The sequence below is a fragment of the Falco cherrug genome, chromosome 6 (genome assembly GCF_023634085.1).
Source record: "Falco cherrug isolate bFalChe1 chromosome 6, bFalChe1.pri, whole genome shotgun sequence".
NCBI classification, from domain to species: Eukaryota; Metazoa; Chordata; class Aves; order Falconiformes; family Falconidae; genus Falco; species Falco cherrug.
In genome coordinates this window covers 46,274,942-46,781,441 of record NC_073702.1, presented here as the reverse complement: position 1 = coordinate 46,781,441, position 506,500 = coordinate 46,274,942, and the positions used below count along the sequence as shown (strand labels likewise).

At 38.5% G+C, this 506,500-nt stretch overlaps 3 protein-coding genes across 20 annotated transcripts; 1 reads left to right on the top strand and 2 right to left on the bottom strand.

The window, feature by feature from the left end:
- Positions 1-114,189: 114,189 nt before the first annotated feature.
- VIP (vasoactive intestinal peptide) lies at positions 114,190-121,590 on the bottom strand. Of its 2 annotated transcripts, XM_055714229.1 has the most exons (7): positions 121,342-121,590; positions 120,795-120,916; positions 119,025-119,165; positions 118,514-118,618; positions 116,863-116,982; positions 116,081-116,190; positions 114,190-114,478 (listed from the first exon to the last, which is right to left on the bottom strand). In XM_055714229.1, the coding sequence occupies exons 2-7, from the start codon at positions 120,905-120,907 to the stop codon at positions 114,456-114,458; spliced, it is 612 nt and encodes a 203-aa protein (XP_055570204.1). In that variant the 5' UTR covers positions 120,908-120,916; positions 121,342-121,590; the 3' UTR covers positions 114,190-114,455. The 2 variants fall into 2 exon arrangements, with proteins under 2 accessions (XP_055570204.1, XP_055570203.1); XM_055714228.1 differs by lacking the exon at positions 118,514-118,618 and having other exon boundaries at positions 121,342-121,577.
- A 13,590-nt stretch (positions 121,591-135,180) lies between these two features.
- MYCT1 (MYC target 1) lies at positions 135,181-159,013 on the bottom strand. Of its 2 annotated transcripts, none has more exons than XM_005446564.4 (2): positions 158,823-159,013; positions 135,181-138,166 (listed from the first exon to the last, which is right to left on the bottom strand). In XM_005446564.4, exons 1-2 carry the CDS (start codon positions 158,872-158,874, stop codon positions 137,634-137,636), a joined length of 585 nt encoding a protein of 194 aa, XP_005446621.2. In that variant the 5' UTR covers positions 158,875-159,013; the 3' UTR covers positions 135,181-137,633. The 2 variants fall into 2 exon arrangements, with proteins under 2 accessions (XP_005446621.2, XP_055570501.1); XM_055714526.1 differs by having other exon boundaries at positions 135,181-138,161; positions 158,823-158,879.
- A 22,645-nt stretch (positions 159,014-181,658) lies between these two features.
- SYNE1 (spectrin repeat containing nuclear envelope protein 1) lies at positions 181,659-498,554 on the top strand. 16 transcript variants are annotated; one of them, XM_055714591.1, is made up of 146 exons: positions 181,660-181,732; positions 190,587-190,839; positions 235,721-235,782; positions 245,559-245,654; positions 247,531-247,614; positions 251,366-251,458; positions 253,083-253,261; positions 255,240-255,436; positions 255,578-255,687; positions 262,400-262,447; positions 267,349-267,456; positions 268,238-268,375; positions 269,532-269,696; positions 272,787-272,899; positions 273,440-273,608; positions 276,584-276,680; positions 278,210-278,412; positions 282,158-282,322; positions 283,767-283,919; positions 284,357-284,500; positions 284,833-285,006; positions 286,683-286,841; positions 288,705-288,869; positions 289,462-289,596; positions 290,479-290,637; positions 290,882-291,090; positions 291,352-291,460; positions 292,753-292,917; positions 294,832-294,999; positions 296,540-296,716; positions 297,985-298,125; positions 299,159-299,319; positions 302,152-302,302; positions 305,620-305,847; positions 306,371-306,469; positions 308,172-308,359; positions 308,470-308,593; positions 309,425-309,591; positions 310,852-311,005; positions 311,296-311,924; positions 312,615-312,794; positions 315,093-315,243; positions 316,861-317,019; positions 317,774-317,956; positions 319,828-319,929; positions 321,678-321,881; positions 322,847-323,054; positions 323,784-323,896; positions 324,567-324,772; positions 325,840-325,995; positions 327,231-327,522; positions 328,221-328,393; positions 330,465-330,774; positions 333,078-333,242; positions 334,494-334,850; positions 338,875-339,011; positions 339,922-340,099; positions 342,136-342,318; positions 343,823-343,966; positions 344,300-344,455; positions 346,194-346,358; positions 347,508-347,680; positions 348,556-348,709; positions 348,844-348,987; positions 351,275-351,439; positions 352,295-352,612; positions 353,346-353,501; positions 354,199-354,369; positions 355,117-355,443; positions 356,760-356,912; positions 358,220-358,387; positions 359,442-359,618; positions 360,531-360,677; positions 362,863-362,988; positions 364,490-364,666; positions 366,541-366,806; positions 367,548-369,708; positions 370,108-370,445; positions 371,115-371,259; positions 372,246-372,464; positions 373,313-373,575; positions 375,183-375,348; positions 375,955-376,110; positions 376,324-376,476; positions 378,583-378,765; positions 380,247-380,384; positions 381,739-381,924; positions 384,307-384,429; positions 386,544-386,726; positions 387,935-388,078; positions 391,393-391,587; positions 392,638-392,778; positions 398,872-399,039; positions 399,890-400,051; positions 401,336-401,530; positions 404,998-405,171; positions 407,068-407,259; positions 411,119-411,253; positions 411,813-411,919; positions 413,299-413,449; positions 414,280-414,414; positions 414,581-414,736; positions 415,611-415,820; positions 417,340-417,441; positions 419,020-419,139; positions 420,978-421,178; positions 421,864-422,037; positions 422,483-422,614; positions 428,621-428,817; positions 429,783-429,915; positions 430,327-430,509; positions 431,772-431,921; positions 432,966-433,142; positions 435,595-435,750; positions 439,311-439,466; positions 440,191-440,361; positions 441,813-441,946; positions 443,290-443,494; positions 444,701-444,883; positions 445,900-446,046; positions 447,115-447,269; positions 447,631-447,778; positions 451,510-451,604; positions 452,581-452,815; positions 453,544-453,738; positions 456,845-456,970; positions 457,744-457,899; positions 459,861-460,019; positions 460,531-460,697; positions 467,692-467,854; positions 471,239-471,426; positions 473,582-473,732; positions 476,604-476,786; positions 477,181-477,318; positions 478,035-478,226; positions 479,081-479,414; positions 480,260-480,328; positions 482,322-482,464; positions 483,298-483,424; positions 484,578-484,789; positions 486,305-486,505; positions 486,853-486,981; positions 487,338-487,550; positions 488,540-488,632; positions 490,427-490,485; positions 497,442-498,554. In XM_055714591.1, exons 2-146 carry the CDS (start codon positions 190,776-190,778, stop codon positions 497,680-497,682), a joined length of 26,466 nt encoding a protein of 8,821 aa, XP_055570566.1. In that variant the 5' UTR covers positions 181,660-181,732; positions 190,587-190,775; the 3' UTR covers positions 497,683-498,554. The 16 variants fall into 16 exon arrangements, with proteins under 16 accessions (XP_055570561.1, XP_055570562.1, XP_055570566.1 ...); XM_055714582.1 differs by lacking the exon at positions 262,400-262,447 and adding an exon at positions 251,068-251,088 and having other exon boundaries at positions 398,908-399,039; XM_055714578.1 differs by lacking the exon at positions 262,400-262,447 and adding an exon at positions 251,068-251,088 and having other exon boundaries at positions 411,122-411,253.
- Positions 498,555-506,500: the final 7,946 nt, after the last annotated feature.

Sequence of the window (506,500 nt, the reverse complement as noted above, 5' to 3'; positions counted from 1 at the left end):
GGGTTGTATACCATGATGGGAAGGCAGGGAGAAAAGGCTTTCAGTCCTGAGTGATGCCAAGCAAGTGGAAATTGCCCCTTTTCTGAAATCCCTGCTGCAAGTTTCAAAGAGAAGGAGATGGCTGAGAGCTGAAAGTATGGCTCTACTTACTGGTCTCTTGCATTAGCTATGCCTGAGTATAATCTCCAATATTCAGCAACTAAAGATTTTGACTGATGATACACAGACTCTGCATGTGAAAACAGCACAAAGATTCTATATCAGCTGAAGCTTCCCAGGAGTTTACCTTTCAGGTGAAGCCTGTAATTTCTTTTTGGTGGGATCGATGTTTCAGCTGTTTTAAATGAAAACATCTGTGCAATTCACAGCATATGAGGATCCAGACCAAACCGTGTACAGATAATTTCTGTTATACGAGAAGGATTCCTGGGCCTGTTGTTCTTGTGATTTCTGCCAGCATTATTTTGGAATAACTGCAGTGAACATAAAAGTATTTCACCATTGAGTGAGAGGTGAACTAGCTCCAACAAGTGCATTGCGAAGATGTAAATGCCAGGTCATGTTGTGTTTCTTGCTATCCTTGTCAAGTTTAAAACCCAGCAGACATCTATTTAGGTCCATGATACTCATGTTAAATTGAGCCCATCATAGTGTTAAACATACAATAAATTTGTGGCTAAATCATAATAAATTATGTTGATTCTGTCTTTTTGGTGCTCTTCCAGAGAAAAAGAAAGATTGTACGATTGATGATGCTGAAATATTGAGAATATTATTGAAAGTTACAGAAAGTTTCAAGCAGAAAAGAAAAGCAAGTTAGCACATGTAGTATTCTTAAAAATATGCTGAGGTGTTATCATTTTGAATAAATCAGCAAGGAGTTGTCATCAGATCTGTGGAAGATTTTTATGAGATGGTTCCTTAATAGCAGTGTGTTATTAAGAACTGGAGTTCCCCTGCAGAGGATTTTTTGCAACTATTGTACTGCTAACAGCTAGCATTTCTGCCTTTATGAGGTGAAAAAATTTTCTAGAGCAGCACGTCCAGCTGGTGACATGTAAACCAGATTTAGACTCCAGGATACCCCTGCCTGGCTCTTCAGCCTTTTCTCAAAGGAGTGGTTATTCAAGTAATTCAGATAGTCCTAGAAGTCCACCCAACAGTGCCTCAGTGCAGCAAGACGAGAGGGCAAGCCTCTGTCACCATATCCCTGTGGGAGGACAGGCAGGGAGGGAGCAGGTGCTGAACTGCACCTCCATGTGTTCCACCATGTAGACTTGCTTCTGGAGCAAGCCAGCCCAGAGAGACATCCTCAGCTGGGATATGGCTCTAGCGCTGATGAATTTCAGGCTACTCTGAAATTTAATTCCTTTTAATGTGTGCAGCTGAGAGCCTGGGAGAAGACACTTTGTTGCTTTTCAAGATGCTTGTGAGGTGCTGGCATGAGAAATCAGACCCAATAAAAAGAAAAGGGAAAGGCTAAGATAGAAGTAACAGTCATTTATTAGCCATTCATGGAAGGTGCTGGTCCTGGTACGTGCTAAGTGGTGATAATGATGTGGTGTGATGGTGTGGTGACTCAGAGCTGACTCTTCTCAGAAGGCTGCCGCTGGCTGCTGGGCTCCCAGCCGTCCTTTTCCCCACTGCTCTGGGGAGCACAGCAGCCTGGGAAGTGGTTAATTGTCCATGCTGCCTAAAACAGAAGCCTGGAAGCTGGGGAGGAAACAAAGATGGTCAGGACTGCCTTATTTCATTCCTCTTCACCCCTCATGGCAGTAACTCCCTCCAGTGACTGGAGGAGCAAAGGCAATGGGGACGTTTCTATAGGAGGCCACCTTCGGTATCGGGATTGAGCCTGGGGCACCTATAGGAAATGGTCACCCTTCCCTTACCCATGACCTAGCAGCTGGTGGCTTGACCAAACCGCTCACCCTTCCACCACAGGCAAACCGCAGAGGTCTCAGTAGCCTCAGGGGTTCATGGCCAGCAGTAAGATCTGGTGCCCCAGGATTTTATTAGGTGCTGTCATTCACCGTAAGGTTGGGTCTAGTTTAACATGTGACAGGCAGTTCTTTCAAAACACCCGGAGGCGGAGAGGAAGGTGGGGGAGTGCAGGATTAGCTTCTTTCTTCAACAGGTAGGGAGAGGGAGTAGGGAGGTGTGTGACACTGAATCATATCCACACTTTTTTTATAGTGAAAAATAGGCTGAGGAGAGGCTCCGCTCCTGACGCAGGCCTGCCAGCAGGCACCTGCAGCTGCTCGGAGCCCGTGAAACCGCTTTACACAGCTTGCTGCTGTCAGGGCCCTCATGTGAAGCATTTCTTGCTAGGTATGTCTGTGTTATGTCTTTTTATTTGTTTATTTCAGTTTTAGAAACTGCACTTTAATAGGCCTGGGGTACATAGGGCTGCTGCGCTGCTTTGGAGCGCAGCACCTCTGAACGGCAGTGGCTCTGGAGCAGCGCTCTTCCCCACTCTTCTTCCCAAACCTTTTTGATTTGGTCACCTCTTCTATCCCTTTTTTCCTTTCTGTAGAGACGGTTATGTGTCAACTCAATGTTATGCCTAATGCTGCTGACTTGCTGTTGTAGGTACCTATCATCTTGTTTCTGCCCTTGTGCCACGCCCCTCCCCCCCCAGCCTGACCCCGAGCTTTACTGGTGTTGCTGCGGGTGCTGTACACCTCCTGTGTAGTAAATACTCAAAGGGTTTTGGGGTGCCAGGGGAAAATCATTAACATCCTCTTGTGAATTGTTTTTGATGGTGCAAGAGATGCGTTGCTGAAAGGAGTGATGGTTCAGTTTCGATCGCCCAGCCACACCTGACTGGAGACAGTATGTGTTCATACTATTTACAGCATGCTGCTAAATAGTGTTGGCCTTTGTGGGGACACAAGGTTTTCTGTTGATGGTATTTAGCACTAGGCTGACGTATTCACTGTCACTGTTTCATCTCAGGGAGATCTTTACATTTACTAATTATTTGGCATAGAAATCTTCAACAAAAAAAAAACCAAAACAAACTTTTTTGTGTATTGTCGACTAATGTAAACTCATACTGAAAAGGTCTTTCAGAGTGAAGTGCTGCAGTCACTAGTTTGCAGATGACAACTAAGCTCAAGCTACATGTGAATTTATATTGTATAAAGACAACCTGAGAAAACATCTCTCACTGTAGCCCCTGGATGCTGCCTATTAAACCTCTGTAATTGTCTGGGGAAAGCTTACAGTGCTTGATTCCTTTGCAAGACACAACAGCAAGTGACCAGAAGCCATTCTGGTGGTGCTGTGGTTGAAGTGGACATGGATAGCCTAAAAGTTGCTGCAGAATCAGGAGAAGTGGTTACATTGCTGAAATCACAACAGACATTTTTCCTCAGGAGCTCTGTACTGGAAGGAATTAAATCATTGATGCCACCTAAATCCTGCACTTCTGAGAGCTTGCCTGTGCAATTATATTTCTTGTTACATTCTTTGATGGATACATTCTGAGCTTATATTAACCTAGGAGTCTTAAAGCACTGTATAATCATACTAACTGTCACAAACTTATAATCTATTTACATTTCGCAAGTGAAGAATCAGAAGCAAGAACTTGTAACTAGCCAAATGCTCATTTCAAACTGTTTTCAGAGCCAGGGTTATGATGTAGGAATGCTTGACTCCTACCCTCATATTGGTCATTATACAGCTCCATTCCCTTTATTTTCATCTTTTCTTCCTGGAGACTAAAATACTACTTCATAAGGGCTCTGAAAATTTACAAAGCTTAAATCAAGACACAATGAACAAAGTAACTTCTGATTGTGGAAAAGAGTTCTCCATGCCCACTAACTCTAGCAAATGTTTTGGTTATTTTAATGACTTACAGGCTTAAAAATTACTCAGCCAATCTATTTTAGATTTTTAGTAAGAAAGTAGAAACTAAGACAATCTGCAAGAAATTAGATAATTTCCTACTTCGAAACCTCCTGTTTCCAAGTTGCTTTACTGACTCTGCTTCAGATTTCCTGAAGAAAGTTATATTCATTACATAAGCCAAAATTTCAGGCAGATACTTTTTTTGTTGAGGGAAATGAAGTTTAGGAAAAGCTTGTTTGTATCTGTATTGAAAGGGACCTAGAAATGCATTTGTGGATAATAAAGAATACTCATCCAAACATTTAGAATCAACAAATTTTTGTTCAAAGTAAGAAAATGTAATTTCTTTTTTTTTTCCCCAGATTAATTCTGGAATTAATCTAGTTTACAGTTAGCTAAAATCAGAAAGAACCACATGCCCCTTTCTAACTCCTGATTCTTTCTTTTCTGATACTTGATTCTCACACTATTTTTTAGTGTATATTGAGGATGAAGGAGCTCTGTTGCAGTGTTTGAAAAATTCTGTCCAACCTCTGCTGTTTGTCTGAAAGCTTGTTGAATACAGCCCTGCAATGTCAAGCATCTTTGATTTGATTTGGACCGGACCAGATGTCAACAAATTGGAATTTAATGTTGTTGAGACAGATGACAATGTAGGAAGCATAGAGTGATTCATTACAAATTAGAATTAAAGAAAACATTCAGATGCAGTTGCACAGTTTTCATTCACCACAAGTTAGATCAATTTGAAAAAAATCAGAAATTCTATTTTTCTCTTATTCCCTGTGAAGAAGTGAATGAGAATTTAGGACTTACGTTGTAAGGCACCAGTATGCTTTTCTTTTTTTTACATCAGAACCTGTATTTTTCAAATAACGAACAGTTCGTGGTATACATGGTGACATTCATCCTCTTTTTAAAATGTATACAGTATGATCTGCCTGGCAAAATATAAAGCAGAAACTTAAGAAAAGCCCAGTGTTAAGGAACAAAACCCCAACCTTTTAAAAGAGTTTTTATCTACAGTAAAAAAAGAGATTTATCTATAGTAGTATAGGTACATAAACTTGGTAAGGATCTTTGCTTTCTTCATGTTGACATCATCAAATATGCAAACAATGGCATTTTATGTACAGATCTAAAGTCAGAAATGCCCAGAAAATCAAGCTGCCTGTATGAGCATTTGTCAGACGATGATTAACTGTTGCTTAACTATCTAGCTGAAGCTACAGAGGAACAACAGAGACTCTCCCTGAGGTGGGAGAGTTTCCTCTGCAACATGACATCTGCCTCTCTGTGGGAGAAAGCATCTTTCCTCCGGGGTCTCAGAGGTGGCACGGAGGCTTCTTTCTCCAGCCTTGGCTTGTCAGTCAGCAGCACACCTTGCTGGGACTTCAGAGATACCTTTCCTCTGCCTGCCAGCTCGGCCCTCAGATTTTCTTTAGGAAAGCAAGCAGTCTGGCTTCCAGGGGAATGGTTGCAATAGTACTGACTGGTAAAGCTTGGAAAATTCAAAGGAGTCAGAGAGGGACTGGGAGAAGTTTTCCCCAGTCCTGAACAAAGTCACATCCCCTTTCTGATACAGGCAGTGTGGTAAGAATTGGCAGACCTAGATGGAAGAACAAAATAGCTCCGCAGGGCATAGGTTTCTAATTTCCCTTTAGCACTCAGGTAAGGGCTGTCTGAAAGAAATGGATCTGGTTCCACCTAGTCCCTATTCCTATTCCTATTCTGGGCAAACCTGATGCACAAGAGGATAGGGTCACTTGGGGTGTGCAAAGATCTGGGGTTTTTTTTCCTTGTTTTACACATGCAGGTGTCGCAGCCTTGTCTAAATAAAGACTGAATGAAACCTGAGTAGCAGCTGAGGGTTTAACTTGAGGCTTGCCTGAAAGGTTACCATTCTTCCAGAATAGCATTTATAATTTTTTTTTTTTTCATCATGAAGGACAAGGAATTTGTGTCTTGTGGCCATTGTATCTATAAGGACTGAAATATGGGTACCTTGGAAAGGTCCATCAATTTTTCTCTCTTGATATAGTATGTCTTTCCATGAAAAATCATGATTGTTCTTCTGAAAAATGTTATTTGAATTATATAGTGTACCTATATACAATGTGTATAAAAATATGCATTGATCTTTGCAGAATACAGACTCTATGTAGAAAATGTTTTTTAAGAGATGTTACAGTGTTAGGTTAAAAGAGTAATTGTTGAATTTTTTTTTTTTTCTGCCCTTTCCACCTTACGAAATGCACACATAATTTGTCGTTCTTGGTCCCAGTTTCATCTGCAACTGTATAAGTATTTCCAGATTTTTTTGACTTTTTTTTTTTTCCTGTAAGGCTGTACACAAATTAGATTGCATTAGCTCTGCATACTGTATTAGATGTCCAAGGTTCAATTGAGTATTTTTGCTGAATTCAGACCTGAAACTTTATAGAGTCTAACTTTAGAAAAATCAGAAATTCATAGGATTACCCACACTGTTCCCCATTGTTACTCATCAAGGCTATAGGAAATAATGTTTCTTGATTTCATAGAGGTCTCTTCCTCCTCTCTTCCAGGAAGAGATACTTCCTAGCATGTCTTCAAGAAAACTGTGTTACTGAAAAAGCACTTAACTCTTGCCCTTTTTCTTTCAAATGAATGAAAAAAGACATTGGTCAATTATACTTTTAATCTTCACTCACCCTGTAGTTTTAAATAAAGGTTGCAAAGCAGCTGACAAACTTTAACAATTTTGTCAAGAACACAAAAGTATGTCTAAGAGTGGTGTCCACAGTGTTTTTATGTGAAGTAAAGGATAAGTAAGATTAAATAGTAAGTACAAATCTCCCTTGTTTCCATAGAGTGCCCATTTATCAAGAGTGGGTTTTTCTCTACAGGCATTCTAGCTAGCTCTTCTGTTATCTAGAAATACAAATCTGGTCTGAGAACAATCTTGAAATTCAATTAGAATCATAAAAGGACCTATTAAATGTCTCTGCTTTTGTGGAATCCAGTAAAGATTGACTTAACAGACATAAGTGATAAAATCAGCATTTCTGAGATTAAACCTGTTGAAGTGCATGACTTTATTCAGTGACTGTAATCCTAAGTTTAGGAGCTGCAATACTTATGCTTGAATTTACAAGAAAACAGTTCTTTCTGATGACCCACAGCTAATTTTATTCCTTCTCATTTTTTGATATTATGATAAATATAACAGAAGTGTCTATGTTGATGTAACTATTTTTATAGACATTTTTGAAATTATTTAAAGCATATTCTGTCAGTACCAAGGTACAACAGCACTACAACTGTCCTTGTGAATTAAAATAAAGCTTGAATTTTTTTTGGACTCCCCTTTTTTCTTTACCCACCTTTTATCACACTTCCGATGTTTTACAGTCAAATAAAAGATTGTATTATTGTTATTAGCTCAAATGTCTGGAGGAACAAGCAAGGACATAAAATACCAGAAAGAAAGCACAAAGAAAGAGACAGAAAACTATGATAATGAGGCTTTTTATGTACTCCAGAATAGGGAGTAGCTAAGCAATATAATTTGAAAGGAGGAACACATGGTAGTTGAACCTATTACTACACTTTAAGGCTATTCCTTCTCATGACTGAAGCAAAGGGAAGGCTACTCTCTTTTCTGCAAGAATCTTGCAAGCCTGCTCCTCTTTATTCATCCCAGGATGATTTCGCTGTTTTGGCACCAGCAAAATGTTGTTAACTCATGTTAGCTGTGATCCTTTCTACTCTTAGGCAGTTTTTCTGGGAACATATAGAATCACAACACAAATCAGGCTGGAAGGGACATTGAGGCATGCATGTCTAGTCCAACCTCCTACTCAAGGCAGGGTCAACTGTGTGCTCAAACTAGGTTGCTCAGGCTTATCTCTGCCCATTACATCTCATCCTCCTGGAGTGCCCTGCTGTGAAGAGCCTGGCTCCATCTTATTCCTGATCTTCTCAGAGGTGCCGGGGAGCTGCTGATAGGTAGCCCAAAAGCCATCTCTGCACCAGACTGAACCAGCCCTGGTTTCTCAGTTTCTCTTCACAGGGTGAGGGCTCCTGCCCCTGCCTGTTTTGGTGGCCCTCCACTAAACTGACTCTAGTTTATTGATGCCTTTCCTGTATTGGGGAGCCCCAAATGGAACACAATACTGTAGAAGCAGTCTGAGGAGTGATGAGTAAAAGGTGATTATTACTTTGCTGATTATTACTGGCTGTTTTTCTAGTCACACAGTCCAGGATGTGGTTGGCCCTCTTTGCTGCCAGAGGACATTGCTGGCTCATACTCATTCCCTGTTTGCCAACACCCCCAGAACCTTTTCAGAAAAGCTGCTCCCTGCAGTCAAGCCCAGCCAGCACCACTGCTGGGAGCTCCTCCTTTCCAGGTGCAGGACCTTGAACTTGCCCTGTTACATCAATGGGTCTTCAGTCTGTGCTGAATTCCAGGGTGTTTATAAACTACTCCTGCACGACTCAAGAAGCACTTCCTCCAGACTACAGAGCCTTCGTAGAATTGATTTGTTCAAAGGACTTACAAACTGAGGGCCATGCTTTTTTTTTTAATTCTCTCTAAGGAGTAATAACCTATTGTGGGGTTTGGAGAAACAGAAATACAGCTTTAGGGAGCTGCACATGTATCCTTCAATTAGTAAACCAAATGTTTTTCTTTCTGTCAACTTCCTCAGAACAAAATATATGGAGCAGTCAAAATATTTGAAGCAAAAAATGTTTCACCTTTGAAATACAGTTCTCAATTGAAAGAATCTTTTCTTTCCGTGGTTGATGTAAAACCATTATTACCTTCCTGGTAACACTTCCTGGATTACTACAGACTACTAGATCAGAATATGCATACCCCAAATCTGAGCATTGCCTACAATCACTGCTAAGAAACGAGATCTAGCAAAAAAGGCCAGACAAACCCACATGAGCATCTTTCCTTCTATTGCAGAAGTCATCATTAACTCCAAAATGTAATGCAAGTCTATAACACTCTACTGATGTGTAAATTCAGTTCTCTGACTGATGCATGGCTTCTTTAACAGTACCTTGAAGTTATTCACAAACTAGCAAGTATGTTGTGATAACATGAACTTTCCTTGGAGAATTTTGTTTTGCCTCTTCATGCCTACAGTTTTGCTGAGGTTTGGAAACTGAAATTTACCAAATTGTCTAGTTTATTAATCTCTTTGTACCACGCTCATCACCATGGTTTCTGAACATTTCTCTGGTTATTAAAGCTTTATTATGTTTTACCAGTCTATGATAGGAAGAAAACAAGAGTTACTTCTTATTATCCAAGCTTTAATCTTCAAACAGAATACTAAAACAGGCAAACTGCCTATTACCTATCATCTCAAACAAGTACTATATAATGGCACTTCAGCTCTCACACCTTTATGCAGTGTAATTATAATTATATTACTGGAACCTGCACAAGTGCATTCTAACCCGCCCAAGGTAACAAAAGCTTTAATCTTCAATTATTATTTCCTGTGCTTGTTGCCTTCATGTTCCTTCTAAAGTACATTAGATCATTCCATCATGAAATTAATCTCTTGAAGAAGATAAATCACTTTTTACTTTCTGGTTGAAATATGTTCTTGCTTTGCTATTCATGAACACTTTATTTTAAAGAGGTATATTTTTGTAGAATGACTGCAAAGCTTGAACATTTTCAGATAGCTGCCCTTTATGCAGACATGTTGGATTAAACCTGCTTCCACTGGACCTGCTTTGAGTAAGAAATAGGAGTAGATGATGGCGCAGATCTCCATCAAAGGAGATTTCATTTTATTTTCAACTTCCAGATATCCAATAGATCTCTGTGATAGCAGAGGAATAATCTTGATTATGAAATCACAGGATCATCTCCTTGTTAGACTTTAAATTCCTGAAGTCTACAGCAGACTTTCAGAAAATACTGGGAAACATTTGAAAAAGGAGATTAAAAAATCAAATCTAGGAACTGCAATTTCATTTTTGACTTAGTATTTTCAAACTATCACATACGACGTAGAAGTTTTTTCTTCTGACTGATAAAAAATTGAAAATATGAATGGATACAGACCTTCATATTTGTTCTCTTATGGACAATCTAATAAATTTTTTGTTTCACTTTTTTTGTCAGCCAGGATCAGATAGTTAAGAAAAGAAAACCACTGACATAGTTTTGTTTGTCTTGTTGTTAATCAGTAGTATCATAATAACAGTTCAAAAGAAGCCAGTGAAAGCTCAGTGAGAGTTATGTCTGCTCTTATTCTGGAGGTTACAGGAATCCAAAAGCTATTATGTTGAAGCTTTTCTTGTTAATTAATAGAAATAGTTGTGGGGATTTTTTTAAAATGGTTTCTAGTCTTCATGGCTAGCTTCTGGGAACAAACAGATTTTTAAATTTTGATTTAAAATGCAAGAGAAAGATAAAACATTAATATTTAATGTTGATGGGTTAAATCTCTGGTAACCTTAGTAGGTAGTGACCTGTAAGTTCAAATGTTATTATAACAAAAAGTAAAGAAAGTTTTCATGTATTTGTCTCAAAGTATGTCCCTCCCATCTTTCCTCATCTCTCCCCTGACTAGCAGACAGAATAGGTTTCCAAATACTGATAGGTATAGCAGCTCATAAAGTATAAGGTTTCCTACAGAAATTACAGTTGAAGGTATTTTTTCTTATTTTCTTCACATTGCATGTTTGCTTTGGCATATCCCTATTAAGTTTTAATAATTTACCACTGGTTTTATAGTTTTTAAACCTGTTTTTTAACCAAGTATTTCCTAATGCTCTGCTGTGCAAACAAAAGTCTAAGAGAAAGGAAATCAAAGCCACTAAAAAGCTAATATGGTAGTGGCACAGAAGCTGGGAAAAGCATATCCAAATTGTTTTAAAACATAGCTGATCATTGTTTAAAGTGTAATTTATTGCATGGCTTCAGAGGAGGTTGCAAAAGCCTGATTTCAAAATATGTGATACGTATAGCAAGAGCTGTTAGGCAACATTTTAGCACCACCTGTGAGGCTCCAGGGTATCTCACCCAGGGCTCTGAGGAGACCCATGTCCTTCTCATGCAGTGGCTGGAGGGATGGGAGGATGTGCCAGGCAGTGCCAAATAACTGCCTCTCTGGGTGTAACTACATGGGGCTGTGCTGGCTTTCAGCTTATTCCCTGTAGGGAATTCCCTCTAAGACACTGTCAGTGTCCCAGATGTGCATGGGGCTGGCAGATCCCTGGGAGAGATGTGCTGTTCTGTAGCGGCATCTAGGCAGCAAGTAGGGTATCATGAAGTAACTGAATAGGCACTAAATTACTGTGTCTGAACACCTGGATTTCACCCCAAGTGCACATGCAGATGGATGAAACCTACTCATTAATTCAATCTGCTCTTTAATGCAGAAAAACCTGTGTAACTCACTTATTATACCTCTGTGTTAAATTAGGATTCCCATAAACTAATTTTGTTTCTGTGTATTCAGTAGTTTCTTGACAGTGGCTTTTTGCAGTATGGAATTAAAAAAATAACAGACAGATATTCACCTGGTTTATTTTCATGTTACCAAAGCAGACCCACCTGCACTTAAATTTTTCCTGATAGACGTTTGTTGTCATAATCCTTTAAATGGTGGAGATGCTGCAGTTCCCATAGACTATTTATTTTATTAGAAAGCTGAATCTCTCCCACTACAATTTAAACACATTATTTACGCTACTCAGAGCAAATAAAAAAAACCCAAACAATTTATTCCTTTCTTTTTTGAACCACTGGTCTAAATACTTGAAAATCTTTCTTCATAAAGGCATCTTCCAGATGTTTTATTCTTTTCAGCTGGTCACATCTTTCAATACAGCAAAAATATTCACTGCATAAAAGCTTTTCTCCCCCAGTCTCCTATCTCATTAAAGAAAGACCTTTATGATCGTGATGGTGAGTATTGAATCAGAGATCATTTACATGTGGTATATATGCTTGTTGTCTGCCTTTGCTTTTGAGGAATATTCACTGAGATTAATTCCTGAGCCCCCTTCAAACTTCTCATAGCAGTAATTTGTAGTGTGCTAGGCCTTGGTTGTCTGAGAGGACATCTTTTTCCTGAGGTAGCAATGGTGCAGCCAGAGTTTTCAAGTTTATGCCTTGCCTATGATTTAAGTAGGACTGGATGATATTTTGTTTGAAACCATTAGTTCTGGAGGTGCCCTAAGTGGGGGCAGTGAGGGAGCAGCAGACTGAAACACATGACCTTTGTGAATGTTAAGTAGGTCACCAACAATTTCCTAGGTTTAACCTGTCTCTATTCAACGTATATAAAAGATAAATTGACTTGCCTATACTGTTGTTGACTTGCCTATACTGCTCTTAAACAACAAATTAATTAGGAATTTAATAAAAGTACTCTTCCGACTAAATAACTACCTACCAGTGCACCATCCAGAGAAATGTGAGGCAGCAGGGGAGCTTGGAAGTCAAATACAAAAAATTTTATCAAGTCCTGCAGAAAATTCTACTTGTGCTTCCCTGGAGGTGGGAGGCACAAGACTTTTGGCATGGGTGAGTGTCAGTAAGGTGCTGTAGCTTTATCTGGACAGCAACTCAGGGTGAGCTTCCCTGACTGATGGGGACATTCGCTGATTATACCAGCCAGCTAACCGCCTGTCTCTTCGTGCCTAGAAAACCATTTCAAAGAATTCTATGCACACTTTTCACAGCTACTTTTTAAAAAAGTTTTTCAGTCATTGGAGCTTAATGCAGAGAGTAGAAGAAAACAGTGGTAGAACATGACTTCAGGCACACACAGATTGGGGGAATCTTGGCTGCAGGGATATTGTTTGTCACTACTTTTAAACCGGTCAGATTTTGTCACTACTTCTAAACAGGCCAGGTTTCAGATTATGGTGTCACTTTAATGGTTAAACAAGAGATAAATGTAGTTGGTGATTGGGTGAAGCACTGAATTAATTTGGTGAGCCTGGAATATATAAATCACAAGGAAAATAGACACTTAAAATAGTTTGTCAAATTATGGATGAACATCAGATGAAAGAAATAAAAAATAGAAACAGAACAGCCTTTGGGACGTCAGTGGGATCCATCAAAGTCTAATCATTATACAGCTCTGGCATTTTATTTCAGTGTAGGGGGTCCCCCAAGCACTTCTGGTTGGTGGCTTGCTGAGTAAATGTCAGTTTAATGCTGTTTTCCTGTTTTTGTGAAAAACTCCTGTAGGGTCTCTCATCAGCTAAGCAGTTTTATTACGTCCTCACTGCCTCTAGTCAAGCATAAATGTTACTCCTATATGCAGCTGCTTTCTTATTTGGTTTCTTTTCACTAGGTGACGTGAGGCTTTTTAGCCGTTGAAGGTCTAAAACCAGCTATTTTTGAACCATGAACTATTGGTAACTTTGATGCTTCCTGCAAATCACATCCTTGGGTGCATGTCACTGAATTTGACATGCACACGGTTATGACAGTTACTTTAAAGTTATTAGTTCCACTTTAAATGTGATCCATAGATAATGCAGCCCAGTGAGTGCACAGGAAATAGGTTCAGTTCTGCTTCTTTGTCATGAGCACCAACAAATAAAAAAGCTTGTGTCTGTTGTGTTACATATAGCGTGTGTGGGGAAGTCACTTGTCACTTTTCTGTTTGCAGGGTATATGCCTGACCACAATTGCATGCTATACTTTAAGCTTATCTCTTCATTTAAACATGCTTCACACAAAATAGGGAGGAAGTATTTTGCACGAGTATTAGTTAATTTAGGAAAATCATTATCATGTAATAATAAACTAGTCATGCAGTTTACTGCTTTTATGCAATTCTGTTCTAAACCCTGTAAGTGTCCATACAGTAATTTAAAATGTGCCATACAAAGAACATAATCCCTGCATTACCAGGACATCTGTCCAAATGCATGAGCAGGCACAGTATAGTGAACCTTCTTTGTACACATATTTCATGGATGCTTAATTACCAACATATTTATTATATTAAAAAATATAGAACAAATAATTGCATTAGAGATAAGAGAAATCAGTGGAGGGGGATGATTTACTGACCTTCTGATACAATTACTATTTAATTTGGGATCAGAATAGGAAATTTTTCATGGGGTAGAGCAGCTTTCTCTGGGATATGACCTTAAGAGTGAAAAGAGTTTGAGTAATGCTGTCAGATCTGGTTGAAGAAGTTACAGGCTAACCTTCTTCATGCTCTGGTTTTTGTGTGTGTTTGTGTTTTTTTTTTTCTTAAGGCCCTTGCTAAGGCAAGAGGCAGACATGGCCATGCTTCAACTCACCTGGCTGTTCTCTGAATATCTCCCTGTAGGGTGCTGCAAAAGTTTGAACTGTAAAGCTCTGGGTTCGTGTCCATCTCTAAGTCACAGTGGAAGCAGAAGCTCTGTGATTACACAAATACCAGATTAGAAGTTTGTTTTTTCACAGGAGATCAACTCACATGGTTCTGCTAATAGTCGACAGAAGCTAAGGAGAAGTTCCCATGAAATCTCTCCCTATGCCAAAGAGTGAATCTGTGATAAAGTGAGAGAGCAGCCATGTGTTTTAATTTGCAGTCTCATGCTCTCACCTGTAGATAACAATTTCTTAGTAGAAAAGAGTAAGATTTTTTAAAATGAGAAAGCATCATTACTTTGAATAACTTCGGTTTAGTTAAAGTCAGGTTCTTACAATTTTTTATGCTGGGATTTTTGCACATAAAATATAAATGAAAGCATCTATTAAGATTCCGCCTTTTTTCTGCATCATAATGTGCTGCTATTTTTAAATAATCACTCTTTAATGCATCACATGGTTCATTTTCATTAAATAAAGATTTTAAATGTGTAAAAGCCATATTCATTAATAGTTTTGGAAAAAAAAATCTAAGTCGATGGTTATGGCTCCCTATGAATAACTGATATTTGTTTTATCTCCTGTTTCATGTAAAGAATTAGTTAAATTAAAATGATGCTTTTTCTCATTTGTTTAATTATTCTTCCTTTTAATCTTCCATTTATGTTAAAGTAATTCAAATACACTTTGTCTCATTTGCTCTGTTCCCTCTTGACTTTAAGGCTCCAACTCCAATGAGCCAAGAAGCTGCCACCATCTACACAAATTCTGTCACAAATATACACTTGCTAAATATTCCACTTCAGCTTTGCTAAGTATGCATCCTCTGCACTTTTCTTTCTTTATGGTACAAGAATTCATCAAACCCAGGCTACTTTTCAGTTTCTGAGGTTCTCTAAAACATGTCCATCAATAGCGTGCTGCCCTTAGGTCTGAGCCAGATGCCACTGTAGTTGGTGGAAAGGCAACAGGAGTTGTACAAAACCCCTCCAAGTCAAGCTTCACACATTTGTTCTCAACTGTGTTACTTGACACCTGTTTGTCCACACTATGCACAGCTCCTTTCACTGGCTTTATGCCCATTTCTGTCCTAGGAATCCTCCCCCAAGACCTTCACCCCTTGGCATTTGTTTCTGATCTCCATGTTGCTGAAATTACAGGTAACTTTGAACTTCTCGGGTTTTTTTCTTTTTCTCAGTCAGCTTCTACTGTGTGTAACTGGTGGTTTGCAAATCACCCTGTGTCTCTCCTCAAATCCCACCTTAGCGTCCAGAAAAGAGTGCTCTTTTTTATTTGGCCCTGTGACTCCAGTCCACTCTGTAATATAAAAATGAAATCCTGCTCTCTAAATTTCACCATTTTTATACATTCAGTCATTCTGCATTAAATCAATCCATTATAATAGCATTCAGCTTTAAAATAATTTACTGTGCATTGCTTATGTTGTACATGTGTAGGCCTTAATCAGTTCTATTCTGTTGAAAAAAATCTATTCCAGACATAGAAAGACAGAATATTTTGTAAGAATACATATGACTTGTTAATCAGAACAGGTACATATTCACTGAGGAGATGCTAAAACATACTTTTTACCAAGATTAAGGTGAGTCTAGTATGGAATAGTTCTGTTACTTATACTGCTGGAGTTGTTTCATTGTATTTGTACCTCGGAACTTAAAAAAAAGTGTATTTGTGGAGACAGCAGCAGTCTGGGATGCTTAATAGCTGGATCCTTATCCCTCCCTTATCCCAGCCTTAAAGTATCCTTAAGCAAGCTGTTGTCTTTCTACATGTTTCAGTTTAGTCTCTGTAAAAGGAAATCAGTCATTTCAAATGGCTTCAGATCTTCTGGGGAAAACTGCTACATAAAAGCTAAATGCTGCTGTACCAGTCAGTCATCATCTTGGTAATGTAGTTATTCCAACCTACCACCCTCAGTAAAAGAAATCATTTTAACTGCTCTTCATACCTGTTTGTTCTTCAGAGGCAGGACACCAAAGCAAGGATGCACAAAAGTCAGCTCCAGCCTGTGTTTTGTTTGAATTCCCATGTAATTAAATGACAATTTATCAAACCGAGAAGAAAATGGGGTAAGTAACAGGTATATTTGTGATACAGCACACACAATGGAAATGCTACTCCTGGACTAGCACATGGCCAGTGGTAATGGCTATTTGAGTAACGACAGTAGGTAGGAGAGAGGAAGATGGAAGATTTCAATGTCTCAGACAAAGATTAAACTATTAAAGCAAGTACATTACTTTTCTAAAAAAAAAAATAATATTCATATGTAAAAGACCAAGCTGGCAAATATAGAATCCTATTTTTGAAATTCCTGTGTTGAGAATTATGAATAGCTGTAGCTTGTTTTTACTTTTGTCTTCCACCCACTATTAACTTCTTGGCAGGAAGAAGTTTCCTCAGCCCACACAGGCACATCAGCTACTGCCATCAGCAAGTGGTAGTTCTTCAGATAAGGAACAGGTTAGAAGATCTGGGTTTCTAAAGTGAAGAACATGGTGGGTTTGCTGACTGTGGAGCTGAGTTTCTACTGAGCCTTGATTGCTGTCAGATAATCACTGGTGTTCAATACCTCACTGTATTAGATGCCTCAAGAAAGGGTCTTTGCAGAATCACCATACATGAGGAAGGAGGGATAATGTTACCAGCTGTTGCTGCAAAGAATGTCTCTTAATGGATCTTTTTTTTGAACTCCAGGTCCCGCTGTGTGGTGGTGTTTCTTTTGCTGGAAGAAAATGCCAAAAAGTCACCGTCATATGCCAGAGGCAACCGCATGAGAGAGAGACTTAATAAGACGCATATATGAAGCAGAAGCACACTGTTTAAAACCAGATTTTAGGCACATGAGATGTCAGACATAATGGTTTATATCTTCTATAAAATAGGTTTTCAAATAATAGCTAATGAAAAAAAGCTTAGCCTTTCATATTCAGGCTGATTATATGTATAAATGGCTTCTTAAGCTACTCTGTATATGAGATCAGGTAATTCTCCTTTTTCCTTTCTCCCAGTCTCTGAACAGCCTGGTAGACTTGGATTCTGCCCTACTGAAGTGTTAAACACTGGGTATGGTTTTGCGGTTATGTGCTTCTTATATACATGTCTGAATTTGCCCTCTAGGGTATTACAGCTTGGCTGCAACCAGGGATTTTAGCTATTAATTGAGCCTTGTGTCTTCTACGTGCTAATCTCTCATCTTTCCTCTGACAATTTGATGCATATTGACAAACATTGCTTTTGTCTCATTAAAGTAAATACTTAAGTCACCAGACATCATAATTGTTTCCATAATAATTTTCTTGCTAATGGGCTAGGCTTATTAAGTGTCTTCTTTTACAAATCACAGACTGGTTGAGGTGGGAAGGGTCCTCTGGAGATTGTCCAGTCCAGCTCCCTGCTCAAGCAGGGTCACCTACTTGAGGGTTGCTCAGGGTTGTGTCCAATCAGGGTCTGAATATCTCTTAAGGACAGAGACTCTACAACCTGTCTGGGCAACCTGTACCACTGTTTGACCATCATCATGGTACAATTTTTTTTTTGTCCACACATTTATACAGAATTTCCTGTATTTCAGAGACCATTGCCTCTGGTTCTGTCACTGGGCACCGCTGGAAAGAGGCTGGCTCCATCCTCTTTAGAGCATTCCTTCAGGTATTTATGCACACTGACAAAATACCCCTTGAGCCTTCTCCAGGCCGAACAGTCCCAGCTCTCTCAGCCATTTCTCACAGGAGAGATGCTCTTGTCTCTTCATCATCTTTGTGGCCCTTCAGTGGATTCTCTCCATTATGTCTGTGCCTCCCATACTGGGAAGTCCAGCACTGAACCCAGCACTCCAAGTGTGGCTTTACCAAGGCTGCATAAAGAGGAATGATCAACTCCTTGACCTGCTGGCAAAACTTCTACTGCAGCCCAGGAGGCTGTTGACCTCCTTTGCTGCAAGGGTGCATTGCTGAGTCATGATCACCTTGTTTTTCAGCAGCACCGCTTGATTCTCTCAGTACAGCTGCTTACCATTCAGTTAGCCTCCAGCATATACTGGTTCTTAGTGTTATTCCCCTCTATGAGCAGGGCTTTGAATTTCCCCTTGTGAACTTCATGAGGTCTTGCCAGCTCATTTCTTCAGCCTGTTGAGGTCCCTCTAAACGGCAGCACAACATTCTTATGTATCTAACTATGGTGTTTTAACCTTGACTGAATGCCAGGTTCCCACCAAAGCCACTCTATCACTCCCCTCCGCAACTTGACAGGGGAGAGAAAATAGAACGAAAAACTCATGGGTCAAGATAAGGACAGGGAGATCCCTCAGCAATTGCTATCACAGGCAAAACAGTCTCGACTTGGGGAAATTAATTTATTACCATTTAAATCAGAGCAGGACAGTGAGAACTAAACCCAAAACTTAAAACCACCTTCTCTCTACCCCTCCCTTCTTCCTGGGCTCAACTTCACTCCCAATTTCTTTACCTCCTCCCCTGAGTGGCACAGGGACATAGGGAAATGGGGGTTGCCATCAATTCATCACATGCTGTCTCTGCCACTCCTTCCTCCTCCCACTTTCCCCCTGCCCTAGCGTGAGGTCTGTCCATGGGAGACAGTTCTCCCTGAACTTCTGCAATGTGAATTTTCCAAGGGCTGCAGTTCCTCATAAACTGCTCCATACTGGTCTCTTCCACAGGGTGCAGCCCTTCAGTAGCAGTTTGCTCCAGTGTGGGTCCCCCATGGGGTCACAAGTCCTGCCAGCAAACCTGCTCCAGCCTGGGCTCCTCTCTCCATGCATCCACAGGTCCTGCCAGGAGCCTGCTCCAGTGTGGGCTTGCCACAGGGTCACAGCCTCCTTCAGGCATCCACCTGCTCTGGCGTGGGGTTCTCCATGGGCCGCAGGTGGATAACTGCTCCACCATGGACCTCCATGGCCTGCAGGGGCACAGCCTGCCTCACCGTGGTCTTCACCACAGGCTGCAGGGGAAACTCTGCTCTGGCTCTTGAAGCACCTTCTCACCCTCCTTCTTCATTGACTTTGGTGTCTGCAGAGTTGTTGTTCTCACATATTCTCACTCCTTTCTTCCACCACAGTTTGTTGCACAGATTTTTTTCTCCCCCTTTCTTTAATATTTTATCCCAGAGGTGCTACCACTGTCACTGACAGGCTCGGCCTTGGCCAGTGATGGGTCTGTCTTGAAGTCATCTGGAATTGGCTCCATTAGACATAGGGGAAGCTTCTTGCAGGTTCTCACATAAGCCACCCTTGTAGCCCCCTCTGCTACCAAAATCTTGCCACACAAACCCAATACAGATGCTGCCCCTTTTTCATAACATCTGCAGACTTGCTAAAGGTGCACTCTGTCCCACCATCCAGGTCATTAATAAAGTTTTTAAACAGCATGGGTTGTAGTATAGACTACTGGAGATGCCTTCTCTCAGGATCCTGAAGTCCTCCTGTTCATGGTTGCTGCAGCTAAGGCTGCCCTGCCCTTCACATCTCTGACTTATTCTTCTTGGTCTTATGAGTAACATATCCAGCAGAGCAACTTCCCTCATCGGCTCCTCAATGACTTGGTCACCTGATCACCTCTCCAGCTGATTCATGTGATAACTATGGTTAAGTAGAAAGTGTATGAAGGGGTGAATGTTCAGTATCAGTAGATGGAAGTTCTTATCATAGGCTCACAATACATTCTTAAGCACGCTTCTTGTCTATTCTACATTTCAAGAGGTCCAGCTACACAACAGAAATTATGGACATGATTAGAGTTTATTGGAATTTTCATTCAAGATTGTTTTAATAAAAATACGTATTTCACTTTCTTAATGTTTTAGATTAACATTTCTCACTTTCGGAAACCAAAACTAATAGAAGTTCTTCCTGTTGTTTTCTCCTGTATTAATAGCAAAATAGAAGAAGAAAAAGGAGAGAGAAGAAAAGTCCCAGGAACGGTTTTCACATCAATATATTTGGCTTAATTATGTTTTTTTAGTTAAATTTCAAAGAAACATTTTTTTTCAATATTTGTCTCCTTAATTCAGTTCTGATATTTGTCTTCCTTTGTAATGTACAGATGGAAATTACCAAATCACAAGAAAGTAGGCTGTAGACTGGAGAAACAGGTAGAAATGCAATATTGTGTTTTCTCATACCCTTGCAATAAACAAGACTATTTTGAAAGGCAGAATAAACACCACTTGGATTTGAATGACTGATGATAGAAATGAATGTTGTAGAGATCAGTGACAGATAGTGTACTCTGACAGAATTCTGTGTCTAAATGTACACATCAAATGATTCCAAATTATTAGTACTACTACTATGTTGAAGTCTCATGGTTTCCGCACTAGCACTACTTTGATGGCTTCTCCATCGTCGCAGAGCAGGGTGGAAGTGGTCTCATTTTGCCTCTGGTCTTTTAAAAGTGAAGTTTATCCTTTCTGCTTTGGGAAGTGATGGGGCAGACCAGAAAAGAAGTGTTTAAATTCCAGGGAATCCTAAGAAAGCAGTGATTGTGCTGGGATGCGACTCAGCAGGGAGGGGCAGGTCTGCACCCATTGCAGTCTTCTGTTTACTCCTCCAGCACAGGATGAATAGCTCCTGGGACACATGCCAGCTCTCTAGTGATGTTGGTGTGGCTAGAGAGCAGACATTTGTAAAGGGAGAGAAAGAGAAAACCCCAGAAGCAGCCTCTTCTAAGTCTTTTCTCAAAAACATTGAATAGATGCTTTTAGTATCTTCATGGAGAAAGTTTGAAATGGTAACACTTATCTCTGGCACTAGGACAGATTTTCCTAGAAAAAATTCAATCAAATATGGGAATGTGGCTGTGGTCTATCAGAGACACAAACAAAAAATATGCTTGTATTCCATTCACTTGTTTTTCCAACTGTTGTAACTGGTCAAATGGTGAAGAAACACCACTTAAAACATAAGCAGGTTAAATACAAGTCCTCTGATGAAAAAAGGATCAGAACTTACAAATGTTTTGAATTAATTTGTTCTTGCCATAGTACCACTTTTCTTCAGGCGTTTGGGAAGCTTAGTTACTGAATAGAAAGAAATATAATGAATGTGCTTAACAGTGGATTAGATCAGAGACTGAATTTTGGCTACTTCTGAATAATTATGAGATCTGATATATATGTGTATTATCATCCACTCTTTCCTCAGTACACCTATTCAAAATACCACAATATCCCAAAATAATAAAAACATAAATCTGTGATCACACCTGCCAAATAGTTAAAATCCCAGGTGTGGCCCAGGCTTCACAGATTCCTTGCAAGAAATGTGTTAGTGTAGTAGGTAACAAAAGGAACTGGCAGTCATGGGAATTAGGGTAGGTTCAGTTCACAAGTTGTCCATTGAAGCAGTGGAGGATGCATTCTGCAGGGTTTGGGTGTAATTTGGAGTAACAAAACTTTGCTCATTAGAAGCTAAATGTGATGGCAATGTTCTCTATAGCCATAGCTACAGGAGATGTTTACATAAGCCAACAGCAACCAGAGGAAAAAACAGGAATTGAAGTAGTGGTTATAGCTTGTGTGTGAAAGAAAACAATTTTATTCACCCCCTATGTAAAAAAGACCAAATAATCACTTCCTTTTAATTCCCTTTAACTTCCCTGCATAATGTTTTCAAGGATGGCAAACATTATTGAGAGACAGATCATTACTACTGTAGTATTTTTATTTTATTTTATTTTATTTTTTGTTCTGGAGCTAACCCTAGCATTATACATTCTTCTTTTTCCTCTTCAGATTTATTACCATTGTGTATATGAAGTTCTTGAAACTATTTTTTGTAATCCTGGGGACAGACAGACACCCAGACCTCTGAAATGAGAACAGTGACTCTCAATGGAAGACTGACTGGGAATTAGCCTAGGAGATTGGAAGCCCTGGGCTCTAAGATTAAATCTTTCTAATTTCTGATTTGCTTTGAGCAACTCACTTCGCTTCTTTATATTTTAATTTGTCCATCAAGTGTATACTTAACCATTAAACTAAAGATCCTTTTTCCTATTAGGGCAGTGGTTGTAATAAATTAACTGTGACTTGTTATGCTTATTTTCCTTTGAATAATTGCAATTCTTTTTATTTGTGTGAGTGTATGTGCAGTAATAAAAAAGTCCCCTCGTATATTGTCCTATTGAACTCTGGGTAAAATAATGAATGAACAACAAACAGTTGTTTCTGATCCTAATCAATATACTTAAAGGCAGAGAATCTTTTATGAAAATGTTTCAAACTCTGAAAAAATCTTTTTCCAGTTTGTAGGAATATTTTTTAAAATTCCTTTGGTTTGATACCTCTTATATTTACATGTAATTTGGGACAATTGTGTATGGAATGCCTATGATGTAGAAAGCATTTCTGTTCTTTACAATGAATACCTTTGTGAAGACCTGTGTAGCTTTTCTGTTGTTATCCCTCTTGAGTTCTTCTTTGTGTTCTGATTACTGACCCTGATTAGCTCACTACTTCTCACACTTCTGACAAAGTCTAGTAATTTTTATTTCTAATAAAAGAAGCTAGGTGCTTCTCAGCAATGTTTCTGTGTGCCTTATTATGTTGGGAGGGTTTTTTAAGTTAATTGACTAGATTTCATGCTTGCAGCTTCTCCGTTTTGACAGATTCAGTACTAACATTGAGAGAAGATTCAGATCATGAGCCACAGAAATTCTCATGGAATTGTGTTTGGAACTGATGTGGTCCTGAACGTTCAGTGTAATTCTCTCTGGTGTAAAGTAATTGTGGTGCCCAGTTACCCTGATCTATTTCCATCTGACGTAGGGAATGCATGTTTTGGCAGTCTTTCAGGCTTTTCAGTGTTACAGAAATCAAATGTGAAGACAGACAGTAAACATGAAATATTAAAGAATTTAAGATATGTGTTCAGCACCAGGCTCTGAAATCGAGCTTTGCAGAGACAGACTAGCAGATTATTGACTATTTAAGACATTAAAATACAATTGGATTTAAAGCTTGTCAGGGGTGAAATACTAGTGCATTTGCCCTGGTCATTTTTTCACGTGGGAAAGTGTGGCAAGTTGTCTTTGTCAACTGATTCCATAGTCCCCACTTTCCAATAATGCCTATGGAGAACTTCACATTCTCAGGCATTTATTCCATATGCAGCTGTGATTAAGTCAGCATTAGTAAATAAGAGAACCTGGACATTAACACAAGATTGCAAGTAGATATGTACATATTTTCCTGTACCAAGCAGCTATAGACATTTACTAAAGACTTTGCATATATGATACTCTAGGCAAGTGTAGATCTCTTTCACTGGTGTCAAGAAAGTAGGTTAAGAATCAGAAATTGTAACAATTAGTACTTATGGGTACTCCCATATTTTATATCCAAAAACTCAGAGAAGGATTTCACAAAACATTATACCAATTATGGAGCATATCAACTTTACTGCTGACTGTTGAAATAAAAAATAAAGTCTTCATCTGATCCATCTTTCTGAATAGTGCCTCACATAGTAGTCTCCGAATAGTTCAGCTTCAGTAACCACTAGAGCCTGATTTCGTTTTGCTGACAGCTTCTACTCCATCCTGGCCATTGCTGTGCTGACACAGCATTATTTGCAGGTTCATTTTCTGCTTTCTAAAGGGAAGCTGTGGCAACAGCATTTTACATTGTTTGAAAGGACAGGTAAAGTGTATGTTGCCAACATTTGAGTTTCTGAGTCTGCTGGAAAAAAATTTCACCGACTGCACCCAATCTGCAGGCCACCAGCTGGACTACACTTTAAATTAATCAGTGGGGAATTATACATTTAAAATAGGCTATATTAACTAATTGCAAATTACAATAATATGTCTAGGGTAGTGATTGTTTGGCTCTATCATTGTAGTTCTTTCATTTTTTCCTGATTGTGACATACCACAGGAAATAAACACCTGCTTTAGTCGTTTTTTATCCTGTCGTGAAATGGGAAACAGAGACAACCCCTCAGCAGTCACTTCCAGTCTGTTTTCCGTGTCTTTTATTAGTACTACCAGGCTCTCCCATATGGATGACAGAGACATTGAGGTAGATAATATGATCTGATGAAATTCCACATGAAAAATAATCAATTGTTAATACCACATGCATGCTGCAGAAGTTAATTAGGAAGGGTGTGACACAATCAGGTAGTGTTAAATGTGATATAAGGTCCTATTTAAAACAGAACCTGGAAAAGTGCAGACTGTAAATCTACATAAAATGTCTATTGCTCTGCACCACAGGACTCTAAAATAGCTTCTTTTGCAAAGAAGAATAAAACAGAATTGTATCCTTGTGCAAATTTGTTGAATTATTCCCATGCACAGATCCCAAGCGGCCCTGTCATGAATCTGCAACATTTAATGTGAATACAGAAATCGGTCAGCTATATAATTTGTCTGTTCTGGGTCAATCTTAGAGACTAAATATTCAGCAATCAGTGATATCCAATGTCATACGATGGAAATAATATCTCTGTGTATACCCTCAGTCTATCTGAAATAACTAAATGCTAAATGCCTATTATTTTTTTACAGAACTCATTCTCTGAGCCAAATCTGCAAGTTTAATTTAGTTGTATTAATTTGATTATATTTTGAATATTTTTACTGCAAATGGATCTATATGAAAGAAAACTTAATATGCTAGTGAGTTTGATTATTGTGTTAAAACTTTCATTAATGACCAGTTTTGAAAAACGGTATTGAATTTTCAGACCAGATATTTACATTCCTTTTTTTTTAAATTTTAAAGGAATATTTACTTATTAATACACATGTTACTGATTAGAACAAAGTCATTGTAACAACTCAGTGTTTGATACTTGGTTATTTTCTTATTTTAATTTTTTTATTATTATAATTATTTGTTTAGAAAAACCATCTCACTTTATTCTCACTTTGTTTTGTTCTGTTGTTTCAGCTGTGAGTGGGCAATCATTCATCTGATTTTATCTAAAAATTACACATCTTATTTGAGCTGTTCATTTAGTTAAAGTATGCATCTAGCCACCCCCCTTGAACAAAAAAGGAAGTCTGAATGCTTTGAAAGAAAACTAATCCCATAATGGAATCAAAGTCAAGTATAATAAATATTTTCAATACACCTAAGTCTCTTCATTGGTAATAGAGGTAGCCTGAATGACTTGTCTTAGTAGTTAACTTTCATGTGGCTAAAATTAGGGGGAAGAAGCCCACTCTAAGATTCTGCCCATCATCTGGGATGTTCAGACGATATCCCTGACTATATTACAATTTAAATTCTTCCCCTTGTCTTTTGTGTTTGTTACACTTTTCCAGTTCCCTTTTTTCTAGAACCCCATCTTCTTAATCCCTCTGATATTTTTCATGTGGCTGAAAGACAAAAGTGCAGATATTTAGTATTAGCTTTTTTAAAAAAATCCAATAACTAACTCAAATAATAGTTCATTTCTCAAGATCTAAGTTTTGCTTCTTTTTGAGATGGAAAGGTCTAAAATCTTTCTCCAGAAAACATTCAGTAGCATAACCTAGCTCTCCAGAAGTTAAAGAACCAACTTTTGGACTGGTTACAGACGTCTACTATTTTATGTAAAGTTGTCTCAGAGGGTATGTTTTGCTCAGACTGAAGGTTGTGAAGTAAGTATCTGTTAATTTCTTTAATTGCTAAAAATGAACATTTAAAGAGGTAAATGAATTCTGTATATTAAAATTTATCATACATTGTATAATATGAGTAATGCTTCATTTGAAAATGACTGATTTTATTAAGCTGTGATTAATAACACTGATCTATTTTAGCTAACTATTCTCTTGACTGTATGTGGTTAAGACATGTATTTTTGTTCTGTGTTTGGGGTTTTTTTAAACTTATGGAGTTTGTTATTTTTTATGAATTTCTGTTCATAACCATGCAGAGTGTCTTTAGAGTGAGATTTGATGAAAGAAGGAATGGTGGTGAAGGTATTTTTTCCTTTCTAACTTCTACTAATGTAAAGTTATGAAAAGTTACAGAAGGAGAAAGAGGAAAATTTAAAAGCAGCAGATATTTTCCCTATTACAGAGGCCCATCTTGGTTAGAAGTGCTTTGGAAAAAGCTGGTAAAAGTGATGTAAATCTTTGCTTGCAAATGTGCATTTGGGAACGATCTCTGAAGACAGACAGATAAATTGGTACGCCCAGCTCTCTCTTTCCTTGTGTTTATTGGGCCATAACCAAGGCAACACTGGTCACACTGAAACTGGCCAGTACAATTCTGCTCATGTTTTCTTTGAAACTCCTGTGTACATGATCTTTTCACACTGCCTACAGGGACTGCTGAGCCGATGAGAGCATTTATCTTCAAGATAGGGCAGCCAACTTTCTGGTAAGTCTGTTAATAGAAGGAATTGATTTCATAGTCAGAGTTAAATGGCACCTCTCTGGCAACAGACACGTTGAGTCACATCTGCTACGCATGTACCTCGATGCTGTTTGCTTGGAAACTCTCCTGTATGGAGCCTGCCTGCCCCTCAGAGCCCAGGCAGAAAAATGGCTTTTTGGAACAGTTCATTTCAGTCAGGTTTTCCAGCTATTGAACGTCTTCAGCACCTATTCTGACACTTATTTTTTATGGCTTCCATGTACACTGCCTTCAGATTAGTATCTTTACTATATACTGTAGGTTGAGTGGGATGTAATAAACCACTATAAAGTCCGCAGTGTAAATACATTGACACAAGACAAACCCACTTACTTCGTATGAAGCTTTGTGACTCACTGCAGGTACCAACCAATTTTCCCAAACTTTTTGGAACAACTTTCTGTAATCAAGATACTGCTTGTGCAAGGTGAGGCAATAGTTGCTTTTAAAATTTGATGGGCACAGGCAGATAAAAAAGAAGGAAATTAGCCAAACAACAAGATTGAGACAGCAATTAGTTAACAAGAATCCTATGATCTGACCTGAATAGGCAAATCATCCCTCACATGTGCCTCTTACATGAAAAGTAAAAAAATCACAGAATTTTGTCATTTAACATGATTTCTCTTCTAGACAGTAGATAATTAATGATCTTTTTGCCCTTTATTAGGTAGATGGAGCTGTGACTGAAATTGCATACTCATTAAAGTAATTACATCTTGAAAAAACTCCACTTGACTTACAAATTATGTGGATCAGTACATAGCTTTACTTTTCAGATACTAAATGAAATGTAGTCTAAGAAATTGCAGAGTAATTAGCGCCTGTCTTTTCTTTCCTGCCAGTCAGTAACTCTTGTCTTTGTCTTATCTCTGTTTTCTTCATGTAATGGAGCTTCTCTGATCTTCCCAAAGAGATCTGTCAAATTGTTCCATGTTCATTTTTTGACACTAATGTCAAATTATTTTTTCAGGGAGTACAAATAGTGATACCAAGGGCGGGGGGGGGGGGGGGGGGGGGGGGGAAGAAGAAAAGAAGCAAAAGTAGCCTCTAGAATTTATAGTGACGAATAATAATAAAAAATTACTTCATTTATTATAAGGTAGATTCCAAGTGGTACATGAAATTATTTGGAGATTTAAAAGGCAGTGTAGAATTTCCTGTTATTCCTCTATCCTTTCCTCTCTTCTTCAAATGTAATATTACTTAAATAATAGCTTTTTTTTTTTTGTTATGTTCAGGAATTATGATTCAACATTTCTGCAATGTTTCTTAACAGTGGAAGTGACTGTATACTTCTAGAAATAAGAATGTTCAGTATTAATTTCTGTAAGTAACAATTCACATGGAAAAGCAAACACAAATGTAAATGGAAATACTTTCAACTCATTAGACAAAATAAGAAATCAAAAGTATAAGGCAATTCTTTCAGAATACAGTGCTATTTTTGCTTCAAAAGAAAATTGAGATGAGAAAAAAAATCTGCAGAAGAAACCAAGAGCTCATCTTGATTTTAAGCACAACACAATAATATCCCTAAATATTGTTTAGTTTTGTTTGTTGAGATCAGTCATTTGATGAAAAAATCATACCTTTGCAATCGTATTCAGACATCAAGAGATGGAAAAAAAGTCTAAGTTTGGCTAGTCAGTCTCACTGTTTGAAATATGTTCTTCATTTCTCATTTGACTTTGATTAGCACAAAGCAGGTCCAATGAAAGCAGGCTGCTCAGGGCTCTGTTCAGCTGAGTCCAGTCTGAACATCTTCAAGGACAGAGAATCCACAACCTCCCTGGGCAACCTGTTCCAGTGCTTGACCACTCCCATACCCTCATGGTATCTGATGTCGCTTGAAAACTTTCTGAAAATGTTCATCTGTTTCAGGTTACTTTAGAACTATTTATCACATACAGAATCATTGCCAACAACATCTGGTGCTATATAGAATTTTTCAGAGATCAGAGTAGAAATATTTTCATTGCACTTGTTAAGATACCACCATTCCGTGAACAATAAAGAGATAGCTGTGTTATAAATACCCTAAGTAAGAAAACTCGTTTCATTTATAAAAAGAATGGACTGAGTTAAATTTATTTTAGTTGAGAAAGTCATCATGGACCTTACTATTATTATATCTTACTACAGAGTGACTTTGGTGTGAATTTTCACTGAGTTTATGCTACCTTCCCAAGACAAATTAAAATCAATCCCATTGTCTATATTAAAATACTTCTTTAAAATGGCTAATGACCAGGACCTTACTATGTAGCATAAAATGGAAGATCTTCCTTTGCCTAACCCATATATGGTTTTGTATAGTCAAACTGAGACCTTTGTTAAAGGGCCAAAAACTCAGAGGGCAAAAGAGAACTGGGTAGAGACTACTGAATTGAATTAAACTTCTTTACATTTTCTGGAGCTAATAAAAATTGTCTTCCAATCAGTAGTGATGGCACTTCCCTAGTAATCTTTGGACAGAACTGACATTACTGTTTTTTAGTTTCACGCTGTATACCTGCACATCAGGGCAAGATCTGGAAAGAGACAAGAAGTTTCTTTTCTATTTTTCTCCTCAGTGCCTGTTTCCATAAAAGGCCTAGAAAGACCTCTCAGACAGACATTGCTGCTCAATCTAGAGCAAGCCCCTGAGGGTAAGAGGGCAAATATAAAGTTTACCTTTAAGAGGGGTAGGGGAGAGACTGTAAATTATGGACCTGTTATCTTAATTTCAGTTTCTGCAATAATAAAAATAGGAAAAAGTTATATTTTTTGAAACATGCTAAAACCAGCAAGAGGATGAGTAACAACTAATATAAATCTGTCAAGAGTATATCATATGCCCTGAATTTCCTTCTGTTTGTAAGAATTACTGAATATGCAGAATAGTGTGTCTTGTATATCTTGACCTCACTACTGTTTTTTAACTGTTTTGTGTACATTTTCCTCAACAAAATGGGGAAGTGAGGTCTTCATGAAATTACTATCAGGCAGATACACAAATCGTTAGGAAACCATGTTTAGTAGTTATTAATGGGTCTTTGTTGTCTAGCATTACGTATTGAGTAGTGTTCTGCAGAGATCAGTCTTGTGCCCGGTTCTCATCAATGTTCTCATTAGTGACTTGAATCATTGAGTAGGTAGTCAATGATTAAATAGTGTAGTGTGCTTATTAAATTTCCAATGACATCAAGCTGTGAGGGTCTGTAAACATATATGAGGACAGACTTTAAAAGATCTTGACAAATTAGGGGAATCATTTAAACAAATTGGATGCAATTCAGTAAAGAAAAATGCAGAACACTAAGCTTAAAAAGATCAAACATTTCAAGATAAGTCATAATACATGAAGCAGCAATTTTTCAGATAAGAATCTGAGGCAGAGCAAGTGGACACTTTCCTTAACATTAGATATCCAAAATGCAGACATCTGTGTCTGATATATTCATTCTAATACACCTTTATAGTCACTGGGAAGAAATAACTTTTCAGGGAATCTGACTTGTTTTAAAAACCTGCTTAAGATACCTTATATATACATACATATACATATATACATATTTTATATACTTTTATATATATATACACAATATATATGCATATGGCAAAATGTATATATTTCTCCAATGATTAACAAGGAGGCCCAGGACAAAAGCTCAGGTGTAGATGTCCATACAGTAGATAGAAAAAAATACATCAGACGTCAGAGCTGCATAGATTTCTCTTAAACCAAATAAGAATCCTCTTTAGTTTGAAATGTGTTGTCATTATAAAGGGTTCAAAGCAAGTTAAAGAATAAGTTCTAGATACAAATTTACGAGGCACAAGGAAGCAGAATCACCAGTTCCTTCCATTCAGTAGCTAGCTCCTCTTTGTCTACTCCCCACCACAGTTTGAATGCAGAATTAACAGAAGGTTCATATCCCCATAATCTTACAATCCAGGGAAAAATATTTGAACAACGGAAGTTTGAAACATTATAGGTCAATGCAACAAGTCAGATACTGCAGAACTGCTGCTATACCTCTGAAATCTGCCCCAATTTACCAAAGCATTTCAGAGGTCTCCTATCTTCAGTTTATGGTTGGCCTCCTAGAAATCACTGATTGTTCAGACCCTTAAAGTTATGCAAGTGTCATCCTGGCTACTGACTTTGACAAATTCTTTCAAAAGCCTGCCATAAGCAACAAGAGGTCAGGCTGCTTGAACATGCACAGCCCAGATTTTATTCAAAATATATTCAGTTTTGGTTCTGATCTATGGGATTATTTCAGTTGCACTCTCCTAGAACATAATGGGGCCTTCACATGCTGTGGATTGTTATGATGAACAAGAACTAGTGATAGCCACATGCTAAAGCCAGGCTTTTTGGCAGGTTCATCTGTAAATCATAAAATCATAGAACAGTTTGGGTTGGAAGGGACCTTAACAATCATCTGGTTCCATCCCCTGGCCATGGGCAGGGACACCTTCCACCAGACCAGGTTGATCAAAGCCCCATGCAACCTCACCCTGAACACTTCCAGGGATGGGTCATCCACAACTTCTCTGAGCAACCTGTTCCAGCACCTCATCACCCTCACAGTAAAGAATTTCTTCCTAATATCTTACCTTAAATCTACCCTCTTTTAGCTTAAAGCCATAAGCCCTTGTCCTACTAATAAATAAACACTAACCAGGTGTTTGACAGTGTAGTGAAAGATAAGAATGACCTTCCTAGATAGTTTTGGGATTTTGGGGTAACTTACATTGGCTTGTAGAGGACTACAGATCTGTAAACTAACAAATTCAAAAGTATAAAAGCCAGGAATAACTGATAAAGCACTGAAAGTCTTCAGCTGCACATTACATCTAACCAGGCTGATTTGGGTTGATTGAAAATGTTTCCGTCCTTTTCTGCTGAAGGGCTTTGTAGGAAGAATGTGACAGTCACTGCTGGCTCCCAACAGACAGATATTTTTTTAACGCGATGTCAAAGGAGTTTTCTGCATCTTAGAGAAGTCTTTATATAGAGCCCTAGGACTCATTGTATTGTATAGTACCCAGAAGCTCTAGTGACAGTTCGTTGCTCACAAAAATTTAAGTCTCCATTGTTATATCCAAAATAAAATTGGTAATGCGTTACAGCTACAGCTGAAATGCCCACATCTTCCATGTTTTTTTCCACAGTATCAGAGGAGCTAGACAGATAGAATCTGTCAGCAGGAGATTGCATACATTATTTAGTCCCAGCAATAAATTGTTTTTAAAAAGAAAATACAGACTTAACTGAAATTAACAGTAAAAGCAGTCAAAAGCAAAGGATTTCTTTAATCTGATAGTATTTAGCTTTTGAGGATTTGAGCTTGCACTAAGCAGTCATATGAACCAAAAGTCTGATAGCTGCTGTCACTGTCTGCGTCAATCAAGTGGCACTGTTATTTCCATCAAATTTATGAGAGTTGTGTGTCCCTGGACACTGACTCTGAGAGCTGAACCGCCAGCAGCCTAAACCAGGAGAAGTTCAGTGACATTTGGATGAGAATGATTCAGTGCCTGTTTCTTGCTGAGGAAGGGGATAACAAATAAGTTTATGCATGCAAGGAGCTCTGCACTCAAGGTCTGTAAACAGAGAGTCCTGATTTCATAAGTGTTCTGTGACACTTTTGTTATGAAGTAGAAAGCACAAGGATGCCCATAAACTGATAGACATGGATGTGGGCAAATATGCCTCCCAGAGGTGTAATGAGACCAGTAATAAGTAGAGAAGCCAGCTTCCTTGTGCCCTACCACAGCCAAAGCAGGTCTCAGCCAGCTGCCATGAGACTAGTGCCTCCCTGTTGTCCTCCCTCTGCCTCATGCCCTAACCTTCCTGGTCCCTGTCACCTGTCTGTCTTTTCCACACCCTCCAGTCACAGCTCTGGAGCCTTCTGTGCCACTCAGCCTATGTCCAAGTGCTGCTATTGCCCTTCTGCTCAGGCATGTTCTTGATGGACTTGCTTTCCTTCTGGGAGTTTTCACCTGAGAGTTCTCACTCCCTCATAGTTTGATGGAAATAGCTTTTTAAAGCTTCAGATCATGATAGAATAGTGGAAACATGGACTTTGCTGACCTTAGTAAGGAGAGCTGCCATGGTTTTGGCAAATGATCTTTGCAAAAGTTAAAAAGCTCTTTTTTAAGAAAAAACCCCAAACACCAAACTGCCAATGGAATACTTGTTGAAAGATGCCTTTCCAGATCAAAGAAAATATTTCATTTTGATAACATCAAACCGTTCTATTCTAAGATTGACTTTTTATGCACACAAGTCCAAATAAAAACCAGAATTCTTTTCCAGAAGTAAAAAGGAAAGTATTTTACATAATGTGCTCATTGCTGAAAACTGGGGATAAGCATGAATGCCTGAGCACCTACCTTAGTACTCAGATTTGAGGTCATAAAAACTAAGTAAACACATCACTAGTAAAAGAAGAGAGTGTGAAATGCTTGAACTACCTGTAGAGGTGAATAAATCTTGACTGACCCTGCCTCAAAATGGTAATTTACTGCCTAGTTAGCTGAGAAGAGCTGTATAAACCATGGAAATTATTATGCTTGTGGCAGAATCTCAGAATGGGACATGACCAAGCTCTTAATCTGCCCATGTTTTATATCCTGACATGCTAAAAGGACATAAAATCTGCACCGGTCTACTTTGCTATATATGTTCCTCTTTGGAAGTATTTGCATTTATGTGCGAAGGACAGTGACCGCAGAGCTTTTGTAGCTGTTATTTGCACTGAAAAACACATTACAAAACCTCTTGTAGATATGATTGTTATCTAATATGATCCATCCTGAGAAGTCTAACTGCCCAGTTTGTACATGCAGTTCCTGTTTTCTCATGCTTCTCCAGACTTCTTCTTCCATCTCCCTATGGAACATTATTTCATACAACTCTAGGTCTCTACATTATAGATAAAATGTCCTCTGATTCCTCAGTGAGGATCCTCTCCTGCATCACAGCCATTTATTCTAGCATAACATTCTTTACTGCTTTGCACAGATGCAGCATAAATATGCCCTCAAAAGAGAACCATTACAGCTCAGGCCCTTGATCTCAGATCCTGATTATGCAGTCCACCCTCTAATTCACTTGAGGACTTCCTTGATGTTAATTTGCACAATACTTCATTCTGTTAGCTGAATACACAGCATATCTCCTATCATTAAACAGAGACAGATACATGAAACAAGGTTTTCTGTGGAATCTTATTTAAATAAGAATATTAACTTGGGCAAAACAAGGACTAAGTTAAAATTAGGTCTGTTTTTTTTTATGAGACCAAGTATCTTGCTGATGAAGATATACAAAGGCCTCACTTTTGTTTGAATTTGGGTAAGTCATAAGGTGAGACAATTTTAATGAGTCCAACAATCTTTTATGCCGCAGACTTTAGAAGACCATCCTCAGCATCAAAACTACAGTTTGCCAGGGGTCCTAAAAAAATGCTGTTTGATAAAGGAACAGATGTTTATCCCAAAATTAGAAGCCTTAATGGATGGTGTATAAGTGATGAAGCGAAATGGCCCTGCTGCTCATATGTTGGGTGCGTTCTTCCATGACGTAGCCCATCATAAAATATGACAAAACCTCCACAGTCTCCTTCCAAAGCCAAAAGATATATATATATATAAGATATGGACTTTTTTCTTGTTAACCACCACTCAATTCAGAAATAACATATTTTTATCACCAGAACTTTCAGAATGGTCTTAAATATATAAGCCCTATTAGACTGCATGACCATACTGAATTTACAGTGTTTGTGTTGCCAGCATGGTGGTTGATAGGTTTTTGATACTGTTAGTCTGAATATGGAAACACATATTATTCTCACATGGAAAAAAGAAATACTGAGATATAAATGCATCTGTTCTAAGGGACATAACAAAAGCAAATCTTTTATTATAGCTAGCTACATCCTAATATAGTTTACTTTGTAGAAAATGCTGTATGATTCTTCCTAAAACAGGTCCCCTTCCTTGAGATTTGTGGCCTTGTGGCTCTTGAAACTGATTAACAATAACTACACACTGAGTTTACATAAAATCAGCTACCACCATAAGTGATAGTTCAACATATGAAGTGCTTCTTTGGACTTTTAGTTCTGATTTCTTTAGTGCATTACTTTTACATTACAACATATAATGTATGCTGGCATACACTGAAAAAACCTCTCCACCTTTGTGAATTGCGACTAAGGAGCTGTGACAATGGCCTATCTAATCCACTCCTTGTCCCTGGGCTACTCACTCCTTCCTGAGGTACTTTTGAAGAGGTAGATCTGTCTGCGTTCAGTTGTAATGTGGACACTAAATATAAAGATGTAGTCATTTAGATATGGGCTAGCTATTTCACTGAAAAATACAGCTTATTCACTTTGAAAAGTCACATTTCCATGTCATGCTTTCTTTGCTCACAGTGGATTACCAGCCTAAGAGGTCTGAGATCTATCAAAACTTTGTGTTGGATTAAATCTTGTTACAGGAAATAATACACTGAGTTTTCTCTCAACTTACCTTTTTTTTTTTATTTTGCCTTTGTTTAATTTTTTATCTACCTCATTCACTCAGCAAACCTTGTATACTTGTCCTTCTCTGCTATAAATTATGTAAGAAAACATGTTGGGTGCTCAAGAACACTGGACAGAGCTCTGTGAATGAACAGTGCTCCTGCCTCCAACTGAGAAAAGGAGATCTGCATTGCAACACTGCTGTACTCCAAGATAGCAATAAAACAATCTACAGTGTCTAATAGCCATGAACAGATCACATGGATGATTTTGCATCCGTCATCTTAGCCTGTGGGTTAGATGTGAAAGGTTTTTGTTTGTTTTATTCTGCACAAAACACAGTGGCTCTGTAAAGAGTAAGCATGTTCTCTGGCAGGATTTTCAACAGCGCAGCCAGAAGCTTGTCATCTATCTTTAGTACTACAATGATACGACATTAATCAATTTTTAGCAAATCTCTGTTTCATGTCTGAGCATGAAAGTTTTACTGTTCCTGGTAGCTGTTCTAATCGCCTTGCTGAATGCAGCAAATCTATAGCTCTGGGATCAGTAACACTTCAACTCTCTTTGCACAGCTTTGAATTATTCAGTGGTCGAACACAGTAAATTCAGATGGCCAGATACTGTTCTCATTTACTCATAATTTTTAGCCTGGCTTCCTAAGGAAATCAGGTTTATGTGAACATACTGTTTCAGTGACATTCAGCCCCTCTCTTTCCCTAGTAATTTTTAAATACAGTTTTAGTCATTTTCACTATACTTAGACTATGTCTAGATATCTCAAAGCCATTCAATTCCTTTGACTTTTGTGAAAGTAGATGGCTGTAACTCAACAATATCCCTTCTGTCTGACTGCCTAGCTGCAGAGAACAAGAGGATCTAAAGCCAGACAGTAACTCACCTGAGGCAACCAGTCAACCCCCACCGCAGTAAGCTTTGCCAGTGCCCTTCTGGCACACCAAATAGGGACAGAAAGCTCAGGAGGGAGTGGATGGTTCAGGAGAGCCATGGCTGAAAGGGGAAAGTCTTGAGGAGAGCTGCAGATGCAAAATATTAGGACACAGAGAAAACTGAGTATGCTTGTAAAAAGCCAAGGGTAGAGCTTGAATACATAGAGAAAATGCAAAAACACTGAAGAGATTTAAGGGTAATACCCTTACTCCAGCAGATGACATGGGACACATCAGGATATTGGAGGGGAGGAAGAAAACAAGGACTAGAGGAGCAACCTACATCCCTAGGTTAATAGCTTTACTGATCCTGCAAGTTACAAAAAAACTCCACCCATTTTTGTTTACTGCAATGTAAAACATTTGAAACAGCTCCAAGAAGGTACTTTGCAAAATTGAGTAAAAATGATTTGTATCTTCAGTTATGGAAATCCATGTCCTTTCTATTGATAAGAATGTTTCCTAAATTGGAAAATCACATATATTTTCTTTTACTCTTACATCAGCCTGGAAGTGAAAGTTGGATTGTTTTCTATCTTCTGTCAGAAAAAGTAACAAATTTAACTCCTGCAGCTATCTGAGCATATCATTCCTAAATTAATCTGTACTCATGTTGCTTTCCTCTTCTTCAGTTCTGTTGGCACATTTCCCTTTCACACTGACATTAAATCGCTTATTGAGTTCTGGCCAGGGAACACCTAATTCAAATTTATCAATTTTAAAAATTCTCTGGTCATTTGCAACCACAAGTGGCATAATAAATCAAAGTAACAAACTATTCTTTTCCTCTTACTACTTGTTATATCCCTTGTAACTTCGCTAGTTTCTGCAGCTTGCTCAGGAACAGAAGGGAGTCTTAATTTTGCATTAGTATTATAACCTCGACTGAGGACTGTGGAGAGTTAATCAGACACTCAAAAGAGCCTTCAGAGATGGCTGTATTTAATCATTGAAATGCCTTTTCTGAAATGTGCAGATAGTTACTAAATTTTGCTATTGATTTACTATTGAAACAAAAAATCAACAGCTATTACTTTGTGTTTCTCCAGCACTCTCCCCCCTCCAAATCAGCATACTGTGTTCATTCTTCCTAAAATTAAATATTACCTTTCTTTGGAGTATTTGATTCTACTTTATTTATAAACTTGTTAATCTTTGAAAAAAAATAAACTACATGAATATTTAATATATTTATTTACTGTATTTATCAGTATCTATTTATGCAAAAATGTGATATATTTTTTTCTCTAAACTCTTCCCTAATTTTAACACAGGATTTCCAAATAATTTTTGTTCTCCCAGAGGTACATCTTTTAATAGGCTACATCAAGTAAAAATACTGTAGTTTTAAACTAATTTCTATTCTTATTTTCTGACTCAGACATCATTAGCTTTAGAGGTAATGTTACTCTATCCTTTCTCTTCTTTTATAACTGGAACAATACAAACATAACAGTTTAGGATATTGTCACACATGCTACAAAGTTCATGATTTGTGAAAAGAGATAAAAACCCATAGCATTTCATATGCTTATTTTCCAAGTTGTTCTAAGTTGTCTCCTGTTCTCCTGCTTGCTACTGATAGCTGCACTTTGTGTCGTGCTGCTAAGCAGGTTACCTGTGTAAGAAAGTTGCCTGTACTATGGACAAATCATTTGAATCCAGGAGTAGGAAATACAACAGTGGGAAATCCAAAATGTACCCTGCTGCTTCTCTTCCAGGACTGTGCAAGTATCAAGGAGGAGCCATCATTCTTGCAGTTAATAAAGAAAAGAGCACATACTTTATTGTGAGGCACAAGCTAACGGAAGAGTCTTATTGCCCTTTGATTTCTTTGCTAAATGTCAGTATTTTTGTTGTCTAAGTTGATGCTGCTCTCTTCTTGAGTTTACTTTCCACTGGTTTCCTTTCTCTGTGCCAGGGCACAATGAGGGCAGGCTGTCCTCAGCTGGCAGGGGAGCCAGAAACCAGGGTGACCACAGTGCCCTCACCCACGGGCACTATCCCACAGATCCCAAACACAAGGGGAAAAGCTGAGGAACAGGGTCCTCCCACAGTCCCACATGTGCCAGGAGGTGAACCTGGGCCTGGGCCCAGACTGGGCCTCCCGCTCTGTAAATGGTGCCAGAGGAAGGGCTGGAGACGAGGCCAAAGAACGTGGCCAAAGGGTTCATCCAGGAGACCAGCAACCTGTGGCATGAGGCCAAGGCCCATCCAGGAGGCAGGGCCAGAGACAGGGCTGGAGACCTGGCAGCCCTCAGCTGGGCCAAAAACCTGACATTTGCTGAGAGTGCCATCCGTCCCATCACCTAGGTCATTAGTAAAAACACTGATGGGCATCTGCTCCCTGAGGGATGCCCTTGTTAACCAGCTTGTACTGCTGATCACTGCCCTTGAGTGCAGGCAAATTTCCACCCACTTTACTGTCCATGTCGTCACCCTGTGTCTCACTAATCTGGATACAGGAACACTGTGAGCAAGTGCCAAAGGCCTTGCTAAAGTCATGGTGAGCAACATTCGGTGCCACCTTCAGCGACTCAGTCCTCTCAGCACAGAAGGCAATCACTTCATGATAGAAACTGCCACATGCATATGAAACAGCATAATTATTTACTTAGTCCAACCAACATTTTATTGTATGTTGGATCAGGGCTTTGGCTAGACAGACATTTCTTTTGCTTTCTCAAATAAAACCTACTTTTTTCCTGTCACATATTGGTGCTTTTCCTTCCCAGCAGTCACCTCCCTTACAGACTATGGTTATATTATACATTTAATATGCTGCACAAAGAACATCAAGGTCCGCTTCCCCCATTTTTTCAGGTCATCAGTGTTCAGTAATTGTCAGTAATTTGCTGAGGTCATTATCTTGAAAATTCTTTTTCACCAACAAGTTATGACATTCACTGACTTCTCTTTGTTGTCTGAAATTCAGAAAAAACTTTTATGATCATATTTTCATACATGGTTCATGATCTCTACAAATGTTCATTTCAATTTATTTAGAATCATAGAATCATGGAATCACTTAGGTTGGAAAAGACCTTTAAGATCATGAAGTCCAACTGTTCCTTCTTCTTGCCTGGTAGATTAACCTAGGGATATGATATGATTTCTATTCACTCTTTTGATGGCTGAAAATAATATAAAGGAAAAAAAGCTGAAGAAGGAAAACTTCACCTGCACATGTTCTCACAAGAAAATTTTAGAGCACAGTCTTGTGCAGGAAACCTTCTGTGTGAGCTTCTGCACATCGAGTGATAACACCGATATTCATGATGCAGTCATGATACAAATGATGCACTCGGAGTTCTGAGTATAAACATTTTTAATTCCAGCTATCGTTAGAATATTGTAATTTTATTAACTTGGTCCAAACAATTTGACATTCTATCCTTATTCTACAAACATCAAAAATGTTAGGCTTGTGTCTCAGATGAACAATTTTCAACTGACTGATTACCTCTGCCTTCCCATCCCTTCCTTTCTCCAAATGATTGATTTTGTGTATCTGTTTGTAGCTCCTTGTGATGTAAACATAGCATACAGTTTCATGGCATGTTCTAATGTGGGCTTTAGGGGGTGGACCAACCATCTGACCAGCCATGGTAGCTAGCTACTGGAGACCCCCAAAAAGCTTGCTTTAAGTTTTGAACCAGAAAGGACCTCTTATGTTGATTATATTTTGATGTCCCTGCAGTCATATGAAATGCAGGGAATCTCAAAAGGCTCAAAACTGCAGAAAGGGAGGGAAGAAAGTAATTTTGAGAATTTAATTGCATAGATGATAATAGAAGAGTTTGCATTTTGAACAAAATAAATGCTTAGAATTTATTTATTGTGTTACTTTTTTCTTTTTTCAAAGGTTGTCAAAGGTTAACATTTTATTTAAAATAAATGGATAAACCAAAGGCAAACATGTTGACCTAAGACCACAGAGACCATCTAGTCAGATGTTTTCTTCACTCACTTCCAGTTTCAAGTATTTTGGCCTGGAGGGCCAATATGAGTCTAATTAAGAAATACTTTTATAGTTAGATTGGAAAATAAATTGTATTTATTCCCTTTGTTTATTTGTAATTTACTTCAGAAGTAGCTCAATCACTATTCTAAGGTTTTTTTCCAATCTCTTTTCAAGCACTAGGTATGCAATTAATGTTGATTTTTTTGGTGTCCAGTTTGCATTCCAAATCTGATTTTAGTAGCAACTCCATGAGGTTGAAAAATAGTTAACATGAAATAAGATAAAATTAATATTATTTGCTTTTTAATAGTAAAGTGTGAATCTGAATCCAAGATTTTTCCAGGTTTCTTTCTATAATATATATTTGTATTCATATAATAAACCTTGTTTAAATATCAGGTTCTAGCCACAGTTTTAAAGACTACTGAGCTGCAAACTTATGAGAAAGTAAATTATAACCTTAGGGAGCTGGGGATTTTGGTGCCATTTTAGCGGTCCTGAAGACTGAGAGCAGGTGGGCTGAGTATGATTCCAGCTTTCTTTGATTATGCAGGAATGATTTGCTGGTACTGCAGATACTTTTTCTTTCTCTTGAGCAGCTGTATGTTCTTTAAGCGGTTTCTAAATTCACCTCTAGCTAATGAAAATGCATTAATCACATTACATCTTATTAAAACTTACGCTGGACTCCCTGCTATATCTAGTTCTCAGAGTTATTCACAAAATAAGAGGAAATGGTTACATTTTTAGGTTAATTTTTAAATGAAAAAGCAAAACAACAACAACAAAATTACTTTAAAATGTCCAAAATAAAGCTACTTGCCCCGCCCCACCCCCCCCCCACCCACCCCCAAAGTATTTGCGTGAAACCACTGGACCTGTCACACCCTGGAAGTCTACCAGCTTAATTAGCTTCAAATCAGGACCTTTCAAGCAGATTGCATTCATTGCAAAGAACACCCTGAGACTAATTTTTTAAACCCAGCTTATGTTATTGGACTGTATAGGGTAACACATTTGCATTAAGGTATTATTTGTATCCTTATGCTGTTTTCTTGAATGTATTTTATCATGTTTCTATTGTTTTTGTATAGAATTAATATAGTTAACTAATTAGTAGTCTTTTCCAGTGTTGTGACTCATAACAATGTGAGTCAGAGCCTCTCAAGCTATTTCTATAAAGGGCAGCCACCCAGTCCCAAGGCCCACACCCACAACTGTATAAATAAGTAAATCTAGAGTTGGATTAACCTTGGACTATCTCCCACAGACTGGTGTACTCTCCTCTCCTCTTCTTGTAGCTAGGAGAAATCTATATCAAAATGTCACCTATGGAAAACTGACAGTATGAAACAATGAGCCAGTTTCCAAAGAGTTCTTACATGTGGTTATTTGACAAGTGCCATGCTTAGTAAAACTTAAGGTCCTTTTAATCTATAGTTTTTAACAAAAGGCTAGTCTAGATATTTTGGAAGAATAATCAACCCCCATACATTAAGTTTCATCACATTATTTATTAGTGAGATACTGATTTGAGCCCTGAAGCATGTTTTAATATCTCTTCCAGAATATATTTTTAGCAATAACATTTATAACTCTAGAATTTTTGCTGTCTGTGAAAATGTACAATCATTTTTACCTCTTACTATTATTTTTTTTTTCCTTCAGTGCTTCCCTTGGCAATAAGTCATTCAGTCCAATTATTAGTATCATGAAAAAGTATTGACTTTTTTTAGTTTTGAACATGATAACTCCTAATTTCATAGTGCAATTTTTTGGTTTTGTGTTACAACTCAGGATGAACAGCAATTCCCAAAAAAATTCTTTATGACATACAGCATCTTATACTCTTACACAAATATTTTAAGCTAATTAATATAGTCCTAGAGTGCTGGTTACTACATAACTTTTTTGAACCTTTTCCTCTCCTTTTTAATTTTCTAAAGTGATTTGGAGTCAAAAATTGCAAAATAACAGCCAGGTTATTCTGTACAGACATGTTGCTGCAAGAATTTCAACTGCTGAAAAGCCAGAAAAAAATCAGAAATTTTTTTAATAAAATCCCAAATCAATAGATCTCCAATCAAACACTACACTTAATCCAGACCATTATAAAAGTAAGCAAAGGATTTTTCTTTCACTGAGTTTTACAGAAACTGGAATGGGCCCCTTGTCAGTTGCCCATTCCTAGTTTGCAACACCATAACCACAGGCAACCCCTGTTAGTGATCACTTTTCCTTGATTTTATAAAGGACTCACCTGTGTTCACAACCAAAGACCTATGTGCCCTTACCAAACAGGACACTCAGAGATTAGATCATTCCATGAACTGAAGACCCTTTTGTTCACTGTTCCGGCTGACTGATGAGCTCTTTATCCCATTTTTTATGACGACATTTAAAAATACACCTGTAGTACAATCCATGTCTCTAAGGAGCATTTTAAGAAGTTTGTGGGTATAAAGTACCATATGTGCAAACCACTGCAGTGAGTTAAGATTTTTATTGAAGATTCAGTCGGGTCTTTTGAACTGAGAAAATTTTTGTGGGTTTTGTTCTGAAACTTACTAAATTGCCTTCATTATATTTCTGCAGCTAACACAGCTGTCTTTTGATATTGTGCTATTCATCTTTTATTAATTACCTACTTAGACATATGAACAGACCATTTGAAAACTGTAAGCATTAGCAAGCTGAACACTTCTGTATTGGATATACTCACAATTTTCCTCTTAACCAAAATGTCCCTCATTAAAAGAAAATATTCAGGTATTGAGACAATATCCGCTGTATTCATAAACAGCCTAGAGTTGAACTTACTTTTCTAATGGAAATCTATGTGTGTGTTGTTTGCACATATTGATGTTCCAAATCTATTCATCTTTCATGGAGAAATTAATTGACTGTTCTAAATAGCAGCAAAATTTATATTGTATACATAAAATTTTATATATATAGCAAGAGAGATCTTAACCTAATGTTTTCACCTTGGCTGGGCTCTTAGGCATTGGGTTAGATACGCTACAATAATGTCATTTCTATATCATGCAGATTTGATGTTTTTGGGGAGTACAATTTAACAGGACAAATAAACATTTGAATCCCTGATGCTTTCACTCCATTAGAAGTGCTGAAGCCAGTTAATAAAATTTCTGAAATGACCGTTTACTTACTGCAGGGAAAAAGAGGCAAAATAATCTCTTCAGCTTCAGCCCATGGAAAAGGAAATCATACTGCTGAAAACCTGTCTCTATAGAATAAAAAAGCAAAAAACCCCACCACTCCTAAGAATGACAGTGGTGTTCCCTTGTACTGGGTTTGGCCAGGTTGGAGTTAAATTTCTTCACAGCAGCTCATATGATGCTATGTTTTGGATTTGTGTTCAAAACATAGTTGATAACATAGGGATGTTTTAGCTATTGTGGAACAGTGCTTGCACAGTGCCAAGGTCCTTTCCTGTTTCTCACTCTGTCCTGTTACCAAGTGGGCTGGGGGTGCACGAGAGGTTGGGAGGGGACACAGCTGGGACAGCTGACCCCAGCTGACCAAAGGGATACCCCATACCATGTAACATTGTGCTTCATAATAGAAGCTGGGGGAAGGAGGAAAGGAAGGTGGAAGTTTGGAGTGATGGCGTTCGTCTCCCCAAGTAACCGTTATGGAGCCCTGCTTTCCTGGCAATGGCTGAGCACCTGGCTGCCAATGAGAAATGGTGTATGAATTCCTTACTTTGCTTTGTTTGCATGCACAGCTTTTGCTTTACCTATGAAACTGTCTTTATCTGAGCCCACGAGTTTCCTCGCTTTCACCCTTCCAATCCTCTCCTTCATCGCTCTGGGGCAGGGAGTGAGCAAGTGGCTGCATTGGGCTGAGCTGCCTCAAGCCACAGCACCCTTGCATTAGTACCTTGGAAAATGCTGTCAGTTATATTCCGTACAGAAAGAATTCTGACAACAATTGCTTTTTAGATTTGCATATCTGATTCTTTAACCTGTGACCTCTGCTCCCCAAAAGCCCACTACTTTGTCTGAAATCTCTTTGCCAAAGATAATCCTTAAAATCCTTAAAATCCATTTTTATAGGCAGGAACAGGTTCAAAGCTGGTGAGCTAGGTGGGACCTTTAATTCACATGAGCCTGCACTGGAAAACAAGCTGTGTATGAGAGAAAACTGGGGCTGTCTATTTATGCCCTTTACCATTATGTTTTAAAATTAAAGAGATTTAAGATAGTGTGTTGATTCATGTGTTCTTAAACATAAAAAGCTTGCTTAAGCCATTATCCTATACCAGTTATTCTCAGTACAAAACATCAATGCCATTTACGAGCTTTACCAAAAAATCAAGAGTACAAAACCCATTAAATGCAAATTTGTTCATGGCCTTTATGTTTCTGCGTCCTTTTAAAGATACTTTTTTTCAATCACCACAACTTACAGTACAAAACCCCAAACACTGAAGTTTCAAAAGTTGGGTTTCAAGGGGAAAAAAATACCAAATATTTTATATAAGCAAATAAGAATGCCCATACAGAGTTAGTCCAATACCCTTTCCCTGACACTGGCTAAGAACTTCATAAGTTATAAGAGCAGGGTAACCATACAGCCATTGTTCTCCAGACTTTCCTTCTCTCCAGTGACCTGCAGCTCAGATGATGCCTTTGCATTTCATAGTCTTGATAGGTTTTTATTCATTGAATTAGGCCAGTTGTATATGTAACCCATGTAAGACTTTGGAGTTCAAAGCATCCCACAGGAAAGAGTTTGACACCTTGCTGCACATTGTATAACAAATTCTCTCTTTCTGATTTTTTGGAATCACCGCATCCCAAGGCCGTCTTGCAAATTCATGATAATTGGCAACTGTACCAGTTGTGCAGCACCTGAGGGCAACTGCAAGAAAGACTGGTGAATAACAAGAAGTGGTGCTGTGAGGGGAAGAAAAGACAGCCCCAGTGTCACCTTGTGTGGCAGCCTCCACCAAGAGCTGAAGTTACCGATGGGAAAGGTCCTAACCTCTCAGGATGGTCAGATGAGCTAGAGGTGAGGGTGTTACAGAGGGCACAGGGTGAGAAGACTGACAAGGAGAGAGGGAGAAAGCACGCCAGATACCCATATCTCACTGAACCTATCTCAATCCAGCAAAACAGTTTGGCAACATCCAAATGTCTGTTGGTAGATTGATACTTCTTGTTAGGAAGATAACATGGGTGAATGCTACAGCTGAGGTTCTTTATCACTAGGAAACAGGCCTTCAGAAGTGAAAGACTGGAGCAATTAAACATGTTGACTAAAAGTCCAGAAGAAACAAGATAGTGGGAGCTGGACAAGGAATAAAGTTAAGGCCACTGAGCACAGATAAAAAGAAGAATTAACATAAAAGATACAACAACAAACAATGATAGAATAAAATGTATCCATTTATGATAGGATTTGAGAAATTTCTTCCCACATGTCTATTCAGAAGAGACCAGAAATCTGAGCCTCTTCTTTTCCTTTATTGAAAAAAAAACCTTTTTCAGTGTCTTTTTTTTAGCAGTCTTTGTGTATGCACTAGTAACCCATGTAACCATAGTTATGCAACACCATATAATGTAAATTTGTTATTTGATGGGCCAATAAGGATTTGGAGACACTGAGGTGTAGCTCTGATGTCTTGCACAGCTGGGTAGCATTTGATTCATTAGCCTGCTCCTTTACAACCAGATGTGTAACAAGGTGTTGGAGATGCTACTTCTTGCCTTCAAGCACTCCACTTTTCCCATCTATTGGTCCTTGATGAACTACAACTACATCCTCAATGAACTATTACATCAAACCATGTAGCTTCCTAACTTCACAGTTACAGCTTTCGTCTTGGACCTGCCCCTGTTTCAAACTAGGCAAGCAGAGAACACTCCTTATAAACAACAGTTGAAGGTAACACCCTGCCTTTCACTCAGATTCTCCTAGCTGGTGATGAGGAGGGGCACCAGGCCCTTCCTCGTGTCGTGTATTCTGCTGCCATCAAGTGGCTGTTTCTTTTCATTCACATAAAGATTTATAATAACTTGTAAGTTTTGCATCTCATGTAAATTGTAGGTACCACGCTCTGCCCTCAAATATCTATAAAACTTTGCTTTAAGAAATATACTTCTTAGTTTTTCGTATTTTTCATATTTGTTGATAAATGTGGCATCTGGCACACAAGTACATAACAAATACTTTAGAAGTTTCCTGTTGGATGGCAGAAGTTGGGCCAAAATACATGTAACTTTGCACAGTGAATAGTAACAGTGAGTGCACATATCATTTTACAATTCAGTAAGCAGCTTTGCTCACACTCTGCTTTCCAGTGAGCTGACACAAAGGGAACTGTTCATAATGTTTGCTCCATGGCTTGGCACCTTGAGTTGCCCCAGGCAAATTCTATTTTTTTCCATATACTCAGTTAGACTTTGATGTCCAACCATTGAAGAAGCCCTCTGGGGTTTTTAATTTTATTTTATTTATTCATTTTGTCCTGAATTACGTATTTGGAGTCAGGGAAGAATTATTTTTTTTTTTTCTCTGAGCCTTTTTCCTCCGGTTTTAGTCTTGAGGTTCTGACATGAAAGTGAAGAAGGTGTGCTCAAGGTAGAAAACTTCCTGGCCTGTAGGGCAGCTTGTAATAACATCAGTCTTCCTGTCTGACAAAAGTACATTCGTATTTTTTCGTTCTGTTTGGAATCCCCTTTCCTGTGAATAGCCTCCTCATCTGACGAAGCTAAACTCGAAGTATAAGAGCTTCAGCAACTGAAGTGGACAAGCACTTCAGCCGTTGATGAAGTCTGCCTGCTAACGCCCCTCAACACACACATATGCATGCACACCACAGATAGCCTTGTATTATTTAGAACACGCAGTCACCTTCTCATTGAGTCTGCTTTGTCTACAAAGCCTTTTAAACATAGTGCTCTGTGTGTGCGCGTTACTCTCTGACCGTTGCACCCTCATTAGGTCAGCCATGTAGTCTGAAAAACTGTATGGAGGATGAGTATGTGGCTGAATTCTTTAAGGATAAAGAGCTTCAGTGTATTAGTTCTGTTTAAAGGGGTCAGGGGTGTGGGAGGAATTGTCTACCCTTCTGTAGTTGTCAGATTTTTTGCTTAAGCACCAATTGCAATTTTGTATTACAAACTCTTTGTTAAATATGTTGCTTGTCTTACCTAACATGTCCATTTTAAAGAGAGAAATGATAGCGGTTTAAGCAAATACTAAGACATGTAGGGCTGTTAAGAACAATAGTCTGTGTTAACAGATTTGATAGAACTTCAAGCTTCTGCCTAGCACACTTGGGTATGCTGTAGTGCCTAAGTTTTAACTTATAAATATGCGTAAATGCTGAAAAGTTTGCTGTTCTTCTGCCTAGAAGCGTTGCTATTTTGCTGAAGTTGATGCAACCCCTACCTCATGCATAACACCATTTGGGATTTACAAAATGCCTGATGCTCCCCAAGAGCATTGAATGCAGTACAGATCTAGAGGGGGGAGGATGCTTTTAATAATATAGTAAGGAGAACTTTATAATCCTTACACATTTGCATTTCCTATATTAAGATACACTTGCCTGTTGCTTTACTCCATTTGAGATCTCTGCAGTGACAAGCATAGTGTGTATTACAGGTTAAAGTTGAAATGCCTTTTTCTGCTGTTGCAATGCAATTCTTTTCCTCCCGTCCGCTTATAACTATCAAAATTCCTTAGCAGCAAAAATTTTCCACATTTTATGTAAGTTTAGGTGGGAACTGATTTTAAAATTGTAATCTCACACACTTGCCTGTATATGTCCATGTGTATGAGCCACGTGGATGAAGAGGTTTTGTCCATTTATCACCAGTCAGAAACTGTAAATGTGAACTGAATTTTAAAAAACTAGTATCCTCATAGTGTCAGCTTGGAATCTAAATCTGAGCATGAGAGACAAAAGTTAAGCTGACAGGCTGAATATTAAAACTGTTTGTATGAATGTGCAGCAGTATTTTTCTCATAACACTTGGGAATGAAAATGCTGGTGTTCACCGACACAGGAGAATTTTAGGGGTTTTCTGCTCAATTTAAATTGACTGCAAGTATTGGCTGCTCCGGGAAACATCTTAATTTCTAAAAGTTTCAGAGCAAAGAGTAAATAAGAGCAAGAAAGGGGAATAAATATGTTCCCAAAATTTGAATTGTAGGCCTCTGAAAATCTTTGGACACCCTTAATAATACTTGTACACAGTAGAGGTTATCCCATCTTTTGAACGTCATGCTGCTGAATCCTTTCTGGCACAATGGCCCGGCTTTAACAAGAGGAGAGTGGTCCATGTGGCCACCTTAAGCTTTTAGAGTCTGCTGAAGCACTGTGTTGTGTTACCTGTGTATTTTGCTCCAGCAGAGTCAAACTCCTGCACTTTGGCCAGAACAAGTACATGCTAAACAAGCATGTTACGGCAAGCCACCAAGTCAGAGTCTTGCTATGATACTATAAAAACTGTGGACAGCATTATGAAGGAGTGGGGAATTAAGCTGTTAGTTTATCAAATATTTGTTTATGAACAGGTATCTTAAATCATTATTAATTTTCATCCTGTTTTGGTTTGTTTGCAAGTGCATAATTTGCGGTGATAAATCTCTTGATAGTTGGAATCCACCAGTCAGAGAAAATGAAATCTTAGCATCACTGCAATTTGTTTAATCTGGAAGGATGTATACCAATCATCTCGCTTGACATGGTACTTTACTGAAAAGAAAGCTAAAAAAAATGTAATTTTCAATTGTGTAAATTATTTGGCATTCTACTAGGAATCAAATTGGAGGAGGAATAAGAAGATGTGCATTTTCCAGACAGCAGCTTTTTATAATCACTGTGTCTTGATAGATCACACACAAATGCTGTAATTACCTTAGCTGTGGTATATTAATTTTCTAGAAAGATACCGACAAAGGCAACAGAGCATTATGTTCTTTTTCTGTCTTGATCATAACTCCTTGGGCATATTTCTTTTTAGGATAACTCATACAACCATACGTTTTCTCTCCCATTCTTTCTATTGATAACCAATTAGGGAAGGCTAATGTTTGTGAAGATGAAAAAGTTCTCGTTATTATGATTGCAGTTAAACAGAAAATACTTGAAAAGTATTTTAAAACAAAACTAAGAAAGAGAAGTTGAAGCATTACTGTAATTCAGTAAAAAACTATATCTAATTCCCATGACAGTAATAAAAATACTGAAAAGCTCCATAGAAAAAATTGTTGGCTAAGTTTAAAATTTTTATGTAAAGAGCTGTGTACAGCATGGGGAAGGCAGTATGCCTAATTCTCAGAAAGGAGAGTTCATCCTTTCCTAATCAACTGAGACACTAATTTGCAAGGGAGGAGATGAGAGGAGCTCCACCAATGAAGACTGTTCTCGCAGAGAGGAACATGAGTTTTACCCAAATTACTTTACCACAGAGAAAAGTTCAAATGTTAATTGAACTAGACTACAACGCTGCTTTGCACTAGTCCTTGTCCTCATTCATAGGTAAGGAAAACAGAGCAGAGAGAGCCAGGTTGCCTGACTTAGCACATTAAAAAGGGCTGGAAACCTCAGAATTAAGGCACATCAGTCAAAGTTACCACAATATGATGTCTGTATGTGCCTAAATTCCCATTATAGCCAATGCAGACCCAGTTTACAGTTGATGAAGTGTAAAGAGTGATCCAGCTGGCCACCAGCTGGCCAGTTTACTGAAAGCTGCATCTCTCCCTGTGTTCCTTTGAATTGCATGACCTGAGGCAGAATTCAGTTTCCTAAATGCTGTTTGCCATTTTATACTCTTTTGCAATGACACACATACACTTTTGACGAATGAAGAGTTGAGTCATCAGGCTACTCAGTAATTCTGTAGCCTAGTGAGTACTGAGCTTAAATTGCTGAGTCCTCAGCACAAAACTCTCCTTCCCTCCTATATTCAGTTTGGGTTTAAAGTGTTCTTTTTGCTCAAAAAATGAATTATTTTTTTTTCTTCTCTATGTGTACCAGAAAATAGGTATCATGAAAACATTATGGCCAAATATACATAGGTCTCGGAACTATAAATGTGAACTTAAAAGAGCTCCATAAGATTATTAGGCTTATTCCTGCTTGCACAGGCAAGAAGGCCAGCCTTGCATGGCTGGGGCAGCACATCGTCTCTGCAAACGCTTGTGGAACACATTCTCTGTAGAGTGCACTGGAAGCCCACAAGAAAAACCTGTCCTCATTGTACTCTTTCCAGAGTTCTCAAAGTTCACATTGCTGATGATGAGCCACCACTTATGAATTAACATATTATATAAACCGTGCTTGATTATAAGGGTATATTCCCACTCCTTAACCAGCACAATGAAAATAGAACAGGAAAAAAGGACTGCATGACTGTTTTATTTACGTAAAGAAATGTCATTAAAATTCTTTTGATTTTCCTGAAGGCAATTTTTTTACATTAGTAGGAATACAGATCTGGCCTAATTTCCTAACTGCAAATTAATGAGGATTGGAGATATTTAAATTACAGTCAGTGAAGTGAGATACTGAGAAAAGGGAATATCTTTGGTGCAAAAGATGTGTGAGGAAAAATACTGCAGTGAAAGTTGGAAAAGAACTTTTGTGTGGATCAGTTGTAGGCCAATTTTCTATATACAGTCTTAAGATATTTATTTGGATCAACAAGTTAAAAGAGGTATTGCAATACAAACATAAATGGATGTTTGTCAAAGCTAGACAGAGTTGGATTTTTCTGGAATAAGGAGCTATCTTATTTTTTTCTCCTCTTTTGCCTTTATATCTGTATGTAGTCTTCAGTCGAGGCTATGTATCCATCCTAATCTGAACTGTCAGATATTAGGTTGTATGCATTACTCTTCTGGTAGTGTACTGGACCTAATTACGGCAGAGGTGCACAGAGGGAAGTGAACAGGTGCCTGAAGGCAGTGTGCTGTTTGGAGAGGGAGGTGGTGGGCAGTCAAAGACCTATAACAGCTGTGGTGAGTTCAGCCTCACACAAACACAGGGCCCCTATCCGTTACCATCAATGTTTACAATTTGTCTGTGCTCTGTAGGGAAGCACTGCCGATAGGATGCACAAGCACATTTGTGTATGTTGTGCTGCCCTACGCTCTTTCCTTAGGACATGTTCTTGAACCTGCTGGAATCCCAGGCATTTTTTCCCATTTAAAGAATTATTCAGTTTTTTTCTCCTTCTTCTTTACTGTTTTCTTTGAAATATTTGGGGAGGCGGGTTTGTTGAAACACTGATAATTTAAAGCCTACAAATATTTGAAGGTAGAAAGCTGTGACTTTTCAAGAAAATTCCCTTTTTTCATGAGAAAAAACAGCAATTTGATAAAGAAAGCTTAAACCCTTGACCAGAAAATTGACTTCCTTGTAATATTGATTTTTATTATTGCTTTCAGCTGCTACTTCTAATTAATTTCTAAATCATATTTACTTGTGAGTATATATGTATTTTTCCTTGATATTTTTATCCTAGTGGTTCAGAGCAGTACCTTGCTGACAACCCATTTCACATAGTCCAGTGTTCTACCACTGCATCCATCTTGCAAAATAATTGCTACAGTCCTGGAAACAAACTGCAGAGAAATTGATGACTAAGTGAAACTTGACTGTGTTGGAAAGCAGTGGGGTGATGACAGAAGAAGAAAGGGTGTAAGCTATATTTGATTGTGTACAAGAAATAAACTTAACTGAATTTTTTCAAATTCTGTTAAACCTGCATTTAGCTTTGATTTCTCCACAACTTCTGTGCACAGAAGTCTCTTCATGCTCTGAAAGCTCTTGAATAGGCCTAGAGATATCTTATTTTTGATCAAAAAATAAATACCTACTCTTATGAATATCTTGTATGTCACCAGCATAAAATTCAAATATTCAGGCTGTATACAAAGATGTGGCAAAGTGGTTTCACCCTCCCTGCATTTGTGCGTCCTTTACCTGGCAGTCTGGGGAGGAGCTTTTTCTGCTCCCACTTCTAGGTGACTACGGGAAGGAACCACAGAACAAACTTGGGTACAAGAGCTGTTTACCCAGAGATATTCTCTTCAGGCTTGGGAAATCACCAAAATAAAACACCCGTTCAAGTCTGTGTAGATTATTTCCCTGAGAGCTAGGAGCCAGCCCCTTGTACGGGAGTTGCTGCCCAAGGATCTTGCAGATGGCTGACCCCATTTCCCACAGGACCCTGTGCCGACAGATGATTCCTCAAACAGCCGCTTACTGAGAACAGGGAGCATGGTGGTAAAGCTGAATTAATTCAACTGGAAACCTAAATTCCCTTAGGGCTTATATGAGGTGAATCTCTAGCAAAAGACAAAAAGTTCTCCCACACAGACTTCCAGCCCATGTCTTCTAGGTATTTAATGGAAGTCCTGCCACAGACAGCAAGGCATGTATGGATACTTAACTGGTTGCACGCTCTGAATTTGCAGCTTCTGACAAAGTTGCCAGGAAGCGGTGTGTTAGTTATAATCTCTGTGGTGGTACGATGGTGCTTCAGTGCAGGAAGCTGGAGTAGATGTTCTCCTGAGGTCTAAATTTCTCCTATTCCAATATATCGTTGTGATGTTTGCATACAGGTTTTGTCCAGCGGGCCCTTAAAAAACTGTAGTACAACGTCTCAGTATTGGCAGGTGAGAAGGCACTTTTATTGAAGACATGGAAGCAAGCTGGCAATGTTTCTCAGTCTTTAGGAGTGAACTCTCACTAATTAACTGTGGCTTTTGCTGCTAATGTCATATGGCAGAAAGATTATGTGTATGTATTAAGATTAGCAGAAAGATTGGTTGGCAAGGATTTTTTGACCAACACATGCTCAACCTGCCAATGTCAGACTACAAGCATCAAAAGAAATTGAAACCTTTACAAAAATCATCCCTTTCCAGAGTTGGTCTTTAACCCAGACTGGTTCTTATAAATCTTTCCATGTGTCAGGCTGGTGTGGCACACTTACCTGGAATCCTCTGTAACAGAATTAACTGAAAAACTACCCCAGTAATAATTCTGTGTCGTTACTGCATGCTACAAATGTTAATGTGAGAGAAAAAACAATTAAATCTATTTAAGTTGTACAATATCTTTGTCACTTTTAGCAGTGGAAACTTATTTTTTCACTAAGACTAAATGTTGTTGAGCCAGTAAGACATCAGGGAGAATGGGACAGGGTAAATTAATGCAGAAATGCTCTATTGTATTCATGAAGAATTCATCATGAAGATCCTAAATTTTCTTTAGAGCTAAGTTGAACTAGCAAGCATGCTTTTTACAGCTGAGATACATTTTTGTATCTTTCAGGAAAAATTCTTCCTTAAAACCCATAAATAATTATCAAATAAAACTGAATGCTGACAAGTTCACTAAGATTTTGGGGACAACCTGTTAATTGTCTATTTAGATAATTTCAAAACGGCAATAAAATACTAAGCACTGCTGTAGTCACAGTTCCCAGACATTGAATTAGTTATATTTGTTTATTTAATTTTAAAAATAAACTTATTCATAGACATGCTGTTTCTGATTTCCAAAAGCATTCAAAGTCATGTCTACACCCATCTTCACCTGGGGAAATTCTCTACATATATATTTGAGACCCATTGTTTCAGGAAAGCACATGCTTAGGTCCTTGAAATTATGACCTAGAGATTTTTAATAATTATTGAGAAGGCGTATAAATAAAAAATAATTATCTAAAGGGATTTACCTAAAATTGTGTAACAAATGTGAGAGCATTTTCTACAGCCAAATTACTACAGCTGGCCCAGACCAGCACAACCAAGCCCACCCTCATGTTCTACTTGTCCCTTGCCCAGGCCACATCTCTGACCACTGTCCCAGTGACTCCTCCTTCATCTTTAAAATTTTCTATTTTATCTCTTGCCTCCTTTAACAGAGAGAAGGCCTACCCTGACTGAGGAACAAGCAGAGGAAATACACCCAGGTGCCATGGTGGGTAGAATCAGTCCCACCCATAGACCCACTAAGGCTTGGGCCAGATAAGCTGATTTCTGCAGCTCTGGGATTCACAGGTCTGAGTACAGAACAGGGTGAATACCAAGGAGTCACAGCTCTGCTCTCCCCCTGGTGCATGTAGCTCCCCTGTGCTGGAGAAACTGTGATAAGGAACTATTTCAGTTTGGCTGAAAACAATCAGTACAGGAAGGAAACGAAATCGTTCACTTTTGTAGTATTTGAGATAACAACATGGATCTGGAGACTAGCAAATCTAACTCATTCTTTCATTTGCAAAGTCCTCTGTGAAACAACAGACACACACACACATCTCTATATGTATATATATAACCAGTCATGATCCCATTGGGTACATTTTGATCTGCATGCCTTTGGTCTCTCAAACTTGAGCTGAGTTCCAGATTCAAAGACAGAGCGTAAAGGCATCCAACCTATTCAGTTACAGTCTCTTACAACACACCAGTTTATTGTGGTGATAAAGCATCATTAATTGTTTGAAAAAAGCAAAAAGTGGCTTTCAGGTGTCCTGGGAAATTACAGTTATTGAACTGCAAATAGTGGTAAGTGGAGTCAATAACATGTCTAAAGGGTTCCAGAGGAATCAAGATACTGGGAAGAAAGGAAAAGCTTGGTCCTGCAAACTGCTTCACTGTGCAGCAACACTGAGCCCAGTGCAACAAAAGGTACCCCAGAGAGCTATGCAGAATAAAATCTGTGAAGAGAGCAGCTGGGAGACACATCTCCACCTGCCCTTGAGGCAGCTAAGCACAGAGCTTCAGGGGAGCTGCTGCTGTCCCCATTATCTCTAAGTGAGGCACCTGAGAAAAGCCTGTTCAGAAAGCACTGATCTAGAGATTCATGAGAAATAAAATTGCAACTTCTATGAAACTATGAATCTTGTTAGCCTTGGGCCTCAGCCTTCCAGCTTTTCTGTCTCATAACAGACCCTTTTCATCTAAGCGTAGACAATAAAAAATGGGGACAGTACCTGTTCAGTGGCTGTTACCAACAGGATGCTAACAGAGTTTCAGCATACATATTTGAAGATACTGGCCTTAATTCAAACAACTTAAAACCTCCTGTATAAAATTGGATGACTAGCAAAACATATTTTAGAAAAGCTAAGACATTGATGCTTTATTTTGAGATATAAATCCTACTGTTGTTGAAGGGATTTACTATAAGAGGTCAACTTGTACTCAGTGTTCATAGTTGTTGAGTCACTTAGTGAGGCAGAAGGTAGAGTTAGAGCTTGGGTGATCATTCTTCAGCAGCAGCTGGCCTCCCTTACCAGCTGATATTTCATATTAAAATGTAATCCTCGTGTTTCACCAAAATTAGTTGCAGTTTATAGCCTACATTTACCTCATGTTCTTTAGTCAGCTCATTGTGAAACTGCACAAAAAGAGAGTGAGGGAAGCAGCTGTGATATCTGTGCTCTTCAATACGACAACATATTTGGAAGCAATTACTTTTCAGCATCTTTTATGAGTTCATGTCCTCTATGCCCATCAGAGATGGCAAATTAATTAATATAATGAGTAGTATAACGTAGTAAGAAATGAAGTACCTTCAAATCTAGAGGTCAGTTTTGGGGATTTTCTGTTTTCCCAAAGAAAAAGAATAAAGCTTTAAAAGTTATTTATTTATTTTAAAGAAGCTCTTCCTGTATAAACTACCTTTATCTTTTTACTTGTTTTTATTTCTAAGAGATGGAGAGACCAGATGTGCACCATGGGACAGAAGATGCCACTTGCTGAACCACCAAAGCATCACAAGAGCAAGTATCTATCCAAAATTAAGTACTTCCTTTCAGAACTAGTTCTGAATTTCATAAGCTCCTACTGAAGACTTCCATGTCAGGTTTTCTCTTTCTTACTGTCTTCCTTGTCATCTTATCAGCTGGGGCTTACCAGGCTGGGAAAGAGGTGATTCGGGAAGGGAGTTTCTATGGGTACAGAGAAGTGTATGGGAAGTCATAGCTTCTCATACCATGTGGTTCACAGATTATGTCTCATCACCTAAATCTGATGGAGAAACCTATGTCAAGGCTGCCAGTTTGGAATTTGTCTGGAGAAGGGTATGATAACATTGCATGAAGCAGAAGGTTCTGAGCTATTTCATCAGGCTACATTTCTCTACGTTTTAATATAGCCAAGTTTTGAATGTCTCAATTTTGATTCCTTTATATTCACAGAGTTTGCATCTTTCTAAGCAGAGAACAAATTTTCAGCTGTGCCCCAAAATGAAGTTGTTTCCAGGAAGCTTTACTACATACAGAGCTTAATTTCACTTGTTTACTTTAATGCATCAGTAGAAGATTCAGTTTTTATCTCCCTATCTTTTTTGATAACCAAATAACTTTAAACCTCAAAACCATCTAGTTTTATAAGAAAACTTTCAGGAAACAATTTTGAAATAGGAAGTTATAAACAGTATTTGTTTTCTGTAGATAAAAACTAAGTCAGATATTCATCTGGCATAAATCTATATTCCTTCACTGACTTCACATAGACTGAATTATATTGCTGAAGGAATTTGATTAGTTCAAATCCATATTTATTCTAATAGAAATTAGAAGGCACTCCCACAAAATCTCTCAAGTGAAACCAATGTATAGCTAAGGTTATCAAAACAGGTACTTAGAGTTTTGTTTCGGTTTCTGTAGCAATTGATATCATTATTTTCTGCTAAGAGTTTAGGTATAAGAGTGTTAACCTGAAGAAAGAGCAGACTAGAGACCATCTGCCAAGGCAAAGTTGAATGCAAAATAATAGATCTGAGATCTAGGGAATAAATACAACTATGGAAATGTCCTGATCAGCACTTTCCTGGGGTAGATCTCCAGTTCATCTTTAGGTGACTGAACATCACAAGGTGCCTTGTTACTGCAGCTTAGGCAACTTCAAAAATCTTGGCTTGTGGTTGATTACATATAATCCTTACCACATCCAGGATGTATGCCTTGTTCAGCTGTCTACTTGATGATTTTTTAATTGTTATGATTTTTTACATATATTTTTATGTAATCTAATTAGAAACCCTGCAAGCCAAGAGAACACATCCTTCAATAACTTATTTCACATTCTAACGGACAAAAGCAACATGCAAATCTTTATGCATATATGTAACTTTTCTACAAGCTCTCTCAGCATCCAAGATTTTACAACTAGGACAGAAAGTCATGCCATTACTTTAAGGTTTGGTCTTTACTTTAAAGTTTGTATCATTTCATCAGGATGCCATGGTAGATAAGGCATGAGGGAAGTTGCAAATGCAGCTTATAATGAAGACACAATAAGAATTTACCAACCTTGGACTTGTTTCTGTTACAGTTAATGCCGAGGCTCTATTTGACTTGGATGCTGTTTCTTTGTTACATTGTTAGCGTATTTTCATCTGATCTTTTTGTTGGCAACTCTTATTTGTTTACCCAGAAGAATGATTGCACTAATGATCCCCTCCTTGCTAGAGAATAAAAATCACTAAACATTGTGGAGGGTTTTCTTAGTTTAGCTATTTTATTTTATTTCTTAGATGTTCCTTAGGATTGTTGAGAAAATGTGAGATTTAATCACTAAAAAAAATAACAACAAAAGTTCTAAAAAGAAAACAAGGTACACAATTCCTTGGATAATGGGTGGGCTTTTAATGAAAGATCTTCCTTCACTTATATGTAACATCAGTAGGAGAGAGCAGAGTATGTAGGTACTTTTCTCCCTAAGCTCTGCCCTCCAGGGAAGAATTTGAATTACAAAAAACTGAGGAGGTGTGATTTCATTTCCTTTTCACATCTGAAGAACAGTGTGGGGTCAAGAGCCTTTATTTTATTTGCTTAGTGAGTGATATAGAAAATGTGCTTTCTGAAGAACATGAACACTTCAGAAAAACAGATCCATACAAACTGAATGAACTCTCTTTTCAAAATGAATTTCCATTCAGTATTTTCCTCCTACTTGGATAAAAATCTGAGTAAGCCACGCCAAAGATTGGAAACTCAAGAAGCCATTAGGCATTTATTAGTTATTTGCTTTATCATATATTCTGCAGAAAGAGGAAGATATCTGCTTTATTTCCTATAAATATGCAGACTTCAGACTGTCTCACTATTATCCTACCTGAATGCACAGAACTAAATCAGAGGAAGCTGTTAATGCAAAACCGACAGGAAACAAACCGCTCGCAAACACCAGGTCCTTCAAAGAACAAAGGTGAGCTGCAATTTATCTTCAAGTGGCACTGAAGAACAGAGGGGACCAGAAGCAAAACAGCTTGCATCCAAACACGTGTGGCCTGCAGCAGCAGTATTCCTGAATTTAGGATCAAACCAAATTTTAAAACCTTACAGATGCTGAAGTAGGCAGAAGGGAGAAAGAGAAGGTTTTAAACATGCTGACAGATACTGGGAGCAGTCTGCAGCCAGATTCACAAAGTCAAAGAAGCAAGTAACTGGGCAGACACAGCTTAGAGAAACTGGCCAGGAAAGATTGGTGTGCAGACAGAGGATGAAGGCTATTTTGTTTTAATCCTTTTGCTTTATGCACTGCAGACATAAAGTGACATAACAAACAACACTTTTGCTTTACAGAAACTAGTTTTGAGACCCTGAAATCAAACTTTATTGGATTTATTTGATTTATCTGCTATTGTCACATGTTTTTGGTGCGTTATAGTGCTGGAAAGAGAGGTAGAAAGCAGAGCTGGCTGCACACAGCTCCTCTCCTGCTGTGGTTGGGCAGTGTCACCTGCAACATGGATACTGAAGTTGCACCACTGACTTCAATGCAGGATCTTGAGATAAATAAAATATGTAAAACCCAATATACTTGCAACTGTGACTCTTCCCCATAAGGTCTTTTAGAGAAAGAGTGACTAAACTCCAGTCCTGGATTTTCTCAGGTAGCCATACCCTCCTTTCAAAACAGTTATGGATGTTTAGCACTTCATCAGGTCTTTGATGAAAGAAAATGCTACAGTTCAACACCTGGAAAAGCCCAGGAGAACCTTGGCTCTTAAAGGGTGTCTTTTAATTTGCCAGTGTGTTGGTAGTAATGTGTTATTGTCATACATCTATATATTCTAGACTCAGTCCTTTCATGTCACAGGTAAAGTCTCAGTGTTCTTAATGTGGCTGTCCAAATGAATTTTGAACCCCTTGAAGTCCTTTAGTTATCAAATGCTGTTTCTGTTTACTAATTTTTCACATGCAAGCCAAAAAGCTATGCTATCTGTATCCAAAATCAGAAACACTGAGCTAGTTCACAAATTGCACTTAGTATTATAGCATCATGGTAAATATATGCTAGTCCACTTTTATCTAGGAAAATGTGCAGTAGAGCACTCCATGTGGCATTCCTTTAACTGTTTGTACACATTCTGGAGGAATTTGGTATATTTGTTTCACTTAACTCAGTCATGATTCAATTTCTTCTGTTCTGAACAGATCTATATTTTTTTCCTTTATTTCATTACTAGCTGATAATTTTATTGTATTTCATTTTGAAATTCATCTCACGAATACTGTATGTATTTTGTGTTCAGCTAGATCTTTCTTCGGTTTAGATCTTGCCTGATTCATAGTAAGCTTTAGAAAGAGTAATTCAGCCATCCATCCAGTACCTTTTGTTCTTGGAACCATTTAAAATCAATTTGTGATCCTTTCCACTCAATCTTTTTCTTAAAAACTGATAATATTTTCTGCATGAAAAGTTGCTGACTTGAGAACAATAATACACACTAAAACCATACATGCTTTTTTCTTTTTTAATTGGTTTTATTATATCTGTACATTTTCTTATCATCTTCTTTGAAGATTGGATTCTACCATGAAAAGCTCAGTACAAAAGAACAAATAAAGGGGCCACTCATTTCCTCTGTGACTGCCTGTACTGTAAAAGAGATCTCAGCTTGGGTAGTCATGTGGAAAAGCTCTCCATCTTCCCTTTCTCAGGCTAAGGTAAAAGTCTTGAATTTTGCTCTCTAAGGTTCTGGGAGGGACAGGGCCGAGAAGTGTTTTGTTCTTGTGATCTACAACCTCTCAAGGAAGCTGCTCCATCTTCCAACTCATGAAGACTTCTTGGTCATGTCTACAGCAAAACACTTTAAAAGATGGGGCTGGTGAGTGCCCTTTGGTAATTCCTAAACGGAAGCACAAACACTGAGTATTCCAGCTGTAACATGCTTATGACAGCACAGGGATATCCCGAGACCCATGTCTGCAGCAGCCAGAGCGGCCGAGTGCATGCTCCGTGACAAAATTTATATCCACAAGGACTACCTCCAGACTGCCTCTGAGCTTTGTCTCGATTTCATGCTCATTCAAATCCCCAAAGCTCAAAATCTTTTACTGTTACAACAGAGGAATGACAAGATACAAGTTTAGGAGATGCTGTGATATTTTTTGCTTTTTCTCCAATGTGTAAAGTATTAAGACAAAGTTTGGGACTGGAATAGAAAGTGAAATATAAATGGAACTACAAAGATCTCCTACATTCTCATTCTCATGCATGAAAGTCACATTGCAGATAAATGCCACACGAAAGTAATACTCATATGAAAAGTCTGAAATATCAAAACCCAAAGTACTTTAAATATAATTTTTGGTTTTTAGTCCAGCTGTTCTTTTGTAACACAACATGTCATTAGAATTTATTAATATACGGAAGTGTTCTAATATTTAATATTATTTGAATGCTTGGCAATGATAAAATTTAGGTTTGTAATCAATGCAATCACTGGGGAAAGTATACCTTGATTTTCAGGGTGCTTAACAGTAGCTAGGATTATTATTCAGAATTTATGTATTCGTTCATACTTATACTGATGTCAAGTTGATATAACAATGAAAAAGTAAATAAATATACAGAAATAAATGTTCTGAAATTCATTATCTGTACTTGTAAATTGATGTTTTATCAGTTGTTCCTAGTAATACCCAAAATGTTAACTACATTAACCACTATTTTTAAACAGCTTGCACACAGTACTGCATATAATACTATGAGGTTACATGCGCAGAGTCCAATGATGAGGTTGTAACACTCTGTTTCAACACCCCACAGAGCACACCAGTGAGTTCATGAGGTTTTTCTTGAGTATAGCATTTGAGAGGTTGCACTTGCAAATCTGCGAAGTTTAAACAAGGTTTTCAGATCAAGAGTACAGGTTTAAGAGTTTTTCCAGTCCTTCCTTACCATGCAGACAGATGAACAGTGTTTGAATACTTTGACATATAAGTATGTCCTGAAAAGAAACCTTCTGCAGGATAATTTAAGAAGTAAGCCATATAAACAATGAGAGATCTGATGCTTAAATGTTTTCTCCTGCTCTATTTTACCTAGCAATACAGACACAACCTATACCTACTGAAGCATCTCACAGGTGACCTCAAAAAATCATTGTGCTGTGGCTTAACAAACTCTTTCCTTTCAGCTCACTTGTGGCAAGAGACACTAGGTACATGCTCTAGAGTTTATGATTTATTTATTTTTTTCTCAAAAGGAAAATCTTTCATCTTTCATTTATGTAAAAGGACCAAAATAAGTATTGTTTGCAGAGTTACAGGTCAATCAACTGACGAGCATATGAATCTGGTTGTCCAAATGCTGTCAATTGATTCTTTCGTTGTAGAAAATGTAACTTCTGATGGAAAAAAGATAATGTAGTGAACTACATAATGCAAGTTGTCACTTGCTTTTCAGGCCTTTGTCTCTATCAACTGATGCCAGTGGCACTGCTCAGTAAGAATATCTGTAAACACTTGAAGATTTAAATGAGTTGTGTCCAAAAAACTAAGACTTTTTTGTCTTTCATGTGGCTACTGCTGGGGTATATATAGCTCAGGCTGTGTGTCTTGGTTAATTCTACCTAATATGCTATACCTGTTTGCCGTAAGCTTATAATCATTTTTCCCCCTCCACAGAGAAGTAGATCTTCAGGAAAATGTTTGAAAGGCAAGCTGAGCGTAACCACATTACTATATAGCACACAACCATGTAAGGTTACACATAGTTATTGATAAGCTGGAAACTAGAAGTGTAGATTGTGTTTCATACACAACATGATTTACTTGATCTGTAACAAAGCAAGCAGAAATCACATACCCTGAACTGCAACTGTGGCAATTTTAATGTTTTTATCAGATTCTTATTGCTGCAGTATCAGGGTACCTGTTTGGAGTTTCCTATCAGATGTCAAGGGAATTTTAAATGAAAAGAAAACCTTCAGTGAAAGAAAGCTCTGGGACAGGTTTGTGTTATAGGACTTTTATGCATTAGTTGTACTTTATTGAGCTTCTTAATATTAGTGGAAGACCTGAGTAGAAAAAGTTTAAAACTAAAGACCACGGTAAGGGGGAAAATATTAGTAATATATGACTAAAGATGACAACTGACAAAGAGGAAGCTCTCCTGGGGAAGGAGAGTCAGGATCTCTCAGGTCATCAGTGCAATCTCATAGTGAAGGAGCTCTTTCCAAGGCTCCTCTGGAGTCCCTGTAATAAGAAAGTACTGGGATTTGTTTCTTTACAAGCATCTTCAGTGTGCTTTGCTAGACATGCAGTGCTGGGAGAGGGACTTGTCATTTTGAGACAATATCAGCAGTGAACAGGAGGGATGGTGTGTTTTCTGAGAATAACCAAAGGAAAGTCCTGATCTAACGCAGATTGAGTAAAATGTGGTGAGCATTCAGCATTTTGGAGCAGACTTCTTACTTCATTCAGTCTTTTGTTGCATTTCTTTCACTTTAAAAAGTAAAAATGTTTACCTTTGGAGTTTTTAACTTTTTTTGGGGCAACACATAGTTATCAGTGTTTTGCGTCTGTCTCTAATCTGGAATATGCCTTCTAGGTAGTGTTAGAGCATAAATGGTAAATGCAAGTTATACAGAAATAGTATCTCCCTCAAATATTATTTAAGATATAAGAATATAATATATTCAGATGGACTAGCATATCTCTGGGGTTTTTTATTCTTTTCTGCTTGGATTGATATTTCCCATTGACACAAAAGTTACAAATTTTACATATCTGAAATGTGGCATGGACATGTGAATTCTGACCATGAACTGCCAACATTAACATTTAATAAGAATTTTAGCCTAGCTTACATTGCATCTTCAAGTACATTGTCCTAGGCCAGTAATCACAGTCTGTTATACAAGACCTATTTTATGGTACTATTTTTATATAATGTATATTTTTATCTTGACTTTGAAAGATCAAATCCTGTTTGTCATGTAAATTCTGCCTTGTGAATGCTTCAGTGACTTAAAGGAACATTGCAACTCCCAAGAAATTGAAGCAGCAGTATTTTTTTGGTGATTGCCACATATAGATAGTTTTCTTCCAAATCCCACTGACTGAAAATACATGGTGGGGGAAGGGAGAAGAACATGTCATGGCAAACTTACAATAAAGCCCATTCACACATAAAAGAACTTAAATAGATTTTGTTTGGTTCTATTTGGAGGCAAACTAAATTATGCAGAATTTTGTATTTGTGATATACAGGCCAAATGCTCAGTTCAGATGCAAAACTTAATTGAGGTCCTTCTCCCTTGTTCTGCTCAGCCTTGCACCTGGATAAACTCAAACACAGGTCGCCTGCCCGAGGGATCCTATGGTGAGTCACTGGTACAGGTCTCCCTGCCTAGGTTCCTTTTGGCTTTTAGGCACGTTGCTTCAGTCCTGCTGGGATCACCCAGGTCTGTGAGCAGAAGCTGATACAAAACAAAAGTGGTATTTAAAACAGTTACTTAAAAAATCAAGCAAACTGAACAACCCAAGCCATGTTACAAAGAAATAGTTCAAGACAGATGAATGTCATCAATTATGCCTCTTTTCATCAACTGCAAATCTAGGTGAGTGACTTTTTTATACTGGTACAAGTGCTGGGTATAATAGATCTTTTGCACATGTTCCAGTAACTTAATCTGTTTTCCTTCTATTCTGTACAGTATCTGTTTGGAATGAAAAGATGTTACAATTGTAGTAGCCCTGGTCTTCACAAGTTCAGCAGCTGTTTTGCGATGTATACACACTGTCTATTTTTAAACATGCAAAACAACTGGGAGGAGAGCAAAGGAAAATGCAAAATTCAATTGATTATCAGGATTTGTTATAAATAATATGTAAAACAATGATATGTAAATGTACCGTGGTATCACATAGCTATAATACATTTTGACAAAACCATTTTATTTAATTAAAGACCATTGAAAATGAGCCCCCAAAGCTAGGCAGAATTTTATACAAAGCTAAATAGAGTTTTAATGTTGCATACAGGAGGCAACTTCATTCTCACTGACTTCCTGTTGTGAAGGCAAACTTAAGGCTAATAAAAGACATTACAGTAACAAAACTCCTCCACTTGTGAACACAGAAATGAGTCTGGATGAAAATCACATCATTTCCTCTGCATTGCCAGGGCTTAGGACCTATCTCTCAGGTTTAAGAAGACTGCCCAGTTCCACAGCTAAACTACTACCTGTCACACCAGCCTATGGGATTGTGTATGTTTATGTTGCAGGCTGATGGTCTTTGTAACAATCATCCAGCTGGGACCCTACTGTCGAAAGGGATCTGCTACAGTGAAACAAACTTTCAAGGTATCAGCAATTGCTTTTTACGTTTAAATGATGTAGGCTAAACCACACACACATCCCAAATTTTATGGCCCAGTATCTCAGAAAAATATGCTGTATAAAAGAAGCTTTCCATGGTATCATCTATGTAAAGTAAAAAATTTTGCAAGACACTTTTAATAAGTGTGTATGAATGAAAGTACAATAGTTTTTACCTTGTCAAATGTTACTCAACAAGCATATGCTTCTTATTACATACAAGTCTGTGATTTCTCTTCCAGTTTAGGAAAAGTGATCTGAAATATGGGTGATACTGCTTGGACAGTTGGGTACATCTATCAATTCACTGTTTGAGTTACTATTTATGTTATTTTTCATTGCAAAACAGTCACAGTGGATTAGGTTTTTCAGAAGATGAAATCCATATGTTGGTAAATTAGGCTGTTACATTTTCTACCTCTTCAGAGTCAATTAGTGCTTAATTCATATAGCTGAATGAAAACTAATATTGAAGTTGACAAACTGGTTCCTCATCTACTATGAATCAGTAAATTTGAAATATAAGCTGCATTTTATATGTCTGTGTGAACAGGCATTACACCATTAACCATCTCTTTTTCTTTCCCGTTTTTTTTTTTTTGTTTTGGTTTGGTTTGGGTTTTTTGTACATTATGGTAGGACGTGAAGAAGACTCCTGAATACTGAAATGTAAAACATGCCTCCATATGAAAGAAAGGAATCCTTTCCACCAGCTGATTTAAATATGGCCTTAAACAGCAGTCAGATAACTCCTCTGCCATACTTGAACCTGGACAGAATCTGAAAGAACATTTAAGATATGCAAACATAATATTACTAGAGCTTTTCTAAAGTAGATTTTCTTGCTGTGGTCCATTTTATCTTTGCGAGTTATAGGTTATTTCAGACAGGAGCGGACTGTTCTCAGCTCCCGAGGCACACCAGCTGCCATGCTGCAGTGCAGCACTAACCTCTGCATTCTGGATGACTCCAAGAGAATTGTTCAAGTTATTTGACATTAAAATAATGTTCAGTGTCATTTTCAAGCAATTTCCTGAATAATTTCAAATCTATTAATATACAGGAAACTGCTGCTTAACAAAGGTTGGATTCAGTGAATCCAGGAGCACCAGCTAATTATTAACTTCCCTTATTATCTGAAATGAAACCTGCTACGACAGACTCATTTTCAATACCAGATAGTGAGGAAGATGGAAGCAATGCCCATAACTGACATCTTTGTCTGAAAAATTGCAGTGATCTACACTTTCCTTGAAGTCTGATAGTTTTACATGGAAAAAGAAATTTAAGCTAAATATATACTGCTACTGCACCAGAATTAGGAGACTTTGCTCTAAAAGCTCGTGGAAATATGAAGGGGAATAAAAGACAAATTTTAACCCAAGCCTGTACAAAACAGGAAAAGAAATAACTATTTGAGTTTAAATAAGAATTTCTTCTTTACATGTGCAGCTTTTTAATCGATCTTGTTGATTACTGCCACAAAAAACCCGGGTAACATTTTTTTTCTTTGGCCTGCCTCTTGATAGGAATGACAACAGAAGAGCTAACTAATCTATAATAGGCACAACCTAGATCTTGTGACTGCTTCTTTCAATGCTACTCCCATTTTTGGCTTCTTGATGTTACTTAAGGACAATATTAAACAACAAAAATAAGCCAAAATACAGCCAGATTCTTTAAGGTGCTGAGCTCCCCTTAACATTTATGCCCAATGTGTTTTGAACTTACCTGTTATGTTTTAGATAGCTAACAATTTTAGCTGTGAAGCGTATATCCGATTATTTTTTCATGGCATCTTAGACTATATGCATTAAGGATGCCTGTGCCAAGCTACTTTAAGCTTGGTGAAAAGATCATTGCTTCACTGGAATGACTGACTATATGTTGTGAGCCAGTAAAAACTGGATCATTAGAGTTTATTTTCAGCATCCAGAACAAGGAATGATGCTAGTGGATTGAAACATATGGCATATCATTTTACCTTGATGAATACTGAAGACTGTCTCTTCAAGAAAAATTGAAGACCACAGATGTTCCCATGTCAAAAAATAGATAAGCCCAAGGGGGAAAAGGAAAGGGAATCACAAGATAAAAATTGAACTGTTGAAATGTGGTGAGTGAAATGTGATGATTATTGTAGTCATTACACTCTTGTCAATTGGATTAGCAAGTAGCTCTGGAAACGGCATTGGATGAAGAAGTTATGAAAAACTTATTTTAACTGCAACTAATCAGCTTACAGCAAATTAGATGGTGAGTGACTTGAGTTTTCAACTCAATGGTGGTTTTCTCAGACTCTGAACTTCTGGATAAATACCTTACAATAATATGGATTGTTCCCTTCTTACAAGCATTATCTCTGAAAGGCAGAAAAACTCAGCTCTCATTGAATTTTCCCGAAATACTTCTGGAGAAATAGAAAATGTGTCTCTCTCTCCTTCTTTGAATTAAGCAGATTCTGAATGCTCCTTTCATAGCAATTCCCGGCACTCACAGAGGAACTCATAGAAAGGCATCAGGATTCTGGTCAGGAGATCAGATTTAGCATTTGGTGTAGGGAAAGGGAAAACAATAGAGCAGGACAAGCACCATTAGAAAGTCTGAACTGAGTCCCCAGTCCAACAAACACAAACCCGGGGCCACATAACTAGAACATTGATCATATGCAAGGACATGGAAAATATACTTTGTGGTCTTTAAAGCACAGCACATCTCCTTCTTTGCCCTCTGTGCATGCTCTGTGCGTCTTGGTTTCTAGCAGAAACTAGAAATCATGTTTGTAGTTTCCATTTGACACTGCTATACACAATCTGGCAGCTCCTCGGTACATGTAGTTAATGTTAGGTCTGCAAGAAGTGGGAAAATGTGCCAGAGACATAGAAAAGCTATTAAAACCTAATGTCAGCTCCTCATCTCTATTCAGAGTTCAGTCAATCTAAATAAAGATTTGACTTTATGCCATGACTTCAAACAAAATAGTGCTCTTAGGGATATTCTTAAACTAGTCACAGTATGACAGATACAAAAGTCCACTAGCTGGGTCCTTCATTTAAAATTAATTGCTGTAGACTAGTCTGAAATTTAAATATACGTATCCATACAGGCTTTGCATGTGCATACCTGATTTATTTTTTCAGGTAATATGTTAAACTGTTACATATTTTAATACAGGAAAACCTTACTTGTAGTTTAGAATAAGGTGTTGAATAGCAGAATTTCTGTTCTGTTTGTCTCACAAAGTAGGAAAGGAAAGCAGTAATAATAGCCATGAGTCAAACCTGTGGTAGTAGGTTTCAAATGGGAGAATCTGTATATGTTCACTAAAAATATGGTTCTAATAATTGCAAGATCATCCTGTCCAGTATTTATTACAGTGATGATGTACTGATGACACAGTACAATTTTATAAAACTCAGACTCTTTTAATTTATTTTTGTTGTCTCTTTAGATGGTGGCTATACTTCAGATGCATTGCACTGCTGACAAATGAGTGTAGAATACAGAATGACTTTCTGTTAGTAGCTCCACAGTAGTGTTTTCTCATTCTTATTGTAGCTAAGAAAACTTTGCATGAATGTGCGGCCATGCTGGAGACAGGGAACCTGAAATGCTTCCCTATAGCTTGAATAAGAATAATTCACTCAGGCAATACAGAGTTATACATTTCATTCATCTCAACTTTGAGGATTCTATATATTAATTAAAAATGTAGGTCTTAATGACATTTTACTGAAAATAAAGAAAAGTGAAAGTTTTGGTAGAATAGAAACCCATTTCAGCTGTGAATTCTCACCTTTTTTTTTCTTTTTTCTTTTTCTTTTTATCTTATTTTTAGAAACTAGAATCTGAAGCTTATTTTGAGTATATTAAATGGATTTTCCTGCAGTTCATCTCAGTTCCTGATTTCTTGTGGAAGAAATAACAAATTCTAGAAGACCTATCACTACTCAGAAAGTAGGTCACTGTAAAATAAAGATATTTGTCAGGCTTACCTTAGCAAGTAATTTGGCACTGTAGAAGCGGATCAGTCATAATTTGTGCCTACCACATGAAAAGTTTGAGAAGGGATGTTCTTTCATAGACTTGGCCACATCCCTTAGACCAAATGTTCATTGTGCACAAGATGCAAGGGCCTTTGTGTTTCCGTTAGGGATGGGGATGGAGTTGGAATAAATCTTCCCAGTGTTGTTTCTCTTTGGTGATTAGTTGGTGTGATCTCCATATGTGGATTTCAAAGAAAGGAATTTTATTTGTGTTCACCAGAGCTGGTCTTTGAACTGAACCGATGTCTATCATATCAGGATGACTGGAAGATTTGCTTTAGAATTGCACTGTTGTTCTGAAGTAAAATATTAACATAGATGCAGCTAGTGAACACTGGTCCTATGATGGAAAAAGGTAGTAGGATGAGTATTTGAGTAATGGCAGCATGTCTATTCTATTTTTAATTGACTTTTTATAATCACTTTTTCTGCATCTTATTTCCCTTTTTTTTGTTGTTGTTACCACTTCTGTTTATTTTTGTAGAAAAAAATAAGAAAATACACCTCAGAGCATATCCTATCTTGAAGTATCCCCAAATCCTCAGCAGGCAAGAATAAGGTACACTGATATCACTACCAGCCTTGCAGACTAGCTTATCAATTTATATATGTTGCCTGGGATTGAGGAGTGTTTTTTTAGTCTATGTACTTCTGAATGACAGTACACTGACTGACAGCACCTAGCGGAACAGTCCTACAAAATGTAGAAACTAATGATATGTCATTCTGTAGGGGACAGCAATGTTGTGATTATCTATAAGAAAAAGGTAGGAATTTTTATTAGATGCTATGAATAGCTACATTTATGTCTTGATTATCTGTACAAATAAAAAAGATGGTAGAAATCATGTTTGCATTGGAAAGGCTGATAAAGGACACAGTCTTGTTTTTCATCTTTGAGATCCCTGAACGTTACGGAATGAAAAACATGGAAACACTTCTGTCAAATGAAAAGGTCCTTTGTAGGACAACGGTAGCTGCTCTTCAGGAATAAGTTGACAGGAGAACATTGACCTTTATCCTACATGAAACGAGTTATATGAAAATTACTTATTATTGCTGAATTAGTAAGACTTAATACTGACCATATACATGTCTTCAAAGAATATGAACATATTAACAAGAAGGCAATAAAACATATACCCTAATATATAATCCAATCCAATCCCAACTGAAAGGATTAGAAAGACTCCCACTTACTTAAAAAAGAGTCAGTCAAGCCATTAGGGAGGCAGGCTTTTGAAGTTCAAGTGGTTTGTTATTAGAATGAATTTTTCAAACCATTCCTAAATTAAAAAAAAATATAAATAAATTAAAAAACCAGCAGTTAAGTAAACAGCAGAAAACATGCAGCAAAGACTGGTAATCTGAGTGCAGCTTTTTAATCAAATTTTACTGCAACAGATAACACAATTGATGATACACAGCTCATGGTATAATTGTCTTAAATTACTGATATGATTGTAACAGAGCAGTAGCTATATACTTCTGTTGCTTGTCTTTCCAAACATTGTTTCTAAAATACTATGCACTTCCAACATAACACAGGGCAGACTGCTTTGCTTTTGCCAGCCAGGCTGTAGGAACTCTGGAGCTGACAAAACAGAGCAGTTTACCTATCGAGCTGCTAATGATGGCATGTAATATATACCATTAGGGGAAGACAGGCTGCCTCCACTGCTTCGTGGTACTTCTGGTCTGGATTGCATGAATACTTTTCAGAGGAGGAAAAGTTCTTTTATTCTATTTCCTGAAGTCGGTCATCAGCTTAAAACAGCACTAGAAACTTGCTTGAACTGTCCAGAGCATTAATAACAGCACCTCTTCAAATATTTCTCTTAATATTACCCAATTGCAGTTATAAAAGGTTATTACCCAGGAGCTAGATCTTGAAAAATGGGTGTCTGTGGAAAAGCTCATTGCAGTCAGTGGTGAAATGTCAGATTTCTTAAATTATTAACTATAATAACAATAACAACAATAATAACAACAATAATAATGGTGTATACAATAACAAGCCAGTCCCTAAAGTGGGGTGTAAATAGAAGTGCAATCAACCATAAAAATATTGATTACACTTTTTTAGACAGTGGGAGGCTTTCAGCAACATGCAATAGTATTTGCCTGAACCTAAAAGGTTGCAATTACAGTCCCTCATTCTTCAAGGAGTGTGGGAGATGAAAACTACACAGAGAAGAAAAATTTTCAATTGCCCTGGACTTATACAGAGATAAAATTTAAGAGCACTTGGTTTGATATTTAATAATTCAGGATCCAAATCTAGTAGGCACCAATACAATGTTTCTTTGGAAGTGTTACGAATAAATCTGTATACCACCATTTGCTTAGTAATTTTGTCCTCCCTTTGCCAAATCCCATTTGTGTGCTCAGTGCTGTAAACTGATTATTCCACAAATCAAGCTAATTGACCAATTAGCTGAAAGGTAAATTAGACATTGTAAGTATTGCATAATTAGATTTACTGTCAGTTAATGAACTACTGCAGATACAGTACATCCACAAAGGAATATCAGGAAAGGGGGGAAAAAAGACCTATCTCAAAGTATAAATTATTAAACATTATTCTGCTAAAAAGGATTGTTTTCATTCCTCTTTCTTTTGATGCTATCAACATTGCTATATTGTTACCAATGCCAACTCAGTATATGAGTCAGTCAAAAAATTATTGTAATTTGTAACACACGTATAGGTCGTCTTGCTGAGCCGCAGACCTTTACTACTGATAACTTCAGGTGTAACAACTGTACTCTATAAATAGACACTATTAGATCTGTCTAGTAGTTAACAGTCATTGTAAAGGTCAAATAGGAAAATAAGGATTACCAACAGGAATTTCAAGGTACACCTAAGTAGTTTTGGATGTCTTTTTGCAAATAAACACAGAAAATCCTGAATGCTTACCCAAAGCTTACAAAAAATTTTTGAGATCATGATTCCTTCCTTTCATCTCTTCCCCTTCTCCACCCTCATTCCTCACAGCTTTTAGCAACAAATCTATCAAATCTCCTGGTTCTCTCCCCACTTCTTTTAAACATTGAATGCTTGCTAGTTCTAGATCTTGGATACCGTCTTGGGTGGGATTCAATAAACATAGGGATCTTGGCATCATTTGAGATGCTCATTTGAATTGGATTACCAGTGACATGCAGAAGCTATGCAAGACAACTCGTAGTGCCTAAAATGGCACCAAATCCTTTCTTGGGGTACTTGAATCCAAACTTCCATGTCACTTCAGCTGTCTAAGAATATGGGCTGGAATCCATTTTGAGGTTAAGATAGGACTAAAATTTGGCATCTGGAGGTAGGACTCTAGGTGAGTGCCAGATTCCCTTGCTCCCTTTCCAGTCAGCGGGCTTGGCTTAGCTGCCAAAATGCCAGCTCCTTGTACTGTGACAGGCGCTCTGAGTAAGTCCTGGCCTCCATCTGCTGATCCAACAGGAGCGTATCTCCAGTAGGTCCTGCAGCATTTATTTGGCAGTCCTGTGCAACTCTGTAGGATGCCACAGGGCATTTCGAAAGGTACTGGGTAGGTATACACATGGGCAGTTGAGCAGGGCTCCAGCTGGCCTATTGACATAGAAATGTGGTCAGATAAATTAGTTGTTTTGAACTGATTCCCACTGTCAGGGCCTGTATTAAATAACCATGTTCCTCCTAAAGTCAGCAGGGAGAACCAGGCCCTCCCAGAGAAGGGTTTGTGCTTCAGAGCATCAGAATTATTTCTCATTTTGAGGAGGACCCAGTTCTGAAGCAGCTTGCAGCTCCTGCACCGGAGCTGACAGCCCACATAGGTGTCTCATGCGGCACTAAGGTACATGGCTCTAGACCCCTTTGCATGGACAGCTGAGTTGTGGAGTAACCCACGTCTGATGATGAGCAGGCAGCAGGAGATGCACACCTAAGGAGTGGCTGAGCCTGGGAGAAGGTCCAAAGCTGATGAGGATCTGTAGGAAATGGGTTCAGGCCCCACAAATAAGGTGCTTCCCCAGCTGATAAGCTACGTCAGCCATGAATGGTAGAAAGGAAGGGTGTGATCAGGAAAAATCTTCTGATCATTTACATCCTTCTCTGTGAAGATGCCCTGAGATGTCATCTAGTCAGCAATTTTCAGCCTGTCCAGGACCTTGGAAAGAGATTTAACACATTCTAAATTTTGGACGGTTGGAGCAGTTACAGTACTACCTTGAGTTGTAACACTAAGTTATAATGCTGATTTAGCGGTCAACATCATCTATGCATTGCCATAGATATTCAGTCTTTGGCCAATTTTATAATGGCACTTAGTGGCCTAAAGACATGAGTGGATTTTGTTTAATTTTAGTCCCACAAAACCACTTTAAAATTTCACCTATATGCCATTAAAGATGAAGTCTTCAAGTCCTGCTGACTCAGTTTTTTACTGGTAAGGAGGCATAACTGTAATTTTTTCATTACAGGGTGTTGGTTTTTTTTTTTTGTGGATAGACATATTAAAGATTGTGAAGTTAGCTGTAATATACGTTTTACAATTATCATAGCTATTGACTGAATACAAATTCATTTCCTTTAAAAACTCAGATTATAGTACTCTTCCATTCTTCATATAATAAAACCAGAAAAAATAAAATAAAAAAAAAAAAGACAGGAAAGAAACCTTAGCATTCAGATATTCTGATACTATTGCACTCCAGTGAAACTGTTTCGTGCTTATTTTAGTGGCATTCACCAGTTCAAGAGTTAACATGTTTCCTGGTCATTTCAGAAATTCTTATCAACTGTCATGGTGTTATTTTAAAATATACTGTATGGTTGTATAAAGTACTATGTTTGCATTGCTGCACCTCATACTTATATTCTGTTAATGTAAAGCATTTGTATCAGATATGTTGTGGGAGACAGAAGTAAATTCTAAAAGCAATGTTATGTCAGTGTAAAGGCCCCTTTCCCCAAAGGCAAACTCCTGCCTATATTTAGTATTATCTGGAGAAATCTGCAAATGTCATATACAGACCTTCTGTTTTCACTTGACCACTCCAAGCTGCATAAAAGGTAAATATTTAGCCAAACGCTTTTCCACTTTTATGAATCCAAACCATTTCCTGCCCAAAGCCCACCTTGTTGTCTCTGCAAATATTTCTCTGTCTGGCTGTGCAAAGAGCTTTACCTGACTGCAGTTTAATAACTTTTTACTCACCTCTTTCAAAACATAAAGGTCATTAGCGTGCTCTTTCTTCTTTTCCCTCCCAAGATAAAAGTTATTCTGAGGACAAATTTGAAACCAAATGCAAAAGAACAACATGACAGGGTTCTAATATTTAGCTAAGGCTATTAAACTCTTTTTTCCCCATCTATCCCAGAATTTCAGATACAAAGTGGATTCTATCCAGGAGCTGGTAAACTCTGCCATAATTTTCTAAAACCAAGAGGAGTTTTAGGACAACAGGAAAATTCGATCTGGAAGGGATCTCAGGAGGTTTGTAGTCCAATAACCTGCTCAGAGTATGGTCAGTGGTGGGGTCAAACTATGTTGTTCAGGGCTTTACCCAGTGCGCTCTTGAAAACCTCCAAGGACAGAGTCAGCAAAACATTTTGGGCAACCTGGTCCGGTGTGGGCATTTCCTTACGGGGAAAAGGATTTTCTTCATACACAGTTTGAACCTTTCATTTCAGCTAATTGTCCATCATCTCATCCTCCCACCATGCCCTGCTTTGAAAAGCCCAGCTCCATCTTCTTGCTGACTTTCCCAGAAGTACTGGGGAGCTGCTGTTAGGTCCTCTTGAAACCATCTTTACATGAGGTTCCTCAGTTTCTTTTCATGGAGTGAGTGCTCTAAAGCCGTGACCATCTTGCTGGCCCTCCACTAAACCCACTCCAGTTTATTCATGTATTTTCTGTATTCAGGAGCCCAAAATGGTGTGTGATACTGTAGATGCAGTCTAAGGAGTGCTGAGTAAAGGGAGATGATAATTTTGTTCCACCTCCTGGCTATTCTTCTGGTCATACAGACCAGGATGCTGTTTGCCCTCTGTGCTGCCAGGGCACATTGCTGGCTTATGCTCAGCTCCCTGTCTGCCAACATCCCAGGGTCTTTTCAGCAAAGCTGCCCCTCCCAGTCAAGCACTAGCCTCCATTGTTCCAGAGGACTCTTCCTTCCTGGGTGCAGGACCTCACACTTGTCCTTGTGGAACTTCATAATGTAATTATCTGTCCATCCCTACAGCCAGTCTAGGTCCCCACAGAAGGTAGCTCTGCCCCTGAGTGCATCAACTGCTCTCCTCAGTTTAGTGTTGCCTGCAGTCTTGATAACGTGCACTCCACTGCCCCCTTCAACTCAATGATAAAGCTGTTAAACTGGACAGGTCCCGAAGTAAAACTCGGCAGTACTCCACTTGTTACTGGCTCACCAGCAGCTTCTCAGACCTATCATCCAACCAGTTTTTTTACCCATCTAATTGCCCTTTCATCCGGACTGGAATATCTTATCTTGGATAAAAGACTATCATAGGAGACAACGTCAACAGCTAAGGTCAAAATAAATTGCATTCCCTGTGTTCCCTTTGTCCACAAATCCAATGATTCTATCATGAAAGACAGTTAGATTAGTCAGGCATGATTTAGTTTTGGTAAATCCATGCTGATCATACCAAATCACTCAATTCTGTCTTGTGTACCCAGGAATGGCTTCCAACAGGACTTGTCCCGTGATCTCCCAAAACTGACCAACCTTTAGTTCCCTGGAATTTTTTTTTTTTGGCTTTTATTTTAATATGGGTGCAACATTTTCCTTCTGCCACTCATCAGGGATTCCTCTCTTCCCATTTTCTCCGTGACCTTTCAAAGATGATAGACATTGCAGAGATATTGGCCAGATCACTCGTCACCCTTGGATAAAGCCCATTTGCTCCCATGGAATTGTATGGGTCAAATTCTTGCAAGTAAAACCTGACTCAGTCCACACCCACTGCTGGTAGTTCTCCTTCACTAAGCACAGCAGCTTAGTCAGTGAAGTCTAAGGCAAAGACAACACTGAGTAGCACAGCCTCATCTGTGCCTGCTGTCACTGAATCAGCCATCCTGCAGGCCCATACGTTCCTTGTTCAGCCTTTTACCACTAACACAGTAACAGAAGTGCTTCTTTTTGCCTTTGATGTCCCCTGAGACTATGATCTTCAGTTCATCTTGGGCTTTTCTGACACTCTTTCCTACATGGGCAGCCAATGTTCCTAAATTCATCCTTCATAGCCTGTTCTGCTTTCACCTCTTTTTTTGCACTGAATTTTGTGTAGTGAGTTCCTTGCTAAGTCAAAGCAGTATCCTGGTACATCTGCTTGTCTTTCTGATGGGCAATTCCTGTGCTTGGAGAATGCTGTCCTTAAAACCTTTCAGATTTTCTGAGATCCTTTGCCTTTCAGAACTCCCTCCCATGTGCTGCCACCTACCAGTTTTCTGAATAGCTGAAATCTGCTCTCCTGAATTCCAGGGTCTATAGTCTGCTACTCTCCTTCCTCATGATATTGAACTTCACTGTTTCACAGCCCCTACAGACAGATCTTTCATAATTACCACATCTCCATTTTGTTCTTCCTTACCAATGACTAGCAGAAGCAGATATATGTCAACTGCTTGGCTTATTCAGTACCTGTATCAAGAATTTATTCCGTCACCATCTGGAAATCGTGCTGACTGCCCTCATCCTGTGATGTTTTGCTTTTAGCAATGTCAGGGAGTTCAGTTTCCCTATGAAAACCAGACTCTGTGATGCAGAGATTTTCTTGAGCTGGTTCAAAAAAGCTTTACCCTCTTACCACTTACTCCTTTTACCACTTTATCACTCTGCAGGTGGTCTGCAGCACTAGAGCAGGGTCAGTTTCCCCTAGGGTGAGGACCTTGTGCTCTGGACCATAGTGGCCCAGTTCAACAAGGGTTCAGCCCTCTGAAGTTTGAAGATCCCCAAATTCCTTTTGAAACAAATTGGTGAAGAACTTCTAGCAACCCCCACAGATTTCAATAGGGAATTAAAGGTGCTTGGTGGCTTACAGGCTCAACCCAGATAAAAGAATAAAGCATAGCATCCATAGAGGAGAAGTTTCTTACAAGGGAATCTTCCCCCCCTCCTCCCCCCCCTCCTTTTTTTTTTCTTTTTTTTTTTTTTTTTGTTTTTTTTTTTGTACACTCACCAATTAAAGAGCTCTCCCCTGGGCTACCAGGAGCACTGAAAATCTTGTCAGCCTGTGTCCTTTCAGCAAATGAAGAAATACATAGGGGGCTTGCTCCAGAAAGCCCAATCAATTTCAAAGTTAGTGACTCATGATCCTTTGTTGAATTTAGTGCAATAACAAACAGTTATTTCAAGGAAATAAACAGCGTGATTGAAAGTACAAGCTTTAAATCTTTTCCTGGAGGGGGTCTGCATACAGATAGAAAAGAAAAGAAAAGAAGAGAAAAGAAGAGAAAAGAAGAGAAAAGAAGAGAAAAGAAAAGAAAAGAAAAGAAAAGAAAAGAAAAGAAAAGAAAAGAAAAGAAAAGAAAAGAAAAGAAAAGAAAAGAAAAGAAAAGAAAAGAAAAGAAAAGAAAAGAAAAGAAAAGAAAAGAAAAGAAAAGAAAAGAAAAGAAAAGAAAAGATGTGTGCTCTCAGTATAGTTACATTTCTTTTTTGAATCTTTAAAATTATAACATAACAATTAAGAGAATGGCAGTGTCCAAGCCTGGAGTCCACTGTGTCTCCTTGAGTTGTGCAGGTTCCAAGAATCAACTCTTTTATCTAGTCCTCAGCTACAGCTATTCAACATTTTCTTTCAATTTTACTGCAACTAACACTAGCAAAAGTTAATTATACTGGCAAAGACATGACCCTTTCAGACCAGGTACCTCAGCAGTAAGGCAGCTGAACAGAATAGTCCCTGAATAGTCACATTCACTTTATAATGTAAAGAGGACCTGGTCTTGTAGCCTTTAACAAATTTTACTAGAAAATAAAGCAATTGTAATAAATGCTACTCCTAGAATAAATATAAAAAATCCCATTGAAAATTCCCTTCCTTATAATAAAAAACTCTTCCCTTATGCCTTCCAGAATTCAATAAAATATTCATTGATGTTGAAAGGATGGAAAGGAAAATGTCATCACTTTTGTTTGCTCTTTTTCCTTAACTCTTACCTCTCATACTCTTTTCTCAAAGATAAAGGTGATTTACACTGATTCTTTTATTTGATTTGAGCTTTAAAAAATTCATTTACTTGCCATTTATAAGAAATATATTACTTGAATTCCAACCGTATTCACTCTGTGGAGGACAGTTATGATGTCTTTATACCCACCGGCTGCAGATGAAAGACCCCAGGATAGCTTTGGAAAAAAGCAGTCAAGAGTAGTTGAATGGGTAACTAGGCCTATGGCTAAGCTATGACTGTGGCAAAATGCGGCCCTAGACAACCTTTTGACAATGATGCAGTAGATCTGTATGGATCCCTCCAAAAGCAAAACTAAACTGGTTTTATCCATAGTGGACTTGGAAGAAAAGATCACCTCTGCCTGAAAAGTTAGAACCCTCTCAGCTGAAGAGCAGCACAGTGGCTCTTCGTTTCTAATTTGACATCTAATGTGCTCAGTCATTCCTCATAAATTAATTTCTTGGCCTTGGATTTGTTCACATCTCCCTCGAAATACTGTGTTTGTATCTAGATTCTTTACTTTGGCTGAGGAGGCAACTACCACTAGTGCTGTAATAGTTGCATCTCGTCATGATGCCTTACAACAAAGATCTTAGTCTCACAACTGGGTCTGTGTGGGCAGATCCTTTCTATTTAGATATAGCCCAACTGGCCTAATTCATCAAACAAAGGCAGTTGTAACCAAGAACAGTATTAGTGTCTGGATCAGATTTGTGTGGGCTTTAGTGAGATAGGACACATTCTTTCTTCTGGAAAGCATTCCTGTCCCTAAATGGACTGATCTGGAATTTATGTACTTGTTTTAAAACAAAATTCTGCTTTCTTACACTGCTGCTTTAATTTTAAATCCACATTAGATTTTAACAGAACAGTACTAAAATGATAGAGGCAAACGTATGTGTCAGAAGGCTTGAATGGACTAATCTAGTGTTTTCTCATTGAAAATTATGCCCGATATAATTCCCAAGCTAAAAAAATCCTGAACTTTTACAGCTAGCCAACGTGTTTACAAAGGAAATACATTCTATTTATGCTCCTGTAGAATTCTTGCAGTTCCTCTGGTTTTACTCTCTGTCCTTCACCACACAGCCATGCAAAAATCTGTATTTACTCCCAGAAAAGCTCTTGGAGTATTCAAATTAGTTACCACAGTAAATCTATCAAACAAATTATAAGAAAATATGAAAGACAATTATCTGGTCTAGATTTCTAGAAGAAACATTTTTAGAGAGTTTTGAAAAAGCAGGACATTCTGAACCTAGTGAAGACACTCCCATGGCTGATAAGGAGGAAATCCCATAGAGTGCACTCAGTGTGCACAGGAGGTGGGAAAATAAATCGAAGCATTTCAAACTAAAAATTGGAAAGAAAGAAGTTAAATTTAGTTTAAAAACCAATAATACTGTTAAAATTTCATAGAGTTAAGTAAGTACTTTTCAAACATAGTACGCAAAGAAAATAATTGACATTTTACTGAGTTCTGTTCTGTTCTGTACACTGACAGCACAACCACACTCCTTTGTGGTGCTCTTGAATATGAATTCTGTTTTCATTTGGCTGTTAAGATTATCCAGTCTACTCTGAATAAGGTTGATTTCCTGGTTACCTGGTATATCTAAAATGTATGTTGGAAAAACATATTTCAGAAGCACTAGACTATGATAATACCTGTCTCAATATCTGATGCTTTTCCCATTTTATAGGATCTTTGTAACTTTCCAATGTTGTCTGAAGGGAAACTTACTTCTAATGTCATTTTACATTAAATAGATTAATATTAAGTACATAGTGCTACAATTTATTCTTCTAATATTAGGCATTGCAGAGGGTAAAAGTTTACATTTATCCATAGAAACAGTCAAAGACTCCAACAGAATTTAGCTTCCAGCAGCACTGGTGCAGATATAACCCAGCTATAGCCCCATGGTGTAGCCGTCTGAATTTGTATTAACTATAATTATAATTCTCTATAAATGTTCATATTGTACTGCCATTTTTTGGTGATCTCTCTTACACTTTACCTGGTGCATGCTGGTGACCTTTCCCATCATGTTAATGGAATAGCACAGTGGTCTCAAGTTTTATCTATTTAAAAATTTAACAAATTTATATCACTTGCTAGAGATATTGGGAAATATTTACAACCTTATATTAAATATAAAAAACTGTCTTAATATTCCAAGCAAAGCTTGTTTACAGCTTTTGTGTTTTTATATATCTTTACAGCTACCTCTTTTATCTATGAGCCTTCTGTGGATGTCTAGAACATTCCCATTAATGTGTCATCAGAGCATTAGTTGTATGAGAATGTATCTCTTGTGATCCACTGAAATACTTAAAGGAGTGTTGTCTTAGGCCCTAGATGGCTGGCAAGTATATCTGTTTATTAAAGGTTTAATTTATTGTATAAATAAACTGATCTTTCATATTTCTGTTCTCTAGGAAGAAATGAGATTCTTGTATTCTAACAAAGATACTTTGGTTAGGCACTTTCACAAGTCAACAGCCTATCCTTTTTCTTTGTGAATCCTTCACAGTGAATTCTACTTTCACTTCCTCAGTCTGTATAACAAGAAGTGAACACTGGGGCAATATTCCTCAAGTGCTGGTCAAAAGCAGAAATTTTACTAAACTTGGTATCTACCCTACTAAAAAGGCAGTAATAATCCTCTTAAAACAAGGACAGAAGCTACTGAATGTGTAACGTCTCTCAAATTGTTAGACATTCATTGTGTGAAATTGGCAGCTCCTAAAACTAGCCTATAACATCTCATGGTTCAAGTATACACAGCTGGATATGATGATTTGAGGGAAGTAAGTGCCATAAGAATGGAAAATGCAAGAACTGCAAAAAGCATGAATAACAAAGAGGTTTAAATTCTATCTTCCCACAAAGATACCCTTGAGGAGTAACTCTGGAGGACGCTGAGAGATGAAGAAACTTTACAAACTTCAGGTAAGTTTACACATTCAGGTAGGAACAAATTTTATTAATCTTTTATTTCCAAATGCACTCTGCATTTTGATCTGAAAATGCCATAATTAAAAAAAAAAAATTTTTGACAGGAAAGGGTCTTTCCATCTCTCCTAACATCTGGTTAGCTGCCCATGGTTTAACTTCAATTCAGTTCAGCAATTGCTGACATATGTGCAACTTTCCCTAACTTTTTGATCTAAAAATCAGTCTTGGATTGTTCTCCTCCAATTATGTTATCTCATTTACAAAAGCAGTTTAAACAAAGCTGTTTAATTTTACATTACAGAAGTGGATCTTCCTACCATTCACATGTGACATTGCCTGGATGATGAGGGGAAACAATAACCCAGGGTACCATTTCTACACATGACTGAGATCTGCCCTTTCCATTGTGGTTGCAGGAGTCTCTGAGCTGCGTAGCACAAAATTCACATATAACATGCTTTGTTCTGAAGGCAAGGGTACTCACATGGCTCAGAGGAGACTCTTCACATCAGTGTGATGTAACAACTGTTTTGGGCATTCTTAAATTAAGATATGTCCTAAACTTGTTTCTGCATCAAACTGATAGCATCCCATCAAATGCCCACAGAAGAACTCTTCCTCAGCGGTCAGTCAGGTGAGGAGTACCTTCAGTGGTATAACATTGGTATTGAAGAATGAAGAACAGTGTAACTAGATAACAAAAGAATGACTCGACAGATGAGAGTGGTTTCCAATAAATGTTGCAGCCACCTTTCACCCACTGTGCTCTTACTGACAACACCTGAAGAAATAATTGTCTACTCTTGTTCAGCTGTTGGTAATTGCAAGACGCTTGAAGACAAATCATGAACAGCTAACTAGAGAAATAAAGACTGTTTCCTCTTAAAAGGCTCTGGCTGAGAATTTATGGCATTTTCAGATCTAAATGAACACTTTTACAAATTTCTAGAGTGCTGCAGGACCGTAAGATGAACTGTAATGACTTAGTGGAAATAGAGTTAAACACAGGCACACAGGCTGAAGGCTCTCAATTAGCACAGCTGGGAACACACAGTGAAATAAAATGTAAAAGCTAGTGTTTAATAGCTATGAGAAATCCCTGTGATATAACCTAAAATGCATTAGTCTGCACATCCCAAACTGGAGTGGTTGCTGAAGAAATTCCCTCTTACTTTTACTTCATATATGCATCTGTAACACACAAATCTGTCCTTAAGCCCAAACTTTTGCTATGTATCATTACAACATTGCCTTCTCAGGTGACTTTATCACAAGTCTAATGAGCAACACAGAAGGTAAAGAAAAAGAACAAACAATTTATATATATTTTTTACATTTATAATAATAATTAGCAGTAGTAGCAGCCATTTTTAGGGTTTGAAACCTCACGTATCAAACTAGTCTTTGCTAAGGTAAGCTTTGTAAGCAATGATGACTACAACAAAAATACAGCTTCTAAGTAATCTAAAATGAAAAGTAGAAAGTGCAGTGTTAATACTTTATTAGAATTAAGCAAGCATTGTAGCAAACAGTCAAAACTACGGGAAGAACATGCTCAGCATAATTAATGGCTACATTAAGATAATGCGTACGGTGCAACTGGGATGTGTGAGAGCAGCATAAGAAGGACGTATCAGCCATTTTCAGTCTAGTAAGTAGGTGTATGAAACACAACAGTGGCATGGTACACAGACTTCAGTGGAAGCTAGCAAAAAAGTATACAGATGCACGTTCTCTGAAGCCATGCTGAAAGTGGTGCCACAATATTTGCACCACTGTTACGTAGACATACTCTTACGATAAGCCTTTTTATACATATTGTGGTCACATCTCGCAATTGCATAAGAGACACAACTTCATGCCGCCATTCAGCATGCTCAGTGAGACTGTCTTACTTGCCAAGAGGCTTTTATCTGCTGGGTAGAAACTCCTTGCCTCGAGTGTTGCACTGAACTGATCCTTCCAGGCATCCCTCTCTTTTTCTGCAGCTCTATGCAACTTACAGTTAGAAACTGCTAACATTAGGATATGATCTCTCCTTACAAGGGTAGACAGTCTCATTATTTATTTTACTTGTATCATCTGGCTTTGTAGCTTTATCTAAGGAAGGCACATACTGGCAACTTCAGAACAAGTGAAAATAAAACATTGTGCGCAACAGGCTGAGGAAAAACTCTGACGCTTCAGTCTCTTACTCGCCACATCCCTTCCACAAGTAAATGTCATTCAGGACTGTAGCTGCCAAGTCTAAAGGTGGCCCATGCAGTCCCAGGTGCCAGCGTTGAGCCTGCCAGTGGAAGGTGGGAAATGCAGTGTGCAGGTATGCTGTGCACCTGCCCCTGGGCCACTGCTAGAGCCGCTTCTCGTTCCAGAGAGGGCACTGCAAGTTGCAGGGCTGTCCCGGCTCCTGGAGAGTGGAAGGGATGGGGGAAAACCAAGCCAAGTAGCACAGCCCAGCTTCCCAACAAATTCCTCTGAACTGATACAAAAATGTTACCCAGGCTTATGCCCTGAAGCCTGTCTGTTACTGAACTCGCTATGAAAAGTAAGTTTTTTGGCAATAGGCAAATATTTGGTACAGTCCTGAGATGCTTCTGAAAATCTCTGTAGAAGATGTCGGCAGAAATGAAGGTGGAAACTCTCAGCTTTGTTCTCATCTCTTAGAAAGCTTTAAGGGTGAAAGCAGTGTCCCAAATTCACATAAATATTTTCATATATGTATACATACCCTTATTAAATTGGTATGAAGGTACAAATAATTGCAAAGATAGATGAGGAAACAAAAGTGAAAATAGAGTCCTTCTTCCTTTCTTTGGAAAAAGACTATGGCTGGCAGGATTTGAAGGCACTTTATAGACTTTCCCTTTCTAGCTAAGCTTCTGCAGAGGCTCCCCTTGGGGCAGTAGTGGTGAAGCTGGGCAGCACTGACCTCTCTTCTTCCTTTCCTGGGACTAGACAAGACAGACACTTGGAATCTCTTTGCTTTCACTTCAGGGCACCATATCTGGAATATTGTTAATTCTTTCTCTTTGTCCCAGGGACAGCAGTGATGCCTGAATTTCTTGCACTTCCTCGTGAGCCTCTGGCACTTTAACATTTATTCAGAGTTTGGTTGACTTCCGCTGCCTTTATGTATCTTTAAAGTTCATTCCAGTGCAACTGTCAATATGTCTATTTTGCAGCTTTGAAATAAGAAGCTTTAGGGTGACTAAAATGACACTTGTAACTGTTCAGTCAAGTGTGGTTGTGATTTTAAAGATCTTGCTGTTTTCGGTTGACTTTTTACTAACATTGCATCTATTTTCATCTACATCTTTGGAAAATATGTTACATTTTCTAGCAACTTCATCTTGTGATTTATGAAACAAACTATAACGTAGGAATAGAAGTAGTTTTAGGAGACAAAAATTACATCAAAAATATTTTCTGGACCAATGTTTTGTTTACCCTTCAATCATTTATAATTGTTTTTTTATAACTCAACCAACCTTTCCCAGAATGATTGAAGTGGGATCATCACAAGTAGACTTTAAGTCTACTAAGACCTTAAGTAGTGCAGAATAGCTTTAATATGATATGGAAACAGAATTAAGGACCTCAGTGCAGACTATATAAAATGCACAAGTAATTGAGTGCTGAGATTGAGGTTGAGTTCTAGGAGACCTCCCAAGGAAAAAAGTGAACACATGGGTCAGTTTAATTCTCTGCTGAAGAGAGATATGAGTGTTAGCTAATTTGTCACATTATATGTGACATTCTCACCTGAATACAGATGCAGGGGTTCTAGCACCAGCTCTGCTCCTGCTTTGGCCATTATAGTTCACTACAATAGCATAGTAAATCTAAAACAAATATGTTATGGTGTATTTTCCAGCTTAGGACCATAAAAAACACCTGTGCTGTGCTTTACCTTTATCAGTTCCATGCAACGAGTAAGCTGAGGGAGGTGCAAAGTCAGTCAGTGACCTCAGGTGGGGTGCAGTAAACTCAGCTGTTTTGGCTCAAAACAAGACCCATTCTATTCTCTAGTCCACGGCATGGGATACAGGTATGATGCACAGATAGCATGAAAAGAGATGGAAAATGGCATATTTGTTACAAAAAAATGTATATTTTATCCTCAGAAAGCCTTGTCTTTCAGAACTGTATTTTCAGTAAAGCTCCCATAATCTTCATCCCCTTGGGTATCTTTTAGACTGTCAGGGGAGGCAAAGGACCAAGTGTAGCCTAACTGGTATTCTCACAAAGATGTTTTTTGCTGGTCTGGAAATGCAGCTCAGGTGTGGACAGCTGTGCTCTGTAGCTGCAGGAGATGGCTAGGGCATATCTAATAAGAAGCTTTGCAATAATCGAACCTGGAGGTGGTGTACTCACAAGTCTCATTCCTAACTACAGAACCACAATCTTAGCTCTGAAAAGGAAGAAAACTGCAATTATTAATGACTCGTGCCAGCTGGCTGTGTGCAAGGCCTGGTGACTGAGCAGGCATCTCAGGAGGTTCACCTGACCAGCACCACACCAGCCATTTTCTCCTTTCAGCAAGGCACACTGCAGGGACTTTTACCATTGTACCAGTCTGCACAGAGCACCACTGTCTGATCTGTCTGCCAGCTGTAGAGGAATGAAGGTAGTGGGTTGATTGACATGGGTGATGTGCAGCTGTAACTCGTTCCTGCTAAGTAGTTAAATAGCACTGTGGATTGAAGGCTAGGTGGTCAGGTGGGGGAGGAGCAGTGTGTCCTGACCTCTGGAGGAAGGAACTACAGCACAGACAGTAGAATCTGACCAATAGTAAAGCCTTGTTACAGCCTGATAGTTTGTTTGTACTGCAACAATTGGTGCTCCGTGTGAGGCTGACTGAGTTGGACTCTGGCTACAACAACTGGTACCCAATGTAGCTAAGTGGGAGAACTTGCAACCTGTAACAGACACTGTGAGAGGTGAGCCATTGACAACTAATTGATAGGGTGTATTGCAATGTTTGTTGTCCCTCTTAACTCAAATTGCAACTGAAAACCACATTCCTCTTGTTTAAATCAGAGTTCCCCTACTGACATTATCATGCAAATATTTCATCAGGTATACAGCTTTTCCACCTCATATGGCTGCTCGTATTAGTGTCTTCTGCTTTTTACCAGACTCTATCCTTTTCTAGTATAGGCAACTTCCTTTGGTCTTTTCTCTTTCTTCCTGGTATTTAATCTGATTTCATTCTTCTAATTTTTTTGCTTATGCTCAAACTTTCCCCCACCCTGTTTGTGATACTTCTATTTGCTTCTTTTCCTGTATCTATGTCTGCATCCTCACAATCCTCTTTTATTCTGTCACTTTCCTGCTTCTTTTCATTTCTCCTACAAAGGAGCAAACAGATTTCATGAACCTCGGCATCTGAATCTCAGGGCCAGTTCTGTTTAATATCTTTATCAAAGCTCTGGATAAGGAGATCAAGTGCACCCTCAGTAAGTTTGCAGATAGCACCAACCTGGGCAGGATTGTTGATCTGCTGGAGGATAGGAAGGGTCTGCAGAGGGATCTGGATCAGTAGGCTGAGGCCAGCTGAATGAGGTTCAACAAGAGTAAGTACTAGGTCCTGCACCTGGGTTGCACCAACCCCACACAGCGCTACAGGCTGGGGCAGAGCGGCTGGAAAGGGCCTGGTGGGAAAGGGCCTGGGGGTGCTGGGTGACAGCCATGAGCATGAGCCAGCAGTGTGCCCAGGTGGCCAAGGGGGCCAACAGTGTCCTGGCTGGTGTCAGAAGCAGTGTGGCCAGCAGGACGAGGGCAGTGATCGCCCCCCTGTACCCGGCACCGGTGAGGCCGCACCTGGAACCCTGTGTTCAGGTGGGGGCCCCTCACTGCAAGGCAGACACTGAGGTGCTGGAGCGTGTCCAGAGATGGGCAACGGAGCTGGGGAAGGGTCTGGAGCACAAGTCTGATGGGGAGTGGCTGAGGGAATGGGGGTCGTTTAGCTTGGAGAAAAGTAGGCTCAGGGGAGACCATATCACTGTCTACAATTACCTGACAGAAAGCTGTAGTGAGGTGGGTGTCGGTCTCTTCCCCAAAGCAGCAAGTGATGGGACAAGAGGAAATGGCCTCAAGTTGTTCCAGGAGAGTTTTACACTGGATATTAGGAAAAAATCCTCAAGAGTGTTGTCAGGCATTGGAACGGGCTGCCCAGGGAAGTGGTTGATCACTGTCCTTGGAGATCTTTATGGGATGTGTAGATGTGGTGCTTAGGGACATGGTCTAGCGGTGGACTTGGCAGTGTTAGGTTTCTGTTTGGACTCAATGATATCGAAGGTATTTTCCAAGCTAAATGATTCCATGATTCTATGATTAACAATTTCTTGTGTTGTCCTTCTTGATCAGATTGATAACATTACATCACGGTGTTGGATTATTTTATTTTTCAGTGACATTTCCAGGCTGAGAATTTACATCAAACTAATCCACTATGAATATAAATTTCTGATAGGAATTCTTTTGTATGAATGTCTGACAAAAAACAATCTTCAAATCCAACTAAGCCGAACACTGAATTTACAATTAATCCCCTCCTACACATATATCCTACTTCATTAAACACCTTTCCTTTGCTTAAGGTCATCACAGTTTTGTCTTTTAACTTCACAGTGCTAAGTTTAGAATTATTGCTTTTTAATTTTTTATTTTTCTGCTTCGGAGGAGTTGTTTAGTTTGTGAGAAATATTTTTTTTTTAGGTCTAATTGAAGAAGGATATTGTCTAGCATCATATGGTAGATGCACAATCTCTCATTCAGAATCCCTGAAACAATCCAGAAATTTAAAGAGTTTATTAAGTTCACTGAAATGTTTTCCACTTCTGAAACTCCTTTACCAAAAGCAATAGTTACAATAATAACCTTTCAACGAATACATTTTCCTGTCTCTTGAAAGAAAACAAAACACTAACAACAGTCAGGTAGATGTCCAAGCTTAATGCTTGTCCTTTAGTTTTCTGATGCCAATGATTTAAAGAGGACATTGCATTTCTGTAGTTTTAGTAGGATTTCTAGAGGACTTAGCGAATAGACGGTGGTCAAAAAAGCTGCATAATACAGCCTAAGCTCATGTGAATGACAAATCTGGGTGTCTGTGTCCTTTTGGAAACCCTCAGAGTCCTCATCTGACAGGAGTGAGATTAGCTGTCACCTTTAAATCATTGAAGCCTGAGATCAAACAAGGCTCGTAATCTTAACAGTTCTTTTCCTGCATATCTTGGTGTAGTTGCCAAGGTCAGAAACTGCAGCTAGAGTGCTTGTTTCCAACAGCCGAGACAGTAGTGAAGGAAGTTGCAAACAGATGGGGAGTGCAGGGGGGACACTGGGGAGAGAAATCAGTCTTTCAGACAAGGGAACACAAATCTTGAAATATTCAGTGTACATCTTGTATGGAAACCAGAGTTTAAACATCTAAGTACTGAGTAACAACTCAGTTCAGTTTTTTTTCCTTCCGTCAACCTTTCTTAATGCTTCCTCTGCCCTGCACTCGGATATACCTACTTATGTTAGCCAAGGATTTTTTCTCATTCTCTTTTACTATAACATGTTTTATTATAGAAGATACAGCACAATAAGGGGCAGTTAAAATTATTATCTTTATTACCAATGAATGCAAAGCACCATGAATGCTGTTTTCTTATAGCACAGGTCCATACAAACCTCTTCCAGACAGTTCTACCCCTCAGCAAAGGCTGGCTGTGCCTGAGCCAGTGCCCAGGAGGTCCACAGCAGCAGAGGGAAAGAAGAGAACTCATGCTATTTGTGTCAGGCTGAAACAACTCCTCAGGACTTAATTGGTGAACAAAAATTTCCAGTTTTGAAGTCTCCCACATCGAGGGTGAAGGGCTGGACAGGGCTGAATATGTCTGAGTGGTGGGTTTGAGGTAGAATAAACATTTAAAACGTAATGGTTGGGCCAGTAAACGACTTTTCGAGCAAAACCTAACCACTCCCTTGCCTGTGATTCTCTTTTCTAATTTTTTCTGTAGAGACAAGCACTGAATTAGTAAGAAAACAAAAGCGCATTTCCTGCTGCAGGGGACAGGCCTGGTATGGATTTACTGTGACTCTTTTGTTGAATGAATTGTTCAATTAATATTCTTTACATTCCTATGGCTGGAGTTCATAACAGTCCTTTATTACAATGGTTTTCAAACTTCTTTGATTGAGGAAAAAAACTTTTGAGTATGCAATCCCAATATATCTACATTTATTTGTTTATAAATTATATTCAAGTACAACTGCACTATATTTGACAAAGTTTATAAATCATACACAAGAAAAAGAATTTTTAAAAGGATGAGATAAAGATGAAATAAACACTATTTTTAATTTTTAGAATCCTCTATCTTACTTACTAGTGGCACAGAAAATGTTTTCTTTCTGCACCCCAATGGATAGTCTTGCACACCGCCTGGGGGGTATGCACCCACACACACACTTTGAAGACCACTGTTTTAATAGGTATGTTATAGTGGACTGTGCACCTTCTCAGTAGCAGTGGTAACAGTAGCAGTAATGAAGTGTAACCAGTCCATAGACCAGACACTTGACTTTAACATCACATTCACATGATTTTTTCAATCTTTAGTCTAATTCATCTTTGTTTTGAGTCTTCTGGAATATCTGTGGCTGGTTTGCGTTAAAAACTTTGTTATTATGGTATTAGGAAGTGATGAAGACTTGAACGTAGCTGCCTTTTGAATAGAATCACAGAAATTAAATAAGATAGTGTTTGTCATTTATTTAATTGTTTGGAAATAACTGTTGATTAAAAAGTACTGGAAGAAGGCTCATGTATTTCCAGTGTTGACTTCAGTACATGAATTAACATTGTAATCTGAAAAGCTCTTGCATTTAGACCTCAATGAATGGTACATCATATATCGTTGAGCCTAGCACAGGCATTACTATTAATTCAAACCTACCTTACAAATTCTGAAAATATTTTAAAATTTCCTTCAGACTCCCACTTAAAATATTTATGTAAATCCTGTAAAGCATTATTGCTTTTATTTTTAAAGGCCAAACATTTGAACCCCAAAATTTTGCCAATAGCAGAATGCAGGAGAGCAACAACCTCCAGAACTGTTCTTCCCCAAACCAGGATCTGATGTGCAACCAGAGCACAGTGGGAAAGGGTGACCTGGGCTGGACGGAACTGCCACTATAAAGAACAGACTTCAGCCTGCTGATCTGCTGTCTCTGACACACAGGCCACTGCAGCTTAAATCTGCCACAACAACTCCAATCTTGGAACTTTGACTTTTCAGGATAAATACCTTTAACATTTATAACAAATAATTAAAATTGTAATCAAAAACATTTGGAAGTCTAGTCCTTTAGATTGATTTTTCTGTTTCCTATCCCTCAGAAAATCAAGTGTGGTGTTCAGCTGCTTTTTTTTTTTCTCTTACTGTAATAGCTGTAGCTCCATTTACATACTCCTTGCCAAGTTGTAATGGTCTGGGAAGAATCACGTGGGGAAACATGGATAGCATCAAGTTCATTGAAAATCTCTTTCCCTGTTTGAACCAAGTAACATGTAAACCATGTAAAACAACTTACATGTAACTGTCTGATTATGCCCAAATTCTGCCACCGTTGTTTTTTCCTTCTACAGTTTAAAACTATTAAAGAAATAACATACATTATCTCCACCTTGCAATAACAATACTATCCCTCATTCAAAAGCTAGAAACTATTATCTTGCCAAATTAAGGCAATCTCCTAATGATACCAATGATGGGATGGACGCTTACTCATTCCTCTCTTGATTTTTGTCAGTGAAAAGGTATTCACACTTCTCTTAAGCCACTTAGCAGCAGAAGACCTGATCTTGCTCACACTTAAGTAAAAAAGTTCCCACAGAGTTAATTGGAAATGGAGAGTAGACCATGGTCAAAAGCACTGTCATGTACAGACATCACAGCAGCACCTAGCTGCCAAGATGATTAGCAAGCACATCTGTTCTGAACCATTAAAATGATATAAAGAAATTGCCTTTAAACCACCTGCAGGACAGTAATTTCATACAATCATTACAGAGTCATTAGGAAAAGTTAATGTAGAAGGAAAACCACTGTGGGAAATGTAATCTTTTTCTGTGTTTACTGGATACTCTGAAGATATGAGCAGAGAACAGTCTGAAAACTGTTGTGTTGGATGGTTATGCCTGGTCTCCAGAACACATTGGCTCACATCTTTCTTATATCACAGGTTAAACTACTCTCAACATTTTCAAGTCATACTGAGAATTTCCCTGTTAGACATGTAAATATGGTCAAAAACACATAAAGGCCAGCAGGATTTGGGACTCCTGTTGAGAAGATGCTCTTGAATTCTGAAAATGGTGTAGGCCTCAATGTCAGGATTTGAAATCCTTTTATTCAAACTAGAAACATTAGGCTAGGTATAAGCAATATGGACATAAAAATGTACTAAAATTGAGGAGAGGACGTAATTATTCATATTGGGATCAAAGCAAGAATCGACAGAAAAAAGCAATGGAGGACAAAAGAGGAACTAAATGTTTTCGATCGAAATAAGAATTAGGCATTGCATGACATAGAGAACAGTGTTCTGATGCTAGAATATTTGCATATACTCATTTATTTTGTAGGTATCATTTATGTAAGGGAAATATGAGTAGGGATAAGAAGAAATGTTGCTTACAGATGTGTTTATCTGCTGTGAGGATTAGAAAGTTCTGGATGGCAGAGAACCTGGAAGAGGTATATGGAAAACCCTAGTAGTTGACTTTGGTAAGACTGACATCACCTCCCATGACAGTCTTGTAAGCAAACTATGGACATACAAGTCTGGACAAAAACATTGGAAGCAGGAAAGTTCCATGCACATAGGGGAAAAACATATCTGATGTAGCATTGTCAGTATGCCACTGTTAATTGGAGAGCTACACTGGGTGGGATATTTTCCTTATTGACTGAAAGGACAGAACAGAAAATCTTATTAATTACAGATAGGATTAGAGGTAAAGGGGCTGCAAGCACTTTGGAAGGAAAAGAAAAATAGAATGAAAAATGAGCTTGGCAGATTAGAGGAAAACTTTGACATTAAGAGCAAGTAATGTCAGAACAAGTACAAACACTATACATTAAATAGGAATAGTCAGCTCCAGCACCTTCACGGGGGTCAGTAGATTAAGCAGCAGTTATACAGAAAAAGCTCTGGATATTACAATGATTTCATTTAAAGAACACATGATATTAAGATGTATAAGAAGGAGTAAATTATAAGTGTAAAAATATACAACATGAAAAATGCATGAAGTAGTCTTTTAAATCTACCAAAATTCACATGGATTATTTTTGCTGTACTTCAAGAAAGATACATCAAAGTTGTAATCTCCACAAAACAAAATCCAGAGCAAAAAGAATGGCTAGACATATTGAAAATATAATTGCCACAGAAAAACAGGAAGACCTGCTATAGAGAAAACTGAAGGCTGACATACTACTTATTTATGAAATAAAATCTGTAAGATATAAATGCTGATTTTGAAAAAAGTCAAATAATACTGCAAAAATTTGTTGTCCACATCTACTGAGAAGGGTATGAGAAAGTATACTTCAATTGCAGCGAAGAATGCTTAGATTGGATATCAGGGAAACAGCCCATTAGGATAGTTCAGTGACAGCAGACACAGCCCAGGGAAGCTGTGGAATCCCCATCACTGGAACTTTTAAAGCATTGGTTAGTCAAATATCAGTCAGGGATGGTATTGATGTAATCAACTCCTCCTTCAGTCAGACCCGGTCCTAAGACAGGACCCTTCCCATACCGTCCCACTGTGTAGTTACTACCTGGGCTTTTGGAAGAAAACCAGTTGTCTGATCCATACTAACAAAGCCAAAAAAATCAAATATAAAGGAGAGAAAACTGTTGGAGCACTTTAAGAAAGAAACCCCCACATCTTTATCCCATGGGTCAATCCTCACGGACATTGTAGAAAGAACTAAACGTGTCTGCAGACCTGGCAGAGGGTGAAGGTTTTCCTGCTTTACCCTGTACCCTGCCTCAGACAGGGAAATCACAGTATTTTGTGGAAGGGCACATCATTTGCACAGTGAAAAGTTCATTAAACAAAATGTGGGTGAAAATTAAAAAAAAAAAAAAAAAAAGTGGAAGCCAGGCTTAACAGGTGAACTATGAGAATGGTTATAGAAAGAAAAATCAAAAAAGACTAAACCTGACCACAACAGAGAGTTTATAGCAATGGGTGTCAAATGGAGGCCAGTTCCCATTGCAGGGAGTCTTAGAATCATAGAAACTACCGTTGTTGTTTGCCAGCCTACGTGAAGCAGCTTGCAGGGTTCCAGTTCGACTCTGAGAGTTCATATTGCCCAAGATTTTTGCTTACATTGGCATAGAAGACATTTAGAAGACACTACAGTACTTGGGTCACACTATCTCTGGGAAACCTAGCAAAAATACTGCTGGGAAGCCCAAGGATGTAAGAGATGGTAGAATGAAATTTATTTTCTCAGAAGTGCCACATTCAGGTGAGGCACCTTCTCAGGGCCATACAAGGCACCTTCCTGGTGCCGTTAGCATCAGTATCCAAAACTCACACTAACTTCAGAGGGACACAATTTTGCCACAGCTGCTGAAGAGGAAGGAGAACTGGACTGGAAACAGAAGCGGAAGGAGGGCTGGAAATGGTCAATATTGGTCTGGAAAGCAGAGTGCCAGATAAACAAAATACCATTTAAAAATTCAGAATTTAAAAAATATGACCAAAAGGTAAAGCTACAAATGCGATACAATAATCAAAGGAAATAGATACTTCAGTAGCAAAAATCTGGTCTTATGTCATTTAAATACACAAGCGAAAAACCAATCAAGTATTCTGTGAAGCCACTGAGGGATATACAGAAAGTGGGAAGTTAGTTAATGACGTTAGTATTGCTCTGAGCCTGAATAAATTCTCTGCTTTCGTCTTCATGAAATAAGCCAAAGGTCAGATTCTGAGGATTGGGATATTTTCCCAAGTGGGAGGGAAGGGAATGGAAGCGTTGAAAGACTTTATGAGTACATCAAAGCAGAAAGGCAATTAGAGCTGATAAAAGTTCACATAGAACCAGATACGGATAAAATTGCATCCCAGTTATATATTTTTTTTTTAACCTAGCAATATGTAGAAAGATGTAGAGATTTCCAGCTCCTAAGAACTAAGAAAGCATAATATATTTAGAATTCAAGAGCACAGAGATTCAAGAACCAAATCGGGTCAGCCATGATATTAAAGCCTATTTATTTGACGATTTATTTATTTATTGTCTCAGTGGGACATAAGGGAGAGCCTCTGTTATGAGGCTCAGTGAGGTGAGTTATATGTTGATGAATGAATGAGATAACAGTAAGCATTTATTTGAAATCATCACTATGGTGTTTTCCAAAGTAATTTGCACTTGGTACAGTCTCAGATGTTTGCTACTGTTAAAGTTGGTTTGCTAGTATCTTATACTTTGATGAAATGTATCTGAGTTGTTTGTTGTAGAATTATGACAGAAGCTAATTCGCTGATATTCTGTTACACTGATTTCAAATGTAATTTGTATCTTTTTAGCTCTTTCGAATGAATGAGTTAACATTTGCTGTCTTCTTCAGCCTATTCTAGCTTTGCTCATTTGATCCATCCTATGGGGAGTATTACTTTTTTTCTAATAAATCAAACCCAGGAAGAACAGCTAAGGGGAGAAAGTTAAAAGCAGCATGTGGTTTCCCAGCTAACAGGAGTTAGTATACTGCACAATGCATTCAGCAGAGGGGACTGCACTGACTTACAGAAAGAAACTGGGGAAGCTATCGTCTACTAATCTCTTTATGTTAGCACACATAGATACTGCATTGTGCCATACTCTTTTAGTGAAGCAGGTGTGTTTTCTGAATAGCTCACAAACATGTATTCTATTTTCAACATTACTCCTAAACTTTTAGTGTTTCTGCTTCCTCATCTACGGCACCCTATAATTTGCTGGAAACAACTGTGCTGAAGAAACCTGTAAAGTGGTTTTCTTTGGTTAGTAAAAAGCCAAGGTTCATTGGGTGTTTAGAGTTCGTTTATATGTTTGACAATGAAATAACAGCACAGAAATTATCACTAAAATATTTATATTACTAACGGATCTTCTGAATACATAAAAAGAAAGATACATGGGTATTTCTGTCAACAGAAATAAAAATAACAAAACATTGTTAAACCTGGTCTGTAATGCATAACCCTTTAACTTCACTTATATTTCATAACAGACAACAAGGGGGAAAAGTCTGCACAGGAGGCCCCTTTTCCACAAAACTATTACACCAAAAAGCAGTTTCAAACAGAAATGGCAAAGGGAAAGATAAAAACCAAGGAAAACTTTAATATCTCTGTTACAAATAGCTTCAGACTTTCTTGCACTTGTAAGGATGGTTCCAGTTAGAACTGACAGAATTCAGTCTCTTTTGTGTCTTCAGAAGCAATAGTAAAAAATCCTAATTAAGAAAAAAATTGCTATTGAACCATTGCCTTTTTTGAGGAAAAAATATTAAAAGTATTTAAAATTAAAAAAGAAGTATTTTTTAAAATTATTATAAAAATACAGTCTATGTGATTATGAAAAATGTGTGTTACAAATGAGTTTTAAAAGACTGAAATGCTGTGTAGATCTTTGTGGTTTACTGGAAAACTATTTTCATTTAAAATGCAACAATTAAAAAAAAAAACAAAATAAAGATTTTATTCAGAATACTATTCTGAAATGAAATTCTGAAAAGTGAATCTGGTTTTAGTTTTTAAAAGACATATTTGGTACACTGTTAATCTCTTCTGATTGCAGGCATTTGAACCTTGTTTATCAAAAGTGTAGTTTTGAACAGAAAACAAATCAAAACTTGCTAGGTTTTTCAAGGAAATTGAAATATCCAAAACTTAGTGTTGAGGAATTTCATTTTTAATTCTGAATATCATGTACGCTTCATATTTTAATCCATTGATCTTTGATTAGATGAGTGTTCAATCTGTTCCACTCGGAGATTATCAGTGTCAGGTGTTTTCTGTAACAGTTGCAAATCATCTTTAGACACAGCAAGCAGTCCATGGTCCCTCAATGTACACATAATGTGTGAGCAGCAAGTGAACTGCCCTTACAGATTGGTTGCTAATTCAGTATTTTAATAAGTGGATGGTGCCTTGCATTTCAAGTCACGATGCAACCACTTACTCTGAGGAATCTGCACTCTGCAGCTTGTTTTTATCTTTTGTTCCAGCCAGCGGAGTGGGGCCGGGTCACAGGACGCCTCTGGTGTGTTGACACCACACACTGCTCTGCAGGACCTGTCCGCTTGTAACTCTACTTTAAGCAGTAAGGAAGGGGGCTGGGTTTTTCTGTGGACATTTTTGATCTTTTAACATGTTCTGAATGTAAAAGTCTGCTTCCTAGCAGCTACAACGATGAATTGACAACTGGGGATAATGGATTCAATTTCTGGCTTTGTGGGATGTTAGATATGTCACTTACGTACTCTACTGCTTAGTTCTTCCTCCCCTGTCAGATGATTTTAATGATTCTAGCTCTGCTTCCCAGGAGTGTTGTGGATGAGCTTTAATTAACATCTTTAAAGTGTTCCGAGCTCCTTACCTATGCACTACAATATCAATATGAAATGTGATTAGATTTGAGAAACAATGACTATCCAAAAGGTTAATAATCACAAGATTCATAGTGTATAGAATTTTCTGTCTTCTGTTAGTAGTTTACATGTCAGCTAATAGATTTTATACCCATACCTGCCCAGAGGAAGAGAGGTTTTGACTGAAGATTTTTTTTTCCCACTCTATTTTTATGTATCATGTCTAAACCAGTTCTGACAAAAAGTGGCTGCTCCTTTCAGAGATCTCAATAGTCATCAAAGATTTTCTTTTAATAAGTAACATATTATTCATCACTGAGGTGGTGACCAAAAAAAAAGTCCAACTCCCACACAGGCAAATCTTATGAGAAGTGAATTTCAAACTTCTCACAAAACCTCACGTCAGTTAAAGCCTTCTTACTACTTTTTCAGGCAAGGTTGTTCAGTACAGTTTTCACTGCTTCCAGATTTAAAATGTAGGAAATTGTGCAGTTGTGCTTGGATTTGCAGTTTGAGACTAACTCACATCCAGATTGGCCAAAAGTTATTGGCATATAATGGCCACCCAACAGAGCGCTGAAGGTGTTTTGATGGCCACAGTTTTGGCCTTCAGACTTCAGAAGAAGTACCTGTCACGCTTGTGTTAAATTCTTGCTCCTAATACTCTTTCAGAAGTGCTAGAGTTACGAGCAGACACAGAAAGAAAACTAAAGTTATTCTGCTTTCAATAAAGCCTTCTTGTGGGAGGTACGCTGCTGGATAGGTACCGAAAGACTCCTGCCTCCACTGTTGCTCTTTGGCTGAAAAAAAGAGGGCTTCCAGCACCTTTACAAGGAACTGGCCTTTCAAAAATTGCCAGTGGTGAGTGTTGGTGCTCCCTGTACACAGTAAGACTCTCAACAGAGCATCTGCAAAACCTGTGCTTGCCAACCGAAGCATTTCCTAATCTAGACCGTCCCAATTGAGGGGGTTTCTCAAGGGCTAAAACACTTTTCTGAACACTACCAGGATTTATTTTCTTTATTTTTCTTATATTCCAGAATGTAGATGCCTGTGCAATTACTTTCTTACAAAACTGAGTCTGTATTTTAATTCAAAACACATGAAATAAATATGAAGTCTTTGTAACAGTACCCAGAATCCATGTTCTTCCCATCCTCATTCATCTTTGCGGTTTCTCTGGCACCATGAAGTTTTTATTAGCCCATTTATAACAAAGCATTTTCAAAAGGAGGACTCAAGCACGTTCTTTTTCCCTGGCCATTGCCTGAACATGTACATCCCTCTGGTTACCATAATTTGATAGAAAGCTGAGCCCGAATCTGCTCTGGCAGTAGCTGAGGTCCCCTTAGTGCTCACATTCCTAGGTTGTTGGCAAAGGGGAATTCCACCACTTCTTGTGGATGTAGGAAGAAAACTGGGATGCTGATATATGGGTGAGTTCAGAGAACAGCTCCAGCTCAAGACATCCAGATGGAAAAGGCAGCAACACTGGAATCTGCTCTGTGGATATTGATGAGACATAAGCATCAAATCTGTTGCAACTCAAGGGCCTTCTGGACTCTTCCAGCAGTATAACTTAAGACAACTGAGGAAATGTAAAAATTTTAATTACGTTAGATGTCTTTAGGTGTCTTCAGGGTCAGGCAAGAGTGGAAATGGCTCTCTTTCTTTCTGTCTTTTTTTTTTAAATGACTACCATCTTACGCGTAATTTCTGGCTCCGATATCAATGAGGTTTTGGGACTTAGGCCTAAATTTAACAATTAGTGAATTAATACAGTGAGCTCAGTAATTGCCAGTCTTGTATCTATTTCATCCAGTGTTAACTGCCTTATAATTAGTCTTTTAAATACTCATATAAGATTTATGCAATATTTATTAATTTTACGTTTACTTTCTATATTGTACAAATAATTATATGTAATACATAATAATTATACACAATATATGTATATAATTATTCTTGCTTTTGACCATTTTAAACTTAAAATATTTTACACTCGCTATATCCAGTCCCTTGTTTTTCCCTGCTACGATGTAAAGTGTAAGACACTGTTTATTTTAGCTTGTTCTCAGCAAAAGCATCATCTTGCATGAAACTTTCAGTGTCTATTGATAATTTCCTTGTTTGTTTTTAATTAATATTATCAGTCATACAGCATATGACACTCAAAGTAAATGTTAAACCACTGGCAGAAAAAAATCCGATTGGCACTTATGTGCTGCAATAAAATGGCACACAATGGTTGGTGTTGTTCAGCAATAGGAGTGCTTTGCTGGGAAAATGGAGCATGATGATCAACTATCTTGACATTGCAAGTCACTTGAGAGTCATCAGGCTTATAACATTGACCTCGGAAACTTGAAAAGAAAGTACCTTCAACACACCGTGGGGACAGCATCATCATCTGTGGCTCCCTGGCTTCAGGTGAACCTCTGCATCTGTTGCCCTTCTCCATCCTCCCCAGGGAGGGACCCAGTTGCACTGCAGCTCTCTCACCACAGCTCCTTCCCTGTGATAAACCAGAGCGCAGGACTCAGGCTGTCATTGTTCGGGATCTGCAGATGACTTATGAGCTATACTTTGGCTTCTTCTGAAACAGATGTTAATCTTTTCAACAGAACTTTATTTTTATTGAGAATGTAGCAGTATTGTTATCAATCATTGTTATCAGCTAGTGTAACTAAATGTTATAAAATAAATGCAATGATTATTGTTACTGTAATGATCTGTCATTTTTTCAGATTAATGGTGAGGAGTATCTATCATGAAGGTGTATGAGAAGGACCTCTGATTTATTGTATGGCTAACCCAGACAGCCTTTGTGTCTTGATTTTGTTGCTGTATCACACTTCTCTGTTTTTCAAAAGCATATGTAAATATCTGTAGAAAATTATAAAAGTACACCCTGCCGAACACACTCACCAGGATTACAGGTTGTTGAGATACTGTACTGCTGAGGATAGGATGTCCGTAATGCTATAGACACTCAGCCCTGTCAGGATGCATTAAAGATGCCTTATCCCTGCCCCTGCCCCTGCCTTGGCGATGAGCACATCTCCTTGCAACATGTGATCAGCCGAAGAACCAGTTTATATCAGGCTCACTAGTCTTTTGTTGTAAGTGCCACCAGTCACCACAAACAATAGTGTTTGATTGAGATTTCTTCTCTTTTGAAGGAATCAAATTGCAGTTTTGTCTTTTATGAAATAAGGCTCACTAGTTTGTGATTAAGATACACTATACATAGTAATTCGTTTCCTTGTTTATGTGCCTATATATATGATGTGCTCAGCCAACATTCTGATAAACAGATTTCTTTCAAGAAAAATCTCTCATGTTTGGGTCATGTCTTCTTACATTGTTTTCTGGCAACTGGAATTAATAATACCATTGCATAAAGTCTGATAAGATTCACTTCCATGCTGTTAATGTCTAGCAGGTAACACCTGCTTAAGGGGAAATCGTATTTCCATGCAAATATTTCTCCTAGCTTTTCTGCACAAGTAGAGCTCATGACAGAGAAGATATTAGTGGATTTACAGTTACAAAATGGATGTCTAACGATGTGAAATAGGATTACAACAGACTGTTTTTGGTTTTTGTTACAACTGACCATGAGTCAGAGCAAAATATATTTGCGTATCTTACAGTTTATGTAAGATGGTATAGTAACACCTCTTCAGGATTCTGCTGTGATACAGAAGCCAAACATTCAAACCATTCTTCATTTTATAACTAAGCAAAAGTATGACCTTATGAAACCTTTTATTCTAGGAATAAATAAGCAGAAGGATTGAAGTAGATGATCTTTAAAGGTTCCTTCCAACCCAAACCATCCTATAATTCTATGATTATATGAATGGAAGGTTACTTTTATACTAAGGTAATAAACATCTTTATATTAAAACACAAAAATTCCACCCACCCAAGACATATACACAAAAATCCTATATCAAATACAAATTCCAGAAGGGATTTATACACTTAACTTTATCTCAGTTCTTATGAAACAGCAAGAGAAGAAAAATATTTAAATGTACTAAAATATATTCTTTTTTCGCAGTTGCAACTGGCACAGATTTCCCATATCAAATAAAATATCAGAGTTCAGCTACCAATAGCGCTACCTCTGTGTTTTGACTTCCTAATATACCTTTCACTTACAGTGTAAACACCAGCAGCATGCTGAATGTATGAAAGCAATTAGTAATTAATAATTTAACCATTTTTTTTACAACATTGTAAGTTTACTTATTCTAAACTATGGGACAGACGTTGGAGAGGTAGAAAGTGCCCTGGCTCCTTCCCCAGCTGACTCTGCATTAAAAAGCTTGATCCCATTATATGTCTGCAACACCATTTTATATTTGTGATACCAGAAAGATACACATGATTATCATTATTTCAAGTATATATATTAGTGTTTTGTCCTTTAAAAGTGGACAGTTTTCACTGTAATTTGCTGCCTTGCCCTGGAAAAAAACCCACAGCAAAACAGTATGAGAGTGCTAGGAAAAGGAGTTGAACTTTTCCATCAGCCCCTTGATACCTGCAATTTTTCAAGTAAGACTAATAAAAAAGTATTTCAAGCTTTATAAGAAATTGGTTAGATAAAAAGTCCTGATGCTCTGGAAGCTATGCCAAGGGTCTAATCCATTACTTCTGGTCACGAAGTGCATACAGTATAAATTCAAAATTTGGCTATGGTTTGCTTAGCTCACCAGTACACAACTGCAGTTTCACACAGGTATAATTCCCATGGAATCATTGGTGTTAAAATAGCATAAAACTGGAATACCAAAGTTTTGATTGCAGTAATATATTGGGACATATTTAAAAAAAAAAAAAAAGATGGAATGCATGCTAGAAAGTCTCCTGTGGCAAGGCAACAATTGGAAGGAAAGCTAATCAGACACAGTCGGAAACAGTTGTTTTAGACTATAAACCGTAAAAGGTATGGTTTCTAAGTCATCTCACACCTTCGTTACTAGAATTGCTTATTTAATCCCCCTCACATCAAGAAGCAAATGCAGCCTTTTTAGGCAGCTCATGCAAGCTTATTTTTTCCTCTGTATTCTTCACCAGTACTTACCAATTAACGCTGTGCATCAACAACCTGCCTTTGTAGCAGCTGCTGAGCTAAAAATGTGTTCAGACAGCAGAACAGTATTCAGAACCATCATACTCCTTCTAGGAACATGACCAAGTGAAGATACTGCTATAAAATACATTTTGAACTACAGATATATAACACCTGAAAGGGCCCAGCTTAGCAATCATTACACTCTGTATTTCATTCTGTAAGTTCCTGGTCCTACTTTGCAGAAGTTCAACTATGTAAATATCTTAGATTTGGCCCACAGGCATCTTACAAAATACTTGATTTTCAATCTTGACTTTTAATGCCACATTGGTTAATCTATCTGCAGAATCTTGGTAGCAGAGCTGTTGCAACCAAACACACTAAGCAAGTAAGAGAAGCCAGGTTTGTAATAAGAAGCAATACCTTTTAATAGATCGACTATTACATTTTTCATGAGAAAGCATTCAGACTCAAGTTTTTCTTAAAGTATGAGGCAAAAATAGCTAAGAAACTTTTGGGATCATGTAAGCACATTTTGTGAGAATACAAAATTCCTGGATTCTGGCCACAGAGATTTGCCAATTTTCAAAGACATGGTTTCCACAGAGTTTTTATAACAGCTGTAGTTGTGGCTTTATTTAGCCAAATGTCTATAATACATGTTTATTTCCTTTCCAGCACTGAGTCAGATGTCAAGTAGAAGGCTTGGAGGGATTTTTTTTTTCTGTGGTTTGATGGATCAAAACTTTTTCTCTTTCCTCTTCTAGTATGATGGTGCAGGTAAGAACATCTTTGTATTACATACAAACTAACAGTGAAATCTGTATAAATTATTATAGTTAGCATGAATGGTTGATGCATTCAATTATCAAAGGAAAATATCATTAGCGCATTTTGGTATCATCATATATTTTAAACTTTTAAACAAAGATTTTCATTGAGAATATTAGAGTTCCTTCAAATTATATGCTATATATTGTAAGAGAAAATTAATGTATCTTCTTTGCTTTGTTAATTCCCCTTCTTTCTAGGCAAAACGAAGCAAAAGTAGATCTATTCTCTATGGAACTGAAATGTGTTCCTTAATCTTCTTTGCACGCTATAAAAATCATTGACTTGTACTTTGAGACTGATGGGAAGGTCTCAGGTGGAGCTAAGGGCTTAAATACAGGCTTCAGAAAATGAAAGTCAACCTTCCACTTTTTTCTGAACACAAACTTAAATACAGAGCAGGCTGTAAAATCCAAAAGCTGAAACTACCACATGCTGCTCCTTTTTTTTTTAATTATTTTTTTTAATTATTTATTTATTTTTATGTTCCACTTTCCGGATAAACTTTAACAAAAGCCTTCTTGCATGGAAGATTTTGTAGATGAGTTTATCCAATAAATGCTGTATCTGCAAAGAATTATCAAGGAGTAGATAACGTTATATGTGCAGAGTTGTAGTAATTTCTTCCATACCTTGAAAGAGTACAACCCTTGTACTTTATGATCTCCAAGGAGGCAAGCAGCACTTGTGATCCAAGTCAATCTCCATTAAACTCTTGTAATGCATGCTAATGCAATGTTCCCAAGGGAAAGCCATGGTGATATTTATCCTCGGTCTGCCTGCTAGAAAATCCCTGCCAAGCAGGAGAGGAGGCATCTGTATGCGTGGTTGAGCGGCATTTTTGTGCTAGCAGATATTGAAGGGCTCTGAAAAGATTCAGATTCAGTAGGAATTGAATTTGAGAAAAACATCTGAGGAAAGGTCTTTGGGATTTTTGTTTTGGTTTGTTGTTTTTTTTTTTAGTTTGGGGGCTTAACTTGACATTTAAAGTAACAAAACCTTCCTTTAAAACCCTCCAATAAAACCACTTTTATTTTAACAAGTCATTATAACAAGTTGAACTCTTCCAGACTGGATGAAATAACAAGTTAATTGTGGTTTTAATAGATTTCCCAGGTGCTTGCTGCAATCAGACCTACCTTTTTAACAGTCCTCATTTCTCATTAATTACATTTCTTCTCTTAATTTCTCTATTTCTTTCCTATTCCTTGAGGAGTATGGAAACCAGTACAACTAATCACCTCTGAATTATGCATGTGAATCATCCCAGAAACATGTGTTTGGGACTTTTCTCTAGGTCAAGAGGTCGTTTTAGATACAGAATAATTTTTCATCTTGTGGTGGGGACTCATTGTGAACTTTCACTACAGCCAGAGGCTGTGTGTAACAACTAGCTCTTAGGCAGGAATTTTCATTCTAAACTAATTAACATGTCCTAAAACCTAAACTACTGTAAATGAGAAATAATTCGAGACAACTGACTCACCTGGTAATTCTTTTCTTTCATATTAAATGTATTAAAATTCTTGAAAGTTCTATCAAGTGGACTTCAATTAACCTAACACCCTGACTGCTATGATAAAATACTATTTGGATATTATTTTTCTTGTACCATGTCATATTATGACATAAGTTTCAAGTTTAAAGGTGTTAATTGGCACAATGTATTATTTATATATGATGTGATTGCAGTGGAGTTGTGGTATGTGCATGGAATGCAATTAGAAGTGGAATGTGTGGGTAAAAGTGGTTATCTGTTTTCTTTAACAACTAATTCAATACAATAGTTTAGCAAATGTTTCATGAATAGCACTCTACAGAAGACTCTCAGCATATCAAAATGGTATGTTTGGATCTTGATCCACAGTGGTTTTTGTTGTCTTGAATGGGACTCGGTTCAGTTTTTCTCCTTATGTGGGCCTTTCTTTGGCTTCTTACCATTGACTTCTTACCATTGACCCATTTCAAAGATATAGTGAACCTGAAGTCAGCAGGAAACAAAGTTTAGATTAACCATGTTTATGCTTTATGCTGCAGGGGTTTCATGTGCTTGTTATTTCCACTGGAAAGTCCAAGACCTGCCAAGAATGAGAAAACCAGCTATATACGCAAGTGTGTGTAGGAATATATGTGTGTGTTGTTATGTACATTGAGTGAGTTAATAAACACACAGAAAAGCACATTTTTCCAATGATATTACATTTATCATGCAACACTGCAAATGGGAATTTTTCTACCTAAACTTCCTTAGCTTTGAGTGATATTTTTATGTGTACAAGATTTCACTTTCTCTGGAAGTATTTTGTGACCCCAAACCCTGATATTCTTTATATTTCCACATTTCACTATAGTGTTAGAAAAGCAAAATCAATGCAGCTGCAATCTTGTCAACCATCTAAGTTTCTCTTTATGTGTAAATCTACGCAACAAAACAGCCAGAATGAAACTCAGCTAGCGATTGCCAAATAACAGACATCCATAATGAATAGCTTTACTATTTGCTGGAATGTGACTGTCTTATATGTTGAATTGGAATATAGTACGCAGATCCCATGGATGTCCTTATTACCGCAGGAAAACCCAATGAAATTACCAAATTCATGAATTACTACATTTATGAAGTACCAGCTTAAAATTCAGTTTGGAACATACTTCCAGAATTTTCAGCTCTATGGTAGCTAGAAACTTCATCTTGTTTCTCACCTAAATTTATTCTTTGCTAATTTTTACAGACTTGTCTTCCACAAGTATTATCCTTCTTGTATAAATAGCTGTCCTTCTCCTATGTGTTTACCCCTGATAGAATAAGAAGGAAAGGAAGGAAGTTATGGAAGGGAATTATATAAACTTTTAGCTGTCCTTTAATTTTTAAACTATTTAAAAGAAAAATAAATAAAAAAGAAAAATCCAATTTGCAAAGTATTTTGTTAATATATATAGATATACATTATGTACTTAATATAGGACTCTATGAATTTGTTTTGATTACATTGTACAGCTATAGGCCCAGCTGCTTTTGTCTATAGGATTACAGAAATCTTTTGAAAGTCTCCATAACTAAAAGAAATTTAACCAGGAATATGAACTGTCAGGAAATGCAGGAAATCATAATCATAATAATTATATGCACCTCCACAAAATTATTTTTGACATAAGTAATAACAGTGTCATCCATCCAAGACGTAAGTACATTGTATGACTGGAGAAGGGGTCACATTTGCTCAACATCAGAGAAGTACCACGTGCCTTTGTCAGGCTGTGAATGCAGTGTTTACTCCCGTAATCCGCAATAATTCAGAGAAGCCATAGACATGCTGGGTCCTCCACCACAGTAGAAAGATGACGGTGTATCTGGAAAATACTTCACTTGCAACACATTCTCTAAATATTTTCTAGACTGTAGATGAGCAGTTCCTTAACTAAACAAATTGTGTCCTAGCGAAATCAAGTTATTTGATACACTCTTCAAAATCCAGTCTCTTGGACTTGGCAGTCAATACCAGCAAAAGGAAAACAAGACTGAAAATATTAATTTGCCTGGGTTGCAGTGCAACCATATTTAAGAAATCTAAATAAATTTTTGTATGTGTGTTTGAATGGCTGAGCTTAACACTTTCTACCACTACCAAGTACAGACAGAGCATAAGTTCTTTTTCCGTTTACTTTTATTTGGTTTTATTTTGTTTCCTTCTGTAAAACGTTAGCAATATATTCCAGCTTAAGCTTGTATCTAAGCTGCAGAACACAAAGGAAAAATGACAACTAGACAAAATTCTTTAATCAATACATTTCTGAAAAGCTGTAATAGAAGAAACAGCTCAAAAAGCAAAAATAAAATTATGAATTATTTTTTCCTATTAGTTGTGTCATATCTGGGTAATTATTCCAAGAGGTTTGTAGTGCGTATCTAATGCATCTAAACATTAAAAACCAGAAGGCTTTTGTAATATTTGAGCTGAAAATCTCAGGAAATTAGACCTGGCCAGGCATCTGCTTCTGAAAATGGTGATGTAGAAATGGTTAAAAACATCTAAATGTTTAACAATTCTTCAATTAAGTATCACATTTAATTTAAAAATTACTAAGGACTCGGACTGCTCTTAGATTTTCAGCAGCAGATTCTGCCCCAATGAATAATACTACACAACATTGTTTCTTTCACACTGGCACTGTGATTTTATGCACATAAGTCAATGAGATGCTCCTTCAAATTCCTTTGTTTATATCCAGTAATACAAAGAAGCCTGGAATAATGGTGGTTACTTAGGGAAATCCACAGCCTAAAGAAGCCCCCAGCTAGTGCAGTGCTAGCTAAAAAGAAAGCTCTTTAAGCTGTATGTGTCATGGGCTGAATTTAGAAGACTGTAGATCCAGAGCCTGCCAGAGCTCCTCTATCGATGCACATCTCTTACAAAGTGTAATCAAATAGCCTCAATTACAGCAGCCTAAAATCTGCTTTAAATTTGACCAGAGCCAGTGTAGAAGTCCTTCAAACCACAGTCATTTCTACTGTTGTCTATTGTTGTAGCTACAGGGTAAAGCTGAGGCAGGAGAAGTTCTCCTTCATTGGTTTCTTCACTTTTTAATAAAAAATAATTTAATAATCTGTATGCATTGTAATTATGTAGCATGCTGTTTTTACACCGATGTTTATCATTCAGCAAACATAAAATTAGTACAAAACACAGTATGTCTTTGAAGCAGAATTTCTGATAGATTTCTCTCAGGAAATTGTTAAGTGGTAATGTAATTAGAAATATAAAATAAAACATCTATATAGTTTAGTCCCTATTACATAGATAGATTGTCTATTGTCCGTGCACTTATTTATTAACCAGATCCTGCATATTTATAAAGAATAGCCAAGAAAAAGTCCCATTGAAATGTCATTCTGACTTTACCAGGTGAAGTTCTGTTTGTTCCACCACCAAAAAGCAACCTAATTACCTTCTATTTGATTCCAGAACCCTTCAAAATGTTGTAAATGTGTAAAAGCTATTCAAATGGGCTAAGGCCAGGGAAATTAAATTTCAAATTAGCCATTCTTTGGGAAAATACATTTAATTGGAGCCTGAAAGTTACAGAATGTGCAATGCCCAGTTACATTTGATCTTTACAGAATCAAGCTCCTTGTCTATGAAAGTAGGGTACATTAAGCACTTGTATTCTCACCTGTACTGAACAGAGAGTGAATCATAAATCAAAGAGCGATGACCCAAGTAGTCCACTCAGCTGGATTTCTTTATTCCTGCACAGCAGTAGACTAATGATCCAGAAAGTAATCCCTGTTGTAATCCTTTAGCTATGGATAAAAGGAGACCCTCAGCCCCTCACCATCACTAGCACTACGCTTTAGCATAATATTTTAATATACATGACATCAATACACAAATGAGTGCTTGCATGGCTCTCTTCCTTTTTCCTTGTGAAGAATTAACGCTGGTGACAGGCCAGCGTGTAACCTATACCACTCACTAGTCACGGAGCAAGTCAAAGGACATATAGCTCTCTTTCTCCTGATCTCCTCAATAACCTGCTAGGGTTTTGCTGTGACCTGGCCTCCACTTCCCCTTCCTTAGGCTGGCAAAAGCCGGCAGAGGGCCAGCGGTTCTGCTGCCATCACCTGGCTGCCCAGTACCGCAGATGATGGAAGGGCAGCATGAGGAGTGCATTTGTCATCTCCCTCGAATGCAGGATTAGGGAATTTTTTTTGAAAAAATATAGGCTATAGCCATGTAAAAGAATTCATTCAGAGATCTAGATGAAACTACCTAATAACCTCTTAAAGAACCCAGTTTTCCTTTACATGCATTTTAGACTGGATTGAGTGGGTCCCCCTCCATCCACCCCAGGAAAGGTATTGTATATCAAAGGCTTGGTGATTCTGCTTCCTCAGCTTTTGGAAAACCTGAAATGTTTTGAGAAACAACAGAAAAAAGTATCCAGCCTGAAAAATCTATTCCAAGGCCCTCAAAACAGAGGCCCTCAAAATCACTAGTCACTTTTCCAAAATGGCTGCAATAATGAAAAGACATTCAGAGCCATTTAGTAATTTCAAAGGTGAAGTTGAACCCGGTAAACAGTAATTTAGGAGTGCTAAACTCACTCTGGAACATGACCCTACTGGGCATGAGCCTCCAGCACAGTCTTGGAAGTAGAGAGTCATTTACAAGATGAGACAAGACAGACTTTGTTTCTTTAGCCTAACAAAGCAAAGGTTGCGAGGGAAATGCAGTCTATAAATACATCTAGGAATACAACTCCCTGAGAACAGTAACAGCGCTCTTATAGTGACAATGTTAGGATAGTAATAGATGGTTGGTAAGGTGTTTGTTAAACTTTTACACTGCCAGTTAACAGAAGGTTCCCATTAAGTACAGCACTAGATCCAGAAGCTGCTATGCCTCAGAAGAATTAGGGCACAAACAAACCAGCGATGCTCCTGATGGAGTCTGTTAAGTTAACGAATGGACTTGCACGATATGAGGTACTCTGACAGCAAGAGATGACTCCTTCCTTCTCAAAGCAAAAGTCTTAAATATACAGGGAACAAAAAGCCATACAGAAACTAGGTTTAACACCAGGTACTTTTTTGAAGACACAATCTTCACCTGCTCTCTCCCAACATTTACCAGTTTCTTCCTTCTTGCTACACACTTCACTTCTCCAGTTTGGAGCTCTGGCACCAGCTTTGTAACACCGAGTGCAATGCACTGCTCTGGAAGGGATCACCAGATGGGACTGAAACCATCAGCACCAAATCCAGACTCCTCTTACTTTTTAACCAAGATTCAGGCTCTCTGCATAAATTATATATCCCTAGCTTTGTCATGAAGAGCTTTCCTAGAATACAGCAGTTTGCTTTCTATACTCCCTAATAAAAAGCAGATTGCTTGCTTAAAACAGTGTGCAGATGTTCTGGCTGTGATTATGGGAAGAGGGATTAGCTAAGAGACAAAGCTGAAGAGCTGTGTTGGAATAGCAACAAATGGTCATAAGGCATCTGTCAAACATACTTGTGACCCCTTTCCGTAAGAAGCAGTTCAATAGCATATAAAATAAGCAAACAACTAGGAGCCACCCAGGCTCCATATAAATGATTTCTTCCCTATCAAAAACCTGGTGTGCAAGAACTTGACACCTCCTACCATTTGACCAAGTGGCAACATTGTCAGGTAATTTTACAAGCAAAACTAAAGATCGTTCTATCTTTGTTCTACCCAGTCAGTAGCCTGGGTATTTCATACACTACTGGCAAAAAAAAAAAAAAAAATATATGCTATGTGTACATTTTCTAAGTAGAAAGGTCTTCACTGATCTATCTCATCTAGCAATAGAAGACACTGACCGTTTTTACTTTCTCTCCTGCTTTCCCCCCATGCCAAAAAGAGAATATGTGCTGGATAAGAGCAAATTCTGACTTGACAACTATTTTGTAATAGGATCAACATATTAACACGTTAAACAGTAAAATGCATTAGAAGCATTTATATCATATATTTGGAAATAACTGAGGCTCTTGGATGCTGTGCTCTCACTGAAATGTGAAACTGGGTGTCTAAATGTCTCAGGCCAGTTCCAGAAAAGATACAGAAAATGAATTTTATGCACCAACTTCATGTACATTCTTTTAAGCATATTATCTTATGCAAAACTCTAGTATTAAGTAATTTACTCAGTGGGGAAGGACAAGATCTTTATTCTCCCTTTCCTCCCTCATTATTGAAACAATCCTCATTCTTTCCAAAGAACATGCTCCACTGAAAATATTGTTCTTGCTATGAGAATGTTGATATTTAATTATCTTTTTCACTGTAGCGTTATGATTTATGTCACTTTCATCTTAATCTTTGAATAATCAGTCATATTTTTATTTACAAATGTCAATCAATTAAGTTATTGAAAATATTATCCTCACAAGTGAAAGCTGTATTTTCCCCATCTTACTAAGTGGCCTGCATGTACCTGTCTATTAAACGGAACTAAAACTTTTCTTGATTTACTTCAGAAGCAGAAGATGCATCAAATTATTCTTTGGACTTTTAAAAAGATTGATGTAAAAGACCAGTGTCTAGTTTCTTGCCTCCTAAACCAGCTTGTCAACCTGGCAAGCAACTTGTCTGTGCCTGTTCCAAAGCAGAAAGAAGAAAAGCTGAATATATTGTAGTTGCCCAAGCCAGCATGAGCCCCAGGAGGCCACATGTTCTGTTTGATATATCCAAGGAAAGGTCAGCCTTCTGCGCCAGTCACAAACCAAATGGGAAATCTCCTCTGGGAAGTCAGGGGCTGTTTGTGAGCAGGACAAGTTGCTCCTGAAAATCTGGTTGTGCTAGGTTCTCTGCAATACTCATCTCTGTAACCAAGGCTGGCAGTTAGTAGATTGCTGCACCATAAATTAAAGGTCTGATGTAACTGTTCCTCTCAAAAACATAGCTATACATCCATGCACTAGCTTTGCAAGGCAAAGGTGAGAGTATTAACAAAGAGTTAGGAAGCTTGTGGTAAGTGGAGGAGGCAGAGAGAAATAAAAGAGGTAGTGGAAAGCATAAGCAGTTTCACAAGAAGCAATGGACAGCCTTTTCCATCTACCTTTTCCTAACACCTTGCAAGCAAATACGTTGTTCCAGTATACATACATCTCTTCCCAGAAGGTCTGGCTTTGAGGAGAACTCAATATTCCTATACACGAATTTATACCTATGCTTTGGATCCAAGTTGCCCATTTTCATACTTTTAAACAGAAATTTTGGCTCAGATTTTCAGGTGGAAAAAATATTCATTGTGTCTCAAACCCATTTCAAATATCAGAGGAGCCATTAGGGTTTTACTCATTTTTAATGTGTTTTTACCAGCTGTAATTTTCAAATGTTTTGTCAACTTTTGTAGTTCTCATGGTCTTATGTGCAATCCTGATGGTTGCTCTTGAGTGAGTGATGATTGTACAGATGCACACAAGCATGCAAATCCTCTCTGTGGATTCAGGACCAAAAAATATCCCCTTCCAGTGCTTATAAAGATGAACTTAAAGATGATTCTGTCCCTTTCTTTAAGAGCTCCGTGCGGTAGGTCCAAAAAGCAAATCCCATTCAATAAAACAAAAAATAATGAGTTCTATCCTCTGCGATTGCAGGCATTCCTACCCCGTGTTAGAAGTGAAATTCTGGAGAAACATGGTGAGATGTTTCTTTAACATATACCCCAATAAGGCTTCACAGTTTTACTCCTTCCTCCTGAGTGCTTGCATTTTCTCTGACAGTGATGGTCTTCTAAATCTCCTGGGTATTTGTTTTCCTCCTAGAAATCCTCTTCACACTGTCTTTGCAGCTGCCCCTTTAATTTTCCTAATTAATGCAACACTTTGATTCCACTCATATGACACCTTGCAGATGGGTTGTAAGATCGGTGACATGTGTCAAGACCCACTGACAGACTGAAGATTTGTCTTGTTCAGTGAAACTTTGCAATTTTTCTCTTCAATTTTATCATTTAAACTTACTATAACCACTTGCCCGTGGAGTTGAGGTGAACAATGTTACATCCTCCACCATTAGCTAGTCTAAATGTATTAAGTGGGCTTTATATCTCCTATAGAATGTCAAAAGTTGCTATGACAAGTTTAAAGCCATCCTTTAACACAGATATCAAGTCAGGTTACTTGTTAATTCTGGAGATTAGTATCTCTCCTTTCAGTGCTAGGTTTTGCTAAAATGTACATAAATGTACATATGCTTTTTAGACTGCCTATTTGCTAACCCTCTGAGGAATTTATCAAAGTATAATTTTAGTTATTACAACGAAGGTATTAATTCTATATTTTATAATATATGTATGATTTCCTAATAAGCGTCCCTTTTTTTCTGTAACCCACTCCATCTCCATCATAACAGAGAAAATACATGTTCTAAGGTTCTACAGTTTTCTATGGAGAACAAAATACTGGGAGATTAAACATTAGACATGGAAGACAAGTTCTTCCATCAGATGCCTTATTGGTAAACTGGCAATAAATAAAAAAAGTCAAATTTAGAAAAAAAAGATTTCTGGAATTGTGGAGTCAAAAGTTTGATCACTCCAATTTTTGTTACTTTAAATTGAGTGAATGAGCATTATGTATAATTAAATAAAAAGTTCTGTCTGTGAGGACCATACACAGCTTTGCTTCCGGCTAATTGTTTTCACTTACTTTTTTAAAGTTTATTATCACAGAAATCCTAACAATGTTCAAATTACACTGAAGAAAATTTCCTATTAAGTACTATAGCATCAGTCTTTAGTATCCTTCAAGTATTTCCAAAACTACTTTTGCACTCATGTTTTCATAATAAGGTAAGATTTGCGAGTGGACCACCATTAGAAGCCCACTTTTCAAAAGATGACTTCAAAAGTGTTTCTAACATTTGTTAACCATTCATCGGCTTAGGCTAAAATAAATTCTGTCAAGGCTAGACAGAAATAGCAATAATAGCATCTGATCTGTGCAAACTGGTTTTCTTTTGACATGCAGTTGCCAATATTCAAAAAAAACCCTGCAAATCTGAAGGCTACATATTTATGAGAACTAGTCTCCATAAATCTCAAATTTTACCATGTTTCCAGCTTCCTTCTAAATGAGAACAGTAAACTTGTAAGTGAAACTTGTAAATCAGTTTTATCACCGTCTATGTGTGCATATGTATGATATATAATTATACTTGAAATTCCAATTTGAACTTGTAAGTAGGTCTGATAAGCTTTTCTACTTCAAATTTCATCTCTTTCTAGCAGGTGGGAGGGAAGTCATGGGAGTGTCATGAGTGGTATCATGCATGAATATGCATTTAATATGTTGTACATGCAGTACTGTATGCTTTCCTTACTACAATAGAACTATTGGCCCTTACAACAGTAAATAAGTCTTTAGAAAATGATCCAATTGGTTAAATCTACAATTTTAATAAAATACAACCAGATTCTGATTCACAGCAACAGTGAATCAGCTGCAAATTTCCAGTTCCATACTAAGCTACAGTGATATAAAGCTAAAGAAATGGGGACTGGAGGCTTATTTGCTTGTCTTTCTAATATAACATAGTGTACTTCAGTTAAAAAATAGTATCTTCCTCTAATACTATAGTAGAGACAGCACTTACTGGGACCTCTATTGTTCCAGGTACCTGTAGCACTGATTCAAACCACTAATAGTTTGCCATGATAATAAATGATTTATTGTCTGCATATCCTGTAAATTACATTCATTCTGAAAAAATAGTAAAGTGTCTTCAGATCTATTTTGTATATAAGGAATAGTTTCATTATCAAAGCTACAGACCATTAAATGTAGAATTACCGGTGACTTCTGGCATCAAACAAATCAAGGGATAGCATTCTTTGTATGCTTTGTCAGTTCCAGAGCATCCAAACTACAACTGAAAATAAAGGATACAATTCTGGTCTTCATATAATTTGTATATTGCGAAATATTAAAAATGTGAATAGGAAGGAAAGATGCTGTTAGAGGTCACATAATTTTCAATGCTTTTGCATTTTCTCTAGTTACTTGCTAAAGAGCTAGAAAATCATTCCCTTCTGCTTGGCAATAACCTTCAGAGAGATCTTTGTAACACAGTTTTACACACTTTGCACATTCTTTTCCTCATGTTTTTACATTTATGAAGCTACCTGGAAATGTATCTCTATCATGATACAGGCTTATCTGAAGTTGTAACCACACCTAAAATAAGCCAATCAACTAGTAATGATGGGCTCTTTCCAGCTGCACACTCATTTTCAAATGAATTTATTGAAGTAAAGGATTTACAGCATATGGACTCACAGACTTCTCATGAGTTAAACTGGCATCCATATGTACAGCTTTTAGTAGAGAACTCTAGAGTAATATTTACAATGTAAATATCAAGTTTTATTACATAAGAAACAAATATATCACAACTTTCACTTCACAACATATTTGTTCTGGTTTGACGACTAAAGTCATCTCTTTGAAATACTATGTAGAACTCAAAAATAGCTTGTTCTTGTCATAGACTTTACCAGGTGTCCTTCAGAGGCCCTGAAAAACAAGGGAGAATTATGTTTTAAAAATAATTTTCGTAAGCAGTTGCATCATGAGGTGTATAAAAGCAGACAGCAGACAAAAAGTAACCCTTGATATAAAACATTTACTGTACTTGGGATGACAAGCATGAGATGGAACTATTCAGATGACATCGGTGGGCATTACAGCCAGCAGACAGGGTTGTAAGATGAAGACAAAACGTTGAAGGATTAGGCAAAAATGTGACTGCACGTTGGCCTACAGCCCTGACAGATCACTTTGAAAACAACTGTAACCTTGAAGTGGATACATGAATTCAGGTTGCTCAATACACACTGTATCAGCCACTGGGGCACTGCAATAAAATAAATGACCAGTAACAGTCAATGGTGAGTAGGCGATTCACCTGGAAGGAGACCCTGATCATCAGGACAGTCCATAAAAAAAGGTAAGGACTGAAAATGTTTCCAGGAAGACACCTACAACCCGCTGCACCACTACTCTCTCTCAATCAACATCAGAAGCTCCAGCAGGTGCAAAATCCAGGAGCAGATATTTTTGCAATAATCTTGTCTAGGAAGATCATCATTTATTTCCAGAATCATCACTTACAAATCGTATTGTTCCTTGAGGCATAAGCAGTTTATGTGCTTTCTAATCTTTGGGAACTTTAGAGGAATTGCCTTGTTTGTGGAGAAGAAAAGAATGTTTCCTTTCAGTCTTGGAAGGAAATAGGAAATAACAGTTTGAGGAAATGTCTTTTTTTTTTGGTGGTTTGGGTTTGTTTGTTTGGTTTTTTTATACACACACCCCCACACACCCTCCGCTGATGTTATCTTCAAGAGTAGCCTTTTTTTTTTTTCACTTGTAGTTGAGAGACAGCTGATTGCCAAAACCCATCCTATTATCAATTCCATAATACACTTTCGAGAATACCAAGCCCAATTCAATTCTATGTTACCCTTTCAATTTTATGTCCCTTCAAGTGCTGTGATGTAGAAGGGTTTACATTTCAGTAAACCAAAGAAACATATTTGCGAATGGTTTTAGAAAAATAGTAGCAGCCACAGGGAAAACAGTAACTGCAATATTTGCATGTCAGACAGCCCCTCTGTGGCACACCTTAGGTGAGAGTCAAGTGCTTTCTTAATGTTTAGCGTTCATGTTGCTGATCCTCTTAGCTCCAGGGGCAACTCCCTTCCAGTGAAACAGATGTTAAACTAAATGTGAGGCTTTTTTTTTTTTTTTAATTAAAAAAAAAATCCTTGAGTTTTTTCTCTGAAGAAATAATAATCTTTGTAATTAAAAATGAGTCAATTCTGGGTTTATGCTGTAGTGCACACAAGTTGAAACACCCAAGTGAGCTAGGTGCATTATTAACAGTGCCATTTAATTAGGAATTTTCAATAACAGCAATCATGGGATAACTTAATTATTGTTATTAAAATTATTACTATATTCAGACACAACCCTACAGAAACATGCAGTATTTCATGGAATATGGCTCTTTCCTAGATGATTCTGCTTTTCTGATAGGCCACACTTCTTGTATAAATAATCTCATTTTATGGGTCAAGACAAGTAACAGATAACAAGAGGAAAGAAATCTGGGCATACCAGATGGGACATGGCTCAGCAGATCATCTACAGAATCATAGTTTTCTGAAAAGGAAGGTTCAAGAAGTTCTGCTTCATCTCGAAGTTTGGCGGGGTTTAGCTCTTCCTGGCTGTTGTGGATCAGAAATGAGTTTTATTGCTCTCAGAAGAAATAGCAAACAAGCAAGTAAAGCCTGCTTCTAACTAGCTATTGCACATTTTGTTAAATTTATCCCAAAGTGTTAGAAATCACATGAAATAGCATGTTTAATGCGTGAGGAGACATAATATTTAAAAGGAGTTGTCTAAATGAGTGAATAAACAAACAGAATATAAGCTCTACAAAAACATATGCTGGCACTTCTCACCTATAATGATTAGGACAAATGGTCTTTCTGGGACTTCTAAATTTTCATTTTATGTGTTTACTTACAGGCAAATTTTCAACAAATAGTGCATTTTTTCAAAAAATAAAATTGTTGTTCATGTTCCATAGCTCTGCGCATTTTTCCTTAAGAGGCTTTTAAATAAATAATTAAATAAATAAATTAAGAATCTGTCAGAAGCTTTTTAAAATTGCCAGATGCTGTCTCCTCTTTATTCTTTTATTCTAATCTGATTGTAGTGTCTGTTCCAGTCTGGAAGAAAATGTCTGTACTTGAAAACCATGTTATAAACTACATTATAAAGTCCTTAATGTTCACTGCCTTTTGGTTGTCCTCTCTGCCTACGTGGGTATAAATCTTTTCTGTCTTAATACCATACAAGTAAGGAAACTATATATATATGCTTTCTTGTAGTACCTTCTTTTTCCAGTTAAAACTGAGTTTAAGTATTTCTTCACAGCCATTTGCTTTCGAAAGCGGCTGTAGTTGTCAGTGAAGACAGCGTCAGAGTGGCGTTTGACAGGACTGTCCTGGGAGCTGGCAATACAACAATTACAAAGAAAAAATTAATAGGCTATATCTGTTTAAAAGAAGATACCATTAAATGAGTGAAGCAAACTTTACAATGTTGATTAGCTAAATAAAATCAAATTTTTATTTCAGCTTTCATTTCGTGCTATGACTTTGGATCTTTCTTCTGTTGAAAAGAAGCTGCTGCTTCTATTGCTTACTGCACATTTTAGTAACAAGGATCAAATTCTAAGGATTGGTTCAGTCTTTTTGGGCACACCTTCACTGATTTCTTTCTCCTGCTCAGCTTCGTCATGGCCCATGCAATTAGGATCCATACTCAATGATTTCTAGAGTCCCCGTCCCAGAAATCCTGCAGGATCAAATGGCTGAATGTGGATTTCATGACTCCCTCCTGTCTGTTCTCATAGCCCAGGTTACTCTTTTTGATGGACTGACTTTATTCTGATTTCTATCACTTGAGTACATATATTTTAGTACAATGCCAAGGTGCAGACTGTCTTAAGTCACAGTAAGATCTTAAAGGACCTGGTCACTGTTCATATTGAACGCAGTGAGGACAGAGCCTGCCTCTGTGAGAGTGTAGCATCACATACATAGCTACAAATGCTTGTTTTAAGGAGGTATCAGGAAATGAAACACACCTTGTGAAATCCAAACTTGGAGGCCTATTTTTCATGTCGATCCTGGGATGCCTCAGTGTATTCTGCTTTAAATGATTTATGTTAGTTTATAGCGTATGAGAAACTGGCACTTTATGTTCTGGGACAAAGCTAGCACTGACACAAATGCAGGACCTAAATTTCACTCAGATTTTGAGCATATGAAGTAGGCACTCAAAGAAACTGTCATATCAGGCCAGCCCAAAGTATTCTACTATTCCATTCCCAAGAGTGCCCAGTAGCTGCTGCTTAGGGATATAAAAACAAGGGAAGTATTCAGTGATCCTTCCCAGCATTCTACCATCATTAGTTTATGAGCGTCCTGGTCTGGAAGTTGCAGCCAGATTCCTTGGCTATGGATTTGCTTCATTCTTTTTCAAATCCTTCTGTAATACTCTCCCCAACATCTGGCAATATGTTATATGGTAGAAAAAAATCATTCCTTTTTGTTTTCACTGTAAACCAATCATTTCCTAATTTCATTGAGCATTCCCCTGTTCTTTTGTAAGTACTGAGTAATCAATCATTTTGTATTTACTTTTGCCATTTATCCAGCAAGCTGGGAAAAACACTACCAGAGAAAAAAATAGCAAATTGGAGTGATAGTCATTATAATATTACCAGTATTTATTATCAGTGCTATGTACAGTGTCTGTTGCTCTACCCCTCACAGCTGTATCAGGAATAAATAGTAACATTCATTTAGAAACAAATACTACTAAGTTGTTATATAGGATTTTCAGCTCCCCCGTCATTATATTAGCTTTGGTTTTGTTAACTCTAAATTGCAAAAATGAGAACTAAGGTATGGAAGAGTGAAAAATTGCCAATGAAGCCAGCTAGGAAAAAACTACCTAATGTAAGTGTCACCTCACCTAACTCGTTTTCTAATAAGCGAATGCAGATATCTCTTCACAGCAAGTTTAGCCAAAAGATGGCTGTAGACACTGGTGAAAATTCCATCAGCATGCCTTGCATTTCTGAAATGGACAATAAATAAACTCTACAATACAACCTGGGTTCATATAATTTTGATAACGTTCATTTTGTAAACATACTGCTTTCCTTAAGTTATGTATTATATATACTACATTAAGCTTAAAACAATGTCCATGTTTCCATAAAAACATCCAGGCTTTCACAATATACTTTTTAGCCCTTCTTGGGAAGTAAATGAATTGCATTGCTATTCTGACATGATGAATCAACATTTCTGCAGACATTCCTACTGCTACCAGTATTCAGCCAGACAACCAGTGTGGTTTGTTGTTTATTTCTGTAACTGAGTCTTCATTTCCTATTTCTCAGTTTGAAAATGTGACCAGTCTTTTGGCATAATTCGAGTAGTGCATCATCATTTGTACTTGTGATAATAAAGAAACTCACCTATCAATAATTCTGGACAGATCAAAATAGAATTTCTCATTTTCAGGTAGTGTGTTCTGCAAAATGTCTGATTCAGACTTTAATGACCCGTGGACATGGTCAGATTCACTGGCTCCATCAAATGGCATTCTGTTTCCCAATCTGTTGGAGAAGAAAACCGTGTGAAGCACACTTAGCTGAGGACATGCAACACTTCACTGCAGTGTACATTTTGGTTTGTGTTAAAATGCACGTCTACCTACTTTAATCCATAAGGCATTTTAAAGCAGTCTGGATAAAACAAAAATCACTTTCAGGTATAATCCATGCTCAGTGATAATCAACATAACGGATCCTTCTCTCTAACACATATTTTCTAGATATACGTTGTCATTGCACAGAATTTATTCCAGTGAACAGTGCGTAATGTATGGCAATTACAGTTCAAGTGACAACACAGAGCTTTTCATAACTTTATATTTTATATAAACGATGGATGGAATTACCAGCCTCCACCCACGCAAAGTGAAAACACTTCCTGTTAAGTACTTACCTTCCAATTAAGACTTAAAACGTGCTTTGAAATGCAGTATGAAACAGTTCTTAGGCCTTCTCTAAAAGAAGTAAATACACTCTCAAGAACGTCAAACTAAATGTGAAGTGCAGTCATGTATCTCTACGTGTGTTTATTCACTCACATTTAAAATAATTTGTGAGTTGCAAGTTAAAAAAGGTTCGCATTTAATCTTTTAAAATGTATCACGGTAATGCTCTGTAGAAACCAATTTACAGTTATTTCACATTTTTGTAAACTGCTGTTTCTTATGAAGTATCATATTTTACCCAGGGCCATTTGACTGCAGAGCAGTAGTTTGGCATCCGATGTTTCTTCTAGCTGCTCTTACATTCTACAGCAGACAACGGGCTCCCATCGCTATAGTAAGCCCGAGTATGGTAATGTGCAAAAAATCACACACCAAAACCAGGATAGTCTACTGTCCTTGTAATTCTACAGTGTTATAACTATTAGTACTACTTATATATCTGAGGCATGGAAGACTTCTGTCTGGTTAAAAAAGGGAAACTTGTTGTGTAAAATAAGCTGACTCAAGTCACTCCTGTTGAAAATCAGTCACTATGCTGTTTTGCTATTCTGGTTTTCATGGGTCTTTTTACACTTTGTGTCTCTTACCTAAACGTAGAATGTACCTTTCCGCCACCTGGTTTAATTTGGTTAGACAACTAATAACAACTTCAACCATCAAGGCATGCAGCTTCGAACCCACACGTCGGTCCATCCGGACCATGTCCCCTCAACTCAAGATTTAGGAATTCTTAATATGTTCGATTTTGCCTGGGTATGTCTCCGCTGTTTTGGAGGATGCGTTCAAATAGCCCAACTTCGGACACTGAGGAATTTTCCCACAAGAAAAGCCGGGGCCGTTCCAGGGGCACGCATCGTGCTCAGGAGCACTTTCGAACGCGCACCCTGCGCGCCGCGCACACGCCCGGCGCTGGCGGCCCCCGGCCCGAAGGCAGCACGGCTGGGGGCGGCCCGGGGGGCTGCGGCGGGGCGGGCACCGCCGGCGCTTGGCCGGGCACCCTCCTCCGAAGCTTCGGCGCGGAGGTGCGCGCCCGGCAGCTGCAGAGGCAGCGCCCCGACAGGGAGTGCCGCGCCGGGTGCCTGGTGGAAGGGTGGCGCTTCCCGCAGCCCCCTCGACCTCCCCGCGGAGGGCGAGCACCGGCGGGGCGCGGAACGGAGCGCAGCGCGGCGCGGAGCGCGGCCCTTACCGGGGGACGGGGGGGAAGGCGGCCCCCCGCTGGGGCAGCGCCCGCGCCCGCCAGCAGAGGGCGCTGAGGAGGGCGAGGGCGAGGAGGAGCGGGGAGGCGCCGCGGTGCTCCATGGCCGCCACCTGCGGAGGGAAGAGCGCAGCGTCACCCACCGACCCGCCGCACCGCCCGGCCCTGCACTGGGGCACCGGAGCTTCAGCCGCAACCCCCGGCCCCGGCCCCGAAAGACGCCGCCGGCAGCGGGGTCCCCGTGGCGGGCGAGCTGCCGGCGGCCAGCGAGAGCTGGCTCCCCGAAGGCGACGCCCGGCCCGGTGCGGCGGGGCAGCGGCGCCCGGGGTTCAGCGACCTTAAAAAACACACACATTCTTTAAGCGGTAAAAGGGAAGGGTCCCCCCCGACCGCCCCGGGCGGTCTGGCCCGCTGCCCGCGACCCGACGGCCGGGGCGCTTTCCCCGCAGGTCCGGGAGCGGGGAGGAGGAGGACGGGAGCGGGACACCCTCCTCATCCGCTGGGAAGTTGCCGCTGCGGCGGAGGGAAAGTTACTCACGGAGCCGCGAGTCCGTCGGTGATGCTGAGCGGGCGGGCGCGGTGCGGTGCGGAACGGCGGAGCGGAACGGCGGAGCGCTGCTGGGGGCCTGCGCCCTGCCCCGCTGCGCGGCTGCCGGGGCGGCGGCGGCTGAGGAGGAGGAGGAGGAGAGGGAAGAAGGGGAGAGCTCCGTCTCGCCGCACGCTCTGAGCTGCCCACCGCGCCGCCGCGTTTTATAGCGTTTACACGTTTCTGCTTCCGAAGAAGCAATCACGTTACTGGGGAGACGTCACCCTTCCCAAGGGGATGGCCGCTTTGCTCAGGACAGTCAGGGACTTATATTTAACTCATGAGCAGCCGCGCACTCTATCTCTTCCCAGCACAGCCCCCCCCCCATTATGTGATTTATATTAATGAGTTAGTTTTGCGGGAAGCAGGGCCCCGTCCGGCCGCGTGATGCCGCCTGGCGAAGCGGGAGAGCAGGCGGCCAGCGGAGACCGCGGCGGGCACACCGCTCCGCGCACCCCTTCCCGCACCCGCGGCGGCCGGGAGGGGAAGCGCCTGCACCCCCCGGGGCCCTTCGCTCCCGCACCGACTGCTTCCCTGCGGAGCCCCCTCCCCGGCACCGGGGTTACTACTTTCCCCAGCCTTTCGCCGGTGTGTTCATGCTGAGCCGGTCCCCCTCCGTCCCGGCACACGCCCGCCCCTGCCGGGGTCGCCCCCCCGGGGGCCGCCGCTGGCAGAAGCCGCAGCGCCCGGGCGCGCAGGGGCCGTCCTGCAGGGAGCTGGGCTGAACCCCAAAGCCTTCCCACGGGCTTTATTTAGCAGGCGGCGGGGTGTTTACCCGACTTTTGCTTTTTCGTTTCAGCTGTGCGTGTTCGTGGTAAACGGATCGGGCCCCACATCCAAGCACCCCAAGGTGCACCCAAGCACCGTGGCTGCTTGCAGCCGCCGTTCCGCTGATGCCAGCGCGGGCACGCAGGGAGCGCGGCGAGAGGGGTCAGCTCTCCCTTTTGCTGTGTCTCTAGCCCGGACCTCGGGGCTGGAGTCACTGCCTCACCAAGGGAGAATGGGATAGTTTCAAGCCTTCGATTTGCTCCTTGGAATTTCGGCTGCCGCGGGGAGATCTGCGGGCAGCGGGGAGGGAAACGCGGAGCAGGCGGGTGCGGGACCCGCCGGCGGGGCAGGGCCGCTCCTGCCCGCACGGCTCCGGTCCCGCACGGTGCCTGTCCTGTGCCTGCCCTGAAACAATCAGTGCCTGCCAAAGAATCGAGGCACGAATTTCAGCTGAAAAGGTCATCATCCTCTTTTCTTTTTTCTCCTTCCCACCCCCACCCCCCACCCCCTTGAGATTTGTGCCTCTAATCCTCCTACTCAGTAAGTAACGATTGTACCAAATCCATACAGACGATTTCGCCATTTCTTCTTACTTCTAATAAGTTTCTCTGTTTCATGTTTCACTAAAGGTTAGGCAGGCTCAATGCCGAAGATTCTGCGATGCTTAATCACATTTTCTAATTCAGTTACATAAAAATTAAGTGAATTAGATTAAAAATGCCTGGAAATTTGTTTCTCGGATGACAGCTTTGACTAAAACCAGAGTTCCTGCAGTAGTCTAATTTCAGGAAATTTTCCCCTTGTTACTACATAACTAGAGGTCGAAGAAGCAATTCTGCTCTGGAACGGCGAGATGAGCATCAATAGCACCATACCCCCCGCACCCCGCAGAAATCTCCCAGCTAGGGCGGGCAGACGCCGTGCGGGATGCACGGCTTGGGGACTTCAAGGGACGCGTTCACCCCAGTGCTGGGAAGAAGAGAGAGGAGGAGAAACCCATCCCCCGGGGGGCGTGAAGGCGCGCGGCTGGGGCGCTGCGAAGGCTGCGGATGCCCAGCCCCCGGCCTGGGGCGGCAGGGGAAGGCGGCTCCCGGGCCGGGGGGCGCGGGCAGCCCGCGGCCAGCGCCTGGCTTGGGGGGCCGCAGCGCCGCGACCCCGCTCCTCAGCGCCCGCCCGGGGCAGAGCCCGAGCGCGACCGGCAGCAGGGGCCGGGGAGCGAAGGACAAGTTCCCTCCGGCGTGCCCGGGGTGGCGCAGCCGCGGGGGGTCTCGCAGGGGTCCTGCGGGATGCCGTCCCTGGAGGGAGGAGGGGAGCCGCCGGCTGAATCTCAGGGATATGTGAAAAACAAGTCTCTTGTCAGTTGCTATGTATGTGCTGTATGGGTGGCTGCATGCTGTGAGGAAATGTATATAGGCTGCACTGCCAAAATTTTTTGAGAATCACTAGTAAATCAGTAGGTTTTTACCATACCATGCCATACCATACCATACCATACCGTACCGTACCGTACCGTACCGTGCCGTGCCGTGCCACGCCACGCCACGCCACGCCATGCCACACCACACCATATCATAGCAGGTAACTCTGGTCTACTGTAACTTTGCTCCCCTTTTCACAGGTAATATGCTAGACTGGACGAGGGAGTGACACGCTGTAGGGCTGGCTAAAATGGCCTCAGAACCTCTTCAGGGGTGGCACTATTACTGAAAAAAACTCTCTACAGTTCCTTTAGTGAGCTGAGCAATCTTCAGTGCATCTAGTCGTACAATACCATCTATTTTCCCTATTCTATAGACAAGAAACTGAGTCACAGGGAGATCAAGTGGATTCCCCTTGTTTATCCAGGAAATCTCCAGTGGAGCTTTTAATTGACCCCAGATGTCCCAAGCACTTTTCAATTGCACTAACAATTGCAGCATTTCCCTTCAACACCCCGCTACACCCACTGTCTCTGCCTCTTGAATCAGGATAAACTAAAGAAGAAATGTTACATCTCCCTTTCTCCTTAGCCCTTCCTCTAACTTCTCAAGAGGGTTTTCATTGAGGGAGGTTGTTTGGGGATGACTGAGAAGGCAATCCATATTCTATCTTTTCCAACATTTTTTCCCCCCTGAAGCTTACATAAAGTATTATTGCGACATCATTTGGAGATGTTTTGACAAGAGCAATTAATTAAAAAGAAAATAATTATAAAAAGATGGAGAAAAGCCCCTTTTCTGTAGGAGACCTAAGTGAGTCCTTTAAGATCTAGGCAGATGGGCCCTTCCTGGATGATAACTCTTGCTGTCTTCTACTGACAGAGACTCTACCTTTTCAGAAAAGTGTTACTTGGAAAAAAATAGTGCTTGGGAGCTTGAACAGGGTAATAATTAGACAGAAGAAACCCTTGGGAAGTCAAATATTTTGCAGTGGCTGTTGCAGGAATCCTGATGCATAGCAGTCCAACATTTACTGAACCTTTTATCTTTGGTTTATATGTTATCAAATATCTTTTGGTTACGCTGCAGTCTTGCTTTATTTTCTTTTATGTTCCACTTAGGAAAAAAAAAAGTTTATAATCATAAAATGGCAATATTTGGGAATGATGGAAAACCAATTAAACAAGATTGAGCAGAAGTTGGCCTGAAAGTTTATCTCGCCACTTGTATACAAACTTGTGTGATACATATAAATAAATCAAGTGCTACCTAAAATAGCTACATCATCTGGGGGAAAAAAATTTAGTTTTCAGATTTGTTAGTTAGATTTGATTACTGTGCTGAAACTAATGGACTAAAAAGCTTCTTAAAGTCGAATACTTAGATGAGAAAAATCTGCTTAGTTCCATGGAGGACCTGCTTGGCATTTACTAGATTTATGTAATTGTATTTTTTAAAGAGAAGCTACATCAGGAATAGAAATATAGTTTTATTTTTTGGGGAAAAAAAAGAAAAATAATAAGAGTTGTTTTAGGACTTGCATATTATATCAGAAAAGAAAACTTCTACTGACTTATGAGCTGTGCCTCACGAATCATTGGGTCTGCAGAATCTCCCTTGTGCATTACAGCTCATGTTCCTGTAGATGAGTTCAGAAACTCTGCCTTTGATCCCATAGCCATATCACATTGATCCATGAGTTTTTAGAGCTTATAGAGCAGATTGATGGAGCACTATCATTCAGCAGCCAACAGAACAGCTTTTACAACTTCCACAAAACAGATAACAGAAGAAATGTCAAGGAACTCTATATGAAGAGTAAAAAATACAAATAAAAAGTGATAAACTAACCTGTCCTTCTCTAATCCTTTAATGGCATGATTAGCATAATCTCCAGTTTCCGCTCTCAGCACCCTGTTGCATTGCTGGGTCCCATTCATGCATAAACATTCATATTCCTCAATATCACCTGGTTTGAAAAATTTGATGGCGTCACTTGCTGAAACTTGTTCCAGCTCTTTGCAACTCCCTCTGAATGCTTCTCAGGAGTAATGAGGAGAAAACCATCAGTTCATTCTTTTAGGTAAGTTTTATTTCAAAAGCACAGTCCCTGTTCCGTCATACCTTTAGCCTGAGTCAGTTCTGCAGACTCAGAAATGTGATGGTAAACAGAATAAACAACAGACAAATATTTTGCAGTTGAAAACACATGACTTGCCTCTTGCAGCAGAAACATCCAGCAGAAGAATGGTTGTCTCCTCAGTTCCCAGGCTGGGGGGGCAGTCACGCAGGTAGAACAGTGGAGCCCTCATTTCCTCTTTTGCCCTTCCTGAGCCCTGCTTTCAGGTCATGAGTGAGGATCCTCAGAGCAGAGCCATTAACTGGAGTAAACTCCTCCAACAAGTACATTGTATTAACAAACATGTCTACTATGTACAGCATTTGTACGTTCCACCTATTCCAGGTAGTACCTTTGCATTATGACTCTGTGTGGGTTAACAATTTTCAAAATCAGTTTTCAAAATCACTGAAACATTTGGATTATGCTCATGACTCCCAACCACTCTTCCGCCTCTTCCATTACTATGTCCTGACATGTCATTTACATAGACACACTTGATTAAAACTTCCCAGCAAATACCATGATGAGCAAAAGGTGTGCAGGAGAGCTACTGACTCCAGTGGTCTTTTCCCCTTGTCTGTGATGCCATCTAGGAAAACTATTACTTGTAGTTTAGTTCCATGTTTTCATAAAACCTGCTCCCTCACCCCAAAGAGCAATCATAGCTTCTCTCAAAGATTCCGAAACAGTTTGGGATGGACATTTTTTTCTCTAGTTGTTTATGCTGTTTGGTATGTGTTCAAACTACTGCTTCATTTCCATCTGGTTCATGGTATGCAGATATCCTAGAAGTGAGAGTCCAAATTTCTTATTCTTTAGCATGGATGGGATGCTTTTGCTGTCCCTCTCTCAATATCAGATGTGTCTTCTGCACTGATTCCTCAGGAAGATCTAAGACTATGCAAGCTTTAACAGAAGCTTTAATATTTCTGGTTTTCTTTCAAAGCAATCTCCTTTTAATGTTTCACCTAACTTGTTTAAATAATTTAACTCACCTTAGAACCCAGAAAATCACATGATAATGCAAAGCTTGTCAGGAGGTTGCATGGTTTCTGGCTGGTCATTTTGGGTATTCTTTATTTTTAACAAGCTATCTGAAATATGTCGTATTCCTATAAGCACTGCTACAATCTTCAACTTTCAGCAAAGGACCAGATGACACTTTTATCATCAGAAACGTGTTTCTCCCCCTGCAGGTGCCCAGCCCATTCCTCTTCTCTGCAAAGCCAAAATAGCCTCTGTATATGTCAAGAATGTATGTCTTTAAGATGCCACAACATTCAGACTAAACTTCCCACCCATTTTCAGCTCTTTACTTCACAGAGTTTCAAGGCTTTCTACATAATTGACTTACCTATACAAAAAAGGATTTTCTATGGTGAACCCTTGCAAAATCACTTTATTTTTCATGATATTTGGACACATGTAAGTTTCTCTAAGCTAGTATCTAATTATCTAAACGGATGTTAAGAACAATCTTTCAACCTACATTTTCTCCATGCTTTCGGGCCTGTCACCTGTACTATATGATACCTTATGGGTGTCCTTTTGCCTCTACTTGTACAAAAGGAATGCAAAATGGAAATAACCTCCAGAATCCTTTCAGACTATGTGTTAAAAGTAAAGCTCGTAGAACAGTGTCACAATGGAGCAAAAAAGTTAGAAGGAAAGCCTGAAAGCAAACATGCCTGGGGCACCTTATCTTACATGATTCACTGTTGACACTCATTTTATGGAGCCTGGCTGCGAGTTCTTGGAGGCCTGGGGATTCCAAGAAACTAATGATGCTAGTGCCCAGGAGCACATCTCCAGATGAAGCCAAGCTGTTAAAAGCCCCTTTGCCTTTTTACCTACTTCCTATACTCACTGCAATAAAACCCCATGAAGTATCAAGAACTTAGTCCATCTATACATTTGTAACTATATGATCGGAATCTTTCATAGGGTGTATACCATAATGTCTGTGCTGAAAGGACTGGAATACATCTCCAGTTTTGCATAGATGCTTTTCCCTGGGTATAGTACAAGATCCTGGTTCTCGAATTGTGGCCAAGTTCTTTTTGTGTTCTCCAGTGAACATAGATACTATTGCAGTGTCTGGAAGCTTGTGAGAGCAGACGTATCATCTCAGGATATAGAAAAACCCACGTCAGTCAGACTGCAAGGCACATCTTAAGATGCTAATTATGCCAGGATAACTTTATCCCTTGAACTGACCTAATCATCACAAGTTCTTTATTTACCAAGCTGAAAAAAGCAACCATCTAAAAGCTACGGCAGAAACAAGCTAAAAATGTTTCAGTCTCAAGTAATTACCACTATTGTCTTCATCGAAAAAGAGCTGAGAGAGGTTTTCTAAAACTGTCCATGTGTATAAAAGGGCATAGTATAACGTGCTGTCTCTTAGCACTACTCTAAGCCTAATGTACGTTACTATGACTGTGAAAATCTTTATTCAAATTTAGTTTCCATGAAGAAGCCACACAGAAGAAAGTACCAACCTGTTGGTTTACCATCCTTAATAAAATATATAATTTGGACTTAACTGTTTTCAATATTAGTTATGGAAGAATTTTTGTAGTGTTCATGGTCAAGAGACACAGTTCCAACCTAGTTTATCTTTTAGTTCAACTCCACAGGTCATCAGAACAAACAATAAACTCCTACATCTGGTTTTATTGGCTTCTTGGCCAATACATCAATGGTTCATTATCCTTTTTGCCCTATATGAAGAATTAAGAACGTTCCAATGAATGTAGCACTGTAGTCAATATATTTTTCTTCATTAAGTACACCTAAATAGATACAATATTAGTAGATTTCTAAGGTATTTGGGGAGATGAAGTTTGTCCCAAAGAAAAAAGAGATTAATAGGCACAGCAACACCTTTGATAGCCATCGTAAGTACTGTCATGATGTATGTATATAATTCTATTCTGCAATTTGTTTGCATTTTTGAATTTGACTGATGAATGAAAGTGCTTTCTGCATAAACAAGTGTAACATTCAGCACCAGTGCTAAAACAATTAACCCAGTATTTCCATTTCTATTGAATGTTAATATTAAAATTTTGCTAGCTGTTGAACCTAAGCCTCAGACCTCAGCACCTTGAAATCTGCTAAACTTTGTGCTCAAATTGTAACAAAGCATGAGTTTATAAATTATTGATCTAGATCTGAATCTTGCTCCTGGTGACTCTGTGTCAATCATGCAGTTACATCGGTAGCTGCACAGTAAAAATAACGTGTGTAACTCTGCTGCAGTATGTAACTAGAGGATTTCCTATTATTATTTCATGGTAGTAGATAATTATTTTGTACAAGGTTTAAGTACAATCCCATCTCTTCAACTCACAGATAATTTTTTGTCTTACCTAAGGAGTTTACTGGTTTTATAGAAAAATATTCCATCAATGTGAAATCACACAGTGTCACAATAGAAAATTATGTCACACAACATTGGGTGTGGAAAGGGCTGCAAAGGTCATCTGTCACAGGTATTCTTCCTTGCTTTTGTTCTGAGAGATTCTTTTTGGCTTCTTCTAGTGCTATCATCTAAGGTGCAAGAACTTCATATCCAAAGGGGAATTCTTTGTCTATCGACATTACTCAATGAATGTTGTGAATTCAAACACCGGGTTCAAAGGCATTCAGCATGAAGGCGTAACAGAACAGTTGGCTCAAGGAAGTTTACCCTTCTCTCACATCTTGGAACAAATATGTTGAATAGCATAGCTATGCTTTTTGAGATAGTGGGTAGCATAAACTGAAGCTGAATCCATAGCCCTGTCTTGGGCTTTATTCCCTTACACACAATGCTTTATCCAGAGTTTTATGTCTCAGAAAGCTCATCCTCAGCACAGAAGGTGCCTTAGGTGTCTATGCCTGAGCAAGGTCAAGGATCAGCCTCTCCCAAGGCTGCAACAAGGGCTGCATCTCCCAACTTGACTGACAACTGTACAGCTAGGAAAAACTTACTGACTGTCAGCTTGAAGCGGAAGAGCTTAGTGATGTTCAGTGTTCTCATATTTCACTCCTAGCTACGTGCTATGTACACTACCCAGTAAATAACTGTGTGTACTCATAAGGTTGCATATGATTTGGCTTGCACACAGTAAAAGACACCCAAATAAAAGTGTCCTAATAGTGAAAAGATTACAAGGTCACTCAGCAGTGTATGTCATGTATCAATTCAAGACCACAATAATAAGCCATAAGCTGGAGTCACTAACACAATTCCAGCATTCTTTCTGCCTTGTCCTCCAGACAGATCCAGTTGAAGCTGAACCCAAAGCAAGATCTCTCAGGATCTCTCAGGATATGATGCATTTTGTCAATTCCTCATGCTGTCTAAAGGCAATAGAGATTAGAGACAATCTTTTTATAACTCTGTAGGAGATTGTCCTGCTGGGGACAGTTTGTCTTCAGACAGTCTTGATTACGTATAACATCTGTGTAATGTTAGCCTCAACACCCAGGGGGGACACTGGCTATATGATGCTAGAACAGTCTTTGCTCGGCTTTGCTTTCCAAACCAGCCTCTAAAATGTCCCCCAACATGGTGTCCAGAAATGATCTTTAGCAGAGTGAGACTCTGGAAAAACTTGTCTTCAGTCTTTTTTGCTGCCATCCTATTTCATAGGCATATCATCCAGAGAGATGAGATGATGCCAAACCCACCTGCGTTGAACAGAAGTGCCAAGACTTCAACAAAGCTGTGATTCAGGAGTTCCTAACCTGTTCTTACATCAAATAGTAGAAAGGAATGGCCAAGCACTGTTTGATTCACCATGACCTCAACTGTCAGCCCCTCATGTGTCTGCATGAGGACTTAAGGATCACTCACATCCTCACAGAACATTTCAGATTCTCAAAGGGTGACTGGCCAGGTGAGATGAGCAGAGTAGTCATCTGTTTTCACAGGGAGAAAACTTTCAACAGACAGAATCACTTGGCAGATACAAATTTTGTTCTTTAATTAGGCTTAAGCTAGTTCTTAAACTAGAACAATGTGGTTTATGGAATGATTTTCTGATTCAACAGAGATATTTAATATATGAGTAATCTCATTGCAGTCAATAATAGAGCAATATAGATTAAACCGTAAGTGGTCAGCCAGAGCATTTGTAGGGTTAATGGTTAAGTGTGAACAATCTGTTTTGCTGGATGGGACTTGTGCAGCAAGGCCCTCAGTTGTGTGTTTAGCACACCCAATTTAGGAATCTACTCCTAAAGAACAGCAATATATGATATAGGATATTTCTTATTTTTAATTCACTATTCTGTTGTACAAATAAATGGTTAGCCTTGAAAGTATTTGATTACTAATGACTCAGTTTTTAAGTACAATGTCAAGCTCAACAAGATTGTCTGAAACATTCTTGGTCTGTTTTTAAATCATTGTAATGCACAGCACTGGAAGCAGCTTTTAAATCATGTAGCCATTCAGTGTCTTACAGGTGCCTTGAACGATGGAGGAACACTTACTTATACCTCTACAAACTGAGTAAATGCATTTAAATGTATGTGATGATATTGAGCCTTCAGTACCCAAAAATATCTCTGAGAAGGCATGCAGATGCATACACTTTGTTATGGGTTAGGGGTGATGGAATCAGGAGAGACCCTTTCAAGCATCTTTCAGGAACGCTATCAGGACATTAAACACAGTCACATTTCACTTACTTTGCAAAGTCATTGTAAATCTGCCATTCTCCGATTCCTTTGGAGTAGTTGAAGCCTGGCTTAACCTACACTGAGCTTTCTCAGTCCCTGTTTCTCTTCTCTAAATTTTTGGTTTTACTGGGGATATCTCTGGCCTAGAGCAGGTCCCCTGGGTTGGTGGAAGAGAAGAAAACCTGCAAATGCTCAATTTTGGTGTCTCAGAGAGAGTTCCTTTTTTTTTTTTTTTTATCTAATACATTTCAAATATGGTTACATGATATGGGAACATATTTAATGTTCAATTTCCCTTTCAGAAATGATTCAAGGCCTAGAAGCATTTAGACACTTTGAAAGATTTTATTTAGTGTATATACAAGCACCCAAACCCATGAATTTGAGTGTGCAGGGATATTTACAGATTTTATAGGGATTAATAGGCACAGCAGCACCTTTGATAGCCATCGTAAGTACTGTCATGATGTATGCATATAATTCTATTCTGCAATTTGTTTGCATTTTTGAATTTGACTGGTGAATGAAAGTGCTTTCTGCATAAACAAGTGTAACATTCAGCACCAGTGCTAAAACAACTAACCCAGTATTTCCATTTCTATTGAATGTTAATATTAAAATTTTGCTAGCTGTTGAACCTAAGCCTCAGACCTCAGCACCCTGAAATCTGCTAAACTTTGTGCTCAAATTGTAACAAAGCATGAGTTTATAAATTATTGATCTAGATCTGAATCTTGCTCCTGGTGACTCTGTGTCAATCATGCAGTAAAAATAACGTGTGTAACTCTGCTGCAGTATGTAACTAGAGGATTTCTTATTATTATTTCATGGTAGTAGATAATTATTTTGTACAAGGTTTAAGTACAATCCCATCTCTTCAACTCACAGAGTCAGTTTTATGTTACCCAAAGTGCTAAAAAAATCTGCATCATCAATTAGTGCATTGTAGAGTTATAAGAATTTTGTGAGGCAATTAAAAGTTTTACTAAGTGGTCTGTCATTTAGTACTGACAAAAAGGTGCCTGTATCTTTCCATGACATCTGCCTGAGGGATTACAGAAGAAAAAAAAAAACCAGAAAAAAAACCCAACAGTAAAAATCAGTGCTCTGATGGTGGCAAACTAGTGCTAGGGAGCTTATCACATGCAACCCAATCAATTCCTTAAAGTGATTCTCTGGATAACAAAGTCGTCTTCTCTGTTACTTGGCAGGACAGCAAAAGAATGGGATAAAGTGAAAATGTATATTTTTGTCATCATATGTATACACAGAAAGAGAGAGGTGGAACTTACTATGGGACTAAATGGAGAAGCAGTAAATGAGAAAAAAAAATCTTACAATCCCTCTAGAAAAGATTTTAAGGGAGTTCTTCCCTCCTACAAAAATAACTTTAAAAGATCACCGGGGTATACAGCACAGGAATAGATCATGGCTCTCCTCTTTGCCTCTCCAGTCTCCTTCAACTCAAGCCTTAGACTGGTCAATCTAGATGCCAAAGATTCACCCCGTTTCAGTGCACAGCTAATCATCGGCAACTTCTCCATACATGTCCAAAGAAATACAAAAATTTGTGCTCTTGTCAAGTTGGAACAAGACAGCAGCATCACCTTTCCTGTGTAGTCATCAATGCGCTGCCATAAAATAAAGTAGATCAATAGAGATGCAGGTCCACTCTGAACTAGATAGGAATAATTTTGCATTCCAGTGCCTCTCCATACTGTCCCTAGTCACAGGCACATCAGACAGTTATGTCCTAAATCAGCAAATCCAATTTCCTGCTATCTCAGTCCCATCGCTGTACATAATCCCTTTCATGATTAAGCTACTCTTGTTTAAAAGAACTCCTCGCTCTAAAATAGTGCAACTGCTTCTTCACAGCCCTAAGCACACAATTACCTGATTCTGCTGCTAAATGGATGAAAACATGCCTCTGATGCAGAATGCCACAGGCAAAGCAGACAGGAACCATGTTTATTGAAAGAGCTCCACAACCCAGCCTGCGCTGATCAGACACTGCCATGCTCATGCAGTAATGTCGTCAGAAACCTGATGGGGAGCCAAAAGCTTCCACAGAAGTTAAAAGCAGAAATGAAACACGCAACTCTCTCAAGTTGCTTCCTCAGGCTGCAAACTGCGTGAAGGCACAAGCATGGAATAACGCAGAGGCCCCAGCCGGTGCAGCACGGCCAGCAGCCCTCGCTGGAGCCACTGGTGCTGCTGCTGCAGAGTGAGGCAGAAAATGAAGCTGGAAGGGTTTCCTCTTTGCTGCCCGGAGTGCTTCAAAAAGAGCTGCGGGCAGCCGCAGTTGACCTGTTGACCGCTGCAGTGGTTTCCTCAAAACTCTCTAGCCCAACTGGATGAAAAATACTGAGTCAATTATAGTCACTGTTAATATTCCCCTGAAAAAGAGATTAGGGTCTTGCCGTCCTTTCGAGTGTTCAAAAAAGCAAAGAAATACTTCCTCACAAAGCCATACAGAAGTTCCAAACACTCAACCCCTTTGAAAACTCACATTTTTTTTAAGACACCCAAATAAAGATATAGGTATTTTACCTGAGTTTTAAAACACTTTGTAAGGCTGGATTCTAGAGTTCCGTTCTCTGCTTCGTCAGGTTTTATCAATGCTGTTTTCCTTAATCTATTCTGGACTTGGCAAAGGTAAATTTCCAATTAGTGTTTTCTTTCTTTTTTTTTTTTCAGAAGCTGCACTGCGTCATGGACATCACCTAATTTTATCAAGTGCCTATAGGTCAGGGATCTGGCATGTGTCATTTCACCTCTAAGAGGCTATTTCCAGTAAATGCATTTTTCAGTTTATGCTTCGGAATGGATGTTGAGATGACTCAAAAACTTCATGGTAAATTACAAGTGAACTTTAAAAATTTGATTTGGCAAAGATGTGGCATGTTTGGTGTGTTACAGTATGATAATTAGTAGCTGTCTGAAGAGTTGATCAGCAGTTCTTCAGTAGGGAAAGGTCAAGGAATATAGCATGAGCTACTTTTGTAAATAAGCTGGAACATTGCTGTTCTCAGGGAGCTCACAAGTTTTGTCTTCTATACGAAACCAGAACTGGAGCAATTGGTTTTGTGCACATTGACAATAATAGAATAGTGTTTCTCTTTATGAAGAGGAGTAGCTCTGCTCACTTCAGGAAAAGGTATCAGGATATCTGGAAGTTGATCAAAGCTCTGCTGTCGCTCCCTGTGTGATTCTGGGAGCACCCATTTAATCACCCCCTCTCACTGTGAAAATGTATTACGTGCAAAATTATTGTAAAGTTAAGGTATTGCTTCTGAATGCTTTGAAATCTTGAAATCTGCAGAAATATGTATTTTTTTAAATTCAGCTTTTCTTTCCAGTGTTTTGAATTGAAATAAAAGGCTAGAAAAGACCATTACAATAAGCAAGTATAATCTTTTGCATATCAAACACCTGATGATTCCTGAATCCCACAGTTTGATTTAGGAGTTGATCCTGTGTAATGTGCTTTGGTTCTAATGCAATAAAATGTGCATTTCAGCAGGAACCTTATAGTGATTGCCAATCCACTTAAAGCAAGCATTTGCTCAAAAACTTTGTGGATTGAAGTCTAAGTACTTGGAAACCAGTGGACTTAAAATCTCTGGACGCTGTTGTTCATATAATGTCTTCAGCTTTAGGGTGTCTCACCACAGAAGCAGAAGATAGACCATGTCCTCATTCAAACTTCCAACTATATCAGCTTGCACAATTAGAGAAGGACCCCTCCCTTTAAAGGTTCTTTTGTGCAATTCAACACATTTATCTTTAAGGAAAAACACGAGCTTGAGTTTATAACTTTATTTCACATTCTGAAGCTTCCAGAGTGCTTGCAAAACATTCATTTCAGACATTGTTTAAACTAGTAGTTAGGTATCTGGCAGCCATACTGGTTATGCACCAGACAATCTGTGGTTTTATCTCCTTAATTCAGGGCACATGAAAAAATGTTTTGATATCCAGTACAGATTTCCAGAGGAAAAAAATACAGTACGTTTAAGCTTCCTTTTCTACATGGTTTACTAAATATAGTGTAATACAAGTAATAATATGCTGTGGAAATTTCAACTGTAATGTAATGTGCACTTACAGTCCAGGAGTAAAAATTTACTCAGCTAAAACAATTTCACTCTCAAGGAACAAGCAGTTTTGGCCAGCGGGGTACACACCACAATGACTCAAACAGTCTGCCAAACTCAATAAGCAAAGGGAGCAGGCTTGAATTCTGCTTTTCACAAGCTCATTAGAATAGGTGGCATCAGCTATTTGAGAGCTAGGACACCGTGAACACACTTGTGCATGCAATGAAGTTCACCAGATTCAGTAAGACTAAATGAAAAAAAAATATTATTAATGACTGAAATAACAAAACTTTCTTTCTCCAGAGGACTATTTTTAAGTCCGTAGCTTCTGACCAGCCAAATGCAGTTTGGCAGTCCTATCAGCAAGTCCTCGGTATACTAGAACCCATAGTGTCTGCAGTGAAGCGCTCTGTAAACTTTGTAAATGGTTGTTCTTCTAGCAGTGATATATATCTCTCCAGAAGGAAAAAAGTTGCACACTCAAAACAAAACAATGAAAGCCAGTCAGTAATATACATGCAAAATAATTGGCCTTTACAATAAGGAATACTTGTGGTTTACAGTAAGTAATGCTTGTAAGCTCAATGTTTGTAGTAATATTTGCAAATGCGGTAGTATTAGTCTGGAAGATTGCAGTTTGGAGATCAATATCAGTGCTTCCTGATGGATGCTGAGTATGGCAAAGGGATGCATGCTGCCAGTCTCCAAAAGCCTGGAAAGTAAGATGTTAAGCATTTTGCCAGTTCTCAAAAGCCGCTGAATCTTCATCCCTCCCAGAAAGCAGATGAGGACTTTTTCTCTCTACAGAAGCACAGGACCAGTCCCCTCAATTAGGAGTCCTGCAGCGGGTAGTTGCCCAGCCCTTTTAGGAACAACAGGCTTATTTGTAAGTGAGGAGCAGGGCTGCTCCTCTGCTTGTGGAATTTCTTTACCCTTTATTTGAACATGAAATATTCAACAGGAAACTGACGTGACTTAAACCAGGCCCATTTGTCTGTGCTGTTTCCAAATCCTGGATGTCTCTCATGTCAGTGCAATTAGTCTTTACTAAGCTGGGGGTTAGCTTGACATGATACATGCATAAGAGTCAAGAATACATGTTAACCTCAACTAAATATTCCATCTTTATCTTCATATTCCAACTAATTGTACAATCCCAGTATTCAGCCATAGATGTCTAAAATCTTGCTTTAGTGGAAGACAAGATGTCAGTGAATAATTTGCCAGGAAGAATTAAATGTTGGTACAATTTGAGAAAAGCAATTTGAATAAGGAAATGAGCAATCCCATAGCAAAACAGGAAACTTAATTAAAAGTATAGTTGTCATTCATGCTGCTTATCTTTATAACCAGAACTGGAAAAATGAAACATGAGGTGTTCTGCTCCCATACAGCCTTACTGGGTATCAAAGTATGACTACCTGTTCTGCTGGTTGCAGACAGAATATTCGTTATAATTGTTACCATGCATTTAGTAAGTTGTTCAAAACTTCTCTCTGTGTATATCTTTGTGTACTTCAATATTTTCCCACACTATGTGGAATTTTATACAAACAGCCCTAACACTGAGTCTTTTAAAATCCTTCACAGTCAGCAAAACAGGATGCCTATGACCACAGCCAGGACTGTGATGTTAAATCCTCTATGAGGTCTGCATCTAAGGTTCCTCAGACAGAAGCTGTTCTGTGGTTATAGGAAGAAGGTGGGTAATGGGAGCTGTTCTCTGAAACGTTAATATCCTTGGGAAAATATGTAAAACCAAAACTTTTTTTTCTTTTTAAAGAAAACAGAATAGTGAAATTTGCGAAAATTGGTATATCAGTAATCCCTAATATGGTCTGTTCCTTCAAGAAATGATCTGGGTTTTTATGTGGCAGCATTTTCTTTCCTATGATTACAATTAAAGATACAGCACTATAAATATGCAAGCACATGTCAGAGCAGTAAATTAGAGCCAGCAGTGCAAAGACAAATGATCCCTTGGACCGTGGGACATTGCACTCCAGGAAATCGCTGCTACCTGCCTCTTGGCAATGTATGTCCCCTCCACAACGGCAGCCAGAGACTTCTCAGAGATCTTCATCAAGCACAGAACATTGTTGAGATGATTGAGGTTCCTCCTAAAATGCACATGCGTGTTTGCAGCAAGGACCTAGCTCAGGAGTCTGGGAAAGCTTTTATGATGGTTTCATAGGCGGGAGGTGGGGTTTGTGTGGAGTGGCAGATGCGGAGGCTGTTGTTAGACCAGTGGAATTCAGGTCGACTTAAGCTGTTGGTGGTGCTTCCCACAAGGGTTGTGGTGGTGTTTGTGGGAGTGAGTGTGATGAGCTGACTGTTCGTCTCCACAGGGAGGGGAGGACACTGCAGGAAAGGGTGAAAGGTGGACGCACGGAAGCTTGACTTCCTGGGGAAAGAGTTGGCTTGCTCCAAGGAGGCTTGCCGCTGGAAGGTGAGGCTGGCCAGGCTGAGGTTGCTCCGACGTTCACAGCTGCTGTTGCGGTAAAATCCAGTCCTGCCGGTAGTGTGGCCATGGGAGGAAGGTCTGGACCGACGGCTGAAGGCTGAGGAGCTCCCCTGGGAAATGTGGGCGCTAGCTCTGCGACGGGACAAGCAAGTGAACAATGCCCAGATGATGCCCCCAATCACCAGTCCAATCACCATGGACACTGTGAAGGCGATCGTTATCTGCTCTGAAATACAGCAAAAACACACGGCAAAGTTATCTCATTAACTCTGAAGGATTTTCCTGCCAGAAAATTAATTGAAGATGGCAGCCTCCTTAAAAGATGAACAAACCTTAAGGTCTTTCTAAGTAATACATGAGCTTCACAACACAAACGCAGCGGTTCAGATTGCTGTGACTATATGGTGTTTTTTTCTTTAATTTGCATAATTCAACAACATCCAGAAAGTAGCTTTCCATGCAATACCAGTTTCTGTACCAATGCAAGGGAAAAGTCTTTACTCCCTCTCTAATTCAGTCACACACCAGCCCCAAGGTGTGCTACAAAACTGCCAAGCAGTTCCTTCTGTGGATAGTATGAGGCGTGGATTTATGCAGACTTGTCGTTTTGTTTATAATATTTATGTTCTATGTGTATATGTTTGCAAGTTCACCTATTACAACAGCGATGTAGCTGCTGCCATGTCCTTAATGCAGTAAGCCTTGTATTTATTACAACATGAGAACACGTCCCAGCCTTTTACTGCTGAGTAACAGATACTTTAAATCCTTATAGTAATTAATGTAAATTACTATGCCCTGAATTATTATGGTCAGAGATAACCATTAGTAATACTAAGTCTCTTGAATATTTGCCATCACCATAACAGAAGGTAGTAACTCCAGGATTGGGATGCCAACACTGGAGCCCAAAACGGGCAGGATAAGACCAGGTTCAGAATGTTCTTGCAGGGTAACAGCTGTTAAAGAGTTTCCCCTGAATTTATGGTGCTGCACACTCATTTCCACAACCGAAAGTAATGCCATCAAGTCCGAGCTGTGGGAATTAGCCAAAGCAGGTGCTGAAGAGGCAAAAAAAGAACAAGTGGCCCGAGGGACACCTATGGAGAGCAGCCAGCACACAGTGAAGGGAGAGGTGCCAGGCATGGTCAGTGGAACCGGCTTGCACCCTAGCATGTGCCAACACACATCTTTGCTTAAGTCTGGCCTCAGAGCCTAGCAAGGCTTAAACTTAGGGCAGGTCACTGCAGGAAGGGGAAAGCAAACATTTACTTTCCTTCCAGCAGGGGAGATGTAAATGATTATTGGTATAATTGCACTTTAAGAATTAGTTATTATTACCATCCTTACCTACCTTCTTAGTTTTCTCCCTTTAGTGAGAAATTGGTAGCTATGTGATTCATACTTGCACTTGGGGAAAAATATCTCCTTGAGCACCAGAAAGTTCAGCATAAAATTTTCACAGCTTTCTGGGTGGGGACTTCAAGCAGCATTAAATTGGAACCCAGCCCTTGCTGCTGCCCCTCAAACCCTGTCAGAGGCAGTGCATTCATCCTTACATGCCTTTTGCAGGTGTGATTCTAGACAGGACCAACAGTGTCATGGATTACTGGCATCACCATTAATCTCCTACCCAAGTTTATTCACCTTATATTTTCTCAGGATAGATCTGAAGTTCCATGAGGCCCAGAAAACTTAAGCTTTGAGTAAGGCACCGATATTTTGGAAGGCTGTACAAACCTCCTGTTGCTTGCTTGTAACCTCTGCTTTCAGATAGATGTATAACCATTATCCTTTTCAAATGGGAAAAAAAAAGACAGGAGAGCATAAAGCATAGGGTATCATTGCAGAGCACTGCTCCCTCTGAGGAATTTCATTCAGAGGCTGACCAGATTTGATCCTAAAATATAATTTTTCTTTAGGCCCTCATTTTTACAACTAAGAAACTCTTGACTGAGCACTCTAAAGTCAAAGGGTGATAGTCTGGTGTCCTTTTTGCAAGAACCCACAGGCAGCATCCTGCACTGCAGCTCCTGGCTGCAGATCAGAGCTCTGTCAGCATAAGCAGCCTTCCGAGGAACTCATCGTGATTCTGCCCTTTCTAAGACATCTTCAGAGACACAGCAGGCCTTACTGTGCCCCTTTTGGTCAGGAATAGCCTATTACACTATTTTAATGGATTTAATACATTCTGTTGCTGTTAAATTGCTACTCATACTCCCAAAGGTGGGAAGGGAGAGCTAGGACTTGGTGACCTCCAGTTCAGTAAATCCCAGCGGGTGTCCTAAAGACAGCACTCCCCGAGCACTAGAGCTGCAGTGTGGGTACCCCTACTGTTGTCCCGGGATGGCTGCAGGGAAGCAGAGCAAGGACTAATAATTTCTTAGGACGGTTGCCTTTGCACCTCAGCTGGAATGCTAGTTAGGTTATCGTATTTGAGACTGCCAAGGGAACACCCAGGCACAGGGCTCTGTGCTGTCACCCCATATGTCACTCCTGCCTGGGCCCTCAGCTCCGATGGGGAGGAGGTGAAAGGGATCTCTGCGGGGCTTGGCAGCCTCACCTGTAAGCAGAAGCACAGCAAGATGCATGAATGTACCTAGCTCTGGGGTTGCCGTGCACCATGGTAGGGGTTTGTCCCTGAATCCCTCTGGCCATAATTTTCACCACCTGCACAATTAATTCACACTTCACACTGTTAAAAGCAGATGAGAGAATTGACAAAAGTATTGAGTGCAGCTCTTCGGTCCTTCCCACGTGCTGTTCCCCTGTGCTGGAGGTACAGCACAAACAATTATCCCTTTGGATAATGTCTTAATTTTCTTTAACTTCTTTGATTCTTTTATTTTTCTACCTCTACATACAAATGTAAAAATAGAGGGTCAAATTATTCCCTGGGGAAACTCAGCTGAGTTTACACTGACTATTGCAGTTGCCATATAGTACCCCAAATGCTCTCATTTCCGTTTGGACATACATTTAATCTTTTTGCTTCTTATTATGAGAATATTGTGAGACCTACTGGTTACAGACACTTTATTCTTTCCATTTCCAGTCTCTCCCTGACTTTAGTGGAAACTGTGCATCTAATAGGCTGAACTTGATTTTTGTTCACTCCCTGCAGATGATGAATTTCACTGAAATGTACTTTAGTTCTAAAATCATACGTTGAAGAATTGTAAATCTATGCCCATTGATTTCCTCTTTAGAATGTCCAGCAATCACAGCCCTGAGGTACATTGGAGAAAATACTACCAAGCAGAGAAAAAGATCAAAGGCAGAGTGGGACTTGCTGCACCTGGGATTTTGAGGGGAACAGCTGGCTTCCACAGAGTTGTTTTTTCCTTCCTTAATCTGGGCAGTGCCAGCCAGAAGAGTCACAGCAACACTGACACAGTGTCTCCCAAGGGGCCATCGTAATATCTTACGGTTTCCTGAGAGCTGTGCATGTCATTCTGTCCTCTGCTCTTAAGAAAAAAAATAAATAAATTTGAGAATAGGGTAGGAATGCTGCCAATAACCATAACAATAACTCCCCAGGTGCTGGTCCTAAAAATATGTTTTGATCTGTATGTTTCTAAGGCTACTCACACTGCCTGCTTTAACTGATTATGCCACCACGAAAAAGATCTGGTGCCCCACCTCAGGCAATTTTGTTCTCTCACCTCTAACACCAGCTGAGGTGAAGAACAAAGGGTTTTTTCAACAATGCAGGACAGACTTTGAGGTACAAAGCCAGAAATAAAAGGACAAAGAGACAAAGCAACCTAATGTCTTAGCTACATTACCTTTCTTATCTATGGTGCTTCCAATGTGTCCATGCAAAAAAGGTTGGAGAATCAAAACCGACAGTAACATGCGTGACTTCTGGATGTTACCATCAGATCTGGACACCCAAGCCAGCACATGTCTGTCAGCCCAACACCTACCCAGATCAGGCAATGCCTTCTGAAGTCTCTCTATTCCCTTTTCTCTGATTTTTGCATGTACTGTTAGGCAAATGCAGTGCTACAGGTTTGTCCAAGGGATTATTGCCTCTGCTATGCAAATGTTTTTCTTGGTTGTTGCAGCTTTCTTTAAGGCTTTCATAACTTTCCACGAACTGTATATATGAAGTATATATATCCCATCAAGCTGATAGCTTCTAACAAGTCCTTAACAGTCTATAGAATTTACACAAGAGAAATTTGGATATGTGATTAGTAAAGATGACAGACTGGCTGAAAAGGTGCTTTCCCTAGCATTTGGCCCTGAAACAAGTTCTTCCCATCCAGCTGGGGTATCAGTAGCAAGGCCAACCAAAGGGGGCTCATATCAATCTGTAAGTCTTCTGAGAAGTGGACTATGTTCTCTCCTTCCTCATCTTGGGGTATACCTCACCAAAAACTAGCAACACAGTCCCTACCTGGACTTGTCAGTCCCTGGATCAACGAAAATCTTCATAAAATAGATTTGCTTTTTGTGATGGAGGATCCTGCCTCTATCATGGAGTTTAGCAGGATCCTTGCAGACATACTCAGATCAATCTCTTAATTCTGTGAGGGTTTCATTTTCCTTTCATGTGTATGGACCACATCAGATAGCAAGACATCTCTTTGAATTCAAAACACGTTTGTATTGAGGATTAATTTTCCCAAGGATTCTCTTTCTTGCCCTCAGCTCTGGCTGCGACAAGCTGGAACAGCATTTTGCTCCATAAACTCAAAATTCTCCAAGGTGTAAAGTTAAAGTGGGCACAAGGTCTTCCCTGCCCCTTGCTCACAAATATATACATCTGTAAACTTATAAGCTGGCAAAGTATATGAAGGGATACCTTTCAAAATCATATAAGTAGCAGCTTCAATGAGACCATCTAAAAGCAAGAACCAGGGCAGGGGGGACAAAGCACTGAATGCAAAGGACAGAGAAATGGGAAAGCATCTTTTAGTCAGGCTGTGCACACATAACTTGAATTGGAACTACAACTTTGCCAATAACAGCTAATAAAGCTAATAAAAGACCAGTTAGTTTTCCAAACGTGTTCTGCTCATGCTATTACTAAGTACAAGGAGACAGAAGACACCCATAGGGCGAGATGATACCTACACATTTTATTTGATTTCTAGTGGGTGACTTCCCAATATTACAATCTTCTTTATGTTTTGGAGCTTTTTTGTTCTTGCTTTATTAAAAGAGAAATAAGTAGTTTAATCTTACAGTTACTAGAAGTGGTAAGGTAGCTTGACAGTCAAGAATGGCACTGTTCAGCATTCAAACCCAGATTGCTATGAAGATTTTTTACTCACATTATTTAGATCAAGATTCTGTTCATTTACTTCAGCAACTGACAGTAATTTTCCCATCTTTCTTTTTTTCCACCTGTCCAAAACTAGCATGAGGCTTCGCGCACCTGACATGCAAACTCTATTCCATGTGGGCTCCATCAGGCTTGTAGGCAGATTGTACAAGTTCATTGATTTCAGCTGTATTAGCAATGAGAAATGTCAGAACATACCACTATGTTTTAGAGTGGGAAAGAGCTATTTTTGTAATTTCAATACAAATTCTAGAACTCTAAATTTATTTGCACTTACATTCTTTCCTTCTCACATTTTTGTGAGCTCTCTTTACTTTATGTGATGTGATAAGCCAGTGACTCAAAACTTGTCTAAGTTTTGTAAGCATTTCAGTATCAGTATTATTAATAAGCATTCTTCCCCTTGCATGCACGCACGCTTGCGCACACACACATTGCCTTGACAGCTGATAGAGAGTTTGATCTCAGACACGTAAACATCCAGCTCAGCCTCTGTCTTAGGCTATATTTTTTCCTGAAATGAAAGCTCAGTGACAAAATCTGGTATAAAAACCATAAAAACCAGTATGCAAATTCCTACCTAAACACTGAATAGCTTAATGTAGAGCGCCAACTAGTGTATAAAGCATGAATTGCACCTTCAAATGACAAATCTAGTAACCTGACTAGTAAGAATGGTTCAGATTCTGTCTTACAGGAGTCTCAGTGTCTCAGGTTTCAAGTGAGGTTCAGATAAGTTATCAGTGGATGTTCATAACAGCCTCATTTGTGCAAAACCAGGCAGGAGCAACAGGGTCCATCAAAGTTTGAACAAACTCATAGCATCTTCCTTCACCTATAGAAAACGCCCATCCCTAAGCTGGATAGGCTGCAGATACTTCTCCTCATGCATCCCTGGCAGCACGTTTGGACAGAGGGAATATCCTGGGCTCAAAAAGCCACCACTCTTTCCCACCACAGAAGGTTTGAAGTGAACTATATGAAATCTTACGCCAGTTCTACTTATTCCAAGAAAACTTAGTTTAAAGCTGGGGCTGGTATCAGTAGCCAACTCCTGTGCTGCTGTTGTCATGCTGAGTTGAAAAAAGCAATTTCTCTGTATCGGACAAGTGTTGACATTACTATCTTCCCAACCTCTGCCACTAATCTTATTAGCAAAGCAGCCTCTCATTAATCATTTCTAGGCAGTCCATGATTCAGTTGGGTGGGCTGTGTTACAATTGCTGTGTAATATCAACCAGCTGTGATCTTAGTCATGAGAAAAGTTTAAGAAAGGTCACACATGACTCTTGCGAGATGAGTGAGAGTGACAGGCTACAGCACAAGGTAGTTCAGGTAGTTGTGACATCCAGAAAATAGACAAGGATGGTGGCAACTGGAAAACAGAATCTGTAGAAAAAAACTCTGGAAGAAAAGCAGATTGTGCAGGACATGAGAACTAATAAACAAAATAAACAGAATAGTTAGGCTCTCAGGAATGTCACTGTTCTGCATTCAGACACAGCTTGCTAGAGGGTTGTTTTATTCGGAGATTCTTTTCTGCAACAACAGAAAGTAATTCTTCCACTCCACCTAATAACTAAATAGTTGCTTTTATGTCCACTGCAAATAAAATTAAAAGTACTAGGTTTAAAACAGATCAAAGGAAATTAAAAAATGTGTTTCTATCTGTGAGGACAGGTAAGAACTAGAATAGGTGGTCCAGGTAGGTGGCTCATCTACCCCCATTAAAGATTTTAAAACCCAGTATCAGTCAAGAGTTGTTGTAATATAGTTAATCCTGTCTTGAAAGGAAGATCGGACAGATGACAGCTCAAGGTCCATACTGACAATATTTTGTGCAGTTTCTAAGACTTTCTTCAATCAGGTAAGCAAACAGGCTCCAGAAACATCTAAAAAATTAAGTAAATGACAAGGAAAAAAATCCGCAATCTGTGCCTTTGGATTAATTCTCCATTTGAAATGCAGAAGGGACAACCGTTTATTAGAGGGTTAACTTCATAAACGAGCATCCTACTTAGGAACAAGATTGCCCTCTGCTGGAAATTTATGCTGGAAATCTCTAATCAAAAATCACCTTAATTCTAACAAAATAGGGTGTCAGCAAAAGTGAAAAAGAAACATCCCAACAAAAGATTACACAGACGTTAATAGTACCTCAAAACTCGAAAAACCTCTGAATTATATTGCCATAAACTCTTAGGACTAGTGTTTTGCACAGGCTTTGAAAGGAAGATAGACTGAGGCACAGCAAAAGTGTTCAGAAGCTTAATGAAGTAAAGCTTGCACAGTTTTGTGGCTTTGCACAAATATCTGTGCGGATGGAGAAGCATGAAACTACATCTGTTCTTAAATTCATATTTCTTGCTATCCACAGTGATGTCCAGAATGATCTCCATGCACCAAAGTACACTTGCTTTGTTTACTAATACCATAATTTGTTGTGATAAAAAGCCGGAAGAGTGGAATATGCCATCTCAATAACCCACAAACCAACTCAGAGGTAATGATCTTCCCTTGATATTACTGGAAGTTCATTTTTACTGGAATGATAAATAAAGAGTAATTGTAATTATCAGAAGGAAACATCTAAGATAGAGATGTCAGCATGTTTAATTTAATGCTTTTGGCGTAACTATATAAAACAATGCAAAGACTCCTTTATGCAGACAGAGATAGAAACTTTGTTACTGTGTGGTTTCATTATGATTCCTAATGCACTACAAAGACAGTAATATAATTTTGATCTTTTCCACATGTGCAGCAAACAATCCTCTGGCCAGGCATTCTTACTGACCTTACAAAACCAGAGCATAAGCCTAAGCTGTATGGCCTCCGCGTGAACCCGAGTCAAACAGTAAATCACAATTTGCCACAGTGCAGTATGACATTACTGTTATTACTTGATTGGTAAGATTATTTTACAGAGCCTGAGGACAAAATAATTTCCTATATGAACAGAGCACAAGTGACTGGAGTGAAAACCTAAAATTAAGTAGGATTTCCTAAAATTCTAAAAATTAAGGAAGAAATATGAAAGTACATATGCTACATTTAAGAAAACAGAAGACATCCGGGTTTAGAACAAAGCACAAGATTTTCAGGTTACTGGGAAGACTGTAGGGTAAGGAATCCACTGAAATCACCTTCAGTCCCACCACAGCAATTCTGTAGTCTGTGATCTGAGAAAAGCCTGCCAGGCCCAGACACAGCTTCAAGTAGAGCTCGTCCTTACTGTGAGAACCCGCAAAAGGCCAAGAAACATTCACACTGAAACCCAAAGTTTTATCAGAATATAAGGCACAATATTTTAAAAGATAGAAAACTCAGAGTGACAAGGCACATTCTGAGTACCTTGAGACACTAGGTATACTAGAAATAAAGACCAGATCTCAGCCTGCCAGCACATCCTACAAACAGTGGCTCTCAATGCAGTGCTTTTCGGAGATGCTGCAACTTCTGCACATTTGCCTCTAGGTGCCAAGTGCTCGTTTCCACCACCAGAGAGGCAGGACCTTGTTTCTGCTCCTAGCTCTTAGCCGTGCCCTCTCTCTCCTTCTCCCCCTGCAACCTTCACAGCTGCTTCCAAGAAAGGAGCAATCTTCCCTTCCAAATTTCACACATTCTGTCCCTCTTACTCTCCATTTTAAATGTACATCATGTATTAACATAGATAAAATGAATGAAAAAGATACGTACAGCATAGTGCCTTGGCAGAAGCTGAAGGAAATCTACTGGGACCCAAACCCGCAAGGTTTCTCAGACGCAGTCTCTTCTCACTCAGAAATATACTGCCTTGGAAATACTGCCACAGAGTATTCTGCTGACAGGTCTAACTTGTGTATTGCCTGTTCAAAAATAGCCATCAGTGAAAACAGTGTTTAGTGTTTTCTTCATGGTCTCATTATTTTTTGAGATTGCTAAAACTAGGGCCTTCTTCAGGTAAAAATTAGGAAGTTGTACAAAGTGTAAGAATGAGAGGAAAAGGAGCTGTTTGTGACCTTCGCTGAATACTGATCTAAAATTTACAATAAACAAGTATTCAAGGAGCAGGAAGAGGGATCTGTGTTTAAATCAGATTTTCCTGCTCTTTTCACTGCAGTAATACCTAGGCTGCGCCCAGTAATGCAATACAGATGTTCATATGTAGCAGTACTGACTCTTCAGTTAGCTATCTCCAGTTCAGAAATTTGAGCTCTCCTTCTTCCAGTGCTTCCAGTGTGACCATTAATCCGTTTCAGAGATTTGCTTTGCACCAAATATGTCCATGGATATCTATTTCAGTGTGGGATAGGAGACCTAATTAAGTAGTATTCACAAGAATCTGTGCGACCACAAGCAGATAAATGCTGGTATTATTTCTAAGTGAGGTAATTACTGATCTAAGTATTAGTCAGCTCCTGATGACCCACGACAGATGATCCAGGCTGGAGACTCCGTGTGAGGTAGGGCATTGGTGTTTGTCCCACAGTGGTATCTGGGAGGCTGTGTTTGCACCAGACTGGTTCAGGTCCTACTTGTCTAGAGACTCCTGCGCTTCTCAGTCAACAGAACCATCCAGGGTCTCCTTCTTCATTTATGCTCTGTCTGCATAACACATGGACCTCCCTCAGCAGCCATGTGTTGGATTGGTTGGCTTGGTTGGTAATGGAAACCCTGAATAACTGAGAGATGGCATCAATAGAACATAATTTTTTAAGGCAAGGGGTTTAAAGTTAACAGATGTCAGTTAAATGGTCAAATATTCCATAAGTGTCTGTTAAGATGCTGGATTATGAATTCAAATATCTGAAAAAGGGATTTAACTTTCTTCTGCAAATAAGATGCTACAGAAGCAAGGCAGAGGCCTCTGCTGAGAAGCAGAAACTGCCCTAGCTGTTCGCTTCAGAAAGCATGTGTCAGAGTCCAAAGAAGTTTTGCATTGCATCAAACCAACTACTTTTTTCTGCCCCAAATATTTTTCTGAAAATTTCCTAGACATTATTTCATAGCAATGCTGTATATATTTGTATTGTTGATGAAGTTTTGATCGAGTTTTTTTGAGTGATAAATCTTAAGTTACTGTTGTCTCATTTTTAGTAGATGAAAATTAAACTTACTTAAGTGTTTTTCCCATCTCCTCAATTAGAAGGGGAATAAATTATGTTAGAAGAATAATCTAGGATTGCTTCGTGCTAACTTAACTACTATGCAATAGGTTTCAAAATCTGAATAAGTGCCTTTTATTAATTTTTTATTGGAAATGAACCTTCTACCTTGAAAAGCAGGAATTTGTCTGTACTAGCTGTTATTGATAGTCTTCTGAATTTGTTTCCCCCCGCCCCAGACAAAAGGGTAGGGTTGTGAAATGAAGATAATCTTGCAAATGCAGGAGGGTCAATCCTGAGTCTTGGTTTTACTTCGTGCTCTTCTTTTGTGATTGTGGACATTTCATTCCACCTTTATGCTTCAGATTAATCTTCTGTGTAAGGGACATGGCACCGTGCAAAAACACTCATTTGGTTCACAAAGATTTTTGACTCCTGCTTAAATGAATTATAATGGTGAAACTGGAATTTGTGTATAAATACAGAGCATTTTCCTTTGACAGGTTCCACAAGAACTGAGGCAGAACCATTGCATCCACAATGTGCTGAGACTAACTCATCTGAATATGAATCCTGCCAGGTTCTAGCAGTTTAGCATGCAGCTACAGGGAATTTGTCTTGGTGAGAAAGCACGGCACTAAGCTCCTTTTATTATGTGGCACATTCACATGCCAACACTTTCACTGGTGTAGTGCTTGGAAGAAGAAATATGCTGCATTTCCTAAAGATGAGATTTCTGTATTTGGTAGATAAATAAAGAATGATGCTTCTAGCAGCTCATGTGACAATGAGCAGCACCACATACTCAGTCAATACAGTAGGTGTAATTGCCAAAATGTATATGCACTGTGTGTTTGATTAATATTTAAACAATACTCTGAAGAAACTTTGCCTCTTCCTTCTACTACCTCAGATCTGTGTCCTTCCTGTTAAAGATAGTTAAGCATCTGATAAATCAATGACTGTATGGGGGGGTGGGGAAAGCAGGAAAGAAGCAGTAATTAGGATGCAACAAAACACGGCCTGAGGATGACAGACTCACTTTAAAAGAATAATTTATATACAAGGAAGAAATCGTGCTCTGAATAGACAGAGTGCTAGAAGAAGACTGGTCTCTTCATGACATATTTTTTTGCTTTCATCCAACTACTGTAATACTCTGTTCTTTGGGCTTGCCAGAATAAGGGAAAGGAAAAAAATATACGTCCCTCATTAATATCTACTTTTATCTCTCTGACAGGCCTTCACATAAGATCTTGGAATGGATTTATGTATTATCTTCCTAAATGTAAAGGCTGACTATTGATATAATCCCCTTTTGTTCAGTAATGGAAATGATGACTTTCACATGCTTGTCAAATCTTTTACTTAACTGAGAGCAAAATAAGCATAATCATATTAAATATGGAATTGTTTGATCATTCTTCCCCTTGAGAATACAGTATATGATTTATCTGATAAATTTGTATATAGGGTTTATACAAAACAATAGTAGTCTAGTAGCTGATACAAAATGGTACCTCCAAAAGCTAGCTTCAAAATAAAACACACCATGAAGTTAAGACACAGTTCTGTGTCCTGGAGAAATTAGTGTGGTCAGAGGATTAGATTTGACATATGCCCTTGACTCCTGTCCCTGATGGAGCACAGAGAAAGTGCTGGCTTCCTCCAATAACTTGGCACCAGCAGAAGCAGCCTTAGAAGGTGCAGTGCAGCATCTCCTGCCTGGCTGCTTCAGACCCTCTGTAGCAATACTGGAATACAGGGAAGCAGGCAGACACAGCTCCGGAAACCAGTACTGCCATGTGCATGAGCAAATCAGCCCTTCTCAAACACAGCCGAGGGGAAACAGAGACGTGGCATATCCTGAAGCTGAGAGGGGGAAGACGAGCAATGCCTTCCTTTTTAATTACATCGCAAGTCATAGATTTATTTCTTGTTTGGTATAAGAATATTTCTGGAGAAGTTCGGAGGCAGAGCCAGGGACTCTGAGTGCTACAGAGGAATGAGGTTCACTGCTGTCGTGTTGCCACTGAAGGGCTGCTGTTCAAACACAGTTCCCGCCATTGCTAATGCTTCACCATCACATCCTGTCTTTTATCTTCCTTCCGTTAAACCCACATCCTTGCTGCTATTTCTCTCAGTATTAGCACTATTTATATGAAAGCTGTGTCCTGTTTGAGTCACTGGCCCAGGCTGCTCTGCTGCTGCCTTGTGACATATCCCAAGTCAGCTTGCGCTGTGGTCAGGGAAGCTGGAAATGGGAAGATACTCTGGTGACCTTGACCTGGTACACAGGACAATAACCCCTTTCCTTACAGAGATCTTAACAGGTCTAAGCAGAAGAAATGTGGTATGTGTGGGTCTCCCTCACTCCAGCAGTCCTCTAGCTACCATGATCATTATAAAAATAATGTGGAATACGTAAATCAGCTTGTGACCTCTTGAGCACTTGAGACGTGATCTAGTTATGTAACAATTTCTACATCTCTATCACAGGATTTGCATGTGTGTCAGTATCTCCTCTGAAGGGGAAAAAACCAAACTGCCATTAGTCAGGGGACATCCCGATTGCTCCAGAAACCATGCAGCAGACCTTACTCTGATGCTGCTGGGCCTGGCTGGGGCGAGGGGCGTTGCACAACCCTACAGCCTCTACAAGAGGTGAAAAAAACCCTCTGTCTCAGTTCCTATAGAGATGAAGCTGAGTTCTACTGCTGTTGCCATTATTCGTTTTTGCCTGTGTAATATGTTCTCAGGGTCTGTCTGAGGCCCCAGTGCATGTCATTTGTAACAGAAAAACCAAAACTGGTCCCTGTCCTAAAAACTGCTGAGCTGTGTTGGATTTTCACAGTTCTGATTTCTGCAAATTCACCATGCAGATACATTGCAATTATTATGAAAATTAACATGAAAAAAGTTACTTATTCAAGTGAAATCTTTGGTTAAGTAATCTGGGAATATGTCTTCACTGTTAAATTTGTGGCACCATGTAATATTTTACTGAAGAGCAGGAGGGAGAATCTGTAGGTACACTAGATTTAAGACTGGTAATAAGAAGATAAACATTTCAAGGATGTAACATCACCATAAATATCTCATTGTCTTTAATAGTGTTGTTTAAATGTATTTTATATCTGTGTTGTACATCTGCTCCTCAGATAAATGTACTTGAAAAAACTCAGTGTGTTTACAGCAAGCATTTGCAAAACCAGAACCATCTTTCTGTCTCATTCTGTGTCACATTTTACCTCATAATCTTTCTCTTGACAAAATTTTTCTCTATTTTTCAAACAGGGACTTGAAATGTGGAGGAACCATCTGTCTTAGCTTCCAGAAACCCAACTGAAAACCTGCCTCCCGGTGTGCTTATTTCCACAAATGTCTTCCAGGGCATCCTGCCTGCTCTAAGTTCAAGTTGACCATAGGAAGATAAATCGATTCTAGTTTCTCAGTGAATTTGGGAAGAATCCATGTATTTTACTCCATGTCAGGATCCCTACCTCAGGAGTCTGAACACATTTTGAAGTTGATAAAAATTTTGTGCAGTGTTGGCAGGTTTTTTGTAGGAGGAGTGGGAGGAGGCTTTATGTCACTGTTGCCTTTACTCAGCACAGCTACACAGCCACTAAGCCAGCTACGCTTGCAGCTGCATTATGTGATAGAAATGGGGAAATCTGCAGCCCCAGGGACATGGTCTGTCAGATTGACGCAAAGGGGTATAAACAGACTCTGCTTCTTTCTGCCCTATACCTTAAATTATGCACTCGCACCATTCACACAACTAGACATTTCTAGTACTGGGAACATTTTGAACATATTTTAGAGGAATAATGCTCTAATTAGTCCATCTGATCAATATCTTCTGGGCTAAGAACCAAGGAAAGAGTCTCGTCTCCAAGGCTATATATTTCCACCAGTTTTCCTAGCCATTTCATGCAGTGAATTCTGAGGGTTTTTTGACTAAACTAGGAAATGCATCCCTCCTTCCTATTTTTTTTTATGTGTTAGAATACTATTATATAGGGTTGTCCAAGTTCACATGCCACCGACGTATACTAGAACCAATCAATGAGGGTATTTGGATTATATGTTTTTAAAACAAGCTTTTGTTCAACCATCAGTAGATGTACTTGGCTGTGAAAAGGCGATGAAAGACAAGCTCTTTTTGTTATTAGAGGTCTTAAGGGTATGGAAAGGTAGTTTTTGAGATGTAAAACTTCTGCTTTTTTTAAAGGCTCCAGCTTGAAAAAATAAAGGAAAAAATATTAGTCAGAAGATGGAAGGTTAGGCAAGCAATAAGGAACTAGCAGGGCTCTAGAAAATGTGTAATAACGAACCTGGAAGTATGATGCATTTGTTTGATTGGAAAATATAGGTGGAGAGCTGGAAGAAGGGTTTGTTCATGTACAGTTTGCTCTCATATTAATTCCATCATGATGGAAACAGAAGTCTGCTCAATGATTTGAGTCCTTTAATATCACACACCATGAGGTAAAGCCCTGAGCTGCAAGTCCTGAGTGATGGATCAGTACCCCTGATGAGCCAGAAGCCACTCTGAAATTCAAGTGTTAAGCAAACAAACTTGTTAAGGTAATGCATGATAAAGCACTCAGGGAAGCCTGAGCAGGAAGATTGTTGCTGTAGACTTAGTCTGTGTATGCCAGATGGGGAGATGCAGATTCAGTGTGAAGAATGCATTTTATACATATATATGGCCATCTGTGACATGGGAGAGGTATTAGTACAGGCTCCCAGCCAAAGAACTCAGATATATTCTTTCAGATACATTTGACTTCACCAAGTCAATATGGATCGTCCCTTCCTCTGACAACATTTTCTGGATCCATTCTACTTCTTCCCCTCTCACTCATCATGCATTGATGAATTTGGCTTGCTTTTAATTTTTATTTTTATTGGGTAATTTTATCTATGTTTATATACCATTTTAATTAAATGCAAAAAGGCCATGAGGTTAAAGAAATGCAAACCTGACAAAGTCAGTTATCACTGGAATACAATTTTCATGTTTGTCCCCAGTATGAATGGAGAAATGCTTGCTCAGTCATCAAAAATAGCATAATGGTTTGGATCACAGCAATACTCGTATTTGCACACTAAAAGTCTCTACCCTCATTTTCAGTCTGTTTTCTGAACAGAACAATGTGCTACTACTTTGGATAAGCATTGGAAGCAATTGTTCCCTAAAACTACATCATGAGGTTGGAAGAAAGCATTTTGCCTCTCACTCTTTTGTTCTCCCATTGGGGCCACTTCTAACAGCAGGAACCTGTGAAGTCTGAAGTTGTTGGACTCCAACGAGTGGTTTCAAAAGAAAGAAGCTCACTTGTTCACATACTGTTTGCAATCTTTTGCAGACATCAGTGATCTAACCCGAAGACTCTGCAGGAGATCATATCTCCTGTAAAGACATTTATTCCTTCTGCTATGAGCTCCTTATGGTGTGTGATATGCTGCCAAATATTGCACTTCTAAAATCACTGGCAAAACACGTGTTTCCAAAACATGAAGTAACAAAAGGGAGTCCAACTGCAAGAAAAAAATGCCAGTTGATGCAGTGTTTTCAATCACCTTACTCTATTTTGGCTGATTGTCATAAAAAAAAATACCAGGAAGAATATGCACGCTACAGTGAAATTTTGGAAAGGGAGAAAAGGGAATGGAAGAGAAGAATTCAGGAAATACATCCTTGAGGTTGATACTGCATCTGAATCCAAGGCTCGAATTTTGTCATGTTTTCCTACTACTTTGATCTGCTTCAGCTCTGAAGGTCTTTTCTACTAAGAAAAATATCTGCAGTGGTGTAAAGCATCTGTAAGCGGCTCTATGTCACACCTTCACTTCCTATCTGCTAGCAAAGCAATTGCATCTGCAACTTAATGAAGTCCTCTGCCCTATTAACAATGCCCAGTCTACCAGGATAAAGGCCCTCTGAGTACTCTGGTTTGTGCTGGTCTTTTCCAGCTATCCAACTAGGAAGAGTAGTAGCCTGGTAGAAGCTACCACTGCCACATCTGCTGTGAAGTGCTCCACAGCGGGCTTCACATTGTAGCCTTTTTGTGTCCCCATCCCCAGCAGGACAGCTGAGGCAACTCACTGAGTTTTTATTTGCTGCTGCTAAAGCTAGGCTGGAGGGCACAAAGTGTGTGAAGAGGAGCAAAGGGAATGAGGAGAGATCACCCCGTGGGTATGCTGGAAATGTGCTGACACAGTCATCAGAGTGGAAGATAACAGGCTTAACCTGGCCACCACACAGGCAGTCAAATGCTTCTTTTCTTTCTTGCAAAGGACTGGGCTGGATTTGCTGCTGTTGCTTCTACTCCACCATGGCTACCACCCATGAAGGATCCTGTAAGAGAAATCAGATCCTATGGCTGTTGAGGTCGGATTTCCCTGTGTCTGACAGCTATGTTACTGTTTGTGCCAGTGCTGCCCTTCACAAGTCTCTTAATGACACAAAGTCCTTAACCACTGTTCCGGCTACATCAGTGAAATATCACCACACAGTGTCAGATGTTAGAATATGCTCATTCCTAATGATCATCTCTTCTAGCAGAGTATATAACCTGACTTCTTACAAGCAAACAGAAATATTTTAATGAGGAGAAGAACAGTGGATTGAGGGAGAGACAAGGCAAAATTTGACATTATATTTAAAATGGTGAGTGCATTTGTAGCTTATAAAATCAGGTGGTAGCGCTCATATTAGTGTCGGGCAGTTTGCAATCTTAAAATTCTGGAAGACAACTGATGTATGGCTTTGTTTCCACTCACTGGACAAATAACACCCTGGATTACAATTCAAGAAAAGAAAAATTGTCCTTAATGTTTTTAAAGTATTAAATTGTAATATTGCATTTTAAAATAGATACTTGAGTAAAACTAGATTGAAGGATAGTTTAGGGATCTACGTTTATGTTGATTAATATCTGCTTACACTTTTTCTCTCTGCTGCTGTCATATTGATCAAATGTACTATTTAAATTAAATTTCCTGATCTGAAAGTATATTACTATCTGCACTGGAGAAATAGGATTGTTTTGAAGCCATTTATTGTATTTAATTGTGTGCAACTGAAAATGCTTTTAGGAATTACAAGAAATGCACTCCTGGTTAAAATGGAAACATCTTTGCTCCCACTGTTACCTTGCAAATCAAAATGAACTCAATAAAGGCTGTATTAAAACAGTAAAAAATGAAATTAGCAGTTGATGGATGGGGACCAAACCCTGAATTTCTCACTCAGCTATTGCCAAACCTCCTTTTGAAATTAACAATTAAAAAATAATTGAGATTCTCTGTCTGCTGTCCCATGTGATACCAACAGTGCTGAAGTTCAGCAGTGGCTGGCTTTAAGTGCTTCGCTTCCTACCTCTGCCAAAGTACCATACTATGGATTCCCACCACAAGGGAGGGTGACTGGAGGTTACACAGCTTCATAGAAGCTGGCACCTGAAAGAGATGAGCTCCTGCATCCTGGCAGTAGCTCAGGCAACTTGTCTGAAACAGGCATGTATGTCTACAAAGACTGCAACATCTGTACTAGGGAACAGCTCTAGCACGGTGAGAATTGGAATCCCAGTTTTGTGCTTGTGACACATTACATGGAGGATATTTGCTGATGGGGTCAGGAGCTCTATCATGAAACTCATGAATTTAAAAAGAGGAGGTTAACAATCCTTTTTTTGCTAATGTTTTACTCCGCTACATAATTTAGCATTTAAAAAAAACCTGCAGATTGATGATGGTGAAGAATGAATTCAAAAGAATTCCTGCAAGATCTGCAGCTAAGCATGTTACCGACTTTCCAGGCTGTCACTGACTCTGCATTGAGCTTGCAAAACAGTGTGCTAATTTAAAAAAAAATTAGATTATTTTTTAAGGTCTTTGCATGAATATAGAGAGAGGATTTAAACTACTTAGGCAATTCACACAGCATGTGTATACCTTGGTTCATCTATACAGCTTTATTCATGCACACTTCCACTAGCCTGGAGCAGTCATAGAAAGATTTATATGTGCTCACACATAAATAAGTGGAAGACAGTTTAGCTTGCTCATTATTTTAAAATTCTTAGAGTTACTTTTAAGATACTATTCTGTGAAGTTATCATTGGACAGCTTTAGAAAACAGGATGCCTGCATATTTCCAGCTGTTAGACAATAGGTGGTTTCTAAACTTGTAAGGGTTTAAATATGATTATGAATAGTTGCTTTGGCAATTTTTTCAGCATTTATTCTTTTCTCACAAAGTTGGCCCCTTTCAGCAAACCTTTGTGCACATGTTAAGTTTATGCTTTGGCCAAAACCATGGGAGCTGCTGAGAAGTCACACACGCATGGAAAAGGATCTGCATCTTGGTAATCTATTCACACTCACAATGCTATATGGTGAGTGGCTTAGAAAGACAGTGGAGCAGCCTGTAAGCCATATCCTGAAAAATCACAGTTTCAAGTACTGCTTCCTCATGTAATAAAGAATTCTATTTTATTTATATCTATTATTGGTAGTTTTATTTTTAGCTCAGGTCATGTGTCTCCGAGAATGTCAGAAAATACATTTCTATCATTTTAAGTGAAGCTTCCTCACAGTGAACTTGTGTCAGTCATCGTTTTCTGACAGACTATATAATATCCCTCCCTAGCCTACCACATATGATATACCTACCAGAAAGGAAAAGGAAATGTTATTAACTCTTCTAAAATCTATCAGAAAAATAAGAAAAACCTAAGAGTTTTCCTTCCCAGAACCTTGCAAGCTCATCACAGAAACCCAAGCTGTAAGGTTCGTCTGCTGCCAGAGCATAAGCAAACAGGAGGCCATCAGGGCTGGGTACAGTACCAGTCCCTGGCAAGTCAGGTGGGCAATGGCGGTGGAAGGTGATGCTGGCCCTTTCAGCAATAAGGCAGCTCATGTGTGTCCTGCTTTGTGCTGTCAAATGCAGCTCTTGAAACTGAAGGAGGGGGGCCTGGCACACCTGGAGCAGTACCTTAAATGGAACAACAGAGTAACAGCAGTACCAGCAGGGCCAGCCGCTGTGGAATGTAAATATTCACATCTTAGGTACGTTTTTGACTCTTCGTGAAGATGGAGAACACCTTGGACACAGTTTGAGCAGTATGGCTAACGAATCCTTAGAGTTTTGTATAACTTTCCTATTTCTTGTGTATGTTTCCATGACACTGAAGCAATAATTTACCTCAGCATAAAAGCAAATCCATAGTTACAAGGGGCAGCACCATTTACATAAAGATTATTAAAGTAAATGTTGATGGAAGTACTTTCATTTTTGTTCTGAAAGAGCCATTTTAGAATTACATGTAGTTCCATTCTACAAAAATTATATTCTTCAGAGTCCAGCAGACAACCTCCAGCAACAAGAGACTCTGAAACAGTAATAAGTATTTTTTCCTTAGTTAATCCCTAAGTATTTCTCAAAGACATCCAGTATCATTATCTTACTCTAGCTGAAGACAAAAAAATTGAGTTGCTCATGGCCTCCCAGTAGGAAAATGTATGTCATTGCAGGAAATATGTGAATGGCATCTGACATATTTCTTATGCTAAGGAAATGAATCTTCTTGTATAGTTATTTTCCACGCTTTTCCCAGGGCACTTCTATGCAATGAAAATCCTATTTTGCTAATGCATATTATTTTTTAGTTTTATATAACACACAGATTCCTGGAGGCATCATTGCTCTATAGCAATAATATAATAGACAAAACCAGATCGTATGGTTCACTGAAATGTTAAATGCTAATACCTGTTAATTTTAAACATAGCAAGTAACAGAGCTTTTTGGAGGGAAAGGTTCTCCACAGTTGCACAGAATCCTTTAGGATCAAGTCACTGGATCTAATTACCTTGAATGAATTTCAGTATATTTCCACCCCAAACTCTATATGTTTCAGTTAATGAATCATTCCCAGGTTTCAGTGAAAGAAAAGATTCTTAATGGACAATAGTCAAAATATATATTGAGGAAAAAGTAAGGAAAAACTGATCACAAGACACCACAGCAAATTACAAGTAATTTTTCATTCCGGAGGCGTAAGCCTTTATTCCAAAGTTTGCAACAGGTTTAGTTTTTGGTATCCCTTTTTCATCAGAAGAATAAACAGATCATGTCTGACATGTAGGTACATCCATTAAACACTTGAGAACGTCTACCTTATCTGAAACATACTGAAGTCAATAGACACCTTTTCAACCGACTTCAGTAATGAACTTTGTCAAACAATCAATTCTGCCCTGGCACTTCCTGCTGTCTTGATTAGTTTAAAAACATGATAAAACTTTGTCAAAGAAACATTTGGAAAACAGCCTTTTGCACTGCAAGAAATACAAAATCTATTCATTACTTTTTGCTTCCAACATGAAGCTTGAAAGTACCTCGATGTATTTTTTTAGGTAATCACCAGCAAATCTCAGCATCTACTGTAACAAGATTCTAGAACAAGAAACAAAATCCTTACCCCAAAACTTTGGTGGCCATGTGATTGGAGAGTAAGTACTGTTTCTATCCATAACATCCAAATAACAAATACAGAATAGTATATCCACAGAGGTGAAATGGGTTTCTGAATGTTTGAGATTTAGCAGTAGAAGCAATGCTTTTGTGCTGCCAGGGAACTGTGTTGTTTGCCTGAAAGGAAATAGATGTATCACGTTTCCTGCTTGTGGACTCGAATTAGTAAGTGTTCGCCTTATCTTGGAACACCACATGGTTCCCGAGATGGGGAAATAGTTTCCTCCTCGTCATTTCCTCAGCCAGAGCAAATTGACTCAGAACAATACCAAATCTCCTCCTCCTCTGAAGCTTTTTGAACCTCAAAATGTCCAGAGATAGAGATGAGAATTCCTCTTTCCTTTAATGATTTTCTATATTGAAGACCTTACCTTCCTTAAACATTCAAAAGCATTTGTATTCAGTTGGAATTTTCAGTAAGGAAGAAATATGTCAAGAGGCTTTTAATAGACACCATTTCATTAGTCTATTAATTTAGGGTATGAGGATTGTTCAGTATTTGCCATTGTTCTGCGGGTAGTTTGAGGAACTAGCCGGGCCTGACAGTGTAAATGTAGGCATGAGTGTTTTAATGAGTGTACTTCAAATTTCCTTTGCCAATTCTTTTCCTTTCCACACCCCATTCTAAAATATGAGTTCCTTGGAACACAAACAGGCTTTGAGCTAATTGTTTGGGCAGTTTTAATACAATGCAGTGTTAATTCCCTGTTGGAATTTGTAAGTCCTGCTGCTAAATATAACAGCAATAATACCCCTACAAAAGAAAATAGCTGAGATGTTTAACAACACAGACCCAGAATTCATGGAGAAAATATGGAGATCAATAAACTATATGATTTTGTATTTATGTGATAAATTCTGTGGAACCTGATTTTAATTATTTTCCTCTGAAATATATTGCAGACAATAGATGTCTATAAATGTTCTACTGTGAATGTCAAACCTCTGTCCTCTGAAGAGCTGTATGAGATTTTGCCTCACCCATTGTTAACAAAATCAGAATCAGCTACATGTATTTTTCAAAATGAATATCAGGAATCCCCCAAATTTAGGAATACTGCAATCTTAAAAATTGGATTTGGCAAAATTTATTGTTAAATTCTTTTTTTGTTTTGTTTTGTTTGGGACTTTTTTGCATGAAACAGAGTTTTAAAAATACTGAGTAAAGGTACTCTGTTGGTTAATGAAAGACAGACAGCTTTCAAAGCTGGTGCTTGCAATTACATATCCAAATACTGAGTTAAACACCTGAATGAAAAAGATCTGATTTTCAGGTGTCTGTGAACAAGGCACAACTTGAAGAAATGCTGGGGTTATTTAGTTTGGTTGGGACACAGATACTAGAACAGATGATAAAAATACACAAAGAATTCTATGACTAGGGCTAGTTTTGTGATGTAAGAGTAGATGGAAATACAACAAAACTGAATTCTTGTAAACTGTAAAATGAAGAAATTTAGTGATTTTAGTTTGCTGAATACATCTGCTGAGGTGATCATTGTAAAACAAAACTAAACACTGACCTTAATCTGGTTGAAAAGAAGCTGAGTTTAGACAAGGACACTTGTACAGATAATTAAAACTTCCATATTATCATGTGTACAAAATACAAAATCTAAATGTTTTGTGAGAAAGTCAACAGCAATGAGAAGCATGACAGTTTCTGTCTGGACAGGTTATTCCAGGATGGGAGTTCTCTGTTTTCCTCAGAAACAAACAACTGATAGGGGCAACTGTCAGCAGCAGAAGATTAAGAGATGCTGGACCACCAAAAGTGTTACCTGGGCCATACACCCATAATACTTAGCAGCAAGTTGCAGCAAATAGTTTTGAATCAATTGAGGTGATGTGGACATACAATGACTTGCTAAGCAGCAGGCTTTCTCAGATGTTTCAAACTCCCTTTCCATTGTTTAGTCTAACAAAAAAAAAAAAAAGAAAGAAAAAAAAAAGAAAGAATTGCAAGTTTTTCCAACAGAACTTATCTACAATAATTACAGTGTATCATACAGATGTACAGAGATATCTCTGTATACAGAGATAGAATCATAGAAACATAGAATGGTTTGAGTTGGAAGGGACCTTAGATATCATCTAGCTCCAATCCCCCGGCCATGGACAGAGACACCGTCCACTAGACCAGGCTGCTCAAAACCCCATCCAACTTGGCCTTGAAAACTTCCAGGGATGGGGCATTCACAGCTGCTCTGGGAAACCTGTGGAATCTTCACCAAAAAGCTAAAGCAAGTTGGTACATCATAAACCTTGTCTTAATTTATTATTTCAAATCTTAGACTATTTTTGTTTCTGTTCATTTTATTTGAGTATACAAGAATTCATTTTCTTGGTAACCCCATCAGTTCTTGTATTCTTCTCTGTTGAGAAGTATCTTTTCCTGAAAACAAAATAATCATAACATGAGATACTCTCATAGGTAAAAATACCCATCACCATCCATTATTATACTGGTAAGTACAACACACTGTCACTTCTGACCGATGGGAAACAGAGGTATGTAGAGGATGAGCTGTCAAAAACATTGGTGATGTGAGTTCAATTCCAATTAAATGAGCAGTCTTTTACTCCTTAAGAAGAGGAACTGTACTCTGTCCTTAAAGGTTTTGAATGTATTGATTAGAGGGGAGGTGCTTTGATTTTGCAACAGCACAAGGCCTAACCCTGAAGAAAGAGTAAGACTTTCAGGGGAAATAAATGTGATGGGTATTATCATGCATTAGAAAAATTGTGAGCAACCAAACTGCAGGTACACAAGGCACTGCCAGCAGGTGAAGAGCCACCTGCTTCCCTGGCCATGTGCAGCCACGGGAGGAGGACTTGGCACCATTGCCAGCCTGCTCCGGTGGTGGCACTTGCTTTTGCTTTTATGCATTATGCATTTTATGCATTTTTTCTTTCCCCATTCATATATAATGGTCCTTCTTCTTTTCTCTGCCCTCCAGTAAAGCCCTGATCGGCTAAATGTTTTCTACTTAACAAAACACTTTTTTTGTGGAGATACTGGATGTATAGAGATTAATTTAGGTGAAACCATTTTTTTCAGCTGGCCAGGGCTCATGGTGATGATGTTTGAGTATGATCAGTAAGCCCTACAACTTGAAACCAGATCTTGGCTACTGTCAATCACTGCCAGACAGAAGTGTCACCACTGTCACTAGAAGCAAAAAAGGAACTCTGTGCCAGAATTTTAAAGCAACTTGCTGAAAACTACTTTTCAGTTTTTCAGTTGCTTACTGTTATTGGCACTTCTTGAGTAAACAGGTGCATATGCTGAATTCTCCTGCATGAACCCACAAATCTTCCTATTTCAAATGTAAGCAGAGTTCGCTGAAAAAAGAAGAAAAAGAGTAGAATGAGCATCCACTGAAACTTTTTCCATCTGGAGATTATGACAGGAAAGATTATGATTTAGACTGGGATTTCCTTTGATTGTTTCATATTTCAGCAGCCTCATATTTGTCCTTGGTTAGTTTTACAGCTCTCCGGATGCATGGAGAAAAACTCAGGAATTTTTGTTCTTTGACCAGTGATGAAAAATGTTCCTGTCTCCCATCAAACTATCCATTTTAAATGCTGATCATAATGTGACAAAAGACAGAGAAACTACAGCTTGAATTTACTGCCTTTAATGACTGACTTCAATCCTCTTCAAGACCAAACAGCAGATTTCTTCAGTTTACCTGACACAGGTTACAGAGCCTACTTCCACGTGCTGCGTCTATCAAAATACACCTTCTGATATGATATGCCTGCTGTGAACGAAAAGAAATATGGCTGCAGTAACATTGTCATCTCAGAAAAGACCTTGCTTTCCAGGAGCATATTAGATGTCACTAATCTTTCTCCAGATTTTTCAGGGAAAGAGTTGTGGGTAGAAAAAGCACGAGCATTTCAGACATTCCATATTTTGGGAGGTGTGAAATCGTAAGGATATCAGATATAAAGAAGGCCCCTCATTGCTAATTATGTACCATTACATGATTGGAAAGGTAATGTCACTGTGCAGAATGTGAATACACTTTGTATTTATTGTAACATGTACAAAATTTTTAGATGCAATGTTCAACTCATAACTCTGAAACCACCTTTTTTCACTAACTTGGAAGTCTTATACAGTCTTACTGAAATGTGACTGAGAATTAAAAAGAGGCAGAGAAGAGCCCTCTCCTTCTGTCAGCCAGTCACTTTCATGTTACTGATCTTTTCCATTAGACTGCTGATACTGAAGACATTTGCGTATTTATATGTGTGTGGGAAAGCAAGGGGGAGGGTACACAGCAATATATATTTTATGTTAACACATTTCAGCACTGGTAAAACTTGTGGCCAGAGAGAAAAAAAAAAAAATTGAGCCAGGTTTATACATCTGAAATACTTAAAAGGGGGAGTGGGTCCTGCTGGAAGCAGTCGTGGTAAGTCATGTGGGCAAAAGCCAGTTTTACCATCCCTGCACCGTATTCCCTCAGCTAAGTAATAACTGGGGAGTGTGCTGCTGAGAGCGGATGTTATGGAGCTTATGTGGGTCCAGCTGCACACTGGGGTAATGTGGGTCACCCTTGGGTAAGAGGGTGGGGGCAAAGATGAGCACTTTGAGGCTAACAGAAGCTCAGGAACTTCCTCTCACTGTTTCGCATCCAACAGCTTGCATGGTTTGTTGTGGCAGCCTACTTGGAGCTAGCTGTTTGGACTCTTAACTTGAAAACCCCAGACTCAAATCTTTATTTTATCAGGAGGCTAAATTGTGAGTAAGCATTCCACAACAGAAGAAAAAAAGGTACTGCTGTCGTCTAAGATTTCTTTCCTCACAAGGAGTTGATTAGGTAAAATGGAGGCATAAACTCACCTAGCTTTAACCTTCAAGTTAAAGCCTGATAAATTACTAGAGGACTATATGACATGATTGTTCATTGGGGCAGAGAATTACTCAGGAAGCCAAAAAATCCCTCTTCGTTCTCTGTTCTGCAAATGCATCCTGTGAGCCATTCAGCAGATGAAAATGAAATCCACCAATATGTTTTCCAAAGGATGGAAAAATTTTACCCAATGGCCAAATTTGCCAGTTTTGCACAAATTTACAATCTAGGAAAGAGATTTGCCACTATTCTCTCAGAGTATAGCATTCCCTTGTCTTCAGCTATGATGCCAGAGGTAAAAGGACAGGGCAATTGATCTCAGATTTTTTCTGTCCAGTTTGGCTGCCCTGACCCTCCTGACACCTTCAGTGCTGCAGCATGACATCCAGTAGACTCACCTTAATTTGGATTACCATCCTATTCCTTCTATTGCCCATTAAGAAAGGGACCAAGTAAGGGGAGAGAAAGAAACAACACCCAAGCGCAATTCAGTATGACAACAAAATCATATTTTTACATTCTCGTAGTAACTGAACTGACAGAGCCCTACAGTTGAGCTGTAAATTTTGTATCTAGCTACCAGCATTGGATAAAAAAAAATATCTCTTGCTGTTGTATTCTGTCCTACCTGCTGTTAAAAAAATGGAATGACACAGAATCCATTTTCCCCACTCTTTAGGGTTGTCTGAACTTTTCAATTTCATTGACAAATAATGCTCACAGATATATTTGTTCACACTGAGAGATGCTTTTCTTTCACAGACATAGTTTTCTAGTAAGAGCAGCATGTGTCTTATTTACATTTACAGTGTATGAACTGTTTAGGAGCAGAACTGTATTTGTCCAGAGTTGTCACTTAGAATTTGATGGACTTGACTCATCATGCAGCATTGCCTTATAACAGGTAAAAATATTCCTAATACTCCTGCATGCTATTATTTGCATCAGTGGATCTGCGTGGATGTTCAGTACCTCTGGTGTGTTGCTGTCCCTAGGTGGGCAAAGACTGTTGTCTGTAATCCTTTTGCTGAGTCATAAACTAGGGGTTACCATTGACATGGCCTTCATTTTATCACACAGTCAGACATACCAAGAAACATAGCACACTGGATTCAAGGTATATTTCTGGGATCCATTTTTATATTCATGTTAGCAGAAACAGTTCCCTGCTGACATTTAATTATGTACGCTGGGTAAGAGCCTAATCCAAACACATTGTTGGTAATGAAAATATCCCTACACATTCTGAGATATCATAATAGGTGCAGCATGGGCAGATAAGCATTTAGAAGGTATTTGTATCTCCTGTATATCCAAGATATCTTCAAAAACTGAGCATAGAAGGATGGTAAGAACAAAACTTCTACTGTCCATAAGTTTTCAGTAAGGCTGTTTCCAAAGCTAATTCTTCTATAGATTCCAGTGTTCAAAAAATAATTCTTCAGAGCCACTTTATAACAGGATTTTTCCTAGCCTAATGTATTACACCTGGATCACTTCATTATTTTTTCCAGATCTACATCTGGTCTACCAGGCTAGTCACGAAAAAATAGTCTTTGTGGAATCACACACCACCACAGATATAATTTTTGGTTTGATTTAGTTAGGTTTACTGTGGGTATACTGCTTGATTTCCAGGACTGCATTTGTTTGATAGGTGAACAAATGGAAAATTTTTTTTTCATTTTTCTAGGCAGTTTATGACAGGAAAAAATCTGCTTTCTGAGTCATACCCTGGGTAAATGAATAATATGAAGCAAACAACAACAAATATTTGATCATTATGACCCCCTTCATCAGTTTACTAGTACCACAAAAAAAATTCTAGAAAAACAAAACCTTTTCTGAAGTTTAGAGAAAGAGGAAATCCTATGGGGAAGCTTAAGAATGAAGGCATGATGAACAATTGAAGGAAATTGCCTTTCAGTAGTCATGAACGTTTAATCCTCTCTTCCTCCTGACTGACGGGATCACATCATAGTGGCAGAGCATCTATTCCTATAAATCCAACAAGCCTGGAATGCAACTTGTGAGGAAATTAGCTGCACTTGTATTTCCCTGTTACAGTATTTTTTATTTGCCCAAGGAGAATTAAAATGTACATGAAGTCAGAACATTCTGAAGTATATAAAGCCAACATTAATCACCTGGAAGAGTACACAGAATGCCACAATACCTCATTACACTGCAATTAAAGGTTTTGAGGACCATAAAGTCCATGGACAATGCCCTCTATGCCAACTTAGTTTGCTTGGTTTTGCCATTATTTATTATGCTTATTATAGTTTCCCCAAGCCATCGCATATGGCAGTCACAACTCTGTCGTACTTAAGTACTGTACAAACGAATTACAGTGAGACTAGGCAACCAGCAGTCCTGCATTGCTGTGCAAATGATTGTTGCCTGTGCTCTGCAGGAAAACACCATTCTGAAAAGCAAAACTCCAAGCCTTCAGTCATCGATATTTTTTCTTCTGGTGATTTTCTTTGCTCTTCTGCTGAAAGCAGTGATTGAGGCTTAAAGGCATTTCACCTAATGTATGTTTGGCAGGTCTGTCATCCTTGCCTTGCATGTCAAACTCCAGATCACTGGCACAGGCCCATTACAAGATGCCAGCAGAAAGCTGTTTGTCTGTCTCACCTCAGCTTAAGCAGAGAAGTAGCCAAAAGCAAAAGCAGCTACTTGATAATTTTTTTAGTGGGAAAAAGATAAAAGTGTCTGTAGAAGAATGGCTGCAGAAGCATGGCCTTAGAATCTCTGAAGATCTGCACAGTCCAGGCCTGGTATTAGAATAGGCCTGTAATCAGAATTGTACTGAAGTTGCTGTGCTGAAGTTAACAAGAAAGGTAGCCTTGAGCTATTCTTGAATCCCGAGACCAAGTAATTATGTTGTGCCAACAGGCCGTGGCTGTAACAAGCTACAGCTGCTGGGAAAGCAGGTGCAGGGCCAAGAAAGATAGGGACCGGTATGGGAAAATAGGGAGTAACAAACTACAAGGCTGAAGCACAGCAACACAGTTAGCTACATGGACAGAATGCTTATTTTAGTCGTGATAATTAGGGGTGTGAGAACCGTGCGTGTTTAGAGACTACTAACCAATTATATTTCTGCTTTACGAATATGCATGTGTATCGGTTCTATATAAGTGGTGTTAGAAACTAATAAAGTTGAGCAAGATGCATAACTCATATTGAGCGTCTTCTTGACTCCGGTGAACCCTTCTTCCAACAATTGGCACCCGAACAACAGGAAAGCTGGTAATTGCTGGAAAAACTCTGCCTTTGCATCGCGATGGTGGGCTTTGCAAAACTGAGAGTCGCTGTGAAGAGTTCGAGCAGGAAGACATCTGTAAGGAATAAAGGCGTCTGAATCCGGCATTGACGTTGTGCGTGCACCTGCACCGGTAAGACCGTTTTTTCCTCAATGATGGAAAGAGAAGAGGCACTCACGCTATTAACTGATATTCTTGCTAAGTAAGAAGCTAGCGTGAACACTAAGAAGCTTCACAAGCTCTGTAGGTGGGCAGCTGAAAATGGACACTTAAAAGACCCGCAATTGTTGTTTAGTGTGACTGAGTGGCGAGAGGTCGGGGATTCCCTTTGCGATACGATCCTTAGTGGCAGCAAGTCGACCAAGGACTTGGGGACTGCCTGCCGGGAGGTCATAAACCATTTACAATCCCTGGTTGAGGAGAAAAGAATGGCTATGGCTGCCTCAGACCTCCTCGGTCAGGAAACCGAGTCGCAGTCTACCCGATTATTTGGTCTAGGCGCTCCGTCTGCAAAAGGCATAATTGTGCCCATTAAAAAATCTGCAACAGAGCTGTTACACCCGACACCATCTCCGGAGGGTGCCACCGCAACGGGTGCTCCGTACCACCCTGAAAGCTACCGAGAGCCGCCCCCCCGTTAGATGAGGACGAGGGTACTACGGCGGGTCCGAGTGCGCCTCTGAATGAGAACGCGGAGTCTGATAAAGAAAATGAACCCACCCCACCTGCACCTGCCCTGATCCCCCGTCCCCGAACCAAACCCCCCGACCAGACCCTAAACCACTTGCCGCAGCAATTGACTGAATGCCGTCTGCCTACTGCTGGTCGTGATGTTCAGATCCTGACCCAGGAAGGTGTTATCCTCCACCCTGCCTCTCCCCAAAGTCGTTGGTCTGGGGTTGTAAGAGACGCTATATTGGAGGGAGAGTGGGAAGCTGCTTCTGCTGTTGCTTGTCCGGTGCAGACTACTGCTTTACCTGCTGGTTCAGCAGCCGCTCTGTGGAAACCTTTTGATTGGAAATTTATGCAGCAGCTACGACAAGCCGTTACACGATATGGATTACAATCTGAACCAGTCAAACACTTGTTGACTTATTTGTTTGACTCTGAAATCATGACACCCAGTGACTGTACTTCGCTAGCCAGATTGCTTCTTACACCAGCACAGTTCCCCGCGCCCTGCCAGGGTGCCGTGCCGTGCCCCGCAGCTCCCCCCGCTCGCCCACCCACCCACCACCACGGATCCCCCCAGCTGCTGGCAAAAAGGGGAGTCCAGAGTTCAGTGTGGAGCTGCAGATCACACCCCCGCCGGTGGTAAGACCACATAGAATAGATTGCGGCAGGACTCTACGCTAAATTCCTCTCTGTGAGGGGGAGGAGGGGCACTACGGAAGGCCTTGACGAGTAAATCGCGGCAGGGCTTCTCTGCACTGATATCCTTTCTGTGAAAGGGGAGAGCTCTGAGAAGACCGCGATGGAATTAGACGTGGCTATTAAACTGTTAACTGACATCCTCCTTAAGAGAGGGGAGGGCGTTAAAGAGACAGAAGTGGAGACCTTAGTTCGCTGGGCATGAAAAAAGAGTAAGATCCCCGAGCCTGCGTTATTGTTTAGTATTGCAGAATGGAGAGAAGTGGGAAATTGCCTCTGGGGTGGCGGTCGATAGTTAACACTCTGGAAATTATGAAAGAAAAAAAAAAAAAAAAAAAAAAGTAGCGGAGGCAGCCATAGAAGCATTGGGGAGAGATGTGTAGAAAAGCCGGTGGAGCAGAAGGGTGAATCACCTAAGCCTTCTCTCTTGGTTACACTTTTCGGAGTTGGGCATACTCGTCCTATGAAGGGTATGTCCGCCCCTGCGTGTTTGACAGTGTCGGAGCTTTTAGATAAGAAAGCAGAAAAACCGAAAGTTCCTCCTTGTCCTGAAACATCATTGGATGGGTTTGAGGAAGAAGGCGGGGAGAAACCTTGTGATAACAATACAGAGAAATCCTTACAGGAGGTAATAGATAAATTAAGAAACCTGGAAAAGCGAGTTAAAATGAACCTGCCTACTACTTCAATACCTGTAATTCCTCCAGTTAGCCCAACTACCCTGCCAATGCTGAACTCGAGAAAAGATCCAATTCTACAGTGTTGGTTTGGTGTTATTCGTGATGCTGTTTTGGAGGGAGAATGGCAGGTGACCAGCTCGTTAGCTTGTCCAGTACTGATTAATAATCTTGATGCACATAATTGGGACATGATTTATGGAAGATTAATGATCAGTTTTTAGTGATTGGGGTGTTGCAACCTGCTCTTCCACTTTTTATGATGATCCCTCAGATTTGGCAAATTGTTGTGATAGACTTGAAAGACTGCTCTGTCTTTTTCACGATTACTTTACACCCTGATGACACACAAAGAGACTCACTAATGATGATTTGCTACTGTTCCGATCCTGGTTGCATGACACCGAAGCCAACAGTCCTCAAACTTGTTCACCAGAACAGCGGGCTGCCCTGAAAGTTGTGTCCCACAAGATTCAGACTGGCTGGTGTGGTCACCGAATGGCAAATCATCCTTTATCTTTCTTGGTTTTAATGTTGTCGCTCCACCTTTTGCCCTTATTTTGCAATGGCAAAAGAAAAAGGGGGAAAATATGGCGATCATTTTAGAGTGGTTGTTTTTGCCATTGCAACCCAGACATCGTATTTTAAGTCGCCCTGAAGCAGTAGCGGCCTTGGTGAGAAAAGGAAGAGACAGGATTGTTGAAATTGATGGGACTGAACCAGCAGATATCAGTATTCCAGTCTGTGGTGATGATTACGAATGGCTTCTGAGACATTCAACAGCCATACAGGAAGCCTTGATGGGTTATACAGGTGTTGTACACAACAACCAGCCAAAAGGACCTCTCTGGAAGATGTTAGAACATTATCAGTGGATTGCGAGACCGTTATGCTCAAAAAGACCAGCTAAAGGGCCAACGGTGTTTACAGATGCAGGTCAAAAGATGAAGAAGGCTGCGTATGTTTGGCAATCCGATAATCAGTGGCAGAAACACGTGATCACCGGTGAACCACGGGACAACCTTCAAACCTTAGAACTGAAAGCAGTTGTTGAAAGGGCAAACCGTACCCTGAAGGATTATCTTCAGAAACAGAAAGTATCACAGGACATAGACGTAACTAAACAGTTGACTAATGTGTTCTTACCTTAAACTATCTCTCCCTTACGGAGGATAGAGAGGGACCACCTGTTGTTATACATCACCAAACGGTGCGAGGGAACCAAACAACTACAGTTCCTGGTTTGAATGTTCTGTATAAAAATATGGCTTCAGGTGTATGGGAAGGACCTAATCCAGAGAGATTGATCGGTAGAGGCTATTTTTGTATCTCCACAGATAAAGGACCTATATGGGTCCCTAGCAAGTTTGTGCGACCTGTATGTCAAGATCAGAAGACAGAAGAGAAGACTCAGAGTGAGCAGACGGAATAAAATGTCTATGTTGTAAGGGATGTAACCCGTGGGTATTGTGCTGATGTATGCTCTGTGGGGTAAAACAGTTCTGTAAGCCAAAGCTTAAATGTAAATGGTGTAAAGAGTGTATGTGTTTGATTTGTAACCGGGCATGAAACAAGAGAAAGCATACAACTAGTGTAATACCATGCTGATTGGAGACAGTATACATCATCAGAATCTGTGAAAGCACAGATTTGTGGGGTGGAATGAAAAAAAAAAAAAAAAAAAAAAAAAAAGGTGGAAACTGTAGGACTAAACATGTTTAAGTGGTGGTCTTGGTTTACGGTCTTGATGAATTTTTTACCCATTGGCCAAGGTATTTTTTGACTTCTTGCCTAGAACAAACATATGGGTGACATGGGCAAATATCACGGGGGTAACAGACTTTTGTTTAAGTTTGCAGCAAGCAGACAACCCCTTTAGAACTTGTTTAATTGGTATTCCCCTGCAAGAGAATGAAACAAATTTTGATGGTTTTTTGAAATGTTAAAACAGTGGATCTGACTTCCAATCAGAATGGTACATGTATGAGTCCGAATGGGCAATTTGTTTGGCCTTCTATGCATAATGCAGCGTGGCAGAAAATGGTTATTGAGAATTTGAATCGACCATATCATTTGCCATTGCAGGAGTTAGACCTATTAGGTAGCATTACGCCCGTTAAATACATTAACGTGACTGCAACGGGAATGCCAGAATGCAAGGACACGGTACCAACACTTCAACCCTGAAATGGCACTGGAGTAATTTGGTTTGGTGAACCGTGGCGATTGTGGCTAGCAGGACAAGGTGAATGGGAGTTTGATACAAAGTTTCAATATTTAACGGGTTCACCTAATTGGGGTGAACTGAAAGCTGGAGGCTTACATGTAAATGTATCAGGGGGCTATCAGTTGCCACTGGGAGTCTTTTTGATATGTGGAGAAAGAGCATGGACAGGGATTCCTTTGAATCCTGTCGGTGGACCATGTTATTTAGGGCGTTTAACTTCGCTCCACATATGAAAGACTTATTGATAATGACTCCACAATTTCATAGATCATGGAGGGCACTGCGTACCTTTGATGAAACATGTAATAACTGAGTCAATCTGCAGTCTGTAACAACAAATGTCTTAGCCTCCATATTTATGCCAGGAGCAATGACTGCATTAAAAGCTAAGAATATACAAAGGTTAGCGTGTTGGGGAGAGAAGCAATTTAATCTTACATCACAGATTTTAAGTTCATTATCGCTTGACATAGATAGTGTTAGGCATGCTACATTACAAAATAGAGCTGCAGTAGATTTTTTGTTATTAGCTCATGGACACGGTTGTGAGGATTTTGAAGGGATGTGTTGTGTGAACCTTTCCGATCATTCCATATCTATCCACAAGAAGTTGTCACAACTGCAGGGAAACGAAGCATATTCTTGTTGATGATAATCCCTTTGATGAATGGTTGAGAGGATTGGGCATAACAGGTTGGTTAAAGACATTATTGATGGAAGGAATATGCTTTGTTATAATCATTATTATAATGCTTTTAGTTTTTAGCTGTGTTTTTTCTTGTTTAAAGAGAGTAGTTTTTAACATAACCAATCAGGCCTGGCTTGTGCAAAAGAAAAAGGGGGAATTGTAGAAGAATGGCTGCAGAAGCATGGCCTTAGAATCTCTGAAGATCTGCACAGTCCAGGCCTGGTATTAGAATAGGCCTGTAATCAGAATTGTACTGAAGTTGCTGTGCTGAAGTTAACAAGAAAGGTAGCCTTGAGCTATTCTTGAATCCCGAGACCAAGTAATTATGTTGTGCCAACAGGCCGTGGCTGTAACAAGCTACAGCTGCTGGGAAAGCAGGTGCAGGGCCAAGAAAGATAGGGACCGGTATGGGAAAATAGGGAGTAACAAACTACAAGGCTGAAGCACAGCAACACAGTTAGCTACATGGACAGAATGCTTATTTTAGTCGTGATAATTAGGGGTGTGAGAACCGCGCGTGTTTAGAGACTACTAACCAATTATATTTCTGCTTTACGAATATGCATGTGTATCGGTTCTATATAAGTAGTGTTAGAAACTAATAAAGCTGAGCAAGATGCATAACTCATATTGAGCGTCTTCTTGACTCCGGCGAACCCTTCTTCCAACAAGTGTCCTGGCAAGGAAGCTGTATTTCCCTCAGCACGCTTGCAAGTCCCAGAGAACTTCTTTCCCAAACTAACTACAAGAACTTTGCTCGGATGGATGACCGCAGTAGTCATTCCCCCCTTATATCCCTTCCTTCTTATTGCTGTAAATCTAGACATGTCAGCACACTTCAGAGCCACAAATGTCCGGACCTTTGCCCTCACCCATCTAGCCATCCAAGTCATCCCCATCCCAGTCCCCAACCCCTGACAATCCCTGCTACTGTCACTCTCCCAAGCACCCCCCCCACATATCTGTACCTGTAACCTCCATGCTGCTGAGCACCCCAGTCCCTCAGCAAGCTAACCAGAGAACTCCACAGAGAATGGAAATACAATTACTGACCTCTGGAAACTGGTGAATAATTAATTTACCATTTTCTATTACAGGTCATTAATTTTTACTGCTCTCAGATGCCTTGGTATTATGGAGGGTAAGCTTAATTAAACTTGAACTGTAAAGGCCAGGAGTTGTGGACCCAGACATCCAAGCACAGAGTGACTGCAGAAACTCCAGATCTAGAAAATAATTTACCAGTAAATACAACGAGTTTGATACTGGTTTCATGTACGCTTTCATACATACTTTCAGTTTTACACTGATGAAACTTTCAGTAGAATAACTCCTGATTCATTCTGGAAAAGACCCGGGGACAAGAACTTCTAAGATGTAAGACTTCTGAAGCAGGTTTTTAGCATATAGAGGTCTGCCTTAGTACATTGAACTACACTGACTTACAATGATGATCTGAACAATTAAAAAGATTGGAAATAAAATTATAAGAGATTGTAAAAATATAAAGGGAACAGACATCTTACAGAAGTGAAGCACACAGTTACAAAAGTAAAGCAGTTAACAATATGACTACTTGATATGGGCCAGTCAAACTTAAGAAAGCAAGCGTTTGGTAAGACTAAAATGTGGAATTGAAGAGCACACACCAGAAATGACTGCTGACCCTTTCCGTTAAGATCACCTGATCCTGACCAAAGAGCTCTGGACTGATTAGGAAACAGTCCTAAGGCAGAAATCAGACTGTCATGACAGGGCATGGGTTGAGATTAAAAAAACAGGCAACACTGTGGAGAATTCATTAGCTAGACAACCATCACAAAGGGTAAGGGGAAGCAGTCATAGGGCGATTAATGTCAGCAAGAATGCTTCCACTTTCCAGTTTCGAAGACAAAGATAGTCACATGTCTCTTGAAACAAGTGTGGCCAGTTCTCAGGAATATAGTATGAAAGATTCCTGTTTGGTGATGACAACCTACGTCTGATCTTCAGATAGTATCAGAGAAAATACCCTCTGACTGGCTGATTAATCACTTACTGCCACCTTCTTTCAAAGAACAGTCAATTAACTAAGCAGGCAGACTCTGCATTCCTACTCCTCAGCAACAGAAAGCAAGCTGTTTGGATTTTTCTTGGGGTGGGCTGAGCCGACTGGAGTTGGGCTGGGAATTTTGAGATGAGAGAAGAGAAGATGGATGGAAAGCATTTAATATGGTACTCATCAGAAGACAACAGAAAACAGAAAAATCCCCAGGATTCAGAGAGGATCAACGCTGGGTCCTCCCTAGTTTATTCTGAAGATTACCAGGTGGTTTACCGGTACAGCTGCAAGTTAAGGCATAGATCAGAGGACAGAAGAACCTGGTAGGCTCTGCCTTACATTCAGGACTCACAGTTCAGGTTCAGTTGGATCAGCAGTGGTATTTGTGGGACTACAGAGGGTTCAAGATAGTTGGACCACTGGACACGTTACCTGGTTTATGGTTAAAAGCGTAGCATAGTTTCAGAGCCTTGAACTTAAGCCTATGTTCTGCCAGAAATGTCAAAGCAAAAATGCTCTGGAGCTAGGCAGGGGAAGCTGCAAAACACTGTAAGGGCATAAATCACCAGTGGGCTGCCTGAGCTTGTCTTTCAGCTATCAATCTTAATTTTTGGAGGTCAGAGAGACACAGGAGAAATTTTTATCAAGAGAAGCACTATTCCAAAAGTTTGTTTGTTTGTCCCTCCAAGCACATCACTTAGCAATGATTTGCTCTAGACAGGAAAAAGATACTCACCTGAAGCAGTGAGGTAGCAAGAAAGAGTTCCACTGGGACTTCTTGTCCTAGTGGAGGAGCATATTTACTAGATAATTATTGTGATGAATTTTAACTACATTCTGTGTTGTTGCATTGTAACACCATATATTCCTGAAATAAATGTTCCAGTGCAGAAGAGCACATAGGAAGCATTATTTTTCACACTCTGTATTCTGTAATACTCCTGCTTCTTAAAACTCTTCTTTTAAACATGCATTGCTTTACAAGAGTTGTAAAGCTGTTTTAAACAACACCATCTGAAAAAGAAGTCTCTCTGTGCTTCAGCTTTTCATAAAAAACACCAAGCTTCTGATTCATTATGTGTTATTTTACAAGACATAGAGTTTCACTCTCCTGAATGAAAATTATCATGATGGGAAACAAGGATGTCTCATGTGAGAATCCTGATTCCCTACAGAAGAAATTCTGGTGCTACCTGTCAACACCAAAAGGTAGAAAATAATATCTGGTAAGAGTAATTGCACAGACATGACAGATTTCTGCTGTGAAAGTTCTTATGAATACCAAGATGATTCTCTTACCTAATGAATTTAAGATATATTCAAAATGAGGTCAGGAAAGACTTTGGATAAATTCTTTCACACACATAAGTACACATTGGCTCAGATGTGTCTTGTCATTTAAAATAGTTAACATATTTACAATATTTTTAACAGTTTTTTTGATATATTTTTGTATCAAGACCAGCACAGAAGTCAGAAAATATAGACTTGGGACTGCAAGCATAATGACAGTGACAGAGATCAGTCACTGCTGTTTGACTGTAGTATTGTACTTCAGGGAAGCAATTATTTTAATTTCTTTACATTTTAAGATAAATTATTTTTCCATTCACACCTTTAAAACTGCAAAGTAAAGAAATGCAATTATTCTGCCTGGTGTTACATCAGAAGAAGGTAATTCACCGAGTTTTTATGACTTTTCCTGTTAAGATATTTGTGCATGTTTGCTTGAGACTGGTGCCAGCTGAAATTCTGCCCTGTGCTGTTTAAAGGCACAGTTGCCAAAGACATCTTGTCTCTATTAGCATGTAAGGAAATTCAAAATACAGTTTTAGCAGCTGAGAGTTTCTTACTGTTCCTGCACCTTTTTAGCCCAGCACTGGAGAACTTTTCGATACAGTCCACAGGGTGGCACTATCCAACCACGTTGCTTTGTACTGCTGGTTCCTGTCAAGTGACTTTACCATGAAATCATACAATCACAGAATCATTCGTTTAGGTTGGAAAAGACCTCCACCATCGTTAACCATTAACCCAGAACTACCAAGATCATGCTCGACTGAATTTTTAAGCAGATTTTTTTTCCTTTTTCTAAGATAAAGCATTGTTTAAAAAAAGTTAGGTTATGTGTTTAAAGACTTCACGACACACAGGAGCCTGGAGGCACAAGAGTAGGTGAAGGAGTGTGGGGAAATATGGGGATAAGGAGATAAAAAAAAAGTATGCCCTGGCTTCTTGTTAAACTCCATTTCTAGGGGTTTTCCTGGGTGAGGGGCTCCCTATCCTGTGTGCAGAGGTGTGTACAGCAGCTGGACCATGGGGGGTGGTGGCCCATGCATCTCTGCTGCCAGCACTGGGAGTGACTGGAGGGTATGTGGCATGCATGGGCATGAATGCCAATGCCTGTGATCACTAACACACATCAAACTCCATCAGCCAGAAAGCAGGATAAGAAGCTGAAGCTAAATATTGACGTGTTTGTAATACTGGAAAGACCATGGGTCTGAGAGTTGGCTAGTGGAGGGACCAGGAGGTCCAGGCCAGCTGCTTGGGGGAATAAGATCTGGTAGGGCCATAGGTCTGGACCAGCTGCAGGAGAGATGTCTGCACTGGAGAGTTGTCTGTGTGATGGGCAAGTAGGAGGGGCAAGGAGCCCAGGGTCAGCTGCTGGAGAGACCAAACGGCTCAAGCAAGGCCATGGGGATGGTGGAGTGAGGCGGGAATGTGTGTACGTGGATGTTCCAGAGCACGGGAACAGGCTGCCCAGAGAGTCTGTGGAGTTTCCTTCTCTGGAGACATTCAAAACCCACCTGGACATGACTCTGTGCAACCTGCTGTAGGTGAACCTGCTTTAGCAGGGGGTTGGACTAGGTGATCTCCAGAGGTGCCTTCCAACCATGACCGTTCTGTGTGTGTGGGCGTGTACACGCGCATGTGTGTGTAAGCAGGTCTGTACCAGCAGGTGCAGCAGGGCTTGGTCGTCAGGAGCTGTCATGCCCAGGTGCCGGCAGCAGGGAAGACTGGGATCCAGGGGCCAGGCACTGTCTCAATTGAGTCAGCTACTGGTGGGATCCACACTTTGTGGATGTATATATTTCACATCGATTACCCGCTAACAAGCTTTCACCCTGATAAGACAGGAGGGAAACAGGATCAGGCCAGTCTTGTCATTAGTGTCTGCATGAGCACTTTATTTCTGGTCCCTGCTGAACTGTGCATGCAGCCAGATGTATATATGTGTATGTCTGTGGTGAGTATATGCACCTTTTGGGAGTACACACTTAGACTTGCAGCTGGCTGGATGTGGGCCTGTGGATCTGTGACAGTCTTGCTGCTATTCAGCTCATGGATTTGGCAGCTCCTAACAGAACGTATATGATTTTTAAATCAGTATTACTTCTGCTTGCTTATGACCTTTAAATAATAACCTTTCAGTCTTCTTTTAAATTATATCGGGGTATCCACTTTACATTCATGTTTAGGAGTTTGCAGTTTTAGAAGTGTTTTCCAATTTAGTGTAGCATATGAGGAATAAATGAGAAAAAATTGGCACAGGAATAGATTTCAAATAGATATAACGAGTTTCCTGACAATAATGAGGTGACTAAGATTAGAAAGAAATGCCATTTATTTTAGCTCGACTCTTGCCATATGCTAGACTGAGCTCATTCTGTAAATTTACAGATCTTTAAATACTAATTAGGCATCTCTAAGCTCTTAGAAGTTGGATAACTTCACTTACAAGTCCATATCGTATACCATGGTATTATATACTTGTTTTGGAGATGATTTCCCACCCACACCCCGCCCCCCCCCCCCCCCCCCCCCCGAATTCTTTTCTGCTCCCACTTCCCTTTTGTGTAATCTCATTCTGTTACTTTCATTCATTTCAGCACAATGCAAGGGAAATTAAATGGTTTGTTTCCATACTTCATGTAATTCAGTATAATTCATGTTAGAGGGGACATATTCTCTGGCTTCTAATTGTATCTTTAATTTATTGTCAAAGTTTGTTCACCCAAGTTTTGTTACATTTAAATATAAAACATAAACACATACAAATATATCTATATAAAATATGCAAAACTTTTCTGTAGAAAAATTTGTACAGTTATACAGCTTACACATTTACACTTGATTCAGTGCATGAAACGGAGATGCAGAACCGCGCCCATCACCCATGAGGTGTGTGGCAATGTTTTAAGGTTGCACGTTGGTACTGTGTGGCAGTTTAGGACAGGAAGGAAGTGGCAATTACTGCTTGCTGCAAAACCTGCAGACAAAAGGGTATGCTCTGTTGCTCAAACCAGCCTCAATGTTCATGAGTCGCAGCAAAAGGACTTGAAAGATATCAAGAGACCTAAAGAGATATCCTGTTCTGCACCCCGACAAAATCAAGAAAATAAAAATGCTTTCCAGGAAGATGCTTGTCTAGTCTGTACTTTAAAATCTCCTGATGTGAATTTCACTTCCTTCTTACAGTATGTGGTGTAAAGCTTTATTTCCTCCTAAGATTCTCATATGACAATCTCACCTGCTGCCAGGTAGGCACATTACTTCTTGTCCTATGCACTGTGGGCACTGAGAAGGGATTATTCCCTTCCACTTGTAGTGCCCCTTTATGGTTTTGAATGCTTTTATACATCCCGTCACTTTCTAGTCTCTAGATTAAACAGCTATTTCAGTCCTTCTTTTTGGACTGTGTCTTTTAGACCTTCCGCCATTCTCACAGCTGTTCTCTGGATTGTATCTACTCAGTTTAGATCTTTCTTGAAGTCTGGCGATCAGAATTGGATCAAGCACAGAGTGATTCAACAGTGAGGCAAACCAACACATTACTTTACCTCCTTTAAAGGCAGCATTTCTCTGCTGATAGAGTGCCCTGAATTCTTCAGTGCCAAAGACCTCACTCATGTCTCAGCTAAAAGCAGCAGCTCTCAGTGGTGCTGTGTTGTCCGGAGCCAGCACTGGTGATACTGGCTGTATTTCCTTGCAGTTTGTAATGGCTCACCACATTACTCAGAACATGGGGTTAAAGGAGGGACACTGCCCTTTGGTACCTGCCTGGACTTCTCTACCAGGGCACTTCATCTGGCTGCCACCTGTCCTTACCTGAGGCCTTCTTACCTGAGTGCTCTTGGAAGTGTGCTGCACACTAAGTAATACACTTTGGACACAGTAAGAGGCCTCTAATTACCTAAGTTACTAGACTTCTTTTTATTTTCTTTCTTGTCTCTACAGTGGAAGTAATTTTCTTGCTCTAATCAATGACAACATCTAGTAAAGAATCCTCAGTTAATATGACCTTTTAATGTTAAGCATGTTTAACATCATAGTGGAATCAAGTATATGCTTAGAATAAGGATGTCATTAATTTTAAATTAATCAAAATATCTGAATATGTTTCTAGCTTTTCCTTTTCCCAAATTCCCAGACATGATGACAGAGCATGCATGGGAAGTAAGGTGACCCCTTGCCAGAACTCCTTTATATTAGCAGATATAATCCCCTTTCCTTCCAGAAGGCCAATCTACAAGCAACCTAGTAGCAACAGCTTCAGTTTGTGATTTGCTAACAATTAAAAGCAAAACATGAAAAGTAATGGTGATGAACTGTAGTGCATTGTCCCTAGGATAGTGAAAACAATTTTTTTCTAACAAAAAAATCTGGATAAGTGCATGAAGCTTTCAACAGCTACGACCTTAATTTGGAATATATTTTTTATACAAGGAGGACTCCAGCTCTGCCCACAGCTGGAGTTGATTATTTGGTATAAGAACAAACAGGATGAACTGGTGTGACATTATATTCTTGTGTAATACACAGAGAGGAAGAGATTTGAATAAGCCACATCTTATTTTCTACATATTAAACTCAAAATAACTATACAGAAATCAGTAAGGTCTCTGTGGGATTCCTGCTATAACTGACAGGCAGAATATACCTCAATCATTTTAGCTGAAGATTTAAAGTGCAGCATATAGTGCTTCAGTTTAAAGAACGAAGGAGACTTACACTAGCACATACTTTGCTAATTGCTTCAAATGATAGTACTGTTATCATATGAAGTCTGAGCTTTTGTAGTGAAGACGCTCTTTCCTATGTTAATACTCTTACTCTGAACCTAGTAAGGTAAAATAAAATGCCATTTTCTAAAAGAGACAGGAAAGTAAGGAATTTATTCAGCAAAAAGATGTACGTGGAAAGGGGAAACCCAGAAGCATGTCAGCAGCCACTTCCTTTGCCATCTTTGATGCTGCAGCTGGCATGGGCTAAGACAAAGCAGCAGGACAAACGCTAGAGGTACGAAAGCATTGGATGAAAAAGGCTTCACTGTTCCCCTCCTGAGCAAAAAAACCCCAACAAACAAAACCAAAACAGAAGACAGAAAACCCTCAAGAGGAGGAAAATTTCAGGTCCAGTATGCCTGGCTGCACTCATTGTCAGGAAGAGAGAATTTTTGTGGATGGCTGGAGGTGACCTAGATACATACACCCCAGTTTCACAAGAAACCTTGCTGTAGCTCCTGGTATGTCTGCTTCTTCCACATACCTGGCTCCAAGCGTGTGATCTGTAACTGTGTATTGTGTCGGGACAGGTGCTATAAGTCTTCATATGTCAAGGGTAGCGCCCATGCTTACATGAGTAGTGCTAAAGGAAGGGATGATGCTGGGTAACCTCTGCTGCCGAACCCAGACTTCATCCCTCCACTCAGTAAATACCCTGCGCGCTAATGCTGTAGAAGCACTGCAGCACTGCCAGAAAAGATGAAAACTAAGAGGTACGTCGGCACCGTTTCTCCCAACTTCTCTCTTTCAGCTCTGGATGCGTGGTTTTCTTTCCCAATGATACAGAGCAGAGATGAGCCATCTCTCCAGCAGGAAATCCCCCCCTGCCTCCCGCACCAAGCTAGCTTTGCCCGTGACCGTAACACCGAAGGAGGGAAAAAGCATAACCAGCTCCCGGGGGTTGCGCAGTGTCATTTGAAGAGGCGGAACGGCAGGTGACACCGGTGGCACAGGCGGTCCGAGCGCAGGGGCGGCGGAGCCCCCCGCCAGCCCCCTCCCGTGCTGCCGGCCCCGCTGATGTTACGTAACCGCCGGTAGCCCGGTTTGCGCGTGCAGCTCCCCGCCCGGCGCGCGGTGATGCGCTGGAGCCTCCGCCGAAGGTAATGCCCGGCCGAACGCCGCGCAGGGCGGCGATAATCGCAGTGGTGTGTGCTGAGAGTAATCGGCAGTGACAGCTCCACACCGCCATTTCCCCAAGTCTTTTGGCTACTCGCCAGAGCGCGTTTCGGGGGGCGCCAGACTCGGCGCTGAGGCCGCTGCACCACCACCACCGCCGGTTGCCCGGTACGGCGGCCAAAGCAGCCGCCCCCGGACAAGCTGCCCCGGCCTTGCTGCAGCCGCGGCGGGGCGGGGCGGGGCGCGGCCCCCCACGGTGCGCCAGGGACAGCGGGCTCCGGGGCACGGCGGGGGGTGCCCGGCGGCGGCGGGGAGGAGGGACAGCGCGGCCGCGGCTGGGGACCGCCGCAAGGGCACGGCTCCCGCGTCCGCGCCTGGCTCGCCGCCTTCTCCCAACCCCCGCACCTGCTTCCGCGCCGCGGGCCGGCGGGCGGGGCGGGGCGGGGCGGGGCGTTGCGTTGTGCGCGGTAACCAGGGCGCCGCCGGGCGCAGCGAGGCGCGGAGCGGCGCGGTACGGCGGGCGGAGGTAGGGAGCGGCGGCGGCGGCGGCGGCGGCGCAGGGCCGGGGCGGGGGCCGGGGGCGCGGCGCGGGGCTCCCTGGGGCTGGGGGCGTTCGGCGGGGGCCACCGCCTCGGGGAGCCCAGGGTTGAGGCCGCGGGTCGCTGGACCACGGCCAGGAACGGGGACCCCCCGTGGGGCAGCATCTCCCGGGCGCCTCCTCCTCCTCCTCTTCAGCGCCAAACTAGCCTTGAGGTCAACCCCAAACTCGCCGCCGTGATCGCCGAGTTCTCCGTTTTCCCGGGTGGATTTGAGTTTTTGCCCTTTCTGAGTGCGCGGGTCGAGGATGCCGGCGGGGGCTGCGGCGCGCCACCGGGGCGCACTGTGTGCTGCAGAGTCCCTGTCCCTGTGCTCAGTCACACGCCGCAGGCCAGCAGGACCTGGTCGCCGTGGATGATGTGGCCGCTCACACGGGCTCGCCAGATGCCCGGTTTGCGGCTGGGTTGCCTGCGGTGATGGTGCAGAAAAGACAAGTGCACCGCAACAAAGATGCATGGGGCCCGTATGCTCCCGGTGTGTGTGGTAACTCCCCAGAGGTCAGACCTGCTGAAATACTCACTGCAAGGCTGTTACTAGCCTTTCAGCAACCATATTTTCAACCATGTTCGTGCGGGGGGAAAGTGCTTGTAGTGGCTATTAGTAATCTGCTGTAATAGACCAAATTTTGCAGACTGCTGAGGAATTACTTATGTAAATAATCTGCTTGATGCTGAGGGAAACTCCAGTGCTTATCACCTTGTGGGATTTTTACCTATGTAGCTTGTAGGGAAATAGTATGTGGTGTTTCTGGCTGCCTGCCAGCACTTTTCAAGTGCTGAGCCTGTTGAAAGACTCTTAGCAGGCACACGCTTTTCTGTAGTAGTAGTGGAGATGGACTGTCTGCTTTCTGTGATCTCTGATAATTATTTTAATGATTCTTGTGTGCACTTTAACACTTAAACAGATCCTAAGCTATAGATGCTGATGAGCTACGTTAAAATATTGCTACTGGACAGAGAGTATCAGGGTGCTGTGTTATTTTAACTGGTAAACAGGAGCGCTTTTTTGTTTGTTGTACTACGTTTCGTGTGCTGAATGACATGACAAAACAAGTTTGAGGTACAGTGTCAATGACTGTAGAGTTACTTTTTGCTGGTAGGAGTCCATATCCATAGGCTGTTTCACATAGTCCTTAAAGCACTGCAGTTTCCCCAGGCAAAGGGAGCTCTCCAGAATGAGCATGGTGCTGCATGTTCGAGTGGTTCAGTTCTCGTCTTTGCAAACTCTGCTAGATGTGAAAGCAGAAGTAATAGTCTCTCCACTTCCCTCCTGTTTTTTTAATTCCTGTTCATAGTGCCTGGGTTGGTTGGTTTGTTTAATATTACCTTCAGAGATTATATATGTCAATGGCAATTCTGTGTTGCTGAGTATGAAATGCCAATGGGTAAGTATGAATAACTGATGAGCCCGAATAAATTTCAGACTACTTTTTAAAAAAGTTGTTCTATTTTTAATTTAAGTAACTGTGATAAGTACCAGTAGTTATTTGGACTGCTGCATTCAATACAGACCCAAGAATGTTGTATGTCTGTGTACCTTCCTGCAGCATTACTGTCTATTAAATATGAGAATTGTCAAAGGATTTTTTTTGTACTTTGGGAACTTTGGAGCCATTTGTGAACTTCACTAGAGCCATGCTGAGTTACACAGCCTGCCAGCGAGTACACTGCTCAAAGAAACTTAACACTTTGATACTGGGTCAGGGAGAGCAGAGGCACGCAGGGAAGGAGAAGCAGCAACTCCGTTAGTATTTAAATGCATTTGGGGAGGAGGTCAGAGTGCCTGGCCCTGAGGAGGATCTTGCTGGGTGAGGCACTGAACAAGGTGTGAATTCCTGGAGAACTTCCAGGGTCAACACAGTGAGAGTGATTGCTGCAGGTCTATGGAGCTTCAGTGGATGAGTCCTGAAGAGACGTACACATACATTCACCCTTTGGACATGCATCACATTAACCAGTCTCAGTTATGCTTTGTTAAAGGAAGTCAGTTGTGACTCAGTATTTTTTTTCCTAATGTTATCTGTAGTTCCTCAGAAAGTATATACATCAAACAAAATCAAGTATTTTCATACTTCCTCGTTACCATGGCTAGTGACAAAACTTTAGAGCTCTTGTGTCTCCTTAGAGGTCACAAAAATAGCAGCAGCTATGTACCTCTGAAGCAAGTGAACTTTTGCCTTTGTTTCACTCAAAGGCACAGATTTAATGGGGAAAACAGGTGCTTCTGCTTTCCCATTCATATGGCAGCTGTGTTTGCCCCATGCTCACAAAATTACACTTCAGTTAAGCTTTCTTGCTTGGGAGCTGTGCAGAAGTACTAAAGAATTGACGCTTCCTTGCTTATCTCAAGCTCAGTTTGACCTACCCTTTCCTGAGATGTGTGTTTTTCTGCTATAGGTTATATTATGACATAGAAATCCTAGGTGCTGTACCAGTATTAAAACAGAAAAATCAGAATAGCTCTCCTACCATTAACCACCTTACACATTATATCCAGACTTCACTCTGTCCTATTTGCTTGTGTATTGTGACCTCTGATCTTAATCTTGGCCCCTTTTTGTCTGCGCAGATAGTAAGCTCTTTGAAGCAAGGATTATATCCCCTGTTTGTAGAAGGTAATGAGCTACTGATCCATCTTCTGCTATTACCAGCATCTATATAAACTATAATATATTCCTGCAGAATTTCAATAGCGGGATTACTAAACTGTAGTATACACTAAATTTAATTTTTCACATCAGAGAGTGAATGACATTTCTTTGAATATATCTAACAATGCATGCAATATGTGTTCTTCCCAATTTTTCTAAAAAATAGTTAGTCTCTGTCTTCTGTTTCCTCCTAGAACACTCTGCATTTTCTGTACCATTGGAATTACAGCTTTCAAGACAAGAACCAGAGTTTCAAACCACTGGATTTTTGCCCAGCCTCTATAAAACCTAATAGAAAGTAGAAAATAAAATGTTCATTTGCTGAAATGTAAATACATACATAGGCAGGTGCATGACTAGGTTCCTACAAATGATTTTTAAATACTAAAGTTACAGGTAAAGCATAGAAAAATTGTGTTCCATATATGCCACAGATTTAAATGTCAGATGTGCAAATTACTTGAATCTTGCAAATTATTAGGTGTGGTTGCAGACCCTCAGCCTTCTGCAAAACAAAGAACTTTTGTTCAGCCCCAAACAATGCTGAAGCATACCTAGAGGGACCAAAATACTCTGGAGCTCGAGAAGGGTTCCAGACTTCTCTCTCTTTTCCTCCCCACGCTCCCCAAGAAAACCAAATTTCAATGCCTCCAGGTAACTACTGCGCATCAGGTCACTTTGGGCTTGGATCGCCAGTGGGAACATCTTGTTTCAGTGTTCCTGTTTCAATGTGTTCCTTGTCAAAGATTGTAATCTGTCTCTTCTTCCACCTTTTTCTATTCAAAAGCAATCCACACAGTAGAGAAAGGAAGCACAGAGTGACTGTGTTGGGATTCAACTATTACAAACACCTGTCAGAGCCAAAATTGCATTTTCCATGATCTTATGTGGTGCACGACACCATGCATGACAAATGCATGACCCATTTGACTTGGGAAAGTTCCAGTATGCACTGACTTGTGCTACATCGGGATTAAGTGAACAACTACAGATTTGCAACTCAACCATCTGTAACAATTACCAAAGGGACTCTTGGCCTGATTTTGGAATCGGACTGTTGGCCTGGATTTTGGAAGACCAGTGAGGAGGTACTGCATTTTCTTTGAAGATAGCATAAGAATAATTTTGGATCACTCTACCCCACTTCTTATTCCCACCTCCTGATTTTAGTATCTTCAGTAGGCATTACCAGCAGCTTGACAGATTTATTCAAATTAGTTTACAAATGGATTCTTAATTAATCAGCTAGAAGTTTTCAGTATTCTGGGATGAACTTTATCAAGTTTTTTTCTACGTTTAACTTTGATTTTATTTCAGATGGTGCTGTTTCCTTTTCTGTTGTGCCTCAGTGGAAAAATCAGTGTAATACTGACTAAGGCAAATGAATCTCCACTTGATCTTATTTTCTGCTTTCTTTTTACTTATCTGGCTAAGAACCATTTGCTTGCTGTCTTTAATTCCTTAGTCTAACTCAGCTGGTCTTCCAGGAAATCTCTCTTTGTCCCTGTAGACCGTACACACTATGACAAAGCTCTTCTCATCCTTTTTTTGCTGCCCACTTATTCCCAGCTGATGGCTTTTCCAATTATGTCTGGAGCAGCTTTATTCTGCATAGGTGTACAGTTACTGGACCTTAAAGAAATCCCCAGCCTGCTTTACAGGGGAGAGACTGGGGTCTTCAGTCTAGTTGACTTCTGTAACTGGTTTCCCTTTTATTTTATTTTTTTTTTAAGCACTGTCTCTTTAGATGATCTCCTGACCTGCTTATGTACTTTGGGTTATTCTTCTAATAGTTTGGACTATATTAATCTCTTCCTTAGTCAGAGCTATTTTCTATGATTAGCCTCTTTTTCCCCCTCACTACTAACTAAACTCCAACTGGTTAAAATAGCTGGTTCTGTGATTATTTGATCTTTAAAAATTCCGTTATGACCTCCAGAAAATTCTAGTTTCTACCTCTCTGTGAATCATTTATTCCTGATTGACATGAGGATCACGACTGTCTCATGGAATTGCGTCCATTCCAGCAGCATCTATCACTCTGGCAGCGTTTCCAAGACCTCTTATGTTTCAGAAACAGAACCTGTGCGTCAAAGTGGACTTCTAGCACTACAGCAGTAAACCATGCTCGGAAATTCTCTCCTGGAAATGTTTTTTGATTTGATTGGTTCTGTACTGCTGTTTCTTACCGTGGAAGTCTGCCTCTTCGTTAACATAATGGCAGCCTAGCACTGGACCTTATTTCTGTTGTTCCTGACATTCTGTTCAGTTCATGTGCTATAGTTAGTTCAATTATTCCACTGTATTTCTTTCATCTGTGTAACATTTGAAAATTACTTTTAGCTGCAGGAGTTCCTTGAATTTATTACTCTGTTTTTTGTCCTCTCAACTACCTCTTTTTAATGTATCCCAGATTAGAAACAGTCCCTTTGCTGCCTGCCACCTGTCTATTTCTTGCTCATATCAGTATCTTTACTTATTTATCTGTGTTTATCTTTCATTGTCTGGAGCTTCTTTATCCATTGCTGCTATAATGGGAGATTACAGAAGTCTAAAACTCTATTTTCAGGTACAACCCTGTTTTCACAACAGTAACAGTCTTTCCCAGGCTGCTGTGTGGGGCATCAACCTGGTGTAGTGGGAATCTACAATTTGTGCCAATGTGAGGGACAGTCAGATTTTTTTACCCTTTTTTTGATCAGGTTTTTCTTCAGCCATTATTGCACATCTTATATGTTGTCTGTACCTAGCAGATGTCTCTCTTTTTCTGGAACCATGCTGCTGACAGGCCTGTCTGTTTTCCTTTAATATGTTTTTTAAACTTTAAGAACTGAAAAATAAAATACAACCTGGTCTTGCCAGTGATACTTTGGGTTTACCAATGAAAGGAAAATACATTCTTTTTTTTTTTAATTGCAGATAAATCAAAGCATTTCGGACGACAATGAAAAAATGGCAGTTACGCTAGGGGCCCAGAAGAGTTAAATCATAATAGATCTAGTGTTTTTCTTATCTCTTCCATAGAACAGACATCCTACTTTTCTGGCACTTGAATAGAGGAACAATGCAATCCAGAGAATTGTAAACTGCATATTACTATAGCAGATTACTAGGCCTAATTGTTTTTACATGAGAGAAGATCACTTTTCCTCTTTTCATCTAAAAACACAGTACAGGGATATCAATATAAGAAAATGATGTTAGTGTAACTTTATCCATTAAATTCATTGAAGTGGCAGATTAAAAAAAAAAAAATATCTAATTTCTATGCAAAAATTTCACTCATATATTCATTCCCTGTATGTTCAGACCAAAAAATTAATAATAATGAATAATCACTTGTTGAATGCTAAAGCAGGGGCTAGCTCATATAGTCCTTCAGGTTTATTTCAGGCTAAGATTTATGAGATTTAAGCCATATACCTTTTTAAAAACCTGTGCATTTTGAAAACATGTCCATCTGAAGATATATCTTTGTGTCTGGCACTGAAATGAAAAATTCATTCCGTTTATTACAAATGATTTTGTGAAACAGCTATGAGAATATTTAAGATGTTAATATTTACAAATCTAGAAAAAATACAATTGCCCAGTAGGAAAAATAAATCTTTTATGGCAGATTTAACTATATGTAACAAATCTAACTATTTCTAGAAAGCAGAAGAAATTTCCCCTCTGCATTACGTGGAATAGCTGACTGCGCATGTAGGTTTTCTTGTTCTCTGAAGCTTTAGATATTGGTAAGAAGGGTGCGTGAAGCTTCATTTCATCTATTCCGCTGATGTCTGTGCTCTGAGCTGTGGTTTTCTGCCTGTGGAGGTAACTGCACATGAGCCTTTCCTTCCCACCTGCTAACTTAGTGTCATCTTTAAATGAGTTAATTCCCACTGCTTGCAAAGGAGCTTTTGAATAAGGAGCCATATTTAGAACTGGAGATTCTTCTTATACAGCATATAATTTAACATCAGCTAGATAAATTATTAATTGCAAGTCTGCCATTTATTGCTGCACAGTGACTCAGCCTGCTGTATGAGTAGATAGAAGATATATCTTCATTACAGTTTCCCAGACACTTTTAACTTGGAGTTGGATCAGCATCTTCCACAGCTCTTCTAAATCTGTTCATGTACAGATGATTTACACCAGCTCTGTCATGGTGTGAGTGGGCTGGTATTCTGATATTACGGCTGCTGTTAGCCAAAAAGCAGTCAGACAAGGCATTTTTAATACCCCTTTTCTCTGCCCAACAATTAGTCTAGCAGCTTGCTATTGAAAGTCACTGTACCTTGCTTATGGGACTGCTCAAAATGTTAGCAGTGTTACTGCTGCAGAAACAAGGCTTCATGTAACCCACGTTGTCACAGACATTTCTGGTTTGGATGGGGCTAGACAACCTGATGTTTCACTTAAATATTGCAAAGGATGCAAAGTTCACCAAGCTGGCATACGTGGGCGTGAGCAACAGAAAACCTCCTGAGGCTCCCTGTCCATGTCAGGAGCTGTTTGGTGTCTGTGGTGGAAGAGAGCTCTGGCTGCCGATGCTCTGTGCAGCCATTCAGCAGCGCTGGGGACCATCAGGCCCAGCCAGTGTCGCAGCTGAGAAGTGTGACGGTGGCACCTTCTCATGCCTAGCTGTCGCAAGGGTGAGGCTTCCTAGCTGCCAGGGTGCCTTCCCACCTTTGGGAAGCAGTGACTGATACGCACAGTCTCTGCGCACCCCAAGAAGGGTGCGGGGCAAAGCCTGGAAGGTGGAAAGGGGGCAGGGAGGAGGCCCCTGAAGGATAGGGCAGGCATGTATGGGAAGAGAGCAGGGATATGAGTGTCTGGATGTCTTGCGCAAAAGCGTAGATGTGCAAAAGTAATCTGGCTGGCGTAGGTACCAGTCTGGCCGTGGCCATGCATGTGGGTGGGCTTCACAGGCTGTTCTGCACCTTGACCCATTGGAAAGGTGCTTCCCTCCACTCCCCTAATTTAAAGCCAGTATGAGTCAGCTGACCTGAGCAGCGCTTATGTATCCAAAATACAAAGTAAACATACAATAAAAACAGTGGTAAGAGGGAAAGCAGGTTTTTCCTTGGGTCAGGCAGGATTTGAAGGGTCAGAAAAGCAAATGCTGAAATTTCATTTCCTCTGGCAGCACTTACATGTTGACACAGCTCCTTTGGGACAGTTCAGTGTGCCTAAAGCTGTGCAGCCTGAAGGCTTGCCTACATGATGTTGGGGGACTCTAGTCTCTGACAGACCTTGGAGCCAGGCAAAGAGGGAGTGCATAGCACCAACAAACCCTCTTGTACTTCTGATATGGATCAACTGCATGTCATCTTGAATTTGGGATGCACCTAGTGTGTGTAGTATGAATCCAGTTATTCTTGGTGTCTAAATGCTCAGTTCTTTCTTAACAGGGAAATAGGTGCATACATATACAATATGTACTTGTTCCTCAGAAGATAAGATGTTATTGATAACATAATTTGAATAATCTGATTTTATTTTTTAGACCAGCTTTATAGTCACATAGATTTATTATTGTTACGCTAGTGTTAAGTTCATGTAGTAGTTCTAGTTCGCAGCTTTTGATGTTAAATGACCAAAAATACAACATCGTCATACACTAGAGAAGTGAATGCACATACAATTTTATTTAATAATTACGTATACGAATCTCAGTATTTCAGATTAGAGCACATAGTCTAGTGGAGTTGGGGATTATCCTGATCAATAAGTTACTATTATGTGTACCTTCCTAGCTTGGTGAAATAGAACAACAGTTGTACGGCTCTTGGATTTTACAAGTGGTTTAATTTTTCCTCCTTTATACCTAATATTATTTATGTTAAGAAGTATTACTTTTAATATGTATAATATTATTGTTATTTCTAAAACAACATCCACAAGCATCCTCAGGAAAGCATTGATGTCTGGTGCATTGCCAGTTGTTTTTAATGATTTGTTTTTACAGCTTCATTCCACTGATGATTGCCAAGCAAGCTTTCAGCATTAATTGTGTCTCTGGCTGGGGTGTATGCAAAACATAACAATTTTTTATGGGTTAAAATGGCTGTTAAGACTTAGAATTCTTGGTTTTGCAGAGCTGGTAGAGGTTTTGTCTAAGCCTTGGTACTTTCTTTCTCAGGTGCTGAGGTTGCTTGCCAGCACTGCTCCCCACCCCTGCAAGGGCTGGCGTTGGACTGGAGGCATCTGGCTGCCCCAGCCATGCTGAGGGTTGAATGCTGAGGAAGCCATCTGAGATCGACACCTCACTGAGGTCGACATCTTGGAGGGAGACGTCTGCCAGGGAAAGTGGACTTACTGCAAAGAGATCATGGCTTCATCCCGACTAGTGGCAAGATCTAGAGATATTGCCAATGTCATGCAGCGACTTCAAGGTAAGAGACTTGGGCTGGTGCTCTCTGCCATCCATTCATAAGTGGACATTCCTACTTTTTACTGTAGTGCACAGCCAGGGCAATAGCTCTGAAGTTTAATAACTGTTCTAAACTTATCTACTGGAAAATATTGGTAGTATATCTGAAGGGTTCTGATTATAAGAGTCATTCAGCATAGCATTAATAGTGGTGTGTAAAAGCAGCTGATATTGTAAACATGGACCCATGGGACAGGACACTGAATTGAAGATTATGAGACTTTGGTTCTGTTTCTCCTACATGATGTGATTGCGCATCAGTTTTCTCATAGAAAAGATAATAGAAATTGCATCTGTCCTTTTCTCAGCTATGATGTCTACACATAGATCTGCTCTACTGATAAACTAGTATTTATTAGGTTAGCAATAGTTGTTGTCTCCAGAGGAAATTGTACCTTGTTATATTGTTAGGCATTGAAGAATTCATAACTCAGTGGCTAATTATCAGTGCTGAAGTTGGTGACCTTTCAGATAATATATCACAGGACCTTTGCAGTATTCTATTCATTACGTTTTTAAGTTATTGAAATGAAGCATTATTAAAGTTAGTGCTTTATTTTTTTAGATGTTATACACCTAAATGCTGCAGCTAAGATTGCATTCAGAATGTATATTTTTGTTCAAATGATGATATTGACTAGAAAAAAATGTCAGTGCTGCTGTAGGTTTCACTCCTGTTAACTTTTTAAACTTGATCATAAATCACTGACCTCTTACTTTCTTTACGTATCAGCTTCCACTGACTTCAACAAAAGTTTATATGTACAGAACCCTTGCTGTGCCCTTCTGCATCTTCTAGATGTGGAAGCTTTATCTTCCCATGGCTTTTCCTTCCATTTATTGTTTTTCAGTTTGACATCTGAACTCAGCTTCCCAGCCACCAGCTACAACTAGCATGCATAATTTTCACATAGCCTCTGTAGATAAATATAAGAATAAAGTTTCAGGGTCTGTCCTAGTTAGACCTGCTACAGCACTTTCAACACTTAAAGGGGGCTTATAAGAAAGGTGGGGACAGACTTTCTAGTAAGGCCTGTAGCAATAGGACAAGGGTAATGGTTTCAAACTAAAAGAGGGTAGATTTAGATTACGTAGAAGGAAAAAAATCTTCATTATGAGGATGATGAGGCACTGGAACAGGTTGTCCAGAGAAGTTGTGGATGCCCCATCCCTGGCAGTGTCCAAGGCCAGGTTGGAGGCCTGGTCTCATGGAAGGTGTCCCTGCCCATGGCAGGGAAGATTGGACTAGATGATCTTTAAGGTTCTTTCCAACCCAAACAATTCTATGATTCTCCAATTCCAAAATGCTTCTGCCTGATGTTCTTCAGCCTTTTGTACAGTTATTATCTCTTTCCTTGCTATTTTTGTTTGTGTCTCCTAATTCTTAGGCTGCAATCTTGGACAATGGTTGCTCAAAGTGTCTACAAAAATAGAGCGAGGAAGTATTCCTTGCCTAGAGAATTTGTGGTCGGAGAAGACACCCCGGGTAGACACAAATGAGTGAGGGAAGGCAAGGGTACAGTGTGGCAGCCTTGCTCACAGAACAGGCAAGAGTCTGAGTATACTCTGTGTGTGTGTGTGTATTTATATCTATCTATCTCAGTATACTATATACTTAAAAGAATTCATGTTCTTAGTAAGGGTTCCAGATGAGAATATGATAGATGAATATGAGAATAAATGAGAGATTTGAAGCCAGAAATGAATAATTATGAAATTTTGAGACCTTCTGAGGAATATGAAGAAAGGCATATGAGGAATGTCAGAGGTGCTTGAAGGTTATGGAGGCATATTGCAAAGCAAAGGATCAGGGAGCTGAGCTATGTTCAGGGAGGATTATCTGGGCTGGTACTCTGAAGCAATGTGTAAGGAGGATGCTACAGGATGTATTTACAGAGCATGTGGACTATTAATTATCAGAAAGACATTGAGGTACTGGAGTGTGTCTAAAGAAGGGCAATGAAGCTGGTGAAGGGTCTAGAACATGAGTCTTATGAGGAGGAGCTGAGGGAACTGGTGGTGTTTAGCCTGGAGAAAAGGAGGCTCAGGGGGACAGCCACCTGTAGCGCGGTGGGTTTCGGTCTCTTCTCCCAAGTAACAAGTGTTGGGACAAGAGGAAATGGCCTCGAGTTGCACCAGGGGAGGTTTACATTGGATATTAGGAAAAATTTCTTCATCTGAAGGAGAACAGGCTGTCCAGGGAAGTGACTGAGTCACCATCCCTGGAGGTATTTGAAAGATGTGCAGATGTGGTGCTTAAGGACATGGTTTAGTGGTGGGCTTGGCAGTGCTAGGTTAATGGTTGGATTTGATGATATTAAAAGGTCTTTTCCAACCTAAACAATTCTATGATTCTTTGATTGTTATATACTAATTTTCTAAACATCTGTAAAGCTGTTGCTGACAAAACAGCTATTCTGTTTATTTACACTTTGGTGTTTTTTTACATAATAGTATTTAATTTTTATGTATTTTGACTTGTTGAAATATGATGTATAGTTCAGTCTGTTATGTTTGTGGTTTTTTTCTTTTTGGAAATTGAGCAACAATAATTGTGACCTTTTAACTGAAGACATTTCAGAAGAAATTGTAAGAACTAAATGCACATTTGGCATTAAATGTTAGTTTGAAATTATACCTGTAAAGAAGTTTCTAAAATTCTAAAAAAAATTCTAAGATTCTTTGTTTCTTAGATGAAATCAGTTCATCTTGGTATTGCTGGGATCTGAGTTTTGCTGCAGAAGCACTACTTCAATAAATCACCTGTGCCAAGACTGGAGTGCTTGGAGCCAAAATCTTTTTTTAGTCTGTAGTTCTGCATTATGGATGAGCAGGTAATCTGCATTTGGACTGCCTTAGCCCTTGTGAATTAAGGTTGCTCCACCTTTCAGAAATTAGTCATCTGAAACAGGAACAGGTATGGACATAGAAACTCAGAGGTATTTCTTGGCATGTTTGCATGGTAGCCCCGAATAGGTGCAGTTGGAGCTGGGTACATAGCTCTGCAGTTGGAGCTGAGTACATAGCTCGAGGAGAGAGTGGAGCTGGTAGTGTTCAGTGTAACATGAACAGAGATGGTTTGGGGATCCTCAGTCAGTGCCCAGCAGCAGTTGTGCTTTACCACACAGTTACCTACAACTGTGTATTATCTGTACTTTTAATGCCTGCCTTATATTAGCGCTATTCACAGAATGCTGTGGGTTAGTTTTTTCTGGATTGTCTTTCCTTTTCCTCCTTAAGTTTTGGCTCTTCTTTCCTTCCATCAACCAAACAGTAGCTTTCTTTTCTATTTAGCCAATAGGCACTTTGTTGATACGTACCTTCACTGGCGTTTTTCTTTGGTTGTTTTCTCTAAGTCAACAGTGCCAAGAGTTTAACATTAAACTAAGCTGATTTAACAGATGCCTACTACTGAAAGCTATCTTGCCTTACTGCATGCATGTACCCAACTTTCTTTCCACCAGTGACCTTCCTTCTCTTACCGTAGACCTGAACCAGCTAAAAATTGGTTTGTGGAGGTCAGGTGAGCTCCTGGCAAAAAGGCAAGTGGCAGGGTCTTCCCTTTCAGTGCCATTTGCCTTTTTATCATCTGCAAAATAAAGCTGCAAGATCACATTTGTAAATGTAAGCAAAACTGAAAAGGTGTGCTTGGTCAGGAGGGCACGCTGCACACCTTGCAGAGCTATTTACCCCCACATCACAAATACTGCCCCAGTTAAGGTTTCCTTCTGTCCAGTTTGCTGGTTCTGTGTAGTCATGCTGCTGCTTTCTCTTTGCGGTCTTTCACTCTCTGAAATGTCCCAGCTCAATTCCTGCAGCTTTCTTGAATTTGGAAGATTCTTGGGTTACAACAGGTGCCAGTGTAAATTATTAGTCTCTCAGGTGAGCAGGTCTTGTAACTAAGGCTATTCATTACTCATTGGCAGTGCATTAGGGGAAAACAGACTCTTTTGACTCTATTGACTCTGTAGACTATATGACCTGAAGGCCAAGTAAATCTAAACGATGAAGTGGGAAACTGAATAACATTACAGCCCAAGTGTTACTTAACAGGAGGAATTAAAGCAGGATTTGAATTTTCCTGCTGAAAGCAGGAGCAAATTTAAGTTAATACTATTTCAGAACAAAATATTGAAATGCAAGGTTTATCTGTGAAGGTAAAGACAGCTGGAAAAAACATCATAGCTGAAAAAAAGATCATTAAAAGGTAAAAAAAAAAAAGAGTGAAAAGAAATCAAATGTTTTCATTTATACAACAAAAACATGTGAAAGGGTTAGGCTGCAGCTGGAGGTATTCAGGTTAAACATTAGTTAACATTGGATAAGGAATGTTGCTAACGCTAGCTGTAAAATCACCATTGCTAGAAGTATTTAATTCTGGTTTATGCATATGGGAACAAGTGCTGTGAGAATCCACTTCAGGTTTCTTCTGACCCAGGTATGTGATAGTAATAATCTGATGTATGGCTGGCAAAGATAAGTTCTGAGCTACCTGTAGATATTGCAAAAACATAGGTGACAGGATACAATCAAAACATTTCACTTGTGGCACTTAAGTGTGCACTGAATTCTAGGTATCATGTTGTATTAGGATGTTTTGTCATATAGAGCAATAAGTATCTCAGTGAAAAGAATCATGTAATTTTATTTTGACTGCAGTTAGCTTTCATTTTGTGTTCTTAATGACAGCATACTCCTAGGGCAGTCTGTGCAATGCACCATTTATTTTAATGAAGCATGGTCCTGTTTTTTGAGGGGTATTTTGTTAACAAATTCTAAGTTAGTGGTTTCAAAGAAATTTAAAGTTATTTTTTTTAAAAAATTAATATTGCTATTTTATTGCTTACACTTTTCTTCTGCTTTTTCTCCCAAAATTAATCATGTAATGTAAATCAGCATATTCCTAGATACTTTTTTTTCTTGCTTGCACTTTTGGTGATCACAGCACTGTCCTCAAGGTTAGTTAAACTAACCTGTGCTCCTCTTCCCTCTTGGTTGATGGCCAACCAGAATGCGAAGCACTGAAGGTCACACAGGTGGTATAAATGACAAACATGTATTTGCATTTGAGTTGCTATTTAAGAAAAATTAACATTTTTTTCAATTTTCATCTGGGATAAAGTATATATTTAGTGCAGAAAATGGTTGACATGGTAGTGCCTCACACTGAAATTGCTTTCATTTGGTCTGGAGCAACACAGTTCAAAAAATTCTTATATGCTATTAAAACACTGAGAACCGGATTCATTACACAAAATGCAGCAGGCAAAATGGAAGAGGATCTTCCTTGGATCATTTTATAGGCAGTGGTTAAAAATGGTGCTTCTAAAATATAGTAGATATATAAAATATGTCAGGCGTCTTGTATTTTATACAAACCTGCCTTCAGCAGCTCCACTCTGCTCAGTGTAGTTTGATGAGTTCCTCATATGTAGGCATCCACACCACAGCTGTTTGATGTTGGTTGTGATAAATCCCCATCTCGGGCTCTAAAACTGTTTTAACTTAAGACTTTATCTTAAAATAACATCTGCCGTATTTGTTACTGGTGTGAAAGGGGTGATATTTCAAGAAGTCTAAATAGGAACAATTATGTGTCAGTTTTGAGGGGTTAGTGAAGATAAAGATTTTGAGGAGGAAAATATTACAGTGACGAGTATATTTGAGAGCACCTCCTCTATTCTGACAGGCAGCTAGACAGTTATTTTAGTAATAGCATTGGGTTTGGGGTATCAGGAAGCAGAGTATCTTCGAAGTATTATGATGTCAGGTTGTTCTGTGCAGATTATGACATTTGTCACTTGCCTGTTTTGTGGCATCTAATTAATTTCCTGTTTATATTAGAGTATACGGCAGGCCTGAAAAATTAAACTTTATCTTCTCACAGCTGTGCTGTAGTATCTTCCTACAATAAATCTTGTACATTTTGCTGTATTATTAAATTTGAACATAGCAAATTGTCATCATCATAGATAACCCTCCCTTCTGGAATGCCATCTCTGTTATTTCTTAACACTAGAGGAACTGAAAATTATGGGGGAACATGTCTCTTGTCCCTAGTTACTAATTTATAAGCATTAAAATACTTTTGTAGAGGAGCTGTTGCATGCTTGTATACTGATGTAGAGACTTCTGTGATGTAAAGGCAAAATATTTCAGTGAGAAATTTCTACTGTTTTACTCTAATCCTGTTTTTCCCTTTTGTGGAAATCAGAAGCTTCACCACCTTTAATTATCAGGATGATCATATACTTCAGAGAATATACATGCAGGTAGGTAAAGCACACAGATAAGTAACACCTAACAATTATTAGGAATTTATTTCACATGCTATTTCTAGAATGCAGTTTTTATTTTGCACTTTAGAGTTCATTTGCTTAAAAAATCCTAGTTTCTATCACAAAGCTGCTCCTTGTGAGTCATATCACGGAATTCTAATTTTAGACTCACAGTGAGGTTTGTTAGATGGCAGTTGTATGTATCCAAGTGAATCGTCTATTACTGTGTGCAAGAAAACAGGCTACTTGTTCTGTCTTTCATCTAAGATGAGAAGGAGCCTTATGAAGGAAGTGTCAACAACCTATTAAGAATCCAACAGTTTGTTTAAAAAAGAAAGAAAGAAAGAAAAAAAAACCAACAAAAACAACAACAACAAAAAACCAATCCAAGAAAGTAAACCCAACCCTAGCTCTTTGGAATTTATTTCTTCATAGTGAAAAAAGAGATGTTTGAAATAAGTTCCTGTAAAATTCAATATATAACTGATTACTTACTTGCAGAGTTAACGTTTATATTCAGATTCTGGTTTCTTGTTTTTTGGGGATGTATGTTTTATTTTCCTCCGTTGTTAGCAGACACTAATTTGGGGCTGGTCCACACAGAATGATCTTTTCAGAAGTGCGTGAAGGAACTAGGACTAATAGTAAAAGCTAGCCTCCATCCTGTCCAGTGAAACAAATGCAAGTTTATTTTGGATCCTCAGTGATTATTTTAGTTCAATGTCAGAACTGTTAGGGAACTAGTAGAAAAGCATCCTGGTATTTCAGGATAAGTAACCTTCAGGTAAGCATGGAAGAAGGAGTAATGCCAATTTACTACATGGTGAGGACAGTTCCTCTTAGGCGCCAGCCCAGCCCTGGCACAGCCTGCCTTTTGGCCAAGACCCCACACCTCAACTTGCTCTCCCCTCTCCAGTTTCTCTCTCTCTCATGCTTTTCCTGCTGAGGAGTCATTGTTGTTAAAGTACAGTGTTGTAAAATATTGTTTGGAGTTTTGTGGCATGGAACATAAACATTAACATATTATGAGACATAAATTGTGAAGCTTCTTTTACTGTAATTTCACTAGATTATATGTAATTACGTGTCAGTATTTGTTACATAGTCTTCATTACTTTTAAAAGCATTATACCCTCACTGATGCATCTTGGTTTAAGTGCCTATGGAGAACATATGTAATCTCTTTTATAACACTGTTAGGCTTGTAACATAAACCTGCAGACCCAATGAATCTCCAAGCTAAAGACTATTTTATTTGCCCTGATATAAGATACATCTGGAATATTTAATAACATTTTCTATCTGCATAGCTGTTGTGGCAGCTGTTGTGTTACAATGTAGTTTACTCAAATCACCAAATTTCTTTTTAGCTATGCCAATATAATTCCTAGGGAAAATTCATCATCCCCTTACAAAGATGCTGAAGGCCTATACAACTGTGATATACTGTTCCTATTTCCGCACCTTACACATACAGGCCAGCTGGAGTAGCTTGTCATAACGGCATAGGCTGTCATGCCTCCACCAGATTGCCTGGGCATCATCATTGGCGTACCTGGAGAGGTGCAGCTCCTTCACCATATAGTGCAACAACTGCATGGTGGTGTGAACTTGCTGTACATCTTTATTACTCAAGGTGCTATTGCAAGAAAGCCAGTCACTTCCAGACCTTGTGAATGCAGCAGCTGTTCTGTAAAGGCTTTATCTTAAGCTCATTAAAAAAAAGGAAAAATCTTCTTTCCATAAGGTGAAGGGAATGAACAGTAACAGCAATAGTAAGTGAAGAATATTATTGTTAGCTTTCTGGTCTTGAAGGGGAAAAAAAACCTTTACATACAAGATCCCAGTATTCAAGAAGATATGAGGCCAAAGCAAAATATTTACTTGCTTGTAGTGCCTAATAGATGAAAAAAGAAAAAAAGCTCACTTAGGAATGGAGACTGTAGTTTTCAGACTTGACTGTTGATAAGAAATCAGGGTTATTTGTGTGGTAGACTCAGTTTTTGAGTTGTGCTTTCATTCTCCCAAGGAAAATGAAAGTAAATCGTTATTGCAGTTAAGCTTGTGTAAAGGCCCATCTCTTCATTCTGTTTGTTTTGGCCAGGGTTTCTATTTTATTGTTTCATTTGCCAAGACGTCCCTGGACTTTCCCAGGTTCAAGTGGTGCAGCCATTCCCAGTACTGAGGCTTGCTCAGGATGCGGCTGCAGGTAACAGCCAAATTGTCTCTCTTACTTGACACTTGTTAATTAAAAACAACAAAACCCCTACCTGTTTAGGCCCACTGGGTAGTCCAGAAACATCACGTGGTTTTTCAGGAGAGAATTGAGAATGAGCACCACCAGTTACAACAGGTACGAGCTACTAAGCCAATCACTGTACCAGCCCAATCATTCTGCTATTAGTCAGATTGGCTACATACTTGAGTGCTGTTTTGCAGCCTGGATGCTGCTATTCCATTCAAACACAAGTGAAGCTGATATGCCTTTTTACAGCAAGAAGAATAAGAAGTATCTTCTAATGGAAGTTGCAAAGCTTGTGCTGCCATTGAAATGAGGAGGGGAATATTAGGGAATGGACCCTTCACTGGGATTTGTAGCCTAGCTGGCATTTTCCCCCCGGTGGAGTGCATTGTCACAGAAACTCGGCCCATGGGTGGCGAGGTGATGCTTAAAGAAGCCAAAAGTCAAGGTTGTGGACAGGGGAGACGAAGGTGAGACCATCCAATGGTCAATCAAGTCAGTGAAAAAGCAAATGTGATCAAGCCGCCATGTAGCAGAAGTCTTCTAGGCATAAAGCTTTGTTAGCAGATGTGAGTTGCAGTAAATAAAACATGGATAATCTTACCCTGGTTTGAGACTGATTAGACAGGACATAAGGCTAATTAACTTGGATTTCTGGCTGCTTTGCATTACTGAAGTTGTGCAATGCAGGAAGAATAGGATTTGAAATGGTATTTGGGCACCTAGAGATAGATACTGCCATAAAAAGTAATGATGTGCACTTTTTAATACCTCTTTACATGCCTTTCTTCAGCTTCAAAGACTTCAGTACTTTATAGTCTGATCCATAGATATAAAAATAAAGTGAATTAAAAATCTTCAATGGTATTAATCAGAAATTAGAAATTTATTATTTGTAAATGTATTTAGCATCCTCAACATGATTGATATTTCTAAACCTAAATACTTACCTGCAGTTGTGAGCTGAAGTCAGTGGGTTATCCTGGAGCTACTATTTTTTTTAATTTAGTGCCATGTCTGTTATATAAAAGTGAAGCCATGTGACAACCTTGTTTACATTTCTAAAATACGTATCCATCCTACCAAAAAAAAAAAGTAGCTGTAATGAAAGACTGAATTGCTGCATTTTTCATTTGAATTAAACCTTTTTTGAATACAGAGCTCTGAATCTTACTGGGAGGCTTTCTGCTTCCCAAAGAGACCTAAGTTCATTTTGGTTTTTTTGCTGGCTGGCTGACTGTCTGAGGAGCAGAAAATCTGCTGCTTCTCCATCACAATGTATCGTGGAAGGGAGAAGACTTTAGTTGCATAATCTGCTTTCTTGGTCTTGCTTTCTAGAATTGCCTTTTGTTTGGACACTGTGGTGAGTGTGTACACAGCCTCGTTGCATAATTCTTCTTTCATAATCTCAAGACTGCCTTTTCGTTTGTGTGGTTACTAAGAAAGCTGGAGGTGTGACCAGCTGCCAGAAGTGATTTGAATAAATAAAAGGAATCATGAACCGTTAATTGTTGTGTTTACATCTAGTTTCTAAGAGACTAATAGTTCACGCTTACTGTCTCTGTGTGTTTGTGCTTAAGATCCTGGGCACATTTAAATCCTGTGTTCCCTGGGGAAATGTGTGTCTGCATAAAAAATTACACTTTGTATTTATCAGTAAGAAGCCTTCAGGTTTATATAGGAAATGATATACATTTATGAATGAGAGTAGGTAATGGTATACCACTGTGATAATTCTTAAGTAGTCAGGTTTTTTTCTAGTTTTCATTTTGTTGGTTTTGTTGGATTTTGAAAGAGGTATGGAAATATGTAAGGAAGTAGCACATTTTAACCTGTGAGGGTGGTAAGGATAGTTAATACCGCTTTCCAGATGGGAACTGAAACAGAGGATGGTCTTATTCTCACCCACTACTATGAAAGTGTAGGATGCAACCTGGCCTTTACTGCAATCAGGAAGAATAAATCAGTTTTTAAAACTTTACTGAGGTGGTTAGGTATGAGCTTTTATCTACAAATCAGGTGCACATCTATCTACTGATAGAAATCAGGTGCACATGTACCTATCAGTAGCTACTCATAGCTATTTCTGTTTATTAATAGCTGGTTGTTCCTATTGAACATTGAAATACTGGGAACTGTGTCATTTGGAATAAGAAGTAGCTTGAAATTTGGCTTAAAAATTGCAACTTACACATGTTCAGCAGCATGATTGGAAAGTCACACTGTAAGTAAGTTTCAACAGCATATTTTCTTCAAGTTTTCTACATTATTATGTGTTAGTTACCAAAAATTTTGGTTTGGCTGCAGTGCTTTTTTAAAAAATACTTTATTCATAGTATAGTTAAAAGGGCAGGCCTCATCGCTGCAAATATGCAGCTATTTAAAACAACAGGCATGACAATACAATGATTGTTCTCCCACTGAAATGCAAAGTGCCAGCAGATTTGTATTTTCAATGAGACCAAATCCAGAATCTTTGCCATTTCTTTGACAGATTTCAGTGACATTGTTAGTTATGATAACATTAGTGCCAGTGGTTAAGGAGCTCAGGTTATTCTCACAGATTTGTGATGATGTTTAAAAATACAAATTATGGTAGTGTCACAGGTAATGCAAAAGAAAGATATAAACAGACTTGCATGAAAATGCGCATTGAACTTCCTTTGTAGGGAACGAAAAGATTGAAGCTGATCAGAATTGTGGATGCCTAGCTACTTCTTATTGCCAAAGAGAAAGTATAAAGCACAGAAATCAGAGCTGAGTGGAAGATGAAATGGCCTTAAAGCAAAAAAACTAATTTCACATTAAAAAAAAAAAATATCTTTAAATGCTTTCTTTGCACCTACCAGCAAAATAAACTTCTAATTAGAAGTTGGGTAAAAAGCTGTGCATACTGTTTTCAAGGAAATAGAACAAACTAACACATGGGAAAACACATAGAAGTGAAAGAAAAAGTGAAATGAAAGCAAAAGAAACCCATATAGCTGTCTGATAGATAGAAATGTTGAAAGAAAAATCAGTGTGGAAAGATTAGATACTGGGAACAGCAGTAACATGAAATACGAAAATAGAGAGAGAAGCTGCTTTCCATCTCTAAGCAAAAGAAATACCATGGCAAGAATTTAAACTGTGTTATTGGTTGTGAGCTGTCTCAGTGAACAACTAAGAGCATGTTTGCCCTAAAGTGTGGTTTTATTCTTGCAGTTTATTTTGGAGGCACTGTACAATACCTGCTAGCAAAAGTTGTATCTGCATTCCTGAGACCTACCTCAGTGAGAAATCAGATTTCCATCTAGGGTCTCATTCTGTTTCACAATCCTTGCACTCAAAAAAAAAACCAAACCAACAACAACAAAAAAAGTCTTTCATCCGAATTAATAAGTTTAGTTCTGAGTATAATCAAAATGTCTATACCATCATTACTTGCTTGTTCCCTAGCACAATTTGACCATTTGCTAATTACTGGGTGATGGGTGGATGATGGGTCCTGCTTCCCTGGTGCTGCAGAATGCTATTGCACTTGCTCTGGCAGTGAGTGCTGAATTAAACATCAAGAGCTGTTCATTAGTCTGTTATAAAGAAGTACCTCAATTTCTTCTCTCTTCCTAATAAAGGGGCCTTGTTTTCTAGGTCATTACTTCAGTTTACAAGTAATTTGAAGTCCTGAGTCCATGTAATTAGAGTAGTTTCAGACTAGTCAATTGCTATGTTCTGGTTTTCTCTGGCCTCTTTTACTAAAACCTGTTGCTTGGATTCCTTTACACTTTAAAAACTTCCAGTTTTGTTCCATCTTTTACTAATAATTGACTTTGAGAGCAAGTTATTTTAGCATTATCTATATTTCAACTTTTTTTTACCTTTTTGCTGCAGAAGCAGAAAGAATTAAAGCTTGTTAATAGCTGATATTTACATGTAATTAAGACTGTGCAGTGGTTATTGGTTTAGATTTATTTTTAGGCATTCTCATCTAGGTTTATAGGCATTGTCATCTAGATTTATATTCTGGCATAGAAACATCTAACCTGAGATGCTGAGTTCTAAAGAATACAACTCAATAGCTTGTCGCTGAAAACCATATGCTGTATTTACATGACCTCTTTCATTCTGTCTCAGACCAGCGCTACAGGATGCTGATCATCTGTTCTCCAGAAATCTCTCTTCCTCAGTGACTGGACAGAATTGGTGGCCGATTGCCAGCAATCCTGGACATAAGCTGCTTTGGCAGATTTACCCTTTTAAAGCTGTGCTTGGAGGGAAAATTGTCTCCTTTCCCCCACACCCAAAGCAAAACCAAAGAAAAATACCCCCTTCAGAATGACACTGAGATAAACCTAGTGCTAAAGAGAAAAGGTCACTATGGCAAATGAATCCCAAGCTTTTTAAGCTTGGATTAAAAAAATCCCGAGATTAAGTTCACTATGTCTCTGTAACCACAGTGCATACTGACTGCTTCACTGTTCACCAATAAAGACGAAACCAGATTAAGTTGTTGGCTAGTGATATAATGTATAATCTAATAATCTAGTTTCTCTAGTTTCCCTTTTGTTACCCATCTTAGCATAAAAATTAAGAGAATGTATACATCTAAACGTTTTTTGTGCAACAAAGACTCAAATATGGATTGAAAATATAGTCAGTACATCAGTATAAGCCTCTTTCTGCTGTATAGAAAACGTCCAGGGATTGCAGCTGATATGTTGTCCTTGAGGAAGAACCTAGACGGGTTGGTGAAGGCTGAGACAGATGTTTTGAAGAAGCTAGCACAAGATGTACCAGATAAGACTGTGACCTAAACTGAAAGAATTAGGAATTGTGAAGCCAGGAGAGTGTTCAGTCCTGGGTGCTGGTGTGTCTCTTGTGAGCACAGAAAAGTGAGAAGTGGAGTGGAAAAGGGCACAAGGAATCAGTTCTCTATTTGGCAAGTATTATCAGGTTGATTAGCTTTACATTGGAGTACACGTGTGTGTGTTCGTAGATGTGAAAGGCTGGATGCCTGTGAAGGGACAGACCTCAAACTCTCAACTGAGCAGTGCATTTCACTGTTTCTTCTTACACTTAAAGGTAGTTGCAAGTTGGGCACATGCTGCCTCAGGTCATGCGGACAAGAAGTACACAGGACTGTGCTGGGAAAATGAAAAAGGGAACACATTAGGGTATAGAAAGGAGGAAGCTGTTGGAATAAATAAGTTCCTCTTACCTCTTCTGATAAGCAGTTCACGTTTTGCAAGTCAAGATTACCCAACATAAATTTACAGAAATAGCAGAAATTGCTGTGTTCGAAGGTAGTACCTTTCACCATGGACTTAATGGAGCACAGCTATAATGAAATCATACTGGAGGGGAAAGTGAAAGTATAACTTCATGCCGTGGAGTTCAGTATCTTAGGGGCTGCATGCACTCCTGCTTGTTGGGAGGAGTCTGTATGGATGGGAATCAGGAAAAGATCTCTCTGCTTGTTTGCCATCTACTAATCAGGTTTTGGGACAGCTTGGATATTGAAGCTTGGATATGATATGCACCATGATACACTCAATTTTTGTACTGTTTTTTGTTAATATGAATACTGTTCTCCTGCACGCTTCTTTCAGGAAGTCTTGGGTTCCTGGCAGCTACTTTTAGATCTTCAGTTGGGAATTCAAATTTTAAGCAGTGAAAGGTTGGGGATTTGATCTAACAAATTCATATGTAAATCTATGTGTGTGTACATACATATACATACATAATAAAACAGACAGATGTTTCAAATCAGTTGATCAAATTATCATCTAAACTGAAAATGTTTACTACATCCCAAATATGAGTACTTAATAGAGTACATAGTTCTTTAAGTAACTGGCAGAGCCTGAACACAACAAATATAGAAGTACGGTGATATTATGTTTAAATTAACTACTAAACCCAATTGAAACTTCCTTTTATTTTTTCTTATGAAGTAGAGCTCTGCTGAGAAGAAACAGCAACATATTCATAACAAATCCATAGCACTATTGCAATTGTATGTTCTTCGCTACTGTTAAAGTTTCTCCAAGTTTTTAAGGTATTTAGGTTTACAACATCCCTGCTTGGAAGGCAAAACCACCGTTTCTTACAATGGTGGAGTAAAGATAGTAAAGACCTGCTTACAGGTATATCAAATCCAAGACATGCAGGCAGAAGCTAAATACTCGTAGCTATAGTTATCCATGCTTTTCTATCATTATTATGTAACAATTATGATTGATAAATGAAGAGGATAAACACATTTCTGTATTCATCCTGCATCTCTGTCATGTAGTAATGTGCAGTGACATTTCATTTTAAACCTTTAAACCCCCCACCAAATTACTGGGAAGTGACATCCCATAAAGAGTCTCACGGACTGTAAACACTTAACTGTGGAAGAGGCACTGACCCCTCTCTTGCTTTAACGTGAATTATAACTGAGGTAATAGCTGCCCTTTCCAGTCTGTGTGGTACTCCACCCATACGTTGTTTTCATGAAGAACTTGAAATCATGACAAAAATATCAGAAGGAAATAATGCTCATGATGAATTTATGTTTGGATTGTTTGTTTTCTTGAAAGGAGGCTCTTCCTTAGATGTTGGTTATTTTTAGTGCTTATGAAACCAAAAGGCAACGCACGCTGGACGGAGCCAGAAAAGCTGTGAGCAAATACAGTATTGGGGAAAACTGGCAGACATAGAATAACTTGCTTGCTTTTGTCCTAAGCACCAACAATTCTGGATATCGGCTTCTTTTAAAACAAAACTAACCTATTGTTGGGAGATTGGGGTGTGGATGAGTGGCCTTTCTTCAAGACATTATAAATTACCGTCTTCTGTGACCCATGGCAAATAACTGCGTCTCTCCCCGTATGCTTAAAGATACCAAATTCTTCCCTGTTGCAGAACCCTATTTTCTATATGTATTGACAAAATAAACCCTGAAGATCATTTAATAGGGCTACTGAGTTTTTACAGTATTTTTAAAATACTTTGTGGCATGCTATATATCTTTAAATTGTATTTTTTTTTAATAGTAGCCTGTTACAGTTTAGGTTTCATAGCTGCTTTAAAGTCCTCAGTATGAAGCTTCTCTTTGCAACCTGAAATGAGCAGAAAACATTATTAGAGCATTACAAAAATGCTGCTGCCTCTGATGCTAATGTTAGGTTCTTCAGATCAGTGGCCACTGGCAAAAAAGATAGAGGAGCTGGTGAGGTATCAAAAGTTGTTTTGAGGTTTGGACAAATTTCAGTATGGAGGAATTAGAGGAATTAAGTGTGTAGTGGTCACCTCCTCCAGCATCACACAGCCAGTGGGTCCAATGACTCTGGTATAATTTCTGTGGGCAGTGTTTACCTTCAAATGGTAGTCAGAGTTCGTCTTAACAAAATGGCAATGTCTGCATATACAGGCTTGTGTTTTTGTCATTTTTCACTAGAGATTATCTGGAAACATCTTCATCAAATGCTTTGTGTTATCAACTATGCAGGAAGTATAGATGAAAAAAAAAAGTTTTCACTCAAATCTAATGTGAATTTGCAAACTGTAGGTAGACACACCAGGTAACTTTGGAGATACAGGAGAAGATACTGTCTTTCAAGATTTTTATTGAACCAATGAATGGCATAGATTCTTTGTATTTGTGAGCTTTAGGGAAAGGTAATTTCATAAGGGATTTCAAAGCGGAGTCTCTCAACTGCTTGATACGGTGTGATGAGTCAGCCATTTGAGATAGGGAGAGCAGTCTGAAGGCAAAGCAAAGCAAGAGAAATAAACTAAATGAAAGATGACATTGCCATAAATGGCAGCGTAGGAACCAATGACAATTTAAAAGATTTATGGAGAGCCTTGTTTTTCTTAAAAAAAATATTATTTGAAATGGCAGAAGAAGATACCAAAGGAAGTATCAGTTAGGGAAATCACATTGTTGAGGAGGGTGCTGAAGAAACTTTAGCAGCTGCATGCCACGCCTGTTAGCACAATGGAACATAGAAACAAAGTTCAAAAAGGAACAGGGGTTTGGGGAGGTAAATACATAGAACAAGCATTGACGTACGTATTGACTATAGGAGAAGAAAGAACACCTTTGGTATTTTAAGATGGTATGAAGAAAAGTGTGATAATGCAGAACAAAATAAAAAAAATATTTCTATACTATAGCCAACTGACTGGAGTTAAATACCTTCTGAGAAGCTTAGTTGTAGCCATGAGGGACTAATATGCTGTCTTCATTCAACTGCTGTAGAACTTCCTTCAAAGAACTTTGCTTCTTCCACCTTGAAAGCTTTAGAAATGCTGAGAGTGCAGAATGTACACTTCCTCCACAATTTTGAATGAGAGTTAACTTCTTCACCTCTGTACCTGTCTTGTGCTTCAGCGTAGCTTTTTGTATATTTTTTTTTTATTGCAGTAGTTTCATTGCCATAGTACCTCAGGTTGCTTGAAGCTCATTCAGCAGTTACCTAGAAGGGAGACGGCTTGACGTGCAGGGCCTTACCGAATCAGCCTGCTATGGTGGGCTCCTGCTCTGCTCTTGAACAGAACAACTAGCTTAGTCTTCAGGTTGCTTCCATTACCTTATCTCCAGAGCACATGTCCTTATCATCCAGCTGGTGGGAAGACCCATACACATTGATTATTCAGCAAAATCCTGCATACTTTATACAGAAAAGTGATAGTATAAATATCACTGGTTTTTTCTGGTTTGTTTTGTTGTGGGTTTTTTGTTTGTTTCGTTGGTTTTTTTTGTGGTGGTGGTGCTATGTTGGTTTGTTTGTTTGAAGTAAGGTGTACATTAGTAGAAAATAATGCCTGGGATCTGACAACACTTTCACCGATACTCTTGGCCATATGTCCATGTGTTTGAATCTCCTTCTGGTAGGGGCTGCTCCCAGGGAAAACTGCTGAGACTGTACTACAAATCTTTCGCAACTACTAGTCCTGGCCCATGTGAGAATTTAGGAGCTTCTCTTTTAGGGCATCTCTGAGGTCTCTAAAAGGTTTCTGGAGGATGGGATAGGTGGGTGGTTTGGCAGCCATTGCAAAGAGCTGGAGCATCCTAAACTCAGAATCTATTAAGTCTGATCATACATAATATCCAAAGAGGTTTTATTGTAAGTAGTAACATCATAATAAAAGGTTAGACTTTTACTCTGATGAGCAGTATTCTTTACTGTGAATTTGCTACAAATGGTAGTGTTTCTGCATATTTATATTTTTAATAATTTGTAAATATCAACTAACTGTTTAAGACAAAACATCTGGAGAAGGTAATGTCAGTAATTTATGGTCCCAGATCTATACACTGCCATTTGTACAGCACTGGCCCTTTGTAACACTTTTCTAATATTCTGGTTTTTGGGACTCATTACTGAGTAGTTCATGTTTCTGCAGATTTTCTTTATAATACTGTCAACACAGTGTGTGGCATGTTCAGGGGAATTTGAAAACTGCGTTATTTCCTTTAGGAAGAAAACGTCTATTAATTAATCCAGTTCTTTAATCAAAATTATCAAATCAGATATTAATTTGTAAATTATCATTTACAAATTTTAAGTTCCTGTCAGTAGACTTTGAAGGGAAAGATTCTTTCATATAAAGCAAGTTACTTTTGCATTTTTCCTATATGCTGCTTCAGCACTGTCAGAGGCATGTTTTCCTACCTTTGCATTCAGAAACCAGTGTAAAGAAGTGTTTGTGTTAGCCAAGAAGAGGACACAAAGAATCACTTGTATCAGGAGAAACCAGGATGTTTCAGCTGAAAAACTTAAGTGCATCTATGTCTATATTGTTATAGATGAAAAATGTTTATAACATACAGGTTCAGTGACACAAGCCCCACCAAGCAAGTAATATATAAATATAACTGTGTCATAATCATAATAATAACATAATTGCAACTCGTCTCAGGGTGGCCTTCCAACAAGATTGGTGGAGAAAATGCCACTGTATGAAAACGCAGAGACAGTAAATAGATGAGAGATGCAATTACGGTGTATGCACTTGATTCCAATGTGAAGGATTCAAAATCAGGACCCCAGAGTTGTGGTCAGGAATTAAGGACATGGAGATAGTCTGCCACTGAGGAGGTGTTGGCAAATTTCTGAGATTCAGAAGCTGCACCAAGAATAAGTACGTACAACAGGGCAGGCCCTAAAGAAAATGCAGGTCAAGCTGGAGAAACTTCAGGTGGGGTAAGGCTGCAGGGACCAGGTCTGGGTTGGCAAGAGCAAGCAACAAGGAAAAGGAGTAGCATTTCAGCCAAGTGGAAAATTGAACATCTAGGAACAGCTGGTGGGATGACTCAGCTGATGTTTGGGGAAACCCTCTGTTCAGGCTCATAGCCCAGGCATTGGCTTATAAGGCTTGTCCTACCTTTCCATTCTCATTCATTGGTAGAACCTGACTGCTGAGGCAGAGCCTGACAAAGGCTGATGAAGAACCCTTATACTTTTACCTGTTTATTTATTCTTTATGCAGAAAATGAGATTTTCAAAGGGAGATTTAGGGTGGCTTCTCCCCTCCCCCAGTACTGGAATTCTGTCTATGAATTATTGTTAACATTGAAACAGCCACTGAAATAGTTAAAACTTTCCCAGATTAACATATGCATGTGCACATACCTATTTATGTTCATGTATACGTGCAGGAACATGTGCATGTGAGCTGAAGGTTATAACCCAGAAGCACTGGCAGAGACACTGTCATATTTTATCATTCTTGTCTGAAATATTATTTGCTCGGGGGGGGGATGAAGATGAACTGTAACCAACCAGTTTATTTAGTAGGGACATAGGCAACTTTGTTAAATCATATTTTTTAAATGGGGATAATTTCAAGGTTACTTAGGCTAGCTGCAATACTTCTGACTTGTAATATACCTCACTGTTTATTTTTTAAAGGCTACATTTTTAACTTGGATCCCCAGAGCTATATCCATATTTCTGTACCTAAATAACAAGTGGCCTCATTTCTCAAAATCAAGAGCACCTTCAGCCCCATTTGACTGAGATTCCTGTGCTTCTCTAATAATATAAAATAAAGGCACCTGCAAAATGTCCTATCATGCACTCCACACTAGCATTAAAATACTGAAGTTTTAATATCCTCTGCCTCTCAGGTTGTCTTCAGGCAGTATTCTATTGATTCATCAGGAACACAGACCAATTTTGACCTTGATAGGATGTGAAAGCATATCAGGACTCTGCTTGCTTTTCCACCAGAAACTACTAAACCCCACCCTTTTACATTCCCTATTTCTATGTGAAAGATTGAGTAGTTTTAATTGCCACAGCAGTTGTCTATCTATTTGTTTATTTTTCTGCTGTGTGTAAGAGCACACACCCAAAATCTGTGGATGTTGTCCAACTTGGCTGAGCCTTAGCACAAGATAATTTTTCATAATAAGTTGTTCCTCTTTCCCACTTTAGCAGTTCAGAATTATTTTTTAAACACATTTTTAAGTTATGAAGCTCTACTGTTTTACTGGCCCAGGGAGATAATGGGTATTCAAAAGTTTTGAATTAAAAAATTACATAAAACCAAGTACTATTCCCTCACCCAACTCTTTCCCACCTAGAAAAAGCTCTGACTTTTTTCAAGAGCTAGAAAGATCCCTTGTTAAAATTTGAAGGCAGTATTTGTAATGATATAGATATTGTGGGGTTTTGCAAGTACTATGTTATATATCTATTATCCAGGCTTTAGTGTTACTTAAAACATGTATTTTAAAAAAAATAAACTGTAATTTGTGCAACTCCTGGTAAGTAAACAAGTGTAACTCCATTTCTGTGTTTGCTTTATACCCTTCTTATGTTCTGCCTGTTTTTCCAATATTTGATTGCATTATATTTTACCTAATGCAAAGACTTACGTAAGGATGGCAATAACCTCAGTCAGGGTCAGTCAGCATTGCTCCATTTCACTTGAGGCATTTGGTTTGAGGCATTCCTCTGTTTTACTTTTTTTTTTTAATATGTGAACTATAACATGCTTGCACTTGCACTTAATTCTCTAGTTTTAGAAAACCTTAATCTATGGTATGTATTTTTGGTAGATGCCTCTTTTTCTGAGATGTGGGTATAGTCCTGAAATCCTGAATTTGGTTATTTCTGTATGGCTTGATTGCGTAAATTTCCTAAATCAAAGTGACATGACTTATTTAAAACCAGAATTAGATTGACGTGAAACCAGATTATGGACCTCAAACATTTCCCATTACGTGAATAATGGAACCTGTAAGGATATAGTAGGAATACAAAGACAAATGATAGCGTTCAAGAGGTGTCAGGTCTCGAAGAATATTGTCTTGTGCAGAAGGCTTATTCTTACTCTTTGGTGTACCTTATCTGGGAAGGTGTATGGGTAACAGTGAGAAAGTCTTGAGAGCAGTTGCATGAAGATTTTTTTATGAATAATTCGCTTTATGTCTTCAGAACCGCCCAAGTAGTTCAGTTATATCCAAATAACTTGAGGATAAGGGGTATAGCAGCACAACATATATTTTTATCAGTTTTGGTTAATGTAAGTACTACTTGGAGGAATCAGTGCTCTGCACTTAGCTCGTGTTACCATTTTAAAGATCTTTCATAATGTAATTTATGCACCCTAATTTGTTTGCCCATTTTCAGCTTTCAGGAGCAGGGGGAAGATGGGTACGTGAGGTGTTCAAGAATATGGTGTATATATAGGGGCACTGAGAAGCAAAACTGACTTGAGTGGACTGAGGTGTAGTCTTTGTTTTTCTCTTACAGTTTCAGATGTTTTTCACAATTTGCCTTTATTTTGTGACTGTTCAGCCTGAAATGTATGGGAAATTCTCAAAAAGATGTTGGCAGTGTGTATTTTAGGCAGAGGCAGTGAGTGCTGTAAACTTTTATATAATCAGTGAAGAATCCTGAACTGTGCAGATTTTAGAAATCACATTGAGTTCTGTGTTTTTGGTTGTGAACTATAATGGTTTTATTTCAATGTGGTTTTTTTTCCAGTTTCAAAGCACTGAAAGACAAATTATAGTGAAAGACAGAATTATAGTTGGAACAAGGACTGGACGCACTTTGGGGGATGTTCAGTTTAGGATCTTGATATTTGTGTTCTATTTTTTTGGCTCTGGAACGTCTGAAGTTCTCTACCATCAACATGTAATTCAAAGACAGTTTTTAGCCTTTGATTACAGAGTGGCCAACTCTTATAATAATTGATGCTTCTTAGATTCAGTTATTAGTAAAAAAATAAAACACTAGAGCATCTTCTGGTCTTCATGGCTGAAGAGGAAGGCTTAAAAATTTGGTGCCCTGGGTGTATGGCTCCAGAAGATAAAGATTTCAATATCGTTTATAATGAAAAATAATTAAAAATCACTTTTCTGGGGGAGTTGGTCCTTGTATCATATCTTAGTATCTCAGTGAATCCAATCCTGGGAATGTAACTGGCTCTGGTGTCGACCCTCGACCCTGAAGGGGAGAAGGGGGAATTTAGGTAACTTCTCTCATTCAGTTTGCAACTCGAATGTGAGCCTTTCTGTGGAAGCTGTCATTTGAGCTGATTCTTGGATAGAGCAGTTCCATCATGCTTTTGGCTCTGGGCTGTTGGGGGTTATATTCATCTTACCTCATGATGGGTAAGTGGGTCTGATAACCTCATCACCATGGACTTTGGGAATAAAATGTGTTTTCTGCAATGGGTCACTCTGGTGCTGCTTTTACTCAAACCTCTTGAATAATTACATTAATTATTTTTGTACTAATTGTGTTAATACTTTAATCGCAGTTACCTACAAAAGTACTGGTGCAGTGGCTTTATTTTACACTGTGAAGGTGACAGGGTTGTCCTTCATCTTCTGAGAGCCTGAAGGGCCTACTCCATTCTCTTAGTCCTCATGAAAGCGGGTCTGCAGGATATCTGCAGATGTTTGCCTTCAGAATCACCCTTCAGTGCTCTTCTCACCAGTGTAAAAAGTTTACCAGTAAGTTTGGGCTAGTCTGGAGTAGCAATGGGAAACTGAATTTTTCACAGCATTTTTCACAGCATTTCACTATTAAGTTCTCTCCAGATTAAAACACAAGCTTGTACCTGCTGATGTTAATAATGCTTCTTGGACTTGGATCAAGGACATTAAATCTTCAGTGTCTTTCAGGAAGTATAACTCCTTTGCCAAAAGAATTAGAAAATATTCTGGTATGCAGCTATCAGTTTTTGAGGCATAGATCAAGATACTAGGTTGTAGCACGTAATCATTTCCGTCTCTGATTTTTGAGTTTCCTGGTGTGAAATAGTATCAGCAGTCAAACATCTATGCCAAGGATATAAAAGCAGAGTGAGCTGAAAACACATTAAACCATTTGCTGTAATGCTGTGAACGTTACGTCCTGTTAAGCAGCCAAGTGAAGTATTTGAGCTCCTTATGCCCTGGCAGACATGTTTGGGCTTGTTTGTTGACCAGACAGTGTTTAATTATTCTCCTCTGTCACAGATAAGAAAGACTGCATTCCTAGACTAGAGGCATAATTCAAAATTGAGAGGTGCAATGTTTGAATGCAAACATTCTCATCACAAGAAAATGGTAACCAAATTGATACAGGAGGAGTTTGTGTAAACGGTGTGAAACACAGCACTGGAACTGGTAGGAAGGAATTCAGGTCTCACAGTTAGTTCGGATGCAGACCTCCCTTGAGGGAGCTGGCAGTGTCTGATCCCTCTCGGGGCCAGCTCCCACCTCGGCCCCTTGCCCAGCCCCTTTGCCCACTCTGCCACCCAGTCCAGCCACTTGCACCCCCACTGATGGTTGCTCTCCCCATTCTGTGCTCCCTGTCCCCTGCTCACAGTGCTGCTACAGATTTGTTGCTCCTAGGAGGATTTACTACAGATCAGTCAAAATTAAGTCCTTGAGCTGTGCTTTTCACCTGGAGTATGGCTTCCCTTCATGACTGAAGGGTCTGTTTCACAATCTAGAAATCACACCAGTAATTAAAAAGCAAGTAGCAAAGGGCTGGCTTCTCCCAGAAGTATAGAGGTGGGAGGAATTCACCCAGCAGTACATTTCTTTGTTAATGAGGTTTTTTGCTGGGTTATGGTTTCATGCTGGTAAGTACTACCTAGATATTATGATAATGGCTTTGTTAGTCTTGGCAAAATAATAGAAGAAAACAAACTTTTACACTGAAATTAGGAAAATTCATTTCATGAACTTCTGATAATACCGTAATATGAATTACCATAAGCAAAGATTTTATTTTCTGACATCACGTAGGTATTTAGATATTTATTAGTTCAGAATGGCCTGAGGTCTCTTGCTGCTCTCCAGTGGACATGCACAAAGCAGAATGAGCAGCTGACTTCTTAGGGCAGCACAGACCTTGCTTGAAACAAACCAATTGTTGCCTTTACCTGGCTTATCCATCGTCTCTATTACACATTCTTACCACAAACTGCAGAGGAGCTAAACAAACACCATTTTCTTTTGTTTGAATAAATGCTAACAGAGAAATACCAGGTATTTGTCCCATTCTTGTCATAAGGCGAGTAAGAGGCAAATGTTGTTCCACAAATGTGTTGCGAGGTCCTGTTTAGTGTGAGTTTCATCAGTTGCTACAGCCTGGTAGGAAATACCTGTTGGTGTTGTAAATCAGGTTCACTTGTTCTGTTCCTGAGCCAGCACCACAGTTGCATCTCAGTTATGGCATATGGCCATGCAGCTCTATTTCTAAACAGGAAACAAAATTCAGCCCTTGGTCTGTCCTTCCTGTTTGCCATTGCATCCTTCTGCACCAGCAGCCTGCCCAGCGCTTCTTTAACACCTCTTGAGAAAGCAATATATTTAACAGGAGTGTATTTGGCATACAGAAAGTAAAGGCAGCACGTTGCTGGACAGGAACAAGGTCACCACTGTGCTGCCTACTTTGCCTGTGCCAGAGCCCTGGAAGCCCAAGCTGGAGCTGCTGCTTCCCCTGTGGAGTCGGGGTAGTGGCTACTGCTGTGGGAACAGAAGGGACGTGACTTTTTGGAAGCTGCAGTTGCTGCTCTGACTTCTTACAGGGTCCATACTTCAGATGTGGGAGGCAGCTTTAACGTAATGTATCTTAACCGTTAGATCTTTGCCTAATAACCTAGATCTTCATGTGTTTTTAAAAGTTAATTTAAAACTAAAAATAAGCCTGTGTTTGGGGGTGGTAATTTTTGATGAACTGCAGTTACCGTTCACTGAATTCATCATCATGATTGTGATATTCTGATCTACAGCACAGTTCTCATGTTTTGCCTTTCAGTATTCTGTTATTTTTAGACAAAACTAACAAATTCTCTTACGAGTCCTGAAGGGCCTCAGGGATTTTGTTTACAGATTGTGAAATTCAGATACTTTTTTTTCTGTGTGGGTTCTCATGATAATTTTGGTTTGCTATTTTGGGAATACAGTAGAAGCATTCTAGGGAGTATCAAAAGCAAAAAGACTGATTAAGAAAGTTAAAGTTTAAATCTATGTGGCCTGGTTTTCTTTTCATTTAGTCTGACCTTACAATTGAATGTAGGCTCCAATCTGCATAAGCTGAGCTGACTGTGGTTTTCATTGTGGTCTGATTTACTGTTGTGCAACCTTAATGATGTCAGTGGACTGGCTCAGTGCAGGCCATGAGCTTTTAAGCTTTCTAGAATGTGGCCTCAGGTATGTCATGAAACAATGACACAGAAAATTGAGATATATGTAAATGTAATGAATAAAACAATAGTGGTACAAAACAAGCACAATATATAGGTTACAGTTACAACTTCTGTAAATTTTTTTTTTCATACTATGTTAACTAAAAACAAAAGGAAGAAACAACTTGGATGCAGTGAAAAAAAACCCAGCAAAACAAGATGCTGCTTTCTCAAGATTTGTTTTAACGTAGTTTTACTCAGGTGCTTTTACCATATGTTTCTGTAATATGTACAAATTTTAGGGAAGATATTATCCTGCTAACCATAGGCTACTATTTAATCCTCTCATTTAAAAATATATTATTAAGTGATTAAGTTTGTTATATAGTATATATAGAAATTAACATCAGTGGATTTAGCTGTATTTTTATTCTGACTTTGTTCAACATTTCTGGCTATTTCTTAGAAGGTATATACTTCTCACGAAGCATTGCATTTTTTGTGATTCAGTTACAATTTTTCATGTTGAGTGAAATGAAGTGTGATATTACACAGCAATAAAGACTTTCTGTTGACTCTACTGAGCATGAAGTAAAGCTTGTAAAGAGAAAAAGTTGGAGTCTGCAGTAATGTTTGTACACGTGTCTGAGATTCCTTGCATCTTGAACACCCAGAAAAGAAGTCAACTGGGGGTGTCCTATGTCTTCTCTGATCCTTGCCCTTTCCTAAATGAAGCCAAGCTTGGGATAGTAGGAATTTAATGCAGCCAGGTTGTCATCTCCTTATGAGTTGGGATACGTGCTTATGTCTAGTGTATTTCAGGATCACCAGGTCCACTAGTTTAGGCATATCAAATTAATTTCTCTATCACTTTTCAGGTGAAAGGGAGCAGTTTATGTAGAACTGAAAGAGTTTGAGTTTGTAATTTAGCACACTTAAAGGGCCCACAGGAAATTTGGAAGAAATTTTGCCTCTACAATGAACATTCATGCACTCTACTCTTTTTCTGGTCCTACAGATACACGGAAATCCTGCAGCATGTCAATATTCTACCTACCATAGTCTCTCAGTTCATGAGGTTACTGTCTCTGTGCTTATGGATACAAACAGCATGTTGTGCCCATTGGAACATGTATGGATGTTATTATACTGACTGCTAATGTCTTCTGAACCTGTAATTAGCTGCCTAGTCATTGCCACTGATAGCAATCAGCATATACTTGCACAGCAGGAATATTATAAAGATGTCTGAAAAAAACCCAACCCCAGAACTATGCCAGCGTTGATCTGACTTCATCTTTGGATCAGATCTTTGGTTTAAGGGAACCTAGTTCCATACTGCTCCAGGAGAATAAAATGGATGTAGAATCTGGAAGGTCTGTTAGGGGTTTTCTTTCTGTAAAGAAAGGGGCAGTAAATTCCATGCTACTTTGCTTTTTCATTCTGCAGGGTGTTGCATCATAGCTGACCAAAGGCTGGAATAAATACAACCAGAACAGTATAATGTTCAATGTAACTGTTCAACAAAATAGGAAACATTTCAATAAATTGTTATGTTTGGCATTGTAGCTTTATTGTTTGCATCACTTAGCTGCAGATAGTTCCATGGAGTGCCTTATAAAATGCACATGTGGCAGGTATCTTTCAGGTGTAAGCTCAATGCTCTAATGTTATAGCTACATCTTGGTGTGCCAAGTTCACCTTCCAGTACACTTACGTTGTTACAACTTAGCTTCAGCTGATGGGGGTATCAGTTATTAGGGTTTGTAGCTTGTGAGGATGACAGATGGTATGTACGTGCCCCGGGGCCAGCTTAAAGAGAGCACTACTGTCTGGCTATACTGCTAAATCCGCCTTCTAGGGGTGGTTCCATGCCCCCTTCCATGAATTTTCTATCTTAGAAAATGCAGGACATTTCTTCCACTCCATAGGCTATACCTTGACCTGTATTGCTAGCTGGATTGGGCTATTGCACTCACTGTTGAGCTCTCAGTGGAGTTGAGCTGACGATGGTGGTATGTAGGCCGCTTTAGCAAGAAGTGGCGGGGTGTACCGTGAACTGTCGATTACAGAGCAGGCTCATCCCGGTGGGTTTGGGGTACTGCCAGGTCCTTAGAGTTTTAAGCATTTGTGCTTCTAGTTCTCAGGCGGATGCTTTGGTGAGGTAAACATCAAGATTTAGGGCCAGACATAGTGGGGTGTCTAATCCCAGTTTGTGTCCTAGCTTTCATGGGGTTTAATTAGTTATAGGTGCTAAGATTGCCTTGAGGTTGGCTTTAGGGGCACCTTAGGCTTATGACAGTTCAACTGTGTTTTGATCTTAGTTGCTGTGATAATACTGTCCCACTTTCTATGCCACATAATGTTAGTTTAGGTTTCTTGTGTGGCTGCGGTGGCTGGTACAAGATTTACCAACCCTGAGGTATTGCCATAACTAAGTCAAGCTTGCACTTATTGCTTAATGTTAATTACTGCTGAGTACCCGTGGGGGTGTGGCTAAGCAAGGCATTTTGGACTACAGCTAAATGGGTGTGCCTGATGCCCACATATACACATACATGCATACTTAGCTTGCAGAGGTTCTCCTGAAGCTCATTATCTGGTGTAAGATGCGAATGAGCTGAAGGAAAGGGGATTTTTTTGTCCTTGAAAATGTATTCTTACTGTATTTTTCTGCTTGAGTATGAATTAGACCAAGACAAAGATTTTTTTTCTGGCAATTTGTGGCAAATCAAAATGCACGCACCTTACAGGTGCTCCCTGAGACTGATGTTTTTGTTACTTCCTTAACTACTGGCAGTGAAATGTCAAGGGTTCTGAAATGTACTTGTCAGGTTTATCTGTTCCAGGGCTGGAGGTCAAGCACTGGTGTTCCTGGTAGTGGGGAGTATTCATTAGGATTGTTTTGGAACCTTACAGTAGGTGAAAATTACATGGAACTGAGAAATTTCAAACTCAGGAGATTCAATAAAATAGCACTTTCAACAAAAACTTTCTAAATGTGTGTAGTTGTGACTACTTTTGTCTATGGGTGAGTGAACAGTCTTGTGACTGCTTTCCGTTCTGCACATGTATGCTAGTATGGGATGAACAAGCCTCCTTAAAGCAGCATGTCTACATGTGCTTTTCCAGTTACTGTGTCTGGTCTACTGAATAAACTTCACTGGTTTTTGCTCCTATTAGTTATTTGCAAAGCGTGATTTTCATTCTGTCTTTGTCAGGAGGGTATGTGCCATAGGATGATAGGAAAATTCAGACTGGAAGGAGGTCTGTGGTTCAGCTTCTGGCTTACAGGTGGGTCAGCTGTGAGCTCAAACCAGGTTGGTCAGGGCTTTATCTCCAGGCACACAGATCGCACAGCCTCTCTGGGTGATCTGAGCCACTATTTGACAGTCCTCTGAGTGAGGAAGCATTTTCTTTCTTGAAACAGCACCTCTTGTTTCAGCTTCTGCCCATTGTCTCTCATTCTCCGGCCATACTACTGGAGAACCCAGCTCCATCATCTTACTAGCCTCCCCATACATGCCAGCAGGCTGCAGCTAGGGCAGCTTTGTCTTCCTCAGGCTGAACCAGATCACATCCCTTAGCATCTCCTTACAGGGCAAATGATGCAAGACATGGATTCCATATGCGTAAGGTCCCCTATTTGGGATAAAGTATTCAGGTTGCATGTTGCTATCTCAATGTTACAACCTTAGTTTTAGAATTTTTAATAAAAGCTCCGCGTTCAGTTCTGGCACAATTACTATCATTAGCAAGACATCCTGTTGCTTCAGTGGAGTGGGGTTTTCCTTCACAGTGTTTCAGATGCCCCTGTAGGTAGTTTGCAGTTATTCACTTATGTAAAAGCTGTGATGAAACCTGGAAGAATTTTTCTGATTAAAAATATAAATAAGAACTGCTGGGCTTGACAATGAATATATTAAAAGTGAACAGTGCTTAGTCACAGAGTTGTCCCTGGGGAAATTTCAGATGTCATTGTCTTTATGCATTTTGTGAGATGTTTCTTTTTGTTATGATGGGTGCTGGGGTTTTTGTTCTGTTTTGTTCTGTTCTGCTCTGGATATGCTTATCCTATCTTCTTTTTCATACCATTTTAATGTGGTTTTGGATATCCAGTACATATGAAATGCTCTATGAAGAAATACCTTTTTTTTGCTTATTTTTATACAGAAGAATATATCTGTCAAAATGAAGGTGCAGTCAGTTTAATTGGAGTAGGGTTCCCACAGGAGAACAGAAAGAAATTTTTCCTCTGAGCAGTTGTAGACTTGATGAACCCAGTATATCTTCCAGTTTTCAGGCTTCTTGCAAAATTATTATTTCTAGGAAAAATTGATGCTCGGAGGTGGTAAGTGCAGGAGTTTAATCAGCAGGGCCCAGTAACAGAAAACTTTGCGTGATGGAAATATTATTGCTTTAACAATGCATATTCTATAAAACAATAATATAAAAGTGTACCTTTGCTTTTCATGTTAGAAATGGTTGCCAATCTGAGGTATAATCTCAATGACAAATGCTTCTTTCATTCACTGGCAAAATTCTCATTAGTTTGCACGGGGCAGGATTCGGGCATGAATGATGACTAAGATCATAGTGATGTTTAAGTAAATGATTAAGAATATAATTTATTGCTAAAAAAAAAAGGCACACAGAAGAGAGATAATAGCCTAGTAGGCCTTTTAAAAATTAATTGTCACAATGCAAAGTTACCATTTTACTTCTGTCTAAAGGGCAATCCCCACGTATCATAAACACTTGAAGTTAAGCCTTGCTTGCCCTAGGCTATTAGGGATGAGGAGGATAATTTGCTTGCAGGCCACTGCTGCCTTTTCCTTCATGGAAGCATTATCCAGAAGCCTCATGCTTTGCTGCACCAGCTCCTGCTGAACTCGAGTTCAATCTCTGCTAAGCTGGCAAGAGCAGAGGTGGGCAGGAGGCTGCTTTCCCTCTCCCAGGGCACAGGCACTACTGCTGCTGTCCTACAGTTTTGCTTCTTGTCCTTTTTAAGTGACACAGTTGCTCCAAATACTCTGTTACCTTCACGGTGGGGTCTGTGATTTGCTACTGCGGAAAGGACTGTTTAAGGCAAAATCAGTAGTAACAATACCATTTTGATCTACTTATTTATGGTGTTGTTTTACAGGAGCATGCCAAATCACCTTTAAAAACACTAATCAATGCTTAGACATGTACATTTTAATTTGAACAATATCCACTTTTATGTCAGAGTCATTCCATTCAGATCAATGCCGGTCCATTGAATAAACTGGCATAGTATATAAATAAATGAAACTTGTTAGTGAAGATACATAGTTGTTGATTATTAGCTTACATCCTAGAATTTTGGGGTGAAATGATATTCAAAGAACAGACTGATTTTGTTGTATGATCAAGTCCATCATTCCTAAGATTTCAGTTGATTAAATTGTTTTAATGAACAATATTAACCAATTATCTTTTATGTTTTTCTCTTCAAAATATTTAGGCTTTAGGGATTTTTTTGTGTTTTTTTAATGAACTTAATTACCCCCCTCCCTTCCCCCATTAGTTTTCATAGGATTTTCACATTATAGAGAAGCAAAGTTACAAAAATAGTACAAGAATTGCAAAGTCATGTGCTTAATCGTTAGGTTTGAAGGGGAGAGTGAAGTTGTAAAAAATAATAAAAAAAACCCAACAATTTATTAATGGAGCATTTTCCATTTATGCACCAAAAATTATAGGGAGCATTTGGATAAAACCTGTATGGTTGTGTAACTAAAGACTGATCTTATCACGTATGTAGAAGAGAAGAAAATAATGTTTGTACTGACACAATTACATCTGGCACGTAACTTCTGTGAGTTGTGCTGGCAATGATAATAGTATTGTATGTTCCAGGACAGATGTTCTATAGCATGAGCAGGTTCTGTCAGTTTTTCTTTTCCAGCTGCCAGAGATTTTTTCCACCTTCTGGGTACATGCTCTCTAGACAATCCATACCTTTCTTCTTTCCTCCTCAGATTCCTCCCTTGAACCCAGATTTTGTCCCTTCTGTGTCTGAAAGAGAGAGCTAAATCTAGCTGCCATCATGGGGATAGGAGGGAATGTGGGAATCAGGGTTGAGCATGCAGGAGAGTGTTTTTCTGGGATTACTTGGAGATGAAGCAATTATGGGCAGTAAAGATTGATTTTTGCCCTATATGCCCTGAGCTGAAGCATGTTCAGCCACTCTTTGTGGGAATAATATATGTGCAGTCTGCTTAGTGCTTCATCAGGGTTATGAAGATGGGTTGTCAGAGTCTAAGTGCTGAAATTCAAGGGTATTTGAGAATTTGAAAAGGCTTGTAATTTGGGCCCATTATGACAGGTTTTTGTAGGGATAGCCAGAGCTCTGCTTCTTGCCAAATGTATGACTCTGAAGTTTCTATTTATTCATTCATGCATTGAGAAAAAAAGTGAAGAAGCAGCCAGTTTAAAATTAAGACTGTATCACAAATAGCTTGTAGATGGATAGACAAAAAAACAATTTTATTTTTTTTGGCTTGTTAAATAATTGCTTGCAGTAAATTATAAGCCTGTTTGTATTTCTTCACTGTTTTTAGCTCTTTATCAGATAGTTTCTTTACTAGATCCTTTTATCTTTCCATGGTTGAGCAATTATGCAGCCTTCCAGGCCTTGATGGCCCTTAGCTACCATAGTAGAACTGTCTGTAGGAACCAAGTTTTTACTGAAACAAAACCTAATAGAATTGCAGCTTGTATTTGTAGCTCACCAGTTTGTACTGACATTTTTGCAGCCTCTTTTACCTTTGTCTGGCTGAACTGAAAACACAGACCAGGCTATGATTCATATCACTTTGAGGGCTCCTTGAATGTTTAGGCCATTAGATGTTTTCAGTGGGGTATTTAGATGTTTAACTTGAGCATGACAGTGGTTGAAGTTCAAAATGGTTGATCGTATGCAGCTTTCATGAAGAGAACTCACCAATGGTGAATGGACTTCATCAGACAAGGTATTCAAACCAGTGCATTTTTTCAAGATGTTCACATTTCATTTAACACTAAGAGCACAGAGACTGCAAGAGTGAGGATCACAAAAGTAACTATCACTGTGGTGGAATCTTAGTTTGGATTCAGGACATTGCCTAATGTGACTTGCTTGAAAATCCCTCACTTTTGGATAGTTACCACCTCACATTTCTGCCTCATGTTGCTGGGCAGCTGCCTGTCCGTCTAGGTAATGTGCTATTTTTCATCATACAACATAGCAGGATATATTTGGTACCAAAAAGTTAGTATTACTTTAACCTTATTACTGTGTCTATATTTGTTTCTTACTGAATTCAAGCTGTTCTGTTGGTTTGTTCTACTCTTTTTATTAGTATTAGGATTATTACTGATTTGTTACTATAAACAGAAATGTTTATTGCCATTATTGGTGAATGCTCTGAATGTATGAACAGCATACTAAAAATTCCATTAAAAGAAAGAAATTAATTATGAGATCATGCAGGCCATGTAGAACCCTCACAAGAAACCGATACTTAGTCCCCATTTTGTCAGGTGAATGGAAGCATCGGAATATTAAATAGCAACATGAGCCAGTAATGTACCCTTGCTGCAAAGCAAGCTGATGATACCCTGGGCTGCATTAGACAAAGTATTGCCAGCAGGTTGAGGAAGGTGATCCTTCCCCTCTACTCAGCACTGGTGAGGCCATACCTGGAGCACTGTGTCCGGTTCTCGGCTCTTCAGTACAAGAGAGATGTGGACATAATGGAGAGAGTCTGACAAAGGACCACAAGGATAAGGAATGGAGTGGAGCATCTGTCCTGTGAGGAGAGGCTGTGGGAGCTGGGACTGTTCAGCTGGAGGAGGGAAGGCCCAGGGGAATTTTACTAATGTATGTAAATACCTGAAGGGAGGGTGCAAAGAGGATGGAGCCAGGCTCTTCTCAGTGCTGCCCAGTGACACCACCAGAGGTAGTGGGCACAAACTGAAACACAGGAGGTTCCCTCTGAACATCAGGAAATGCTTTTTCACTGTGAGGGTGACTGAGCTCTGGGACAATTTTCTCAGAGAGGTTGTGGAGTCTCCATTCACAGACGCTGGCTGGATATGGTCCTGGGCAGCTGGCTGTAGCTGGCCCTACGTGAGAAAGGCAGGCAGACCAGATGACCTCCAGAGGTCCCTTTTAACCTCAACCATTCTGTGATTCTGCAAGGTTAACTGGAATCTTGCTTTTTTCTAAGATGTACTTTGTATGAAAATTGATACCCTAAGTTTCAAAAGAAAGAATACCCAGTTAGGGACTGAGCGCTTCACAGTTTTGCGTGTGGTTTAGTTGTCTTTCATTGTTTATTCGTATCAAATCCTATACGAATACATAAGATTTCACAATTTATATTCCATACTAATGTATATAAATATAATGTTTCCTTTCTGCATGAGTGCAGTAAAATTCTGCTGACAGCAGTTGATGTAGCTCCATTTAAACCAACTAAATTGTACCAATTCACATCTACAGAAGATGTCTTCAAGTACATAGGAAAAAATAATTTTATCTGTGGTATTTGATTCCCACAGATAGCCTTAAGCAGTAATTAATTTACAGTGAATATTATAAAAATCTGAAGAAGATATTAAACAGCAGTGGGCCTAGATTTTTCAGCCTTTGGTTTTCAAATACAAATTTCACCAGCAAGATCTTAATGCTTTGCATTACATTGTAATACTAATGTATTTTAGCACAGAATATTGTTTATATGCAGTAGTAACAATGTTAACTTTTTATTTCCATAATTATGCTTGCTGCTTTTTTAAATTCTGTTTTGGTTTGCTTTCCTTCTGTTTAACTGATTCTGGGGTAAACTGGAACACTGTGCGATAAAGGCCTAAAATCCTGCTTCAAAGGTTTCTCTTTTTGTTTTTTTTGTCATCAGTAAAGCATAGGTGTTCCTACCCCACATGCTACCCAGTACAGTGGGACAAGCCACACAATGAAGAGTGACATCATGTGTACTTCTCCTGTTCGTGCAATGCTACTTATACATAGATAATTCTGCCTCATTTTGAAGTTTGTATTTTTGTGGTAGGTGTACAGGACAGGTTAGAAAACAGAACTGGAAAAGTCTTCTAGGTCACCTATTACGTGCTTTTATAGGCTACCACACCAATAAAATTCTGTTGGAGTCCTGGGAGATTGCTTCCGAGAGTTGTTCTTAAGGCTGAAAAAGTTCCTTTAACTCCAGCCTAAATATAGTCATATCCCATCGCAGCCTTCTGCTCTTGGGCTTTTGCATAGTTTTTAATTTGAAGAGGTTTTTCCTTTTCTGGTGCTCATTCCTTTCTCTAATATATTTACAGAGAGCAATTATGGTCTTTCTGAGAGTAAGCAATCTACGCAGTTTTAGTTTTAGTGGCGTACACATTCCTGAGCAGAGCTACAAAAGCATGTCTTCCTCTAGTTTGGTTTATATATCGTCAGTTTCCACCTCACAGCAGAAATTCATGTTACTCCTTGAGTATGTAGCCCTGCATTTGGAGATGCTTAGTAACAGTTATCTGTTTCCAGTATTCAGTCAGCTCAATTTCTTTAATTTTTAAGATATTCCGATTCCATTGTAATGTTTTTTCCCAAATATGGATCTCTGGTCAACTTTATAAGCACTGTTGTGATTTTCCTGCCAAAATCACGGCTGAAAATATATAAAGATTTACACTTAGACTAGTCTTTGAGGAACTCCAATCTTTGTTCGTACTTACATCAGCATTCAAGGAAGCTACTTCGTGAAAGTGGTCCCGTTTTTGACTTACCTACCTGCACAGTAACTTGCTTTGTGGGACGACTCTCGATTTGGTACTGCTCAGTGTAGAAGTGGCAGAATTTGTCATGTATTACTTGTAGAGAAGTATCACATTTAAAATACCACTGGTATATTTTTTTAAAGTAGTGATTGTCTGTTTGGACAGACAGAGGCAATCAGATGAAGGTATGAAACCATTGTGAATGTGCCAAAGTACATTCAAGTCTTTTGTGAAGGCTGGCATTCAGAAACAGCAGATGGTTGTGGCTGTGAAAGGAGTAACCATGTGATCTGAGGCCACATTATATTTGTACAAGACCTCTGTTGGAAAGATGTATGCACATACAGCTTGCAGGCAGTTCTTCACTCCTAACATCTCTTCAGCACCTCCATAGACACCAACCATCATCTTGTTTCTGGAATGTTTTTAAGTAATAAGTTGTTTGAGCAGGATATGCTAGATTTATTTCTTTGTGGTTGTTTTGGGTTTTTTTTTTTTGTGTTATTCCAGGAACAGTGAAACATAGGAGTTAGCATTTGATTCAGAAATGAGTTCTTATATGTTCTCATATGTATTTTTGTTTTATTACAATTCACACTTGGAAGAGTAGTTAATATGTAAGGTCCTGATTTGAACCTGAGTTGGAAGATACTTGAGTATAATTTTATAAATAATGAGAAATTATTATGACTGTTTTAAGTAGCATAGCACATTTCCTACTAATAATACAGAACAGGTTTTCATAAAATCATAAAGCCAAAGAACAGGACAGGCTAGAAGCATCCTCGAAACACCATGTGGTCTGACCTTTTGTCTGACATCCCATCCATAGGCAACTTGAAAACCTCCAGTGATGTGGACTTAACCGTGTCCCTGAGGAAGTTGTTCCAGTGAATGATTGTTTTCACTGTAAAAAAATATTTCTTATATCAAGATGAAGCCTCCCCACTGCAACTTTTACCCGTTGCCCTGTGGCTTCTTGGGAAGACAGAGTCTCTGTCTTGTTTGTAGCCACCTTTTCAGTGCTTAACTCTGTCATTTACTGCTAATACTAAACCTATTGTGTTGAAAATAATTGAAGGGGTGAGCAAAAAATTCATAATTTAATTCTAAACGTATCTAAAATTATCATGCCTCCAGGCATTCAAAAATAGTAATTGCGTTCTTTCCCTTCGGTAGACTTTTGGAAGAGTTTCATGTCTACAATATGTGTAACTATAGTGAAAATTATCTCAACAATAAAACTGCCCAGATTTTCCACAGAGGATTCTATATTTTTGTAAGCCTTTAGTAAACAATTGTCATTTCACTGAGCTTAGGCATAAACATAACTGAGATATGATTGTAGACTCTTGTAGAGGAATGAAGGCAGTGGCTTGATTGGCATTGATAATACGCAGCTGTGCCCTTGCCTCAGAGGCAGTGGGTTGATTGACATGGATGATGTGCAGCTGTAGCTCGTTCCTGTTAAGTGGTTAAATAGCCCTGAGGATTGTGGGAGAGGGGGTTGGGTGGGGGAGGAGTAGTGTGGTCTGACCTCTGGAGGGAGATACAGCACAGACAGTAGAATCTGACCAACAGTAAAGCCTTGTTGCAGCCTGCTAGTTTGATTGTGCTGCAACAATTGGATACTAATCAACCCACTGCCTTCATTCCTCTACAGACTGTCTTTTCTGTAAGACAAGGATCATTATGTATATTTTGGTTTTCTGCAGAGTGTAAGTTACAGATGCTGCACCCCTACAACCTGGTTTAAACCCTTGGATAGCACGTGCCTAGTATGTCTCCATTTGTTTTCATTTATTTCAGTAGATTCTGAGGTCTTTCATGTCTGAGTAAAATTTTTTCTATTGCTGTGGAACGCGCTGTAGGCATAGAAAAATAGTAATCTTACCATCGGTAGTAGAAATTTGCTCTATGCAATGCATTTGGTGCAGTGGATTTAATGGCTTATTAAATAGCAACATTAAACGTTCAAGTTCAAATTTAGACATTTTTGCACAATCTCTCCAGGTTGTAGTGCTTAATGTTGTGAACAGTCCTGTTAATATCATATGATATTAGCAAATTATGGAAAATCAGTGGACGCTGTTATAGTAATTTGTCTGCCTGACATGGTTGGCTTCAGGAAAACAAAACCTTGCATTGTTTTAGGAGTTCATGTAAGTTCCATACCGTGAGTAAAAGATGGAATTAGAGCCTATGCTTTCAATTTTCAAACATATGCTACCCTCAATCTGATCACATATGTATTTTTTTTATAAAGGCATGTTAAGTACCCTTCTTGACTGTAGAATGGCTACTTAAAAGCCCTAACATAACAAAAATACTTGTAGACATACAGGTACTGATCTGAATAGATTTCAACATTTTTAAAGATTTTTTTTTTTAAATGCAAGTACTGCTTGTCTTTAAGACTTCTGTTATAAAAATTACATTTCTTTTCATTCATTCATCCTGACTTTATAAAAACCTCTAGGGGAGTGGACCAACAACACAAAACGGTTATTATAGACAAGCTTTTCATGTCAATGGAAAGAACTGCTGCAAAATGTGTAAATAGTAACATGATGCCAGGTGCAGAACTGCAGTGAACTGAAAAAACTACAAATATTTGTTTATTTTTTTTAATTATGGTCATTGCAGATGCTATTGTAGTAGATACAGTTTATAGGCGAGTGATTTTTCGTCACTGTCTTTAAATCTTGAAGTCTTTATGAAAAATTCATTCTGAAACTGGCTATTTATTAGCATGGATGGACTGAAATTTGAGTGCAATGTAGAACAGTTATTAATGAACTTCCCTGGATTTTCTAGATTTCTAGCTGATTTGTCACCATCCAAACCATCTCTTTAAGTATACAATGAAGGAAGATAAGTAATTAAAAGAACAAATGCCAAGTTGACTCTGATCATTTGTATCAGTCTGTTTTCACCTCGTTTATTGGTCCAGGAAAATATATGTTCATGTGAACACTGAGTTCATTGTCACCCATGCCAGAGTGGTGAATAAACAGGCACCTGTAGAGCAGCAAATCCTGATTCTTTTGGAAGGAACTGAGGCCATTGCACATAATTACTTCAAATGTTGAATATTTAGTTAATAGCTTCTTCAGAATACTGCTTTTAAAAATTAATCAAGTGAGCACATACTGGTTTTCTAATAGATGTTCTTTTCATTTCTGATTGTATTCAGTCAAGTGCAGATAATATGAAAGTAAGTAATACATTTACAGCCACATGGAGATTAAGACAACTGTTAGTGGAGATTATGAGAATAACAGTAGTGCAGCATCACAGGCAGAAATGCAGTAAACATAAAATGCAAATACATTCATTGATTGGTTCTGAATACATTCTGCTTCTGCATGTGGAGAAGAACAAAATGCAGCCCATCCAGGCAAAATACGGAGGAGAATAATTTAATTACAGTTCTTCTTTTTAGTCACTCAAAACACAAAACAGGAGCAAGTATGCTGCAAGGACTGGGCACAGGAAAGACGCAGAAAGTCATAAAAATGATATTTTGGGCACATCTTTCAATCCATAGCAGAAATGATGCTGTTATTGGTTTCTCCAAATGCTAAAGGAAGTCCTTCTGATCAAAGTGAAGAACAGTCACGAGCAGTACAGTTACGTCCGGGCTGTGTCCTGGCTTCTAAGGATCAAGATTATATCAGTGCACCATGCAGTGTTCCTTCCTGTGAAAACCAGAGCACAGGAAAGTGGGAAATAATGTGTGTCTGGATGGAGCAGGAACATTTGACATGTGCATATGAGAACATGGGCACAACAGGGCATGACCTTAGATTTAAGGACTGGAAGTCTCCCAGGTCCCACAATATAAACATACTCTGTGATAGTCTTAAGTGCTGCTGTGAGATGGAGCCAACAGCTGAGTGAAAGCACACACTCTCTGGAGCTGGCTAAACTTTTGGGTTTCCAGGTTTCAGAAATTTAAACCACTTGCACATTCCACAGCAAGTGCTTCCAGAGACACTGACTGGTGAATGTGCTTGTATAAGAATAAATTGACTAAGAACAAAAGAAGAGAGATTGATTTGTTTAGTTTGTATTTGTTTAACCCAAATATTTTTTAAAATGCAAGCTTCTTTGGGTGATGAATTGAATCATTCTGTGTATCTTTCTAACTAGTGGCTGGATAGACACCTCCTCTGTCTTAGAAATTAAGGGAATAAGTAAGAAACGTGTGAAATCCAAATATATGTTTTGTAAATAGATTTCAGACAGACACAGCAGAAAGTTCTCAGCAGCGTGCCAGTTGCTGTCCAGCAGCATGCTGCACAGCAGGCAGTGTTTCTGCAGCTGTGAGGCTGCTTTTCCACACTTCAGTTTCCTGTAACTATTCCACCAGTCAGCAGGGGTGTTTTCTCTACTTCCACTCTTCCGAATGACATATAACCTTTGGCCCGCAAACCACCATACTAAGGTTACTTTGAGATTGAGCAATGGTATATGCCAGTGCAGAACCCAGAGAGCCAGTCCCCATCGTTTTCCCCATCATAGGAGTCTGGCCAAGGGTGACTGGTTGCCTTCTAGCCCTGGTGCATAGATTTCCTTTCCACAGAAACTGATGGGCAGCGAACCGGTGCTCAGTGGTGGAGCAGGCTACAGCTAGTGTCTGCACCTAGATCTCAAAGCTTGGACATTTAGATAACAGATCTGTTAATGGGACTGTCTTACCATCTCTGGTAAAATACATTCAATAGAGGCATATATCCAAAGGCCACACTTTGACAAATCCTGTCTTTCTTCTCAAAATATAAAAAATGGGGAAGTCCTAAATGCATGAGGCATTTAGAATTATATTCCCATTCTTTGTATCTTTTTGTATCGGTACTGCTAAGTCTTGTTGTCAACTGCATTGCAGTGGCTGTGGAAATCAAGTTTTCCCTCTTTCTTACTTTTCTCCCATTGCCCGTTGCTCCTTCATCCTTTTTTCTTCCTAAAGCGTATAGTGTTACTGTTAAACTTAGCAGCTTACAAACAATGTATTAGCCTTAGAACTACCACCAAAGTTTTTTGTTTGTTTCTCGTTTCTTAAAAAGCAGAATAGCCCTGGGATTGTCCCATAAAAAACATTGACTGGAGACTTAAAGGACAAGAAATGAGCCTGCATTGCCTCTGTGCAGTGCTCTTAAATGGGGTAATCCATCTGTTACGGAGGTGTTGATTAAACTAGCTTAAAATACTGCTTTTTTACCTAAGTAGAGTCTCCATGTTATTACTTTGACTCTGCAAGCTTTTCTACAGCTGCTTTAAGTTAAGAATGTTCTTAATGAAGACAGAAATTGCTATATAACATATCTTATTGAAAGCTTCAGAGAATTTATGCCATACCGCTGACCAAACAAAATCTCCCGGCAGGTGTTTGTTTGTTGCTTTCTGTGCTGAATTGTGTTCTCAAGTGACATCTTGAAGCACTGCAGCCGGTTTGGCACCCTTTTCTGCACTTCCAGGTTGTTTTAGCAGTATACCTAAAGGTGTCAAAGACCTGGAAAACAAAACAAAACAAATAGCTCCTTGGTGGTTTTAGGACAGCACTACCAAAACCAAAGAGAAATAAAAAGGATGCTGAAAATGAGCATCTGAGAGCAACTTGGGTTGAATTTCACTAAAGTAAGAAACAAAACTATGTCCACAATATTAGGTTACTGAGAATTAATCAAGATGCTTTTATTAGACATGCGTGAACTTGACTTTGTTGTATCTCTCTGTCCATGAGACTCTTCCTTGTGTTACCTTGCAGCGGCACACTGTGTTTGCAGCCCTGCAGTACAGCCACCTTCCCACCACTTGATCCCCAAGCATCTGAGGCACGAGGTCCTCCAAGTGTGATCTGTTGCTGCGTACCACACACCTGTGGCACACAGAGCTCTGCAGCTGAAGAGGGGCTGCTTCCACAGCTGGCAGACAGGGACTGTGCAGCATAGGAAGCCTGTTTCTAGAAAAGCTCTGCTAGAAAGCATGCCGCTACTGTCTGTGTCTTGATGTATATATATATGATATGCATGATACTAGTCATTATAATATGTATGCGTGATGAATATTTCATCAGTGTATCCGTAACTGTCTGAAGATACATGACTGGTTTTGTTCCTCTTTCAAAATAATGTGTTCTAAATGTTTTAAAGTCAATATATACAATTACATTTGTCTTTTTTTCCTAGACAACCTAAAATGCAGTCTGTTGGTGGTGCTTTGTTAGGGAAAAGGCTTATAAAAATATGGAGATATTTACAGCCAATTAAAGGAAGATATTAGATTAAATAAAACCAAACTTTCTTGCAACATTTCTTTCAAGTGTAGAATGATCTTGTCAAAGTTATTCTGGTTTACAAAAACAGAATTTTGAATTCGACCTCTAAAATGACACTTTTACTGTAATGGCATAATAAAAGTGAGCCTTTTATTCTCGTTTACTCTGTTAGCCCCTGTGGGTGAACAAAACATGAATCTCCACACATAGTGTTTCATAACTGCCTTCATTTTACCAGAGCAAAACACAGTCTGTTCAAATTCTCTGGTGCTCTGATTTAATGAATGTACTACATATTATCAGAAATTTGGGTATGTTTCAGGGCGATCTGAGTCCCCCCCCCAAATTCTGTGCATCCTTATGTATGTTTCATCCTCGTACAACAGTTCAAATATATTATTAAAAGCAAAGGGGCCTACATGTCTGTGCAGATTCATTGCATTCACTTCACTGTTTCAGTTATAAAGCTGAAGGACATCCATGTCTAAATAGAGTATGCAGTGATGAAGTGGTTGCTTTTGAAAGCTGCTTTCCTTTAAGGTATGACAACTTGTACCTATAGCTGAAGGGTTATGCCATTCAGCCATTGTTATGCTTACTGAGCACTATCTCGTTACAAAAGCACTGGTGAGAAGACTGCATTGCTTTTTGCAGCCACACATCTTGCTGCTTTAGGATATTGGCAGTGTAATTGGGTTGTCCCAGTCCCTGGATGAATTATTCAGACTTCTGACATCAGAGGTTTCCGCTAGCGGATTGGCTGGTGCTCGGATAAAATCTTTCCACGGGAAAACAGTGGAGAAGGATGATGGTAGTGAGACCAGCAGAACTGCTGCTTCCAGTACAGCTGGATTTGCCTGGCTGTTGCATCTCTGCAAGAATTTATGAAGATGTTTTTAAGGTTTCGCTTCATGTGAATTCTCTGGTAAGATCGGGTAGAGGGATTTGTGTTAAGAGGCCTGCATTTCCATTGAAGGAAGAAAATCAGATCGTTCTTGAAAAATTACTCCTGGCTGTATTCTAAAGAAACACGGCACTACATGAGACAGGAGTAGCAGCAGCAGCAGCAACAGCAGGGCTTATGGCTCGCTACAAAGGTGCTGGTGGCAAAAACAGTACGTCGTTGAATCTGCTCCCTTGGTTCTTTCAGTACCAGCAGGGTAAGTGGTGCAAATAAGGAGCTGACAGTCCTTGCAAGTCGGGAGAGTGTAAGACATGACACATGCATCTTGTGGGTATAGATAAACAGTACCTCTGTGGAGAAATTACATCATTTCAATGAAAATAACACCTTTGCTTCCAGGGAAATTTGTAAAAAGCATATTTATAATGGAATTTGTGAGATCAGTGCACTGCTTGTGTTACGTTCAGACATAGGTTTTACAGCACTAAAATCTGTTCCTTTTAAGCCCGTAGAAAATAAGTGCTAAAAAAAAGGAAACTGTATTAGTTGCTGTTGGGCTTATAAAAAATATACGGCTCAGATAAGTTCCCTTGAAACAGATTATAGTGAAAGGCTGTTTCTGCTGTTTGTTAATGTGACTGAAACTGAGTATGTCTTCTGCTGGTAAATGTTTAGAAGCTGGGAGCTAGTTCTCTGATTTCCAGTTGTTGCCAGAAGGCTCGCTCTTAAATCACCAGGATGCACTGGAACTACAAATTAGGGAATAATTTTCACTCATTTCTTTCATTAGAAATTTGACTTCTGAAGGCCCAGTTCTTTTCTTTTGGCATGCTGTTGTCATATTGGGGTTGCTGGGAAATTTTAAGTTACAAGAGATGTAAATGAAGCCGGAGCTGGACTGATTCTGTACGCACTTGATCTCCATCCCCATATCTGCTCACACACAACTCGATTCAAGTGTGCAAGTGCTTCCATTGAAATTAATTGTGCTTCCTGTATATGTAATTGCTTGTCAGAGCACAGCTGACATTTACTGTACGTCACAAGGGAAACATCTTGTTCATGGTTAGAAACAATACCGCAAGAAGTCTGTTTTTCAGAAAGTAGAAACAATTGTTACATATAAAGTCAAGACAACCCCTGCCAAAAATAGTGTTGAATGAAGCACGATGTAGTATTTTGAGTGATATTTTTCTTAACTTGCCTGCCAGTGCAACAAGTAGATTCTGTGAATATAATGAATGTTTTGAAAATTATGTAAGAGCCTGGCCAATGAAATAAAAGGAAAGAATGCAATTTTTTTTTCTTAGGCATGAAGTGTGCTAATCTAGCAAAAGATGCTGGAAAGCATATGTATCTTTTTTCCCCTGGTATTTCTAATATGTGAGATGTCATTTATATGTAAAGAAAATATCCCCAAGTCATAATGCACAGGCACTTTTTGGAAGCTTGTATATGGTCAGGGAGCCATTGTTGTCCCACTTCAGATAACGTTTCTGCTGATGCATTTTGTGTGGCAAATTGTATCTTTATGTACCCTCGTTGCGGAGGAGCATTGCATGAGTGTAAATCAGGTATTATTATTAGTAGAGCATCAAACTTAGTATTTATCTATTCCAGAACTTGAAAGGGGATTAAAGAATATTCCCTTTTAATTTTACAGATGTGAAAGAGATCAAATCACAATTCACTTCTGTACAAGTGAAAGCAGTAACTAAAATTAGATTGCCCATCTGTAGGTTTTTGGGACATGGATGTGTTCTTATAAAAAGTAAATATTTAACAGCAATTTTATTGATTTTGATTTTCAGGAGGGAAATGAAGGCGCTCATTCAGAACTGATGATGGTAAAATCATCATTTGTTTTCAGTGAAATAGGTATTTCACTTTATATTTGAAAGAAAAATCTCAATATAAATACTTGAGAGTCCCTGTTGTGAAATTATTCCATGTGTCAAAACTGATTCCCCACAAGGAAGGGAAAGTATTTTGTGGGTTGGTGATGGTGCTGTGATCCTCTTCCCTCCGCAGCCATGACCCTGGCTGCTGAAGTTGGAGGAGCTTGTTCAGGAGCTATTTTTGTCTATGCAGCTGGCAACAGTCCCTGAGGGACTATCTGAGAATCAGAGAAATTCACTGTAAATCAGACAAGTGCTTCAAGACAGGATTAAGGGAGGTAGTAAGTAGCAGTATAGAAAGTGGCTCCTCCCTAGTAGGGTCATCCAGAGAACAAATAAGCTTGATAATGCAATTTCAAATTTTTAATTCAACATTGTAACCATTTTAAAATATACATGCTAAGAGTATTTTTTCAAAGTCCCCAGCTGAATTTCTATGTAAAAGCAACCTGACTATCAGACACATGGATTCTAGTGAAAAAGTACAGAGAAGTGCTTGCTGCTCAGACTTTGGGTAAATATAGGATGGACTTAGAAGTCAAATTTGTCTTGGCATTCAGATTTGAAATCGTGTCTTACTGGTCATTGACTCTTTAAAACTTGAATTTTTCTGTGAAACTCTTCAAATACACAAGTGTCAGAGCATTATTGTAAGAATATGAATATTTTCTATGGGTAGTTACAGGCAAAATTAACTGTCTTAAAAAAATATAGTGGCATTTCTGGCAAATGCAGACTGGTTTTGTTGTCAATAGGCAATATTACTATTCCATCATGTAAATCCAAAAGTATTCAGCAATGTCTAATCAAACTGGTTTCCTTTTTTTTTCAGATGAGCAAGAGTCAGTGCAGAAACGGACTTTCACAAAATGGATCAATACTCATCTGGCTAAGGTAATATATGGCTTTTAAATTTATGTGGTTTTAAATCGAAACTTTTTTATCTATGCCTATACAGGCCCTGGAGTATAGAATATGTTGGATTTGTTTGAGCAGAATGGCATAAACTTACAAAGGCATCCCTGGTATCTGTACACCACAGAAGATTAATCTGTTCCAGCATGTTCGCAGTCAGCTGCAGCAGTGTCCGTGGTGTGTAGACAGTCACCCAGCTCCTTTGGCCAAAACTGAAAGGTAGCACAGTAGCTGTTATTTCAGCCAGAGGAAATATTTGAAGCTCCTTTCTATGAAACAGAAATATTAGCCCGATTACATAGACTGTTTTTGAATAAAACTTGAGTCAGTTGCTGTGTAGTTAGATAGAGGCATCCTGAACTGGCTAGAAACATAAATAGTGCTTCATGAATCCAGTGCTAAATTAATGATCTGATCTATCTTGTGATTTATCATTAAACTACTTTGCTTCATCTACCAGAACCAAAACCTCCTGTTTTGGTTTTAGCAGAATAAGTACAGTGATTTACACACAATTTTAAAAGTACGAAGCTACAATTGGTACCGGTTTTATCTTACAACATAAGCAGTGAGATTTAATTTGGCTTTCCCCAGTTTTCACACAGCACAGCTCTAACCATAGTTATCAAGTAGTCCAGTAAATTAAAATATTTTAACACCAGAGGTGCTGTTTGAAAAGCGTATTTTCGAATCATGAAGATTAATGAATTTGAAAATTGAGCAACGAATAGCTGTAACAGCACTGGTTTACCTTCTCTGCAAGGAATTGGCTAATAATGCCCCCCAAAATAAACAGAGCTGAGCCAGGAAGCCCATATAATGATCTGTCATGAGACTGTCAGCATTTATTTACATTATTGAGGAATGGAACTAAGGAATTTACTGTGAACTGCACTGGCATTGTGAAATTCAACTGTAAGAACAAGGTTGTTTTCCAGACTTCTTGACAGTGGATCCTCACTGGGAAAGAGGTCTGTCCCCCCTGTTTGCTTTGAAATAATTTGGAAAAGGCCCCTGTGCAGTGCAGAACTTTAGTACTGTGTGTATGTTCCATGCACTTCAACTGACATGGAAAGACATTCAGTATTTGCTAAAGTGTTAGCAAAGTGGGCAGTGAACATGTGTCAGAGGAGACAAATAGCTCATGTTCTTCTATTTCCTAATCGTATTGTCATTAATAACTGATCAGTAATATCTAATAATAATTGACAAGTAGGTATGTGTACATATTGTTACATATACGTATGTGTGTGTGCATGTAATGATAAGTTACTGGTAGTAACTCACTAATCCTTGGGAAGAGGCAAAGTTGTGGTGGCAGCTCCGTTAAGAGATTTTGCTCTGGACTGAGCTGTGAATGCCACCCACTGTACTAGTCCTGTTGGGTCGTGAGAGCTCAGGTAAACCTTTTGCTTATGTCATCTAGGCATGTGTTTCTTTAATTGGCCTGATACTGTAAAGGCTAATCAAATGCATACAAATCCAGCAGGTAACCAGCCACAGCCCTCACTTTTAGCTACATGAGGTACCCTGTGGTAATTGTTTTGTGTTAATTCACCCTTTAACAGGTATGTTGTTTCTGTGATACTTTTATTGATGGCTGTTAGCGAGTTTGCTTTGCTGCCTACGTCAGGTATACAGATTAGCTGGTTTTGCTTCCCATTTATGCTGTTACGCAGCCACAGGAGAAGCACTGTTTATAGATTATAGAGATTAAAGTCAACAGAAGTGACCCATGCTGTTCAAGTTTTTGAGTTTTTGAAGCTTAAAGTTTTAAATCTTTGTTAGTCATGTTTTTGGAAAGTGTGGATGTACTTTTTCTGAGTTCATCACAGCTGTGCGAAATACTGGTGGGTCTGTGAAATGCACAGGACTCCCCTTGCACTCATGTTCTGAATTGTAACCCAGAAATTTGATATTTAGGTTATTTGATTCTTATAAAAGATTGTTGCAGGTTTTATTATTTCAGAAGAAACTGGAAAGCTGTAGCATCTCCATTGCCTGGAGGCCTTTGAAACATGGTAAGGAATGAGAAGAAGAAGAAGGAGACCCACTTTTAGGCAGTGTTGTCTGCACTTTCTTGTCTTTGAACCCAATAAAATGTGGAGCGCCTTCCAAAACGGTACCTAGCAAGGAACATCCATGAAGCGCTGAGCTAACACTGACAACCGAGAAACAGCAATACAGGCTTCTGCATTTGGTCCTGTGACTGTCCAAGGGAATGAAGTTACACTGGGGTTTAGTAACATGGAAGGAGATGTAGGGCCAGGCGGGGTGCAGGTGCGGAGGCACTGGCAGGGCGGGCTGCAGGGCAGCCTCTGTGAGGAGCGGCTGGGGCTGCCCCATGCCGGACGGACGCTGCTGGGTCAGGCTGGCCTTGGTGGGCCTGCTGCAGGGTGCAGCTGAGCCCCTCAGCCGAGCTGATGGTGCCTCTGGGAAAGCGTGTTTAAGAAAGAAAAAAAATGCTGCACTGGCAGTGAGAAGTGAGGGAAAAATGTGAGCAACAGCCCTGCAGACACCAAGGTGAGAGCAGGAGGGGGGAAGGAGCCCCAGGCGCCCAAGCAGAGACTCCCCTAAGAGCCCGCACTGGAGCAGGCTCCTGACAAGAACTGCAGCCTGCAGAGGGGAACCCACAGAGGAGCAGGTCTGTCTGATGGACTGTGTCCTGTGAGAGGAACCCCATGGTGGAGCAGGAGAAAAGCGTGAGGAGGAAGCATCAGGAGAGAGGAGCTGTTGCGGACTGATCCCAAGTCCCATTCCCCACCCCTGTGTGCCACTGTCACCTAGAGGAGCTGGGAGCGAAGGAGTGAAGTTGAGCCTGGGGGAAAAAGGAGTAGCTGAGGGGAAGGTGATTTGAATTATGTCCTTGTTTCTCACTATCAATCCAGAATTACTGTGCTGAATTTGACTTAGTATATACAGGCTTCAAAATTCACAGTAACTTACTTCAAATCGGCTCTCTATTTCTTGGCTCCTCTTGGAAGACTTTGGGTTTTTTCCTTTCATTTTTGGAGGAAATTTTAGTACTTGCCATTTTTACTAATCTAGTGAAATTGTTAATAGAAAAAGTAGTAGTAGGAAATAAGAAAAAAAACCTAAAAATTAAAGTATCTGTGTACCTAACACCACAGTTATCTGCAGAAACATTCAGTCATGAATGAGTTTGAAGGTTTTTGAAAAAGTACTGGTAACTGCATGAAATCTCAAAACCAGGGGAAATTACTTTTCTAAGCAAAGATTGATGGGGTTTCACTGTAGCATTTCGAAGATGGGTTTACTGATGGCAAAGGAAAGGAAACGCTGCTAAGGCAGTTTTCATCCTTATACTGTGTTGGTTGAGTAGAGCAAAGGAGGGTTAAATAAAGAGCAGTTTCTGAAATTTTGAAGGGTAGTTATTTGTAAGAAATGGAAATGTGGAACAGATGTGATTTTGATAAGTAGAACCAAGAACAACTAATAGTTTAGGAATATAAAGCAGGATGTGACAGTTTGTCAGGGTTTGCTACGAGTGAAAGATTCTTCACTGCTGATCTTTAAAATCTCAGTATACAGTTTTCTTATAAAAAGTCATGCCCTAATTGAAACAAACTAATTCAATAAATTCATCAAGTAGACTAAAAAAATAATTTTTGGTTTTCTAAATGTAAGGTTTGAGAATATGGATACAAATAAATAAGAAAGAACAAAACAGGTAAATGAAATGATAGTACCAATGAAATTTCTTCACCCAAAGGGTTGTCAATCACTGGAACAGGCTGCCCAGGGAAGTGGTTGTGTCACCATCCCTGGAGGCATTTAAAAGATGTGCAGATGTGGTGCTCAGGGACATGGTTTAGTGGTGGACTTGGCAGTGCTAGGTTAATGGCTGGGACTCCTGACCTTAAAGTTCTTTTTCAACCTAAATGCTTCTATGATTCTATTCATTGAACTTTGTGAAGGGGAGTAGGAGAGAGGTACGAAGTTCTTGTTCTCTCTTGCTCTTAGAGTATAATGCTACCTTTTTAAAATTATGTTTCCTAAATCAAAAGTATGTTCTTTCACGAGCTGAAGACAGATAGCAGACTTGGTATCACGTAATTATGGGACACCTCAAAGAAAGATTGAGATAAAACAGCCATAGCACAAGCTGTGCCCACAGCACAATGTCCCACAGGGAAGGAACACAGAGGAAAGAGCCTCAAGTATGATAACTAACAGGTAGTATAATGCAGCTTCATTTTTGTATCATCTGCTAGCAATAGGCTGCATCCATCCCTCTGCTGACTAGCTCTCTAACCCCAGCTGAATCTGTTGTGATTCTCTGGTGAAATTCAGCAACTGGAAATCATCTCTTTTCTCTGCCACCCACTTGCAGAAATTGGGTCACATTCTAGCAAATGAACAGGATCTAACTTCTGGCCATCCAGTTTAATTTTTGTGCATCTGTGCAGTTCTACTAATGATAAATGATACTATATGCATGTGTAACAGGACAAGAAGTTTTCTAATTGCATTGTATTCATATTTCTCTAAGGTATTAGAACTGGACCTCCCTCCTCTTAGTCTCAGCCTTCATAGACATAGAAATAATTTGAATATGCTTCTGAGTATCTTTTGAGGCATCTTTTCAAAGTCTTAAGTTTAAAATGCAGAATAAAGTTAGACCAGATATTTCAAAAAGAAGACATTACATCCATTCAGAACAGCGATTACTTAAATGTTTTTTATTTCATTGCCTATGCTGCTTTTTATATAGTGGGTTAGATGAGTAAGCAAGAATGAAAACATGCCTCTGTAAAACAGAGGCATATCTTCTATTGCCTTTGTCATGTTTGGTGAAAGTTTTGGGAAACAGTAGTTTCAAAGCTTTGGAACACAGACTGTAAATTGGTTTAACCCTGTCAAATAATGTCTTTGTTCTCAGGTGTAGGGATACCTTCAGTATTTGTACTCACCAAACTATTAGTGTAAACTCATTAAATAGAGTGAACAACAAATACATATTCATTTTTTTATTTCCATTAAAAGGATGCTCACATCAACAACAACAACAAAAAAAAGTAAAGAATGGATATCAAACAAAAATGAAACTAAGAATGGGTGAACATTTTTGATTATACTTACACAATGTTTTCATAATGCTGAATTAAACCTGGGCACTAAATCTTACATTAAGGCTTTTGAAATTGCAAACTGATATGTTTTATAGCAAAGAAAGGAAGAAAATGAAATGGGTATATCAAGATTTACAGCTCTCACACACAATGCTGGCAGTGATCGTAGTTTGTTCTTAGAATGTATCTTGGTCTTCATACAAGAACATATCAGTTTTCATCACTGAATTAAGTAATTCTGTGTCTTTTTGTCTTTTTCAAATGGGAAAACAGAGGCTCCCAGTATCTTAGTCACTGACCCAGAAAAAATTTAAGCTAATGTCCATCTTGACTGCATGATTTTCATGAATAAAATCTAACTGGCAGGTTTTTGCGGCAATAGTCACTTGATGTTTTTACTAGTATTGCATGTAACCTCTGAAGTTAAACAGTGAATGTGAAATTAGTTTGTGTGGCAAAATTAATCATGTAAAACTTAGGGCTGAGTCCCTCAGACTTCAGTCATGAAATAGTCATTAACAGTAGTTTATGAAAACCTATGTGCTTAAGGATTTAGAAAGTAAATTGGGGCAGAGGAGTAGGCCAGCTATTACAGAGTAACTGAAATTTCACATTCTCCTTCCTGTTTCCACATGTATTTCCCTTCAGAGACAAATTCAGTAGTTACATAGGTTTGTTCCTGTTTGTGCATGTGGGTAGGTTTTCACACACTTTTTAGCAGTTTTTAAACATTATTTGAAAACCAGTGGAGCAAAAGGTAGTTTCCAATGTTTGCATTGGCATTCATTGTAATTCAGATACCGTTGTTTGTATAGTATGATTTATTAATTGGAGAAGTTAAGTACAGGGTGTGAGGAAAAGATTCCCTTAGCAAAGATACAAATGAGAAATGAAATGCAAGAAAAAGTGTGGGAAGCTTAGCGAGTATACTTTAGTTCCATATCTGAGGTTTGGATTTTACAAAACTTATTTTACTCTGTCAGAGGAGGAATGTCTAGAGATTGCAGGCCTATTATAAATCTTTTTTTTGATGCTTGTCCATCTAATAATTTTCATATGTACCAATGTTCAATTCTTTAAAGTATCCAGAATGTTTCCTGAAGACTACAGCAAATGAGATAAGTTTGTAAGAGCAGCAAGTTTAAACAAATCATTTCCTCATCAGTTCCCATTTGTGATCTAGTCTAAAAACACTTATTTAAATAAATATTTAATATGCAAAAAATCTGGTTCATTAACCTTTAAGATTCATTCCTGATTAATTCATATTCCTCCTACAGAGCACATGAATTTACTTGTACTGAGTGTGCATCTCTCTTTATGACATGACTGTTCTTAAATGTCATTGTCACTATAAACTACTGTGATTACATATACTGCAATAAATGAGTGTTTAACAGAATACATGCGATGCAGTATGTAGCATATCATTAGTATTATTTTGATTTCTTGAAGAAGCTTATGAGAAACCAAAATGAGATACTGAGGCATGTGAAACCTTAGTGTAGAGCTGATAAGTTGTAGATTTAATGTCTGCTGGTTCATTGAAGGATATTCTGAGTTACAGCAAAGAATTTTCTTCAGGAAGTTTATAAATAACAGCTTTTATTTAGTATTATAGGATTTTGAGAGGTTACTTCATATACTTTTTAAATGTTCTTTTTTCCTGGTTTAAAAATTATTTCATTAAATTCTTTGCACAAGCTTTCCAACATTCAAAATACAGTGTATCAGGATCATTGTAGTTGATTGCATTACTAGAGATACACATTTACATGCAAAAAACCAAAACCTGGAGTACATTCAACATTTTCAAGATTACACAATTTTAAGTTAGTTTTCTTTCCCTGCTTTTATCAATTTACAGTTAGTATTTTGTCAGAGCATTAAGGCAACTAAGTGAATAGGGCTAGAATAAAAAGTATTCAATAGATTTTAACTGAATACGTTAAAAAACCACCCTTTCTCTGGAGGCTAACAAGCAAGGAGTGTATAGCTTCACTTTCTCCTTTCATTCCATTTGACATTATATATGCAGCCAAGGAGTAGGTATTTATCCATTCCAGCAGAAGATGTTGTGTTAATCACAGTAGAGGATCTGCCTGGAAAAACAGTCAAACAGTAGCTTGAGCCATCCTGTACGATGGTCCATACACAACAAATGCGTTATGAACTTCTCCGTATCAGCTAGTGTATGTGTATCTTCCTGAATTGTATCGACATGGGGGATAAGATTGTTATGTATGGAATTCTTATGTAAAAGAGGAATCTACTGTATATGCCACTAAAAATATAACACATTCCATCTTCTGAGAGAGACTGGAGCCATAATGATAGGGTAAATTCTATGCCATGTGCCGAGAGTAGTTAAAAAAAAAAAGTGATTTATGAAACTCAATGCAGGTCTTACCTCCTTGTAATGTAGGTGTTAACATCTTCAGGACAGTGAAAAACATTATATTATAAAGTGTATTGTGGAGAACATTTTTGGCAGTCTGATGTTAATTTACTTGAATGATGACTTCAGGGATACTTTCACTGCCTTACAATAGTACTATGCCTTGGTTAGGGTGCAAATCTAGTTTTTGTAACTTCTGTCAGTGAGGAGTGACCAGCAAAGGGTGGTTGAGAGCAAGAGTTTGACACGGGTGATCAGAGGTTTTATCTGTAGTGTGAAGCTATACACTGTGGAAACCAGAGGTGCTTCCCAGACTTGGTTTGCATATGAATTTCAGATAACTTGACTTCATCTTGGGGTGAGGCAAATTCTGGCCTGTACCCTGATTTGAGAGCAAAGGCTCAAGCTGAAAGGGAGCTGTGTTGTGCTCAAACAGGTCATCTGGCAGGCACCTTATGGGCACCAGGGTTATGGGGCACTGTAAATCTCACCCTTCAATCTGAATGTATCCTAAATTGCCCGCTGTAAGAACCCGTGTCTCTTCATTACTGTAGAGTGAATTTCAAGGGACGAACCTCACTACTGGGGCATTTAGATAGGTGGTGAGATCTTTTAGGCCTTCACATCCTGTTGGATTTAGGACGGCAGCTGCTATAATCCTCTTGTCTTTATTGCTGAATTGTTTTAGCATGTAATTCTTCAGTATTGTATCATGTGGTAATGATACTAAAACCAAAGCAGCTTCAAACATCAAACAGGAAATGGTAGCATAGAAGGTGAGGAAAATTAATTGTATTTATGTCAATTGCCTGTGATGGAAGACTGGGACAAATTAATCTCCAGTGACCTGTTTGCTCCACTCATTTCTGTGGTGTTATATTAAGGAAGAACATGATCTATTATCTATTGCATTGCTAGGACATAAAAAAGAACTATTATTAAATACACCCTTGTAATAAACTGAAATGCTTCTTTATGTTATATACACAATAAAATAGGCACTTATATTATTGTAGCTATTGGAGCACATCGAATCTTAGGTGAAGTTTGCTTTAGCAGACGAGTTTTTCTTCCACTTTATGCCATAATTATGTCTCACTGAAATATTTGTTCATCCGAACTGAACAGTGAAGGCAGGATGTTTTTATTTTGGAAACTAGAAACCTTTGCTTTCTTCTGGTTTGTTATAGCATTTTTACATTTTTAAGAGCAATGCTTCATTTGGTAGTTTCATCTTTTCAAATCTATGTTTCTACAGAGCAGAAATATTAGATCAAATTGTTGTACAAGAATCTTTTTTTCAGAAGCACCCTGAAAGTAAATTATTAAACCTAATGTAATTTTAAGAATTTTGTAGTGTGATTGTCATTTTAGTGAATTAGCAGGTATGAATATTAGTATTATGTTAATTAGCAGGTATGTGAATGCTGACAAGCTCATGGAAGCTAGAGGGTGTTTGTTTCATTTATTTCAATTGGACCAAGTTTAAACTTTTTGTTTCTAAGAGACATTCTGTGATCATTGAAGTACTGGCCAGATGAGTACCACAGTTCCACAAACTGAAATGTATTTAAGAAGATCAGAGTTTAATAATGTGACCTTGTTAATCAAAATTCCTAAAACATCATCTGTTTACATATTTTTTAAGTGTTTCCATTGTTGTGTTTGTGAATGTAAAGACATGTGTAAAGCAATTTGTTGTAAGTAGAGGCTGACAGTGTTAACAGCACTGGAAACCTGCAAGGCCGGAAGGAGAGGAGCAAAAATAGAGCAAGGTAGTGTAACAACTGTCAGCTGTGAGAAAGTAACAGCATAGCTCAACCAGCTACACTGCTTTAAGGATCTTCCCTTCATATATCTCCTTGTATTGCTCAGACTGAGAAAGTGAAATTTCTCTGACATACTTAACACTAGGCAAAATATGCTGATAGATTGGAATATGACTGTAACAGTACATCTGTAAGTTGTGCATATTTTATAGACTCATAGGCAGTTGTTGATGTGCTTCTTTGGTCGTTTTAGGGAGCAGGAGATTTTTGCATTTTATCATTAGTGGCAGAAAGCATCTAGTGTTACAGTCCTGTGCCAGAAATGTTAAATAGTTAAACAATATGGTGGCAAAGCAATAGTTAAATGACACATTGATATTAAACATTATAAAACATGAAGAAGTGGACCAGTCACTCTTTGTGCTTCTGTTTGAAAGGAAGTAGGATGTAATGCTGGTGAGCCTTTATAATATCTGAAGTCTTCTCCCTTTTCAGCGCAATCCTCCCATGCTGGTGAATGACCTGTTTGAAGATATCAAAGATGGGGTAATGTTAATTGCCCTTTTGGAAGTTCTTTCAGGGCAGAAACTGGTAAGAACTTCCTTCCATCTGAATATATGACAGTTGCATAACTTCTCTAGGATATAATTTTCCAATATGTTTCTATATCTAAAAACCTTACTGTACCATAGCAAAATAAGTTTATTTGTAGAGTTGTCTATCTGGTTACAAAAAAAAAGATTATTACAGACTGACATTCTTGATTTTATGCATTTTCTATTATTTTCATCTTAGTGTTTCATTAAAATTGCTTTTTTATATTAGTCTTTGCAGTTCATCTGGGTGTTGCTATGACATAAGCAATATCTAAACTGCAAGCTATTGCTACACATCTTGAAGAAATGCTGACAGTCTTTTCTGCTTAAATTTACATGTGTCTTTCTGGAAAAAAAAAAAAAAAGAAAAAAGCGAGCCCCTCAAATTTCATGGGGTCTTATATCCATTTAGCTTGACAGCTGTGCTGCTACTGTAAAGAACCTTAAATGATGCCAAATAGCTTTTTCACAGTCAGGTGGTGTGCAGAGGCTGCAGTGTGTACATGGCAAGTAGGGTGCCTCTTGGGAGCCAGGCTAGTTTTGTGCATGTGATGCAGAAGAAAAGCAAACGTGTTTTAGGCCATGGACTCTCACTTGTTCCAAATCAGCTCGCAGATCAGGTGGCAGCATCTGAAGGACCAGAGCCAAGTCTGTCATTCAGCTTACTGTAGGGTTCAGATGTTACCTGTTCCTTCACATGTAGGCAATTTGCAAGTGCCACACTTTTGCCTCTTTTTCATATTTCACCTCTGTTTTGATTGCAGGTGATACCCAAAATTAGGTAGGAATTCAGACTGCAAGAGCGATTTTACTGTAAGATGTGAAAAAAGCTGGAATTAGAAGTGTGTTTCTGCTCTGTTAAATATACCCATTTCTGTTTTGTTAGTATAGAACAGAACGTCTCCCTCTTGTGGCAAAACAGAAGTGGTAAAACAGGAAAAGAATTTTAATGATGGTTCCTGTTACAATGAAATTCACTGAATTGTATCCTGCCTATATGAATTAGTGAAAGACAAGACATATTACAGAACCAGATCAATGTCTGGTTAATTTAAAGGTTATGTATATGAGACTATGATGTTAGTAGTAACTTCAAGAGGAATTTCAGAATCTGTAGCAGGACTTTGTTAAATCCATTTGTAATTTTATGATCACAAATTTAAATTATAATAGTTGTATATTTGCATTACAATATAAGATTAAGCGGCAAATTTCATTCCACTGTAGAGTATTAGAAGCCTAGGATATGTTCTTGATTTAATTCAAAATTCCAGTCTTTTTTTAGCCTACATGTCTGAAGTTCATCAAAATTCATTGTTCAGTGAGGGTATGTCATAGTTTGGTATTTTTAATTGGCAGTAAGGTATTATAGAGTGTGGATAAAAATCCTCTATGTAAAATGTCTTCACTGTAGACTGATTTTTAAAAGCAGCAACCACCTTGACGTCTCCTGTGCAGGCAAAAGCATTTTACTGAGAGAATGTTGCCTTCTCTCAAATACACATATATATATATATATATTTGTGTGTGTGTTTGTGTATAAAAATAGTAGTAGTTTATTTTACATAAGAAAAACAGTTCTGTGATTTGATGAAGTTTATAGGCTGAAGCTGACAGCTTGCATCCTGATGTTTTTAAGATATATATGACTTCTTTATAATCAAAGAATCACATTTACATCCCCTCTATCTGTCAGCCTTCCCTGTTGGTATATGCAAAGATACGATTTGACTGTTTCAAGGAACATTTTTACAAATAAATCAGATGTATGTATGGTATGTACATAGGCATTTATAATAATCTGGAACTTCATTTTTTGCAGTGAATTGGTATAAATCCAATTGGAGTTTATGCTGTTTTTTCTCTTTAAGCCTTGTGAGCAGGGACGTCAGCTGAAGAGAATTCACTGGGTTGCCAACATTGGCACAGCTCTTAAGTTTCTAGAAGGAAGACGGGTAGGTTTGGTAGCATTTAGTCCTGTCTTTTCCTTCATTTTTTTCTTTCTTTTCTTAAATGTATGATTTATATCCACCTACCTGTTCTTATTCTCCAAAATCTGAGCTATGTATGCAGTCTTCAGTTTCTACACAGTGCCTAAAAGCTGCTGTAAAGTAAAAATTACAAGACCCAACACTAATATGTAGCAATGTATAGGGTAAAACTTGTTTTTTCTTATTTTTTTTACTTAGAATAATCTTGGATGATCTTCTTCCTTTTTTTTTTCTTCTTTTTTTTAAAAAATGTGCTCTTCAGCTCCTCATATTCCTTACTATCTTGTTGCTGTTCTCAGAAAAGAACAACGATCTTCAGTTTAGTAGAGGTATTAATTAAAAATTAAAAGAATAGATTTATGGCCTTCACTAGGTTGTACATGTAAAAATTTACTCACTGAAAGTATAGACATGAAAATTTAGAACAACGCAACTCCTTATTAGCTTGGCAGGACTTCAGGCTAATCCTGGATTGATTCTGGTAAAGTCAGTGCTGTGGCCATTTTAGAAATGAAACAAAATATTTTATAAATTTAACAAAAGTCAGAAAACCTAAAACCTCAGTGTGATCTAGGTATCAATATCAGATAGAAACAATCTACTTTTTCCTGACTTTTCTCTCTGTATTGTAATGACTTGTATCTGCTTTTTTAATTAGATTGCAGATATTTTGTTCTTCTAATTTCTGCATTTCAGTTCAATTTTTCTCAATGCAGATGTAACACATGAATTTTATGTCTCCACAGTGCAGCAGAACAGGAGTTGTTGGGGTTTTAAATTCTTTCCCTCTTTAACCTATGGCATCTTGACCTATTATGTTTCTATGATATGGGAAACAATCTTAGCAGGTGTCTGTAGAAAGAAATCTATAAGAATTTTTTTTTAAATTGAAAAATATATGATAAAATCAAAGACAAATATATTCCCAAAGCAAAATTCAGCGTTAGCGCCCAATTTCACTGGTTTATGTACTACAGTTTGTTAACACAAACCGTATTGTGTGCACCCTGAGAGTGGAGGCTTCGATACAAAGAGGGCTGCTCTCTGGTGAGACCTGTATAACCTAGGACAAGGCTGGGGTGGGGAGCAAAAACCTTCCCTAGTTTATGTGTTACAATGTGGTGGGTGACCCAAACTTTGAATCACTCACCTTAGATCCCAGAAATACTGCAGCAGTGCAGCTAGATAACTGACCCTGCTGAAGATGAAGATAGATTGCCAGAAATGGAGCGGCATGTTTTTGCTTCTGATATCTAAGCATTTTTGTCTGGACTTGTCTAGTTATTTTTCTATGTACTTTGTATCAATATGCCGGATTTTTTTCTGGAGGGAGTTGGCAATGTGTGTTGTGTCAGGTAGACTGGTGTGCATTAGCATGTGATCTCTAGTTTGAATCCAGCCTGAAGGATGCATCTATGCACTCTGCCAAAACAGCACAGAGTAACTGCTCAGAGACTAATTTTGTCTTTAAGCAGCAAAGGTATTTATTTCGTGCAACGTCGGGGAGCTAGCCGATTCGCACCGGACAAACTAGCTCCAAACTATGCAGGGAAAAGTTAGGTATTTTATACAGTTTTTGTGAGAGGTTACACAACATCTTTACATACATATTTGATTTTGACACCCAGTCATTCCATTCACAATAGGTGGGATCTAGGTGGAGTAGACCTTTCAATTTTCTTTGTTCAATGATTTCCTGACTTGATGGTCTCCTTATCTCCTTCAGGTGCCCACCTTATCTTTTCTAATTATTCAGAGTACATTCAGTGGAACCTTTTCTAATTATTCAGAGTACATTCCTTTTCTCAACACAAACAGAGCATCATCCAGAGCATTGTACCAAACTCATCCTGACTATCTTTTTTTTAAAGACCTTGTTCCCTTTCAACTCTGTCAACCTTTTCCTCCCAGAGGAGGTGCAGATGCTGTTCAGACCACAAATGGTTCTTCAGCAACTGACTGCAGTCCCTGGTCTGTACTCAAAGGTGAATGAACAGAGATGGGTGGCTGTGTACAGCTCTTTGAGGAGTGCCGACAGGATCTCCTTCCTCCATGGGCTCTCCCATAAATAAAGTTTGTTACACATTTAATCAACTTCCTATTTCACTGTCCAATCAGACTTCTGCAAATACTCCTGTTACATTGCAAAATGCAACTGGCAATGAACAGATACCATTCTGGACCAAACTGTTACTTTTTGTGGTTCTAAAAAGTCTATTTTGTTGTTTTAGATCCATTTTAATGGATTATAAACCAAAGATAACACAATAACTAGACAAGGCAGGCTATGCTTCTGTGAACACTAGCCTAATCAGAAGCTTTAGCTGAGACCCTGTAAATCTTTTGATCTGTAATATATATAAGAAAAACCTCATTTCCTAGAAAAGGAAAGCTTTTGTTGAAATTGATCCAGCTGACAGAAGAGACTCTTGGTATATTTTTCTTTAGGTAGGTAATAGGAAATTTTCCTTATTGCCTGCTAGAGGAGCAAGTAGTCCGTTTTCCCAGAGTTTTGTCAGATTTCTTGGTGGAGAGGTTTGGAAATAAAACCTGTGGGTATTTCTCCTCTGCATCTTCCCAGGCAGACTGTGGAGTTTCAATTCTGAAAAGAGCTTCACAGGTCTAAACAATTTTTTGTTTGCTCTTGCCATTATCTAGTGAGTTTCCAGCTGCTGATTTAGACAACTGCGGTCTTTTCTGTGTTTTGGGGAGACACGTGAGGTCACTTAAAGTCATTCTTCTGCTTTTCTTTAACCTCTTCTCCAAGGTTTTTCCATAAACTTTGTGCATGAACAAGCTTGCAGTGCGTGAACACTTCAGCAGCTCTTCATATTTCTATCATGATTGATGGCAGACTCTTAGTTTTGCTGAGGAAATAAGTGGTAACATATTTGCTAATTCTCCAATAGTACCTGCTTAATTCCATTTCCTTGGGCATTACCTACCTCATAATTTCCTTATACTCTTTATCTCCTCCTTTACTACCTTTTATCTTGCAATCTTATTTTAGGGTGATACTTTATTCAGACTATAGATTAGCATTTGGGAGTTGAGAGTCATGGAATCTGTTCCTGTTTCTGTTGAAAAAGTCATGTGACCTTGGACAACTAATTTTTTCCAACTCTCTTCTTATTGTAAAAGAACTATAGTCAGGTTTGTCTTGCAAGGGACCTTTTTCCTTTTCTTGTTCATTCTTAAACTCACTTTTCTCTTTCAATTCCAAATATGTTTGAACTATAGCAAGAAAGCCCTGTATAATTTAAAATTTGCTTTCCTTACGAACTGTGTTGTAAGATGTGCCAAAAAACGTGCTTTCTTTGCATTGTAAAATTAATTTAATGCATTTACCTAATAATTAATCATTTAATACTTATTTTTGTATTGTCCTTTTTTTTTTTCCTTTGCTTTTCATGCTAGTCCATATACAGAGGATCTCCGGTTTGTACAATGTTTCTATGTAATTTTTATTGTTCTTTCTACTTGAAATTAAATATTTTTTTCTACAAATAATAGCATACAACAGTCTTAAAAGTCATTCATTACCTATAGTGATACTTGTCTAAGAACTGAAATCGCACCATTCAATGATTTTTTTACTTGAGACCTTTTATTTGATTGGAAAAATGCAGTAAAAGTATAAAACCTGTTTGAAATGTGTTTTGTAATATATGTGGTTCCTTCTGTGGGATAATAACATGTTTTCTTTCCTATATAGATTAAGCTTGTCAACATAAACTCAACTGATATTGCTGATGGCAGACCCTCTATTGTCCTTGGCCTGGTGTGGACCATAATTTTGTATTTTCAGGTACTACGTTTTTTATATTTCAGTGTAGCTTGCTCAAAATGGTTCAGATCACCATTTCATATGGACTGGTGTAGTGCCAGTCTTTCACCATAGTTACTTTGTAATTAGCTGAGGATCTGGTAATGATTAAAGGAACAGTCGATGGTAGGGATGCTTCACATTGGTTTTTTTGGAATAGATTGGTCTGGGCCTAGAATGGAATTCCTTCAGCATATTATTCTGCTTTCTCTCAAGAATACAGCAGAAACAAGAATATGGATTCTTGTTACAAGTACCTTTAGCAACCTCAGTGGTGATTTTGCTGTATAATTCCAGTGCACTTGATCTCAGACAGTAATTATTTTCAGACAGTATATGTAAATATGTTGGTTTCACTGGGAGATGCAGACATTTGCAAGGAGGAGAAAAATTAGCTGTGAACGGAGTAGACTGAGAGGGTTTTGAATTTGTAGAGGAGAAATAATTTGCGTTCTGTTGAAGTTAGGTGGGAGGAAAAATTTGTTTTCTAAATCCTGTCCATATGAGTTAACAAAACGAATCACTGCCCAACAATTAAAAAAGGAACTGATTTTTTTGCTGTTCTTTATGGAATTCTTTGGCTTTGACTCTCTTGTGATGTAGCTTTAATGTCTCAGGGATGCTGTTCTTGTAAGTGCCAACCAGTGTGACATCTCAATATTTCAGATCTCCTCAGAAGAAAAGTTAGCCAGAATGATACTAACATTTTAATTTTGATTTATATTTCATTGAGATAATGAGGAAAATTATGTTTCCCAGAGTTACTGAAACTCTAGTTGTCTCCATCAGTTTTAGTTGGGTCATTTTTTGAGCTTTTCTTTAGATGTCACAGGCAGATACATCATTTTAACATGAACAAAAGAAGAAATGCATGAGAGCTGTGGTTCTCATTGTGGCAGACTCATTCGGTGATGTGACAAAACTCTGTTTTTTAAGTAAACAGTACAGAAAATCTTGCAACATCCTCTGGATATAACTTTTTCATGTTAAAAAAACCCCAGATTTAGTCAACTTATTGTTCTTAAGATAGCCAATAATTTTCATTTGATGAAAGGTATGAGATGAATAACTGTCATACACCCTTGGCAAGCACTGCTAGTGCACTTTGCCTGTAGTACGTTCCCTATTTCTTCACAAGATACCTGAAAGCAAAACTGCAACTGAATTTGTGCCAAAACAGTACAATGGTAAATAAAGAACTATCCAGATGAGATCATTGAGGTTGCTTCTATTCTTTAATAGCCTTCTCTGAAATTAGTGGATTGTTTTATAATTTGAGTTCCAGGTAAATGTAAGCCATTGTTTCCTATTTCGATAGTGATTAGTCATAATAGATAACATAGAATCATAGATGTCACACTTGCATATTGTTCTAGTTGTAGGGTGTCAAGAAAGTCAATGATTGCTAGATGTCTTGTACTTAAGACCATCATCTGGGCACATACATTAACGTTTTTGAAGCTACTTTAATGCACAGTTAAATAAAACACAGCATGTTAACCATAGATTCTGCCCAACTTTTTTTTTGTCAGCTGTATTAGGAAAGTAGTTAAGAAACAGGTGACAATCAAGATCATCTACAACCATGAACATTTTTTCCCCACAGATTGAAGAGCTTACCAGCAACCTCCCACAGCTGCAGTCGTTGTCTAGCAGTGCTTCTTCTGTGGAGAGTGTTGTCAGTTCAGAAACAGCGAGTCCCCCAAGCAAACGGAAGGTGGTAACGAAGGTCCAAGGAAGTGCAAGGAAGGCTTTGTTAAAATGGATACAGTACACAGCAGCAAAGTAAGTAACCTACAAATGAACTGAATTTGTATCTGAAGTGTAAACTTTTCCCTCAGATTCTAAACTCTGTTGGTCAGGGATTGTCCTTTTGCACCTCCCTGTTCTTTTTGACAACTGAGGCTGCTAAATGTTACCACCATACAACAAGCAAGTAATAAATAATGATTTACGTTAATTTTACAAGCAATCATATTTTATAGTTTCTGAATAATGAGTAGGATTATGTTTGACACAATGAGGAACTGAAAGGGGAATTAGATGTCTGAATGACAGTGTATTAGTCCTGCTGCCAAAACACTTGATATGACAATGCAAGTCCCACACCGACAGCATTCCTCAGTGACAGAGCTTGTAGGAGCACTAAATTCTGGCACTTGCTGTTGAAAGGCAGGCGATGAAAAATTATGGATATCCTTTGCAGTTTTGTGATAAAAGGGACATATTACTACAAAGTTTACCTTGAATTTTCATTCTTTTTAATCCAAGTTATTTTGGAGTTATTTCTTGCTATCTCCTGTTAACTTAAGAATCATCTCCTTAATTTACTATAATTATCCCATGTTTACTCTGCTTCCAAAAAAGGCATTAAAAAAGCACATGAATTAGATCAAATATCCAATAGTAGTTTGGTGGCTTCCACAATAAGAAAATAATAATCAAAGATGTAAAATAATAAAATGGATTTATTTGTTAAAATTAAGGAATCACTGCTATTTAAAGAGATCACTCATGGGTAAAGTGTGGAGGCGAAATGGCCAGTTATGGACTAGTGCCTCAAAAGAAAGAAATATAATTGTAAAGATTTACACTTTCTCCAATTCTCCAAGAAATAGGTATATTACTAGTAATTTATAGTGCAATACAGTCAAATTTGACATTTTTCCTGTTGCATTATTGTCAGTAAGAGACAGGCAACTGAAAGTGGTCAGCGGCAATTTCCAGATATGTAAACAAACAAAATAAAAAGAGGTTCATAAATGAAACTGTCAACATTTTTGGGAGGAGTAGGTGAAAGGTGTTGAAAAAAGCCTAGAGGAAAGATGGTACGCTTAGCCTGGCCCTGCTTTACATTGTAATTTGCAAGGGCTAGGTCATTAAAGTCAGTGAAACTGTTTCAATGATCACAGTGAGCTTTGAATGAAACCTTCATTCAGAGTTACTGTTGCTGTGAACCTTCCAATGACAAGGCTACCCTAACAACTAAGTATGTTGTAAAAGGAAGTTTGCATGCTCAGCTGAAGTTAAAAACTGTCTTGCAGTCTGTGGACCACCATGCCTTTCAGAATTATTTTTGAAAGAAGCAGCCAGAAGTGTCATTCATTTCTGGTTACTTTCTCATTGTATATTGCTATTTCTTGATCATTTGTGTTTATTTTTTTGTGGACAGGTAAGTGTTCTGAGTGTTTGAAATTATAGTGTCACTCATGCCTTTCGTAAGAATATAAAAATTTTTTTGCATTGTATTTTCATCTGAACAGCAGTGCTGTCACTGTTTATGCTTTCATTTTGAAAGATAGATTAATGCAGCCTTTTTTTTTTTTTTTCCTGTGATACTGATGTACCTAACTGAATTGCAGTACTTATAATGAGGGAGATATGAAGTGCTTTGTAGTGAGGAAGAGAATAGTGAATGGAGCTGTGTACATCTACAGACTGTGTGTTGTTACAAGAACCTTGAGAACCCTGGTGCATTTCATTTGTTCAAAATACCATTGGCTTACTGCTGCTAGCAAGCTCACTGGAGACAAATACAGTATGTTTATAACGAAGAACTCTTTAATCTTCATAGGTGGAAATGAATTTATGCAGTGGATGGATGGAGCTCTAGTCAACCTGATTAGCATTGCAGGAGCAACAAGTGATTTCGATTTATTGATGAGTAACCACTGGGTGGAGCATCCAGTCTCCTCCCTTATTTCATCTAGTCCTGATGCTGTTGCAAGTTACTTTTTTCTTTTTTTTCTTTGATATTATTTAGGCAAGTTGGAATTGAAATCAAAGATTTTGGACAAAGTTGGAGAAGTGGTGTTGCATTTCATTCCGTTATTCATGCTATCCGCCCAGATTTAGTAGACATGGAGAAAGTGAGGGGAAGGTCAAATAGAGAAAACCTGGAAGAAGCCTTCACACTTGCAGAAACAGAACTGGGAATTCCAAGGCTCCTTGATCCAGAAGGTACCTAATGCATAGTTGAATAAAGCTTGAACTGTCTGTGTGGGTTAAATCAGATGGGCTAATTCATAGTGTTTAGACATTTAAGCAGCACTTTGTGCTATTCAGCTATAAATTGATTTACTGTGTTCTACTCTTGTCCAGATGTGGATGTTGACAAGCCAGATGAAAAGTCTGTCATGACTTATGTAGCCCAGTTTTTGAAGTACTATCCTGATCCTCATCATACCATGACTGATGTGCAGGAGAATGATGTAAGTTTCTCTTGCATAACTGTATGAATCAGTTTATCTTGACGGGGGCTTTATGAATACATACATCACATACATGAATGCATACAATACCTACATACATTACAGCTTTCTAATAGTTTATTCTGTTTCCTTTTGATGAGTGTTCAAGTGAAAAGCAAACACAATAGCAAAACTGGGAAAGATCAGCTGAGAATAAAGGAACCAGTGTTGCAGATGTTTACTAGTAGATGGAGAAAACAGAATGATGGTCCTGCAGAGATTTTCCTATTACCGGCAGTAGGAGCCAAAAGGAACACAAAGAGTTACTGTAGAAAGTAATAAACCAATGGATCCTGAAGTTCCCTAAGAGATTTTCAAGCATAGCATCAATGAGATTGCAATGATTTGTTACCTGAAGCAATGTGTTATTTCTGTTCTATGACACTGCATTTCTGGATAAGAGCAATAGTCCAAGAGATTGCTTGGGATAGTCTTCAGGATTTTAGGCTCAGGAGGCAGTTACAGTTTTGACACAGCATTCTTTTTATTGCACAGTGTTATCTGACTATTCAAGCTAGGAAATTGTTTTCAGTCATGTTGTCTTGTTTTTTGTTTTGTGTATGCTCTAGTGCATTCACTTTGCAGTAGAATGGCTATACTCAGTGACTCCGAGTGATCATGACTCACTTCCTAATCCTGATCATTTGCTTTCTTCATGGCAAACATGGGAAACACTGCTGAGACAATCTGCTCAACCTCAGCAAGAGAGAAAGAGGACTTGTTTTTGTCTGTGTTTCTTTGCATTTCCTACAGAGCTACAGAAGAGCTTTGAAAGGAGTGAATCTCCTTCCTTACGGCTGCGTGTGGCTAAAGCAGCTGTAGCTTTGCTGTCTGATTCCATTGCCTGGAATTCTTCATTTTCCTTGTTGCAACATTGGTCTCAGGGCATACATGTGCTGATGCCACAGGATCTCACTGACAAATGGGGCTAGTGAAGCAGAGGGAGCGAGCACTGAAGCCTCATGCTGTTGCCTGTGGCAGGCTAAAGCAGTTCTGTTGTCCGCATACTGTGGCACACAATGCAGTCTCTGCTGCCAACAGCCTCAGCCAGGCCTGCTGCCTGTGCTGGGGTTGGATTTTGAGGAACAGTATCACCACCTTCTCCTGAGCTTTGTTCAGAGACAGTGTAGGAGAGTGCAGGACTGAGCCACTCCACCCTCTGCCTGCCTCTGGCTATACCCACAGAAATGATAGTGCGTGAGCTCTGAAAGGGAAACTGCTGAGTTGCCTCCAGAATTCCCAGTGAATTACTAGGAAGTGAAACAACACAAATTCATCAGTTTGACATGCTTAGCTCAAGACCAATTCCTCTTCCTAGATATTGCTAAGATATTCCAGTAGCACTCCAGGTGAATTTTTGGTAGAACTGCTGGTCCCCTGCATGTCACACTGCAGAAATCAGTAATTCCCGGACTTTGCAATGAAATAATTCAACATTCCACTAAATTTCTAATGTCATCATTCTTTGTTTCCTTGAGGAAGAACTATATTAATTCTCACACTCCTGATGGAGTGCTTGGCAGTTTGAGACAAACTCCACTTCTCCAGTGGAATCTCCAGTCAATAACAGTGATAGGCCCTTGATTTTTTTCTGACACAAATTCTTCTAATCCATCTCTGGAGAAATTCTCATCAGGCACCTATGTCCCCTCTATACCTTGCTCCCTAGTACTGTCCACCATAACTTCCAGTTCCCTCACCTCTGGTCATGGTACAAAATGGTGACCATGTGGCATGTGATGGGTTGAAGGGAAGAAGATCTGGATGGATCCAGGCCAGTAAGAAATGCACAAAAGGCCCAGGACCCCAAGTGGTCACTGTCCCTGAAACAGTTAAAATACATAGAAAAACAGCTGTCACATTAAGAAAGGGGGCTTTCTCAAACTTTATATTTGATCAGCCTGTCGGTTTCCCAGGAAAGATGAGACCCTTGTGTCTGACCAGCCTTTGTGCTACCTGTGTTATGACAGCCCACTGTATCAGAAGGTGATTCAACTAACCTATTCAGGGACCTCTGCTGACAGCATCACTGAGTCAGATCCCTTATAAAAACTACTCAAATCTCCAGAGGTTTATACAGAATTCATTTCAGCTGAAGATTTTTATTATACAAAATGCAAGTTTGTGACAGAATAAAGTTCAGAGATTGCTGGCGATAATACACTGACTGCAAAACAAGCTTAAAACAATACACTTAATAACAGCTAGCATGAGTTAGTCATAGAATAAAGTTCTTACCTAATGGGCATCCCTATAGAGGAGGAGAGGTTCAGCCCATCAACTGATCCCAGAAGTTACGATGGAGTCTTGGGTAACTTCTCCCCTTGTTTTCTTACTTTTTATACTTCATAGTACATTGCATATTCATTATCATACACAGGATTGGTTACAAGTTTCTTGCTTCTAATGCAAATCAGTAAGCATCCTCAGGTAGCACTACTGAAGTTCTTTACTAACTACCCATGCTCCTCAAGTGGGGATTTGTCCTTTTTCAGGGGAGCCATTTGAGTCAGAGGTTGCGATCTCCCACTACCACAATTATCGTCCTATTTTCAACTAATTTTCTGTTGATGTCAGTGAATTGCAACGCTTTATCAGCTTGTCTCCTGTTATAGCCAGAACTTCCTCACTTGAAGGCTTCTTTCTGTGTAACTTAGATAATGGTGTTCTTTTCACTATCTGTTCTTTGTTTCTCATCCTTCCCAAGGCTGACTCCCTTGATTAGAAGTCCCTTGATTTGTAACAATTTTAGAAAGTCAGATTGACCTAACTTTGTGGATAGTTTTGTTTTAACATATAGTTAAATACTAAATCAGTGTGGTAATTCAAGAGTTTAGACAATTCCCCCCCTTTCGACTTATTTCAGTCTAAGACCAGTCTATTTTCTTTACATTTAGGTGGAGCTTGAGTGACTCTTGTCATACATATTTTTGTTACTGATTGGTTTCATGTATCCAGTGAGGGGTGGTAGTACCTTGGAGATGGGTAGCTTTGGCATGGAGGTATGCATTAGTATTGCAATGAGATTATTTCATCTGAGGAGAGTAATTTCACCACAATGGTTGGCTCAGCAGTGGGCATCTCATATATTTTTCATTTGACAATTTCTATGCAGCTTATCAGCTGTGTGGTGCCACAAGGTTCCCGTTCCTGCAGGGAGTACAGCAGACCCTGGCCACAGTGTCTCCACACCGCTCTACCCTCTGTTACTCCCATCAGCATGTGCTGAGCTGGCAGGGTGTGTTGCTTAGGGAGCTGTGGTGATGCAGATTCTGTGCACGCCAACCGTCCTGAAAGCGATAGCTGTATTTTACCCTAAAAAGCTTTCTGTAATACTATGCTTCTGTCAGCTCCCAGTTTTCCCTAATTCCCCTCCCTCCATGCCCCCCAAGTAATTTTCCCACAATAGTACAATGCTTTCATCCATTTTGGAGTGGGTAAGTATAAACTCTCAAGTGGCTAAAGTTTTTTGCACACTTTGGTATTTTATTACTATAAACTTTTGTATTTCTGTCACATCACAGAGAGAGAAGCTTATTTTGCACTCAGCTTTTTTACTTATGAATTTTCAGTGAGATTCTGTCAACAGTTAATCAAATTTCTTGTACTTAGAACTTGCATTTTAAGATATTTGATTTGTTCTCAATAAAATCATAGTGAGAGGTTTGGCAGTCTATCATATATACATTCCAACAAGTGTTAGGATCGTAGTTTACACAGTTCTGGAGGGGAAGGGAAAGAAGACAGGAGTTAATGCAGTCGATCCTGTTGACTGCAGGATACTTAGATGAAACAAAATATCCAGATGATCTTCAGCAAAATAAAAGTGTCATTTGTACTACATGATACTTATGGGGAGACTCTAATGCTTAAAATCCAACAATGCAGTTTAAAAATACAGACACGTAATATTGCATTGCATATTTATACAGTATTTGGTGGGAAAACTGAAAAACATTTCTCAATCAAATATTTCATAATCAGATATCTTGTAGAGTTTTTTTCACTGAGTGCTTTCACATGTTTTAGCCTAAATTCTTAACTGCATATGGTTTGGTTAAAATTAGGCAAAGGATCATTTAAATCACCAGGTTAAATAAGGCTATCACAACAGCAGATCCAAATTGATAGTGTTGCCAGCAACTCAAGAGAGATTGCCAGCTGGTGAGGACACGCTTGGAGGGCTGTGTCCAACTGGGTTCCTCGATACAAGAGACATGGACATACTGGAGTGAGTCTAACGAAGGACCACAAGGATGATGAAGGGACTGGAGCATTTCTCCTATGAGGAGAGGCTGGGGGAGCTAGGGCTGTTCCGCCTGGCGAAGAAGAGGCTCAGGGGGGTCATATAAATGTGTATAAATACCTGAAGGGAGGGTGCAAAGCGGATGGAGCCAGGGTTGTCTTCATGGTGCTCAGTGATACCACCAGAGGCAATGGGCACAAACTGAAACACAGGAGGTTCCCTCTAAATATTAGCAAACGCTTTTTCAGTGTGACGGTGACCAAGTACTGGTGCAAATTGTCTCGAACGGTTTTTCCATTGTTGGAGGTATTCAAAAGCCATCTAGATATGGTCCTGGGCAACTGGCTCTAGATGTCCCTGCTTGAGCAGGGAGTTTGGACCAGATGACCTCCAGAAGTCTTTTTCAACCTGAACCATTCTGTGTTTCTGCAATTCTATGATAATATTTAATAGCTTAGTTGATATAGTTAAGGTTATTTTTAATGAAACAGCAACAGTAGAGATCTTCTTGCAGTGCTAGAAGAATGTTCTGTTCTAAATGGCAACATATAAGCATGGAGATTTAAATTCCTTTAAAAAATAAAAAAGTGGGTTTTGTTTAGGAGAGCAAGAGCTATTTTCTTTAGTGCTAAAGGAAACATTTGTGAACTTACCACTTTGCCAATTTAAGGGAAATCTTTTTTGGTAGAAGTAACTGCTTGGAATCATAGTATGGCAACTGACTTTCTTGACCACACAAGCCATTTAAGTACCTTTTCTAAAGTCCTTTCTGCACCCATGGTTATTCTGATATTGACCTTGCTAAATTAGTTGACTGGAAAAAATGTAAAGGAGAGAGTACTTCTTTTCTTAGTGCATAGAGTTGGCAGTGAATCAGATATATTTGTGTGACTATATAATCCATTTAGATTGAAAATCGATTTGTTCTTTTTCAAGAAGTGTTGTCCATAGATTCTGTTCTAGGTACACAAACATATGCAAGATCAGACCAGACATGTAAGATTGGTTCATTGTGAAATTGCCCTTTTATGTTTTCTGGAAACCATGTAAGTGAATTGAGTGCCCTTGTGATCACTACAGCTAACAGTGCAAGGCAGAACAGTATCTGTTGTCTCTTTTCTTCTACTGACCTGGAGTATCCATGTCCATCATAAAGCTTTCCTCAGGAATTTTGCATTATTTGTTTAGTTTACTTATTTTAGACAGGATTCATCCATCTTTTAAGAATCTAAAAGCTAGGTATTTACACTCCCTCTGTAATCAGTGAGAGATACATGGCATCTTTCTTAATATGATATCCTCAATAAATTGTCTTCTGGAAGTTCATGCTGCATAGTATTTCAACAGAGGTAAAACTGACTCAGATGAATCCTCCCCTTAGGTAATAATAGATAAAATGTTGGCAGTTGATTAAAAAGAAATCCAAACATGCTTTATAGTCTTGTGACCAGTATAATCCCCCGATTCTTTCTGTCTTCCCCCTGAAGTGTAGTGTAAGGAAATACTTATCACAGAATGGTAGAATCCAGGTACCTGGGAGAGAACCTTGCAAGACTCTTATCCCTTAAACTCCTGGGGTACTCTTAATTTCTTATTTTTCAAAATTAAGCACTTTTAGGGTGTATTCCATCTGACCTGTGTTAAATGCCTGCTGTAGAATGAGATGAATTGGGCAGTAGATGCAACTGTTTTTTTTCTATCTGTCAAAAAGAACTGAAAGAGTTACTATCTATTGCAGTTGCAGATCCCCACATTAGGTCAGAAAAATCCTACTTCAGAGTGCAGTGTGTCTGGGTGTTTTGCTGGGGTGTGTGTGTAGATTCCCAACCCTTTCCCCCTGCCCTCCAGCCAATTCAACTGCCACTGTGTTTCCTCAAGATGTGTTGTCCACACAAATTCCTATTCATCTTCCCTCCTGATTCAATGCTCATTTTATAAGGAATCTCCATTGGAAGAACTGGAGTAGTGCTTGAACCTTATACCTTATTTGTGGTCAGAGGAAACAGCTATTTGCTTGTGCATTTCCAGAATTAAAAGGGATCTAGTATCTCATGCATGGGCCAGCTATACACATATGTGAACTTGTGTAGTTAACACATCTCAAAGAATCAGAGTTATTCTAAGGTAAATAACTATTTTTCCAGATAAAATAAATCATGTAGTGACTAGTAATCTGGAAATCAGATCTGATACGAAAACTACTTCACTAGATATGATACAAAAACATGAACTTGATAGTATTTTAAGTACATCTTGTAGTTTTACATTTTACATTTACATTACATTTACAATACAAGTACAATCTTGTATTACACATATGGCTTTTATTGTTCTCTATGGACTTTCTGCCTGCTTTGCTTTATTCTGTTTGCTTCTTTTTTTTTTTTTCCCCTCCTTGTTATTTTCCTGTTTGTTTCATGTTGCTAGGAACTTCAAGCAATCCCAACTTTTGTCATTTCTTTTATGAAATTTAAGGTAAGGGTAATGTGCTACAGAATAATTGCTTGAACTGGACCTTTCGTGCTTCTAATCTGTTTTTATCCTGCACTTATTTGACTTTAGATTTCAGGTGTTGTTACGTACATTGATTTGCTAGCCTTATGTTAATCTTTCCAAAGAAACAAATAGATGAACATAATGAGTCTTAAGTCTACTTCCTTACATCAGCTGATCCTAAAAGCCTAATGCTTAATTGTGCCAATAATTTCACAGAAATACAGAAAAGCAAGTCATCTTTCCTATAATAAATCTCAGACTATGCTTTTGGTTTTCTTAAGTATAGATATAAACATGAAAAAATAGATTATAGATCGATGTTTCTACTCATCTAATCTCATTTTAGATGAATATTTGTGTATGTCTTTAGGTCTATAGAGTAGATATTAGATTGTATATGATTGTGTAAGTGATGTATTTGGACTGTGAATTGGAAGGAGAGCATTCACATGTAATTGTGTAATATGCACTGCTTTTTCACATAAATTATGATAGTTTAAAAAATAAACTTCTTAATCGTTTTGGACATTTAGATACTTACAATTTTCTAGTATTAACCAAGAGAAGTTCAGAAACCTAACATGGGGTATTTGAAATGAACATTCAGAGGTGAAACTGGAAGACTGCAGAAGTAAATATATTATGAAACAAAGAACAGGTATCTATAGTGTTTATAGTTCAACCTGATCCAGTTAATTACCTTGGTTCAATATTCATTTTTGTGTGTTTGTTTTGTTTTGTTTTTAATACACAAGCAGTAGGTTATTTTCAAGTGAGTATGATCAAAAGTTCATCTCTTATTATGTATATCTATGATACATTATATCTGTGCTATATGTTGAAGTGAAGATTATTACTGATAGAATTATTCCCATCTTCTCATTCCATTCACGTGGACAGCTTTAATGGGATCGTGTACATTCTTCATCTTGCATGGCCCCTGTGCATTGCTGCTTAAGCCAGTGAAGATTTGAAGTGGTAAAAGCTCTGCCAAATTCTTTATCTTGGTACAAAGTTGACTATAGAGGAAGCACACTCCCTCAAAGTATTTCTGATATAGTCTTTCTCTTCTTGTGCTCTGATGAGCAAATAATTCAGAAGATAATCCTATTACCTCCAACATCTTTATGCCAGCAAAGTCCCCCAATGTAAGAGGAATTTCCTGAGACATAGCTGCAAAAATAACTTTCTGAGGTCTTCAGGTGATCTACTGTCTAGTTTTACAGATAGGCATTAATAGCTCATCCCTGAAGATGATGCTTTGCACAGCATTCACCATGCATCTGTGATACTGTTATGAGTGAATGTGTTCCATTAGCACATATGCCTATATACTATACATCCAGTAACACATATAGAGAAGCCAGAGTTTTCAAAAAGAATAGCATAATTAATTGAATATATATATAAACATTTTTAAAGGGACTTGATTTTCTCAGCACATAGGCAGTACAATAATTCAACATCCCTGTGAAAAAGGTGGCTTAATTTTTTAGATTTAAAAATCCGTATTTGAAAACCCTATTCTACCTGTTCTTTATAACTTGAACAGTTCACCTGGTTGATAATTGCATATTAGAGAATCCCAAAAAGTACTCCTTTTCCAGTTCATAATTAAATTTCTCATGTGTATTTTTAGCTCTTCAAACACCAGAGTATTCTGTATTATGTAATTTTCAGATTAACTTTGGCATATCAGTTAATAAAATAATGTTTTGACTTTGAGTCTGGGCTGAAAACTTTCTTTGTAAATTTGAATTGTACTCCCTTATCATATTTGAACTCGTAAACACTTTTCTCTAATTACCTTCTTTGATGTTTGGCAGTTGAGTGCTCTGGTTCTATTCATCTCTGCAAATGAGTGAATATTTATAGAATTATGTCAGGATAAATTAATACTTTAAAATGGTGTTTGGAAGCAGCATGCAGAATAAGTCTTAGTGGCTTAGTTAAACTGAAATAAATGTGATCAGAGATCAGTGATCCTCATACTGGCAGAAACACAGATAGTTGTGATTATCCTGGATAACTTTTCTTTGATGGCTTATGGTCTGATCTGTATGCTACTTCAGATGTGCAGGCTTTAGAAAATAGTTTACATATCTGTAAGAATTTTTTTTTTTTTTTGTGTCTAAGAGTAAGAACCCCTAGGCACTAATGCAAGTCTTGTTTTAAGAATGCTAGCTCATTAAACCTGGGGAGTGTTGGTGACAGGTGCCTTGGTGTCTGAGAAAGTGGATCTTTTATGTCCGTTACCCAAACTGAGGCTTTAAAATACTATTGTATCAACCAAGGACTACAGAACCAAGTTTGCAGGTGACTGGAAATCTGTGGAAATGTATGAATAAATAAATGAAATGCTTATCATGCACTGTTGCACAATGTCTTTAACAGTATTCAGTTAAGCAGTTACTGAAACACATCTTCTGCAGTTAAAAAAGGTAAACAAAAAATTCTCTAACTGAATAGTAAAAAAACCCAGAAAATCACAGAAGACTCAATGCCACCTGTTAACTTTACCTTTTCACTTAATGTGAGAGAAATGGTATGTGATTTAAGAGAGATGCAGCTGTTCCTGTGTTCTTTAGCCTTGGGTGTTTGTGATCCCAGTGGTATTCTATTTCAAAAAGCTTTGGTCAGGCCCAGTTTTAGCCATTAAATTTTTAAGCTATATTAACAGGAATCTTGCAAAATTCCTATTTTTCTGACATTGCTGTATGAACAGTTATAGCCACACATGCTCTTGCAAAGACTTATCTTAATGAGGTGCTTCTCACCAATAAGGGCATGAGCCATAGAGGAATAAAAGGCAGTGTTTTACAAAACTGAATTTATAATGTGAACTAGAAGTAATATACATAACATTGTGACACATTTTTACTCTCTTCCTGACCCCAAGAATATCTTATTTAAAGTTTCAGTTAGTAGGACTGTTACAGGACTTTCAGTCCATTAAGATTCATAGTTTAGTGTTGCCTTTATGGAGCTGTCAGCTAAATACTAACAGAGATCTCAATAGTCTTGTTGAAGTTATGACTTCTGATGAATGGAGTGCATTTAATACCAGAGTTCTTTTTTGATGGCTGAACAAGTTGAGAGTTCTTTCTTCTTATATTCTTCACCTCATAGAGGAGGTCCTGGCTTTGATGTTTATCTTAAAGAGTCTTGATGTTATTTTTCCACACACAAAGCCAACTATCAGACCAGAAAAGAAGGAATTTTGTTCTCCTCTTCTATTTTTAAAAGATTTGAGAAGTTGGAAGTACTAGGAGTTTTGTCTTCTTGGGTCACAGTCAAGTAAATCCCAGTATTACAAATAGCTGGAACAAGGAAATGTCACGTGTCCTACACTGTTTCTCAGGAACCAACTTTTGGCGAGTGTCAGAAGACAGGAGGATGAGCTATAGTGAACTTTGTTCCAGGACAGCTACTCTGATACCACTTCAGCCTCGCTGCCACTACCCAGCTAAGAATTTACCTAGTGAGTTAACAGATATTTAATACCTGTGATACTTGCACAATCTGTTGTGCGGATTCTGTCCAACCAACTACTGCTGTTTTGATAGAGGATCAGTAAGAGAATTAGTAGAAGCATCTCAAAGAGTTTCTTTCCTATCCGAGGATCCTTTCCTTTCCCCAGTTGATACGAAGCAATAGCTCTAAACTTTTAAAATTATTAAGGGAAATTATATTTTACATATTTGAGGCAGCTTTCAAGGAAAGAAACCATAATTGGCTCCCTTCCCAGGTTAGAATCTTTTCTTGAATTAATGGTGCTCAGTTTCTTAAATAGAGTCAGTGGCTACTCTTTTTATCACATGGTCCAGTTTTTCTTCTCTAATGTAATGCTTGAAACTTAATCACTCATTTTGAGTGATTAACTCATATGATGTGGTATTGCTTTTGTTCCCTGTAATATTACTGTTTCTGACAAATTTTACAGTAATATGGCTTCTTTGCTTTTAAAAAGTAGCTTCTGCTTAACAGCTAGCACATAAAGTTCATTGGTTAGAAATCTGAGATGGACATTTGTATTCTGGTTGATTAGCCTGCTTACACGGAGCACAGAAGAACTTTCTGTTGCCTGCTAACCTTCTCGTATAACATGCTCACAGACCTGAGATTTCCTCTTACTATTTTTCTGTTCACTGCCAGGTCACAGAATTCTGCAGAGAACTTTGCAGCCTTGCAAAGTACCAGTGAGTGCCATGACAGACTGAAGTGTTAAAGCAAAACTGTAAAACAAATATGCTGTTCTTCAAAGCCATAAAATGGCACAGAAGGAAAAGAAAATACAATTGGGATTTCTTTCTTTCTTTTAATTTTTCTTGTTAATACGTTCTCTATCAAAATATTTTTCCAACTTCTGAACTTGGAGGTTGATGTCAAGTATTTTCTTGAAGTCACTCAAGAAATAACTTTTTTTTTTCCAGCAATAGCAGACCAGATAAAAAAATACTGGTAAAAGAAGGTAAAATCCTTTCCTGTCTCAGCTCAATTAAGTTTTACTGAAAATTGGCTCTGCAAATATGTGGAAGATCAAAATTAACTGTTGAGGTACATTTAAAGGACCTTGTGTTAATTTAATATCAGTTGAGAACTGCAAGTAGCATCTCTGACGCTCCAATGTTCCAAATTGTCATGATTTCACTATTGTAAGACTCAAGTCTAGATGCTGAGTCCTCTTATACTTAGGAAGTGCTTTTCAGTTACACTGTACAAAGGTAAGTGATGAGAGATTTGGGCCTGGATGTTGCAATGGCTTTCACTACAACTAATGACTTTGCCTTGCTAGAAAGGTGTTAATTTCTGGACTATATCTGACACCTCTACTAATAGGCTGCAACATTTTTTGTGTGTGTGGTTGTACTAAATCATAGAAGGAAGACAGACTGATGCTGAGAGACCTGAAAGTGTGGGCAGAACAATTTGAAAGAGACTTAGCCCGAGCACAGGTGGCAGAAACAAGCTTACAGGAGAAATACCAGGTAAGCAGTAGGGAAAATTGTGTATGATGACAGGTTTGTCATCAGTATGTGTAACATGTACTGCAGTATTTTATGCAATCTGCAAGTCAGTATACTGTAGTTTAAAGAAATAAGGAACCAAACTGTCTTGCTTTTTATTGGTGGAAGAATTATAATGTCAGCTCCAGCTTTGCTGCACAGAACAGTGCACAGATGGTTTGCCTAACACAGAGCTTTTTCTAGCAGTATGAAGGACTGTCCTAGTTAGAAGCGAGCATGTGTCTGTACAGTCCTTCCAGATTCTGCATGATAGAGCTCAGATAGGAGGTATGGCTGAAGGCTGGATGAGGTGACAGGTGGAGAGAACAGGGCTTAGAGCTTCATTTTTAACCCCTCTCTTAAAGGTTAATGTCTAAATCAGCAATACAATTTTTGGCCTAAATTTTCTCCTGAAACTCATCTGTTCTCTAAAAGCAGCCACTGTCTGTCCCAAGTAGCATTTAGTCCATTTGCTAGTTTATCTGATCAATTATTATTTCCTTTCATATAGGATTCAGGCATCTGATTACTGAAGGGAAATACAGAAGTCCTACCTGTATTTCTCTGGAGGATTCTACAGTCTATTAAAACCGTTAATAAAATGTAATTCAGTGTAAATATACAAGTTTACTGCTACTCCTCATTGGGAAGGATTAGGACTACTATCCCTACAAAATTGCCATAGATTGTAGTACTCCATAAATGTCGAAGAATTTAAATCTCGGACTCTGTACTACATTGATTTGATTTTCTCTTTGTGCAGTCGTTTAAGCACTTCAGAGTACAATATGAGGTAAAAAGGAAACAGATTGAACTTGTAACCCAGTCATTAAGGAAAGATGGTAAATTATCACTTGATCAAGCTATGCTGAAGCAAGCATGGGACAGAGTTTCTTCCAGGGTAAGCTGAAAATTATTATGCTGTATTATTTTTATTAAATTATGAGAATTATAAATAATTCAGACACCTGTTTGCTGCTGACCTTAGTAGGCGTTAGGAACATAAAATGAACAAAGTTTTTAGCACTGTTGAATTATTTTGTTTTCAGAACATTTACTGCACTATCATCTTTAATATTGCTCAAAAGTAGAATATGAACATTAAGAATAGGACTATACTTTGAGGCTTCCCTTTATTTGAAAGCATGCTAACAGTGCTTAATCCAGTTTAAAACATTGCTGGTAAAAAATAAAAAAGATGCATGCACAATGCTCCTTCAAAAAACAGTGTTTTAATGTAAATTGCTAGTTATCTGAGAAATTCTAATACGACATTTTTAGTGTAACTGAACAAATTTATGTGTAATACTGAATAATTCATCAATAAATGAAGCTTCAATGCTGGTTTTGACCTGGTTGCAATAATAATAAATTAATATTAGTATTTGCGATAGTAATTTTGTAATAATTGAATGAAAAATACCAAGCTAGTTATATTGTTCATCCCAGATAAGAAGTTATTAAATTGTTATTACTCAGTTTGGAGGTTTTTTTAATGTCACATATTTAACAGAATTTATGTTTTACAATATTCTGGAGTTTGGACATAATTTTCACTATTTTTTCACTCCCATAACTGAGATTGCCAAAAAGGCATAGTACTTTACTGCTATATTCTAAACTCCACAGTCCTTTGAGACTCATTTGCATTTTACACATAGAAGATGTGTTCAAAATAGAGATAAAAAGATTTTATGCAAAAGCATGAAATAAGTGAGTGGAAGAAGGTCTCACATCCCTTGCTGTGCCTATTAACTAAAGACATCCCAGATCTTTAGCTTGTCATTTGTCCCAGTTTATATGTGGTCTGTTCTGTAACTCAGTTACCTTGCTGGAAGGAAATACACAAGCCAACAAATCCTTACAGAGATTTTTTTTGCCCGTGAGAATGCTGTAATTTCAGAACTAATGTGAAGTAATATACCTAAGTTTATGTCTCAAACATACTGTTAAGTGGGGGTTTTGATCTTACAGTATAAATTCTGATTTTTCTCAAGATACTTGTTTGTATAGTTAACCAAGGAAGGAAGTCCAATCCTCTTACTTTTATTTTCTAGCTACTTGATTGGCACATACACCTTGATAAATCTCTTCCTGCACCTTTGGGTACCATAGGTGCTTGGCTCTATAGGGCAGAGGCTGCTCTAAGGGAAGAAGTAACTGTACAGCAAGCTCATGAGGAAACAGCAAATACAATACACAGGAAGCTTGAACAACATAAGGTAGATTTGCGTGCATTCATTCTGTGCATTATACTTCATTGTTTCCAAAGCTGTAAATGATTTATATCATACAAAGAAAGATTATTATTTCTAGTTTTTGTGGGTGGTGTCATCTCGATGGTAGCTAAAGCTAGGTGTCCTTTAGCGATGACATGAACTGTGGTATCTGTGTACCTTACAAGTGATATTCAAAATTGCTTTTGAATGTTCCTGCTTCTTCCATCTGAAAGATACCAGGTATTGACATTTTAATTATGGCCCTCTTCTAGAATTTCTGTTGGTAAAATTCTATAGGGAGCACATAAGTTGGGCATGCTGTTCAATCAATATGGAATTATTAGGTAAAACAGGAAAAGAGGGAGCAAACATACTAAGTGTGCTAATAGTGTAGGTGATATGCACTGGGTGAGAAATTAGAATTAAGTGAATTTTTATAGTGTTGTGATAACAGATAGCATAAGAAGTCCCTTCTACTGTGCTAAACAGGAAACTTTCCCAGATTAATTTAAATAACTTTACTATTATTCTTTGCTGAGTCTAAGTTCTCATTTAAAATCAAAACTGTGAGGTTTGTCTGTGCATTTACGTAATGTATATGAGAGAAATATAGACAGAAGTTGTGAGATGATAAACTAAACCAGTAAGTATGACAGAGAAAGGAGAAAGGTGGCGTAAAGAAGGGCTGTACTTGCAGCAGCAAGACTGTAACAGTTAATATTGCTTTTTTTCTCTGTTACGACTATTTTAAAACTTGATTGCAGGGGTTTTTTATTTTTTGTGTTTCGGATATGGGTGGAGTATTTTATTAAAAAGCAATGCCATGTAATGAAAAGCTGAAAAGTTTCATGGTCATTGGAACAGGTGTGAAAGATAATGGTGGTTTAGCTGGAAGATCAGTTGGGTCTTCTGATTACTCTTTATTACAACAGTGGCAGCGCTTCTAACTTAAGCAATGGCTAAAACAATTTAACAAAACAATATTAAAACCTATGAGAGAGATATTGTTTTCTTTCAAGGTCTGATCTCTTGTAATGCTAAATTTCATCAGCTTTCTTGTTAACATCAAATGTTTCAGGATTCATAAGATTTGACATTTGTTTAAAACAAATCAAGTCAAGCACTTTTTATTATTATGAATGCTTTAGACCTCATTTTAATAGATTCATAAGAAACACAAAAGAGTGTGTCCTAAACTGTATTTACTTTGCATCAGAAATGCTGTAGTGAGTGATTTCTATGCCAACAAATAAACTTTGATTTAGGTTAATCTGTGCCAGGGGAATTTTCCCATGGGAGTGGGATGGGGAAAGCTTCAAGAGAAGCATGTGTAATTATGTCTGTTCCTGGAGTTTGTTTTGTCGCTCAGATTTGCATTGATGAATCCTAATGTGCTATTGGATAGTACCAGACATGCATTAGTTTATTTTTTTCAGTCCTTGTTTCCTAGGAGGTTGTTGGGGTTTGTTTGTTCAGATAACTCTGCCGCTTTCTTTGTATGTTTTTGTTACTCTGTATGTTTCTCTGTATGACAATGGGTTATTTTAGTAAACTGTATAGCTTACGGCCATTTTGAAAATGTACCAGCTTATTTGGACAAACCTTCATGGAATCAGGCAAGCACTTAAGTTTATTTTATTTAATATTGTCACCAAGATCCAGAAATTACAGACAATATCTGTGCTTGTTGAGGATCATTTTGCAGAGCAGGATTTCACTTCATGAGAACACTATCAATGTTTTCACGGGCTTCCAGCTGACACATGAAACTAATGGGTTTTATTTTGGCTCACCAATACACGTTAGGAGCACCCCTTTTTGTGTGACACAGTCTCAAATACAGCTAGCTGAGATACTTGTTGCAAGTCTTTCCTTTATGTTAGTCATAGGATACCCTTACTGGAGATTTTACCATGGTAAAATCAGTGCATCACTTGCATCTGAGAAAGCCTAGTTCATTTCTTGTCACAACAAGGTGTTGACTGAAGTGGAAAACAATGAAGATACCGGTGGGTTAATGGGGATGGTGGGACCATTTGGTGAGATGAGCTACTGAATTAACCATTAAATTCTGCTGTGCAAACACTGTACATTGACTGGGGAGAAACCCTTCCTCAGCACCTAGGAATAAATAGACAACTGTGATCAGTACACAAGCCTGCATTTTGTTCCCTCAGGTGAGAATGAGGGACGTTTGTATGATTTCCTTTGCTAACAGGCTTCTGAGCACTTTGTGCCAGCAGCTGTCTGTATGCAGTAAAATCCCCGCTGTTCTGTGTCCTCTCAGCCACTGGGGACTTAACGTGTTATTGTTACCGTATCTCTTCAAAGACTACTGCCAGTCATTCATTTTAATATGTAATCTCCAGGAAGCCCTTTGAAGCGGTGTTGCTTAGTTACAGTTGGAATGTGCTCTGCTGTAAGGTTTTTGCTGGTACGGTTCTTATCACAGGAATACAGGTCAGGTACCACATTCTGCATTAATTCGTGTAATATAGAGCGAGCGATTCTGAAATCTTTTGATTCTGAGAGAGTGAAAAGTTCACTAAATATTGAATATGTACTTACATAAGGAGCTGTGGATCTTCTGCCTATATATAGTGGAGTAGATTAGTTGCTGAAAATTTGAATCTATACTTAATAAAGGTTAGTATCTGTTATGAAGATGTAAAGAGTAAATTCAGCAAGATTGTGTTGTTGTGATGTTAGAGTATTTGCAGACTGCATTTCAGGGATTATTTAATACGGTTAAGAGTTCTTGTTTTATTAAACCTTTGCAGTGTAGTCTCTGTTTTAAAATCTTCCATAATTGTTAGACACAGCTTTAGCAAAGCATCTTTTAAGGGGGGTCCCTATGTAAATGTTCAAGTTGATGTAAATGCTTTTGTGGTATGCATAGCCTTGCATGCAAATGTGAGAGCATGATCAAATAGTTAACTACATTGAGTCATCAGTGCAGGCTTAAAATTGTGCTTATTAGTTAGATAGCCTACTGTGAGCCTTCTCTGATTCTCTCCTTCTCTCTCTCTCTCTCATTCTCTCTCATTCTCCCTCTCTGCACCCCACACCCCACCCCCCGCCAAATCAAATCAGGATTTGCTGAAAAACATAGATGGTCACAAAAAGGCATTTCATGAGATCCACGGGGCCAGGTCTGTTAACGGAGTACCTGTTCCACCTGACCAGTTAGAGGATATGGCAGAGAGGTAAGGTTTTCAATCTGAAATAAAAACCCTCTGTGAATGAAATGGAACCTGTCTCCTTTTTAATTTATTCATGTAGAAATCACTGTCTAATTATGTTTCTCAGTGGCAAGCATGAAAAAATTGAAAGGAAAAACCTCCTAGAATATACTTTAAAATATACCGAAAAGCCTGATGCTTTAAAGATTGATGAGAATCAACATAAGCTGTGGGTTTGGGAAGGGGATACTTTCTTACATTGATCCTGTTATTATTTGTCCCTGGAAGAAATGTTATGTAACAACAGCTGGGATACATGTGAAAAGATAAAAGAAAAATGACTTTGCAAAACTTAGCAACAGATGTAAACTGATGATTTCTATGAATAAATAGAAATGTAATTGATTTGCTATTCAAGATCTGTCATCAGAGTGATCATCATGCATAATTAAATGTAGACTCTGAATTAGGTGAAAGATTAGAAAAATATCTGAACTGTAACTAAAGCTTTCATTCTCTCCTGCGAAAATGAATATTGCTATTACAGTGTGATTCATTTTATAGGTTTAATTTTGTTGTTTCTTCGTCTGAGCTCCATCTGTTGAAGATGGAGTTTCTGGAACTGAAGTACCGTCTACTGTCACTTTTAGTCCTTGCAGAATCAAAGTTAAAATCATGGATTATAAAATATGGAAGGCGAGAGTCGGTGGAACTACTTCTTCAAAATTATATTGTAAGTTGGGGTCGTTGTCATTTTTTTATAATTACTTTTGAAATATTCATATTTCAGATTACTAGAAAGGAATAAAAGAACAGAAACAGAAATGAGACTTGCCAGTCATCAAATTCATAACTACATCCTTATGGAGTATCTTTTCAGAGGTGAATCTGTCTTCCCCATGGAGAAACTTTAGTCAAAAGGCTAAAAATGACAGTGATTCTCTTTGCACCATCTCTTAAAAAACAGAAATAATGTCCCAGCTGTTAACTGTCCAACCATCAACTTACCAAGCATAACTGGAGGTTCCAGATCCTATATTTTTACTTACCTTACACAGCAATTTCAAAGAACTCAATTTCATTTTCTTTTACCACTGCATAGATGGCCTTTATAGTGACTATACACAGTTAAGTACAGAGAGACGTTTTTGGCATGCAGTCCCTCACAGTAGTGTTTTATTAAAGTCTTCCAAATGAAGAAAAGAAAGAAGTTATGCTGGCTCTGTGTACTTGTTCAGTACACTGTACTGGTAGGGGAGTCATTATTTTAAAGAACATTTTCTTCTCCTGCTTAACATTAGTATATTATATCCATTACTTCTGTTCTGGAAGGAGATTGCTCTAGATCTGCATCATCCATATATCATGTTAAGAAACATAGGCTATTGACTTACAAATGCTGATTGATATGTTCTCTTTTGGTCTTATGCTGCTGCTGTATATTGTTAAATCCATGCTTACAGTGCCATGGGGCTGGCGGAATTGCACCATTGCTGCACTTCTACATTAGGGTGTGAGGGTTTTTTTTCAAAACCAAGGCTGGGCTAAATACTCTTTTCCATATCCATACAGGGAAGATTGCATAGCAACATTTAGTTTGGGATGAATTCATACAGTTACAGAACTATTCAGAGCCAGGACACTGTGTAGAGAAAGTTATTGATGCCCCCACAGTCTTAAAGGTTTTATGGCTTTGGAAGAAAACTTCAATAAAATTTCTCTACAAAATGAGAACTGAAGACCTGTTCACACTTTTCCCGTGCTATGTTTAAACTTAGCAGTTAGGAACATATAAAAATTCAGGAATTAAACCTTATAGCAAACCTTATAGTCAGTGACTATATTAGTAGGAGATAAAAATGTAAGTCTGTTTGTCTGCCAAAGCAGACTGAGCAATTTCAGCATTCTAGGAACATGCATAGTTAGGATCTGCAGAGAATGTATGGCTGAAAAATATTTAGGTACTGTAGCCTAAAAATAAGTGATGGTTATTACTTTATCCCATTTTCTTTTCACCTGCCTGTCGCATCCTGGAAGTAAAGGTCAGCACAGATTGTACATAATCAGCCTGAAAAATATAGTGTACCAGTCTCTCAGCTGTAATGGAGATACTGGGTACAGATATCCATGGATATTAACCCACAGAACTGTGTTTTGGCATTGCTTTATTAGCACTTTTTTAGCACCATATGCTATATGGTTTTGGGAAAAGCTACATATTTTCATTAAGGGATCTTGTCAGATGGGAGACAATATTAATCAGAAAAATGTCTCTATTTAATTTTTCAAAATATTCCCAATTGCTCTTGAGATCAGCATTATCTAAGTCATTTGATACAGCCTTTTAATTTCTTGTATGAAGTCTTGCAGTTTTTGGCTCACAGTAGAATGTCTGTGTGTATAGGTTTGGCAAAAGTGAAAGTCTGGAGTTTGTCTCATAATTCATGGTAGAGATGTAGTTCTTTATACATGCCAGATATTATTTTGAACCATAGAGCACAGAAAAATTCTGGTTGTCCTTGACTTCTAGTTTCCTTGGTTATAAACACATTTCTAAGTTATGTACTAGACAACCGGTGATTTGACACAGCAACTGTAAAATGTTTTAAAATGGAACATTTGTACATGTATACTGTCTGGCAGACTAATTTTTAAAACCATTTTTCATGTTGTATAACGTGATTTGATGAATACACAAAGTACACTGAACTTTGACTTCACCTGAAACCTGATTTTACCAAAATCACACTAGTACACATAGATTTTTTTCTCTTCTGACAGTCCAAAGCTTGCATAGACATATGTGAAATATACTTGCTTTAATTTTGTAGATCTGTAACTGAGGAGGCATGGGAGGTAGCATAAGTTAAAAAACCATTCCAAAACTCTAGATAATTACAATAGGTAAGGCAATATAAAAGCCCTGTAAAAGAGCATTTTTTCTCCTTTTTTTTTAACAGTGGTAGCTCAAGATACAGTATGCTTGCATAATTTAGAGATATAATTATATATCACACTTAAAGGAAGTAACATTTCTGAAAGACATGTAAAAAAAAGTGTCATTTGCCATAAGGCATAAATGATAAAGAGCCATAACTTTGTGACCAAAATATTTCCAGATAAATTATTAGTCATGCTATAACACATTAAAAAATAAAGGAAACCTGATGGATAAGTCAAATGTCTTTTATCTCTTAAAAAGAAATCTGCCTTTCTGAAAGGTTTAGTCGAGGAACAGTTTTTAAATTTTAACTGTATTTGTCATCCATATAGGATCATTTTCTTTTATATTAAAATGATTCCATTTAGATTTCAGTGTAAAACAGTTTACATTAAATAACTTTGAAGTTAATTGCTCACTTTCTGCATATTCAGTGCATCATATGCCAGTGAGTTTCACCAAGTCAGCAACTAGCAGACTAACTAAGAACATACTAATCATTCCATATGCAAAGTTAATAAACTGTATTTGTAAAGGGGGACTGTGCTGTACCATTAATCTGAAAAGGTGAAATCTAGGTATTATTTTATAATAATGATGACAATGTTTATGATAATTTAAATGTTATTTTATAATGATTAAAAAAATGAATGGAAGACTAATGAAGCAGAAATTTGTCATCACAGTCCTGATGTAATTTAATGGAAACTATCCATATTCTTAATACCTATCTTTGTTTTGTGTTGTAACTTTTTCTTTCTTTTCAGTCTGTTATTGAAAATAGTAAGTTCTTTGAGCAGTATGAAGTTACTTACCAGATCTTGAAAAGAGCAGCTGAAATGTACGCCAAAGCAAATGGCTCAGGTAAAGGCGTATGTTTCTTTCGTCATGGGACACCATTTAATCTCTTTCGATATAAGTATCCTCTGAAAAGATCCAATATTTGTTTCTTCCATGCAGCAGAGCTGTAAAGCAGCTGCATTTCACCAGGGAGGCTACAGCCTCTGGTAGCAATTTCACATGTTTTCTAGCATGAAGCCATCTGGTACAGAGCTGCCTGCCCTCCTGATGTTAAAATTTCTTAATCCCAGAAGAGGGTAGTCACGTTCAGACTTCCTAATGGTCAAAGTCCGTGGTCCATGCTAACTTCCAGATTGTGTTGTTGATTTGGGCCAAAAGTGTGCCAGAGACCAAGTTAGTTAGGAGTAGGGAAGATTATCTTCTGGTGCCTGGAAAAGCTCCCTGGCTTAGCTTCATTTACTAGAAAAAGACAGAAAGTTGGTCCCATTGTTGTAGTAGCAAAAGTACCCTCTGATTTACTGAAGATTCCTCATTAACTGTGAAAACCTATAAGAGGAGCCCAAATGATAGCTGAAGTATGGACAGGCACGAGAAAACTGTGTAGCCAATTCAACAGCGGCCTTCTGTAATTCCTGAACACTGCTGAGTTCAGTGAGAATGCATGAGGGCAATATTTGACCTAGATAGTTACAGACATGAGATCACTTTAATCTCTGCCGGGGAGATAACGCAGTAATGTCTGTGGAGGATTGCTGCAGCTGCTAAAGTGGTTAGCAGGTGTGGAGAGAAAATTGATATCTTTTTTTGTTGTGAAATTTAAGTTGATGATGGTGACTCTCAAATTTTACAAAAGTAAACATTTTCTACAAGGTATTCTTAGAAAGAATGAAATTAATAATTTATTCGATGCTATTAAGAAAGTCCAGTAACAAGTTATTTTCTAAAGGGCAGCTACTCACTTCTATGAATTCAGAAACAGCAGTGCAAATTAGACACCTTATAAAAATTGGTTTTAAGTTATCTATATTCTGCATATTTTATGAAGTCTCAGGATTTCCTTGGGTCCTTTTTCTTCTCTCTGTTTTCTTCTGGTATGAGGACACGCTTGTTTCTTTATTGCCATGAGGAAAATACTAAAAAATAAATGGTAAAAATTAGCAGCAGTTTGGTTTTAAAGTCAGTGGAAGGAAGATCAGAATTCCATTCAGTACTTTTCAATGTAGATATAATATGTGTTTGTACATTATACATCTCTATTATTTTCTTCTTTTTTAGGGAAACTTCCTCTCTTGATTTCTTTTATTATAGATTGGAAATTAACACCACATTGAATATGCAGTATGACTGTTGTGATATAGCACTCATGTTTTTGTACTTTCCTTAGTCTTTAATTCACAACTTTTATTTCTTAGCTGTAATTTTGGACTAAAATTGGGCTGGGAACTGAGCATATGTATATAAAAGCTTACTAAAATAGAAGTTGCAATAAAATCTATTTCCCTGATGGATACGAATAGATAGGCATAACATAAGATTTAGCCTTACAGAAATAATAATGAACCAAAATAATCAATGTCTTTCCTGTATCTCAGTGGAAGAAGTTGAGAATGTGATGAAATTCATGAGTGAGACAACAGCACAGTGGAGGAACCTCTCTGTAGAGGTGAGAAGTGTAAGAAGCATGTTAGAAGAAGTAATTGCTAATTGGGACAGATATAGCAGCACTGTGGCAGGTCTACAAGCTTGGCTGGAAGATGCTGAAAAAATGCTGAATCAGCCTGAACATTCTAAAAAGGTATGCACTAACAGCTTATATATATGGCTATTTTGTAAATTATGAAATGTGCGATGTGTTTTTGCATTTTCTTAGGTTGTTTTACAAAATGTCATACAAAAGGGAGAGATTTTTTTCAGTTTCTGGCATACTGTCTACACCCATTATAGGTGTTTCAATGTTTGCACGTATAGCATGTACAGATATATACACACCGCGAAGGAAGGCACCGCCTATGATAACATGGTTTGAGGCATCTTTGACATGAATATAGGGCAGCAGCATTGCTCAAAGATAGGAATGGTACGTGATTCACTCAAAGGCAAATACACCTCAGCACCAAAGTGCAGCTGTGCTGCATATGACAGAAAGAAAATTATTTTTTTCACTGATTTTTCTACCATATAGATGACATATTTTAATATTAGTTGCCTTCACAAGACAACATTAATAATATGCGTTGTTATGTTTGATGGTTAAGTATTTAAAAGATTTCTAAAACACCAGGGAAATGGATTAGACAGTTCCTCTTGGGGACCTACAGTCATAAAGATAATTTTGTTGTCTTTTTTTTTTTTTCCCCTTCTCTTTTAATATTAGAGTAATGAAAGCACTAGGATTTATGTTTGTGAAACTTCAATAAAGACCCAGACTAGCTTGATTAATACTTCATTTAATAGGTGCTACATTTTCACCCAATCCCAACATAGCAACTGTCCAGCTTTTAACACCAAGGTATGGTTTTCATAGGTTGTAACATGTCAAACTGATATGACATCAGGAATGAGCATTTCATTTTATATGAAAAAACAGTGTGATTATTGGTAAAAGTTTGTTAATTTAAATTGAAGTAAAAGAATCAAATACACTTTTAAAATAAAAACAAATTGTGAAAAGGATTCAATAGTCTGGCATAATATAAATACCAACAGTTATTACTGAGCAGGAAGGATGACCTCAGCTGATGAGGTTGATCTTAGCTCCTTGTGTATGTTTTATGTAAGTAACTTGGCAGTGTTTAAAATGAAATATTCATATATCCATATATATGAATAAAACAAAAATAATTACTGCACTGATCAGTTTTATAACTTTACCTTTAAAGATTTTTAAAGCAGAAATCTAAACATATCAATACAGTATATACTTGCTTCTGAATTCTAACCTAAATCCAGCAAGTACTTACCATTCTAATATATGAAGAGTTTCAAAAAGCCTTGTGGAAAACCTTAGACATGAAAGCGTTATTCTTCCCAAATGTTAATTTCTTGTTAAAATTACATTACCTGAAAACTTAAAGATTACTGATATGTAACATAATTCACTTGTAGACTGGGATACATATTTTAAAAGTTACTTCTACTATTAATGTTGAATTTAGCACTCCACAGCAATAATGTTCACTTGGTTAAAAAGACAGTTCTGATTTATCAGTTTTATATTTGGTTATTAAACCCAAGAGCAATACTTTCATTGGTTTGTACAGTTAATATTAATGCAGCTGTCCGCACAGGCATCTGGGATACCAGGTGAAAGTTGATAACTATTGCTTGGAATATGGCATAAAACTTTTTAAAACATTTTCAAAGATTTGTTTTGTAAAACCATAAACATATCAGTAATACGATGGAAAGATTTCATTGATGCTCATTTGCAAACGTTACCTGCACTACTAAACCGCACCATACTGTATCCTAGGCAAGGACCATAGGAGCCCCTTACCATGCTGTCATGCTTTCTTCTTTCCATTATCTCTATATGATTTCAAGACTAGCAAGTACCACCGTTCTTTTTGCAAAAGGAAGTGTCTTGTTGGCTTTCTCATTGGCTTCTGTTTTCAGAAACCTTATTGTGAACCTGTAGCACAGAAGAACTTGCAAAAATGATCAGTATGCGCTTGGTTTTTTCCTACTGCAAAGTTCTAGAAATTTAACAGTAAATGTATTAATGAACAAACCACTCCTTCTACAACTCATTTATTTACTTGCAGTACCTCTTCAGCACTTGCCATCATAACCCTGTTGTAACTGCACTCTCCTACACCTTTCTCCAACAGCTGTATCCAAATGGTATCAGGACTTCCAGATCTCATGTGGGGACTTCCTTAGAAAGAGCTGCATTGTATTAATTGAGGTGTGCTTCACAGTACATTCCAAACATGTCCAAATTTTACACATGCTTTAGGTTGACTTCTGAAATGGAGACAGGGTCTGAGGATGGTAATGCTTTGTGGAAATAGGTGTGTGAGAGCAATGATGCAAATAGTTTACTCCATGTGATTTTTCCTTTTTGACCTCTAGCAAGCCTGACCATTGGAGAACTGACCAGTGACAGATTCAGTACCTTTTGATTCCTTTTGGATGTGCTCACAGAAGGTAGCCTTTGCACAAAGCATGGGTTGTGCTCCACTGCGAGTAGAAGAAGATTCAAACTGCACATACAATTTACTGAGATGATTAAGTTTATTCACTGATATATCAGTTCAGAGCACCTGTACTCTACCGATCTCAGCTTTAGGAATTTAAAACACTGTATGTTGTTCAATTCTCTTTCGAACAAATTTGAGCAGTATACATCCATTTGACTTTTTTTTTCCTTTTTTGTTGTATCAGAACTGTTTTTACATGTGGCTGAGTTCTGACAAGTATGAAGTTTGAGAACTGTAGCTCTGAAACTTGGCGTGACTGACAGTTCAGTTGAACAGGACTTTTCCACACCTGCCACTGAGCAAATGATTGCACGGGACTGTCACTGTCAGATGACCAGTCTTGGAATTATAGGGTAGATTGATAGTCATAAATAAAATGGGTCAGTGCCCCTTCCTTAGCCCTGAGGACCAAGTGGCATGGTTCAGCTTGCATCCTTGTGGCTACTCTTTCTTCCTTGAAAGAACATGGCCTTATAATGCAGTCTATGGGGAACAGTCCTTGCTATGTGCCGTCCATTGAATTGTGCATCGTTTGGAAGAAAGGTAGCAGGGACAAGCCAAAACCATGTCAGAGGATGTGGGCAATCATGGGACAGTGATTGAGTTTACTGTTTTTCTTTACTGGTATAGCTCATATAGCAGGCTCTGTGACTGGTAGTCAAAAGCCTGGAGATACCTGCCTTAGGAACAGTTGCCTGTCCTCTTGAAGAGTGAAAAGGGAGGGAGGGAGCTGGTCTTTGTCCCTTCAACCAATATATGCATGGGTACCTAGCTACAAGACGCACCGAAGCATTTGGCGCTATGGCTGAGCTAGGTTGTCTCACTGGAACAGTGGAAAAAAAATCTGTGAAAACCGTCCCTTTCGCCTCCCCACTCACCTACTCTGAGACAGGAGGAAGCAATCATAAAGAATTATTCTCAGGTCTTCTGGGATGCCAGACCTTGGAAGGCTGCATATGGTTCACAGTAAGGGAAGAGTCTCTTTACAGTGTGTAAATGGCCCAGGTTACTATCAGCCCATACTGTTGCAAGACAGAAATTAGATGATCACTAACAGTATTTTGCATTATGGAGCTTTCTCTTAAGGAGGAGTTCCATTAGTTTAACTGAAGCTACTCACTGAAGTAAAATGATCTGTAAGTAAACCAGTGGTAATTTTTAGGTTATGTTCACAGACATTAAAATTCTGTTACGGCATATCTGATATGAAGAGCTTCAGAGGATAATTGTTCAAAAAGTTTTATCAAGCCATAAACCGGTGATTAAATTTTAGTTTCATAATTAAGATAAAGACTAACTGAAAAAGTTTTGGAATGGTGTTTTCATTTTATTCTTCAGGATTTCTTCCGGCACTTACCTCATTGGATACAGCAGCACACAGCCATGAATGATGCTGGTAATTTTCTGATTGAAACATGTGATGAGACCATTTCCAGAGACCTTAAACAGCAGCTTCTGTTACTAAATGGAAGATGGAGAGAATTGTTTATGCAAGTTAAGCAGGTATGTGTTTTTGCTGTTGTTACTTTTAAATACTTCTTTATTTTTCACGTTATTTCCATGCAAGCAAGACAGATGTACCCCATTAGCAGGACTATAGGACAACTTAGTAAGGTGGCTAACTGTTTGTCATTATTTAAGTTAGAAATGAATCCCTGTCAGGAGTTTATTTTATTTGGGCTTTTCTTTTGCTTATCATTTTGGTTATACAGCTTTTTGGTTTTATTTTTGTACATTTTCAGGTAGTATAAGCTGTAGTTTTTCTTTATGGTCTCCTGTCTTGATACAGTGAATATTATTTATTCATATCTTCTACTATTCTTTGAAGAAAATTATTGGCTATTGTTATAGTAAAAGCTCTGTAAAGATAAAAAGTGAGAATGGTGAAAGTGAGTATTTTTACTGCTCTTTAATGAAAGTTGCATTCAATTATTGTACTGCAACCATAAGCAAGTACAATGCAAGCTAATTAATCAAATGTTTTCCCCAAGTCGGTCAGATATTGCTTCTATCTGGTGTACAGGGAGGCACTGATAGTAAATGAAAAACTACCCTTTATCTCACAGAAGAGATTCAACTGATTGGAAAACAATTGTTGTTGCTCTATTTGCTCTTAAAAAGCAGAGAAGATGTAAGCTAAATTACATAGAAGTATTTCACACCTCATAAACACATTAGAAAATACCTTTGCTATAGTCAATATACATCTAACGGTATTTTTCCCTTTGAGTGATTTTAAATAGCAGTTGCCTATTTGAAGATGCTGAATCTGTCTTCTTTACTGGCTTGGTTATTCCATTGCAGTGAAGGTAAACTGAAAAGCAAATAATGATTGCCCATTTTTCACTGTGACTTTTCCAAGCTGTTGGCTAGAATGTTCTCAGACTTTATTTGCTGATTATATTTAGGGTGATTCACTGTCAGTAATGCCCAGGATGTAAATGCCTTTGTAGAAGTTTTGTCTCACTGGCTTTTCACCATTTCTGTCATACAGCTTTTTCCACTTTCTAAGACCTGTGTTTCCCCTTCCTCCAGCCGGCAGTTCTTTTATTGGCATTTCCCTTATCCTTCAGCTTCTGTAGGATTCTCGTGTTCTACTCTCTTTGCTGAATTTTTAAAATTGATTCTGTAGGTAATGAGAAATGAAATGAGTTGTTGGTTCTAGGTTAGAAACAAATGAGACTGGTGATCTCCAAATGATCCCAACATTAAAAAAGGCTGACCTCTTGTATGAATGTTCCTTTTAGGATCAGCACTGTTGAAACTTAACGCAGACTATTAGTGTCTAATTTAGATTAGTTTCCATTCCGTATTTTGTTGAATACATTTTTTTTCAGCCAACAGTTGCACTGAAAGCATGCTAATTCTCTTAAGTCATTAATTAATTGCCAGATACCTCATTTGGAGTGATTACCTTTTGGTTTCTTTTTACTTTACATTTTCTTAGTATGCTCGAGCAGATGAACTGGACAAAATGAAGAAGGAATACTTGGATGGTGTTGCCCATTTAACAGCTTTTATTGATGGAAGCAATAGGAAATTTTCAGTCCCTGTAGAAGTGTCCTTCCTTGATGTCAAAATGTTTGTGCAAGATTTAGAAGTGAGTGTCTTTCTTCCATTCCTTTCTTTATCCTTCATAAGAGAGAAACTTGTAAGTATTTAATTCTGATAGCATGAAATTAATTTAATATGCATTTCCATTATTACTTTTTTTTTTACCAGTGGTGCTTTTTTGTGTAATCTCTGCTATAGCTAATATGACTAATCGTATTCTATGAGTGACACTCCTAGAACACATTTCCAAAATGCTGTCCCACTGGATATTTCTGTGTAGTTTTAAATCACATTCAGTTGAACTGACTGATACCCTTTGGCACAGTTTCTGTGCATATGAAAGATGATCCAGTATTCACTAAAATCAGGAATGAAAACAATTGATAATTGGAATAGATATCTTTTCTCTCTTGAGAAGGACGTGTATCTCTCATGAATGCATAAATGCTGTTGTTGAAATAATTTTTGAAACATTTGTTTCAGAATATTAAGCAGAAATTGCCTGCAATGGAAGCTCAGTACAAAATGGTTACAAGAACAGTGCAACTTGTTACAAAAGAAATTTCCCAAGAGGAAGCAAATGAAATGCTTGGAACTTTGACAAGGATCAAAGAGCAGCTGAGCAAGGTTGCAGAATACTTTTTCTACTACATGTGTTGTAGACTGTTGAACTCATAAATAGTAAGCTGCCCCACATAAATGCTCAGATATATGCATTTGAGCCAACATATAGTAACAATAGACTGATTCAGGGTGAAGAACATGTTATTCTTTTAGACTTTAAGACAACCATTCTTAAATTTAATATTCTTTTCTGTAGGAAGTAATACATGATAGGATTGACCTATCTTAAAAGAGGCAGGTAACAACTATGTAAACCCATGTGCAGAGGAAGTTACTATTTATTGAATTTTACAAGTTTTTTTTTAATAATTATTTTTCTTTCAAATGGCCAAAAGGTTAAAGAGTATACCTGTGCCCTGCTGTATGAAAGCCAGCATCTGCTGTCTCCACTGGAAGAACTGGAGAAACAAATCACACATTTTTATGAATCTCTTGAAAAGGTCAATGAAATAATTTCTATTGTGGATCCTGAAGAACAACCTACAACTGTTCTTAAACAAAAAGCCCAAGTAAGTTTCAAAACCAAAACCATCTTAGAAAGATCTGCTGCCTCTCTGAGTATTTACAATTAGCTTTCTAGGGATTTGGATTGCAACTTGGTAAACTGAAAAAATGTTTCTTCATATTTAGGCAGTGTAGCATATCCTGAAGACAGCTACGCATAAACATGCAAAGACTGAAACTTGTGTTCCCTCCTAGTTCCCATGGTTTCAATCCAAGAAGTAAATATAAGACTTCCCCCCCCCCCCCCCCCTTCCCCCCCAATCTAGTGGAACTTGGACTGAAATATCAGAAATACATTGATTTTTTTGTTAAGCAGATGAAATAACATGATCGGGAAATTCCTTAGATTTTCTTGGACAATTATGGAAGTTTCTTGGAAGTCCAGAAGTGGTTTCTTTGAAGTACATTGTAGTAGAACATTAACTTTCTACCTGACCAATAAGTGTTTCATTCTGGAAAAATTCAGAGCTAGTCAGGACTCACTAAAGGAGAATATGAGGATCTAACATAGGAATTGGTGTTCATCCTTGTGTGTGTGTGGTATGTAGCCTAGAAATAGTCCCTCAGAGCTGATGTACACATTTCATTAGAGTTGGATTTGTCAGGAAATATAAAGAAATGAATTTTTCATAAGAAGCTGAAGTTTTTCAAAGCCATTTAGAGTCCCTTAAAAAAAAACCAAACCCAACAAACATGGAACAAAGACATTTAATTGTGTGTGTGTGAATGTAAATTAGTTCAGGCCTATAATGCCTCTGGAGATTGGCCCAGAAATTGAACAAGAAGGGTCTTCTCATCCAGTGACTTCAAGCTTTGATTGTATTTTGATAAAAAAAAAGATCTGGTGAGCTTCAATCAAGCCAGTCCATTTATCTTACTGAGAAAATCCTCCTCTCTTTATGAACACCACCTGAGTCAAGTGTCCAACAAAAATACATGTTTCTTCCACAGTTATTTGCTAACCAAGGAGCCAAAATCTCCTCAGTTATATGGAGAGTGCTGGTTTCTGCTGATCAGAGAGTAAACAGAGATTTATGCTGATGAATACAGTGTTCCTTCAAATAACAGAACAGTTTCCTCACCATAGGTTTTTTTTAAACCTTTTTTCAGCCTGTGCAACTTCACATATCTTTTCTTTTCTTCACTGTTGTTTTGGTTTGGGTTTTTTTGTTTGGTTTTTTTTTTTTTTTTTTAAAGTATAATTCTCATTACTTAATGCAATTTGTAACAAAATCTGAATTCCAATAGCTGACATGAAAGGTTAATTTGCTGAAAGGCAAGAAAGGTTGACATCTCAGCCTGCTATTGAGAGTTGTTATTCTTATGGCTATTGTTTTCACTGCTGTCTACTTACAATTATACAACAAACAGAGACATCCCATAAAATTAAATCACAGAATAATGTATTGACCTGTATTCTCTAAAACTACCCAAAAGACTTTGGTACAAGTCTGCATCTTTTTTTTTATAGATAGCTAGAGCTCTGTTTGGGTACAAGACTCTGCATACAAGGAGAAGGTTATATGATCTGTCTTATTGTGTGTAACGTATTTTGTAGTCTGTCATATGCTTTAAATTCGTCCCTTTTGTTCTTATTATCAAAAAATATCTTCCTGTTATTTTGCCAAACTTTTTTCTCCTTTGTTCCTGGCCAGGGTGGATATAAGTTTTTTTCTTTCAGGATCTGGTAGCTTATCAAGAAAACTGCAAGAAAGATTTATCACTGATTGAGAGAAATAGTCAGAGTATCCTGCAGCGTGTGGCTTCAAGTGAAGTGTTACAGCATTTCCATCAGTCAACATTTCAGAAGAAAGTTACACAAGTTCAGATTACTTTTCAGGTAATTATGCCATACTTGGTGCCTATTTTTGAGCTACCATAGAGAGCTCACCTCTTCGCTGACAAGTTATTAATTAAGGATTTTTTTATATTAGGTAGTAAGGGGACTGATGGTCACATACCCCATGCAGTTATTCAGAGGTGAGCCTGCCTTAGAGGACCCTGGGCTTTGAGGAGAACTTTCACATATCTCAGGCTCCTTTGGAACAAGGAACCTGAAATCCACTTGCTAGGGCTGCGCTGTTAATTTCTTCTGACTTTGTTACCTTGGCTAATTTTTTGCTCCTACTATATTCCCATACGTTCCCTTTCACACAAAGCATGGAAGATGGAGGTTACTGCAAATGCTACTATTCCTGGGCTTTGTATTTCCTCAGAAAATGCAGTGGATTGTGAATCTAGAAAGTTGCAAATATGTATGTGCTTTTGTCAATATAAAGGTGTGTACTTTCAGCTATAATTCCCCTTACCTGTAGAGCTCTATGTTGTTATTAGCCATATTGATGTTTTTGGGGCTGTTCAGCCAAAGTCTAGCCACACTCTAACATGAAATTAACCATTACCTTGGAGTCGGATCTCCAGATGTGGAGGTTCTGTTAGATTTGTTTTCAAGCTATTATCATTCATTACAAAACTATCTAAAATGAATTTTAAGCCACAGTAAAGAGCTGTCTCTGACAGGTGGATTTCAAAATGTATATTGTGTTTTGTGGGTTGTATTTAAAATCAGTGGGTTTTGATTTATGAAATTTTGAGTTAAGTTTAGCTTATAGAAACAGAAGCACATAATAGTAGCTTGGTAAATCTACTATGTTAAACATCAATTCTTCTGTTTCTATAAAGACGGATGATGATTTATCTGTTTTTGTGTTAGAAGATAAACTGATGAAACATGGCATAACCATACAAAATGTGGCATACTCGGAGTTAAAATATTTATGGATCTGGAAAGTGGCTTTTTCTCATATAAAGAATACATTCCTATATGATTCTACTATTATACACAATATTTTATCAGGAAGCTTTAAAAAGGCTTAGCAAGATGCTTCAGTTGAGAACTATGGATTTAGTTAGGTCACTGGGTAAAATCGTTACAATTTCTTACAATTCCTTACACTGGGTTTGCAATCAGTGAGGATGGTAAAGTGTACGGTTAGTAAGCAGTGTTGGAATTACCTTGCTGTAGGTGAACTAGTGAACTGTTCATTTCTCCTGGTAAATTTTGTTACTTGCTTATAGAATTATAACCACTGGATAACACGGTGCAGTGGGACAGACTATAAAGCAGAATAATGAAGAGTTGTGACTAAGTTTGCAAAGCAAGAGGATTCCAGAGTAGCAACTAAACCACAAAATTTACTGTCTGTCTTTTAAGCAGCTTTCTGCCTGGTTGCTTATCTGGCCTACTAGTGTGATAATTGTACAAACCTACTCCAGGCCAGAAGACCTGTAGCATGGAACTGGTCGGATCCATAGATCAAACCACCTTCATGTAGAGTCATGTAGAAGGAGGTAGTCTGCTATTAGGAAATGGCAAGCTTTTAGCCATACCAGGTGCTTTACATTTGAGAGCAGGTTTTTGGAAAAAAGCACTAACCAAATGGCAGAGGCATTCTGAAGGTAGCAGAGACATCTATATTAGATAGCTAGCCATTATTTGAATGAAGGATGACATTAGCACAAGCCTTAGTACAAGTACTAAAAAACAGGAAAATGGGAGCATGAAATGAAGAAGCACTTGTGAATGGCATATATATGAAAGAGTAACGCCAATCAAATGCATTTTTTTGTAAGATCATGGTAAAAGAGAGCAAATACAAATCAGTGAGAAAGTGCCAGCTCATTTTCTTTGCTTATAACTCAGAATATGGTCAGGAAAGCTGGTGACTGGAGAAAAAACATAGAAGCAAATAGCCGTTTGATGAAGAAATTTGAGGAGTCTAGAGCAGAACTGGAGAAGGTAATACAGATTGCCAATTGTTGCTTAAAAGAAAAAGGAAATCCTGAAGAACTTCTCAGGAAACATAGCGTGAGTAAATTCTCTGACCTTCCTCATGGAAATCTTTGAGTGCATGACATGCAAGTGAAAACCTACTTACTTTTAAAATTGATGTGGAGTTCTTTCACATATAAAAGTTACACAGATCAGGTCAAACTGATATTAAGATTGAAAAACAGAAAGGAAAAAAGGTCAACCCTCTTACTGATGAATGTAAGCAACCAGAAGGTGAAGAGAGAAGACCCCTTAGAAATTAGGGTCAGTTTTGCCAGTGGAACCATTGGGAGTGAGGACACTCCCAGTCTCACGCATCCACTGGGGTTTTTTTTTGGTTTTTTTTTTTTTTTTTTCAGGTCAATATCTGTGTCTGTATTATAACCATCATTTATGCATGTATCTTTAAAATGTATTCTTGCTACAATACCATTTTAGTGCACTGGCTGAGAATAAACTAATTTGCTGGACTTTAAATAGCTTAGAAATAGTTCTTTCTTTAGCACAAACTTCAGTTCTTCAATGCAGCAGAAGTAACCTTGAAAGTTACAGTGTTAGGCAGCTTCCTGTTGGCAGGTTACCATATCAGTAATCTGCTTCAACTTCTCACTTTCCACCTCAACTTCAGGAATTCTTTAACCAGTTGGATCAGAGAGTCCTAAATGCTTTTCTGAAAGCGTGTGATGAGCTTACTGACATCCTCCCAGAACAAGAGCAACACAACCTGCAGGAAGCTGTGAGAAAACTCCATAGACAGTGGAAGGTTAGTGACATTGAATGATGTCTCTGTAAATTCTCTTAACTTTGGAATGTTTCTGCGTGACCTATATGTGTGAAAAAAACCTAAAATAAAATAATTTTTTAAAATGTTGTATAATTTGGCTTCCTGTAGAATTGGAAAGAAAAATTTTACATTAGATACAGTTACACCTACAAACATGTTCTTGAAAAAGCCCTGTTAAGTGGTCAAAAGTCAAGAAATGTGAGAAATTAATCATGAAACCTTAATTTCTCACCCTACTTACAGCCATACCTGTGTGAAGAACTTTTGTTGATAATAGGTGCTAGCTTTTTTTACTTTATGCTGGTGTTGGATGATTGCAGTTTCTTTCCCAGCCTTAATAAAACAAATTTGTAAGAGATCAGGCTATCATTTTAAACTGTGTCTTCTGCCAAAGACCAAAAACTGAACAAATGTTCATAAGCTATGGAATTTTTTGCCTGCTATGGTGTATTGCAGGCCAGAGTTGGAGTGATGGATGAGTGGTTTCTCACTAGCACACAAACAGGAACCTCTGGAAGCAGTTGTGAATGTAGTTTCACTATTATTGTTTGCTTTATTATTTTATACAGAAAATATTTGGTATATCTTGCCAAGAATCGAGATGTCTCTTTAATGTGCCTTATACGTACATGTTCTGGTTCAAAGAACTTACAACCTTATGGTATATCTAAGACGTATTGGTAACAGAATTGTTTTATTTACTTAAATGAATATAGAGGAACCCCCATCTGTTCATGCATGTATATGCTTTATTTTCTATATTAGCAGTTTTTAGATAATTTGTTTGTATTAACTTCACGCTGAGGTAATGGAAGTAGTGTTTTATCTCTGTGCTTGTTTCTTGCTCCTATGGGTGTGTAGGATCTTCAAACAGAAGCCCCGTATCATTTGATCCACTTGAAGATTGAAGTACAGAAAAGCAAGTTCTTGGTCACAGTAGAGGAGTGCAAAGCTGAACTAGCTCGACAGAACAAGGTGCTGTCAAGAGAAGGCAATGAAAGGATGATCGAGGAACACATGGTATGAATTATATGCTACCACATGGGCATTTACAGACATACATTTTAATGTCAGTAATAAACAGAAGGTCTGACCAACTCTTAATCCACCAAACACTGTGCACAACTAAATCAGATCAGTCCTTGAGGCCTTTAACAAAAATTTTGATTTGAGCTTACTACAGTTTGTAACAAATATATAGATATGCTCTGTGATTTCTGCGAATTTGTATTTTTATTGAATTTTCTGCTTTGTCTCCTATCAGTTGTTCTTTGGTGACAAGGGACCTTACCATCTCTGTGAGAAAAGGCTACAACGCATTGAAGAACTGTGCCAAAAACTGCCAGTTTCTGATCCAGTGAGGGCTACATTGGAAAGCAGCCAACGAATCCTGAAGGAACTCAAATCCCAGATAGCCAGCACATACGTAAAGCTAACAGAGCACTCGGACACCTGGAAGGGCTATAAGAACAGGTGTCAGCTCAATTGCTAGCTGGGTCTCTTAGAGCCCTATGTGTGGCCACTCCTCTAAATGTCGTCACAGATCAGTACCACATAAATACTGTATTTTTAGCCTCAAGTAGAAAACTGTACTTTATGTAGTAATTACACAAGTTATAGTGGGGTTTTGAGTAGATTCTGTAATTTTTGGCTTAAATTTATGAGGTCATTTGGTGGCGGCAATTTTTGTCTGACTTATTTCCTTGTTTTGCATTATGTGATGTTTTATTTCAGATTTTCTGAATTGGAAAACTGGATTTTGTCAACAGAAAGAGAGCTAAGGAAGATAAAGGAAAGTGTCAATGATACTGCCAAATACAAGCAATGTAAAGCATCTGTGGGGGTGAGCCCTTGGCGTGTATTCTAACAAAGCGGTGGTCGTTGCTACTGGGACTCTGGATAAGACTTTACTCCAAAGTAGTGCAACTGTTTTACTATAGAGGTCATGGTAGCTCTGCTGATTCCTGGTATTCTTAAAAACATTTCCTGGAGAAAGTTCCACATGCAGCAAAGTGTGGCACATGTTCCTACTTTTAACAGTTTAAAGAATGGCATTTCCATTTACTTGTGTATTCAGAACATCCAGAATATAGAAATAAACAATAAATACTTGTGCCTCATCCTGTTGCATGCACAGTTAAAAGTGCTGCGCAAAGTGCAAAATTTTTGGACTGGGTTTTTTTGAAGGATCAGGTTACTCTCTTACATTTAGGGAAATTTCTGTAATAAGAATTCTCTTCTACAATAGTATAACAGTGGTGGCAAAGATATTCTACCATTCACTTTTGCATTGGTGACTGGTAAAAGAAGTGATAGAATAGTTGTGAAGACTGAGTTGTTTGGTTAAATCAGTTTTAGGCAATAATTTATTGTGTCACTTGGGACCTAGCTTGACCCCTTTCTTTTTTTTTATTTTATTTCACATACTAGGAGCAAAAATAGGAATGTCACATACTGTAGGAGTTTGTGTGAAAGTCAAGAGTATGTTATGAGGCTAACCATGCGGAGAAACATAGTTAGGATGACCTTGATAAAGGAGATAGACCTTCAGCTTAATGGGTGCTTCTGCTCCAAAAAGTCTAATTTACTTGTGCAGTTTCACTGCTGGTAACTTCTCATCAGCACTGGCACAAAGATATAAATGAACTACTGGATGAAAAGAAGAAAAAAAGAGCTATTTAAATAGGGGGGGAAATACATAAAACCTTGTATCACATGAAATTTTATGTTTGGGAAAGTCAGCATTTAAGATTTAAATGGCAACTAAGAAATTTGGTCAATATATGGAAAATATATACACAGCATCTACCTGTCTATCTGTAGGTAAAAATGTTCATTTGTGAGGAAAAAGTACACTACTACTTATTAAAGAACATTCTAGTAAGTAGTAGTGGAGTAAAGTCTGTGGAGGAAATGAAAAATCTAGCTGTTGACTAGAACACAATCTGATAGGGTATGCAAATAAATAGAAAATTACTACCTTTCTAGTGTTTCAAGATAAGGACAAAGGTAGTATGTTTACTAATCTTTGAACTGATGCCATAAATTCAACTCTTAATATTTTTTGTTTACTTGAATGCCACTCATTAATATTTTTTGTTTATTTGAAGAAAATATGTTTTGATTATTCCATAGGAAATTAGGAAGCATATTAACAAGCAAGGAGAAAATCACAGCTGGCTGAAATCTAGACTTGCTGTTTTGACTGCAGTATGTCCTGATTTGGAGGCCAGAGAGACAGAAGATGAGCTTTGTAAACTTTCCAGTGACTTCAGGGGACTCCTAGATTTACTGGCTGAGGTACAGTATGAGGACACAAGAACTGTTCATTTACAGTGTCATGATATGACATCAATCATGGCTTCACAAGCATAAGTTCCCTGCTGTGCTTTTTTAATTAAGCTGCAAACATTCAGCATCGGAGAAGTCATTTATACTCCTAGGTAGCAAGTCCTTGAGAGTAGCAGGCAAAAAATATTGACATTATTATAATGGCTCTTTTCCCTTTGCAGGATTGGAAGGTATTATGGTAAATGTTTCTGGAATCAAAATGTCAGTACTTTTAGAGGAAAAAGATAGTTTTCTAAAATTGGCTCGTAGTGAACATTGGCAAAACTGTGATGTACATCAGCTAATGGATGTAGAATTTGACTTTAATCTTCATGTATATAACTTTAATGCTGAAATAATAAAGGAACTACTGTGAGGTAGTTTCAGATCATTAAGGATATCTGTCGTGCACTGAATTTGCAGGAAAAGGCTGCAGTTCTCTGAGGTCTGAATGATAACAAGATACTGTAACTGCTGAAATCATGGGAAGTTTCTAATTCATAAGCAAAACATCTTAGAATCCACTGAACCCTTGAGTTCTGTGGGATCTCAGGCAACTTTCTGCTTCACAGTTTTCACAGTAAAAAGACCGGGAGAATCTTAGAACATCTTACACTTAGAAGGCTGAACAAATCCATTTGAAAGAAGATTTCAGGATAGAGAAAGAGTTCAGACTTCAAATTCCATTGTTAATGTTGATTCTTGTGGAGGCCTTGTAGGTGTTACAAATGTATAAGAGTTCCATGTATTTATTGAGACTTTCATGGTGTGAAAACTGGAAAGTTGGGGCAACCAATTTTCTCATTTCCAAGAGACTGCAAAAAATGTAAGATCCTGTATTTTTTGTGTGAGGGTGTGTGTGTGTGTGGGAGGGGGTTGTGGGGGTGTGTATGTGTGTATGTTAAAGTACTTTAGCTTTTTGTTTCCTCAAAAGGTCAGAACTAAGAGGAGCACAAGTTCATGAAGGTAAAAAAAGAGCTAGAATCTAAACTTGTTTTGAATCTAAAGGCATGATCTAACTGGCACTTTATACTACAGCTAAGAGACTGCTGGTTCTTAAAAGTCTGAATACCCTTTACAGCTAAATTTACAGCTTGTTAATCAGATCAATGAGACTGTTTAGACAAGGACTGATGCTGGGTATTTCCAGAGTTCAGCAATGTTTTTTGGAGAGTAAAGATTAAACATTTATGTAAAAGGAAAGAGAATGGCTTGAATCTGAATGACCCTCCAAAGTATGGATTGGAATGAAAGAAGGGAAGGGAGGAAGAAAGGGGTTTCTTAGTTCTAGGATACTTTATGATTAAAACCTTAAAACACAGGAACTGTCTGGGAAATCAGCTGCAAGTAGTTAGCTGAATCATGCAAAGAGGGAAGAACTTTTGATATGCTGAATATATATATATTTATAAAATCCTGAAAACTTGAGACTGGATATTGCACCACATGCATATTGTGGTCCATAAACCCAGGTAACAAGGCATTTTAATATATTTGTGATTCACCAGGGCGTTATTCTGGAAGGTCCAAAATGTAGCAAGATTTTTTGTGAGGTGAGCAGCACAGGTGTTTCAGAATCTAAGTCAGCTTGCAAGGGTGAGGAAGCATGTATTTTCTAAGTGATCACCAATAAGTGGCTGTCACAGCTATTTACCATATGGCAATGTAATAGGGATTATGTCACTTGGTCTCCTTGGTCACATTTTAAGCCTACAGTCACTCTTTCAATGTAAAATTAAAGGTGTTGGGAATGCTGCAGACAAGTGTGCTTTGGATTTAGGCAATTTACTATATTTTTTGAAAAAATATTTCAAATATAAATGTGCCCTTAAAATACAGATGTGCCTTTCAACATGCAATACTTAAGGGTATCTGTAATTGTAGATTGAAAAGACTTTAGGCACTATTGGAGACTGTGTCCAGTACAAAGAAGAAGTTAAAAGTGCAATTGAAGAGTTAATCATCAGCTCTAAAGAAGCCCAAACAGAGGCTGAAAGGATCCTGGATACAGAAAGCTTATTACAAGCCCAGCAACTACTACTTCATCATCAGGTAGGGCAGTTACTCATGTCCATACCGGAATTTTTTTTTAAGGTAGAATTCATGTAATTACAAAATTTTGTTATGTCCATTAGCATAACTCTTTATATTTAAATTTGAAAGAGTTCTAAAGAAAGCATTTTCATATGGCCTAGTATTGATTTCTTATAATGAAAAAAGTACTTAGTATTTTTTAAATGTTAATCCCCATAGATGAGCTTGTTTTCCAACTTTTATTGAATAACATTTTATTTCACATGGGGTTTTGGGGCACAGAACACCTGAAAAACAAGCTTCATTTACTTGAAATTTTGGGTAAGTGTACTCTGCAAATGTGTAGTCTCTCTTTTTTACCTTTATAAAGTTTCTGTGTCAGATTTGATCATGGTAATTTGGGGTTGATCCTGCTTTTGGAAATTTCTCGACTTCAGCATCTTTGATGTGGCCCCAACTCTAAATGAGGGAAGGGAGGTGTACTTCTAGCCTCATCTCCTCCTCTAGGTAGCTACCATGGTGACAGACGGGCCTCCGTTCTGTATGCATAGAACAGGAGGCTTTTTGTGCACTGATACTAGATCAAAACATCTACAGGCTATAGTAATAATAAATCATACGGTTTGCATACAGCAAGAATCATGTTTTTTAAGGCCTAATGTGGGAAATTAACTTTGAGGCCTGCTCAAAGTTAATAAGAATAATTTACTGTCAGTGTTTGGGCATTATAGAAGTATTTTATATTAACATCTATTTCTCTAAGGTCAGACATGTCTTACTCTCTGACCAGGCACTATGTCTTACCCATGTCTTATCTAAACTCTTTTATGTTTGTATAATCTATTATATGTGTTAAGGTTTGTTTTTGTTCTTTCAATACTCCACATTCTTTATCTGTCGTAGGAGAAATAATAGGTATAGTTAATTCATAGAGTTCTCAGGCTCTTCTTTTGACGCGGAGTCTATTAAGGTAAAAACAGACTTTGACAAACACCTGAAGGTACCCAGAGTAGAATTGAGCAGGGAGCTATGAGCATGCATAGCAGGGCTGACAATGGGTCAGGCATGTCAGGAAAGGAGAAGTAGTGTAGTCTTAGGAGTTTCTGGTAGTGCTACACAGCAAAATGCATCAAGGAATGAGTTACGCAACTAGACCACCCCTCTAATGAAGGCTGGTACTTTACTTTGATCAATCTGAGGCTCCAGCCTGTGCCTCAGAGAGCACAGAGCAGACCTGGATGCTTCCAGGCAGTCAGGAGGAATGCATGCACCTGTGGCTACTCCTGCAGTTGCTCACTTGTTGCGGCTTCTCTTTCTGAAATATTGCTTTGGATAAATGGCTGTACTGTCACTCTTTTCTCTCTCATTTGTATGCCACAAAAGGTGTGTACACATATAATTGATGAGTAAATGAAACTCTCAAGCATATTTGCCACAGTCTATCCCTTTATCTGTTACTCTCATTGCATAACCCTGCAAAAGCAGAAAGTGGTTTCCTTGTACCAGTTTCCCAGAGGAGCTAAAAAGTCTAATCATTCCTGCTGGATAAATTTTTTAGCAAAGGACAAGGAGACTCCATGCAAAGAGGCAAGATGTGCAACAGCAGATTTCCCAAGCTAAACGGTTGCAGATTGAGGGTGGATTGCCCAGCTCAGTGCAAGAGGATTTACAAAACTTGGAAGGAACATTAGAAAACATGCAGCAGACTATGGAGAAACGTGAAGAGCAACTGCAGGTGGGTCCTTTGCAAGTAGAAATAAAAACCTGTACTACTGTGGGTTTTTTATTCTTAAACCTAGCAAACCCCCTATTTTTTTAATGTGAAAGTCTGAACTAACTTTCTTACCTCTGAATCTTAGTCCTCAGGGTTTTAATTATCAGTACCTCCATGAAAACTTTTTGAAGCTGCTGGATACCTCTTAATTAATAAAGAAGCAGCATTTTGTTTGAAAGTGTTTAGAAGTCCCAACTATTCAGTCATAATAAATACTTTAAATAATTTATCTGTGAATTCATGATGATACTGCCTTTTAATTAAGAGTCCTTAGGCTGGACATTTAGATTAATAGCACCTGATGTTGTACAAATATAATCCTCACAATTACTGTTTGAAATACATGCTGTCATCCTAAATTTAAAGAAGGAAGTAAAAAGTCACAGAGAAATAAAATGGATTACCCCAGGTTATGTAACTAGTCACTGACTGAACTGGGATTAGGATTTATAGCTTCTTGCACTGATATCTGAGTTGTACTTTACATTTCTCTAAGAAGAATGTTAATTCAGCTGTCCACTATTCCACAGAAATGTTAGCTCATCAGAACTATTTCACATGACAAAACACAAGATGAAAAAAAATACTTGATTAAGCTCAACTAACTTCTTAATGTAAAAACTTATTCTTGGAACCAATTTTTTTCTAAGGAATCCCATATATGGTGTCTTAATTTGGGCTTTGCTTTAATTCAGAATCAAGAAAATATTTGTTCATACTGTCATAATTCTTGTGACTGGTAATTAAATGCTGCATGTTAATCAAAATTCTACATTATCAGAAAAGAACAAATAGATTCCTCTGTATGTGTTTCCTATAAGTAGGGATTTTCTTCTAACATTTTACTGTAATTTATTTCATTAAAGAACTTGAAAATCCTTTTGGATATTGTTGACTACCTGTCACCATAAGCATAAGTATCTGCATTTATTACTTCAGACTTCTTACAGGACATTCAAATACAAGATTTAAATATTGCTGGCACCTTAGAGAACAGTGCTTTTTTACATAGCGCAGTGCAAATGAGTGAAAATTCAAGGAAAATTTTCTTTTATTGGCTTCAGAACAGCTTCATCTTCAAGTAGATGGCATTTCAGGAGGAATTGTTTAATGTCAGGTCTTTCTCTGTTTTCTTTCTTCGGTAATTTACAATGAAATTATTTTTCTCCCCTTTGATCTTTTTGTCTTTGTATTTCTGTTTTGGGTTTGTTTGTTTGTTTGTTTTATAGGTCACAATAAATAAATGGGAGCAGTTTGAAAAGGACAAAGAAACAGTAGTAAAATATCTCAAGCAAGCAAGCTCTGCACTTGAACGTATCTTAAACTTTAGCAGTTTAGAGAGCCTCTCCTCAGAACTGGGTCAGACAAAGGTATTCACTGTGTGAAATACAGGAACTGAGGTATCCTTCTGCCTTGCTTGTTAAATGGAGTGAGCGTATTGCCTTCAATCTTTGCATGGTTTCTCATTAATGCCAGTGGAAATTGCGTATACAGATTAGAAACTGCATAAACTGTTCAGAGCTAAAAAGTTACTTTATGAAAAAAATCATGAAGAATTACTCAAAATCTGCATCTGAAGCACATGTATGGAAGTTAAAATGATGTTGAGGACTTCCCATTTTATCCTATATACTAGTAAGCTAAACAGTGTCAAGCACTAGCATGTCAACATCAACAGTGTGTTCTTTGCCAAGGTTATGTGGGCTGTGCCAATTAGCAATCTTTTAGCCCTGAGGAGAAAAAGGAGAGAATCCTACAACATGGAAATAAGCCATAAAATGCCACTTGCCCTTAGTAACAGTGAATTATCCCAGCCCATTTTATTTACTAATATATATATATTTTATATATATATACACACTAATATATATTCACAAGTGATTGGATTGCTTTTCACACATTTTTTACCCTTTGATGAATCTGATACTAAATTATACATATCTTGGTTATGCTCAGCATCCATTGTTCTGGTGTGTGAGTTTAATGCTTGTGAGAGAAGGTAGTTGCTAAACAAAGTGGTATTACAAGCTGGGAAATACTGCAAAATCCTTTCTGTAAAGCATAGGATCTAAAGATTAAATAAAGATGCATATAATCTTCTACGGTTCACAGATATATTTCTTGAAGAGCTATAGAATAAATTTTGATTGGCTGAGTTAAAAACTTTCAGACATAAGAGTTTCCCTTGCTAAATTTTATTCAAGCTAGTTTGCTTAAATGAACGTTTCTTAAGTGCTACATAAAACCAACTTTCTTCAGGGATTGTTTTTATGTATTTACACATTCAAAATATACCTGTAGGACACAGATACTTTTTCCAACCACAGACATTGAAGAAAAATACTTTTTGTGTAAATATGTGAAATTGTTTATATTGAATTAATGTGGCTTGCATCCTTACAGGAACTTTCTAAACAGACTGAAGCAATGGCAGTGCAGGCTGAGAATTTGGTGAAGAATTCTTCTGAGATACAGCTTGGTTCAAAGAACAAGCAATCCCTTCAGCAGCAGGCAAAATCAATCCAAGAACAAGTCAAAAAAGTGGAAGTTTCTCTTGAAGAAGAGTATGTTCTTAACAAGTCCTAATATTTATCCTCCACTATAAGATTGTATTCAGATTTCTAGAATACCTTGTCAGCATTTTGTGTTGTCTCATCAGCTTCGTCATTTCCAGCTTGCAGTGGCATATTAACCAGGTTATAGTACCAAATATGTCAAAAAAGTGTGTGCAAATAAACAAAATCTTTTCTAATAATATTAGTTCATAAACCCACTGTTAGGTACATTTAATGTGTTTAATCCCCAGTATTGTGAAGAAACAATAATTAACTCATTCTTGACGTACTAGACTCTTTTAGAAAGAAAAATCTCAGTGCAAGTATGAGAACAGCACATTTACCATATTTGACTCCATTTTCAGTATTCAGCTTTCTCCATAGGATTGTCAAGAAGTGCCTTCATGTTAGCTGAATGCCCAGATTTTATTTCATGGGCAATATCAAAAGCTGCTTCTGCTGCTGAAAAAAAAAAAAAAAGGCATCATTTGCCAAATTTTGTTTAAAAGTTGAAAGTTCAAACTCCAAGACAATGTTGTTAAATCCTGTATATATTTGTAGCATTTTGTATTTGTAAAAATTTCATCCCTTTTCTTAAGTGAATTCAGTTATTGAACTCAAGTTGCTCAACTTCAACTGTTGCTATTCTCATTTTACCTATATACACATACATTTGTATGTGTGTATGAAATCAGTACTTTTGCATTTATTAGATCTGATACATGTCATGGATATATGTACCAATTGTATGTTGTCTTGTTGGAATTACTATGTAGTATAATTTGCTTTTTAAGTTTGAATATGAGCAAAGGGTAATGCCCACATTTTTTGGTTTGGTTTTTTTTTTTCCCCTATTGACCATTGTCATGCTAATCTGACTTTAATTTGGTGCCATTTTCTTCCTTATGTAAAAGAACAGTTGTAAACCAGAATAACTAGCCTGTGCAGCAGATGTAACTTTCTGATTATTGACAGTCTAATCGTTATACATAACAACACTTCCTCCAATATGAAGTATTAAAATGATTTGCAAAGTCTACCATATCTTACTGAATACTTTACACTTCATTATTGCCAAAATTAGAGAGAAAACTAGTGTTATTTTTCAATTTAAGAAATTCATCTTTCCTGCAATGAATATTCACTTTTTAAATAATGTATATTTCTAAATTAAAGCCATCACTGATAATCCCTTTCAATGCAGATATGAAATAGGTTTTAGATGAATGTGTGGATTATACAGAACATCTGTGGTACTGTGACAGATAATAAAAAAAATAATTTCTGCAAAACATGCAAATATACACAACTGTCTATAGTGAATCTACAGAACATATAATAAGTGTGTAAGGGTTATGATGTAACTCGCACCATCAATATAAATCTTTACTGAGTAATTTAAAGTGAAGGTATTCCAAATGCATATGGTACACACTATGCCAATGAACAGGAAAGGGAAAGAAAAGTTTGAGCAGCTTTCCATAGTTAACTACAGAGCAAACAGCCCATCTGTTTTCTGAGGAGATCATGCGTAGCTGTGCAGTGTCTTTGGGACTATATCATTTACAGTCTGCGTCTTTCTTACATCTGTAAGGAAGGCAGATACAAAGGTGAAGGATTTTCAGCTGTTGTGCCACTGATTTGGTCCTTTGATTCTGATTTCCAGCCATATTATCTTGGGCTGGACTTGAGTGAAATAGTTTTGCACTTTATTTTCCTACAAATAATGAATTTGAATTTACTCATCAGTAAATGGCTGTTGGCATTCCTATTTTTTTAAAAAAAAATGAAAATAAATAAGAAAGAATCAAAAAGGCCAATTTTTACATTTTTAGACTACATCTTTTCTTAAAGAAAAGCTTCATCTAGCTTTAATGAGGTAGAAAAAAAGAAATTAAACCAAAAACTTTTTAACATGGAATGGTTTTTAAGGCTATATTTAAAAGGAATATGTATTTTGGAATTTTGTAACATTCAAACTTTTCTGATGAAATTGTTATATATTAAGTGAAACAGAAAATGCATGTTTTGCAAGCTGTGTGTAGGGCCTATATTAGCACTGGTTTCTTCACAGTGATTTGAAAGGAACAGAAACTTGTATATTGAAAGTTAATGCTGTTAAGCCTTATAAGGGCCTTAGACTTCTTGTGATGAAAAAAAGGTGCTTTGTTTGCTATCCAAGATACAGGAAAATCAATCATATCCTGTCTCTATTTAACATTACCTATAACAGCTGTTTCAAAGAATATTAATCTATTAACTTTGAGGTAGTTGAGTTATATCTGTTGTTGATTCTTTGGCTTAATATGAAATCGTTGCCTCAGGAAACACAAACTTTCTATAAAATGGGAAGATTGCTGTTATAGAAAAACCAAGTTTAATAAAGCAGTCAAGCATTGATGACTATGTACATACACAATACACTGGTTTTAATCATTCTGTTCTAGTGACTAGATAACTAACATCTGTGCACTCAGTTATCTCAACTTTCAGATATGTGATACAATCATAATTCCATATTATTTCCTAGAAATCATGTTTATGTTACTTTTCCATTCTCTTCCTGGTAGATGAGATTCTTGATGTCTAACTGATGAATTTAGCTGTACTCTGTTTCACCTCTTGGTGTCCCCACCATGGCTAATATAACTGTTTCACTTTGGGTGCACAGTCTAAGAGAGAACAGAGTTTGAATTTAGGTGCACAACTGGGTCCTGTAAAACCGGGAGTTTTTAAAATGACCCTCCTGTAGATTACATTACGTTTTTATTCTAGCAAGAATATAGGCAGCTTCATTATATTAAACTGTTTATTCTCTCTAATTAATTTGGTTAATTTTAGTATTAAAAGCATGGAAATGGTGAGAAACAAGTGGGATCATTTTGGCAATAATTTTGAAGCTCTGTCCATCTGGATAGCTGAACAAGAGAAAGAACTGGAAATTTTGGAAACATCATCATCTCCTTTGGACATACAGATCAGCCAAATCAAGGTGATTAGTTCTTGTTATGTTTAGCATTAAAAGCCCATTTATCTGTCATTTTGCTAGAGGCCAAATTGGAGAACACACATTTTACATGTTTCAGAACTACCATGATGTAATGATGGCACAATTTGTACATGAATATACCAAGCAGTAAGGTTTAACATAAACTAAAGGAAAATTCTAACAGACTGCCTTCTCTTTTAGTGTTTAATTTAGATATATGGAGCCTCTGTGTGTATGGTTAAAAATTTTATTTAATTTATACTCATTATTTTTTGAGTAATCTAAACTGTTGTACAAAATAGCTACATAAATATAACGTGTATAAAGCTTTTTTATTTTAAAACATACATCAGCTAGTGGTTATAGAGCTTTATTTCAATCTCACAAGTTAAAGTTATAACTTGATTTATGTATCTATTATGCTGAAATAATAAAGGAACTATTGCTTTTGGTAGCTTGCAAATCTACATACCATTTATTGCTATTATAATTACACTCCCTTAAATTCTGTGTACATTCCTGTACATACATACTGTTTAGTTTCTTTATTGCTAACTTAGGTGCATATTGTGTCCAAGCATTGTATTTCAAGGGCTGACTTCATATCCTCCCACAAATGAACATGTACCTTCTCTGACATTGTATGTTTCTAAGGGGATAGAGTTTTTCAATATGCTGTACACACTGTCGTTGTCTTTATTCTGTGACCTACTTGCTCCAGAAAATGCACAGGTGTGCAGCTGCTTGCAGTCATGGACCAGTTTGACATGAAATATTTCCAAAGGATCCCATAAGACACTTGTTTCAAGTGACAGAAATAGTTTATCAGCAGATTTTCCTGTTCTTAATTTGATCACAACTTTATATACAACAAATAAATCTCTTGATCTCATCATTGAAGAATAAAGCAATACTTGAATTCTTGCTTGATCACTACAGCGATTCAGAAACAATTACCTTGTGAAATAATATATATGCACTTACTCCAAGAGCATACTTTGTTGTGTTTTCTTGCTTTTCAGTAGTTAGTGGATAGGATTCCAATGTTTAAGACAGATAGTAAGTGCATCAAGTGATATTAGTATTGCATTACTTTGTGACAGTTCTTGCTGTCTAAATGGAGCCTACTTAAGCCCCACTGGCCCATTCAGGCCAATTTCCCAGAAAGGCTGGTGTTCCTTGCTCTATATGCAGATAAGCAGTAATTTTCACACTGCCTTGCAAGTTTCTGAAAATTCCACCATAATTCTTCCTCATTTATACATCATAAAAGAAAGAAAATGGTCAGCAGGTAATGTTTATAAGTGTCTGAGTGAACAGTCATAAAGCAGAGAAAATCTTCCAGATAAGGCCTAGGGTACATCATTGTAACTCAGGTGAACAAATGAGTTTTATGAAACTGTGATACATGAAATGAGTCACCTAACCTCCAATGCACGGACACAGCTGGAAGCATTCTTCAGCAGCATTGCTTTGTGCCTCATTTTGAAGAATTTGTTATGTTTTGTTCTAAGTTTCCTGATGAGTTACTCTGTGCCACAATGCTAATCAGCATATTTAGTTCATAATTTCTAGTACAATGTATTAGTAAGAAAAAATAACATGAGGCAAATGAATTAAAAATAGTGTGTTCCCTAATACCTTTGGCTGACCAGGTAAAAAACCTGGGGTCAGCTGAATGTAATTATCATACACAGTAATGATAAAATTCTTTTGGTGACTGACTGCAAAACCCCAGTGACTTCAGCAGAGCCAGATTTTCACCTACTCATTTCTCCGAAATTCCTGGCGGAACAAAATGACAGTTATCACAAGTAGTTACCATTGGTGGCAAACTTGGTGAGAGTCTGAAGGCCTCAATTATCCACCTTCTTTTATGTAACTGGGTGGATTTAACGGAATAGCGTGGGAGTAAAAAAGCGCTGTCTCATTTGTATCAGCTGCATTGTTAGATAATTTCAGCTTCAGGGCTGCAAATCCAGTATTTTTTCTCAGCACCGTATTCTCATGCAAAAAAGATATTTCATAATCCAAATTAATTCAGAATATATTGCATAAAGGCACATTATAAATGCTTACAGCACATTTTTTTCTGTGCTGTCACACTGCTAATTCTAGACTCAATGTTGCAGTAAGCCACTCCTGAGCTTCATAATGGCTAGAAAGACACCGTATTTTTATCACAATTACAGCAGAAGATGGGCACTTTCTATGCTTTTGAAAGTGTATTTTCAGGAAGGATTTTGGTTCATTTCATATACATACATTTCTTGACATTTTTAGATCTGTGAATGCTATTGCATTTCAATTCCAACGAGTGCTCTTGGCTCTTTCAGTTCCCTCCCAATTATTGTTTTTTGCTGCTTTTCAGAATTCCATAGACATGCTGCATCAGCAGAAATTAAAATAATTCTGTTGTGAAAAAAGTCTTTTTATAAGTTCCCTGGTGCTTAATGAATAAATAGCCACTGAATGTGAAACACCAGAAGTTTCTGTCTTGGGTGTTGTAGCTTTCAGGTTTGCCTCTAATTTGCAATAAAAACAAGTGCAAAATAATATGAGACAGCTGCTGTCATGCAGCTGATGAAATACAGCAAGTGCTACTTTGTCTTTGTGCCTTTAGTAATTGACATAGAAGAGAGATGAAAAGTACTAAAGGCCTTTATCACCCTCGTTTCATGGTTTCCTGTTTATACGGTTATGTGGTTCTGTATTTAATCCTCTGCCTGAGGGCACACTCACCTACCTCATATTATAATTTAATTTATTCTCTTTTATACCATGGAATTTTAAATTAGAAAATGAAAATGATCTCTATAGGTTTCCAAATCATAGCAGGTTTTATTTTGTAAGTGCTTGAAAGCTTACTAAACATAAGTAATCAACTGTTAGGGTTCTGCTCCTTAATAGTATCTTTTTTCAGTTATACACTAATTTTTTTTTCATCTTGTATTTATTTTGAATCTTTAAGAGAATTGTGTATTAATTTGTTGTGAAGTAGGAGAGGCTAAAATACGAGCCATCTTGTCTTCTTACAAAAATACATACCTCAGCCAATTCTAATTGCTCTCCATAGACTGTTTTTAGCGCAAGCTGTTTCTTAAACATTTTCCAGTACTAATTTCAAGAAGAAAAAGGGAATTTACAGGGCATATTAAAAACTTTTGTAACTAATTATTGCAAGTGGTCAATGAACTGTCCTCTTACTTTTTAAATGAAGAATATTAGTAGCTCAGGTAAAAAAAAAAAGAGAGTAGGAAGTATTATTCTGAAAATTAAAAATATTGTGCTTCTTTATTTACTATCACTTTACATTTTAGGTTATTAACAATGAAATAGATGGTAAGATAACTGGAATCTCAAAACTAGAAGAGGAAGCAGAGTCTTTTTCCTCGTTTGTTACCTCTGGAGAATGTGCACATATTAAAGCCAAATTGACTCAGGTCAAAAGGTATTGGGAAGAGTTAAGAGATCATGCACAGAGGCTGGAAGGAACGGTCACGGGGAATGCGTCAGCACAGCAGAAATATGAAGAAAGTCTTAAACAGGTAGACAATGCAAAATCTAATGGATTGTTTGCAATTTATAGGAATACTCTGTTTTTCCAAAATTGAATATAAAAACCATATTATAATAGGATGGACTAGAATATATTAGTATATTTGTAAGGTAATTGCAAGACCTCTGTATGTAAACTTGTGCTTTGAATGACTTAAAAGGCAGGTTCATGAAGACACTAAAATATACACACTCAAAAATTTATGCTGTCTTTTAGAAAACCTAAGTGGTTCTCCTGGATATTGCACTAAGAAACCACATCCATACTTCTTATAAACATTTCAACTTTAATTTTGCATTGTTAGTAGGTCATAAGGAAGATAATCTATGTTATGATTGTCCCAGTTACAAGGAGCTGAGCACAGCATCTTTTAACTTCAAAAGGCACTCAGCAAAACAGAAGCTTAGGATATAGTACTCTCTTAGCACTAAATATTTAAAAGTTAATATTTAAAGTATCATTTATGTATTTCCTGCTGATTTTAGACTCTCTGGTTTGCCTTTTCTTCATAGGTGCTGCAGGCAGTGTCTGAATTTGAATCTAAGGTAGCTGAGCCTCTGACATCATGCTCTTCGGCAGCAGCAACGTACACAGCCCTTCAGGATTGCACGGTGAGCATGTGGCCAGCAATTCCTGCCACCGAGTCCAGGGAAATAGTACCACACTGACTTCCTCATCGAAATACCAGTAACCTCCAGACTACAGGCTGCCTGATGCCACACAGCCCAGGGTGGAGGCAGGAGGCAAAGGCTGCCTGTCGGGGTGGGCACCCCCAGGAAAGGCTTAAGCAGACTTCCTCAGCTATTTCTTCTCAACATTTCAGACAGGCTTGGAGAGTTTTTTCGCCACACTAGAAAAAGGAAAGCCTAAAACTATGAATTAATTCTTCAGGTTCTTTTTTTTTAATTTTATGCATCTAAAACATTATGAAAAACAGAAGAAACGTGTCTGTTAGACATTTTTCCTGGAAGATTTTCATGAAACTTGCATCTTGGTAGAGAAATACCACTGCTTTTTTTTTTTTTAAAAAAAAAGAAACCTTGGAAGTAGATTTTGTAGGACAGTGCAACGACTGGACAGTGTTTCAGCTGACAAACTGTTATTGGTGATGCCAGAAATCCATGTGTTTTTTGGAGATTTAGTTTGGTCCACTACAAAAGAAAAACAAATGCTGGATTGGTATTCAAACTACAAAAAAATCCCAAATCTCAGGGAATTAGATATAGCATTTTTGTCTATGTCTAGAAGTTTGTGATGCATTCTTCCCAAAGCAATAATTACTTTTCTTTCTAATAAAATATTGTAAAAACTTCCAGTCATATTGTTCTTGCAATACAATGCATATAATTTTCTAAACTTAGTGGTAACTACTTGCAAAGGCTGTATGCAAGGAAGACCTGTCCTGTCTGCTTTAAAAAAAACCTTTATACTCCTTGAGGAAAAATATTTTGCATATGGAGAATTTATTCAGACAGCACATGTAATCATTATTGTTACTGGCTTTTAAACATTATGAATATGCTGAATATGCTATTGTAAATTCTTGTCCTGCCTGTGGGATCGTGATGATTCAATGCCTTAATGTGAAATTAATTTTTATTTTTCAGTTCAAACATCGGCAGTTTGTTGCTGTATAATTCACATTTCCTCCTATATATGATTACTTTCATGACTGTAATTACAGCCATTACTACTGTTTTTATTGCACACCTGTGAGTCTGACGTTTAGTGGTCTTAAAGCTGTTTCATTTTGTGCTTTTCTAACTCATTGTACTACATTTCAATTATTTTCACATGAGCAATTTCCCTAGCTCTCTAGAAATGGCAACACTGGAAAGTCTAATCATCAGATCCCATTATCTATGAAAAAGACCTTTAGCTAATGCTGCCCGAAGTTCTGTGCTCTACCTCTCCTGTGTCATGCCATGGGCTGCAAGTCTGTCAGTCTTCACATGCTGGAGTGAGCTTTTTGTATTTACTGTGCATGTATAAATTAGAGTAACTCTTAGACAGATGGAGCTTTGTCCTACATGATCATGCTGTGTCACATGCCCATTCAGAAGATCTGACTGTTGTGATTTTTTCTTTAACACTGATCAGAGGAAAGTCTTCCCCTGCTACTAGCTGGTCAGTTGACATGCTTGGGACACATATCTAGGATAGATCTGACCAAAATACAAGCTATGGCTTCATGATCTGGTGGATGTAGCATTGCTTCAGATTTCAAGTAGAAGTACAGAATTTTCCCCATCATCATTACTGTAGCTCTGTTGTTTATGTATGTGACTTCTGTTTCTTTTACATGTTCATTAGGACCTTTGTCATACTGTGGAAAAACTGAACAACACTCTGGCCTCTGTCTCAGCCTGTGCCCGAAAGGTGGCCAACAAAGAAAAAGCTACTCAGGAGGTTACAGCATTGCAGCAGAAATATGAAAAGGTTCTAGAGAATGCTAAGGAGAAACAGACCTTATTAGAGACTCTTCTGGCTCAGTGGCAGAAGTGAGTAGACTCTCCCATCTGTTAAGATGGACACAGAGACCTTCCTGTGGTCAGTGTGTGAGACTGAGGGGGCAACTTAAGTTGCTAACTCTAAGTTGTGATTTTTTTAGGCAGGAGAAGGAGCTGTCTACCTTCTTGACCTGGTTGGAGGGGTGTGAAGCTGCAGCCAGGCCTTCAGAGCAGTACGTTTCTGCTGACAGAGTAAAACTGGAAGCTGAGCTGCAGTCACTGCAGGTATGTTTCAACGGAAAGATTGTCCCCTTACATATGTTTTTTTCCCCTGTGTCTTTTAAAGGATGGATTTGCTCAGTTGTAGTCTGAGAAGTCACTTGATTGTGGGCTTTGAAAATGTCCTAGGGAAGTGTTACATTATTGCCGGTTTTTATCATTATTTATCAAAGACAAAAATTGTCAGGAAGAACGTTATTTGCAAATGTAATATGCCAGCTCAAGAAAAGATTTTTGATTCACAATGAAAATCTGATTTCTGATTTTCATTTAAACAAAAGACTTTCATCCTATTCCGAAGTATGCCTTCCCTTGAATTTGTGCCATTTGTTTTTAGATTACTGTGAAGCAGTTGACCAAATGTAGCATCCTGTACACCCTCCATGAAGTCAATAAGTCCATAATTTCACTTTTAAATATTACTGCAGAGAAGAAAAATTATTTTGGGTTTTTTTGTTGTTGTTGTTTGGGCCAATTTGTGGCATTTCCTCATAATTCTGTTGCTGCACACAAAATATGTTGCAAAACTTAGTCTTGATTTTAGCCACTTTCATCATACAGTAGAGCTGTGTGGAAACGTTACACTTTGCCCTAAAGGAGAAAAAAAACTTTGATGGATCTTTACTGAATTATAGTTGCATATTTAGCTGTCTGAGAGGTGTTGAGTACATGCTTGTCCTAAGAGACCTCAATTCCTCCAAGGATTTGACTGTACTCAGTCACTTGTCTCAAAGTGATGTACTGGAAATCCCTAGCTGACTTTTTAATATTTTTGTTACTTTGCATAATATGATGCCATATTTAACCTAAAGGCTGTGCATGACATTGTTTTCCCAGGATTTGCAAGCAGATATTGAGTCCCATGCTTCAGTCTATGTGAGCCTATTACAGTTAAATGAGTCGCTATTCCCAACAGCTTCCAAACAGTGTGTGAAAACAGTAAAAGAAAAATTTGAAGAGCTGGATGAGAGGTGGAAAGCTTTACCACAAGCTGTTAATAAAAGGTTTGTGCTTCAGAATGTCTTTTAAATGTTAAATGGGAGTAACCAATATCCAGATGAGGAATCACAGTCTTGAAATGTAGTTTTTTACAGTATTACCATATGGAAACCAAAGGTTTAAGATTCATATTGAATCCTGTGACCCCAGGAGCGGGGCGTCAGGAATCCCACAGATTTATCATGTTGTATTTTTGGCATAATCTCCCCATATTTTTTTGATAGAAGAGTTCTGTTTTAAAGAGTATGGGGCAGGATATTAAGATAACGTTGAGATTCCTCAGTTACAATTTCCAAACTAACTTCCTAAATTACTTCCAAAATCTGTAATATTTGCTCTTCATTTTTTCAGTTACATGCTTTATCTTGTGCAAAACCACACTATTATATTTTTAAACTCACTTTGAAGTTTTCATTTGCCACAAATACTACAAATGCTCATTTGTTAGGCTGTTGGCTCATGTTAGGTTCAGGAACACTGCCTCCTTTTCTGAAACTCTGTGTTGTTATATATTTAGATTTCAACGATGAACGTACATATTTTACTATTTGTAAAGGAGCTAAAGTAATAGACTCTGGTCAATGACATCATCTTCTAGGTGCTTTATCAATATGATTGCTTTATAATGTAACGATTTTCTACATAGCATTTCATGTTGAAAATTATGTAGAGAAATTTCTAATGGAAATGGGAAGGTTAGTGACAATGCCTTTTTTAAGGACAGGGTTTAGAAGCTTAGTTCTGCTAGGTGCCAAGTACTCCTCTGGACACATTCCTCCTTTGAGTTGTGTTCCTTTAAGCAGACTTGACCCTTACTTCCTTCAGTGGAAGCTGAACATGCAGTTACTCACCCCCTACCTAAATTGATGAGACTTTCACCTTACATGCAATGTTGCAGATGCTAGGGCAAACAGAATTGGTGTGTCTGAAAACTGAAGTTTAGCTTCCATCAATATTATTCTCTTTGCTGGGACTACGTCTGTGAAGTAGAAGAACATACCTTGGTAGGTTGGGGCACTTCTAACAGTAGATATGAATAAAACAGTGGAAATAGGAAAGAGCCAAACTGGTGCTTTCAAGTGTTATGTTATTCCCCAGTTAAGAAAACAACACAGCAGTCATCACATTTGTAACACGAATTAACATTTCTTTCTTACCTTCCACCTGGCATTGATTTTAATGCTGTCCAGTCAGCTGTGGTTTTGATTATGAGAACTGATTAATTTGCATCAAGTGCTTTCATATTTACATCTGACATCCTATAGGATCAACTTCCTTCAGTCTCTTGTTGCTGAGCATGGGCAGTTCGATGAGCTCCTGCTCAGGTTTTCAGACTGGATTAAGCAGTTTCTTGCTGAACTACAAGCCACTTCAGAAATAAACACAGCTGATCAACAACTAGCTGCATCTCACAATAAGGTAAACTTTTGGATGTAAATATTAAAGACAGAGAAATTGTACAGTGCATTCAGCTAATATTAATCTAAAACTGGCGCAAGGTCATTTATTTGTTTGAAAAACAATACACTGTTACAGTTACATACAAATTTCTATTATTTGTTCAGTTTAAAGCAAAACTGTAACAGCGAACTGTTCTTACTGAAAACCCCTCAGTAGTATTTGTTTTGCTCATAACTTTAGTACTAAAATGTTTTCTGAGCTTTTGACTGGAAGAAGAAACCCAGCCCTGTTTTCTTTCTTTCCCGTAGAACCACTCAACAGAAGTTCAAAGTAAGAAACAGCAGCTGCAAAGGCTGAAGGAACATGTAGATAAATTGTGTTCTTTCAGCTGCCCAGAGGACCAACAGACATTGCAGGCAAAGGCTGAGGATTGCTTTCAGATCTTCCAGGAAGCAAGTCAAATAACTAGCCAAAGACAAGAGGCTCTCGGTCAGCTGCGAGTATTCCTGGAGCTCCATAGTGCTGCATCAGGAGTGCTCCACCAGCTGAGGCAGACAGTAGAGAAATCAGGAAATATAGATAAAGCTAAATCTGAATTACTGGCAAAGGAACTAAATGATGTTATTCAAAATCTTAACAAGCTGGAATCTGTTGCGATCAGTTTGGATGGTTCCCTTACTAAGGCCCAGTATCATCTAAAACACAGCATTTCTGGGCAGAGGACGTCCTGCAGGGCTGTGGTGGATAATCTGTGCTTGGAACTGGAGGCAGTTCAAAACCTTCTGGGAACCAAACAGAGTGAGGCAGAAGCTCTTGGAGCCTTGCGAAGATCTTTCATGGAACGCAGAGAACTGCTACTGAAGAGTATTGAAGATACTGAGGAAAAGGCTGACAAGGAGGGCCTGAAGGAGGCAACACTACAAGCCCTCCAGCAAAGGTAAAACCAGTATTAAACCTTGAGATTAGCACTTCTTTATTTGCTTGCAATCTCTACATGTTTTTATGATGCATTGGAGGCGTGTGTGAGTTTTCTGCCTGGGTACCTTATTTCTTCCCAGGCATATATGAGTTCATATATGTACTTAATAAAACTTTGTAAGAGAGCTGTTTGGATGGAGGGAGAACATAAGCAGAACACTTAGCAAGTCCCACTGATCTTTCATATTGAAAGAATAGTCAATAAAATCTTTGTCTCAGAAATTTATTTTGTCCAAATGAATCCAAGATCCAAACAGCTATTAGAAATCCTATATAACATAACTATTTCTGCTCTTACAGAACTGAAGACTGCATGTGCTGAAGGAATTGAAAACATTTACTATAATAAAGTATTAATCTAAATAATTGAGTATATTTCGAAGTCACTGTTTGAGGTGAAGGTATATGCATATCTGTATAATTGTATAGCTGTATATGTAGCAGAAAAATCACATTCTGAGGCCAGTTGTAGCAGAAAAAAATATCCAGAGAACACTGTTTTCTGAAGATATTGTAGGAAATGTTAGGAAAAGAGAACTTTATGCACAGTAACACTAACAGCAGCTGCTGTTCTTGCTTTCTCCTCTTTTCTGTTGAAAAAAAAAAAAGTGAAGAAAAGTATATTTGAAACCTGCCTTTTAACTTGCAGATTGAGGATCTTTAACCAGTTAGATGAAGAATTGCATTCTCACCAGCATGAACTCCAGTGGCTCATGGACAAAGCAAAACAAATAGCCCAAAAAGATACCACACTTGCTCCTGAGATTGACAAAGAGATAAATCGCTTGGATTCTCTGTGGGAAGATACCAAGAAAGTTATACATGAAAAGTAAGTAGATCTTAGACTTAAGGTGAGAAAGGAGGGGGTTCTTTTAGTGTGGAAAAGAGACACAGTTATTTACACTTGACATCTTGTCATATTAATCCAAATAAAAAACAGGGCTGGTATGCTAAGTACCGAGTAGAAGATAAAACACAGTATAAACCAGGATATTTGTACCAGCTGTAATTATTAATTAAGCCGCAAATCATACTATTAATAAAGCCACAGATAGGTCCTTAGGACAGTACTTAGAGCTATAGTGGGCTTTTAGTTGCATGTTATTGTTTACTCTCCTGAAAGGTAAGAAATCTCCATTGAGATTTCACTATGACTCCAACTAACACATACTGTCCTTCTAGCATTTTCCTTCTCTATTGGCTATGTGTTTCTGACAGCCCTACTTAGTGGTCCTAAATCATTCTTAGATTTAAGTCTTTCTGCCTGCCCAAGGGACCAGACTCATAGCAATCATTAGTGTATAATCAATGATACGAGTTTTGTGACCAGTTTTCTGTATCAGTGAAAGTGGATGGAGAAAGGAACTAAAGAAACTAAAGAAAATTTCAACCTACCCTTTTCTTTGTCTTAGCTGCTTAATCATCATCATTAAAGAAAACTTCTTCAAATGTTCTTTTTTAAAATTGCATGGTAATTTTAAGTGCTAGTTTCATTCAGTACTACATTGTCCTCAGTTTACATAAATTTTGTCTAAGTGCAGAAGCAAAACAGTTCTAACCCTGGCTAATATTTCAGTGGGCATATGCAATTTGGTGATCCCCATGTAATTGCTGGGTTGTATTACTGGAATGATGATTATTTTTTTTAAAAAAAAATCATTTATGCTGAAAAGTGGGGGTTTTTTTCCTTTGTTTTATATACTGTACTGTTATTCTATTTTCTTGGTTGAAACTATACAGATATTTGTAAATATGCTGCCTCTTAACCAGATTTGTGTATTATTTCCCTCTTAAAAAGACATACAGCTATATGAATTGCATTTCTGGTGTTTTTTTTCCAGATTAATTCAGTCTGGTTTTCTAGTGTATTTTTAGGAGGTGTATAAATCTCAACTAAGTGGAAGAAAATAGTAGCTTTGCTTACAAATGTTCATCACTCTCTTTTTCATCAGCAGTGCTGCTAATTTGCATTTCATGTTGTGTGTTGCTACAACCCATTTTTCTTACCTCTAGAAGTCCTTGGTAATAGTAACCCAAGTAATTTCTGCATACATGTGCCAGAAGCTAGACAGTACCAGCCTGGTAGCAAAGAAAACATAAAAGAGCTGTCTCTGCCTTATAGAGGCATTACTGAGGCTAAATGAGTTGTTCAGTTTTCACATACTGGGGTAGTTCTTCCCATCTTTATACCTAAAACTGAAAGATTCTCACGTACCTCATTATTCCTTTCTAACATAAAAATAATGTTAATTTTTGTTTAAATTGTTATTTTAATTTTAATTATTTTGAACTTTTTTCTCTGTCATATAGACACAATTTTAGACCCCTCTGAACTTGATAATTTTGAAGAGCTCTGTAGAGCATTCAGAGAAGAGCCATCTCCTAAAGCGATTACCTCTCTTTCTTGGCAATGACCTGTTTCCCAAATTCCTTTCATTGATATACACACTGTTCTGCAACTAATCATATCCAAAGTATTAGTCTTCCTTCTCCCTCTTCAGTATAAACACCAAAAAAGGATTGAATATGTTGGTTTTTCCTATTCATTGCCTGAGCAGAAATAGGCTTTTCTGAAGAGGAGGTGGAAATATATATTAGCCCTGTTCTTAGCAGCATGTTATCTGTTCTCAGTAGAATGACAGGTAAGTTGAATTTAATGCTTGAGACCCAAAAGCCTGCATCTGACAGCTAGAGGACAAGATAGACTTACCTTGCCTTGCTTTAGTCTTTACTTCTGCTCCTTTGTACAAAACAAAAGTATTTTCTGTGTTAAAGAAACAAGTTAAAAAAAAATGAGCTGAGTGCCAGAATCATTATAGTGTGTTTTCCAGTCAGTAAGATGCTAACTTAGGAAGTGAGAAGCTTGAATTCCAGTTTCTTTCTTTTGCTGAAGTCAGTTGCTTTGATATCCGATATATATGATTCAGATAGCATCTCTTCAATAAGATGCTTTGTGATGTATGGACCCACAGTGATTTGTAAAACCTAAATACTAATAATTCCTTAGCCATCCAAAAAATGTTTAGCACTGCATCTTGGTTTTCCCATGGTGAATCGCTACGTTACATTCTCTTTCCTTCAGAAACATGACAGCAAATGGTGCTAACACAGCCTTTTCACATTACAGAAAGGAACACTCCTGCGTTCTTATCGATCTAATGAAGGAATATCAGAGCTTGAAGTCAACAGTAATGAAAGTCATAGACAGTGCTGACAGTGCTTCTGTGATCAAATCCATTTGGAAGGATCACGAAGACATCAGGCGAACTTTATCAAAGGTAATTACATACAATTTCATTTGAGGGATTTAAATGATCTTTGATTGAGATGGATTTTTCTGTTTGAAAGGTGCTCTTGGGCTGTGTTTAAAGTTTCTTGAATTTACTGTCAATTCTTGTCACACTGACATTCAGGGTTTAAATTGTACTGATTCTGGTGAGGAAATAATATAGTCCTCAGAGCATCTTGGTGAGATCCATTAATGTATATTTAATTGTTGCTATTTATAATTTTAACACCTAGAAATACAAAATGTTAATATACATGGAAAGTGTAAGTTATCTGCTCTTTAGATAATGATAGTATATTCCTATCATTAGTATAAAAGGATGTTTCCAGTCAACATACTTCAATGTTTTCCCATATTGGGTAATATTTTAATAGATAAGTCAACAAAAGAAAACTAGTTGCACACATTTCTGATGTGTGCAATTCTTACATCTGTCTCTTTCCCTAAGATGACTTAATGCATGGGCTGCAATGTTGATACTGGCCTTTGAGCAGAGATAAGGAATTTGGATCCCTGCATTCCATTCATTTCACTGAATCATATTTCTAAAATTCTAAATTCTGCTATCCATTAGCCTGTCAGAAAAAAGAGTTCTGAGTTAAACTCTTTCCATTCATTCGGAGAGCAGTTTCATTTGGAAGCCTATTGAACTCTTCATTAAAAATTTGTCAGCTAGATCTATATAAACCTCATTCTAAACTGTGCATATTTATGGCCTCTTTTTTAATAGACTTTTTAGCTAGAACTAAAAAATAGAACACAGCTTACCAGTCAAACAAAGAGATGCATGTAACTTCCATATGATTTCTCTCCTTAATGTGAGCCTTGGGCTGTGGAGAATGCCCTGCTACAACAGTGACCATATCTAGGCCTAAAGGAGTTGCAGCAATAAATATTTTGCACAGCTCCTACCATAATAAAGTAGGCATGGCCACATGGCCATACTGCATCCAGATCAGTAACTTATCTCTAATGCTGATCTGTGATAATGGTTAAAGAAAAAAGGTTGAGATGCTTCCTGTGATCCTTTCTCAGTATGCTGTTACCTCTTCAGTGACAGTTTTTCAAAGATTTCCCTGTGCCTAAAATTGCAAATTTAGTAGCCCTGAAGAATTTTGTCTTATTCCTTTCTGAACACATCTGTACTTTTGTTTTCCAAAGTATCTAGGAGTGACGGGATTTACAGTTCTAAATTTTGTTTGCAGCATCCTCTGTTTACCCTGCTGTAATTCCAGAACTGATTTTAGATACTAGTTTGTCAACGATGGGTTCTTACATTCAATTTTAGGTATGTGGAATCTGAAGAATTGAAAGAATAATTAAAAAAAAAAATTGCCATAAAACCTGAAGATAGCTGGTTACCAAGTAGGGAAAATTCAGAATGTATTAATCCTACCTGTGTGCTTTATTTATAAGAACAATCATACTATTTGATTATGCTAATGAAAAAAAACCAAGTCAGTTACTCTGTATTTTGTGGCATGGTTAAATATTAGATGGTATGATAACTGAGAATTATCAGGGATGGGTGTCTGGAGAACTGGATTTTTCTTTCTTTCTTCTTTCTTCAAGGCTTTATTAAATAAGCAATTATTTATGTCCACAGCATGAAGCTGCAAAGAATGATCTGAGTGATAAACAAAAAGACCTGGATACTTTCACCAATAAAGGAAAACATTTGTTAGCAGAATTGAAAAGGGTGCATAACTGCGACTCCACTGCGGTAAAAACAGATATGAACTGTACGGTGGACAAATGGCTAGATGTAAGAATCTGGTGTTTATATGCAAATACAGTTTTTAAGTTGGCGAAGGTTACAGTATTAGTATTTCCTTAGGATCTTAGAGTGCAGTTGTTCAGTAAAGTTTTCTCTGAAGTATATCACAAAGAGTTAATCGTAGGGATTTGGCATCCACTGTACACACAAAGTTGTGAAATCCATTTGACAGATTTAAACCAATGTCTTTTAACAATGTATGAATGTTAGGAGTGTGAATTTGCTCAGTGCACACTTCCAAGTATAATCCAAGGATTGGATTCTCACCTAATATATGCCAGAATTACTTTATTAAAGTCAATTGGACTAAATAAATTAGTCAGTAAATTGTATTAAGCTACAACATAAAATATGCAAATATGTTGAGGAAGACAATATTATAGCAAAGAAACACGATATAAAAGCAAGTATTTTACATTTTCATATTTATAGAACTTTGGAAATTCCAACATTACATAAGAAAGATCAATGTAGCTAGTTTTAAATATAAGGTTTATTTGAACATAAACCTTTTTCCTAGTAAAAAAATATACACAATTTTAGAAGCAGTCACATATGTTTTTTGTTCATTTTATGATCTGGGTAACTAAATTAGAATTCAGAACTTAGACCTAACACTATGAAATTGTTCAACCTTGGCTTGCTAGCTATTTCTGATGCAGTTGTCTTACAATTGGCTGCAAAATAAAGAAATCTAAAAGTAATTTGTTAATGGTATTGGCACATTCTCCTCTCCTAAAAGGTGTCTGAAAGAATTGAAGACAACATTGACCGGCTGAATGTAAGTGTGTCTCTATGGGATGACATCCTGAGAACTGGAAATGAAATGGATGGATGGTGCAACAAGTGCATTTCTCAACTGAATGAAGGCATCAGCAACTTGAGTAACAGTCAGAGAATGCAGGTCCTCCTGAAAGACTTCCAGGTGCTTACCCATAAACCAGTGATAACAATGTCCTGGACTAAAATCTCAAGTGATATCAGGCGCATAGATAAGGCTGTGCTGTTGTGGACCACTATGTCTCCTCTTCCAGCAGTGGTACCACTAACCCAATGGCTAGTTGAGAGCATTCCAGGCCTTTTTTGAAGCTGTTTCCTTTGGACAGAAACAAGAATGGCACGTCTCTTACTAAATCTAAACTCCGTATTTTGGCTCTAGCAGTACATGACGATGTGTTCTTACAAGCACAGAAATTTAAAAAAGCATGGCATTGGACTGAACTCTGTTCCAGTAGAAACTGATGGAAATTTTAGTCAGCTTCAGCTGAAGTTAAGCAAATAATGAGTAGTTTCTAAAATCTCATCTAAGAAGGTAGGTGCTCCAGACCAAAAAAAAATATATAAATTAAAAAAAAATGCTGGACTGGAGGGCAAATTTTGTCAGGTTGTAACAATTTCAGTAAGATGTCTTTCTTTTCTGTATAGTGTTAGAGTGTTTTAAAAATCTAGCGAGTTTTCAGAATGCATTGTGCTTCTATTGGCTTGAAATATACAGCCATATGGTTGAAAGATCAACCATAGAATTAGCCATGTTCTACTTCACTTGAAATAATGAGGTCCCTAAGAAGATGCACAGTAAGCATATACAAGTAGTATGATAGAACATTAGATGGTGCTAAATCAATATCTTGCTCAGGACAAACTTCACCTAATGTCTTTCAGATCAGTATAGCAATCAGACCACCTAAGTTCATCACTATTAAAACTTGTTTGGAGTAAGAGCCACCAGTGCCCAAACCACAGGTGAACCAATTTACAGGAGGGCCAGAATAGCAGAAGATGAGCACTGTGTGTACATTTATAGTCACAGAATGCATAGTCCATAATACTGTTTTTACACTTTATTTTGCAAAGGTGAGAGGAGAGGCAGTTCACTGACAGAAGGGTCCTGCCCTTTCAGCAATCAGAAATAAGTAAGCATGGACAAAAATAATCAGTGTACTTTTTATATGGTCCATAGATAGCAGTGCTCCCTTTCTTGATCAGTCACCTAGTATTATATCCTCCCTAGCACAAAACAATCCCTGAGGATTCTTCTGGGGCCACCTGAACTTCTAACATTCAGGGCAGATGTTAAATGCAGCAATTTAATTCTGAAATTCACTGTCCAATGTTTTAATTGGAGTGATCTGTTTGAATTTTTTAGAAAAGGAAGTTTGGGTAATGGGATGCACACACAAATTACTTGCCTAAAACTTCAGAACTACAATTATACAAATTATTTTTTTCTCACTTTGCTATTATTTTTTAAATAATTAGACTATTTCTTTATAATTTGGATCCATGTGACAACAATAAATACAAGGTCCAGATATGTCAGTTCATATATCATAGCACTTTTAAATTCCCTTTTGAGGTTAAAATTTATTTCTGTGTCTAACTTTTTTTCTGAGAGCTTGCTTCCTTGTAATAAAAACTAGAAAGCACGTGTATTATATTCTGCGTGCCATTAAGTGGAACCTAACAACCACAGTAGATTTTTCCAGTTGAATAAACAATGGCATTCCCATTTTATTCAGCCAGTTTTAAGAAACTAAAGCTGTTGGTGCATTTCAAATACTAAAAATGTGTGTGGTTATTTTACTGGAGTGGAAAAAATCTCTGGACTGAGTCTAATAGAGGAATAGAGATGGGAGATTTTTCGAGAAAAAATGTAATAGAACAACAGTGTTTTGCGTCTGGTTGCTAAACTTTGTTTACATTTTCTTTCATTTTTGCAATTGATGGAGCATCATTCTGAAGGTCTAAAACCCCCTTGTAGTTTGATATGAAACTTTGACCACATCTCTTTTACAGTCTGAAGTCAAGGATAAAGAACTGAAGTTGGAGCAGCTTAGTTCCAAAATTTCAGATCTCAAAGAACTAACCCATAGTCAAGAACCTCCTGCAGATCTCCAGGTAAAATAAAGATATTGGTAATCCCAGGTTGTGCTCAAATAACTAAGAGATGACTCCTGAAATTCTCTCTCTCTTGTATTGCCTTTTTTTTTTCAAGGTGACAGATACAGTTACTATTTAGGTGTATCATAATGATTCTTTGTTCAAATTTCTTCAGTTAAATGATTTTTTCTGAAAAAAAAAGTATGCCATAAAGTAATTGAACATTACAGTTGTAACAGTATTTGTTTACTAAATCGAAATAAAGAGTTTATAAGGTAACTGATCATATATGAGACAGATGATATTATCTACACTGCATAATGTTAAGCCACATCACATATGAGCGCATACACAGTTTGCCTCTTTGAAAGGATTATAATGCAGTAAAATACATTAATTTGCTTTATCAACCCAAAAGTATTCTTCATTTGATTGGAATTAGTATCCTGAACCAGCTGTTACAAGAGAGGGTTAATATACAAACACTGAAGGTGAGCTGTTGAACTTTTATTATTGGCTAAGTCCTTATTTTTTATGTTATAGAGCAGATGCAGAACCAAATTATGACTGTTTTGGATGTTGGTTTTCAAATGGAAATTGGTATGTGAGATTATTCACTCTCAGTGTAAGAAGTTTCAAAAGATAAGCTGAACTTTTGCAATTTCCACAGGCAAGGAAATATCTCCATAGATATTTATTTCAAAATCATTTATCATATTTTAACGGAACTTAATATAACACTCAAGCCTTGTCCACATTTTATTGTGACAGTACACATAAGCCTAAATTACCAATCAGATAAGGGTCAAGGGTCCATAGTATAAAGAAATGCAAATTATGTGGAAGTGCTTATGTTCTCCTAAATTCTCTCCTTTACATGAGAGGTTCAGAAAATTCAAGTTTAAACATATGTTTCATAATAAATATCTGTCCACTTACAGAGTGAAACAGAGCAAATTATTTTCTAGAATATTACTGTTAACTAACACACACATATTTCCAACTACTAAATATGATAAATACAATGAAAAATTTAAAACATATCTACAATGAAATAATTTTAGTTGATATATAAATGCAAATTTGAAAATAAAGCCTCACAAACTAAATATAAATCCCCAAATTATTTGCCAACATTCAAATGCTAAATAATTAAGCTCTAGTATGAGCAGCTCATATCCTAAGGACATAAACAAATCCTTAATAGAATTTTCAGTAATTGCTCATTTATAAATATTACCCTATTATGACTGATTTACTTTTTATTAGTAATATGTGCACAGCTAACATCTACTTTAATTTCACATATTGCTGTCTTTCAACATGTTAATGGGCAATATTGTTATTTTTGTATTGTCTTCAATTTTAATGTGCCTTACACTGAGATACTTTAAGCCTTAGTAATCTTAAATCTCACTAGTTGATATTTCTTTTTATGTAGCTAGTTGTGATTAGGTCATGATCTGTATATACAGCAAATTAGTAAAGGAAAAATATCAACTGTTGAATTTTTCAGAGGTGGGTAATAACCTCAACAGTTTGCAGTCTGGCTTTTTATAGATTAGTATCCCTTTGGATGACCGTATATCTAAAACTTAATCCTGATTGGTTGACGTTTTTAATTTATGTAAGGATCTTTAGTTACGAATGCAAAGAGAGCAAAATGATCACTGTATGTCACTTTCCTGCCTTCCATTTTTTCAATAAACATTCACCATAATAAATGTTTTATTTAAATGCTTTAATACATAACATTTTGCTTTTAGTTTATAGAATCAGATTTGAGACAGAAGTTGGAACATGCCAAAGAAATGTCAGAGACGGCAAAAGAGATTCTGAAAGATTTCGGTACTCAGAAGATGCAGTTACAGAAGTTTATTGATCAAACAACAGACTTTTTAACAAAAGTGGAAGAGACGCTGTTAAGCTGTGCACGTAACCTGGATCCTGAAGCTCTAAATAAAGTGAAGGTCAGTGCTGAAGAAGATGAATATATTTTTTCTTATACAGTGATCTTTGGGTTTTTATCAGTTTTTGTTAAGCATTATACTTAATTTTCATTTGATAAAATGTATGTACCTCCTGCACTGCTACTAGAACATTAGCAAATAATACAGTTAGACTTTTTAAGAAGTTCCTCCAATGAATAAAAGTTCTGATTTATTAACTTTATACAAACCTTTCAGCAAATGAATAATATGGTCTTTGTTGTGACAAGAACCGCTCTTGTCACATTGAACTCTTTAGTCATTACTCCAGGATGTTTATAAGTCCCTTGACTCCCTTGCAATATGAGCTATGAACTTATAACTCATCACAGTAAAAGACCCTGAACTGAGCTCAATTTCAACACAAAGTTCTACCTCAGAAGTCCTCCTCAGTCCTCATGTATAGCAGTTGTTTGTCTCCATCCTAGAACAATCTTGATTACATACGATTATGGACATCATAACATAATAAACCACATGGAGATTGTTGCAGCTTGAGCACGTTAATGTTGATACAATAGCTAATCCAAATTTAATTTTCAGATAAATGTTGCTCTCTAGTCAAATGAAAACAGATGAAAACTCCCTTTCATTCACGAGTCCTACCAAATACAAATGTATTGCATCTCAGGTGTACCTTCAGACGTTGCTGAAAATACTAAAATTGCTATTCAACATGCCTTGAAATTTATCTTTTTTTAATAGAGTAGTAAAACATGAGAAATAGAACTTTTCACATTTTTGTGTTGGCTTTTTAGTTTCAAGGATTCATCTTGCTTGGAAAATTCAGGAAATGTGATCCAGTAATTCTTCCCTTCATTGTGTCTAGGACTTGCAATAGACCATAGGAGGAAAGAGCATATGGGAGGAGCAGGAATGCTTGAGGAAAAGAGAGGCTCTTTCGGTTCTTTGTAAATGCCATATTTGTGTTGCAACTTCATTTTCAGGAAATACAAAAAGACCTTCAGCTTCAGCAGAGCAGCATTGAGTCTACCCGTGAGAACCTCAACAGCCTCTGTCGCAAATACCACTCGGTAGAACTGGAAAATCTTGGTGGCACTGTCACTTCATTAATAAATAAGTATGAAGCTGTGAATCTGCTCTGTTCCAGAACACAGGCCAGCATGCAAGAGTCCTTGGAAAAACATTTTCTCTGTGAGTCTTCAGGCTTGTTAATATGAGCTGTTAGTCCGCAGCCATGAATCATTCTGGAGTCTGCTGGAGTTTGCAGTGATGTCACTCACTTAGTATTACAACTTTATTTTTGTATGGAGCATTTCAAAAAGTCCTGTTACCAAATGTTCATTTGATAACTGCAACAAGACAAAGCATTTTACAAAAACAGAATTCAGCTTTAACCACGTAATATACGTGATAGACAAGCTCAACTCCATCTCTCTTCACTCTTAGTATACATCTCCATTGCATACAGACTTGGTGTATTTGCCATAAAGAGATGTATATAATCAAATGGAGATGTTTATAAAGTAAAAGTCTCAATCTGAAGTATTTCCTGTGCTCCCTGGGTAGTCAGTGGAGAGAAGTAAGGAATTTTTAATCTTAAATATTAAGATACTAATTTAGACATTATCTAATAATAATTTGGGACATATCATAGGCTGAAAATGCCTGTCTTTTCCCAGTGCTTATAAAGGGGAGCTTAGTGCAACTGTTCAAATTTGGATGTTTACAGTGGAAACATCTAACTTCTGGGGAAATCAATCTCAGTCCCCAAGGTCACTGAAGGCAATGAGACTTACCCTGTTAGCTTTTACACTCTGTTTCTGAGGGATAAAAAAAATGTGGAGGACAGCTGTATAGTACTGTGGATAATGCTTCTTCTTAAAAACATATTTTTTTCTCTATACTTTTTTATCAAATAAGATTCTATGCAAGAATTCCAGGAATGGTTTTCTGGTGTGAAGGCTGCAGTAAAAGAATCATCTGACAGGTCTGGAGACACCAAAGCCATAGAGGCAAAGCTACATGACTTGCAGGTATAGTGAACAAATTAAAAATTAAATAGTAATTAGCAATTTAGCTATATGTAACCAATTATATCTCTAAAATAATTTGTAGATGCTTTCTTATTTACTGGTTTTGTTTCCAAAAAGTAATGTAAGAATGGTTTAAGACAGCAATATGTCCTGTACAGGAAGTACAGTGGAAACTGTTCACTGTTCTGAGAGATCAGAATTTAATTTCTGAAAGGTTCATGTGTTCTTGTTTCTGTTTTTTAATCTTTTTTTCCTTTACCCCCTTCTTTCTTTTTCTATTCCTATTTTTTCTTATAATATTGCTTATTCAGTTTTTCAGGTTAACACTGATATGTCAAATCTTAACTGTGTAGACTTTTGATGGGACAGAACACAAATACCAGACACCTACTGCAAACAGCCCTAATTCCTGAAATGTGTGACAGCTTCAGGACATAACTAAACTATCCAGAGAAAGACAGGACTGCCTTGGGACCAAATGGGAAAACTGAGCTCTGTGAATTTTAGCACCACTTAATAAAATTTTATTTGAACTGTTTTCTAAGAATTTTTTCCATAGCCAGACATGGCTGTCATCTTGTTGGGGAAATCTGACCACTTCTAATAGAAATATTGCTTATCTTTAGTTATTAAATCTTGCATGTTCAAACTGTATTCTTTCGTTACACAGAGTGTGCTGGATTCTGTTAGTGAGGGACAGAACATGTTAGATGCTGCCTGCAAGGAAGGAGAAGGTTTGTATGCTTGCTTACCCAAACCATCTGTGAGCCATATTCAGGAGCAAATAGCGAAATCTAAGCAGAACTTGCAGGAATTCCTCAACCAGTGTCTGAATGATAAGAAGGCCCTGGAAGCTTGTGCCTCACACCTGGGGAGGTGAGTAACACCAGTAGTCAAAAGCTATTGACTGCATGAAATTGTCCAGCTGCAGAAATACAGGGCACAATCTGAAATGATTTCCAGTTACTCTAGTCCTGTTTTCTTATTTCTTTGCAAATATTAAAGAGAAAATGAAGTTCTTTGCTGAAAACAAAGCAACAGGTCTTGCTCCAAGGGTATTGATTTGGTTAAACAATGGAAGATCAGGGTCTTATATGCGGAAGATCTGTGTAGCTCATGCAATCCCAAATCAGCAGTTGGGACCTCAGTAATTTAAATGCAGTTTCCTGAAAGGAAAATGTGTGATGAATTTCCAAGTTCTGCCCTGGGCTTTGAAGATAGTACACTTTTTACACAGCATGCATCTGTCCTGTCCCATTCCAGATGGATGTATTTCTGAAGGAGTTCATAAGAAAACACCCTTAAATTATTACTTGGGGCTGGAATTTGGGGAGTTCCAAATATTTTTAGGTATAACTAGATTCAAAACTGTGGCTAGTTAAAAGCAAAGTTAGTGTAGCATTAATGGGTAAAACAGCAAGATGAGATGTGTGCCTTCATGTAAGGAAAAAGTCTTCACACTTAGGGCCAGAACTTGTTTTGCTGGATTCTGAGTGCTCAGGATTCCAATTACATTCTGTTGGAGAGATTGAAAGCACAATGCTTCAGGTATTGTAAGTGTCAATACTGAGTAAAAGCCCATTTGAAACCATCTTTTAGTCTTACACTAAATTATAAGAATTTAGAAAAAACTTTATTTTAGTTTGACTTTATTGAATCTAGTAATAAATAAAAGCACTGTCACTTTAAATTTTGGAGACGTCTTTTCTCACTATTCATGTTCCCATGATTTTGCTGAACATTTTTAGAGAGCTGCTGAATATTTTTAGATTAGTAGTCACCGTGGAGTTATGTTTTGTGTACAGCTCTTATTCTTGAAGCATGAAATTGATACCTACCTTTATTTTCCTGGTCTTGTGGATATTGAAAGAACCAACTTAACTTCTTACTAACTTGACTCCACCTGAGAAGTATTTTTAAGGGAGTATTTATCTGTTCTGTAGCTTTGAAGATCAGCACAAAAAACTTGGCCTGTGGCTACATGACATGGAAGAAAGAATAAGCACAGAAGCACTCGGAGAGAGCAAACAGCTTGTTCCTGAGAAGAAAAAGGAGGTGCAGAAAGTGGAAAATTTCCTGGAAGAGTTACTGAATTCAAGGTAGTATGAAATGCATTTCCTAAAATACTCTCACTTTTTTCTCTGCTAAAGCAACAGTGAAACTAAAGTGTTGGGGTAAAGTGTGTTTGTGAAAGATAGAAAAAGGTATTGTAATATATTTTGTGAAAAGAGGCTGAATCCAGATACTTCCAGTTTTGAGGGAACTGGAATTTGAAGCCAGGTCCAAAATTTGATGTTGATACATTTCTTATTAGGAAAAGTTTATCTTGCTTCATTAATAAATGGAAACTGAAAAATAATAATCATCATTTAAAAATATTAAAAATATTGCATGTAAAAGTAAATCTTAAAAATATTGCTTGTAAAAGCAATAGTAAAAATGAAACTTATCATTATATGCATTTTAAAATTTTCATACTTTCTGTCCTGCAACACTCAGAGCCAACCAGGTTGGAGAAAACCCCTTTCTCATATAGCTGGTGTTATAAAAGAGCTCAAATACCATCCACATTGCCTGTGGAATCTTTTCTAGAATTCAGACTTAGCCAATTGATGATGGACTAATTGCTTTTTTTAGTACACAGTGGTTTTCCACGTTCTTTTTTTATTGTTAGGTTGGTGAAGATGAAACAGAAATAGTAATCAGTTTTTCATGCCTCACAGCATGCTAAGGGAACACCTAGTCACTGCCCAACCCCTTGGGACTGATGCAAGACATTTTGGTTTGGTGTAAATTCCCTGTATTCACAGGGTATCGGGAAGGGTGATCCAGTAGAGATTTACTGAGTCTGCATAAACCCAGAGTTTTAATCCCTTTTACTGACCCTTGTACTGAACCCAGAGTCAGTGTCTAATCCTGGAGAAATGGCCTGACCTTTCCATCATGCCTTCCTACCTGTGTCAAAGACTATGAACTTCTCTGAAGCTTTGGGAGGTACAAAAAGGTAGCAGTTCACATAGAACTGGAAAGTCTGACAGTGAAAAAGAAAATTAAGTTAGCTTTTAATTTAAATATGCAACACAAAGGTTTTGGTGTGATCATTTTGAATACCAAAATCTGCAAGAAATGGCTCTGTACACAAGTAAAGATATTAATCAATACGCACTGCTTGTATTTCCTCTCAGTCTCTCCCAGATCATTTTTCTGTTAACTATGAACTCTATCACTGGTGGAGCAGGTGGTTATGTCAGCAGCCTTCATAACTTCTGATAGTTGCTATAACAATATCATATGCTTTCTGAAACTGCTTTTCAGTCTCATTATTTTCTTTCAGGGAATCTTTTGATAAGCTGTCTGAAATGGCACAGACTTTAAATGAAGAAGGCCATGGTGCAGGGAGGGAAGTGCGCCTGGCTTCTCAACATTTCACCAACTATCAAAACATGGTCAAAACTGTCAAGGAGAAGCTGCGAACATGTCAGCTTGCACTCCAAGAACATCTGACTTTGGAGGAGGCATTGCAGAGTATGTGGTCATGGGTGAAAGAGGTTCAAGATAAACTGGCATCATCAGAGAGCACTGTTGGTAGCAAAGACACACTAGAGAGGCGACTGACACAAATTCAGGTAAAAAAGGATACAGCTAGAGGTTTTGTGTCAAGGTTAATACTGGGTGTGGGCCACATCTGTAGAAAATGAATATTTTCATATTTTATTCTTTCTATCATTATGGAGGAGAGGATTAGAATTGAAGGTGATCTTGACAAATTGGGAGGTGTGCTATGAAAAACAGGATGAAGTTTAATGGAGCCAGGAGCCAGGTATTACATTTAATAGGGAATAACAAACTATGAATATGTGTGTTCAGGTCCAAAAAAGCTTTCTAATGGAGCCTTGGGATAATTGACACAGAGAGGCTGTGATATATCTGTCACAGGATGTCTTCAGGAACAGGTTGGATTAAACATCTACTGGGAAGGTCATCAGTGCAGGAGATCCCACCACGGGCTTTCCTGAGATTTTTTTGTAGCTATGCAGTGCTGTCTTTCTATGCAGTGCTTGACCTGCTTGTTATCTACTGCAATGTGAGCAATGTTTTAGGATCACCAATGCAGTGAAAAACCTTTATGGCTGTGAGAAAAACTGCTGGATCACTTGCACATAGCAAGGGGCAGGCACTTACAAGAAAATGTGCCTAGGAATTCATACTGGGCATGGCTGTCAAGAATAAATGAGCTCAGAGAAGATGGTGTCCGCTATTGAAAGAATAACAGCTTTCACCTCAGCAGGTTACATTTGGTATTTTGCCTTATTTTGCCTCACAGGAGATCCTGTTACTTAAAGGTGATGGTGAAGTTAAGCTGAACATGGCCATTGGCAAGGGAGAACAAGCACTTAGAAGCAGCAATGAGGAAGGACAAAAGGTGATACAGGCTGAGCTACAGACGTTGAAGGATGTATGGAATGACATCATCAGCACCTCGGTGAACTGGCAAAGGTAAAACTCCCTGGAAAAACACAAGTCAGACCTTCCATCTTTGCTTACAAAGAGTGGTACCTTACAGGACATAGGGGTCCATTCATTCATTACTGGTATGTAAGGGAAAAGTTGCATCATCAGAGACAATCAAAATTACCTGAAAGAGCTACATCCTTCTGTAAAAAAGATTAGCTGACCCCATCAGATTAATTTTCATATGAGATAGTACTTGACAGTAATTTAAAAATAAATAGAAATCACACAAATTCATACAGAGAAAAAGCTAGAAAGAGCTTCCTGAGTTATTGAACCTGTACTTGGGCAGGACCAAGAACATGTGACAGATACTTATCTACCTTCACTATACAAAACTCTAGGAAGGTTTCTCAGTTCTGTCTTTCATTATGTTTTTTTTTAATTAAAAAAAAAAACAACCAAGAAAATATCCTAATATCCACTCCAAATAATCTTTCTTGCATATTATATTGATTTCTTCTTGTCTTAACCTCAGTAGAAATGGAAAGGTTTTCTTATTGCCTGTGTGAGAGCATTTTACGAATTTGAAGGCTTCCATCATCTGCGTTTGAGAGAGACATTTTTTTGGTTTCTCAGTACTAATACTTTCTGGACCTCTTTTATCCTTGTTTCTTTTCAATAGATTGCAGACTGTCAATAGTTTGTCTACATTTTTCTTAACAAGATAATAACTGAAACTGGACTGATCTTTTACTATATTTGAGACCATATTAATTCTGAATAGTGTATCAGCACTTTCTGTTTGCTTCATATAACACCCTTCTTAATCCACTCCAGAATAAGATTTTCCTTTCTTTCCAATAGTATCATATTGCTGAATTTTGTTTAAATTTAAAAAACTTCCTTATCCTCTGCTCTCTCCAAATCCTTTTCAACATTACTAAGCATAGGCAGTTATCTCTAATTTTATATTTGTATATCGACCTGATTTCTCCTTCCTAGGTAAAGCATTATTTTCATCATCAAATTCCATCTTTTTAAAATTTATTTTGAAGAACATCCGATATACATTTAAATCCTGTCATCCAAACTAGCTGCAGCCACTTCTTGGTTGTTTTCATTTGTGGGTTTTACAAGACCCCTCTGTTCCATCATCCCAGTCATTACTGGACAGAAATGGGCCCTTGGCAGACTTCTGCATGATCCTTCTTCCTTAGTTCTCTAATAAAAGCTAATTTCCCCTGCATCAGAAAACTCATAGGTCTGCATCAGAAAAGTCACAGATCTGTAATTTAGATAATCTGAGTACTAGGACATCGGGGTCCTAAATGTCAGCTGTCAATGGTGGGAGCCATGCTGTGAGTAAATTGGAGTTTTTCAATTGAAAGTGGTGCCACTTTCTTACTTCAAAATTGTAATACAATTGTATGTAGAAAATTATAATGAACTGCCTTTAAGTCTGCATTCTTATTTTCACCCAATTTTTGTCATAAAATATTATTTAGGTCAGGTTAGACCATTACATTTTGAATTAAATCCATACCACACTTATGTCTATCATAAAGTTCAGTGGAATGAGAATTACATTCCTCAACATAAATCCCAGAAAAATATGGTGGTCTGCTAGGAGGAGCAATATATAACAGAAGAGAATATTTCTTATAAATTGTAAATGGACTATTTATAATTGATTTGTTCTTCCAAAATTCACCAGAATATCTCTTAATTGTCAATAATTTCATAGACTGCTGTACATTTTATTGCTCCGATCATAAAGAACTCCAGTAACGCTCTATATTTTACTTTGCTGGACAGACATTGAAATGTGCTTTTCATTATTCTGAGATAGACAGATAGCTCATGTAACCTGTTACAGGGAAGCAGTTGTATCAGGTTATTACATGTAGTATCCCAAAACCACACAAGAATTATTCTAGAACAACTTGGATGTAAATTGCATAGAAAACTAAAGCAAGACTGAGGAAAAAGCACATTCTAAACATGCTATATATGGCTACATATAATGTAAAAATTAAGGTATAAGCAGGCTCCTTTTTTTTTCAAACTATTCAAAAGTTCTCATCTGTACTGTGTATGTTTCTTTTAATGTAAGCTGCCTAGATTCTGTCATTAGCCAGTGGAATGAGTACCTGGAAAAGAAAAACCAGCTGGAGCAGTGGTTAGAGAAACTGGATCAGAGAGTGGAACAGCCTTTAGAACCACAGATTGGTCTGAAGGAGAAGTTTGCTCAGCTGGACCACTTCCAGGCTATTGTTTCTGAAATCGAGGATCACTCTAGTGATTTACAGCAACTCATTGAAAAGGCTGTGGAACTGTATGAGAAAACGGAGGATAATTCTTTTGGAGAAACAGCTCAAGAACAACTAAAAATGCAGTTTAATGACATCACAACTGTAGCCAAGGTAAGATAAAGGAAAGATCTCCATTTTAAGTAAATGAAATGTTTGATGTCTGTATATATAGCTACAGTTTTGATTTTTGTAATTTTTTAGTAACTAAAGGATTGACTGTATTTGAATAATCTTGCCTTTTGTTATGGTTGGGTGTAATAAAAAAGTTGGATATAGTTTATTAAAATTCACTGGAATGCAAAAAAAGGTCTTGGGAATTGAAACTGGTATGGTTATGAGTTTTTAAAACTGAAGGACATATATTTTATTCCTAATATCATATATACAATGGTATTTCTGCCATTCTTCCAGGTTTATTTTCATCTAATTCTTTTTCATTCATTCCTAGCACTTCTTTTTTACCTAGAAAAGGAAGAATGAAATGTCTGCCTGAGCAGAAAACATTATCAGAAAGAGAATCCTATTTTCAGAAAGATACATGCCCGTATTTTGTGTTGTTTCAAGCCACCAAGCACTGCACATGCCATATGAGTTTTCTGTTTGGTTTCTAGGGAAACATACAGGAGCTCACTGAGCCTTTCTGCCAACCAGATCATGAGAGTGACACTAGCTCTGTGTTACAATCTTCTCAGCTAATGGGAAGGTTTGCATCAAGAAAAGGCCCCATAATTAGAGCTAATGCAAGACTGAAGTAAACACTGTATATAAATTCAGTAATCTGATAGAAATGTGATTCAGGTTTTGAAGTGTTGGGAATAGTGCTGATTGCCTGTAGGTAGTTCATCTGTAGTCTGTAATAAAAAAAAAAAAAAAAAAAAAGTAGGAAAGTAAAGGATTAGTGGAAGATCTAACAAATTATATGTTGAGAAAAATGTTAAACCTAGGGCATATGAATTCTGTAATTATCATCTATTCAAACACTTTTTTCTTTTTGTGATGAACTTTTGCTCTCTCTGGTTTTTTTTTACTGGAAATAATGTGAATCTGGTTTCTAGAGATTCAGCACTGTTTCATCCTTGTGTAACTCTGCTCCCTTCAGTGGAGCTAAACCTGGAGCAATACAAAGATTACTGACTCACTCAGTACAATGCTTTTAAACTTGCGTGAAAAGAATGTAAGTCAGCATGGCAGTGTTCTCCTAAAATCAGCATGCATCGATAAATGTAATTTCTTAAGCAAGACAGCTTTGCAGTCATTCCCTGGGGAGAGAACAACAGTGACTGCCACTGACAGAAGCCATTGCCACCAGAAGAGACCAACTGAAGTTGCACTTTGCCTATATTCTCTCTCTCTGCTGGTGCTATATTTTGGTGTAAGCAACGTGAAACTGAGGTGCTAGTGGTCTAGTTGGTCTGACACATTCTGAGAAATTATGATGATCATTTTCAGAGAGAACAGTAGGGCTTATTAATCTAACTTAATTTTTAAAACCATTAGTTGAATGTGGAGTTATATAAGTTAAAAATAGCTGGAGTTTGATTTATAAGTGGATAAGTTTGAAACTGGTTTAAAGACATTTAGGACTAGATTAGAGTACCTACACAGGAGTAAAAAGCTGTTTGATTAGCTGAGTTCACTTTTGGTTAGTTTTGATAAACATTTATGAGTGTTAGCTCACAAGAATGTAATAATAAATCTATTTGGTCAGATCAAAGGCAAATCTAGATCAATACATTGTTTCACCTTTTCATAGCAAGGTAAACTGGCCCCACTTTAAGCTTACGTTAAAAATCTAAGATGGAGCCAGGAAGCTGTTACATGTCTGTGTCAGGGAAAGCATCCTCCAGGGCTGCAAGGCGGGTAGCTGGGGGCAATGACCACTTCTGATCTGATGATTAAAATGGGACTCAGCACCATAAGAACATTCTGCACTTTAGAACAGCAGAAGTGCTCCTTTGTGGTTTTCATACAGGACATCTCTGTGACTCTGCTTAGCATTTACAGAGACTTGGTGCTTCTAACTTTCTGACAGCATGCTGCTCCCTGGGAGGACTCATGGGTTATCTGCAAGACCCTCTCCAGAGTGTATCAGGAAAAGCATGCCAGAGTTGCATAGCTGCAGCTTTGATACCTATTAAAGGATACATTTTATGTTAAAGGATGTGTTAAAAGTATATTTTTGCATACTCTTTCAGAAGGCTTCTTCATTTTCTGCTCCAGCAGAATATGCCTGTCCAGACCAACCTGAACCAAATCTTGTGCAGTGTAGCACTGTGTTCTGCTGCTATAAGCTGTGCTCTGTTCTGACTGTGGAGTCAGACCAGCACTCTGTACCTGCATGCTTACAGCCAGGACAGTATTTAAGCACTTTAATGGTCGGGTTTTGTTTTTTTTTTTCCCCATCTGAATGATAGGAGAAAATGAGGAAAGTGGAAGATATTGTGAAGGATCATTTGCTGTACCTTGATGCTGTGCATGAATTCACAGACTGGCTCCATTATGCCAAGGAAGAGCTGCACCGCTGGTCAGATGCATCTGGAGATACACCAACCATACAGAAAAAGCTGGCCAAACTCAATGTAAGATAACTTAACTTTCATGATTTCATCTGCAATTCAGACCCTGTCCTCTAACATAGGCCAGAGCCAAAAAGCTGTGGGATCTTGTTCTTTGTGTATTTGAAATGGTGATTCAGTGAGCTGAAAGCAAGCTTTCTAAGCTGTTTTGTTTTCGCCTCCCTTCCCATACTAAACTCATGGAGTAAAAGCACAGTCAGACCTGAGTTAGCCACAGCACACACGGAAACAATTTGCAAGAGCGGAAGCCCAGTGGCATCACAGAAGGATGTGGCTTAGCTGATTAATGAATACTGCTCTGTCCTCATCCCCGAATATGCTTTCTCCATTTGTCTGAGTCAAAGTCAGAAATAGCCCTTCCTGATTTGCATGAAATGGAGATGCATAAAGAAGTGCAAAGATTGTTCTCCCCAAACTCGGTGGAATGTATGGGCTGCCTCCCTGTGTATACTCTCCCTACCCTGGCATCCGTTCCTGGCATGTGGGTGTCCAAGCAAGTTACGTATTCCTGAGTGCAACATTAAAGCAGACTGCGTATTTTTTTGCTGGTGCCAGATGTTTACATTCAGATACCCACGCTAGCAGCATTTTACTCTGCTTCTAAACATGAGTGTGGGACAGTGAACAGCCTACTAGATGAAGGTTCAGGATACTTGAGATCAAAGTACAGATTTGTTGGATAGTTTTTCAGTCTCCTTTGTGCTCAGCCTCCCCGTGTATAAAATGGGAAAGGGAGGAGATAGTTTCTAGCATGTAAGACTAACGAGGATAACTAACATTACTCTGGCATGCAGTGTTTTTTGGGTGATACTTAAATTCTCCTGCTTCTGAAGCTGAAAACTCCCAAAGTTCCCCTGCAGCATGTGAGACTAAAATAGGGCACTATAGAAAGAATTCGCTTATGAAAAAAAAAAAAAAAAAGAAAAAGAGAAAGACATGTGCAACCAATTACGGCCCATCACAGATCACGGGTAGGCTGTAAAACGCTTTTCCCGAGCGGCACAGTTGGGTTTTAAGAACTGCTGTGAGCAGCTCCGTCCCAGCGTTATGTCAAAGCAGAGTTACGGTTTCCGCCTCTTAACCTAAACAGTATTTTCGGCGTCCAGAAGCTGTCGCGCCCTTGGGCCCGGGCGACCGGCCGGGCGCCGTTCGGTCCGCGCGGGGATTCGCGTCCCCCCGTCCCGCCCGTGGGCGCTGCCGGCGCGGAGGCTGCGCGCTGCCCGCCCGCGTCACCCCGGCCATGTCGCCTTGCAGGAGCTGCTGGAGTCCCGCCAGAGCGGCGCGGGCCGCCTGGGCCGAGTGGAGTCGCTGGCTGCCGCCGCCCGGCGCGGCACGACGGCCGGCGGGTGCCAGCTGCTGGCGGCCGAGATGCAGGCGCTGCGGTCGGACTGGGAGCAGTGGGAGGAGAGCGCCGTGCGGAGCCAGCGCAGCCTGCGGGACGTGCTGAGCCGGATGGCCCTGTCGGAGCAGGAGTTCGCGGCGCAGGTCGCGCAGCTGGAGGCGGCGGCGCAGCGGTTCGGCGCGCTGCTGGCCGCCTGGGCGCAGAGCCTGGCCCCCCCCGACGGCCGGCACACCGACGCCGAGGTGGCGGAAAGCTGGCGCAAGGAGAAAGTAAGGCCACTTCTCTTTTCCTAGCAGCTTTTCGGTTGGAAAGGCACGGTTCCTGTGGGCAGACAGCTTCTGCCAAGCGAGACTATCGAGTAGAAAATAATAAAACGTAGCTGTGAAAAATACCAAGTCCCAACTTTCCAAATTTGTTTTGTAACCGTAATCCTGGCGAGCAGCGTTTACACAAGACGTTGCTCTCCTTGGCCTCAGCTGTACAGGGCTTAGCAGATGCTGCCCAGATCTTAGCTTGCCTCTGGGGAGGTGGGGGAGCTAGAACTCCAGCTCGGAACTGCTCCTCCAAGTTGCTTAGTGTTTCGAGGCAGAGTAGTGCTTAATCAGGGAAATGTGAAACATGTCCTAAAAGCCGAGTAGCAGCTGGAGCCATTTCTTGTAACTTGACAGGACCATTGTGAGCTTCTGCTTTCCATTGCTTGAAATATCGTTCACATTATGGACATTGAGGTCTTGAGATCTTGTCCAATATTTAAGGAAGCTATACTAGAAACCAGTATACTTACTAATGGCTCTGCTATGGAGTGCAGTGGAATTTGGAGAAGTAGGTTGTTTCTGTTCCTGATGATCTTCAGCAAAAAAATTCCACATGTACATATGACACATTATGTATAAATATATATATCACAGCAATTGAGATAGATATCTGTATGTTCCTCAACGTGAATCACAGATGTTGAGAAAAGATACCAAGTATTCGCTTTCCAGGGTTGTGTTGCAATAAAGCAGCTTCAGTAAAGGAAGAGAGGGGGGTGTGATGCCTGCTTTCTGGCCGCTTGCCTGAAGAAATATACGAAATACCCCAGAACACCTTCTCTTTGAACTGAGGTAGTGAATCTCCTTCTCCAGTGTCTGTGCCAAGTTATTTCTGTGGCTTCCCTTTTCACAGAATTTCCTGATACGGATTTATGAAGCCTGCTTGCTTCAGTGCCAGTATGTGTCTGTAGGAGTAACAAAGCTGACGTTACGCTGGAGCAAATAATGGCACAAATATGCAAAGGCTTCCATGTTTGTAAGTTTTTTAAAAAGGAAAGGAACAGACTTGTCACCAGCATGTAGCAACCAGATGTGTTTTATTCTATAAATGGAGAAGTACTAAATTCAAGGATATTGTTTTTATTAGTAGCATATATACTGTGTATTTACTGTAGCTCAATGTAACAACACTTTATTTAGATTAGACAATTGTAAACTTTGGCTAATGAGGAGAATAGAGAGGAATCTCAAGACTTACTATGCACAGCCCTACTATGTAATTTTATTTATAGTAGAGGAAATGTGACAGTAATCCTTCCATTTCTGGACCCCAGGGATAGATCCTATTGTGAATGTAAAATGGCACTGCAGCTTTCCATTTCCATTGTCTCACAGTGATTCTGTTGCCATGTAAGCCAAGGCCACGAACTAAAAATGCATTTCCTGATTCTCAGAATTAGTAAGCTCATTCTGTTACTGTGTTATACTCAAGCTCTGTTCCTTTAGGTATGTGCAGCAGATTTCACACTTGGAATTCAACAAGTTCTTCTGGTTATTTTGGTAATTGTCAGATTCAAAATGAAGTCCAAGTGTCTGCAGCAGTGCTATCAGTGTTTCTGTATGGAAAATTGCCATAGTTAGATGCACCCTGTACTGCAGGTTGGTGTGCCTGTTTGTTAATAGGTTTATGACTAAAGCCATATGTCATCAGAATGATCTTATTATTAGTTATTAGTAGTTATTGAAAGGGAAAGATTTCATTGAAAACGGGCAATTGTAACTATGTGCTACTTTTAGGACTTTTTTAAAAAAAGGCTGTTATTATTTCATTATGTTGATTCTTGCCCCACACAATTTGTGACATCCTGTGTTTAAGTAACAGCCAGTGTTGTTCTAGTGCTTTAAAAAAATATAATCCTGTGTGTAGTTTAACATAAAGTAAGATAAACAAAAAGTAGTTAACATTTTTTTCTAAACATCATTGTGATTACATAATTACTTAATTCAAACACTACTTTATATGGCATTGAAACAAACTGCAGAGTGACTGTTTAGAGTATCACAGAATCACAGCATGGTCAGGGTTGGAAGGGGTCTCTGGAGATCATGTAGGCCAACCCCCTGCTAAAGCAAGTTCTCCTACAGCAAGTTGCACAGGATTGCATCCAGGTGGGTTTTAAATGTCTCCAGAGAAGGAGACTCCACAGCATCCTCTGTTACCCTCAGAGTATCTTTTAATTATGGTTGAACAGATTTCTGATGTATGAGTGACTCAAAGCAGATAAAATCCGTAACATGACCATGAATAATGTAAATCAGAGGAGTCCTGAAAATCTGCCATAGTAAAATATATTTCCATACTCACAAGAACACGTGAAATTTTATACACATAATACATCTGTAATATCTCTAGATTTAATTTTGCAGGGCTTCCCTGTGATCGATAAATGCAAACAGATTTCGGTAATGCTAATATAATCAAGCTGTGATTATAGTCTAAACCACTGTTATTCACAGCCAATACATGCTTGTAATTTTATTTTTCCCAGAATGGATTGTTGTGGGTTTTTTCCTGGCAGTTCAGATACTACCAAGAAGCAATCTCTCTCTCCCCGCCCCTCCCCGTCCCACCCCCCCAGCTCAAAAGTGCATGACATAGATCTTAAAAAATTAATTTTATGGTTCTGCAGACTTTTTCAGGAAAAAGGATATGAAGCAAGTGCAAAGTTGCTTGTGAGCAGCAGATACGTGAGCTGAATCGCTGGCATCTGTCCCTTTGCTGTCCTTACCAAGGCTGTTGATCAACTTGCTAGACCCTTGCTAGTATTTATTTTTACTTTTATTTACACAAAGAGATATCTGTTTATTTCAGAGTTAATTAATACTTTATAGTGAAAAATCTCCTCAGTGGGCATCTTTATCTCTGTAGATTGTGATATTTTGAAAACCTTCTGCATATATTTTTGTGTGCATCATTTTTATCTTTCCTGAATGTTCAATTTTGTTATTGCAAACTAATTACTATGTATGTTTTCAGTCATCCTTTTTTTATATATTCAGAAACATGATGTGGAGACCCCCTTGCCCACTTCTATGTCCTTGTTCAAATCTATCGTCACTTTCATATGATCTCTCTCTTAAGTTTATATTGTAAATTTCTTCCCAGCTGGCACTTAGATTTAGCCAGACTAATCTATACCTGCCAAAGACTCTGGCTCGCCTGTGTTGTAGAACCTCTGCTGTGGTGAGTGTAATGAGCTAGAAGATTCTTTTCTCCCTGGTACTTTAAGGGAATGTCTGAAGAATTTATTTTCTAGTCAATGCCAGGTCTACACTGCTCCTTATGCTGGAGTAGCTGGTGGGGTTCTGCAGTGGAGATGCTGTGGACATCAGCAAGGCCTGTTTTTGTTGGAGTGGTTATCACACCTTTCCCAGTGACATAAGCTAGGCCAACAAAAGCTTTTTTTTTTTTTTTCTTTTTTGGCTTATCTGTCTCCAAAGCAAGAGTCTTTCCAGTGCAGCAGTGACAGGCAGTAACCCCTTTACCCTCACAGGATTGTGAGCAGCTCTACTTTTAGGTTATGAAGCCCTCTGTGAAAGAGCTGAAGCTGTTAAAAGATTTGTGCGTAAATTGTTTTTTTGGATACAGCTCAAAACAGTTTTTATTGAAACTAAATGCTCAATTTAAGCCAACAGACTAATTATATTTATATAAACATATATTATTTGCTATTCCCTAATGTACTTTTATATGTATACAGCTAACTGACAATCCTGTTGCTTGTTTATTAAAATGAAATTTATATAATAAGATGTTCTTTGAGAACATTTTGACTTAAAGTTGAGGCTTCCAGAAATACAGTCTCTAGAAGCTCAGAATTTCAAAATCAGCTGCTGTAGGCTTGACTGCTAACACTCTTGAAAGTGAATGTGCACAGATCATAAATGAGGTTGAATTTAAGTTCTGATAATTTTTTATTCAGAAGATGATTATCTTTTTTTAATTTACTCACCAATATTATTTGTTTTGTTTTAACAGGAAACATTGGATGCTTTGGTAAAGTCTGAACATTTGACAGATGAGATCAAAACTCAGTTAAATGATCTTTGTAGATTTTCCAGAGATTTGAGTACTCATTCTTCAAAAGTTTCAGGGTTGATTAAGGAGTACAACAGGTACACATTCATCTTGTTTATAGTTAATCCATTCGGGGGGTGTGTGTGGGCATGAGCTGTCTTCTAGGGAACCATTAATTATAATTTTAGAATTAGAAACAGAGGGTATGCAACGATTAGAACTGTTATTTTGATTGTGGTGTCAACAGAGGTTGTAAAAAGTTGCAGTTTGGGCTTTTTTCTACGCCACTAAACTCAGCTGAAACTAATGTGTATCCACACCTAACCTATTACAAGTGGAAGCCTTGTAAGAAACTGATGTAACAGCTGTGGCTTTTTGTTTGATGGAGGAACAAGCTATACCAGCTATTTAAGATCTTTTTCTTCATTTTGCCATTCAGTTTACTCTGACTAGCTGGTTCCCTGAAACAGGGGAGCTAGTCATTTGCTTGCTTTCTTGCTTTGTCTTAGGTCACTGTAGGTGATAGGAGTGTGACACCTGCATTTCAGACACAAGAGCGTTGTTTCTTGCAGGGGTTTATAGCTTTTGGCTTTTGTAGGTGGAGAAGAAGGGTGTGACCATTCAGATTGATCCCTTCTAACTTTATAAATTTAACTGAGCCACAGGAGTTAGCACTGTAATTGCTGTTGTTCTGCATCCTGTCCCTAGAAAGGGGCTTGCAGAAACGGTTCATGCTTAGGTGCACTGACTCACGCTCTGGAAACACTTAGACCTGTCATATCCGTGACAGTTACATCCCAATTTACATGCTTCACTTTTAAGGAACTGAAAGCTTCTAATGGATTTCCTGGTGCCTCGGTAAAGTGCTTAAATTTGGTGGGAGGAATTCAGGTTAATCTAACCTTACCACTGCAATTTGAGAGAGCTAAGTAATAGCACTGTCACCTAACCAAGAGTCCTGCCTTCCCTCCCTCGCTCTCTTCTGCTTCCCCGATGTGACAAACCCAGCCTCTGCCTGCAAGCTTCAAAAGGATGTCAGAGCAAAGAGCAGATCTTGCAGCAAAGATTTCGGACAGCTTTCAGGGACTTCCAGCAGTGGCTGGTCAATGCAAAAGTCACCACAGCCAAATGCTTTGATGTGCCTCAAAGTATCAGTGAAGCTTCAGCAAGTCTGCAGAAAATACAGGTAACTATTGCAGTAAAATATTACACTGAGAGAGATCCAGTCGCTTTCATATAAAGCTCAGATTGAAATGTTTGGTTAATTACTATTTGTTGTTAATGTTGTTATTGTCGACACTAAAGGTGACTAACTGCAAGAAAATAAAATCTTATTCTTTTTCTTTTTTAATCCAGTTTGTTTAGTTTAATTGGTTTGTATGTAGTCATTGCCTCTCGTAAGGTGCCTCTGTTTGTTTCTTTTTTAGAATAGGAAAAAAATGTATTTAAAGTAAAATCAAGATGATATCAGAACTGGGATATAGTACCTGGAATTATTTCAAACATATAAATATCTTTCCTCATTATGAAAGTAGAGCCCTTACAGTGCAAGAACACAGTTAAAATTATGCAGTGTAAGCAGGCATTTAAAAAGTGTATTTTTCACTTAAAGCTAAAAGAAGCCCTAACAATTCTGTGGAAAGGAATTAAAAGTTTATTTTAATAAAGCAAGTGGAAGAAATACTCTCATGAATAGAATATTACTATAATTTTAACTGAACATAGCAAAGTAAGAATTATGCAATGAGACTGTTAAACCTCCAGTTAGGTAGTATAATAAAAGAAATTCATATCTGTTTCTCAGAAAATATCATAACCCAAATCACTTCCTCCTCCTTTTGGTAAATTCACTTTTCCTTGCTTAAATGGTTTATTTAAGAGCATAAATAATACTGTATTAATATATAAAATCTTTGACTACCCCAAAATGAGAATGTGTTCAGAGGCAATATAAGGGAAAAAAATCCTAGCAGTTTTTGACATTAAATATGAGTGTTTTATCAAGGTTGTTTTTTTTCCCAACAGTAATAAGATTTTTTTCTTCATCACTGCAGCCCCTTCATAGCACAAGACCTTACTTTGTTCTTCTCCTCCCTGAAAGGTGTTTTAGATAAAATAAACTTTTTTTTTTTTACATGTTTTTTACTTTAGGACTTCGAGAGATGTCTTCATAGCCTGCATAAACTTAAAATTTTATTTTTGTTAAAAGTTAATGTTCTGTCTGTTAGCACATTTGACGTCATTAAATCACAAGGCAAATATCTTTGATTTTAATATAGCCAGAACTTGAACCAAGTATCTCAAAGCTAACAGACCCTTTGCATTCTCTACCAAGATTTCTACTGTAACACAGAATTAGAACCTGACTTAGTAATTTTTGTATCAAGCCTGTTACTTCTGAATATGGATGTCACCTTATGATGATGAATATAAAACTATTTGTGTATCACATAATCATGACAGTAACAGTTTAAAATACTGGTATTTAAGACTGCTAAATTCCTAAATACTCACAAAGTCTTTGAATAATTACAAGTTCTAGGAACATTATCCTAGTATGTTAAAATTTAAAAATCTGACTGTTTCTTTACATTTCTGTATAATTCTTGCATGGGCATTTCCCCATACACTTCTTGCGCACAAGCATTGTGCAAGATTTCCATGAAGAAAAATACTTTCAAACTGGAAGGGTAAGTTAAGGATGTGGAGGGATAAATCACACAGTTCAGGCATTGCTCAGGGTCTGAGCATCAGCCCACACCCCTACACACTCATTGGAAGTCCAGTGTGGCTGTCACCCATGGGCAAGGCTTCAGTCCTGTGTGTGCCTCAGAGTGGGCCCTGGCTCCTGCTGGTATCTGTGTCAGGATGCTGGTTCCCTGAAATGAAGTTTTTACCACTTCTGTACCATGGAGATTTAAAGAAGTGTAATACCCAACTAAATGACCAGTAGTTGTCTCATGAAATGCAGAATTTACAGATAATCCTAGAGTCTTAAAATATGCATTATTTAGACACACGGCACTTCTGGATTGAGTAGATGTTGTCCCTAAATTCCATAAATATGATTGATATTAAAATGGAATGTACCAAAAGATGAATTAGCATGTTAATGAGCAGAAACAATAAACTTTTACCACTGTTGAATTTTCTGGGAGCTTACCATTGACCTTTATGGGGACCCAAAGTTCACCAATTAGCTTCTTTTATTACTGTTTTTAGGAATTCTTATCAGAAAGTGAGAGTGGGCAACAGAAGCTAAACCTGGTAGTGTCCAAAGGAGAACTGCTGTGCTCCGTTTTACCAAAGGAAAAGGCTAAAGTTATCCGGGACAAATCTGCTACTGCTAAAGAAGATTGGAAAAAATTTATCACCACCCTCCACCAGAAGGAATCTGCGTTGGAGGTATTGAACGAGTCACAATGGGGAAAGACTGGATCTAAATTTACTCTTTGCTTTTTGTTTTAAACAGCACAGTTTAGATTTTGTATACAGCTGTGACTGTTCATGAAGTGGCAGGACTAACAAATAGCTGTTTTCAAGAAGTCTTATTCTTCCACTTACATTTTACTTGTGCTTAGTTACATCCTTATGACTGATTCCACTTAAATCAAACTGCAGAAGGGTGTTCAGAGTAACTGAATGTAGCAAAGACAATGCTAAATTGATTAACATGAGTCTCATCAGATGTACTGGACTACTAAAACACATTTTCTTTTTAAAGGACTGTTTTAGCACAGATTTCTGACACTATTGCTGATTGAATAGTCTCAGTGCAGTGGGTAAATTTTGTCTGACATCGTAAACTGGTGAAAAGTAATTTACCTGAGCACCTTTTAAAATAAACCCCAGTGCCTTTCTCTATTCAGAACTCACAATTCAACCAGCAAAGAAGGTGGATATCTTAACAAACATCATCTCTTTTAAGGTCATAGGTTTTAAGGTCAAAAGACCTTAGCTGGAATTCCCTACACAGCATAGGAGAGTTAAAGTTCCTAGGCATTCTTGTTTCAAACCCAGTGCTGCCTAGCCAGCTGAGAAGAAGTTTAAATAGATTTGATGCATCATGTAGGAAAGCCTTTCAAAGAAAATTCTCAGGTAGCAAAGACTTACCTTTCTTCGTCTTAGGGTTGCCATGGAAAGAGGATGTTCTTAGAGGTTAATCTTTTTAAACCAAGCATTTTTCAGTCTCGTAGGCTTAATTTTTCATTCTGATGTTTAATTTCACTGATAAGGCTAATAGCTATAAAGAAAACTAAATCAGCCTGGGGAAAAAAACCCCCATAAAAATAACTAGGGCACAGGAACTATGCTGCTCAGGTTTGTATTCCATATGCGTTATTTCAGATGCTCTTTTTTTTTTTTTCAATCCTGTAGAATAAGCCTACAAGAAAAATAAGCAGGCACTGAAGGAATGCCTATATATGCTTTTATGCACACATTTTTATAACTAAAATTTTACACTAAAAAAATGTAGTTAGAAACGATCCCCAGGATTTGGTATGGCAGCCCATTTAAGGAGGGGTCAGTGTGAATGCCTGCTGTCATATGTTAGGTAACTCGTATCCCAAAGTAGCCTTTCCTCAGGCTACCTTAGTTGTGTGAGACATACATTGACTCAAAGCTCATAAGATCTGTAAACCTTTCAGTCTGGAGGAAATTTGCTTCAGCCTCCCCTCAACTGTGTAGACATGTCCTCTTTTTTGTCTCTTAAAGAGGTGATCTCTGAGACTTTTCTTTCAGTGTCTGTGCAATGGGAAGGAACAGAGCTGGTATAGTTTATTTGAAGATTTGTGTAATATTTGTCTGCAATTGTTTATCCTTTTTGTGGGCTTCCATCTGTGTGTTGTGCATTACAGTTATGTCCAATGCAGTGGGACTGTTGATAGAATTGTTCATGTCTTCCCAGAACTTAAAAATCCAGATGAAGGACTTTGAAGCAACTGCAGAGCCTCTGCAGGAGTGGCTGACCACAACTGAGAAGGCGGTACAAGGGAGCAGCAGTCGGCTCCATGATCTTCCTTCCAAGAGGAGAGAACAGCAAAAGTTGCAGGTAACTTCTTATAAGCCTTTTTTAACACAACCAGACTTTTCTGTCCCATTCTCCTGGTCTCATTGATTCCTTACAAAAGCTTGATCATTCTAGCATCCTGACCTCTAAATAAGATGAGAACTGGTTTCAAGGGTTGCTGTCAGTGATCCTGTTCCATCAGGTTTTACATCTGCACATTTCTTATGACATGCTGCTTCATTGCTGTAGCTGTGTGGTGTGCCTTTCTCAGCAAGCTTGCCATACGTCGCTTCCCTTTTTCATGGGGCCTTCATGCTTCTCTATTTCCTGCTTTCTTGCACCCACTCTTAATATTAACGTGCTTGTGCTTTACAGTCTGTCCTTGAGGAAATAAGCTGCCACGAGCATCAGCTCAACAGGCTAAAAGAGAAAGCTCAGCAGCTGTGGGAAGAGCAAGCTGTCAGCAAAAGCTTTATGCGCAGAGTGTCTCAGTTGTCTTCTCAATATCTTACCCTAAGCAATCTGACAAAGGTAATGCACCCAGTGTATGAGCTTTTAAGCAATTCATTTGATGTACGTGGGTAAAAAGAAAGACTGAAATGTGAAACACTGCAGTTGTCTTGCTTGTCTGCTCTGTGGTATGTCTGAGCTATCTTGTCTTTCACGCTGGTTTTATAGAGTGGGAAGTAAGGACCTGGATAATACCACAAACTGTAAACAGAATGGAATAATGATTTTCAATTGTTTTTTAAATGTATTTTGATTAAAAAGTTTGATTTTGATTATTTCAAGCATTGAAGACATTTTAGTTTTTTAAGTGGCACCTGAAAGAACTATTTTTCAAAAGTTGGGGAAGTTATTTATTTTTTAGAGAATATAGACTACAGAAAAGTTATTACTTCATTGCATCCTATAATGATGATTGATTATTTGGATTGTAAGCATCTTCATCTAAAACTAATAGATTGGTCTTCTAAAAAAAATGCCTCTCAGGCTGCTTTTGAAGGTTCAAGGGGAGGCCAAATTTTAAAGCATCACACTAGGAACTGAGAGTTTAACCCAACTCTGTTTTGCTGAGTGGTGCTTGACACACGTTACCATTTAATAGTTCTACTTACTACCTCTTATCTGTGTGAACAGATAAGAAGGTCTTTGTATTAGGACTGTTTCACAGTCCTATAAGTTCGTGTCATGAAGGAGGCTTGATACTGAATTAGGCTTATAGTGACTACTGTAATGAGAATAATTAAGGATATAGGAAGTGTGTTATGGGATAACAATTCAATTCAGAAAATATGTTTGGGCAATTGCTAGCCTGTTAGTTTCTACTTTTTCTGTGGACGCAAAGATTATAAAGCGTATCTACAGCTCTGTGACTTCCTGAAAATGGTTGTATTACATGGCCATAAAAAATTTTCATGACTGCAGAATGAGAAAGGGAAAAAGTTACCAACATTGATTTATGTGAACTGAACTTTTAAGTGTCAGGATTAGAAGAAGGAGTCCAAGGTAGAGAATACATATGATCCAGCCTGTAAGAGGAATCCTGAAATTCTTTGGATAGCCATGAACGCTTGAGAAGGGTCACTCTCAGTAACTTCCTAAGCCTGTTTCAATGGTTTGACTTTAGTTCTCTGTCACTGTGTGAAATACATTCTGCTTTGTGTTCCTGCTCACATCAGGCCTTCTGGCAATGTAACTTGAGCATTTGTTTTTGATTTGTATGAGTGCTAGTCATTTTTCAAAAGAATGGTTATACCAGTGGGAGTCATTGAGGGAAATGAGTCTGTCTTTTCCAGGTATCAACAAAGCAATGTTGCTGCAGTAGCATAGCTTCACAAGCTTAAATCTGTCTTGTGCACTGACGGCCTTCACAGGTTACCTTCAGTTGCATCACTGAAACGGAGTTTAGGTGTGATACCAGATCTTAAAGGTTTTTTCCAACCAAAATGATTCTATGTTTAAGAAAAAGTGACAGAAAACTCTCATCTACTTTGGATGAGAGGAGACAATCAGATGAAGCTTTACATTTAGAAAACAAAAAAAAGGCATTTCTGAAATTTTCATTTGTATATTCTGTTTGGACAACTCATTTGTATGTGCGTGCATGCAGATTTCATTCCATGCTCAAGTAAGCGTACTTGTAATTCAGTGTACGAAGAGGATTTCTGAGTACAGTGATGAAACTCATTCTAAAGTCTGTAAATCAGCCTGGGGAATAAGCAATCCTTTGAGTAGCGCCTGGTACTAATTGCTGTATGAATTGCAGGAGAAAGTTTCCAGAATGGATAGGGTCGTAGCTGAGCACCAGCAATTCTCACACAGTGTCAAGGACCTCCAGGACTGGGTGGCTGATGCAGTTCACATGCTGGATTCCTACTGTCATCCCACTGCAGACAAGAGTGTTCTGGACAGCCGGATGTTAAAGCTAGAGGTATGGAAACAACAGACTCCAAAACCTGCTGCTCTTAGATCTGTAAGAAGAATGTAAATATAGGATAATTTATGTTAGTTGTTGCATAATAGTGTAACAATTCAGACGCTGATTTGCAATTTACTCAAAAATAAATCTCTTTATAGAGGAAAGAGCTCAATATTAGAAGTTTTCCCTAAGAAGGCTATAGGGAGCTTTATGACATGGAAAACTGCATATATGCAAATTCTTAAAAAAAAATCAAAAGATGTGTGGCTGATGAAGGTTAAATGGAAGAAGTAGGATATTAACTTCTGTTAGTTTAATATATTATTTCCTAGGTCTTACAAGTGATATGGATGATTTGGAACAGCTTTTGCTAAAGTTGTTTGCTTTAAAAATGGTGACTACAGTTAAGAGAATAGCACCTATTTATATCACTGCACAAAAGGTGTTGAAGAGCAGTACTCAGAAAATAGTTTTCATATTATTGAAGTCTTCAGATTTTGAGCTGTGGCCAAATATAGACAAGTCCTCAAAATTATAAGGATACATCAAAAAGCAAGAGATTATACCAAAAGACTAAAATTATGTTTTGCCTTTTGCTTGTTAAGTCTTTCAGGTTCATGCTTTGAGGTTTTTTTGTGACTTCGCGTAGTGTTAGAAGCTGTTAGTTTGCAACTGCACAGCTCCAGGAGCTGAAATCTCTAAGCTGATGTTGCTGATAGTGTACTGAGTTTGTATGTTGGTACCTTTGCATTGCAAATAGATTCTAGAGTTGTAGAACTGTATTTCAGCCATGTAGAAGAGCTTTGTTATTACATCTTGTTTTTTCTATGAATGAGTCCTCCTGTTTTCCATCTAAATGACATTCCCTTTAGAACGTCAGCTTTTCCACACAACAGTAACATCTCTGATGTGCTCTAAGTACCTGCATAGATTCCACAGAAAATTCCCTGTCAACTAAGATATATATTTCTTTTACTGCCCTAAACCAACTCTTTGAAAGTCACTTTTTCCTTGTGAATCCCAGCTAGTGAACCCCACTGTCCCTTTTCTAATTGACTGTACAAGCTGCTAAATTTGATGAACTCATTTTCCAGTAAAGACATTTAGTATATTCTTGCCCAGTTAATGATACAAGTGAAATAATATCTACTTACTTTGTAGGGACTGCTAGCAGTGAAACAAGAAAAAGAAATCCAAATGAAAATGGTTCTGACAAGAGGAGAATCTGTTCTGCAAAATACTTCTCTGGAGGGAGTGCCAGTGATTGAACGGCAGTTGCAAACTCTGAAGGACAGCTGGGCTTCCCTTCTGTCTGCTTGTATCCAGTGCAAGAGGTAAAACGTGAATGAGGTGCAGGGTGAAGCTTAGCAATAAAGCACTGTCAAAATTTTTGAAAAGTTGATTCCCAGAGTTTCGTTATTAGAAGAGTCGAAGTCATATAAAATGACTGCATGTGCCTAACATTGCAGATCTAGAGGCTGTGACATATTCATTTGAAGTAGAAAAGGGGCAGGAAACCGAGAGATCTAAGCTTTGCTAACACTTATTGTCAATATACTATTAAAAGTGGATTCCATCTTCGTGTCTTGTCATAAATTTTACTTTGAGTTGCACCTGATGCCTTGAATTATTCTCAGAAATGAGAAGATCTTGTCACAGACATTAATGGTTGCTCTGTCAAGTTCCTGTCTGGTTTTCCACTTGCTAGCATTTCACAGAAGGTACTGTAATTACAGTGGCCAATAGTGATGCTCAGAGTGATAGAATAAAGTAATACAGGGGGGAAAAATGCAGCCACCTTTGGAGCATCACTGGTTGCTAATATTTCAATTTAAAACAACAACGGTAATTAAACATTAGAATGCAGCAACTTAGAATGTATGCAAAGGGACAGAAAATTTATGAATAATCTAGATCTTATGCTTTCAGTTGCATTTCATTTACTAAAGCCAGAACCTGTCAGCTAGCTACATAACTTACAGACCTCCATAGTATTCCACATTTAGAAAACTTATTTTCTCTTTATCTGCCAAACAGCGCTCCTAGGTAAAACCTGTAGGGTTTTAACAGCTCTGTCTCAGACTACTCTAGCTTGTGATATATTTTTCTTTTAAATATAGTTTAGAATAACTGTATATGACTATATCTCACTGCTTAAATAGCACGAGAACCTCCACTGTCACAACAAATATGTATTTTTAAATTGCAGTCAACTGGAAGGAGCTCTCTCCAAATGGACAAGTTACCAGGATGATGTTCGTCAGTTTTCCAGCTGGATGGATAAAGTAGAAGCAAGTATGAATGCTTCTCAAAGGCAGTATGCTGAACTGAGGGAAAAAACAGCTGCCCTCAGCAAAGCGAAGGTGTGTTTGCTTTACAACAAGCCAACAGCAAGCCCATATCACCTTAACAACAAAGGCTAAATAAGTGCAAGATTAATACGTGGTCTTGTTGTAATGCTACCCTTTCATAAATGTGTTCTTTTTCTGTTTTGCAGCTACTCAGTGAAGAGGTGTTGAGTCACAGTAGCCTGTTGGAGACTATTGAAGTGAAAGGAAGTGGGATGGCTGAGCATTATGTTACTCAGCTTGAACTCCAGGACCTTCAGGAGCGGTATAAGTTCCTCAAAGACAGAACGAGGGTACGGTTTTCCTTGATAGCACTCCCTCTACAACATTTGTTGGCAACAACAAAAAAGAGAAAGTCTTTTCACTGACTGTTTATTTTTCTGTTAAATAAGGAGTAAAAGTTTGGGGACGGTTGTAACTTAATGCAACAGAAAGTTATTAGGGTGATTTATCAGTCTATCTTCCCATACCACTGAGCTTCAGCTTTTTTCAGAAAGGTTCTAAAAATCTGAATCTGAAAAAACTGTCAGGTGAATAGGTGAGGAATTCCATGTCAAAAGTCTCATTGACTTCAGTGCAGATATGATATTACCCATTATGACTGAAAAGCTGGGAGTATTTATGAATTTGTGATTAACATAAACGTATGTATTGCAGTAAGTGCAACCAATTAGGCAGCACAACCACAAATGGTTGACAACTACAGAAGCTTGTTATTGAACACAAAACTTATTAGCAAGTCAACTGACTCTACTGTCGAAAGACCCAGCGTGATAAGTACTGCATCTACTGGTAAGTGTTAGTATTGTAGATCTGGAAAAGATCAGGGCATAGACAGATAAAGATCAGGATGGGGCTTAATTAAGATACAAGGTAAAGAAGAAACAATAAAATACCTGGTGATACATTTAAAGCTAAATTATTATCTCCAGTTAACCCAAATTCTTCTATGGTAATTAAATAACACCTAGTGTATGCTCAGACAGGCAACTTCATGACAGCAGTGTACTGAATTTTGTTGTCTCAGTGATGTCTTTATCCTGTGGAAAGGGCCGAAATTCAGTTTTTCAAACATAAGTGATTCACCATTTTGTGGTACTGTCTTCCATAACTGCAAAGAATACAATGCACAGTCTTTCTTTGGACCTTCTGTGAATAAACTCACTCCGGTTTGCCAGATAGATGAGTAAGTCCTGGGAAGTGCTAGTAAATACCAAGTATTCTTGTTAGCATGGGGATCCTCTACCTTTTTCTCTTTCACAAAGATATACAGACTGCCTGTATTTGGTCAGCTTGAGCAACAGCATGGGAGCAATGAGAAATGGATAGTAGTTACCAGAGGCAAGAATTGTGTACCTCTTTCCCCATGTAGCAAGAAACATCCCTTCTTTTTCTTCCCACCTAATACCCTAGATGACTTTGGTCTTTCCCAATCCCAGCTGTGGTGATGATGTTAAGTGTCAACAGTGCATTCAATCCTTAGAAAGAAATTTAAAGTTCAAAGCCAATAGCTGGGAAGTAAGGAATGGGCAAATCCTTTAATAATCCTTTGGCCAGATGAGAAACCTGACAAGCTTCCCCAAGGGTTTGTAGTCCAAGCCTGAGCAGACCAAGCCCTGTAATTCCCTGCAGCCACTGTGAAGAGGCAAGAGAACTGTCTCTCTTTCCCTCTTCCCACTACTGGGTGTGGGCAGGCCTTGTAAAAGATGGATAACACTCCCCTTTTCTTCCTTCCTCCCGCTACACAGACCTGTTAGAAATAGGTAAAGGCGACAGTGCGTTCATGGCTACTGTTTATGGAAGTGTTTTTCTTTTTACGTAGCCTGCTGCTGTGGGATGTAGTCTGCCTTGCCTCCATCCGAACTCAATTCCCTGTTCCCATCATTTCTTAGAGGATGTAAATTACTTGTATTATACTTTTCTTGTGCTTAGAAAGACTAGTTTTACACTAACAGATGATGCCTTTCCTGCTGTATTCCAGATATGGTAATATTTTATTGCTGGGCTGTGAAAGTACTGTAACTTGCTCGCCCACGTACGAAGCAGACTTGCAGTCAGTTTCTCACTGTGCTCTGGAGGAACTGCCTGTAGAGGGCTGGGGCACTCTTCAGATGTGAAGGATACTAGGTAGTCTCAATAGAAGATTAAGATTTTGCCATTGGCAAAAAAAAAAAAATCATGCAAAGAAAAAATAAGCCATTTCTAAGCTCATACTCTTATTAATTACTTTAGGAAAGTTAATTTAAATTGGTATTAAAATTAAGAAGGTCTTTTGTTATTAGACACTAAGGTGTGACTTAAAAGTGATTCCAGATCAAAACTTCATATCCCAGAAGTCACAAACTTACATGAAGAATCTTTTATGAAGAATCTTTTAGGATATGTATCTGTATCCTCACATTTGCTCTCTTTTCCTGTAATTGGTTAAATCATCCTGAGAATCCAAGTACCGTTGAATTCTAGGAAAGCTCAGCATCAGATACAAAATCTTCCCCATGATGAAAGTCTAGGTTTTTCATTTTCTTGGTTTGATAATACAGTAAGATGTATATACATATATGTAAATATTTTAACAAGCAGGAGGCAGTAACAAAAGCTGAAGGACTGCTTAACTTACATCAAGAGTACCAAAGAAATCTGAAGGCTTTTGAAGCGTGGCTGGAGAAGGAACAGGAACAACTTGATTGTTTATCACATCTTGATGGTGATGCCCAGAAACAGGAGGCAACACTCCGAGACTTACAGGTACATAATGTGTGACATCCTAAGTAAAAAAAAAATTAAATAATAATAAAAAAATAATCCTACTTTTGAAATAACAGAATAATATTAATTACCAGACATCTCTTTTTTTCATCTCAAGAACAGCTTGGAATCACATTATATGTAAGTACTTTGCCACTCAGAAGTAGTTCCAGTAGTGTCAGTGGAAATTATTGTCACTTATTTGCAGAAAAAGGTGTCAGGACTTGAACAAAATCTCCAGGCATACTAATACTTTCTTGCAAGTATTGAATTTGTTCTGGATGTTTACCTGTCTCTTCCTTTCCCTATGTTTCATAGAATATCAAAAGTATTGTTTTCATTGGGTTTTCATCTTTTATTGCTTACAGTGCAGATGCATCTGCTTTCAGGCAGTTCCAGTCATGTAAATTAGCTCCCATGGGAAGGTTGAACCTCTAGTACTTCAGTAATTTCTAAGTTATGATCTTAAGCTGACTTAGAATACTCTCATAATTGTTGTTGAATTAGCAAAAGGTCTGTATTTGAGTTATGAAATATTTATTACTGTATTCAGGATATTGAGAAGGTCTTTGTATGATCAGGGACTCTGCATATATGTCTTGTTATTACAGGTTACTTTACAAAATCTGAATCCATTTTGAAAATCTGAATATATACTCAAATATAAACTAAGACGACACACCGTGGTATTTTGTTAAGGTAATTTCCTGGTTATGTGTCAACCATAGATAACTAAAGGGAATATCTAGATAATGTGAGGTAACTGCTTTTGTCTTAAGTAGAATCAGGGCTTTGTTTGCCACGTGTGAAAGCAAGCTGTTAATGTAGGGTATGTATCCTTAACTGCCTTCACAGGAGCTGCAGGTGCACTGTGCAGAAGGACAAGCATTATTGAATGCTGCTGTCCATGCCAGAGAGGAGGTGATTCCCTGGGGTATTCCCCAAGTAGAAGACCGAGCCCTGGAATCATTACGGCAGGATTGGCAAGGTTATCAGCACAGGCTTTCTGAAGCAAGAAGCCAATTAAATGCCACTGTGAGCAGACTGAGGTTGATGGAGAAAAAATTTCAGAAGGTTAATGACTGGCTAACAGATCTGGAGGAGAAAGTTGCTATCAGGACTGGGAGGCAGTCTGGTAGAGCAACAAAGGAGATGCAGCTTCAACAAATGAAGGTAAAGAATGTAGTTAAGGCATTCCTTAAACAAAATATCATGTGAGGTTTCCACATCAGTTCCTGGTTGCACTGTGAAAATGACAGGAACTTATTGCAATTTATTGAGTTACGGATCCAAGAAAGTTTCATGTCTTCTGGGTCCAGGTTCCTCCCATTTAGTGGGTAGAGGTGTGGCTCTACCAATATTGAATTCTCATGGGGAAATGTGGAGTTCATATGCTCTGTGGTATGTGAAGGCATAACCGAGGACAGAGGCTGGTCCTGGAAAGTGTTAATGTGGTAACAAGAGTAAAATGTGCCCGACTGTACAGTGAAGTCTCTGCTGTGTTGATGTAATGATTTCCTTTAGTCACTGCAAGGAGAAGACATAGTTCTGAATAAGCACATAAACACAGGAAGCGGATTTGAAGAGATTCAAGGTTATGCTGTATAGTCACCTTTAAAACTTTGGGCAAATTCTATGGGAAGTCCAGGTTGCACATCTATTCTTATCTGGGGGGCAAGTATTGAATCTATTGTAACGAAATGCAGTCCATATGGTATGATAAAACTTTTAGCATATTCATGACATTAAAATTCATCAGATTCTGTTTTGTTTTCCTATTGTAAATCCTTGTTTACAACCATGTATTTCTTTTTATTTTCAATGATTTCCTGACTTAGTTACGAATTCCTGTTGTGTTTAAGATGTTTGAATCAGTCATATAAGCTAGATAATGTCTTTGTCATAGAAGTGGCATGAAGAAATTACAGTCTACAAAGATGATGTGGAGGAAGTTGGGGTATTGGCTCAGCAAATACTAGAGGGAAGTCTCACTGCAAGTAGAATGGGAAGCCAGGCTACGCAACTTACATCTCGCTACCAAACTCTTCTTCTTCATGTCTTGGTAAGTAATGAAAATTAATTAATTGTGCCACCATAAATTGTCATTTAAGAAGTAAATATAAACAGAGTTTCTTAATTAGACTTCATCGGAGTTTATTCATTATTGTAGACTCAATACAAGTCACATATATATTTCATATATATATATACACGCATATATGTAGATTTCATTGGACTAAATGTATTAGAGAGCCATAATTGGGATAATGCCTTTCCAAAAATATACATTAATTGTCAGATGATGTTACTACCTTTTTTGCAGTTGCAGGAGAGAAATTCAGAATTCAGTATGTTTGAATGCTAAATGACTTCTAGATAAATGTTTTCATGTTACTACTGAAACACAGAGTTACAGGGGAAATTTGAGTCGATAAGGTACAATCTTCAGGTTATTTTAAGTAGTAAGTGTGTCATAGTACCATAATCACCAGTCACAATTCAATTTTCAAAATACAAGTACCTTTTCAGTATTTAGTATTAATTCAGTTTTAACACTAGTGATTGCTGTATGTATGCTCTGACAAGACCCCAGTGAGAACTTTCCACTAGATATGACAGTACTCAAAACCTATGTGTTTAATCTTAGTATATCAGGTTTTATTAATAAATAGCAATTTAATGTAGTCTTTAGAGAATAGCAAAGTTAAACATCTGGGTGGTTCTTGTTTTCTTCCCCTACCCTCCATATTTGTTTGAAGGAGCAAATAAAGTTTCTGGAAGAAGAAATACGCTGTATGGAGGAGTCTGAACTGGCTTTCAGTGCTTACACAAATTGGTACAGAGCTACTAACAAAAACTTCAGAAATGTGATCACCAAGTTTGATGTGGTTGATAAAACAGCAATGGAGAAAAAAATGCAGAAACTAGAGGTACAGCTTTCTTGTGTTTCTTTTCACCACAGAGAGGCTATATTTTAACATGCATCTTAACAGCTGCTCCAAATTCTGACTTTGCCTTGCCCAGAGAAGCTAATAGGATAAAGGCCACCCAGTATAAAACTTTCTGTTCTAATGTGGTATACACATTAGATCACAATTTTGTTGTTGAAGTTAAATAATACAGTCCTATCTTTATGTAAGACATGTTTGTATGCGTTTTGTTTTAGTTTAAAACTTCAAATAAATTCCCCTCGCAAGGCATCCTGTCATGTGTATTTTATACCAGTATACACTGTGGCAAGAAGTGCTTCCTATTTCTTCTCATTTAAATAAATCTGTAGTAAATCTCACATTTCATCTCAGAGTTGTAGATGAGTTTTTCTTATGTTCTGCAGCTTAAATATATTACACTAAAGGAAAACTTTGATCTGTTCCAAAATCTGGAGTATGAATCCTCTCCTGATAGCCCTCATTTTCTCTGTTTATCTTCACAAGCCCAGTGCAGAAGTATTTGCTTTTTCTGCTTCCTTCTAGTTTACCACACTTTAACTCCAGGCAATTTTGTAATGCAGTCTATTCAATTTCCCTAGCAATTCCTTCTGTATCCTTAGCAAAATTAAAAAAAAAATAAATAAAAAATAATCATTAGCCTTTCACTGGCAGTAGAACTACATTGAATAGATAAAAAAAGGGAAGTGCTTGCATATATTTTTCTGTTAACCAACACCTCTTTCACAGCTGCTATTGAGTGATATGGACATAGGGCACAGTTTACTGAAATCCGCCCGCGAGAAGGGGGAGCGAGCTGTGAAGTACATGGAAGAAAATGAAGTTGACCAGCTAAGAAAAGAAATTGGAGATCATGTGGAACAGCTTGAAGAACTGGCTGGCTCTATCAGGAAAGAGCACATGACTTCAGAGAAGTGCCTTCAGCTGGCAAAGGAGTTCTCAGACAAGTACAAGGCACAGACTCAGTGGGTCATGGAGTACCAAGCCATGTTACGCTCTCCTGTGGAGCCAAAGAGTGAACTTTATGAGAAGAAGGCCCAGTTGTCCAAATACAAGGTAAAAAGCGTTTATCATTGTACTGTCAAATCGATTTTGACCTGGTGACTTGCAATACATCCTCTGATACAAATGCCCATTCAAGTTTCTTCAACAGATGTATGAGATGTCTGATCTGGATGTCCAAATCAGCATCAAAGTGAAAACATACATGACACCTGCATCTACAAAATAGAGTGAGCACCTGCATTTCAAGTGCTGATGTCCTAATAAGGCTCCCATACCATAAAATTTCCTGTTAATGGACAATTCTTTTGTGGGTACACATATGCATAATTTCATTGATATCAACAGAGTTGACAGCTGTTTTAAGCAAGGATAGAAATCAGTTGGTCTTTCTTCACTGCAGACATTGCTTCTGTTTGCCTTGGCTTAATAAGCTTTCTGGTTAAAGCTGGATGTCCCAGCTCAACCAGCATCTAAGGCAGTCAGCTGCTATAGCCTCCTCTGTTTTTAGTTAGGATTTAAATTAAGGTTTGTTTTTGGTTTTTTTCCAGTCATAAAAATGAGTAGAAAAAATTGACCGCAAACCCCATTGCTTCTTCTAATGAGGTTTTTGTAAAATATTCCAGGATTACAGATGTTTCATAAATTGTGTACTGGGCCTGGCTGGGATTGAGCTAACTCTCCCCATAGTAGCCCATACAGTGCTGTGCTTTACATTTGTGGCTGAAGAGTGTTGCTAACAAACCAGTGTTTTGGCTATTGCTGAGCAGTACCTGCACAGCATCAAGGCTTTCTCTCTGAAACTGCCCACTGCCCCTCGCCAGCTTCGATACTGAGAGTCATATGTTATAGCTACGTGTTTGCTTTCTACACATTTGGGGAGCTGGTACCTCACTGTCATTTGATGGATGGTGGGCATATGCCACGCTGACAGAACCAGTGGCACAATGACATGAGATCAGACTGCCTGCATTTGAGAGTACAGTTTTACATGCTCGTCTGCATACTGTCTCATTAAGGGGATGGCTTTGGTGGTACTTTCCCACCTATTTGCAGAATTTGTTCCTCTGAACAAGTTTTATCCCTAACACTTGCCTCTTCACAGATATTAACTCCCTTTCCTTCACCAACTCCAGATTATTAGCCGTGCTACTAGCCACTCACAAAAGGAGCAATCGCTTTTAGATGCCTGCAAAGCTGTTACCTCAAGGCATGGCTGAGAAACAGTCTTGTACTGGCAGCAAAGCTATTCTCATCTGGAAAACATGATACATGCTATGATAGAAGGCCGTGCATCAGGTCAAAGGAACGTTAGTGAAATAGATCTTCAGTGTTCAATAGTTATATTTTAATTATTGCTTGCATTGTAGTCTATACAGCAGACTGTTCTGTCCCATGAGCCTTCAATAAAATCAGTGATTGAAAAGGGAGAAGCACTTTTTGATCTGGTGAATGATGTGAGTCTAAAGAACAATGTTCAAGACCTTCAGAGCAGTTACCAGGAACTCTGCAGCACAACAAAGGTAAACAGTCAGGAAGAGAACTCTAGGTTCTTTCAATTTACTATATTTTTTACCCTCTTTAAGAAGTTGACTGTTTTCTTGCTTCATGTTGTCATGTCACAGCCTGTGCACAGAGCCAGTTAAATTTAATTACTTTTTGGTTGTGGGGTGGTTTGTTGGTTTTTGTTTATGGGTTTGTTGTTGGGTTTTTTGTTTTGTTTTGTTGGGTTGTTTTTTTTTTGGGGGGGGGGGTGGCAGATTCTGGATTATGGAAAGAACTTCTACCTACATAAATCTAACAAGAGTAGCTGAAATAAATTTTGAGTGTGACAGATGAAGTCCTTGTAGAATTAAGGGGAAATATATCAGTGACTAGTTTGTACTATTGCTACTATTTCTAATTACTTTGAATAGATTTTTAAATACTTTATTTCTTGAAGGGACAGATGGGTACCCTTATGTTATACCATTTTGTCTCTTGTTTCTGCTAGATCTCACACAAACCCTGTTTAATCTAGTTTAGTGTTGAATGGAAGTCATTGGAGAAAATGAACTGCAAGATGGATATAATTTAATTCAGCAAGGATGTTATTAATTAACATTGATTTGTTAGTCCATATGTATGTAGTACTTTGAATGATCTAATACTTCTAAGTACACTCTAAAGTATGATTATACCTAAAGCTCTTAATAGCTTACACTCCTAACAAGGATAAGCTCTGCAAACCATGTTAGTACTTATGTTTGACCAAAGTACATTTATTGCCAATCCGTCCACCAATAGCAGATGATTTTATTTTTTTCACAGTTGGTTTTTAGTTTACAGACATTCCTCTGGTCTATACCACAAAACTGGTGTCTGTTGCATTTAGATGTAATGTTGATGACTTAAATGTAGAGAAACTTATGAAAAATCTTAAAAAGAATAAATAGATTTTAACTCAATGTGCACATCCTTTATTTGCCTACCACAATCACAGGCAATATGTATGTGCAAAGGCTGTAAGCAGCAGGCACCCAACCATAACATCTGGTAGGTCATGTGCAGTCTCTCAGAGAGATAGTAACTGTTTCTAAGTGAATGTAGTTTCAAATTGGTAAGTGTTCCTTGAGGTAAGGAGGTCCTCAGTGTTCCCTCTGTCTTCAAAGTAATCCCTTTGACAATGTCCTCCTTAACAGTGTAATCATGTGAGAGCCTCTCACAGGAATATAAATTTAGAAGATATGCTTACTCATGTTTTCAAGCTCTTGGTGTTATTTTTGTTTAAGGTCTTTTTGTATTCTTATGATTACCTGAATATTTAATTTTTATTTTTGTGGACCTGCAGGCATACGTTGAAACCTTAGAGGTGAGAGTGAAAGAACATGAGGATTACAATAGTGATTTGCAAGAAGGGGAGAAATGGTTGTTACATATGTCCAGCAGGCTGGTCAGCCCTGACCTTATGGAGAGTAACAGTCTTGAAATAATCACTCAGCAACTAGCTAACCACAAGGTGGGTTTCTGTTGAGTAAACTTCCTTTGTCTGGTAAACCAGAATTTTTCTTCTTTGCTTTTCTGTCTCCACTCCAGAGCTTTAGTTATTTTTCATTCACCTGTTTTATTCCTCTTACTGCTGTGTAAATAAGCATCAGTGTCATTAATGCAGTTAATAAATCTACCTTGTTGTTAGCACTATTTCTTGGATGAGACTGCATCTGCTGCACAAGAGCTTTGTTGTACGCTGTCAGATTTTTGCTGAGATGTGCCAGGACATAAACCACAAAAAGCAGATTAGGCTTATTTTACTTCTATGGCATTTTTTGCTCTGGTACTTCTAAGAATAAAAAATATTTTATAATTTCAAATACTTGTTTCCCCTCTATTAGGTTTTAACATTTCCTCCATTGCTTTTATTCAAGGTATTGTTATGGTTGCTATTAATGGTAATCATTCACTACATCAATAGCTGATGGTTTCTAGAAGATAAACGAAAGAAAAATTCAACCCTCCCCACCGGTCACTGAAACTGAGATTCCAAGGGCAAATGTTGAACTCTTAACTCATTGTGACTAGTGTGTTATTCTTTAAGTAACCACCTTGGATAAAAACTGGGCTCCATCAAAGTCAATGGAAAGAACTGTCTGCAGTGAAAGAGCTAATGGAAAAAGATATACAACATCAGATTTAGTCATTACTAGACACAAAAGAAGTTGTTGGAGCCCTGGAGAGTGCAACAAAGGAAGATTAAGGGTAGTTTTGGGGCATGAGCATATAATGTTTACACATTATGACAGTGCTACTGATGTTTCTGTGGGATATCTATGTACAGACTTTTGACAGTGATTTTACAATGAACATAAACTCTGATAGCTCGACTGTAAGAATAATAACAATACACATTGTCTGAAAACTTTTTTCTAAATCCGAAGACAAAGAGTGTTTAAGGGAGGGGAAAAAACCCCCTCAATAAAAAAAACAAAAAAATGCCAGCTCATTTAAAAAGCTGTAATGCAGAACATGTTTTAAGTTCAAAATATTTCTGCAAAAATATTTTATCTGTTTCTTAGGCTGTTATGGAAGAAATTGCAGGATTTGAAGACCGTTTGAACAACCTTCAGAGTAAAGGAGATTACTTGATCAATCAATGCACAGAACATCTTCAAGCAAAATTTAAGCAAAACATACAAAGCCATCTTCAGGGGACAAAGGACAGCTATTCTGCCATATGTAGCACAGCCCAAAGAGTAAGGCTTGTTTCAAAAATGTTTTTATGCCATGTAGGAATAACACGCATTATTATTTCTGGAAGTACTGGTTTCTTTTAATGGTGTAAACCTCTTTCTACTTAAATTGTTTCTATTTAAATTGAGCCTACAGGTTACTACAGGTCACTTCATCATTACTGTGCTGGAGTTCCAATTCCTTGTGATCTGAATGTTACAATGTTGTTTGCAGCCAGTAAAACTAGCTGCCTATCAGTTTTTACCTTAATCTCTACGCTCTCACTGCCTTCACGTTACAGTAGCTTCCAAGCACCTGCAGCAAAGAAATGAAACTATTCCTACTTCAAATACTAGGGAGCAAATTGCACTCTTAGTGTCAGTAGTTTACATACATACATAATGGGTCTTAACTATGCGCTAGGAAATGCTTGCTCTCTTAGTAAAACCAGAATATACAGTTAAGAAGGGCTAGCTGGGTCATTCTGTTAATCCAATTAGGAGATCAAGCTAGCATAGTCTAAAAAAACCCAACAAAAACAACGACCACCACCAAACAAACCCAAGCAAACAAAACAAAATCCCCAAAAGTACACTTCATAGTCAGTAAGATTTGTAAAAGTAGTAAAATCTCATACTAGATTGATGGCAAAATGTTGACCAAGAATACAGAAATAAGAGATAAGGGTCTTTGTTTATATCTTTTTTTTTAATTATTTTTTTCTCCGGAAGCTGTGTCTTAGGTACTGTCCCATCTTCTCCACAAATTAGCGAGATGCCGTGAGAGCTTAAGGAGCTTTCATCTCTTGGTACTTTTATGTACAAGGGCTAAAATAACCACAGTCTTAATAATTCTGGCTCATCTGCAGTTTTCAAGGTGGGAGAGGCAATAGCAGTGTTTGAAAATGCAGTGACCTTACAAAATGTTTCTTTTAGGTGTACCAGAGTTTGGAACATGAACTCCAGAAGCATGTTAATCATCAAGATACCCTACAACAGTGCCAGACTTGGCTGTCTACAGTGCAGTCAGAGCTAAAGCCAGCTACCTGGCCACCTTTCAGTCTGGCAGATGCAGTTAAACAGGTAAAAGTTCAGCACTTGGAAATGCTGTTATCTGTAATAAAGTGAGTTCAGGTAAGAGCTTCATTTTAATAGAATTAGGTATTCTCAGAGGGCTGCATAGCCACGTTGTTTATTCCCAGGTCCAAAAGGAATACCTTAAGTGAAAAATAACCATAGGTGAAAAATCACTCAGGGTTTTTGCTAGCTCTGCTTAATGCTTAGAAGTGTGTTACCTGACAAAAGTTGGCTAATTAGATAAACCTGCTCAGATACTCCACATATGTGCTTAGCAGAGAGGTTGTATGTTTCTGCTTGTCCAATTGCCCATCTGTCTATTAATGTTCCTGTGTGAGACCTGGTTTCATAGTACCATGGACAGAGTCTGTTATCAGACAATTAAAACAATTTTTCAACCTAAAAGCATAGAACTGCCTCTAGCCCACATTAGCCATTAAGAATGGTTTCTTTTCTTCTTGGTTATTCTTAGTAACAATGTATTTTATATTGCATTTGTACCTTGTTTTTAAATTAAAGCGGTATGGTACTAAAAATGCTGGAATTCAGGGCTGTCTCATCCACCACGTGGCTTAATAGAGACCTTGAAATACTATAGATGGCAGCTCTGCGAGGCAGGGGGAGCAGGGGGGTGTGACAGTGGGGCCAGCAGGGCAGCACCTTCCTGGTGACCTGCAGATCTGCAGCACACAGGTGAGGAAAGCAGAGTTCCCCTGGTGTCAGCCACCATCTGGTGATCACCAGGCAAGTCTGTAGTGATGAGGCCAGCCCCAGGTGGAAGCAGGTCGGGGCAGCAAGGCGAGGCCAGCAGGATCTGCCAGGCACAGATGCACCTATAGCGTAGCTCAGGTGATGTCCATGGGTGGGTGAGGGCCTGAGCTTACACACAGCTCTTGAGCAAGGGGGAAGGCTTCTGAACACCTCTCCATTGGCCAGGTCCCAGCTGAGACTAGTCAGGGCTGGCCCTAAGCAGATGAAGGCAAACCCCAGGGAGAGGGGGATAGAGGTTGCAGAGCTCTTTGGCGCGCTGAGGGCCTTGACTATCCCTGAGGATCAGGGTCCTGTTCCAGTGCTAAACTGTTCTGTGTGAAAAATAATTTCCCTCATATCTAGGAAGAATTTCCTTGTTGCAGCTTGTCACTTTTCCCTCTAGTCCTTTTTCGGCTCACCTTGGCAAAGAGTTTGGCTCCGTCTTCTCAGTACTGCCCCAACCTGACCCCTACCATTTTAAGTAATGGCAGACCGCAGTTAGCCTCTCTTTTCCAGGCTGAACAAGCCCAGTTCCTTCAGACCCACCTAAATGCCATATACTACAGCCCTGTATTCCCCTGGCCCTTTGCTGGACTTGCATCAGTTTGCCATATCTCTTCTATGGGGGAAGAGGGAAACTGGGCCAAATACACCAGGGACAACCTGACAAGTACAAGTACAGGAGAGTAATGGCTTCCAACAGCTTGCTGTCTGCATTCTTGCTAACACAGTAATTTGGGGTTGCTGCAAAGGCACACTGCTGTTGTGTTCAGCTTTTTGCCCTCGAGGACCCGCCACTGGCCCTCTGCGTTAGGTAGGCACTCATGTCTCCTCCCTGGGACTCAAGGAGGTGTGTTATCGCCCTGCTTGTCAACACTAATATCACCATTTCCTATTGGGATGTGGAAACTCTTCATAGGAAGAGGTGAGCTCCTACAGGCAGTGTTGAGAGCAAGGATCCTCAAAAGCATCATGTTGTCTGATCTTGACAATCGTAGATATTGGGGACATTGGGAGGGTTTCAGAAGGCGTGGGAAAGCTTTTTGTGCTGCTAGAATGGATTCCTCATGAGCTATCAGACACTAGAGAATTTTATAGATATAGGAACATGACACTGTATTAATCAGATAAAGCCCTGCTTCCCATTCACCTAGGGAAATAAAGTCACCTTGTTGAAACTGGATGTATCTATCCAACACTTTATAAAGAAAGAAAGAAGTTAGGTAATGCATATGTCACTAAATACTTTTATAATTGGATGATAATCAAGTTTTTAAGAATTACTCTCTTCCATAATTATCATAGAGTAGCCTTAACTAATAAAATAGTGTATCTTTTGGAAATAATAAACTAAAGTACAAATATTAAAATGCATGACTGTATTAAAATAAGAGGTTACTTCCACAGTCTCAGAGTTTATTTGAGGACTGTCTTCCCTCAGGTAAAACATTTCCGGGCTCTGCAGGAGCAGGCCAATACATACTTGGATCTTCTGTGCTCCATGTGTGATCTGTCAGATGCCACAGTGAAGAGTACAGCAACAGATATTCAACAAACGAAACAAACGGTACAAGATAACCACAACAACCCACTTTTAATCCTTTTTAGAGCTTTCACTGCCTTGATCTGTCCTCTATTAAAAAGGTCATATTGGGTAGTAGCTTAAAAAAATGTCATCTTACTTTCATCTGAAGTATTTCTTTTAGAAATAGTTTTTTCTTTCTGCTTTTATTTATTATTTCTTTTTATTAAATCCACTCAGTGCTATCCTGGTAGTAATGCAAAAATACATGATGTAGTTTGCTAAATGTACTTAGGCAGTGTTACAAGATGTTGGTCTAAAGCCACACAAATAACATTCTGTGGAAAAAAAACTGATCCAAATTATTTGTTTTCATAAAACACAATTCAATATATTCTTCTCTGTACTTATTAAAGCTTAGACATATTTTACTGTTATTTATTCAATAGTAGACTGAGGTTCTTATTAGGGTATACTAATACGTTAATTATAATAATCATAAAAAATTATGATGGTTCAATTCATAAATCAGAGTGCATCTATTCCAGCATATGAATTTATAGAAGTGTCCTTCAATTTTAAGCTTTAAAGAAGCTTAATACTTGATTTTAGAATAAAACTATAAACATAAGTTATTTTAAAAGAAACATTATAAGCATTCCTTTTTTATAAGTTGTTATAAACACAAAAACCTCAGTTTCATATACAGACACAACCAAACTTTTGAAACTACTTCTACAAAGGGTAAAAATCTAATATATACAGTAACAGTATTCCATACCAGAGGAGCAAATTGTATAAATCCATGTAATCCATAAAAACATGGCAGGCCAAATGCTGAATAGCTATAAAGCATTCCAAACATCAGAGTAAGATTGTCCTTATATATAAGTAGTAGTGAAACATTTTTGAGAAATCACAGGTGGTACAGTGCTGACATATACTAAGCTCCTTGAGTTACATATATATGTTGAGTGTCTAAACCTTAAAGGTGCCCTACTGCTGTATTTGGAGCAAAAGAAGCTCTGTTACTAGTGGTTTAAGGTGACTGATGGGCTCAGATCTTTCTTCTTAAGCATTCTTCTTACTGGCGTTTTACAAAAGACATATAGGCAGAACAACTGGTATAAGAAAATCAAATGAAAAGTGTTTTGTTTAAGCTTTTATTTGGTCATTATGAAGGCATGTAGGGTGCAGTCCAGCAATATTCTTGGCATGCAATAGACGAAATCATACAGTTGATTTAAGCTTTAACAGAAGACTGAGCTCACTTTGAAATACACACACTCATAAACAAACTTGCTTCTCTCAAGGGTGAATGATGGTATTTTTTTCCCCACAGCTTTCCTTTGATAAGTCTGATTTTTATGACTTTTGAAGCTTAGGACTCTTCCTTTTTGTGGGTGATATTAGCTCTTTCAGAATCTAGTGCAGAGATCTGCTTTACTACAGTATTATGCTCAGAGGAAGAATGGTACTCATCTTCCGTTCTCCAAAAATGGATGCATTAAAGCATTCCTACTCCTTTTAATTTCTTTTCTTCTAGATTGAGCAACAGATAGTGCACTCACAGTACTTGGCCCAAGGCTGGGAAGAGATCAAACAAATGAAGGCTGAACTCTGGATATATTTCCAGGATGCAGATCAACAACTACAGAATTTGAAAAGGAGACGGGCAGAGCTGGAGATAAACATTGCCCAGAATATGGTACTTCAGGTTAAGGTAAGGAGACTTTGGTTAAGAACAGAAGGTAAAGAAGTTTCTCATCCTGTGGCTGATGCTATTATGAATCATGTTATATGCAGCATTACATACAATTGCTAATATGTTGTGAGCAAGAGCAGAGAATACAGAGGAAAGAGTGTTTCCTTATTGATGCTACAGGGTGACACAGAAAGCAATGCAATGTACTTTAATATTTTTCTGGCTTTGTCTTTCTGACAGTAGACAATTTTCAGCCTACTGTTCTGATTTGCCTTTGCTTTTAATAGGCAAGTTGCTGATCACATTGGACCTAAAGACCTGCAGCTTGTGCTTGCTGCACAATCTATTCAAAATCTATTTCAAAGTTAGTCTAGAAAACTATTGAATGTTGTTGGACTTTGAAAACTACTGGAGAATGGCTGTGATAGAAACCTGATTGAATTTGCCCTAAATAATGAGACAAATGCCTTCAGATCTTCAGTCATTCATTACAGAAGAGAGACTTTATATGGCCATTCTGCACACATCACAAACATCAGTAAAGTAACAAGAAGAAACAGGAAAACAGATTATTTCTTTAATAAAAGATGAAGTGCTTGGGGTTTGCATTTTTTGTCTATGCTTAGCTTGGATTCTTTTTCTGATATGACAGAAGTTAGGCGAAAAGTACTTCCTCTTCAATCTCTGTTTTACACAAATGTTTGAATGGTTACAGCCCTTGAAGATAGCTCAGCGCAGTGTGGACTGAAAGCTGTTACACTACCTATTGTTAGAGTCCAGGAAGAAGCAGGAGCCTGTATTTCTTCACTATTTCAGTCAGGAACTTTGTGTTATTATGAGAGGCAGGAACCTGCTGTACTGACAGATTTGGCATGATGTGTATTTTTTCCTTGAATTTGCACTGTTAATGTAGGATGCTTGGCTCCATTTGAAGCAGTGACAAAGAGGAATGAGGCAGACCTGGGCAGCAGCATCTCTCCTCCAGCACCCCTACCAGCCCTCAGTGAAAACATGTCATCCCAGCAAAGTGCTGGAGCTGGGCATGGTTGTTTAGTTACAGTTACTGGAACTAGAATTCAGGAAGAGATACTTATCCTAGAAAGTGTGTAAGTGCTGAAAAATATTTGGCTGGTCTTAGTTGTCAGTATATTGTATGTTTTTTTGGGTTCTCTGTGACTACCTATTTGGTAAGAAATGTGTATGCAGGTGGACTCTTTATTTACTGGAATTAAGTAACTCAAATAGCAATCATACCTAGATAATCGTTGGCTTTTTTTTCAATAATGACAGTGATAATGGTTACTATGATAGAAGTAGGAACAAAACAAAGTATGGATGTGGGGGCTTACTGACTCATGGACTCTGCTTCCTAGTTTTAGTCTCTAATGAAAAAGGAAAAGGAAAAATGTGAGCTAGAAACAGTACTGGTAAAATGAATTCTCTTGAGACCCAGCCTATCTTGCATGTTTCAGTGTATGGTGGGAGCTAGTCCAGAACCCTGGACAGCAAGGTGTGACTTGATTGTGATTTCTGTTTATCACTGGCACTTGGTAACTCCTCTGGTTTGCTTTCATGTCTATAACCAACCTGTCCTCACCAGAGAAGATGGCGGAAAAGGTTAAGCAAGGGGAGAAGGCACTTCTTCCAACTTACATCTGCACAGCATTTACCTGGGCAGATAGTTAGTCCTTAAACAATTTATTTATTTCAGACTTTTAATTTAAATTCCATCTTACAATTTTGAGTAGATGTCACCATATTGGTTTTGACTTGTATCTTTTTCAGGAATTCAGTCCTTAAACAATTTATTTATTTCAGACTTTTAATTTAAATTCCATCTTACAGTTTTGAGTAGATGTCACCATATTGGTTTTGACTTGTATTTTTTTCAGGAATTCAGTCAAAAGTTGCAGTCTAAGCAGTCAGCTCTTACATCTGTGACTGAGAAGGTGAACAAACTAACCCAAGGACAGGAATCACCTGAACACAAGGAAATAGGAGAACTGAGCAGCCAGTGGCTGGACCTCTGCCTTCAGGCACACAGTTTGCTCCTACAGAGGGAGGAGGATCTGCAGAGGACGGGGGACTACCATGATCGCATGAATGTAGTCGAAGTTTTCTTGGAAAAGCTCACAAAAGAGTGGGACAACCTGGCTAGGTAAAGAAGGAGTAGCATGCACAAAGCTGACTTTGTGTGTGTATGCTGAAAGACCTGTTTACAGAATACCTCTAAGCTTGATCCACGAAAAATCCCTTTTCCCATGCTTAATTAAAAGCAAGCCTCCCTTATTACTTATAGGACTATTACTTTTATTGAAATAAAGAGAATTTGAGAAGCCAGATCTTCAGTGTTTGTCTTTAAGGCAAGTACTGATTGATCTCATCTCAGGGTATAATATTTTATGATATTTCAAGAATTTTGACTCCTTCATTTGTATTTATTGTTTCATGTGTGTTTTCCACTGTGATATTGCGTTTTATCTGTTAGAATATTATATTAAAGCTTAGTTGCTGCTGCTAAATGATTGCAGCTGCTTTGTTTGTATAGCATAAACACACTGGATGTGTGTAAACTCGTGAGAGTCTATTACTGCTGCTGTCACTGTCATGGAACATTATTTGTTCATATGTGCAATATAACCAGTATGCTCTGTAAGTATTCATGTTAATTTGTGTGGTCAGCCTGATGACCACGTTGTAGACAAATGGGAGAAGAACAAAATATTAAACTTTTAAATTAATATTCAAGACTGGTACCTTCAAAAGAATCTGAAAACCATAGGTATTTATATCATATTGATTTCAGTGTATAGTGGGCTTATAATTAATCCTGACCTCTTTTAAAAGTCTCTCCTGAGATAGGATCTAATAATTTCTGTCCTGTCCATTTTGATAACAGATCTGATGCTGAAAGTACAAACATGCACCTTGAAGCTTTGCAAAAACTGGCACTGGCACTGCAGGAAAGGAGATTTGCTCTGGAAGATTTGAAAGATCAGAAACAGAAGATGATAGAACATCTGAATCTTGATGACAAAGAATTAGTAAAAGAGCAATTTGGTCATTTTGAACAACGCTGGACTCAGCTGGAGGACCTTGTCAAAAGGAAAATTCAAGTTTCTGTTTCAACCTTAGAAGAGCTCAGTTTGGTTCATTCCAGATTTCAGGAACTAATGGAATGGGCAGAGGAGCAGCAACCTAGTATCTCAGAGGCTCTTAAACAGAGCCCTCCTCCAGATTTGGCTCAGAGTCTTCTCATGGATCATCTTACCATTTGCAGTGAGCTTGAAGCCAAACAGCTTGTTCTGAAGATGCTTGTGAAGGATGCTGACAGGGTGATGACCAGCCTAGGGCTCAATGAAAGGCAGGAGCTGCAGAAAGCACTTTCTGATGCACAGCATCATGTAGCTTGTCTCAGCGACCTGGTTGGCCAGAGGAGAAAGCACCTGAACAAAGCACTGTCTGAAAAGACCCAGTTTCTCATGGCAGTCTTTCAGGCTACAAACCAAATTCAGCAGCATGAGAAGAAGGTAATGTTTCCGGAACACATTTGTCTGCTGCCAGAAGATGTGAGCAAACAGATCAGGACTTGTAAGAATGCCCAGGCTAACCTGAAAGCCTATCAAAATGAAGTCATGGGGTTGTGGGCTCAAGGAAGGGATTTAATGAAAGAAGCAACAAAACAAGAAAAAAGTGAAGTGTTAGGTAAACTGCAAGAACTACAGAATGTGTATGACACCGTTTTACAAAAGTGTAACCAGAGATTGTTAGAACTGGAGAAGAACATTGTTTCCAGGAAATATTTCAAAGAAGACTTGGATAAAGCTTGCCATTGGCTAAAACAAGCTGATATTGTCACATTTCCAGAAGTCAATGTGATGAATTCTAACTCTGAACTCTACAGCCAGTTGGCAAAATATCAACAGATTCTTGAGCAATCTCCAGAATATGAAAATCTGTTACTTACACTGCAAAGGGATGGCCAAGAAATCCTACCATCACTTAATGAAGTGGATCATTCTTATCTCGATGAAAAACTTAACATTCTCCCTCAGCAATTCAATATTGTCACTGCACTGGCAAAAGAAAAAATATATAAGGTTCAGGAAGCAATTTATGCCAGAAAAGAGTATGCCTCTCTGATTGAGTTGACAAGTAAAGCTCTGATTGAGCTAGAAGATCAGTTTACTAAGACCGACAAAGCTCCTGCTGCTGTTTTAGTCAAAGAAGCTGTGTCACTCCAGCAGACCTACAGAGATCTCTTAGGTGAAGTGGTGAGCCTTGGTGCAGCTGTGGATGAACTAAACCAGAAGAAGGAGGCCTTTCGAAGCACTGGCCAGCCATGGCAACCAGATGAGATGTTAAAACTTGTCACGCTGTATCACAAGTTGAAGAGGCAAATAGAACAGAAAATTAACCTGTTGGAAGACACAGTAGAAGCATGCCAGGAGCATGAGAAAATGTGTATGCAGTTTGAGTCACAACTAGAGACTGTGAAGAAGGAGCAGATTAAGGTAAATGAAGAAACACTCCCAATAGAAGAAAAGTTGAAGATATACCATTCTCTGGTGGGCAGCTTGCAAGACTCTGGGAGTCTTCTGAAGCGAATAACTGAACATCTAGAAGCCCTTTCTCCTCAGCTTGACTCATCTGCATGTGAGGCAACAAATCACCAAGTGCAGTCTTGGCAAAAGAAACTAAAGACTTTGCATGCTGCCATTGGTGACACCGTGATGGAGTGTGAGAACAGACTTGTGCAAAGCATAGACTTCCAGTCAGAAATCTGCCGCTCACTTGACTGGTTGAGATGGGTGAAAACAGAACTTAGTGGAACATTAAGTTTGGACCTCAAACTGCAAAGCATTCAAGAAGAAATCAGAAAGGTTCAGATACATCAGGAAGAAGTGCAGTCGAGCCTGCGAATAATGAATGCACTGAGCAATAAAGAGAAAGAGAGATATATGCAAGCAAAAGAGCTGATACCTGCTGACCTGGAAAACACTCTTGCTGAGCTGACAGAACTAGATGGTGAAGTTCAAGAAGCTATACACATGAGACAGGTTAGCACACACTAAGTGTCATTAGTTTCTCGCTCATGAAGCTGAAGAAGATGGCTCTGTGGCTTGATGTTTGTAATCATCATAAAAAGATTGATTTTAATAATCCTGTTTGGTTTTATTAATGACTTAGGTTGTGGCCTGTTGCTGTGGTTGACTTGGGGGGGGGGGGGGGGGTGGGGCACGGAAAAGGCTTCCTTGATATGAGTTTACACCTGTGTGCAGAAATGCAAACTCACTCAAAATCTGCTTCCATATAGTCTCTTCAGACCTGTATTTTAAATAATAAAGGGAAAAGAAAACAAGCATGGGGAAAATCCAGACTCTTAGCAGAGGATATTTTTGTTGCTGCTGTGGATTTTATATCTGTGGCCCTCTGTATAATTTTCCCTTTTATTTCAGGCTACCTTGAATAAATTATATAGCCTCTGCCAAAGATACTACCAAGTGATGCAGATAGCAAATGACTGGCTTGAAGATGCTCAGGAATTTCTACATTTAGCAAGAAATGGTCTTGATGTTGAGAACTCTGAGGAGAACCTAAGGAACCACATTGAATTTTTCAGCACAGAAAGTCAGTTCTGTAATCATTTGAAAGAATTGCATGGCTTTGTGTCTGAGATAGAGCCCTTTATCCAAGACACAGCAAGAGAGCAGCTGATGCAGAATGTAGCTGCACTGGAGGAAAAGGCCAAAGGGACAAAGCAAGAAGCCGAAACCCAGCAAGAGCAGTTGCAAAGGTATATTAATGTGGGTTTTTTTCTTATTTTCTTTTCATTTTAAGACCTTCTTGTTGGTAATGAAAGAAAGAGATCACAGCGTTGATTTTATTTTGTAAAAAGTTTGTGCTACTGATGAGAGAAGTGGATATTGTGATTCAGAGCACTGGGATTCTGTTCTCTACCACTGAGTGACTAGATGTGTGATACTGAGGAAGATGATAAAATTATGTAAAGCTTGGAACAGCACCAAGTAGACGAGGGAATGACTGTCCCTTATTTCACCTGGCACAAGACCTATGCAGAAACAAATGAAATTGAAGCAGACTTTTTGAAGTAAAAGGAAATAGCTTTTTAACCAGCATAACTGTGTTAATTACTATTTCTGAATGCTCTGAATTCCAAAAGTTTGGTTGGGTTTAAAACACAACCTAGGCAAAATCACTGAGGAAGAGTCAAACGAGCAATTAAATGCCCAGCTATATCTGTAAGGCATAGCTGAAAATCAGGAGCATATGCTTCTATGTATGCTCTTTCCCAATAACCTGTCTATTTTTTTTGGAAAATACTGTGTAACAACAAAACTAAAACTAAGAAGTTACATTGAAAACTAGGTGCAGCAATATTCCTGATTTTCAAATGGTTTTATATTGCATTAAATTGTTCTTTCTGGAACTGTATTTGTTTAAGGTATGCTTCTGAGTGGCAGGAGTACCAGACAGCGAGGCAGAAGGTTATTGAAGTGATGAATGAGGCTGAGAAAAAATTATCTGAATTCTCAGTAGCTAAAGCTGCTTCTTCTCATGAAGCAGAAGAGAAATTGCTAACACATAAGGTAAGGTACTGAAAATCATGTGAAATCCTTTTCCTTCAGTGAAAATAAATGTGTATTATGTAGGTCCCTACCTGTGGAAACCTTAATTTGAGTTTTTAGAACTTTTCCTGTAATGCTTACCTGTGTCACAGCGCAGCAGGAGGTGTTTTGTGTTGTGCAGAACACCCATTTTATTTGTGGGGTGACTGAGACAGGTATTTTTAATCACTTCTCAGCTTAATGTCTGTCTGTGTGTCTGTGAGTATAGAGAGCTGGTAGGATTCCGAAAAGCCTTGGCTACATAAGCCCCAACATTGTGTATCCTACAATTCAGATCAATAGAAGCATTCATCTACTCTGGATCACATGGAATATTACTAGGACAGGAAGGGTTGGAGTTTAATATTAAATGTTACTTAGTGTAAAAGAAAGAAATGTGACTGAATTACTTTCCTCTCTAGTATTTAGGGTGCTAAACCATTGCCTTAATATAGGCAGTTAGTGACACTCCAGACATCCTGCCTGATCTCCAGCTGTGTCTCTGTGAATGCAGGAATCTCCCCTAAGGGTAACGTCTTGTCTGCCAGCTTCATGAGAACATCCTGATACTCTCAGACATCTAAAATGGCATTAAAGATAAAAATGACATAAATATATGCTTAAATACTGAATTCATTTTTAGACTCTAATAGAAGTCAGTCTTTGCTATGAAAGGGTCCTGTATACTTATTTCCACCCCTTTTGAGGGGCTAGAAAAGAAGAGAAAATCTGATTACACCAGATTTCTGTGGCTTCCAGAGCCTTGCATTTTAGACCAGGTCCTTCAACTAGCTGTAGTTAATATATTGCATATGAAAAATAAAGTGAGACCAAAGCACCTCACTCAGCATAGAGTACCTCCTCTTCGTCTGCAGTGGATACAGGTGGCTCATTTGCCTGCAAGTGTGTTGAATAGTTCTGAACTGTGTTGTAAAAGAGGAAAACAGTGCTTATTTTTGCTTCTTCAGACTCTTGTGTCTGTAGTGAATTCTTTCCATGAGAAGATCACAGCCCTAGAAGAAAAGGCTTCACAGCTGGAAAAAGTTAGCAATGATGCCAGTAAGGCAACTATAAGTAGATCCATGACAACAGTTTGGCAGCGCTGGACACGGCTCCGGAATGTAGCCCAAGAACAAGAGAAAATTTTGGAAGATGCAGTGCAGGACTGGAAGGGCTTTAATGATAAGGTAACTTCTGGTCTTGGTAAATCCTCCTTTGTCAACTGTACCTAGGTTTTCACTCATTATACTGCCTTATTAATCATCTTGCGGTAGACGAAGCTGACAGCAGGAATAACGGTGATTTTTGTCAGGTCATAATAAAAAACAGCTATGGAAAACCTAGGTTTAGAACCACTGCCTCCAAGGTTTGCGCTGTTCTATATGCATATGTGTATAGTAAATACAGAGTTGGTTTGGTTTCTGATGATTCTTCAGAATCTTCTCCTCTGTGTTTCCCTTCCCCAGATGCTCTGTTCTAGATTGTCAAACGTTTTTCACCCCCTTTTATTTTCCCCTGAAGAGTATGAGTTTGCTATTTCTAAGTTTATGCAGTGATACTATTGCCTGTCACTGCTCACTGATGATGTGTCTCTTTGTTTTCCTTATGTCCTACCTGACTTTTTTTATCTGTCATTGTCCATTATTTTATGCTCAGATTGCAGGTTCTCTGGGAATGGGGATAAGCTTTTTGTTAAATGTGTAACTTGTGCCAAATATGGGTCTGCCCTGCGATAGACCTTTAGGTCCTACGGCAATAAAGATAATAAATGCTAAAAAATATGAGGGGCCAATCATCACTTGACAGAAATGTCCCTTAGCAAGTCCTGGTCTGCTGTGAAAAGCTAGGGCTAGCTGGCTAGATCTAGCACGTTAGAGCATAGATGAATATCTGCTGTAGGCACTGCTGTACAAGCCCTGTACCACAACTGTTTTACAGCATGTAAATGAATAGCACTGGATTTAGCAGCTTTTGGTATCAGTTGTACTAGCTTCTTTTTAATTTCATTACGCCAAGACTTCATCTCTTTCCACAGATTCAGAAAGCCACTATAGTAATAGATCAGCTACAGGGTCGCTTACCAGAAAGCTCAGTGGAAAAGGCATCCAAGACAGAGCTCCTGGAACTCCTGGATTACCACAGCAGTTTCCTTCTGGAGGTGGACCACCAGCTGTCATCTTTGGGCCTGCTCAAACAGCACGCTGTCAGCATGCTTCAGGATGTGGAAATAAAGCCTCCATCTCAGGAGGAGCTACCTCTCATGCAAGAAATCAAAGCAATGCAAGATCGGTGCCACAAGTAAGGCAATATTTTGAAAGATTCATTAGAAAAATGGTACCTGACAATTCATTATTCAGAGTTCATGTATCATTTTTGTTATCGTTAACAATTACCATGCTTAAAACAATTAGTTATTTAATGTAAAGTAAGCACCAGTTAAAATTATCTTTAATTAATTTTCAAATATATTTTCACTATTATTTTTTATTCCCATCAGCAGGAGTATGCATTTTATAATATGTACTTCCTGTCTTCCGTAGTAATAGTAATTTATATAAAAGCTGTATAAACTACATGAAAGCTACAATTGATTTTAAACACTTCCATTGCATCTCACCATTAACAGTGGTCTTTTATCTTTTTGTATCCTAAGTTCAGATTAGTTTATCACTTTGTTCTGCTGTTGGAAGCACTTAGGTACCAAAAGTAGGTATCCTATGAAATTTACAGGAGAATTTAGTGCATGTCCAAATGAGACATCTTAACATTTCACCTTGTGATTATATTAATGTTTATCTAAATCTAAAAAGTTTCACTGTCATGTATAAAAGAGGAATTTTTATGGCTGAGTTTCAGGACTCATACCCACCTCATAACTGCACCAAGATGCCATTAACTGGATCTGCACAGTGGGAAGAGGGAAAGAGACAGAGAATGAAAAAAACTGTAAACCCTGCACCTAGCCTGTGCAATTCATTGTGTGCATGCATAACCGATTACAGTAGAATAGGAATCCCTGTAGAAAATGCGTAGTTGTTAGCACTTTGGTAATTCCCTTCTTCCCTTAGAATAGATTTCTAAGAAATAGGGTCTGTGATGATCTCATGCTCATGTAAATAAGGCATGATTCAACTATGAAAGGTTAATACAAACAAACATAAATATGGGAATATCAAAGTAATATTAATGTCACATACATTAGAGCTACAAGTAGTCTGGTAGATCTTTCACAGAGCTGCCATCTGAGAAAGATTCTATTTTTTATATGAGATCCAAGTTCTTGAGGGAAGTGCAGGAATTCTGTCTTAGTGGAAGTGTGGAGTTAGGTCTCTGGATAAAATGGTGTCCTGGGGTTTGATCCACACCCTATCCTAGGCATTCTGCCAATGCAAATCCTATCAATAAGGCTGGAATTTATCTCATGTTGTTTTAGATTATAGATATCTGCATCTGAATTGGTTAATTCTTATTGTCTCACTGATAATTAGTGGAGAGAAACAGACAGGTCTAAGATGCAGTTTTTCTGAACTATTTTAGAAGTCTCTTTCAGAATGATGAGGAATCATCCTAAGTAATGCCTTAGAATTGCCTGCTTCCTCCACTGACAATAATGGCACTCTGTGGTGATGAGCTCAGATGTAGGCGTCTGTGCTGTAAACACATTTGTGTTTCTTCAAAAGAATTGTGCACTCGATGTCAAAATACGTAAACTGCTAATTAAAAGGAATGAACTGAAGAACGAACAGGAGGAATTTGTGTGCTGCTTTAGTAGTCTGTGGCAGTACTGCCCCACTTGTTATTACTCTGGATGTGGGGCTATCAATGATTATTATTTTTTCACAAAGCAATATTTTAAGACATTGCTTAATTCTTCACAAATAGTTACCATTTCTTTGTTTCTGAAGTATGCAACAGAAAGTGAAAAAAGGTGTGAAGATGGTGAAACAGGAGCTGAAGGAGCGTGAGGAGGTTGAAGCAGAGATTAATGTTGTGAAGTCCTGGATCCAGGAAACAAAAGAATATTTGTTAAGCCCTGATGTAGAAGTGGATACGCAACTTCAGGAGTTGCAGGTATATCAAACTTATCAATTTTTGAATTACAATATTTATCTTCGTTGTAATCTGCTTGTGAGTGTTAATCAGTTCAAAACCACCAGAAGTTCAAATTAGACAATATCCATTAGTTTTTGAGTAAGCCACTAGAAAAATTCATAAAGCATGAAGTATCCGATGGGCTGTAATACTTTAAAGGTACTTAAGATATATAAGTAAATGTTTGCATTTGTGAAATCTTACATACTAGCATATTGTTATAGTAAGTTTTCTCCTCTAATCTGAAATATGGGGGAACTATAGCATGTGAATGGACAGAACGTGACATTTCTATCTTGACCGTTTGGGGCAGGGAGGGAAGGAACAAAATAAAACTCATTTCACTGGAGGTGCTGAAAACTTAACGTTTTCTTTATACATGTGGTCATACAGAAGAAGATAACTGGACATACAGTCATAAATAATAATCCAGAGAATCACAAGCTAAAACTCTTTTTAATGAACTAATTAAAAATTTGAAAGCAATTAGCTTTTTTATAAGCTGCATGTAATATCTGCATTTGCTAAGTTTAAGCAGACATGTTTTCCCCATTCATTTTAACAATACTGTTTTTCTGTCATTAGTCTCTCCTTGGTGAAGTAACTACTCATCGCCAGGCTGTTGAAAAAATGGCTGAACAACAACAGAATAAGTACTTGGGGCTTTACACCATTTTACCTTCTGAACTGTCTCTTCATTTAGCAGAAGTTGGGCTGGCCCTTGTAACTGTACAGGATCAGGTAAAGTATAATAGATAAATGTTTTACAGATCTATATCCCTTCTTTAGACTTTATACCTTACTGAAATACGATATCCAAGTGTGGTCAAACAGGGACAATGTAGAATAGTTTCATTACCTTCTTCCTTTGAATTAAAGTAAGTTCAATAAAAGTTAATTTCCTTTCAGGAAGAGAGATTCCTGGTTACTGAATTTAATTCTTATTGTTGACAGATTCAAACCAAAGAAAGAGAAACTCAGCAGATCAAAGCATTGAATCAAGAGTTTGGTCAGAAAATCCAGGAGATAGCAAATGAACTAAACGTCATTCTTTCCAAACTGAAAAAGAAAACAAATGACATAGCACAAGCTAAACTTGAACAAAAGGTAAGAGAAGGCTTCCCTCATAATGAGTTACACCAAATTGAGACACTCACTTCATACCAAAGTTGTATTTGTGAAGACTTGCATGACACATTTTTTTAGCGTAGTTCAACAGAAGAATGGCCAGAAATAAGGGTTGACTTAGGAGATCTTTTATGTTCTTTGCAAACTAGCCCATACAGGGGCTAGAGTGAGTAAGAACTTGGAGGAAGTAGCTGAGAGTAAAACCAAGTTGGATGGACAAAGTTATGCTGTTCCCTCTAGATAATGAAGATGACTGCAGTCTGGGAAAGCCTAAGAGGCTTCCAGACTGCTCCGTGTCCCAGCCTGTACTACAAAGATGATTCTTTACAGTATACCATTACTTGTGAAAAATAGAATTTTACTTAGCCAGTACTCCAATTCATGCCATTTCGTGCAGTAATGAGGTAAAGTACTACTGGTGCATTTAAGGGTAATGCAAAGAACTCCTGGTTCTTTTTGTAGTTTTTCTTAATTTTAGGTGTGTACCACACTCAGAGAAGCTCATCCGTACTGAGGTATAATGGCCAAGTTAGGATTATCATATGAGAGTAGGGTGTGTGTGTGGGTTTTGGGGTGTATTTTTGTTTGTTTGCTTTGGCTTTTTAACTAATCAATTTGACCACATTTGGTCTGAAAGTAAGCAAAGCATACCAAGAAGGAGATTTGGCATGCCTGGCATATCAAAAATTACCTGTTTATTTTCATGAGTTGCTCTCATTATGCTCCAAAGTACCATTTGTTTTGCAGGAGGTGTCATTGAAATATGTCCCTTTAAAATTTGGTGTATCTCCTTGATTCCAGTAATTAAGCAGAAAGCCAGTGAAATGTGCTTTGCCCTGTCACACAGACAAAAACTCTGTCACTGAAGATTTAGTACTTTTCCCTCAACTGCATTTATGTCAGCACACAGCTGGTACTTCTGAGACTGGGTTGGCTTTGTTTACAGCCGTAAATACTTCTATATTAACATTGAAACTGGTTGTGAAAAATATAATAAAAATCTGTTTTAAATCCACATGACCTGAGTCAAGTGGATCCTTCCCTCACTTTTAAACAACATATAAATTCTGCATCATTTCTGGAGTAGAGACATATATTTATGCCTGCCTGAAATATGTGTGTCTTTGTATTTAGATGAGTAGTTCAAGATTTGTCTTTATGTCTACATGTAGACAGTTATGTCACTAAGTTAATGGAATAATATTTATTTATGATAACAACTGATTGCAACTTACACTCTAAGGTGTGTCTGCCAGGACAGCCCTAACCTGAACAGCTTGTAGCTAGAGCAGTGTTCTGAATTTATTTTTGTCTAATGATTGCAATTTAAATTTCTAAAAATAATTGGAAAGGGGCTAGGGTGTTTGATGAGACTTATGTATATTACAAAAACAGTGAATTGTTAACACCTTAGGTATAGAAACCAAACACAAAAAAACACCAATACCCCCCTCCCCAAGAAACTGTAGCTCACAAGTATGTTATAAACTTTTTCGCTTTCCTTTTTAAACTTTTCAGGAATTTTGTAACTATGATAAGAAAAATTGATTTTAAAATCAGTTTCTATTGAAAAAGTGTAGCATGATCCCGACTGCTCCTGTATCAAGATCAAGCTATGAAAATTCAAGTTTCAAATGAAAATGAAAGTTTTTATAATGGATTCATGAGTAATTACGTATTTCTGAGTTTCTAAGGGTACGTTTTAAGACAGTAACAAAACAAAATCACTTTCCAATAAATAAAAATCCTTGCCATGGCAACGTGTGCTGACTATTCATTTCAAAACCAAGCACAGATGACCAACAGTTAATGTCACTCTGAAGTGACTCAGTCTTTTGCTGTGGTAGGGAAAACAGTTATCCCTTTCAACCAGGAAGCCAGAGAAGAAAGAGTAATGGCACACATTTAAGAGATGACCAAACATCCTGCTGTTCTGCCTTCCTGCTTAGTCAAGCATTGTTGCTTTCCAGCCAGATTAAAAATGGAACAAACCATGGAGACTTTGGACAGGGTATGAAAGTTGGACTAGAAATAATAACCAGAAAGCTCACACTTCCTGGATCACTGATTTTCTTGTCTATCTAGATCCTCGGTGAAGAGCTGGACAGCTGCAATATAAAGTTGTTGGAATTAGATGCATCAGTACAGGACTTCGCAGAGCAGAATGTACCGCTGGCTAAGCAGCTGGCTAACAAGATAGGGAAACTCACCGCATTGCACCAACAGACCATACGGCAGGCTGAGTACAGAGCAGCCAAGCTCAGTCAGGTATGATCTCAAATCCTTTCTGCTGTTCCCTTTGCAGAAGCAGTAGGAGCATGCAAGCTTCTCATTTATTTTCCTGTAGTTATGCAAGAAGGGGCATTCCTTGACACATCTGCCTATTATTAGTCAGGGCTTGCATCACACCTCAGAAAGGCACATCAGGAGGGTGGAGTTATTCTGTGATGCTGCATTAACACATTTTTTTCATGAATTGTCTGCTGGTTGTTGTCTTTGGTGCCCTGAAAAGATTGTAGAGTTTCTCACAAACAGCAGCATGCCAGGAAACACTATCTCGTACTTCTCAGGACCTCTGTCTTATCACTGTTACCTGTATTTGCAGCACTGAAAAAAAAAAGAAGTTGCTTTATTCTAGTCACAATCTATAGAGGGTGAATATAATGTGTAGATTCAATAGAAAAGCCCAGGTACAATGGCCTCAATTATGCATGTTTATGAAATGCTTCAGCATTCATAAAGATGCTTCCCCCGCAGTTCAAAGCCCCTGAAACTCTATCTTATGTATTTTTTACTAGTTCTTGTTATCCCCCAAAAAAACTAGCTAAAAGCGAGGAAATGGATTATCTATGCTCCTGCAATCAATACCTGGGTAAATTACGAGTTCTTTTTTTCTGCATACATAAAGAAGCTTCTGTAAGGCTTGAAAAGCGTGTTACATTATATTTTCAGTTTCCTCTGAAAAATTGTTTTTAAAAAGAAGTAGAAAATTACTATCAAAGTAAGGGTTCAGTCAAAGGTACTTGGTGAAGTGATTTAACCATTAGGATATTTTTGTTCAGCACCAAGAAATCCACTTCCTAGCAGAAAAAATTATTTGTAAGGCAAACTGTATGCAAATACAGTTCAGTCACCTAGGTTTTGACCCATCCTGCATACAGGACAAATGCATGAAAATCAGTGAAATTATTCCTTCTAAGTGAGAATAAAATTGGAACTAAAGAGTACTTTGCTAAATAGAAATTGAATGAATCAGCAAGGAGAAAATTTGTCCTGTATTTTGAAATAAGTTGCAACACTTCTTTTTTTGGAAATAAACTGAGTGGACAAAATAGGTTTTTAAAAAAGGTGATTTGGAGGATGACATGGAAGGAGAGAAAAAAATAAGGAATGACTTAAAGGAGGCTTGCAGTGAGTCAAGAAGGTATTTTGGAACTTAGTGTGAGGCTGAAATATGTGCACAAAGTGTCCCTTCTAGGGATATATTTGAGCATCAATGCACTCTCCCAGTGACCTACATTCTTATAGTGCCTTTTTTCCCCCTGAAATAGGTATGCTTGTTACTGGAAGCAGACCTATTTTAACTCCATAAATACAGAAATAATTACATTATATTCAACAATAAGAAAAGTTGTTAAAACAATCCAAAAGTTAAAAACAGTAAATGAAATGAAATTAATTTTATCATTCTCTAAGAACTGTACAGAATTACATTTTAGGCTTGAAGTGGATTTTTCTTTTATACCCAGGCTGCTTCACACTTGGAAGAATACAATGAGATGCTGGAGTTCATATTGAAATGGATTGAGAAAGCAAATATCCTAGTGCACGGTAGTATAACATGGAATTCTTCGTCTCAGCTTCGTGATCAGTTTAAAGCATATCAGGTGATTATATGAGCTATGAAATTTAAAGGGCAGTGTATATAAGAAGTTATTTTCTAAGCAGTGAAGTTTTATTTGCCACACTTTTTTTGCCTCCTTTCCTTGAGGAAGAATCTTTTAACATGCTAGATTTCTATCACTGTTCCCCCAAGTCTGCAAGATGATTAATTTGTTTTGGGAAATTATTTTGAAGACTGAAATTAGGAGATACTTTTGAATAAAATGACATGATTGAAAGTTGATCTCAATGTTTACTCAAGTACATTGACTTCATAGTAGCTTTTGGTTGAATACTGTGTCTGTACACTGATTCAACTACACTGAGTACCTCATTGCAATTAACATTCTAAAATTTTAGTTGACCAAACACAATTTTCACTTTGGGGGGTTGTTTGTTTTTTCTTTCTCCTTTATGCTAAATTGGAGAATCCTTTTTTCTCATCTGATGAGTTTCACACCAGATGTTCTCAGACTGACACCCAATGGATGGGTTTTTTCCAGTTGCTTCCTGAATGTCTCACATCAGGGTGATTTGCTGTCCGTGTGACAGTGCGATTTGTGCTGGGTGTGGAACATGCAAATGTGGATGTTCATTTCATCCATCATCAAAAAATCAGTGGAGCACTTTGATAAGGTTCAAGCTTGCCCAGTGTTAAGTGACCACATGAAACAAATCAAAGTATCATAAGATGATCGTGTCTCACTAGTGCCAAAATCGGACTGCATTAATTATGTTTTTTATATATTCATCAGTTAATTGTCAGCTACCTTCACTTACACTGCAGCAGTATAGTATGTCACACTTTATTATTCTGAATAAGAACCTTCAGACAATTTATCCTCAGGATAGCTGGCAGATTGCATTTCTTGTTTTGTTTTTTTGCTATGGCTTTTTCCCTGCATCAAAATTTTATGAGGATATGGGCTTAATCAATGTCATCCCACAGAACCCTTTGGTAGCCATTTTTTAGGAAGCATTAATGACTACATCCAATTGCTTTCTGCTGCATCCTATTAGGTACATCAGGTTTCCAGAACAAATCCAATCCATAGATTATGACCATTTTATTTTTGCAGGCAAGTGTGTATAGCAAAACACTAAAATGAATGTCTTGGTAACTACAGCTGCTGAAGCTTCATGACTTAAGCTTTTGTTTCTCAGTCTCCGTAAGCTAAAGCACTTAAGCAATATGCTTAATTCTGAGTGTATGCTGAAGCCTTACAGGAAATCTTTGGAACCTAATTATATGCTTACAGACATATAAGAATTGAGGACTTCAAAGGACAGGAATATAATTAAAATGTATTTAATCTGAAGCTTAATTCTGGCATTCAGTTTGTGCATATCTCTGTCTAGGCTATGCTTGATGAGTCTGGAGATATTCATGGTGATCTTGAGGCCATGAGTGAGAAGATTGAGTATCTGTCAAGTGTATACTGTACTGAAGAAATGTCACAGCAAGTGCTGGAACTGGGGCGGCGGACAGAGGAATTACAGCAAGTTATCAAAGTGCAGCTACCAAATCTCCAAGATGCTGCGAAGGTATATAAAAGCAGTTCTTGTAATGCTAGCTGACAGCTATGGTGGTGCATGCATCGTGTTTCTGAGACTATTAGCAGTGCAGATTATCTGTGGTCTATAAAGAGCATGATTGTGTTGTCTAAAGTTACATGTCTTGTGCCATTTGAGATACTGCCTTCTGATGCTGCTAGATGGGGGCAAGATTTCTGCAGGTTGTGTCATATCTGCCCATTCTGGATGGATGTATTGGGGATCGTGGCGTGTCTCAAATAACACCTATGTTTAGATAATTGAAAAATGTCTGTGTTGGAAAGTACATGACATTTCCTTTATTTTTCTTTTAAAAGATATTTAGAGCTTGCTATCAATTAATTCAGATCAGTACTGGACCAGACCAGGATTCCATACTGTAAGACCTGCCTCTACAAGAGAGTGCAATGAAAAGAGTGATTGTGCTTATTCATGTCCCTAATATTTCTGTGCAGATATTCCATATGTATTTATTATTAATGTAAATGTGTGTAATGCCTGTGCAGTGACTGAGGGCATGGTAAACTTTAAAAAAAAAAAAAATCATACAGTAATTCAGGAAAAAATATGAATATAGGAGTGATGTAATTAGTATATTTATAGGGGTTCTTCTGCTGTCAGCTGCTACAGTTACACACTACTAAACAGAAAACCAGCAAAATGAAACTTGAAAGAATAGGCTATCACCAACTGTTAGGATGATTGCAGCTGAGGTTAAAAATGGTCCTTCTCCATTTTTTACTCTTATTTCACAATATTTATAAGACAGCAGAAATGCTCCAGCTGCAACAGCCTTAACAGTGTAACAGAGGTTTTGAAGAAGACTTCTTTCTATTACAAAAGCACAAATCAGTAAACCACACTTGGAGCTGAAGGCTTTTATTATTATTTTTTATTATTTTTCATGGAACAAACCAGAGATTTGTGTACAAGTAAACATAGTGGAAGTTAAATTTACTAGCTTCAGTTCTCAGAGAAATATTGGAACAATTGAATAAACTATTTGTAAATTCCTATAAGAAAACATGGTGATGAACAGAAGACAACAAAAATTTATGAAGGAAGAAAATCATATCAAAAGTGTCCAATTTAATGTAAATGTAATAGATTTGTATATAAATGTACGGTATGTCATCTAACTTGATTTTAATAATTTTCACATGATATTGCTAACAAAGTTATTAAGCTTTTCTAGTTGAAAATACAATAAGTAGGTGTAAAGCTGGCTACAGAAAAATTACCAGGTGTGTAATTATCAGTGGTTCACAGACAGAAAGGAGGGATACATCAAGTAGGGTTTTGCAGGGTTCTCCCTTGGATCTGGTACTATTCAGTATTTTTATTAATGAGTTGTATGATGGTTTAGAGATCATGGCTTTTGGGATGCTTAGACAACACCAAATGTACAGGGTCTACCTGAAAAAAATTAAGCTGCTATTCAACAGACAGGTGCAAATTGTTATGTGTAGGCAGGAAGAACCAGACATGTGCTCCTCTGAATGAGGAACTACTGGCTTGGCACGCCCTGTTGAAAGGTGTTAAGTTTAACAATGTGGATCACGGAAATATGACTAAACACTGTCACATCATTGTAAAAAATCCAAACACCATACAGAAAATAAAGTATATAATTGTAAGGTATGTGAAACAGTCCTTTTGTTCTACCTGTTCGTCACCAACAAGGTTACAGCTTTGTCAGATTTTGCACTTGAAGAAAGATGTGGACCAGCTGGGGAAAGAACAGAGGGTAGTGATGGTTTTGATATGTAGAAAGTATGCCTGTAAAAGTATTATCCTAACATGATGAATTCAGAATAAAATTCATTTCTTCTTCATGTCTGTTGTTAATGGGATAGTAAGTAAAAGATTGAAATGGCAACAAAAGATGACTTCATGTCAGACCATCAGAAAAAGCTTTCTACAAAAATAGAGTACTGAAGTAGTGGAATATGTTTTCTGTAGACTTAAGGGGGACTCCACTGCTAGTGGTCTTTAAGAACAGTCTAAAGATCAGCCAGTTGTGTCCTGTCTTATTACAGGAAGATGACTGGAGGACATCTTGAGTTCCTTTCTAGGCCTCGAACTTTATGAAATTAGCTTTATAAAGTACATGCTATATTTGACATTGAGGAAGTATTTAAAATAATAATTGGTGTGAGACCTCTTTTTCTAGACTGCCATATGACTGGTATTTTTATCCAATATGGTAAACATCTAAAATTCATTGTTAAAAGTTTGAATTAGTTTTGGCATTATATGTAAGGGACATAGCTACAAAATCCAGACGGCTGTATTTATAGTGATTTTTTTTCTTTTTTTCTCTTTTTTTTTTTTTCTTATTTATCCCTGAATCAACTGTGTTGTGTGTTATAGGACATGAAGAAATTTGAAGTTGAGCTGAGAGCCCTGCAGGCTGCTCTGGAGCAGGCCCAAGCCACACTGACCTCTCCAGAGCTCGGGCATTTGAGCTTGAAAGAACAACTTTCTCACAGACAGGTAAAAGGCCAGGAGCTCAGAGTTAGCTCTTGAGTTGTGTGAGTTTACACAGAAAATAATGAATATTGGTGAGACTGATTGTGGTTTTTCTTAGGTGGGTCATTGTTTCAGAGTCTAGCCCAAAATTACTGCCGAGGGAATAAGGGATGGAACAGGAAAAATCATTCCCTCAAAGGGAGTGGTTGAAGTATAATCCATTATGAGTCTGTCCTTAGGTTGATGCAATTCAGAGAAATCTGCATCCAATCCAAGCTTAATCCTTAGTAATAGTAAAGCTCAGTTCTTGTCCAGTGTTTTTCATCAACAAGTTCTTAAAGTAGTACTTCAAAAGGAAGTCTATAGATTGTTGTCACCATTTTACAGATAGAGATGCAATGAGAGGCTGTTGCTAGCTCCCGCAATAGTCAATTGAAAAGCTAAGGAAAATTCAGTCTTCCTTAAGCCCAGTTACACTTTTGTATGTTTAGCTGAATTACCTCCATAAGGTGTTGCTGCTTTCTGTGTTGCTCTTGGCCTACTGTAGTAATTTGTCAATTTGATTTTTTTTGGTCTTGGTCTTGTGACAAGAAAAATAACCCAAATTAGAGCTTTCTGAGTTGCTTAAGAAATATTTCTTGCTGCAAGCTAATAGAGATTTAACTGTCTTAGTGTGCCAGTAAAAACTAAGTGTCAACAGGTCCACTTCAGGATTAAAATCATATGGAAAAAACATATGGATGAAAGGTAAATTTGCAGAGCTTCCCTTTTGGATTAAAATATGTGGTCTTTATTCTAAGCACTTGCAGCCAAATTTCAGAATGTGGCACTGAAGAGTGTAAGTGAAACACATCACTCACTGTAAGAGTAGAGGAACATGGAGTTTACATGGTTGTTTACGTGTGGTCATTGTTCTAGCTGTAGCAGGTCTCACAGTATGACATTCTTTTGTAGAGAAATGGGCAATAGCCCCTGCCCACTTTTTTCACCAAACCAGAGAGGGGGTCTTGGAGGGTGCCTGGCTGGCGTGCAGTCCCCAGGGTACCTCTAGGTGCCCACTGCACAATAAAGTCACCCTTTACCAGCAGTATGGGGCCTGCCAGAGGACAGGCCTCACCAGTGATGTCTGAGGAATAGGTCATTATACGAAATCTCTGGTTACATTATCCTCTATGTGTCATGAAGGCACAGAAATAAAGAGCAAACCACAGTCCTCTCACCAGCATGCACATCAGACCCACTTAGATATCTGTCAGCATATGGCATAGGGGAAGGGAGGTGACTAGTCTCTTTTTCCCTGTTTGGCACATACTTGTCTAGCTGATTTGTATCTATTGAACTTAAAATCTTTTTCTAATGTGCTAAGGTCCTTTTCCTCAACGTCACTTTTCTTTTGTTTGTTTCAATTGTTTTTCTATCTGTGAATACATTAAACTCCCCGATGAAGATGAAAAGAATGCTGACCAAATCTATTCTCCACTCATTGCATTTAGAACCTTCTCATGCATATGAACAGACAGCTTGAATGGACTTTGTGAAGGGAATAGAGACTATTAACAAAGGCATCCAGTGCGTGATTATTCAAAGGAAAAGATTTCTGTGTAGCTGTGTTTCTTTCTGTTTGATTACCTTTTGAATTTTAAGCAACATTTTCAGCCATGGTTTGTATTTCCGAAGGAAGGCTGTGAATGCAACGGGATTCATTTACTGGTTTGAGAATGTGCTTCTGTGTCTCAGCAAGGAGTTCCGCTTGGATTTTAACATTAAAATATGTGTATGCATAAATGACATCTATTCTGCTTTGATTTGTGGATTTTTGTAAAAAATTTTTTCCAAACATGTTAACAGAAATGTTTTGTACTTATACACTAAGAAATAGGTACTACTGTGCTTTTTCATGAATTATTTTTATTCCTATTCTATGGGCTTTTTGCTTAACAAATATTTAAAAGAATGCTTATTTCAGAATGAGCAACTCCAGAGAAAGCATATCCAGATCGTATTCAATTTAGAAAATAGATAGTCAAATTTGTTTGGTTTAGTGCTTGAATTGATCATTATTTTTCTTTCACTGCATGAAATGCTCTGGGAGTTCTGCAAAACTGGCTTACTGTGGCACTGACTAACTTTGTTTCTAGCATCTTTTGTCTGAAATGGAGTCACTGAAGCCAAAAGTTCACGCAGTCCAAGTATGTCAGAGTGCCCTGAGGATTCCCGAAGAGGTGGTCACTGGCCTGCCAATGTGCCACAGTGCCCTCCGGCTTCAGGAGGAGGCCAGCCGCCTGCAGCACACTGCCATTCAGCAGTGTAACATCATGCAGGCAAGTATAACTCCAGCCCATAAATTACTCAGAGTAACTTGAACAGTGCCATACAACTTGTGATGAAAACAGAGAATTTCATACCGCTGTGCATTCCTCTTTTCCATGTTGTCCCATTAGGGAGTTCCCCACTAAACCTGCATGGTTTTGGAGGTTTTAACATTCACGATCATGTTAATTGATTATTTACTCATCAGACTCATCTTGGTTCCCTTCTCTTGCTAAGTTTTTTTTAATGCTGTTAGGGTTAACTAAACAAATAGCTAATATATAATTGTATGCAGATTAATTTTATAATATATATAATCAGTTAACGACACTAGTATATTGTTACATCAACTGTGTATAATGATTGCATAAAAACTACTGAGTTAATGAAATAGCTTTCTAGGATAAAAATAATGATATTTTTCTCTTTATTTAAAATGTGTATTTTCTTTGTCATTTTGGAGTCCATCATCTTTAAAATTTGCATTTTCAAATTTTGCTAAATACAAGAAACCGAGGTTTAGTTTGATTGTTTGAATTCATAATTAAACATGTACAAGGTATTTCCAAAAAAGAACAGAATAAGCTTTTCTTTCCTGCTATTTAGCGATACAAAAATGCATAGTGAGCTCGGGTGCAACCACAGAGCTTCAAGTTACATAAAATAAATGTCACACTGAAAAGTTTTAAAAACAACTTAGACAAACTGCAGGTGAATTTATAATAGAACTGATGTTACACTGGTAGGATAATGGTCTGAATCAATCTTCATAGTTATCTCCCAGTTTTATTTTCTGTAAAATCTGATTTTTTCCTATAGTGTTTCCACTTCATAAATGGAGACTTGAAGTGTAAAAGCAGATGAAAATGCTTTATAGTAAACCCACGAGACTAGGCAATGCTATCTTTTGGTGGGTATGTTTTGTGCAGACACTTGTGGAAGAAGTAGTTCTAGCTCCTTCTATTGGGTGTCTAAAACATCATGTTATGTGAACTGTTTTTTGGAGATAGTTAAATAAATGAAACCATTGAATTCATTGCAGTTCACAATATTTCTGAATGGACTTTCTCCTGACTGTATTCGAGCTTTGTTTATCCAGATGCAAGTGCCAGTTAGATGTATGTTTGCTCCACTTTAGAAGGGGGATCAGTCATCCTTGGACTAAGTAATTATTTATTTTCATGTACACACTCAAGTTATTTTTTTTTCCCCTCTCTAGGAAGCAGTGGTTCAGTATGAGCAATATGAGCAAGAAATGAAACATTTACAGCAAATGATAGAGAGTGCCCATCGTGAGATCCAAGGCAAGCCAATAGCAACCAGCAACATACAGGAGCTCCAGGTCCAGATTTCACACCATGAGGTAGGAGAGCCAAAATGAACATGGGCTCAATGGCAGTTCATTGACACCCAAAAATTTTCTTCATAAGCAATGGTCATAAATTAGCTGAGTAGCTTTTGAGACTTACTCAACTAGCCTTGAGCAGATAAGACTTAATACGAGATAGGAAAATCATGCTATTAGTATAGTGTGGAGTATTAATTTGTTTATTCAGTTAGATACATCTTAATCTCCAGGCAACATTATGACAAACAAAAGCACTGCACAGTTAAGGGACTTAACATAGGTACTTGACTGAGAAATGTCCCAGAAGTCAATGTTAGGTGATCACTTCTAGTTCAGTGATACTTACATATATATAAAAAACTATATATGTATCTATGTATATATATCCTAAAGCACTTACTCATTTCCATCCTAGTAACATTTTGTGAAAGAACACCAAGGAACTTGAATCATAGGAAAACCACCGTAGATTTGGAGGAAAACTCTGTGACATTTGCTTCAAAGGCTTCTTTTAAAGTAATTGTTGGGAAGAGTTTTGTCCTATGTAGTTACAGGTCCTGCCCTCAAACTCATTGACCATTAGCCCTTGAATGAGTTGGAATAGCCTCATGGGAGCTCCTGCCCTTTCCCTTTCCCATGTCTTCTTTTTATTTCTTGGGATAGAAAATGCACCACTGATCTCTCTGTGTCACTTGGCACCAGATGGCACCATTTCTTTACCTTTGAATTACAGCATTTATGCTATTATGTAATGTAACATAATGTTATATGTGTTGCTCATTTTCTAGCCTGTTACAAAAGTTAGTATCAATGCAGAGCAGTTTGCTTAAACACTTCTGGGTTTTTTAGTACTGAATTAATAATGCTACTATTTTCTATTCAAATGTTCTGGAACAGCAAATGCAGGAGAGTGACTTCAGCCGTTACAGGGTAATATTGCTGCAGGAAGGAATGATGCTGCAGGGAGAAATGAATTAAAAATGGGGTAGCATCTGCATTTGAACAAGTTCAGTAGCTAGGAGGCTTCTCAACGTCTGCAGGAAGACAGCAGCTTTACTCTTGCAATGTTAGAATCAAGCAGAGTGGACAGGTTTCATACTTGCAAGCTTTCCGCATTTAGGGGTAAGGAGTTTTGAAAGACTGAGAGATGCATATTTTTGTCTCATATTTTGTCGTCTAAATACCCGTGGAAAATACAGCATAAAAGGGATATATTGAACCCTATATTATTGTGCTGTTTCAAAAAGCAAGTCTGTAAAGATGTTTGAGTGTTATTAATTTAAGAAAACATCAATTACCAGGTTCCCTGTTGAAGCCTGCCCAAACAAGAACTTAAAGGGACATTTGTAGTAGCTATATTTAGAACTAAAATAAGAGGAAGAACGTAGAAGAAAAGGATACCCTGATTTGTAGGAAGCTTGTGTTACGGTGCATATGTGTGTTTACTGAATTGTGTTTTTTTAGTCTTTCAGTTAAGAACGTGGGCAAGTATCTCTATACTTGTGAATTATTTTAATGGATAATACAGTACCTCATAGGATATTGCTTTTATAAGTCACTTTATTTTTTTCACAATCATATTTTTGCCTCCTTTTCTTTTTCTTTGTTTTCAGTTGAGAAAGGTATGTTAGGTACTCAGTGCATTGGACAATAATGTCACAAATGTTATTGTATCTTGGTAACATTGATGGAGTTAAATCAGTATATTGAATGACAATAATTTCCTACTGGACCTCAGAGATGTCATTCATTGAGCATTAGTGAATGAGTGGTACTTGCCAAACAGAGCAGATAACTATTCCAGCTGCTAGACATTGAAGTTATGGCTTCATTTGATTGCGGTTTGGTTTTCAATTGATCTAGTTGATGTTTTATACTCAAGACTTTGTTTAAGGCTTCGAGCTCCAAGAGAACTCCTTTTGTTGCTGGTATGACAGTGACCAGGTACCGCTGAAACCCAGGCAGTAAAATGTCATCCTCAGTCTTTGTGCTGCTTCCATTTCTAACTTTGTGTTTCTTTCTGACTTTACTGCACTGTGATTTTAAGGAAATGGTTTCCTGAAAATGTTACACAACCAAAAAAAATGTTTTCATGTTACCAGCCTGAAGCAGTAATCTTAATTACTTTTTAAAATATATTGTAATTATTTATTATTATAGCTACTCAGTCTTGCAACTTCTGTTGCTGTTTTTCCTTGAAAATTTGTAATTGTTGAAGAAATAAAAGCAGATATAAAAACAAAGCAGAAACATATTCAAATGCATAATCACTGATTTAGCAGGCAAGCTTATACAAATGCTGTTTTAACTTTCTAGATCAAAATTCTATCATGTTATGGAGCCTCTAGGGAGACAGGAACAATAACTTTGGCAGAAATGTGAAAATCTTCCACCATTTTTTTATTTTAAGTGTATTAATTTAAAGCTTTGAAACTGGACAGTGAACTGGGCAGCAGTACAGGGTAGGAGAGAAGTCAGTTTCTAAGGCTATTGTTTTCCATCTTTCTTCTCTGATTAAACTTAAACTTATGATGGTGTTTGGCCATGCAGATAGACCGTTTCATGGCCATAGAAAACCAATACTTTAAAAAAAACCTGTGCTTTAGGTCAGATTCCCCAGCTTTTTTTAAGAAAGTTTAGTACGGAGTGCAGCTCAGCTTTAACTCTGAAGACTGACACAAAACCAAAATAAGATTAAAATACAGCTTATCCAAACATTGCAAAAAACAATCCAGCCTGCATTTAATCTTATTATGTGACTGTTCCTATCACATTTGATCTTGTTAGACCCTGTGAGTTATTGTTTGAACAATTCATTCTTTCTGGCGAGCGCTGAATGGGCTTTTTTTTTTACAGCTGCGGTTACCGCATGACCTCATTTCCATGGCACGCTCCGTGCAGAGGAGCTTCGTTTTCCTCAGAGAAATGGAAATAGGACAGGGAAGAAAAATAGGACAGGAAGAGGGAGAGACGTCGCCCTTTGCAGCAGCCTGGAGCCCACAGACTGTGTCAGGCTCGGGCTGGGTGCAGGCGCGCCTTGTCCCGCCCTCCCCTCCGCAATGCACAGCGCTCTCCGCAGGCAGCGCTTTCCGGCGCGGCCCCAGCGCGCCGCGCGCTCTCCGCAGGCAGCGCTCTGCGGTGCGGCCCGGCGCAGCCCGCCCCTTCCCTCCGCGGGCGGCAGGCTGGTGCGGTGCCCGGGGGCAGCGCTGGGATGGGCCCGGCTGGGCCCGCCGGGGAGAGCGCGCCTTTGCCACGAAAGCTGAAATGCTGCGGCGCCTGTGGCCTTTATGGGCAGGCTCTGCATTAGGGGAAAAAATATGTTTCCTCAGGAGCTGGCTCAGAAGATCAGAGGATACCAGGAGCAAATTGCTTCCTTGAATTCGAAGTGCAAGATGCTGACAATGAAAGCAAAACATGCCACCATGCTGCTGACAGTGACAGAAGTGGAGGGGCTTTCAGAGGGAATGGAGGAGCTGGATTCAGACCTGCTTCCAGCACACCCCACTCACCCCTCGGTGGTTATGGTAAGGAATGCATTACTCTCCATACAGCTTATCCGAGCTGCTTGCTGCTGCAGCGTTGCCATGCTCCTGTGTAGCAAATTGCTGCAGCTCACAGCTATATTTTGCTTTTGAAATGGCTGAAGTGTGGCAAATCAAACAAGTTGCAGCTTCCCCTTACTGTATTTTGCTTTATATGGGTTTTCAAGATTGTTGATAAAGGATGAAGTAATTTAACAGACGAACAGCGGAAGTTGTCTGTAACAGGATGCAAATAAAGTGCTTTTTTGTGGCTGTCAGCATGCACGAGCAAACACTAAGAAACTACTGAATTGCAGTAATAAGATAAAACCAGAATAAATATTATCTTGCAGTGTGTAGGGTTTACACACCATGTTTTTAAATCTCTTAAGATGTTGATGTGATAATTGACATTATGCTGCTATATTCTCAGATGGGAGTGTTGGAAATGAAAGCTGGCAAAGTACTGCCATAGGCCTCACATTTGGATTACTCTGCTTTTGTTTGTTTCTGTCTGGGTCTCATTACAAACATACTGCTGGTGCTGTTGGGATCTGAGTCAAAATAGAGTGCAGATTTCAGGATTTATCACTGTATAACAGCATTGGGGAAGCAAGAAAAGTATGTTGCTACTGTATTCTGTGTATTCTATATTTCAAGTCTATTCCATGCTGTTCTATCCAGGCCTGGATACTGAGGCCAATGCAGCGTTATTTTGTGGCTCTCCATAGTACTTACATATGAAACAATGATTATATTAAAAGACGTTTAGGCAAACTCTATTTGTTATTATTAAGTTCCTTGCTATACATTTGCTTTTAAATTCATCAGGGTACACGGGAGTGTGTTCATACTGAAGTATGACAAGTAAATGAGACTATTGATTCAATCAGATTTTTAAACTGGTAAATGTAAAAGCATGAAAAGGACTAAATAATGTCATGGTAGTTCTGGCCATGTTTGTGTTTCTTGTTTTGATATCAGTATAAGTCAAACCTAAGCTGAGGTAACTGATTTTCTTCCTGTGCTCTGGGGTTGCTTTTCCTGTGGCAGATGACTGCTGGTCGCTGTCACACGCTGCTCTCCCCTGTCACTGAGGAGTCTGGGGAGGAGGGAACCAACAGTGAGATTTCTTCTCCACCTGCCTGTCGCTCTCCCTCACCTGTGGCTAATACAGATGCTTCTGTTAACCAGGTACCTCCCTCTTGGCATTCGTTCTACTTTTATCTCAGACATGCATGATTCCATTCCACAAATGGTTTATTTAATCCTCTGGAAAAATATTTACATATAGCTCCAAGGAACTGAGGCTTAACTTCTAACCTAACTGAACCTTCGGGTTGTAGTTCAAAATGGATACAGACACTGACTTCTGATTCAAAAATGTATAAATCTGGTTTTACAGCTATTCACTGTTCTTAAAAATAAATTTTAAGTGACAATTACAAAGCTCTTCCATGTGACTACTATTTTCCATTTATAACTTAATTTTCTCAGTAGTACTCAATGGAATTTTGCATCCTGAGAAAATATGCAGTTTTGTGCCCCCCTTAATAAAACATTGCATTATGTCCATATACGTCTGTCTTACTGTACATTGTAGTGTTGAAGTCACTATCTGATACTTTCTACTTAATACCATTTCAAGTATTAACTTTCATGTATTTTTTTCCCCATGTGGTGTTCATTCCATACTTTCCATGACAGTCCATTTTAAGTGCTAGTGAGGTAGATCAGTGAAATCACTGAAGTTAGATTTTTAAATCAAAACTGAGGGCTCTTGCACTTTTAATGGGAGGAAGTGTGCATCAGCATTCATTAAAAAAGCAAGCAGTGAACCAGCATGCTGAGCATCATGCATGTGAAAGCACACATAAAAGCTTTAGAAGTTAAGTTTTAGAAGTTTAGAAATGAGCCTTAGGAGTAGTCACCACCTCACTGAGCTCATCATGTTGTGGGTTTTGTGGTTGTTTTCTTGGTTTTGCATTTGTGACTGCTTCCAAAATCGACCACTGCAGACTTCAAGGGTAGAGTGTGTTGCGTTGCATTGCTGAGTAAAATTAGGAAAGTCTGAACAAGATGTCTGTTGATTCCTTCCACTGATTTCAAGGATGCATATGTTGCTATAGAAGTTGCTAAGTATAAGTGATTTATATTCATGAGCTGATGTGAGAAAGAATACTAAGGTGAGATAGTAAGAATGGTGAAAAAATCTTCAACAGCTCTATAAAAATTTTATATAATGCATTATAAGGATTTTTCTGGTGTTCCATCATTTCAGATAATCAGAACTTTCCCAGTAAAATTTACTTATAGTTGAAAAGCAGCTATACATTTCAGCACAAAAATCTCATGACAGTGTTAATCGGTGAAAAAGGATGAAGAGCAGCTTGCTTCCTAATAAACAAGACCAATGTCAGTTCATTACATTTCTCTGAAAATGTAAAACCAAGCTAACAACTCCAGTAACTAATAATAAGGAAACCCCAGTGAAGGTGCTGTTGTACCATGAACTGACACTAAAATGCAGGTTTTAGAACCTGTGATTTACTAGGACAAAATTGAACAAAAAAATGATGTCTTTCATGTAGCAGAAGATCTTAAATTTGATCTTTAAAATATCATAAAATTGATGGTGTTATAATAATCTAAAAAAATTACAGATGAAGGTTTCTTCAGTGTGGTTAATGTTGAAACAAACTGCATGTACTAAACAGTAGGCGGAAGAACATTCCAAAATGCAGTGGTTTACTTACAAAATACTTAGGTTCATACTCAGATGAGACTAAAACTAAAGAAGCTATGAAACTACCAGTGCTGATCACGATGAGTGCCCAGGGAGACTTCAGGAAAGAAGGTTGGTTAAAAAAATATATGCTAGAGATTAGTGAATTAGAAGCTTAAATGTAAGTTGAAAATATTTTGTATTCAATGAGACTCAGCAAAACTGATTTCGAAATATTTTGGTTTAAAAAGTAGCCAGTGTTCAGAGAAATAAATTCTCACAGGAAAATCGTCTGCAAAGTACCAGAAAAACATGTGAACAGGAACTCCAGGAAAAAAACTAAAAGCTCTTAGGAAGTAAGGGTTGAGGAGGGAAAGGTTGGGTGTTAAGACTGTTTTTAAATTAATCCCTAATAATCTTTATACAGTCTTTCATCAGGGTTTCATAGTATCTCTTAATAGTGAAATGCAGTTAGTCTGAATTCAGACATCTGTGCACTATTTTTACATCACTAACAGGTAATGATAATATAAAACCAGTGCCAACGACATATTAGTGAAAATACTGGCTCTACGTATTGAAATAGATTAAAATAACTATAAATACAAGAACATGAGAGTTCTAGCACTAGTGTAAATTAACAGTTGCCCAGGTTGTTTGTTTTATACTGGAACTCCTCTAAAAATAATGTGATGGTGGGAAATATAAAAATGTTAATTTTAAGAAGACTGAGGAATTTCATAGTATATAATATTTTGGCAATAGATAATAGTCCTTCAGTTTATTCTGATATATATTTCATATATATATGATATATATAAAATAACAGTTTATTCTGATATATAGCAAAATCAGACACTTCATCTGTGCTGTAGTACTGAAGAAGAATCCTTTGGGGCTAAAACTTCTCAAGATACAGTTGATTAAAATTTGGCACATTTTTTAAAACTTGTTTTCCAGATACACAGTGCAGAGCAGTTGAACTGGAAAACCTGAAGTGTTGACACAAAGCCTTGAAGGCCACAGCTAATTGTGTAATTCAAGTCTTCAGCACTGGGTCGCTGTCAATGTCTTTCTATCTTCTTCTTCTACACAGCCTACTTAATCATTCTTTTTCCTTCCCTTATGAAAACCCATCTAGGGTGCAACAGTCCTTGTTAAATATCTTCTGGAATCTAAACGCACCCTTTGCCCTTACATCCTATTGAGTGCTGTTCATTGGCTAATTTTCATAAAAACGTGCATTAGATGTTAGGGCCTTTATAGGGGCAACAAAATCTGTTACTTCTAAGAACATCTGGATTCACACCACCATCATGTGAAAGCTCTGCCAAAAAACCCTGCAATGTTCTATGCTCCAGAAAGTAGCTGAAAAGATGGGGAAGGATTGCTTTTCCCTCTCTGTAATAGCAAGTCCTTTATTCTGGAAACCGTGATTAAGAAGTCTCAAAAGCACAGCTTTTTTGTTGGCCTTGAGAGAGGACTAGCTAAGGGATGGAGAGTAGCTGCAGACAAAATGAGAAGTTGCCTGCACTGGTGCAATTTTTCACTGCAACTTGGAAAGATGGCTTGTGATCAGAGAAAAAATCCTGAAATTGCAGTACTGAGTGCTGTTCTAGGCTGTTACTTATTCCCTGTTGGCTCTTTGACATTATGAGCACTTTCATCATTAAATTTTTCAAGTTTCCCAATTATTGCCTTTGAAAGAATTACCTTCTTTGACACTTTTGGTCAGTGTGATGGGAGTAACCTGGCTTCAATGCTTTTCCAGAGCTTGTTTGGTTTTGTTCACATATGATATTAGATAACGTATTGAAATAGCATTGGGAAATAAAGATTCTGCTCCAAATCAGGATCCTAATTATACTCTGAGCTCTGCTACTTCAGAAGTAGTCTGGTTTAGTACCTAAACAGAATTGCAGAATGGTTGAGGTTGAAAGGGATGTCTGGAGGTCATCTGGTTCCAACCCCCTTCCTCAAGTTGGGCCACATACAACAGGTTTTCCAGGACTATATGCAGGTGACTTTTGAGTATGTCCAGGGATGAAGACTGCAAAAATTTCCTGGGCAGCTTGTCCCAGTGCTCAGTCATTCCCTCACAGTAAAAAAATCTTTCCTGATATTCAGAGGGAACCTCCTGTGTTTCAGTTGTGCATGTTACCTCATGTTCTGTCACGGGGCACCACAAAAAGATCCTGGCTGTACCTTCTTTGCACCTTTCCTTCAGGTATAGAATAGAATCACAGAATCCTTTAGTTTGGAAAGGACCTTTAAGATCAAGTCCAACCATTAACCTAGCACTGCCAAGTCCACCACTAAACCATGTCCCTAAGTGACACATCTGCAGGTCTTTTAAATGCCTCCAGGGATAGTGACTCAACCACCTCCCTGGGCAGCCTGTTCCAATGCTTGACAACATTCTTGGTGAGACATTTTTCCTAATACCCACTTTTAAACCTCCCCTGGCACAACTTGAGGCCGTTTCCTCTTGTCCCATCACTTGTTACTCAGGAGAAGAGACCAACACCCACCTCACTACAGCCTCCTGTCAAGCGGCCATAGAGAGTGACAAGGTCCCCCCTGAGCCTCCTTTTCTCCAGGCTAAACACCCCCAGTTCCCTCAGCTGCTCCCCATCAGACTTGTGCTCCAGACCCTTCCCCAGCTCCGTTGCCCGTCTCTGGACACGCTCCAGCACCTCAGTGTCTGCCTTGCAGTGAGGGGCCCCAACCTGAACACAGGGTTCCAGGTGCGGCCTCACCGGTGCCGGGTACAGGGCGGCGATCACTGCCCTCGTCCTGCTGGCCACACGGCTTCTGACACCAGCCAGGACACTGTTGGCCCCCTTGGCCACCTGGGCACGCTGCTGGCTCATGCTCATGGCTGTCACCCAGCACCCCCAGGCCCTTTCCCACCAGGCCCTTTCCAGCCGCTCTGCCCCAGCCTGTAGCGCTGTGTGGGGCTGGTGTGACCCAGGTGCAGGAGCCAGCACTGAGCCTTGTTGGACGTCATAGAATTGCCCTCAGCCCATCGGTCCAGCCTGTTCAGGTCCCCCTGCAGAGCCTTCCTGCCCTCAAGCAGATCAACACTCCCACACAACTTAGTGTCATCTGCAGACTTCTTGAGGGTGCACTCCATCCCCTTGTCCAGATCATGGATAAAGATACTGAACAGAACTGACCCCAGTACTGAGCCCTGGGGAACATTATTTGTGACCGGTTGCCAACATGATTTAACTCCATTCACCACCACTCTTTGGGAATTTGTATCTATACACATTTAACGTTTGCAGTACAGCAAATGGTCTGCAGTCTGGTTGGTAGACACAGCTCTGTAAGCTGCCAACCAAAAGGCACTTAGTTTTCGCTCAGTCACGTGGCTCAACATGCTGAATTTTCCTCCCGATCATACAGGGTCAGGAAAGAAGAAATTTGAAATGATTGGAGGAGGATTTTCTAAGTACACTTTTCAGTAGTTTATAAGCAACTTTTCATGCAAATATTGTGATAACTCATAGAGGTCCCTGAAAGGAGGGCTTGGGCCAACCTAACAGAAATCACTGGAAAATCTCTTACTAATTTCACGGGCAGCAAAACTGTGTCTTAAAAATTCCATCACGAGCATTTACAAATTCAAAATTATTGAGGAAACTGGACAACAGCTGCTGTGTTGCTTGGTCTGGAGCATAGTTCACCAAGTGGGGCTACGAAGTCAGAAGAAGGAAGACTGCAGAATTTTTCACCATCCAAATAGGTGTAGTGGTAACAGTCACACATGGTTTCAGTTTTCAATAATCCTTGTCATTAAATCTGCTTTCTTGACTTAAATGTAGATACTGTGCATGTTTCCTTACTTTTACATTTTCTATAGACCTTTTTCATTGTCCACCTGCAATAGTTGAAGGAATTCCCGTACACTAAGTATAGAAATTTTGCTGAGAAACAGTTCTGTCCTGCATTTTCAACAGTAATTTGAACATTTGCCAATTTTCCTTAGCATGTTTGGTCTCTTCTCCCACTGTCTTTTCTAAGTTCAGAGTACCCGTTTGTTTGAAGGCTTACTATAAGCTAGTGCCTCATATTCTTTCTTACATCATTGACTAGTCCTTCAGCATATTCTTTTTTGGTTCTTCTGTTGCCTTCTCTGTGCTAGTGTTTGTTAGAGTGATATTCTTTGTCATCTACAGTACCATAACCCACTGTCTGTTGTGGTGGGTTTCCCCCATGTGTAGTTGTGATGATGCTACAACAACACTCCCACTTGGACCACTCCCCTCATGCTTTTCCATGTCTGTCTAGAGTTGCCTCCTGTACCTCTGAGCTAATATGAACATGAAAAATTTGCATCCACAATCTTCATTATAGTGAAGCTCCAAACCATACTCGGTATACTACTATTAAATACTTATTTATTGTGTTACTCAGAGTTTTCCTGGTGATTTTTCGCTTTGTGGGTTTTATTTTCATGGATATATGCAGTAGGGCAGTATGTGGGGTGTGAGGTGGCGGGTGTTTACACAGTGTAATTTGTTTAGAAAGTGCAATAATGTGCTTCATGCTTTTAGGACATTGCTTATTACCAAGCCTTATCTGCTGAACAGTTGCAGACAGAAGCTGCTAAAATTCAACCCAGCACTTCAGCCTCCCAGGAGTTTTATGAACCAGGCTTAGAATCAGCTGCTAGTGCCAAATTAGATGATTTGCAGCGTTCTTGGGAAACTCTGAAAAATGTGGTAAGTCTTCATCTGGAGGGTTCAAAATAATCAGCTAGATTGTAAGGAATAAGATGTAAAGAACTGGCTTAGCTAATATTCTTCTCCACAATTCTTGGTTTTCAGGTGGTAACAAGAATTAGTTAGTTGTGATGGGATATTATCTTTGTTCTTTGTTTGATAGCCTGTGCAGGGTAGACCTCCATTAAGAAAAAAATCAGGTCATTAATGCTGATAATTACCTTCAGAAACATTGGCTATTGTCAGACTATATTCCATAACCTAACAGGGAAGTCCACTTATGCCAGATGAGTTGGCAAAAAAGACCCAAGAATCCAGTTTCTCCAAATACTGAGCCAACTTAACGCATTTTCGCATAGTAGTGCGGTGTAATCGTTCAGTGATGTATGAAAATGGTCAAAGTTTTGATTGTATGCTATAAATTTTAATTCTTTTGTGGCATAGTAAGAACTGTGTTTCTAGCAAATAGTGTACATCCATATGTTTCAGTGCATAAGATCTAAAAAAAGGCATGAGAATGTGCCTAGGTTTTCCCTGCTTATTAGACTCCATTTTTTGCAGTCACAGAACCTAGAATTTGGCTGATGATATTTAAATAGATACATATTTTTAATATTACAGAATCATAGAATAATTCAGGTTGGAAAAGACCTTTGAAATCATCAAGGCCAACTGTTGAATGGATATTTTGTTTTTATGATTTATACTCTTTAAAACTTTAATCAAGTTTTTGGTTTTAATCTCGTAAGCCTAGGGAAGTACGAAGATGACCTCGTAAGCCTAGGGACATATGAAGAAAAAGCAGATTCTGTGTCAGAGGTCAGAATGTATATTTTCCATTCCTCTTCAGATCAGTGAAAAGCAGCGCACACTCTATGAAGCCCTTGAGCGTCAACAGAAATACCAGGACACACTCCAGTCTATATCCACAAAAATGGAGACTATTGAGATCAAACTAAATGAAAGTCTGGAATCAGCCAAAAGCCCGGAGAGCCAGATGGCCGAACATCAGGTAGAAACTTAACATGTGAGAAATAGAGGGAGGGCATGCGTTATCTGTGTATCTTTAGTTCCCTTTTTTTAGATAGTAGTGTTCTTCATGGCTGATGACTCAAAAACATGTATTAGTTGTATGAACCTTCTCTCTTAACTGTGTCTTGCCTTTCTGGACTTCCTGCTGTTCTAAAGATGGTGTAATGGGGATTCTTTTAAGAAGTAGCCTTTTAAGAAAGTAAAATAGACCATAAGAGTTTGTCCTGGCAAAATTTTCACCAAAATCTTTTTTTCAAGATTGCGTTCAGTGGCACCTATTCATGCTGTTCTTCAGCATCAGTGCTACTAGTGTATATCGACTATGTATAATGTTTCTGTGTTTACTAAGATCATAACCGATACTGATGCATTGTAAATTGATCTAAATACAATCTTTGCCTTGTTAAACAAAATAAACAAAATAAACCAAAAGACACAAAAAATTGCCTCTCAAGGGAAGTCTTGAGAAATGATGCTCTGAATAATAAAAGAATACTTTATCCAGTAACCAATCTTGACACATGTCCAAGTTGTAATCCTCTAAGCCTTCTATCTGATAGCTTGAAACTATCTGGTGGGGCCAGTTCTCATTTCAGTAGGAACTCCATGACCTGAAAAGGGTAACATTTGGCTTTTGCAGTACTGTCTGATGTGCTGTGCATCTAATGTGTATGTATTATCAGGCATGAAGGTAAGGCATCTTCTGTAAGGTATTGGTAATGCAGCATCATTTTGTAGGTATCTTGGAAACTTTTTTATAGGATGAGAATGATAGGAGGAACTTTTACACCATGGAGTTAATCTCGATGTTTTCATCTATTGCTCTATGTTCTTTTCCAGTTAATAAGTTTCAGGATGGAAGCTAATTCATTTCCCTGTTTCTCTCACCGCACACTCGCTTAACTAACATTATCTTCACTGTATGTGCTAGAATACCCTGCAGAAAAATTGATGGAAGAATAAATCTGTATGTATAATGTTTTCAAAAGAATTCCGTCTCATGATACATTTGAAATTTAAGATAAGTAATGAAATCAGTTTTTCAGTTATCAGATGCATGGTCCTAGCTTAAGCATCTAAAAGCAGGACCCAGTCCTTCCGAATTCTGACTCTACCAAACCAGCAGTGATATACAGTACTTTGCTTTCATCATGCTCCCTTGAGACAGTCATCTTGAAATTTGTGTTAAACCTGTGCCTCCTGAGGCACTTTCTTCTCACTCATAAATGAAATGAATACTTTCTCTGCTCTCATTTCTAAATAGGCTTTGATGGATGAGATTTTAATGTTACAAGAAGAAATCACTGAGCTTCAGACATCATTAGCCCAGGAGCTAGTTTCAGAACCACTGGATGCAGAAGCTGCTGATCAGCTGGCATTGCAGTCCACTCTCACAGTCTTGGCAGAACGAATGGCCACTATTCGAATGAAGGCATCGGGAAAACGACAACTATTAGAGGTACAAGAAAAAACCTTTTGGATCACATTCCAGATTTTGAGAGCCACTTTTGGCAGACGTGTACTTTCAACAAAGTCCATAGTCACCATTGAATGCTAATAATTTAAAAAGTCATTTTCAGTTCTGCTCATTTCTCAGAATTCCTTTGGCTAATAACTTACATTCTTTTCTAGCAAGACCCTCATCTGATGCTAGGTGATAACTAACCAGAAGGAACTTGGAAACACACTGTAGGTGTCATATTTTGGGTTTTTTTAATATCCACAAGAAGAAGTAATGAAGTGCAGGTATTAAAAGTCATGTTATCTGCAGTAAACTTTTGAAGAGTCACATGTCCAAACTGGGAGACCAGAGAAGGAGAAAGCTTAAAACAAGAAATAACACCTCTTCCAAACTGTTGCATTGTTGTCTACACTCATCTTCCCAGTGATTCACATGCAAACTTTTATTATGGAAGACGCACCCCTTTATTTCTTTGTCTACCAGCTTTACCAAAAATCCTTTAATACAAAGGTGATTTACATACAGGAATGTTGTGTATCTTATACAGGTGGGAAAATGCAGTCGTGCTAAAGCTGGCTACAGTTTGACTACTTTGAACACTGCAGGGCAGCTTTACTGCTGTACTACTAAGAACTGCAGCAGTGCATTCACAAAGACAGCAACTGCTGCCTTCATAATTTCCAGCATCAATTGATTCTGAAAGACTGAATGAGAACTGGCCCTATGGATCTAAACCATGGTGCTTAGTTGCCGACTGGGGTTAAACCATGACAGTGGGTCACAGGGAAGTCCCAGGGTGCATCAGCTGCATTAGTTCTGTGCAGTCACCTGAAATAGTGAATAGGTCCTTAGAAAATGTCTTTGTTATTCATAAAAAATAACACTAAGTTTTTCCTTTTTAGAACAAAAATAACTTTTACTTAAAAGGGAGTGGAAGTAGATCTTACTGTTTATAGCTTGCACCCCGTAAAGGATCCTAGAAACTTCTTGATAATATGTAGGAGGGGATGTTAACTAATAATTTCAAGATAATGCATGAATCAAATATACTACTCTTAACTGTGGTTAGGATTCTGACAGTTGCTTTGATACAATAGCACAAGTATGCCCCAATAATCCTGGCTAAGAAATAATGTGTACTATGTAGACAATATTCAGTAATTTTACCTGTGCCCTTTATAGCTCTGATTTCACAGATAAAATCTTCCAGAACACTGCAGGGCTGTAAATGTAGAAATACAGATAGAACAGGTAATGAAAACGTTTTGTTGTAGAGGGTGTGGGTTGGTAATATTGTTCTTTCTATGGACCTAATTTAAATAACTAGAGCTTGAGAGCCTTGTTCAGCTCTAGATTTTTGAGACACTTAACTATCATTGTTTATTAAATTATTCTAACATGTAATTAGTAATTTTTCCTTTAAAATTCAGAAAAGCTGTGCAACCACTTTCCTGTGAGGGATTTGCCCTGCACATACTGGTCTGATTTTCCTTGTAGAAGTGTGGTAGGTTGAACCTGGCCAGCAGCCAAACACCCACCCTCACTCCCCTCTCCTGTGGGATGGGGAAAAAATAGAAGGCAAGCAAAAAGACTCATGGATTGGGATAATGACAGCTTAATAAAGTAAGGAAAAGCTGTGCATGCAAGCAAAGGAAAATGAGGAACTTAGTCACTACTTCCCCATCAGCAGGCAGATGTTTAGCCACTTGCATGGAAAGCAGGGTCTCAGCACACGTGACAGTTGCTTGGTAAGGCAAATACCATAACCACAGATGCCCCCCTCTCCCCTCCTTTCTCTGAGCTTTTGTTGCTGAGCATGATCTCATATGGTACGGAGTATCACTTCAATCAGTTTAGGTCAGCTGTCCTGGCTATGTCCTTTTCCAGCTTTTTGCCCACCCTCAGCCTACTGGACTTTGTGAGGCGCAGTTGGAAAGAAAGCCTTAATGCTGTACAAGCACTGTTCAGCAATAGCCAAAACACTGCTATGTTATCAGCACAGTTTTAGCCACGGTTGCAAAGCACAGAACTGTACAGACTGTGATGAAGTTAACTACATCCCAGCCAGATCCAGTAGTCTTTTTTTTCCCCTTGTTCCGTACCATTTGCAGCATGCTTAGGTTCCACATTGTCTGATACATCTAAGTATCATCCTCTGGCCATCCCATTCTACCTGTTTCTTATTCCTGAAATCCCCTCTGCTCTTTCTAGAGCTCTGTATCTCTCTTGTACTGGGAAGCCCAGAACTGGACGCAGCGTTCCTGGTATGGACTCACCAGTGTTATGTAGAGGGGAAGGATAACCCTCAAACTGCTGACAACACTCCTTCTAATGCAGCCTGGGATACCATTAGCCTTTGCCACAGGGGCCCATTGCTGGCTCGTGTTCAATTTAGTATCCACCAGGAACCCCCCAGGTCCTTTTCTGCCAAGCTGCTTTCCAGCAGATTGGCCTCCAGCATATATACTGGCGCCTGGGATTGTTGCTCCCCAGGGGCAGGACTTCATAGTTCCCTTTGTTCAGCTTCATGAGGTTCCTGTCAGCCCATTTCTTCAGCCTGTCAGGGTCCATCTGGATGGCAGCACAACCCTCTGGTGTTTCAGCCATTCCTCCCATTTCATGTCATCCGTAAATATGCTGAGGCTTGTTACTGGTCTCTCACTAGACTTTGGGCCACTGATCACCACCCTTTGGGCCCAGGTGTTCAGCCAGTTGTCAAGTTCATATGGAACTACTAAAGAGTGAGCAAGCCTTGCTGATCATTCCCTGTCTGTTAAATGGATGGACCAGCTGACGGATGGCCCAGGGAGTCTGTGTTACTGCGGTGCCCTTGCTGCAGCAGCCATTGGAGCTTAATGTCCTTCCACACCCCACAGCCCAGGAATCCTCTGAGAGGCCAGACAATATAGGCAGCTCTTCAGTCTTCTCTTCACCCATGGTGGCTGCACCGAAGGTCCACTGGTTCTTTTGTTGGGTCCTTGAAATACCCTCTCGCACCTCTTTTGAGAGACAATAAGGCTAACAGCCTGCTGCTGTCAAAAAAGGCAAAGCTGCTGTCCTTTCCGTGCAGCCCACTCCCAGCTTGGTGGCCCCACGCATCTTTCTCCCTAAGCAAACATTGCTGTGCTAGCTGAGCAATCTGAATCGGAGGTGGGGGGGAACCCAAAGGAGAGCAGCAAGAGGAGGCAGAAAAGGCCTCATCTTTAGAGGCTGTAATAGCAAAGATCTAGTGAAGGAAGTAGAAATACAGTGACTGAACTGAAACAGAATTTCAGTCACCAGAAAAGCATGGTCATCGATTCAAAACAATAATATTTTGTAAGGGTTTCCAACTTACGAAAGACAGGGCTTATTATGGCATAAATACTATATAGAAGTTGTGAGAGACAGAGAGGGAAAAATTTTTAAAAGTGACGGTTGTGATGCATTTCCTTTAAAAAGTAAAATGCAATTTGTACCTCTAGGAAAAACTGAATGAGCAGCTGGAAGAACAGCGGCAAGAGCAGGCTCTTCAAAGGTACCGTTGTGAAGCTGATGAGCTTGACCACTGGCTACTCAATACCCGAGCAACGCTGGACACTGCTCTGGTTACTGCTGAGGAACCTATGGACATGGAAGCACAGCTGGTAGACTGTCAGGTAAAATTGCCAGTCCTGTAACATTGAGATGATCAGGCTGGACATAGCTTCATCTGAACGAAGAGACAAATACGGAGCATTAATCTTAAGACCTTTACTGAGTGGGATGTGCGAACATGTTAGTGGGGAAGAAGTTTCTGAGCTTGTTAGCACCTCATACATGCTCAGTTAACGTCATCCGTGAATCGTGAAATAAAATATAGCCTGTTCCTCATTACTTCAGTTAAAGACTAAAAACAGTGCTTTAGGCAGCAGATGTAAACGTAGCAGTAGGAAAACAAGATATCCTGACTGGAAGACCGCTGGAAGCTCCGCAACTTTCAGAGAGCATTTTGGTTTCGTTTAAAGGCCTAATACTTGCTTCACTTGCAGTTTTTGCTCCACTCAAGCTAGTCGTTGAACAGCTGACTTGATAGGTATGAAAACACCTGCAGTATACTTTCCTACTCCTCCTTTTCCAGCTGAATAACACACTTGCATTAGTAGTGGTGGCTGGGGCAGTGTAGTGCTTTCTTCACAAGTAATCCCTACATACATTCAAAATTGAAGTATAATAATGAGTAGTAACTGTTTTTATGAATATAATATTATTCAACCCAGAATACCAAAACAACTGAGGGAAAACATTTTGCTACAATAGGAGTAATTGCATATACTTTTCCTAACAAGACTTGGATCAGTCATAACATCCAGGTTCTCAAATTAATGGGGATCTTCCATTTTTAAATGAGAGTTTAGAACTGTACGTTCATTATAATTTAAATTACAAGATAGACAATAAACAAATGGACAGAATATCCCTTTTCATGCTGAAGAATGAGTATCTGGAGTATTTTATGTTAAATGGGAGTTATGTTTCGTGTAGGTCTGACGAATTAAACATCTAGTTAAATTTCCACTGACACTGCTTCATTATTGGAGTTTTCAGTCTGCTCGGTCTCAGGTGTTCTCTCATCACCCATCCTTGGAAGCTGTTCTGTTGTATATGGTTAAACCCTGTGAACTTAAACAAAGCAGCAATTTTTTTTTAATAGTCTTTAGGAAACTCAAGAAGAACAGTTAACTTTGTGGAAAAGTTAATACTGCTGTTCTTTTGCTGGTTCTTAAAAAATTAACATGGTAAGTCTTATATAAAGTCCTATATTTTTTCCATTTTTTAGAGACTTTGCCATTTTATCCTGCACTAATTCCTTCAGGAGAAATATTTGTATGTTTTCAGTTGATAGTTCCTATGGAAACAAAAACGTGCTGTCAGAATAGAATTGTAGGTGCTTTGAGTTTTGAAGATGAAAATATGCACTGTGTGTAATACGTGAACAGTTAATAGAATGTCAGGAAAGTAGCTTTTGAGAATAAACATGCCAGAGATTTGTCACTTTAAGTCTCTCTTTAGACTAAAGAGGATTATACAGAAATCCTTAAGTCCATCATGCACCAATCAGAAAGAGCAAATAGTGAGAAGAGAAGCTTACTAATGCAACTGGAGCAACATTTGGCAGGAGGTAGGAAGCACTTCACTAAGTGTACATGAAAGAAGAGGAAAGAAGTAACTCTAGCTGCGTGCTCTGTTCCTTGTCATTATGGATGTCAGTCTAGCATCTTAGCCATCCTTACCTTTTATGTGAAAATAAAGGGAATCTCCTCTAGAACAAATCCTTTGTTTCAAATAACTTTTTACTTTCTTATTTTGAAAAAGGTTGCAAACAGAAATGGCAAATGCAAACATTTGCAAGCATATTCCTAAGGACTCTGAAAGGGACTGGAAGGCAAAGCAATGATAATCTGACTTGCCCTTAGCTTGGCAGAGGGTGAGGTAGGCCACAGGTCGTCTTGCCAGAAAGAGTGACAGATGCTGGAAAAATGTATGAATTTGGTTCTTTGTTTTTGCTGCTGCAGAACATGCTGGTTGAAATAGAGCAGAAGGTGGTAGCCTTGTCAGAGTTGTCCGTGCACAACGAGAATTTGCTTATGGAGGGGAAAGCTCACACGAAGGATGAGGCAGAGCAGCTGGCTGTGAAGCTCAGGACGCTGAAGGGCAGCCTTCTGGAGCTGCAGAGAGTGCTCCACGACAAACAGATCAACATTCAGGTAAGTGGTTTTTCCAGCTGGCTTCATGGTGGACAGGAGTTTGAGGGATTTCATAGCAGTTTTATGCATCTAGGGAAAGGAGTAAAAGTATTTTACTGATTTAGTTTGAGCTATTCATCTTTAGTTAGTAAATGGAATTGCATTCTAAAATAAAGAACTGCCTAGCAAGATTTAGCTTGTTGCTTTCACTTTTTTTTCATTGTACCATTTCATGATGAAACTACTCGAACTTTACTATCTTCACTGAAAGGACAATAATGAAGTAGATACATGATTAGCTTGGTCTGGATATTCTTCAAGTTCTCAGTCCCTTTAGATTGCATGTGCTCTGGGGCAGGATCCCTCCCCGCGCAAAAGAAGCCTAAATACATGCTTTTCTCTGTACAGTGTGCACAACACAATGACAGATAACAGAAGGTAGTGACATTTTTTTAAAATATGGCTAATACTTAGTGGCATCATTATACCATATAAATAAAGATATATTTAACCTCAGTCTTGTCCTATTAGCAGCGCTGGTCTGTTTATTGCCACTAGTTCATTTTATTTAACAGTTGGTTTTGGTCATTCTTTAGGTTAAACTAGCGTGTGGAGAACCGAATACATACAAGAAACCCAACCATGTAATGTGACTCTCTGGTTTTGAACTTGCTTGCCCTGCTGTGACTCTGCCCTGCCTTTCCTTTTACTTCTTTTCTGGGCTTTGCTGTGCAAATTAAACATGATAAGCTTCAAAGATTTCTAGCAGATTAAAGCCTACTGTGAGGTTAGCTTGAAAAGTCACTTGACATGCTAAGAACTATTTTTAGTCCAAAGCAACTGGATAACTACAAAACTTAACTTCACAAAAACCTCACAACAAACACACACACACAAAAAAAAACCATGGAAAAACTCCAGGTATTTATTCCTATTGCCTCTAAGATGAAGTAACTTTAATGTTATTCTTTATTTTAAATGTCATGATTAGACAAGTGAAAAGTGTTGTCAACAGCATGTAGGCATATAATACTGTATTCTAATATATTACTTGTGAAACAAAAAAGCATCATGAACTGTTTCGCTTTATTTTAAAATATGCGTGCTGCATTTTAAAATGTGCTGCAATTTCAAATACAATGATGTGAATTAGTTTGAAGTTTTAAAACAGGTTCTTGGATACTTTTCTAATATCAAAAATAACAAAAACATAATTTGCAGATGTAGAATATGAATCAATTAACATGCTACATGCATGCAAGACTTAAGTTTCATTATGAATTGCGAACCTTTTTTGGACTTTGCATATGGATTGTGGAAGAAAATAGATATAGGCAGTATAACATCCTCAAATTTTTACTGACCAATTCTTTTCAAATGAGAAAATCTACAGTGTCTTTTCACAAAGAGTCAGGCATAAAGTATTTCTTATGGATGCTCAGAGCATCAGATGCCCCAAAATACCTTAACTCTTTCCACTGCCATTATTAACCCTGAGAAACTTCACATGCTAACAGCACTGTTGCTCATGCATGCAAGAACCTCAGACATATACATGTCTATAGATGTACTGGTAACCTTGTAATTGCACAGAGGCATAGACTAGCCTGCACCCAGAAGAGGAAGGGTCCTTCCAAGTTGCACTGCAAGACCAAGAACGTTTTAGACTAAGCTGTACTTTCCTTAAAGCAGTATTTCAGCATATGTGTTATTTATGTGGCACAAGGCTTTTTAGGAGTTGGTGTGAGATTCTGTGACTTCCTTGCAGCAATTTCCATTTTCCTTCTAATTTTAATTAATGAATGTCCCTAATGATATGGAAACAGTGATTTGACCAGCTGTTTTATTCATGGAGTAAAGCAGTGAAACTTATCAGGAACCTGCTGGATCAGGAGAGTTCCACGCTACGTTGATTCCAAATGTAACATTTTGCAAGCACTTTGAAAGATATACAAAACATTGCTTTATTACTGTTAACTACTAAATTCTGTGACTTGGGGGCAATAAATAGACTCCTTATAAAACAAAGAAGTAGAATGGATTCTGCAGTAAAAAAACAGATAGTGTTTCTTTACTTTTTATTACAAAGTGTGTGTGTGTGAGGGATGACTTCAGTTCCACAAGAGGAATATGCCCAATATAAGTTTTACAATTCTGAACTCCTTTGAAAGATCAATTTTATCACCATTTTCTTTAGGTTTTCCCAACTATTTCTATGCTGGAGTGGATAGTTCCCAAGAATGACAACTTCAAGCATTAATTTCCATGACTGTTTAAAGGAAATGTAATGCAGTTCCTTCAGACAAAATTCAAATAAAAATGGAAGTGCTTTTTTTAAACTTAGACTCTCTGATTTGAGAATGATAAAATCTGGTTCACAAATAATTTTGATCTAAAAAGTGTGCACAGTAACGTATTTGCAAAACCTCATTGCATCCACAAATGCCACAATCCCTTTTACACTCTTTGATATTGCAGGAACTATATGGTTATGCAGGTTTACTATATGTCTTAACTCCAAAATTGTAGCTTCTCAACCCTCTTTTCAGAGGAGACTCAAAATCTAACTGAAATCAATCAGCCTGCCCAAATGCAATGAACTGGATACTGTCCTCAAAAGGAATTTACAAGTTGAACAGCTATTATCCCTAGAGCATATAAAATGAAGCAGATTTTTTTTTTACAATTTACAGAAGTATTTTCTTTTTTTCTCATTTTTAATAGAAAAATTAGAATTCCAGACCCTCTTAATCCCTCACATAATATTTTCTTTGCCTAATCTGATACCCTATAATGACATTGTTCACACTCCAGCCACATCAGCTTTTATAGAAACTTGTTCCTATAAAGTATCACAGTTTACCTGCAAACTGAATCCTTAGTGAAACAAAGCTGTTTCATAGAGGAAGGGGTAATATGGTTCTTTCCAGCTGTAGATACCTGCTTGCTTTTTTTGCTCTTACGGCACAAAAAGCACAAACTACAGTCATTGTGTGCCTGCAAGTAATATTAAATAAAGCTAGATAGGTGTGTAGATCTAAGTAGCCAGGCCTACAAGTCTGCCTTTAACATTAGGCCTAATGTGTTAAAATTCCTACATTTTAATACATTGGCTGCTAAAATAATTTAAATTTACAGCCAACATGGACTTCAGAAATCAAGAAGTTGCTAAAGCAGTTTTTGGAACTATTAAGGCATTTGCTCTTTTTTGCTCTGCTTACATAGAAAGCTTGTCTATTCACTCATGTTGGAAAAATTTAATGATAGAAGTATGAAGTGAAAGAACTGTTGCTTTTGCTGTTCTATTATAACATTCTCTGGTTTGGTCTCTCTTATGGTCTTTACTGTTTGTATCATACAATCTGCTGCTAACTGACTGTGTTTCTGACAACCATGGGTAGAATTATATACTTATCGATAAGTAGATTTTGACCAGGATGACAACTAGCATTCTCTCATTTTTAATTAGACAAGAAATTGGCTTTAATTAGACTAAAAACCTGGCAGCAGCAACCCATGGATTCCCATCATTGCCAGTTAAAGATGCACCCTCCTTCACAGGTCAATGCTATTTTTTTAGGAGAAGCATGACAGTCTTCAGAAAGACATCACTCCACGGTCTCTGATCTCTGGTCTCTTACTCTGCTAAGTACAGTAGTGCATATTTATTGTTACATTTTTAGTGGTGCTTTCTTGCTAATAACCAATGACCAGTAGAAGTCAGCAATCTAAAAGTCATTGCTCACTTCAGAATTTATGTGAGCCAGCAGCTTGGGAGGTGGAAAGTGGCACTACCTGTGGTTCTGACTTACGAGCTGGACCTGCCAGTGCTCTAGCAATATAAGACATTTTGTAAAATCTGTATTTCCTTCTCTTAAAGCAGGGATCATTACAAGAAAAGGAGGAGAGTGATCTGGATTTTGTTTCCTCACAAAGCCCCAGTGTCCAAGAATGGCTGGCACAAGCAAGAACCACTCGCTCACAGCAACAGCAGAGCACCCTGCAGCAACAGAAAGTCAGTGTTTTGCATTTCTTTTACTCCCATGTTTCGATTGTGCTTACCACTGTAGCTGAGCCATTCTTGTTAGTATTTCCACTGAAATCTTACTCGGTGCTTTTGCAATGGTGCATATGAGCTCACGGTTTTATATCTGTGAAAGCCAGGCAGGGTAGAGGTCCTGGGTGACCATGGTCAGCTCACTTAATCATTCCATTGTCCATTAGTAGAATTGAATTGAATCAACCCTTGAAGTTATTCCAAGGAGATGATGGTATTTGCTCAGAATAGTAATCAACATTGTCTTTATAGAAGCAAGGATACACAGATTGCAAGGTATATTGGGTTGTATGATACGCAGACATCCTCACTAGGTTAGGTTCCAGAAACTGCATGGCATTAGTCAAGTAGTTCAACAACCCAGTTTACGTACCCAATTTTTCTGTGTCCCTCAGTGGAGATTTTGCACTGCTTTTGATGCTCAAGCCAGCCATATCAGAAATAGCTCAGCCATTGCATGACAGACAAAAACAATCTGTTTGAGGTTTGTTTTGGGTTTTGTAACTTGCTATGCTAGGAGCTGGAACAAGAACTAGAAGAGCAGAAGAATCTACTTCGGTCAGTAGCATGCCGTGGAGAAGAAATCCTAACACAGCAAGGTGCTCCAGAAGGCCTGTGTACAAGGTGTGCTTTCATGTGTTCTTCTGTGAAGTAAATTTATGTAACTGTGCTTTGTCAACCTTATGTTTACATCCCTCTTCTGCATATAATCCTCTAATATTTTTTTTCCATTTTTATATTGCACCTAGGATACTGCAGTCCTGGCATATAACTCAGAGGTCTGATAATATAGCTACACAAACTGTTTCGTGCTAACAGATCACCTATCAAGCATCACATTAAAATTAGAAACTAGTAGGATTTATTAGACAAACAGTGGATCAGTTAATATAGCTTCATGGTCCAGCATTGCTGTGTGAATCATAGCTGATCTCTAATACCTTGTCTGCCTTTGTCACTAGATCTTCCCAGATGAGATACTCATTGCTTAATTTTATTTTTCCTGCAGTTAGTAAATATTTTTCTTTTTGAGGCCTTGTGTATTTCAACTTTCATCTCTGGTCTATTTTCTTGCACACTTTCCCATTTTGGAGGAAAGAGATGTCTATAAAAGCCTCAGCTCTGACTGGGAGAGACTTCTGCCCTAGAGAAGGCAGAAGAAACCTACTGTCTTCTGCTGATGAGGACCTTCAGGGAGTGAGAAGCTCAGGGTCTAGGGAAGAGGAGGCCAGGGTGAACATTACCTGCTTGAGAATCAAGGAGCAGTCAATTGTTCAGTTAAAATACTTCCTTGATGTATCTCAGTAGTAGTGAGCATTTTTGTGGCTACTCCAGCATGCCAAAGTCTAGAACATGAAGGTAGTTCATGAAGGGGCAGAACCAAGACTTATGCATAGGGAATGTAAGCTAGACTCAGTAGGTACTTTTCCTCAGCATTTGTGTTAATTCAATGTGATTTTCTATTATAATGCCAGAAAGTACCTATCTCCTTCTGTTTGAGGCTTCCTTCTGTCACATGATGTTATACTATAGAAACAAACACAAAAAAAAAATCAAACAGAAAAAAACTGTTTACCAAAGCTAAACTCATAGTCTTGTACTGCATTAAAATATCAGGGTATGTCTGGCATTTTGAGAGAGGAGGTCAGGAAGAAGTCAGATAAAATATTTTCTTTTGTGCTTTGAAGTAAAGCTTGTTTAAGGGTTACATTTCAATGTAGTGTATATTCAGTCAGGTTTGTTTTGGTTTTTTTTTTTTACTTAATATGGGTACTTGCAACTCTAAACAGTTTCTTAGAAAGTGCATTTTATCCCATCTGGCAAGAACAACTCTCTGTTACAAACCAGCCTTCGTCTTACTATCCAAAAAAAACCCCAAACCCAAGTCAAAGCTTTAAAAAGTACCACTTTAAATATAGTATTTCCTAACTGAAAGAGGAAATAAGCACCTTATGCAGTTGAACTTTTGTATTTGTTAAACCTTTATGCATCTTCCTGTTCAGTGAGAAACTTGATACACTCTCTGAGGAATTAGCCTTGGAAGGTGAGAAACCACCATCTGAAGAACAGATGAAGGTGAAATGGGAAAGCCTGAACCAGGAATTCAATACCAAGCAAAGACTGCTCCAAAAGGCTTTGGAACATGAACATCTGGTAGCTATTTTTAATTTCTCTTTGCATTTTCTCTATGAAAGCGGTTGTCACAACATGAGATACATTATGTGCATAGTGGATGCATTAAGATGATGTAGTTAATGCAAAGAATATGGAACAATTTACTTTTGTGAAATCTTTAAAAACTATTAAACAATGGCACTAGCATCACTCTTGTTCAAAGTAGTTTCAATTGCACTACCATTCAGGTGAATAAACTAGAAAGGAAGAAAGTTCAAAATTTTGAACTACTAATCTAACCCAGGTAATTCTCTTAACAAATCATCCCTCTGGAATTGACCAGTACTCTGGTAACAACTTAGAGGAAAAACTGGTATTTTCAGTTTGAATTTAAGGGTTACATTCAATTCTTGATCTTAGTGGGTATGTGACAAAGAAGCAAGTGATTTCAGCCACAGAAATTTTACTGAAAGGAACAGGGGTTAATCAACTAAACCAGAGACATTTCAAGATCTATATTAACATACATCCTTCATTTTATTGTCAATGGACCCAGGCCCACTATTCTTTATGTTACACTACATTAAAATCATCTTCCAGAGTTCTTAATGTCTTGTATTTATTCAACAGTAATTAATAACTCTTTTGGTAAAAACAAGTCAGTGCTAATTCTGGCCACAGGCATTTATCCCGCACTTCTAGTAAACCTCTTGTTAAGCAATCTTCTATTCAAGATATTCATGACAGAACAATCGAGGGAGGATCATGAACATTGTTTGGTGGTATCCTCAGTCAGCAGTAGAATCTGTGTAGCTGAATTTTATGTCCTGTATATGGTAGAAGCATCCTAATTAGTAATTTTCTCTCAGCAGCTTTATAGCAGACCAAACAGACTGATACCTGGAATGCCTTTGTATAAGGAGGAAAGACAGGATGAAGATAAATCCTTAGTGTCACCAGTATTGGTTGAATTGAATCAGGCCCTTGAAGAAGTGTCATCTGAGGTAACATTTCAGTTGGCTTTACACCTATCCTCTACATCTATCCAGAGTAACATTTACACTGAAAACTCTAGCTCCCACCTGAAAATCCAGCCCTTTCCCAAATATTAGACATTAGAAAGAGTATTTTGTGCTTCTGCTCTGGACTTCTCTGGTTCCTATCGCCCAGGCTGGACGGGTGGAGGAGAGCGTGCATCTTGAACAGAAGCTGTATGATGGTGTCACAGCCACATCTGTGTGGCTGGATGGTGTGGAAAAGCAGGTCTTTGTTGCTACACCTCTGTTGCCAGAGGAAGAAACAGAAACATACCTCTGCAAGCAAGAGGTAAGGAATCCATGAATATGACTTTCTTTAAATTGCCAGTAAAGGGTGCATTTTACATAGTGTTTAGAAAGTAAATATTAGCATCCTGGATGAGTGACATGTCACTGTCATAATCTCTATGTAGTTGCAGTATTCTGCTACTGGTAGAAGTAACTTCACTGATTGTGTAGGGAATGTTGCAGAAAGCAGCACTGATGCAAATTTTGCCTGGTCAAAAGAGAACTAAACATAGAGCCTTTTGTTTCACTTCTTTGCTAAGTATTAGCAAACACCACACTGTTGAAATTGAAATGAAGTGGAAAAGAGGGAAGACTGATCTGGGATATAGAAACAGTACAAATTCATCAACATGGAAGTTGGGGGTGGGGAAGAGGGAGGGGAAGGGAGGGAGCTAGGGGGGATGGCGATAGGATGAGGGCTAATGGTTTTAAACTAAAAGAGTTTAGATTCAGATTAGAAATAAGGAAGAAAATTTTTATGAGAGTGGTGAAACACGGGAACATGTTGCCCAGACAAGGTGGTAAATGCTCCATCCCTAGAAACATTAGGTTGAGTGGGACTGAGCAAGCTGATCTAGGTGAAGATGTCCCTGCTTATTGCAGTTCAGTTAAACTAGATGACCTTTAAAGGTCCTTTCCAACCTAACCATTCTATGATACTATGATTCTACATCATTTTGTTCCAGCACTTGTTTTCCTCATAGCAGTCTGGAGTCTTTTTACTATCAGAAATACTACAGCTGCACAACTTTGTTGTGTGTGAAAAAGCCACTGTATCACTGCAGATACAATGCACTGCCAATGGTTACAGTAACATGTCTGCCTGCTTTCCAGAGTGTCTGATTATCACTTTGCTTTGTTTTCTACAAAATCAGTCTCTCGCCAAAGAAATCAAAGACGTAACTGAAGAAATGGAGAAGAACCAGAATTTATTTGCTCAGATATTTCCTGAGAGTGGTGATAATAGGGATATTATAGAACACACTTTGGATAGTCTCCTGAGAAGGCTGACCTTACTGGAGTCAGTAGTAAACCAGAGATGCCATCAGATGAAAGAACGGCTCCAGCAAATAGTGACTTTCAAGGTATGATGCCCATGTGAAGGCAGTAACAGGGGTACATGTCAAGTGGGGATATAAAGGATGTGATTCTCAAAGCAATGAGAATTTTTGGTACCAAATCAAAAGCACAAGATTATCACAGGTTTTTACTAGAAAATCAAACTTGTACTTAGGCTATGCAAAACTTGGCACCCAAGTCGTGATCCAAAATTTAAACTCTCTGCTACAGGCCTTCTGCAATTCATGCAGTTATTGTAAAGTGATCATTCATCCCGTGCTTTCTCACCCTGGTGGCATATAAACATAAAAGGAAGTTGTGGACATCTGTTATCAAACGCAAAATCAACTTAGAGTTCCACTCTATCCATCTTATAATTTCATAAATGATAGAGAACATTGTTTTTATTAGCTGGGATAAGATAGAAAACAGAATAATGATTCCAACCTTTTGGACCATCTTTAAGCTATCCCGTTACTGTATAAGAGCTTGTATCACAAGCTGTCTGTGTTGGGCGAAGCAGAAAAAATGAAGATAGTACAGAAATGTGCACTTTTAGAAATCTTTTCAGAGTTCAAAAATGCTTTTACATCTTACTTGGTCTCTACCTTGTCTACTATTATTATCATATAAGGCCTCTAGTATGGTTTAGTACTATTGAAAAAACAAATTACAACAAAAAAAGGATAAATAAATCCCTGGTGTCGTTAGGTTAGGATCATCGTTTCATAGGTTGTTGCTCAGGATTTCTCTCCAAACTCCATAACCTTTCCTCTGCAGCAGATAGGAAAAAAATATTCAACATTTTCCAATGAAAGACCTTCCTTTGCTGAAGAAAGCAGACATGTTGATTAGAATCCTGTGCATTATTGTTACACCATTAACATTTGGTATTTAAAAGAATTATTGCAAAAAAAATCAGTAATGCACCCTCTATATAATGCTGAAAGTCTTAGAATAATGTGCTGATATTTTTCTGTTGAGGTGAATGCATGAAAAAAAAAAGAATACTTGATTGTAGCTTGGAAAAATTGTAAAGTGTAATATTTATGTGTCTAGTCTGATAAGGTACTCTAAAAGCTGTCATGTATAGTTAGCCCTGTAATATGTTGAAGCATTGTTTACTACTTTGCTATTATTTGCTCAAGTTTGTGATGAAAAAAGCTTGTCTTGAAAAGTAAAACCTAGCTTTTTTACAAGTGTATGTGGTTAAATAAATTACACAAGAATAACACAGTTTTGTTAAATGAAGCTAATAACCCTTACTAAATTATTTATCTAATTGGAAGGCAAAAGCAGAAGAGTGTTCACAGATTATGTTTTGAATAGGAGTTGCTTTAGCTTTTAGCTCATACATACCCAGTTATGGATTTTCAGTGATGTATGTTTTGCTTTGGCTAATTATGATGCTTTCAATGTTGAAAATTTTTATGCTGTAGTGCTGACATAATAACATTATAATGTTTTACAGTGCTTTTGGAACATAAAATATTTTCCAGTTGGTTTGTGCTGTGCTTGGCTATAATTTGTTGTTGTCTCCTGTAGAATGATCTGAAGCTCCTGTTTACGTCACTGGCTGAAAACAAATACTTAGTCCTGCAGAAACTAGCAGAGGCAGTTGAGAGACCAGAAACAGAACAAATGCAGGTATTGCCAAATGTCTGTTACCTGGGGAGGGGGGAAGAGGTAAAATTTCTATTCAAAGTATTAAAGACTCTAGAGAACAGTTGCTTTTTATGGGAGAACATATGTGTTCACATAAAGTGTGAAAATTAGTACTTCCAAGAGTGTACTACACATGTTTATAAATAAAAAAAACCCAAAACCCAAAACCAAACAGCACAAAGTGTCAGTCTTATCTCTTCAGCTGACCTAGTTATGCATACACATTGGGCAGTATTTGAAAGAAAGAACACTTTAGTGAACTAAAAAAAGTCTAATCTTTAGCTAAATTGTTTCTTTTACACTTTATTAAAAAACAAAGGCACCTTCTTCTTCACTGTTTTATAGTAATGTCTTGATTGTTAGTCATTTTAATTTAAGGCAATAATTGTTTTTTCTTCATCAGGAATTGCCTGATGAATAATTAGTTATTAATAGGGCAAAATATTTTTCTTGTTTCTGTTTTGCCAATGAGGAAAGTGAATGAAGTGTGCTAAGGGCTACATTCTGCAGAGGTTTCTTGTTACTCAAGAGCTACTGATGTCTGATGCCAGGAGGTGACTGAGAGGGAGACTCATCCTTCAGCTAGACATAAATACTGGGCTTTATATACCTGATAATCAAATTCTGAAGAATTTTGAGGCTCCTGTATGAATAAGAGAGCTGGCATGACATGTCTTTCTTTTCTGTCTTCCACGATGCAAAAGATTGGCATAAATTTATCTCTTGTATGATTAATTCAGCTACCAAATAGGAAAACAATGTGGTAGCAAAAAGCAACTGAATTGATTTGTTTCTGAACATCTACCTTGCCTGATAAAACATTCAAATTTAAAAGCATTGCTGTTTGTTCAACATGTTATTAGGAAAGTAGAAATAAGGCCCTTAATCAGCCAGGTAACTTAGGTGCGTGAAGTGTAAGTTTAGTGACTTTATTGTGTGTGTTCTGCACTACTGGTAGTCAGGTGCTCTACTCACATACATAGTTTAAGCATATTTGGATAAGCAGTTTCCAAGACAGGGCCTTAACAAAGGACTTTAACTACAGGAGTCTACCTTGTGCTTTTAGCTTTGTTACAATTTGCATGCGTTACTTCAGTAGAGGCTTCTAGGTTGAAAGACCTACAAAAGCTTGTAGCTTCCATTGGAAAAAAATCAAGTTATCACCTCTTCCTGTCCTGGTCCTGAAAGGGAACTATGCACAGCTCTTCGCTATGGTGTATGTCTTCTGCTGTGATGGTTGGTTGCTTGGTGCTCAGATATGACAGGAACGAGTGTTAATAAAAAGAATGCTTTAAAAGAAGGTGTTAGAATAACTAATAGTCCTTTTATGACTCTACTATGTAATTAAAAACATGGAACTTGACTGTGTATGATACTAAACCAGCTTGTTATTAAAATAATAATGCCATATTGTATTTAAGAAACAAGCTGGGCTCTCTCAGCTTTGAATTAATACTTTATAGTGTCCTTTAAATTTGAGCAGATTGAAGGACTGAATGTATGGCAACTACAGCACTGTTACTGGACCTTGAAAATAAATGATGTAATTTTCAAATACAGGTCATACTGCAGGCAGAGGAAGATTTGAAGGACCTAGATGTCGGAATCAACGAATTAAAGAAGCGTGTAGACAAGCTACAAATTGACCAGCCTTCTGTGCAAGAGCTGTCTAAGATCCAGGTATGGTTCATAAGTTCCATCCTAGACCTGTCTGGTGATATCAAAGGTATTAGTATGCTCCTTTTTAATGTTCATAATACAGTTTAGGAAAGCATGTTTAAAAGCATTTCAGTGTGTATAAAAGATTATTTTCTATCTGATTCATGTAGTTTTTCTACTTTTGCATTTTCAGATTTTCTAACATCTATTATTAGCAGTGGTAAGCATAAAAGCATATGGAAACATGTTTTCTTTCAGGTCTTGTTGACTTCCTGTTCAAACAAATAAAGTTAAGCATGTAAACATAAATGTCTGCTGAAGGTTGACCCTTGTTCTTACCAGTGTCTCATGTTCTGGGGTTTACTTCTCTCTCACATCTGTTGTTGTTAATAATAATAATAATATTTGTAAAGAAAGTGAGAGAGAGGGATTAAATGGGATAGATAGCTCAGTGTGACCTTAAACTGGAAGTGTTCTACTTTTACTAGAATACCTCTCATGTTCCTGCATACCTTAAGATAGATTTGATTTTGAACACACCTAAGTAGTAGGACTCTCTGAAGTAGATACATGTGGGCAATTGAGCCAGAACTTCTATAAGGCTGTTGAAACTCCTGTGAGCAGTTTGGTGCTGATGCAGGGGAATGCTTAAGGAGAGATCAAGAAGGTTTACAACTGAATTTTACCCTTTATAATGACATGATAATAAATTGGAAGCAAAGAAGACAGCTTAAAATAGACCATAAACTTATTAAGTGAACGAAATGGTTATCTCAAGTAAAAATGAATGGCTAAGAGTTTGTGCAAGTGTGTCTTTTGTCCAGTTCTTTATCCATTTGTTCTTGGAGCCTCCTGCTGGGTTTTTTTTCCTGTCAGGTTATGTGTAGATATCCCACTCCCCTTGATTTCAGTCTTAGAAAAGCCTTCCTTTTGCTTTTTTTGACAGTTCTGTTTCTCACAATTTTATCTTTAAAGCTAGGGGAGTCGGCTGCAGTCTGAGGGTGGGTGCTTTGCTGTAGCACTGGGTGGTCTTATAGATACTTTGGTTTTTTTAGTGTCTAGATGTCTTTATCAAAAGTATGGGCTTATCCTCACAGTCAGATGTATGTTCTGAGAATACAATTCTCAAAACCAAAACAGGAAAGTAATCCTGTTCAGGTGAAGAAAAGCATCTGCAGGTTGTTCTCACTTTTATAGTTGAGATATACAAGATGAGTAATAGAACACAAGAGATGATGAGATTCTTCCTTTTGGCTCATTTGTAATTTGGCAGTGTGGTCACACTGTGAAATACACACTGTGCTTTTTGTATGCTTTACTGCTCTATATAAAGTATGATATTGCAATTTTAGGCCTGGTTTGGTTTTTACTACAAGTTGTATGTATCTAGCTTGTTACCAGTAAGCTGCTGGGGCAGGGGAGGGAAAAAAATCTGGCTTTCAGATGCCTATAGCCTGTAGCCATGATGGAATCCGTCCAACCTTCTGTATTATAAGATGCAAAGTGTAAACAGCATCTGCAGTGTGCTGTAGCCACACAGTAGTCTGGTTCTTGATAATATAAGCCTAATAACCCTACTTCTTTGCTGTATAAAGCAAGCCTTTGAGATTCTGCTAACTTTGTTCCCAAATGCATTCACTTTGAAAGAGTGGCAGGTCTTGCTTGTTTTTTCTTTCTTTAAATGGCGAGTTGTTAATTTATCAATGAAGTCAGTATATCTGCACAGTCTTTTTGAGCTGGGAATGGATATTATTCTGCTAGTACTCACTGTAGGGACAGTAAGGTTGCTTCTAGGAAAATATGTGTAGGTTGTGAAATAAGAATTACATATAAAAATATTGCTGCTCTTTGCCCCTAAGGATAAGTATGATGAGTTGATGATGATCATTGGATCCAGACGGAGTGACCTGAATCAGAATCTGGCTCTTAAGAGGCAGTATGAACGGGCTTTGCAGGACCTGGCTGACCTGGTAGAAACAGGCCAAGAGAAGATGGCTGGTCATCAGAAAATGATTGTTGGTTCTAAGGAAGAGGTTCGATCACTACTTGACAAACATAAGGTAAAAACCTGTGACATATTTCAGGACTAATCACGATCGTTAAGCTTGAACACAGCAAATTGCTAACCTTCTGTTCCTAAAGGTTCAGGAGCTTTTCAGAATGGTGGACCAGTATTAAATCAGGATATATTAAACCTTACCGTATTTTAAATTGGAATCCATTAACTGTTCTGACTGAATGACTTTGAAATGCTCTGTTGAAGGTGAACCCGAGTAGATTGCATTTTCTTCCTTATTCTAATAACAAGTTATTATTCTTGTCCTGTTATGCTACAGAGCAATTTCATCCACCACTTTATTTTTTTCGAACAGAAATTTGTTTGCTAATAACACCCACAAAATATAACATAATTTTTCCATGTTTTTTTACTAGACAGGGGTTTTTTTGGTGGTATATATCTAATTTATGCTATTTTTGTTTATGGAATGAGAGTTTGGGTAGAATTTGTGTGGAAAGAATGACTTTTTTCTTTCTTTAAAAAGGCCATTGTCCTTCTTAAAATTGTGTGCTAGATTTTATGAGATGTTGGTGGAGGTAAAAGTTTACCTAATTCTGTGTCTACAGATACTTGATTGTACTGCTGTCATCTTAAAATGTCATTTTAGTAGTAGTGAATTGAGTAACAATTACAGTTTCTATTTTATATTCTGTCTTTACCCTGTCCCTCACACCCAAATTTCTCAGGAATATTTTCAGGGGTTGGAGTCTCACATGATCCTGACGGAAACACTCTTTAGAAAGATGAGTAGCTTTGCCCTCTTGAAGGAGACTCAGTCACATTCAGAGCTAATGACACAAGCTTCAGCTATATTAAAACTGGCTCATAAACGAGGTGTGGAGCTGGAATACATTCTAGAGGTGAGAATTTCTCTGGTCTTTTCTGTACTGCCATTGTGATTAACCACCAGGATATTCTATGATGGTGGTTTCCTGGTGCTTGGACAGAATTGATGGATGTCAGTGCTTTTTGTCATACACACAAGGCACTGATAGACTATGTGTAATCTTTGCTATTTAACTGCAGTGATCTTCAGGTGACACAATTTGTGTTCCTTGAAGTTTAAGAGCTGCTTAGCTTTAGCTAACAAGGAGAACATGACAGTTTTATCCATGTGTTGTAATCAAAAGTTGAGCTTGACGTAGAGAAGGTGTCTTATCATAGGTTCACTGGATATTTGTACTGTTATTTCTGTACATTAGCAACCATGCAGCTATAGGATTTCAGATTGAAAAAGTAAGTAATAAAAATTATAGATACTTAGATTCAATACTTATCATATACATGGATAATTTGTGCTTGCAGACCTGGATGCACCTGGATGAAGATTACCAGGAACTTACTAAACAGCTGGAGTCTGTTGAAGGTAGCATCCCCACTGTTGGTTTGGTGGAAGAGACAGAGGACAGGCTTACAGACCGGATTACACTTCTTCAGGTTGATGCTTTTTAGACATTCTTTATGGAAAATTTGGATGAAAGGGACCTCTGAAGGTAGTCTAGACTAGCCTCCCACTTGAAGCAGGACAGTTCCCATGGGCTGGATCAGGAATGGCTTTGGAAACCTCAAAAGATGGAGACCTCACAGCTGAGCTGAGGCCCAGTTGCAGTGCTGCACCACCTCCTGCTGAAAGGGTTTTCTGTAATGCCCAGTCTAAACCTTCAACTTTTAGTTTGTCACCATTGTCCTTTTATATATTGTGTGGCACTACTGAGGAGCATTTACCTTTGCCATCTTTTTAATGCTTCTCCAAAAAGTTATAGGCCTTTGTTAGACACCCTTAGCTTCCTGCTTGCCAATCGAAAACAAGCACACGTCCCTCAACCTCTTTTAAAAGGGTGCGTGTTTTAGGTCTCTAAACATCTTAATAGCTCTACACCAGACCCTAACTGCTTCATTCTTCTTGAACTCTGGGAGAATTGGATGCACTACATCTGGCCTCATGAGCACCATACAGATGAGGATAATAAAATAACTTAAGTCAGTTGTTCACAGTCCTAATGTAGGCCAGTGCTCTGGCTTGCCTTACTCACAATGTCTTGGTTATGGAAGATGACAGGTTAAATACACTAACCATTCCCATCCTAACCTGTAATGAGAAACAGGGTAAGTCTGCCCAAGTTGCAGAATTTGAACGTCTTGTTGAGCCTCCTAACATTTCTGCTGTCTCCAACCTGAAGTTTATCAGTGTCTCTGGACCAAGTCTGCCATTTTTTGTCTCAACCACTCCCTGCATTAGTGTCATCCACGAATTGACTGAGGGACCACTCTCTGTCATCATCTGTGCCATTAATGGATCACAAAATGGTTGGGATTGCAAGAGACTTCTGGAGGTCATGTAGTCCAGTCCCCTGCCTAAAGCAGGTTCACCCAGAGCAGGTTGCACAGTTTTGCATCCAGGCGGGTTTTGAATGTCTCCAGAGAAGGAGACACCACAGCCTCTCTGGACAGCCTGTTCCAGTGCTCAGTCACCCTCAAATTAAAGAAGTTTCTCCTTGTATTCAGATGGAAATTCCTGTTTTGCAGTTTGTGCCTGTTGCCCCTTGTCCTGTCACTGGGCACCATTGAAAAGAGCCTGGCCCCATCGTCTTGACACTCTACCCTTAAGATACGTGTAGACATTTGTAGGACCCCCTTGCAGACTTCTGCAGGCTAAACAGGCCCAGCTCTCTCAGCCTTTCCTCACAAGGGAGATGATCCAGTCCCCTCATCATCTTTGTAGCCCTCTACTGGACCCTCTCCAGTAGTTCCCTGTTTCTCTTGAACTGGGGAGCCCAGAACTGGACATAGCACTCCAGATGGGGCCTCACCAGGGCAGAGTAGAGGGGGAGGACAACCTCCCTCGACCTGCTGGCCATGCTCCTCCTAATGCACCCCAGCATCCCATTGGTCTTTCTGGTCACCAAGACACACTGCTGGCTCATGGTCAGCTTGCTGTCCAGCAGAACTCGCAGGTCTTTCTCTACAGGATGCTTTCCAGCAGGTCAGCCCCAGCCTGTGCTGGTGCAGGGGGCTGTTCCTCCCCAGGTGCCAGACTTTACACTTGCCTTTGTTGAAGTTCATTAGGTTCCTCTCTGCCCAGCTCTCCATCCTGCCCAGTCTCGCTGGATGGCAGCGCAGCCTCTGCTGTATCAGCCACTCCTCCCAGTTCTTGTCTCACCAGCAAACTTGCTGAGGGTACTCTCAGTCCCTTCATCCAGGGCACTGGTGGATAAGCTGGACAGGACTGGACCCAGCACTGACCCCTGGGGCACACCGCTGGCCACAGGCCTCCAGCCTGACTGTGCTGCTGGTCACAGCCCTCTGAGCTCTGCCATTCAGCCAGTTCTCAACCCACCTCACTGTCCATTCATCCAGCCCACACTGCCTGAGCTTGTGTGTGAAGATGTTATGGGAGACTGTCAGGAGCCTTGCTGAGGTCAAGGTAGACAACACCCACTGCTCTCCCGCCTCATCTACCCAGCCAGTCATTCCATCATAAAACACTGTTAGGTTGATCAGGCATGATTTCTCCTTGGTGAATCCATGTTGACTACTCCTGATAACCTTCTTTTCCTCCACATGGTTTGAGATGACCTCTAGGATAAGCTGTTCCATCACCTTTCCAGGGATGGAGGGAAGGCTGACAGGCCTGTAGTTTCCTGGGTCCTCCTCCTTGCCCTTTGTGAAGACTGGTGTGACATTGGCTTTTGTGCAGTCCTCAGGCACCTCTCCTGTCCTCCATGACCTTTCAAAGATGATGGAGGGTGGCTTAGCAATAACATCTGCCAGCTCCCTCAGCACTTGGGGGTGCATCCCATAGGGGCCCATGGATTTGTGGGTGTCACGTTTGCCTAAGTGATCTCTAACTCGATCCTCCTCAAACAAGGGAAAGTCTTCCTTTCTCCAGACTTCCCCTCTTGCCTCCAAGGTCTGGGATTCCTGCGGGGAGGCCTTAGCAGTAAAGACTGAAAGAAAGAAGGCGTTCAGTAACTCTGGCTTCTCTGTATCCTTCATCACCAGGGCACCCACTTCATTCAGCGGCGGGCCCACATTTTCCCTAGCCATCCTTTTGCTACTGATGTACTTGAAGAAGGTCTTTTTGTTGTTCCTGACATCCCTCACCATATTTAATTCCAAATGGACCTTACCCTTCCTTATTGTATTCCTGCATGTTCTGACAGCATTCCTATATTCCTTCCAAGTGGCCTGTCCCTTTTTCAACATTCTGTAAACTTAACTTCTTCTGTTTGAGATTTGCCAGAAGCTTCTTGCTTATCCATGCAGGCCTTCTGCCCCCTTTGCTCAATTTCTTACTCATAGGTATGCACTCATAGGTATCCTATCTTGAGCTTGGAGGAAGTGATGCTGGAATATTAGCCAGCAGTCTTGGAACCCCCTACGTACAGGAGTCCTAGCACATGGGACATCTTCAAGTAGGTCCTCGAAGAGGCCAGAGTTGGCTTTCCTGAAGTGCAGGGTTGCAGTCCTACTTACTGCCCTGCTTCCTTCATGCAGGATCCTGAACTCCACCATCTCATGGTCACTGCAGCCAAGGCTGCCCCCAACCTTCACATCCCCAACCAGTCCTTCTTGTGAGTACAAGGTCCAGGAGCACACCTCACCTCACTGGTTCCTCTGCTACCTGTGTCAAAAAGTTTCCATCAGTGATCTGCAGAACCCTGCTGGACTGTGTGAAGTTGTTCAAGGTGTTTGGGCCCAAATATCAACAATCTCTGGAGTATTCCACCTATTACAGTCTGCTAGCTAGACATGAAGCCTTTGATTACTCGTGTCTGAAACTGGTAGTGTAGCTAGTTTTCAACCCATGTAACAGTCCATTTATCCAGCCTTCGTTCTCTCTGCTTCCAGAGGAGGGTCCTTTGGGAGATGGTATCAAAGGCCATACTGAAGTCAGTCTTGTCCACAGAGACAGTAATTTTGTCATAAAAGGCTGTCACATTAGTGAATCCAAGCAGAATATTCCTGATAAACTTTTGGTCCTTTTTGTCCTTGAAAATGGATTCCAAGAGGATGTGCTCTGTGATCTTTCTAGAGAGCAAGGTGAGGACAAACAGTCTGCAGTTCCCCAAGTTGCCTTCCTCCTCAAATGCAACAAAAACTAGTAGTTTAAATATAGGTTCTCTACCACATCCTGTTTTTTCAGTCTGTTGTCAAAATGAGAATTCTTGTCTAGTGGTTTGTCTTTGTTTCGTTATACACCAGACACTTTGGTTGGGTTTTTCTGTTTTCTTCTTGTGTTTTACAGAAAAATGTTTGCTAGGTTTTTCTTGCCAATTACCTTCTTGTCTACTCTGAATTTTTATGTATATTGTTCTTTTACCAGGCAGCTTTCTGCTTCTACACTGGTATGAGAGGAACTTAAGCATTCTATTGTGTGTGGGTTTTATTTTGGTTTTGTTTAATGCTAAGCATTGTTTGTGTTCATCCTGACCCTAAATTAGTTTCCCTTTTTTGTTTCTCCTGTCAGTTACATAAATTATGTTATTAGGTTATTAAAATCCAGATTCTCAGTCTCTGCTAATTTTTAATATTTTTTTTCTTTCCCTGTGGCCACATTTAGGTTGAAAACCCATCTTAATTGATTTATTACTGTCCTAGATTTTTTTTTATGTTACTCTCTAGGAGTTACACATTTATTTGTGTATGTAAGTTACAGTAAGTACACACACAACATGACATACATAAATATAAAATTATATTAGTAGAGCTCCATTTGTGTGAAAGCAAAAAAGAAGAGGGATAGAAAATTTATGTACTCAGCATATGACTGGTAGTTTTGTATGCTTTACCTTGAGATCTTCAGATAGTTTCAGCAGAACTGAGAAATGGAAATGCACTTACATTTTGTGGTCAAGTTTAGTCAAATATACAGATGTTTTTAAAATCCATACTATTTGTATAATGACAGTGGAATTTGGCGGGAATATTTGCCCACATACACAAAATCTTTACCCATCCACAAGTGACCGTGTAAATGAAATCTGCCTCTGCTCCAGATTAGATTTAGGTTCACAGTATTAGGGGACCTTGACAGGCTTGAGAGGTGGGCCCATGTGAACCTCCTGAAGCTCAACAAGGCTCCAAGTAAGGTCCTGCATGTGGGTTGGGGCAATCCCAAGCATAAATACAGGCTGAGCAGAGAATGAATTCAGGACAGCCCTGAGGAGAAAGACTTGGGGATGTTGGTGGATGAGAAGCTGAGCATGACCTGGCAGTGTGCACTTGCAGCCCAGAAGGCCAACTGTGTCCTGGGCTACATCAAAAGACACGTGGCCAGCAGGTTAAGGGAGGTGATTCTGCCCCCCTACTCTGCTCTCATGAGACCATACCTGAAGTACTGTGTCCAGCTCTGGGCCCCCCCAACAAAAAAAGGACACAGACCTGTTGGAGCGGGTCCAGAGGAGGGCCACAGAGATGATCAGAGAGCTGGAGCACCTCACCTGTGAAGACAGGCTCAGAGTTGTTCAGCCCGGAGAAGGCTCTGGGGAGACCTTACAGCAGCCTTCTAGTAGCTAAAGGTGGCCTGCAAGAAAGCTGGAGAGGGATTTCTTACAAGGGCATGTAGTGACAGGACAAGGGGAATGGCTTTAAACTGAAAGAGGGTAGATTTAGATTAGATAGAAGGAAGGAATTCTTTACTGTGAGGGTGGTGAGGCACTGGAACAGGTTGCCCAGAGCAGCTGTGGATGCCCCATCCCTGGAAGTGTTCAGGGCCAGGCTGGATGGGGCTTTGAGCAACCTGATGTAGTGGAAGGTGTCCCTGCCTATGGCAGGGGGTTGGGACTAGATGATCTTTAAAGTCCCTTCCAACCAAAACCATTCTACGGTTAACAGCCTTTCCTTTTTCAAGTACCTTTTTTGCTTTCTTGTGCCGTAACAATTGGCTTCTATGTTCCGCGGGATTTGAATGGGTGGGGTGATCTTTTTTGTAGCCATGGATAGCAGGAGGGTAGGTCAGTAAGAAGTTAGATGACCAGAGAGCTGAAGATAGGCATTTAAAGTGCTGAAGAGTGGGCACTCTTAGGTTGATATTGGACACCTTAAGCTTTGATTGCAGTAGAGTTTTCAGGAGATGGTAGGCTAAAATCTGATATTTTAATTTATTTTTCTCAGAAATGTTGCTGTCACACAAAGTTTATTTTGAAATTGTTCTTTTCAAGTGTAAAGTATCTACACCAAGGAGGTGTACACATCTGCACATAAGGAGGTGTCAACAGGCATATTGAAGTGAGGGGGTTTGTGACAGCATGTTCAGATTTTGAGCAGGTTACCTGCATGATGGTTCTCAGGGAGTTCCAGAGCTGGGGCACAGGGAGAAAATGTGATGTGCCGTGGTGACATTGGTTACGCTAAAAAATACAGTAAAAAACCCTCAAATGTTGAGAAAGTGTAGTAGCAGAGACGTGCAGAGCTGTCTAACCATCTGCTCTGTCATTACAGCATCTGAGATCTAACCTGACTGAGTACCAACCTAAATTATACCAAGTACTAGATGATGGGAAAAGGCTCCTTTTTTCTGTTAGCTGCTCAGATCTTGAAAGTCAACTGAACCAACTAGGAGAACACTGGTTGAGTAACACCAGCAGGGTTACCAAGGAGCTTCATAGGCTGGAGACAATCCTGAAGCACTGGACAAGGTAATGCTGATGTAATGGACAATATAAACTTCTTCACCTGCACTGTTCAGGTCAAAGTCATTCTGAACGCAGAACTATTAGAGTCAACATTTAAAAGAAAGCACTTTGAGATGTATGTGACAGTCTGACTACTCTACATTATACTACTTCTGTTCCATAGAAGTGCTATTGTGCTCTCTCATTTGAAATGAAACATGTACTAGATAACAGCTGGTGGAAGTCAGAAGATGTCTTATTTAGATGACTAATTTAGAAGCCCCATGTGCATGCAGGTTGATGAGAAAAGGTGTATGCTTTGCTAGAGTAGCCTCAGCATGTTCTACTACTGGCTTCTTGTAGGTCTGTGTCATTGCATATAGGAAGGGGAGCTTTTAGCTGACTTTGCAAATGTTAATACGCTACTTTTGAAATGAATTCTCTAAGTAACATACAAGCTTTGTCTATTATTCATAATATCCCTGGCTTGTTGGCTCACTAGCCTTTCAAGAAGATACATAGAGGTTTTGTACATGTATAGGTTATGTGGAGACACTCCTATTCTGACACTTCATTAATTGCTTGGCACATGAAATGATATGGATGTAGTTTCTGAAAAAAAAAGCCAACAATCTGCTCTGAGATACCTTGTGGTAAAGCTTTTGGAAGATTGAGCCTTCTAATGGAAAGCAAAAATCTATTTATGTGTGTGTGGTGGGATGCTGTTACAGCTTTCCCAAACAAATTTGTAGCCTAGTTACTAGTCCTTCATTAAACTCACTTGTTCCTAAGAGGCAAAAGGAAGGCACTGTTAGGAATTGTGGTTATAATGGTTAAAATAAGAGCTTCCTGATACCATACCTCTTTTTAAAATTAAGTAATGTTTTTTGAAATTTGATAAAGGAAAGAAAATACTTTTATCTGGCGTACCTCAGTTGGAAAAAAGAAGTGACAATGACTATTTTAGTTTTCTTTAAACACCTCTACAGGTATCAGAGTGAATCAAATGAATTGACACATTGGTTACAATCTGCAAAGGAGCGACTTGAATTTTGGAGCCAACAGTCTTTGACAGTTCCTCAGGAACTAGAAACAGTCCGAGACCATCTGAACTCCTTTTTAGTAAGTCATTCCTGGACCTAGGACACCTTTTTCTCTCCAATTACAAATAAAAAGTTGAACAATCATATGGTTATGCTTTTTCTCATTATTGAAGTAGTGAGTATGCAAAAAAAAATATAAATCTGCTTCTCTAGGTGAGCTGTCCTTCAAAAAACTGGTATGTATGCACATTAAACACTCCCTTGCTAAATGCAATGATTGTAAAGCTTGATGATGATTTTGAAAACAGAAAATGGTTTTATGACTGAGAACAATTTTTCTTTTCACCTGGTCTCAAGTACATCTGGTAGACTCTAATAGAAGGCACATATTTTTAAAGGGAAGGGAGGATATTCTTAGCTTTCTGAGGTAAAGCTTTCAGTACAATAAACAAGTACTTGATTATTTCCACAAAAATTATTTTCCTTACAGGAGTTTTCAAAAGAGGTAGATGCTAAATCATCACAGAAATCTTCTGTCCTAAGTACTGGAAACCAGCTCCTCAGGCTGAAGAAAGTGGATACAGCAGCATTGCGTGCAGGATTGTCCCACATTGACAGTCAGTGGACAGAGCTGCTCACACAAATCCCAGCAGTACAAGAGAAATTACACCAGGTAAGGAAGGCCAGTGATGGCCTTCGATATTCCAGAAAATTCAGACCATACAGTTGGTGCTGCCTTTGAGAGATAGTCACTTCCTTCCTCCATTTATCCATGTGAGGCAAGATAGGAACAATGTTACTCCTGCTTTAATGTGGAAAAGCTTACATTTATATCCAAATCCTGCCTACCCATGCTGTCTAACACCAGTTGATGTTAATTTCAGACTTTCACTGTTACATTTGTTAAATCTTAACCAAAGAACCGATGAGGGCTTTTTCATCATGTTTGTATGCTTTTTGAAAAAAAGGGAGTTCGTGTCCCTTTGCCCTGTCAGGTCTGGATGGTGGTTTTGTTCAAATTGAATAGACTGCGTTCAAGTCTGTGCAAGACAAAATAATTCTAAGAACATTTTACAAGATCCCTGATAGTATATGTAGGAGCAGGAGGGATTTGGTTGTGTACTTCTGGGGTTTTTTAGTGCTGTAATACTGAAGTTAAAGAATTATACTGGTCTAAAAGTTGGTTTAGTATTTTAGCTGAGGAGGTTATCAGTGTAAGCTGTTGCTTCAGTTTATAGTTTGGGATGCTCTCAGAGTTAGTAATAGCATGATTTAGTGGGAGAGAGGAAGGGAAACAAATGTTAACTAAGTCTATTACATTAAACAAATTAATGTCATTCAGTAGTTTTCTGATCTGCCTTGTAATGCAAAATACATATCTACCTTAAAATGTCATAGAAGACATTTCTGAGTAACTAAATGTAAGCACACACTACTGTATCAAATGGTGAAAGTGAGTCTTTTAAGAAAAAAACAGGTACTATTCAAAATGAGCCCATTTAGAAATCACCACACAAGACTAGTAGTATAAAATTATTTTACACGAGTCTATTCATTAGCCATTTAGAAGGACAGGAAAAGCATAGCTTAAAGTTGATGTTCTACATAAGCCAGATGCAAAATTAGGAAATGAGAATGCAGAATCTTTAGGAAGTCAGAAATGGAATCTTTGAGTTTGTCCTGTTTCCTTGTACAATGAAGAATGGAAGTAAGAACCCTTTAATGTAATATTTCCATATTAGGATGCATGCAGTTATAAGATATATTTCCTATTAAAACCTTTCTTCTTTTTTTTTATAAACTTCAGTGATATGTTACGAATGTAGAATATATGATAATAAGAGCAGGTAAAGGAAGTGTTCTATGGTAATGCAAAGCAAGGAATTCTTATCCATTGTCTTCACAACATGCATTTTAAGTCTCTTATCTCTACAGCTCCAGATGGACAAAATTCCGTCTCGCCATGCTATGACTGAAATTATGAGCTGGATTTCCTTGATGGAAAATGTCATTCAGCAGGATGAAGAGAATATAAAAAATGTAGTAGGACAGAAAGTCATTCAGGATTACATCCAGAAGTACAAGGTACTGAGTGGAAATGTTACTGATTTCCCTTTCAAATCATCCCCATTAAATATATATACATATGTAGAATGTAAGTGGTTGAAGAAAAGAAACCAACCCTTAGATTATGGACTGGTTAGAATTGTACAAAAGTTAAATTTGGTAATATCTGATACTGTGGAAAAAAAAGCCAAAATTACTTCTACTCTGCTGTTTAGTTATGGCAATAATATAATTTTTTATATGCTTGCCTTAATTTCCAGGTAAATCCAAAGCAATATGTACATGATTAAACATAATTAGATCTGTCTTTCATCCCAACCCACAAAGCATTTTGCAAATTATGTAAGTTGTTTTATGAATTCTCTGTGTAATACCACCTTCTCCTCTAAATGTAGCCTGTTCTTGAATGGAAGGTGGCCAGTGGTTTACAGAGCAAGGTAATTTTGATCAGTATCTGAAGCAAAAATTAAAGATGCTGTGCTGTATCTTGAGATAACTATTGAGCAATATAGATATGCCACAATTTCACTTCTTTAACTAGATCAGTAGCAGTAGTGCTCTTAGCTAGATCTTGTAACAGATTTGCACACAGTGACTCTCCTCTCAGGGTCAGTTTTGTTTCACTAGTCTCCTGAAAAATCACTTCTTGGCTATTATACTTTGTATGCAAGAATATATTCCATGTTATCTGTTTTTTGAGTTAAAATTTTTAAGACTAAATAAAATGAAAAAAAAATCAATATATAGCCAGGCTTTCTTAAATCTGATCCTTGAGACCAATATCCATATGCTTACAGATTTATTTATATTGGGGGGGGGGGGGGGGGGGTAGGGGGACAGAGGGAAGGCAAATTCTTTATTCCAAAGGCAGTGTATTGCTGCTTTACTTCTCAAAATTTAGAAAAAAAGTAACAGTGTTTTTGATTTCTTGTCAACTGCTAAAAAACCTTTTAGCTAAACTGTGGTAAAGTTGTAATTTGTGAACGTTTTTCCTGTTTTGCAGGAAGGTGAGAAATTTTGGTACTCATGTTTTGGGTTTTTTATTCCCTTCTTTTTTACTAGGGTTTCAAGATAGATTTAAATTGCAAACAATTGACAGTAGACTTTGTGAACCAATCAGTGCTACAAATTAGCAGCCAGGATGTTGAAAGTAAACGCAGTGACAAAACTGATTTTGCAGAACAGCTCGGAGCAATGAACAGACGTTGGCAAATCCTGCAAGGCCTGATAACAGAAAAGGTAAAGAAAAAACCAAAACCCTATCTGCTCTGTAGCAAACTTTCAAAATATGTGGAACTATAAGATTATAATGGCTAGAAGCCTCTGCAGGTCATCTGGTCCAACCACCTGCTCAGACAGAGCTAACTTTACAATTAGATCAGATTTCTCAGGGGCTTGCTTAGCTGAGTTTTGAAGATCTCCACTCTTCTCCTTTTTGTCATGCGTCTGCAAGAATAGTCTGTCCATCTTCACCATACCTCCCCACAAGGGGACTGGACGGCACAATGAGATGCTTCCTTTGCCTGCTTTTTCCCCAGGCTGAATGAAGCCAGCATCTCCTTGCATTTCACATGCTCCAGCTCCCTAATGACTTTATAGCAGTTCACCAGTCTGTCCATCTCTCCCTTGCACTGGAGGGCCCAAAATGGGTCACAAGTGTAAAGGTGAAAGAAAGAACCACTTCTCTTGACTTGCTGGGTGCACTCTCAATAGTCTAACCCAGGATGCCATTGGCCTTCACCAGCACAAATGCACACTGCTGATTTATTAAGTTCAAGTTATTGCCCACCATAGCCCCTAGGTCCTTTTCTTCTATCCAGCCTGCTGCCAGCCTGTATTGTTGCTTGAGGTTATTTTGTCCCAGGTGCAGGACTTGAAATTCAGCAAAGGATTGATGAGGCTATTCCTCCATCTTGAATTTTCTCTGAATGGCAGCCTTACTTTCCAGCATATCAACTACTTCTCCCAAGTCAGTGCCATCTAGGAATCTGCTGAAAGCACAGTCCATCATGTTGTATAGTTCATCAATGAAGCTATTAAACAATATCAACCCCAAGCCTGACCCTGAAGATGCGTCTTGTAAGTAACTGCCAGATAGACGTCGAAATGTTTACCACTAACATTTAAGCCTGATGACTGGTCAGTTCATTCATTTGTAGACCTCCCATCCAGCCCATGTCTCCTCAGTTATGCTAACGTATGCAATACCAAAGTCTTGCGAAAGCCAAGGTAAACAGCATCTACTACTCCCCACTTGTCTAGGGTCAGTCATATGTATCATCGTTGCAGAGGCAATCAGTTAGGTCAGGCATAATTTGCCCTTGGTAAGGTCATGCTTGTTCCTCCTCCTTGTTCTTCATACATGTGAAAATGGCTTCTGGTAGAATTTGCAGTATAACCTTTTTCTAGTCACCAGCAACTTCCTCCAACCATCATGACCTTTTAAAAGTGATAGACAGCAACCCTGAAATTACATTAACACCCTTGGATACATCCTGTCTGGTTCTGTGGACTTTTATATGTCCAGCTTAATTAGCCCCTAATTCTTTCCTCCTCTACCATGACTAGTACCTTAGGTTGCGAAAATTTGTTAATTAGCATGAAAACCTGGGAGGCATGAGAGGAGATCTTATCAGAAGGATCAGAGCAAACAAAGCACTCTGTAACTCGGACTATGCTGTGGATTCCCAATAGTTACTGATGTACTTGTGAAGAGTGACAAGAAGGGCTTCGGTCCCTCACTAGTTAGTTCCAGCCAAGATTTTCCTTTCCTAACATCAGCATCAGCCTGTGTGGTCATGCTGTTCTTCTAGGCCCGTTCTTTGTAATCCACTTTCTGTGGATTTGTCTTTTTTGTGACTTGAGGAAGTTGTCTTTGAAGATCACCCAGCCTCCTGGACTCCTTCATCCTTCAGTACAGCTTGCCATGGGGATCATGTTTATCTGAACAAACCAAAGTCTGCTATTCTAAGGATCTTTAGTCTTGCTTTCCTTACTTCACACGTAACTGTCGCATCATCACTGTGGCCAAGGCTGCTGTTGACCATCACATCCTCAACCCATCCTAATTAAGATTACAGCTAATTAAGAGGGCTTATTCCCTAGTGTGAAGTTTGTCGTAAATAAAGTGAAGGCTTTTTATGGCAATGCTGCTGCTTTAAAATTATGCTCTGTTATGTCTGTCTGTCTTTTTTTCCTAAAAATACAAGTGCTATCTCATTTGCTGTTGAATAACACCTAGAACAACAGAAAAATCTACATAACTTTAAAGCAGGCAGTTGAAAAAGGAGGTGATACAAATCTTCATCTGTTTTACCACAGTTATAAGCAGGGAATATAAAATATGTGTTTGCCTGCTTAGTTTTATTTGGAAAACCCTTAGGTACTTGATCTCTGAAAAGAACTCCACTTCATAACAGTGTTCTGCTAAAGTGTTAACTTCTTTCAGTATGTCATAATATTTTCATATGTTATCTCTGTATAATTATTTCTAGATAAAGCAAGGTTTTCATTATAAAATTTTTTACAAATAGCAAATACACTTAAATTTGAATGCATACACTGTTTTTAAATTCTGAAAGCATTGAATTCCAAGAAGGCCCTGGTCAGCATTGGTCTCCACTGATTTATTTAATCGACCCAACAATAAAGGTAATAGTATGAAAAAGTATATACTCATATTTCTTTGCAGATCCAGCTGTTGGAAAGTCTGCAGGAATCCTGGACAGAGTATGAAAATAATGTGCAGTGCCTAAAAACTTGGTTTGAAACCCAAGAGAAGAAGCTGAAACAGCAACAGAAAATTGGAGACCAGGCTTCAGTACAGAATGCTTTGAAAGACTGTCAGGTAGTATCCCTTTATAAATAACAGTACTCTTCAACAGTTAGAAACCACGCTTGATAAAACTGTAAAGTCTTCATATCCGTGAAGTCAGTGACAGAACTGCCCTTCAGTGAGGGAGAGATTTCATTCCTGAAGTGCAAGCAATAAGAAAGGAAGTACAAACAATAATATCCCAAAGATGTTGAAAACCAACCACAGTTGTCATTCTTTTTGCATTGTGTATTAAAGCATGGACATTTCCAAGCATGCCAGATTACTGAACTAGAAGGTTGTCAGAGCAGTATGTTCTTATTCCTGTTCAGCCAGCCTTACAGAACTTGATGTCGTGAACGCCATGCTTGACTATTCAGAAACTTGTTTTTTCTGCCTTATCACTACTTTTCCTCCACCCACCACTCTTTTTCCTTTCTTTTTCCACCTGATTAAAAAAGAAAATGCTAGAATTCAAGGAGACTTTATGCTTTTATTCAAAATGTGTTAGGAATCAATTTTTTTCAAACATTCAACTATCCAGAGAAGAAAATAGTGCTAGATTCACTTTTGCTTTTGAAAGACTGAAGGAGAATCATAATTATGATGGGCAGAGACAGGATGAGGCAAAGTGCAGCTGTACATAATGCTCATAAGCTCAGAACCACCTCAGTTTTTGATGTGAAATTCTTACAAGGACTACGTAGCAGTGAATGGGGTATCACAGTTAACTCTGAACATCTTATTCAGAATAGTTCATATTTAAATAGTTAGAAGCTTGCTTCTGGAGCTGCCAGGCTAGAGTTCAAGCTTATAGGTGTCTAGGCAAAACAGATTTTTCTGAATTTATAAATAAGGCCTCTACATGGTATCAGGCATCAGGTAATTTTTGCTCAAAAGTATCTTGTTCTACCACACACCAAATAATAAATTTCACACCAGATCAAATGTGTAATTAAACTCTGTCAGAATAGCTCTATGACCAAACTCTTGGTGTTCTCGTCCTCTTAAAAGGGAGGAAGTAAAGGAAGCATGTTTATCTTGGTGCAGCTGTCTTTCCTGAATGCATTTAATGAATGGGATGAATGTGATCTACCTTTTAAGTCTTAACAAACAGAACAACTGGAAATCTATTCAAATGAAATGCATACAATAATTTCTGTTCACCAGAGTGTTAAACCCATCTTTGTTTCTTTAAAGGCAAATAATTGGTTAGGCCAGATATGTTAGAAGTCGCTTTTTTTCAAAAATTCTTGACCTACGTTTTCAAACTGGTTACAGTGCTTAGTTTCAATTCAGGTACCTTTATGGTTTCAGCACAATAAACCCATATGACTGAAGCAAGGGTAATTTAGCGTAGCCTGACATAATCAGCAGGCTGTGCTTGGCTGGAGTTCAAAGCTGAATCTGATTTATCACCTTTATGGTTCCTTTTGGTCAAGGAAGTTAGCAAATACACTTGAGGAGTCAGTTTTGAATGGCAAGACTTTGATCAGCAGAGAAACAAATTGTTTAAGAAGTAACTGTGTCAGACACTCCCAGGTATCCGGTTCAACTAGTACAAAAGTTGCAGTTTATTTATTAACTGATGTTAGTTGCTGCCTAGCGTCATATTAATAATTAAAGGCAACCATTTTTTCCCATCAGAGATCAGAAACAGTAATGTGTCTTTAATGCAGTTAAGGGTTTAAAACAGTGAATAAGAAACCCCTTTTCACAGAGAACCAGAAATATTTGCTGTTCTTGGTGTTTGAATCTTTTGCCTGCTTTAGATTTTTAATTTTGGAGCATCCTTGTACAAACTTAAATTACTTTTTTAGTGTTAAAATCCACTTTTTGGAAAGTCAAATTTAGTATGTACAACTTAGAAATGTTTGCTCTGTTGGCAGCTGGTAAAAAAAAAGGATGTATTAGTCCAAGGCTGTAGTCTGGGACAAGGTCATGGCTAGAAGTTTGAAGAAACATGAAATAATACAAAAGAAAAGGCTAAGAATAAACAGTACAGCAAAAATGTTCCACATACACATATATATTAATAGCAAGTGTTTGCCAAGACTGGGCAGAATTTTGTTCCAAATACCGTCCCCACTTTCAAAAATGTAAAGTCTGTTATGGCAATGGCTCACTCGTCGTTTTTCAGACTCATAATGAGAGTAATTTATTAAAAGTCATGGGTTTTCAGTTTGCCCAAGGTTGCCTAATCTCTCATTTAGAAAAGGCTTGCAGAAAAGTAAAATATAATGTGAGATCACAAGATGTACCAATTAATGAAGGGGCATCACAAAATTGCTCACAGTCTACTTTCCATATCACACTGACTACTTTTATCTCCAGACAGCTAAATGCAGATTTGTGCTGGCCTGAAGCCTACAAGCCATACTTTCCCCCTCTACTCAGACTCAAGTGTTTGCACCACCTGAAGATACACAGCTTCCATGAGCCAAAGCATTGTAGGACTTGCTTGGATCTCCCTGCATTGTGCCGTGAAATGATATAGGTAGTTTCCTGGCTAGGAATGAGCTTATGGGAGCATGCTGTATGACTGATAGTTGCTCATGAAGTCCTCTTGTCCTCTTTTCTTCCTTTTGCAATTTCATTCTTTATGCTACTGAGGCATGACAAAGATCACAGGCTTTGTAACTGGTGAATGTTGCATACCAGAGTTTCTGCACTTCACTTGTTGGTAAAATGAGATAAAACTGGCAAGCTATGAATCAACATTTCCATAACCAGTGTAGGGTCATCTTAAGTCAACAATACAGACAGCACTTGCCTGAATCAGCAAAACAAGCCACTAACAAGTTGTTATGTCCTCAGTGTTTATGTACACAGCCCTGTTTTCTTCACTTGTTTTCACATCAACTGTTAATTTTCTTTCCATTTTCTTGGGCTAGTGTGTTGGGAACACTGAGCAGAGCAAAATGCTATTGAGATCATTAATGCTTCCCAATGGCATGCAATCTTGAGAAGGCAAAAAGGAAAATTCCTGCAGCCTGTTACTTGTTGTCATTGGCTGGACTCCAGTGAACTTGTTGTCTAGAAAAGGGGAAAGCTGTCTGTCCTCAGGCAAGGGACTGTACTGGGACCTGGCAAAGGATTAAAGACTCTACTTCATGTGTGGAAGCATGGCAAATTGACATCTTTCCCTAGGAAGTCACTTTGTCCTTTTCCTTGAGTGGCAAAATTCATTTTTTTCCAGAGGCTTAATCCATCTTTGGACTAATTAAAAAGCCCTCTCAGTGTTCTAGGGTAAACTAAGAAACACAACAATTTTCCCATGTATTCAAACTGCTGTCCTATTTTTAATTAGTTTTGGACTCTTACATGAGAGCAGAATACTACACAGAAGTTTAATATAGAGGACATGCTTCTATTTAAATTAAAGACAAACAACTATGCTTTAAAGGGAACATAAAACATTAAATAAAATTGCTGATGAATTATAATTCTCTTGAGAATAAAAAGCCAAAATATGCAAGCATCACTTTCCTGTTTTTTAAATTAAGGAGCTTATAGACATCTTTTCTATCTCAAGGCATTATCTAGCCAATTAAACAAACAAAAGTACTCAGATGTCTTCTTTTTCTTTTCAGGAATTAGAAGAATCAATAAGAACAAAGGAAAAAGAAGTAGAAAATGTAGAACAGAGTGGTCTTTCTTTGATACAGAACAAGAATGAAGAAGTCTCTTCTGCTGTCATGAATACACTGCAAGAAATTAACCATTCTTGGGCCAATTTGGATCACATGGTAAAAGAATCATCAAGGGACAAATTATAGCTCCAGGAATAGGACATGGATGAGAGGGAGAATGAGCAGTTTCCAGCTAGTAGATTTCTGCTGTATTGTAGGGGAAGAGATTTTGAACTGTGTCCCTATTTCCATCCATCCCCAAGTTTGTGTGTTCACTCCACATAAAATGAGTATAATATTTCCTAATTCAAGGATGCTTTTAATTCTTGTAATTGGAGCTTTTTGGATGCTTCCTGATATTTAGTGGAAAGGTACCAAATAATTTGTAAGGAACTACCTTTTCAAGCACACAGGTCTCAGAGAATAAGGAAGAAATCAGCATTAATTGTCATCATCCAAAGTTTGATCAGCATCAGTCTGCCTTCTCAGGTGGAATGCAGTCTGTTAGGACTAGCTTATCTGCTGACTTTCATAGGCTGATTTGCCTGTCTTAGGGATATGTGTTTCATAGTCTTAAGCAATTTCTCTTGATCCTGCTTTGGACCAAAGTAGAATGGACTTGATATCTTCTCAGTCCCTGACATCCTATCTTTATTAAATGAAGCAGAACTTTAATGCTGTGTCAGCCCAGCTGGTGGTTGTGCAAAATCTTTGTTCTCCAACATGTTTAAGATTAGGCATATAGAACAAGTATCTGAGATCAAAAGGAAGGAAATAGTTTAAACAAAACCCAAATATCTTGAATGCTTTTCATTTACTTTTTCTTCCTCTGTCCTCCTAGGTTAGCCAACTGAAGATATTGTTGCAATCTGTTCTTGATCAGTGGAGCATTTACAAAGCAGCTTATGAAGAACTGAATAGCTACCTGACAGAAGCCAGATATTCTTTGTCTCGTTTTTATCTTCTTACTGGTTCTTTGGAAGCTGTGAAAGTCCAGGTTGATAACCTTCAGGTGAAAAGAATACCATGCTTCTTGGCATACTAAGGATAGATTCAGGGATTAATTTTGTACTTATTGCATGGATGCAGATAACTATACATACTGGTTCATAAGAAATGGAAGTACAGACATACTGGCACATTAAAATCACATGATATTAAGAGAACACATTATCAAATAGCCATTGCACTTCTCATTTTGCAGAAAAATAAAATAGTGATAGTTGTTTGCTGTTTAGATTTTTGATGCTGTTCTTTAAATTTGAGCTGTGCTGTCAAATTGTTAAAAGATTTAAGTTGTGCTAGTGACCATTAAAACTAGCTTCTCACCTGCTTCATCAGGCTTCTGAGCTACTGGTACATGTTGAAATCGCATTTTAACACACATACCCCCAACCCTGTGGTTACAGTGGATTGGAGATCAAAGAAAATAATGTTCCAAAAGCTGAGCTACTTAAATGTTCAAGTGATTTTCCACTGTAATAGAAGTGTAAAATACAATGAGAGTCCTGTTATAAAATTATAATGTAATATTAATTGAAATAAATTTATTTTAATAATTAAAATAGAAATTATTAAAATCTTTGTTCTAGTACATAGAATAACCTTTTATTTCGAAGAAAATTGTCTTTGGAATCAAAAATAATTATGCAAACATTTCCAGGTGCTTAAATTAACAAGAAATTGTTTTGTTAGTATTTGCCAGCACATTTAAGTTTACATTAACATTTAAATATTCTGTGTGATTTGAAGTCAAGATATATATACAGCCAAATTCCCTAAGCATGAACAGCACTTTTCAAAGTAAAATTTAAAGGGCATCCTTTAACGTGCTTTACAGCCACTCTTCTAGGTTGTCATTTTTTTACATGTCAGAGAGGAAGAGTCAGTAAAACAACAGGCATAGAAAATTACATGTATTGCTTATGAAGATTTTTACTATACTGTTGAGGTTTGCTGGGCTGTTTAAACTCACAATATGGATAAAAATACTTAAGAGTAAAAAAACAAAAGGAGCTTTTTCCCTGCCAGCAGTACTTCAGAGTGATAAACAAAAGACCAAGAACCTTATTCTCAGAATAAATCCTTTTATACTGTTGCTTTTCTCAACTTGTTCTAAACATGAAAATGTTATTAAATGTATTTTCTTCCATTTCTGAATCAGTTCCATGCACTTACTCCTTCTGTGCAAGAGTACTTGTTTAGAATAGTTTCTTTTACAAGATTTTTACATTTTGTGAAAAGATTAGGTTAAAATTTGATTTTCACTACACTGGTATTGAATCAAATGAATCTAACAACAGCTGTTACATTATAAACAACCTTCTATTTAAATGAAACACATAATACTGTATTCAAAACTGTGTATTGTAATTGATACATAGTATTTTGAAATGTTTCTACATCATGCAGTTGGAATACCTGATGTATATATTTTTTTTTTAATTATTCTATCTGTTTTAGAGTCTACAAGGTGAATTGGAAAAGCAAGAAAACAGCTTACAGAAGTTTGGTTCTGTGACCAATGCACTGTTGAAAGAATGTCACCCACCAGTGACTGAAACACTTACCAACACTTTGAAAGAAGTGAATATGAGGTAGAAAATGTCTGTGTGTTGAACTTTACTTTCAGTGGTAAATAGGCATTTATCTATTGATCCAGTTTTCCATCTTTTCTGTTTTTGTTATAATTTAATTATTTTGTGTTTTGGGAGTTTTGGGGGGCTTGTGGGGCTGGGCAGAGTTACTCCTTTTGCCAAGGGCTGGAGCAGAACTGTCTCATTTACTACTGCTAATAAAAGAAACATTATTTTCTCAAACAGACCATTTGGATGTTACTATCAGCAGTTTTGCTGTATGCAGTGCTGCCAACTGAGATTCATAAGTATCATGCTGGAAAATAATACTGCACTTAAAAGTGAGAATCCTGTCTGAAAATTGTTTGCTATGCATGCACCAGGTTCCCCAGATTTTAGGTTGCTGTTTCTAGTTGTAGGAGCAGCATGATAGACAAGAGGGTCTGTGCCTTCACCAGTAGTTTGGCAGACAGCTTCCCCAACTTTAATCCAGACCAGAACTATTTTAAGGGTTTACACAGAGAAGCTGCAGAAAGGCGGGATCCAAAAGCAAAAACTAGTTTTGTGAAAAGTTAGGGTTATTTTGAAAACACAATCATGCCAAATTTATTTTAATCTGCAGTCCATCCTGTCCCAGAATCCTGAAGTGGAGGGAGGAATTTATCACCTAATTTCAAAAACGATACTGTAGGATTTGACAGTTTCAATGATGAGTGGTGAAATTCTCACTTCATCATTTTTGTCAGGAAATAATGAGGTAATTTGATAAACAGCAGCACATCTGAGAAAGTACATGTTTCTGGTTGCCATTACAGCCAAGAATTCAAAGGGTGATTAGATTTTTAATTGGATAATAAAATATAAAGAGTTTTAATAGGTCTTGGGAGTATTTTAGAAGAGAGTTACACAGAGCTTTATGACTTTAAATATTCTGTTGGGGTTTGGGAGGAAATTGCAGCAGAAGAAATGGTGTCTTGTTTACACCTGTTGTGGGCCTCTTAGACCCTTGCAGAAATCTGGTACTGGCGGTTCATGGTCAGTCACGAATGCTCTGTGCAGTGAACCAAAGTGTGCTGAGTGGAAATAGCAGGAGGTTCACTTCAAAAAGTGCAGTCCAGCTCTGACCTCAAGCATTAATATACAGCATCCAAGACGTAGCACAGATCAGACCTGCTGTGACAGGTCAGAACGGCCTGTCAGCATGTTTCTTGCATTCCTTTTTGTTTTCCATGAATGTCTGGATCTTGATTATTACTAAATTTCTTAAAAACCAAAAGTCCATGGGAAACAGCCAAGAGGAAGAGGGGCAGGGATAGTTCTTGTGGTCTCCAAGGCTTTGATGATTCACCCAGTCTCTTCACCAGGTGGAACAACCTTCTGCAGGAGATTGCCGAGCGGCTGCGCGCGAGTAAGGGCCTCCTTCAGCTGTGGCAGAGGTACAAGGACTGTTACCAGCAGTGCTCTTCCACAGTCCGTCAGCGGGAAGACCAGACAAACGAACTCCTGAAGACTGCCACCAGCAAAGATGTTGCTGATGATGAAGTTACTACTTGGATTCAGGACTGCAATGTATGTTTGGTTAAGCTTTGCAGGTTTTCACAGCTTTGTGGCCTAAAAATCACAACAGGCTCTCCATTACTAAACTCTATACTTGGTGTATTGGAAACTTGCGTACAAACACATTTCTTTTTAGTGATGCATCTCAGGCACAGGAGAGAGCTTTATGCCTGCTACCCAAATCTCATGAGTTTCTCATACTTCTCTTGTGATCCCTCCATTATTTGTGCTGGTGTTTCAGAAGCTTGTATCTGAAGTCCTCTCTGGAGAAGGTGGACAAGTTATATTGTTTGATTCAGTCTGAAGTCCCTGCTTATTGAAGGGGTTTTTGCTTGGGAAGACATCCCTCCCAAATCTACTGAGTTCCTTTATAATAGAAAGAAACAAAAGATCCTTTGATTATATTCCCACCAATCAAGGCTCTTCAATTTTTCTGAATGAAAAAAGACTCTGTATGTTCCGGGGGTATCTTTATCCTTCTTTATGGAAAGGCACCGTTCACTCTGAAACTTCGAGATTCTTCCTTTTCCAAGACTGTATCTCAAAGCAGCAGGATAGTTTATCTTCTATCCATGGTTACATTTTGGTTCTTTGGAGTTTAAGTTAATGTTAAAGTGTTAATTGTCTTAGTGTAATCGAAGCAATTGCAAGGAGAAAAATGGAACACATTAATGAGCTTTTCGAGCATTTGCTGCCATAGCTGTCTGGACTGGCAATCCAAATTATTCAGTTCAAATAATTTCTTAATTACCTGTTGTCCCATATTTTAAGTATTATGTTAAGCCATTTAAAAAAGTTGGGGTTTGTCCCTCCTGGTAATTCATAGCAGGAAGAAAAAAAGGAGGTCTTGTCAGACCTGAATTGATCCACAGTGAGAGCTGCCACTGCTTAAGAGCAGCATGGCAGTAGATTCAAAAAGTTTGTTTCGGCAAATATTGCCTCATCAGTAACTCAGTCTTGCTCAAAGGTAGCTGAACAGTCACTTCTTTCTGTTCCTTTGCGCACAGGTATTTTGACATGTTTTTGTTATTCTGCACATAATTTTCTTTTCATGCAGAGTGTGAATGAATGCTCTGACATTGAAATACAGTAGCAAATACACGTTTTTCATATAGTGGTAGAGCGCAGTCATTCCATTCCTCCTTTAAATCAGGGGAGGATGACATCAGCAGAGTGCCAGGCTAACTGTTCATATCTTTATTCAATGTATCGCGACAGGATGTACTCACAGATTTGAAAACAGCACAGGAGTCACTGGTTGTTCTTCAAGAACTGGGAGAGGAGCTAAAAAGCCAGGTGGAGCCTTCAGCAGCTGCAGCTATACAGTCTGATCATCTGTCTCTGAACCAGAATCTCTCAACCCTAGAACTGGCTCTCCGCAAGCAACAGGCTGTACTTCAGGTATGCAGAGAGTGTTTTCAGCCCTTGAATGTGATCATCCTGTGGTACCTGGAAACACGTATATTAGCTACAACTGCCTGGGAAAAGAGGGTGGTCTTGTTACTTGTTCATCAGCATTTCCTAGATTTCCATGGAAGCCAGAGCTGAGAGTGGAAAATATGGTCAAGTCCAGCATAGAGACCTTGTGAGAAAGTCCAAATTCTGGGAATATGATAGCAAATCTTATGGAGGAAAGTGTCTATCTGGAATGCCAAAGGGACCAAGCTTTCTACAGATAGTAATAATGCTAACAGATGGATTTACAGCTACTGCACCCCTGAAGAAAACCTCTTTCCAGCTAGTTCTTGAGCTCTAAAAAAAAATGAGACATTCTGAATAATTTTGTAGAATTAATTTTTATGGTTCCTGTTAATGTCAGGGGCCAGGCTAACACCTAGCATTTGTGTCAGAGCCTGTTTGGTAGATGTTGCTAATTGTGTGTCATCAGGGACTAAAGAGCAAAAACATAGCAGCAGAATGTGTTCCATAGGAATTATATGGATGGTGAAAGCAACAAACGTAGTGACTTCTGTTTGGGTGACAAGAGGATTTACCCAAGAAATCCAGTGTTACTTAGAACGTGCTTATAACATCACGGTGCTGCGAGGGGACAAAACATAAGAGTTGTTTTCCATTTCAAATTGCAATAATAGCAACTAGTGGCTCTCTCTGCTGGCAATAAATTAAGGAGACGAGTTAGTTTCATAAAAAAGAACTTTAGAGAAGGTTATCTATTTCAAGGCAGAGATATTTAACGCACTTTGTTGCAGTGTTGCCTTTTTGCTATGATCAAAAATCCTCTGTTCTAGCCTAAAAAAACCCCAATCATTCCACAGTCTGTAAGCAAAGCAGCAGTTAAACTTGCCTCTAGCCTATACAACTGTTTTCAAATCTATGATGAAAATAATCAGGAGCATCATGTCAATATGGATGCTGTGTGGTCAAAGTTCTTAACGGTAGGTCCTTTTCTATTCAAGGCTGGAGTGCTGGACTACCAAACCTTTGTCAAGAACTTGCAAGTCCTTGAGACCTGGATAACAGAAGCAGAAGAAATACTGAAAGGACAGGATCCCAGTCACTCATCTGATCTCTCAGCAATACAGAGTAGGATGGAGGAACTCAAGGTGACTAAAAAATGCAGAAAGTATTGATTTATTTTTTTTTTCTGTTAGCCTGGTTATTTGTGGTACAGTGTATGCACAAATATCATATATGCTTTCTATACATGTTAAAGGCCTGTCAGTCATGCAAACTGTAAGACTGAGAACCTAGAAGTTTGATGGCAGTCAAGGAGTGATTGTCCATGTTACTTTGCCCCTGAGTAAAGAGGAAAAGGATGGACAAAAGTGTTTAGAATAAAATTAATATAAATTCAAAATGGGAATTGGAATTTTAGCAGTTTGTGGAAGTTTCCTTCATTTCGTTTTCTCTCTACTTTTTTTGAATTTGTGCAATTCCTGTCTCCGTGGTATTTAGTTTAGGGATGAAGTCGTGTATTAATTTTGCATCTCTTGATATACTGAAGAAACATTCATACTGCTTAGTGTGTGATCTCCATTTGAGCTACTTCACTCTTTTTTTTTGGTGGGGCTTCCCCCTCCCGCCCCCTTCTTCTTTCAGATGCCCTGACAGGAAGTTGATGAACTTTGCCAACAAGGCTGCTTTTGTCATATAATCTTCCATTATTTTTCTAACAGGGTTAACTATATACATAATTCCATTTTGGGCATGCTAAAAACCAGAATATTTTCCTAACATAGTGAATAAGATATTTCTGTAGTGTGAAACAAAAAACTAAAAATAAAAAATTGAATAAGTTCAGTGGGAATTCGCCAGCCTAGCATTCAGGCTAAGAAACAGGTAAAAAGAATCACTTTTTTTGACAATATAAACATATGGCTTCAAAGACTAGTGTACTTTTGCAGCTCTGAGCAGTAAATCCCCAGTTTAGCAAAACACTTCAGTGCAATTGAGTTTACTTCTCTGTGCACATTTAAACATGAACCTAAGTCTTCTCTTTGAGACCAGAGGCTGAAAACTGGAAGGGCAATTTTTCCCTGGTATAGGGATTTCTTGCCACTTGGTGGCAACCAAGCTGTTCCAAATTTAACTGAATGCTAGTTCGTAATGTTGCAGTCTATAACAGTGTCATTACTGAACTTTCTAGTTACTGCTTTTGTTGTTTGTTGCAGAGTCAGATGTTGAAGTTCAGCAGCATGGCCCCAGATTTGGATCGTCTTAATGAGCTGGGTTACAGGCTTCCTCTGAATGATAAAGAAATCAAAAGGATGCAGAATTTGAACAGACATTGGTCTCTGGTCTCATCTCAGACTACAGAGAGGTTCAGGTGGGGACAGTTAAAGATTGTTGGATGGTTTTCTTAGATTACAACAGCTATATAAAAGTATACCTTTTGCAAAGAGAATGTTTCAGATATTTCATTAACTAAAGTTCCTCTTCTTTGGTGTACTTATAAGTAAAGAGCAAAGCCAGTGAGCTGAGATGTTGGTTTTGCCACAAATTACCAGAATTTGAAATGAGGAAGGCTGTTACTTTACGAAGTGTTGACTAAATAAATTGCATGAGGCAGCTGATTGGGAAAAATGTTACCATCTAATCTGGAATTCTGCTGGAAAAAATAGTGCCAAGACTCTCAACACTGTGTGAGAGGAGGAGACCTTACCTGAATCTATCTATCTTTCTTTCAGTAAGCTGCAGTCTTTCTTGCTGCAGCAGCAGACCTTCTTGGAGAAATGTGAGACTTGGATGGATTTATTAGTTCAGACTGAGCAGAAGCTGGCAGCAGAGATTTCAGGAAACTACCAGAGCCTTTTAGAGCAACAGAGGGCACATGAGGCAAGTCATCCTGTGTATTTATACATAACTGTAACACATACTATTTATACATAAATGGAATTCACATTCTTTTGTGGAGTAATGTGATAGTGTGTCTTGAATTGAATTACATTTGCCTGCACTGTCTGAGGATATCTTAACTTAAAACAGAAGCATGCAAATGTGTCAATAATACCTGATTTGGGGGAGGACTTAATTATCTGTCTGCATTTGTGTATAATGTATCAGTACACCTATGAGTGCTTGTCCTCTACATTTAAGTCTACTTCAGATTGGTTCGTACCAAAGAAATCAAAGTTGTTATTAGTTTTCCTGTAGAACCTAACTATTCTTATGTGATATGGCCCTTTGTCTTAATCCTAACTGGAGAAAATCCCACTTAGTCTGATTTTATTTGTTCTTAAATCACCTACATCTACATCATCTAAAGAATATGTTAAAGGAAAACACTTCTGTCAAATACAGAGTTACACAACTTATCATGGGGCCTCCATTTAATAACATCTACTTGGAGAACAAACTGATTGGATCTTCACTGTGTGCTGGAATAGTCTGTGGTTTTGTAACAGATCGAGAACTAGCCCAGCTTTTGCATCAAGGAAAAACTGATTCAGTTTTTTACTAGTGAATGCCTTTTTGGTTCTTCGGTGAAGTCTAGTGATGCACATTTTTTCTCCACCCAGATTGTTACTGCCAAGAATTCTGGTAAAGATCAAGTAAGATAAGTCAATTTTCATACCAAAGCTCCCATGTGGCCACAGTAGTTTCAGTTCCCACAACTTTTTCAGCTGACCTGCCCAGAGATTCAGGCCAGATCACACAGAGAGTCATGTCCTTCCCCTCCTCTTGCCTTGTATCTCACAGCACAGCGTTTGGATGAATATTTGATAGCAGAAGGTAGTTCACAACTGTATTTGCTTGCTTTAGCATACATTTGCTTAAGCATTTAACTGTGTTTTCTTTCACAAATGTCATCCATTTAATTTCCTCTTGGTGCTGCCAGCATTAACTGGACAGTGTCTTTCTAAGTTGAGAGATACATCTCAGGTCTTTGAGATTTGAATGTCTGGAAATCATTACCAAGTGGATAATGTCCTACTGTTGTTCCAGTCATAGATTTTTTGAAGGGGGTTAATGGCAATCTTCTTGTATTCAGTTGTCGTGAGATCTCAGCTTAATTCTCTCCTGCAACCTTGATCTGGGCAGTTAGCTCAGATGGGTGTTACTCAGGCGCTCTGTTGGAAGTTTTTGTTATTACAGCTATAAAGTCATCTCTCAGCATTTAGAGAACTAATACCTGATTTTCTAAATACTGCAACTCATCCTAAGAAAATGTTGTGAACTGCATTTTTTTTTATATATATATATTTTTTAATACAACTTTTTGGCATTTTATATAGTGTAAATGTATTAAGTACTCGGTGTTCTTTGCAGTGCCTTCTGGTACTCATGAAGAATTTTCTTTCCATGTCGCTGCTGAAAGGGTCAAATCTAAACTTTTTGAAGTGAATTTCCAGATTGTTTTGCTTTGTATTTTTGAAGATAATGAGAAAATGCTCTGTTTCCACATGCGTTCCCAGAATGTCTCCAGCTCTGTTACCAGCTTTCTGATCCTGACTCACACCTTTGCTGGTGTTTATTCAAAGAGGACCCCAGCTACCACAATGGGTTTATTTAGAAATAACTTCCCATTGCAGTTTACAATTCAGCAACATGGACATGATACCTTTTTCAAATACCTTGCACTAACCCTGCCATCTGCATCAGATAAGTCTGTCAGGATGATCTTGTAGTCATTCTTGTGCTATTCTCCATATCCATTTGCAAGCCTGGTACATTGCTTTGGACTCCCGTGCAGTGGCAATGTGCTGAGACAAGCATTTGAGAAAGTGCTGGCAGGGGAAGGGGACGTCCCTTGCCAACTCAATTACTGAATTTTTTTCCAGTATTATGCATTCCAGCACCTACCCTGTTTTCCTCCTTCTTTAAATTGCTATTTCTGTGGTTCATGGTGATCTACATATAAGAAGAAAGTTGGCAAGTGGTCCCACATAATGGAGTATCCCTCGTATGTAACGAGGCAGTGTACATGCAGAGAGCAAGTGGGCGTTAACAGAAATTACTCTTCTTTTGGGTAGGGCTTGAATACCTCCACTCTAAGCAGAGTTCTTCATGCTTGATAAGCTTTTGTTTTACCTATCCTCTTAAAAAAATACTAGAATTGTCACTTTTGGTGGTTTGGTTTTGTTGTTTGTGGTTTGTTTTTTTTTAACCGGTTGTGTTCCTTTTAGTTTCAATCTGTAAACAATGCTGGTAGATGCTGTTGCCTCCTGTGATTCATCCATGCCCCTTAACTTGTCAGAAATAGATGTGGCAGGAAGTAAAATTTCTGCCTTCTTGCTCAGCTTTCTGAAATTCTCAGTCCCGCAGTATTGTGGATTTTTTCATGAGATAATAGTGCAGATAGTTTTTCTCTGGTTCAGGCTCAGTCATTCACAATAGCCAGGGTATTCAAAATACACTATCAAGTACTTCTGCAAGGAAATTAGACAGCATTGTTTCTTTCTATGGGAAAATTAATGACCTGGGTAACATTTTCAAAATTATCTCAGTGGTTCAGAAAGGCAAAATATAATTTTGAAAAATTAGTCCATCATCTAGAAGTCCTAAGCTACAGACGATGTGCTTGAGGGATTTAATTGCGCAGGTACCAGTGGGTATTTTGCTGGTAGTTGTAGATGCAGGAATTGCTACATCACAGTCTGAGCTGGCAGCAAGCCAGATGGCAGGTGTGTAATCTGGATTTGGGGTATAGTGATCTCAGTTCAGGCAAGCATGAACTATCGACTGTAAACACCGTCACTAACAAAAGAAAAAAAATACCAAGCTTCACACCAGTATACTCTTTCTTTTAATCTCCCTAAAAACTTTTTGAACATGGAGTGGGTCCAGTCCTGAGCTGATGCCTAGGTGTACCTTCATCAACATAAGAATATTCCTGAACATCTTTATCTAGAGACATGGTCCATTACTAAAAAAAAAAAAAATATTTTGAAAAATAAAATTAAGCAGTATATATTTAAGTCATCTTTGCTTAAGTAGTGCTTAGGTATTTTATTGTCTTAAATAATTTAAGTAATAAGGGAGTTTTAAAAGTATTGTGAAAGTTTATTGTGACTAATGGAAAAAATTGGAAAATAAATTGGAAAAATGGGAAGTGGAAAATTGATTGCTAGCTTATATACATGGCTGACCGTTTCTTTTAAAGTTCTATGGGCAGCATAAAATTGTATCAAAAGGTTTTATAACACTATCACACACAATCTGTGCATAAATTCAGTCTAGCAAGGTAAAGGACTATAATACTCTTAAGCATGTCAGAAAATAAAAAGTGTCCTTTCTGTCCATGCAACCTGTCTGGATTTTGTTGTAAATTATAGTGTCAATCACACAATTGTACTGAGAGACATAAAACCTAGCTCCTGTTGATATTATTTAGCTTTTTAATAGTTCTTTTTAAATCTCAAGGAATTCATAATAATTACTAGAAGCAGCAAGTAACTCCAGCAATGAGATTTTTAGTTGTTTTTCTGTTTAAGTCTATGACAAAACTATTGAATAAATTCAAAATGAGAATAAATGCATGAAAATTCATTTTTACCAGTGCATAGGGATCAGATAGTATTAAAATATAAGATCTTGTTTTAACATCCTTGTCTCCTGTACAACAGCTTTTCCAGGCAGAGATGTTCAGCCGCCAACAGATTTTGCATTCAATTATCTCTGATGGGCAGCACCTTCTAGAGCAAGGACAGGTGGATGACAGGTAGGCATTCCTGTATTTTTCTTGCTGCTCTTTATGTGAAGTAATACTTAGACTAGTGGGAGGCTTCCAAACAAAGAAGGTAGCAGATGTCAGGTTTCAGATCATGGTCTTCTGAGACAGAAGTTAGTCACTGTGGTTAAGATATTAATTAGCCAGTTCTTAAATAAGACAGTGTTCTTTAGCACGCTATGGTGTACGTGAATGTGTGAATGCATTTGGGAATACAACAGCCTTGAGGCTGCTTCTCTTGACAAATATTTGCCTTGGATTATCAAGCATGTTGCATATATGTCTATTTTGGTGTACTTTCAAAATGTCACTTTCACCAAAGGAGCCTGCAGTGACAGATTCAGTGAGTTACACTTGATTTATGCCAGCTGGGGTTTTCCTCTACCAAGAGGATTCCCTACTGCCATTTAAGAACACCTGCAGCCTAAATGTGATAGAATAGGAATCCACTGCTGTCGAACTTGTGATCAAATGAGTGACAATCAGTGAAACACCAATGGCTTCACACTTGTGCATATGCACTGACCTTTCTAAGAGTATCATGGTCCTAATACAAAATTAACTGTTTATTGCAATGTGAGAATTCTGTTAATGCTGTATCTTATGCCTGCTTTGAGCTCTTCAGTAAATCTGGGGGTAAACTATGATTTTCTATGAATTTGGCTAATTCAAACTGGTAAAACCTGTGGGTTTTCTTTGTATATTTCTGTGAAGAAGGTAGAAGAGTTTTTGTGTTAAGGGTTTAGGGCTTTTAAGGTCTCAGTAATTGGAGTCCTTTGATTCTTCTAGTACATGAAGTGTGAAGTTCTCATCTTCAGTCAGCTATCATGAGACTTCAGTGCTTTTCTAGTAGTGTTTCATAATTGACAGCCAGAAAACATGTTCCCTTTCCCTTCAGTTTATTGAACAAATAGATCAAAGTATGAAGGTTACTATGTATTTTCATTGATTGATTGATTTATAATAGGGATGAATTTAATCTGAAGCTGACTCTTCTAAGTAATCAATGGCAAGGAGTAATTCGCCGGGCACAGCAGAGGAGGGGGATCATTGACAGCCAGATTCATCAGTGGCAGCGCTATAGGGAGATGGCAGAGAAGCTGCGCAAGTGGCTCATGGAAATATCCTGTCAGCCAGTGAGTGGGCTAGGCAATGTTCCTATCCCATTGCAGCAAGCCAGAGCACTACTGGATGAAATGCAGGTATGTCCAGTGTGTTTGAAGAGAGGAAAAAATTCCTGCCTTTTTTACAGCATTCATCATTTAAAACATTCTTTAAGATGTATTAGATTCAGTCTGTCTGCTTTGCAGAAAGCAAGATTGGTTGTTAGTTCCTTTTTAGAACTGGCGTAGCCTTAGAAGCAGCAGTGCGTGATGGAAATGCAGTTACGAGTTCATAAACAACACACAACAGATAACTTACTGGGCCCTTTCTCTTCAGCCTTCTTCTGTTTTTGCGTTGTAACTAATGTCACACTGAAACTGTCTACATAAAAAAACAATGATATCCTGTTTGAGGAATGTATTCTAGCTAACAAAAAAGGATACCTTGAGTGTCCCATCTTCATGTGAGGTTAACAGCATCTATTTAGGAGCTTGGCATCTTCAAGCTTTTTGGCTGGAAGATAGATATAATAATAAAGCTTGAAAGCATAATAGGCTGTAGAGGTATTATTTCTGTTTAAGAGTAATAGAGATACCAATATTGATGGGGAGAAAGAAGTCTTCCATGTCTTTTTCCCCTTGGAAAAATTTTGTAAAGTTCTGCTGCAGTAAATGATTGTGAAAAGGTTAGGGTAAAGCGTTTGGGCAGTTGCTCATGCTTAAGCCAAGGTATGCAATCCATTGAAGTATGGGCTTGAAAATGAATTATACTGAATTGCTAATTGTAATTAAAAAGACAGAGCTGACAGAAAACTTAATATTTTCAGCTTAAAGAGAAAGTTCTCCTAAGGCAGCAGGGTAGTTACATCCTCACTGTGGAAGCTGGGAAGCAACTGCTGCTCTCTGCTGACAGTGGAGCAGAGGCAGCCCTGCAGACAGAGCTTACCGAAATTCAGGAGCGCTGGAAAATAGCTAGCACCCAACTGGAGCAACAAAAGAAACAGCTTGTTTTACTACTGAAGGTGAGTGTGTGATTTCTTCTTTACTACTTCAGCAAGTTCATGATTTCTCACTTAAACTCAGTTGAAGAAAAACGTTCTCAAGGGATCAGCACAAATACAGGAATTGCATATACACTCCGTGACCTCTTGATTTCATTTCACCACCTCTGAAACTAGAAGTGGTAATTCTTCACAGTAGGCTGGTATTTTACTTGATATCTGTCAGAACACTGCCAATAAAGGCTATTCCTACCATCCCTATTTTCAACATAGAGCAAAAATGTATTTTATTTTGCACAATGCTGGTTAATTTTTATACATACTTGTATTGGGTTTGCATGGCAAAGTTTTGGTAGTGGGGGGCTACAAGGGTGGCACCTGTGAGAAGCTGCTAGAAGCTTCCCCCATGTCCGATGGAGCCCATGCCATCCAGCTCCAAGCCAGACTCACCACTGGTCAAGGCTGAGTCCATCAGTGATGGTGGCAGCTCCTCTGTGATAACATATTTAAGAAGGGGGAAATAAAAACTGCACAACAGCAATTGCAGCCAGAGAAAGTTGTGAGAATATTTGAGAGCAACAACTCTGCAGACACCAAGATCAGTGAAGAAGGAGGGTGAGGAGGTGCTCCAGGCACCGGAGCAGAGATTCCCCTGTGGTCTGTGGTGAAGACCACGGTGAGGGGACACGGTGAGTCCCCCTGCAGCCCATGGAGGTCCACGGTGGAGCAGATAGCCACCTGCAGCCCATGGAGGACACCACACGAAAGCAGGGGGTTGCCTGAAGAAGGTCACAGCTGGACCCTGTGGGAAGCCCATGGGAGCAGGCTCCTGGCAGGACCTGTGGACCCATGGAGAGAGGAGCCCGGACTGGAGCAGGTTTTCTGGCAGGTCTTGTGAGCCCGCAGGGGACCCACACTGGAGCAGTCTGCTGCTGAAGGACCACACTCCATGGAAGGGACCCACGCTGGAGCGGTTTGTGAAGAACTGCAGCCCGTGGGACGGACTCATGTTGGAGAAGTTTTAGAGTACTGTCTCACATGGGATGGACCCCACACTAGAGCAGGGGAAGAGTGTGAGGAATCCTCCCCCTGAGGGGGAAGGAGCAGCAGTGACAACGTGTGACAAACTGACCACAACTTCCATTCCCCATCCCCCTGCACTGCTGGTGGGGAGGAGGTAGAGAAAAGAAAAGCAGGAGTAAAGTTAAGCCCAGGAATAGAAGGTGGGGGTGGGTAGTGGTGGTGGATGGAAGATGTTTTAGGGTTTGGTTTTGTTTCTTATTATCCTGCTCTGATTTGGTTGGTAGTAAATAAAATTAATTTCCCCAAGTTGAGTCTGTTTTGCCCGTGACAGTAAATGGTGAACAATCTCTCCCCCTCGATCCGTGAGCCTTTCATTACATTTTCTCTCCTGTATCCACTTGAGGAGGAGGAGTGACAGAGCAGCTTTGGTGGGCACCTGGCATCCAGCCACAGTCAACCTGCCACAATACTGTATTGAAAATTAGGCCTGCCTTATTCTCTCTACATGCCAGTGTCAAGATCTGTCTGGCAAAGTAGTATTCTGTGTTTCCTTCCAGTGTCTTGAGTATTTGCTAGTTTAGATAAACTTCTGTGATCTTGGAGAAGAGAGCCTTGAACTTTATTTTGTTGTAAGCAATGTCCAGAATGTGTGCTGACCTCACTTCGAGTATTGAAGGTGATAGGCTGAAATTTAAATTTGGTCTGTTTGTTTTTCCCTTTTACTCATTCTAAGGAGGATAATGAAAATTGGACTTACATGAATTACTAGAATAGGGCAAGTGCTTTTAGAATAGTTTCAGGTCTAATAGAAGTACAGAATTATGAACACTTTAGTTTTGCTTGTAAATAGCAAGAAGCAAAGCGGTCCAAGCAAATGAAATACTATTTTGGAAAAGTTGAGATAAGTAGATTTTTCTTCCTTTTTCAGGCATTGTTCCTCATACCTCAGCTTCTAGTGGAGGAGTTATGTCAGGAAATTTTAGTCATGAAAGCCGTTACCTAGGGAGACCAAAGGTTTCTGTGGTGTTTTGTCTCAATGAAAATATGGAACTTAACGCTTGAAGGTGAAGAAGTAGGGCAGTTACCATGCAGTTTGCATAAATCATCTCATAGATACCGAACCTTCATTACATTACGCTAGCTTGATCTTAAATACATGACTTTTTAGTGGTCTTCTGACCAAATGGGAAGCACAAGTGTGTATCCTAGAAGTGTATGTGCTGTATTAGGAACGTCACCAACTGTTGTCTTGTAAGGCCATATTACTCAGGAGAGAAGAAAGAAGACACTAAAGAGAGGATTTTTTTGCAAGACATGTTGTTTGTAATTCTTCATCCTGAAGATGATCATGAAATACTGGCATAGATTGGAAAAAAAATGGAAAGGAGAAATACAGAGGCAGTGGTAGGAGAATATCTTGAAACAGAAAACTAAGAGAAAAAAGAGAAACATGTTTTGTATTTTCTGGTATCATACAACTGGCATTCTTTATGGGTTGACTGGCTTATTAGAGATCTGTCTATGAGTACCTTTTTAGTAGGCTTTAACAAGCAGGTAAGGCAGGTAAAACCTTACTGCCACATGACTATTGGTACAGTTTAATTGCATTGGACACATTTAAAATGTTGGAAAGTATACATATACTAAAGCTGGGTGTAGCTGCTGTAATCATAATTTAGAGGAGACACTGCAGGTACTTCAGTCTGACCTGAATTTGCAGTATCCCTAACCACTTTTTTTTTTTCTGGAGATTAATGCACCTGAATGGAGCTCTTGTCAAAGAACAATGGCATGTTTAATACAGGCATTCAAGAAAGGAAGTGCAAAATAATTTTGGCAGGAAGATGCTTTTCTGAAAGGATGGAGTTGGATCTAGACAATGTTATAACTGGAGGCTTTGGCTTGTGTATTTCTACTAGCCGAGACCTACACATAAAAATTTGTGTGACTTAAGCTCTGGGACTATGAGTATTAGAGGAGGATTTCAAGGCATGTTGTTATTATTATGAATTTTTTTTCACTATTTAGTGGTTAGTTAAGCAAATCAACTGACATAAGTATAATCCAGATCTGAATTGAAGTCTAATAAACATTCTGCCTTCAGGACTGGGAAAAATCCGAAAAGGGCATAGGAGACTCCCTGGAGAAGCTAAGATCATTCAAAAAAAAGCTTTCTCAGCCTTTGCCAGAACACCATGATGAGTTGCATGCAGAGCAGATTCGTTGCAAGGTAAAGCGCTTATTCTCTGTTGGTTGTTGTCACATCTTTGCCTGCCTTTGTGCAGTAACCTCTTCCATCGTTGATAGGCTTCACGTTAGTGACTGTGCAAACCAGTCAGCTATCCCTGTGATGAGAAACTATCAATGTTAACATTTGGACAGCATAATACTTGAGCGATCTCAATGAAAATCCTGCAGGATGAATGTAGATCTGATCAAAGTGACATCAGAACAGGATCTGAAAAGTACTGTATACGTACTAAATAAATAAAACTGGTGTGCTTTTTATTATAGAAGTTCTAACTTCAAATTTAAACTCGGTATTTAAACTGTTGGTTTAGTGCTTATTTTTAAGGCGATGTTACTGTGGAGAATCTAAGATAACACTTTTTTGCCTTATTCTTTGCAGTTCAGAAATGGATTAGAACTTACAATATTTTCAATACATAGAAGTCCAAACCAATACTTGAAATTCTCAAATAGCTTTGAACTTTAGAGAGATTTGAGTAGGATATTAGTTTGTGACTACTTGCTACAAGGCTGATGTATCATTCACTGTTGGGGAGTTACCTCTCTCATAACTCTGAAAATATTGGTACATACGGGTTTGGTGTTTTCTTTTTATTTTAAACAGGGCTGAAACAGTCTGCTTGAAATGGTGGGTCTGCTCAGATACGCCTTTAATTCAGTGGCATAACAATGCTTGTCTTTGTGCTTCATCAGCACATTCACATTTTTACTTGTTAGCAAACCAGTTGTTTTTGCTTGTGCACTTCTTTTAAGGAGTTAGAGAATGCTGTTGAAGGATGGACAGATGACCTTGTACACCTCTCTCTGCTGAAGGACACCCTGTCTATACATATCAGTGCAGATGATATCTCAATCCTCAGTGAGCGCATAGAGCTTCTGCAGAGGCAGTGGGAGGAGCTGTGCCACCAGGCAAGTATAGTACTGAACACAGATATGAGTATGCAGGCTACAAAATTGTTGGGAGAAAAACTGAATGCAGGTGTCAGCTTTTAGAGAAGATGCATGTAGGCACAATGATATTCAAAACTGAACTCTGGCTGAATCAAGGAAAACACCCGTTCAAATGCCAAATGTTTCCTTTAGTCACTGCTAGTGTTTCTAGATCTCTTAAACTTTGTCATGGTCATGAGGTCATATATAAGCAGCCTTGAAAAACCAACAAAAAGTCACGCTATTTGCTGTGGGACTGCGGCATGGCTGGCTGGGGAAAACACAGAAGTAATACAGTTACCTGTGCTTCAGTGGAGGAGCTGTGCACAGAAAGGCTGTCCCCTCCCTGCTCAGCATTAGTCTGTTGTACCTTCAGTTCTGCTGATAGCTTCTGCCCCTTCAGATGTGTCTGCATTCCTATTAGTCTGAGGGTGAAATGAGCTGAGTATCATTTCATTTTTCAGGTATGTCATGCTATTAGTATTTCATGCCTCCATTTTGCACTTAGAAATCCAGGTAGTAGAGTCTCTTGCACCCAGCTTTTCAAATAACCCTGATGTTATTTATGTGGTTCAGTAGAGACTGCAGTCCAGATATACCAGGGCTAACTTATGAAATAGTTACCTCATATAAGGTACCTGTGAAGGCTTCAAAAACACCCCAGAGTCAGAAAAATGCTTCACAATTAACATCACAGAACTTGTTGGGTTAGTTGCATTTCAGTGAGCCAACGTAGATACATCTAAACCATGGTGTAGTCACTGCATGTATGTTTATGGTAAAGGAGGGAGCCAAGTAAAGGAGTTTATCTTAGTTTTGTGTGTACTGAATATTTCAGGATGTAACCTAGTGCAACACTTTGTTCAACCGTTGCTTATTTCCGGAAAGCTGCCATCAAGTTTAGAACTGCAAAAAGGAAATGTAAGATCATGCGTATGCCCCTCTTAAGCCTAATATGGTAGTTAAAGAACACATCGCTCTTGTTTATGAAAGAGCAGATGCAGTCTTCATCTTCGCAGCTGAAATGCTGATACAAAGTCAGAAACAATGCAGGTTACAATGGGGAGGAAGTAAGTAGCTGTACAAATGTCTGAAACTGGAGAGGTGACTGCTGCACACCCTCTGCTGCTATTTTGATTTCAATGTCCATCTTTGTCTGTCCATTACTATTCATAGTCTGTGATGCTATATACCACTGCTATAGCAATTTCTTCAACATAGCAATGTTCTCCTTCCTCATGTATTAACAATAGCATTTGCCAGTTGGATGTTTTATGCCTATTCTTTCCTGTCAGGACACACCTCAGTCCTTTGAAATTCCTCTAGGTATCCTGCCTGTTTAGGAGAAATAACTGTCTTATGAAATGAGTGTATTGGGACTCAGGTAGAGAATTGCTTATGAAAAATATAGTGTATCTTTGATTTAGCTTTGTACTTACAAATCATGCTTATGCAGAAATTACAGAGTGTTTTGGAGTTCACCATATGTTATGTATATATCTTTTGGTTTTGCTTTGGTCAAGCATTTATATAATCCTTTTTTCTTTAATCTCTTCAACTAAAAATAAAGTATTAATGTACTTAACAGCATTTCATATGTGAACAAAAATAGCAAGGAATTTTATTTTTATCTTCTAATGAAACCTTTGGGTTACAGATGTTATAGAACAAGATACTGACAGGCTACTAAGTGTAACACTTGGATGCCTCTCTCTGTGTGTAGGATGTAGCTAACAGGAAACCTGAGATTAACACATATCTCTAAACTCACAGAAAGTCACACAAAACTTTTGCAGTACAACTCCAGCTTATTTTAATGGCAAGTAAGTGGCTGGAACACTTTTACAGGGCCAGAGGAATTCACACTGAAGCAGTTTTTCAATCATCTCTTAAATACATTTACTAGTTTGTTTTTATTTATACTCTGCAAATGCTTTAAGGTTTCCTTACGTCGACAACAAGTTAGTGAGAGACTGAATGAGTGGGCTGTCTTCAGTGAGAAGAACAAGGAGCTCTGTGAGTGGCTGACACAAATGGAAAGTAAGGTTTCTCAAAATGGTGACATCCTCATAGAAGAAATGATTGAGAAACTGAAAAAGGTACACAGTGCATGTACACTTACATGCTCTTCTTTAACTGCTTGCTTGTGTTGTGTTGCAAAGAGGATACTGAATTAGCTGAAATGGAGTTTTTACCTTACAGTGATGTTTATAAGTTCCAGTAGGACTGTGTGTTTGTGCTCTCTCACTATCAGCATTTTGCTGTCTTTCTTGAGGTAGGACCTCCCAAGGGTACCAGAAAATTAAGTAAATGCAAAGTCAAAAGGTGTCTGAATGGTTTACTAAATGTCCAATCAGAATTGCCTGTAATGAGTTTAAGCATAGCAGATATATTTATGGAAGGTGTTGTGTTTTGGGTTTTGGGGTTTTTTTTTTCATCCTGATGAAGTTTTTCATGGTTATACATCTAATATTTAAGAGGTTGTTTCTCCACGGTACCAATTACTAAAAAAATAACATTCACATGTATTGTTTTAAGGTTTCTTTAGAGTGTAGAGCAGAGTGTACTCAGAATAAGTACCTTGAGTTCTGATTGCTCTTTACTGTCCAGGATTATCAAGAGGAAATTGCTGTAGCCCAGAAGAACAAAATCCAGCTCCAGCAAATGGGAGAGCGACTTGCTAAAGCCAGCCATGAGAGTAAGGCGTCAGAGATAGAGTACAAACTTGGCAAGATCAATGACAGGTGGCAACATCTTCTAGATCTTATTGCAGCCAGGTAAAACAGTTGGTTTATGTCTACATGCTATGTGGAACAGATTAATATGCTGGAATTTCATGAACTTAAAATCTTTTTATTGTCTGCCTTTTCGTCATTGACTGTGAAACGAGCTTATTCTTAACCATCAACACGTTTCTGTGACATTCACCTTCCTGTTTCACTTTACATTACCTGACATTTCTTCAAGAAGAGTCAATTCAAAACATTTTCTGCTAGAAAGACACAGGATCGGTTTCAGTCAGATTTAGTGAGCCTTCCTCCAGTAGCATCTTATTTCAGATGAGTGCTTAAAACTGGGCACAAATGCAGTTTTTCTAAATATTCTTGGCAGAGGAATTGAAACAGTGCATTTGTAGTTCTGGATTTTGAGAAGAGCAGTTCCAAAACTGAGTCTTAGTTTTTCTGCCTGATGATTTTTTCATGGATGGAGAAGAGTAACTGCAGGTAGACATGCACAGTGGGCTTAAAGATTCTTATTACTCAAGGTGAAAAACATAACAGCATTTTTCATAACTTAAAGAAATAGAGGATTTTTGTTTGATACATGAAGAAACCAGTTTATTTGTTTTCAATACTTTCTATTGAGATGTGCTACAGGCTGCTGTTAACAACAATGATTTTGTCACAAGTTTGCACTTCATAAAATGTACATACACTTTATATTTTATGCTTCTGTGATGTAAGGACGTACGAATTAGTAATACTTTAGTCCTGTTAGCTGCAAAAGGGTTTGTTTAGTTCCATTGTCTTTTTTCATCTGTTCTTTTTTAATATGGTTTTACTGCATTCCTGCTCTGAAATCTGTAAGCATGGGAGCAGTAAATTTTATGTAAGCAGAAGCATTCTGGTGGCTCCAGCTCCTTTTATAGTAGTTCATTTTAAAGTAACAAACACTGTATGTTTCTTACAGCACAATTAAGTCAGGAAGTGGTGTGTTATGGTTAAGGAGCCTGCTGGTTTCAGAGGATGTGATACATCACCAGTAATTGAACATGAAATATATTTGCCGTATTTTTGTGTTTGTCTTTTGAAACACCTACTTGGACAAGTGTTCAAATAATACCTTCAGGAAGTTTCTAGTGAAAAGTGATTGTATTCAGAAACTGCAAAACACATCTTTAAAAGATCTGTATCGTCTATTCAGTATTAGAAGTTAGAGTCCTCTATAGGGTCAGGATCCTGTATCATTCTTGGAGTGGGGAGATATAAACTGCAATATTATACACTTAAACTTTCTCATTCTGTTATCATGAAGCAGAGTGTCAAGTCCTAGTTCTAAACTAATTTATATAAAATCTTTATTTACTTTTATTTCCAGATTTATTTTTCAACTTGGCCTTCTCAGCTAACTTGCTCAGCACTATTGTATGCAGTAAAACATATAACCCTTTCCATCCTAGTGCTTACTGAAGTGAAAAAAAACCTCTGCAAAGTTTGAATGTTGCATTGCTGAAGTTGGGAAGTAAATGGTGGAGAGATTTGATTCTAGGTTGTGGTTATTTTGCTAACTCAGCTGTAGTTCAGGCTGACAGCAGTTAAAGCCCAAGTTGTTGATTAATGTCTGTACAAAGTACTTGTATTGCTGTCTAATTCCCACTGGACAAAAGGTTTGCATCCCCCAAGACAATTTTTAGAAGGCTCCAGAGGCTCTTCAGAATATGTTGTTACATATTGTGGTGTGTTCCTGCTATGGTACTTTGGAGTCTGGAATATATCATATAATACGATTTTGGCTGCACTCAGCAAGTAAATGCAGATTAATTTTTCTGAGGTTGAGAATGAAATACATCTTTTCATATTCTGGATCCCTGACAGCATTAATAAATGATCAGAGCCAGCGTATTTTTCTGCAAAGCTACAGTCATCCCTTGCCTAGGGCATTTTTCTTAATGGTTTGTTTCCTACAACTATGAATGAACAGAAAGTGCTCTGTGAAAATGCTTTAGTAATATATTATGGTAATATGTGTCCAGTCTGAATCTTTACCTATTGATTTCATGCTCTGCAGTGGAACTTCTCCATTCACCTGTAAAAGGCTCTTTCTTACATTCTGTTTCCTGACCTATGTTTTTTTAATTGCCTCTCCATTCTGAGGAGGTCTCTAACTGGAGAAGAGGCAGCTACAGAAAGGTAGCTGTGTCTCTGCATCAGTCTCATCTGTTTCTGGCCTTCTAGAACATTTTATTCCTTTCCGATGAATTTTTCTGATACGTCAACGCAGTGCAAAAAATGTTATAGATGTGTACAGCCAGGAAGCAGTGCTAATACTGCAACTGCTCAGGCTTTGCAAAGAAGGCTTTGTTGTGTGTTTTCATCCCTTCCCCTAGCACTCACGGTCCACATTCCTGGAGATCAAGTCTGGCACATGTTGATGAATGCAAGTTTTATTTAGAAGCATGACCACTTGTCACCATTCAGTCTCATGTTATCAAGCAACGGCTGCTAACATTTGTTTGGCATGCAACATTTTCTGTACAGTACTCACCAGCAAAGAGAAGTGTTTCCCCTTTCCTCCCCCCGCCCAAAGCACAGTGTTTGCAGGCTTTTGGAGTGGAAGTTCTTCTTTTTAATGCTGGAAAATTTCATGGTGGTGGCAGAGGACTTGCGTGCTGTGAGGATGGCAGAGGACGGCAGTGTGGATTCAGATCTCCCAGACTGTAATTGTGATATCACAAGGCAGGCAGCTATTTTTGTTTGCTTTTGATTGATACAGTTCTTTCTGAAGTCTTGTCTTGATGAGAAACTAATTGAAATATTGATATGTAGAAATCACTGCCTTAGCTAGAAATTAGTGTTTTCTGCTCAGTTTAAAAATATTTACAGTGGTAAGAGCATAATTTGTTTTACAGCTAGTACTTTTGGATCCCAGAATAATTTTTTGCTACTGATGCAGACTTAGAACTAGTAAAACTCTTTGCTGTCTGGAAGAAGCTGTATACTGGTTTTACTGCTGTTTTTAAATACAAGAGCATGTACACACATGAGAAAAAGCAGACTTTGTATTTGTCTGCTCACTGTTTGTGTCATCAAAGGGGCATGGCTACAAGCAAAAGGCAGAGAAGGAGAGAAGCTCTAAAGTGTTTCAAACTTATTGAAGCCGGTCTGTACTGTACCTATTAATGACTGTTTTGTTACTGCATGTAATACTTGAACTCAGCCTACATCATCCTAGATTTTTGATTCATCTTCTCTTTATCCCTATTCATGTTATCTTTTCTAGAAGTTTTGTTTTGTCCAGAGTTCTAGAAATTTGCTCTTTGAAAGGAGAAACTGTGGTCTGAAGAGCAAATATAACTGACAGTACTAGTGTCCAGCTACACAATAGTACTGTGCTTTGACCAATAGATCTTTTTTATTCATAAAAAGATTATTTTAAACTGTTTTTTTAAAAACACTGGTTTTAACAGTGTAATATTTTTCACTATTTCATAGACTGTTTGTTGAAACTTTGTCTCCAGTTCCAAGTAGATATTTTAAAAAAAAAAAGTGTCTGCTTTCTACTGGCTTTGTACAGACATAGCTAATGCACTCTTACTGACTTTTTTCATGTGTTTTTTTAAAGTTTAATATTAGTAACCAGCTGTCTAAATTACTAATGCAATAGCTATGAGCTCTATATGATGCATAGTTATGCATTTACAGAATTGTTCCTCTTTAGGTTGAAGTGGAATCTAAGGCTATATAATTTGGGACTAGATAAATTAAAGATACTTGGGCTTAATTTCAGCTCTGAGTTTTTCTCCCACTGCCTTTTCTTAATGTAAAATAGATATTTTAAAGTTATTACTTTCTCGGCATAACCAAAGCACAGTAATTGGAAAAGGGAAACATAAGCATCATGAGCCCATTCAAATTTTCAGATAAGTTTTTGTCAGTAAACAATAAAAACAAACAATTGAATTCTGCAGTATTTTCCCTTCTGAGAGTCTTAAGTATTTCTAAAATGTAGGAACACTGGTGCATGTGTGTTATATAAAAAACAACCTGTAAAGCAACCATGTTATGGGTCCAAGCCTTTGATTTCCATGTGGACTCTTGATTATGAAGGAGGGGAGTTACCTCGAGTCTCTTGCAGTAACATGCTTAAAGCTGTAACAAAAGCACGAGATGATTATTGGAATAATTAACTGTTTAAATGAAATCTTGTAAATGGAACTTCAAAAGGGCAAAATTGCGGTTGGCTAGGGATCCAACATAATTGAATGGTTTATAATTTGTCCTTTGTCTCTGAGCAGGGCTTTTAGTTTCATTAGCTTTCAGGCCCCACCAATTTCATGGAAATACAGGATTTGACGTGCTGTATTTTTAAGAGAGACATAATTTTGTTGCACACACATTATGTAATTGTTTGTACACAGGCATAATATTCAGTGAGATGAAGACCATGGGCATCTTGCCTGCTAAAATTCAGAGGAAAACTCTTAGACTTGATGGATTACATCTATTATTTGTTTGCAGATATGTTTTCACAGTAGCTGGAGGCATAACACTGTATTGCAGTTCAGCCAAAAAAGTAAGCCCAGCATACTCCAAGAAGCACTTTTTTATTTGCATCTATTTGTACCATGGGCAAGGAACCTGTTATGTTAGACTCTGTACCAGAAAAGAACAGTCTTAGTAAATGCAGTGGGGGGCAGGAAGGGAGTTGTCCTTTTTCTTGGGGGGGTGGGGAGTGGTGCTTTTTTTAACTTTTGGTATTTAGGTGCAGGGAATTGCAATGGTTTGGTGGGAGGGCAGGTTTAGCAGTAGGTTTTGGTTGGAGTGTTCTTTTACTGTGTCACAGTTCTTCTTCCTTTGGTAGCTTAGGTTATGTGACTGAAAATAGCACTAATTGGGCCAGGGTTGTTTTTCACTCGTGGCAGGGACGTATTCCCATGCAGTCTGCCTGAGGCAAAGAGGGCACTTTCTAAATGACGGGGCCTTTATCAGGTGTTACGGGCAAAATGCAATAAAATCCGCCACAGGGGTTAGGGTACTATACAATTACAAACAAGAATAACCTGGTCTGCGACTTGGGCTTGCAAATGATAGAGTAACATTGCTTCTACACAGTGATGACATGACTCATTGTTCCTTTTCCTGCTCCAGCATGCCTGCAAAGGATCAGCGGCATCCAGCCTTCGAAATCTAAGCAGAAAATGGGCAGGATTTCACTCCTCTTTAATTAATATCAGAGACTGGAAAGCTGTATGTGAATTCCAGAAGAGTGATAACCAACATTTTTGCTCACCCTGTGAGCAATGTTCAGTTGGTCCAAACCCACAAAGCACTGCCTGTACAACCATAGGTGACAAGGAGATGGTGCCCCCAGGCATTGATTGTTCTCCTGGTGTCTCTCCAAGGCTAAACCCATAACTGTGTTTTAGGATAACTGGGGCAGTCTTTCAGCATGATTGTGTTGATTTCGGTCCCTTCATATCCAGATTTTAAGATTACCCAGATTTTTTCCAATTACCAAGATTTTTTTTTTTCAGATCACAACCCTGCAGCTGTTGGTCATGAGATTCTGGCAAGCAAGATGTGTTCAAGCTGTTCTTAAGCATGTTTGGTGCTAAAGAGCCATAGTTTCACCATCTGTGATCTAAAAAGAGGGCTAGAAAGAGTGAAAAAATTGAAAGATTTAACTTTTAAGTTTTTTTAATTGATGATGTTAAGATCTCTGCATTTCTCTTTGGTAAGAGAAGGACACCCATATTAGACTCTTAATGGTCAGCTGCAACCACTGCTTTAAATATGGAAACACTTGATAAATTTGCTGGTTAGTACTATGGAAAAAATGTGAATTGCCCTGTTTGAATTACAGGGTAGTCAGGTGGCATTTTGTTTGTTTGATGAATCTGGCAATCTTGTATTTTTCAACCTGATCTAGACAGTCTATTCCCAGGTGCACTAATCTCTTCCAAGGTTTCTGATATTGAAACACTGAAGTGAAAGAGCAATAGAAGCATAAAATGGAATGTTACTCAAAATTGTTTGTAGTACTACTTAAATGGAAGAAAAAAAAGCAAGCTTAGAAACAATTTCAGAATCCACTAATGTACGTTATGTAACATGGGAATAGGAAGGAGGGAATTAGAATTACTCAGACATTTCTGCAGTTGAAACAGGCTGAAGGAAAAAATACCAAAGAGAGGAAGAAGGTTTAGTCAAATTTTTCTCACTGTCTAAGCTTGATGTTCTCTTAATTAAAATAAATCCACTATTTAATTTTTCCTGGCCAGTTTCATCTTTTTAAATCTGAACTAGTCCATTAAGACCAAGAACAATTTAAAGCAGCCCTTGGGATTCAGGATTTCTCACTAGTTCTTAGCTGGATTTCTCCCTCTAAAACTTACTTATTCAAGGACAAGTCTTCACACTGGAACAGGTTGCCCAGAGAGGTGTAGATTCCCCATCCCTAGAAACGTTCAAGGTCAGCTTGGATGGGACTCTGAGCAGTCTCATCTAGCTGAAGATGTCCCTGCTTATTGCAGGGGGAGTTAGACTAGATGACCTTTAAAGGTCCCTTCCAAGCCAAACCATTCTATGGCAATGTTTAGAAATCACTGGGGTGAAAAAGACCTGTTCACTCAGTGCACTCCACCACCAGTACTGGTTAAATGGCTAAGTAATTTGTAGCCTAAGAAGAACTTTTGTCATCTGTTGGTCAAATGCACAACTAAGTTACTTAGAATGTTTTGGGGTTTTGGTGTGTGTGAGTTCATTAAAAAAACAGAAGTTTACCTTTCTTAACAAATATTTAACTCAACCAGTAAAGGTACAGAAGCTTTGAAAATGCTGCATGACATCAGTAGGCTCTTATTTTTTCTTAACTGGAACCTATGAATCCAAGACTATTTGCACACATAATATGCTTCCGTTACATAATAAAAGAAAACTACACAACAGAACTTGCCGTCAAAGTTACATTTCTCTAAAAACTTCCTGAAATGCATGCTGTGGAAATTCTCCTTCCGGGTGTAGTTATGCTGCTCTTTGATTTTCTTTACAGGGTAAAGAAGTTGAAGGAGACCCTCGTTGCAGTGCAGCAACTGGATAAAAACATGAGTAGCCTGAGATCGTGGCTTGTCCACATTGAGTCAGAGCTGTCCAAACCTATTGTCTATGAAACTTGTGACTCCGAGGAGATACAAAGGAAGCTAAATGAACAGCAGGTAAAATACAAACACTTAGCAGGTGCACGATGACATGGGGAGAACCAAAGTAGAGTGTCCTTGGGCTGCCCATACCCAGGCTCAGTGCTGAGAGGGCATGAGGCAAAGAAGTGTTTAAATATCAAGGCAAGTGGTACTTACTGTGTCACTTATAGAGCCTTCTGCTGGCTTTGACACCGAATCCACCAGGAGCTGATTGACCTTTCCGAGAAAGGTAAGGCATCAAGAGATGTAACCTGAACGAATAATTGCAATTGTTTTTCCTTTGGGGTTTGTGGTTTTTGTTTGTTTGAATTGTCTCTACCCAGAGGCAAAACTGACACCTATTAGACCTTGCAAATTTTGCACATGCTTCGAGATTACTATTGTTTAGCAACCTCTCTAACTCAGTTTTATTTTGCAGCTTGTTTGGAAATCACTTTGCACGCAAAGATGCATGAGCTATACATGTGAAGTTGAAATTGGTTGGTTTGTAGGACACATAGCCTTTATGAATGCTAGAACAAAATAGTCAACACTGGAATGGGCAGAAAAATGTTAAGTCAACCAGGTTTTGGCACTAAAACCAATGTTACTTCTAAGAAGTAACACACAAGTGTTATTAATGAGTGGTGTTTCTGAGACAATAAAGTGCTGGGCAGGGCTAAACATTGCTGTCAACAAAGCAGATACTTGAGATTTTTTACTAGCATTCCTATGCAGTCATCCTACAGTTTTACAACCACTTCTTAGGGGACTTGTTCTGGGCACAGAGACTGGTGTATCTCTGCCTTCTGCTGTTTCCTTGTGGTGATCCTCATGCAGTCACAGTGTGCAGTGATACTCTGTAGAAGTGCGAGTGGTTTAATTTGAACTCCAAAAGAGAGAAACAAGTTAATTATCATGATAGGATGCCATGTTTGGAAATTTGATGATGATTTGATTAGATAACACTGCAAGCCATGATTATTATAATAATAAAAAAACAAAAAACAAAAAACAAAAAAACCCACCACCCATCTTCGGTGTATGGCAAACAGTATTTTTTATTAGTTGCAGGCTACATCACTATCCACCGCATCTCAGAAGGCCAGTACATTGGCCATCTTCTCAAGTATTTCATCCCTCTTTCTTATTCCGTTAGTGATCTTACGTTCTTTTCCATGTTTGATCTTCCACTGAGGTCATTATATTCCCTGCTGATACTGCTACCCGGTGTTCATATCCAAAATTATATTAAAAATATTATACTGTGAAAGATCAAGGCCAAATTCCATGTCTGTAACTCTGTTATCTACCACTTCAGCCAACAGTCAGTTTTGCAGATTTCTGGTCTCTGTAGTGAAATTAAAGATACAATGGAAGCTGGATATCCTGGGGAAGATAGGGTAACTTCACTGCAGACTTTTCCTAGGGTTGCTAACTGCATTTCAAGGATTACTTATTTGTTTACTTTCTCAATCTGCTACTACTTGAAATGCGGAAAAAAATGTGTTTGCTTTTGGGAAAAAAAATCTGTATGTGGGTGACAGTTGTGCATAAAAGTCATGTTCCTTTGTGAACTAACTCAAAGGCTAAATGCTTTCTAATAAACACAGATCATTTTAAAATCTGGGGAAGAAATATAAGGCTATGGAGAAAAAACAATGTAAGGCCTTTCTTGTAGAAAGGTTCTGTAGGTAAATAAAAAAGTTTAATCCTTAGGAATCCTCAGGTCCATGAACTGGGAGTTCTCACTACTGCTGTACTCCAAAACAGCAGGAAGGAGATTGTGTTACCTGAACTTACTTAACCTCAAGTCTCATGGCTTTCTGGAGTTTGTGTTCAATAGAGTATCTATTTACAGTATCCATCCTTATATAACATTTCAGGATGGGTAGAAAGAAGAGTAAACACGTGGACACCACAATAAAAGAGTGTTTTCCAGGCAAATGAAAGTGAAAGGGCCAGCACTGAGAAAGAAAACATTGTGATTTTCCACTTGATGGTCTCATTTTTCAGCTTGGTGGTCTCATGTAGAAGTTCACAAAATAGCTTTCTGTTTCATAGATGAGAAAAGGAAATAAATTACTTCATTGAGTGCAACCCCAGTTATCACAAACAATCAAATCAGCTGGTTGTTACAAGTTGACCTTGCTCCATTTGAAATTTGCTGAGGTTTTTAGATTCTACATTCAGATCTCATTTCCTGCTGGAATGCATTTTCAGAACATCATACTGCTAGTTTTAAGAAAAGTTCCTCTAGTTAGTCCTTAAATGTATGTAGAGACAATATGTTGACACTATATTTCCCTTGGCATGTTATAGTTTACTTCACTAGCAAAATTATAAAGAGCAGTCCTCAAGCTGCCAAGTTCTTGTTCTCCTAAGTAAACTTCCACATCTCTAACTCTAGTCTTAACAGTTCTTTTCTTCATCTGAATCAGAAGTGAACATAGTATTCTAGATGCAACGTATCACTTTTTGATGTAGTCACGTTAGTACTTCTTTGTCACTATTGGAATTGTTGTTGTCTTGGCTTTGTTATTGTCCATCCTGATTTTTCCATCTAACATTATGATGATTCATTGCAAACATAGGCAGAAGTCAAGCAGGGTTTCTTTTCCTTGCGCTGATCCAACAGCAATAGCTAATTACTTTTATGGCTTGTCTTAATTTGAACCTGTAGTTCAAAACGAGCTGAAACGTTGCTTCAAGATGAAACATTATCAACAGTGTAGAAAAGCCATTGCAACCAAGAAACCAACAGGAGAGATAACACTGATCACATATAAGTGCTAAGACAGTGTAAGTGCATTTTCTTTAGTTGTCCTGAATTTTCCTTTTCCATTTCCAATGAAAATGCTATAGAATTGGAAAGTTCAAGGAAGAAAAATCTCCTCCTAGAGATGCACTGTTCAACACATGCTGCTGCCAATCTCCATGTCAAGCATGCCACTTTGCAGCTAGCTCACCTGAGGAAGAGTAGGTTAACAAAGGGTACCTCCACCGAACCTTTACAGTAGATAAGAACGTATTTTCTTGTCACACTTCTCTTACTAACTGCTGCTTTACAGTGTGATAACGGGAAAGGGCTTGGAATAATTCCACCGTTCATTGGTGATGTTGATTAAATGTGTGTGGAAGATGCTCAGCTGAGAATGCAGTGCTCTGGCAGTTTGTCCCAGGTTATGGTTTGGTGTTTGTAGTCCCTAGGGAGCTGTGCATGCTTCCAGGGTCTCCTGGCTTCATTAATAACTTTGCAATACCACTTGCGCAGATGCAGTCTCTTAATAGGTATTCATTAAATGTGTTTCTCCCATTCACAAGATTATTAAATCTATTTTTTAATAAGTAGCCAAGAAAGGCATTTGTAGTTATGCATGTTTTGCAATTTCTCTTAAGAATTAACTTCTTCACTTGCAGGAACTTCAGAGGGACATAGAGAAACACAGCACTGGAGTGGCATCTGTTCTCAATCTGTGTGAAGTGCTTCTTCATGACTGTGATGCTTGTGCCACAGAAGCAGAGTGTGACTCTATCCAGCAGGCTACACGCAATCTGGACAGAAGGTGGAGGAACATTTGTGCAATGTCAATGGAAAGGCGACTTAAGTAAGTCTGAAGGGCCTACAGGTTATTATTTCCTTCCACGGGCACAAATACAGGATGGGATATATGTTATAGGGTTGCAGTACTGAAGAAAAGGGTGTAGGGGTCAGGAAAAGGTCAACCACTGAATGAAAAACAATAGCTGTTACTGTGTGGGGGAAAAAAAGAAATTCCAGATTGCATTTGTATGCACCTTTATACAAGGTACAGATACCAGTTACCAAATTTTGCTCACAAGGCCTTTGATGGAATGATGTCTTGTTTCCCATGGTCCAGAGAAATTATGAGAAAATAGAGAAAGCTTAGATGACAGCAGTGAATCCAAGAGATTTAGAAAACATGACCTAAAAGGGGGAGTTGTAACACTTAAGTTTACCACAGAACTACTGAAACTTGGGGAAACTAGTTACTGAATGGTGGAATGTTATTCCAGGTGTTAGTTTTCATGCACCTGATGTTCCTCTGCAGTTTGTCTTATGTCCGATTTTGTTTATTTGAAAGAATTGTAGGACTTGACGCTCATATGGAATTTCCTCATCTGCCCACCTTAGCTCTGCTGAGCAAGCGTGGGCTACAGCACCCAAACATCTTGGGTGTGGTCTGGTTTACTGCTCATGCTTAGACCATCTATACCCTGCATGTCCACGGTATCCAGATGATTCATTGTTTTCTATTTACAGCTAGGATAGCACGGGTGGGTTTGATAGTCATAGTGATGTAGGCTAGATTGTGCCAGTGCTATGTAACCAGTAGTAATACATGTTAAACTTTTTGAACTCCTCTATTTGTGAAGATCTTGCCTGTATCTTTTTAAGTTATGAATCTAATTTCTCTGATGTTTACATAGTCACATCAAGAACTCTAGGTGAAGTTTATGACTTCAAAATGCTGAATTGAACTTTATATGATCTTTGGTTTTGTGGGATATTCTTAATGTATTTAGTAAAGGTTTTCTTTATTTTGTGCAAAAAAAATGTTGCTGTTAAGTTGTGCCGCCTTATATCCACAGACTGCTATCTTTGACTGATTTTATAATATTGCTATGGTAATTCTTGTATAGTGTATATATATAAATACAGCTTATAAGTTCTATTTTTGACACAGTTTGTCTTGAAAATGTACAGCTCTTCATACCATTGTGTCCAGCAAATGAATTCAGAACTATTTTAAGTTAATGTGGAATAGTGCATTGAACTCTATTTTACTTTCTTGCAATGCACACTTTATGCAGATTTGTAAGTTAACTGAGGTATCAGTATTTAAAATCTTTATTGTACTAGAAACAGTTATTCATGTTAAAAAGCAACTTTCCAGTTGTCAAACTTAAGGTTAAACATCATTGGCAAAGCATAAATTTTGCATGGATCAGGTCCTTTTCAGACTTGCATATCTAAGATTTGGGAAAGATGTATTCTGTATGTAAAAACAGACAAAATTCTGCTTTAATACAACCTGTCCAAAAAAAGAGCTTGTTATTTGGAGTCAAGTGATGCTGAAGTTCTTGGGATTTTACAGTCTCAGTATCAAGCCAATTTGATTTCAGGGTCAAGAGTCAGACACTATTTTTACATATTCAACTGAAGTCAAGGGGTGTTTTTAAGTGTTGGAATAACTTTTAATTTTTTTAAATAGAAATGTTTACAGTGTATATTGAGAGATAGCATTTTACCACTTGTTGGTGAATGCAAAAAAAATTTCATATCCCTTTGCAATGCAGAATAATGACTGAGAACTTTAAAATACATCCTGCAACTTCTTAAGCATTCTGTAAGAAAAAGCTCTGCAGTTGAAGGTAGCATGGAATTTCTAATCTCTAAAATACTGGCTTAGGTACCTACCCTGTGTCTGTATTTCAGAAGTGATTTGGCATGTGCTCAGATTTTTAGAGCTCGTATTGCATACTTAAAACTTTCTTTTTATACCGATGCCAAAATTAGATGCATTAAAAAAAAAAAATGCCATCATCTTATTCTAGCTCAGTCTGGAATGAGCCAGCCTTCCCTGTGGTCTGTTTATCAGCCTGGCTGTCTGAGTTAGATTAAAAACTGGTTATTGTCTGATGCAGCGCTACATTGCTGTTGTAGACGATTAGTTAAAGTTGTGTAGATCAGCTGGCCTTCAGTCTGAGCATTCCGTAATTTTCCATTATCTATTGCAGAATTGAAGAGACGTGGCGGCTATGGCAAAAGTTTTTGGATGACTACTCTAGGTTTGAAGACTGGCTAAAAACCTCTGAGAAGACAGCTGCTTTCCCAAGCTCCTCTGGTGTGCTTTACACGGTTGCTAAGGAAGAACTGAAGAAATTTGAGGTGATTTATAATAGTCGAAATGTAATATCTACTGATCACATTACAGAAGCCAGCTGGTGTTCTTCCTTCCCATACACAAGTCACTCAGCAGAGACACTGTATTAATATAGAGGAGTTGATGATTTTGTAGCAGCCTTCAGTAGCAAGTTTCTAGGATGAAAATAAAGTGGAAGGTGGCAACTGAAAATACTAATGAATCAATCCACTCTCACTTGCTTTGTTCACCAAAGTTAGCACCTTTTTTATTTCTGCAACTTTTAAATATGTTTAGTCAGTAGGTGCCCCAGAGCATTCATAAATCTCGCTTCACCAAGCACCTCTTCAAATGCATGCTGTATGTTTTAGCTTTTGCTTTGGCTTTATCCTTCCTCTTCATTCTGTAACTCTCTGAAACCAGCCCTCAGAACTCTTTTTGTTCAGTGTCCCCATTTTAGATCCATATACCTCAAATTCATCTTTGTGCAAATATTGTTATATGTCCACATGATATCCCCTGTGACTTAAAAGTTAAGTGCATGCTTCAAAACTGACAAGCTGTCACTTCAGTCAATGCTTAAGAGCTTGTTACATAACTCTGTTGTGTCTACTACAATGTGGTGGCTTGTCTAATAACTCAAATGGCATTTATTCCCGTGTGTAAAGCACACACACATGTCATGTGGCTGGTCACAGGTGAAAATCTTTTGCTTAGCTTCGTATTTGCAAGGAGCATATCAGGACAAGAGAGGAAAATAATTCTGAAGAAAGAGAACAATTTAGGCAATTCTGTAAAGTGCTGTAAAGTATTTGCTATGGAAAAGAAATGCAAATTTTAAACAGTGTCTTAATACCAGTTAATACTTTTTGGTTCAACAATTAATTCAAAAACATAATGAGAAGCACTGGTTGAAGTTTTATAATTGACATTCACATTTCTGAATTTAACAGCCAGGTTTTGTTGTTAAACACTGCTAGACTTCATTATGGTGAGGTGGGTTACCATAGTATAAAAACATTTGCTTCCTGGACACAAGTCTCAGACCTCCTTCCCATTGTCCCTTTTTTTCAGTGATCAGGATCTAAATCTCTTGTTTAGTGATGAGAAACAGTACCAAAAATATCTTGGCTGTCTTTTTTTACAGCTAATCTGACTGCCCAGTCATTGTCGTTGAACCTCAGCCTTCATGGTGACATTCCCTCTCCTGCAGACTTGTGGACTTTTTACTGTCTACAGTTAAAAAAAAAAAAAAAAAGCCCAGCAGACCATGCAAGACCCTTTCAGTTCCTGAGTGCGGAGGTCAGAGATAGATCTTGCTAACTTCACTGCACAAAATCAAACTCCTTCCTCTCCAGTACTTTCTGGAGAAATGAAAAGAGTTTACAGGGAAGAATGCAACAGATGCATTCTTGTGTAGCTGAGCTGAAAAAATGGAAGACAAATACACAGCTGTTCTTTTGCTGGACAAGTCTTGGTAACAGGTGAAACACAACTGCACACTTGTAGGTTTCATGATCCTAGTAAATACAGTCAGATTTGTGCCTCTGATATGAGAATTGCCTCCTTGTGCAATTTGAAGTGAATTCAGTTCTACTGAGTTTTCACTCCTGTTTGCTCAGTGTTGATTGCTCCCTACCCAATTTAAAGGCCATGTAATGAGGGGAATAGGTATAACTGAGAGGACTGTGACCTTGATTTTTTTTTTTTAAGTAGCTTTGTTACTTTTGTCTCTGGTATTACAGCAGAAATGTGCTTATTTTATTTTTAGCTTTGACTGGTACAATATAAAGAGTATATATTGTTTATATAGAAATCTCATGTGTTAGCTGATTTTAATGAAAATCTCTGTACAGAAAATCTATCATACTTCTCCTGTCCTTAGTAAGGGTGGTATCTGATTTTGGAATTGATTCACTGTTTGTTTTCATTGTGAGATACCAGAAAGCAAGCTTATAGAAGTAAAATGGAAGCCAAAACCTACTTATATTCAAAAAAGAGCTGGTGTAGTCTATGTTTTTAAGTCTTCCTTTGATCGATTGCTTTTCTGTTTCTTTGACAACATAAAAAAAAAGTAGGGTTTTTTTTAAATTATTCTTTTTTTTATTTGTTTTTGAAGGAATCAATTCAGTCAGCTTTTTACAATATGCTTTCTCCAGTTTGCTTTGTGATTGCTAGTCACAACATGAAACTCATGGGCTAAGTCACCTATTGTTGCTGCTCCCCAGCTGGGTGACCGAAGCTTTTCTAACAGTAGAGGAAGCACTGAAAGTACATGGTGCAGACACTTGTCCAGCCACAAGTTGGTAGGGATGTTCACTAAATCTTCTTCACATTAAAATTTTAAGACAAAACTTACTTATATACCAGTATACTGAAAGTAAAAAGATGATTCCTTCAGTACCGTTTTTCACTATTTTTGGTAAAAGTATAAACAATTGCTCAAACGTCTTCAATGTTTGCACTTCAGCAAATTCAGTGTGTGTGAGGAAATCCAGTGAAGCCACAGGAATCTTGGATTTCTGTTCATTTTAAAAAAAATACTTCATATTCATTGTTTGTATTCTGTTCTCAGATACGAAGGCATACAATTGAGTCAAAAGGGGAGTCTTTTTTTTGGTGTGCTGATTTGCCATTTCAATGGGTATTCATGTTGCAATTTCTCATCCAGTGAATTGTGTCAGTTTTGTAAAGTCTTTTCCTTTTTTGCTCATTTTAATTAGAAGGCAGCCTCTCATTATGATAACCCTCAGGAGGTGTCTGCATCCATAGCAAAATCTTTCAGCTAACACAGGTCAGAATGTAAAAGCAGGGTCAGAATAAAGGGAGGCAGTAATATATGTATCCTGATTTCAGTTATTAAAAATCTGATGGTGTCTTTTGTTCATTTGCTTTAGGCCTTCCAGAGACAAGTGCATGAAAGTCTGACTCAGCTGGAGCTGATCAATAAACAGTATCGCCGCCTGGCCCGAGAGAATCGCACTGACTCTGACTGCAGCCTTAAGCAGATGGTTCATGAGGGGAACCAGAGATGGGACAACTTACAAAAGCGAGTTACCTCCATCCTGCGCAGGCTAAAAGTATTTTTCCATTTTTTAGCCCTTCAAGTTCACTACTGTACTTACAAAACAGGAGTGCTCAAGGAGCTTCCTGGTTTAATGCATTTGCAGTGGTTTTGAGGGGATTTCTATCTTTGGAAGAGGAAGGGAGCTCATCAGTCTACTTTGCCTGAGGTAACCAAAGCATGAAATCTGTAGGGAAACGCTTGGTGACCTCAAACACCACCTCCTTCACAGAAGATAACTTTCATAGGTCAGCTAATTGCAGCTGTAGATGGTGTTACTGAAAAGCATGTAGAAAAGGAAAGATGGTGTACTGAGTTGGGCATGATAGCTGTTTCCTCAGAGAACCACTATTGCTGGGGGTTTTTGAGTTGTTTGGTTATTTCATGCTACTCCATTTTGCACTCCCCAGCATTTTATTGGCCAGCGTGAGGAGTTTGAGACAGCACGTGATAGCATCCTGGTATGGCTAACAGAGATGGACCTGCAGCTGACCAACATTGAGCATTTCTCAGAGTGTGATGTCCAAGCAAAGATAAAGCAACTTAAGGTAAAGAATAATTGAATGGTAACAGGAGGAGGGATGAGAGAAGGAATAAAAACATTCATGATGGGAAAAGAATTTAAGAAACAATATGCAAAAAATGCAGCTCAACACAGTCCCTTACTGGCAGACTGAGACTTTAGCCTCAGAACTTATGGGCTGTCAGGTTTCAATATGTACTTGTCTGCCAGAGTAAAAGATCTCTGAGCTGTGAAATTGTTCAAAAAAGCAAGGGTGATAGTCTCCATTCCCTAATCAAAAGAGGAAATGTCAATAAAAATTGTTGATGTCAACTCTCCATTATTGCTGACACCTAAGAATTACATTTGTCAGCCATTTCTGCATCAGAAAAGTCATTATCTGGAGAGAAAAATAGCAAATGTCATATTATCCAAAATTCCAGTGTGTTAGTTTTAGCATCTGTGTTCATTCTAGACATTTGGTCATGGTCATGGCTTGTTTAGAGAAGAGCTTTCTTTCCAAATACAACAAGCGAGGAATGAGATGGTAAACCAGTAAGTATCACTGTTTTTAAGCTAGAGAGACTGTGGAATGCTAAATTTAATTGCTCACTGTTGCTCATGCCAGAATATTTGGAACAATCCCTGTTAGTTACCCACACACCACTCTTGCTGAAAAATTCTTAAGGTTTGCATTCTTAATAACTTAGGTTGTTACAATGTTGGTTCCATTGATAAAGCATGGGCTTCTCTTTTATACAGGCTTTTCAGCAAGAAATTTCACTGAACAACAACAAAATTGAGCAGATAATTGTGCAGGGTGAGCAACTCATTGAGAAAAGTGAGCCTATGGATGCAGCTGTCATTGAAGAAGAGCTAGATGAGCTGCGTCGTTACTGTCAAGAGGTCTTTGGACGTGTGGAACGCTATCACAAGAAACTCATCCGCCTTCCTGTGTGTATACCTACATACCGACGTATTTGGTTTGTTTGCTGTTTTACAAGAATGAGGAGAGAGAAAGATGCTGAAACAAACTAACGTGAAACTTCTGTAACTTTCCAAAAATCCTGTGGTTTAATTTTGTTACAACCCTGACCTTCTGCCTCCCTTCATTATCTGCTATTTTTGTCCTGTTCAGAAAGCAAACTCACTAGATCTGGAATTTTTGTAAGTCATCATGAAAATCCATGCAAATTGGAGATTTTTAAAACTTTATTAATGGGGGTAGCAGTGTAGTACTGGCAGTAAGAATAAGAACATCTCCCTGCTCTGTCAGATAGCTTCATTGGCTGCTTATTGGGTTCTGTTTGTTTGAAACACAATGGTAAAACGATTTTTCCCATCAGAATAAACATTTGTCTATAGAACTGAACACACAATTGAATAGTGATTTTTGGTAGCTCAACTCCTGTGGAAGGAAAGGAACAAAACCCAGGATTTTTAAAATATGAAAGAATATAATGACACTAGCATTTGTGATAAAGATCACATATACTTCCTATGACTTGATTCCAGAGTTTTCTTTAACTTGATGTCTGCATTGCAGTGGCATCAGTAAAAAGCCTGGAGACGCTTGATGTGAGACTCTGTGGTGCCTTAAGTTATTAAAATGAGCTTGCATTATGAATTTTTTTGTTGCTTTGGTTTTTAGTGCACCTTAAAATAATTAAGGAAAATGCAAAAGAATGCAAAATGGAAACCCCATCACTGTGACTGTTGCTTAATGCTACTTTATTTCGCCAAGCCAGGTTGACCATGCAGTGCCTCTGCGCTTTTCATTGATAGTTCTGTTTGCATTATGCTTCTAGCTGACAGATGACGAACATGACCTCTCTGACAGAGAGGTGGATCTGGATGAATCAGCAGATCTCTCTGACATACACTGGCATGACAAATCTGCGGACAGCGTTCTCTCCCCGCACCCATCTTCCAACCTTTCGCTGCCTCTTTCCCAGCCGGTGAGAAGCGAGCGATCAGGTCGAGATACCCCTGCAAGCGTGGACTCCATTCCTCTGGAGTGGGATCATGATTACGACCTTAGCAGAGACCTGGAGACAGCAGTTTCACGGGCACTTCACTCTGAGGAAGAAGACGGAGGACAAGAGAAGGACTTCTACCTGAGAGGAGCAGCTGGTATAGCAGGTATGGTAGCAAATTGTGCATTCTTTTTTCTGCTAGTAAAAAAAAGCAGATGTTACATGTGTGATTGCTTGGCAAAGATGGTCATGGAAAAGTATTTTAAATAGGCCCCGAAGATTTTGAATAACTTTCCCTAAGTGATCCCAATGGCCTTCTGGCCTTAGACACAGCAATGGAGATTCCTGGATGACTACAGCCTTGGAAAATCTCAAAGGCGTATATGATATGACAGGGAGTTGGCTGTGTCTCTGTGCTTGTGGCCTGCCAGATGGGATATGTCATCTGTAACAGCAATGCGTCGTAAGTTATTCTGACTGAAAGAAACTGTACTGGATATGGCAAGAAGTACAGAATAAACCGGTGAAGAAATGCAGTGGGAGAGACCTGCAGACTAAATCATCACATGCTTAAGTAAATCTTAACTCCATCCTTAGATAGGCAAGACTCCAGCAACTGAGTGTTTAGCCTGAGGAGGGATCTTGGGTTTTGCTCTCCGGTGAAGTTGGAAATCCTTTCTAAGTGTGTGTGCTTTGTGTAATAAATCTTAATGAGTGAAAGTGCCCAAATGCAGCCAGCTGGGGGGGAAGACATACTGGTATATTATATTCTGTTCTTGTGGCTGTCTTTTGCTTTCCAGATCATTGCTCTGAAAAGAATCAGGTTTGCCTGGATATTAAGAGACTTTTGTAGCAGGCTCCCTGGGTTTCAGTCTTCATCTTTTTTCCTTCTCCAGAAAGGATGTTTGCTATTGGAACCATTTATATATTCCATCCCATGAAAAGGACTCCTGCTGTAAGGAGACAGCCATTGCTGAGCTGTCAATTTAGACTGTGCTTTTATTTTTTCAGATGTAGAGATTCCTGAAACTCTTGAGGCCTATGTAACACTCACAGAAAACGCGCTCAAAAGTATCTCTGGTAGGCATCAAAAAAGACTTAAGAACAGTCAGATGCAAATACCACAGTGCACAAGCATAACTTCTTTCTCTTCTCTTAGCATCTACTATACTTTTCACAACTTAAAAAGATAAATATTTCTTACATGGTGGCATTGGCATGTTAACATAGAAGAATCCTGCTTTTCTATTGCACTGAAAAGTATTCTTGGGTGCATGGATGAAACAATGGTGTTTGAAGTACTGGCCCTCACACCTTGGCTAACTAAACTAAACTGGCCATTAGGTTACTCTGATCTTTAGTCTCTGGAGTCCTCAACAGGACTTAATACTTTGTTACATCTCTGAGAGAAGAGTGGTTTCTATAAAGATTAAGGCAGAAGGAAAAGATAGAGAGCAAAACCTAATTGTTCATTTCTGTACTTATATTTTTAACACAGCCACAGCTTGGATTATTACTTAGGTATAAACTTTTAGGTTAGTTGTTGCTTCACGTGATAACAATGCCAAGGTGAGGTACTGTAGTCCAATGTCTTTGTCTTAGTCCTTTATATGGGAAGGTGAATTTTTTTTCACGTATTTTTTACACAAAATTAAACCTACTGTTTCATTTGTTAGATTACTCTCTCAGAGGGATTAAATGCATTTACAAATGCCTTCTCTCATGATTTCACAGTTTTCCTCTTTTGAAATAATTACTTCATCGCAAATTTGAAATAACAATCTAAAGTCTCAGTGTCTGTGGCACAGACCTCAGGTTCACTGTCCATTTTTTTTCCCGCGAACTAGTGAAATATTATTCTGATTGATTAAGAGTATAAATAGTAGCAGTACATATAGAAAAATATATGTAGAATATATTTATATATTTTCTGACCTGTGAAAATTTTGAAAGTAGCGAGGGGAAAGCAATGTTGAGTATTTTCTTCCGACCACTTGGGGTGAGGCAATGTTTTGTATGAAAAAAGCTTAACCATCAAGAGACTCCATTTTCTGTAATTAGGTGGACAAAAGGCTCTCCTTCTTTATGCATGCTTTTAATTGTGTATGAATAAATTTGAACTGTCTTCGTAAACAGATGGAAATCAGGCACAATGATAGAATATGGATAAGAGGGATCTCATGTGGTCCTCTGGGCTTCAGCCTGCTTCAGATTAGAATTGACTGCAACTAATGCATATCACAGAATTCAGCTGAACTCTATAAAGAAAATACAAGATAGTTCTGCTTCAAAAGCATTGGTCTGAGTTCCAAAAGGCTTGGATAAATACCACTTTGCAGATCTGTTAAGCATAACTTTTATCAAACGCCTAGTTGGGAAAATACTATAAATTTTACTGCTTAGTGTGATTCCCTTAGTCAGTCATGGACTACTTGCTGTGGGCCTTCAAGACATCCAGTCATCTATAGACTTTGAGAAATAAATTATAACTGTATTGCTTAGTGTTTATATACCGCTTTTTATCTTCAAAATTGTATACAAATAGGATCCTTTCATGTAGATCGAAATTCCACTATATTTTAGTGGAGAGAAGGAATACAAAGAGAAATGAGGAGAAACCAAATTCTAACGTGGATTTGGATCAGGAGTTTGGGATGTGATGTTTTATTTGAGAGTGTTTGTGAAAGGCAGCAAGGCATTCTCCAAAATCAGTGAAGTTAGAGCACACCTTGCCAAGAACTTTCCCCTTCAGAGAGATGAGGAATTCTCTGAAGGAAAAAAGTCACTTCAGAATAGTTTGCAAGCCTGCTTTAAACTTTGGACTCTTTCATAGAATGCTTATGACAAGCATGTTCATTGGTATAGTCATCTGTCCTCTGAAAGTCACTAACACCCTCTAATGTAACTTGTAATCAGTTTGCTTTGGCATTGTACCACTCGTAGTGCTGCAGTCAACATTTCTCTTTTACTGTCTAATCTAGATAATATTCCTCACATTGATCTGCCTGGGCAAAAGGTAAGAAAAACTTTGGCAAAACTTGAGTGACAGTTACTGTTTTTGGTTTTGATACAGGGGAACCTGGTGCCCTGGAAGCACATATCCGACAGCTGGACAAGGCTTTAGACACCAGTCGTTTCCAAATACAGCAAACGGAAAACATCATCCGCAGCAAAACACCTACAGGACCAGAGCTGGATTCCAGTTATAAAGGATATGTGCGTGAATTTTGGAGCACAAGTTGATTTGCTTTTGAAAGATATGTAACTGTTTCAACAAAGCAATTAGATATTACTGCTTCTCAGACTTACTCGCTCATGTGGTTGCAACCCTTAACCTTAACGTACTATTGTTGTTTGTTATTAGTGTGTTTACAATAGCATAAGATTACAGGAACATGACTCTTGAGGAGTTTATTTTCCTATTACATTTTTGCAAATGTCCAAAAGTACTTTCTCACACGTGTTTTTATCCATCTAATGATGATATATCCTTGTTAAAAATTGCCCTGCTTTTAAGAGCAGGTTTTATAGCTTCATGCACAGTATTCATCTTGCTGAGAATTACAGACATGCATCATGGTAAGCAAGGTTGCATATATGGAATGCATGAATGAAAATTTTCTCAAGGAGATTTTGTAGAAGAAAAATCTCTCTCTAAATCATTCAAATAATTTCATTACCAACAGAATCAAAAGATTAGCTGCTTGCATGCACAGTAATATTTCCACACTTACGTTCATTTTCATCACATCTTCTAGTGGTCTCTGCCATAGTGTCTTAACATTTAGAATAGATCCACCTTAAGTCATCCAGCACAAATGGCACAGAGTCATTTCTGTTTAGTCTGAACTTAATGCTTTAAGCTTTTATTGTGTCCATATATATTTTTTTGATAGCATCAGGACAGATTGTTAAAGTAATAGATTTTTATCTTCACACTTAGACCTACTTTCGGAATATTTTGGAACTTGCATTGTAACTTGCATTTTCTGTGTGGTTAGTCCTGTACAGTGCATATTGAGCTGGGATTTTTTTGTTTGTTAACACAGATGAAGCTACTAGGTGAGTGCAGTGGAAGCATAGACTCAGTAAAAAGGCTTGGATATAAACTGAAGGAGGAAGAAGAAAAACTATCTGGACTTATTAACCTGAACAGTACTGAAACACAAACAGCTGGTAAGTAACATTTAGTTCTTTGGTAGAAAGCAGTTACGAAAATTAGCAAATGTGAAGTTTTTCTGAATAAATACTTGGTATTATTTGCTGACATACCTATTTACAGGACTGCGTCTGTTACCTTGTTCTGCTTAACATCTCTTTATAGGCATAGTAAGGAATAGTAAGTATTCCTTGTATATGCCCTATAGGGACATTAGGCATACAAGTGCATTTTACGAACCACTTCATAACATGAGACGTAACCCTAAGCCTTTCAGAAGTCCCTGTAGATGCAATGCATTTTTGTTGAATGTTTTCCAAAAAAAGTTGTTTCAATTGCTGTTCAAAATGCATAAATCAGTATTCATTTATTCTAATAGTACCTTTCACTTCTAATATTATCTGTCTACAACAGAGAAATCTATATATTCATCTGGTATAACTATTAACCTGACTAATTTTAAGCATCAACTGTAGAACACGAGGTACTGCATTGTAAAAACATGGATTTGTTCCAGAGATTATAAAGGCAGTGTCTGCATTCTTTGCTTGGCAAGATATGCTACCCATGCAGCCCATTTTTTTGTTTTTGGGGTTTTTTGGGGTTTTTTTTTATTATTATTTTAAGTCGGTAGAATGATGCAACTTGCCCTTCTGCCATAGCATTTCAAGAAAAGTAAGAAGAAATAGCCCCTAATTTATTTCTTTTTAGCATAGGTATTTATCCAATGCATCAGCAGTAGCTTAGGCAAATGTAGTGAGGTGTGATTATTAAATTGTGATAGGTACAAATACCAATGAAAATCATACTATATATGTGGCTCATTAGACATTGAGATCCCTTGTCTGATTTGCATTTATGGTAATTTCTGATGTCTTTATACCATCATAACCTGTTTTAGAGACCTGCATGTGTCAGCTTAATTCTGTTCATAGAGGTCTGACATTAGAAAGTGGTAAAATTGCCTGCTGCCTGGAATCACCCAGGTTTGTTCTTTCCCTCCAGCATCACATTCTTCAGTCTAACTTTGTTTTCAGTGTGGTGTTTTGTGGGTTAGGGTTTTTTCATTTTTATGGAGCCCTTTTTGTCCTGTACAGGATTCAACTGATGCAATTGTGTGATGTGGCTTGTGTTTTTTACTTTTGTTGAATTTGGTGTTTATCATTACAGGTGTAATTGACCGATGGGAATTAATCCAGGCTCAAGCTCTAAGCAAGGAGCTGAGGATGAAGCAGAACCTTCAGCAATGGCAGCAGTTTAACTCTGACCTTAATAGCATTAGGGCTTGGTTGGGAGAAACTGAAGAGGAATTGGAGCAGCTGCGCCGCCTTGATCTCAGCACTGATATACAAACTATTGAGCTCAGAATTAAAAAACTGAAAGTGAGTTTTATGTCTCTTTTCCATGAGTTGCCCTGTAAACAGACCTGAGTGCAACAGGCATGCTGTAGAGGTTGCCAATAGTTGCAGCTGATTTGCTCCATTTTGCACATAGTGGGCTACTGCTGATAACTAAGTTACTGGGAAAGTGATTTTATAAATCATCTTTTGGCAGAAAAATGTATCACTGGCATTCTATATAATCCAAAGGAATTATTGAAATAGTAATTCTGGGGAAATTCCATAATTCCAGAATGTATAGATAATTCCTGATGTCAGCCAAGCTGATGGGGGGGGGGGGGGGGGTGGGGGAAATGGGAGAAGAAAAGAAAAAAAAAGCCAAGTTAAAGCAAATCTCTTCTAGTCAAAATGGTAACAGAATAGGTACTTTACAAGAAATGCCTCACTGGGACATATTTGTGTGGAGGAAGGAGAGAGTGCCCCTGCTCTCACCATTACAACATAGGAAAAATTTGGCGTCATGTGTCACTTTGCAACATTTCTGTTTCTTCTTCTGTAATCTCAGATGCATCAGGATATCAGGATCCAAATGCTGCTTTTGTGATCTTTCCTGTATATTTTACAGCTATAAAGATCTGCAAATGTCATGGTCCACAACTTCACGTTCAGTTACTAGCATCTTACAAGCATGGGCACAAAAATGTGGGAGCCAATGTTGAAATGCACTGTGCTCCCTGCTAGGAGTGAGGTGGACAGGTAGTGAAGACTGTTTCCGGCACTGATCCATCTAAAGCATATTAATGCTGATCTTCCCTCTAATCCAAATATAGCTGCCATAAGTATTACAAAGGTCACTGTGACATAGGACTTATTAGTAAATGCTGTAAAGTAGGTGGAAAAGGGGGCATTTCATAAGAACCTTGTTCTTGTCTCCCCCAGTTTTGGAAAGGCCGTTAGTGCCCTCCAAACCAAAAGAGGTAAGGTTTCTTTTATGGCTTCCAATGTAAACAAATTGGAGTTTTTATACATGTCCTGCTTCTATAAATTGGAGTAGGTTGTTTATACTCTTTGTATGTTTTATTTTCCCTCAGTAAAAGCTTTTAATTTAAAATAGTGTTGACAGCAGTTTCTACTTGAAAACATGCTGGTTTTTATGTTTATCAGCAAAACTGAGAAGTGAGGGCAAAAGTTTTATTGAAAGCTAAAGTACAATTGTCCTACATCTCTTTAAAGTTTGTTGGGCCTGCTCTGTCTTTTAAATATCTGAAACATAAGCCAGATCTTTAAAACTCAGCTATGACTTCAGGCTTTTAAGACTTTACAAGTTTAATTAGCTTGTTCTAGTTTATGCTCACAGTAAAATTTTAGTAGATGTTAAAGAGTGAACATTTGCAGTCATAGAGTGAGCACAGAAATCTCATATCCAGAGTAAAGAGAGTTATTACAGTGAGGTAATATCATTGCATTCTTGTGATGCCTTCTCTGCTTGGTTCTTCTGAAAGTCACATGCCAATTTCCATCCTTTCTTCCCCTGTCCCACTTTGTCTTATTTTCCAGGAGCTGCAGAAAGCAATTGATAACCGCAAAGCGATCATCTTATCCATCAATCTGTGCAGCTCAGAGTTCACGCAGTCTGACAATGAAGAGAGCAAGAAGCTTCAAGAGCGTCTGTCTCAGATGAATGTGCGCTGGGACCACGTATGCAGTATGATCGAAGAGTGGCGGTGCTCATTGCAGGATGCATTAATGCAGTGCCAGGTCTGTATTGCACTTGTTTTAAATTGTTAAGTGTCCCACATACCAAAAATGTAATCTGTATCATTATCTGGTGTGCTCATTATCCAGCCTGAAACACCCATAAACCCAAAATACAGCTTCAGCATGTGGTTTCTGAAAGGTACACCTGCAATACCTGAAGCATGTGTTTCCAGCCCAAGATTTTCCAAATTTGTCAGCTCTGGAACAGTATTCTAATGTACTATTCTTATGCTTCTTTGTAAGTTATGTTATTTAGCCAGTAGTGACCTATTATAGGATAAACGAAAAACCTGAATTTGACTGGAATTTTCTGCTACACTATTGAAATCATCACTCATCACTTGCAGGATTTCCATGAAATGAGCCATGGTTTGCTGCTTTGGTTAGAAAATATTGACAGAAGAAGAAATGAGATTGTGCCCATCAATCCAAACCTGGACTCAGAAGTGCTGCAGGATCATCACAGGCTTCTAATGGTAGGGTTGTAATCACCCTTTTCTCTCCCAAAATGCATCATTAGAAAAACACCTAATCAGATTTATCTTTTTCTTGATGGTTAGCATTGTACATTGCATGCTAACACACAACTATGGACCGATGTCAGTACCTAACTTTGGTAGGAAACACTAACTTCAGTTAGTAGCATAACTCATGATTTAAAACCTCAGACAACCACTAGGCTGCTGCCTGTCTTCCAGTCAGATTAGAAATGTTTATTGCATCTCTTTTCTGTTTCATTAATTTCAAATGTCCAGCTATGTGAGATCTACTTCTTTTTTTCTTTATTTTTTTAACTTCCATTAAAAAAATCTGGTGCTTGCTTTGGCAACAGCAAATCAGACGTGAACTGCTGGAGTCTCAGTTGAAGGTGGCATCACTGCAAGATATGTCCTGCCAATTGCTAGTCAATGCTGAAGGCAAGGACTGTCTTGAGGCCAAAGAAAAGGTGCATGTCATTGGAAACAGACTGAAGCTCCTCTTGAAAGAGGTCACACGTCATATTAAAGACCTAGAGAAAATCCTAGATATTTCAAGTAGTCAGCTGGTAAGTCATGTCTTTTTATTCCTTGCTGTTCGCTGGGCACGTTTCCCACTGTTTTGACTGTCTTTCTCTGATCAGTGCCGTTGGCTGCACTGTTTTTGTTGTTGGCAGTACTTATCAAGATGGTACACATGTAATCTTGAATATCATAAAGTAATCTTAGACTGTTGTGATATGGTGGGGTTTTTTAATCCAGTAATATTTTTGCTATTGTGTGTAGCAATAAGCATTGAGCATCTTGGTTGGTGTATCCTGCCATTACTGATTCAGTCAACTGGCAAGGAATATGAGATGCTGATTCTAGTTGTAGTACTGAAAATTATAGTGTGTCAGTTGTTACAGGACAGGAAGATAATGCTCACTCTGTCAAAGAGGAAAAAAAACCCAAACAAACCCAAACCATAAAATAAATTCTGTAATGGGCTAACAAATCCCTCGGTGCCTCCTGAGCTTTGAGCTGTACTCCACATCTTTTCAAATTATCATGTATCTCAGGGTATTTGAGAGGGAGTTATGCATACATCTTTGTCAACAGTGGCAGGTACAAAGTAACGATTTCAAAGTTCCTCTTTAGTTAACTTTTAAAGTCTTGGATTAGCAGAGTGCGTAAGGCATGAGAACTCAGCTCGTCCCTCCTTCAAGTAAATTTCTGCCTCTTTTAAGTAAAATCTTGGTGATACCAACCTCTTCTTGTAATTAGAGCAACTGTTCTTTTTCTTCTGAAATTACTTCAGTGCAAAATGTGTCACCTAAATCAATTAAGTTTTAACTACCTATTTGCTTTTATTTTCCTTCAGGCCTAACAGAGAAAACATGTAATGCTTAGTCTTAAATTTTGTTACCAAATTTTGTAACTGCTTTATTTAATTTGTTTTGGAAATAATTCCGCTGGGTTTTCACTCGCAAGGGGTGGAGGGTGGAGGTGTGGTTTATTTTGCTTACCTGAATAGCTAGTTGCTGTATTTCTGAGCTCAATTCCTTCTGAACTTCAGGAATTGTCCTCATGGTCCTCTGCTGATGAATTAGACACATCAGGTTCAGTGAGTCCTGTATCTGGAAGAAGCACTCCAAGCAGACAGAGAACGGTAATTTTGTGTCAGATAAATTTTCTGCCACCTCCTGGGTGGGAGCTCCAGATGTCTACAGTAAGCTGGAAGGCCCCCCTTCTCACTTGATAGGAAAGGCAATGGCTAAACCAAGAACAAAACACAGCTGCTTTCCCCAGCCCTGCTGCATATCCCATCCTGCATGAAAACAGAAGTGGTAAATACGGTCCGAAACCAGGGCTGTCAGTGTGGTTGGTTTACCATGGTTTGGCATGTCGTGTCTCTTGTATTTTGTTCTAGTGATGACAGCATCCCGAAGTCTGGTCTTGTGTGGTATAATCAGTCCCCCATTTCTGTTTGGCCTTCTCTTCAGAGCTGCTTCATCGAGAATCTCAATAAGATTTTTTTGTCATTTCTGATGAAGGTTGCAGATGGTCTTATTGAGACTTTGGATGAATGGCTAAGTAGAGCTGAAGGGCATAAAACATTATTCAAAACAGCTAGTTTCACAGGACCTAATCAATGGCTATGATGGCAACTCTGGAGTTGTCTATTTACATTGCTGGCACAAAATTCAAGAAATATAGCAACACATGCCTAGTACTTAACACTTCCATACTCTGAGCCCAAAATGGAACTGCAATTATTTTGTCTTTTTCTGCAATTCTATTGGTTGATTACTTTGCTTTTTTCCTTAGTTCTTAAAAAAATCAGGTTAGTTTTGGGTTTTCTTTTTCATTTGCACTTTTTGTAAAGCCTCTGAGTTCTGTCTTGATAAATTTTATGGCTCTTGAGATCGATTTTTTTTTGTTGTTACATTCACTAGTTTCTTTTTAGATGCTAGTATGAGAATGTAAAGGAATACTGGCTTTTCAAAAGGCGAAAATATAAACCTTAACATTCTATTTCAGAGGTCAATGTTTTTATCTTTTTAATTTAAACTTAAATAACTAATAAAATTTCTGATATCACAGATTTAACTGGACAATACCTGACCATTACAGGAATTGGAGAAGTATTTTACCATAAAATCTTTGTTTAAAGAGTATGTAGAATTATAATAGGTTTCATCCTAACATTTTAATAACCATTCGTCTATCTCTAATTTGCTAGTGTTTATGTACATGATTTTTTAATTTGTTTCTGTTTTTGTCTATAATGTATAGCTAAGTTTTATGATTTCTTGGGGTCTGGTTTTCAAACTTACGGGTTTTGCACCCACAATTTTGGAGTCTGAAGTGATTTTCAGTGTTGAATATACTGATGTTAATAAATAAATACTAATTCCAAAAAATACAATCAGAATTATAATAACCTAACTGCATTGAATATTCCAGCAAATAGTTGTGAGTGCAGGAATGCACCTACAGTTATTTGGCCTTCAAAATTGTGGGAAGGATGGGGGTGGAGAAGAGGCCAGACTCATCACAGGGGAGACCCTTTGACCTTTTTTCCTTGAGAGTATTAATTTTGCTGCATTTGCATTTTGAAATATCTGTATTTGCCCATATTCAACTCAATATTTTTTTCTATTTCGTATTAGGAATTATTTAAGCTAAATTTATAGTGATTTTTTTTAAAATCCAGAGCTACTTTTCAGAAATGTAATTACTAAAGTGTCATTTTTGAGTTCACTGTGTATGTTCCAATCATTTCCATACTCAGCTAGGTGCAAAGAAAAGCCAGTTTCCTTGGTTCATGGGTATTGGTCACTTCATTTGGTTTTTTTTATGTTTCCTTTGCTGCACTTTTAATTTAGTTTCATCAGTAGCTTGTCTTTATTTGCCTGGACTGAACATTCTTCTTTCTTTACCCCCTGTTCATTGCAAACAGCCACGGGGCAAATGTAGTCTCTCACAGCCTGGACCCTCTGTCAGCAGTCCACATAGCAGGTACCTTATTCTCCTGGTTTCCGCACTCTGTTCTAGAACCCCAAGAGGATGATGGAAATTGGCCGTGATTCCTCTCCGTCCGCACCGACTCCATCAGGTGGCCAGGACTTAAACAAATGAAAACTTCCTTTTGTTAATAGTTTGGCAAAATGGGATCTCAATTGCTTCAAATTCTCTGTTAAATAGAAATACTGGCGGATTCTTGATCATCTACAACCTTTTGCTTCCCAGGACTGCCATGTAATCAAGATTAATTTTTCATATGCTTGATCAGGATGACTGTGTGTTTACACTCATGGTATTTAATGAGTATTTTATTTTGGCGTGGTTTGACAGAAATGCCAGTAGATTCATGGCAAACACTTTTTATCATCCTCTTTACCTCTAGATATTAAATTAAGGCAGGTAATAGGCCAATACCATATCCTAGAATTCACAAAACCCACAGATCTGGATGAGACATACTAACATCATTTTCTTTTTCTTTTCTTTTCTTTTCTTTTTTTTTTTTTTTTTCTCCTGAAATGTTTTGTTCAGTTTGTGGGTTTTCAGTATTTAAGACTCAAAATTAGAAGTCAGAATTTGAGGGGTTTGAGACTTGGGGTCACTTTCTTCCCCCCTCCTAAGACGACTGCAATATAACATGCTAACATCGCCATGACTCTTGCCAAGTGCTTGCATCCGTGTATTGCTCTGGGAGCAGCACTGCCCCATCTCTCTGACCAGTAGAGAGCAGGCTTGCAGCTACAGCTTTTTGCTTTCCACCTTGTCTCCAGCAACCTGTCATCTCTGCAGCTAACAGTGCTTCTGCGTTCTTTGTTGTTGTCAGTGTGATGCGTGTACCTTCACTCTTTCACTGATCAGTTCACTAGCCTCTGGAGTTAAGAAGCTACCAAAAAAAACCGTAAATGAGCCTGCCAATATGTGTAACGAGGGTGTCTTCTGCTATTTAAGAATCTTATGCATTGCAACACCTAAAATAATTGGAAAGTGTGATGAAAATATATTTTTCCTTATAGTTAAGCCCTAAATCTCATTTATTCTATATATATCAAGAATTAATTAATTTATCTTTAAAATAACTCCTGTTAAAGTGAAAGATTTGGTGTTGGAAAGAAGGCAACACTAGATTTAATACAGTGATTGAGCGATAACCAAGCAGACAAAAAATAGCTTGGGAGTATTTTTTTTCATGAGCAAAATCAACACATTATTCAGCCAAATTATTCTCAAATACAAATTAAATGAAGACTTAAGACTACTTACCATGCAGATATTTACATAAACACTTCTTTTTAAAAAAAAAAAAGTTTTATTTATATGTGTAGTTAATGACTGTGAGTGACATAGTTGCAACACCACATGGCATAGCAGATAAAACAAGTAACTGCTTCCACTGGTACTAAGCAGCTGCCTTATTTTTAGGGCTTTATTTTTATTTCTTTGAAATATAAGGAAACCACATAGAAAATAGGTGACATATACACACCATCTTTCTGTCTGATGGAGAAAGATATTTAATTTTTTGAACTCCAGTCTGCTATGAAGCTTGGCATTTTGTTTCTTTTGGGGAGTGGGAAAAAGGAGGAGTGGGGCTTTACTCTGCAGCCATTAACAGCTAGGAGGAATGGAGGATGTCCTCAGCAGATCAGCATGCTTGCACTAGCAATGTTGTACTTAAGAAACATATTATGTGCGCTCTTCCGCTCTCCTGTACAGTCAGACCACTTCTGCCAGCCATTTGAGAAGGTTCCTGGTTGTAGGTGCGAGCCACTGGCTCACATTGCAGCTGGCAATGCTTTGCAGCTTTGAGATCAACCTCTATTCTAGCAGCGGCATTGGTGCGGCACCTTTCAGATCAAGTCTTTCCAGCACTGTTTATTAACACATCTTGTAGCAGTACAACACAATGTTCAATTTGTCATTCAGACAAGCGTGGAATACGAATGAGTCACTGCTGAATAGGAAACTTAATCAAATGCGCAAGCCAGACAGGTTGTGGTTGATGTATAATGTGGTTTTAACTGATAAAGTGGTACAAGCTGTCACTGTGTTCTTTAATATTTTGACATACCTCTGATCAGAGTACTTTGTGTTTGATCTTGCACTGGATCAGCAAACCCTGATAGAGTTTAGTATACAGGAGAACTAAAGTTAATTTTAAAAGGTTTATCTTTTAAACATAGGAGGTTGCGAAGGAAAGTTCATTTAAAAATTAGAGGGGTTGTGTATGTGTATAACAAGGGTGATATCACTTTGCCTTCCCCATTATCGTAGCAAAAAGACAAGCACACATAGTGTGATGCTAAGCAAGGTACAAGCTTAAACTAGATGTTATGTGATGGATTTCACTAAAGGCTCATTCAAGAGGTGTTAGTAGTCTTATGTGAAGTGGGAAAAGCAAATCCAAGAAGCAGCTCTCTTCTTTCATTAGTTTGAGCTGTCATAAAGGCACACCTGAATCTGTGCCTGTGGATTTGTTGAAGTGATTAAAATGTTAAAAAGATTAAAATAGTGGTTCAATTTGCTCAGGGCTGTTTACATTGTCTCTCTTGAGCAGCTCTGTCCAAGTCTTGGTGCCACAGTGCCGACCTCCATTTCCCACTCTCCCCAGGCCTCCCCAGATGACTAGCGGGTATTTAGAGGTCACTTGCTGTTTCTGGAGCAGACCAGGCTGCAGCACTCTCTGTGTCTTCAGCCACGAAGTGGCAGTCATTGCCACACAGTAGCTCAAACATGAGGTTTGGGCCTGGTTTGCCATGGTTGTTCTCCCAGTTATCTCCCGCACTGTCACTTAGAGCCTGTTACTTAAACTTCGTATTTAACTGCCTTTGAAATGGACATATTCATCATCTTTACAGGGTAAGCCAAAGCTAAGGCTGAGGTGATGTGATGCTGAGATTTAGGGTGAGAAGTCAGAATACAGCCAAACAAGGTTGCTCCTAGAGAGACTCAGGCCACCAGGAGGAGTCGTTGCCTGCTCTTGTGGCCAGAACATCATACATTCTGTGTAACTCTAGCAACCTCCATCTTAAAAAGTTAGAATCAATGGGAGTAAAAAGTCTTTTAGAAGGTTGTTATCAAATTTAATGTCTCTGATTATCTGGAAGTACAATAATTTCCACCTTGAATGTATTGATGGTTAAATGTAGTAATTTGGTTTTATGCCAGCATTATTCCTTTTACTTTCTCAACTGTTCACCCTCCTTTTTCTGTATTCCGCACTATTTTGTAAAGGATAGTTTTAGTATATCTCAGGTTTGATATTAGTAAGCTCAGCTTGTGATTTCCTTCATAGGAGAAATACTGCATCTTTTTGACTCCTTTAAGCTTGTGTAAGTTTGACTTCATCTTCCAGAATTATGTTAACTAAAATGATACAAACTGTTCTAGGTGAGATCTGACTAGTGCCTTATAGAACATCATTAAAACAACCCTTTTCTCTTCTGGAAGTCTTGAATTGAAATAGACTTCAAAATTTCTTTTGTCCCTTTTCACAGCTATTCACAAGCCACATTACTGGTTTGTCACCATCCTGTGTCAAAGAGCTCTAGTTTCTTTTCATTATCTTCAGAGTGTGACCTTCCAAATTTATAGCAGAAGTTTTTTATTTCTACCCTGTGTACTATAATCTTAAACTCCTTGAGCTACCTCTTAAACCCATTGGATTCACCCACTTCTTTTCCGTGCAGGGAGCCAATCCTATTCTGTATTTGCAAAGACTTCAAACTTCTGTCATCATACAGATGGAATTTGCTGGTTTTACATTCTGTACCATAGTCTTTTCATAAAGATACTAAATCGAGACTCATCCTTGATTAACTCCAATAACATCCTGCTAGCCCAGTAGTGCCTCTTTCAGTGTAAGCCTGTTGTCAGCATTCCATTAGTCACTTTGCCATTAAACTTACTTTATTTATTCCTATCAGCTTCACTAGAATGATAAATTCTTCCATTACAATCTTTCAGATGTGTACTGCAATACAGATAGATTACTTCAACTATATTTTCCTTGGGGGGGGGGGGGGGGAGGGGCATAATCAGTCGTCTTTAAAAGAAGGCACTTGTCTGAGCTGAAATTAAAGTTCATTTTGCCCATCCACTCTATAGCCTGGTAAATTAGTTTCTCATCTCTTGAAATGCTTAGGAAAGAGTTCCAATTTTATAACATTGCAAAATCCCAAAGTAAGGGTAACTATTGCTTGCACTTCCTAGGTTAATTTATGAGATTTCCCGACATGAAGAAGCTTACTGTTGCCCAGGTCTGTAGCTGCACCTTCCCCTTTTATCTAGTAAGCAGGAGTTGTGTATGGAGTGAGTAGCAGCTGGCCTTCCTTCCTTCCCTCTTCAAACAGGGGCCAGTGTGACAAATGGTGGAGCAGTCAGAAGAGAGACAGCTAAAAATACACGCTCAAGAAAAAGCATTGATTTTTTTCTCCAAAGTATTTCAGCTTTCCCTTTTCCTGCTCTAGTAAATAGGAGTTTTGGCCCTTGTGAGTAGTGAGCCTTTTTCATTAACAATGTTTATTTTTAACCATCTCTCCTTATGAAAGCCATTGGTCTAAGCTGAGCAATTCCAGTTTTCAGCCGATTATGTAGATTACGGAGGTGTACCTCCAATAAACACAGGCAATGCAGCACTCGAACTTTTTAGAACTCCCTCTCTGAAGATGTTTTCATAATGTTTCATTATTTGCTTTTTTAATTCTTTCCAAGCAGTATTAGAGACTATTCTTCAACACCCTACTTCACTGCAGAAAGTGTTTTGAAAAACTTTGCCATGAACCATTTCGATTTTTGGAAGTTTGTGTTCCTTGTTGAGGTCAGTCATGCAGCTTATACATACCACTCTTTTTCTTTTTTTTCTTTTCTTTTTTTATTTTTTTTTTGTAAGACACAAAGCAAGAAGTGCTGGATTGTGCTACTAGAGCAGTAGGAAAAGAAAAGAAAAATTACATGCTAAATTTGCCTGCTCCCTGCTCCCTTTTGATTCTGCTTTTTGAAAATTCCCCTTCTGGCACCCAGTGTTGCCCCAGAGTAACTCTGAGTCAATGAAGAAAATTCTGACTTTGCTCATTATCAAACAGCAGTTACCAACTGCAGAAACATGGCCTTTTTTGATTGGGAGTGATAACATTTTGTACAGTGAGAGCCTTGTAAATAGCTAGACTGTGCAATCAAATGCTTGGAAGGTAATTAAGCACGCCTTGTTCCCTTTGTTCCTACCTCAGTCCATTAACTTTCTGTCTTGGCATTTTCAGACAGTGGAAGTCTTGATCCTAATTGAACTTTAATATGGAATGTTCTGATGCTGTTAAATGTGCCATATCCTTTCAATATGTTCTTTATAGTATGTGATCTTGCATTACGGGATAAGCAGCTTTCCATCCGGGCTGCAGAAACATGGATTCAAACAACATGCGATCTGATGTTTTGATCATCCCTCCTTCCTAGGGTATTTAGGTCAAGTTCATCATTTAGCATACCTGAGTGTTTATGTATCTGTTGGTCATCTAAACTTGACCAAATCTGTCTGGCTTTCTTAGGTCTTCATAGTGGATTGATACACATATATGAGCAAGACAATAAAAATAATCTCAAGCATAGAAAGAATTCTTTTCTGAACATGTGGGAATGGGACCCTTGCCAAGCCTGGCATAGTTTTGAAGATCATATTTTGGTTTTTACATGCTTTCTTACACAGATTCAGATTTATCTGGAAGACAGGATCAAAAGGACAAGGGGAAGGCAAGGAGATGCTAAGGAACTATCGCTTCCTACTTGCTTTAACAGGGAGCAGTTGAACTTAGCCAACAAGCCTGATCTCCCACACCTTCAAGCTGAGACTAAATTCATCCTTATGAGAATTTTTTATCTCTCAAACCCTAGCAAACTATAGATTTTCCCAGGCTTCATAATCATAGCACCCACACAGATGTTTTATACCAATATGTCTTAAGACAAAATTCATGACCTGATGCTTAATGGAAGAGCTGTTGAAGCAAATTATTGGAAGGCTCCAAATTCTTCCATTTTTGGCTAGTGCTAAAATACAATGCTTTCCCATACCATTTAGTTAGCACACTGAGACCATCAGATTTTAACTTGCATAATCACTCTTTTCAATCATCCACTTACTTCAAAACCTATCATCTGTATATTAGAGCGCTGACAGTTTCAGTCAAAAAGGGAAATGTAAAATTTATGTCTTTATCCTTTATTAAAAAATAGATTGGATTTTTATGCTTAATTTGAAGTGTCCCTTTGGAAATGTTTGCATTAGTTCCCGCCTCTCCCCTAGACATGTGATAGATATGTGCCATTTCAAGTCACATCCATAGACACAAAGGAGAAACTCACTCAGAAGGTGATGGTGTCAAGTCAGTTGAGCGAATAGATTTTAACTGCTGATTCAGAGCAAGATTCAAAATACAATGTACTTTACAGAAAATGAGTCCCCGTTGCCTGCATATTGGTGTATTAGTTAACTGAAGATTGATGTAACTGAATCAATGCATTATACCCTTGTGGATACTATATACAGTAATGAATGTAGAAACTTCTGCAAAACAAATGCAACTGGTGTTTTAAATGGGAAGTTTTCCTTTTTAGACAGTGTGCATTGAACACGTGACAGGTATGGCCCAGCTTTTATTTCCCCCTTCTTTAGAGCACAGCGCTTTAAGTGGGGAGTCCTCCTATAATTGATGCAGGGGCTGTGGGGTCAGAGAGCCCATTCTATTGTGATCATCTGGTGTTTTCCTGCCCAGTCTAGAAAGACAGGGTGTCTTAAGATGTTAGGAAATAGCATGTTCAGTGAAAAATACCTCTGCAGTTGTCAGTCAAAGTCTGTACAAGTTATAAACCAGCCTTCAGGGAAGGCTGAGTGCCCAAGGGCAACCTCTGCTGCAGTAATGTTCTAGTGTATTCACCACCTGTCCATCTTCTTTTCTCAGGTCCACAAGAGGTGGCTCAGGTTCCTCCCCTTCTGAGGCTGGGCCAGCGTGGCAGCGCCCGTCCTTCTTCCTCAGAGTCCTCAGAGCTGCTCTGCCGCTTCAGCTCCTCTTACTGCTCCTGGTCGGGCTGGCTTGCCTGGTGCCAATGACCAAGGAGGACTACAGCTGTACTATGGCCAACAACTTTGCCCGCTCTTTCCACCCCATGCTAAAATATGTAAATGGTCCGCCTCCGTTGTGAAGGAGGACCATGAGATAGTGGGTGACCTTGCTGAAGTGTTAGCTGGGAGGCAGGACGGTTTTAAAGGGTGACAGGATTCAGAGTGGCAGCTATACCTACCTTCTGTAGCCACCACTGTGTCTGTATCATTCTCTGCTGGCACTTGGCTAGTAACTCATCAGTATCAGATTGCACAACATATTACCTGAGTAGCATTGATTCAATACTCGCATCCTGGGTACTAAAGGAGGATGTGACATGTGTGAGGAAAATGTCCTTCTGTCCAGCATTCTGGATCTTTTAGTCACTTTATATCCAGGTCATTGCCCTGTACTATGCATAGCCAAGGACTTGATACTGTAGATCCTTTCCTGTGTGCTGCTCTAAATGAGTCATTAGCCAGTCTTTGTTAAATACCCTTTTGGTATCTACAGTATACAAAATAACCCGTGCTAAAGACATTTTAGAGCATTTGTAACATACAGTTTTAAAGGATCTTGTATGGCAGTGTGTTATTCCTCGTGATTTCTGTTTCAGGCATGGTGTTCTAACTTTTGCTTTGGATGCACAAGGTGTAAATCTGAGAAGCACTTTTTTAAGGTTTAAAAAAATGGATGTAATAAATAAGATAGTAAAAGGTTTTATGAGGAAAAATGTTGAATGTCAAGTTAAAAAAAAAAGAACATATTTATGTATGTACAGTTTGCTAAGCCAAGTTTTGTTTGTATTAATTTCTTTGCATTTATTATAGATACCATAAAATATTTTGTCTACGTGCTTTTTAATGACAACTATGGAAAACTAAGTTTAGGATGCGATATGTATAGTATTAAAAAACTAGAAGACATACATATGCTGCACTTCTAAAAAGAATTAAAAGATGCTGTAACGAATTAACGGTATTAGGTATATGTTTGAAAGAGAACATCTGGAGAACTTGGCAAGTGGTAAAATACATGGGAAAGTATCGTGTCAGAGGTTGTGCTAATATAGAAAGCTGTCTGTTTTTTGAATTAATGATTAGTCATTTCAGGTTTTTTTCCTCAAGCTGCTTCTTGAGGTTCATTCTCACCCGTGCATTGTTTCTCTCTGTGTGTGTGTGTGTGTGTTACTCTGTGTGTGTGTGTATGTGCGCTCATGTACAAGAGCTTGTAGCAGTCCACCCTGAAATAGATTTTTTTATGTGTGTGTGTTGGTAACTTCTTAATATACTCCATAGCAGCTTAATACCAAGATAGATGTTTATGTTTTACCAATAGTCTAGTGGAATATGTCCAAAACATAAGTGTAAACGTCAGAAAACCAGAACAAATAACAAATAGAAAACTCACAAATTTTCCTGAAATATTGCAGAAAACTTGCAGTCTGAGCAGTGGCAGATACTTTGCCAAGGTTATCACTCAGAACTCAACGAAAACAGGACTTTTTTTTTTTTATTTTGAAAAAATATGGACCATGGCTCTAAGTTACTGCTCTTTATAACTTTGGGGGTTTTCAGCCATGACACACAATGTGAATTTTTCCTGTGAGTTAAATGTTTTTACTTAGACTATATTGGTCTATATATTGGTCTATTTAGAAATAAAAAAGCCAGAAGAAAATACAAGTACATTAATTACTGTTACATAGGGTTACTTTTCTGGGGTGCCATCATTTGAGCTGGTATGAGGGGAGGGTGGTCAGAGGTAGAGTACCACAAACTGAACTCCAGCATTTGGAGGAGCCAAAAATAAAAACTTCCTTTCCAGGTAAGCAAGTGTAACATTAAAATTTTCCTGAAAAGGACTTTTTTATGCGAACAAAGTATCTTCAATGTCTGAGACCCAGACTTGGACTGACACAGATATGTATTCTTTCCAAGGCTTAGTTTCCTTCAGTGGTATTCAGAAATTGTGCTAGGCTAGATAAGTATCCATAATCACTGATTCTGAGTAGATAAAGATAAGGAGCACACTTTTGGGGTACAAATACAAGCTGTTACTTGTAACAAGCCTGACAGATTCCATAAAATGACCCCTCCTCTCTTTTCTGATGTCATTCTCTTTAGTGATGTCATTTAGTCAATGGCATATTGAATATGTGAATAATTTGGTAGTTCACTCAGATCTATTAGTCCAGATTTTTGCATGCTTTAGATATTAAACCATCGTTTTGGTGGTTTATTTTTTGTTTTCTTTTAGAAGAGAACATAGCAAAGAGTAAATCCCTACATAAGGGAACTAATCTAGTGAGAAATAAGGATCGCAGCCTGACTGTCTCCTGTTTTCCAGCAGACTATTGGTGATCCCATGGAAGTAGATGTTATATAACAGGTAGTAGATAGCCTGTGAGGATCAGCCTATGGAAGAGCAGTGTGTTGAAGGAATCAGGTAATAAGTCACAGGTGAGATCTGTGTTCATCTGTTACAATATTTAAAAACTGAGTGAGTGGCAGGGAGGTTTGAAAGGAGTTGGTTAGGGGTGAGAGGGGGAGTGCAAGGGAGAGAGTTCAGTTTTAATGATGTCAGATTAATTAATAAAGTACTTTATCAAAAGTACACAGGATAGCACCTGGCATGCTTTGAATTGCAACCTGACATTTGAATTTTGCCAGCTATTCTTCCACTCTAGCCCCTGCTTCCCTTGGTTGTTTGAATGCCTTCCCCACTTCCTGGATGCCTAGGGAAGAAAAGCCTGTCTTCTGCAGAAGGAAAGCAGAATTTGTACACCTCACCTGAGCTCCCAGGGGAGTTTTGGGGAGTAGTCACTAAAATGAAGTGGGGGGGGGGTGGTTGCATCTTGTTCATGATGGTCATGCCCTTTTATTTTCTCTCACCTCTTGAAGTGTTCAGTCTAGGGAGTGTGCGAAAGTGATGAACTGCCAGAGGAGGGGAGGTGAAGCTGATTAAATAGGCAGGGGAAAACTGATGTGAAATCGTAGGAACTTTTCATAATTAGTTCCTTAAAGAGAGTTAGGGCTAAGGGGAAAAAGAAGTTACAGTAATTAAGGGAAGTAAAGAATTTGGAATGTCACATCATCAAGTGTCAGTAAACCTTTCAAATTCAGCACATTTTGGGCTGATGATTACCTGTGGCCTTTGTGTACAGTCTCACCTCTGCCTTGCTGATGAACCAGAGGGCAGAGCGTACCTGCTATGCCTTGCCTCCTTTCAGGTGTTTCAAAGCAAAGCTTCTGTTCATGGCCTCAAGCTCTGATCTCTAGCCATAGAGCTAACTATAGTGTCAATGTATTGCCTGTATATTTGAAAGAGCTGTTGGATATAGAGAACTTTCTTTTGACCCTGACTGATCTGCTTACACAGAGCCATCCTCCTGGCAAACTTCTGATACCTGTGAATAAGGCAGTCACAGACAGGGATAGACACACATTAGGAAAATGTCACGGACAGGAAAAATGCCTGTTTGTAAATGCTAAATCTCCCATATCTTTAAGGATAGGAACGTCAGTCTGTAAGCTGTCTCAAGGGAATCACAGGCACTTTGTGCCAGCAGGTCAAAGGATCCCTTGCGTGTCACTGCAGACTTGCTCAGAATTTTCTATCTCGACTCTGGACAAAATCAACATCTGACCAGTTAAAGTGGTTTGAGGAATAGGCTCCTCCAAAAGGAATTTCATGGCCCTGGACCAATTCCATTATGACTTCAAATGTGATTTTGCAGAATCTTGATCCTAAAAACTGGCACAAAGAAGTCAAAATGGAAACAAATGGCAAAGTACTTCACAGGATCTCTGTTAAAGCAAGCTCTATCCCAAGAGCACCAGTGACTTGAAGGTCTAGCTTGAGTTGCAAACCCCAGTGTGACATCAACATATGCATTGATCACTACAGTATGAAGCAGGGTAAATGAGGTACCTGTGGGGGGAAGAAACACACACCCAGAAAGCTGCCAAGCACTGCAGATGGTGGCACTAGCCAGCTGTGCAGCCTGGGCATCTTTCTCATTCTGGTAATGTCAGGCTGCTCTCTCTGCCTTTCTCTGTCTTGTTGGGATGCTGCCACAGAGGACTTGGGTGTGGACAAACGTTTTTAAGAAATGCACAAGTTAAGAGTCTTGAGGTGCCCTGTCTCTGTACTAAGCCTGCAGCCTGTCATCTACCCTCTCTCTGAAGCACCTCGCCTACTTGGGCCCTGCAAACACGAGGCACTGATTTCTGGTAATGTGCCTTGAGCCTTGGCTGCAAGGCATGACGAAAAGCAACACCCGAGCTGCAGAACTCTCGGTCTGTGTTGAAGGTACGTGTCCAAGCATAGAGAAAGTACACTGCATCTTGGGGAATTCTAGTCATTACTGCATGATGTTTGTCACCATTTTCTACTGTAGATAGATGGAGTAGCTACTGTAGAGGTATAATCATCCCTGCAGCTTGATGCTACTTGCAACCGTGAAGCCTGCTTGCTGACTTGTAGTCACCTCGTGATTAGCGGGTGTTTAATGCCATAGTGGAAACTGGTTGCTCAGTGACTCCGGACTGTGTGGTAATATCAAGGCACTATCTCATTATGCTTATAATAATAATAACAGTGCAAAATAATGATGCACTGAACTTACTGCATCTGTTTGTGGATTTTTGTTTGTGGACCATGCTTTACAAAATCTGAAAGCAGACTGAAAAGTAGTATTTAGAGATATCTGACAGTGTTAGGAGTAAAAATGATCTGAAGATGACAGAAATAGTGTGCCTTTCTTCCTTACAGTTGTGAGCATGATGATACTCATTGCCTATCCCCCACCCTGTTCCAGCAGCAGTAACAACTTCATTCTGCAACAGATCAAGTTTCTCACCACTGGTTTGCCACAATTCCAGCTCTGCTGCAAGTGCTGTGAACACCTGCAGTCTCGCTTTCTTCTCCTACAGCTGGTTATGGAACAAGGACAAAGCTGCTGGGATTGTTTTAATAACAGCCATCCCTGGCCCTCAGTCTTGCGCCATTTGTGTTTGAGAGATCTGTGTACAACTGATGGCATCTCTCAACGTGCTCATCATCATCATGTGCGTCTGAGTGCATCTGTGTGCATTTTCAAAGCATAACAACTGGTTTCTCACAGTCTGCAAACGACAGGTGCTATCAGGATTTAGCAAATGTAGGAGGATTCTGGAAGTAAGAGCAGTGTCAAGGAGAAGTCCAAATTTTTAAACAAGAGAAGAGAGCGTCGATCTTCTCAATTACTTGCACTTCCAGTATCTTTATTTGCTGTTTAAAGCAATGGACGGTGGAAAGGAAAAGAGCAGGAAATGCCACGGTGAAGTTTGTGTTTAACCTGGGTGGTCTGGCTATAAAATTGTTCAACCCTTGCAGCAGTCAATTGCAGAACTCATCTAAACCGATGTTTGCCTAAGTTGGGGCGGCGGGGGTGGACGGGTGGGACTTGGAGGGAGGAAGTGATTTGTCTGTTGGCTTTGGAGGAAGAATGTATCTTTTATATTCACAGAGTTCCCTACATAAGGGAACTAGTCTAGGTACTGGCTGGCTGCTTTTAACCTTGATAGCAATGTTGTGAAATGTGCTATAGCCAACCGGATTCTATTGTTGTTGCACTATTTGGCCATAATTAGACCTAGAGGGACATTGATGTGAAACCTATTTTGGGGAGAAGTTATGCTTGTTTTAATCATTTTTAAAACATTGGAATAGTATAATAATATTCCACAATAAAGAAATAAATAGGTATGATTTAGAGAATTATATAAGCGAATTAATTTGTCTTCCCAAAAAGCATTAGATAAAAATCTGTGAAACAAGGTAAAAGGAAATTAATAACTGCAAGCTTAAGCACTAAAGACTTGTCATAGACTAAGGCCTGGCTAAATGATAAAAATCTGAATTATATTAAATGATTGCTCTAAAAGCAGACAGGAACTGAAAGCTGTGACTTCTGTTTTGTGGTGTTGCTTAATACGTCATTCAAAAACTGAACTGGTCAAAACTGCTTGATTCAGTAAAAATCCATTTAAAGACCTGAGATACAGCAAATGGATTTGACCATAGTGGCACATTTAATTTTTGGAAGAGAGAGGAGGCTTTAGGAAAGCCATTTGTCCATTTCTTGTATCAGAGGTAGCCTTGGGGAAGGAGAGGTGAGCCACTGAGCTCTTCTGTGTCAGGGATGATGCGGATGGGGATGTAGTTTGCACAAAGGTTACTCTGGTCAGATTCTTTGCATTTTCAGGCAAGTTATAATTCCTGGGAGAGTGCGGTTACTGATATAATTGTGGAGTTTTCCACACCATTGTTTTTATAAAGGATGTTTTATAAAACAGCTGGAAGGAAAGCTACCAGAATCCACTTTTTTTTATGTGAGTGCTCACAAGCCTGTCCAAGAAGTGGGACGTTCGTGTCTGTAGTATTCTCTTTATAAATAATGCAAGCATTGTCTGAGAGGCTCTCCTGACCATTGAGCTGCAGCTTAAAACACATGGTTGTGATTTTGATTCCTTTGCTAAACTTGAAGCATTGTGCAGGCAGGTGTGCAGACGGTGGGGGCAAGGGGTAAAAAAGTACTGGAAGAAAGCATGATGCTGTAGCATTTTGGTTGAGATAGATACAAAGAAGACGTTTTGGGAAGAAGTTTCTTGTCCTGTTTTCAGATTTAACATAAGCAAAAGATAATCCTGCAAAGGTAGATTGGAACTCAAACTTTTCTACTTTCATACAAATGACTAAACTTTTCAGCTTTCATGTGCCCTACCGTGACTCTCGCTGCAAAGTGTGTAGCACTTTTTTGCTTACCTCTACAGTATAACGCACTTGTTTCACCTTTCCATAGATACATAGGTTCTGAAGTGGTGAGTGGAAAATTGAAAAGACATCTGACAAGAAGCAAATCTTTCTCTCTTAGAGACGAGCACTCAGTCTGTGTGTAGAGGAGCTAAGTATCTTACAGTCCCAAGCAGGTGTTGCAAAATCTGGCTAAAAAAAATAATCCTGAAAGCACAACCTTTCCTCACATGCACGTTTTTCAGCTGTTTTAAATGGTAACATACTGGAGTGGTACACAAATGCGTAGGAATGGAAAACAACATGAGAGAAATTTTATGTCCCCTGTATGCCTGCAGAAGTGAAGGCATTAGCAGAATGACACTGAAATACTGCAACACAGAGATCTTACGAGGGACATGAGAGCTAGTTAGTCTTACTTCTGCTGAGATAGTGCTGAATGTTTTTATTTTGATGGTCAGTTTTCCTGATGACTTCATGAACATTTTTATACTTGAGTCTGTGTCTGCAGGACGCCATGGTGAGTGGTAGTAATTGGAGCCTGGCTGAGCATTAGAAAAACCATGTATACGGTGCCCTTCCATGGGCATTCTTTCTCTGTGAACACACTGATGAGTGTTATTTTAAATGTTTGGATTTTTCTCTTCCCTTCACTGTGTGGGTGGTGGAGACAAGCAGTGTAAGGCAGAGGAAAGAGATTTAAGACTTTTCCAGCCTAAAAACCAGCTGCTTCATGGGGCTTTTAATGTGGCAGTATCTGGATGAAAAAGAAAAAAAATAATCCAGCATTTAGTTTTGAAGAGTAAGCATGGTCACAAGGTTTTTAAAGAGGGAGGGTGCCCCACTGGCTGCGAACACCAAGTTGTAGCCTGTGAAGAAGCTGGTGTCATTGCACAAGGGAATTGCCTTAATTGACAGAAAAGTAAAAGTGAAATACGTTCTTTGATAATGTCTTAATTATGTCATACCTTTCTAATTAGTTAATGGAATAAAACAGACTGGAACAAGACGCGCATCACCTGTTAGAAAGGAGAGGAAGCAGGGGTGTGGGGGGAACCCAACGCATGTGGCTGCGTGAATGTGTATGGGCTCCCTCAAGGCAGTAGGCAGCTCCTCTGCAAGACGCTGTGTGTGTAGCAAGGGAAGCGAGAGCGATGGGCCCGGTAAAGGTGAGCCAGGAGTTTCGTCTGCAAGAGCTCTGCAGTGAAACGGAAAGGTATGTCCTTGCTGTATGATTTCTCAAATTACTTCACCCAACAGACATAAGAAATCGGGACTGAAGCTGGAGTCCCTGCTGGATCCTAGCTGTGGAAATGTGCCCAGAGCCTGGCTGTAGAGACCCTTTTCCTGGTGGGTTCCTTCTCTGGGGGGTCTGAGCAAGGTGACATCCATCTTCTCCCATCACAGAAGACATGTGGTGGGAGGGGATGAGGAGGGAGATGGACTTTTTTGTAGTTCTACCCACTGACAGGGCAAGAGGCAGCGGGCACAAATTAAACCACATGAAATTCCATTTGAGCACAGGAAAACATTTTTTAGTGCGAAGGTGGTCAAACACTGGACCAGGTTGCCCAGAGAGTTAGTAGAGTCTCCTTTTGCGGATATTCAAAACTCGATTGGATGTGGGCTTGAGCAATGTTCTGTAGATGACCCAGCTGTGAGCCGGGAATTGGACTAGGCAATCTCCAGCGGTGCCTTCAGCTCAGCTGTGATGCCATGTGGTCAGGTTGTGCTCCAGAAAGAGATGGCCGAAGACTGCCTAATCTCAGGTGTTGCACAATCTTTCGCCTGCCTGTTCAAATTGTTACTATTTTTTCAGGTGTAAGTATGCCTAGACTTCAGGTGCTTAGTTTTTAATTTAGGAGTGTCAGGTCTTTGATTTTTTCCAGAGTATTCTGTTGTCCAGCTGCTTTTTGGATTAAGCCTGTGAATTTCCAAGCTTTCACTTGGGAAAGAAGTGCCATTTTACTTGATAGTAGCTAACTCACGGTAAGGGGCAGTCAACTACAGAAGGCTAAATTCACACCATTTGTCTCTTCTACCATAATCTGTTTCACTATCCAAAATAATGAATGTAAAACATATAAAATACCAAGGGCATTAAAGCATATGAAGTAATA

Excerpts from the sequence above, each read along its gene's own strand:
- SYNE1 (XM_055714591.1), top strand. The coding sequence starts at position 190,776 with ATGGCTTCATCCCGACTAGTGGCAAGATCTAGAGATATTGCCAATGTC. Across the intron at positions 296,717-297,984 it reads AACGTGAAGAGCAACTGCAG|GTCACAATAAATAAATGGGA; the intron begins GTGGGTCCTTTG and ends TTTGTTTTATAG. Across the intron at positions 359,619-360,530 it reads TATGTAGCACAGCCCAAAGA|GTGTACCAGAGTTTGGAACA; the intron begins GTAAGGCTTGTT and ends TGTTTCTTTTAG.
- MYCT1 (XM_005446564.4), bottom strand. The coding sequence starts at position 158,874 with ATGGATAGAAACAGTACTTACTCTCCAATCACATGGCCACCAAAGTTT. Across the intron at positions 138,167-158,822 it reads ATGGCCACCAAAGTTTTGGG|AGCAGATAACGATCGCCTTC; the intron begins GTAAGGATTTTG and ends GCTGTATTTCAG.
- VIP (XM_055714229.1), bottom strand. The coding sequence starts at position 120,907 with ATGGAGCACCGCGGCGCCTCCCCGCTCCTCCTCGCCCTCGCCCTCCTC. Across the intron at positions 116,983-118,513 it reads CTTATTAGAAAACGAGTTAG|CTCCCAGGACAGTCCTGTCA; the intron begins GTGAGGTGACAC and ends TTGTATTGCCAG. Across the intron at positions 114,479-116,080 it reads GCTGAGCCATGTCCCATCTG|GGCCTCTGAAGGACACCTGG; the intron begins GTATGCCCAGAT and ends CTTGTTTTTCAG.